General features: G+C 37.1%; 8 protein-coding genes, 4 long non-coding RNA genes, 3 other non-coding genes and 4 pseudogenes across 34 annotated transcripts; 12 read left to right on the top strand and 7 right to left on the bottom strand.

Moving 5' to 3' along the window:
* The first annotated feature begins 6498 nt into the window (after positions 1–6498).
* On the top strand, positions 6499–8295 carry LOC144320088 (uncharacterized). The gene is made up of 3 exons (XR_013385670.1): positions 6499–6748; positions 7136–7212; positions 8233–8295. It is a non-coding gene; the product is annotated as an uncharacterized LOC144320088 (long non-coding RNA).
* A 29701-nt stretch (positions 8296–37996) lies between these two features.
* On the top strand, positions 37997–118255 carry FERMT2 (FERM domain containing kindlin 2). Of its 7 annotated transcripts, none has more exons than XM_077909312.1 (18): positions 37997–38142; positions 38835–39000; positions 68695–68928; positions 87097–87231; positions 94426–94458; positions 94786–95011; positions 95277–95379; positions 96864–96971; positions 102884–103018; positions 104003–104052; positions 105248–105372; positions 111358–111464; positions 111592–111813; positions 113818–113841; positions 114356–114376; positions 115011–115135; positions 115436–115577; positions 116973–118255. In XM_077909312.1, exons 2-18 carry the CDS (start codon positions 38844–38846, stop codon positions 117144–117146), a joined length of 2121 nt encoding a protein of 706 aa, XP_077765438.1. In that variant the 5' UTR covers positions 37997–38142; positions 38835–38843; the 3' UTR covers positions 117147–118255. The 7 variants fall into 7 exon arrangements, with proteins under 7 accessions (XP_077765438.1, XP_077765437.1, XP_077765440.1 ...); XM_077909311.1 differs by lacking the exon at positions 37997–38142 and adding an exon at positions 38254–38421; XM_077909314.1 differs by lacking the exons at positions 37997–38142; positions 113818–113841 and adding an exon at positions 38254–38421.
* Positions 58951–59414, bottom strand: LOC144320599 (cytochrome c oxidase subunit 7A2, mitochondrial pseudogene; annotated as a pseudogene).
* On the bottom strand, positions 85927–91155 carry LOC144320597 (homeobox expressed in ES cells 1 pseudogene; annotated as a pseudogene).
* A 7656-nt stretch (positions 118256–125911) lies between the features above and the next one.
* Positions 125912–141702, top strand: LOC144320600 (uncharacterized). The gene is made up of 3 exons (XR_013386212.1): positions 125912–126383; positions 126900–127025; positions 140349–141702. It is a non-coding gene; the product is annotated as an uncharacterized LOC144320600 (long non-coding RNA).
* A 16721-nt stretch (positions 141703–158423) lies between these two features.
* On the bottom strand, positions 158424–197011 carry LOC144319923 (uncharacterized). Its single transcript, XM_077908411.1, has 3 exons — positions 196062–197011; positions 179873–180067; positions 158424–158684 (listed from the first exon to the last, which is right to left on the bottom strand). The coding sequence occupies exons 1-2, from the start codon at positions 197009–197011 to the stop codon at positions 179953–179955; spliced, it is 1065 nt and encodes a 354-aa protein (XP_077764537.1). The 3' UTR covers positions 158424–158684; positions 179873–179952.
* Positions 180607–180685, top strand: LOC144321472 (small nucleolar RNA U2-19). Its single transcript, XR_013387129.1, has one exon. It is a non-coding gene; the product is annotated as a small nucleolar RNA U2-19 (small nucleolar RNA).
* Positions 180841–180910, top strand: LOC144321471 (small nucleolar RNA U2-30). The gene has a single exon (XR_013387128.1). It is a non-coding gene; the product is annotated as a small nucleolar RNA U2-30 (small nucleolar RNA).
* Positions 183237–187787, bottom strand: LOC144320601 (uncharacterized). Its single transcript, XR_013386213.1, has 2 exons — positions 187303–187787; positions 183237–183788 (listed from the first exon to the last, which is right to left on the bottom strand). It is a non-coding gene; the product is annotated as an uncharacterized LOC144320601 (long non-coding RNA).
* Positions 196257–214541, top strand: GNPNAT1 (glucosamine-phosphate N-acetyltransferase 1). Of its 3 annotated transcripts, none has more exons than XM_077909325.1 (6): positions 196257–196374; positions 201915–202082; positions 203474–203536; positions 204973–205100; positions 206251–206312; positions 208423–214541. In XM_077909325.1, exons 2-6 carry the CDS (start codon positions 201929–201931, stop codon positions 208568–208570), a joined length of 555 nt encoding a protein of 184 aa, XP_077765451.1. In that variant the 5' UTR covers positions 196257–196374; positions 201915–201928; the 3' UTR covers positions 208571–214541. The 3 variants fall into 3 exon arrangements, with proteins under 3 accessions (XP_077765451.1, XP_077765450.1, XP_077765449.1); XM_077909324.1 differs by having other exon boundaries at positions 196283–196567; XM_077909323.1 differs by having other exon boundaries at positions 196285–196477.
* STYX (serine/threonine/tyrosine interacting protein) lies at positions 211148–252138 on the bottom strand. 3 transcript variants are annotated; one of them, XM_077909320.1, is made up of 12 exons: positions 251950–252137; positions 251753–251825; positions 237257–237289; positions 235339–235392; positions 231256–231353; positions 226329–226389; positions 226070–226106; positions 225419–225458; positions 225275–225325; positions 223521–223593; positions 216652–216745; positions 211148–214823 (listed from the first exon to the last, which is right to left on the bottom strand). In XM_077909320.1, exons 2-12 carry the CDS (start codon positions 251807–251809, stop codon positions 214750–214752), a joined length of 672 nt encoding a protein of 223 aa, XP_077765446.1. In that variant the 5' UTR covers positions 251810–251825; positions 251950–252137; the 3' UTR covers positions 211148–214749. The 3 variants fall into 3 exon arrangements, with proteins under 3 accessions (XP_077765446.1, XP_077765445.1, XP_077765447.1); XM_077909319.1 differs by having other exon boundaries at positions 251753–252136; XM_077909321.1 differs by lacking the exon at positions 225275–225325 and having other exon boundaries at positions 251753–252138.
* A 112-nt stretch (positions 252139–252250) lies between these two features.
* LOC144320594 (uncharacterized) lies at positions 252251–276219 on the top strand. 2 transcript variants are annotated; one of them, XR_013386210.1, is made up of 5 exons: positions 252251–252514; positions 261363–261425; positions 269412–269481; positions 270842–270890; positions 276024–276219. It is a non-coding gene; the product is annotated as an uncharacterized LOC144320594 (long non-coding RNA). The 2 variants fall into 2 exon arrangements; XR_013386211.1 differs by lacking the exon at positions 276024–276219 and adding an exon at positions 273664–275746.
* PSMC6 (proteasome 26S subunit, ATPase 6) lies at positions 254027–285545 on the bottom strand. 2 transcript variants are annotated; one of them, XM_077909309.1, is made up of 16 exons: positions 285435–285545; positions 275162–275218; positions 274426–274734; positions 273320–273399; positions 273182–273221; positions 272857–272909; positions 270377–270444; positions 270023–270137; positions 267922–268009; positions 265845–265906; positions 265634–265757; positions 265186–265247; positions 263602–263722; positions 263389–263469; positions 259309–259380; positions 254027–254526 (listed from the first exon to the last, which is right to left on the bottom strand). In XM_077909309.1, exons 3-16 carry the CDS (start codon positions 274550–274552, stop codon positions 254408–254410), a joined length of 1212 nt encoding a protein of 403 aa, XP_077765435.1. In that variant the 5' UTR covers positions 274553–274734; positions 275162–275218; positions 285435–285545; the 3' UTR covers positions 254027–254407. The 2 variants fall into 2 exon arrangements, with proteins under 2 accessions (XP_077765435.1, XP_077765436.1); XM_077909310.1 differs by lacking the exons at positions 274426–274734; positions 275162–275218; positions 285435–285545 and adding an exon at positions 274110–274337.
* Positions 285546–285939: 394 nt separating this feature from the next.
* On the top strand, positions 285940–338418 carry ERO1A (endoplasmic reticulum oxidoreductase 1 alpha). 2 transcript variants are annotated; one of them, XM_077909305.1, is made up of 16 exons: positions 285940–286117; positions 296191–296310; positions 297240–297323; positions 301329–301367; positions 311247–311323; positions 311408–311481; positions 316720–316840; positions 318860–318906; positions 321143–321154; positions 325828–325854; positions 325997–326089; positions 326830–327076; positions 327761–327830; positions 332587–332673; positions 332763–332896; positions 335206–338418. In XM_077909305.1, the coding sequence occupies exons 1-16, from the start codon at positions 286004–286006 to the stop codon at positions 335264–335266; spliced, it is 1407 nt and encodes a 468-aa protein (XP_077765431.1). In that variant the 5' UTR covers positions 285940–286003; the 3' UTR covers positions 335267–338418. The 2 variants fall into 2 exon arrangements, with proteins under 2 accessions (XP_077765431.1, XP_077765433.1); XM_077909307.1 differs by lacking the exon at positions 321143–321154.
* On the top strand, positions 311488–314347 carry LOC144320592 (oligosaccharyltransferase complex subunit OSTC pseudogene; annotated as a pseudogene).
* Positions 338419–339179: 761 nt separating the features above from the next.
* On the bottom strand, positions 339180–404205 carry GPR137C (G protein-coupled receptor 137C). The gene is made up of 7 exons (XM_077909308.1): positions 403708–404205; positions 366444–366487; positions 364519–364747; positions 345109–345258; positions 343151–343276; positions 342838–342956; positions 339180–341987 (listed from the first exon to the last, which is right to left on the bottom strand). Exons 1-7 carry the CDS (start codon positions 404125–404127, stop codon positions 341810–341812), a joined length of 1266 nt encoding a protein of 421 aa, XP_077765434.1. The 5' UTR covers positions 404128–404205; the 3' UTR covers positions 339180–341809.
* Positions 404206–404737: 532 nt separating this feature from the next.
* Positions 404738–528201, top strand: TXNDC16 (thioredoxin domain containing 16). Of its 7 annotated transcripts, none has more exons than XM_077909299.1 (21): positions 404738–404966; positions 413693–413804; positions 414470–414708; positions 416007–416089; positions 421520–421593; positions 422634–422708; positions 459446–459567; positions 464063–464153; positions 467466–467616; positions 480502–480668; positions 481059–481119; positions 488855–488978; positions 492614–492757; positions 493427–493486; positions 495537–495705; positions 496058–496191; positions 502907–502991; positions 505244–505382; positions 509301–509461; positions 512982–513172; positions 525685–528201. In XM_077909299.1, the coding sequence occupies exons 2-21, from the start codon at positions 413785–413787 to the stop codon at positions 525951–525953; spliced, it is 2559 nt and encodes an 852-aa protein (XP_077765425.1). In that variant the 5' UTR covers positions 404738–404966; positions 413693–413784; the 3' UTR covers positions 525954–528201. The 7 variants fall into 7 exon arrangements, with proteins under 7 accessions (XP_077765425.1, XP_077765424.1, XP_077765427.1 ...); XM_077909298.1 differs by having other exon boundaries at positions 404739–404966; positions 496055–496191; XM_077909301.1 differs by having other exon boundaries at positions 404739–404966; positions 414402–414708; positions 496055–496191.
* On the top strand, positions 455086–457520 carry LOC144321298 (leucine-rich repeat transmembrane neuronal protein 1-like; annotated as a pseudogene).
* LOC144321501 (U6 spliceosomal RNA) lies at positions 520698–520804 on the top strand. The gene has a single exon (XR_013387144.1). It is a non-coding gene; the product is annotated as a U6 spliceosomal RNA (small nuclear RNA).
* Positions 528202–576716: the final 48515 nt, after the last annotated feature.

The following is a 576716-nucleotide window of genomic DNA, read 5'->3' as shown; positions in this document are numbered from 1 at the left end:
TGCAACTCGAGAGTACCAAAATTGAAACACTCCAGTACTCATTTACAGATCTCAGAGTAATTCCAAAGGCCCTTAGGAGGCACTAAGTATAAAAAGTGAAATCAGAATGGCACCTTGAATAAATAAGCGGGGTCCTGGATGGAATAAAGATTTCTCTAAATTTTCAAAACCCATTTCTATGATGGAGGGCAAGAGGAAATGTTACATCAGGGCTCTTTTTCTCCTCAATTACTCATTGTATTATTCATGCTTAATGTGTTGTGTGCTGACTCTAAAGATCTGGGGGCGGTCCTTATTATTTTTCTCCCAATGAAAAAAAGTTTTTGCACTTGGGACCTAGTATGGAGGACTGATTTAAATAAGTCCATTGGTTCAAGGCTGAGCTTGGAGCTAAGCATTTCCCCAAGCCTGGGTAGCTGGGAAGGGGTAGTATTTATAGATTTTCTGGAAGTGACAAAGATGGGATCCCATTTGCACATCTCAGATGAGAGGTTGGAAAGTGATGCCTGAGTCCCTGGGGGTGGATTTACCTGTCAGCAGAGTGGATCCCTCTGAAGAGCTGCTGTGTTGGCCCAGATTAAACTGTCAAAACAAGTCACCTGGAGGTTCCACACTCCATGGCTACAGCAGGAGCAGGAAGGGCAACCTCAACAACGTCAAGCAAATTTGGTTTCCTCTCTTGGTTTATGCCTTTTGCATTTTCAGAAGCCCTTCTTCACACATAGATCACAATGATTTCTATATTTTCTAGGAACTTCATGATAGTTTTGAAAATGGATCTTTACCCCTTTGGGAGCCAACATTTGTTGATGCAGTTGGTAGGGATTTGGTTTTATTTTTCTCAATGTAGTGAGCCAGTTTTCCCATTCAGTAAACATCTTTTCCTACTGTTTTCCCTCTAGCTGCATCATTTCCTACATTGTATGTGGGGACCAAGTTCTAATCTAAATACAGCTCTGTCCCTAAGCCATCTATTATTCCGTTACATTATCCATTTTGTCCTTGAATAGGTTTCATGTTTGTACAATCGTAGCTTAGTAGTATGTCTTAAATATCACCTCTATGTATTTCTTTTTCAAAGGAAACTTAGCTAAATCATGGACTTGTTTTTCCAAATAAGTTTAAAAATAAGTTTTCAGTGTTTCTCAAAAAACAAACAAACAAACAAAAACCCTGCCATTTTGATAAGATTCAATTTATAGATTAATTTGGAGAGACCTTCATTTTCATAATATTAAGTTATTCAATTTATGAGCATGGAATATCTTCCCATTTATTCAGATCTTTTGTGTCCTTTGTTTATTTTTATTTTTTATCTTATTTTTTAAAGGGTTTTATTTATTCATTAGAGACACAGAGAGAGAGAGAGAGAGAGGCAGAGACATAGTCAGAGGGAGAACCAGACTCCATGCAGGGAGCCCAATGTGGGACTCGATCCTGGGACTCTGAGATCACACCAAGCCGAAGGCAGAGGCTCAACCACTGAGCCACCCAGGCATCCCGTGTCCTTTTTTTTAAAAAAAGATTTTACTTTTAAGTAATCTCTACACCCAGTTGTGGGGCTTGAACTCACAACCCTGAGATCAAGAGTCACATTTTCCATTATCTAAGCCAGCTTAGGCCTTCCCTTTTATGTCCTTTAATACGGTTTAAAATTATTCCTTCTACAGCTCAAGTATATTCTTTAATTCCTAGATATCTTGTAGTTTTTGTTGCTAGTGTGAAAGTATCTTATTCTATTACATATTTTCCAGTTGCTTATTGCTAGTATAAACAAATGCTATTGATTTTTATCTCATCAATTATTTATACCTCACTGGGAACAAATTCATAGATTCTTCCCTGGGAGGAGATTTTAATAGGTAGAGAGGAGAAGAGGAAAAAGAACATGAAGAAACATGTGTGAGGACAAGAGACTTTAAGGAGCCAGCCCAAAGGCCGGAGAAGAGAGCTGCCAGGTAGGTATTTTGGAAACCAATTTTATCACTTCATCTTTTCCCCTGAAGTTTCATGGAATTATCCTAATTCTGGCACAGGCCAGCCTCTTCAGAAATGTGCCATTCTTTCCTCTGTGACTGGCTCCAACAGCAAAGCCTACTGGAGCCCAGTCAGTGCTCAGCACTATCACCACACCCTCATTACTGTAGGCAGCCTCCTGGGACAGCAGCCTCCCCACTGGTCTCCCACACTCCCCACTGCCCAAGTATCTGTCCCATCAGGTCCATCCTTTATCATGTCACTCCTCTACTCAAAACTCTGCAATCTAGACCCTCACCTCCTTCAGATTAGCAGCCAGAGCTGTTGGCGCTGCTCACAGGACTCTCTGTTTGTTCTCTGACCTCACCATGGACTGTGCCCATTCCTGTTCACTTTGTTTCACCACATTAGGCCCCTTGCTATTTCTCCAACTTGGCAAGCCAGCTGCAGCCTCGGGGCATAAATAATTATACGTTGCTTCATAAAACAACTTAGCAGCTTAAAATAACAAATTTTTATTATATCTCGTGGTTTTTGAGGGTAGAACACTGGGCGTGGCTTAGCTGGGTGGTTCTGATCAAGGTCTGGGAAGAGTGAAGCTTACGGCTGTGGCTGCAGTCTCATCTGAAGACTCAACTAGGGGAGAATCTCCTAAGCTCACTCATAAGGTTGTTGGCAGGCCACAGAGCCCCATGGATTTTTGGACTGAGGACCTCAGTTCTTTCCTGGTTGCTGGCCAGGTACTGGCCAGTTCCTCTGCTCCTTACCACACAGGCCTTTCTGCAGAGCCTGAAGCCGCTCTCCTGGCCAGAGCCTTCCACTGGGGAGAGTGATATGGGAGAAAATGGGCACCCAGAATAGAAGCTGCAATCTCCTTAAAACCTAATTGCAGAAGTAACATGCCACCACTTCTTCCATATCTATTTATTTCAAATTTAGCCCACACCCAAGGGCACGGGAGTTAAGTTCCACCTCTTGAAGAGCATCGAGCATTCATGGACATCTTTTTTTACAACAATCGCAAGAACCTTGCACTTGTTTTCTCATGGCCACCTCCTTCTCTCATTCGGGTCTCTACTCATCAGAGAGGCTTCTTGTGATCTTCCTACCTGAAATAGCATCACTCTCTATCCCTTTTTCAAATGAGGTCCTTATAGATGCTATTAAAAGGGTCATTGTGGGGCCCCTGGGTGTGGTGGGGGGCTCAGTTGGCTGGGGGTCTGACTCTTGATTTCTGCTCAGGTCATAACCTCAGGATTGTGAGATTAAGCCCTGAGTCAGGCTCTTCCCTCTTCTTCTGCCCCTCCCCCTCCCTCTCTTAAAAAAAAGGATCATCTCTATGACTTACATAAAAATAACAACTCAGAGAGTTTTTCATAATCCTACATGCCAAATAAAAGCTCTTTAAAATCATATTGTGTAATTGCATGTGTAATTTTTCAAAAACAACTTACATATGATTAGAATTCTGTCTAAACTCAGAATATACAGGAAACAGCCTCACTTGATGTCTCTGGTGCCTACCACTAGGATGAGAGAACAAAGGTAGTAGAGAGATATTTTTAAGTATATACCCCTTTGTGCTATTTGAAGTTTTATCTTGTGTCATTGCTTTCTTGAACACGTACGTAAGCAAAAAGCATGGCACAAGCAATAGCATGGCACAACGCCTGGGTGGCTAAGCGGTTGAGCATCTACCTTCTGCTCAGGGCCTGATCCTGGGGTCCTGGGATCGAGTCTCACATTGGGCTCCCCTTAGGGAGCCTACTTCTCTCTCTGCCTCTCTATGTCTCTCATGAATGAATAAATAAAATATATATATAAAAAAGAATAGCATGGCATTCCTATTGCTTCTATAAACTGTGATGTAGTTTCCACAGAGTTAAAAGTATCTTTTAGCCAAAGATTACTTTTTTTTAATTTAAATTCAATTTGCCAACATATAGTATAACACCCACTGCTCATCCCATCATGTGCCCTTCTTAATGCCCATCACCCAGTTACCCTATCCCCTCCTTCCTATGCTCTTCCCCTTCTGCAACCCTTTGTTTGTTTCCAAGAGTCAGGAGTCTCTCATGGTTTGTCTTCCTCTCCAATTTTTCCCCACTCAGTTTCCCTCCTTTCCCTAGGGTCCCTTTCACTATTTTTTATATTCCACACATGAGTAGAAACCATATGATAATTGATTTCTCCAATTGACTTATTTCACTCAGCATAATACCCTCCAGTTTAGCCAGCAATTACTTAATCAAAATTAAATATCTATGAAACTATTAATTTGTTTATATAAAGAACACTGATGGAAGCAGAGTAGAGTGATGATTACCAGGTGCTGGAGGAGGGGGAATTGGGCAATTATTGGTCAAAGGATATATAGTTTCAATTTTCCAAGATGAAAAAGTCCTAGAGTATACAGTATAATGCAGATAGTTGACAACAGTATACTGTATATTTGAAGCTTGTTAAGAGGTAGATCTTAAATTAAATGTTCTTATCACAAAAAAAGAAAAAGAAAAGGAGGGAGGGAGGAAACTTTTAGGGGCGATGGTTAAGTTTATGCATTGTTTGTTATAGTGACATTTTCAGGGGTGAGTGCTCTTCAAACTCATAAAGATGTATATATTAACCATATCCAGCTTTTTGTGTATGCCAATCATACCTCAATTAAGGATATTTTAAGAGGCACCTGGGTGGCTCAGCGGATTAAGCACCTGCCTTTGGCTCAGGTCATGATCTCGGGATCCTAGGATTGAGTCCTGCATTGGGCTCCCTGCCCAGTGGGGAGTCTGCTTCTCCCTCTCCCTCTGCCCCTTCCCCCCAACTTGTTCTTTCTCCCACTCTCAAATAAATAAATAAAATATTTAAAAAATAATATATTTAAAGAAAAGAATAGCAGTATTACTAATAACAGTTTGGCAAACAGTTGTGAAATTTTGGTGCTTGAAATCTTTTTGCAAATCAGACTTGTCTTCCTCTACCTATTTAATTTTTTTTTATAACTTTGGATTGTTAGGATACATTTGCATCTTTTAAAAGAAGGGAATAAATCTTGCGGTGTCTGGGTGGCTCAGTTGGTTAAGCATCTGCCTTTGGCTCAGGTCATGATCCCAGGGTCCTGGGATCGAGACCCGCATCAGGCTCCCTGCTCAGTGGGGAGTCTGCTTCTCCCCTTCTCAGCCCCCTGCGTGTGCTCTTTCTCACTCTCTGTAGCTCTCTTTCACTTTCTCTTGCTCTCTCTTTTTCCCAAATAAAATCTTTTTAAAAATGTAAAAAATAGGGAAATAAATCTTTAAAAAAAAAAAGAGAGAGAGGAAATGATCCCAGAACACTGGCCATATTTTGGTTATTTTTTTTTTCTAGGTAGAAAGGTGAGACAGACATATGTACGAATGTTAAGTTTAAGGATAGCGATTATTACATCCATCAATAAGAACGTATTTTTGGGCGGGGAACAAAAAACAAAAAGTATTTTCAGCAGCCCAAAATAAAATTATACTCACTGATATTCATTTATTCTTTCTTTCATTCCAATGTATTGCCTGCACAAGCACCATGATGTGTGAAAAGCTGAGGATAAAAGCAACAAGGCAGGGAATCTGCTCTCAAGATGGTTACAGACTTGAAACTGAGGATGTATAATTCCCTGTGATGGACACAAAAAATAGCACACAGTAGCCCACAAGAAAGGAGTGAATTACCATGCAGGGAAACATAGGGGAGGTTCAAGAGGACAGTTCAGAAGTCTTACAGATGATCCATTTTGTTAAGGGATCCATGATGGACTATATGACAATAGCATGACAATGATACCAAGCCATCTGAACAGAATCATTCTTCCCTCTCATGTGATCAACTTCTGTGATTCTTGGCAGTGTATATTTCTGATGTGCTTTTAGCAACTTTCAAAAACCTGACTGGGGGTGCCTGGGTGGCTCAGTAGGTTAGGCATCTGTCTTTGGCTTAGGTCACGATCCCAGGATCCTAGGATTGAGCCCACATTAGGCTCTCTGCTCAATGGGGAGTCTGCTTCTCCCTCTCCCTCTGCCTCTCCGCTTGGCTCTCTCTCTCTCAAATAAATAAATAAAATATTAAAAACAAAACAGAACAAAACTGAAACCCTGGTTGGGCTCATTCACCTATATTATGGGAGGATGACATCATCATCAAAAAAGAGGTATAAATTGGAAGTAGAGAGAGGCTTTCCTGTAAGGAACGTAAAATAAAGGAGCTATAAATTTTGAAATTAAAATGTGACATTCTTGGCTAATTCAGGTCTTTAGTGATTTGCACTCTTTGCAAAATTTCACTGTGAAGAGTGGGGCAATAAACTTCATAAATCTCTTAAGAGTAGTGTGGTTCTATCTAGAGGTTAGCTTATTAGTACAAACCAATTTTTGCTAAAGGACATTATTTCTGTACTATGGCAGGGGTGCTAGCTGCTTCTTGCCGTGCTCTCCTCTTCTTGGGCGCATGGCTGTACCACTGTCCCCGCCTTCCTTGCAGATAGGAACAGCCCTGTGACTGAGTCCCAGCTGAAGTCTCCTGTGCCACTGCCAGGCCTGGCCCACTAAAACTTCCCACATTTGATCTGTCTTGCCCTTTGCCCCTCGCAGCTGGCTGGAACACAGACTACCACCAGGGCTACCTTGGAAGCTACCAGCTAAAGACAGCAGAGACTCCATCAGCTCTGGTGCTCAAAAGACTGCAAGAGGAGGCACCCCACCGACCAGTGGGGTTTACCTGGCACCACTGTGTGAACAAGAAACAAGCTGTAAGATATTTGAGCCATTATACATTTTTTAGAGTAGTTATCCTTTTATTTTTTTTATTTTTTATTTATGATAGTCATACAGAGAGAGAGAGAGGGGCAGAGACACAGGCAGAGGGAGAAGCAGGCTCCATGCAGGGAGCCCGACGTGGGATTCGATCCCAGGTCTCCAGGATCGCGCCCTGGGCCAAAGGCAGGCGGCCAAACCGCTGCACCACCCAGGGATCCCATCCTTTTTTAACTCATAGAAAAACTCTCTTTTACTTTTTTGGGGTGGGAGGAGCACACAAGACAGGATAAATGGAGGGAAATTTAATTATCATGTTTGTGCCAGGCCTCTGTCATTTGCCCTTTTAGACTCATGCTCTATTCTCTGTGTCCTGCTTTTAGTCCCTGAAGACTGACCTACATTCTGGGCCTCTCAGCCCTCTGAGGATCTGGAGAAGAGAAGGAAGGAGAAATGGGAGGTCAGGATATTTCTTGTGCTGCTTTGCTCCCTGTGAGGTCCTGACCAGAGTCCACTGCTCTTCTCAATCGCCAGTTTACATGATGGTCTCACTCCTTCCAGATTCAAAGAGCAGTTTCCTGCCCTTGCCTGCTTGGCTTTGTCTTAGCTTGGCTGCCAAAAAAAACAAAAACAAAAACAAAAAAACCCCACAGATTGGGTGCCTAAACAGCAGAAGTTTATTTCTCACAGTGCTAGAGACTGGGAAGTCTGAGATCAGGCTGCTGGCATGGTCAGGTTCCAGTGAGATCCCTCTTCCTGGCTTGCAGATGGCTGCCTTCCTGCTGTGTCCTCAGAGAGAATGAGAGAGAGAATGTTCTTTGGTCCCTTCTCATAAGCACACTGATTTCATCATGATGACCCCTGCATGACCTTATCTAAACCCAATTACCGGGATGCCTGGTGGCTCAGCAGCTGAGCATCTGCTTTCGGGTGTGATCTCGGGGTCCAGGATCGAGTCCCACATCGGGCTCCCTGCATGGAACCTGCTTCTCCCTCTGCCTGTGTCTCTGCCTCTCTCTGTCTGTGTCTCTCATGAATAAATAAATAAAATATTTAAATAAAATAAATAAATAAGCCCGATTACCTCCCAAAGGCTCTATGTCCTAATACCATCACATTAGGGATTAGAGCTTCACACGTGAATTTAGGGGGGCTGCGATGCAGACATTCTGTCTATAACAGACCTAGGCACACATCGTCAGCCACGCTGCTATAAGACCCATGGTACTCCAGAATTCTTTGCAGTGACTCCAGGCCCACACCTTTGTGTTGTCTGTCTGTAAATAAACCCTTCAACAATCATCTCACTTTGAGTGGGCCTTCTGTTTGCTGTTAACACTCTGATTGAGACAACCTTGCTCTGTCTTCACTCTCAAAAGTAATAGTAACAAATTTTATACACATTGGCTGAAATGAGTGGGCATTCAATATCAACCACAAGCACTAATTCCCATGCAAATTATTACATCTCTCTCCTCAGTCGTACCTTGAGCTTCATGGCATCTCCAGATTCACCTCTGTCCACAACCCAAACCTAAGATGTAAGTCTCCTTAAACTTTAGGTCAAAATTTGAATCCTTAGCTCGACATTCAAAGGCTTTCATAATCTGGTCTCTCTCTCCTCTCCAGTATCATCATTGCCATTTCCTCCCCCATCTTCCTTTCCTACCCTTCAAGCTGGAAGAATCTGGATTCTGACTCTACACATAACAAGCCCTCTCTCTGGATCGCCTCCCATCTTCCTCTTCATTTAACTCCTGGTAGTCTTTCACCTTTGTCCTGCTGGGGCATTTTGCCCTGACATCTACAACCAACCCCTACCCCACCCCTACCCCCACCCACGCACATACACACCTTCCTGGCCTGGATCAGGCCCTCCTCTATGCCCATATCACATTGTGTCTACCTACCTGTATCACACCACTTTACTATCTAACCCCTGGCTGCTGGATTGGGATTCTTTTAAAGACAGGGATTGACAATTATTAACATCTGTATCCCCACAGTACGTCCTTAATATATGTTTGTTGAATGCATAAGGCTCTAATAGTTTTAGGCTTTTGTTAAACACTTGCATGTGCACTGAAATTCCTGTGGGGGACCTGGATAAAGCTGGAATGAGGATAGGGGCATGCTACTCTTCTGTTCCCATCACTCTTTTACAAGAGCTGGAGATTTGGGGGGGAAAAACCTTGTTTCCCTTCCAGAGTGTCTGTATCCTCGCTTCCTCATGGAATGAAGAGATAATTTCATCACCCCTGCCTTTAACATGTTCAACTCACCACAAATTCCCAATATATAGACCTGAATTACTGAAGTTTTGCTGTTGCACATATTTAATTTTATTTTTTTTTAATTTGGTTTTCTGAATAGGTAATACATTGCCATGGGCCAAAACCAAAACACACAAAAAGTTACACAGTAAAATGTCTCCCTTCATCTCAACCCACGTCTCCATTAATTAGTTCCTACACTCCATATATGTCCCTCTTCTTAACATATACTTAGTTCCAGAGTTGTTCAGTACATCTACAAGCAAATAGCAAATATATATTTTTATATTTTGCCCTTCTTTACCAAAGCATGACATACTTTTTTGAACTTAGGTTTTTTGCTTTTTGTTTTTTGGCAGTTTTTAACTTACCATGTTTTGGAAACCTTTCCCTTCCTGTTCAATCCTTGCCTCCTCATTCTTTTGGACAGGTGCATAGTATTCCTACATTTGGATGTATCACAGTATCTTTAACTAAACCTTCATTGATAGACTTTTGAGTTACTTCTAATCTTTTTTGCAAATAATGCTTGAAATGATGTACATTTAATCTTGATGCCATATGATTTATGTATAATTCCTTTAACATTTTAACTTTGTATTTTACTTCAAAAAACATTTAATCTGTGGGCCAGCTAACATATGACATTTGCTAAAGGATAAATTAAGGTTAGACCATAGATCAGTGACCTGAAAAAGTTATTTAACTTTATGAGTTCACTTCTGGGCATTTAACCATAAGAATGTTGGACGATATAGCACAGTATGAGTTCATTTCAATAGACCAGGCAGTGTATGTGTAAACTTTGCAGATTTTGCCAAGGTCATTTGGACAAAGCAGCATTCAGGGTTCCCCTGGGGAAAAAGCTCAATCATTTTGGTACTTTTGATGATCTTTATTTTTTTCAGATTTTATTTATTCATTTGAGATAGAGAGAGAGCACAAGTGGAGAGGAGAGTCAGAGGGAGAGGGAGAAGCAGATTCTCTGCTGAGTGGGGGGTTCCAATGCAGGGCTTGATCCCAGGACCCAGAAATCATGACCCAAGCTCAAGGCAGACACTTAACCAACTGAGCCACCCGGGTGCCCCATGATCAGTAATACTTTAATATTATTTGGTATTCTAATGCATTGTATCAGCAGAGGTTTATAAAACAAGGGAGGACTCAGCATGTGTATCTGTATCCCGAGCACCAAAGTCCGCTGAAAGAAGGCATAATGCATTGGTGTCAAGATCCTGCTCATTCCAGAGACTGAGAAGTCAGTTGGGGTTTTCTGACTGCACTCTGGTACAGAAAAGAATTTTGTGTGGGCTTCCCTGTATGGTAATCCTGTACATACCTGCTGCTGTAGAGGCTGGTGTTCCATTTGGCCAAAGGAAGATTTCATCCAGCTGCCCTTCTTAGGTGCCTGGTTGTCAAGGTTGCCTGTGAGGAGAGCCCTCAGGCATGGCTGGTGCTGCATCTGCTGGAGGGCAGTGATGGGTTGCAAAGAGCTGACTGAATACCACTAGACCTACCTACCAAAGGCTTGTAAGAGCTAATTTCCTCAAGGTGGTGGTGTGGGGGGGGCACTGTGGGTGGTGTTTTATGAAGCTGCTCAGCCTAAATAATGTCCAGACTTAAGAATAAATCTGTAAGACCAGATGCATCTCCATCCAGGAAGGATGGGTCTCCAGGCCCTCTGAGGCAGAACCAACTGAGGACACTCCGTGAAGTCAGGCCAACCTCTGCCAGACCGTGTTTGTAGAGCCTAATGATCTAAACTCATTTAGAAGGAGCAAAATGCTTTATTTTCTTTATCTCTTTACACGTATATTTTATACTTTCCAGTTTTAAGATCTTCTGATTTAAGAAAATAAACCCAAAGGAAAAGATAAAATTAGAGACCTAAATTAGAGGGAACCATTGCTGAAGGATATAGGTTTACAGCCTTGTTATGGAAAGTTTTCACAAACCTTGGCTTTATTTTGAACTTTAGCCTTTATAACGCTTTCTGAGTTTCTGGTAATGGTATCATATCTATTTTGCAGATTTATGGAACTCTTTCCAACTCACTCTACCTCTTCCCATCTCACTAGTCATCTGTTTGGAAACCCTAATATGGATGAACTACTCTATTACATTTCTGATATTTATTAGGTAAAATTTTAAAATGATATTGCTATTTCCATGTGTGTTTGTTTATTTCCTACCACAAATTTCCAATAAGCATTTATTAGGCAAGTCCAGTTCCAGTCCTTTGGGGATGTATCAGCAAGCCAAACTAGTAAAATCATGTCTCTACACTGAAGGATGAAATGGTAGATGAAGAGTTTGTGTGATCAATAGTTGAACAGGGGTCAGTTTAATAAATTTACTTCCAGTGGGTCTTAGGTTCAAATATGGTCCCACGAGAAAAATGAGTCCTTCTGTTGACTGTTTTCCCTTTTCTTCTTTCTTCTTCAATTTTCTCAGACATTTCCTTGATCTTCCCTCAACCCATGCTAGTGTATGAGCATGCACACACACACACACACACACACACACACACATTCTTGTTATATCCTATATCTAATCTAAACACAGTAATAACTCTTCACATCTTCACATGTTGCTTCCACAGTTTTCTTGCACAGTCTGAATTTCTTACTTTCGTTTGGGAGAGTTATATCTATTATAGAGTTAGGCCCAGTGGGCAGAGCTCTCTCTCTCTCTCTCTCACACACACACACACACACACATACACATGCACGCACACGCACACACACACACACACACCTGTCTTTGTGTACCTCTTGACTGAAACCACATGCAATTTGGTGCTTAATTAAAAATTTATTTTATGACAATATTTATATGTTTCTGTCATCTAACGCTGTGTGACAAGCAGCCCCAAAACTTAGCTGTTTAAAACAATAGCCATTTTATTTGCTCATGATTCTGTGGGTCAACAATTTGAACTGGGATTAGCTGGGTGGTCCTTCTGTTTCAGATGACAGTGCTTGGGCTCACTGATATGGCTCCATTCAGCTGGGAGTTTGACTGGAGCTGGATTGCTCAAGTTGTTTTCAGGTGTCTGTCTACTGGTTTCTGTCTAGCAGTGATGAGACTTCTCACATGGCTTCCAAGATGAAGACACAGCCTTGGGAATTAGGCATCACTTCTGTCACATTTTATTAGTCAAAACAGGTCCCAGAATCAGCACAGATTAAAGAGGAGAGGAAACAGGGGCACCTGGGTGGCTCAGCCAGTTGAACATCTGACTCTTGATTTCAGCTCAGGTCCTGATCTCAGGGTCATGAGATCAAGCCTGTGTTGGGCTCCATGCTATCCCCCTCACTCATGCTGTCTATCTTTCTCTAAAATGATAAATAAAATATTTGCCAAAACAAAGAGGAGAAGAAACATATTCCACATCCCCCAGTTACTAGGGGAGTGGTAAGGTCACAATGCAAAAGAGCATGTAGGATGGGAGATACCACTGCAGCACCCTTGGAAACATGAGCTACCACACTCTATAGACCTGTTATGTGTTAGCTGATTATCCTCTATAAATCCCAGTTCTGAGCAGGAGTAATGAATCTAGTATTAGTAGTATTAGTTTGTTTTTTCCCTGTATGTCTGCCTGCTTTTGATTAATCAGCACTTTAGCTTGAATGGATGTTTTGAATTATATCCTGAGTTCCATGTGTATCAGTCAGTATGTTCAGTTCCAAGGCACAAGAAGCAATTCTGGCTCTCTTGAGCAGAAAGGGAATTTTCATTGGCTTATCAAGTTGTTTACAGAAGACAGAAAGTTCAGAGAACTAGACACAGAACAGGGACAAAAAACTAAGGAAGGCTGGTGGGAAGGCATATCCACAGTGGCACCACAGGGATGCTCTGCTCAGGGCACTGTTGCTAGCACTATACACACTAGGCTGTGGGGCTGTCAATGCTACTGGGCTTGGGCCTGAGGCTTTAATTCTTTCCCTTATTGTTCTAAGTCCTGAATAAGAACAACCATTTGTCCAACTCTACTAGTTCCATCTTTGATCAGAAAGTGAGGAGAGGGTCCCTCCCACTTTAAAGGTTGGAAATGAGAGTGTTCTGCTCCCTACCTAGACTTACACGATGGAGTGTTCCCCACAAATACAAAGAGCTACCCAGCACCAAACAACCAGTAGTCATTGCTAAAAGTAGTAAATTGTCCTGATCTGGCCCCTGCTACCTCTCTGACCTCAACTCCTATTCACCCCCACTGTTGCCTCAATGTAAAATACCAGCTAAGTATGCTTTTGCTTCCGGGCCTTATTGTATGCAATTTTCACATATGAAATGCTCATCCCCAAATACCTGCATGACTTTCTCTCACACCTTATTCAAGTCTTCCAATAGCCATTTTATCTAAAATTGTAACGTCTAATCCCACACTTTCTATTCTATGGGGCAAGGATTTTAGCCTGTTTTGTTCAGTGTTGCATCTCCAGCATCTAGAACAATGCCTTAAAAATAGTAAATGTTCAATAAATACATCTTCGATAATGTAGAGCCAGTATCAACCCTTTGAAGTCCCTTTGAAATACATTTTTTATATGGTTGACAATGATTCTTCTTAGAATTTAATCTTCCTACCAATATATCTCCCCACAATATGGTTTCCTCATTTTAAATTGTTGTGTAAGACAAATGAAAATTTTTGATAGGTTAAAAAATTGTTTAATTTATTGCTCTCTTTCCTTTAACCAGGCTTATCCCCCTGCCTAGAAGGAAATGAGGTGAGTCAGACAGGATCATTTATTGTAAAACCATACCTTATGTTTTAGTCTCTTCTCAGCATTTCTAAATTGATATTTTGCTGATTTATTGTACTACTTTTCAGGGTATTGCTGCTAGCTTAATAATTTTCAAGGTCATCCCTTTCATCCTTCATTCAGAAAGACATGAAGTTGGACTTTTTCCAGTTTTCAGGAATGCATTAGTCCTTAGAAGCTGCCATGAGCAAAGCAGCATGACAGTGACCTAAACTGATCCATGATATATCCCAAAGGCAAAACATCAGGCCCTGTAGATTTGAACACATTGATAGTGTTCAGATAGTCATGAATGAGTCAAAAAGTTTACCAAGAATCTACTGAATGCAAGGTTTGTATTGAATCTTCCCTTTCTGTGGTTTGGTGAACTTCCTTCTCATTAGCCAATGTGACATCGGTGGAGGAGTTAATCAAGCTCTGCCATTTGCACAGCTTGGGCAAACAGAAGGCAGAAGGGAGGGGATCCGGCAGGCTTTAACAGGTGCTTCATGCCATTTCACATTTGTGTCGCTGGCAGAGTGCCAGTTTCTGTGGCTTGTTTCAGATGATAATGTATTTTCCTGTTTGTATAATAACTAGTAAAGATGATCTCCACTTGCTTTTTCATCCATCTGTCCATCCATCCATCTACTCATTCACAGACAATATACTCACTAAGCCCCTACTTTGCACCACGCATTGTGGTTATAACAGTGAACAAAACAAAGTTTCAGCTTTCAGGAAGTATATGACTAGCTGTACCATCGATTTTTAGAATTCCTGTTTTAACGACTGCAAATAGATACAGAAGAGAATGTTGATGGCAGACACTCATTATCCCCTAAAAAAAGCAAAAAACTTTGGGCCAAAAAAACAAGCAAAAGGGAGAAACAAGGTGCCCAATTCTTACTCATATTCCTAGAAAATGTCATCATGACATTCAGAAGAGGTGGATGATGATGAATTTCCACCTGCCTACTTCACTTCAGGTCCCTGTCACACCATAACATTGCCTTCTTGTTTCATGTCTTCCCCTAATGAAGTCACTCTGCTGTCCTAGGATATATGCTCAAGTGCTATAAGTATTGAAGCATTTGGGGCAACATCACCCCAGAAAATTCAAACGTTTACATGTAAAACAGAAAATACTTGTAAACCATTTTCTCTCACCATTCCCGTCCTGTTCATCTGGGGTAGCCTATTAGATTTCCAGCTTTGTAGCTTCATGTTTTCCTTTTTCTTTTTTTAATTTTTTTTTTTTTAGCTGCATGTTTTCCATCTATTATTTGCCCCTGTGAAGCCCTGCCTACTAGCCTCAGGCTTTCACCCTGGGGTATTTTGATAGAGTTGGTGTTCAGTGAATGTTGAGTACACAGAATGTGAGAGGTAAGGTATTTTCCAGCATAGGTATGAGTTAAGAATAAAGCAACCTCTGAAAATCTTGATAAAAAGCGATAAAAATCAGGATAAATCATGCATAGCCATTTGTTGTAGATCTTCACTTCTGCACTGAATTGAAGATCTACACAAACATTTCAATGTTTGAAGTGTCCAAGCATTCTCTTTGGACATTTTCTTTCCTTGACTCCATACTCTCCCACTTTTCTTCCATTTTGTGGCTTCTTCTCAGTCTGTTTTGTGGGTTGCTCCCCCTCCATTTGACCTCTATTTGTTGGAGGTCATGGCTCAGTGTTGAACAATCTTCTCTTCTCCATCCAGCTACACTTTCTCCCTAGGTGATCTCATCTGTCTCTCCCTGTCTTTAATTGCTACACACAATTTTAATTCAATTACTTTGTACACCTATTAATTACTACATATACAGGAGGAAAGGCAGGAGGGAGGGAAAGAGGGAGGGAGGAAAAGTCCATTTAATTACTGTATATATATTACTCTAATTACTACATAGAGAAAGTGAGAGATGGGTTGAGGAGAGAGAGGGACAAGGAAGAGAGAAGGCATATATATATAGCACAGTGACTGATGATTACATGGTTTCAGCCCAGCTCTCTCCTCTGAACTCTAGATCCATATATTGAATGCCTTAACATCTCTTCCTGGATGGTTCAAAGGCACCACAGACTCAACATGTCAAAACTGAATTCATATTCTCTTTCAAAACCTAATCTTTCTTTGTTCCTGATGCCTTTGAACGGTACTTCCCATTCATTCATTTGGTTATGCAAGCTGAAAATTCAGGAGTTATTTTGATACTTCCATCTCTCTTATTGCCCACATCCAATCCAGTACCAAGTTTTGACAAGTTTGCCTTTTAAATATCATTCAAATCTGTTCTCTTGTTTTCTACTCCCATCATTTCAATCCCTGCAGAGAGCAAAAATCCTCTGGATTTGACTCCTGCTGATCAACCCACATCCATTTTTGTCTCCTACAATCCATTTTCCACAGAGCAGCCAAAAAAAATCATTCAGAATGCAAAGTTCTCAAATGGCTTCCAAATGGTTCCACTGCTCTGAGGATATATGTGTCCCTGCTGACTCAGCCCTCATTTGATCTATATTCCCCTCATTCTCTCCAGCCAGGTCCCCAGCCTTCTTTCCAGTTCTCTTCTTTGTATGTCTCCCCTACCACAGGGCCTTTGTCCTTCAACCTGGGAATCTTGACCATATCTTCTTGGAGTTTACTCTGATTCATGCTTCAGATCTTGACTATCTCTTCCCCAGCACTTACCATAAAAATATTTGTTAAATAATATTGGAGCTTGAAGGGGGGCATTCATAAGTGAGACTTCTCTTTTCCCTACCTAGGTTTAGAGCCAACTGAGAGAGAAGATATGGAGGAAAAATCAGATGGAGATCAATATATCAGTTTTATGATCAATAAAGTGGTTGACAAATGAGGTTTAGGTGTACAGCAAAATTGGTATCCCCAGTACAAAACCCCAAACCAGGGACGCCTGGGGTGGCTCAGCTGTTGAGCATCTGCCTTTGGCTCAAGGCATGATCGCAGAGTCCCGGATCGAGTCCCACATCGGTCTCCCGGCATAGAGCCTGTTTCTCCTCCCTCTGCCTATATCTTTGCTTCTCTCTGTGTGTCTCTCATGAATAAATAAATAAAGTCTTAAAAAAAAATCAGGTAGCCTCACTCCCCTAGTCTTTGCTGTATGCACATGCCCATAGAACAAGACCCTCACAGAACTCATCTCCTAGAGGAAGAACAGAATATGTATCCAAGAGAGGAAAGGAGAAAGAGGCCAGACTATGGCCCACCACTACCCTCAAGAGCCTTTCCCAAACTTGCCATCCAGGTAAGCCACTCTGCCTCCAGGATCAGAATGAGGGGTAGGAGAAGAGGCCAAGTGTGCTGGAAAGATCTTTCCCTATAGAAACCAGAGGAGTGGATCAGAAGCAATATTCCTCTAACAGGTCAATAAATACTTGGACATATGACTGAATGAATGAGTGAATAAACATTGACTACACATCTAATAAGTACTGGAGATGGAAAAATAAATAAAGATACCTAACATTTATGGACCATCTACTATATGCCTAGCTCTCTTTTGTTTTGTCTATATCAGTTTATTTAATTAATATTAAATGTATTAATATTTATATATTTATAGTATTGATTTAATTTAATTTAACCTATTTAATTTTATTTAATAGAATTTATCTGATTTTAGTATAACTTAATATACTTATTATTACATGTTATGTTTTATAATTAGAGAATATATGTTGAATATAAAAATATTTTAACATGCATTAATATTTGCAATGTATTAATACATTTAAACCCCATAGCAACTCTCTGAGGTAGAAATTGTTATCCTCCCTACCCTCATCTTTCTGCACCATAGGACAAGGTCTGACCAGTGCGATGATGAGTTTTGAAAGAATCGTGCACACTTGCCTCAGCAACTTCTCTCTTCTTTTGTCTCTGCCTGCCCGCAGAAAGAATATATTCTCATATGCACTGCCTTGTGTGATAAGCTTGATAGTATGGGCCTACAGTTCTGGGGACCTCATTTGCTTTCTTACTAAAAAAAAAAACCCAACAGATTAGGGGTGCCGGCTGGCTCAGTCAGGAGAGCATGCAACTCTTGATCTCAGGGTAATGAGTTCAAATTCCACCTGAGATGTAGAGATTACTTAAATAAATAAAACTAAAAAAAAAAAAATCCCAATAGATTAATCAAAATTTCAGATTATGCTCACATTGAATAAAAAAATCTCACTGAGCATTAGTTGAACATGATTCTGTAAGGTTAGGCCATTAATAAAAAATCAGCTCCATCATCTGCATTATTTAGATCTTTGGTAAACAGCATTATATCTGGTTTCGATAATTATACTTTGAAAACAACGTAGCGAATGTGCTTAAGGTTCTAAGAAAAGTGACAAAGATGATCATCAAATCAACAGATAATAAATTACTGCAATGAAAATTTAAATTAATTCAGGTTGTTAACTCATAGAAGAAAAGGTTAACGAATTCTTTGATTACCCCTTACAAGTAAGTGAAGTGTTTTTTGTTTGTTTGTTTGTTTGTTTGTTTGTTGTTGTTGTTTTAAGATTTTATTTATTTATTCATGAGAGACACAGAGAGAGAGATAGGAAGAGACACAGGCAGAGGGAAAAGCAAACTCCATGCGGGAAGCCTGACGTGGGACTCCATCCTGGGTCTCCAGGATCATGCCCTGGGCCGAAGGTGGCGCTAAATCGCTGAGCCATAAGGGCTGCCCAAGTGAAGTGTTACAGTAAGTAGGATGGTCCCTATGTCCACAAGAAAAAAAATCGGTAAAACAGATGAGTCTGGTTTTAGCAATTTTAATTTTTTTTTTTAAAGATTTTATTTATTTATTCATGAGAAACACAGAGAGAGAGGCATAGACACAGGCAGAGGGAGAAGCAGGCATGGAGCCTGACACAAGACTTGATCCCGGATCTCCAGGATCACGCCCTGGGCTGAACACCATGCTAAATCACTGAGCAACCTGGGCTGGCCCTGCAACTTTCATTTTTAAAACTACAGAAAATTGCAACCAATACAATAAAACCACATTCCTTCCACCCCAAACTAGCAACCATTACCATTTTGTCTTATTTTGTTTCCAGCTTTAAAAAAAAAAAAAAAAAAGTCATAGAGTGCATGGTAGAAATTAGAACAATATCAAAGGGCTTATAGTAAAAAAAGAGGTAAGCCTCCCAACCCCAGACACTTGATCTCTCCCAGAGGCAACCCTACTACAGGTTTCTTATATTTCCTTACAAAGATATTCTATGCACATATGAGCATAGGTATAAGTGTGTTATCCCACCCTTTTTTCCCCCACAGTTGGGATGGGAGCTCATGATGTACAACATTCTGTGTCTTGCTTTTTTAAATTAGTATTTCTTGGAGATTGTTGAAACAGGAGAGTTTAAATCTGACAGGATAAAGTACTTTTTAGTGGTCATGATGACAAAATTCTGAAATAAGTCACTAAAATTGATATTAGTTTTAGTTCTCTTAAGCCACTTCTGTCATTGAACAGGTTGAGGTTCCTAGGAAGCCGACTGAAATGGAGATTAGTATGCAGGAATTTTATTAGGTAGTGTTGTTGGGATCAATACCTATAGAGGAAAATAGAAGGAGAAAAATAAAAAGCAGAAATGGGCAGAGAAAGTTTAGGCTGCAATGCAGTCTCCACAACATAAACCCTTGGGGAGCTAAAGCTAGCAAGGCCCTTCTGACTTATCCTGAGTCAAGAAAGAGCCTCCGAAAAAAAAAAAAAAAAAAAAGAAAGAGCCTCCACATCAATCAATTATGAGATGCAGATGGCGTTCGGCAGATGTGGCCTTGGGGTACACAGTCTCTTCAACCAGGACAATTTCCAGAAGAGACCAACAGCTAAGAGCTCTATGCCAGTGGCCTACCAAAGTATGGAGGAGTAAGTTCTTCATCCCTGAAGGGGATCTAGATAAAGCATTGCAGTATCTGCTCAAAAAAAAAAAAAAAGTTCTTGTTTTTAGGACTATATTTAGGACTGAATTTCATTATATAAATAGATATATATTATATACATAATTTAAATTATTTTAAATATATTTATATTAAATTATATATTAAGTATATAAATTAAATATAATTTAAATAAATACATATAAATTATATATTATACATAATGAATTATATATATATTTAACTTTCTTTTTTTTTAAGATTTTTTTTTATTTATTAATGAGAGATACAGAGAGAGGGAAAGAAAGAGAGCGGCAGAGACACAGGCAGAGGGAGAAGCAGGCTCCATGCAGGGACCTGACATGGGACTCGATCCCAGGTCCCCAGGATTAGGCCTAGGCTGAAGGCAGCACTAAACCGCTGAGCCACCCGGGCTGCTCTATATTTAACTTTCAAGTGGTTCAAGAAAATCCATTTGTGGGAGTGTGAGAAAGAGAAAGAGATAAAGCAAACTTACAAATACTAACAATTAGTGAGTCTACGCAAAGGAAATACGGGTATTCACAGTATTGTTCTTGGAATTTTCCTAAGGCACTGGTGACAAGTAAGAAATTGTACCTGGAACCCAAATGTTAGAACTCAATGTTGTGACTTGTTAAAGGCAGACTTTGTAACTATCTAAGGCCATTATACCAGAGTTTCAGGGTGACATGATTGGGTATATAAAAAAACTCAGTGAGCCCCCCACCAAGGTTTTCTCCCAACCTGTTGAACCTCATTCTGGGCAGGAAGAATTTTCCATCATCCCAAACATGTCTTCAAAAGGATAGTGAAGAGATTTGAGAAGCCATGCTCTCTGCACATCACTGTAAAGAAAAAGTATCCAAAATCTACAAATGAAGTAGAAAGTACCATGTGTTCTTTCAATATTAGAGCATTATCTAACAAGACTACCTAACAAGTCTGATTCTCTAGGAAATATAATGTTTGATTTACTATTTCCTGTTGATTAGAGCTTAGATTCAAGAAAGTTAAATAGTGCCTTATTGAAAATTGATAGTGATTTCTGTCTGGTCAATAAGATAACCTCACGTCACCTGGGTGGTTCAGTCGGTTAAGCACCTGACTCTTGACCTCGGCTCAGATCATGATCTCAGGGTCTTAAGCATGGACCCTGCTTAAGATTCTCTCTCTCTCTGCCCCTCCCACTTGTCGCTCGTGGGCTATCTCTTTCTCTCTCTCTAAAAATAAATAACATGAGATGCCTGGGTGGCTTAGTGGTTGAGCGTCTGCCTTTGGCTCAGGTCATGATAGCAGGGTCCTGGGATTAAGTCCTGTATCGGGTTCCCTGCAGGGAGCCTGCTTCTCCCTCTGCCTATGTCTCTGCCTCTCTCTCTCTCTCTCTCTCTCTCTCTCTCTGTGCCTCTCATGAATAAATGAATGGAATCTTAAAAAAAAAAAAAAAGAAAATGTAATAACATATCTTGTTAAAGGACAATAGCTTTGGGTTCCTTAGAAAAGTATTGCCCGAAACTATAACCGAAGAACTGATTATATTCATAACCAGTTTAGTGAGGATGTTGCCCACTGCCTAACATCTGTAGGACAGTTGGGGTATTTCTGCAAAGCATTCATAATTTGAGTATTATCCAAAAGTAGTTTCATCAGCTGGTACTCTCTCTGCGTATTTACCGAAGTCCTTTCCATGGGCTTTATTAATTCTAATTGTTGTAAGTGTTCAAAAGCCTTCATGACAATAGGTTTCTCAAAATTATAAACAGAATGGGCCTTCCTTTGAATAAACTTCTGAAATTCGTTATAGACCATTTGAAAATTAAAGGGTTCCTCTTCATAGGTGTCATTTAAATGTTTCATTGCAATTATAAGACAGATTTCCAAAACTGAAAGACCAATAGCATGTGTAATGACCACAGGCTTTTGTTGACATTGAAATGCTTTTGTAGTACTTCTCGTACACTTCTATCTTCCATGAGACACAGGGCAGAGGAGGAATCCGGTGACCATGAGAACCGCTCCATGGGCACCGCTCGCCACGTAATCTCCTCAGCTTCACCTGCTATTGCCAACCAGCCATTAAGATTTTGAATATCATCCTTGAATTAATATAGCTGTAATAAGGTTATTGTTGTTTTTGTGATCATTTAAAACCACAACATATTAGAGATGTGTCACCTCCTTTGAAAAACAAGAATCAACATTTATAAAGTGCCTAGAATAGTCAAATTTGTAGAGGCAGAAAGTAAAAGAGTGGTTACCAGGGACTGTGTTTTGGGGAAAGGGGGAGTTCGTGTTTAATGGAGACAGAGTTTCAGTTTGGGAAGATGAAAAAGTTCTAGAGATAGATGGTGGGATGGGGGTTGCACAACAATGTGAATGTATCTAATGCTACTACACTGTACTTAAAAATAGCTAAAATGTTAAATTTTGGGTTATGTATGTATATTTTACCACAAAAGAATCACTGTAAAAAATTTTCAACTAAAAAACCAGAATGAGACCACAGGTGGAAGATAAGGTCAAACAGAAAATAAAATGATAGGAAAAAAATATAGGTGTTCTGAAAAACAATAAGAACAAATGGTTATGGGTATTAATTTCTTTGAAGGAACTAAAGATTGCCTACTGGGAAATTATGGGTATATTAATACCATATTTGAAATTTTTAACTTTTCACAGAGAGGAAATAATCTCTAAGAGAACAAGATGAGATTTTAAAATTTGGGTTGATTACTGGAAACACTCCCTGTCTGAGAGATAAATATTAAATTATGAAATGGTCTCCTCAGGGAAATTGTGAAAGTCATCATCCAAAATATTAAAAATTAAATCAGATGAAACATTAGGCAGGTCTAATGTAGGAAATGATCCTGGTCTGGTTTTGGGGAGGCAGACTAGAAGGCTTATTGGGGCTTTTCTATTATTTATTTTAAAGATTCTGCCAAAAAGCAGAACCCATATGCTCAGTTTCAGGGATAAGCTTGAAATTGTTATTCAGACTTCCTGAAGAAACAAGTGTTTGATTAGAGATTTGAAATAAGGTTTGGGTCCTATTTTGGGTGTATAAAACTAGAGACCCAGACTGCCCAGATCCCACACCGCCAACCATCCTGCATACTCAGTTGGGTTAACCACATGAAAAGAAAGAGCCAAATGCAGAACAGAGTTCTACTTTAATAGCAGAGTAAGCACTTCATCTTCCCACAAAGAGGGAAGGGGTCTCTGGCTGGATTGAAGAATGTAGCTTGTGCTGAAGGTCTAGGTGAGATGCCATTTCTTTCCCCCAAGTAAGAGAGGCCTGAGTCTCTGGAAGCCATGTGGAATGAAAGAGAGGAAAGTAGTCAGTTTGCCCCAGGTGTGATATACCTACCACACACACACACACACACACACACACAAAAGAGAATATAGGTGCAAACTTTTTTTTTTTTAAGATTTTATTTATTTATTAGAGAGAGAGCAAGGAGCAAGAGCACAAGCAGGGGGAGAGGCAGAGGGAAAGGGAAAAGCAGACTCCCCACTGAGCAGACAGCCCAACTCTGGGTTTGACCCCAGGATCATGACCTGAGCTGAAGTCAGATGCTTAACCGACTAAGCCACCCAGGCACCCCAAGGTGCAAACTTTAATGTACAGTAAACTTACCTGTTAACAAAAGAGTCTAAAAGAATAATCTGGGCTCTAAACTACAAACTCCTCTCTTGAGGCATTGCAGGCAACAGAGATGGGCAAAGACTTACAGGTGTGGTGAAAACGGGGAGATGCCCTCATCCACATTTTCTCCCAGACAAAACTAAATTATTTATGAGGGCTGATTAAATCTCAGAGATGCAAAATTATTCAATATGTGTTCATATGTTCACCTCTTTTAGAAGTGAGAAGGCCAAGGAAAGCCCGCAGTGAAAAGCCTTTATAGGTTTTAAGGATGGATGTCAAGGAATATTATGATTTGAAAATTTAAAATCCTATTACAGAAGAATATAATTGTATATATAATTCTATATATAATTCTATAGTTAGAATAGAAGGACAAGGGGCACCTCGCTGGCTCAATCACTTAAGTGTCTGCCTTGGGCTGAGGTCATGATCCTAGGGTCCTGGGATTGAGTCCCATGTCAGGCTCCCTGCTCAGTGGGGATTCTGTTTCTCCCTCTCCCTCTGCTTGTGTTCGCTTGCTTGCTCTCTCTGTCAGATAGATAGACAGATAGATAGATCTTAAAAAGAAGAAGAATAGAAGGATAAATGTTTTGGTTGGAAAGGAAATACTTTAAAAGATAAATTCCAACAAAATTAATGGAAAGTAGTAGTAGTATTTTTTTCAGCAAGTAGTATTATGTGGAAAAGACTATTGTCCTGAACTTGAAATGGAAAAAAATGGAAATTTATGATAGGAAAGAGGAGAAGCCTAGAAGAAATGTCAAAGAAAAATATGTTGAAATGTAGATAACAAAAAAAAAAAAGAAAGAAAGAAAGAAAGAAAGAAAGAAAGAAAGAAAGAAAGAAAGAAATGTAGATAACAGAAAACCTAAGAATTTCTCAGATAGCCCTTTGGCAAATTATGTATGAAAGGATTCTTACTATTCATGTATTGTCATTCATTCAACAGACACTCACTGCCTCTCTATGTTTGTGCCAGGCACTGGTAGGCATTGCAGATAAAACAGGTGCAGTAGGACAGGTAACAGAATGAGCTGGTCTAGCCCGGGGGTGGGGTAAATCTTCCTTCGCATGGGGTATCCTTATTGCATGTCTTAGTCTGGTTGCCCCATAAGTAGACCTTAAGATAAGGATTTGGGCACAAGCAACCTATTGAAGGGTTGGTTCCAGAAAGCTCTGTGAATGAATAAGGAAGTGGGACAAAGAAAGGAAGGAATGAAAATTACTAATGAGCAACTTACACCTGTGGGGAATTGGGGCTCAGTCCTACAGGGGACTCTCTGAGAGACTTTGTGGAATCTTCCTAAGAATGTCTTACTAAGGGGTATGAGGCTAGGCCATTTACCCAGCAACTCCCATCCCTCCCTAGGTAAGGGTCACCCCAGGGGTGTTCAATTCTCAGCACTTGCAGCCTCCCCTCAGGCAGAGAGACAAAGGAAGCTTATATAAACACTATAAGACAGGGGTTCCCAAATCTCCAAATCACCTGGAGGACTTGATAAAACCCAGATTGCAGGACCCCACTCCAGAGTTCCTGATTCTAGGGTGGGGCTGGAGAATGCATTTCTTTCTTTCTTTCTTTCTTTTTTTAAAGATTTATTTATTCATGAGAGACGCACAGATTGAGAGAGAGAGAGGCAGAGACACAGGCAGAGGGAGAAGCAGGCTCCATGCAGGGAGCCCGACGTGGGACTCGATCGGGGTCCCCAGGATCACGCCCCAGGCTTCAGGCGGCGCTAAACCGCTGCACCACCGGGGCTGCCCTGGAGAATGCATTTCTAACAGATTACCCTGTGATGCTGATACTGTTGGTTCAGGGACTACACTTTGAAAACTACTGCTCTACACCAGCTCTGGGGCAGAGCACAACAGTATCTGTTACACACTAATATCTAAAGGATAATAGTCGGTAAGTAGACAAAGGGTCAGAGAGAGAGTAGAACTGTCTAGGTAAAGGAAATCCTCTACAAAGCCCCTGAGGCTGGATGGAGTCTGTGTGGTTAGAGGAACTGCAAGGTAGTGCCGAAAGGGAGAGAGTAAAACAAGATGAGGCAGGCAAAGTGTGTGGGGAAGAGATCAATCAGAGCCTTGGAGGCATGGTAAGGAATTAAGTCTTTTCCCTAAGAGAAAGGCAAAGGTATTGAATGGCTTTCAACGGGACAGTGACTGATCAGATTTGCATTAAATGTTCATTCCTGCTACAGCATTGAGAACATTAGGAGGGGCAAAGACAGGTATGGAGATCCCTTATAAGGTTTCTCTTGCAAAGCCAGATGGGAGACCATGATGGCTTGCACTGAAGTGGTGGCAGGAGAGGTGGAGAGAAGTAGATGGATCTCATAAATATGTAGGAGAAAGAATCAATAAGATTTGATGATGGATTAAGAAGAGGAAAGAAGTGAAGACTGTGTCACGGATGACTGTTAAGTGTCTGGTCTGTGCAGGTGGATTGAGAACCATCCTACAAGGAAAGACCCAGAGTTCAATTATGTGCAGGTTGAGTTTGAGGTTCATGTAGGACATCTAGGTGGAGACTTGGAATGAGCAATTAGGTATACAACCCTAGAGCTCATGAAACCACTTAAAGGTGTAATGTTGAACAAAAGTCAGAATGGCTGCACTAATACTTCAGTGAAGCTCAATTTTAAAGTAACCTCTTCCTCTCTTTCACAAACCTCCCCTCCTCCCTCAGTAGCCTGTTGCTTCAGGAACCCAGTACCACCCTAAAGACTTGACAAAGGAGGCTGACAGCAAGTATACAATTCCTGTCAAAACCAGCTAGATCCTGTATTTCCCTGTAAGATCCCCAAACCCCTTCCTCTGGGTGGGCTTGCAGTTTTTTTGAAGGCCATAGCCTGCTGCAGCCTCCATTGCCCAGCGAAGCAATAAAGCTATTGTTCCTCTTTATCCCAAACTCTGTCTTCATGACATAAATAAATAAATAAATAAATAAATAAATAAATAAATAAATAAATAACAAATATATATTTTGTTTAAATGCAATTAATTAATATATAATGTATTATTAGTTTCAGAGGTACAATTTAGTGATTCATCACTTTTTTTTATTTTTATTTTATTTTTTTTATTTTATTTTTATTTTTATTTTTATTTTTTGTGATTCATCAGTCTTATATAATACCCAGGCTCATGATATCATGCACCCTCCTTAATGACCATCACCCAGTTACCCCACCCCCCTACCCCCCTCTCCTGCAACCCTCAGTTTGTTTCCCATGATTGAGAGTCTCTTGTGGTTGCTCCAACATACAGAGGTCAGTTTTTGACAACAGTCAGATAGTCCTGGGTTTGTGATAAATTTGGGAATTATTCACATGTAGCTGGTGTTCGAGCCATGCAGGTGGGTAAGCCCCCTAAAAAGAGTTCGTGGAATAAGAACAAAAGGGGTTCAGACTTAGCTTCAAGGACTTCAAAAATCATGGTTAAGATGAGGAACATAAGCCAGCAAAAGGGTGTGAGAAGAAGCAAGACCAAGACAATATGGTGTGACAGGAGACAAGGATGAAGGAGTTATGAATCGCCAAGAAATCAAATCAGGTGAGGGTTGGTTTGTTTGTTTAAGGTGAGGGTTTAAAACACCTTTCAGATTTAGTGAGATGGAGGTAATTCATGAGCCCAACAAGAGGCACTGCAGTTGAACAGGAGGCAGAAACAAGGATGAGATTGGTTCAATAATGAGAGAGTGGGATGGAAATGGAGACAGTGAGTATAAAGACAATGCTTAATCTGCTTTTGAGAAGTTTTGATATCTATGAAGGGGAGGACAGCAACTAGGGAGCCAGTGAAGTCTGGGGTGGACTTCATGGCCTGTCCTCCATGTAGCCTTTCAAATGTTGGGGAAGACTTGAGCATATTTAAATGCTGACAGTAAGTCTCTGGATTGAGAGAGTCTGAAGACCCTGGAGATGGATAATTGAGAATTTATTAATTGAGAGTAGGAAGAAATGGAAAGCAAGGCACAGGTGGATTAACCTTTGATAAAAACATAGATATCTCTTCTGCCTAATGGCAGCAAAGGAGGAGAGGGCACCTTGTGTAGATGCAGGAGGATTAAAAGTTCAGTAGCATAAGTCAAGGAGTTTCTACCCCCCATGGCTACAATGTTCAATGGAAGCAGGAGATGAAGTCATGGGAGAGGGAGGAGTGAGTATAGTTTGGAAAGGGCTAGGGTTGACTATTCAAAGACAGTGGAGAAGATTGAAGAATGATTTTTTTTTTTTTTTTTTTTTAGGGTGGTGAGGGGTAGAGGGAAAAAGAATCCTAAGCAGGCTCCATGCCCAGTACAGAGCCCAACACAGGAGCTCAATCTCATGATGCTGAGATCACGACCTGAGCTGAAACTAGGAGTCAGATGCTTAACAGACTGAGCCACCCAGGTGCCCTTGATTTTTTTTTTTTTTTAATCCTGGGAGGGAAAAATACCTCATGCCTTGTATTCAAATGATTTTCTCAAATGGGCTGTTTTCGTGTGATGATAAGGGCAGTACCTATGAACATGGATACACTTGTTTACAGCTTGGAGATCAGAAGCACCATGCTACTAAATATGCATGTGGCCCTAAGAAACACGTAAATATTTATATGTGATGTTTATACTCTTGGTTCTAATGACCTTCTAGAGTTTAAGTTTCTTAGAGGCACTGATCTGGGATATGTGCCTAGGATCATCTGGCAAGCTACATTTTATTCTTTCATTCATTTCACAACTAGTGAGCACTTGCCATGTGGCAGGCACTGTACTAGGTGCTGGGGGATATGTCTATGAACAAGGCAGAGGAGGGCAGGCTGCTACAAGGACCTCCACTCACATGGACTGCAACACTGATGGTGTTCCAAAGCTAGACATATCACAATGCAATTGGAAGTTCCCTCCCTTGCAGGAGCTTTAGATTCTAATGGCAGAGAGGACAGCTGGGTGGGGTGGAGACAAGCAAACAAACAAATAAGATAATTTCACATTTTTAATAAGTTTTGTGGAAGAAAAAAGATCAGATGAAATAGAAAGTAACTTGAGGATGGGGACAAAAGTTATTATAAGCTATGTGGCCTTTCTGAAGAGATGATGTTGGGGCAGAGAAAGACAGGGTCTTGGGAAGAGCCAGGGGGAGGGCTTGGTGGTAGGGGGGAAAGGCAAGTGCTAAGGCACAAGCGGGAGGAAGCTTCTAGGACTGAAGACAGTGAGGAGAAGCTCAGCCAGGTAGGTTGGCCCGGATCCTGTGCTGCCTCTTGAGCCATTGTAAGGAGTTTGGGTTTTATCCTAAGCTTGATGGAAAACGCTTGATGTTTCTAAGAGAGAAGTAAATGTTGTGATTTATACATTTAAAGGATCACTCCAGCCACTGTATAGGAAGTGGACTGGACAGGGAGAGAGCAGAGAGGCCACTTAGAAGGCTGCTGAATAAATAATCCAAATGAGAAGACAGCGGCTAGGACTAGGGTGGTGATGGTGGAGATGCAGAGAAGTGGATCAATGCCGGATCAATTTCAGAGATGGATTCCACATTAAATTAGTCACTGGAGGAGGCATTAAATTAGTCACAGTGAGGTGGGGGCGGGCGTTAAGCTGAGGCCTCGTTTTTGTTTTGTTTTTTTCAGGCTGAGTGAATGGCTAGAGAGTGGTGTTGTTCCTGCTTCTCCCTCTGCCTGTGTCTCTGCCTCTCTCTGTGAGTGTCTTTTATGAATAAATAAATAAAATCTTAAAAAAAAAAAAAAGAATGAGGATGTGGCAATTTCCAAACTCCAAGAGGAGCAAGCATTTAGAAAGACAACACTATGTGTTTTGCAACACAGAGGTCATTAGTGACTTTAAGAACAGTTTCAGGGGAGTGGTGGAAACAGAGACCAATTTGGGGGTAAGTTAAAAAGTAGTATAGGGCTGAGGAAGTAGAGATGTTACATACAGATATCTCATCTGAGTGGTTTTGTATTCTAAGGGACCATAGCAGTGAAGGGGTAGCAGAGGGATACATGTAATCAAGAGAGACCTTTTTCTTCCTTTCTTTATTTTTTTAAAAGATGTTATTTATTAATGAGAAACAGAGAGAGAGAGGTAGAGACACAGGCAGAGGGAGAAGCAGGCCCCACGCAGGGAGCCCAATGTGGGACTTGATCCTGGGTCTCCAGGATCACGCCCTGGGCCGAAGGCAGCGCTAAACCACTGAGCTACCCAGGCTGCCCTCTTTATTTTTTTTTTTTTTAAGATTTATTTATTTATTCATGAGAGACAGAGAGAGGCAGAGACAGAGACAGAGACATAGGCAGAGGGAGAAGCTCCCTGCAAGGAGCCTGATGTGGGACTCGCTGCCAGATCTCAGAATCACAACCTGAGCCGAAGACAGGCGCCCAACCTCTGAGCCACCTAGGCTTCTCATCTTCCTTTCTTTAAGTGGAGGTGCTGGAGTCTGTTTATAGAGCAATGGCAGTGATATGGAAGGAAGGGGAGAATTAGATGAAGCAGGAAAAACTGGGAATATAGCGGATACCTCCAAAAGCACCCCTTGAAAGAGGGGATGGGGTCCAAAAATGAAGAGTTTATCTTTTATTTTTACTGACTTTTTTTTTTTTTTTGAGATTTTATCCATTTATTAGAGAGAAACAGAGCATACGTAGGGGGAGCAGCAGGCAGAGGGAGAAGCGGGCCTCTCGCTGAGCCAGGAGCCTAATGTCCTAGGATCATGACCTGAGCCAAAGGCAGGCGCTCAACCAACTGGGCCACCCAGGGGCCCCAAAAGTTTATCTTTCAATAGGTGCAGGGATGCTTTCTCCATTTGTTAAGTTCTTAATGAATTATTTGTTGCAGGACGCCTGGGTGGCTCAGAAGTTTGAGCTTCTCCTTTGGCTCAGGTCATGATCCTGGGGTCCGGGGATCGAGTCCTGCATCGGATTCCCTGCATGGAACCTGCTTCTCCTTCTGCCTATGTCTCTGCCTCTCTCTCTGTGTTTCTCATGAATGGATAAATAAAGTATTAAAAAAAATATATATTTGTTGCATGCAGTTCAAAGGAGAGAAAAGATTTGCAGTGACACCTCCCAGGCACCAGATGGTGATGTTCAGCTGCTGTCAATTCTCTGTCACCTGAGCACCTTCTTAGGAGCAAGTAGATAAAAGGTACTTTTGTCCTTCTAAATTGGACTGGGTTGGCCCTAGGGCAATTGGAGTTGTAGGTGACTTTCTGGTTTGGCTGTTTTAGTGGAACTGCAAATCCTGTTTTGGGAAGAATAGAAGGTTTATGCATGTGAAGAGGACATTGTGATACAAAGCACAAAGAGAACAGGGATCTTTTCACAGCATGGGGGTTGGGAGTCAGTGGTTTACCTAGTTACTAAAAATTGGGAAGAACCTGCTGGACACTGAATAACATTGGAAATCAGGAAGAAGACTAATGTATTCATTAACAGGCAAACAGTTGAGCAGGTCAGAGTTTCTGGTATGTTGTAGGAACTGACTGCGTGAAGGCAGCTGTCGGAAATGGCCTCGTGGCCTGTGTCCTTTGGAGTGACCTGCGAATGGTGGCTACACTGTCTCAGGCCAGCGGACCCCCAGCAGCACCTCTGTGCTGGGCACGTTGGCATTTGTGCTGTCCCCATTGGTTCTCCCTATGGGCTTTGGAATCTCTGCCCTAGTTGTACTGAAATAATCTCTTAATCACATCCTTCCTTTCTTACATCCCGGCCCCAATCTGACCTCCTGGGAGGGCCTCTGTTGAACAGCACAATAACCCAGCCAGCCCCACCCTCTCGTTGGCTAATATTAACAGTATTTATTTAAATATGTTTATACACAATTTGCTGTATCCTGCTGTGTGTTTCCACTTTTATAAAATAGTTAGATCCTTCCAGTAAACCAATAGCCTAGCAAACTGGTGTGTATTTCTTCTGTGGTGGCAAGGGCTGCTCCTATTTCTCCTGAATCTGGGCAATTATCCCCCCAAAACCCAGAGAGATCTTGGTTTTAAGTTTAAGCAAACTATTTCCCCCTTGAATTTTCCGTAAGTCTTTATGCACGCTCCTGTGTCCTTTGTTTTGAAAAAGCACCTTTGCTCCTGTGGCACCTCCATACTACTATACTCGTTCCTGCTTTCCTTTCACTGAGAAACTTCCTTTTTCTTCTTCAACTCTTTGAAACCTGTCTCAACTAGTTATAAAATTGTCCTCTGCAAGGTGAGCAATGATTTTGGCCAGGCTTTGTGTTCTTCAATCACTCTTTATTCTCCTGAACTCCTCTGCATCATTTGATACTGTTGACCATCTTTTCCTTCTTGAAATGGTTCTTTCATCTTTCCTTTCCCTTTTTTTTTTTTTTTTTTTTACTTCTTTCCTTTTTTTTTGGCTTGCCTGACTCTGGACTAACCTGATCTTTTTTTCACCTCTGTTGCCTTAGAGGATTCTCCTTCCTGCTTCTGCCTTTGGGGAACAGTTAGTTACCCCAAGGTTAGGCTCCTTTGGGAGTGAAGCCATCTCTTCAGGCTTGCCTCTCTGTTCATGATTTCTCTCTGTGATCTGATCCTCTCACAAAATGGCCAGGTTTATTTACCTAATTGCCCTTGAAATGTTTCCACTGGGGTATACAGCTTTCACCCTAAGTTGAATATTTCTTTTTTAAAACATTTGTCTTCCCTTTGCTCCCTGAAATCACCTCCTCCCTAGCTCCATTCTCCAGTTCAGTAACCCCATTGTTCGTCTTGCTTGGTCACCCAAACATGAAAACTTTGCAGCATTTATGACCTTCTTTTTTTCAGACCTAGGTTTTAATCCCAGTTCTCTAGCCATCAGGTAACTCACATTAAAGAAGGATAATCATAAAAACTCAGGGTTGTTGTGAGGAACGTTTCAAGTGCACTAAACAGCTCTTAAAACATCAAAAATGCTCAAAAGCTTTTGATAATAATTCTTTTGAAATCCCCTCCATCCCCCAATCCCTACTTTTCTTACATGTAAGTCATGAGCAGATTCCAAACCAACCTTCTGAATTCTAGTCCCTAGCTCTTGCAATCCAACATGCATATTTTTACTGGATTAATCTTATTTGAATATTGCTTTCATGATATTACTACCACGTAACAACTTTTTAATGACTTACCATTTCCTTTCTCCGAATCTAAACTTCTATCCTACCTACTCTGGCCTCACTCTACCCCCACTCTTCTCCAGAGCATCTCCTTGGCATTTCTTCCTTTCTTCTCCATAGCGGTGGGCATGCCATGCTTACTTTTGCCTCGTGATTTCACACACTACTCCTCCCGATAGGCCTAACTCCATCCTTCAGATCCAGTTAGATTTGTCTTCTTCATAAAGACATTCCATGACTTCACTGATGACCTTCTTTCAGAGGTTAGATTATCATAGTCTTCATAGTGGGTTTGTACTTTATGATTTAGATGTTAGAGTGATAGTTTCTCTACCTTCTGAATTTTTTAAAAAATATTTTATTTTTTTAAAATTTTATTTATTTAATTTATTTATTCATGAGAGACACAGAGAGAGGGAGAGGCAGAGACACAGGCACAGGGAAAAGCAGGCCCCATGCAGGGACTGTGGCGCTAAACCACTGAGCCACCGGGTCTGCCCTAAAAAATATTTAATTTATTTATTCATGAGAGACAGAGAGAGAGGCAGAGACACAGGTAGAGGAGAAGCAGACTCCTCGCAGGGAGACCACTGGGAGACTCAATCCCGGGACCACAGGATCATGCCCTGAGCTGAAGACAGACACTTAACCACTGAGCCACCCAGGCATCCCCCTTCTGATTTTTTAAATGAATCATTTATTTAAATACTTGTACACAAATATTAGTACTAGACAAAAGATGGAAACATCCCAAATGTTTTTCAAGTGATAAATGAACATTTGGGTTGTTTCCATCTTTTGGCTAAGTATTAATATTTGTGTGCAAGTATTTGGACATATATTTTCAATTTTCTTGGTATATATCTAAGAGTACAACTGCTGGGTTATATGGTAGCTCTATAATTTTCTGAGGAATTGCCAAATTGTATATCAAAATAGTTGACCATTTTACATTCCCACCAGCAATGTATGAGGGCTGCAATTTCTCCATATCCTAGCTAGCACTTGTTATTGTCTTTTTCTAATTATATCATTCTGCTGGGTATGAAGTGTTATCTCATTGTGATTTTGATTTGCAATTCCTTGATGCCTAATGGTGTTGAGCATTTTTTCATTGCTCATTGATCATTTGTGTATCCTTTTTGGAGAACTGACTAATCAGATTACTTGTTCATTTTATTTATTATTTTTTTTTAAGGATTTTATTTATGAGATACAGAGAGGCAGAGACATAGGCAGAGGGAGAAGCAGGCTCCCTGTGGGAAGCCTGATGTGGGACTCATCCCAGAACTCTGGGATCACACCCTGAGCCAAAGGCAGCTGCTCAACCACTGAGCCACCCTGGTACCCCTATTTGCTCATTTTAATTGAGTTGTCTTATTGTTGATTTATAGTAGCTCTTTATATATTCTAGATATAAGTTCCTTAAAAAATATATGATTTACAAATTTTTTCCCATTCTGAGGGTTATTTTTTCACATTTTTCATGCTCTTTTGAAATTTAGGTATTTTTTATTTTGAGAAAATTCAATTTTGTTTTACTTTTGTTGCTTTGGCTTTGATGTCTTATCTAAGAAGCTATTGCCTAATCCATGGTTACAAAGGTTTACTCCTATGTTTTCTTCTGAGAATGCTATGTTTAGATCTTAAACTTAGGTCTGTGATTCATTTTGAGTTAATTTTTATATATAGTGTAAGTAGGGGCCTAATTTTTTTGCATGTGGATATCCTTTATGATATTTTAAATATAAGTCTCCTACATCAGATGTTCCTTTAAGACTTTGTGATATGTTATATGTCTACATATCTGTCTCAGTGCCTTGTACTGTTCTAAGGCACACAATTAGCTACCTTGTTTGTATGATCCTATGTGTGAATCCTCCATATTTTTGTCGAGGACAGAATGTTTACAAGATGACATGATGTTCAAAATTAAATCAAAGAAAAAAAGGTTTTTTCACGTATCACCCAGCATGGTTTCTTACGAAAAATTTTCTATACTCTGGAGCGGTACATTTGAGCAGTGCATTTCTTTCTCCTTGAAGTAGATTTCATTGCTATTTAAGAGTTCTCCTTTAGGTCCATGTCGAAACATCCCCACCCCCAGCAAATCATCTTTGTCCCTAGGTTTGCTACTCCTTTTCTTGCTGTTTGCAGTGACTACCGTTTCTATAAAAACTGTGGCCCCTGCAGCCTTCCTTCCCATTCTTAGTTTACACTCCATGTCCTTTGACTTCTACCTCCTTAGTAGCTTTACCAGTATGTTCCATTTTTGGCAATCCCTGGGACAAAGAATTCTGTTCACCTGGTATTTGACAGGAATAATTCATTACATTTCATCTTGCTGGCCTCATATGGTGGTTTGAAGTGCATTTTTAGTTACCCTTACACTTTCGCACTCACACAGACCTTCTCTTATTTTTTCCTTTTTTTTTCTTCTCTTATTTTTTCCTATCACCCAACATCTCTCTCTTTCAAACCTGGTGGGTTTATTTTGTATTAACCTTTTAGAAATATAAAAGCACAGCTTAGGTAGGGTCAGAGAAAAAGCCGAAGTCAACCTGTGGATTACCCAGCCCAAGGGCTGCATTTGACGGCAGATCTGTGAGGTATCATTTGGTCTAAATCTAAGACCAGTGCTTGGTACCTTATTTGGATATTGCTGCTTTCAGTGCTTGGGCTGTTCTTCCAAACACTGGAGTTCTCGGCTACTTTTCAGCATGATGTCAGTACCACAAGTATTGCATTGTCTTAGAGGTTCTAGTGGGGGATTCCAGATAAGATTCCACATCTGAATACACTGGAAAACATTAGGTAGAAGTAAACATTTAAGAAATGCATTTGAAAGCCTCACTTGATAAACCGGGGGAAAAAAAATCCCGGTTTCAATGATTGGAGTCAGAGTCCTCTTTCATCTTCAAAACAAGCACCAGCTTGAAATACTCAAAAAGAAGGCCCGAAGGAACCAGCTGCACCCATCCTAATCTATTCCTCCAATGGTACTTAACAGAGGGTCACTGCCTTCCTGTGCTCTATACTGCTCAAATATAAACTGCTTATTTTCTCAAGATAGGAAAGTCTCTTATTATGCTATAACTAAGCTATTTCAAATGTTAAGAAATGGGGCTGTTATTTACATTATTAACCATCTCCCTCTGTCACTAAATGTAAAGAACATTCACAGAAGTGCGCATTAGTCAAAGCAGTAGGCACTGTGGTGAGAGGCTGTTCAGAAAGTACTCACTGGAAAGTGAGAAAAGAACTAGAATGTGGAAACTGGGTGCTAAAAGGGTTTCTGAGACAAAACAGCTTTGACAAATTTGTATGAAGGACAGCATATTCAGAAAGAACACGGATATTTTTGGTTCTATGGAGGCATATTCAGAAGCAATAGTTACTCGGAATTTACTGGGACACTTGAAAAGTTCATTAAGGTACAATGTTTAGCCTCATTTCTGGCTCCATTTTAAATCTCTGTCCTTCCATTTCCCACCTCTCCCCACTAACCCTAATTTTGTGCTATACCCCTAATGTATGCTATCTCATAGCCCATGAATACTTATACATTGCCACAAATCTTTTTGAGATAAGATGTGGAAATAACACATAAAATTTAAAAGCCAGGATTTCCCTAGTAATGAGATTTCTCCCTGACTTACTGTTTCTTTGACATTTGTATTGATTTGGTATCAGCATGTTTTCCATTTTGTTTCAAGCTATTTATAAATTTGTGGGAAAAACAAAGATTTAAGTCCCTGCTTTGAAAGAGCTCATGTTTTAATTGGGAGGGGGGGGGATATTAAAAAACACAAAGGGACACTTTGCCGAGTAGTTCAGTAGCTTCTCTACCCGCTGTGTCCATCATTGTGAATGTAACGGCATGCACAGAGAAATTGAGATGTTGAATAAAATTTAAGGTGGTGACAGAGAAGTCCTGAATGCAAAGCTTTGGAGTTTGTAGAAAATGAAGAAGAAGAAAAATCTCCCATGATCTCAACACCCACACAGCTTCTTATCATTTGGTGTATTTCCTTCCAGTCTTTTTTTTTTTCTTCCTCTGAATAGTTGAGGATAAGCTTGTGATGTTACAGCCACATACACAGTTTTGTACAGCTTTTTACCCTAACAAGCAATTCCCTATTTTTGTAAGAACGTTTTCCTGTATATTTTCAACACCATAATTTACACAAATATTCCCTCCTCTCTGGGACATTCATACCACTTCCAAGAGAACCCTCTGAAACCTCCATGAGTAGAAATAATTGGAGAGCGGACAGACGCCAGATCCGAGGCATCAGTTTCTCCATGATGACTAGCTCCAAGTACGGTAGTGGTTTTCCCTATTTTTGGTGCCAAACCTCTGGCATCTGAATTTCGCTGCTTTCCTTTCGCTCCTTTATGGGTCCCATCCCTTTCTCGAGGCCTCTAACCTCGTTTCCCAACTGCGTTGAGGAACGGAGGGTTATTTGCCTCGTAAGTTCCTTTTCAGAGTAATTGGCACAGCTCAAGAACACGGAGACTTTAAAACCCGGGGCTTTCGCGGGACCTGGGATTAGCTGTCTTGCGGACCTAAGTTTTTTGAGCCCTGCGTCTGCCCGCCCGTCTGCGAGGCGGGTTCTCTGGGGGGCCCTTTCTGAATCGAGTGCGACAGTAAACGGGGGAAGTGGAAGTAAAGTGGGAAGCGGGAGGACCATTTTCTATCCCTGGTCGGTCTCAACAGGTAGAGCCCTGTGGTTCTCCCTACCTGCTGGCACCATCCCAGAGCTATTAAAATTCTTTCAAGGTGTGGCTGAGGGTGGGGTAGAGGATGCTTTGCCACCTACAAGCCCCAGTCGGCTGTTAGTTCTAAGTTGCATACAAAAATACACAAATGCAAAGAGCTGGAGCGGCCGGAGAACGTTTCTGAGTCAAACTGGCTGTGCTGCGCCCCGCAAACACGGAGCGTCGGGGGGCGTATCTGACCCGCTTCTGCTTGGAGCCTCCGAACGGGTTAAAAGCGCAAGCGAACTCTTGGGAGTCCGGTGGGAGTTGCTGGTTGTGCCGGACGTTGCTTACGAGGCGATTTTTGCGGTCCACCTCCCTCTGGGTTTTCTCATTCTTTTGTGGGGTGTTCGTGGAGCTGGCCTGGGCACTCACTTTCTCCAGTTTCCACGTCCCAGACCCTCCTCTCCAGGTCCCGGAGCGCCGCACCTATTCCCGCCCCGAGTCTTCGGGACTCGCTCCAGGCGTGGGGGGGGGGGCGGGCGGGGGGACTTGGTTCCCTGAAAGCGACCTTGCCCTGGGAATTTCCTGTGACCGTTTCTCACGGACAAGCCCCTTCTCCCGCTGGAAGGACGGACGCCCACCGCCACGCGCTCCCGCAAAGCCGCAGCCCCGCCCCGCCGCGCCGCGCCGCGCCCCCCTCCCCTCGCGGGAGGCCGCCCCCGCTCGCCTCGCTCCCCCTCCTCAGGTCCCGCGGCCGAGAGCCCGGATGTTGGATTCAATCCCTACGCCCGGTCCTTCATTTCCATAAAAGGGCAGCGGCTCGGCGGGGCTGAGATTGCTGCGCCGCGGGCGCCCCTCGCCTCCCCCTCGCCGCGCCCGGCACCTCGGAGCGCGCCGCCCCGCCCGCCCCGCCCCCAGCTCGGGAGTGCGCGAGGCCCCCCTGCCCCCCCCCCCCTGCCCGCAGCGCGGCCGCGGGGGACCGTGAGGGACTCGGGTGAGGCGGCCCGACCGCTCCGGGCGGCTCGGGGGGCGGGGGAGGAGGGAGCAGGCGCGCCCAGCTCGGCCGGACTCGGACGGAGGAGGCGGGGAGGGAGGGGTGGAGCGCCGGCAGACGGGCGAGGGGCCGCGACGGCGGGACTCCATTAGTCGCTCCCGCCGGGAGGCAGCGCTTTGCCGGCCGACGGGGGGACCGCGCGCCGCCGCCCCTCGAGCCGCCGCCGCCGCCGTGCTTGTTGCTGCGCGAGCCCCCGGCCGGGAGCGCGAGGAGCGCGCGGTGAGGGGCCGGGACCGGGCCGGGACCTGAGGGGGAGCGAGGGCGGCGAGGTGGAACGTGGGGCCCCCGGGCGGCGTCTCGGCGGGCCGCGGTGCGGAGCGCAGGCCGGCAGGTGAAGCCCGCCGCGGGCCGCTAGGCGAGGGCCGCTGGGCTGGGGCGGCGAGGGCCGGCGAGGGCCGCCGCGGGGCGGGAGCGCGGGGCGCCGGCCGGGAAGGGCGCGGAGTCCGCCCGCAGTCCCGCCCGCAGTCCCTCCCCGCCTCGCCTCGCCTCGCCTCGCCGCCCTCCCGAGTTCGTGCGGAAACCCTCGGGTCCTCCACCTCCTCCCGCTCCGCCGCGGACTCCGCGAATTCGGTGGGATTCGCCTACCTTTGGGGGAGTGACGCTGACGAGAGCCATTTCCTCCGTGCTCGCAGGAAGGAGCCATGGCTCTGGACGGGATAAGGATGCCAGATGGCTGCTACGCGGACGGGACGTGGGAACTGAGCGTTCATGTGACAGACCTGAACCGCGATGTCACCCTCAGGGTGACCGGGGAGGTGCACATTGGAGGGGTGATGCTCAAGCTGGTGGAGAAACTTGGTGAGTAGCGTCGCAGCCGGGTCTAGATAAAGACCTCCAGGCTGAGGCGGCGGCCGGGGCGGGGGGCGGGGGGAGGCGGGAGCGGCTTACGGCTGGGGGAGGGGTGGGTTTTGGAACTCTTGCTCGGCATCCCGCAGACACTTTTGAAAATGGTAAGATCTTTCAATAATTAAGCAAAAAAGACCTTTCACCTTTGTGTTGTGTTTTGCGTTGTTACTGTTTGAAATTTTCTTAATGTGGTGATTCCTGCCTCCCAATTAATAGACCTAACTGTGTGGTTACTGGCGAGAACGCCTTATTATTATTATTATTATTATTATTATTATTATTATTATTATTATTTTACATTCAGCGACTTCACGTTAGAAGAAATGACAAAAGTGCGCATTTATGTTGAGAGGGGGGATATTACAGGGCTTGTGGTTATCACGTATCTTCAGCGCACCTGAGTGTTGGTGACATCTGGTATTGAGGATGATGCAAACATTTTTTTTAAAGAATAAACTGTACTGGAAAATGTGCAGCTTCTTGCGCCAATAATGAAGGTTCTATAGCCGTACTATACGTGATGGAGTGTATTAAAATGTTCCAGTCAACCACTCTTACCAGGGGTGGGGCAGTGTTTGGACTATCTGAAGTCTGTGCTTTAAAAAAGCTATTTCGAGTGTTCAATTGTATATTAAGCTCATGAAATAATTTTATGCTAAAAAAACAGGCATAATTAAACTAATTCGAGATTCATAGTATTTGCTTGGGTACAAGTATATATTGCATTGATTTAAAACTGAATCCATTTAAATAATAGGGTATCCAACAATAGGGACTGTAAGAAAATTCTGTAGTACAATATTTTGCTCGTGATGCATGAAATTTTCAAATTTAAGAATCAACTAAAATAATTCTAAATATGAGTTTATCACAAGAGAAAGGCTCAGAGGTCTGTCTTCATGAGCTTAACATGCCTTTTGCAGGTCATGCAGTTGTGGTAAGGTGAAGTGTGGCACTGCCATTTATTTATTTATTTATTTATCTATCTATCTATTTATTTATTTATTGCCTTTTTAAAACACGGCTTTCATTCTTCAAGCCACTCTGGAAAATTAGAGAAGTGCTTATTTATCAGGAAATGTATTTCTTTACCAAGAGATTGTTGCAAACCTACCATATAAATTTATGGAACTGGTGCCCTATAATGGTATTTGCAGAATAGTGTAGAATTCATTTAGGTGGATCATCTTTGTATCTCTATAGGTGGTGTAATTATTGAAGGACCAAAAAGAAGCTCCTTACAAGATAGACTCTTCTTAGGGCTGTGCATTGTTTGGCTTTCTGAGACTTGGCCCAGGAAAGCAAGCCCCCCTCGGGTAGTCCTTTGTAAATGAGATTTTACTATATTGGTAATCCAATTAACTGTTGGTTAACGTTGTTCTTATCTGATTTGACTGTATAAATCACTTTTCGTAATATCTGTGAATCTTTTTTTTTTTCCAGCATTAGCGTGGGATTATTTAAGGAAGAAAATAGAAAGTATAATTTTTAATATTTCCTTTCTTTTCGAAGGAAACAAGCATTTGCATCAGAGGTTGCTTATATATATGATAACTGGACCTTACTGATACATTGGTTTCAATATGAGATATTTCTTAGTGTGAAAAAGGAGCCATTGAAGGTGACTGAGACAACTTAAAGTTCTTGAAAGCCAGGCTTTATCTGATAAATAAGTAATGACTTCTATATTTATATTGTATTGATTAGAACTGTTTATTACAGAATCACAGGTATAAATAGAAATATAGAGAATACTATTTGCAGACAGAACTGATGTTAATTTAAGTGACTGTACTCTGAATCTTTTAATGTTGGTGACTGTACTCTGAATCTTTTAATGTTGATACATTTAAAATTTTTTATGCAGTGAAAAGAAGCCCTGAAAAGTAGGAGATGCTGTGTAGGTGGAAACCTTGCATTTTTCTCGAACTGAACCAGTACTGATCTTCCATTTTGATTTGCAAGTAGAAAGTGCTTTTCATCATTATTCTGACTTATCTGTTTGGTGCAAGTAGAACTATGATTTTTTGCTTCTGGTTTTAGGATTGGTATCAAATACTGAATGATAAGCTATTTTGTTACCTATTGGTAAGTGAAAAGAGAAGAAATTCAGTAGGGCAGCATTTAAAGTTTACAAACCCCTTTAGTCAGATTAGAAAGGAACTTCATAATTTTTCGGCATTGCCTAAAACTGCAATGGCTTGTCTTTTGAAACGCTGAGTTGTGTCACCAAAGGTATTAAAGGGTGGACTGGGTAGTTACTTGTCAGCAACTGCAGTAGATCAAAGCAGCTTGCAGAATCTAGATGATTAGAGGTAGAGATGGCACAGGGCCTTGTGTCTTGGGATCACAGAGCAGGGATGGACAGTTGGCAGAACCTGGCTGCTGTGGCCTTTGAATAGTTTTGGTACGGTGGAACAGAAGGTTATCACAGCTTTCACCAACCTTTGACTCCAGATGCCTGTCTGGTCCCCTTGTTCTGATCAGAATCTGTATGAATACCAAGAGCATTAAGTTTTAACTCTTTCTTTCTATGTAATCAATGATAATTGTTTCCCTGGGATTAATAGATTGTGTAATGACACCTCCCTTCAAGGTTGTATTAAAATTTTGTAAGTGGGGCACCTGGCTGGCTGAGTCAGAAGTGTGTGTGACTCTTCATCTCACGGTCATGAGTTCAAGTCCCACATTGGGTGTAGAGATTATTTAAATAAAAAAATACTTGAAAAATAAAAAAACAAAATTTTGTATCTCTGTCCATGTAGGGAATTTTCTGAGAAGAGGCTTTTTAGCATTTATTAGATTATCAAAGAAGTCTGTGATTAAGGAAAAAAGATTGTAACACAACTCCTGGGTTGACCCCTGCAGGTCAGCCTTATTGCATTCAGCCCAGACTTAGTCACTTAATTGAGCAAGCTAAAAAAGTAAATAAATGCTTCCTTAGTATGTGTCAGCATCATTATTTAGTTAGTATTTTATAAAGAGCTTTTGCACTTCAGTTAAGGTCATTAAATCATGATTCTTTGATTCATGACTTTGATTCAAAGATCTGAAAGGCCTCCTTTAAATTTTAGTGTAAACCTCATATGTCATTATGCAGTAACCTTTTAAAAGAAACATAAAGAGTGTATGCTATGAAGAAGTGGGCTTTAGGGAATTATATCCTGATGTCACAGAAAATGTTTTGCATCTTTGACTTAATTTAGGATGATACTAGACAGACAATCGCAAGATTGGTCCCTTCTATGTTTATACCTCATTCTGAAATGAAAAATTGTTTTCTGCCCTCTATTTTTTAAAAATCCAGGTTGACAGTTTGAAATAGAACTTGAAAAATTTATTGTAGTTTTTTAAAAAATAATTTTCAAATCTGTATAGTTTATTTTGTGTCTGTTTTTATTTAAAAGTAGAGTTAATAAAACATTAGGGACAAAGAATGAGATGACAGCAAATAAACTAATTGTACAAAAAATAAATTGTAAGGAGGAGCCCCAATTTTATGGGATTTTCCTTATGTTCCTCTAGAGATCAAGAAATATTAAAACTGTCTACTCACTAGTAGTCAAAACTTAGTATGGAGGATTCGAAGTGAAGAGGTGCTTTGTTTCACTGCGTTTTCAGAACACTTTATAAGTGTCTTCTGAACTTTTTTTTTCTTTTTTCTTTTCTGAGCTTCTATGTACAATTTAATATTACCTTTCTGTAAAAATTCGTATTAGTTAGAGGATAAGGAATTTATTCTTCTATGGAACTTACCGGTGTCTAGCCGGCAACTCTGTGAGCTTGGAGGGAGGAATAATGGACTGATTTCTGAGTTTCTTTTCACTCTAATTCTGTGAGTAGGAAGAATGTAGAAGTTGGGTTAAATCAAGTTAAATAATAATCCAGAGAAAAAAGTACAATTTGGGGGACTCAGGAGTAACTAAAAAAAAGATGAGTTGACCTAGAAAGTTTGAGGACTGTTTCTGAATTGTAGCCTGTATAAAGAAGTCCTCTTTGCATTGAAGTGTTATGTTCTTGCTATAAATAATGAAATAGAGTACATTTATGTTGGAATTGCATGTTCAGACGGAGTTAGGCTGTGAAGTTGGCACATATGACAAAAAAAATCGATGTTAAAATAACTCCTAAAACTCCCTTAAAGTGTTCATGAATTATATTATACATTTATTCCATCTCCCAGATGTGCAAAAAATAGCTAATTTTTCCTTCAGAAACTTTATTATTATTTTTTTTTTCCTTCAGAAACTTTAAAAATAAATTTCTTTAGTTGAGCATCAGATGAAGAGGTTGGCTTGCATTAGGGGATTTGTTGCAAAAAAATACTTTAAACACTAGGAATGAAGCTTGGCAAGATGAATACAAGGAGAAAAGCATGTGTAACTGGACAGCTCCCTTCTCCTACTTGTGCTTAGTGCTCCTTGGGGAAGGCATGTTTATTTAGTGAAATGGTGTCTATGCTATTGAAATCCTGTTGTTGTTTTTTTCCCCTGGAGGACTTATGGTTGAATTAATGGAAATATCTATGTGGTGCAGATTCACAGTACTTATTTTGAAATGTATGAAGATTATAAAAACATATTTAAATATTTTGGAATGGGATGGGAGAAAAATTTTACTAAAATTCTCATACCACAAAAAAGTATGAGCTATTCCTCAGATGTATTATGTATTGCTTGCTGTCATGTTTTGTACCCTATTTTTTAAAAATCAACAAATACTGTTTGATTCCAACTAGAGTTAACTTGTTTATACAGGCACTAAAAAGAAAGTATCTTTCTTTTTTTTTTTAAGATTTTATTTATTTATTTGAAAGAGTGCAGCAGGGGAAATGGCAGAGGGAGAGGGAGAAGCAGGCTCCCTGCTGAGCACAGAGCCTGTCCCTGGGACTCAATACCAGAACCCTGGTATCACCATGACCTGAGCTGAAGGCAGATGTTTAACTGACTGAACCACCCAGGCACCTGCGAGAATGTATCTTTATTTATTCAGTTATTTAACAAAAGATCCCCTTAGAGATGTCTAATAGCTATTAAAGAAAATTGAAAGAAAATTAATGTTTTATTTTTTTATTTTCATCTCTATTTTTTGAAATTTCAGTCTTATAAGTTCAGTAATAAAAGTAACTGTGAGTGGGACACAGGGTGGCTCAGTCAGCTAAGTGGCTGCCTTCATCTCAGCTCATGATCTCAGGATCTTGGGATCAAGCCCCACATCAGGCTCTCAGCTTACTTAGCAGAGAGCCTCCCTCCCCCATGTGATCTCTCTCGCTCTCTGCCTAAAATAAAAAATAAAATCTAAAAAAAAAAAACAACAAAAAAACCCCTGAGCACTGTATAATCTTTATTTAGGTCACCAGTTAGCATTTTTGCCATTTGATTTCTCTGTACACATATTCTTTTGAATCACTTTCAGTAAGTTGCAGGCATCATAACCTTTCATCCCTGAATATTTAAAATATGTATTACCTAAGAACAAGGACTTTCTCTTACATATTACATTAGTTATCAAATTTAGGAAATCAGGGACACCTGGGTGGCTCAGCAGTTGAGCGGCTGCCTTTGGCTCAGGGCGTGGTCCAGGAGTCCTGGGATCGAGTCCCACATTGGGCTCCGTGCATGGAGCCTGCTTCTCCCTCTGCCTGTGTCTCTGCCTCTCTCTCTTTGTGTCTCTCATGAATAAATAAAATCTTTTTTAAGAAATTTAGGAAATTAAACATTAATTCAGTAGTATTGTCTAATATGCATCCATGTTCACTTGTATTTGCCACTTGATTGTTTTTTAAAAACAATTTTATTTATTTATTCATGAGAGACAGAGGAGGCAGAGACATAGGCAGAGAGAGAAGCAGGCTTCTGTAGGAAGCCCAATGTGGGACTCCATCCCCAGACCCCAGGATCATGCCCTGAGCCAAAGGCAGATGCCCAACCACTGAGCCACCCAGGCATCCCTGCCACTTGTTCAAGTAATGGCCTTTGTTTTTTTCCATCCAGGATTCCATTCCACATTTAGTTGTCACTAAACTATTCTTTACTCAGTCTCCTTTAATATATGCAGTGGCTCCCAAGTATTGGTAATATTTTTAGACATTGTTAGGGGTATATATGCAGTGACTACCAAGTATTGCTAATATTTTTAGACATTGTTAGGTATAAGCTTTCCTATAATGTTCTCTGTCTTCAGATTGTTCTTGCTAATGTATACACAGAGTAATACAAAACAGCGTTCTGGCCCTGACACTTAAATCATTTGTGTAATCTTTCGACAACTAATCTAATCTTCTAAGAGGGTTTTGACATTTACAAAAAGAAAATTAACACACTATCTCATAGGTTTTGGTGAGGATTAAGAGATAATATGTGTGAAATGCATTTATAAACTTTTAGTACTATACACATGAGAGTGGCAGTTTTTTCAGTGGTATTGTGATACTGAACTGGGGGGAAAAAAAGAACTGCTTTTAAAAGGAGTTAAAATATAATCTAAACTATTTAATGGGTTCCAGCTTTGAAAGTAGAGAATTGTACTCAGAAGGAGTTTAGTTTGGGACTGTTTTGTGTTCTCACTACCAATAATAATAAAAATAGCTATCATTTCACCCTTCCTCTCACTTCCAAACACACACCTACCTCTTTAATATAACAAAAGCTGTTTAACTGCTGTTTTCATGAGGTTTCTGAAGTTGAATGGACCAATAGGTGGATGATGGTATTACAGAGGTTTGAAAAATTTATAACCATGAAGGCATTAGTAGTAAATTAATTCCTTTTATAGGAGTGATGTGTCTTATTCAGTTATTACAAAGGAATGATACAAAATTGTTTCTTGGCACATGAAAACGTTGAGCCCATTTAGAAACTAAGTGGTTTCAGGAAAAAGTTAATGTATGCAGTGTTTTTATTTAAATAATTACTTTACTGAAATAAATATTAATGCTAATGCCATGGTGTGTTACAAAATGATGCATATGCCCAGTGGGAGTTAAATGAATATTCTAAAGGAATATTTTTAAATAATTTTTTAAAAGATTTTATTTATTCATGAGAGACAGAGGCAGAGACACAGGCAGAGGGAGAAGCAAGCTGCATGCAGGGAGCCCAGTGTAGGACTTGATCCTGGAACTCTGAGATCATTCCCTGAGCAGAAGTCAGATACTCAAACGTTGAGCCACCCAGGCATCCCAATAATTTTTTAATTGAGTTGTGATGTTCTACAGTTGGATTTGTGTTTACAAATTCATATTCATTATAATTCCTTTGTAACAAGTTATTTGCATAATTGCATTTTTTATTAGTTTTTTCTTAATGTCTAGCTTTCTGAGACATAATTTACATACATTAACATTCATTCTCTTGGTATAGTGTACTGAGTTTTAACAAATTTATATCATCATGTTAAACTACTATAATTAAGATATAGATGTCCATCATTCTGGGAAGTTTCCTTGTGTTCCTTTGTAATAAGTCATCCCTTTAATCCCAGATCCTGAAAAACACTGTTAGTTTGCCTTTACTAGAATGTCCTATAAATGGAACCACAGAGCATGTAGCTTTAAGTCTGTTTCTTTCACTTAGCATAGTACATTTGACTAAAAAAAATTTTTTTAGCATAATACATTCAGATCTATGTATCATGAGTGTAAAAGTAGTTTTTTCTATTGCTGTGTAGTCATTGTATGGATGTGTACCAAGATTATCCATTCACCAGTTGAAGGGCATTTGTATTGTTTCCAGCTTGGAGAGATTATTTATAGGGCTGCTGCAGAACATTTGCACGAACATATATTTTCATTTCTCTTGAGTAACTATTGAGGAGTGGGATTCCTGGATAGAATCCTAAGTATATGCTTAAAATTTATTAAAAAACTGTCAACTTTTCCAAGGGCCACGGTATTTTGCATGCCTGTCAGTATTGTACCAGAACTGAAAAAAAAAAAAGTTTGAGAGTTCCAGTTGCTCTGGGTCCTTCCCCAGCATTGGTATTGTCAGGTCTTTTTGTTTATATTTTTAATTTTAGTCAGTCTAATAAGTATGTAGGGGTATCATTGTGGCTTTAATTCACATTTTTTTTTTTTTAATTTATTTATTTGAGAAAGAGTGCTTGCAAGAACACAAGGGAGGGTGGGAGTGTCAGAGGGAGAGGGGAGGAGCAAACTCCCTACTGAGCAGGGAGCCTGGGATCCTGACCTGAGCCGAAGGCAGACATTTGACCAACTGAGCCCAGGCGCCCTATAATTCACATTTTCTTAATGACTAATGATGGGGAGCTTTTCACATGTGTGTATGCCATCTGTGTATCATTTTACTGAAATGTCTTCATATCTTCTGCCTGTTTTTTTTTTAATTGTATTTCTTTCTTACTGAGTTTTAGGTATTCTTTATATATTTTAGATATAAGTCCTTTATCAGATACGTGTTTTGCAGTATTTCCTTCTAGTCTATGGCTTATCATTCTTTTCTTTTTTTTCTTTCCTCTCTTTTAAAGATGTTGTTTATTTATTCAGAGAGACACACAGAGAGAGGCAGAGACATAGGCAGAGGGAGAAGCAGGCTCCCTGCAGAGAGCCTGATGAGGAACTCGATCCCAGGACCCTGGGATCACGACCTGAGCCAAAGGTAGACACTCAACCACTGAGGTACCCAGGTGCCCCTCAAATGTGGTAACTCGTTAAACTAGATGATATATCTACCGAAGGCTTGTTGTGGATAGGAGGATCATTCAAATCCTGGTGTACTTCACTAAGAATACTATTTATTCGTAGTGACTCTCCTAGAGTGACCTGGTAAACTGTTTTGAAAACTATATCTTCTGCTTTTCAATAATTCTTCTAAGTGAATTAGTATATATAAAAGAAGATGATAAGCAGTGAATGAGTAAAATGTAAGGTTAACATTTGGATTTTCTTCATGATTCATGATTTTTTCTTATTATGATTCATGTTTTTGGACTCGATTATCTACTATCTAGTTGTATAAGGACCAGCAGCTACCTTCCGTGTTTCCTTGGGCAACCTGTATACAATTTTCAAGGTTAGGAAACTGACAACCTCCAGCTCAGAGATGAAATCTGCTTTAGAATTTATAGTGAATCATTTCTCAGATATTTATCTTATTTTTATATTATGCTGTAACTAAAAACTGTATCAGATATTTTAAAGGTTGATTATAATTTTAAAGTATCCATGTAATGATGATTTAGACATCTTTTTCTTAATGGAACACTCAGAATTGTGAATAAAGCATCTAATAAAGTGCCAGTATTATTGATGGTAGATGAAGATGTCTATTGGATAAGTGCCTCCCAGCTTAATATTCCTTAGTATAATTCTTGAATTTTATAACTTTTGAAATTAAAAATAACTTGGAAAAAAGCAAATGATTGCTGTTATCAGGTTACAGTTTTATGCACAGTATTGGCATTCTATTGCTGTGATAGAATGCTCTTGTGAAGCATAGACTAGGGTGGGGGGTAGCCTACTGGTGTGACAGTCCTGACTTTACCATATTCTAGCTATACAACCTTGTGCTGGGTGACTTAACTGTCTGTGCCTCTGATTGCTCAGCTGTAAAATGAGGATAATAATAGTAACTTTATCATATTATTAAAGAATTAAATTACTTAATACATATGAAGTCAATGTAGTAATGATGATGATTGTAGTCCAGACTGTTTCAGTGGTATGTAAGTTTTTCCCTTTTACTGAGCTAGAGAAATAATGGTATTTTATAAAAGATTGAGGAAGTTTCTTTTATAAAGAAGCCAGATAGTAATGTTCTCTTACCATATTAGGAATGTTTTAACTTTATTGCGCTACCTTGCATCACTACTGGTAATACTATAAGAAAAATGACAAGAATGTTTTAGAAGCAATAGGTTTTATGCTCCAATATATACAGAATTATAGATAAACTATGCTAGTGTGAAGGTATGTCCAATGAATAAAAATTCTGGTTTAGGCAAATGCCTTTAAAAGGTAAACTTTGTTAGTGTTTAAGAACTTAGTCTAAGACATGGCTACTTATAGTTATATGTGACTGTGGCATCTTATTTAACTTGATTATTTAATCTCTCTTAACCTTAGTTTACTTACCCGTTTCTTGGAGTTAATATGAGAACTAAGTATGGTATTAAAACGATTAACAGAATCCCTGGTAATTAGTAGAATGCTTAGTAAGAGCTCAGTAAATGCTATCTTAAGTTATACTTCAAATATTGTGTAAACCTAAAATGTAAACTTGAATTGTAGATTGAAGTAGTCTAATTTTTTTTCATTGTGCTTATGTAGTATTTAACCAGAAACCTCTTATTTTTTTGCTTTTGTAAGTTTTGTTGAATGGTTCCAAACTCTCTGAGTATATTACCTGAAGCCAGACTGCCTGGGTTTGAATACTGGCTTCACTCTCTATAAGCTTTGTCACCTTGTACCAAATTATGTAACACTGCTGTGACTTGGTTTCCTTACAAGTAAAATAATATATTTACTTTATAGGTTTGTCGTGAGGACTAAATGATTGTGTATATGTAAAGTACTTAGTTCTTGGCACCTACTAAGTACTAGTTATAATAATTGTTTCATTGAGGATCCTAATGGACCTCTGGAATATCTCACTACTAAGTATTTTAGCTCATGGGTTTGAGGCATAAATAAATGCCTTAACTCAGACTATGAAAGAAAGGCTTTAGAGTGAGATGGGACATTTGTGTGTAAACATTCCTGTATAAAAATAATTCTATATACTCAAGCCCTATTTTTGATAGGTTATAGAGGTATATAGCAGGAGACTTCTTTGGGGATAGAAGTAGTTCATGAACTTGACCACATTAGGAGTAGCAGTAGCAAACATTTAGGGAGGGCCAAGCTTTATATTAGGTAATGGGGGCATAGTCTCTGCTTAAAGTGTGAGCAGCTTTCTCATACCAAGATGAAAACAGAAGATTGCTTTGAGTTGATAGTCTGGTTGTGAAGTGCCAAAAAAAAGTGGTATAGGAAGATGACGGAAATTTAGAAGAATGAGCAATGACTAGTCTTATTTGAAGAGGGCCAGAGTGAAAAGTTAGGAAGAAAGGCATTCTAGATTGTGATTGCACTGTTCATGATGTATTGGATAACAGCTTGGAGAAGTAGAAAGTAAGATTATAGAGAGGAAAGATAAAAGTTCAGTCAGTGAGGAGATGATATTCTCTATTATTCCTTCACTCACCCACTTAATATTGTAAATGAGAACCTCCTGAATGCTAGACAGTATACTATGAATGGGAGAGACAGGAAGTGACAAAATTAGCTCATTCCTTATTCTCATCTTACAGTCATAGGGACAAGACAATCTTTAAGTAAGTAATTGCTATAGTGTGATGAGTGTTATGATGATTGAAATAGCTACTGGAGTATTTGCTGGGCAATGTCACCTGGTATATAGGGAAGGATTTTTGGAGGAAATAACTTTTAAGCTGAGAGTTGAAGGTGGAGTGGGAGTTAACCAGTAGTGGTAGAGGATGTTAGCCTAAAGGCATGGGATGAAAGAACAACAGGTTAGGAGAGGATGAGAAGTGGAGGAGAGAGGGTGGCCATTTGAGGAACTGAAAGAAGTCTAATGATGATGGAAGAGCAGTCTTGGGGAAGCCAGTGACATGACAGGCTTAAGAAATAAGTGCTGAGGGCAGCCCCGGTGGCTCAGCGGTTTAGCGCCGCCTTCAGTCCAGGATGTGAATTTAGAGACCTGGGATCAAGTCCTGCGTCGGGCTCCTTGCATGGAGCCTGCCCATGCAGGCTCTCTATGTCTATCATAAATAAATAAATAAATCTTTAATTTTTTTTTTTTTTTTAATGATAGTCACACACACACACACAGAGAGAGAGAGAGAGGCAGAGACATAGGCAGAGGGAGAAGCAAGTTCCATGCACCGGGAGCCCGATGTGGGATCCGATCCCGGGTCTCCAGGATAGCGCCCTGGGCCAAAGGCAGGCGCCAAACTGCTGCGCCACCCAGGGATCCCCTATAAATCTTTAAAAAAAAAAAAAAAAAGATTTATCAGTACTTTCTGAGATAAATTTAAAATGCCAAACCAGGGCACCTGGGTGGCTCAGTCAACTGGGCTTCATCTTTCGATTCCGGTCATGATCCTGGAGTCCTGAGGTCCAGCCCCGAGTGGGGTTCCCCACTCAGTGGAGAGTCTACTTCTCCCTCAGACCTTACCCTCTCTCGTGCGCGCTCTCTCTCTCTCTCTCTCTCTCTGAAATAAATACATAAAATCTTAAATAAAAAAAATAAAATGCCAAAGCCAATAAGATATTCTAAGTTACTTTTTTTTTTTTCTTAAGATTTTATTTATTTATTTGAGATGGGGGGAGAGAGAGCACAAGCGAGGGAGGGGGCAGAGGGAGAAAGAGAAGCAGACAGTCTACTCAGCAGGGAGCCCGGTGCAGGGCTGGATCTCAGGACCCCAGGATCATGACTTGAGCAGAAGGCAGACACTGAACTGACTGAGCCACCAGGTTCCCCATCACCCTTCCCCCGCTCTTTTTTTTTTTAAGATTTATTTATTTTAGAGAGAGAAAGACAATGTGTGTGCAGTGTGGAGGGGCAGAGTAAGAGAGAGAGAATCTGAAGCAGGCTCCCTGCTAACTGTGGAGCCCAACATGGGGCTCAATCTCACCACCCTGAGATTAGACCTAAGCTGGAACCAAGAGTTGGACACTGAACTGATTGCATCACCCAGGTGCCTCTCATCACCTTTAAAAGACAAATCCAATTAGTATTTCTGAGAGTCAGATACTAACTGGTGATTTCAACCCTGGTGTTACTCTCAGAATTTGTCAGATGTTGGTATTTCATGGACTCCCCAGTCAAATCTCGTAGGAAATAAGCCAAGTTGAACCAATAGTAAGCCTTCCAGATTGGATAGAAAGTTATCCACCTTCTGGAAATGAATAATTGGTATATCTTTTATTTGTGGGCATTCTGTAATTGCATACATGTTATCTGGTAAAATTTCTCAGCTACTTTGGGTTAATATATTTTTCAGTATAAAGTAACAAATTGAAATTGTAAACATTATTCTCTTGGGCTTGTAAATAACTTCAAGAGGCAATTTTTAAGTTTAATTGATTCTGGGTTTTTTTTTTAAGATTTATTTAAGATTTATTTTTTAGAAAGAGTTAGTGCAAGCAGGGGGAGGGGCACAAGGAGAGGGAGAGAGAGAAACTCAGGCAGACTCCCCAGTGAGCATGGAGCCTGTCCCGGGCTTGATCTCATTACCCTGAATCATGACTTGGTGAAATCAAGAGTTGGGACTCTCAACTGAGCTACCCAGGTGCCCCAATACTGTTTTGATGAGTGAATTCCTAAATTTTCAGTCACTACAGCTATATCAAAGATACACCAATTTGTTACTTTTATCAGTTTAGGTTCTAAATGTTTTCTTTAATTGGTTGGTCTATCTGCTTTAGTCAGTCATTGAAGTCTTAATGTAAAATAATAATTTTTTAAATTTAAAACTGAATGGGGTACTTTAATTGAAATATATTGGCAGTTTGAATGATATGTAAACTTTGAAGCAGTACACAGCATTTGCTTACAGATTAAAAGCATTTTTAAAAGACTGTAACAGGGCAGCCCTGGTGGCGCAGCGGTTTAGCGCCGCCTGCAGCCCAGGGCGTGATCTGGAGACCCTGGATCGAGTCCCACGTCGGGCTCTCTGCATGGAGCCTGCTTCTCCCTCTGCCTGTGTCTCTGCCTCTCTCTCTCTCTCTGCATCTCTATGAATAAATAAATAAAATCTTAAGAAAAAAATAAAAAAAATAAAAGACTTAAAAAATAAAAGACAGATTTTTGGAAACCAAAAGTGTGCTTTGCACACTTTTTGAGTATACACATTTCAGTTATCACAGTTTAGTTAAGTAGCATCCGACAATAGGATTTACATTTTAGTTACCACCATACTTTATGAATAATTGCATGAAGTGAAAACTTCTCATTTTTCAGTCCCCAGCTCATTATGTAAATAACAGATGTGCATCATGACTAGTCATGTCACTTATTTCAGAGTCTGTCCGTGATTTGTTACTTGTGTATTTGTTTCACACTTCATGCATAGATAGCAAAATGTGTAGCTGTGTTGCCTCTTTGTCTCCCACTGATAAACTCATGAGCTGTTTTATAAAAATGGATCATTGAAAGAAGAAATTGGACAACAAAGATAAATATGCAACAAAGAAACAAAAAGATAAAATACCCGAAGTGAATCAAACATAGATGAACAGTTAAAGAAAATAGCTCACCATGGGACAGTGGGTACTTGTTGCCATTGGAGAGAATATATATGCAGCCTAAAGGATTTAGTGAAAGGCAGATTTATTGACATACGTGAGGAAAGTGATGTGACAAAAAGGATGAAGATTCTCATAGAAAGTAACACCAGCAAAAAAAATTGTTTTAAAGGAACTCTCAGAGATATTTCATGACACTGAAAGTTCAAAGGCTAAAATGGGAGTCTGCCCAAACTCAGAAGGACAGTGGGCTTAAAATATTCATTAAACCACATTGTAAATAGAGAGCTATCCTCCAGGCTCTGTTTTTCCATTTATAGAACACAGGCAGAGTAGAGTAATTCTTAAGGGCCCTAGGATTTTTTGGAGTAATCAAGTAAGCATTGGCTTCAGCTTCAAGTCACCAGCTGCATTAGCCCCTAACAAGACAGACTGCCTGTCCTTTGAAGCTTTGTTTTGTTTTTAAGATTTTATTTATTTATTCATGAAAGACACAGAGAGGGAGAGAGGCAGAGACACAGGCAGAGGGTGAAGCAGGCTCCATGCAGGGAGCCCGATGTGGGACTCGATCCCGGGACTCCAGGATAGCGCCCTGGGCCAAAGGCAGGGGCTAAACCGCTGAGCCACCCAGAGATCCCTCCTGTGAAGCTTTGAATCCAGGCATTGGCTTCTCTCTAGCTATGGCAGTTGTAGAAGGCATCTTTTAATACAAAGGCTGTTTTGGCTACATTTGTTTAGTGTAGTTACCTTCATTAATGATCTTGGCTAGATCTCCTGCGTAATTTGCTACAGCTTCTACATCAGCACTTGCTGCTTCACTTTGTACTTTATGCTGTGGAGATAGCTTCTTTCCTAAACCTCATGAACCAGCCTCTGCTGGCTTCAGACTTTTCAGCAGCTTCCTCACCTCTCTCAACCTTCTTAGAATAGAAGAGTTAGGGTCTTGCTCTGGATTAGGTTTTGGCTTAAGGGAATGTTGTGGTTGGTTTGATCTTCTGTCCAGACCATTAAAACTTTCTTCATATTAGCAGTAAAGCTGTTTTGTTGTCTCATCATTCCTGTGTTCACTGGACTAGCCCTTTCCTTTCAAGAACTTTTCCTCTGCGTTACAAGTTGGTGTAAGAGGCCTAGCTTTCAGCCTATCTCAGTTTTCAACACTAGGCTTTTGATTTTTTTTTTTTCTTTTTTTTTTTCTTTTTTTTTTTAGGCTTTTGATTTAAAGTGAGAGATGTGCAACTTTTCCTTTCACTTGAACATGTAGAAGCCATAATAGAGTTATTAATTGGCCTAATTTTAATATTATTTTGTCTGAAGGAATAGGGAGGCTAAGAAATGGGAGAGAGATGGGGTAATGCCCAGGCAGCAGTTAGAACACACGCCAGCCATATTTATCAATTAAGTTTGCCATCATATGGGTGTGGTTTGTGGTATCCAAAATAATTATACAATAGTAACATCAAAGGTCACTCACTGATCACCATAACAAATATACTGAGAAGGTTTGAAATAATGCAAAAATTTCCAAAATGTGACACAGAGGAAGAAAGTGAGCAAATGCTGTTGGAAAATGACACAGATAGACTTGCTTGGCACAAGATTACCATAAACTTTCAATTTATAAAAAATGCAGTAAAGCGAAGCACAATGAAATGAGGTATGCTTGTAGTTGCTATTATCAGTTAAAGACATGCATTGTTTAAATATTTCTTCATTCACATTTGTTGTTGGGAGAATGACTTGATGATGAAAGACTTGTGTAGTTTTGGCTGGTTCTAGGCAGGACCTCCTAAGACCACTTGAATTATAGTTTCCATGGTCTAGTTCATAAATTTCTGGAATAATTTCTTAGCTTCCTTAGTGTGTGTATATATATATATATTTTTTTAAAAAGATTTATTTATTCATGAGAAACACAGAGAGAGAGGCAGAGACACAGGCAGAGGGAGAAGCAGGCTGTAAGGAGCCCAGTGGGGGACTCCTTATGAATCCTGGAGTCTGGGATCACGCCCTGAACCGCAGGCAGAAGCTCAACCACTGAGCCACCCAGGTGTCTCCCTTAGTATAGATCTTGAATTGATTAGCTTCTTGGTAATGAACTGGTAAGTGTATGGTAGGGATGAGGTCCATTATATATCAATAAATTGCTATTCCAGTATATGGATAGTATTAAAACAGAAATGGAATCGTTTGAGTATTTCAGTGTAGCTCTTGGAGATCCTAATGAAATAGCAGTCTCTTTGGTGGACAAGGTTTTTCTGTGCCTGCGAAGCATGTTTACTTTGGGCAGAGCTGAATGAACATAAATTTAGTCTGTGAACCCATTTTTTTCATGCTGACTATCGATTCAGTTAACATTTCAGGTGTCCGTGAGAACTGAATTTTAATCTTAGCTCTGCCACTGAGGAATTGTTGGGGCTCAAGCAAACCACTAACCCCAATGGACCTGATTTCCTTATCTATAGGAAGAATTTAGACTGAGTTTCGTTTCTTCTCTTTATTTTTCTTTTTCTTTTTCTCTCTTTCTCTTTCTCTCTTTCTCTTTCTTTCCCTTTCCCTCCCTCTCCCTCTCTCTCTCTCTCTCTCTCTCTCTCTTTCTCTCTTTCTCTCTCTCTCTCTCTCTCTCTCTCTCTCGACAGACACACAGAGACGCAGAGGAGAAGCAGGCTCCCTGTGGGGACCCAATGTGGGACTTGATCCCAGAACCCCGGGATCACACCCTGAGCTGAAGGCAGATACTCAAACACTGAGCCACCCAGGAGTTCCTAGATGGGGTTGATTTCTAAGAACATTTTCAGGTCCTACTTTATAGAAGCTTGATAGCATCCCTGTGATACTGTGATACTGGTGGGGGAAAGGAACAGATTAAACATGTTGCAGTAAGATCTGGTGAAGTCAGACTTAATGGAAAATTTGTTGAAACTCTAACCAGTATATTACTCTCTGCTGCAGCCCTTTGCCGTTGATATTTCTTGAATCAGGGCACCCTGGCTGGCTTAATTCATGGAGCTTATAACTCTTGATCTCAGGGTTGTGAGTTCAAGCCTCACATTTGGCATAGAACCTACCTTAAAAAAATCGAGGTGCCTGGTGGCTCATTCGGTTAAGTATCTGCCTTCAGCTCGGGTCATGATCTCAGGGTCCTGGGATTGAGCTCCACATTGGGCTCCTTCCTCAGCAGGGAATCTGCTTCTTTTTCTCTTCTCTCTGCCTCTTCCGTGGCTTGTGTGTGCACACTCTCTCTGTCTCAAATAAAGTCTTTTAAAACATTCCTTAACAACAACAAAAATTTTTTGAGATCTACCACATAATAGTGCTCTTACCAGTACAGGTCACTTATCTCTGAGGCAGGAAAGGCAGGTGCTAAGGAAGGGAAGGGAGGAAATAAAATCATCAAGTGAAGCATACTTCACTTCTCATTGTTCGCTCTGGCAAGACCTGGTGTTTCCACTGTAAGGGTTTTTAATTTAAACTATTTATTTGAGAGAGAGAGAGAGAATGAGTAGGTGGGAGGAGCAGAGGGAGAAGCAGACTCCCTGCTGAGCACAGGCTAGATCCCAGGACCTGGAAATCATGGCATGAGCTGAAGTCAGATGCTTAGCTGACTGAGCCACTCAGGTATCCCGTTCTTGTTTTGGTTGTGTGTGTGTGTTTATTTATTTATCAATATTTTTTAAGAGAGAGCGAGCATGCAGAAGGAGGGGCAAAGGGAGAGGGAGAAAGAGTCTTAAGCAGACTCTGCACTGAGTGCAGAGCCAACATGGGTCTCAAGACCCTGAGATCACAACCTGAGCTGATACTAAGAGTTGGCTGCTTAAGCAACTCTGCCACCTAGGCACCCCTGCACTGTATGTAATAATTTCTTTATCTCCCTGTAGATGTCTACTCTATCTTACTCCTAATACATATTTCTTATATAAAATGTGTAGGATGGTCATCAGGATTTTACTGTGAAATGTGAATGAATCTTAACATTAGTCCTTTGTCCTCAATTTAACATATCCAAACCTGCTTCTCTTCTGAATAACTTTATCTTGGTTAATGGAGTGGTATTTAAGAATGTCACTATTTACCCAAAGAATACAAAAACATGAATTCAGAGGGATGTATGCATCCCTGTGTTTATAGCAGTACTATTTACAAGAGCCAGGATATGGAAGCAGCCCAAGTGTCTATCAATTGATGGATTGATGGATGTATAAAGAAGATGTGAGATATATATATGTGTGTATATATTACACACAATGTAATAATATTCAGCTGTAAAAAAGCATAAAAAATCTTGACATTTGCAACAACATAGATGGATCTAGAGACTATAATGCTGAGTGAAATAAGTCAGAGAAAGACAAATACCATATAATTTCATTCATGTGGAATTTAAGAAACAAAACAAATGAGCAATGGGGGAAAAGAAAGACAATTCAAGAAACAGACTTAACTCTAGGGAACAAACTGATGGTTGCCAGAGGGGAGGTGGGTGTGGAGTGGGTGAAATAGGTAAAGAGGATTAAGGAGTACATTTGTGATGAGCACTAGGTGTTTAAAATAAAAACTTAAAAAAAAAAAAAAAAAGAATGTCACTTCAAGGGTGCCTGGGTGGCTCAATCAGTTAAGCATCTGCCTTTGGCTCTGGTCATGATCTCGGGGTCCTCATATCGAGCCACATGTTGGTCTCCATGCTCAACAGGGAATCTGCTTCTCTTTCTCTCTCTCTCTCTGCCCTTCCCATCACTTGTGCTCTCTCAAATAAAAAATAAAATCTTTAAAATAAAAAAAAATGCTAATTCTTTTTTTTTTTTTTTAAGATTTTATTTATTTATTCATGAGAGACACATAGAAAGGCAGAGACATAGGCAGAGGGAGAAGCAGGCATGGAGCCTGATGCAAGACTTGATTCCGGATCTCCAGGATCATGCCCTGGGCTGAATACCATGCTAAACCACTGAGCCACCTGGGCTGCCCCTGCAACTTTCATTTTTAAAACTACAGAAAATTGCAACCAATACAATAAAACCACATTCCTTCCACCCCAAACTAGCAACCATTACCATTTTGTCTTATTTTGTTTCCAGCCTTAAAAAAAAAAAAAAAAGTCATGGAGTGCATGGTAGAAATTAGAACAATATCAAAGGGCTTAGAGTAGAAAAAGAGGTAAACCTCCCAACCCCAGACACCTGATCTTCTCTCCCAGAGGCAACCCTGCTACAGGTTTCTTATATTTCCTTACAAAGATATTTTATGCACATATGAGCATAGGTTTTAGTGTGTTATCCTCCCCTTTTTTCCCCCACAATTGGGATGGGAGCTCATGATGTACAACATTCTGTGTCTTGCGTTTTTAAATTAGTATTTCTTGGAGATTGTTGAAACAGGAGAGTTTAAATCTGGGACTTGATCCCAGACATCAGGATCACACCCTGAGCTGGAGGCAGAAGCTCATCTGCTGAGCCATCCAGGTATCCCAAAAATGCCAGTTTGGAAGTCACACTAATCTGGATTCAAAATCTCACTTCTGTATATGCTAGCCTTTTTTTTTTTTGTTTTTTTTTTTACCTTGGGCCAGGTTATATAATTCCTCTGTCCTTTGGTTTTCTCAGCTCCCGAAACAAGGATTAAACAGTATTTATTACTTGGGATTTTTTTTTTTCATGGTAAAGACTGCTTTATTGGTGGCAGTTAGTATAAGTCAATAAATATTGAGTTTATCAATTACTGGTCCATAGAGAGCTGAATGAAACTGAACCAACTGCCTGCTGAGATGAACTGAAGTCAATCTTGCTTCTTGGGAAAAGAAGCCACAGCTAGCTAATAATGGCATATGCTGTTCCACCAACTGTAAGCATCATAGTGGCTCTATACAGGAGGGCATCAGCTACTCCATCCTTTAGATGCACTGGTATTCCATTATCCTCCTGAAATAGCTTTTGTTTCTCTGGAACTTTATTTTCAAACTGCCTGCGTGAAACAGTACTTATGGTCGTCTGGGCAATCTGGCGAAGAGTCAGCAGATTCCGCAGCATCTTGGCTCAGTTACTACCCACCAACTGCGACAACTGAACACCAGGAACGAAAGTCCCCGCACCGGAACCGGAACTACCTCTCTACTTGGGATTTTTGGGAGAATTAAATGATAGTGTATTAAGTGCTCCTGGCATATATTTAATGTTAAATAAACAAATCTTAGTGCTTTTGTCACTGTCCGTTTAATTCTCAAGCTAGGAGCTTTCTAGCTTTTCTCTTCGCCTTCCAGCTGTCTTTTCTTTCTTTCTTTTTTTTAAATTTTATTTATTTATTCATGAGAGACACACAGAGAGAGAGGCGGAGACATAGGCAGGGGGAGAAGCAGCCAGCTATCTTTTCTCATCGATAGTCAATCTTGTTAAGACCTGTGATTCTTAGACATGTTTCTCATATTTGGCTCTTTTTCTTTAGCTTCTTCCTGAGGTCAGGTCCTGCTTCCAGAGTATTGCAGTAAATGTCTTGTTGCCAGACTCTTCCTAATTCATTCTCCATAATCCCATCACAATCTGATTTGGAGACTCCATTGTTTATAGGGTTGTTCCTCTTAGCACATGTTGGAAGTCCCACATCTCATAAGATGGGTAGAACATCATCTTTAGAACCTCATTCCTCTTTGACATTAAAGTTGGTTGCTTCTGTAGCATTTTGTTCTTTTATCTTTTTAGCTCATTTTACTTGTCTGTGTCCCTTACTTGGACTATGTATGTCTCTTGGATGGGAGTTCTTACTTGCTAATTTTATATTCCAGTGGCCAAGTGTAGTGTGGCAAATGGTAGGTACTTGGAAAATGTTTATGGATTAATTTATTGATTGTGTACCTGAAGAATAACAGTCTTCATTTTACTTCCCCTTTCCCTTTTTGAAGATCTGAGTAATTAAAGAGACCAGAACAAGAAGGCACACCTAAAATTAAGGGAAGAGGATCTTCAGCATCCTTACCTCTGAAATTAAAAGTTTGAGAGGAAGGAGACCTAAAGGGGTGAGAGTAAGGAGTTCTTCAGGACAAAAGAATATGTGATTGAATGGTGAAATTAAGATCTGCTATCCTTAAAAAAAAAAAAAAAAAAAAAAGATCTGCTGTCCTTAAATTTCAATAAATATTAGAGATAACATCATAGATATCATTTTTAAACCAATAAACCTATTTAAGCATTAATTTTACTTGTAGATCTTGTCTTTACACATTATTGGCAATGACATCTCATTAGAAACATTAGAAGAGTTGTGTATTTGTTTTAGCAAATAGAGAGGAAAGCAGAAACAAAAGCTTCTACTGTTGGTAGCTTAGTAAATGTAAGAAACCTTGCCTTAACACAGTAAATTACAGCTGGGAAAGAGGAAGAAGGTAGGTTAGTTCCTGGAGTTGCGGAAAGAGGACTAGGGAGATGCCCAGTGCCGTTAGTTAGACGGAAGCCCTTGTCTCCCTTACAACTTAATAACCGTGTTCTCGTTCTTCCCTCTCTAACCCACACTCTGCAGGTGCTATTGCTAGCAGTTTTCCTTACATCTTGTGTTGAAGCACTGACCATATATTTTCCAAAAAACCTTGTGATACCTGTTTAGTGTGATATAATATTGTTAGTAATATGCTTTGGGTCATTTTAGATTTGGGCAGCAGTCTGATTTGGAACCTAACTGTTGTTTATGATATTTCTTTGTGGCAAATCTGAACTTTCAAACCAAAAAATGAATTTTTGGAATATAATCATTTTGCATAAAAGGGATTGCCTTTGACAAAGTAATTCATCCTTTTTAGAAGATGTGAGCAAGAAGAGGAAGTCAATTCAGTTTGATTTCTCCACATCTAGGGGAAATCTCTGTTGTGCTTCTGGTTGTTATAGAAGCATGTTTTACTTCTGAAGTTGAAGACAAAGTGGATTTTTAAAATTAATTTACATATTATTTTTCTTGATGTTTTAAGGATACTTTGCCTGTTGGGGCAATACATTCTTGGGGTAGTAATGAAGGATCGTTAAATTTTTCAATATGAGGATTTATTCATTTTTCAGGTATTGTATGCCAGGCATCGTGCTAGGTGCAGTAATATAGTGGTGACTGAAATAGACAGTGTTTTTGTTTTAGAGTATATAGTCTAATTGGGAAGAAAGACACTCCTCCCATGAACAACAAACAATGAATGCAAATTTTGATCATCAATATCACAGTGTACTGAAATAGAGAATAACAGAGGGACATAGGTCAATTGGAAGGTTTATCTTAGGGTGGCTAAAAACGACTTCTCTGGGAATATGAAATTTAAACTAAAATTTGAGAAAGATAAGAGAATTTGCATTCAGAATGGAATAGTGTGTGCAAAGCCACTGAGGCAAGATAGAGCTTACTTATTAGTTCTTGGAGAAAAGAAGGAAAGTGTGGTTGAAGCAGAGGGAAGAGTAGCATAAAATAAATTCAGAGGAGTAGATGGGCCATAGTGTGTGGGCCTTTGTAGACTACGATAAGGTATTTGGATTTTGAGTGCATTTAGAAGCTGTTATTTTCATCAGGAGAATGACATGAGTGTTAAGTGGATCACCTTGGATGTTGTGTGGAAGGTGCTGAATGGAATCAGGAGGCTAGTCAGGCTATTGCAGTAATCAGTGGAAGAGATGCTAGTGACCTAAACAAAATGGGTTCATGCTAGTGGAAATTGGAGATTTTTGGAAGTTAAACTGAAAGGATTGCTGATAAATGTGGGGAATGGTGGGAAAAGAAGGATCTATTACTTCTAGAATCTGGTTTGAGCAACTGGGTTGATGGTTAGTGCTATTTAGTAATAGTAGAGATAAGAGAAAATTGGGTTAAGTTTTGGATATATGAAGTTTGAGATGCCTGTGAGACATCTAGATGGAGAAATGAGATAGGCAGTAGGATGTATAAGCTGGTACTCTAAGCAGAAGTTTGGACTGTAGATAAAATGTATAGATGACATTTAAAGCCGCGGTAATGGATGAGATACCTAGGGAGCCAGTGTAAGAAGTGTATGGTTCCTAGAAGGTGAGTAGGGCAGCAGAGCATAGTTAACAGGATTGGTTTGAGATAAATAGATACTTCTTTTATTATAAGACAAAGGCAGAGACCCATGCAGGTACAAAGGCTGCCACAACCTTTAGTTTGTTACAACAAAAAAACAGAGTATCTGCAAAGCATGATAAAAGGAAGTGTGCCTGTGATTGTTTCAATCTAGTTGTGAAATGAATGAGGGAAAATCTGAGTTTGGTAGATGAGTAACTAGGTGGAATAAGTAAATGGTGTGATGGAGTTCTAAAGTCTTATTTTGGAGGTCAAGAGGACACTGGCCTATGATATCTGGTCTGGTCAGTTTGCATGGCTAGTTCGCAGTGGTGTCAGAACCAGTTGCTTAGTAGCTTTGTTAATAGCTTACTAGGATTGAAGAGTTTTTGCCATCATTAAAGACAGGGTGAATTCTTGACATGCAATAGTTAACACTACCTAATTTGGAGTTTTAAGAGGATGCTAAAATAAAACGGAACAGGACAAACTGTATATTAGCACAACAGAAAAATATTACTAAAAAATAAGGCATGTGCCCAGAAAGCATCTGTGTACTTATAATTTAATACAAAATGTTGACTTACCAGAGATTATCTAATGTAAACTTTGCTTCTGGTTTATGAAGTTATGAGAATGCTAAACAAATTTTGTATTTCCTTCCTTCCTGAATATTATTTCTTAAATATGCAACAGAAATCTAAGCCACTTAAAAGTAACATTTTGTTTCCTATTTGTTTCAAATTGTTACTAATAAGTTACTTATTTTTGAAATGTGGTACTTAAAAATAAGTTAATTTGGTTAACTTTCTATTTGTCATTTTTTTACTTTTTAAACAATTAAAAATTTTTTTTAAGATTTATTTATTTATTCAGAGAGAGCGAAAGAGAGGCAGAGACACAGGCAGAGAGAGAAGCAGGCTCCATGCAGGAAGCCCGATGTGGGACTCGATCCTGGGTCTCCAGGATCACACCCCGGGCTGCAGGCAGTGCTAAACCACTGCGCCACCGGGGTTTCCCAACAATTAAAATTTTTTAAAAAATGAAAGTAAATAATTACATTTTAGAATTGCATAATAAAATAGTTAAGAAGGAATTGTGGCCCTAATAGGAAAAGATTAAATAGAGTATTAATAGTGTATCCCCTTTCTCTGTGCTTATATTTTCTAGAGTGTAAGGAAGCTATCATTGCAAAAAGAGGGACATAGTATTTTCCCTAGCAGAAAGCTTTTTGAAATACTTGATTTTTTTTTTGTGACTCCTGGAGTCATGGAGCAGGTGAATGCTCCAAAGGCCATTTGGTAGAATAAGCAATGTTTGTATACTCAGCCTCACAATAATGAAACCCTTAAGTTTTGTTCCTTAGAATACACAAATGGTGTCTTTGTAGGTTAAATACTCAACTACTTCTTGAATTTGAAGAGCATTCTGTTAGTCAAGAGAGATTTTTATTGATTCAGTTAATGTTTTAGCCATTTGCAATTTTAATGATGTAAATTTGAGTGTCAGATAGTGTTACTTTTATGTGGAACAGAGCACAGCATGATTGGATCTATTAAATAAGGGAGGAACACAGCAATAATTCTTTCCAGAATTCTAGCAAAATTTTTTTAAGTTAATTTTAAAAGTTTATAAATTCTAGTATAATTAACAAACAGTGGTAGTTTTAGGCATATAATATAGTGATTCAATAATTCTATACATTACTCAGTGCTGGCAAAGTGTTTTTGAAAAATTGACGTATATTACTAAAAGTATTATAGATGACCTTTATTGGTTTATGGAACCATAATCTAAATAGTTCTTGACTTCTGAAAAAGGCTAGATTTATGAATAAAGAAAGAAATGTCTTTTCTACTGCAAGAGAGAAAATGACTTTATAGTATTCCCCCCTTAGATTTTCTTTCTGAGGTTTGTATTTATAGTGTGTTGCCTCTTAAAATCTAGATAAAATATTTTAAAGTCACAATATACCAAATAAAAGAAGGTGGTTACACTATACCTGGAGCATAACTGAAAATTAACTTTGGAAAAATTGACTACTAGAACATATTGTTGAGCATGATCTACCCCTTGAATGGTTTTATAATGCTGATGAAACAAGTCCCCCTTATGGTGATGCTTGCTAACTCCTACCATGGCAAGTGCCAGGCTGATGGTTTTGTTGTTGTTGTTGTTGTTTGTTTTTGTTTTTGTTTTGAGAGTGAGGGTATGGAGAGAATCTTAAGCAATCTTAAGCAGCCTCCACAACCCGTGAGAGCCTGGCGTGGGGCTCCATCTCACAACCGTGAAGTCATGACCTGAGCCAAAATCGAGTCAGTCACTTAATTGACTGAGTCACCCAGGTGCCCCAGGCTGATTATTCTTATGTGTGAGTGTGTGTGTTGCATTTAGTTGTCTAATGCTATGTTTGAAACACTAAGGCTGCCATTCTAAAAAATTAGAAATGTTTATTAGAACAGGTGCGGGTTTCAGATTTTGATGTGGGAGTAAAATACATGGAAAGTTGTTCTAAAGTTTCATTATGTACATGTAGGGAACTTCAATAACTTTCTTTATAAATTGTAATGCCACATAAGGAAAATAAGCCATTATTTTATGAATCACCAGCATTTTCATTTGCTTTTCATTATTGTAGTGATTTTATAGATGACCATTTTACTTTTAAAATCAAAGTTTTTATGCTTCTACTCAGTCTTTGATTGGAGGAATATATAAATATATATCTTGATATTTGAAATCTCCTGTGCACATTGTGTTTATATCAGTTACAGTTGACATAGTATAGTTTAACTTATTACTGTGGAGACAAGCTGTGCTGTAGCATACTAGATAACCTAAGTACTTTCAAGAGTTACTGCATTAAGATATACTGCTTTACACATACATACAAAATTTGTTAAGTATTTTTGATGTACAATTGGCTCTTACACTTGCCTTGTTGAGTGATTCTCAATTGGTAGATCATCGTTTTTCTCAGGATTTTTATCAGTGTATAAAATTCATTTTTGCTGCTTCTGAATAGAACAGCTATATTCTTGTGATATTCTGGGTGAAGCCAGTTATGGTACTTGAGGTGAAGGTATTACTAGTTTTGAAGTAGGATACATAGTGTTATACAAAGCCAGCAGCAAAGGAAGATTTTCTAGAAGGTGAGAAAACATTATTTTGTGTATTTAAGAGAGCTTAATCAAGTTTCTAAAAAGTTTTGAGGTGAAACAGACACAATGACTGTGCTGAAGAGCAAATTAAGAAATGGTAATTGTAAATGCGTTTTGAGTTTTATATTATCATTCCAATCACTTTTTAAAGGAGCACTTGGGTGGCTCGATTGGTTAGGCATTGGATTTGATCTCAGCTAGGCTCTTGATCTCAGGTTGGAGAGTTCAGGCTGGGCATGGAGCCTATTAAAAAAAAAAAGACATTGTAGGGGCACCTGGGAGGCTCAGTCGGTTAAGCGTCCAACTCTTGGTTTTGGCTCAGGTCACGAGCTCTGATTTCTGCATGGGGTGCCCCACTCAGTGAGGAGTCTATTTCCCCTCTCTCTCTCCTCCTTGGCTACTCCCCTCTTGCCTCTCCCCCCTACTTATGCTGTCTCTCTAAAATAAATCTTTTTAAAAAATGTAATTCTTTTAAAAAATGATCTTGTAATAACTTCTTTGTTTTCTTCTTCTTTCTTCTTCTTCATGAGAGACACACAGAGAGAGGCAGAGACACAGGCAGAGGGAAAAGCAGGCTCCCTCTGGGGGGCCTGACCTGGGACTCAATCCCAGGTCTCGTAATCAGGCCGTGGACTGAAGGCGGCGCTAAACCTCTGAGCCATCAGGCTGCCTCAACTTTCTCTTCTTTAAAACAAACCTAGGGCAGCGCTGGTGGCTCAGCGGTTTAGCGCCGCCTTCAGCCCAGGGCCTGATCCTGGAGACCCAGGGTCGAGTCCCCCATCAGGCTCCCTGCATGGAGCCTGCTTCTCCCTCTGCCTGTGTCTCTGTCTCTCTCTCTGTCTCTCATGAATAAATAAATAAAATCTTTTAAAAAAATGGAAAAAAAAACCCTAAAAATACTCCTTGGATTTGCTTTCCATTTTCTGTCCATCTGCCATCCTATTATTGTGCTCCTCCTGTAACAAAGTACTCAGGAAAAGTTCTCTGTATTCCTTATCACTACTTCCTCACTGCCTAACCATTGCTACTCGGACTTTTATTTCCACTCCCACATTAATTTATGTATCTCTCATTTTCACTCTGTTTCCTGTAGTTCTTCAGAATTATCAGTGATGATTTTGAAACATAACATTCCCTTGTTTATTCTTGCTGGATGCAGGTGGGCTGCTCCTTTGTTGTGAGGAAGGGAGGTGGAATTGATAGGGAGGGTCAGATTTTTAGAGGAAGATCAGGAGAGTTAGGTGTTTCTGAGTTTAGAGTTCAAAACCTAATTGATGGAAAGTTGAGATTTTCATTCATCAGAGACCCATGAAGTTTTTCTGTAAAAGTCCTGATACAAATATTTGGGGCTTTGTGGGTCTGCCTGAGTGAAGGGTGGCCAGCTATATGCATTGACAGCCAGAAAGTAGTAGGAATTTAATGGCCTTGGGAGCAACCAAGGAAGTAGATAGATACCTCACCTTATGTTTCCTTAGGTGGGACAAGTCTTAGGCATCTTCTACATAATTCCTCAGGGGGTCTTTAGCAGGACTGAACTCCCAGTTATACACAGTAGTCAGTGAACCCTTAATACACTTCTCTGTAACCGTCTCACTTCCTATTCCCTTCAAAGTGTGCTTCCCTTCAAAGTTCTCATCTCAGGTTTGCCTTTTGGGGGAATCCAAATGATATATCAGTGTTTACAGAGGAGGAGGAGGATACAGCTTTTTCTTCCCTTTTCCCCCCACTGGGGAGATAGGTCTTCCTTAGTGGTTGACATTGGCCCAGAGGACAGAAGAGTGAATGGACTGAGGTATGGGGAGGAAAGTAATATATGCCTACCTACCATTAATTCAGTTCAGCTCAGACTTACTCAAATTGGTTCATTCTTTGCAGTTATCTTTTCCTGTTTTGGGTTCTCTCTTCGTGAAAAGTAAACCCTTTATATAATGTGTGTGACCATTTACCTCAATAAATGAAAAGGTTCCAACCTTGGTGGTTTTTAATGTTAGATAAGATTTTCAGTATTTAAAGTTAATTGACAAATTCTGTGCTGGAAAATAATTTAAGATGCAGGGTACTGGGCAGCCCAGGTGGCTCAGCGGTTTGGCGCCGCCTTCAGCCCCAGGTGTGATTCTAGAGACCTGGGATCGAGTCCCACATCAGGTTCCCTGCTGCGTGGGGCCTGCTTCTCCCTCTGCCTGTGTCTCTGCCTCTCTCTCTCTCTCTGTGGGTCTCTCATGAATAAATAAATGAAATCTTTAAAAAAAAAAAAAAAAGATGCAGGGTACTACATACAGTGTGTCTCACAATTAAGTGAGTAGTTATAAAATAGGAATTATATATATTAATACAATTAAACTTCAATTGACATAATTGACTGGGTTTTTCCAAAACAAATATTAAAATTTCAAAGTGGCAATGTAGTCAGAAGTAACTACAATTCTCCCATTACTTACTGATTAATTTTTTTTAATGTCTGGGGATTTAATTGAAGACTTTTTCCATTTGTGTTTCTTCCACAATGAGAAATTCAGTCATGTGATTTAAGTTTCACCATTGAAGAAGGTGTTTCTAGGCACATGATGTGGAAATTTTATTTTTTACTGTGTGAGGCTTTCAGGTATACAAGTTGTGTTAAAAAAAAAAAAAGTATATGCTTTTAAGCTCTTTTTTTTTTTAAAGTTGACCAAGGCTTTTAAAACTTATATTAAAATGATCTTTTTATCAGAATCATGAGAGTAGTTTTTGTTTCCAAAAATGTTATTTTCCAGGGTTTTTTTTTTTTTTTCTTTCCCTGGAAGGCTTTGTTTCTTTTTTTGTTTTTGTTTTAAAAATTTGTTTATTTGAGACAGAATGTGCACAGGAGCGGGTAGGGCGGGGGTGGAGGAACCAAGGAAAAGGGAATCCTTGGAGTCCCAGGCTCAGTCTCAGGACCCTCTTCATCCCTGTGTCCCATATTGTACCTGATATAAGCATTATTAGTGTTCTAATAATTCTGCGTCAGCTACCTCATGTATGGGCTTTCAAGGGCACAGAATGTTTTCTCTGCTCTTTAGTATTTCTTTTATACTCATCACATAAAAGACAATATTTAATTAGTTGCTTATATTAAATATCCAATTTAGTTATCATATAATTTCTTTCGAAGTAATCTTAGTGATTTTTAAGTGTTTTTAAATGTTTTGTGTATTGCTTGTGTTTTTATAGATGTAAAAAAAGATTGGTCTGATCATGCTCTCTGGTGGGAAAAGAAGAGAACTTGGCTTCTTAAAACACATTGGACCTTGGATAAGTATGGCATTCAGGCAGATGCTAAGCTTCAGTTCACCCCCCAGCACAAACTGCTTCGCCTACAGCTTCCCAACATGAAGTATGTGAAGGTGAAAGTGAATTTCTCTGATAGAGTCTTCAAAGCTGTTTCTGACATCTGTAAGACTTTTAGTAAGTATTAAATTCTTCATGAACATATGAGTTATGTGAAATATGTATGACTGATGATTAACACTGAGCTTATTTCAAAGAGTAGGCTGGGGTGAGCTATGTATGTATGTGTATGTCAGTTTTTCACTTTATTCTTGGAAGTTTTATATCACTTCAAGATAAATATTAAAGTAAGATGGAACAGGAGGAGTCTAACATAGATTCTTTTCTTGCTAGAAATGTATCAGGTATGTATTATTATATAATACTTCATTCTGATGACTTAATTTATTTCTCGGGAAGGAGAAGGAAAAAGCATTATTTTCAGGATGTAGCTTTTGTAATGTTTCCTTCAGGTAAGTCACTATTTGACTTTAGTGATTGAGCACATTGTGTCACTTCCTTCACTAAAGGCCTGACACAGCTCTAAAGGAAATGACCATGAGTGTTACCTTCCTTAAGCAGTCTACAACTTGAACACTCTTGTAGTAATTCTGTTTATGCTTTCTGAAATGAAATGTGGGTTACTTTTGGCTGACCCAGTTATGTCATGTGACAGGAAGTATTCGGCCATCAGAGAGAATGTGAACTATTGTCATTATTACTAGAACATAACTCTATTATTCCATAGATTTAGAGGAGATGCAGGACATTACTATTTTGATCTAATGACTGAAATTACAGTGTTTTTTTTATGCTTGATGGAATTTTTAGGAAAAAAAATTAAAATACAGAAAAGTATAAGGAATTATATGAAACTTACCTAATTCCTGTTATTTTAGAATTAATAACTGCCATTTTGCAAAACTTTTTAAGTCACAATAATAGAGGTAAAGTTCTTGAGGCACATTCTTATAATTTGTCTTCACAAAGCAACCACTGTCATAAGTTAGTATATAACCTTCTAGTACTTTTAAAAATACATTAGTAACACACCAACATGCACATTCATTTTTCCATATCTGTTTAGATCCATAAACAATATGTTAGTGCCATTACTTTGTGGGGTTTTGTTTTCAGTTTTGTATTTGTATGTAGGAGTTTCTCAAGTGGCTATACAGTAGTCCCCTGCTATCTGTGAGGGGTATGTTCAAAGACCCCCAGTAGATTCTTGAAACCACAGATAGTAAATGTACTGTATTTTATCCTATACATATATATATATATATATATGTGTGTGTGATAAAGTTTAATTTATAAATCAGGTACAATAAGAGATTAACAATAATAAAATAAGTCCATTATAACAATATACTATAGTAAAAGTCTTGTGAATGTGGTCTTTCCCTCAAAATATCCTATTGTACTATACTTATCCTTCTTGTGATAATGTGTGATGATAAAATGCCTACATGAGATGAAGTCCGGTGAAGGATATAGGCACTGTGACACAGCATTAAGCTGACCTTCTGATGATACATCAAAAGAAGGATCATCTGCTTCCAGACTACAATTAATGGAAATCGTGGATAAGGGAGGACTGCTTTACCAATTTACATTACAACCAGCAATGTATAAAAATCCATTGTCCCAAATCATCACAAACACTTGAATGTTGTCAGTTTTTAGTGTTTACTTCTAAAATGAAATACTATATTTTCTCATTCAAAGCTGATAAAGTTAAGAATGTTTCTATATCTTTATTAGCCATCTAAGGTTCTTTTTTGACTTACCCATTTATATGATTTATCTTTTTTTTTTTTTTTAGTTCATAAACTTTATTTTTTTAGAGCAGTTTTAGGTTCACAACAAAATTAAGCAGAAAGTACAGAGTTCCCATTTATTCCCTATCCTTGCACATGTACAACCTCCCCACTATCAACATCCCACACTAGAGTGGTACACTTGGTAAATCGACACCAACACATCATCTAGAGTCCGTGGCTTACATTTGGATTCGCTCTTGGTATTATACAGTCTGTAGGTTTGGGCAAATGCATAATGACATGTATCCATCATTATAGTATCATATAGAGCAGTTTCACTGCCCTAAAAATCTTCTGTGCTTTGCCTTTTCATCCTTCCTTCTTCCCTAACCCCTGGCAACCATTAATCTCTTTACTGTCTCCATAGTTTTGCCTTTTCTAGGATATCATACAGTTGGAGTCATACAGTATGTAGTTTCTTCAGATTGTTTCTTTTGCATAGTTATATGCATCTGAGTTTCCTTCATGTCTTATGGCTTGATAGCTCATTTCACTTTAGCACTGAATAATATCCCATTGTCTGGATGTACCACAGATTATTTATCCTATGTACCTACCAATACCAAGGGTATTGTAGTTTTTTCTAAGATATGCAGTATAAGTAAAGCTACTATAAATATCTGTGTGGAGGGTTTTGTATGGGTATGTTTTCAACTCCTTTGGGTAAATACTAAGGAATGTGATTGTTGGATCATATGGTAAAAATATTTAGTTGTTTAAGAAACCACCAAACGGTCTTCCAAAGTAGCTGCACCATTTTGTATTCATACTGGTAATGAATGAGAATTCTTTTTTGCTCTGAATCCTCACCAGCATTTGGTGGTGTCAGTGTTTGGTTTGTGGCCATTCTAATGTGCAGTGACATTTCATTGTTATTTTTTTTTTAAGATTTTATTTATTTATTTATTCGTGAGAGACCCAGAGAGAGAGAGAGAGGCAGAGGGAGAAGCAGGCTCGACACAGGGAGTGGGACTCTATCCCTGGACCCTAGGGTCACGCCCCGGGCCGAAGGCGGCCCTAAACCGATGCGCCACCCGGGCTGCCCCTCATTGTTATTTTAATTTGTATTTCCTTCATAACATAGGATGTGGAGCATCTTTTTGTATGTTCATTTGCCATGGGTACATCATCTTTGTCGAGGAGACTGTTAAGGTCTTTGGACCTTAACCACCCCCTCACCCCCCAGGCTCTCATGACAATGAGATTGAGACCAGAGCTGAGATCAAGAGTTAGATGCTTAACTGGTTCAGCCATCCAGGCATCCCTTTTGACCTATTTTTTAATCAGTTTGTTTTCTTACTGTTGAATTTCAAGAGTTCTTAAGTTTTTAGTATATATTTTGGAAAATGGTACTTTATTAGATATTCCTTTAGCAAATATTTTATTCCAGTCTCTGGCTTGTTTTTTCATTCTCTGACGGTTTCTTTCAGAGAGCAGGAAATTTTAATTTTTTTTTTTAAATTTTTATTTATTTATGATAGTCACAGAGAGAGAGAGAGGCAGAGAGACAGGCAGAGGGAGAAGCAGGCTCCATGCACCGGGAGCCCGACGTGGGATTCGATCCCAGGTCTCCAGGATCGCGTCCTGGGCCAAAGGCAGGCGCCAAACCGCTGCGCCACCCAGGAATCCCGGAAATTTTAATTTTAATGAAATCTAGCTTATCAGTTATTTCTTTTATCGATCATGTCTTTTTTGTCATATCTAAAAACTCATCACTAAACTCAAGATTATCTAGATTTTGTTCCTGTGTTATCTAGAGGTTTTATAGTTTTGCATTTTACATTTTGGACTGTGATCCTTTTGAGTTAATTTTTGTGAAGAGTATAAAGTCTGGGTCTAGATTCTTTTTTTTTACATGGGGATGTCCAGTTGTTCGAGCATAATGTATCGAAAAAGTATCTTTTCTCCTATGTATTGCCTTTGCTCTCTGGTCAAAGATCAGTTGCCGGGATTTCTGGGTGGCTCAGCGGTTAAGTGCCTGCCTTCAGCCCAGGGCATGATCCTGGAGACCCAGAATCAAATCCCATGTCGGGCTCACTGCATGGAGCCTGCTTCTCCCTCTGCCTATGTCTCTGCGTCTCTCTCTCTCTCTCTCTCTCTCATATGAATAAATAAATAAAATCTTAAAAAAAAAAGATCAGTTGCCTATAATTATATTGATCTATTTTTGGATGCTACATTCTGTTCCATTGATCTATTTGCTAGACAGCACCCTGTCTTGATTATGATAGCTTTATATTAAGTCTCGAGGTCATGTAGCATCAGTCCTTCAACTTTGTTTTTCTCCTTCAATATGGTGTTGGCTATTCTAGGTGTATTGCCTTTCCATATAAACCTTAGAATTAGGGATCCCTGGGTGGCGCAGCGGTTTGGCGCCTGCCTTTGGCCCAGGGCGCGATCCTGGAGACCCAGGATCGAATCCCACGTCAGGCTCCCGGTGCATGGAGCCTGCTTCTCCCTCTGCCTGTGTCTCTGCCTCTCTCTCTCTCTCTCTGTGTGACTATCATAAATAAATAAAAATTAAAAAAAAACCTTAGAATTAGTTTGTTGGTATTCATAAAATAAAATGGTTTTATGTTTTAAGCCCTTTTTTTTTTTTTCAAGTTTTAAATTCTAGTTAACAAAGTGTACTTATTAGTTTCAGGTGTAGAATTTAGTCATTTGTCACTTAAATACAACACATAGTGCTCATCACAAGTGTTTTCCTTAATACCCATTATCTATTTAACCTACCCCCCTGCCCTATGTCATAAGCTCTTTTTTAAAATAGATTTGATTTGTTCTGAGAGGGCACAAGCAGGGGTGAGAGGGAGGGACAAGGGGATTCCCCACTGAGTACGGATCCTAGTGTGGGGTTCTATCCCAGGGCCCCCAGATCATGACCTGAGCCAACATAATTTTTACTAAATAAAAAACCTGACAGCCAATCTTCTAAAAACTCACATAAGAAATAGACAACCTGAGTAAACCTGTATCTGTTAAAGAAATTGAATCAATAAATTAATAACCTTCCAAAACAGCACTAAGGCCAGACTGGTTTACTGGTGAATTCTACCAAACACTTTTTTTCTAGTTGTACTGAGATCATGGTGTACATTTAAGGTGTACAGCATAATAACTTAAGTAATACTGTAAAATGATCACCAAAGTTAACATCCATTATCTCATATAGGTACACACACACACACACACACACACACACACATGTGCACTGAAAATCCTTGCAATTGTAACTCTTAACAACTTTCAAATATACCATACCAGCATTAACTATAGTCTTCATGTCATACATCACATCCCTAGTACTTACTTATAACTTAAGTGTGTACCTTTGACCACTTTCATCCAGTTCCCCCCACTCCTCACCTCCTGCCTCTGGTAACCACAAATATGATCTCTCTTTCTATGAATTTACTTTTTTGGTTTTGTTTTGTTTTGTTTTGTGTTCCACATATAAGCGAGATTATACAGTATCTATCTTTCTCTGACTTTATTTCATTTAGCATAATGCCTTCAAGGTCCATCAGTGTTGTCACAAATGGCAGGATTTCCTTCTTTTTATGGCTGAATAATATCTGTGTTTGTGTATCACAACTTTTTTATCCATTCATCTGTCAGTGAATACTTATGTTGCTTCCTTTTCTTAGCCATTGCAAACAATGCTAAGAACATGGAGGCGCAGATATCTCTTCATGATAGTGGTTTCATTTCCTTCAGTTATATTACCAGAAGTAGAATTGCTGGGTTATACAGTAGTTCTATTTTTAATTTTCTGAGGAACTTCCATTCTATTTTCCATTGTGGCTGGATTCCCTTTACTCCATATCCTTGCCAGTACTAATCTTTTTGACAATAGCCATTCTAACAGGTATGAAGTGACATTGCATTGTGGTTTTGGTTTGTATTTCTCTAATGATTAGTGATGTTGAACACTTTTTCATGTATCTGTCTACCATTTGTGTATCTTCTTTGGGAAAATGTCTATTCAGGTCCTTTACCCATTTTTTTTAAGATTTTATTTATTTATTCATGACAGACACACAGAGAGAGGCAGAGAAATAGGCAGAGGGAGAAGCAGGTTCCTCACAGGATCGATGCAGGACTTGATCCCTGGACCTCTGAGCCAAAGGCAGACGCTCAACCACTGAGCCACTCAGGCATCCCATTCCTTTACCCATTTTTAATTGGATGTTTTTGCTTTTGTTATTGAGTTGTATGAGATCTTTCTATAATTTAGATATTAATCACTTCTTAGTTATATGATTTGTAAATATTTATAGATCTAGTTCTGCTTTTTGTTTTTCTTCTTTTAAGATTCCACATATGAGTGAAATCATACAGTATTTGTCTTTCTCAGTCTCACCTATTTTACTTAGCATAATACCATGTAGGTCTACCCATGTTGTTGAAAATGGAAGATTTCATCCTTTTTATGGCTGCATATATTCCATTGTGTATGTGTATGTTTATATATATGCACTCCATATCTTCCCTATCCGATATTCATCTGTCACTGGACATAGGTTGCTTCCATATCTTGGCTATTGTAAATAATGCTGCAAATTAACAAGGGTGCATGTATCTTTTTGAATTAGTGTTGTCATTTTCTTTGGATAAATACCCAGTAGCAGAATTATTGGATCATATTATAGTTTTGTTTTCTTTTTTTTTTGAGAAAACTCCATTTTTATTTCCACAGTAAGTATACCAGTGTACATTCCCACCAAAAGTGCATGAGGGTTCCTTGTTCTCCGCAGCCTTGCTAATAATAACACTTATTACTTGCCTTTTTGATTTTAGCCATTCTATCCCAAGTGTTAGGTGATACCTCATTGAGATTTTGATTTTGATTTTCCTGAAGATTAGTGGTTTGAGCATCTTTCTGTGTGTCTTTTGGCCACCTATATGTCTTTGAGAAAATGTCTATTAATCTATTTTTTAAAAGGTTTTATTTATTCATGAGAAACACAGAGAGAGAGACAGACAGAGACACAGGCAGAGGGAGAAGCAGGCTCCATGCAGGGAGCCCGATGTGGGACTCAATCCCTGGACTCCAGGACCATGCCCTGAGCTGAAGGCAGACGCTTAACCGCTGAGCCACCCAGGTGTTCCTATTAATCTATTTTTAAATTGAATTGTGTTTTTGGTGTTGAGTTGTATAAGCTCTTTATGTAGTTTAGATATTAACCCCTTATGTGATAAATCATTTGCAAATATCTTCTCCCATTCAGTAGGTTGCCTTTTTGCTTTGTTAATGGTTTCCTTTGCTGTGCAACAGCTTTTTATGTTGGTGTAGTCTCAGTTTAATTTTTGCTTTGTCTCCCTTGCCTCAGGAGACATACCTAGAAAAATTCTGCTGTGGTCACTCTCAGAGAATGTCTGTGTTCTCTTCTAGGATTTTTATGGTTTCAGGTCTCATGTTTAGGTCTTTAATCCATTTTGAGGTTTTTTTTGTGTGTGTGTACGGTGTTAGAAAGTAATCCATTTTCATTATTTTTATGCGATTTGCTAATATTTTGTCCAGTTTTTCCAGCACCATTTTTTAAAAAAGATTTTATTTACTTATTCACGAGAGACACAGAGAGGCAGAGACACAGGCAGAGGGGGAAGCAGGCTTCCCATGGGGAAACTCTTGATCTCAGGACCCCAGTGATCATGCTCAACCACTGAGCATCCCCTGGCACCATTTATTAAAGAGACTGTCTTTCCTGTGTGTTTTGTTTTGTTTTGTTTTGTTTTGTTTTACCTCGCTTCCTTTGTCACATATTAATTCACCATATAAGCATGGGTTTATTTCTGGGCTCTGTTCTAATCCATTGATCAGTACATCTGTTTTTATGCCAGTACCATACTGTTTTATTTACTACAGCTTTGTGTAGTATATCTTGAAATTGAGAATTGTGATACCCTCAGCTTTGTTTTCTTTCTAAAGACTGCTTTGGCTATTCAGGGTCTTTTGTAGTTACATAAAAATTTTAGTAGTAATTGTCCTATTTAGTAGTAATTGTGAAAATGATGTCGGGGGCAGCCCTGGTGGCTCAGCAGTATAGCTCTGCCAGCAACCCACGGCAGGATCCTGGAGGCCCAGGATCAAGTCCCACGTCGGGCTCCCTGCATGGAGCCCAGCCCGCTTCTCCCTCCCTCTGCCTGTGTCTCTGCCTCTATGTCTCTCATGAATAAATAAATAAAAATCTTAAAAAAAATGATTTTGCGGGATCCCTGGGTGGCGCAGCGGTTTGGCGCCTGCCTTTGGCCCAGGGCGCGATCCTGGAGACCCGGGATCGAATCCCATATCAGGCTCCCGATGCATGGAGCCTGCTTCTCCCTCTGCCTGTGTCTCTGCCTCTCTCTCTCTCTGTGACTATCATAAGTAAATAAATAAAAATTAAAAAAAAAAAAACAAAAAACAAAAAACAAAAATGATTTTGGTATTTTGATAGAGATTACATTGAACCTGTAGATTGCTTTGGGTTGTATGGACATTTTAGCAATATTAATTCTTTTAATCCCTAAACATGGAATATCTTTCCATTTGTGTCATCTTCAGTTTCTTTATCTGTTTTATTGTACAGTCTTTCAATTCTTTCATTAAGCTTGTTCTTAGATATTTTATTCTTTTTGGTGCAATTATAAGCAGAGTTGTTTCTTAACAACTGTCCCAGTGTTTCTCTTGCTGCTACTTCATTAGTAGTATATAGAAATGCTACTGACTTCTGGGTGTTTTGTATCCTACAATTTTACTGATTACTTCTAGTAGCTATTTGGTGAAGTCATTAGGATTTTCAATGTATAGTATCATGTCATCTGCAAATAGTGACAGTTTAACTTCTTTTGTACCAGTATGGATGCCTCTTATTTCTGATTGCTGTTTCCAGTACTTTCAGTACTATGTTGATTGAAAGTAGTGTCTTTGGGACACTGGGTAGCTCAGCGGTTAAGCGTCTGCCTTTGGCTCAGGGCATGATCTTGGAGTCCTGGGATCAAGTCCCACATTGGGCTCCCTGCATGGAGCCTGCTTCTCCCTCTGTCTGTGTCTCTGCCTCTCTCTGTGTCTCTCATGAATAAATAAATAAAATCTTAAAAAATAAATAAAGTGGTGTCTTGTTCTTAAGAGGTAAAGTTGTTTTGTTTTTTGTTTTTAGCACTGAGTATATTGTTAGTTATGGGTTTTTCATAGATGGCCTTTATTATGTTGAGGTATGTTCTCTCTAAACCCACTTTACAGAGAATTTTATCCTGAATGGATGTTGAATTTTGTCAAATGCTTTTTTGGTATTGATTGAGATTATATAATCTCTATCCTTCCATTTGTTGATGTGGTGTATCATGTTAATTGATTTATGAATATTAAGCCATCCTTGCATCTCCAGAATAAATCCCACTTGATTCTGGTGAATGATCTTTTTAATGTATTGTTGAAAGTGGTTTGCTAAGATTTTGTTGAGGATTTTTCCATCTGTGTTCTTCAAGGATGTTGGCTTGTAGTTCGTTTCTTTTCTCTCTTTTCTTTTCTTTTCTTTCTTTTCTTTTCTTTTCTTTTCTTTTCTTTTCTCTTTTCTTTTCTTTTCTCTTTTCTTTTCTCTTTTCTTTTCTCTTTTCTTTTCTCTTTTCTTTTCTCTTTTTTTTTCTCTTTTCTTTTCTTTTCTTTTTTCTTTTTTTTCTTTTCTTTTCTTTTCTTTTCTTTTCTTTTCTTTTCTTTTCTTTTCTTTTCTTTTCTTTTCTTTTCTTTTCTTTTCTTTTCTTTTCTTTTCTTTTCTTTTCTTTTCTTTTCTTTTCTTTTCTTTTCTTTTCTTTTCTTTTCTTTTCTTTTCTTTTCTTTTCTTTTCTTTTCTTTTCTTTTCTTTTCTTTTTCCGGTTTTGGTATCTGGGTAATGCTGGTCTCATAGAATATATTTGGAACCTTTCTTTCCTCCTCTATTTTTGGAATACTTTGAGGAGAATAGGTATTAACTCTTCTTTAAATGGTAGAATTTACTCATGAATCCATCTGGTCCTGGACTTTGGTAGGTTTTTTATTCAATTTAATTATGAGTAGTCTGTTCAGATCTTCTATTTCTTTGTGATTCAGTTTTAGAAGATAGTATTTTTCTGGAAATTAGTCTATTTTTTTCTGGGTTCTATTTGTTGGCATATAATTTTTCATATGCCATTCTCTTACAGTCGTTTATATTTCTGTGGGGCCAGTTTTTACTTCAAGACTTTCTTTTCTGGTTTTATTTATTTGGGTCCTTTCTCTTTTTTTCCTTGGTAAGTCTAAGGGTTTATCAATTTTATCTCATAATTTCATTGATTTTTGTTATGTTTTGGGTGTTTTTTTTTGTCTCTATGTCATTTATTTCTGCTCTGATCTTTATTATTTTCTTCCTTCTACTCACCTTGGGGTTTATTCTTCTTTTTCTGTTTCCTTCATGTGTAAGATTAGATGGTTTATTTGACTTTCTTTTTTGTTTCTTGAGTAGGCCTTTGTAATACTATATATTCCCTCTTAAAACTTTTTTTGGGGGTGCCTGGGTGGCTCAGTTGGTTAAGCATCTGCCTTCGGCCTACTTTATGATCTCAGAGTCCTGGATTGAGCCCTGCATCAGGCTCCCTGCTCCGAGGGGAGTCTGCTTTTCCCTCTCATTCTGCCTGCTGCTCCCCCTCCTTGTGCTCTCTTTCTCTCTCTGTCAGATAAATAAAATCTTAAACAAAAAAAGAACTGTGTTTTTTTTAAGATTTTATTTTGTTTTTCTAAGTAATCTCCGTACCAAATCTGAGGCTCAAATTTATAACCCTGAATCAAGAGTTGCATTCTCTACCAACTGAGCCAGGCACTCCTTAGAACTGTTTTCACTGTATCTTCAAATATCTCTTTGTTAATTGCTAGTTATTGTTTACAACATCCTATTTGTCTGTCATAGATGTCATCTTACTTTCTGAGAATTGTATTTAAGAAGGTTTTGTTTTGTTTTTCTGTTTCCAGCAGTATCTCTGGTTCTCCCAAGTTGTTTTCCTTTTCATTTGGTGTTTTTCATGTTAGAAGCTCAGTACATCCATTCCATTGCTACCATAGCAAATTTTATCATAAACTTAGCAGCTTAAGGGCAGCCCAGATGGCTCAGCGGTTTAGCTCTGCCTTCAGCCCAGGGCCTGATCTTGGAGAACCAGGATCGAGTCCCACATTGGGCTCCCTGCATGGAGCCTGCTTCTCCCTCTTCCTGTGTCTCTGCCTCCCTCTCTCTCTCTGTCTCATGAATAAATCAATAAAATCTTTAAAAAAACAAAATAAAATAAACTTAGCAGCTTAAAACAATACAAATTCGTTATCTCACTGTTCCTGTAGTTTAAAAATCTGGGTACAGTGTGGCTCAGATTGGTGTTCTAGTTAGTCTTTTTTTTTTTTTTTTTTTAATTTTTATTTATTTGTGATAGTCACAGAGAGAGAGAGAGGCAGAGACACAGGCAGAGAGAGAAGCAGGCTCCATGCACCGGGAGCCCGACGTGGGATTCGATCCCGGGTCTCCAGGATCGCGCCCTGGGCCAAAGGCAGGCGCCAAACTGCTGCGCCACCCAGGGATCCCTCTAGTTAGTCTTATAGAGCTGAAAGTAAGGTGTCAGCAAAACCGTGTTCCTCCTGAAGGGTCTGAGAAAGAATTATTCACCGTAGAATTTGGTTCCATGTGGCTGTGGGGCCAGAGTTTCTCCTACCTTGTCTGCCAGAGACCTCTGGCATTCTCAGTTCGTAGAAGCCTCCCAAATTCCTTGACATATGACTTCTTTCCTCCGTCTTCAAAAACAGCAATAGCAAGTCCAGTTTTTATTACTCCCTTCACATCTATCTGACCTCTCCTTCTGTCTCATCTTTCTTGTGCTTACCTCTTCTGCCTTCCTCTTCTGTTTGGCAGACCTCATATGATTACATTGGACCCATGGAGAAATCCAGGATAATCTCCCTTAAATCAGTTGATTAGTAGCCTTAATTCCATTTGCAAAGTCTCTTCACAGCAGTCCTAAATTAGTGTATGATTGTATAATCGGGGACAGAAATTTAAAGGAGTTAACCTCTAGAACTGTGAAACCTACCACAGAGCCCTTTCTCAGATGTCTCTCAATCATTGTCCATTCATACATTTAATAATAGAGCACTACAAATATCAATAGGAAGTTCTGCATGGAATGAGGTTTAGCTTGTCACCCCTCTCTGGGGTATTTAGACACTGAGCAAGCTTTATCAAATGTCAGTATCTAAAAGATTGTTCCGTAGGGCTTAGATTCTCCTCTAAGAGATCCTAAAAGGCATGTATCTAAGGGGTAGGTTTAATCCAATATGGGACAGGATTTGGATTTTTGTCTGTTTTTAGTGCTTGGTCATGCTTGATATTTGGCACTATGAGTCATTGTGTTTCCTATTGGTATTTCCTTTTGCAAACATCTTGATTTTATTTTTCTCCTTTTGTGAAGTCATTTACTACTCTCCCACTCTGGCTTTTGTCTCCCAGAATTTTTCTTTTCTTTTCTTTTCTTTTTTTTAAGGTTTTATTTATCTATATGACAAAGCACAAGTAGGCAGAATGGAAGACAAGGGGAGAGGGAAAAGCATGCTCCCCTCTGAACAGGGAGCCCAATCCCAGGACTGTGGGATCATGACCTGAGCCGAAGGGAGACACTTAAACCAACTGAGGCACCTAGATGCCCCTGACTTTTTTTTATGTGATGTTTTTTACTATTCTTTTTGTCCTTATAAGTGCATGTTTTATTTATTAATTTATTTAGTATGATTTTAGAGAGGATTGAAAATAAATGCACAAGCTCAATATACATTTTTTTGAGATTTTCAGATTCCTTTAATTTTAAAAAATATTTTATTTAAATTCCATTTGACAGCATATGGTATAACACCCAGTGCTCATCCCATCAAGGGCCTTAGTATCTGTCACCCAGTTACCCCATCCTCCCCCCTTGTGCAACCCTCTGTTTGTTTTCCAGAGTTAGGAGTCTCTCATGGTCAATATACATGTTTAATGAGAAATTCTCACGACAAAATTTATTTTTAGCGGCACCTGGGTGGCTCAGTCAGTTAAGCATCTGCCTTTGGCTTAGGTCTTAATCCCAGAGTCTTAGGATCAAGCCCCACGTTGGGCTCCTTGCTCAACAAGGAGCCTGCTTCTCCCTCTTCCTCTGCTGTTCCCCCTGCTTGTGCTCTCTGGCACGCACTCTCTGTGTAAAAAATAAAAATAAAATCTTTAACAAAATATTTTTAAACTAAAATCTGATTATCCTTCAATCAGAGAAAGACCATTATCATACGATCTCACTCATGTGGAATTTAAGAAACAAAACAGAGGATCAGAAGAGAAAAGAGGAAAAAATAAAACAAGATAAAATCAGAGAGGGAGGCAAACCATTAGAGACTCTTAATCATAGGAAACAAATTTAGGGTTGCTAGAGGGGAGGGGGTGAGGGGATGAGGTAACTGGGTAATGGATATTAAGGAGGGCATGTGATGTCATGAGCACTGGGTGTTATATGAGACTGGTGAATCACTGACTCCAACTTCTGCAACTTAATAAATCATATATTAATTAATTGAATTTAAATTAAAAAACAAGATAAAATCTGATTATCTTACCTGAAAACCCTTCTGTGCTTCTCTGTTCCCCATTTCTTCACTCCCCATAGTTTGATACATATATATATATATAGCATTTATGTAGTCCATCTTCCACTAGATTTGTCTTCTACTTGATAACATACTGATTTTGAACATTACATTTCATTGCTATGTAGTATATCTTTGTGTTATAAAGAAGTCCTGGATCATTACTTTGTGTAGTGACTCATAATACTAGTTTATATTATTGAAGTATAAAATTGAGCATGAATGAAGGCACGGTATTTTGGTATACCCATTTTAAAATAGTCCTCCAGGTGTATTTTCGTTAAATATAAACTTAGTTTAAATTACTTATTTTCTTCACCAGACCTACTTTTACATGCGATTCACATTTCTAAATTCACTAGTTTAATTCTTTCTTGAAACAAAACACAGTCAGTGAATCAGTCCTAAATTCCGGTATGAATGAAATAATTAGTGTCTTATGTGGAAGTGTAGATTTACTTTACCTTTTTGTTATAATGAAAACCTATTCAGACTTCATGTATAGAGAGTGGCTACCTTGTTCCAATGTAGATGTGCCTATCATTTGAGAAATAAGATGTCATTCTTCCTCCACTTACCCCTTCATTAAGCTACTGGTTGTCAAGAAGTTGGAATCAAAATTACCTATGGAGCTTTTTTTTTTTGAGATATAATTGACATATTAGTTTCAAATATATGAAATAATGATTTGATACTTGTATACATTGTGAAATGATCCCCACAGTAAATCTACTTAATGTCGTCCATCACTAGAGCTTTTATAAAACAAGCTGTTAGAAGCCCTAAGTCACTCAGAGTATATGGGGGTATGACTGAAACATATATTTTTAGTATTATTTTTAACTTCACAAGTAATTCTCATGGACACATATGGTTAAGAACTTTTTTACATTCTTATGACTGACCCAAAAGCTAGTTACACTTAACAGTATTCATCCTTCTAATAATATTAATAGCTGGACAGGAAATGACCTAGGAATGAAAATCTCAAAGGATGAATCATGTGGTATAGTGATTCTCAAGCAGAAGGGACATGCCAGAATCATTTGGGATGCCTTTTCAGATGAAACATGCTTGCTTTCCCCTCTCCCACTAAACCTGACTGTGGTGAACTGTGGTAAAAGCATGTCCATATCTCAGGCATGACTCATTATATGTCCCTTTATACTTTTTTTAGATATTTTCACATGAATTACTTTGAGGAGATGAATGGGATGGACAGATAGGTTACTACCACCACTTGATACTGAAGTTGTGATTATTCAAAAGCTTGGGATTGTATAATGCCTTTCTTATCTCCTAACATGGTAGTGATGGCATTTAAAGCCGAGGGTACACTGAGAATTGAAAGTGAAACTCATCAGTGATTAAGTCTCTTAGAATGTTAAATCTTATTTTAAAAGTACTCTAGGAGGGCAGCCCAGGTGGCTCAGCGGTTTAGCGCCTCCTTTAGCCCGGGGCGTGATCCTGGAGACCCGGGATTGAGTCCCATGTAGGGCTCCCTGCGTGGAGCCTGTGTCTCCCTCTGCCTGTGTCTCGGCCTGCCTCTCTCTCTCTCTCTCTCTCTGTGTCTCTCATAAATAAAAACATTTTAAAGAAATTAAAATTAAAAGTACTCTAGGAAATGATTCAATTCTATTAATTAAATAAATATGGCTCAAAAGATATACTTGATACTTGAAACATCTCCTGAGTTTGTGAATCTACATAAAGCAATTAATGCTAATGCATTAAATCTCAAAAATTACATTTGAGGTAAATTAACCTCTTTTTACCTGGAATATACAAGAATGAAGAGAATCGGGCACCTGGGTGCCTCATTCAGTTAAGCCTCTGCCTTTGGCTCAGGTCACAATCCCAGGACCCTGGGATTAAGCTCCACATCAGGTCCCCCCTGAACAGAGAGACTTCTTCCTCTCCCTCCCTCTGCCTGCTGCTCCCCCTGCTTGTGATCTCTCTGTCAAATAAATAAATAAATAAAACTTAAAAAAAAAAAATGAAGAGAATCTTGGATTTTTAATTAGGTAACCTTAGCTATAAAGAATATGCTATACTATTTTTAACTTTAAAAAGAAATCAAGGGTTGGCTCAGTTGGTTAATAAGTAGATTACTCTTGATTTTGGCTTAGGTCAGGATTTCAGGGTCCTGGGATTGAGCCCCATGTGAGGCTCAGCCCTCCTTATAGATTCTGTTTGGGATTCTCTCCCCATCTCCCTCTGCCTCCCCCCACCCCCACTCGTTTTTTTCTCTCTCTAAAATAAATGAATCTTTTAAAAATTATTTTTTGAAAAAGGAAATCAAATATGCCTGGAAGCTTTTATAAAGAAAGGGACAGAATTTAAGGAGCAGGCATTTAATTCTAACATGGTTCTGCTGCTTAGTACTTAAAATGTACTTACCTAAAATTTATTAATAATTAAAGGACAGTAATGTTCACCTGTTCTCTGGTAACCTGTTTGTTCAGGACAGTTTTTCTGGTAATTCTGTTTTTATATTTCAGAAAAACATTGCCCAGAAAATAGGTGAAATAATGAGACAAAACAAAAACCTGACCTGTACCTGAGTGTTCCTAATAGTAAAATTCAAATAACCAACAAAGAAACAGAAAAAGCTATGTAGTTATTAAAAGGTTTTTTGAACTTATTTTTAAAACCTGGGAGAGAGAGAGGGAGGGAGAGAGCATAAGCAGGGGGAGGGGCAGACACTTAACCGCCTGAGCTACCCAGGTGCTCCTATAATAGTATTTTTTAAAATAGAAATCCAGTGTGATTTGCTACTATACAATTTACATGAAAATTAACTCTGACTTGAAGAAACCTAAGAGGAAAAAAAATGAAGAAACCTAATAGAAAAATTAGTGAAGGAAATATAAATGGCTAAAAACTCTTGATGTACAACATCACTAGTAAATAAGGAAATGTAAATTAAAACAAGGAAATATACTATTTTTCAAATAAGCTAAGCTTTAAAAAACATGTCCATCTTGCTCCACTTTTGCCTTAAAATTATTATAAACTTTTGATCTGGTAATTCCACTCCAATGAATTCTTGAAGAAATAAAATGTGGAGAGATATGTACACAGATATATGTTTGTAAAATCATTATTTATAATGGGCTCAGTATTAGAAGAATGGTTGAATTATGCTACATTTACGCAGTGCAATTTTATACATCTGTTAACGTAATCTCTTACTTACATAGCCATATTCCATTTTTCAAGAATGTGTTTTAAATGACTCAATTATTTATACTTTCATAATTTCCAAATTTCTACCATAATTGCAATTTTTTAATTAGAAAAAAATTAATACTTAGCGCTTAATGAAGTACTTGTTATGCCAGACCTTGTTCAAGGAACGTTACCCATATTAATCATTTAATTTTCACAACAACCTCCTGAAGTACTAATATTCTCATTTAACAGATGAAAAAACTCAGATATAGATTTTATATATTTACTTGAGAGAAAGAGAGAGATCATGAGCAGGGCGGAAGGGCAGAGGGAGAAGGAGACCTCATATTGAGCAAGGAGCCTGATGTGGGATTCAGTCACAGGACTCTGGGATCATGATCTGAACCAAAGACAGACACTTCATTGACTGAGCCACCCAGGTACCCTTGGGTTATTTCTAGTTTTGGCTTTTTTTTTTTAAAGATTATTTATTCATGAGAGACACAGAGAGAGGGAGAGGCAGAGACACAGGCAGAGGGAGAAGCAGGCTCCATGCAGGAAGCCCGATGTGGGACTTGATCCCAGGTCTCCAGGATCACGCCCTGGGCTGAAGGCGGCGCTAAACCACTGAGCCAGGCTGCCCTGTTTTGGCTTTTATGAGTAATTCCCTAGTTTTGGCTTTTATGAGTAAATCTATTACATAATGTGCTTTTATTTTCTTGAGTAAGTAAGTAGAAGTGATATGGCTGAGTTGTATATGTTTAACTTTATAAGAAACTGTGAAACTTTAAAAAATTTGTCTCATTTCCCATTCCCACTGGCTGGGTATGAAAGTTCCAGTTCCTCTACATCCTCACCAACACTGGCTATTATCAATCTTATTAATGTTGGCTACTCTGACAGGTACCTAATGCTTTCTCATAGTTTTAACTTGCATTTATTTCCCTGATCAATATTGTTGAGTATTTTTTTTAAGATTATATTTATTTTAGAGCACGAGCAGAAAGAGAGGGAAGAGAGAATCCCAAGCAGACTCTGTGTAGAGCCCCACATGGGGCTCAATCCCAAGACCCCGAGATCATGACCTGAGCCAAAATCAAGAGTCAGACACTTAACAGACTGAGCCACCCAAGTGCCCCCAATAAAACACAACAGGTTTTTGTATATTAATTTATTTTATTCTACAACTTCATTGAATTTTATTAACTGATTAGTTCTAACAGTTTTTTTTATTGGAGTAGTTAAGGTTTTCTATATATAGTATTGTGTCATCTGTAAATAGCAGTTTTACTTCTTCCTTTCCAATTGGTATGTTTTTATTTTTTTCTTGCCTAGTTGCTGTGGCTAGGATATAAATCTTAATTTTTTATGGTTTTAGAAAAACAAATACATATATAAGAATTCTAGTATATTTTCTCAGTACCCCCAGCAGATGGTTATTTCTCTACTTTACGGTTACTACACTTACTACAAAGCTATGAATTGAACGCTTTGGTAGATTATTTTTAGAAGTACCATACTTCAGTCTTTTGAGTAACATTAATATTTGGCAAAACATAAACATACACAGAAGGAAATTATTAATTCTTATATTGGATGGATTTGCCAGGTGTAAAGTGTTTAAATTTTCCATTACACTACTAAAATAATCTTTCTTCTTTATTTTAATAGATATCAGACACCCTGAAGAACTTTCTCTCTTGAAAAAACCCAGAGATCCAACAAAGAAAAAAAAGAAAAAGCTAGATGACCAGTCTGAAGATGAGGCACTTGAATTAGAGGGGCCTCTTATTACTCCTGGATCAGGTGAGACTTTGTTAGACTAAGCAAAGGATACTGTGAGAACCATGCATATATCCATATGATTGTGTTTTTTTGACAAATGATTTACATAGGTTTAAGAGAGTGATCATTTTTTAAAAACTTTCCGTCAGCATTTTTCCCCTGCAATCATGAAATCACCACCAGGCACTGTCGTGTGCAAATCATCATGTCAAGTGTCTGTTAATAGCTGCATCAATAAAAAGGAAGGCTGGTTCTCTGCTCAAGAATAATTAAAAGGGGGGCAATAACTTTGTATTGCAAAAAATTGGACAGTGTTTTATATTTAGTTCTTTTTTCTGTATTCTGTGAAAACCACAGTTACTTATTTAAGACATTATTACTACTCTGGGTTATTTAAAACCTCTATGCTTTGCATGTGTTGGTCCCTTTGGCTTTCCACCTTTTTCCTTTAAGACTTTGCCCCTTTAAGAAGCTTCCTTAGATTTCCTTCTATTACTTTCCCAACCTGAATTAAGTATCCTTCTCTTCTAAGACCAGACTTTTCTGTGTTTAGTATCATACTGCATGTTCTCACCTAATAAATTGTGAGCTCTCGGCATGATAGAACTTTCACATTTTTGTTATCAGAACCCAACTCAGCATATGGCATCCAGGAGGAGCATAGGCAGTGTCTTTTGGGTAGCTAGATGACTAATTAAAGTACATGGTTCTTTAGTCCTGGGCATATACAGGGACTGGACATCCTTATTCGTAAGTTTTTAGGCTAATTGAAAAACAGTTACTGTACTTAAGAAGGTAATATATAAGTGCTAAATGAAATTACAGAAAGTAGGATTGCAGGAATTTGGAAGACAAAACAATTCCAAACAGGGTATATTTACTTTATAGGTTGAGGAACTGAGTTTGTGAATTAAGCTTTTAAAAAGTTGCAGTGGCTAGGACTCTGATGGTAAGAAAAGGCAATCCGGACAGACTGATCTTGACAGTGAACATTTTGGTCAAAGAATAGTTACAAGATGTTAATAAACTGGTTGAGCCAACTGACTGGGGGGAGACCTCAAGGAACTTCAGGATTACACGGAGGATAAAGGAGAATAAAACAATGTGCCTTTAATTAGAGTAGGGTTAATTTAAAAATTCAATTAATACATGAAGATTTATGTTACTGAAGGCATCTGATAGGGGACACCATCCCTTTTTCACTTAGTTTATAGTGTAAATGGGACTAAGTAACTGCAGGGTGGGTTTTTGTTTTTGTTTTTTGAGGTGTTATATACAGTAAAGTGGACAAATTTTAAATTATAGTTGAATATTTACAGATGTATACTCCATCTAGTTTGTATGCTTCCATGACTTGTCAGCACCTTAAGTCAATATTTGAACCAAATATTGAAAAACATGATCAGATGCATACTGTTTCCCTAAATACAGGTCCAGGTATCTCAGTATGTGATACCTTCATGATTTCAGATGCCTTGCTTCGCAAATGTAAATGTTCCTCTACTGCAGGTGTGGTGAGGATTAAATATATACTCTTCAGGCTTGGTTTCCGTTAGTTCCTCCTTTTTGAATTGTGAGCATCTCAGTGTGAGCATGGCCAGTTATACTCAGTAAGTGATAACTGTTATTTAATGTATACTTTATCTTTCATTTTTCCCTGTGATTTTGGTGGTATTAAAAGCAAAGAACCTTACAAGAAGTATGAAATTTATGGGGTGCCTGGGTGGCTCAGTCGGTTAAGTGTCTGCCTTTAGCTGGGTTCATGATTTCAGAGTCTTGGGACTGAGCCCCAAGTCAGGCTCTGTGCTCGGCAGAGAGTCTGCTTCTCCCTCTCCATCAGCCCTTCCCCATGTGCCCACATTCTCTTTCTATCAAATAAAGAAGTAAAATCTCTAAAAAAAAAAAAAAAAAAAAAGTAATTTGCCCAAGGTTTATAATAGAGGGCAGAGCTAGAATTCAAATCCAGGTCTATCTGGCTCACACTCCTGTTACTAACCATTACATAATATCATTTCTCCAGTTATATTTAAAGTAAATACTGTGTGAATAGTAGTTGGAACATTTGATTAAAATATTAGCATATAAATTATACTTTAACAAAGTTTAATTTTTTTTTAAAATGTAATCTTTCAAGAACCATCATGAATGAATTGATTCTCAGACTTTTTTTTTTTTTTTTTGATTCTCAGACTTTAGTCAAATTCTTACATAGAATATGACATATTCTAGGAGTTCTTAAATACCTTGCTTTCACAACTGTGCTCAGGTGGTATGCCCTTGAGTGCTTCACCACTTTACTGAGGAAAATACCAAATCTCTAATTACCTATGAGGGAGGGAAATGAGCCTGATCAGCTGGGGAAAGAGTTTTTCCAAGAAACAATTAACTTTGTAGTATAGTACTGACTTAAGAATTACTAATTTCAGGATTTACTATATAAGTAGAATTAGAAAATTATCTCATTAGAAATTTTTCTTAAAAATCTTAAAGGCAGTTTAGACAAAGAAAAATTCTGGGTTCTAAGATAATACAGAAAGTAATGAATACTTTGCTTGTTTGGCATTGTCAGGAAAATCATTTATGCAAGACGCCATTTTTCCTATTTGGAGTTTGCCATTTTTAAGCAGCAAAAACATTTAAAAAAATTTTTTAAGCAAACTAAATTATTAAATTTGCTCACTTTAAAACAGCTGGCTTTTTTTCTGAAAATATTCATTAAAATACGTGGCAAAGGCCTTTAACTAAAAGTGCCCAAATATAATAGGGACCATGTTATAATATTGACAATATATTTTTAGAAAAAAAAAACAGGTTATATACGTAAAAGAAAACATATTTTTAACACTTGATATTGCTTCTTCATATTCTGTAATTGTAAGATTTCATGTGTTTAGTTTTCTGTCTATTCCAGGAGATCTGTATTGAAATTTGTTTTCACCATTGAAAACAGCGATTCTCTATGGGATTTTTTCAGCTGTGCATGCTGATTTTGGAAACAGATTTGGATTCTGTCTTGTTCTAGATTCAGTTTTGAGCGAAGTCTTCTCCAGTATTAATACCAGCATTACTCATAGCATTTACTGTAAAGACATTTTCCAACACTTCAGTCTGGTTTTGACTAAAAGCAGTTCTTGGTCTTCGGCCTCTATACAACTCAGCCCTCTTTTCAGAAAGACAGTCTTTCTGAGGCTGAGTAATTTTCATATTTCAAATATCTTTTTCTGGTACTGGGTGATGCATAGTACAAGGGAATGAGATCCCATTGGGAAGGCTCAGGATATGTAGACATAGGTTAACATCTTTTGCTGAGGAACTACAGGTGTCTGTCTGTCTAGGGCCTGTTTCATTGATGGAACACAGGCTTTCTTCTGGTCTTGTCCTAAAATGCTCTCAATTGAAAAGGAGCAGGGTGAGGATTTGCTTTCCCCAAGCCATGCACCTTCCCGGAGGCTGGGAGACATCTTTGCATGGGCTGCACAGGGTAGCTCTGGCCTCTCCTTGCCTCTTGACTGACTCCGCCCCACGTTTACAGTTGGGATCTTCCTGTAGTTCATTCCAGGCTCCCTGAAAACATTTTTGTAAACTGTTCTTTAATTATAAAAGTATGCTCACAGTAAAAATTCAAATATTACAGAATTATGCATTCATTTTTGTCTTTCATGAAAGCGTGGTTTTGGGGCTCCTGGGTGGCTTAGTGGGTTAAGCGTCCAACTCTTGATCTCAGCTCAGGTCTTACTCTCAGGGTTGTGAGTTCAAGCCCCATATTGGGTTCCATCCCTACTTAAAAAAATCAATAAATAAAAATAAATTTAAAAATTAATGGGCAGCCTGGGTGGCTCAGTGGTTTAGCGCTACTCTCGGCCCATGGCGTGATCCTGGAGGCCCGGCCAGGATCGAGTCCCACGTCGAGCTCCCTGCATGGAGCCAGCTTCTCCCTCTGCTTGTGTCTCTGCCTCTCTCTCTCTCTCTGTTTCTCTCATGAATAAATAAATAAAATCTTAAAAAAAAATTTTTTTTTAATTTTTGAAAAAAAAAGGACTGTTATACATTTGTAATTTATGTTTTTGCACTTGGAATAACATTAATGGATCTTATAATCCTTTAATTATAGAAGTCCTACATTCATACAGTCTGATTATAAAAAATTCCAATAGTATAGAAAACCTACTAAACTGAATGTGAATATTCCACTTCAACTTACTCCCTTGCTGCTGTGAAACTCTGTTGTAAACAGTTGGAGTACAACTTGCGAGTACCTTTTCTATATGTTTATATTTGTGTCTAATTATGTTTTTTATGACATGAATGAGAGTTTAGTAAATACTGTATATTCTGCAATTTGAGTTTTTCCGTTGAACAGTAGATTTTGGTGATCTTTCTGTGTTGGAATAAAAGGTCTCCCTAGTTCAATATAAATAGTGTCAAAATTTCCGTTTAGGAAATGTATATTTAACTGTTTTCCTACCTAGATGGTATTTAATTATTCTATCAAATATACTCCAGAAAGTCTCCCAGAAGTTCAAATATACACCATAAAAGTGTAAAAGTGATAGTTTTACACTCCCATCAACAGTACATGAAAATGCCCCTTTTCCTACCTTCTGACTGATAATACATGTTGTAAATCACTACTGATTTTTGCCAGTATGTCAATAAAAATATCTCAGAATTACATTTTTAGTTGCCCTGATAAACACTAGTATGAATAATAGTTGAGTAATATATATTATAGTTTTTAATTTTGTGATCTTTTTACTGTACTAAAGTTTTACATTTTTTATGTAGTCAGATTTGTAATTTGCTTTATAGTTTTGGGCTTTCACCCTTGGTTAAGAAAATCACAACTATTACAAAAATTCTTCTATATTTCCTTTTTATATACTTTTATATAATTATTTCATATTTATGTGTTTTAATTCATCTGTAATGTCAACATTTGTTATTTTCAATTCACCTGCAGTTTGTTTCCTAAGTATGGTAGGAGATTGATATTTTGATGGAAATTTTCTAAAATGTATTAAATACTTTCACACTCTGTTTTAAAAAAGAATAAGAATGTAATTAGTAACCATAGTAACCAAGTTATGAGGCAGATTCTAAAGTTACATGGGGTTTTTAAGATTTGTAGTAGGTGGCCCAAGACTGTAGTGCTTTGTTGAACTCACTCTCCCCTCCTCGCAGTTTGGGTTATCCTTCCACATAGTTGAGCAAGCTCCTATTTGTTGTTAACTAAGTATCTTAGTTCATCTTATCCTTAATAACTTTCTACTTCAAATATGTTTTAAATTGAGCGATCAGAAACACAAGGCAGTTGGGATTGTCACTGAACTGAGACTTAGAAGGAATATAAAATGCATTAACCCTCTGTCCCAGCATTGAATTGGGAAATAAGTACAAACATACCTGTTGGAAGGCACATTTGCAGTAGCAATGGCGTAGCTGACAAAATTCTAAACAAATCACACCAATTGGAAATGGCTTAAATAAGTTATGGTACCCAGGAGGTGGTGTGTATCGCTTCAATCAGACTGGCTGATTTATAGCTTGGCTCTGAAACTTAATAGCTTTTGACATTGGACAACTTATTTAACCTCTCTGTGCCTCAGTTTGCTCCTCTAAAATGAGAATAATAGGATTGTTGGAAAAACTAACTGAATTATTATCGTGGAGTGCCTAACAGGGTAAGAATAAGAGCAGTGAGGTGATCACATGTGAAGTGTAGAATATACAAAGTCGAGGAAATTGAGAAGGCAGAGAATTGATGGGGTGGCTGATTCTATTAAATATTGTATAATTTAGGGGAATATATTTTGTTTTAGAATCTTTATAAAATTGTCAATTCTACCTTTAATTCTGAATAGTCCATCAAATTAGGAATGAATTTTCAGTATTCTGACATTCCTAGTAAAAGATTTATTTGCTATATCTTTGAAATATACAATGAGAAGATTTTGCCTGGAAGATAGTGTTTTTCTATTCCTTATTTATATATATACTCACTATAGCAAGATTATTTTTTGCCCACTTAAGCTGGAGTAATGTTTTCAGCCCTTTTAATTAGTATGGGCTGCCCAAGTAACCCTTTCACAAAATGCCTTTGTAGTTTTAAAGTTCAAGCGTTTAAGGATATCACTGACTATCGCAATGTTCTTTAAAGCTAATAAAGAATTGACAGCTTTCTTTGTTGCTTATTTAACAATGTTTAGGTACTGCAAATTGCTTTACTGACTAATAACATTGGGAGAACACATAGGGACATCAAATGAGATACCATGTGGCTAGAAAGATTTTTTTTTTTTTACTTTGTGTGCTCTTCCTAGACTAGGTCATGACAACTATAAAAATCTCTAGCATGACTACCTCTGTTTCATAGGGAATTGTTTCTGTCATTGCATGGAGTAATTGTTTTTATCATTGCATGGAGGGGTTGTTAGAGTGGAAGGGAAATTCCTAAGCATATTCCTAAATTAGATAAGGGAAAACAGTCATTCTCTTTGCATCCTCCATTTACACATTTTCTTTTTAAAAATTATGACTGAAAACAAACATAAAAGGGTTAGGACTTCGAGGGAAGGTTCTTTTACTTAACATTATTCTGAACTTTGAAGTCTTAATTTAATCCAGTCTCCTTAATTTTTGTAATTTAAAATGATGGAGGATATATTGTCAGTTGACTAAGTCAACAAGTTTTAATTAATGTAGCCTCTACTACATGTATGTCCCTGTTGAACACTGAGGAATTGGAAGATAAAATACCCCTGCCTTTGGGGCTTAATTATAAAATGTATCTTTGTTTGCAAAACTTTATCTTCCCGTTTGCTTTACTAGTTTATTTGTAAAGCTGTTGGAACCAGTTCAGCTATTAACTGAGAAAATGTTAACATAAAATTGTTCTTAGTTTATGTGCATTTATTCAGTTACATCAAGCTGTCTTAAAACAGGGTGTGGATTTCAAAGAGTGATAAACGTGGATATGTTTGTCACTGGATGCTTGACTAGAGCACTTCATTTTTTTGAATTGGACAAAAAAACTTATGTTACAGTTTTTAAGATTCTTTACTCTTAAATTCATCTAAAATATTTACTTCGGTTTATAATTCACATTAGGAAAGTCTGTTTTTCTTTTTTCCATTTCCTTTTCCTTTTCATTTCGTTTCTGTCTTCTGTTGTTACCTTTCCTTTACCTTCTGAATTCCTGTCTTTCCTTTCCTATAGGCACCGATGTTCTTTACATTGGCCCTCTGAAAGGTGAGCCTTGCCACAATTAAAAACTTGATCTGTCTGCTTCAGCTATATTCTTAACATTTAGCTTCTAATTCCCTTGAACTGTTTTCCCCAGAATTTCTGCCAATGTAATTATATTCTTTTGACCTTGTTATTTATTATATGTTCTAATGTTGTACAAGTAGAATTAAAGTTAATTTTACATGTTTTCAAGACAGGTAAAATAATGTACTAAGCTCTTCCATAATGAAACTTTTGTTTCACAATTTGCGTTATATAGCATGTATTATTAAAAACTAAAATTCTGTACTTCATTCATACTTATTACCTATTTTTCATGTTATTTATTAGGAAGTATATATTCAAGCCCAGGACTTTACAGTAAAACAATGACCCCCACTTACGATGCTCATGATGGAAGCCCCTTGTCACCAACTTCTGCTTGGTTTGGTGACAGTGCTTTGTCAGAAGGCAACCCTGGTATACTTGCTGTCAGTCAGCCAATCACATCACCAGAAATTCTGGCGAAAATGTTCAAGCCTCAGGCTCTTCTTGACAAAGCAAAAATCAACCAAGGGTAAGTTTTAAAATACAGAAACATTGAGGGACGCCTGGGTGTGGTTCAATCGGTTAAGCTCTGACTCATTATTTCAGCTTGGGTCATGATCTTTTGGGTCATGGGATTGAGCCCCACATCAGGCTTGTATACACGCTGTCTCTCAAATAAATTTTTTAAAAATTAATGAATTAAAGACACACTGAAGAATTTCTTTCTCCAACTAGAGGTAGAAATATTTTATTAATCTTGTCTTGCATTCCACTGCTCTTGTTAATTTGTCCAGGTGGCTTGATTCCTCAAGATCTCTTATGGAACAAGATGTGAAGGAAAATGAGGCCTTGCTTCTCCGATTCAAGTATTACAGCTTTTTTGATTTGAATCCAAAGGTACCGAGGGTTTAGAGGGATCTCTTTTTTTTTTTGGTTCATTTGGATGTTTGTTTTTTAGAATTGATGGGGTAAGTAATCATTTGTATATAGAACATCTGAATAATATTACAAACCCAAGCTTTAGACAAAGGCATCTGTATTTGAAATAAGTATTGTGTTCCTAGGTTGGGAACATAATTAAACTTTTTCTTTTTTGTTAAAATAATTGAATTTTTGGTTGATTTGTATTTTAAATGCACTAGCTTGGTACTATAGAATTGATAAAGTTAGTTTTAGGGATTTTTTTTTTTAAGTCTCTCTTTAAGCTGTGATTTTAGTAAAATAAGAGTTTCTGGAAAAAAAAGTGTTTCTGAAATAGTACCTTTTCAATGACTTTCAAATTTCTAATTATAAATCACAAGATGTTGCTTCAAAGAAAAACTAAGTCTACATTTCTTCCTACTTAGTTAGGCAAACATTGTTATATATTTTTACTATCAAATGACTGCATCATCTGTCCTACTGAAATACTTTGCTTTTCTGAGAAGAGTAAATTTGATAAGAAATCTTGGAGTATTTTTCCCTAGAAAACATATGGCATGGTGTTTTGGATCTTTTGCTTCCTTATTATCGTTCTTAGGTGAAAACCTCTCTTGGCTACTTCTCATCCTTTTCATGTCTAGATTATAGTATAGATTTTAATGTATATGCTTACCATTTTTTATTATGTGCTTAAGTAATTCTTTAACGGTAAAATGTATAATTTGGAACTACAAAAAACAGTCTTAGTCCCCTCAGGCCATATCATGTCTCATTTCAGTAAAACCAAAACTGTTTTGGGAACGTAAGTTATATTTGCTAGGGAAGGGGATGCCATATGTTTTGTTACCACTCTAAAATAGTATTGCTAGTACATTACTATTAATTTTTATTAACATAACTAAATGGATAATTCAGTAACATATAAGTAAATCTTTACCACAAGTATATATATGTACTCTGTATTTCAGATTCTTAATATAATTACTAAGGACCTAGTACTTTGTCTAAGTATGCTTTTCCATAGTGAGCAGGGTGTTCCCTGAAGTAACTTACTCCCTGACTGTAACATTTTAGTGTGGCAGGTTGCAATAACAAGTGAAAATCAGTCACTTGTACCTTACTTTAAATGTCTCTCAAGTTAGATTCATTTTGTTAAGAGCTCTGTAATATCTAATTATTATTTCCCTGTAAAATAACATACAGAATCTTATTTCTAATACTGAGTAATAATATTTTGGCATATTTTTAATGTCATTTTTAATGGAAAATTAGATGTGGGAATATATAGATATACCTAACCCGATAGGTATCCTTGTTATTGAGCATTTGATACTGTATAAAAATCCCAGAAAAAAAGTATATTAAAACTTTTTGTTAAGCTTTGAAAGTGAATATTCACTTTTCAAACATTTTTATGTTAAGGGTGATGTAGTAAAAAGATTGTGTCTCTTTTGCTGCAGTATGATGCAATCAGAATCAATCAGCTTTATGAGCAGGCCAAATGGGCTATTCTCCTAGAAGAAATTGAATGCACAGAAGAAGAAATGATGATGTTTGCAGCCTTACAGGTAGTGGAGAGTATTGGTAAATGGGACTTTCAAGGGAAAGAGTAGGGGATTATTTTTAAATAAAGTAGCATTGTAATTCCAGTAGTATTTTGATAGTGTTTACTTTTTGCTGTGTGGAAACTGAATACACTTAAAGACAAATCCATGAATTTAATTTTTTTGTCATCTCATCTAAGAGTTTGGTGGTGGTGTACTGTTAGTGGTATACTTAACAGCTATTTTTCTGTATCCTATAGGAGAAATACATTGTCCTACCTCTAGATATATAGTAGCTTAACACTACCCCATTTTCCCTTAGAAATGGGATCTGTGTTGAAAATCACATTTCTAAAATGAAGCTTATTACTTGCATAATTTCCTAAGTAGCTGGGGATGATAATGTTTGTTAAATGGCTATAGCAAAAATAATACATTTTAAAGGTGATAAAATAGTGAAACTAAACATAAAAAAGTTTTTAGAATGATAATCCTTAAGAAGTAGGTAGCTAATATTTTCCTTATATTAAACCAGTGTTACCCCAAAAGTGGTTCTGAACTGCATATCAACTTTTTCAGAATTACAGTAGTGCTTATTTAAAAATTATCCAGGGCAGCCCGGGTGGCTCAGCGGTTTAGTGCCGCCTTCAGCCCAGGGCGTGATCCTGGAGACCCGGGTTAGAGTCCCACGTCGGGCTCCCTCTGCCTGTGTCTCTGCCTCTCTCTGTGTCTCTCATGAATAAATAAATAAAATCTTAAAAACAAAAAATTGTCCACTTCACTACTGCTGTCCTCTAATAAAATAACATAGGGTGGCATCCACAAATCCGCATTTAAGAGACACTGAGGGGATCCCTGGGTGGCGCAGCGGTTTGGCGCCTGCCTTTGGCCCAGGGCGCGATCCTGGAGACCTGGGATCGAATCCCACGTCAGGCTTCCGGTGCATGGAGCCTGCTTCTCCCTCTGCCTATGTCTCTGCCTCTCTCTCTCTCTCTCTCTCTCTGTATGACTATCATAAATAAAAAAAAGAGAGAGAGAGAGAGACACACTGAGCTGCATGCAGTTGACCACTAGATTAAGTCATTCTTACATTTTAGATTGAGTGAGGCTTTGGTGAATGCTCTCAGATTATGGTAGAATTCTGAATTCTGGTTTTGTGTAAAGTTCTAACAAAATTGGTGTTCTTTAAGTACAGGAGGCAGAGGTGACATTTAGTTATGAAAAGCTTTCACTGTGGGGGTGTCTGGGTGGCTCAGTCGGTTAAGCATCTGCCTTCTGCTTCATGTCATGATTGTAGGGTCCTGGGATGGGTCCCCCATGTGTGGGGCTCCCGGCTCAGTGGGGAGCCTGCTTCTCCTTCTCCCGCTGTCTCTCTGTCCCTCTTCTCCCTCTCCATCTGCCCCTACCTCCACTCATTCTTGCGCGCGTGCTCTCTCTTAGGTAATAAAAATCTTAAAAAAAAAAAAGATCAGGGTGCCTGGGTGGCTCAGTTGGTTAAGTGGCTGCCTTTGGCTTATGATCCCAGAGTCCTGGGATTGAGCCCTACATTGGGCTCCCAGCTCTGCGGGGAGCCTGCTTTTTCCTCTGCCCAGTTTATATGTTCTTTCTCTTAAATAAAATAAAAATCTTTAAAAAAAGAAAAAAAGCTTTCCTTATGATTTTATTTTCTTCTCTTTAGAACACAAATAAAAATGCTCTTAATCTTCTAAATGCTTTTATGCATCCAGGAAGGTTTTCTGTTTAAGACTCCTAAAATTGTCCTTTGTGATGGAAGAGAAGCCCCTTTCTTCTGTTATATGATGAAGGAAAGGAATTGAAACAAAGCTTACACAAGGAAAATCTTTCATGATAGATGAGTTAGTTTAGATAGACTTGCTTAATCAACTAGTTAAGGGTCTTCTGTTGTGTTTCTAGATAATTCAGACTATCTGAAGAATTTCTTGAATTAAATTCTGGAGTAGGGTCGCCTGGGTGGCTCAGCGGTTTAGCACCTGCCTTCGGCCCAGGGCATGATCCCGGAGTACCGGGTTTGAGTCCCACGTTGGGCTCCCTGCGTAGAGCCTGCTTTACCCTCTGCCTGTGTTTCTGCCTCTCTCAATCTGTGTGTCTCATGAATAAATAAATAAGATCTTTAAAAAAAAAGTTCTGGTGTAATTTTACTCAGAGTACCTCACTTGGTTTATGGCTTTCTGCCTACATCTTTCTCACTTAGAATATGGGCTTATAATTTTCTAGTGAAGGTTTTGCAATGACAGAATAATACATATAAAATATATGTCGGGGGGACACCTAGGTGGCTCAGTGGTTGAGCATCCGCCTTCAGCTGAGGACATGATGTGATCCCTGGTCCAGGGTTTGAGTTCCACATTGGGCTCCCTGTGAAGAGCCTGCTTCTCCCTCTGCCTGTGTCTCTGCCTCTCTCTGTGTCTCATGAATAAATAAATCTTAAAAAAAAATGTGTATATATGTATACACATACACTCATACATATGAGTTTCACATATATATGTGTGTGTGTGAAACATATATGACATGTGTGACATCTATATGTGTGTGTGTGAAACTCAGATTTTTTACATAGTATTTATCTTTTTATTATAAAAGTAATGCACTTAAAAAATACCAACAGATACGAATGTGCCTGGCACATAGGTGCTCAAAAAAATTTGGTGAGTGAGAATATAGCTGACCCTTGAACATGGGTTTGAACTGTATGGGTCCACTTACATGCAGGTTTTCTCAAGTAAATATAGTCCAGTAAATGAAGCAGGCTCCATGCAGGGAACCCAATGCAGAACCCGATCCTGGGACCCCAGGATCACACCCGGAGCCGAAGGCAGATGCCCAACCACTGGGCCACTCAGGTGTCCCCAGAATATGTGTTAATTGATTGCTTATATTATCAGTAAGGTTTCTAGTCAAGAGTAGACTATCAGTAAAGTTTTAGGAGAATCAACGCCCCTCCCCCCATGTTGTCCAAGAGTCAAAATGTACACACAGTTGTATTTTCACAGAAATGGGATTATTTTGTAGCTTTCCCTCACCCACTGTACAGCAGATGTTCCATTTTAGTGCAGTAGAAAATGCCTCAGAAATCATGAATTTTAATCTGTGGAAACGGAATGTCCCAAAGCATAGGTCTCGGGGACCATTTTAGAATCTAGATTTAGAGTGGCTGCACCAGTTCACAGTGTAAGAGGGTTCCCTTTTCTCCGCATCCTCTCCAACATTTGTTGTTTCCTGCCTTGTTAATTTGCCCCATTCTCACTGGTGTGAGGTGGTATCTCATTGTGGTTTTGATTTGTATTTCCCTGATGGCAAGTGATGCAGAGCATTTTCTCATGTGCATGCTAACTCTGGGAAACGAACTAGGGGTGGTAGAAGGGGAGGAGGGCGGGGGGTGGGAGTGAATGGGTGACGGGCACTGGGGGTTATTCTGTATGTTAGTAAATTGAACACCAATAAAAAAATAAATGAAAAAAAAAAAAGAATCTAGATTTAATGAGAGAACTCTGGACCAAAACCCCCCTGAATTCTTAGAAGCCTTCCCAGAGACTGTCCCAAAGGCTCTAGGAACCCATCCAGTACCAGAAGGGGGAAACTTTGAAAAAACGGCAAGGAAATGTCTAGTATTTTTATCTCCGACATACCGTACACTCTGAATTATTTTCTCCTTGGGGCTTCTGTTTCCTTGTGTTTCATGAATCTACATAGTATAAAGAAACAAGTAATTTAAGGTAAGGTGTGTAGGGCACCTGAGTGTGTCAGTCGGTTAAGCTTCTGCCTTCAGGTCATGATCCCTGGATCCTGGGATCAAACCCTGCCTTGGGCTCCCCGCTCAGCAGGGAGTCTGCTTCTCCCTCTCTGCCCCTGCTCATACTTCTCTCTCAAAAATAAATAAATAAAATCTTTAAAAAAATAAACTAAGAAGGTGTAAATAAAGAAATAGGTTAGTAACACTGTTTTGAAGCAGTTACGTTCAAGTCTGTATTATAACATTTAATAGATACCCCATGCACCTCTGAAAGCAAAGCTGGATTTTATGACCAGTCCCATTCATAGCCAGGGTTTCTTCAGGATAACTTTTTTTTTTTTTTTAAGATTTTATTTATTTATTTGAGAGACAGCACGCATGCTTGAGCAAGCACAAGCAGGGGGAGAGGCGGAGGGAGAAGCAGATTCCCTGCTAAGCAGGGAGCCCAATGGCAGGGCTTGATCCCAGGAGTCCAGGATCATGACCTGAGGCAAAGGCAGACACTTAACTGAGAGTGCCACCCAGTTACTCCTCCTGGATAACTGCTAAGGACTTTTTGCATCACAGCCACCTGAGTCACTTAATAAAAATACAGATTCTGGACTGGACCCCCCAGATCTGCTGAATCAAAATCTCGGGGGGTGAATCTAAGAATCTATTTTTCACCATCTCTCTTAAGAATCTGTATTTTTCACCAACTCTCTTCATGATTCCTAATGTTACTCTGCCATTTGAGGCAACTGCCCAAGGGCCTCTACCTACTTCATTCTCCATGATTCGTGAACATGGAAATTTCTGTCACTGTAAGGATCTCATTTTAGCATAACCGAAGGTACAGCCAGAGACTATTAATTACCAATTCACTAAATCTTAAAATATAGAGGAAAACTGACAACTGGCCTCAAATTAGTTCACTGTTTCCTATGAATAAATTGTATTCAGTGAATGAATGCTTCAGAAATTTGGATTGCTACTAAATGCTTTGAAAGGTAACTGATTAAGTGATTTAAAAATTCTGCTTATCATTCCATCAAGATCTAATAGATCTGTAATAAGTGACTTACTTACCTAAGCATATTTAAAATCATGACTAGTTACTCAAAAGCAGAGATTTTTCTATCTACATAGAGGAGTATTACTACTCATTATGTATATACCCAAATATATACTTATGTGTGTATATCCACATATAAATGTAATCAATCTTACTTATTTTGTTCATTTGAGAGAGAGAGTGCATAGCAGGAGGAGAGGCAGAGTTTGGAAAGGGAGAAGCAAACTCCCCATTGAGCCACCCAAGTTGAACTACCCAAAACCCCTAATCTTATCATTCCTTTTGTAAAAAAAAGATTTTTGGCATTTATTCATAAGGACATAGAGAGAGGCAGAGACATAGGCAGGAGAAGCAGGCTCCATGGAGGGAGCCTGATGTGGGACTCGATCTCAGGACTCCAGGATCATGACCTGAGCCGAAGGCAGATGTTTAACTGCTGAGCCACCCAGGCGTCCTAATCTTATCATTCTTCTGTAACTGAGAATATAAACACCTTCCTCTGATTTTATTTTCAGTATTGAATTGAGTTGAGGAGTGGGGTTGGGGAGAGTAGAGCTTTAGATTTCAGCCTAATACTGATAACTAATTTTCCTCCGCTGGGTAACAGTAGTAATATAAGGTAATCAATGTTATCCATCTTTACACAAGACCTTATTCCTATTCTGTTAATTCATTCAGTGTTCATTGGGTTCAGGACCTGTTTTAGACACAGGGAATACTGCAGTGAGGGAAAAAAACACATAAAAAAATCTCTGCTCAGGGGCAGCCCTGGTGGCTCAGCAGTTTAGCGTAGCCTTTGGCCCAGGGCGTGATCTTGGAGACCCAGGATTGAGTCCTGCATCAGGCTCCCGGCATGGAGCCTGCTTCTCCTTCCACCTGTGTCTCTGCCCCCCACCCCCCCCTTGGTTTCTTGGTTTTACATATCCAAACACCTTTTGGATAAGTATTAGGATATTTCGGACACTGATTTCAGGTGCTATTTATTTTCTTATCATTCCAGTTCTTGGACACTTCTCTTTTCAAGTTAAGTGATGAAAAGCGTTGAATATAGATGCAGGCAGTAATCTCATTTTAAAATGTTACTAAATTTAGAATAGTCACTTAAATAAATATCATTTCTGTTTTCAGTATCACATCAATAAGCTGTCAATCATGACATCAGAGAATCATTTGAACAACAGTGACAAAGAAGTGGACGAAGTTGATGCTGCCCTTTCAGACCTGGAGATCACTTTGGAAGGGGGAAAAACATCAACAATTTTGGTAGGGTGAATCTTTTTCCTGCTAGTATAGTTTGAATTGATGCTTATCTTTTTGTGGATTTAGGTTCTTATAAGTATTGGGTGGATATAGAGAAATATTTCAAGCTTTACAGAATACAGGTGTTGGCTTTTCAGAAACTTTAGGGAAAATTATAAAATTAATATTGTTCTAGTCTGCAGTGCTTCTAGTACAGCAAAGATAAATCTTGTGATATCTGCCCATTCTGTCATAAGCAGTGGGAAGACATTTTTGCAGAGTGAAAGGTAGTCTCAAGTCATGGTAAAATCCATTAGTGAGCTGCACATTTGTAGTGAGCTACAAAAGGAAGAGAAAAATATATCTTGGGAAAAATTTTAAATACTAAGTTTGGTTTTAAAACTTAGAAATTAGGAGATCCCTGGGTGGCTCAGCAGTTTAGCGCCTGCCTCTGGCCCGGGGCGCAATCCTGGAGTCCCGGGATCGAGTCCACGTCGGGCTCCTGGCATGGAGCCTGCTTCTCCCTCCTCCTGTGTCTCTGCCTCTCTCTCTCTCTTTCTCTCTATGTCTATCATTCATAAATAAATAAATAAATAAATAAATAAATAAATCTTTAAAAAATAAAAATAAAACTTAGAAATTAGTTATTACAGAAGAAACACTTAGGGCTGTTATGATTTTGCATAATTTCATATGCAGATACAAACAGTTCTAGCTGAATTAGAATCAATAATATGTTCTGAAAGGTTATATGAACTGCTATTTTGATCAAAATTTTTATTAGTCATTTGAAAATGTCATCATGTCATTTTTTATGTCATTTGAAAATGACCGTATGTATAACCATATAATGATTCTACCTTTAAAACCTTCATTAAAAAAAACCTTCATAATCTGTATTTTATGTAATTTTGTTTATTGAATAAGCTCATACTTGATAATCAGATACTATATATTAGAGCTTCAAATTTCAAGAAAAATCAGGAAAAAAATGATTTCTTTCCTTAGGGTGACATCACTTCTATTCCTGAACTTGCTGACTATATTAAAGTTTTTAAGTAAGTACAAAAAGGGGAGGGATTCCAAATATTAATGAATGATAAATATTAATTTTATAGTAATGTTCACATTGTTGAAATTTACTGTAAGATTAGCAATGCATCTCTACAAGCATTTATCAGTTAGAGAAACACTAAATTATGAGAGAAAATAACTATCTTTACCAAATTAAAACTGTAGTACTCATGAACTTGTTTTTTTCTAATAAACATTTTTCTTAAAAGGGAAAAACAAAGACAGTATAGCCTAGATTGCATTGTGTAGATTCTGAGACATACAGTGGCATTTCAGTACAAAGCATCCCCTCTGGGTGAAAGCAGGACATAATGAACCATTATTGCCAGTGGTTATTTCCTTGTTCAAAGCCCCGGATTCTATTGCATTTTATTCATTTGATCATGGAACATTTTATGAGTGTATCTTATCTAGACTTTTATCAATCTAGGCACAGTCCACAGAATCAAGAGAGTTGAGCATTAAAGCAGAGAGGGTAAAGAGGACAGGATGTGATATGGAATATAAGATGTAAAGCCATTATGGAATAAACCCTTTACTGTAGCTAAACATAGAATAGCTCACCATAGAGAACAGTTTCTGAGATCAGGGCATGATTTCAGATGCTGCTCCCTACCCCATTCTCCCGTTACACATCCTTCCTTATCCATACTCCATCGTGACTATTCTGTTTTCTTTGTGTTTGGCTTTGGTGTGGCAAGTTGAAACACCAGATACACCCTGAGAGAGACAAGTATTTTCCTCACTTTAGTTATGCTAGGTACACCTGCCTGTCCAGAGAGGCCCCAGAGGCAGCCCTGCACACACCCAAGAACCTACTGGTGGATTACAGGACCTAGGAGCCTTCCCATTGGTGACATTTACTTCACCTTTTCTTGTCCTTTCCATGTGACCTGCTAGTGATAGAGATGCCAACACTAACAGAAATACTCGAATTCTGGTCCTTCTGTCTTTCTCCCCTGCCCATTCATTCTTTGTGAGGTATTCCTGAGTAGATTGTTCGAGAAGGCGCAAATCCATTAACAGCAACATTGAATATAACATGCTGGCCCAAGGGAACGGAGCTCAGCATGTGTAAAACTTGGCCTTAGACTTTCGCTGTTGTGAAACTTGGCTGCTAATCCTATTGATAAAGTTATTTCAAAAGTTATTTTTCTGTTAATTCTATTTGACATGTAGGCCAAAAAAGCTAACTCTAAAAGGTTACAAGCAATATTGGTGCACCTTTAAAGATACATCTATTTCTTGCTATAAGAGCAAAGAAGAATCCAGTGGCACACCAGCTCATCAGATGAACCTGAGAGGTAAGGAAAGCCTTGGAATGAGCAGTGTTGATGGAGTAATTTCTGTTGGCTGATCATTGATAAACTTCACTGTGGTGGGCCAGGGTAGTTTTTTAGCAGATTCATTGCTTCTTTAGGTTCTATTTTAGGTCTAGATTCTTCTTTTCTTCTTCTTCTTCTTTTTATAAGTAGTTTTTGTCACAATTTTGGGTATTCAATTTCACATGAATATTTTGTTGTAAACTCTTTGTGCAGTCCTCATTTGAAGTGATTCCACTTTTCTTGTCAGGTAAATTTATGGTACCTCTTTTCTCATCTTCAGCATTTCAGCATTCAGGTTTTCTTCATTCTCATCCATGTTGTAGTCCTCTGTTTTTGCTGACTTCTCCCTTCCTCATCAGCATTGTACTCCTCTTTCTTTACTGATGACAAGCTTGTCCCCTTCAGGTTCCCTAGCCTCATTTTTGGCTCAACAGTGGGGTAGCAGGCATCTGTGGGGTTTGGCCAAGTTTTTCCCCTACCCCATAACTCTTCCCTGCACATTTTTGTTCAACACTCAGCTCTCAGTCTCGCCTCTGGGAAAGCCCCAGGATACTGCTCTGAGGCTCCTCCTAACTGACAACCGGAATCTCATTGGTTTCCTCTTGTCTCTTCAAATCTAGTGCTATCACTAGGATCTGGTATTTGAGGCACATGTTATTGGACATGTTTCTACTCCATTTTAGCAGGCTTGCTTCCTGTGGTCTGGACTAACACCGGCTGGGAGCTCAGAGCTACTGGCTTTGGTCGTCGTCCCTCCCCCCCCCCCCCCCAACTTTATTTGCTATTTGGGTGACTTCTTTAGTTCTTCATACTGCTTCTTCACCTCCCTTACCTGATTGATGTAGTGGTTCAGGTAGAAGGCGAATTTCCTACCCAGGTTGGACTGGTTCTTCTGCCGCTGGAGAACATCTTGCTGCCTCCTGCCATGATTTTTCTGCAGGGTCTTGCAGATCGTTGATGAGCCCTTCACTTGTGGACATATTCACTAAAAAGTACCTGGCTACCTGGCTCACTTGACATAAGAACTGCACTCACCACACCTTTGGCACGAGTGTGTCCGGGGGAGGATGCAGTAGTTTGGCATCTCACTGTTCCACACTCTTTACAGCAAAGGCCAGAAAACTAAAATACATTTTCTGGACTCATTTCCAGTGAGATTTTGATTCCAATCAGATACATTCATGTGAAACTTGAATTTCCAATTATGTTAAGGGGCTGGAGAGACAGAATTGAGAAAGGAGCAAGGTGCTTCTGGGCTGTGGAGCTGCAGGGGCAGCCTCCTGTTTCCAGCCTCTCTAGGGTAGCAAAGATTGCACTTCTTTAGCAGGCCAGTTTTGAGGGCTGTATTCAGGGAGTTAATTCCTATCGGCCCGGCCCATTTCTTCTTTGGGCTACATTTTGCATGTACATTTATGATTATATGTTAAAGCAGTAAGTCTTTCTAACTAAAAATATCCATATTTGGACAAAAGTACCCAAGAAGGGGGCCCCTGATTCATTCACAAAAACGTTTCCCAAAATAATTTCATTTAATTGCTTAAAATACAGAGGTGCTTTCCTTGATCTATAGTCTTAATTTTCCATTCTGCATAGTACATTAGGATATTTTTAGTATATTTCAACAAAAATAATTCAAATCTCTACCCTGTGTTCTGCCCAGTAGTCCTCTGAACTGTTGTTTTAAAAAATGGGAAGTCTCTGTCCTGGGTAGAAGACTGCTATGCCCATGTGTTAGAATTCTGTAATTTTCCTCAAAGTTTTAATTAGGCTCCTGCCTTTCTCTCATAAGACCCATGGGTTTGACTTTTGGGTCTCCATCATTATTTGTTACTCTTAGACTCTATTGCAGCTCTGTTGTTGCTTCACTCCTAAGCTGCCCAGGACCATTCCAGATGATCTCCTCTCTGTCTGTAGACTAGATCTGTGTTCTGGCCCCTGTCGTCTTTGTCCCTGTTACATCCTTAACCTTCTCCCTGTGTGAAGTCAAGTCCTGGTATGGAGAATGGCTTACACATGCTGCCTCTACCAGGTTCTCCCAAAAGAGCACTTTTCCAGCACATCACACTAATGAAGATAACACCAGTCTTAAAATCAAATGGCCTAGATTCTGCTCTGCTATTAAACAAGCCCTATGATTTTAGAAAAATAGCTTCTTTGGACCTCAGTATCTTTTTCTAAGAAATAAGTGTGTTGGACTAGATGCTCTCCAAGGCCTTTGGACATCTAAAATATAAAGTTATAAAAAATTTAGTTTAGTAAATACTGATTGAATTCCTGTACTGAAAACTGTCCTAGATACTAGAGACGTGAGCAAGAACAGATGACAGTACCACTCCTCTAGGAGTTTAGAGCATGTAGGGAAGATAAACAGTTACAATTTGGACAACAGTACTTTAAAAAGTAACAGGTCAGGAGCTTGGGTGGCTCAGCAGTTGAGCATCTGCCTTTGGCTCAGGACATGATCCCGGGGACTGGGATCAAGTCCTGCATCAGGCTCCCTGAGGGGAGCCTGCTTCTCCCTCTGCCTGTATCTCTGTCTCTGTCTCTGTCTCTCTCTCTGCGTCTCTCATGAATAAATAAATAAAATCTTAGGAAAAAAAAGTAACAGGTCTAAGGGGGAGCAAAGGGACAAGGTATCAGTGTTCAGTGACAATGGAGAGAATCAGGATAGACTTTGTGGGGGAAATAATGCCAGAGTTAGAGTTTCACGAAGGGAAAGTGAATTAGTAAAAGCCAGGCAGGCAGAGACTGTTGTGCAGAAATGTATGGAGAAAGCATCAACAACCAAGGGGGTGTTTTGTGCTGCTGGAACGTAGAGTCCAAGGGGGAGGATGAATACTTCTTAGTGGTTGCCGAATCTGATTTCTACTAAAATGAGTGATAATAGCAGAAGAAATTGGCAGGAATTAAGAGGATAAAAACGTTAAGGAGATTGTTTTTTAAACTGGCAGCAGTGAAATGCCACTGAAAAGTCACTAACATGAAAATGATGGGATTCATCCTATTTATATTGGCTATAGTATAGAGGAGTAATTTTAAAGCAGTGACTGATGCAGATTAAGGTGATGAGTATAAATGGGGAAGAGGGTGCCAACTCAGAGAACCCTAAGGAAGCCTCAGCAGCACCCTGGGTGACAGACTTGGGAGAGGCTGATGGGGAGGAATTTATTTCTGGCTTGCGCAGTTGAGTGAAAAGGGTTGAGAATATAGACGACCTGAGTTTGGGTGGAAAGATGATGAGTTTAATTTTGGTACCTGTGGAATATCTTTTGGAGATAACCTGTAGGCCACTGGATAGCTGGAAAGCTGCACTGAAGATACTAATGGTATTAGTTTTAGGATTAATGCTTACTGCAGCCTTAGAATGGTTGTCTGTACTATGAAAAAGCTAAGAACAGAACCCTACAGAACACCTATGTTTGCGGTATAGGACAGATTAGAGGAAGAGGAGCTTGCAAGGGAAACACAAATGCTTATGAAGACCATGGAAATGAGGTATGGTGGGAACTAAAGTAACAGTTGTTTTAAAAAGACAGTAGTCAATAGCATCAAATGCCACAGAAAAGTAAAATAAAGATTGTTAAGCCTCCATAGCATTTATAGCCGCATTGGAAGTGGATAGTGGAGTGTATTGTATAAGGAAAAAGATAGACCTCTACATACCCACCACACAAATAGGACAAATGTTAAAACTGAAGTATTATATTAAAGAAACATTTTAAATGATAAATGGGAGATCTTCTTCTCTCCAGATGCAACTCCTATCATGAATTTGGTGGACTTTCTCTCCCTTTTTGCTTTCTTTTAAAAATATTAGCAACAGCATTTAACTTTCTCTTCAAGTATTACAAACTATCAGGAAGTTGTGTGGCAATTCATTTAACCTGCAAAGTTAAAACAGAGATGTCTGAAGATATGTGATCTTTTACACACTTCATTAATCATCCAAATGGACTTAAAGGATACAACCCCATAATAATTAGACCTTTAAAAGTAAAGTACTGTGGTGCCTGGCTGACTCAATTAGAGGAATCTGTGACTCTTGATCTTAGTTAGGGTCGTGAGTTTGAGCCCCATGCTGAATGTGGAAATTGCTTAAATAAATAAACTTTAAAAAAGAAAAAAAAGAGTAAAATGCCAAAAAACCCAAAAAGCTTGGAAATGCAAAGTGAGTGGGAAGTCAGGTGTTGGTGTAGGCGCAGAGGCACTTATTAGGCTACATCTCAGACAACAATCACTGCATGCCATCTTGGCTGCCTACTTCCATGGCAACATGCTACACTTCAGTGTAACCCAATTACTGTTCCTCTGAAATGTTAAATGCAAATTTAACAGCAACACAAGCTTCATTCCTCTCTTCAGACTATCTGAGGGACTCTCTCCCTACAACCCCTCAACTTTCTCCCCATTAGTAACATATTTTCATCTCTTCCTTTTCCGGAGTCCAGCCTGCACACCATTTACCAGGTATTAACCTTCAATTCCCTAGATTCACTGTCTTTTCCATTATATACATTTACCAAAACCTTAACCAGGGCTCACTCCAACCACCTGTCTTTTACTTGCTTACATTAGGCTGCTGAGCACTCAAAGGAGGGAAGGGGGGGAAAAAATCACAAAACCGAGTGGATAGGTTTCACTAGAAATTCATGGATCTCCAACTTCAACCTGGGCCTCAACACTTGCAGTACTTCTGTGTTTTTTTAGACATTCTCAACAATATTTCAGATCTTCTCAGGCCTCTGATGCCATTCAATCTCAGGGGACAACTTCATTTCTTTTTTCTTAGAAAGCCATTAGAAGGGAGGTCACATAGCTTCTCTGCCACGACAGCTGAGAAAGCTAGCTTCCCTCAACTTCCACACAGTGGAAGGAGGCACCTCTTCTCTTAAGGCTCTCCTATCCAAGTGGGCTGAGTTTTCTGCCATCCCAGGAGCCTCGCTCCATCAGAGACCCTCTTTATCTCCCGGACACTAGATTTCTTTCTTCCTATTTCTAGTGTGATGTTTCCATCAGCATTTAACTTCCTGGAGTCTCTCCTATCTTAAACCACAAAGTCCCTTTCTCCTTTATCTTATACCTCTCTCTGCTGTAACTGCCCTCTTTCCTCCTTCCTTGTTACAGGCGAGGTTCATCAGAAAGCTATTTTTGTTTCCTATTTATTTATTTATTTATTTTTTGTTTCCTATTTACTTCTCAGTCATGGTACTTTGGCTCAGATCCTCAAAGGGCTACTGAAATCTGCTGAATCTGTTCTCCAAGGCCACTATCCACCTCCAATGCAACTATAAATGCTATGGAGGCTTAACAATCTTTATTTTACTTTTCACACAGTATCAGGGCACTTGGGTGGCTCAGTAGGTTGAACATCCATCTGACTTTTGGTTTCATCTTGGGTCATGATCTCAGGGTTGTGGGGTCAGGCTCTCTCTCACCCCACCCTACCCCTCTCACATAAATCTAGGGCACCTGGGTGGTCCAGTTGGTTAAGCATCTACCTTCAGCTCAGGTCATGATCCCAGGATCCAGGGATCGATTTCCACCTCAGGCTCCCGCTAAGCAGGGAGCCTGTTTCTCCCCTTTTCCTATTCCCCTGCTTGTGCTCTCTGGCACACACTCTCTCTGTCAAATAAATAAAAATCTTAAAATTTTTTTTAAAATCTTTTTTTTTTTTAAAAAAAACACAGCATCAAACTTGCCATGTGGTATTTTTTGGTAATATCCTTTCAATAGGACCCTTCTCTTTTTAATCAGGTTTTCTGAGGGCCACAAACTGTATTAGATGTGTCTCTGTGCTCTGCCTCAAACAAAATTATTGGGTGGTAAAAATTTCCTTCTCAATTAATAGATTCCAAAACAGCAAAATTCAGCATGTTAAGATACCATAAAATGAGGGCTGCCTTTTTTGGCTTGAGATTTCTTAAAAGTAAATTTGACCATTTTCACGTTTTTTTTAAATTCTAGGATGTGAAGTGACCCCAGATGTAAACATTTCAGGGCAAAAATTCAACATTAAACTCCTGATTCCAGTTGCAGAAGGCATGAATGAAATCTGGCTTCGTTGTGACAATGTAAGTTTTCCAATTAAAAGTATAAACCTTAATTTTCTTTGATTACTTAGAGTTGACCAGTCATCCTTAGATTTTAAACCCAAAGGATATGTGATACATATCATATTTCAATATTTCTTTTCAACAGGAAAAACAGTATGCACACTGGATGGCAGCCTGCAGATTAGCCTCCAAAGGCAAGACCATGGCAGACAGTTCTTATAACTTGGAAGTTCAAAATATTCTTTCCTTTCTGAAGATGCAGCATTTAAACCCAGATCCTCAGTTAATACCAGAACAGATAACAACTGATATAAATCCTGAATGTTTGGTGTCCCCTCGCTATCTAAAAAAATACAAGAACAAGCAGGTATTTGATTCATTTTACTTCATCTGTTTTCTTCCGGTTTTATGATTTTGTACATACACTTTAAATTCAGTTCCCCTCTTAAAACTTTTTAGTATTAGTGATGGTCTTAATTTCATATCCAGTGATCAGAGCATAAAATAGGATGTAAGTAACCTTCAGTCCATTTAAATTAGTCATTAAAAAATATTTTTCATTTAATAGGACAGATAATGAGGTAAGATAGTTGGGAGCATATTTACTCAAAACCTAAGGAAATCATCCTGTGAACAGGGTGTGTTCTTTCAGGGAATTGAATATGGTGAGGATGCTTTGGGTTTTATTCCTTATATAATTAAGTGTAGTATAAAGCGCAGCCAGCATTTCTCAACAAAGTCTATAACAACTCTTCTTGCTGTCAAAATGGACTTTCCAGCCTTGGAAATAAACTTTACAAGGGTAGAAATAGTTTATCTTTTCTTAACAGTAAAAAAAAAAAACCTAAACCAAGATTTGCACATGTGACAAAGTTTGGTAAATTTTCATTGAAATTCGCTGCTTTTGTTCACTCTGTTTAGAATTCCTTTCCTGGAAATTAATACCATAAAAGGATTGCTATTTAGGAAAATGGTTCTTCGGTACAACATAAAAGGTTCTTTGCAGGGGAATTTCACTTGGGATAGCCCCCAGTATTTGCTACACCAAACATCATGCCATAAAAGGCAAAGGCTTCAGTCTGAGGTGGGGCGGTGAAGAAGACCTTTCAAATAAATATTTCATTTCTATCTAGTTTCATTTTTATTTCTGTTAAAGAATAATTTTAAAACATTACTGAAGGCACCAATGAAATACCCAGAACATTTACTAATTCTTAACTTTAAATATAATGTTTATCAAATGGGTCTGAAATCACTTAGCTAGAAATGTTCAGAAGTTTTAATCACCAAGTATTTGTCTTTAAGTTTCAGAGGTTGTGTAAGCTACATGGAAATTGTTTATCCCACAGTCCTATGATGTGGGAGTAGTAAGGAATGGAGGAAATGCTGCCCTGGGGAGCTTTGTGGAATGTAGATTGTAAGTTAAAAAGGGAAAGTGAATCAAGTACTAATTTTTTTTTTATTCTTAGTTATTTCATTTAAAAATTACTCATTTAAAAAAAAACCTTATTTCTGAAAGTGGATTCATTTGCCTTCAAAGACAAGGAACAATTTCAAACCTTAGCAAGCATATCATTTACACTATCTGCTGTCAGGAAAGAAAAATACTAAAGTGTTACTGAAGATTGCCAACTGTTGGTGTAGTTGTCAAAGGTACTGGATTGTTTTCTCAGAAGCCTTTTAAATGATAGTTTTCACTTTAAAAAGATAGTTCTCTATCCCTGATTTCTCAGCTAGCTTGTCATAGTGAAAATTCTCTGGAGGACAAAAACAGTGACTATCTGACTGTCTTTAACTCGCAGGATGGCAGCATGTGTGTGGTCCGTGGTTAAGGATTCTTCTAGCCTTTTCTTCCATGCTGGCATCTTATCAAATGCACATTCTTTTTTAATGCTCTTTTCTCTGACTAGATTTATATTGGTTGTTCCCAGAAAGTAGAGACCATGTATTGCCCTGACAATTCCTACTGTCAGCTAAGAAGTGCTGACAGGCAGAGTTCGTTGCTGTTGTGTGTCCAGCACTGCACCAGTCGTTGGATATAGTGCTTAGTAATTGTTAAACTATACAATACAGTGGCATTCAGGAATCCAGTAGAAAGAGGTTTGGGCCATGAGCTCCTCTATTCCTACCAGGGCCCATCAATAAAGATTGTGTTATATTTAATCTACTTTAAATCCCTGCAACTATTTATTAATTATTTAAACTCACTGTATGTATCTTTATATGACTATGATTCCCAAGCTGAATTTTTACATTTTAAAGAAAAGAGTTGTCTCTGTTTTATCCATGTGAATATACATTGAACTAGATAATCTATTTATAGCCATTGTTCCTAGTGTAGTATATAGCATCTCTTCATTTTCCCTTCCAGGAAAAAGGATGCAAAAAACAGATGGTAATTTGAGGGGTTTGCTTTTCTTGTGCAAATAAACCGTATGGTCACTGAATACCTTCAACTTATTTCTGAACAGTGATGCATGGGTCATAGTACCAGACTCAATCTGAAAACATTAAAGGTTTTTGAATATTAATTTTGATTTTGCTACTAAAAGCATTAGTTCTGCCTAACGAGTAAGAACTGGTAAATGAACAGGGAAAAGGGTATTTGCTCTTTTTTTTCCCTACAAATAATTTACCCATAATTTTAGTAACACTTATCAGTTTAAAATAATGTGGAAGTGTTTCTCAGTGTTCTAAATGGAAAATAATCGCTGCTTCCTTGTTTTCATTTTCATGCTTGCATTTACTTTGCTTGGTTTCCACCTAAAGTAATTTTTTTTGCATGGTTTTTGGCTGGAATTTTGGTTTGCAGGTTACCGCAACTTTTTCTTTGCTTCATTGCCATTTTTTCTGATTGCCTTTTTTTTTCTTTCTGCTTCCTTTTTCTTTCTTCGCATTGCCATCTACAGCCAGGCTATATAAGAGATTTGGTAAGTTCTCCATATTTACCAAAAAAAGAAAAGAAAAAAATACATAAAATATTTAAAGCCTTAGCCACAATCCCTTTTTATGGATTAATTTCCTTCCACTCTTTTTGGCAGTAGTCATCCCAAAGTGAGTGTAATTTAAATTAAAAGTTAACTTTTCTAATGATTCATTTAGAAAAAAATTTTAATTATTATGCTGGTTTCAAGTACTTTAAAGGTGCTAATAAATATTCCTGCTAGAAGTTTATATTCCAGGTACTCATTCTGATACTGTGTCTTGGTGCTAAGTTTAAAACTTCATTATTCATAGGATTAGAACATGCCTTTTATAGAAGCAGCGACATATATGTGTGTACTTGGAATATACCTCAAGAGTGGCAGTTACATACTCCTCTAATAGTACCTTTTGTTTCTGGATATATGGAAACTAAATTAAGAAGAAATCTATCAAGGTTTATTTTGAAGAGTCATCATTATACTAAAATTTCCAAAAGTAGCTGCAGAGATTTCCTAATTCTAGTTCTTAAAATATGTGATTGTGGGGTGGGGCACGTGATTCAGTTTTTTACTTTTTGTCATGATCCTCCCATGAAAGAATATTGTCTCGATGGTAAAGGTGGTGTTTAATCATGTTTAGATAACAGCAAGAATCTTGGAGGCCCATCAGAATGTAGCTCAGATGAGTCTAATTGAGGCCAAGATGAGATTTATTCAAGCTTGGCAGTCATTACCAGAATTTGGCATCACACACTTTATTGCAAGGTCAGTGGTTCTCCTAAACATTTATGTATAAATCTTAATTAGTGCCTTTTTATGTAATCTACTTCAATTAAACATTTAAAGTACCTACTGAGATCCATTAGCAATTTTACAGTAAAATGTCAAGAATATTGAAACCTATTTTCTATGCTTGTAATTTTTGCATTAAAAATTCAAAATGATTTCTCTTTTTACTTATATGAAAATATCCTTTGTAAGAGTTAAAAAGCTCATCTTAAAAACAAAGCAACATGTCCTCCCATCCCCCACTTGTTTTTAAACTTTATGTTTTTAATACTATAGGTTTCAGGGAGGAAAAAAAGAAGAACTTATTGGAATTGCATACAACAGACTGATTAGGATGGATGCCAGCACAGGAGATGCAATTAAAACATGGCGCTTCAGTAACATGAAACAGTGGAATGTAAACTGGGAAATAAAAATGGTAAGCTTGAACAGTGTTACCTGAGTGCATGTAGAGCCCTTCTACTAAGAATTAGTAAATTAAGAATTAAAAGGCTATTAAATTCTGTAGATTATTTGTACCATTACCTTTTAAAGTATAAAACATGGTTGGTTATTTCCCACTTAACTTGCCATTTCATAACTGTCCCAATTATTAGAATTCTAAGAACATAATGATCAGCTTAGAGGGTGGTTTTCCTGTAGTGGTACATCCCTGTCAGTAGCAGCTACTGTTTATTGAATTCCTACTCTGTGCCAGTCATGATGCTAGATGTTTTTACATTTGTACCTTATTTCTAATCTTACCACGGCCTTGTGAGGTGGTTGGATTGTCCCTACTTTACAAATGAGGACACTCAAAGTTAATGGCTTAATGGCCATGATTGCCATGACTGCACACTTAGTTAACAGAATCAGGATTTAGACTGATGCTCAGAGGTCTAAAACCTGGCACAGCTACTACTCTATATCATGCTGCCCCTAGCCTTGGAGTACAATGAAAATCATTTAAAATAAACCATCTTTTACTGATAAGCCATGTGTTATTGTAGGATCATTAGGATTATTGTATCAGTTCCTATTACTGCACAGAATCTCCTATTTCTGAAATATACTAGTATCCCTTCTTATCTGTGGATAACCATGGTCGAGATGCAGATAACCCATCCTCCTCCTGACATATTGCTAGAAGGTCTGTAGTAGCCTAACACTATGTCACAGTGCCTGCGTCCTTCACCTTCATCCATCACGTGGGCATTTTATCATTTCTCATTATCACAAGGATGAGTACAGTACAGTAAAATATGTTGAGAGAGAGACTATTCACGTAACTTTGATTATATATTGTTGTAATTCTATTAGTTATTAATCTCTTACAATAACAAATAATAAAGTATCTAATTGATAAACTTTATCACAGGTATATGTGTGAAGGGACAAGAACCATATATACTATCCGTGGTTTCAGGCATCCATTGGGGATCTTGAAATATATTTCCCATGGATAAGGTAGGGGAGGGCTACTGTATCCACACATGATACCTAAAGGTTAAATATCTAGAGCAAATATTAAATTAAATGCAAGAAGTAAGTTTTCTCCCAGGCCTTGAAGAGAGACCTTCTCATAACTAGACTAACCAGAGACCATTGGGAACAGAATGACCTAAACCCCTTGCATTCAGTCTTCCTTTTCAGAACATGAAAACTAAAAAGGTGTGGGGGAGGGGTTAATAAACTTACTCTTTAGGATTAAAAAAAAAAAACAAGGCTCAACAAATATTTTGTGAGAGGGGAGACGTTAAATAGCATGGAAGCTTCGCTGGTCCCAGCCACACAGAGTTTTCCAGGGACTGACAGTTCTTGGTCTTCATTCTAGGTCACGGTAGAGTTTGCAGATGAAGTACGATTGTCCTTCATTTGTACGGAAGTAGATTGCAAAGTGGTTCATGAATTCATTGGTGGCTACATATTTCTCTCAACACGTGCAAAAGACCAAAATGAGAGTTTAGATGAAGAGATGTTCTACAAACTTACCAGTGGTTGGGTGTGAATAGAGACACTGTGTGATGAAATTCCATGGCCATAACAATATTTAACTTTGAAAGCTGTTGTTTGTTATATGCTGCTTAATAAAGTAAGCTTGAAATTTATCATTTTATCATGAAAACTTTTTTGCCTTACCAGACCAGTTAGTAAGTGCACTAACAAGCACGACTGTTAATCTGCTCTCGTGATATAATATATGGACTCAAATATGGCACACATTCCTTAGGGACATGAATTGAAAACTAAAGTAGGGGGCAAGTCGGGAACAAAACATCACTGATTTAATCTAGCCAAACCAAGAAAGTCAAGCCATCTACTTTAAAGCTGTCCAGGGCTTAAACTATATGAAGTCTATTTATCATGTTTAATGCATGTGTTTTAATGTATGTTTAATTTGATCTTGTGTTTTAAAAATACCTACTTCTGGTAGCCATTGATTCTCCATCCCCCCACTCCCACCCCCAAGTAAATCAGGCCTGTGAAAGGTCCCTGATACTTAATAATGTCATTGTTTGACCTTGAAGGAAAATGCTATCAGTCCGTTTGGCTTGGTTTATTTTTGTCTTTGAATAAGCATGTATGTATACTGTCTTCTGTTTTTATTTTTACACCCTATTGTATTACAACATTTTTAGTATTCACCAGCATATTCACTGTCTGCCTAAAATATGCAACTTTTGCATTACAATATGAAGTAAAGGTCTATGAAGTATGCATTTTGTGTAACTAATGTACAAACACAAATTTTATAAAATTGTACAGTTTTTTTAAAAAAAAACTCACAGCTAGCAAATGGCTTAGATGTAGCATCTTTGCATTAATTAAATGCTTTAAAAATATAATTAATGTGCAGATCTCATACCTGCTAAATTAAGAATGACTTCATTATAGTCATGATTCGCCACAGCGTCCTTAACTCTAATGCCTGGACTGGCCATGTTCTCGTCCGCTGTGCTGTTACAGTCCGCATTGGTGCTAGTTGGAAAATTCCTAGCTCACACAACCCAAAAGGGTGCCAGGAGGGGTGGATTACCAGTATTGTCCAATAATCCATGGTTTAAAAACTGTATAAATGCATTTTATTTTAAATAAAAGCAAGATATTTTATTTGTTTCTTTTTGTACTTCTTGTCTTTACTGTTTACATAGAATTAAAACTGAAGAAATGAACTTTTGCCTTTGGAAACGTGTTGTGTTGTGAGGACAGCTTGCTGGTACCAGAATGTCAGCAGACAGGAATATACTCCATCTCTAGGATAGGTTCTTCCACCACTTCACTTTTTTCTACTACTTAAAAATGAACTGCATGAATATTAGGAATCTAAACAGTATGACAGATGAAAGGACATTGTTGACTTGGGAAGAATTCGTTTTAAACTCAAAATGAATGACTCCTGGTCTAAAAAACCTCAACTCACATGTGTGAATTTACTGCCTGTTGTTAAGAGCTATTGGATCCTCACTTGGCTACAAAACTTCAGCTCTGGATTTTCTCCCTTAGCTCTTGCTTTTCATCAGGCCAAGTCTTCGGTGCTTTTTCCCTCAGGCAAACTTTTGTCATTGATGTCACTGACACCTGTCACTGTCCTTTTCTTGTGCCCACCACAATGCCACAGCCTCTAAAGCAAAGCGCGTATCACATTTTCCATGACTTTTTATACTCTGTCTGGTCCTACAAACCTCACTCCAAAATATAAGGGCTCCTTCCCACTTCAAAAAACCTAAATAATATATTCCCTTTCCTCACCTGAAATGCAGGTCACTAACTTGGTTAAAAGCCCTAAAATATATTGAGATGAAGGCTTACCTGAGTGCCTTAGTGTTTCACAGCCTCTGTACTGATTTCTCTGAGTTTGCCCCCCCCCCCGCCATCCTAACAATCTCGATACTAATTTAGCCCCAGCATAGCACTGGCTGTATGTCAGCTCTGATGACTCCAGTCAGGAGCTAAGAGGGCTTCTATGCTCTGTATCCCAGCCCACATTCTCCAAGACCATTTGCACTTGCTCATCGCCATGTCATTTTGCAGACTTTCTTCCAGTCTCCCACATGTACCAAATCCCATTTTTCTAGCATTTTAGGAATTTTAGAAAGAGGGGCACCTGGGTGGCTCAGTTGGTTGAGTGTCGGCCTTCAGTTTAGGTCATAATTCCAGGGTCCTGGGATTGAGCCTCACATAAGGCTTCCTGCTCAGTGAGGAGTCTGCTTCTCCCTCTGCCCCCTCCCTTCCCTCCTGCTTATGCTCTTCACCCCTGCCGCCCCGTCAAATCTTTAAAAAAGTTTTTAGACCTCAAGAGTTCTTCCATGAATACTTCCAAGCTTCCTCACAGCCCCAAATTTTCTTACTCCGGTGAACAGCCACTAAATTTGGTCCTTTTTGGAACTTAGGAGCAATCATCCTTATTATGATTATTGCTTATAATAATTCATTACTCCCTTGAGGACTGGATCTGAGCCTCATAGTTTTTTTTGTTTTTTTTTTAAGATTTTATTTATTCATGAGAGACACAGAGAGAGAGGCAGAGACACACAGGCAGAGGGAGAAGCAGGCTCCATGCAAGGAGCCTGATGTGTTGGGACTCGATCCCAGGATCACGCCTTGAGCCAAAGGCAGATGCTTAACCACCTGAGCCTCCCAGGCATCCCAGAGCCTCATAGTTTCTACTTAGGATCAGTTAACACGTATATGTTCATTGAATATAATAATGGCTATTTTAGAAATCAAGGAATTAGGACAACTTAGAATTTTTACAACCTCAGCATAGTTTAATATAGAGGAAACAGACATGCACACCAGCTATGCTTTAAGAGACATGCTGAGTGCGTTCATGTACAAGATCTAAAGACTTAGACAATCCATCCTCATTTTCTAGACGAGACTCCAGCCAAGTGACCTGTTCAAAGCAACATGGCTATAACTAATTAGTACCAAGGCAGACTAGAAGTGGAACCCAGATTTCCTTCTCTGTACCAGTAGTGTTAAAAACAAACCCTGCATGAATCTTGAGGAACCCATTGGTAGTGGTCTCTATACAGAGACATCAGTCCATGAAAAGAACCCTGGCCAGGGCCTTGAGAGACACAGTTTCAGGTTTACACTCTCAGTTTCACATGAACATGAAAGCACTGGGGACAGGAGACCAACCAAGCTCTCTTCCAATTCTTTATCTTAAATCAGCAAGTTAGAGACCTGCTGATGCTATAGTTAATCAGTAATTTTAACTTGGTACAAATTATTTTTTACACAACCTTGAACATCAAAGGTCAGGGACCTAGAGACATGAACTTATTTTCTTTTTCAGCTTTATCAAGGCATAACTGAAAAAAATTGTAAGATACTTAAAGTGTAGGGGCACCTGAGTGGTGCAGTTAGTTAAGCGTTTTATTCTTAATTTCTGTTCAGATTGTGATCTCAGGGTCAAGAGATCAAGTTCTGTGTTGGGCTCTGTGTTCAGCAGGGAATCTGCTAATCTGCTTGAGATTCTTTCTCCTTCTCCCTCTCCTCCTCTTGCTCATGCTCTCTCTCTCTCTCTTAAATAAATCTTAAAAAAAAAATAAAGTGTACATCATGGTGATTTGGTAAATGCATATAATATGAAAGGATTTCTACCATCTAGTTAGTTAACATATCCATCCCCTAGAGACACAAACTTTGTAGAAGAAAAGCCACTTGCTGTTCTTGACCCTCTGCTCTTATACAAGCCGAAAAGCAACAGGTGGCAGATTTTACTTTTTGTGTTCTATACACCATAGTTTTTGTTCCTTTTTATGTTAAAAGTCTTTGCAAACCAGAACCACTATGAGATGTCATCTCACACCTGTCAGAGTGGTTAGACTCAAAAACTCAAGAAACAAGTGTTGAAGAGGATTTGGAGAGAAAGGAATCCTCATGCACTGTTAGTGGGAATGCAAACTGGAGGGTCCTTAAGAATTTTTTAAATAGAAATCCCATATGATCCAGTAAATCCACTACTGGGTATTTACCCAAAGAAAACAAAAACATTAATTCTAAAAAGATATATCCACCCTTATGTTTATTGCAGCATTATTTACAACAGCCAAGATACAGAAGCAACCAAAGTACCCATCAATAGACAAATGGATAAAGATGTGGTGTGTATACACATACACACAATGGAGTTATTCAGTGAGCCACAAAAAAGGATGACACATCTTACCATTTGCAACAGCATGGACAGACCTAGAGGATATTATGCTAAGTGAAATAAATCAGCCTGAGAAAGACAAGTATCATATGACTCACATGTGGAATCTAAAAAAACAAAGGAAATGAATAAACAAGCAGAAACAGACCCTTAAGTACAGAGAACAAACTGATGGTTGCCAGAGGAGAGGAGGATAAAGGGATGGATGAAGGGGAGTGGGAGATCCAGGCCTCCAGTTACAGGATGAATCTTGGGGGCAAAGGGTGCAGCACAGGGGTTGTAATAGTGCTGTGAGGGGGCAGATGGCAGCTGCGCTTGTGGTGAGGATGGCAAGAATGTAAGACTTGGCCAAATCACTCTGTTGTACACCTGAAGCTAATGTAACACTGTCAACTGTACTTCAAAAAAAAGTGTTACTCAAGTGCTTTTAATTAGTTACCAGTTAGTTATGTGGTAGGATCAGACCAACCTCGGTTTCTGACTGTAATTTATCCGGAAAAAAATACCACAGAATTGAAAATGTTTAAGTACCCAATACTCCACCTACATTGAGCATAGTGATTTCCCAGTGAAATGCTAGGTTTTTAAACTCAAAACTTCTTTGATCCCCTAAGACACTTTCCTATCCTATTCCTTTCATAACTGTTTCTACCCTGTATAGTCAATATAGTCAAGTTTGACGGGGTCTGCAGCTAGTTTTAGACTAATCACTTAAAACATGGCAACATCTTCACCAATTTGATAATTCATAAGAGAACAGGGCTTTCTGAATTCAGCTCTTTGTGCCAGAACCGTCACTGATACTCACAGGAGCCTTTCCTACGTGCATAACCCTACCCAGCTATCATCTGCTCTGCTTTATTCCAAACATGTAGACGGATTCAAAAAAATCCTGCCACCCCCCAATAAAGCATTTTTGCAGCTATTGTAGTCATTCCTTCTTTTTGTTGTGAAGAAGGCAAGGAGGAGTTGCCCTGCTGAGCACAGACCCATCAGATATGGTACGATAATAACTTGGTCAATTCTTAAATCTGCTGATAAGGGTCGGGTCATCTCTACACAGTAATATCCAGGAAGAAGCTGTTTACCGAAAGCTCTGTGCTCTTCAACAAATTAGCTGTGTCTTTATCTGTTTGAACTGCTTTGGTTTGGCAGCTCAAGAATGGGGGAGGTGGTAGAGAGCGACAGGAAATGGGAAATTTTCAATCTGGGTAAAAGGAATGAAATTCTCAGAGTGGACTGCAGAGCCACCCAGAACAGGAAACAGAGTAGCAAAAAAAAGCCTTATCTGCTGACCTTATTTCCCACTGTGCTGATTCCTCTCTTGCTTTCTCTGGTTTATTTAATAAACAATACAAAGTTTCCCAGGCTGAATGTGTACATTAAAATTCTCTATTCCCTTAGTAAACACCAGCACACATGCACTCTTAGTTGAGTTTCCCTTTTGGTATTTGTGCATAGGCCTGCATATTACTAAAAATTATAAGCACTTAAAATAATTTGAGACCCTTTATTTCATGAAATCTAGTTAGAGTCTCATGTGGCTTCATTGGCCAGGCATTATCTGTATTACTGCTCAGGGAAGTGGTCCAAGGCCAATGTTAATTAAATTTGTGATACAAACAGCACAACCAATCCAAACAAGTTTGACATACCTGTATTAATATGGTTTGCAGATACTGCACAATAAAAATGCTTTTTATGAGCACAAATTCTCATCTCAAATCTAAATTTTGTTTTATTTTTATGACCAAATAAAATTCAGGTAAAACACATTTACTTTCAGGTTTACTGATCAAAATATCTAAACTTTGTTTCGATCTTCCTGGCCTAATTATAAATTCAGCTAACTCTTTGAAAGAACATTTGGAAAACACTCCCTAAAGACCAACAGGTGGGGGGAGTAACCTCACCAGATGGCAAGAAGTCATATCACACTGTACTCAAAGGGTAATTTTGGCACTGGGGTAAGTAAAATTAACCAAAGTCCAAACAGAGACTTGAGAAACAAACATGCACACATATGGACCCTCGATTTCTGAGAGCCAGCCTTGCAGATCACGAAACAGACGGACTTCCCAATGAATGGTGCTGGTGATTATCTTTAGGAAACAAAGGAATTTGGACCAGTGCCTTCATACATGTGTGTAGTAGTCCACATCAATTCCAAATGAATTTCAGACTTAAATGTGACAGGAAAAACTGTAAAATTCTTAAAAGGTGACAGAAGACAGCATATATATGTGACACTGAGGAAAGTGGACATTTGGACATCATCTGGTAAAATTGGTGATATATCCTACAATCCTGCAGTTCTACTCCTAGGTATGTATATACCCTGGAGCAACTCTTGCATGTGCAGAACAGGAGACCTGCACAAGAATATGCATAGCAGAACTACTTATAATAACAAAAAACTGGAAATAATCGAATATAGAATAATCAGAGTAGAATGATTTACAATACAGTCATAAAATGGAATCAAAACAGGGGATAAATTCCAAAACACAACATGGATGAATCTCAACCCAAAGCTGAACCAAAAATTTAGCTGCAGAACACAGTATGATTAAAGTTGAAAAAATGTTCAAGTTTTCTCAAACATTAAAAAATAATATAAGTGGCAAATATTTTCCTCTTCTGTTGGGAGGGTAAAAGCCGCATTATTAAAAGATTGTTGGTGATTCTGAAGTTCAGTGTGAAACAGTGTGATGCTAAAAATCACTGGCCTAATGGGTATAGGGGGTCTTGGCTCTTGATAGCTGCCCTCTGCTTCTGACATACTTTCCTGTTCTGGACTAGATCAGCACGAGTCTGGCCACTGCTGCCAAGTGAATCACTAACTGGCTGTTTGGCTGTCCTAGTTTAAGAATGGAGCTAATGAGCCCAGTGTCAGGGGTTCAGTCCCCTTGTGGTCCACTGGCTTTCTGTTTCATGCTCACAGGCCACGCCATTTAAATTCTGTAAATGTGCAGAGATAGTAAGAAGAGGGACTGGGTAAGAAGCGACAAACAGATCTATCAGTTCAACTAGAAAATCAACTTTAAGCGCAAAGCTCTGGTCAGGATACAAATGACAGCATTGTTGTTACTCAAGCAATCGTGGAGATGTCAACCCAAATCTTATTAAACCATCCAAGTCACAGCAGAGGAACCAAGGAACTTACCTGACACCTTCTCTTGCTTGCTGTCTGGTTGAGTATAAAATGTATTCCTGTACTTGAGAATGTGCCTTCTATAGAGGCTGACTTTATGAGACAGGAATACTGAACAAGATACGATTCTCAAGAAATTAAGCTTTTGTGATTTGAAAGTGCCTTATTAATGTATGAGCATGAAATCAACAGAATGGGAAATGTTGATAAACACCACTGCTATGTAGCAGGACAATCTCGAAAATACCAGGAGTCTGTTTTGTTTTGAAAATGTTCCTGGTTCATACAGAAAGTACCAGAGCAAGGAGTGATTACGGGTAGGTAGAACTGTTAGGCGTTTTTTGAAAAAGTCAGTAAAGCTAATTCAGGGCAGCTTCAGTGAGAATGGAAAAGACACCATATCACAGATGAAACAAGACCTTAATATATACAGGTTTTGTTTTCCTACAACGGACATTTTGAAAAGCCACCATTCGTCCTGGGGTAGGGCAGGGGGTACAGCAACAGTTGATCTGTACCAAAGGTGGGGAAAAGGAAGCCAGCTCTTCAAAAATAGCCTGAACAGGAAAGAAATACAGCTAACAAGAGCAGAGAATAGGCAGAAATTAGGAGACCATTTTGAGGTCATCTTTGTCACTCATGTTTGACTTTGATTCCTAAATCTCCACTCAAGAAATTATTTTGTATAAACACTCTGCCTATGTCTTCACACAAGTTTTGCAAATGCTTCAATTTCAGGTATTCTCAAAAAAGGCCCAACTGTCTTGTCCTAAATGTGTTTTTTCTTTTTTTGATTGGGTTTTAGCCTTGCTTCAGAGCTCCACGTACTTGCCATCTGGCAGTAGTTTAGAAACTTCCTTTTGCTTTCTTATAAATTTTGTGGAAAACCACCACAAAACGAAGAGTAAATGCCGTCTACTGATTTCTTAGCAGGAAGCCAGAACTAAGCTCCCTGCCATGCCCCCGCCCAGACCTTGCTGTGCTATAGATGGAGGTCTGCACTGTCAACTTGATTCTTCACATGCCCAGAATTCCTCCTCTGAAGATCTTTAAAGAGGGAACTGGACAGATGTTTTCATTAATTGTCACTGGTTAAGACAAATCTGGAATGCAGACCTTCAAGTTTTGTTTGCTTTTTTTTTTTTAAGGCAAACAACATGAATTGACAATGTTTCCTCTAGTCCCAAGAACTGCTTGAGATCAAACCATGTTGATCTCTAAACAAAAATGACTTCTAAACCTATGAGATTTGATTATAAACCTTGTCCTTGATTTATATTCTAAGAAATAACACTAAGAAGCTGTGTTCCAGAAAAGCCCAGGGCACAGTCTTCTGCAATCTGTTAGGCAACTATTTTTAAAAGCGGGTGGGGGAGGGGAGATATGTAGAATAACTGTTTGGCACATAATTAATTGAGTTCCGTCTCCAAGTACGAGGTCACAAATTACTGGAGGCAGTCAGCTCATTTTAGTTCTAAGAGATCTATACAGTCAGATGTATCCCTCAGTGAGGCAGGTAAAGCTGCATGGTCGACTGTTCTTTTGAGAAAGGAAAGAAATGCTTCTGTAGAGCTGAAAACCAAAGTAGGTTGCTGAAGATGGAGCAGTAGAAGCAAGGAGCTGTTACCTTTTTAATAAATCTAATATTTTGAATACTCAGAAGGAGAAAAATATATTAAGTGATTCGGGGCCCAAAAGACTCTTCTACTCATGTGAGACAGCACAAGTGCACGAGAAGTTTACGACTTAACTGCCAAGAGAGTGATAGAGGTGATAACTGCTCACGAGTCAGAGTGCTGGGGGGCAGAGCAACCCCAGACAACTGCCTGACTAGGGGGACCCCAGAGGACAGGCTTTGAAGGATGTGGAGAGAAGTGCAGGAGGAGGGCAGGAAGGCAGGAGGATTGGAAACAAGGATCCAGGTCAGTGAGAAAATCCCAATCCTAATAGCAGGTGTTCAATAAGTATTTATGAAAACATTTGAAAACATTTAATCCCTAAAAATTTTTAAATATTTAATCCTTAAGTAGTTTTTCCTTAAAAGAGGAATTTTTTTTTTTTAAGAAACTGATTAAAATACTCAGAGAGTTCTGTGAGGTAATTTAGTACATGTTTGACTTACTCAAGTGAAGCTAAATCAAGCCAACTGTTTCAGAAGTACAGACCGGGAAACCAGAATGTGAGGAAGACAAACTACTGAAAATCATCCTGAAGAAACCAGAAAATAATATGCACATGTGATGTGTTGGCTATAACTTTAATTAGCATCAATTCTTGTGTTATTAAAAAGCAGTGGAGGAACAATGATGAGAAAGTAACAAAAAAGCTTTACAAAAATACAAGATAAAGGAGTACATCGAAGCTTCCAAAAACAAGATGTCATGGAAGACCCACAGGAAGGCCAATTTCCATTTTAAAAGATGCTCCTTACATTTCAGGAGAGGAGGGAGAGGGCCAGAAACAGACATGAGCATGTGAGCACGTCCTCAGGGGAGGTCTGAAGGGAAGGAGAGAAATCACCCCATCGAGCAAGACCGCTGAAGCGTGGGAATCTCAGAGACACGGTAAGGGGTGTGCGGAGAACTTCGACCCTGAGCAGATGTGCCTAAATCTGCTTTTCTAAAACAAATATATAGTGGTGCTTGGAGTGATTTCTGTAAGGGATTTAGAAATATTGCCACAATTAAGTCTTCAAAGCCCACTCTTTCTGGCAAATTGCATTTAGGTCCTCTAAAGAACAATGACACCAAAACTCAAACACTATGTATAACCAGCACCATGTAAAGCAAGAAAAACAGACCCGTGGGGCCCTTCCTATCTGACAGGATCTGTGCTCCTGACCTCTCGAAGAGGCCTGCCTGGACAACCCATGTGTCCCCATAAGCTATTTCCCAAGTGTGTCCCAACCCAAGAACTAAGAGGGCCTTGCTCATCCTTACTTCCCAGTGCCTCTGATGTAGTCTTTGAATAAAGGAAGGAAAGAATTGCAGTCACAAAGAAAAGGATTAGCCTCTAACAATGTGAAATCCTGAAGGTGACAGTCGCTATGGGGAGAAAGTCAGAGGGAACTGTACTCCAGGCCTGAGATTGAATATGGTCACATGCTTGCTTTTTTATTAGCCCAGCTGGGGATTATTTATTTTGCTATTTTTAGCTCCAAAAATCTTAGCCTTCTCTCCCTACCACTAGCTGTTTTGAAGTTAGAAAACAGCCAATTTAAATACTAGCCCAAGAGAAACATCCCAGAGACAGGTGCCCTCAAAAGAAAAAAAAAATAAGTATAAATTCAAAAACAAACAAACAAGATAAAAAGATTTCAGGATTGCCTATGTTCTTGTTTTCTGTTAGGGATTTGAAGACAGTCTCGTGGAGATAAAGTCTAGGTGTTGATTGTCAGGGGAAGCCTGAAGCAGAAGGGGGTGGGGCACACTTGTGTGATTTCCTCTCAGCACATCTTCCCCTGTGTGAATCCCCTGAGTCCACTCCCCAAAAACGGCCACAGTCCCACTCCAACAGAAATTAAGAATTTTTTTAACATGAACTCTGCCACATTTTCCCTTCACTAGTGGTAATAACCAACATTAATTGAGCAAGAACTTGGCTTTACTTTACACATAACTCATCTCACTGGAGCCTCACAAAGGGAGCTAGCTGGACTATGGAGAAACCAAGGAACTTTCTCAAAGCCATGCAAGCTAATAAGTGAGTCCAAAGCTCATGATCTTAAACCACTGTTGTACTGCTCCATTAATATAGACAATTGAGTATGACTCAAGAAAAGCACAGCAACAAGAGCAACCCATGACCCATCCAATTAACTTTTTGTATTTCATAAACCTTTTAAAAACTTTTATTGTAAAAAATTCAAACAGATAAAAGTAAGTGAGATGGAATGCTCAATCTAGAGTCAGATGCTTGGGACACCTGGGTGGCTCAGCAGTTGAGTGCCTGCCTTCAGCTCAGGGTGTGATCCCGGAGTACTGGGATCGAGTCCCACATTGGGCTCCCTGCATGGAGCCTGCTTCTCCCTCTGCCTGTGTCTCTGCCCCTCTCTCCCTGTGTCTCTCATGAATAAATAAATAAAATCTTAAAAAAAAGTCAGATGCTTAACCAACTGAGCCACCTAGGCATGCCAAAAATGGATTGTTTTTATTATTGCTTATACAGTTCTTATATAGTTCTTTACGTGTGTGTGTGTATATATATGTATATTTGTATGTATATATGCATATACTCACATAAATATATTCAGGATACAAGTCCTTTATTATATATACATTTTGCCACTCCTTTCAGGCTGTTGATTGCTTATTTCTTTTCCTTTTTTTTTTTTTTAAGATTTTATGTATTTATTTGACAGAGAGAGAAAATGTGCACAAGCAGGGGGAGAAGCAGAGGGAGAAGCAGGCTCCCCCTGCTCCCCGCAGCTGAGCAGGGAGCCTGATGCAGTGCTTGATTCCAGGACCCTGGGATCATGACCCACACCAAAGGCAGACGCTCAACTAACTGAGTCATCCAAGTGCCTTGCTTATTTTTATATATTTTTAAATATTTCATTTATTTATTTGACAGAGAGAGCAGAAGTAGGCAGAATGGCAGGCAGAGGGGGAGGGAGAAGCAGACTTCCCGCTGAGCAGGGAGCCCGAAGTGGGACTTGATCCCAGGATCACGCCCTGTGTCCAAGTCAGGCACTAAACTGCTGAGCCACCCAGGGATCCCCTCTTTCCATTTATTAGAATCTTTTTAATTTTGAGGGGGGTAAGACTGAACCTATATTTATTTGACAGAAACAAAGTTATTATTATTTTTTAAAGATGTATTTATTTCAGAGAGAGAATGTAGGGGAGAAGGGCAGAGAGAGAGGCAGAAAGAGTCATAAGCAGACTCCTTGCTGAGCATGGAGCCCAACATAGGGCTCCTGAGATCACGACCTGAGCAGAAACTAAGAGTCAGATAGTTAACTGACTGCACCACACAGGCACCACCAAACTTATTATTTTTTAAATAAACAGCTTAGTTAAAATATAATTGAAACAAAAAAAACTGTACATATTTAATGTATGTGATTTTATCAGTTTGGACATACCCATATTCCCATGCTATCATACTGGAATCTTTAAAAGAAAAATGTTGTCAGAAATACCTTATCCCAAGGTTAAAAATGCTTTCTATTCCATTCTATCCTACTCAAAAACTTGTTAGCTATTGTATTATTTTAGTCAGAGATTACCTCAAATAATAGTAATAATTCCAAACAGGGAAAAATGCATTCTTCAAAATGTAAATAAAGGAACTATATGAGCTAATCAAGCAAGATGGCACTACTGTGTTAAAGCATATTTTTTGGTTATTGTATACCTTTTTTTAAAAAGTAGCATGTTAAGGGGCTGGTCATACAGGCTATACAGGTCATACAGCAGGGGAAATTAGTCACAAGATTTGAGGTCCTGAAGTTGGACAACATAACTTTAAAAAAAAGAGAGAGAGAGAGAGAGTAGATGCTAAAAGATAATCGAAAGTGGAAACCCCAGCTTCCTCATGATATCACAAGACAGCCTCTCTCATTAACTTCTGAAATATAGTTAAGTGTGATTTTTTTAGAGAAAAAAGCATTGGCTAGAGTGATATGTGGTATACTCTAGTGTCACAAGTCAATTCTCTTAAAACAGTACAAAGACCAAGAAGTGACAGAGAAGTAGTTCTATAAGAGGGAAAACTCTTAGCAGGGAAATAAGAAAGGATGGGTTTGGTCTCAGTGGTACTTTTTCTGAGACTAACATCCAGCAATGGTCAAGTTTCCTGCAACCACATTAATTAGACTACTAAGGTATTAATAACATACAAACTTTGTGATCTGGGTATATCTTTTCCTTTGTGAATAAAAAGTGCATTAGAGATAACTGAACCAAGTTTTGAAACTGCTTTTCTCTACTGTGTAGTAGAGATGATTTTGACCAAAGAAGCTTACAGCACAGAATGTCAGTCTTTAATAATTTTAAAAACATCCTAATTCGGGCAGCCCAGGTGGCTCACTGGTTTAGCGCTGCCTTCAGCCTAGGGCATGATCCTGGAGACCGGGATCAAGTTCCACGTCAGGCTCCTGCATAGAGCCTGCTTCTCCCTCTGCCTGTGTCTCTTGCCCCCCGACCCCGTCTCTCATGAATAAATAAAATCTTAAAAAAAAAACCCATCCTAATTCTTGAAATGTATCAATGTAACTATTAAAAATATCTAGTACTCACCAGAGATATCCCAGTGTCAATGATTTAATCTACATTTTAAATGCACCTTCTATTTAAATATGCATAATCAACTCAAATTATAATCACTACAAAATCATGACAAGTCCTAAAGGGAGAGATGTGTGTGTGTGAGAGAGTGTGTGTATGTTTGTGTATATGTTGGAGGTAGAGGTGATGGTCACAGAAAGAAAATCCTCTGTTAGGTGTTTTTCAGCACCATAGTCTTCTCATTTTTCCCTTAAAAGAAGGATTGGATAGAAAATAACTAAAAGAAATACCGCCAGGTCTGGAGAAACATATGCTATTGCTTCAAAATAAACATGAAAGAAATGGGTCTGGGTTATGCGCACACACATCTATGGATTACTCATGCTCACTTCCAGAGCCTATCCCTGACACAGCTGTGAAGTAGGCAACATTCATCTTTAGATTCTCCGACTTCCCTTTCTGGGCTACAGTTTTCTCTTCCACTCAATGCCTCATGCTGTCCAGGGTAGCTCCAAATCAGGCGTGCCCTGCTTGGAATGTGGCCTGTTCCTTAAAGTAGTGTTGTTCCTTTCCCATCTTGCTCTACTTCTCTCCAGTCCTTCAATAAAGTTGACGTTAAAATTCCCTTCTTCTCAGTTAATCAACTGTGAGGAATGTAATGTTGTAAGTGGCATGGAAATGACTAGTGTTTTTATTTCTCCCATGTGCACTTCAATTCTAAAGGTTTGTTAAGCTAAAGGAATATATTCCTTTAGGAGGAAAGCTCAATCCAACAAAGTAAATGCAGGGAGGTCTGGGTTTCCTCAAGGATCCTTCATAGGAGAATCCTTCATAGGAGCAGCCTTGTCACTTCTAACAGAAGTAAAGTCACTACCCCCATTGACTCTCTAGCAAAGGGCTGATGAAAAACTGTGATGGATGCATAGATTTTTGAAAACCTATTTAAAAGTGAAATGTGGGCAGCCCGGCTGGCTCAGCAGTTTAGAGCCACCTTGGGCCTGGGGTGTGATCCTGGAGGCCTGGGATTGAGTCCCATGTTGGGCTCCCTGCATGGAGCCTGCTTCTCCCTGTGCCTGTGTCTCTGCCTCTCTCTCTGTGTCTCATGAATAAATAAATAAAATCTTAATAATAAATAAAAATAAATAAAAAAGTGAAATGTACATCTAAAAGTAATGCAACTCTAAGAGCTTCCTCTTCACAGTATAAGATTAAACTCAATGACAACTCAATGACAATTGAATGCCAAGACCATTCAATGGGGAAAAGATGGCCTTCAACAAATGGTGCTGGGAAAACTGAATATCCATATGCAAAAGAATGTAATTGCTCCCATACCTTATATCATATATAAAAATTAACTCAAAATAGATCAAAGACAGGGATCCCTGGGTGGCTGAGTGGTTAGCACCTGCCTTCAGCCCAGGGCATGATCCTGAAGTCCCAGGATCGAGTGCCACATGGGTCTCCCTGCATGGAGACTGCTTCTCCCTCTGCCTGTCTCTCATGAATAAATAAATAAATAATCTTTTTAGAAAGATAAAAATAGGCAAAGGACTAGAGTAGACATTTTTCCAAAGGAGATATACAAATGGTATATAAAATTACATAAAAAGAGGGCACCTGGGTGGCTCAGTGGTTGAGTGTCTGCCTTTGGCTCAGGTCATGATCCTGGTGTCATGGGATCAAGTCCTACATCAGGCTCCCCACGGGGACCTGCTTCTCTCTCTGTGTCTCTGCCTCTCATGAATAAATGGATAAAATCTTTTTTAAAAATCACATAAAAAGGGCAGCCCCGGTGGCACAGCTGTTTAGCGCCACCTGCAGCCCAGGGCATGATCCTGGAGCCCCTGGATCGAGTCCCACGTCAGGCTCTCTGCATGGAGCCTGCTTCTCCCTCTGCCTGTGTCTCTGCCTCTCATTCTCTCTCTGTGTCAATATGAATAAATAAATAAAAAATCTTTAAAAAAAATCACATAAAAAGATGCTCAACATCATTGTCAGGGAAATACAAATCAAAACCACAATGAGATAGCACTTCACATCCATCAGGATGGCTACTATAAAAGAAAGAAAAGAGAAGAGAAAATAAGAAAGCAAAGGAGAGGGAGAAAGAAAAGAAAGAAAGAAAGAAAAATGAAAGAAAGAGAAGAAAGAAAGAAAGAAAGAAAGAAAGAAAGAAAGAAAGAAAGAAAGAAGAAAGAAAGAAAGAAAGAAAAGAAAAGAAAAGAAAAGAAAAAGGAAGGAAGGAAGGAAGAAAGGAAGGAAGGAAGGAAGGAAAAGGAAAGGAAAGGAAAGAAGGAAGGAAAGGAAGGAAGGAAGGGAGAGAGGGAGGGAGGGAAAGAAGAGAGAAATGTTGAGGATATGGAGAAATTGGAACTCTTGTGCATCGCTGGTGGGAATGTAAAATGGTACAGACACAGCTGAAAACAGTATGATGGTTCCTCAAGAAATTAAAAATATAATTACCAAATGATTCAGGAATTCCACTTCTAGTATATATCCAAAAGAATTAAAAGCAGGAACTCAAACATATTTTTATATGTGTGTTCACAGCAGCATTATTCACAAAAGCCAAAAGCTGGAAGTAACTCAAGTGTCATTTAACAGATGAATGTATAAACAAAATATGGTATACACATATAATGGGATATTACTCAGCCCTAAAGAGGAAGGAAATTTTGACACATGCTATCACATGGATGAATCTTGAAGACATTATGCTAACTGAAACAAGCCTGTCCTAAAAGGACAAATGTATGATTCCACCTGTATGAAATGCCTAGAGTAGTCAAATTCAGAAAGACAGAAAGTAAAACAATAGTTTCCAGGGACGAAGGGGAGGGGGCAATTGGGAGTTTGTATTTATGGGTATAAAGTTTCATTCTGGGATGATGGAAAAGTTCTGCAAATGGACAGTGTGAATGTGAATGTACTTTCATGCCACTAAATGAGTTAAAATGAAAGAGTTAAAATGAAAAAAAAATTGTTTAAAGTGGTAAGGTCTCATTCTTTTTTATGTTTAAGTAATACTCCATTATATGTATGTATATGTATATATATGCATATACCACATCTTCATTAACCATCCATCTTTCGATGGACAAAGGTTGCTTCCATATCTTGACTATTGTAAGTAATACTACAATGAACATATGGGTGCATATATCTTTTCAAATTAGTGTTTTCGTTTTCTGGGGGTGCAAATACCCTGGAATGTAATTAGTGGATCATAGGGTAATTCTATTTTTAATTTTTTGAGAAACTTTCATAGTGTTTTCCATAGTGGCTGTACCAATTTACTTCCCACCAACAATACAAAAGGTTCCTTTTTCTCCATATCTTTGCTAAATTTGTTATTTCTTGTCTTGATTCTAGCCATTCTGATAGTTGTAAAGTCATGGTCACTGTGGTCGTGATTTGCATTTCCCTGATTATGTTTCATGTGTCTTTTAGCCATCTGGATGTCTTTCTCTGAAAAATATCTATTCAGGTCCTCTGCCCATTTTTAATCAGACTATTTGTTTTTTTTTTTTTGGTGTTGAGTTGTACAGCTTCTTTAAATATTTTAGACATTAACCCCTTATTGGATATATCATTTGCAAATATCCTCTCCCATTTAGTACACTCCCTTTTTGTCAATGATTTCCTCTGCTGTGCAAAAGCTTTTTATTTTGGTGTACTCCCAATAGTTCAATTTTGCTTTTGTTTCCTTTGATTGAGGAGACATAAAAAAAATTTATCTATGGCCAATGCCAAAGAAATTACTGCCTATGTTTTCTTCTAGGAGTTTTATGGCTTCAGGTCTCCAATCTATTTTGAGTTTATTTTTGTGTATAATGTAAGAGAGTGGGCAGCCCGCGTGGCTCAGCAGTTTAGCGCCGACTTCAGCCCAGGGTGGATCCTGGAGACCCGGAATCGAGTCCCACATCTGGCTCCCTGCATGGAGGCTGCTTCTCCCTCTACCTGTGTCTCTGCCTCTCTCTCTGTGTCTCTCATGAATAAATAAATAAAATCTTAAAAAATAAAATGTAAGAGAGTGATCCAGCTACTGGACAACTACATTGCAAAAGAACTAAATTACTTTCTTACACCATACACAAATATAATCCTTAGATCTAGTTTAATAGCAATTTGTTTGGCTGGACCTGGTGCGGTGGGCCACAGTGAGCAGAAGGCCTGTAAGCTCTGGCTGGCCCAACTGTTGATGCTGCTGGTACTCTGGCAGCATTTGTGGCCACCCTTCAGAAGAAATGCACTGGGCCCTCACATGGCAACCCTGTGTGAATGACTTCCCAATCACAAGGCTGAGAAGGGCTTTTCCTCCTCTCTCTGATTAACTGTACTCTCCATTCCTCTTTCTGCAGTGAACAACCAGATTTAGTACAGATGACAAAGATTCTCCTTGACCGAACTTCAGTCAGGCTCCTCTGAGACCTTTACTTGACTAGGCCTCAGCCTTGGCCTTCATCCTTGCTGGAATCAATTTCCTCATCTGCTACCTTTTATATGTGTCCTAGTCCTGCCTTTGGCAAGAATCCTGTTAAGCTGGTTTGGCAAATTCCCCCATCCTCAAATGTCTCCTCATGGTAATTTCCTATCCACTGACCCCTTCTCTTTGTTAGTTGGCTGTTAATCTCCAGCTCTTCACTGTATTTGGAGTTGAGTACCATCTCTCTCCCCTACTGCAATGTTTTTTTTTTTTTTTTTTTTTTAAGATTTTGTATTTATTTATTCATGAGAGACACACAGAGAGGCAGAGACACAGGCAGAGGGAGAAGTAGGCTCCATGCAGGGAGCCTGACGTGGGACTGGATGCCCCATACCCAGGATCAGGGCTGAGCCACCCGGGCTGCCCTCTGTGGGGTTTTTTGTTTTTTTGTTTTTGTTTTTTAAGATGTAATGCTCTTATTACAAGAGTCTTGGATAAAGTCTTCTTTACTGTTTTAATAAAAATAAATCTTGGAGTACCTGGGTGGCTCAGTTGGTTGAACATCTAGCTCTTGATTTCAGCTCAGGTCATGATCTAGGAGTCCTAGGATTGAGGCCCTGCATTAGGCTCCCTGCTCATCAGGGAGTCTGCTTCTCTCTATCTCTCTGTCTCTCTCTCCCTCTGCCCCTCCCCTTGCTCAAGCTCTCTCAAATAAATAAATCCTTAAAAAAATAAATGAGGGATGCCTGGGTGGCTCATTCAGTTGAGCATCTGCCTTCAGTTTAGGTCACGATCCCAGAGTCCAGGGATCAAGTCCTGCATCTGGCTCTCTGCTCACCAGAGAGTCCTTCTCCCTCTTCTCACCCTGCTTGTGCTTTCTCCCTCAAATAAATAAATAAAATCTTTTGTAAAAATTAAAATATACAAATGAATAAATAAATTTTTTAAAAGATTTTGTTTATTTATTTATTCATGGGAGACACAGAGAAAGAGAGACAGGTAGAGACACAGGCAGAGGGAGAGAAGCAGGCTCCATGCAGGGATGTGGGACTTGATCCCGGGACTCCAGGATCACGTCCTGGGCCAAAGGCAGGCTCTAAACCTGTTTAGACCTGAGCCACCCAGGGATCCCAAACAAAATAATTTTTAAATTATTTAAGTTAAAATTTTAAAATTTAGGATAATTTTTCAGAGTAATTTTTAACACACATCAGCAGTAATATTAGAAATTTAAAGAAATTAGCATTTCAGAAGTAACAATCCCACAGGAGTCACAGTTACTGGCAAAGTCACCAACAATTAATCCAATCATCTAACTGTATCCTGGTAAATAAAATCCAACAGTTGTTGAGCTTTACATTCATAATCTTCTCAAAGTTAGAAAATTTAATGACCAGACTTGAGGTCTCGTGGGAGAATGGAAAAGAAATTATTAGTGGTGATTTAGAAAGCAATACCTAAGGCTTGACATACTGTTGCAGGCAACCCAAATCTTAGACATTTACTATCTCCACCAGTCTACCCCATCCAGACCCCACACACTTCCATCCCCCCTATACGCTCAGCCTCAGCAAAATACCTGTTGCTCTTGATCTGAAATGGGCATCAATTACCCATTTTCCCTCCTATTCTGTAGGATCCCCAGACACATGCCCTGGTTCCTCAGGGCTACAGCACTAGGCTGTGACACTCTGAGAAAGTGGAGGAGGCTGCTGAAGCTGTAGGCAATGTGGGATGTTGGTACAATGCAATCCTGTCTGTGCTTAGCAGAGAAAATGCCTGAGACCTCAGAGTGTGTGTCTGTGTGACTCACTGGAGGAGCTGTCTCTTTGGGAGGAAGTAGGGGGCAGCCTCTCCGAATTCCATTTAGGTACATTAAGAGGTGGAAAACCACTTGGAAGAAGCAGGAAGCCAAAGGCCAGAACTCATCCCTGGCACATGACTGCTTTCTGCATTCAGCTGGTACAGACTCATTTGGAAGGAAACGATTCATTCCCTTTACCCAGTGAGAAAGAAGTATGTCTCTGTCCTTTGTCAAAATGTCCCAAAGAAGCCTGTGTTGCTCTCAATAACAGAGAATAAGTGCTTTCGTTTGCATCACATCTCACCTCCTGTACGGTCAATAATGGAAAATATTGTAGAAATGTGTCTGGCAACAACATTTGTTTCATCAGAGATGTTTTACATTTAGTTTTGGAGATCTTCCTTGGTCCCAGGGCCATTTGGGTTTCCCAAGCAAGGGGTATTGACTGAATTGGTAAGTTAGCCATTTGTCTTAATAAACTGTATTATTAACTTTCTGACTTGATTATAGGCCCCACAATTAGTTGGTTTCTAAATGAGAATGATAGTTTTTTTTAACGGCAATAATTTGATTCATTAAATTTTCTAAGTAAAACAGAAAAAAAGCTTTCTTTTTTACAGAAGTAATATCTACTACTTGGGGATTTTTGACTGGAGATCAGCTGTTAATCACATAAACATACACAACTCTCCCCACCCCCATCAAATTCTAATTTAATATTTGTCCTGTTTTATAAAAACTAAATTATTTGCATTGCTCATGAAATATTCCTTTAAATAAACTCTATTTCAAAAAAATCTAATAATTCAGAAGTCTCCTGAACTGTGTTCTTTATGCTCTATTGTCCAAAAACATTCTTCTAAAGTATGACATGAACCATCTCTATATATATCTGCAGCAGAAACAATGCCAAGACAGTGAGTCAGCCAAAGTGAAGACATTAAATGATACACTATAGGACTTCCATTTTTGGACCAAAAGGTCCACGACAGTGATTTTAACTAGACCATATGACATTGCATAAAAATGTATTTCAAAACAAAGAGTTTCTTCTTAGCTATCTGTACTACATTATGCAATTCTTTGTTCCTAATTAGCTATCTAATGTTATCTGTCTTTATATATCTAATGGGTTTTCCCCATTGAATAATATTTTCAGTGAATTTCAGTGAATATTTTCAGTAATTTAATCAAATGTCTCCCTCTGTTTAAAAAAAGGGAAGGAAGGAAAGAAAAAAGAAAAGGCTAAGGTTGCTACGGGCTAAATCTAGTTTAATTAGTTTTGGTTTGTCTTTTGTTATTTTAAAGATTTATTTAATATTTAAATTTAAATTAATCTTTAAATTTAATTATTTAATCGGAGAGAGAGACTTTTTTTTAAAGATTTTATTTATTTATTCATGAGATACATAGAGAAAAGGCGGAGACATAGGCAGAGGGGGAAGCAGGCTCCCTGCGGGGAGCCCGATGCAGGACTCCATCCCAGGACCCCAGGATCACGCTCTAGTCAAAGGCAGATGCTCAACCACTGAGGGACCCAGGCATCCCAAAGAGAAAGAGTATCTTAAGCAGACTCCCCACTGAGCCTATGGGCTCTATGTGGGACTCAATTTCACCATCCTGAGATCATGACCTGATGAGTCATGATCATGATGATCATGACCATTAAGAGTCCAACGCTTAACCAACAGAGCCACTCAGGTACCCCTCGCTTAATTAATTTTTTAGAAAATGTATTAAGCTGAAGGAAACATATTTGAGAAAAGCTTGTTCCCAGTGACTTCAATATCTTCTCATTAACTTTTTTAAAAACTCAAGCTCTTAGTTTTCTCTTATGTTATGAAATTAATTAACTGAAAAGCATATCTGGTTTTAATTCCCAAGCCTAGCTCAATTCAAAAAAGCTCTTATTCATAGAACTTAAGATATAGGGTCTGTCTTGCCCACTGACTGTGCCCAGGGCAAAGAGGAAAACTTAGATTAGGAAAGCATATTAGAGAAGACAGGCCCATCAAAATGATTTAGTCAGGCATTATTAGGGTATGTGTTTCCTATCCAGAATTGATCCTAATTAAGTCCTAGGAGGAAAACTACATCTTCTATTGATTTATCTCTTAACTGGATGCCATAGCCTGGCCAAAGTGACACAAAAACTAACCATCACAGTACTAGTTACAGGATGTTCAGTGATCATCACTGGTTAAGCCACTGTGGGAAATGGAGATAAAGCCTAAAAGAAAGGTAAATTGTAGAGACCAACCTATTCTAATTACTTATGAAATAACTATAAAAAACTTAAAATGAGAGAATGAAAGCCTCAGCGCCCAGCATCAGAGCACATGATTCAAGGCAGGTGGGAAGGACCGGGAGAAGGGCAGGGCTCAGAGACAAAGGAATAGTGCAGGAGTTAAGGGTAAGAAGGTTTAGGTTGGTGGATGGGATGGAAGGTTCTTCCAGATGAACCCACTGAACTCTTTTCTCTTCCTGGTCTTTTTACTTTTGGAGAGTTTTAAAACAAACAAACAAACAAACAAACAAACAAAAAAACCAAAACAAGCCCTTAGTAAGCAGCATTATGTTATAGGATTTAATGCCCTACTAAATAAATGAACATCCTCCGTTAATAAATCCAGCAGATTTATAGAACTTTCATACTATAAAGAGCTACATGGGGGGTCCCTGGTTGGCTCAGCGGTTCAGCGCCTGCCTTCGGCCTGGGGCGTGATCCTGGAGGCCTGGGGATGGATGAGTCCTGCATCAGGCTCCAATCCTGCGTCGGGCTCCCTGCATGGAGCCTGCTCCTCCCTCTGCCTGTGTCTCTGCCTCTCTCTCTCTCTCTCTCTGTGTCTCTCATGAATAAATAAATAAAATCTTAAAAAAAAAAAGAGCTACAGCATTGATAGCTTGGTTAAAGTTTTCTGTCTTAATCATTTAAATATGTGGGAAACTTTTGTTTGCCTTTAATATGAAAGCCACAGGATTTAATTTTTTAAATTCACTATTTTTTAGTCTGTAAAAGTTTTTGGACTTTTGAAACTATATTATGGACTTACTATTTTCTTAATTGAAAATCCAAGCATAATTTTAAAAGAGAACAATAATCACTATATCTAATTACTAAAAAAGTGTAAGCACTGACATTATTTCATTTAACTCAAACACAACGTTTAAAAATAATGACTCCCAGATGGACAGGAAGTTACCATTAGAACAGCTGGAGGTGAAAGAATTTTATGTTATTAAAGAAGCCCTTTTAAAAAATCTCAGCTTAATCCATATTAACTTTCCAAACTGCATCTGTAAACTCAATCTTAAAATATCAGGAAAAGTTTTGGAATCCCAGGTCTTTGACTCTTTTTTTATTGTTGTTAATTAACATTAATGACAAAGAAATAAAGAGAAATAAAATTTTGTATCTCTACAGGACACATCAAATCCTCATTAAAATCTGCATGCAGCTACTTATCTGAGTCAATGGGACTCATCAAGAGGTCTTCTATTATTACTTCTACATATGCAAAGAGTAAAGCCTTGCTCTACCCAGTGCCTTGTATGTATAATAAGCATTTACTAACCCAACAGTCACTTAGTATGTGCCTACTGGATGCTTAACTCTGCATAAATGTTGAAACTAAACGAGTTCAGTAAGTAGATGAGCTAAGACCAGGTGCACATATAAGGTTCACTGGGAGCCTTCGGATGTGCCTCAGGGCACAATGCAGAAGCTTCTCAGCAGGGGGCTCTTTCAAATAGCAGGCCTAGAAGTCACTGGCCACATTCCACAGACATATAAAGTGGCAAGTGTCAGAAAACAAGGCTGTATTTGACACCTTAATGGTACTCCCTTTCGCCTTGGCTCTTCAGATGCCCATCTTTTCCCTTGGTTCTCCTTTCTTCTCTCCCCTTAGTAATTGCTCTCTTCCCCTCACTGCACACACTCTCTCACAGTGCAGTCAGCTGTGCTGTCACTTCAGCATCCTCTAAAGGCAGGCTGGTGACCCCCAAATCCCCACTTCAACTCAGACCTCCTCAGTAGTGCTGGTCCAGTGCAGATACCTCTCAAGTGCAGATACATCTCAATGCACCATATCCAAGGCAGAACTCATTATGATCCTCTCCTACTCTCCCACCAGCCACCAACATCCCCTCCCTAACCTACCTACTGTGGCACCATGACTGACTCAGTTCTGAAAGTCCCTCCACTTCCCCTTCCTGCCCTCTCACAGGCCAGCACCACAGACATCCAGTCAGCCACCGAGAGGAGTGCCTCAACTCTACCCACTAAACATTTCTTGAACCTGCCACACCCTTTCTGTCTCATGCCTTAGTCTAAGACCTGGCCATTCCCTGTCTGGATTACTTTCATTACCTGACCCTATTCTTCTAACTGCAGTTGTGCCCTCTTATAATTAGGCCTCTACACCACAGGGTCTTTCTAAAACCCAGTTGTTTTCAGTGGTTTCCTATTACTATCAAGATAGAGTCATAAAAGAAAAAGAAACAGAGAGGAAAAATGAGTGTGTGCATATATATGAATGCATGTGTGTCCGTGTCATATAAGCACTGGATCTCTAAAGACAGGTCCCCGCCTTCGTTTCAAGGCAGGATAGTAAATAGGTTAGGTGCAACAACTCTGGAGTTTGAATTTCAAATTCTGGGTTCAAATTTCAAATTTGTAATTTATGAGTTATGTGACCTTTAATATGTTGATGACTCCTTGTCTGTATTAGTTATCTCGTGTTGCATAATAAATCATAATAAATCACCTCAAAACATGACTGGGGCTAGATCTTTTTTCTGAATGGCTCCCACACATGGAAGATAGCAGGAGGCTACAGCTCCTTAACGACTACTGGCAAGAGGGCTCACTTTCTTGACATATGGGCCTCTCCACAGGATTGCTTAAGTGTCCTCATCATATGGCAGCTGGCTTCCTCCAGAGTGAATGATCTGGGAGACAACAAGGAGGCCATAATGCTTTATGACCTAGTCTCAAAAGTCACAAATCATCACTTCTTGCCATATTTTATTAAGTGGAAACAAGTCATTAACTAGCCCACAATCAAGGGGAGAGGAATTAGGGTATACATCTTAAAGGGAAGAGTATCAAAAAATTTGTGGACATGTCCTCTGTTATAAATGTCCTCCTCTACAAAATGGAGAAAATGCTAACTATTTCATGGAGTTAGATGAGTATTAAATGAGCTAATAAATTGCTAAATGTTCAGCATGGTGCATCACCCTCATCCTCCCTCACCAACTCCCTCATGAATCCTGTCTCCTGACCTTTATGAATACTTGCCATTCTCTGAACAAGTTAAGCCAACATCTCTGTCTTTTAGGAAGACTCTCCTACTCCATATCTTTCCTCCAACCTTTAGTGGTCCATCTCCAAGCAGCTTCCTAGAATCTCTCAGGCTGGCTAAGTGCCCTGCAGCTCAGCCAGGCACTTCCTACATACATCTACCTTTCTCTCTCTCTCTCTCTCTGTCTATCTCTCTCGATGGCAATTGTATCTTTCTCCAGTAATCATCCCCTCTTCAGGCAGGTCTTCCTTGACATTCCCAGGTAGAACCAGGAGCTCCCTCCCATGAGACCTCTTGAAACTTCAAACATATTTCTGTTTGTGCATCTTTACATTGCAATTATCTTTGTCTCCCACTGAGAGCTTTGTCTTAATCATCTTTGTAGTTTCAGTCACAAGCATAGTGCCCAGAATACAGTGAGCATTCAACATATAATTTGTTGAACAAATGGATAAGTATCTAAAACTTCAGAGAATACTTTTAATGTGTAGAAGGAAGAGAAATCACAAAAATGTCAACAAAATGGGTCAAGTACACTGTAAATCTTACAAGCTCTGGCTAAAGTCATGCTATACTATCCATCTGCAATGCTGAGAATGCTGTTTTCTTAGAATTTACTTTTGTCTTCATCACTAATTAATATAAGCTAAGTTTTAAATGATTATGATATAAGGAAAACCATCACTTTGTTTATAAACTATGAATAGCTCTAAGAACTCTGAGAGAAAATAAAGCCTGTTCATTGCTTACAGTTTACAATGCCAAGGCACAGAAATATCTCCTATACTTAACACATTTTCATAATCTCTTATTTAAAAACCTTATTTCATTATTATTCCTTTAAATGTAGTTGTTTAACAAGGCACCCAGAAATAAGTATTTTTTCCTACAAACACTGATGGCCAAAAAATGGAATATGATACAGATAAAAAAAAAAATTTCAGGGGCGCCTGGGTGGTTCAGGATTGAGCGTCTACCCTTGGCTTGGGTCATGGTCCCAGGGTCCTGGGATCAAGGCCCACGTCGGGGTCCCCACAGGGAGCCTGCTTCTCCCTCTGCCTATGTCTCTGCCTCTGTGTGTCTCTCATGAATAAATAAATAATCTTTTAAAAAATAATTTTGAAAATAAAGTAAATCTTAACTTGAAATCTATTTTTCAACAATTCAAGTGTGAATAGACAAATTGAGAGATGACTTATTTTTTTGAGAGAGACAGAGCATGCCCGAGTGTGCACTGAGCAAGGGTAGGGGGCAGAGGAAGAGACAGAATCTTAAGCAGAAGCCCAGCACAGAGCCCTACTTGGAGCTTGATCTCACAACTCTGAGATCATGACCTAAACTGAAACCAAGAATCTGAGCTACCCAGGGACCCCTGTGACTTAACATTAAAGCATAGTACACTTGATAACATAGGAATGAATAAAGAGAATGTGAAATGGGAAGATGCAAATGTATCATTCATGGTGTTTTAGTTTGAACTTGACCTACTATAACTTTAATGGGTATTCCTTGTCCTCCCAAGGTTAGATATCTTTCCATTTTTTGAGAGGTATGTTTTTAAAGCATTTGTGATAGCTTTTTTTTTAATATTTTATTTATTTATTCATGAAAGATACAGAGACAGAGAGAGGCAGAGACACAGGCAGAGGGAGAAGCAGGCTCCATGCAGGAAGCCAGATGCGGAACTCGATCCCGGGACTCCAGGATCATGCCCTGGGCCAAAGGCAGGCGCTAAACCATTGAGCCACCCAGGGATCCCCTGTGGTAGCTTTCAAGAGCCAAAGGTAAACTCAGTAACATTGGACTAACACTCAGTGGAATGGGTATTTTTGGATGAAGCACCCTCTCTGGTATCCCCTCAAATCATGACTTGTATAATAAGTAGCCAGCTATTTATTTTCTATCTACGTTAAGGCAGGCCCTAGATGGAGAGGATTAGGGATTTGTTACACACCAGAGTTTCTGTTAACATTTCCCTGTGCAACATCTGTGCATATAGTTGTACTCTTCCAGATGTGTCCATGCCTGGGGCTCACACAAGGCCTTATTTTAGGAGTTTGGTAGCAGCTTCTTTGCCTGTGGCTCCAATACTTAAGCACTGCCTTACCTGAGTAACTAAGAAAATAGTAGCCAGCAGTGCCTCTAAACTATGGGATCTGGGATCAAGCTTAAGAGACAAGAGTCCAGGAGGTTCCTTGCTGAAGATGCTGTTGGAAGGACACTGTGAGCAGAAAAGCATTTCAAAATCAGAAGGGATTGGGCAGCCCTGGTGGTTCAGCAGTCTAGCGCCGCCTTCAGCCCAGGGCCTGATCCTGGAGACCTGGGATCGAGTCCCATGTCAGGCTCCCTGCACGGAGCCTGCTTCTCCCTCTGCCTGTGTCTCTGCCTCTCTCTCTCTCTCTGTGTCTCTCATGAATAAATAAATAAAAATCTTAAAAAAAAAATCAGAAGGGATCTTAAATGCATAGGAGCCACATGCCCCAGATTTTCCAATGTCAGCACAATTTCAAATATTCTGCTCCTATGGCAGGCAGGTCATGAGTCATAGGTCATCAGGCTACCACCTTAATTTTATAGGCAAAAAAACTGAGGATAAATAACTTGCCAAAGATTACATATAATTAGTGCCAGATGGAAATGTTAAACCATTCATTCCTTAATGTCCTGCTAACCAATCCCCAGGAAAAAGTGAAGGTCTCTTGCCGTTTAATTCTAGACTTTTTTTCACTATATAACATTGAATATGTTTTATGAGTTGCATCATTACAAGACAATTTGAACTACAAAGCGAAGTTTCAGATGGGCCAATAGTTTTTCCTAGAACAAGAATGAACAGTTTTAAGTTGGGGACCGGGAGCTAGCAAGCAGCTTTCAATCAAACCGAGCACCTTTCAGTAATTAATTCAAGAATGAACTAAGGAGCATCTAGCAAGACATCTGAATGTGTGAACTTTATGTTAGTTAGAAAACTTAATTTGAATTACAATGCACAAAAACAGATTTTAAAAATTGAGTCAACAGGGGATCCCTGGGTGGCTCAGGGGTTTAGTGCCGCCTTCAGCCCAGGGTGTGATCCTGGAGACCCGGGATCAAGTCCCACGTTGGGCTCCATGCATGGAGCCTGCTTCTGCCTGTGTCTCTGCCTTTACTCTGTGTGTCTCATGAGTAAATAAATAAAATCTTTTTTAAAAATTGAGTCAACAAAAACCATAGAATACAATAAAGAAAGGAGAAGGAAAATCTTGAAGAAAAGTGGACAACATATATTCAGGGAGGTGTGTTTAGACATGATTATTCAGTCCTGTCTAAAATGAACTTTAGACTTTAGGGTTTAGAAATTTTCTCAATCTTAATTAAAGAGTTTAAAAGGGGGGACACCTGGGTGGCTCAGCAGTTGAGCATCTGCCTTTGGCTCCCAGCGTGATCCTGGAGTCCCAGAATCAACTCCCACATCAGGTTCCCTGCATGGAGACTGCCTCTCCCTTTGTCTATATCTCTGCCTCTTTCTCTCTGTGTCTCTCATGAATAAATAAATAAAATCTTTAAAAAAAAAAGTTAAAAGGGAAAGCAAATCAGACATAATTATTCTGCCTCTGGGAAATAATATTGTAGGGTTTCCTCATATGACTACCAGTACAAGGAAGCGAAGAGGGAGACAGAGAATCTCCAATCTCAGATGATCTACAGTTATATAACTGAGGTAGCCCCAGGTTTATAGATTTTAATCTCCTCTCTAATTCAGCAAAATATTAACATTTTCTTATGTCATTTAAAATTATTTGCAAGCAGTCTATAAATGGCTGCCCGATATCATAACCATACCCTAATTTATAAAATGATTATAAGTATTATAAATTATGCTGTGATCAATATCTTTGTATATAAATCACTGTCCACATTTCTGATTATTCCCACAGAGAAGGGCCTAGAGGCTGAACTATGTCAGAGTTTGAACAATTGAAGCTTCCTTTTTTTTTTTTTTAACATTTTATTTATTTATTTATGAGAGATACACAGAGAGAGAGAGAGAGAGGCAGAGACACAGGCAGAGGGAGAAGCAGGTTCCATGCAGGGAGCCCAATGTGGGACCCAATCCCAGGACTCCAGGATCACGCCCTGAGCCAAAGGCAGATGCTCAACTGCTGAGCCACTGGTGTCCCACAATTGAAGTTTCCTGATAACATCTGTCAAATTAGCTTTCAGAGGAAGCTGTACCAATTTATGCTCCCACTGACAGACGGCAAGGTGCTTATTTTATCATTGCTTCAGTATCTCTGAGGATAATCATAGATTTTTGCTGATCTGGAAGGAATAGGAATACCACTGTTTTAGTTATGATTCGATTATTAGTGGGTTTTAATATGTTTTCACATAACTATCAACAATTTGTGTTTCTTTTTAAATGAATTACCTCTTTAAACATGAGTTCCTCTTTGGTAAAGTAATTTTGATGTATGCATAATAAAATCCTATCATCTTTCTTTATAATCTATTTTCATATAAGTTAGGCAAATGTTCTTTTAAAATTTTCTAAAGAAAACTTCATAAATCAGTAAAAGTAAAATGAACTCTTAAACCTGTTACAACAGTGTAATACTGTTGAAATAATTATAGAATGACTAATTTTTTCTTGAATAAATCATACATTAAACATTTTACAAAAAGAGGCCATAGTCCTGGCTCTGCCTCTAACCAGAATTTTTATTTTAAACAGCACAAAATTTCAACGAGTCTCAGTTTGTTCATCTGTAAAATGCATAATCCTTAGGAATCTTTACAACTTCAAAACTAGGCAGTCTTGTGCTTACATATAACAATACATAGCACCACCTAGAGGTAAAAAGAAACACTTTTCTACATTTTTCCTTAATGAATCTTCAGTCTTCCGCAAAATATCAAGTTGATATATTTTGTATTAGCAGAAGTCACCTGAGCAAATATATCAGAATTTTAATAGTCTCTGTCAGACAGGATAAATATTATTAATGAATCTGTCATAGAATCTGCAGAAGTTCTTAGTGTCTATTATAAATTGAGCTCATTTTTCCCTACCATCACTTTTTTAGGGGATCTATCATTTTCTCTGGCATTGCTTGAGAAAATCAATGACACCCTTCTATGTCCAACTCTAAGGACCATCAATGTCATGATTACCTAATAATGTGTTATATTGCAGTAAACAATATATATTCAGCATACTAGACTCATTTTTTACTCTTTGGGGCTCTGTGGACTTGATGAAAACCAGGGTCAAAAAACAATTTATCTCTGATTAGATATGTAAGGTCACTCCCTGGCTTCAGCTTTAGGAAAAAGAATGCCTGGGTTGGAACTGTGAGTAGCATCAGAAAGTCCCAGTGGTGGTGCCCTGAATTTACGTGGACTCAGAAAAAAAAATTAATCTATGGGAAGGTCTGAAATCCATGGATATCCATCTAGATTATTGTGACAGCTTTCTTTCCAAGCTGATGTGAGCAACAGCTTCTTCCTCTTTATAACCCCCTTTTGGAACTGTGCTATTTTAATTTGTGCTTTTGAAATTGTTCTGAGTGTGTTCTTCAGCTTCATCATGTTGAACTTTCCAATAAAACTGTAAACTCACCAAGTGAAACTGCATCTTCTGATCATCTTGGTACCATACTTCCCCAGACCCTGGTGTGCTATAATGCAAAAGTTTGTGTGGACTGAGTGAGAGTACTTTGCTGGTGACTGTGAAGACACAATTCCTCTGGCAAAGGTGAATGTACAAGGTAAAAGAGAGTTCAGGCAAACAGAAGTTAAATCATTGTGACAAAGTTCGGGAAGAGTGCTGCCTCAGATCTGAGTTTACCTTTGATTGATGCAACTTAGATTTCAAAGAAAAACAGTAAAATCTGTTCTGAAATGGTCTTAAATTTGTATGGTCTCCAATTTCTAACTCATATTTTTGGGGCTAGATTCCTTCTGAGGGAACTGCATAATCATAAATTATTCTTAACAAGGAAGAAAAAAAGAAATTAAAAGTTTTACACAACTTTTTATGCTAGAGGTTTTCAAACATTCAGAAGTTGAAAGAACAGTACCATGGGCACCTACAAACCACCAACAACATTTAACCATTGTTAACATTCTTCTCTATATAACTATTTATTTCTGAAACACTGAAACTAAGTTGCAGATATTATGATGCTTCACACCAAATACCTCTTCAAGCATCATTTAATATCAAGGATATCTCTTTCATAATCCTGCTGTCATTGCCACACTGAAGAAAATGAACAATAATGCTTTAATATTTCATATGAAGTTGAAATCCAAACGTCCAAAACTGTCCCAATGATATCCTTTATAGCTGTTTGTTTTTTAATTAAGGTCTAATCAAGATTTGCTGATTACATATAGTTTATGTTATCTTTGAGGCACTCATGTTTTGGGCAACTACTATGTCCCAGATGACACAGACCTTCCTATTTAATTTTCACAAGAAAATATGAGATAAATTTTAGTTATATAAAATGTGATAGTCTTACCTCTGAACACTCTGATCTGTTTCAGTTATTCACCATTATATTCACAGAATCTAGCACAGAGCCTTGAACATACTAAGTACTAATAGATAGACAGTTGTGGAATAAATGAAACAGGGTGTGCTTGTTTATTCTGATGGGAAAACTAAAAGAGAAACATGATGGTAAATTACATAACTTGTTGTGATAATACACTGAGGCAGAGGTGACTCTCATTCACACTCTCAGGCTTTTCCGGGAATATTTGAATAGTTCACCATTAGCTGCCTGAAGCAATATGCCTGAAGCAACCAGGGTAGCAATTAAAGTTCATGCCAATTTTAATCTATTCAATAAATTCATTTTTGTTTTAATATTAAAAATGGTTCTTCAAGGGCACCTGGGTGGCTCAGTCGGTTAAGTGTTCGCCTTTGGCTCAGGTCATGATCCTGGAGTCCTAGGATTGAGCCCCGCACTGGGCTCTCTGCTCAGCATGAGAATCTGCTTCTTCCTTTCCCTCTGCCCCTACTCCACTAGTGCTATCTCTCACTGTCTCTCAAACAAATAAAATCTTTTTAAAAAATGGTTGTTAATTTAATATCAAGGAAAAAGAGTTTCCCGTTTGTTTTATCAGGCTACAGGTTTTATCAAATTTGGACACAAGTGTGGGACACTTGGGTGGCTCAGTGGTTGAGCATTTGCCTTCGGCTCAGACGTGATCCCAGGGTTCCGGGATGGAGTTCCACATCGGGCTCCCTGCATGGTGCCTGCTTCTCCCTCTGTCTATGTCTCTGTCTCTTTCTCTGTCTCTCATGAATAAATAAACAAAATCTTTAAAGAAAAATTTGGACACAAGTGATTTAAAGGAAGCCAACAACAAATGTCAGGTTTAGAATCCAGGCCATTTCTTTGTTTGTTTTTTGGGGGGGGCTGTTTTTTTTTTTTTTTACAATTTCATTTTAAGTAATCTCTACACCCAACATGGGGCTCAAACTTACAACCCCAAGATCAAGAGTCACACGTTCTACCAAAAGAGCCAGATAAGCACCCCTTATCTAGGCCATTTCTCTCTTTTGTGTGGATTTTGAGAACCCATAACCACATAAAGATATAGAAATAAATAGCAAGGGGCACCTAAGTGGCTAAGTTAGTTAACCATTTGCCTTCAGCTCAGGTCATGATCCCAGCATTCTGGGATCAAGCCCCAAGTAGGGTTCCCTGCGCAGTAGAAAGTCTGCTTCTCCCTCTCCCCCTGCCCTGCTCATGCTCTCTCACTTGCTCACTTTTTCTCCCTCAAATAACTTTTAAAAAAAGAAAAAAATAGCAATAGTATTTTAATTTCTAAATTATGGCAGGTCAATCCCTTATAAGATATACACAAAATATTGCAAAGTTGCTGACAGAAACAATGACTGCAGCCTCATTTTGGTAAACATTCTGATAAACATTACCTGGCAAGAAGGTAAGTCATTTATATCATTTTTGGGTTAAAATGTTCTGATTTTTTTGTCTGTGTCTTTTAGAATCTCAGAGACATATTTGTCAAGAATTGTTTTAGAAAAGAAAGATGATTAATAATGATTCCTTTACCATGAATACTGTAATTTCTATGACATGTAAGAACTGAAATAATAGTTTCCATAATAAATATTAATCACACCAATCTTGTACAGAAATGTGTAGTTCTGCCTTCCAGTTAAGTCAACTTTGTAAGTCACCTATCAGCATTTAAGATGAACAACGGAGTCATTCAGTTTGTTGTGATATCTCTTTGGTTCTCCATCAAGGGAAATCATTTTTTTTTAACTTTATTTATTTATTTAGAGAGAGAGCATGAGCATGAAGAAGGGCAGAGGGAGAGGTAGAGAATCTCAAGCAGACTCTGCTGAGCACAGATCCCAACACGGGGCTTGATCCCATGGGCCTGAGATCATGACCTGAGCTGAAATCAGAAGTTGAACACTTAACCAACTGAGCCACCCAGGGGCCCCAATGAAGGGAAATAATTTAAATTTGAATTCAAAGAAATTCTTGCCAGTCCTTTCTCCCTGAGCCAGAATGCATCTATTCAAAAGGGCAATTTTCAATTACTTTTTTTGTGTGACTAGTTTTCATAAAAGGCTAGTATTAATAACACCGTTTGCTAAATTTATTTTTTTTAACCATCACATTTTACAGACTGAGAGAGTAAAGAGGCGCATTCTCTGGGTGAGATATTTTTAGGAAGGATGCAGGGGTGGTGGGCATGTTCAGAGTGTGAAGTTTTGGTGGCAGCCTTTGTCACTCCTGTAGATTTTGTTGCGTGTCATAAATCTGGCCTCAATTACACAGATATCCATAAATTTTTAGCCAGTGAATGCTGTACACATTAAAACATGGAACTCTGGTCAAAGATTTCATCACCAGCAATCAAGCGTTTTTCAAATTACCATGTCTTTGGAACTATTTGAAATATAGAGAATAAAGACCAATAAAGGATGAAATTTCATTAATAATCATGTAGAAGGCCCTTCGCATTTTTTAGTAAAGCACTGTACTCAGCAAAAAATAACTAGTTTCCTTTTAATAAACTAGAATATAAATATCATGAGAACAGAGACTATATGGATTGTTACCACAGCCACAATATAGTAGGCACTCAATGAATATTTACTGAATGGATATGTCAAATGTTTCAACTCTTGAGGAAGCTATTAGGCTTTATGGAGGTCAATGGACCACAACTGATGACTCAGTCTAGGAAGTGCCATGAAGTGGGTACTTTCTGATTTATATATCTATAGCTTTGGCATCTCCAGCAATCAAGTAGAAACAACCATCAGAACTGAACCCAACAGGACCTGACCGCACAAGCAAAGTGGCTTACATTCTTGGCCCGCATTCTCTCTCAACCCTCACCTACAGGACTATGCAGAGCTCCCTGGGACCAGAACTGAGGCTAAGAAAACTCAGACCTGCTGAGTGGAGGATGTGTTATCAGATATTAAGAGTTCTTTAAAAGCTGTAATAACAAATACTGTTTCTCCATATAAGAATAGAAAAACAAAACAAAATAGAAAAACAGACTAACTAGGGAAAACAGCTTAGAAAAAGGCTTACATTTACATGAATATTAAACAGAAGACGGAGATGACATTACAAATTAATATGAAAAGGATGGAATAATCAACAATGGTATTGGGACAAATGGACACTCATATTGTAATAAATTTAGATATATACACTCTGCACCTAGACACAAATTAATCTAGGTGAATTAAGTATCTAACTATGAAAAGAAAATCACTTTAAAACTTTTAAAAGGGGGACACCTGGGTAGCTCAGGGGGTTAAGCATCTGCCTTTGGCTCAGGGCGTGATCCCGGGATCCCAGGATTGAGTCCTGCATCGAGCTCCCTATGAGAAGCCTGCTTCTTCTCTCTCTGCCTGTGTCTCTGCCTCTCTTTCTAACTCTAGTATATAAATACATAAAATCTTTTTAAAAATATAAATAAATAAAACTTTTATAAGGACATATACTACAACATGGATGAAATCTGAAGGCATTAAGCTAAATGAAGAAAGTCAACCCCAAAGGGTGAATAGTGTATGATTCCCCTCATATGAAGAGCCTACAGTATATAAAATCATGGGAACAGAAAGTAGAATGGTAATTATCAGGAGCTGGGAGAAACAAAATGAGGAATTTGTCTTTAACAAGGACAGAGTTTCGGGGATCCCTGGGTGGCTCAGCGGTTTAGCGCCTGCCTTTGGCCCAGGGTGCAGTCCTGGAGTCCCGGGATTGAGGTCTGCATCAGGCTTCCTGCATGGAGCCTGCTTCTCCCTCCTCCTGTGTCTCTGCCTGTCTCTCTCTCTATGCCTATCATAAATAAATAAATAAAACTTAAAAAAAAAACAACAACAACAAAAAACAAGGACAGAGTTTCAATTTTGCAAGATGAGAAAAGTTCTAGAAATGGATGATGCTGATGTTTGCATAACATTGTGAATATATGTAAAGTCACTGGTGAGAATGGTAAATTTTATGTTATGTACATTTTATGAAAACAGTAAATTTTATGTATATTTTAGTACAAATAAAAAAACTCAGAAGAAAATGTAAACAATGCCTTCAATTTCAGTAATACGGCACTCAGTTATACAATACCTATATCCTACCAATATCTAAAAATGCTTTTTTTGAAGATTTATTTATTTATTCATGAGAGACACAGACTGAGAGAGAGAGAAGCGGAGACACAGGCAGAGGGAGAAACAGGCTCCTCGCAGGGAGTTCAACGCGGGACTCGATCCTGGATCCCAGGATTACAACCCAAACTGAAGGCAGATGCCCAACCGCTGAGCCACCCAGGCATACCTAAAAATGCTTAATAAACATTTAAAAGATTTCTTAAAATATCAAGTGGTGATTCCCAACACTGCAAACTACAATTTTAAAGTAAGTGGTCCTGTTATTGGTAGAGCTCTAGGCACTTGGTAGAAGTATATTTAATACTCTTTGAAGGAATTCATCTTCATCTGTGTCCTCACAGAATCACCAAATAGTTTTCAAGAAAAGGAACAGTTTATAGTAAAAACAAAAAAAAACAAGCATACAAGAAACAAGGCATCATGAATAAGAACCAGCAGAAACGACAGCAGAAAAGGACTCATAAAGATTATCAACCAAAGGAATAGTCTATATTGCCTGATATGGACAAAAGAAGAAACAAATTTATTGACAAATATAGGTAAAAAATAATGATTTATGGAATAAAATTTGAAAAGACATAACTAAAAATACACAGCAAAAATAGCAGAAATAAAGAGGAAGATAAGTGGACTTGAAGTATTCTTATGTTATACCAAAGGTAAAAGTATTGATTAGTTTAGGACTTTTTGTTTTATTTTTATTTCTTAATTTTTAATTTTAATTTTTATTATTTTTAAAGAATTTATTTATTTATTCATGAGAGACAGAGAGCGAGAGAGGCAGAGACACAGGCAGAGGGAGAAGCAGGCTCCATGCAACGAGCCTGATGTTGGACTCGATCCCGGACCCTAGGATCACGCCCTGAGCTGAAGACAGACGCTCAACTGCTGAGCCACCCAGGCATCCCAGCTTAGGACTTTTTATTCTTTTTAGTTTTTAAGATTTTGTTTATTTATTCATGAAAGACATAGAGAGAGAGAGGCAGAGACATAGGCAGAGGGAGAAGCAGGCTCCATGCAGGGAGCCTGATGTGGGACTCGATTCCGGGACTCCAGAATCACGCCCTGGGCCGAAGGCAGGTGCTAACCCGTTGAGCCACCCAGGGATCCCCACCAGCTTAGGACTTTTTAAAGTTAATGTGCATGTTGAAATTTCTAGTAATCACTAAAAAAAAAAAAAAAAAAAAAAAACTTACTTTAACTTCTAAGTAAAGGGTAAAATATAGAATGATTATTCAGAAAAACTTAATCCAAAACAATTCAATAAAGGAGAGAAAAAGAAATTAGACAACTAGAAATCACAAAGTAGAATAATAGATTTAAATCTAAATATAGGGATCCCTGGGTGGCGCAGCGGTTTGGTGCCTGCCTTTGGCCCAGGGCGCGATCCTAGAGACCCGGGATCGAATCCCACGTCGGGCTCCCGGTGCATGGAGCCTGCTTCTCCTTCTGCCTGTGTCTCTGCCTCTCTCTCTCTCTCTCTCTGTGACTATCATAAATAAATAAAAATTAAAAAAAAATACAACAGCATTTAAAAAAAATAAAAAATAAAAAAAATAAATCTAAATATATAAGATATTAAATGATAACGTAGATTAAATACTTCAGTTAAAAGGTAAGATGGCCAGACTAGATAAAACTAAAAATCTAATGATACTTTCTTTGAAAGAAAGATACCAAAAAATAAGGTAGACAGAAAAGTTTAAAGTAAAAGAATGATAAAATAATATATCATGCAGATTTTAACCAAAAGATAGCTAATATAGTAGATTATTGTGAGACATAATAAACTTTAAGGCAAAAAGCACTACTAGAAATAAAGAGGTCCAAAATTTTCACAAACTCCAGTCTCAGATGACTTACTAGGCAAGTTGTTTCGTTTTTGTTTTTTTTTTTCAGATATCATTTATTTATTCATGAGAGACAGAAAGAGAGGCAGAGACATAGGCAGAGGGAGAAGCAGATGCAGGACTTGATCCCAGGACCCCAGGATCATGACCTGAGCCAAAGGCAGACAACCACTGAGCCACCCAGGTGCCCCTTACTAGGCAAGTTCTATCAAAATGGTCAAGAAATAAATAATTCCAAAATGTTTTAGAGCTAGTGTGACAGTAAGTGAAGACATTATAAAAAGAGTAAAAAGAAGGACAATTCTAGGACAATATCATTCACAAACAGCTGCATAAATCCTTAACAAAATAGTAACAAGTCAAATCAAGTAAGTATAAAAGAAAGCAAGAATAAAAAGGAAAATCTAACATGACTAAGTTGAGTTTATTTCAGAAGTACAAAGTTGATTTCACTAAGAAAAAGAAAGCAAACAATGTAATTTACTACATTAACTGATTAAAGTGAAAAACCATACAAATATCTCAACAGATGTAGAAAAGCATTTGATAAAATTCAACATAAATTCATGACTTAAAAATCTTACCTAACTAAGGAACTAACTATGGAAAAAGACCAAGTAGGATGACCCTAAACTCACCTTGTCATACAAATACGAGATAACACATCAGTGTAAACAACCCAGGAAATGACCCCAAAATGGCAGAATAAACTCCACAATTAAATGTAGACAAGAGGTCACATCTGAGAGGGTAGGAAGGGTAGAGACTTGGTGGGGAGGTAAACCCTGCAGGTCTGGCCACTGGAGGGAGGGAAGGGGAGAGCCTTGAGTGGGAAAAAGGATGAGAAACAGACTATCACACCAGGGTGCCTGCACAGCAAAGATGAATTCCCATAGCATTTGGCTTTGAAAATCAGAAGGGCCAAATTCTGTAAGTTTTTACAGTCAATGGGACTTAAAGTCTAGAGCTTTAAAAACCAGTTAGCTGGGATCCCTGGGTGGCGCAGCGGTTTGGCACCTGCCTTTGGCCCAGGGCCCGATCCGGGAGACCCTGGATTGATTCCCACGTCGGGCTCCCGGTGCATGGAGCCTGCTTCTCCCTCTGCCTGTGTCTCTGCCTCTCTCTCTCTCTGTGACTATCATAAATAAATAAAAATTAAAAAAAAAAAAAAAACCAGTTAGCTTAGTTCTGGGAGAATCCAGGGGGCAATAGGAAGTTAAATCCCTGCCCTTAAGAGACAGCACAACAAACAGCCCAAGGAGTTACAGCTTAGAATCAGCAGTTTGAAAAACGCATAGGGCTTATAGGAGGGATAGTTACTAATCTCAGAGTAAGTGAAGAACTTCTCCAGAACAAAGGAGTTAGCAGGTGCCACTTCTGTCTTCCACAACCCAGCATAAGCACACAGCCACCTGTGGGAACCAGCATTCACTACCTAATTTGTTTATACATGCCCCACCCCCTCCAGCTGGGCTTGCCTCACTTCTGGTGTTGCAAGTCCCCTCCCCTAGAAGATCTGTGCAAACCTTGCCAAGACTATATCTTCCCATTGTGTGATTTTCAGGGACTCAGTCCTGGCTGCGAAAGGTAGTCATCACCCACAGAAAGTGTGCATACCTTGTTAAAACTGTAGCCCCTGCCCAGGTGTGCTTTGCAGATCTGCCCCAGCTGGCCCAGTCTCCACAGTGACTATGCATCCCCATGGAAGAGGACAGATACGCACACCTTGCAGGCACTGAAGCCTTGCCTGCACATGCTTTGCAAAGGAGCTCAAGTGGTCAGTTTTCCACAGCAACTGCATGTCTTCTGTGAAAGAAGACGAGGGCCACCTTGTTAAAAATGTGGCCCACCAGGGCAGCCTAGGTGGCTCAGTGGTTTAGCGCTGCCTTCAGTTCAGGGCGTGATCCTGGAGACCCTGGATCGAGTCCCATGTCAGGCTTCTTGCATGGAGCCTGCTTCTCCTCTACCTGTGTCTCTGCCTCTCTCTCTCTCTCTCTCTCTCTGTCTCTCATGAGTAAATAAATAAAATCTTTAAAAAAAATGTGGCCCCACCCACTACTTTCAGGAACAGAGACATAGTTGACTTTCTAACACATAGGAACAGACAGAGAGTTAGGCAAAATGAGGATCCAGAGGAATATGTCCCAAATGAAAAAACAGGACAAAATCACAGAAAGAGACCTACGTGAAAAAGAGATTAGTCATATGTCTGATAGAGAATTTAAAGTAATTCTCACTGGACTTGAGAAAAGAGTAAGGGACATCAATGAAATCCTTAACACACAGAGAAAAAAGAACCAAACAGATGAAGAACACAATAACTGAAATTCAAAATACACTACATGGAATAAACAGCAAACTGGAAGAAGCAGAAGAATGAATCAGCAACCTAGAATAATGGAAAGTAAACAAGCTAAGCAGTTGAAAGAAAAAAAATATGCAAAAATAGAAGAGGCTTAGGGAACTCAGTGACTCCATCAAGTGTAATAACATTAGCATTAGAGGGACCCCAGGAGAGGAAGAGATAGAAAAGGGATTAGAAAGTTTATTTGAAGAAATAATAGCTGAAAAATTCCCAAATTTGGGGGAAGGAAACAGAAATTCAGATCTGGGAGGCACAGAGATCCCCCAACAAAATCAACCCAAAAGGACCAAATGGAGACACATAGTTGAAATGCAGTGATAAAGAATTTTATAAGCATCAAAACAGTTGCATAAAAGGGAAACCCCATAAAGCTATCAGCAGATTTTTCAAGAGAAACTGCAGTCCAGAAAGGAGAGGCATGATATATTCAAAGTGCTTAAAAGGAAAAAATCTGCAGCAAAGAATATTCTATCCAGCAAGGCTATCATTCAGAATAGAAGGAAAGATAGCTTCCCAGGCAAACAAAAGTTAAAAGAGCTCATGACCACTAAACCAGCCCTACAGGAAATGTTAAAGAGGACTCTATGAGTAGAAAGGAAAGACCATAATTTTAAAAAGTACAAAACAAAAAAGTTGTAAAAATAAGGATATCTATATATCTATAAAAATCAGTTAAGGGACTCACAAAATAAAATGAAGTATGATACCATATACATAAATATGAGGAAGGGAGGAGTAAAGAATGGGTTTAAACTTAAGCAACCATCAACTTCGTAGACTGCTATATGTAGATGTTATATACAAACCTAATGTAGATGTTATATACAAACCTAACCACAAATCAAAAGCCAGTAACAGACACACAAAAAATAAAGTGTATCACTAAAGAAAGCCAACTTATGGTGTGAGAAGAGAGCAAGAGAATAAAGGAGCAGAGAATATCCACAAAAACAAACACAAAACAATGGCAGTAAATAATAAAATGGCAATAAATACATATCTATCAACAATTATTTTAAATATAAGTACTAAATGCTCTAATCAAAAGACATAAGGTGATGGAATGGATTAAAAAAAACAAGACCCATCTGCATACCACCTACAAGAGACTCACTTCAGACCTAAAGACACATGCAGGTGAAAGTGAGAGGATAGAGAAACATTTATCACACAGATGTAGGTCAAAAGAAAGCTAGTGTAGCAATATTTGTATCAGACAAACTAGACCTTAAAACAAATACTGTAACAATAAACAAAGAAGGACACTATATGATAATACAGACAACAATTCAACAAGCAGATATACCAATTATAAATATTTATACACCCAACATGGGAATACCCAAATACATAAAATTGTTAATAGCAAACATAAAATAAATAGCAAACATAAAAAAAAACTGTTAATAGCAAACATAAAAAAAAATACAATAATAGTAGGGGACTTTAACACGCACTTACATCAACGGGCAGATCATCCAAATAGAAAATCAACAAGGAAACAGTGGCTTTGAATGGCACACTGGACCAATGGATTTAACAGACATATCCAGAGGATTCCATCCTAAAACAGCAGAAAAAAAAACATAATAAGCCACAAAAGAAGCCTCAACAAATTAAAAAAAAGTCAAAGTCATACCATGCATCTTTTCTGACCAAAAACTATAAAACCAGAAACCAACCACAAGGGAAAAAAACCTGGAAAGACTACAAATACATGTAGGTTAAATAACATGCTACTAAACAATGAATGGATCAACCACAAAATCAAAGGGGAAGTAAAAAATTACATGGAAACCAAAGAAAAATACAACAGTCCAAAATCTTAGGGATACAGCAAAAATGGTTCTAAGAGGGAAGTTTATAGCAATAGAGGCCTACCTCAAGAAGCAAGAAAAATCTCACATAAACAACCTAAACTTACACCTAAATGAACTAGAAAAAGAACAAGCACAACTCAAACCCAGGCAAAAGGAAGGAAACAAAAGATTACAGCAGAAATAAGTGATATAGAAACTAAAAAAATAATAGAACAGATTAATAAAACCAGGAGTTAGTTCTTTGAAAGGGTCACCAAAATTGATAAACCTCTACTCAGATTCAGCAAAAAAAGAGAGAGAGTGGAGCACCTGGGTGGTTCAGTCAGTTAAGCATCCAACTCTTGGTTATGATCTTTGGGTCATGGGGCTACATTGGGCTCTGCACTTAGCATGGAATCCACTTGTCCCTCTTCTCCTCCTCCCCCCATTCATGTGCTCTTGCTCTCTCTCTCAGGTAAATAAATAAATAAAATCTTTTTTAAAAAAGAGAGAGAGAGAGAGAAAGCACTCAAACAGAATCAGAAACAAAAGAGAAAAAATAACAAGCAGCATCACAGAAATACAAACAATTATAGGAGAATATTACAAAAAATCATATGCCAACAAAATGGACAACCAAGAAAAAATGAGCAAATTCCTAGAAATATATAACCTCCCAAAACAGATCAGGAAGAAACAGAAAATTTGAAAAGACTGATTACCCCCAATGAAATTGAATCAGTAACCAAAAAATGCCCAACAAGTTACACAGGTGAATTCTATCAAACATTTGAAGAAGAGTTGAAATTTATTTTTCTCCAACTTTTCCAAAAAACAGAAAAGGAAGGAAAACTTCCAAATTCATTCTATGAGGCCAGGATTACCCCAATCCAAAAACCAGATAAAGGCACACCAAAAAAAAAAAGAGAGAGAGAGAGAGAAAGAGAGAGAGAGAGAGAGAGAGAATTATAGGCTGATATTGATACCACTGATGAACATAGATGCAAAAATCCTCGACAAAATACTGGCAAAACAAATTCAACAATACACTTAGAAACTCATTCACCATATTCAATTGGGATTAATTCCTGGGATGCAAGAGTGGTTCAATATTTGCAAATCAATAATGTGATATATTACATCAATAAGGCAAAGGATAAAAACCATATGATCATTTCAAAAGATGCAGAAAAAGCTTCTGACAAAGTACAACATCATTCATGATTAAAAACCCTCAACAAAGTAGGTTTAGAGGGAACATACCTCAACACAATAAAGCCCATATATGAAAAATCCAGAGCTAATATCATTCTCAATGGGGAAAAACTGAGAGCTCTTCCACTAAGGTCAGGAACAAGACAAGGATGTTCACTCTCCCCACTTTTATTCAACATAATACTGGAAATCCTACTACAGCAATCAGACCACAAAAAGAAATAAAAGGCATCTGAATTGGTAAGGAAAAAGTAAGGCTTTCATTATTTGCAAATGACATGATATTCTATACAGAAAACCCAAGACTCCACCAAAAACCTGCTAAAATTGGTAAGTGAATTCAGTAAAGTGGCAAGATAAAAAAAAAACAAAGTACAGATATCTGTTACTCTTCTACACACCAATAATGGAGCAGCAGAAAGAGAAATTAAGGAATCAATCCCATTTACAATTGCACCGAAAATAATAAAATACCTAGGAATAAACCTAATCAAACGGTAAAAGACCTGTGCTCTGAAAACTATAAAACACTGATGAAATAAACTGAAGTTTGACACAAAGATGTTCCATGCTTATGGATCTGAAGAACAAATATTATTAAAATGTCCACAGTACCCTAAGAAATCTACACATTTAATGCAATCCTGTCAAAATACTAACATTTTTCACAGAACTAGAACAAACAATCCTAAAATGTGTATGGAACCACAAAAGACCCAAATAGCCAAAGCAATCTTGAAAAAGAAAAACAAAACTAGAGGTATCACATTCCAGACTTCAAAGTTATATTACAAAGCTACAGTAATCAAAACAATATGGCACTGCACTAAACAGACACATAGATCAATAGGACAGAACAGAAAGCCCAAAAATAAACCCACATTTATATGGTCAACTAATCTTCAACAAAGGAGGCAAGAATATGCAATGGGAAAAAGATAGTCTCTTCAACAAATGGTGCTGGGAAATCTGGACAGCAACATGCAAAAGAATGAAACTGGATCACTTTCCTACACCATACATGAAAATAAACTCAAAGTGGATTAAGGGCCTAAATGTGAGACCTAAAATCATAAGTATCCTAGAAGAGCACACGGGCAATTTTTCTGACATCAGTTGTAGTAACTATATTTTATTTTCAATTTTGAAATTTGTAAATTTTTAAAAAGATTTTATTTATTTATTCATGAGAGACACACAGAGAGAAACAAAGACCTAGGCAGCAGGAGAAGCAGGCTCCCTGCAGGAACCCCAATGTGGGACTTGATCCCAGGACCCTGGAATCATGACCTGAGCCAAAGGCATAAGCTCAACCACTAAGCCACCCAGGCATCCCAGTATTAACTATGTTTTAGATATGTCTCCTGAGGAAAGGGAAATAAAAGCAAAAATAAACCATTGGGACTACATCAAAATAAAAAGCTTCTGCACAGCAAAGAAAACAACCAACAAAACTAAAAGGCAACCTACTGAATGGGAGAAGATATCTACAAATGACATATCTGATAAAGGGTTAGTATTCAAATATATAAAGAACTGATAGAATTCCACACCAAAACAAAAGATAAAAAATATATAATCCAGAATAAAAATGTGTAGAAGAACAGACATTTTTCCAAGGAAGACATCCAGATGGCCAACAGGTATATGAAAAGATGCTCAACATCACTCATCATCAGGGAAGATGCAAATCAAAACTACAATGAGATATAACCTCACACATGTCAGAATGGCTAAAATAAAAAACACAGGAAACAGATGTTGGCAAGGATGTAGAGAAAAAGGAACCCTCTTGCACTGTTGGTGGGAATATAAACTGGTGCAGCCACTCTGGAAAACAGTATGGAGGTTCCTTAAAAATTAAAAATGGAAACTACCCCACAATCCAGTAATCACGCTACTTTGAGTATTTACCCAAAGCATACAAAAATACTAATTCAAAGGAATACATGCACCCCTATATTTATTGCAGTATTATTTACAACAGCCAAATTATGGTAGCAGCCTAAGTGTCCACTGATTGATGAATGGATAAAGAACATGTGAATGGAAAAAGTATACGAATAGTATACTTATCTTTTATTAATTTTTAATTCCAACATAGTTAATACACAGTGTTATATTCTTAGTTTCAGGTATGCAATAGAGTGATCCAACAATTCTATACATTACTTAGTGCTCTTTATGATAAGTGTACTTTTTAATCTCCATCACCTATTTCACCTATTTCACTCATCCCTGACCCACCTCCCCTCTGATAACCATCAGTTTGTTCTCTATAGTTAAGAGCCTGTTTCTTGGTCTCTCATTCTTTTTTCCCCCTATGCTCATTCCCCTATTTTTTGTTTCTTAAATTCCACATGTGAGTAAATTATGCGGTATTTGTATTTCTCTGAGTGACTTATTTTACTTAGAATTGTACTCTTTAGCTCTATTCATTTCGTTGCAAATGGCAAGATTTCATTATTTTTTATGGCTGAATAATATTCCATTATATATGTGTGTGTGTATACACATGTATATATATATATATATATATATATATATATATATATATATACACACACACACACACACACACACCCCTATCTTTTTTATCTATTCATCATTCAATGGACACTTGGGCAAGTTTCATAATTTGGCTATTGTAGATGATGCTACTATAAATATCGATGATGCTACTATGAATCCCTTTGATTTAGTATTTTTGTATCCTGTGGGTAAATACCTAGTAGCACAATTGCTGGATCACAGGGTAGTTCTATTTTCAACTTTTTGAGGAACCCCCATACTGTTTTCCAGAGTGGCTGCAACAATTTGCATTCCTACCAACAGTGCAAGAGAGTTCCCCTTTTTCCACATCCTCACCAACAGCCTGTTGATTCTTATGTTGTTGATTTTTGCTATTCTACAGGTGTGAGGTTTTGCATGTAGTGCTGCGCTGTAACTGCCTCTCATCAGATCATGAGAACCAATTCTTAAATATTTAGAAATTTTGCAATCCTATTGCTAAACAGTTGGTAGATTGAACTCAGCCATTTTTTAGGAGTATTTACACTATAGAAATTGACAAACAGTACAAATCAGGGGTTTATTTAATCATTCTGGTATACCCAAATGATGCTGGTGTGCTATATTTTTCTAGTTTAAAAGCCACCCCGGGTGGCTCAGCGGTTTAGTGCTGCCTTTGGCCCAGGGCATGATCCTGGAGACCCGGGATCCAGTCCCACGCCAGGGTCCCTGATGGAGCCTGCTTCTCCCTCTGCCTGTGTCTCTGCCTCTCTCTCTCTCTCTCTTTTTCTGTCTCTCATGAATAAATAAATAAAATCTTTAAAAACAATAAAAAATAAAAAGTTCCCCCCTAGACAGCAAACTGACCTACAGGTTAAATCTGGCCTGTCACATGTTTTTGTGAATAAGGTTTTATTAGAATCCACCCATTGGGGATCCCTAGGTGGCTCAATGGTTTAGCGCCTGCCTTCGGGCCAGGGCCAGGGCGTGATCCTGGAGACCTGGGATCGGGTCCCACATCGGGCTCCCTGCATGGAGCCTGCTTCTCCCTCTGCCTCTCTCTCTCTCTCTCTCTGTGTGTGTGTCTGTCATGAATAAATAAATAAAATATTTAAAAAAAGAACCCACCCATTTGTCCATTTGTTTACATACTGTCAATGACTGTTCTTATGCTATAACAGCAGAGTTGAGTGGTCATGACAGAGATCAGAGCCTAAAATATTTACTATCTGGCTCTTCACTGAAAAAGATATGGTAAACAAAAACTATGTTGAGCAAGGGTAACAGACATGCCAAATGATAATAAATTATAGTTTGAACAGAATTCATCAGAAACTTCCATCTTGGAAAAGTGCTTTTTCCATATTCTTCTACACACAAAGCCTAAAATCTTATAGCCATTTGTTTTTTTAATACTCTAAGATATCTAGCAACAGTATACATTTGGTAGATAACCTCTTTTTGTTAAAAGGGTAAACAATTATATTTATGCATAAATATTTTGGAGAAGATGCACAAAGCTCTTGTAACATTAGTTGCCCCTGAAAAGAGGAACTGGGTAACTTATGGGCAGGGAAAAAATAGTTTTCACTTTATATCCTTTTCTATTTCTTGAATCTTAAACCATGTGTTTATATGGCCTACTTAAAAAATAAATAACATGTTTAAAAAGTATTGGCTAAGAAGAGATTTAGGAATCTCAATCCTTTCTTCTAAGAGGCACCCTGGTGTAATAGAAAGAGCATTGTTTTGAGATTTAAAAAAGAAAAAAAAAGAAGATATGGTTCCAAAACCTGGTCTGCTACTTATTAGTTTTGTGATGTTGGCCGAGTTCCTTAAATTAGCTGAATTTCAGCTTGGACATTAATAAAATCAGTATAACAAAAGCTACTTTGTGAGGATTAGACATTATATAAAACTGCCTTGTACTTACTAAATGGTAGCTATTATTCTTTGGATTTCAATTATCCCTGCTATCCATTACCATCAATTATGTTTTGGATGTTGATTAAAGGGAGCCTGAGGTATGAGGTGTAGAAGAGTCTTAATTTACAGATATCAACTAACGACCTGTGGGGGAAAAGCAATCAGTCATTTAAAAATTGTATTCAAAAAGGGTGTTGCCTGTGTTCTCCTCTAGGATTTTGATGGAATCTTTTCTCACATTTAGATCTTTCATCCTTTTTGAACTCAGCCACAGTAACTTCTTGCAAGATACATCCACGAAGGCAAAAGAAACAAAAGCAAAGATGAACTATTGGGACTTCATCAAGATAAGAAGCTTTTGCACAGCAAAGGATACAGTCAACAAAACTAAAAGACAACCTACAGAATGGGAGAAGATATTTGCAAATGATGTATCAGATAAAGGGCTAGTTTCCAATATCTATAAAGAACTTATTAAACTCAACACCAAAGAAACAAACAATCCAATCATGAAATGGGCAAAAGACATGAAGAGAAATCTCACAGAGGAAGACATAGACATGGCCAAGATGCACATGAGAAAATGCTCTGCATCACTTACCATCAGGGAAATACAAATCAAAACCACAATGAGATACCACCTCACACCAGTGAGAATGGGGAAAATTAACAAGGCAGGAAACCACAAATGTTGGAGAGGATGCGGAGAAAAGGGAACCCTCTTACACTGTTGGTGGGAATGTGAACTGGTGCAGCCACTCTGGAAAACTGTGTGGAGGTTCCTCAAAGAGTTAAAAATAGACCTGCCAAAAAAAAAAAAAAAAAAAAAATAGACCTGCCCTACGACCCAGCAATTGCACTGTTGGGGATTTACCCCAGATACAGATACAATGAAATGCCGGGACACCTGCACCCCGATGTTTATAGCAGCAATGGCCACAATAGCCAAACTGTGGAAGGAGCCTCGGTGTCCAACGAAAGATGAATGGATAAAGACGATGTGGTTTATGTATACAATGGAATATTACTCAGCCATTAGAAATGACAAATACCCACCATTTGCTTCAACATGGATGGAACTGGAGGGTATTATGCTGAGTGAAGTAAGTCAATCAGAGAAGGACAAACATTATATGGTCTCATTCATTTGGGGAATATAAATAATAGTGAAAGGGAATATAAGGGAAGGGAGAAGAAATGTGTGGGAAATATCAGAAAGGGAGACATAACATAAAGACTCCTAACTCTGGGAAACGAACTAGGGGTGGTGGAAGGGGAGGAGGGCGGGGGGTGGGGGTGAATGGGTGACGGGCACTGAGGGGGGCACTTGACAGGATGAGCACTGGGTGTTATTCTGTATGTTGGCAAATTGAACAATAAAAAATAAATTTATTTTAAAAAAAATTGTATTCAGGTGCTTTTTGGGTCTTCGAGTGCAAAAGTCCAAGGGGTTTTCAAGGCTTCGTAAGAACTATCCCAAGAGATCAAGCAATCAATGGCATTTAATAATGGCCCAAAATCCACAATGCATTTTCATACTGGTTCTCTCTCCTCTGCTTTGCTTCTCCTTTTCTGCCCTTGTATCTTGGAACTGCTTGCCCTAATAAAGTAACAGCTCATGAGTCTTTTGCCTCAGCTTATGTATACTTCTGGGGGAAGCTCAAGCTAAGACCCGGGACAACCTAATTCTTTTCCTTTTTTATTTTATTATTTTTTAAGATTTTATTCATTTATTCATGAGAGACACAGAGGGAGAGGCAGAGACATAGGCAGAGGGAGAAGCAGGCTCCATGCAGGGAGCCCATTGTGGGACTCCATCCTGGGACTCCGGGATCAAGCCCTGAATCAAAGGCAGTTAGATGCTCAACCGCTGAGCCACCCAGATGTCCCTCTTCTCCTTTTTTTAAAAAAGATTTTATTTACTTAACTTGACAGAGAGAGAGAGAGCACAAGCAGGTGGAGCAGAAGGTAGAGGGAGAGGGAGAAATAGGCTCCCTGCTGAGCAGAAAGCCTGATACAGAGGCTCAATCCCAGGATACAGAGATTATGACCTAAACTGAAGGTGGATGCCTAACAACCCAGGTGCCCTGGGCCTGCCTAATTCTACTGAAGAGAGTCTGGGACTTTGTAGCAGATACTGTTGGTGCCCTACTTTCACGCCTTAATATTACAGGGCCTGCTTTCTTGACTGCCAGTATTTGCATCTCTTGTTCTGTTGGAGGGCTTATCTTTATCACCCTCAATCAATATATTCTCCCATTGTATGAGATCTCTTTTACTTTCTTGATGGCATAGTTTTCTCTACAAGTTTTTAATTTTGATGAAGTGCAATTTTTCAAATTTATTTTATCACTTGTCTTTTAGGGATTGTATCTCAGAGACCACTGCCTAACCCAAATTCACTAAGATTTACTACTATGTGTTCTTCTAGTGTTGTTGTTGTTGTTGTTGTTTTTAAGATTTTATTTATCTATTCATGAGAGACATAGAGAGAGAGAGAGGCAGAGACATAGGCAAAGGGAGAAGCAGGCTCCATGCAGGGAGCCTGATATGGGACTCGATCCCGGAACTCCAGGATCACTCCCTGGGCCAAAGGCAGACTCTACTCAACTGCTGAGCCACCCAGGTGTTCCCTTCTAGTGGTTTTATAGCTTTTTTACACTTAGGTCTATGATCCATTTTTAGTCAACTTTTGTGTAGGGTTCCGGTAAGAGTCTAATTTCATTCTTTCACATGTGGATATTCAGTTGTCCCAGAACCATTTGTTGAAGACATTATTTTTTTCTCCATTGAATTATCTTGGCACCCTTGTGGGAAATCAATTGGCCTTAAAGGAAGGGTTTATATATAGATTTTCCATTTTATTCCATTGACCTATAGATCTATCTTCATGCCATGACCATAGTGTCTTGATACTGTAGTTTTGCAATAGGTTTCAAATTGGGAAGTATGAGTCCTCCAACTTTGGACTTCAAGACTTTTGGCTGTCATCTTTGCTTCCTGATTTATACTTTCTAGATCTTCTTTAAGAAATCCTTTTGGACTTCAAAGCCAGAAAATATTTTTCTGTAATAGTTTTCAAGAAGTTTTATCCTTTGTCCTTCTCATTCCAGTCATTGATTTATTTGGACTTTATTCTAGTGCATGGTAGGAAGGAGGGGTTTAAATGTCATGTTTTTCAATTGTTTCAATGCTTTTTTTTAAGTCTGCTTTTTCTTTCACTGATCTACAATAAAAGCCTGTCACAAATCAATTTTCCACATAAGTGTGGTTCTGTTTAGGTATCCAGTTCTATTCTATTCGTCATTTTTTTCTATCCCTGAACCAGCAACACAGTGCCTTAATTATTATACCTTTTATTTTTAGATATTACAAGGTTTTTTTGTTTGTCACTATTAGATGTCTGAATTTTAAATCAGTTTTTTAGACTGGTGGTTCATATCCATCAGCTTATTCAACTTTAGTACCAGTCTCATCCCCAGCAGCTTTTCCAGAACTACTACCCTCACCATGAAGCTCCATGAGCTTTTCCAATTCACACTTGGGCTTCTTCATCATTTTTACTTTTCTAACAAAGACATCATGGAGTGGATAAATAGATTGGCAAGCCTTTTCTTTGTCTTTTTCCATATGCTGCTTGAAATTGATTTAGTGATTAATTCAAGTCATTTGTCTACACCTCTTGGGTCATGATTTCCGTCATCTTTTTCCAAATTTAGCAGATCTGTTGGTGCTGAACCTAAGAGGTCTTCTAAATCTGACTGTTGTGATTTTTAGTAAAACCAACACAAAATAGGTAAAGCAAATAACCAACAGTAGTCTTGACAACAACATGAGCTTCAATCAGGGTCTGCCATTTTTTGACCACGGAGCACATTTATGACAGTTTAAGATTAGTCAGGCAGTTTTTGTCCTGAACATCCTCAGTAGCAGCTTGGATTTTCTAAATGCAACATCATCATTCTACCTGCAGAAAAGCTTAGTTCAAAAACACTACCCTCAAGGCCATTAGATGCAAGTTTGGATCCTTGAGTTCTTATAGCTAGTATATTTAGAATATTTCTAATACTGAACATAGCTGGTGCTTTCACATCATACCAATCTTTCTTAGAAAATGGATCGACCCTTTCTTTTTTACTCCCTTCTGGCCATCTTTTGTAAGGTTCTTGCTTTTTCCAACCACCATGATGCTGTTCAGGGAGCCAAAAGGCTTAGTTATGATAGCTTTTTAATAAGGTAACCTGTAAGGCAAATCTTTCCACCTTGTTCTTCTTCATAAGTATATTTATGGCTCTTACATATAAATTACATAGTTTGACAATTTACACGTACACAAACACACACTTATTTCATTTGGATTTTGGCTGGAATTGCATTGAATTTACAAATCATTTTGGGAAAAAATTATTTTTAAAAATATTGAGTCCTATAATCAAGAAGTATGATCATTTACTTAGATTGGGCTGTACAGTGTTGTAGAGTTCCAGGGTTGTCTTTCTCACCCAAAGATTCACTTAGATCTTTTCTCCTTTATGCTACCTTCTTCTTTCTGAGATTAATGAGAATGCTTTCAATATATCAAATTAAGAATAATGTTAGCTTTCTGAGATTAATGAGAATGCTTTCAATATATCAAATTAAGAATAATGTTAGCTGCTGTATTTGGCCTGTAACCTTTATCTGGTTAGAATGGCCCTTTTTATTTATTAAGAGGTTTTAAAATTCAAATTGTTGAATTTAATCAAACACAGTTTATTTTTAATATTAAACGAAACCTGGATTTGTGAGATAAACTCATCCTGGTAATGATGTATTATCTCCTTTGCATACTGTCAGGTTCCATTTTCTAACTGAACTTATTTAGGATTTTCACTAAGGTCATGACAGGTCATCTATTGTCTGAGGTTATACTGATAGCAAGGTTATACTAGCTTTATTTTTTTTACTTCTTATTTTTTTTAAGACTTTATTTATTTATTCATGAGAGAGAGAGAGAGAGGCAGAGACACAGGTGGAGGGAGAAGAAGGCTCCATGCAGGTAGCCCAAAGTGGGACCCGATCCTGAGTCTCCAGGATCACGCCCTGGACTGAAGGCAGCGCTAAATCGCTGAGCCACCCGGGCTGCCTTTATTTTTAAAAAGTTAGAAGTTGACTTTTTTTTTTTAATTATTTCTTTATTCATTAATGGGAGACACACAAAGAGAGAGAGAGAGAGACAGACAGAGAGATAGAGAGAGAGAGAGGCGCACAGACACAGGCAGAGCGATAAGCAGGCTCCATTCCCGGGAGCCCGACGCGGGACTCGATCCCACGCCTCCAAGATCACACCCTGGGCGGAAGGTGGCGCCAAACCGCTGAGCCACCGGGGCTGCCCAGATCTTTTTCTATTCACTTGTATAATTTGTATACTACTGGAATTGTAAGGTCATTCACTGATAGAACTCTGGGTTTGAAGCTTGCTTTGCACAAAGATTTTATTTTCTTTATTTTTTTATCTTTTAAATAAAGATTATTTATTCATGAGAGACACAGAGAAGAGGCAGAGACATAGGCAGAGGGAAAGCAGGCTCCTCACAAGGAGCTCAATGCGAGACTTGATCTCAGAATACCAGGATCATGCCCTGAGCCAAAGGCAGGCGCTAAACCACTGAGCCACCCAGGTATCTCTGCATAAAGTTTTTTTTTTAATTTTTATTTATTTATGATAGTCACAGAGAGAGAGAGAGAGGCAGAGACACAGGCAGAGGGAGAAGCAGGCTCCATGCACCGGGAACCCGACGTGGGATTCGATCCCAGGTCTCCAGGATCGGGCCCTGGGCCAAAGGCAGGCACCAAACCGCTGCGCCACCCAGGGATCCCCAACAAAGATTTTAATTTACTAACCATTTATATTATGCTTAATGAATGGTTTAAATTTACTAACCATTTATATCATGGTTACTACATTAGTAGTTATGGAACTACTATTCAGATATTCAATTTATTTTTGAGATAGGAAGAACTTCTGCAGGAAATCATATTTTCTAAAACTATCAATTTTAATCTAATTTTAAAAAACTTTAGCATAAATTTATCTTTTGAATGTTGGAAGAGTTTCTAAGCCCCCCTTCTCACTTCTACTATTGTTTATTTGTGCATTCTTTTTTTTTAACCAACCTTGCTAGAAGTTTGCTTTTAGTATCCTTTTACTTGAGCCTTGTACAATTTTGTTTATTATGTAATTTTCTTCTCTTATTGTTTCCTTCTGTTTTGTTCATTCTGCTGTTTCTTTTCTTAAGTTTTATGCTTTCAGCATTCATTTTTAGCCATTCTTCACTATTAGGAGCATTTACCACAGTAAGTTTCCCTCTAAGCTCTGTTTAGCAGTTTTTCAGTTACAGAACTTCCATTTCACTTTGTTTTTCTAGTTTCCATTTTTCTGTTGAGCTTCCCCATCTGTTCAGTCACACCTCTAAGGGAAACTCCATCTTTTTCTTTAAATTCTTGAACATATTTATAATAACTGCTTTAAAGTACATATCTATTTAGTCCAACATCCACGATCATCTTTGTTTCTACTATTTTTTCTCTTAATGGTCATATTTCCCTTCTTCTTGAGTTACTTGTCTAGTAATTTCTCCCTTGTGTAGAACAATTTTAGCTGCTACACTGTGAAGAACTGTATTATATTTATTTAAAGTATGTTGAGTTTTGTTCTGGTAGGCTGTTCATTACAGTGTTCACCTTGATCCTATTCTGGTTTTGTCATACTCCTAGGGCATGTGATAAGATCTCTCTAGTGTGAATGGATTGAAATTCCACATTCTTCCAGCACTGACATTTGTGTTAAGTTCTCAGTCACTACTGGTAGGTCTCACCTGGGCTCACTTTACACATATGCAAACACTTAGCCATACTCCTAATGATAACCTTCCCACAGATCTTTGAGATTCCCTCCTTCACAGCTCAACCATCTAAGGTATACTGATCCACAAATTGCAGCCATCTCAGCAGCCTTGATCCCAGGACCCTGGGATCATGACCTAAGCTGAAGACAGATGCTTAACCGACTGAGCCACCGCAGGTGCCCCAAGTTTCAGGTTTTAATATTATAGTAATGCTACAGAAAGAATTAAGTCTGAGTTCTAATACTGACGGTACCACTTAATATCTGGCTTTTTTTGTTTGTTTTTAGAGTTTTCAATGTTCAGAATCTCAATTTCCTTATCTACACAGTACAGATAAACACAGAATAAGCCTTCATTTAAATTTTTTCCTTCTCTTTGTAATTTTATTAGAGTTCTTTCAACACGGTTTTTCAAAAGTATTCCACTTCAAAAAATATATATTCTGCAATTTTTGGGTAGAATATTTTATATATGCCCATTGAAACAAGCATATTAGTTTGTTTTGCTCAAATTTTCTATAATCTTGTCAATCTTGCTTTTTTGTGTGCTTGATGTATCACTGAGAAATAGGTGTTGAAATCTCTTATTATGATTGTAGGATTTGTCTCTTAACTCCTTGTTCCTGGTGATTTGCTCCTTTTATCCTATCTAGTGATCCTCTTTAGTCATGCTTTTTGCTTTAAAATCTTACATTTTCTGGTATTCATAGATTTATACTAGCTTTGTTTTGCTTAGTATTTACCTGATATATATTTTATGCTCCTTTATTTTCAATGTTTCTATATTCTTATTTATTTATTTTTATTTTTTTATATATTCTTATTTTTAACTCTATATTTTGCAAAGATTAAAAAACCATTTGTAGACATTCAGTTCAATCCTGTTTCATTACTATGAAACAGGTGTCCCCTAGCAACATGTGGTAATAATAGCTTGTGATAAAATACACTTCATCCTTCATAATAGTTTTCTCCTTTTTTGTTCCATTGTGGAAATTGATACAACACAGGGAAGATGGGTAGCTCCAGGGAAGGAAGTTATTGAGTTATTAGAAAAATAAAGTATAAGAAATGAAGAAAATTCAAGCTATGGGAGTGATCTTCAGATAAAATTAGATCTTACATGAGAGATCTAAGGATAAAAGAAAAGTTAAGGTTTTACAATCTATAACAAAGAGGAGAAAAAGCAAAAGGAAAAAAAAAAAAGAGGGCTTCAAACTGTTCAATTTAAAGCTGGAACCAAGACAACACTTAAGATCTGACCTAAAAAGATCTGAAATACCCAAGAATAGGAAGGTAAAAGACCACTGAAAGGTTTAAATATCAGGGCGCCTGAGTGATTGATTCAGTCAGTTAAGCATCTGCCTTCAGCTCAGGTCATGGTCCTGGGGTCCTGGGATTGAGCCCCCTGCGTCAGGCTCCCTGCTCAGCAGAGAGCCTGCTTCTCTCTATCCCTCTACTCCTCCCCCTGCTTGTGCTCTCTCTTGTACACTCTATCTCAAAGAAGGACAGGACAAGGACAGGACAGGGAAAAGGAAAAGGAAAAGGAAAAGGAAAAGGAAAAGGAAAAGGAAAGGGTATAAATGTCACCCAGAATTTAAAAAGCAAGACTTAGGGATCAAGTTATAAGCATGATTTTGATATGAACCTGCATTTGCAGGGTGCCTAGGTGGCCCAGTTGGTTAAGCGTCTGCCTTTGGTTCAGGTCATGATCCTGGGGTCCTGGGATTGAGCCCCCAGCATTGAGCCTGCTTCTCCCACTCCCTCTACCTCTGCTTGTGCTCTCTGTCAAATAAATAAATAAAATATTTTTAAAAAAGAATCTGAGGGATCCCTGGGTTTAGTGCTTGCCTTTGGCCCAGGGCATGATCCTGGAGTCCTGGGATCAAGTCTCACATCAGGCTCCCTCCATGGAGCCTGCTTCTCCCTCTGCCTGTGTCTCTGCCTCTCTCTCTCTCTCTCTCTCTCTCTCTCTCTCTCTTTCTCTCTGTGTCTATCATGAATAAATAAAATCTTTTAAAAAAAATCTGTACTTTCATATCTATGTGTAATCTAAACCCTGAGATTTTTATATTCAAAATGGCTGATTGTGTATGCTATGTGCTGGTCAACTATGATTCATGATTCTCCTTCCTGAACTTTATCTTCCTCCAGTATTCCTTATTTAAATAAATAGCATCCACCCATTTCCGTAAGCCAGAAATCTGGAAGTCATCCTTGATTCATCTTTCCCTCACAATCAAATCCTATTGATTCTGTCTCTTAAATATCTCTTGAATCAGTTCACTTTTTCCTCCTCCTCTTTGCCAACCCTGTCATTCACTTCCTCCAATTGTCTCCTGTTTCCCTACATCTATGACTTGGGCACCATTCTGCTCAGAGTGCCTAGAATGATCTTTTAAAAATGCAAGTGATTATGTCACTTCCTGCTTAAACATATAAAACAAGAAACAAACAAAAAATTTCAATGGTTTTCCATTTCTCTCAGAATTAAGACCAATCCCTTAATAAGGTGTCTGAGATCTGGATTTTGTCTCTCTAAACTGTAACCATGTTGGCTTTCCTTTCAGTATCTCAAAATCCATCAGCGCTAGCGCTATTCCCTCTGCTTAAATCACTTTCCTTACACTCTTCGCTTAGCCAACTCCTCATTTTTCTTGTTAATAGCTTTGATATATCTAAAATCTATTCCGATTCCCAATATACATTACCTAGTCCCCTGTTGAAAGTTCCGATTAGCATTCTGTACATTTGCATCAACTGAGTACATTTGTAAATACTTGTATAAAGTTGGTCTCCCTTGCTCTTTATACATGAGGACTGGAACTGTCTTATCCCTCTTTGTATCTCCAGTCCCTAGCTGGAATGACCTCAACTGGTGAATGACCAACTTACTAAAAAAAATGAATGAATAAATGATAATTGAGCAAAGAATTTATGATAGGGCAGAGCAGTGTAAAAACCTGCTGTCTGCAGGTCAAAATTTAAGGAAATTCTCCCTTCAGAGGAGGATTAGCAATGAAAATGGGGAACACTCTTTTCAAGGGCACCATGAATGGTTCAATTATTATTTATTCTTCCTTTTGCTCAAGTTTTTGCTGAGAAGAACGAGGCTCACAAATTTGGTATACCCAAAACATACCAGTAAAGTGCAGAAGGAAGAAAGTCTGTATCTCCATTTTTTTCAGATGAGGAAATTGAGATTCAGAGATCAAAATTTCTATTTACAGTCTCAGAGTAGTTTGGTGACCTGTGACTTATCATTTTCTATGTTTGATGCTGAGGTATGAACACTATATTCCAAAACTGTTTTTATGATTTGGATAGTCTGATACCGAAAATGTAATCATTCCGAACCCTAAAAATATTTCTAACTTAATGTCAGTATAATGCAGTAATTCTTCCTTCCTGAGGTAATGACATTCTCAAAATAGAGATTTTACCTCATATAAAATAGATTATAACTGGAGTGAACTAAATTATGAAAACAAAACTTTTTTTATGTACCATATTTCCAAGTTATCTGTGCTATGGAAGTGCAATTTGTAATTCTCTTTTCTTTGGCCACAGCTCTTCCAACATAGCTTCCCAACAGTGTCATACATTTTCTTCTTAACATTATGTTCCAGTTGTGTGACTAACACTGACAAATTTGTCTGTAACAAGAGTCTTCCTTGACCAGCCTGTCACCACTTCCCCTAAATGCAGGGTGGTTCTAAGTGAGTGATCTTTCAGAGACACTCCTCATTGGTGTCTGGGTGTTACCTCATAATCTAGCCAAATAACTTTTACAGAGTTCAGTAAACTCTTTGGGCTGAATAAGGCTGATTTCATTTTTTATTTCAATCACAATCATCTAAATTGTTAAGACTCTCTGTCATCTTAAGGAAAAACTGACAGAATTTACTCACAATGTTTGTGCAACGTAGCCTAGTTGTATGGCAACAAAGTAAACCACTGAAAAAACAAATTTTTAGGGGAAGAATCATAAGTATGTGACTAAGAAAGGTCTATTCAAATTATACTTCAATTTAGCCAATTACTTGAAAAAAATACTTGAAGTATTTTTAAACCAGTTCTCTAATACTCAAAACTTTTAAATTGCTTATAGATATATTTTGTGCAGCTTATTTATTAATTTTTTTCATTCTCGATATAGGAAAATACTGTTAGAATTATTAGCAATTGAGGTTATATTTAAATGAAAGTCACCACTAAGTTTTATTTCTCAATCTGTAATTTTTATAGGGAATTGATTATATATGTCTAATCACTTTAAAGGGAATGAGAGGTATAAAAAGTAAGACAGAATTAAAAGTTCAACAAATAGGGACGCCTGCATGGCTCAGTGGTTGAGCATCTGCCTTTGGTTCAGGGTGTGATCCTGGAGTCCCTGGATGGAGTCCCATATCAGGCTCCCTGCCTGAGCCTGTTCTCCCTCTGCCTGTTTCTCTGCCTCTCTCTCTCTCTGTCTCTCATGAATAAATAAATAAAAACTTAAAAAAAAAAGTTTAACAAATAATTGGAAAGGTAAGATTAACAAACATAATGCAATTATGCAGTGATGAACAACAATCCTAATCGAATGCTGGATTGTATAGGAACTAGTCAATGAGGATGTAGAGAAACAAAGCAGTTAAAATACTGTTTCTGAGGAGATAAATTGGTAAAACTTTTCCTTTTTTAAAAAAAGATTGAGAATATTTATTATATTTATTATTTATTTAATTTTCTGTTTTTCTTTTCCAAAATACTGATATAAAATCTGGATGTCAGCTTTACAACCAGTTTTATTTTTCATTTTTAATTATTTTCATAGAAAATTTGAAACTTAACACAAAAATAGGAAAATGTGTTTTTGTGTTCATATCACCAAGCCACACTAATACTTTTATTTTCTTGGGATGTTCTCCTATAAAAGATATTCACAAGATATTTTTCATACCTTTCAGAATTTAACTACAGTCACCTCACAAAGGTTTCTGTGGGCATTCTATTTAAAACTGTATCATCAAGGGGCACCTGGGTGGCTCAGTACTTGAAAGTCTGCCTTTGACTCAGGTCATGATCACCAGATCCTTGGATCGAGTCTCACATCAGGCTCCTTGCAAGGAGCCTCCTTCTCCCTCTGCCTATGTCTCTGTCTCTCTCTCTCTGTGTCTCTCATGAATAAATAAATAAAATCTTTTAAAAATAATTAAATAAACTGTGCCCTCAAAACTCTCTCTGCCTCTTCCGTTTCTTTTTTTCTCACCATAACATTTATTACCTTCTAACACATTATACTTTATTTTTTTTAAAGACTTTATTTTTTTATTCATAGAGACACAGAGAGAGAGAGAGAGGGAGGCAGAGACACAGGCAGAGGGAGAAGCAGGCACCATGCAGAGAGCCCGACGGACTTGATTCAGGGTCTCCAGGATCACGCCGTGGGCTGCAGGCGGCGCTAAACCGCTGTGCCACCGGGGCTGCCCTAACACATTATACTTCAAAAAAATATTTTATTTCTTACCTGTTTGCAACCCAATAAATTACATGAAGACAGGGATTATCAAATGTTATCTTCATTGTTATACCCCAGTATTTAGAATAGGCCTGATGCATAGAAAGGCTTACTAAATGGTCAGTGAGGGGAGCCTGGGTGGCTCAGTTGTTGGGTGCCTGCCTTTAACTCAGGTCATGATCTCAGGATCCTGGGATCAAGCACTACATCAGGATCCCTTCTTAGCAGGGAGTTTACTTCTCCCTCTGCCCCCTCCCCTACTCATGCCTGCTCATTCTCTCTCTCTCTCATACTTTCTCTCACAAATAAATAAATAAAATCTTTTTAAAAATAAATAAATGGTCAATGAATGAATTAATATGTACTGATATGGGGAAATGTCCATGATACATTAAATTAAAAAAAAACATAAAAACTACAACACAATTTGGATAATCTACATTACTGGGTGGCAGGAAAGGTGGACTTGAAAGAGGTAGTAGCATTCACCAAATATTCTGCACTTCACATTCCATATGTCTACAGCTTACTTGTAGCAGGGCAGGGCTATGATTACCAGTTCTGACTAGCAAATTGTAAGTGCTGAAATTTAGTATGTCAATTATGGGCTGAGGCAGTAAAAAAAACCGATGTGTGATTTATAGTCTTTTTGTTGCTGTGATGACTAAAAGCACCATGCATTGCAGAGTGTGACCACAACATGATAGAACTTCCATTACCCTGGGCCCCTGAGTGACTGCATGGAGAAAACGCCCTGCCAATCTGCAATAAGATATGCAGCATTAGCAAGAAGTAAATTTTTGTTGTGTTAAGCAACTGATATTTGGGTGGATTTTTTGTTATTCCAATATAATCTAGTCTATCTTGACTAACATATGTATGCAAACTAGCATTTATGAAACTTATTATATATCAGTAACTCTGCTGAATGCTTTATCTTATTAAACCCTCTCTCAGCCTTGTGAACCAGTAAACTATTACTATTACTCTGAAATGAGGAAACTCAGGCAGTGTGAGGACCAATAACTTGTTCAGGGTAGCCAGCTAAATGGAAAAGCTGGAAATGGAAACCAGACAGTCTAGATTAAGAACTACCAAACTGTTAATAGTAGTTATCTCTGAGGGCAGGATTATGGGGAGTGATCATTCTTTGTTCTTTGTTTCCATAATGTTACAAATCTTAAAATAATCATTCATTCCTTTGTAGTAAGCAATAAATAACAAATATGTAGATAAGCTCTATGTTGGATACTTAAAGACTAAATTTAGAGATGGAAGTCAAATGACACTGGAGAATGGAATAATCAAGGAATGCCTAAAAATGACTCTGCCACCCATAGCCAATACCTGATTTTTATAGGTGAATTCCAGAAAATAAGGTGAATCATACCATATTTCACAATTAATTTGGTTTAGTTTTGGAGTGGGGGCTGGGAGTAAGGGGAATACCTCTGTATATTTTCACTTACAGCAAGGAAGGAATTAATAAAACGGCCATGCCCACAACAGGATGAACATTGTAGTTCTGGAAATATTTTTCAGATTTTCTAGTACTTAATAGCACTCTTTAAAATAAAAGTAATAATAACAAAACAATTCCTTATGGCTAAAATGGCCTTATTAAATGCACATTTTAAATGTTCTTGGGATGTCTGGGTGGCTCAGCGGTTGAGCATCTGCTTTTGGCTCAGGGCGTGATTCTGGAGTCCCAGGATTGAGTCCTGCATAGGGCTTCCTGCATGGAGCCTGCTTCTCCCTCTCTCTCTGTCTCTCATGAATAAATAAATAAAATCCATAAAAAATGTTCTATTCAATCCTATTTAAACAAAATACATATGGCATAATACATAATAATCAATTGTAAATGTACTTTTTCTGGCTGCCCAGGATCTGAATTTGGGAATTCAGCAATGTATAACTTTTTTTTTTTTAAGATTTAATTTATTTATTCATGACAACAGAGAGAGAGAGAGAGAGAAAGAGAGAGAGGAAGAGACACAGGCAGAGGGAGAAGCAGGCTCCATGCAGGGAGCCTGACGTGGGACTCGATCCTGGGTCTTCAGGATCATGTCCTGGGCTGAAGGTGGCGCTAAACCACTGAGCCACCTGGGCTGCCCAAGCAAGGTATAACTCTTGACAGGAGGAAACTTAAAAACCAAAATGCTGGTTGCCCCAGACTCTGGGCAGCTAGCTGTTCTGGGTTGCCTAGACCCTCTTGGCTTCTCTTATTTTCTGAGCCTGTTGGTTCTCCAGCCTCCTCACTGATTCTGTAAACTAATGATCAACCCTCTACAGTTGGGTTTTTTTTTGCTTGGAAGCAAGACCCTGACAACCTAGCAGTAGCTAGAGACAAGTATACAATATGAAGGCACAGTATCCAGGTGAAAATGAGCCACCTTTGAAGGTCAAAACAACAAGACATATGTTGTTATCTATGATAGTAAGTACCATAAATGTACTTTGATTAGATTATTATTATTCTAATATTCAGCTATATACAGAACAATTCCCTCTGAGAGACATCTAGAAACTAGCTGAGTGACTCTTACACATCAAGCAAAGGAGAAAAACTCACACTGAAGTGAGTAGGACAGCCTCACATACAATCTCACCATCCACCTCAACCCTGGCACAGGGAACTCACAACTCAGAGCTTCTCTCTGAGGAGTGAAAGGTATGAACCCCACAGCTGGTACCACAACTCTGAAGACTTCCACCTGAAAAATGGACTCCCAAAGCATCTACCTTTGAAAGCCAATGGGATTTGCACCTATGAGGTCCATAGTCTATAATGAACTAATAGTTCATAAAGGGTTTCTGTGGACTCTCCATGGTTTATCCCCCAAGGCCCAGCATAGAGGCAGCAGACTGAAACAAACCCAGTCTTTGCATGAAAGAAACTATTTGCTTACCTTAAAAGCCTTGGGGGCAGGTGTCTAATTTAATACTATCCAGACATTGGAGGCTGGTATGTGCATCTTCCTGTTCTCCCTCAGGCCATCAGTCTCCCAGAAAGGAGCTCGTCCACATGTCTGATGCCCCAGTTTTTGTAGCTGCTGCCCAGAGGGAGCCCCATAATGGGGCTTATGTTTGTGGGTACCATAGCACTGTAACAAACAGAGAAACAGTTCTTAACCAGACATCCCTCCACTGAACACTGCAGAAATAGCAGATTGAAACATGTAGTCTTTTTGTGAAAGAGGCCTATTAGCTTATCTTTTTTCTTTCTTTTTTGCCTATTAGCTTATTATCTTAATAGCTGAGGTGAGGGCCAAGCTTCTATTTTAACAACCATCCAGGGACCAATTGCCATCCTCTCCAGAAACCAGTAAGGCCAACAGGCACCATCACTGTGCTCTCCCCTCTGCCCCACTCCAGACTGCCAATGTTTTTGAGAAAGGAGCTTATGCACATGTCTGCCACCTTGGTTTTTGTGACTGCCACCCAAAAGACACATCTCTTGATAACTGGGCACTAGTGGCCACTGGGGCTTGTATTCATGTATTCAGTAGGATGGTAGCAAATAAAGAAATAGTTCTTAACGGCCTATCGCCCCAGGGTTTGACGTGCAGAGGGAGCAGACAGAAATAAACATCTCCTAGTCTGCCGGTGAAGGAAGTATATTTACATTCTTTAAAAGGAAGTGGATCAATGATGAAAATATCCTAATCTGAGCATCAGAGGCCTTCCAGTATGTCTAATGCATGATCTTTATAATTCTAAGAAGTAAAAGTAATTTAAAACAATAAGGGCTTATGTCTAGAGTTAGGAATGTGCATGCATGCGTTTATAAGGTGATAGTGTATAATTGAGAACTTGTTGATGGATGAATGAGATAAGGTGGGGGGTGATGTGTGTGTATGAAAGACTGATCAGTTCTGATCAATTACTAAAAAGTTTTACTACAGACTTTTATAACTGTGAGGGTTTATACACTTGATCTGAGATCAGAATGAAAAAAATTTTTTTTAAGATTTTTAATCTACTTATTCATAAAACACACACACACACACACAGAGGCAGAGACACAGGCAGAGGGAGAAGCAGGCTCCATGCAGGGAGCCCGACATGGGACTTGATCCCGGGTCCCCAGGATCACACCCTGGGCTGAAGGTGTCACTAAACCGCTGAGCCACCGGGGCTGCCCTGAAAAATTTTTTAAAAGAAAGGAAAAGAAAAAGTTCCCTAAGGGTCTTGCTTCTAATTAGTCTGCATTTAGTGCTGAAATCCTCCCCTTTGGGACACTGACTAATACTGGCATACCCTCAACTACTGGGAACCATTAAGAACATAAAAGGCCACATGGACAATCACAAAGGTTGGAAGAAAACCATGAGGAGCTCAGGACTGAATAATAAGGTTCACCCCTTCAAGACTGAGAAAGGTGGTTGTTTCATCTAATGCAAACCAAGAAAGCTAAGAAAACTGAATGGAGGAACATGTTCCAAACAAAAGAACAAGATAAAATCTCATAAAAATACCTTAATGAACTAGAGATAAGTGATTCACCTGACAAAAAGTTCAAAATAATGGTCATAAAGATGGTTGCTGAGGCCAGGAGAACAATGCATGAACAAAATGAGAATTTCATCAAAGAGATAGAAAATATAAGAAAGTACCAAACAAATCACAGGGCTAAAGAATTCCATAATTGAACTAAAAACTCAATAGAAGGTTTTTCTAGCAGATGAAATGGAAGAAAAATCGGCAAACTCTAAAACAGAGCAGATTTCATCCAATAAGAGGTTCAAAAAGAAAAAAAAATGAAAAAGAATAAAGATAGCTTAAGGGACTATTGGGACAACGTCAAGAGGCCTGATATATACACTATAGGGGTCCCAAAAGGAGAAGAAAGAGAGAAGGGGGCAGAAAATTTTTTAAAAGAAATAATAGTTGACAACTTCCCCAACCTGAGGAAGGAAACAGACATTCAGATCCAGGAAGTTCTAAAGAAGAGGAATCCAAAGAGATCCATACCAACATAAACTATAATTATCAAAAGTCAAAGACAAGGAAAGAATAAGAAAAGCAAGAGAAAGACAACTTGCTATGTATAAGGAAACCCCCATAAGCCTATCAACAAGGGGCATCTGGGTGGTACACTCAGTTAAGCATCTGACTCTTGGTTTCAGTTCAGGTCATGATCTCAAGGTTGTAATATCAAGCCCTTCATTCAGTTCCACACTCAGCACAGAGTCTGCTTGAGATTCTCCCTCCCTTTCCTTTTGCCCCTCTCCCTCATGCACACACACACACACACACTCTCTCTCTCTCCTAAAATAAATAAATCTTTTTTTAAAAAGACTACAAGTTTTTTCAACACAAACCTTGTAGGTCAGAAAGGAATATCATGATATATTCACTGAGCTGAAAGAAAAAAATCTGTCAACCAAAAATACTCTACCTGGCAAAACTATCCTTCAAAAGTGAAGGAAAGATAAAGAGTTATTCAGACAAGCAAAAGCTGGAGTTCAGCACCACTATATTGAACTTACAAGAAACGTTAAAGGAATTTCTTTAAGCTGAAATGAAAGGAGGCTAATTAATAACAGGAAAACATGACAGTATAAATTTCACTGGTAAAGGTAAATATATAGTTAAATTCAGAATAATCAAATGTAATAGTGGTAGGTTAATCACTTATAGATCTAGTATGAAGGTTAAAAGACAAAAGTAGTAAAAATAGCTATAACTACAATAATTTGCTAATGGACACACAGATAAAAGATGTATATTATTTTTTTTAAAGATTGATTGATTGGGACGCCTGGGTGGCTCAGCAGTTGGGTATCTGTCTTGGGCTCAGGGCTTGATCCTGGGGTCCTGGGATTGAATACTGCATTGGGCTCCCTGCATGGAGCCTGCTTCTCCCTCTGCCTACATTTCTGCCTCTCTCTCTGTGTGTCTCATGAATAAATAAATAAAATCTTAAAAAAAAAAAAAGATTGATTGCTAAGGAGCCCATTTAATATTTTCTCTCCCTTTTCACTTTGCCCCTCCATCATGCTTTCTCTCTAAAATAAAGACATCTTTAAGAAAATGTAAATAGACTAAATTCTCCAATCAAAAGACACAAAGTGGCTGAACAGATTTTTTTTTTTTTTTTTTTTTAATATATGGCCTAACCATATGCTACCTATAAGGGACTCACTTCAACTTTAAGGACACACACAGACTAAAGGGAAGGGATGTGAAAAGATAGTTTATGCAAATGGAAACCAAAGGAAAGCTGAAATAGCTATACTTATATAAGAAAAAAAAGACTTTAAGACAAACTTGTAACAAGAGACAAAGAAGTTCATTATATAATGATAAAGAGGTCAATTCAATAAGATGATATAACATTTGTAAATTCACATATACTCAACCTAGAAGCAACTAAATATACAAAGCAAACATTAATAGACCTAAAGGGAGAAGTAGACAGCAATATAATAATAGTAGTAATACTTCATTGTCATCATTGGATAGATCATCCAGACAGAAAATCAATAAAGAAACATTAGACTTAACATGTTAAGCCAGATGGACTTAACAGATATTTACAGAACATTCCATCCAAAAGCAGAAGAATACACATTTTTCTCCAGCACATATGGAACAATCTCCAGGATAGGTCACATGTTAGGCCACAAAATAAGTCTTAATAAATTTAAGACGACTGAAGTGTGCCTGGGTGACTCAGTTGGTTAAGCATCTGACTCTTATTTCAGCTCAGGTCACGATCTCAGGGTTGTGAGATCAAGTTCTGTGTTGGGCTCCATGCTTAGCACTGGCTTAGATTCTCTCCCTCTGCAACTTCCCCACCTCGAATCAAGTGCACAGTCTCTCTCTAAAAAAAAATAGAAATTTAAGAAGATCAAAATCATATCAAGCATTTTTTTTCCAATCACAATGGTATGAAACTAGAGAACAATTACAAGAAAAAAACTGGAAAATTGACAAATACATGGAGTTTAAACAACATGCTAACAAAAAACAGGTCAAAGAAGAAATAAAAATAGAACTCAAATCTTGAGACAAATGAAAATGGGAATATAACATACCAGAATTTATGGGATGCAGCAAAAATAGTTCTAAGAGGGAAGGTCACAGTGATAAAACCTACACTAAGAAATAAAAAACACGCTGAGTCAAGGCTTTGAACCATTCCCCATGATCTCCTTATTTGCTGCAAATAAAGTTTTCTTTGTGTAACCAATTAAAAACAAAACAAAAACAAAGAAACAACAATAAAAGAATAAGAAAAACCTCAAATAAACAACCTAATTTTACATCTTCAGGAACTAGAAAAAGAACAAATTAAGACCAACTTAGTAGAAGGAAGGAAATAACAAATATCAGAGTAGAAACAAATGAAGCAGAGACTAAAAAGACAATAGAAAAGATCAATGAAACCAAAAGCTGGGTTTCGAAAAAATAAACATTTAGCTAGACTCACCAAGGAAAATAAAAGAGAGAAAACTCAAAAAAATCAGAAATGAAAGAGACATTACAACTAATACAACAGAAATACAATCATAAAAGACTACTATGATCTATGCCAGCAAACTAGATAATACAGAAAAAAAATGGATACATTCCTACAAACATACAATCTGTAAAAACTGAATTATGAATTAATAGAAAATCTGAAGACTAATTACCAGTAAGGAAACTGAATCAGTAACATCCAACAAAGTCCAGATGGCTCCCCTGGTGAATTCTACCAAATGTTTAAAGAATTAATACCAATCCTTCTCAAACACTTCCAAAAAAGTAAAGAGATGGGGATCCCTGGGTGGCGCAGCGGTTTGGCACCTGCCTTTGGCCCGGGGCACGATCCTGGAGACCCGGGATCGAATCCCACGTCGGGCTCCCGGTGCATGGAGCCTGCTTCTCCCTCTGCCTGTGTCTCTGCCTCTCTGTCTCCCTCTGTGTGACTATCATGAATAAATAAATAAAATCTTAAAAAAAAAAGAAAAAAAGTAAAGAGATGGAAATACTTCCAAACTCATCTTATGAAGCCAGTATTAAATATCAAAACGAAATAAAGGCATTACAAGAAAAGGAAATTATAGGTCAATTTCCTGATGAACATAGATGCAAAACTCTTCAACAAAATATTAGCAAATCGAATTAAACAATACATTAAAAGGTTCATAGACTGGGAAGTGGGTTTTATTCCTGGGATGCAAGGATGTTTCACCATCAATCAAGATGATATAGAACATTAACAAAGTTAAGGATAAAAATCATCTAATCATCTTAATAGATTCAGAAAAAGGATTTGACAAAAGGCAACATCACTTTCATCTAAAATAGTACTGGGAGAGGGCACCTGGGTGGCTCAGTTGGTTGACTGTCCATCTCCTGGTTTTGGCTTGGGTCATAATCTCAGGGTCATGAGGTTGAGCCCTGCATCAGGCTCCGCCCTCACTCCCTCTCCCTCTATTCCTTCCCCATTTGTGCTTTCCTTCTCTCTCTCAAATAATTTAATTTAATTTAATTTAATTTAATTTAATTTAATTTAATTTAATTTAATAGTAATAGCTGTCCTAGCTAAAGCATTTATGCAAGATAGATAAAGTGCATCCAAATCAGAAAAGAAGTAGACTGTCTCTATATGCAGATGACATGATACTATATATAGAAAAACCCTAAAAACTTCACCAAAAAAACTATCAGAATAAACAAATTCAGTAAAGTTGTAGCATACAAAATTAATACCCAAAGTCAATTGTGCTTCTATACACTAATAATAAACTACCTGAAAGAGAAATTAAAAATACAGCTTCACTTAAAATTGCTTCAAAAGAATAAAATGCCTAGGAATATATTTAACCAAGGAGGTGAAAGACCTATACACTGGAAACTATAAGACACTGATGAAATAAATTGAAGAAGTCACAAATAAATGGAAAGATACTCCATGCCCATGGACTAGAAGAATTAATACTGTTGGAATGTCTATTCACCCAAAGTAATCTACAGATTCAATGCAATCCCTATCAAAATTCTAACAGCATTTTTCACAGAAATGAAGCAAACCATTGTGGAGAAGGGTAAGAGACAGACTAGAATACAGGGGAGTGCACGGGAAAGATAATTCCCCATAGCAATTGGTTTGGGAAGTGAGTGGGGCTGAATCTTGTGAGTTCTTGCAATCAGTGGTAGTTAAGGCCTAAAGTTTTAAAGGTCTGCAAGTTGGCTCTAGGAGAGCCCTAAGATATTGGGGCTGCTCTTAGAGACAAGGCAGGGAAAACAACCTGTGACATACAGCATGGAAACAGTAATCTGAAGAGTTCCTAGGGTACATAGAGGGGAGGTTATTTGCTCTTCTTCAAGAGGCAACAGTCATGGAGAGACCCTTCTGGGAGCAAAGGACATGGCAGGTGCCATTTCCCTCTCATCCCTCAGCATAAGCACAGGGCCATCTGTGGGAACCAAGAGAGCACCAATACTCATTACCTATCTTGCTATACCAAGCCCCATCCCCCCAAGCTCTGGTGGAATCACCCTTCTCAGACATGTTTACCTCAGGCACAGCAAGGTGGACCCCCTTGCCCAGAAGATTGGCTCAAACTCCAGCCACACCCTGTCTTCCAATCTGGTTTCCAGGGTCTCAGTTCTGGCAGCTGGTCTCAGTTCACAAGCAGACAAGAGCACACCCAGTTAAAACACCACATTCAGGCCAGGGACCAACCACTGACCACAACAGGCAGACAGCCTCTGCAGACGACTAACCTTAAGGAAAAAAAATGGCCAGGATACAATAGAAGAGCCCACAAAGCACATATTAAAGACATTCTCAGAAGTACCAGGCCCTGGGGAACAGAGGACACCACATGGCAGGGCACTACAGGGTCAATTTTTCATAAGGCCATTACCCTTAAGAATAGAAGTACCTGACTTTCCTAACACACAGAAGTAGGCCCAGAGACTTAGACAAACCGATTAAGACAGAGGAATTTGTCCCAAATGAAAGAACAGGACAAGGCCACAGCCAGAGATCTAAATGAAACAGATATAAGTAACATGCCTGATGGAGAATTTGAAGCAATGATCATAAGGATACTTACTGGACTTGAGAAAAGGAATGAAGACATGTCTGAGACTCTTATCACAGAATAAAGAATAACAAAGCAGAAACAAAGGCTCAATAAATGAGTTGAGAAACATGCTTGATAGGATGAACAGCAGGATGAAAGATACAGAAGAACAAATTAATAGCCTAGAAATGACCTAGAAAATTGAGTAATGGAAAGCAATCAAGCTGAACAAAAGAAAGAAAAAAAATTATGCAAAACAAGAAAAGAATTAGGGAACTCAGGATGCCTGGGTGGCTCAATGGTTGAGCAACTTGCCTTTAGCTCAGGACGTGGTCCTGGGGTCCTGGGGTCCTGGGATTGAGTCCCACATTGGGCTCCCCTTGAGGAGTCTGATTCTCCCTCTGCCTATGTCTCTGCCTCTCTCTGTGTCTCTCATGAATAAATAAATAAAATATAAAAAAAAAAAGAATTAGGGAACTCAGTATCTCTACCAACATAATAACATTCACATTATAAGAGTCCCAGAAGGAGAGAGAGAAAAAGGGAGGGGGGAAATTTATTTGAAAATAGCTGAAAACTGATGGCCCTAACCTGGAGAAGGAAATAGATATCGAGATCCAAGAGGCACATAGAACTCTCAACATAATCAACAAAAGCAAGATATATTACAATTAAAATGGAAAATGTAGTGATAAAAAATATTAAAGCTAGAAAGACAAAAGAGACAGTTACATACAAGGGAAACGCCAGAAAGCTATCAGATTTTTCAGAAGACATTTTCCAAGCCACAAGAGAGTAGCATTATATACTCAAAGTACTGGGAAAACAAACAAACAAACAAACAAACAAAACACAAAAAAACCTGCAGCCATGTATACTATTTCCAGCAAGGCTATCATTCAGAATAGGAAGAGAGATAATTTCTTAGACGAACAAAAACTAAGGAGTTTATGACCACTAAACAAGCCCTGGAACAAATATTAAAGGGGACTCTTCCAGTGGAAAGGAAAGAACAAAAGTAACAGTGTGAAGATAGCAAACATAAAAGCAGTAAAAATAAGTATTTTTGTAAAATATCAGGAACTCACAAAATAAAAAGATGTAAAATATGATACCATATACCTAAGACATGGAGAGAAATAAAGAATGAGTTCAAACTTAAATAACCATTGGGCAGTCCCGGTGGCCCAGTGGTTTGGCGCCGCCTTCCGCCCTGGTGTGATGCTGGAGACCCGGGATCGAGTCCCACATCGGGCTTCCTGCATGGAGCCTGCTTCTCCCTTTGCCTGTGTCTCTGCCTCTCTCTCTGTGTGTCTGCCATGAATAAATAAATAAAATCTTTAAAAAAAACTTAAATAACCATCAACTTAATATAGACTGCTATATGGAGAAGAGTTATATACAAGCCTAAAGTAACCATATATCAAAAACCACTAATAAGTTGTAAAGAATAAAGAGAAAGAAATCCAAACCTATCACTAAAGAAAAGCAGCAGACCATGAAAGAGAAAGACAAGAAAGGATCAGAGAAAATCTTCAGAAATAACCACGCAACAAGTAATAAAGTGGCAATAAATACATATCTATCAATGATTACTTTGAATATAAATGGACTACATGCTCCAATCAAAAAACATAGGGTAACAGATGGATAAAACAAGACCCACCTATATGCTGCCTACAAGACTTATTTTAGACCTAAAGACACGTGTAGATTGAAAGTGAGGGGATGGAGAAACATCTATCATGCAAATGGATATCAAAAGAAAGACAGGGGATCCCTGGGTAGCTCAGCGGTTTAGCGCCTGCTTTTGGCCCAACGCATGATCCTGGAGTCCTGAGATCAAGTCCCACATTGGGCTCCCTACATGGATCTGGTTTCTCTCTCTGCTTATGTCTCTGCCTCTCTGCCTCTCTCTCTCTCTCTCTCTCTCTCTCTGTGTCTCTCAAGAATAAAGAAATAAAATCTTTAAAAAAAAGTCTGTGTAGCAATACTTATATTGGAGAAACTAGACTTTAAAACAAAGACTACAGGGACACCTGGGTGGCTCAACGGTTCAGTATCTGCCTTTGGCCCAGGGCATGATCCTGGAGTCCCAGGATCGAGTCCCGCATGGGGCTCTCTGCATGCAGCTTGCTTCTCTCTCTGGGTCTCTCATGAATAAATAAATAAAATCTTTAAAATAAATAAATAAATAAGACAAAGACTACAACAATAGACAAAGAAGTACACTATATAATAATAAAGATGACAATCCAGCCAGAAGGTACAACAATTGTTAAGTATTTATATACCCAATACAGGAATACCCAAATACATAAAACAGTTAATAACAAACATAAAGGAACTAATCAAGAGATCATCTAAACAGAACATCAACAAGGAAACAATGGTTTTGAATGACACACTGGACCAGATAGAATACATCTGTTAAGGTGTATTCAGAACATCCCATACTAAATAAGAATACACATTATTTTCTTTCCTTTAAAGATTTATTTTTTTAAGATTTTATTTATTCATGAGAGACACAGAGAGAGGCAGAGACATAGACAGGCTCCGTGTAGGGAGCCTGATGTGGGACTCGATCCTTGGACCCTGGGATCATGTCCTGAGCCATCTAGGCATCCCTAAAAAGAAAACACAAGAGGGAGGGGCAAAGAAGGAGGGAGAGAGAGACATTCTCAAGCTGACTTTGTAGTGAGCGTGGAACCCAGTGCAGGGCTCAATACCACGATCCTGAGATCAAAATCTGATCTTGATTTTGACCTGAGCCGAAATCAAGAGTCAGCCACATAACCAACTGAGCCATCCAGGTACCCCTACACATTCTTTTCAAGTCCACATGGAACACTCTCCAGAATAGATCACATATTAGCTCACAAAAAAGAAGCCTCCACAAATTCAAGATTTAAGTCATATCATGCATGTTTTTTGACCACAATGGCTAGAAGTCAACCACAAGAAAATATCTGGAAGACCACAAATACATGGAGGTTAAATAAAATGCTACTAAACAATGAATGGGTCAACCAAAAATAAAAGAAGAAATTTAAAAGTACATGGAAACAAATTAAAAAGAAAATACAATGGGTCAAAACCCTTGGGATGCAGTGAAAGCAATTCTGAGGGAAGTTTATAGCAATACAGGTCTACTTCCAGAATCAGGAAAATTCTCAAGCAACCTAACTTTACACATAAAGGAGCTAAAAAGAACAACAAACAAAACCTAAAGCCAGCAGAATGAAGGAAACAGTAAGGAATAGAAAATAATATAGAAACTAAAAAAACAATAGGACAGATCAATGAAACCAGAAACTGGCTCTTAAAAAAAATCAATAAAGGGGCATCTGGTACAGTTGGTTAGGTGTCTGACTCTTGGTTTCAGCTCAGGTAGTGATCTTGGGGTCGTGGGATCAAGCCCTGTGTTGGGCTCCACACTCAGCGTGGAGTTGCTTGACCTTCTCTCTCCCTCTCCCCCTCTTCCTTATGCTTCCTTGCTGTCTTTCTCTAAAATAAATAAATCTTTTAAAAAAAATCAATAAAATTGATAAACCTCTACCCAGACCTATCAAGATAAAGAGACAAATGACTAAAATAAATAAAATCAGATAAGAGAAGAGAAATAACAACACCACAGAAATAAAAACAATTAAAAGAAAATATTATAAAAAACTATATGCCAACAAACTGGACAACCTAGAAATTCCTAGAAACATATAACCTCCCAAACAGAATCAGGAAGAAATAGAAAATTTGAACAGATCAAATTCTTTAAAGAATTTTAAAGAAAATTCTTTACCAGTAAAGAAACTGAATCACCAGGGACACCTGAGTGACTCAGCAGTTGAGCTTCTGCCTTCAGCTCAGGGAGTGATTCCGGGGTCCTGGTTTGAGTCCCATGTTGGTCCCCGCAGGGAGGCTGCTTCTCCCTCTGCCTGTGTCTGACTCTCTCTCTGTGTCTCTCATGAATAAATGAGTACAATCTTTAAAAAAATATTAAAAAAAAAAAAGAAATTGAATCACTAATCAAAAAACTCCCAACAAACAAAAGTCCAATTGCTTCACAGGTGAGTTTTACCAAACATTTAAAGAAGAGTTAATACATATTCTTCTCAAACTATTACAAAAAATAGAAAAGGAACGAAAAGTTCCAAATTCATCTATGAGATCAACATAACCCTGATTCTAAAACCAGATAAAGACACCACACACACACACACACACACACACACACACACAAAAGAGAGAGAGAGATAGTGAACTATAGGCTAATTCTCTGATGAACATAGATGTAAAAATGTTCGACAAAATGCCACCAAACCAAATCCAACAATATATTTTAAAAAGTCTTTCACCACAATCAAGTAAGATTTATTTCTAGGTTGCAAGGGTGGTTCAATATTTGCACATCAATCAATGTGATACATTATTACATCAATAAGAGAAAAGATAAAAATCATATGATCATTTCAATAGATGCAGATAAAGCATCTGACAATGTATAACATCCATTCATGATAAAAACCCTCAACAAAGGAGGTTTAGAGAGAACATATTTCCAATATAATAAAGGCCATTTATGAAAAACCCACAGCTAACATCATCCTCAATGGGGAAAAATTGAGAGCATTTCCCCTAAGATCAGGAACAAGACAGGGATGTCCACTCTCACCATTTTTATTCAATATAGTACTGGAAATCCTAGCCACAGCAATCAGACAACAACAAAAAAATGAAAGGTATCCAAATTGGTAAGGAAGAAGCAAAACTTTCACTATTTGCAGATGACATGATATAATATATAAAAAACTCAAGACTCCACCAAAGAACTGCTAGAACTGATAAATGAATTCAGTAGTGGCAGGATACAAAATCAATGTACAGAAGTCTCTTATATTTCTATATAACAATAATGAACCAGAAGAAAGGGAAATTATGAAAACAAACCCATTTATAATTGCATCAAAAATAATAAGATATCTAGGAATAAATGTAACCAAAGAGGAAATACCTGTACTCTGAAAACCATAAAAGACTGATGAAAGAAATGAAGACAACACAAAGAAATGGGAAGACATTCCAAGCTTATGGATTGGAAGAATACTGTTAAAATGTCTATACTACCCAAAAACAATCTACACATTTAATGCAACTTCTCTCAAAATATGAAGAGCATTTTTTATAGAACTAAAACAATCCTAAAATTTGTATGGAACCATAAAAGACCCTGAATACCCAAAGCAATTTTGAAAACTAAAGCAAGGCCTGAGGCATCACAATTTTGGACATCAAGTAATATTACAAAACTATGTAATCAAAACAGTATGGTACTGACATAAAAATAGAAATATAGATGAATAGAACAGAACAGAAAACTCAGAAATAAACCCACAATTACATGGTCAATTAATTTCTGACAAAGCAGAAAAGAATATCCAATGGGAAAAAGACATTCTCTTCAACAAAAGGTGTTAGGAAAACTGGACAGCTTCATAAGAAAGAATGAAATTGGACCACTTTCTTACATCATATGCAAAAATAAATTCCAAATGGATTAAAGACCTAAATGTGAGACCTGAAACCATAAGAACCCTAAAGGAGAACACAGGCAGTAACATCTTTGACACTGGCTGTACAAACGTTTTTCTAGATAGGTTCCCTGAGACAACAGAAACAAAAATAAAAATAAACCATTGGGACTACATTAAAATAAAAAGCTTCTGCACAGTGAAGGAAACAGTCAACAAAACTAAAGGCAAACAAACAAAACAAAAAAAACCCTAAAAGGCAACCTTCAGAGTAGGAGAAGATATCTGCAAGTGACATATCTGATAAAGGGCTGGTACCTAAATATATATAAAGAACTTACACAATTCAATACCCAAAAAACAAACAGCCCAATTTAAAAATGGGTAGAAGACATGAACAGACATTTTTCCAAAGAAGATATATAGATGGCCAACTTTCACATGAAAAGATGTTCATCAACATCTAACCATTAGGGAAATGCAAATCAAAACTACAAGAGATATTACCTCACATGTCAGAATGGCTGAAATGAACAACACAAAACAACAGGTGTTAGCAAGGATGTAGAGAAAAAGGAAACCTTCTGCACTGTTGGTAGGAATGCAAACTGGTGCAGCCACTGTGGGAAACAGTGTGAAGGTTCCTCAAAGAATTAAAAATACAACTATCCTATGATCCAGCAATCACACTACTGGGTATTTACACAAAGAATAGAAAAACACTGATTCAAAAAAGATATATGCCCCCACATGTTCATTGCAACATTATTTAAAATAGCTAAGATATGGTACCAGCTAAAGTGTCCATCCATGGATGAATGGATAGAGAGGGTGTGGAATATATATGAATATATATTCATATATATATGGTATATACATTCATATATATTTATATATATGAATATTCAGCCATAAAAAAGTCATGAAATCCTGCCATTTGTAACAACATGGATGGAGCTAGAGTATTATGCTAAGCAAAATAAGTCAGAGAAAGACAAATACTATATGATTTTGAGAAACAAAACAAGTAAGCAAAAGGAAAGAAAAGAGAGAGAGACAAACCAAAAAGCAAACTCTTAACTATAGAGAATAAACTGATAGTTACCAGAAGGGAGGTGAGTGGGGGGGGGGGGGAAATGGATGAAATAGGTGATGGGGATTAAGAGTACACTTATGATGAGCACTTAGCAATGTATAGAATTACTGAATCACTAAATTGTACACCTGAAATATAAACACTGTATGTTAACTAACTGGAATTAAAATTAAAACTTAAAAAAACTGTTCTAAACAGCACCAAACAAAAACATGTTCCTCAAAAATTTTAAAACAGAAACTATCATATGGTCTAGCAATTCCACTTCTGTTATCTATCCAAAGCAAATTAAACTGCCATCCAGAAAAGATATACATATCCACATGTTCATAGCAGCATTATTAATAAACAGATAAGACATGGAAACAACTTAAGTATCTATTCTTAGATGAGTGGATAAAGAAGTTTGTGTTTATATATATGTAGGTACACACATGGTGGCATATTATTCAGCCATTAAAAAGGAAATCCTGTCATTTACAACAACTTGGATGGAGCTTTAGTACACTACAGTAAGTGAACTTACTGTAGAGAGAAAGACAAATACTCTATGATCTCACTTATAAGTTGAATCTAAAAACAAGAACAAATTCATAAAGAGAACAAATTAGTGGTTGCCAGAGGTGGGGGGTGGGGAACAAAATCAGTGAAGGAGTCGAAAGGCACAAAGTTCCAGTTATGAGTTAAATTAGTCCTGAAGATGTAATGTAGGCATGGTGACTATAAGTAATAATACTGTATTGTATATTTGAAAGTTGCAAAGAGAGAAGCATCTGGATGGTTCAACTGGTTAAGCATTTGCCTTCTGTTCAGGTCATGATCCCAGGGTCCTGGGATTGAGCCCTGTATCAGGCTCCTTGCTTCTCCCTCTCTACTCTGTTCATGCTCTCTGTCGCTATTTCTGTCTCTCTATAATAAATAACAAAATCTTAAAAAAAAAAAAAAAAGCCTCAAAGAGAATAAATGTTAAAAGTTCTCATCACAAGAGAAAAAAATTTGTAAGTATGTGTGGTGAGGCATGTTACCTAAACTTACTGAAGTAATCATTTTGCAATACGTAAGTACATCAAATCATGATGTTATACATCTAAAACTAATACACTGTTACATGTGAATTATATCTCAATAAAAAACTAAATAAAAATGACTAGAGAACACATTAATGATTCCATTAAACTAGACTTTGAGATTGTCATCTGGCTACGCTTGGTTCCTCACTGCAAGTAAACCAACAGGCAAAGAAGGAGGACACTCACTGTACTGGCTAGTGACTATTAAGGAGAAATTGTGTTCCTCTGGCACAAAAGGGAAAAAGAAGGAATATATCTGAAATGCAGTAGGTACCTAAGGTACCTCTTAGAACTGTGCTCTGTGATAAATTTTATAATTGACTGCTTCAGTTTTTGCTAAATTATAAAATTTACCTCTTAGAACTGTGCTCTGTGATACATTTTATAACTGCTTCATTTTTTGCTGAATTACAACATTTACAGGATTCTGTTACTCCGAGAAAACTCACTGAAAACGTAGGGCCAAAGTGTGATAAGGAAACAAGGCTATATGTTTCTTAATATTTGTGGCGTTTCTTTCTTTTTTTATAGCTTATACATTCTTTCCCATGCAAAAGGCTAAAAAGAAGAACGGATACAGAAAACTGGATGCCATCAGCCTCACTGATGTTTGAAGGTGGTGAGAATGCACGAACCTGTAAAAGTGTTAACCGGAATTTAAGTTTCACAAAGAAGCAGAAAATAAAACTCCCGGCAAGACTATATATGGTGTTCATTGAACAGTATTGTTTAAGAATAAAACACTTTGCAATTTCAGAAAGTTGAAATTTATGGTATACCCCAGCGAATGGGAGCTACTAGCTAGCTGTGTGACGTTGGTACACTACTTTAACATCTCTGAACTCCGGTGTCCTAATCTGTAAAATGAGGACACATGTTTTGGAAACGGGAGGTGGGAGAAAAAGTCATTTTTTTTTTTTCCGTGTCCTAACCCCCACCCCCACCGGTGTTTCTCCGTCTCAGCAGAACTGACATTTCACCCCGGGCTGGAAGGTCGTCGTGGGGCCCTGTCCTGTGTAGTTGGAGACGGTGAACAGCATACCTGGTCTCTACCCACCTGTACCCTCTGTCATCTGGAGAGATGCTAGTGACACGTCTCCCACAGACAGGAGGCTGAAAAAGCTCCCGACATTGCCAATGGTCTTCTGGGAGGCAAAAACCGCCACAGCTGAGAACCAGTGTCTCAACCCTACGGTTCATCCAAAAAGGATCTGAAAGGAGCGTCACGGCCCCACTTCATGAGGTGACTCAGCTGCCAGCCAGTCGCCGAAGTCCTAATTAAATGGGCTATTGGAGGAAGGGGCCCCAAGGAGGGCAAGAAGCCGCACCGCCGGCTTCCGAAAATGAAAGAGGCCCACGCGGTGACCACTTACAGAGCGTGGCCGACGGCTGGGCAGAGCGCCCTCCCCCGAGGCCCAGAGCCGGACGCCGCCGCGAGGGCCGCGCGCGGGGAGCCAGCCGGGGCGCGACCCCCACGCCGCCGGGAGGCGGAGCCCCGGGAGGCCGTCCTCGCCGCGCCACGTGCCGGAGCCGCCGCAGGCCCCGCCCCCCGAGCGCCCCTGCGTAAGCGGCCGGGCTGAGGCGGAGGCGGAGGCGGAGGCGGAGGCGTTGGCGCTGCCACGTCCTGGTCGCGGCTCGCGCAGCGGCGGCCGCACGGCAACCGTGGCTCGGGAGGTGGAGGAGGAGGTGGGGCTGGCGCTGAAGCCGGATCCGGATCCGGTACCGCGTCGCCGGGTGGGAGAGAGTCCGACGGGCCTGGAGAGGAGCGCCGAGCGCGAGGCCCCCACGGGTGAGGGAGGCTGAGGGCCGGGGAGCGAGAGCGGGGCCGCGCCGGGTGACCTGGGGGCCTGGGGGGCCTGCCTTCGCGGTTACCAAACAGGTGTGACTGGGACCGCTGCCCGGGTCGGGCGAGGGAGGTGGGCCCGGGGCGAGGTGTGCGTTTAGCTGGGCCAGGTGGGTGCACTTGTGGTTGTGGAGCGCGGTTGGGAGCAAGTTGAGCGGACGCGCGCCTGGAGCCGAGCGCGGTTCGGGATGAGGGCGGGTGGTCCAGCCGCGCGGGGCTGGCCCTGGCAGGCCGGAGCAGGGCCGGGAGTCGAACTCTCGGCTCGGCAGGCTCTGGCCCGGGGGATCGAGACGCTTGCCCACAGTCTCTCTGCCGCCATCGGTTTTGAACGGGCACGAGTGCCCCGACCCCCTCCCCCTCCCCCGTCCCTTTCCGAGCTGCACCCCACGGCGGTCGGGAGCCGCTTGAGGACACGCTCCTGCTCGGAGGAGCACACCCTGCCCTGACTGGTTGGGGCTTTCCGTGCGGGGAGGAGGCCATCCTTTGTCTCTTTTCCCGGGGCTTGTACCCCTGGACGCACTGGGCGCTAGGATTTCCCCTTACAAGAGGTGCTGATGTTTACGTAAACCGAAGTCTTAACATTTCCTACAACGTTGAAACGTGGGGGGGGGGGGGGGGGGGTGGATTATGGGATTAGTTTTGTTAGGTTATATACAGTGGTGAGCAAATCTTAGAATGGATCTCAAGAAATCATTGAGATCAGTCCTATTTAGGCAGAATTCGCTGACTTTTTTTTTTTTTTCTTCAAAATGAGACTTATTAACCTGTCTGGTGCGATGATGTAAAGATTGGCGTGTATTGAGTATGGTATTTTAGGGCTCAGGGTAGGAAAACAAGATAGGATTCTAGGCTCAGTTCACTCATTTGCAGTGTTACCTTGGGGCTCCACACGCTCCAGTTTCCTAATCGGTAGTCTGGGAATAATGCCAGATTATAGGGGTCAAATTAACGATCAGAAAATAACTTTGTAAAATTCTCAAGTGAAGTATAAATTGCACGGTTTCATAAAAATGGCCAGGCCTCCTAAAATCATCAGCGAATAAAGAGTGTTTGGCCTTCAGATAAAAAATGTAGCCAAATAATTATTGAAATTGTTATGAAATGCATATAGACAAGACCTAAAGTCTCAGAGAACCTTTCCCCATTCACCATGTACTGAAGTAACATAGCGATGGCCTTGAGGTATGTAAAGCAGTTTACATTGGGCCTTGGATTATGCTTTTAAAATTTTTGTATCGACTTTAAAATTTTTCATTCCCAGTGTCCAACTTGTTGCTCCTAGTTACTTGCTTCCAGCAGCACCTCCTCCCTATTTGTATTTTTGTGTGCTGTAGAAACTGGGAAACCAGATTGTAGAAATTGTGTCCAGAGAGTAGTCAAATGAATGAAAACCTGATGATCCTAGTAAAAAAGAGTTTGGTGGATGATTTTTGTCATATCACTTGTGGCAATTTGGGAATCCTTCTTTTGAGTTTTTTGAAATGTGACCTTCAAGTAAGTCTCTTGCCATTTGCTATTCATTCACCAGGCATTTATTGGGTTGTTAGGCATATATGGGCCTTGTAAATGCACACAAACTTGGCAGTTAAATTGGAAAAGTTCTGGAGAAATATTTAGGGAGGTTAAGGGCTTACTTTTTTAAAATCGGTCACCCCAGTGATAATGATGAGATTCCCCCTCAAACCACTGCAGTTCTATTTACTGAAATTTCCTAGTTTTGCAGTACCTTGGGGTACCTTAAGATGCTAAATTATTATTTATTTTTAAAAAATATTTTATTTATTCATGAGAGACAGAGAGAGAGGCAGAGACACGACACGGGCAGAGGAAGAAGCAGGCTCCACGCAGGGAGCCTGACACGGGACTCAATCCGGGTCTCCAGGATCACTCCCTGGCCTGAAAGCAGGCCCCAAACCGCTGAGCCATCCAGGGATCCCCTAAAATATTTCTTTTGTAAACCAAATTTATCTATTTCATTCCTTTCTAAAATCTTTCAAAATTTGGTGTCAAATCACATCCTATTTTAACTTTCCCAGCATATTAATTGGGCACCAGCAGAATTTTACTAACTGGGGGTGGAGTAAGATGAAGGAAACTTTAAGTATAGCTTTGTTTTATAAAATAGCCATACTTAAAATAAAATAACATTTTGTTATTTCTGATGACCTGAGTAATGGATTCTTATTTCTATTTAGAATGCTTTATTGTATTTTGACATGTCTGATACTCTTATTTTTCAAATACAGTTTATAAGTGTTGCGTTTGATTAAATTTTTATCTTATACAATGAAGTAGGGAATTCATCTTCACTAGTTCATCTTCAGTACAAAGAGTACAGAATCTGGAGTCATGCAGGAATGGCTGCATAATCTGTGGTAACCTGTGCAGAATTTCAAGACAGTGGCAACATAGACTAGAACCAAGTGTGGGGCCCTGGGCAGCTGCACAGGTCCAGTGCCCTTGAAGCTGGCTCTGTTGTCTGGTTCTAATCCTAACTTTGTTCCTTATTGGCTCTGTTATCTTGAGCAAGTTACCTTGCCTGCTTCCTGGTCTGTAAAATGGAGGTAATAGTGATATTTCATTTTATTCTTATGTGTTAACAAATACAAAGCACTCCATAAATTTTAGCCAGTATTATTTATTTTTATGATCATTCGTGGAATAGGACCATTAGGCTAAAGAAAAGCACAGGAAAACATTAGTATTTACTGTTTTAAAATTCATTCGTTAAATGCTTCGTAATCCTAGTTCTCCTGTATACCTCCTCTCCCCTTTCTCTTCAAAATTATTATTTTGCGTGTTTTCTAGGCTATATTTTATTGTGAACTCAGGCAGCTTGGTAGGAAAAAGTAATCTAGTTAACTTTAAATTATTGTAATGTTCATCTAAATTCCCTTTTCGCTTTCTTTAAACTTCATGGTTATACCTACATGATAAATAAAATGATCATCAAACTGTTTAAATAGTGTGCCACCCTGAGGTACTTAAGTTTTTTAACACTTTCTGGCTTCTGAAATTAATATATGTTTTACCTTGTTAATAAATAAATAGCCTGTTTATTTGTATACCTGAAAAACAGTGTTGTTACCCATCTTTCAGATGGGTATACCTAAAAGCTTCAGGGATCAGTTATCAGGGACAGATGGCAAAATGCATGCATTAAAGTTAACTTATAAAAAAATCTGTTTCAAGTGGACTGTAAGCTTGTTAAATTTGATTGCTGATCATCACAATTTATTTCCTTATTATTCTTAGAACCAGGTATAGAGTTTATAGCATAACATATTTGAGTCCTTTTTGGGGGGCGGGGAAGCCCCTTGGATTCTACATAATACACTATGATTTTTTTTTTTTATTCTTTCTTTCCTAAGAATGTTTCAGTTTAACATAACATAAACAGGGATGCCTGGGTGGCTCAGGGCTTGATCCTGGGATTGGGGATCTGAGTCCCATATCGGGCTCCTTGCAGGGAGCCTGCTTCTCCCTCTGCCTGTGTCTGCCTCTCTCTCTCTGTCTCTGTGTGTCTCTCATGAATAAACAAATAAAATCCTTAAAAAAATATATAGATAACCTGTCATCCTTTTTGTAGCCCTTGCTACAGTGCCTGATTCATGAGTTAATGTAAAGATGAAAAATATCAAAAATTTACAAACATGAATTTGTAATTAGTTGCTAACTAAAATATGTCTTGTTGAGCATTTGCAGTATGCCAGGCACTATTAAGTGCTGTATATAATAATTCATTTTGTCCTAATAATTTCATCTCCATTTTACAAATGAAACATTATCAGAGCTGACATTAGCCATAATCAAATTTGACATTTGAACATTAATGTGACTCCAGAGCTCATGCTCTTTTCCATCTTAGATTTAAATTCTAGCTCCACTTTGTGATCTTGGGCAGGTTACTTTACATGTCCTGCCTGCATTTCCTCGCCTGTTAAAATGGAGAATAATCACCCTCATCCTGTAAGATTGTTAAAGTAAATGAATTAGTAATGTGTAAAGTCCTTTGAACAATGTCTGGTCCATCAGAAGTGCTGAACAATGTTAACTTCTAATTAACTTCTTAATTACATCACACTACCTTCCCAAAGCCTCTACTACAGTTGCAGCATTACTTGTATGGTTATGTTGGGTTCCACAGGCAGGAGTTTAATCAACCTTTAAGAAAAAGTTAATAACAATTGCCCTTAAGCATAATGTGACTTAGGAAATAGGGAACATAATGGGAGTAGGGTTATTGGAAAAATCGTTAAATGGACTTTAATTTTTCCTGTTTCCTTGTTTGGTGGTAGTTATAGATAGGTATCTTAAATTCTTTGTTTCTGGAAGCAAGTATCAAATAGTTTCTTTGAGTAAAGGGATAGAAATAAGAGAGGTTGCTTTACAGTCTCCTAATAGTTCTTAGGAAGACCCCATTCTAGTGGCTCTGTGTTCCACAGACATTCCGCTGCCCGCATTGTTATTCTTTATATAACTTGTTTTTCTTTCTATTATATCTGTTATTTAGTCTTTTTTATTAGACTACAGGTAGTAAGAATCTTCCCATTTCTAAATGTTCAAAAAAGACAATACTATAATTGATCCTTTTATAATCACATGAAAGACTGGCAATTCTTAAAGCTGCCTAAATGCCGCTGAGAAAGTTACATTACAGATTTTTGGAAAATCCTGGTGTGAAAAAAAAATCCAACAGATACCTTTAATATGAATGTCATAGCTGAAACCAAATATTACAATTAATGTAGAGAGTATTTTAAGCCAGTTCATCAATTATCTTTCCATAGTCCATATAAACAAGTAACATGCACAGTAAGTCTTAGTGGTAAGACTGCCAACAAATAATTTCTTAGCCAAATAATAAAATCCAATAATGAAAAAACATAAAAGTTCATGGGAAGTCAGCTATTCACAGAGCTATGCTAGTACCAACCCATAGGAAAAATGTGTTATTTTTTTAAGAATTTATTTTTTATTTTAGAGTGCACATGTGTGAGTATGGAGAAGGTCAGAGAGAGAAGGAGAGAATCTTCAGCAGACACCATCCATGCTTAGTGCGGAGCCAACACTGGCTGGATCTCACAACCCTGAGATCATGACCTGAGCAGAAACCAAGTCAGTTGCTGAGCCACATAGGCACCCCAGGAAAAATGTTTTAAAACACTTGGTAGAAAATGGGGTTTTAAAGTTTAAAACTTAGAAATTTAGTCACTTGTTTTCTGATGATCACCATGAGTTTTCTATTTATCTGTGGTTGTGGCATTTATGTTAGATTCAGGATAGAATAAAATACCTTGCATATGTGTTAATTTTTATTAAGTAATTTCATCAATCCTAATTCCCTATTAAAAATGCCTTACCATTTAAAATTGTATTTTAGACCTTACTGCAAAGATGAAACCTGATGAAACTCCTATGTTTGACCCAAGTCTACTCAAAGAAGTGGACTGGAGCCAGAATACAGCTACATTTTCTCCAGCCATTTCCCCAACATATCCTGGAGAAGGCTTGGTTTTGAGGCCCCTTTGTACTGCTGACTTAAATAGAGGTAGGGACTCAGTTTACAAATCCTGGTTAGAATTATACAGTTGGCCCTTGAACAACATGGTAGTTAGGGGCACTGACCCCTGTGCATATGAAAATCTGTTTATAAATTTTGATTCAACAAACACTTAACTTACTAATAGCCTACTGTTCACTGAAAGCCTTATCAATAAGAAATGGTTGACTAACACATATCTTATAAGTGTTATATAATGTATTTTTAAAGTAAGCTAGAGAAAAGAAAATGTCATTAAGGAAATCATAAGGAAGATAAAATTTACGGTACCGTAATGTACTTATTAAAAAAAATCTGTAAGTGGACCTGCACAGTTCAAACCTGTGTTATTCAAGGGTCAGCTGTAATTAGCATTCTATTTTCTCTAGAAACATATGTTGTTTAAAAAATATTTGCATTTTGAATTATTTTTATACTTAATTTTTTTAAAGATTTTATTTTGAAGTAAACTCTCCACACAGTGTGGGGCTCAAATTCACCACCTCAGAATCAAGAGTTGCATGCTCATTTATAAAGTGACTGAGACACTCAACTCCCAATATATGTATGTATCATGGCTAAGTCCAAGTATTACTCTGAAATATTTCATATGGCTTAAATACAGCACTAATTAAGAATCCCAAAAGACTTTTCTTCATGAAGGTGAAATTATCATCTATAATGACACATAAGGAAGAATCTTCTCTAAGAAGCTGAATAGGGAATGAGAGTGGAGATAATTTGCCTTGGATACATTGCAAAGGTTTTGTTTACATATATTTTTAATGTCTAAGTTTTCCAAAATGATTTTTTAAAATTTTATAATAAAAAAAAATGAACTTTTTCATTTCCTTTTTGGTAGGAAATCTAAAGAAACTAATTTTGGTAAGCTAAATATTGAGTGTGTAGAAATTAAGATTCTCAAAGTTTTAAAATGTTCACATTAACAATAATGAAATCGGTTATCTTGTCTCAACAATATTGCTTTTATTTTTAAAATAGTATACTTGGGCATAATGACAGTCTTGTTGCACTTTTAAGTAAAATCAAAGCACGTATTTGGGAAAACTTGGCATTTCCTGCACCAAATTTAATGCAAATTACACATTGAAAAATATACCTGCTGGTTTTTAAATATTGAATCATTAAGGTCGGCGCTATTCCAAAAATCTCATACAGGCAAAAACATTGGTAGAACCTATTATTCTTTGTTTTATGTAATGATTACAGAAGGAATAATGGGTTTCATCTTAATCTTTAATAAAATGATTATTTTTAAAATGATTACAGAAAGTTGTGAAAACACAAATGCCCACAATCCTACCAGCTTCACACATTCATTCCTTCTTTTAATCTTTTATATGGTCTTCTCATAATTTGAAATCTGTTTTTCACACTAGGTTTTTTTAAGGTATTAGGCCAACTGACAGAGACTGGAGTGGTCAACCCTGAACAATTTATGAGTAAGTACTACAGCCCCTTTTCCTGAATGAAAAATAAAGGGAAACAAGATTTTTTCATTTAGGGCTATGTTCAGTGTCTACTTGTGTTTTTCTTCAAATAGCTGGAAATTATTCATATAGCAATTAGCCATTTTCTTATTTAAATGTTTAATGTGGCTAACCTGTTATAGGATCCAAGAGTAATAATTACCGTGTTTTACAAAACACCTGACTTTTTAGATAATTACTGTAGCTGGTGACAGCTCTAGAGATTGTTCTGTACTGTAGTATATTTCATGTGGTTAGGTTATTCATGGAAATTTCATCACCAAATATAGGGTAAGAGATTATGTTCTGAATTTAGTTTGTTTTTATTAAATTTTAAGATCCATAGGAATCAGAATGTATAGTTCAGCCCCTTTTTTTTAGTCCATATGAGAGAATGGAAACCAGAGAGGTCAAATGACTGAAGATCACAGGTAGTTATTGGTAAGGAAAGGAATAGAACTTTCCTGATTCCATCTAGTGCTCTAACACTGTCCTCCTGTTTGCTATAATATCTTCATTTCCTCCATTAGGTAATTTTGTTATGTACTCTATTTGAGCCTCCCAAGATGAAGATCATCATTTTCTGATTTTCATTGTTTTTCTTCACTGAATTTATTTCTTCTTTCCACTCCAGAACCCTATCTAGAACAAGACTATGGAAATAAACTATATATGAGATTAGGCTTTTTTATGCATATCTGATTAGATGGAGAAACCTATTATTTGGCAATATAAGTTCTAAAAATCAATTTGAGAGTAAAGTATTCCATCTTTGCATTTGTCATGGGACTTTGGAATGATTACCTAGAAATGAAGACAATTTTCAACCTACTTCACAAGGTGCTTTCAAAACAAGCAAAACTGAGGATTCTGTTTTTAAAAAAGCAAGTCAGGTAGTCATGAAACCACTTCAGGTCACAAGGAGAAAACTGAAAACTACTTGTCAAAATGTTTTGAAGCCAGAAGACTAAAAGTTACAGAATGGAGCCGTGTAAACATTCTTATTAAAATTTGCATTTTGTTCTACTCAAATACTGAGTGTTGTAAAGGTTAAAGAAAGTAATGACTTAAAGTAATGAAGATATTAAGACAGTCTTCAATTCATTAGTCACAGAAGTGGCAACATCTACAATTTATTTGTATTATAAGTGCCATTCATCTGACATAGCTGTTAATAGTTGTACTTTGCTAACAGGTTTTTCAAAGGTAAGGGCCATATTCCAAGTGATAATGATTGCTCATATTTTGGCCACTTGGACATTTCTGACATTTTCTTTAGAAACAAAGTGTAAATTACCATGATGAAGTAGCTTTTAAGTATTCAATAATGGTATTAGTTAATCCTAGCATTTTTATGGCACCTACTAAAGTTTAATGTCCACCACATAACACTTTTCCAATTTCCACAGAATCTTTTGAGCACATGAAGAAATCCGGGGACTATTATGTTACAGTTGTGGAAGATGTGACTTTAGGACAAATTGTTGCTACAGCAACTCTGATAATAGAACATAAATTCATCCATTCCTGTGCTAAGGTATGTGTTCACATTAATGCTTATGACTAAAATGAACAGGTGTTTTCTAGCAAAACTAACTTTGAGTTTCCATTAGACCAATCTATTTTCTCACTGCATTTCATTATAAAATGAGCTGTACTGCCCTGAAAACTTTGCTTACTAGAAATCACTTAGTAACATTTTCCCATTGTGTTCTGGAAGTTGGAAGAAAATGTATTAATAATCTGAATTGTTTGCTAAAAATTGTTTTGTAAGGTGTCAGATTTGGTAAAATCCTAGAGAAACCAAGTCAGCGTCATGTATTTGGCAGTAATGATTAGAATACCTGATGCTATTTTTCAAAAAACACAATACTGTATATATAGATTAACACAAATTTCCATCAGTTTCCAAGCAGTTAAAGGGTTCAGAATATTATATCATTAACCCTTGACCAACATGAGTTAAGGACACTGATACCCCCCCACCTATCTGCAATCAAAAATCTGCATGTTACTTGACTCCTGAAACTACTAATAGCCTACTGTTACTGGAAGTGTTACCAATAACATAAATAGCTCATTAACACATTTTGTATGTTAGATATATTACGTATGGCATTTTTATAGTAAAGCTAGAGAAAAGAAAATGTTATTAAATCATAATGAAAATATTTACAGAGTATTTATCCAAAAAAATCTGCATATAAGTGGCACACCTGTGCTGTTCAAACCCATGTTGTTCAAGGGTCAACTGTATACTCTAATTTCTAGTGCCCGTTCACTCCCTATGACTCACATGAGAACCTAGGTAATCCAGTGAAAATAGATAGGAACATTTGGAATGTATTGTGAGGTATGAATTTTGGTGGGGTTTCTTTACTAGAAATTAATCAATTGTATTTAGATGTTTGAAAGAAAACTATTAAGCAAGGAGTTAAGATGTAGTATAACATGACAAAATTACATTTTGGTGATGTGGATTCTGAAATCTTTAAAACAGTGGGGTGGGCAGATTTAAGACATAGACAAAACAAGATTAGGCCACAAGTTGATTCATTATAGTAAGTAAAAAAGGCATTTTGGTTTTTAAAGTTTGTTCATAAAACATCACTGAATTGTCACTTGCTGATTTAGCTAAAAACAAAACTACATGCCTAAGTCTTTTAAACATTGTTAAACATTTTCAGAGAGGAAGAGTAGAAGATGTTGTTGTTAGTGATGAATGCAGAGGAAAGCAGCTTGGCAAACTGTAAGTAGGCAGAAACAAGGTTAGATATTTTTTCTGTTGTAGTTAATATGTTCTTTCGTCAATGTTTTCCTGTTTGAAATTCTTTTTAGATGTCATCAATTAGGCTCACTCAGCAGCTTAAGCTAAATTTATTTTATTTTATTTTATTTTATTTTTTATTTATTTATGACAGTCACAGAGGGAGAGAGAGAGAGGCAGAGACACAGGCAGAGGGAGAAGCAGGCCCCATGCACCGGGAGCCCAACGTGGGACTCGATCCCGGGTCTCCAGGATCGCGCCCTGGGCCAAAGGCAGGCGCCAAACCGCTGCGCCACCCAGGGATCCCTTAAGCTAAATTTAATGAACAAAGTACTTTTATGTTTTATCATTAAGTTTAGAAATTAGAAGTATACTGTTTCGTAGACCATAAAATTTTTTAAATTAACTTTTTAAAAGATTTATTCATGAAAGACGGGGGGGGGGAGGGGGGCAGAGACATAGGCAGAAGGAGAAGCAGGCTCCATTCAGGGAGCCTGATGTGGGACTTGATCGGGGACTCCAGGATCAAGCCCTGAGCCGAAGGCAGATGCTTAACCGCTGAGCCACCCAGTCGTCCCTTTAAATGAACTTTTAATAATAGTATTCTACTAGTAGGAAAAAAACTTGTGGCCAGGTCAAGTGATTCACCCCAGTTTCCCAGTCATGTTTAAAAACAAAGGAGATGTTCTGTCTCCTAAGTTTTATTTATTTTTGTCTCATAAGTTTTAGAAACATACTGAAACAGGCTTTGTTAAAATCTTCTGTGCATTTATCTAAATCTTTTAAAATAAATGTCTCATAGGTTTATTGCCTATCTTATAAGCTAGAACTTGCTTTAGTACCATCTCTTCTGAGTTTTAGGAATTCACTCAGTAAATATTTAGTACTTGCTATGTGCCAGATATTATTCTAGGTATTTAGGATATATCAATGAACAGACCAGACCAGCTTCTAGTATTCTAGTCCACTTAATTTTATCATACCTTTTATAATTTCATAACTTCAGTCAAAATGTTCTCTCTTCAAAATGATACACAACTTTTCAGTCTATGCAAATATGAGAAACCCTTCTGGATAAATTTTTGTAGATCTTTTCTGGTCTTTTTCTCCCTAAGGCAGTTAGAATCATATTCCATTTTTTTAAGATTTTCTTTACTTATTTGAGAGCAGGGGGAAGGGCAGGAGGAGGAGACTCCCCACTGAATAGGGAGCCCAGGGTGGAATGGAGGGGCACCCATCCCAGGACCCTGGTATCATGACCTGAGGCGAAGACAGACACTTAACCCCAGCCAGGAGCCCCTAAAATCACATTCTATTGGGTTTGGAAAATGTATACTTTTTTGCTGTATTTCATATTAATTAGAGCAATCCAGAGTTAATCTGATACATATTTTCACAAACGTTAGCTTTAAAATGATAACAAAAGCTATTTATTTCACATGGGAAATCACGTGGGAAATGTTGACTGTTCCTGAGTAGTTTGAATAGATTTAGGGAAAAAAAATTTTTAATTTTGGCCATATTTTTAAAAAGATTGAGTCTTTAGTTGTTTTGTTTTGTTTTGTTTTTTTTTTCTTTAGTTGTTAACATTAATCTTAAAACTAGTATTGGGATCCCTGGGTGGCGCAGCGGTTTGGCGCCTGCCTTTGGCCCAGGGCGCGATCCTGGAGACCCGGGATCGAGTCCCACGTCGGGCTCCCAGTGCATGGAGCCTGCTTCTCCCTCTGTCTGTGTCTCTGCCTCTCTCTCTGTGACTATCATAAAAAAAAAAAAAAAAAAAAATTAAAAAAAAAAAAAAAAAAAAAAAACTAGTATTAAGGAGGGTTTAGGGTGAATTTAGTATTGTTCTATTATATAATGGGCTAGAGATTACTAGGTAAAGTATATTTGAAACAGTAAAATGCTTGGGGTGAATTAAATGCTTACCCACTTACAATTTGAATATTTAAATATAGTGAGAAAGGTCATGGTTAAATCTCTAATATAAATTTGAAGTTTTATTTATATAATCTTCATTCATATTATTACTCAAATGCACTTTTATTAACAAATGCTCTATGCTTTCCCTCCCTCCCCCATTTTTGAATTTCAGGTTATTATCAACCCTTACTTTGCTAAGCAAGAAACTGAACTGTTATAAGATTACCCTTGAATGTCTACCACAAAATGTTGGTTTCTATAAAAAGTTCGGATATACAGTATCTGAAGAAAACTACATGTGTCGGAGGTTTCTAAAGTAAAAAATCATTTAAGAAAGACATTTGTCAAAGGAGCTAATGCAACAAGGCAATACTCTCCCTAGAGTTAAAATACTTTGTTGCTGCAACTCAGTGACCTCCATAAATACTGGATCGAAAAAAAAAACATTGTAATACAACAAGTATAATGACATTTAGAAGATTACTTTGGGCTGGTGGGACATGCTGTGAGCTTAGATTACAAATGAGTATTATAAAGGGGATGATTTTTAACCAAAGGAATATATTTTTAACTTGAATCTTTTCTTGCATTGTATTTTTCTAAAGTTTGGCTTCATTTCTTTGTAGTTACAGTATAGGTAGTAAGAGTTATGTGTCTGCTATCTGTACTGATCATTAAAAAAAAAGCATACCATGAATAAGGCTGCTATCACATTCATAAAATGAGTATTTTTGTTTCAAAGAAATACCAGAAACCACTTGAGTGTATCATTTTTCCATATATTATATGAAATTGGATAAAACTAAATGTAATACAGTCCAGCATTTGTTGATCCTAATATATATTGGTAAACAACCTGGTCAGCCTTTTAAAGTAGAAATGAAAATGATAAAATGTGACAAGATTCAAAGTAAAACAATTTAAGTGTACATCTAAAAGTTTATAATTCTTATGCAGATAAGGTACTACCTGTCTTATATGTGAAATATAATTATTGTTTAAAATGAGCAAATATAAGGTACTTTTTAACAGTGAATTAACAAATCTTGGCATATTATGTATTTCTAACCTGATTTCTCATCTTTTCATCAATTTCTGAAGCCTTCTGAGTAATGTTTTTATGAAAAATAAATTACAAAATTGAGTGGAATATTTAAATATGTATCACTGCATTTGTTACTCCTTAAAATGCTGATGGAAGCTTTTCTATTTACTGTGAGTGTCATGGTACTATTATTCTGGTCACTATCTTATTTTGATTTTATTTATTTTAATTATTTTTTTTAAGTTGAAGAATTGGATATTTTATTAATGGTTCAAATCTTTTGCATTCCATGTTACATTAAACCTGTTCATATGATGAAGTTTTAAAACTCTATGTCTGGGTTTTTCTTGAGTCTTCGGTCACATCCTGGTTCATAAGTGACTTCAGTTTTGTGTGATTTTTGAAATTAAGTGGGAAGGTAAAGACAACCACTTTTTAATCCCTCTAACTCACACCTACCTCAGCTGGATTTAAGATTTCTCCCCTTGGAGTAAGCTAAAGTTGGCTGTCTAAAACAACAAAAACCCTTCTTCACCAAGAGAGTGTACTACTTACCTGCTAATGACCTATGCATATGAATTGATGTCTCTAGTGAAAGCAACAAACCTGCTAGTTTTGCCTTTTCAGGAGTCCTACAACCTTAGCATGACAGACAGTAGCTTTATTAGGTACATTCTGGTAATTAAGATCCATATTAAAAAAAATAATCCCTAACAGAATGCAAAATTGAATGCTTTACCTTACTTCTGAACAATTTGAAGTAAAATTATCTACAAAGTTAGTATTTAAATAAATCACTTTAACCAGTGTCCTTAAGGTCTTAAGTCCTTCCTATAGGAAAGTTACAAAGTACATTATATAAAAATTGTGTCCTTGAGCAAAATGGTGATCTATATTTAGCTTTAGTTAGCCAGAGTATGTTTAAAATTTTCTAAACCATATTGAGTAAACCTTGAGTACAGAAAACTGCATAAAACATTTCATGTAAACCATATATGCATATTTTAAAGCATTACTTTGCTTTTGAAAAGGTAGAATGAAGTGACAGTTGTGATTTTTATTATGCCTCAGATATTTTGTATATTTACATTTCCATAATTGTAGGATGCACATTTTTTACACTAGTATTTTGGAAATCTGGATCTCTCATTTTGGAAATCAAGATGCATTTTATTTATTTATTTAAAAGATTTTATTTATTTATTCATGAGAGAGACAAGAGAGAGAGGCAGAGAGAGGCAGAGACAGGCAGAGGGAAAAGCAGGCTCCATGCAGGGAGCCCCAATGTGTGAATGTGTGACTCGATCCAGGACCCTGGGAATCACACCCTAGGCCGAAGGCAGACGCTCTAACACTGAGCCACCCAGGAGTCCCTCAGGATGCATTTTATGATAAATGGCTTGCCCCATTTTATTCAACAATATTTTCCCTTTTAGTCATATCTAAAATTACAGAGATAGCATCTTAGATTTGATGAAGAATATGTAGGTAGGCTAACAGAACGTGGTACTGTGAAAGCAAGTTTTTTGTTTTTTTTTTTAATGGGCTAGAAGCTGCTCTGTGGATGACTTATATACCCTTTCCTTCAGACACAAATTCCCTCACTTTTAACTCCAAATCTGCTCAACTAATCCTGAGAAATATTCTTGAGCTAAAATTCAGGCCTTGCCTGGACTACTGACCATAATTTTTGTGTGTGTGACTACCGTGTTTTGGAAGATACTCTTAAGTGCTTCTCAAGGTCCAGTGTTCATTCATCCTTAATCTGAGGTAGTAAAACTGGGTTACTTATACCTAAAAGACAATAATCCAAAATTCTGAGGCATAAGGAGTACAAATGAGCATTTCAATCTTTTTGAGGTATAATGGCACAACAGTTTTAATACAACCACCAGTCTTCACAAAATAATTTTAATACTTTGTGCCTGGGCTAGCAGCATCTTGCACTGTGACATTCCTATACATACATAAGCATTTTATCCAAGTACAAATGTTAAAAGCAGAGTTAACTTAAGCAATTGCCTGTACAAAGGTAAATAGACACTGTAGATTATTTTTCTTGAATCATTTTTGCTGCATAGTAAATTGCAATTACATGTCAGTATAATGTTACTGATCTATAGAATACACTTTGAACTGTGAGGTATGGCAACTCCCTATGAGAGAGCTAACATGTAAACCTGAATATTTTGATTTTTTTTTTTTAGCTGCCATGGATGGGTAAGACAAAAAAATCCAGCATTCAAAGATCCTATAAACCTTCTAATCAATAAAAGTAAAATAAAATCTTTTAGTAATTCTCAGCTATTTCCTATCACTTCCATATTGGAATATTGTTGAATGGACAAAGAAAGTAAATACTGAAATGAAGCTAAGTTTGTTATGGAATTATGGATTAAACCAGTTATTAAAAAATAAAAATCCGCCAGGTAACTGCTCATTTACTTTACATCAAGTTGAGATCCTTATATATAAGTATATATATATGTGCACCCCAACTTTATAATTCAAGATTGCAGTTAAATATTTCTAATTCACTTGAATTACCATGGTAATAAGACAGTTAGAAACCTTGTATTTTCTTAAAAAGGACATGCTTAACATTTTCTGACATTACTTCTAAACTCAGATGAAGCACAAAATCCCCCCCCCAAAAAACAAATATTCTGCTCTAAAAGTCAAACAGTTGAGAGTTGGTAGCAGAAGCTATCCCAGTTTAACATTTCCACCTTAGAGTAGATACAAATAAACGTAACTGCTGTTTAAACACCCAATGAGTATGAAATTAACACAAACCAATAAGGTAAGAATACTGCCATTCCAGTTTGAATATTTTCAATATTTGCTTCATACTTTTAAAGTGGACAGTAAAGCAGTTTTCCTGTTTTTGCTGCAATTTGTTTTAAATCCTTGCCCAGATTACATATTTAAAATTGGGTGCTATACTCATACATTATTCAAATATTGTAGAAAATAAATCATGATTGGTTAATTGTATTATAGGTAACTATCACAAAATATCCACAGAAATAACGGAATTCCAGAAATGGAACCAAATAGAAGACTGGAAGAGCTAGAACTAGTTGAACATTAGGTGTAAAAATGGATCCAGGGTAAAACAAACTTGGGGTGCTTACATGAAAGAATAAACTTCATGTTTTGTCCCCATTAGTACTGTACTCAAGAAGATGATAGTCCCTTTTCCTAGTGTTCAAGAGACAGTCTTTAATATACAGTGCTGGGCAGGCACTTTAGTGACAACATAAAAATTACAGTGGTTAGAAAAAGTGGAAAATTACCAGCTTTAAATTAATGACCAAATCTGTATTTTTGGCCCAAGTACTAGAGAGGATATGTCTCTTTAAGAAACTAATTTTAAAAATCTTAACTCCCTCATTTTAAAACCTAAATGTACTATAACGAAGATTCTTTTAAGCAGAGTTTCTGCTGAATAAAGGAGTATCATAGATTATTAGATTGCAAGAGAGATCTTTGCTGACCTATATAGTGATCTACATACAGGAAAGCTGTGTTATCTGGCACTTTGCCAAGTGGAATTTCTGAACACAATGCAAATCTTGACTGTACTAAACTACCACACCAAATGACCTAATAACACAACAGAATACAGGATCACAATGGGATTAATAATAGGCTTTTGTCAGCATAGTAAAATGTGGGAAGGGAAGGGAATCAGAAAAGGAATACCATCTGGGTCAACGGGAATGGACTCAATTTTAATTTCCACTTTCCTGCTATGCTGGATTGAAAAAAGCTCTTATGGTATTATATTACATTGTAGGGAGGAAAGCAAAGCAAGTAACTTGGTGTAATGGGTTACCTTGCATAGTACCTATTGGTACCAAGGGAATGTATGTAAATCATTCCCGTCAAAAAAGCACCTCAAGAGAGGACTGAGAAAAGTGAGATATAAAGGAGTTTTGTTTGTGCTACCCTAAATCAACTATAAAAAGTTAAAAACACTCCTCTCCTACCTCATGGCATACTTAAAATAGAAAAAATGTTTTTCTTAGAACAATTGTTATATGTATAAATAAAAATATGGAGAATTAAGGATCCATAAAGTGACTTTGTTAATGCAAATTATGGGGGATATTTGGATTAACTCAATGTAAAGAATTAAAACACTAAATACAGTGAAGTTTCCCACAAACCACTTTCCCCAATAAATGCATCTTCAAAGAAAAGCTGCTGCCTGAGCCAGAACAACCTCACAGAATCATTAAAACAACATAAAATGAAGGAGTAAATGTTCCATATTCCAAATAATTTACTGAGGTTTCTTTAAGCCTCAGACTCTGTCTTAACTAATTTATAATTAAAAAGAAAAAGAAATTACAGAAAAGTGTTTAAACTTTGTACTGTTCTACATACTAATTTAAAGGTCATGAAGATTTGTTTTTTTGTTGTTTTTATTTTCTTTATTGATGCAAGGCACTTTTCTTTTTTGGGCTTCATTTAGAAAAAAAAATAGTGCTACATTAGTTAATATATTCTACTTAGAACTATTTTGGACAAAGGAAAAATGGGCTAAACAACTAACTCTAAAAAGGAACAAACAACATTTGGCTTTTAAGGAAAAAAGGAAGTCACTTGAAAGTCTAAAACTCCTTGTTTTTTGAGTATCTGGTATTACCAAGCAAAACATCGTCCTTTGTTCATTAAACTTTTTTTTCTATAGAATTAACAAATTAGGAAGATAAGACGAATGGAAGCAATACTTGGATGTTAAAGTAAGAAGAGTTAGCTAATGTCATGATTCAAAGATTAATAAGGATTAAGAAATTTAAAAAAATAAAAGGGTAATGAAGCTATTGAGTTATACTAAAACAAAAATGTGGCAGATTCCTGCATGTTAATGTTTCCATAAGAGGTTCCATCATAAAAGTCAACTGTAAAATTATTTTTTAAATGTAATATATAGAACACAAAATGAATTTTTAGCAAACTTTAGGAAATTCTTGTTATAAATTACCCAGATTTTATAAACAAATCCCCCCTAACTTGCATTTTGTTTAAAGTAATAACTTTATATCATACAAATAAATTTCAAGTATGAAAAGTGCATTATTGCAATAATACCTCTTTGCAAGTCCAAAATTCTTGTTTATAATAAAACTGTAAAGTGTAAAAAGAAAGAAAGAAAGAAAGAAAGAAAGAAAGAAAGAAAGAAAGAAAGAAAGAAAGAAAGAAAGAAAGAAAAGGAAAGGAAAAGAAAAAAAGGAGTAAAACCAGTGCCATCTATTGCAGAAGTCCAACATCTTCTTAAAATGTTGCTCAACAAGTTGCAGAGAAACACACCTGGAAGCAACATGTAATTGGAAAAAAAAAAAAAAAAAAGACTTGTGTTTTTACCATTTTACATTATTATTGTCTCTAGTATTTTCTCCTTCCCAAATAGAAATTCACATCCTCTATAATGTTGCTCTTGAGTCAGCCATTCTGTGCAGTTGCTACTTGCATGTTTCCAAAATCCTCTTCTTCTTCATGTGTTCTCTTCAAACTGCCTAAAAATTATTGCATGAATAGAACGGGAACTCATTTGTGAGAATGTTAGAGCGAGTAAAATTTCATTTTCATAAAGTGTTATCATGTATATGCACTATGAGAATTCCAAGACTGAATTTTTAGGAAATGTCAGCAAATCCTTTTGCTATAAATTACTAAGCAACTTTGTATCTTCATGACAGAATACATTTCCCCTCGTGAGAATTAATTATGTCTTAGGTATTACTACAATTGTCTTAGTATTACTAATAATCATTTTGAAAATAGTTTGAAAAAAAAAATATATTTTAAAGATTATATAAAATGACAATATCGAGTGACAGAGAGCAAGCAAGCCCACAAAGAGGGAGCGGCAGGGAAAGTGAGAAGCAGACTCCCTACAGAGCAAGGAGCCTAATGTGGGACTCCATCCCAGGACACTGGGATCATGACCTGAGCCAAAGGCAGACATTTAATCAATTGAGTCACCCAGGCACCCCTAAAATAGAATTTTAAAGGAAATAATGGTACTTAAATGTTTGGTTACCTTTAGGCACCAGACTCTATGACTTAGAACATAAAATATAAGACATTAATTTTACATTGTATAATTTTATTTTGTAGATTATCTTTTTTGCTTTCATAGACACTGCTGAAAATTTTTCCATTGAAAGCTGTGGTTTTATTACCAACAGGTCTAGAGCTGGGAGAAAGGATGGCTTGCAGCAGATAATACGGCTGCTATAGCTAAATTTCAGATGCAGTGCTATACCTGCATTCTAAAAGAGGTATGAGGCATAAATAACTAATGCAAAGTAGAAAGTGAGGAGGTATAAATAAAGCTCTATAGGAGTTCCGAATAACTAGGGATTGGAGGAAGATGAAGTTAATCATCATTTCTCTTGAGGAGATATAACATGAACTAAGTTTTTAAGGGTAGAAAGACTGAATGTGCATTCTAGGAGGAGAAAAGAGACAAAATGAAACCATCAAGTAGTTTGGCTTTCTGGAGTGCCTATATAAAGAGGAACACTGGGAGATACCAAGATCCAGAAGCACCTTACTTACTATTAACACTCTAGGTTTTCTTCTGAAGGATTTAAGCCAGTGAAGGCTTTTGTACAGGAAAAATACATCAGAACTATCTTTTGTAAAAATAAATCTGGCCACAATGTACAGAATAGACCAAGTGAGAGTTTGGATGGGAGGCCAATATCGACCTGAAATAGAATGAGACTGAGTAAAAAAAGAGATAAACAAAGGTAGCAAGGTCTTAGAAAAGAAGACACAAGTTAAAAGATTTTGAAAGCATGCTTGGATCATTAACTTTGAAAATAGGGGAAGGAGTACTCTGACAGGCATAAGGAAGAAAAGGAGAAGGGATTGAAATACTAATTACAAGAGAAAAATTGGAGTAGCTCATAGTAGTCAACCTACTTAACCTGAAAAATCGTTTCATTTATTAATCACCTTTTATTTTTATTTTTAATAAGATCACCTGAGTGTACTTAGAGCCCCTTCTCCAGATCCCTCTTATTATTTTAATCTTTATAGCAGTTATACTATTTAAAGACTTAAGTAGAAGTTTGATCTTCCAGCCAGCATATTCTATTAACCAGGTACAATGGTATACACACAGCAGAAACTCAATATAATACACATGGATTCATTATAAAATTAAAATTTGCAATTATATTGTGTTTAATATTGTGTATTGTGTATTGTCTACCCAATGTTTTCTAAATAATTTAGATTGTTCAGTATAACTTATAAAGAGCAAAAGATGCTTTCTACCCTTCATACCATCATCCTTCTCCCCAACCCTCTCTAAAATACAAAAATCCTTACCTGTAGGTCCAGAATGAACAGATAACGACCTTTCTATCTGCAGTGGTGACATCATCTGTATTGTTAATTTTGCTAGATAGATGGCTTCATATTCCTGAAAAAGATTTAATTAACTTGAATATACATTCAAATTCTTGGGTACCCAAAACAGTGATTAATGTGTACATTATTTGTATTCTTAGTTTATACTGAAAAATTTGGTGCCATACTGTTGAAAGAGTTTAGGGATACCTGGGTGGCTCAGTATGTTAAGTGGCTGACTCTTGGTTTCATATAAAGTCATGATCTCAAGGTTGTGGAATGGAGCCCCACGTCAGGCTCCACACTCAGTGCAGAGTCTGCTTGTCCCACCCCCCAACACTCTTGCCATGCACTCTCTCTCTAATAAATACATATTTTATTTATTTAAAGACTTCATGAGAAACTTATTTTAAGACTTTATTTATTCATGAGAAACAGAGAGAGAGAGAGCGAGAAAGAGAGGCAGAGACACAGGCAGAGGGAGAAGCAGGCTCCATGCAGGGAGCCCCATGTGGGACTCGATCCCAGGTCTCCAGGATCACGCCCAGGGCTGAAGGTGGCTCTAAACCACTGAGCCACCGGGGCTGCCCAAATACATATTTTTAAAAGAGAAATAAATGCAAGTTTAAAATTCTTATCATAAAAAAATTAAAATAAAATTCCTATCTCATATTTTCACATTTACTGACAAAACTATAAATCAAGCCACATTAACAACTTGCACTAGGGTATCATACACTGAACTGCTAGTCAGGCAGTTATCTGTTTTCTGCCACTGGGTGTTAGCTATATGATCTCTAACTTCCTCTGTTAAAACACACACACACATCCCCCAAACTCAAAAAATGATAAAAATAAAATGAAGTTCAGTAAAGATAAAATGTTATACAGTTGTAAAATATTTTAAAAATTAGAGTAATAAGTCACTTAATGGATTCAAATATATATTTGATTTTCTAATTCCTTAAATTTAATAGTCCTCTACTTCCAAAGATGGAAGAATAAAAGCATTTCTATCCCTCTCCCCTTCAAGAAAACAAGAAATAGAGATCTCCTTATTTGATCAAAGTAGGAAACATCCATAACCCTGAATATGAGAAGAATGATAAATAAAGAACGGATTACCAAATAGGTCAGAATAGAGGTTACCTTTACAAAAGGAGAAAGAGTGTTAGTGGTTGGAAACGGGTTGTAACACAAGGGGTCCTGGTGTATGTTCAATTTCTTGACCTGATGGTATTTACATGGATGTTTATTTACATTTTATGCATTTTCTATATGTGTATTATATTTCACACACACAAAAAAACTTATTTTTTAAATGGAACCAGACCAAGCTAGGCACACAAGATGCCAGACTCCAGAAATCAGGCAGAATGGGTACACTTTAAAGTGCTCCCAAAAAAGGTGGTGGTTCTTTTTTTTTTTTTTTAAGATTTTATTTATTTATTTATTTATTCATAGAGACCCAGAGGGAGAGAGAGAGGCAGAGACACAGGCAGAGGGAGAAGCAGGCTCCTTGCAGGGAGCCCAACGTGGGACTCAATCCAGGGTCTCCAGGATCACACCCCGGACTGCAGGCAGCGCCAAACCGCCGCACCACCAGGGCTGCCCAAAGGTTCTAAGATAAAACAAGCCCTTGTACAATATGATAGGAAATATGAGTGGGCTGTGGGGATGAGGTAGGGCATACTGAGGAAAATGTTTATGCCGACATTTCATGCCATTTTGCAAAAAGCAGGTATATGTATAGTAAGATGAAAGAGAAACTGAGTTGTATGTAGCGAAGTATCTGATCTTAGCTAAAAATATACTAAAACAGTAATTCCCAAGCCTGGCTGTACCTGAGGATTACCTGAGAATTTTACAATACATATATGCTCAAATCCCACTCCCAGTGATTCTCATTTAATTGGTTTAAGTTAGATTCCCCTGGATGGCTTTAATGTGCATGCCATGTTTATCAATACAAACAAGAAAAACCCGTGACATAAGGGGCGCTCTGCTTCTTACTAAGTTAAACCACCAGAAAAAAGTGTTGGTGGGAAAGTCTTCCAAGACAAGTGAGAAAACTTAAGCTGTTTGCCTTCCCCAACCACTACCCAGGTTCCTCTCCCACAACTTTACTGTTGGGCAAATAGCTGTTCTAAGAATACTTCCAGTACAAAGATCACCAATAATCAAAAAGGAACCACTGCAGGTTTTAGCATAAAGATGGCACAAGGGGAAAAAACCTATTTCAACATTATAGTGAAAAGTCCTATGAAGAGCATTGCATGAAAATCACACCATGAAGCAGATGAAAATGATTAATTCTCCATGAAATCAATGAGAATATGGCATTTCTGATGTGAGTTCAAAGAAGAAATAAAAGGACTCGTGGAAGAAATGTAACAATTAAAAAGATGACATACCAACTATCAGAACTTGGGAGAAAAAAATAAAACCATAGAAATAATGAATATAACAGAATCAACAACGAGAAAAGGCCACACTATCCCATTCCAGTGTAATACTAATTTTCTCTTTTCTCCTGGATTGTTCCAAATAGCAAACATGCCATATTTCCTACCATTTTAGAAAACAAATAAAATCCTCCTTAGTAACCCATTTCCCCTCTAGCTACTGTCCTTTCCATTTTCCCCTTCAAAGTAGAATTCCTAGAATCATCTATTCTTGCTATTTACATTCCTCTCTTCCCATTTTCCCTTAAACTCTGAGCAATGTTTATCCTTCCCCTTCCACAAAACCTGTTTGTTAAGGACACCAAGGACTTCATGTTCCTGACCGAATGTCCATTCTCAGCCTGTATCTTACATAATATATTATCAGCTTTTGAAATAGTGGTTCCTTCCCCACTCTTTTTTTAAAGATTGATATTTTATTTTTAAAAAAGATTGATATTTTATTTTACTTATTTTATTTTAGGGGGGCAGGGGAGATAGAAAATCTCAAGCAGACTCCACTGAATGCAGAGCCTGACACAGGGCTCAATCTCATGACCTGTGAGATTATGAGATGACTAGAAATCAAGAGTCAAGGGATCCCTGGGTGGCGCAGCGGTTTAGCGCCTGCCTTTGGCCCAGGGCACGATCCTGGAGACCCAGGATCGAATCCCACATCAGGCTCCCGGTGCATGGAGCCTGCTTCTCCTTCTGCCTGTGTCTCTGCCTCTCTCTCCTCTCTCTCTCTCTCTCTCTCTCTCTGTGACTATCATAAAAAAAAAAAAAATTAAAAAAAAAAAAAAGAAATCAAGAGTCAGAAGCTTAACCAACTGAGCCACCCAGGCACTCCCATTCCCTACTTCAAACACTTTCTTCACTTGACTTCCCAAACATCAAGCCACCCTGATTTTTTCCTATCTCACTGGCCATTCTTTTTCATCTCTTCTATTAATTTCTCATCTCCCCACCCTCTATATGTTGGAGTACGTTAGGATCTGTTTTGGAAATTCTTCTCTATCCACACTCCCCTAGTGATCTCACCCAGTTTCAGGGCTTTCAGTAGCATCTACATACTGATATTCCTTAAATATATGGTTCTTCCCCATAAACTGTGAACTTATAAAACTGCCTACTGTCTAACAGCCCTCTAATCTGACCAAAACTGACCTTGATTTTACTCCCTGTAAACCTTCTCATACAGTTTCTTCCATATCTTCCATAGAGGACTAGATTCATTCTAATCTCTCTTCATATCCAATCCATCAGCAAATCCTGTCAGCTATACAGTCAAATCCAAAATGTGCCCTCTTCTCACCTCTTCCCCTACCATTTTGGTCCAAACTAGTATTTTCTTTTGACTTGTAGGGATTAGGGGGTAAGGGTAGAGGTGGGTATACCTGTTAGGAAGCTATTGCAGCAATACAGTCAAAAGAAAATTAAGGAAACAAGTCATGCAGATATTTGGAGAAACGCATTCTAGATGTGAAGAGATACAGGCAAGTGCCTTGAGATGAGAACATGCATAGTATTTTCAAGTAATTACAAGAAGGTCAGTGTGACCTGAGTATATATAGTATGAAATGGATAGGAGGAGATCAGAATAGAGAGGTAAGGGACTACATAACGTAGGGATTTATAAACCACTGTAAATAAGGCCTTTGTCTTTTAAGTAGAGGAATAACTTCTCATAATACGATTCTGCCTACAGAGCTGAGTATATTGTGCTGAATACAGGATACTGTAAATTTCATAAGAAATAAATATGTTCTACACAAAGAAAACTTTAAAACACAAAAGGACACAGAAATTGATTTGAATAAATGGAATCTTGGAGAGGAAGACTAAAAATGTAAAGGTGTCAATTCTTTTTGAACTGTGAATATAGTAGCAATTTAAAAAATATAGGGCTCTTTCCAGTAAAGTTCACACCAAAAAATAAATGCTAAGAACTTGCCAGGAAAATTCTAGAAAGAACGTTAATGAGGGAATCTTGAGCTATGCCATAAGTTACTTATATAATATCACAGTACTTAAAATGGTTTGATACAGTTGCAGCATTAAGCAGAGCAATGGAACAGAATTCAAAGTCCAGAAACAGACCCAAGTATAGATCAGAGTTTGGTCTATAATAAAAATGGCATTTCAAACCAGTTGGCTAAAGACATTCTTTAATGTAGAAAGAGCTCTTATAAACCAATGAGAAAAACATAAAAATCTGATAGAAGAATGAACAAACCAGTCACCACTTTCACCACCATGATGACAATGATCAGAAAATCTGTTAAAATACTTTTGGCAATTGGTACTGAATGGGAACTACTAGGAAAGAGATACTGTTTCCTGGGGGGTCTTACACTATTTCAGCCTTTTGAAAGACTATTTGGTAACATCAATTTCAAATACCCCTTACCCTGCAATTCCACTTTATATATTTATCTTACAGGTGTATTTGCACATGTAAACAAAATGTACCTACCAGTTTATTTTCCCCAATATTGTTAAATCATTAAAGGCTAGAGACTATCTAAAAGGTTTATGTGGGATCCCTGGGTGGCTCAGTGGTTTAAGCGCCTGCCTTCAGCCCAAGGCATGACCCACATCAGGCTCCCTGCATGGAGCCTGCTTCTCCCTCTGCCTGTGTCTCTGCCTCTCTCTCTCTGTGTCTCTCATGAATAAATAAATAAAATCTTTAAAAAAATAAATAAAGTAAAAGGTTTATGTATGAGGAATCAATATATGAAGTTGTGATGCATATATATGTATGCATATATACACATGCAATTAAATATATTATGCAGTTAGTCTTGTATATATACTGTATTTTTTAAATGTGTATATGTTACTTTTTCAAATACAAAAATCAATTTTAAAAGACAATGTTTTTAAACAACAGGGTTAAAAGGCAAAGAAACTTACAAATTCTAGTTTTACATAATACAATTTAAAAGGAACAAAAATATTTTACATAAACATGCTAAAGTCAGACATATCACTTTCTGTTTTAAATGAAGTAAAAACTAATAAAAACTAAAAACAAAACAAAACAAAAAACCCTGTAGTTTGGTAACTGAGACAATCCATTTCATTATTTTTTTTTTTTAGGGTTTTATTTATTTGAGAAAGTGAGCACAAGTAGGGAAGGGGGAGAGGGAGAGGGAGAAGTGGACTCTCCACTGATCAGGGAGCCCAATGTGGGGTTGATCCCAGTACCTCAAGATCATGACCTGAGCCAAAGGTAGATACTTAACCAAATGAGCCACCCAGGTACCCCTAAGACAGTCCATTTTGTAATGCTCTTGATGTCTCTCAATGTGAGATTTATTCCTGCATAACTGGATAGAATCAGCCAGAGGACATTCTTCAATCTGATTTTCATTCTTGGAAAAAATTAAATAAACTTAGTTTAAACAGATACTTCACAGGTATATCTTACTTTTTAGTGCATCTTCTAGGCACCAATAAAATTTGAAACATGGAAAAGGAAACACATATAAAATAGATTATAAAAGCTGCTACATATAGTATACTTAGAGTCAATATTCTTTATCTGTGTAATCAAAAAAGAAAAAACTGAAAAATTTCTAACATCAATTATTTTCTCTTACATTTAACGATATGCCTTTAACCCTTTTGTCACAGTAATGGCAGCTTTTAAGAAAATACTTTAAAAAAGAAAGAAAATACCTTTAGCTGGAAATTTGAACTTGAATAAAAAATCAAATTAGGGGTTGCCTGACTGGCTCAGTTGGAGAAGTATGAGACTCTTGATCTCAGGGTCATGAATCTGAGCTCCATATTGGGTGCAGAGATTACTTAAAAGGAAAAATAAATAAAATTTGACTATGGTCATTTTTTTAAAAAGATTTCTTTATTTGAGACAGAGAGAGAGAGAGAGAGAGAGAAAGAGAAAGAGAGCATGACTGGGAGGGACAGAGGGAGAGGGAGAGAGAATCTCAAGCAGACTCTACGCTGAGCATGGGGCCTGACATGGGGCTTGATCTCACAACCCCGAGATGACGACCTGAGCTGAAACCAAGAGTCAGACACTCAACCGGATGAGCCACCCAGGAGCCCCTGACTATGGTAATTTTTTAATATTTAAAGTAAACTCTAGGGACGCCTGAGTGGCTCAGTCAGTTAAGTGTCTGCCTTCGGCTCAGGTCATTATCTCAGGGTTCTGGGATCCAGCCTCGAGTGGGCTCCCTGCTCAGCAGAGAGCCTGCTTCTCCCTCTCCCCATCCCCTACTCATGCTCTATCTCTCTCTTCTCAAATAAACAAAATCTTTAAAAAATAAATAAAATTTTAAAAATAAAAAAATAAATTCTACACTTAAATTACATGGACGTAAGATTTTAATTACACTACTTTCCGATTACTTTAAAGAGGAGAAAGAGAGAAGTTACCTGAAGTTGATGGACAAATCCAGCATTAGGATTAATACAAAATCTTCTTTCTTGAACATAAGCAAATGCATCTCTGAAAACAAAAACAGAAAACTAAGGTGATGGTATTATTTCATGAATCAATCTCAATTTACCTAAAATAGGAACTTACCCAAAAATTTACCTAAGCAGGAAATCATAATCATAAAGCTTATACTACAGAGAGGTAGTGAGTTGTAGTAGAAAAATGAACAGCATGGGCAGATGAAATATCACCATCCCTCTGTTTACCAGCTTGTGTTCTAAGGGAAACTGCTGAACTTTCTAAGCTTTTTCTTATTTGCAAATTGAGGATTATAAAAATTCCTACCTTGGAGGGCTATTGTGAGATGCATGATAATAGGTTTACAGCACCTTATATGGCATCTATTACATAGTATGTGCTCAAAATATTATCATTGTTAGACAAGGAAAAGTATATCTACTTCCTTGTTTTGTTGTAAAACTTAAATGAGATAAAAGAGCTTAGAATAATACCTAGCACATAGCAAAGACCCGAAATGTGGAAGCTATTTTCACTATTACTATCAAGACACCAAATAATAAAGAGAATACATAAACATAGTCTACCGAGCACTAATCTTTTTCAATTAAATAAACAAAGCATTTGTATTCAAATAATATTAACTGATACTTTTAAGCCAACCTTCCATCAAAATCTAAACTTAAAGGATACCAAACAAACTAAACAAACATTTGAGTATACTGTGTGCCAGGAATATTGATCCAATGCTGAATACAGCTCAAATGAGAGGAACAGGGAAAATGGTATAATGATGTAAAGGTTGATACAGGCACATCATGCAAAGTTTCACTCGCCATGATAAGAATTATTAAGGATCAGAAACCTCTGAAAGCTTTTTGGGATAAGGTGATTATTTGATCAGATTTATCTTTTGAAAAGATCATTCTGACTGTAGCGTGGGGGGAAAAAACACTGGAGAAGGAGAGAATACATGAAACCACTAAGAAGACTACCATTGTTAAAGCCCAAGAGAGACGTGACTGGAGCTTCGATTAGGGGATTAAATGATGATAAAGAGAAAGATAAGAGACAGATTCAAGGTATATTTTAGGATGCAAAAGAGGATTAGTAATGATAAATTTGGGAGATGGGGAGTGAAAGACAAGGAATTGCCAATGATTACAAGATTTCTAACTTGTACAAGACACACTTAAAAAAAAAGGAAACAATGTACAATGGTCAGGCATTTATTTCAGGGCTCTCTTTTTTATCTAGGCAATACGCTTGGAAAAGCTGATTTTGGTTAAGAAAGACTACATTGAATTGTGAAAGAACCTGAAACAACTTCTAGGTAATTTTTTATCCAATTGCCGTTAAAGGAAAACATAATAAATTAGCCTTTTAAGCAAGGGAAGAAATAATATCTGCATCTAAGTTTTTAAACTAGGACTACACAATTCTCTAGCAGCAAATAATTTTCCATGATTATTTCCAAATAGAACTACCTTGGCTTCTTAACAACAGTTAGCACTAACTCCCCAAAACCACAAAATGTTAGCCTAAGTAGATATATACAAGGTGGACAAGCTACAAAGGTTAAGAGGCTAATTAATCGTGGGATACAAGAGCCTGACTAATCAACATAAATAGATAACAAAATCAGGATATCAATTGCAAATTCCCAAACTTTCAATTAAGCTTCATTTTAATGAGAATTTAAACATGGCTATGTTTCAGAGTACTTTCTTACCTGTACTTCATTCCAAATGTTTCCATAATGTACGCAATAACAAAGGCAGCACTGAAGAGGGGGAAAAAATTTTAGAAAAAAAAATAGAAAACAGAGCTCATTAATTAAATGCTAGAGAAAGAAAAATAATCTTTAACTTCATACCTCCTGGAGATCCCTGCATTTCCATGGACAAGAACTTTTCCTGAAAAATAAGAAATAGTTATTCTCACAAAAAAACATCTAACTCAGCAACTAAAATAATACTAATAAGATAGTAAGATAAATTTTTCTTAAACATTTTATATTTTATACAAATCACTTGGATATTTATTTAACTTTAGAACTTTACAATTTAACTTTGAAATTCAAGGGATTCATTTTTTTTTATTTTTTTATTATTATTATTTTTTTATTTATGATAGTCACACACAGAGAGAGAGAGAGAGAGAGAGAGAGAGAGGCAGAGACACAGGCAGAGGGAGAAGCAGGCTCCATGCACCGGGAGCCCGACGTGGGATTCGATCCCGGGTCTCCAGGATCATGCCCTGGGCCAAAGGCAGGCGCTAAACCGCTGCGCCACCCAGGGATCCCGAAATTCAAGGGATTCAAAGCTGACTCAAAAATTTGAAAATACTTATAGGGATATTTAAGAAAGCCTATCCAAATGAAACAAGGAATTGGGAAAACACAAATCTGGGAATAGTCTATTACCTACAATTGCAACCTCCATATACTGCACTTAAGACAAATGTTAACTAAAAAATTAACTATGACACATAATCTAAAAATGAACACTAAGAAAATATTACTTACCTCCAGTTTGTAAGCTTCCATCAATAAATTCTTTAGTCTGAAGGCAAGACAGTGTGTTTTAAGAAAAAGTGGATTAGCATAAGCATAAAATACATAGAGTAAAACAAAATATATTGAAAAAATTTACTGCTGACTCATATTAATATTGCCTTAATTCAAGAATTTCCAAAAGGCTACAAATGCAACTATTACAAATTTTTAGAACCATAATTGAGACAAATCATAAATTATAAGTGATAATAAAATATTTGATACTTACCATGGGAAAATAACGTATTATATTTTCAACTGGATTATCTGCAATGTCCAAGACTAAATATCTGAAAATAGAATATTCTGTGATAAGCACACTTTCAGACAAAACTCTACAAACAAGAAACTTCAAAATTTGTTGACAACCATGAAAATAATGCGAAACAACTTTCAAAGCATCATATTCCCAAGACCTTGGTCATAGTTTGTATACTGCTTAAACGCATAGCATTTAAAGCCTTAAATAAGTTAACATTTCTGATATTTTTACATTAAAAAAAAAAAATCTATCTGGTTAAAATTGAAAAATGACAGGAAGAAAACTTTCCTCTAGATCAGAGTGGACCTGGAATAAAGACAAAAACTGTTTGTATTCTTTATTGTTACTCTATTTCTACTAACTTCCCCATAGACTAGAAGATTCTTCTTTGAGTAGCCCTGTGACCCTTCCTCACAATGCCACTGAGGACAATTCCGAGGAAGCACAACCCCTTTCTCTGAAAGAGAAGGTAAGCAAAATAGAAGTCTAAGGGAGCCATGAGTCAAACATCCATTGCTTGAACTAACCTTCAGTAGAGCAAAACCCACTAAAAAACCACTTGTCCTACAATTTTGTAGTTTTTTGGAAAACACCAATAAGAAGACATCATTAATATGCTAGGCTTATTTTATTTTGTGAAAAACTTCCCTCTCTAACTTATCCAGACCACCAGTTTACTAATACAACTATAATATTTAACTAAGATTCAAAATTAATTCTTAAAGTCAATATTGCCTTAAAAATTACAGTTCTTTAGTGATCGTTTAAGTACTAAAGCAATCATTTAGGTTGTCACAACTTCAATAAATTCAGAGCTTATCACAGAGAAGCTGAAACTCAGTATCCAAGGACAATCCAATGTAAAACCCAAAAGGATTCTAACAATGACTGTTTCCTAAAGTGACTATGTAGGCTAAATTACAGGGAAAAAAAGTTAATTCAGAGTCAATCTTAAAATATTCTACTACATGTCATGTTGAATATTAAAAACTGTTAGCAGTTGGAAAGCCTGGGTGGCTTAGCCAGTCAAGCATCCAACTCTTTCTCTCTTTCTTTTTTTTAAGCATCCAACTCTTTTTTAAATCTTTTTTTTTTCTTAATTTTATTTATTTATGATAGTCACAGAGAGAGAGAGAGAGAGGCAGAGACACAGGCAGAGGGAGAAGCAGGCTCCATGCACCGGGAGCCTGACGTGGGATTCGATCCCGGGTCTCCAGGATTGCGCCCTGGGCCAAAGGCAGGCGCCAAACCGCTGCGCCACCCAGGGATCCCTAAGCATCTAACTCTTAATCTCAGCTCAGATCTTTTTTTTTTAAGATTTTCTTTAAGATTTTATTTATTTATTTATTTATGAGACACAGAGAGAGAGAGGCAGAAACACAGGCAGATGGAGAAGCAGGCTCCCCACAAGGAGCCCAATGTGGGGCTCGATCCAGCATCCTGGGATCATGCCCTGGGCCAAAGGCAGATGCCCAACCACTGAGCCACCCAGGTGTCCCTTTTTTTAAAAATGTTATTTTTATTTATTCATGAGACACACAGAGGCAGAGACATAGGCAGAGGGAGAAGCAGGCTCCCTGCAGGAAGCCCGATAAGGGACTCAATCCCTGGACCCCAGGATCACAACCTGAGCCAAAGGCAGACACTCAACCACTGAGCCACCCAGGCATCCCTCAGCTCAGATCTTGATCTCAGGGTTGTGAGTTTGAGCTCGACGTTGGGTGTACAGATTACTTAAAAATAAAATCTTTTCGGGCTCTTTGTGTGGAGCCTGCTTCTCCCTCTGCCTATGTCTCTGCCTTCTGTGTCTCTCATGAATAAAGTATTTATAAAAAGATAATATCTTTAAAAAAACAAAAACAAAACTATTAGCAGAATTATCAGTCTATAATTCAATATTCTGAACCTAAGGACAAAGGGTTTTTTCCACTGGGATAAAAAAGCTGTGGGATGCCTGGGTGGCTAAGCAGTTAAGCATCTGCCTTCAGCCTGGGATCAGGGATTGAGTCCTGCTTCAGGCTCCCTGTGAGGAGCCTGTTCTCCCTCTGCCTATGTCTCTGCCTCTCTCTCTGTCTCTCATGAATAAATAGATCTTTAAAAAGGAACAAAAAAAAAAAAAAAAAAAAAAGCTGTACCTAGGACATTTTGATACTAAAAACAAAAACTATATAAATTAGAAATCTCTAGTATAGCCATTTAAAATATGGCATTATTTTTAATATATGTTAAGTCTATATGAGTGTAGATATAATACACATGTATAATAGGGTTAAGATTTAAAAGGAATATGCCAAAATGTTAACTAAAGCGTTTCCTCTTGGTTGTGGAATTAGGGATTATTTTATATTTTTCTTGGCATCAATCTATATTTTCTAAAATATCTATAAAGAATAAGGATGTCTTTTATAATTAGAAAAAAATTAAATCTAATTCTAGAATGCAGACATTCCTTGTTTGTTTTAAGTATTTTATTTAAGAGTGAGCAAGCAAGAGACAGTACACAAATGGAGGAGGGGGGCAGAGGGAGAAGCAGACTGCTGAGCAGAGAGCCCAATATGGGGCTCTATCCTGGGACTCCAGGATTATGACCTGAGCTGAAGGCAGATACTTAACCCATGTGCCCCTGGATATTCCTTTTTTTTTTTTAAGATTTTATTTATTTATTCATGAGAGACACACAGAGAGAAAGAGGCACAGCAGGCCCCATGCAGGGAGCCCGACTTGGGATCCAGGGATCAGGCCCTGGGCTGAAGGTGGCGCTAAACTGCTGAGCCACCAGGACTGCCCTAGATATTCCTTTTTTAAAATTAATTAATTAATTAATTAATTTATTTATTTTTAAGATTTATTTATTCATGATAGTCAGAGAGAGAGAGGCACAGACACAGGCAGAAGGAGAAGCAGACTCCATGCAGAGAGCCCGACATGGGATTCGATCCCGGGTCTCCAGGATCATGCCCTGGGCCAAAGGCAGGCGCCAAACCGCTGTGCCACCCAGGGATCCCTAGATATTCCTTTTTTAAAGTAAGTTTCTATTAACTGAAAAATGTATACACATGGTAAAAAATTCTAGCAGTATAAAAATATTTGCAGTAAAAAATATGCCCCTCTAGCATCCGAGACCCTGAATTTTCCTTCTCAGAAGCAATCACCAGATTTCTGGTCTTTTAGACTAGAAATTTTCTACACATACACAAGAATATATGCTTAACATATTGTATATATTTTTAAACACAGAGTATACACTGGGTTGTACACCTTGTTTTTTGTTGTTGTTGTTTTTGTTTTTTTGTTGTTTTTTTAATTGAATAAATCTTAGTGATTATTCCAAATCAACATACATAGAAATATTTCATTCTTTTTCAGGATTACAGTATTCTATTATACATTTACACAATATATTTTAGAGTATGTTGTACTGATGAACACTCAGGTTGCTTTCATTTTTACAAATTTTAATAAAGCAGTACTTTAAAATATTTTTAACATACATGCTTTTATATACACACAGAATATCTCTGATGATATTTTAAGGGTTAACAGTAGCTACCTCCCAGGAGGGAAGCCAGATGGCTGGGTTTAGAGGAGGGAAGAGACTTACTTTATTTATATACCTTTTTTCCACCTTTTCTTTTTTTTTGTATCATGTGTAATACATATGCTTTATTTTTAAAATAGAATTAAAATAGCAGTAAAAACCATTAAATGCTCAACCACACTCATTATAATGAGAAACGCAAATCAGAACTACATGAGACATCACTTTTACCCTAGAAAATTGGGAAAAATTAAAAATGCTTAATAATTCTGTCTTGGAGAGATAACCAAGGAAAGTCTCTCTCATCTACTTTAGAGTGGGAATGTAAACTGATAGAAGTCACTGGAGGGCAATCTACAACATCCATTAAAATTTTAAATGCTCATATTCTTTGTTCCAGCAATTCCACTTCTACAGATTTATCCAACTGATATATTCACACATGAATTAAATGACATGTAGATGAATACTCAATATATTAGCAAAGACTGGAAACAATCTAAATGCCCAACAGAAGACGGGTTGAATAAATTTTAGTATAGCTATATAATGGATTATAATGCAAGTTAATTTTTTTAAAGATTTTATTTATTATTTATTTATTCATGAGAGACACAGGCAGAGGGAGAAGCAGGCTCCCCTAAGGGAGCCTGATGTGGGACTTGACCCCAGCCCCAGGATCATAGCCTGAGCCAAAGGCAGATGCTCAACTGCTAAGCCATTCAGGCATCCCCCATGCAAGTTTAAAAAAACAATACAGCTAAGTAATGATATGAAGTGATCTCTAAAATATATTTTTAAAACTTTTTAAAGCAACGGTAAAAAAATAAAAGTTTATCTACAGAAATATGCTTATATATATATAATATAACCCTGGGTGCCACTCAAAAATAAGAGTGGATCCCTCTAGAGAGAGGAACTGAGTATATAAGGGACAGAAATAGGGAAATTTTTCAGTATATTATACATGCTTTTTAATCTTTAAAATTCTGCATTATATGTATTACTTGCTTAAAATTTTAAAGGAAACTTTTTTTTTTTTAAAGATTTTATTTATTTATTCATGAGAGACCCAGGGAGAGACGCAAAGACACAGGCCGAGGGAGAAGCAGGCTCTATGCAGGGAGCCTAACGTGAGACCCAACCCCGGGTCTCCAGGATCATGCACCCTGGGCTGAAGGTGGTGCCAAACCGCTGAGCCACCAGGGCTGCCCAGGAAACTTATTTTTTAAATGATACATGACCATCCTTATAAGACAGAGAAGTTTGCCGTAATAAAATCAACTTGAAATAAAAACTACATTACATGTTTGCTGCCCATACATTTTATTAATAAATCAAAGCAATAATTCTTACCTAAATAATTGTTGAAAGTTTGGTTTAACAAAGTTTGCTTCAATATTTTGTCTTATGCATATTATATGGGTTATTCCATATTTCTGTAGTATAGGTAGCTATAAAAAAGAGGGACAGGGAGAGAAATAGTTTAAAATACAAAACATCATCTTATTTTACCATAGATGTTTGAAAATATGCACAACTGAACATTAGAATTAATACAGCCACATATGAACCTTAACTAAGTACAGGGGATTAAAGCTACTTTTATAATAATATATCTGAAATGATCAGCAAGATATTTCAATGATTCAAGATTAATATATATCACGTATCCTCAATAGGATTGTTTTACACAATTTTATTTTTTTAATTTTTAATTTTATTTATTTAAAAGACTTTATTTATTCATGAGAGACAGAGAGAGAGAGACAGAGAGAGGCAGAGACATGGGCAGAGAGGGAAGCAGGTTCTATGCAGGGAGCCTAATGTGGGATGGATCCCGGAAGTCCAGGTTCACGCCCTGGGCTGAAGGAAGGCACTTAACCACTGAGCCACCCAGATGTCCCTATTTTACATGATTTTAGAGCTTGTTGAGACCTTAAAGACAATTTATTTGGGAAACACTACTACTACACAGTGGTTAAAGCCATGGGCTTTGGAGTCTTGAGAGCCCAAGCTCTATATTCCAGCTCTGCTAATGACCTGAGCACTCTGTGGCTCAGTCTTCCCATGTGAAAATGGGGGAAAATATTAACCTTTTCATTGAGTGGTCGGATGGATGAATTATATATATCAGATGTTTGGCACAATGCCTGGGATGTTTGGCACAATGCCTGGGATGTATGGCAGGTATTCAGGAAATAGTTGTCATGTATATTGACTACCATTCTTTATTCTATAGAAGGGACTACAAACACATAAACAGTTACTGAACATCACCAACATAGTTAATATCAGCAACCAGAGCCCAGATCTCTAGACTATACCTTGCTTCTCCCAGTAAACTTTTTCTATTACAAGCCAGAATTAATTTATACAGTTCACAGACTACTAACATTTTAGTTTAAAAATTCTTCTAAAGTTAAAACTGGTAACTCCAAATGATATTATATTCTGTGGGACATTTTTGGCTCTACATTTAAAACAATTTAATATGACAATCCTCGATATATCAAGTTTTTATTTGCAAGTGATCACAGGTTTCAGTGAATACAGTAACATGTTAGATAATGTATATATGTGTCATATATACTATATATCATAATGACATATTTTAGTAGTTAGAATGTAAATTCCTAAGAACAAGGATTTTGTTCACTGATTCATATTAAGTATGTGTAGGAGTACCTTGAACATATTAACTAATAATTATCTGTTCAATAAATGAACAAAATCATCCTGGCAAGAGGAATCAGAATTCAGAATCTTGAGTTTTCTATAATTTCAGCTTATATTCCTATATATTTAATTCCTACTTTCTGCATTAAATCCAGAACAATAATACCAATAACCTATGTTAGAAATCAAAGAATAATTCATATTTGTTATGGACTGAGTATTTTTGTCTCTGTCAAAATTTGTACATTGAAGTCCTAACCCCCAAGGTGATGATAGTATTAGATGGGGCCTTTGGGAGGTAATTAGATTTAGATGAGGTCATTATGGTGAAGTCCCATCATGGAATTAGTGCTCTGGTAAGAGAAGAGACCCGAGAGCTTGAATCTTTCTGCCATGGAAAGATAAAGCAAGAATGCAGCCATCTCCACACCAGCAAGAGGACCCTCACCAAAACCTAACTATGCTGGCACCCTGATCTCAGATGTCCTAGCCTCTACAATTGTGAGAAATAAATGCCTGTTGTTGAAGCCACTGGTCTATGGTATTTTATTATAGCATCCTGAGCTAAGAAAATGAGGTTTTCAAAAGTTTTAAATGTTAATTTTTGCAGCAAATTTTCCTATGTCTGTATTTCCTGAGTGTATCCTGAGTTAGAAGAAAGGAGGTAAGCATTCGGTAGGATTAAGATTTAATCTATGCTCCATATTCACATTTATTAAACCTCCAAAATGTATTCAACTTTTTTTTTCTTAAGATTTTATTTATTCATTCATGAGAGACACAGAGAGAGGCAGAGACATAGGTAGAGGGAGAGACAGGCTTCCTGTGGGGAGCCTGATGCAGGATTCGATCTCAGGACCCCAGAATCACAACCACTGAGCCACCCTGGTGCCCCTCAACATCTATTCTTTTGTTTATATAGATCTGTAATATATAAAGAAGTTTTCATATCTACGTTATTACTGCAAGAAACCATAGAAGATACACATAACTCTGGATAAAAACCTGGTTTAACAAGCACTGAAGGCATGTATATGAGACTATTACTAGTAAAAACAAACCTTTACAAAATGCAACTCAAATGTAATAGCATACAGAATATTTTCTACTTTTCAACGGGTTTTCATTTATATAAAGCAAATTATAATCTTATCTCATACCTACAAATCACAGAAAAATTATACACGAAGAAACAGTTCAAATGTATCTGAATGCAATAAAAGGTAGGCTTAACTAAATGAGTATTAGAAAAGGAGTTTAGGTTTCTTGGTCTCTATTATCATTTGTTGTTACATATTTTTTGGATGATGGTATAAAAAAGGGATATAAACTGTAGTATGGTGATTCAGAATGGGAAATAATCAAATTTTGCCATAGAAACTTTTCCTCAGTCTAATAATTAGAGCATGGTGAAACTGAGGGGGAAGAGGTTTTGAGGCGATCTGTAAACACTTATAATTTAATCTGACAAATACTATAATAAGTATATTTATAAAATGCTGTAGGCATACAAAAAGCAAGTAATCTAAAACTATCTTGAAGGCCAGTATTTTGTGAATACTACATTATTTGGCTTTTGTTTATCTTAAGTAACTCACAGTTAAGTCTGTAAGTTATCTATCTTTTCCTTAGTACTTTTTTTTACCAACACCCTACCCTTTCCATCCTAGCTGTAGGGCATCAAAACTAGGTTTACTCTTACATATGCCAACAGTGACAAAGCCTTCCAGTTTCAAAGAAATGACTCTAAATTTAAAAAACTCCCTATTGGGAAGCCCTGGTGGCGCAGCAATTTGGCGCTGCCTGCAGCCTGGGGTGTGGTCCTGGAGACCCGGGATCGAGTCCCACATCGGGCTCCCTGCTTGGAGCCTGCTTCTCCCTCTGCCTGTGTCTCTGCCTCTCTCTCTCTGTGTCTATGAATAAATAAATAAAGTCTTTAAAAAAAAACTCCCTATTCATCTAAAATTCATAAATACATTAAATTAAATCATTAAAGTTAAAAATTCTAGTTTTGTTTTTGTTTTGATTTTTTAAAAAACCTACTGTAGATAGATATCATACAAAATACTGACTTCTAAATAGAGTATTGGGGAAAGCATGCAATACAGTATTTCACATTATAATTCAAAATGAATTAGTAGCATTGTCATAATTCATAAGACTGAATCTTCTAGGAAGTAACAACATTGCTGCATATAGTAAAATGAGATCTACCCTGTTAACTGTGTAATGAATGAAATCCATTTCAGTTTGACTATACAGGAGACAGATATATATGATATAATACTTTACGACCTGGAGCATAGGTCTCTGAAGTTTGCAAAAACAGAAGATTTTATCAATTAAGATACATGTGCATACACATGTACACACCCCCTCCACACACACACATTTACACTTGATAAGGAAAGATTAAAATGTCAAATATACTTGTTTTAGGATTTAATTCTATTTCATCGTTCAGAAGATACGATTAGCAATGATAGATGTCAAATATTTTAGAGGATAAAAAGTCAATTATTTAGTAAATCTTTCAAATACATGGATTTCACAAGAAAAATAATACATAGAAAAGCTCATTTGTGATTTGTTGTGAAACACCTGACAATGACTGGTCCAGTAAAATTTAAATAGGTCGGTACTCCAGGCTGACATGCAATATTTGTGGATCTTACCTCAAATAAAACGCCTACTACTAAAAAATTTATTTCAAAAAAGCTGGTTAATAGTCTTTTGATGAACCTAACCTAAAGTTCATACCTTGCTTTTCATAGCAGAAGAATATGGTCCTAGAAACAGTCCAGGTAAAATTTCCTAGGAAAAATAAAATAGAGATATTGACCATTAAAAATTTAAATCTATACAAACTATATACCATATGAGTGGATTTGTGGAGTATTTCCATAGTTGTTATAATAATTTTTTTTAGCAAAACAGCTTGTTATTTAAGGAACATTTCCTAGCCACACTGAGCCAATGATTGGGAAAAGAAATGCAGATGTGCTTTATATATCAGGTGAAACATTTAAAGTTTAAATCTGGTTTTGAAAAGTCAGATAATGTGAAATGTGAACTTCCACAGTGCCTTTTTATTTTTTTTTTTTCCACAGTGCCTTTTTAAAAGCAGTTTGGGTAAAATAAGCATATTGTAAGACTATCCTTTTTTTTTTTTTTTTTTTTTTTTTTTTTAAAAGACCGAGGGTGTGGGCAGCCCTGGTGGCTCAGCGGTTTAGTGCCGCCTTTGGCCCAGGGCCTGATCCTGGAGTCCCAGGATCGAGTCCCGTGTCAGGCTCCCTGCATGGAGCCTGCTTCTCCCTCTGCCTGTGTCTCTGCCTCTCTCTCTTTCTCTGTGTCTCTCATGAATAAATAAATAAAATATAAAAAAATAAATAAATAAAGACCGAGGGTGTGAGGAAAGGGAGAAAGAGAATTTTAAGCAGGCTCCATGCCCAGCACAGAGACTAAGGCAAGGCTCAATCTCATGATAATGAGATCATGACCTGAGCCAAAACCAAGAATCCAACTCTTATCTGAGCCAAAGAGGTGCCCCTATATGATTGTCTTTTAGACTTATTAATAAAACATCTCTAATTTTATTTATATTCTCTCTCATACAGTCTAGAAATAAAATAGGCATTAAGAAAATCACCCCTTTGGAATTACACAAAACCTTATTTAGCCAAATCAAAAGTAGCTCAAGACACAAGGTTAGAAGTGTTGTTATCTTTAGTTAATAAAAGTATTGCAAAGTTTAAAAAAGACCAATACCAAATATCTGCCTACTGACAGAGCTTCAACAATTTTAAATTGTTTAAATACTTTCCAAATGCTAGATTAAAATTTATTCTATGTGAGTTCAACATAAAAAGATTTCAGCTGGACTATATCATATCCTAGATACTAATACAGTATAATTTTGTAGTTCAGTTCTATGAAAAACTGTAATTATTTGAGTATAGGTCTGATTTCTCCTACCAGCTTCTTGTGGCAGAAATTACACTTTACTCATCTGTGTATTCCCCAAAGCACCAAATAAAATGCCTCACAGATACTAAGCTACTTTTAAAAAGAGAGTTTTCACTAAAGAAATGAAACATTTTCATAAGTCAAGGTATTCCCAGGAACAGGAGACACTGCTTGATTCTGGGGCTAGCAGAGTGTAAATGGTAAGAAATACAAAGAAAAACAATCTGCTACAAGGGTTAACTATCACTTTATCATTCCATATTGGGAGTATTCAACTCAGTCTTCTGGAAACTTCATTATGGAAGTTGACTGGAAATCAGACACAAAGAGGAACAATTACTCAGGAGTGATTTGCCTTATAGTCAATTCTTTTGGACTTTTCTAAACTAGTCAAACAGAGAAAGCAAACTTTTCAAAAGGAATAAAAATACTGTATCAAATTTTTCAGATAAGAAAAAACAAAGTGACTCATTTTACACATACATTTATTACTATGTCCATGATTCTAATCTAAGGAAAAAAGGAAACAATTCATTTCCCATCTTTTTAAGATCCATGATTAACCTTAAACATGCTGATTATTTAAAATACTCAATGATGAACCTACATGAAATCATGAGCCAACAGGGCTCAAATCCTTTGTGAAATAATGTTATTTAATAATGGTACTAGTAATATGGGTTGGCTTAAAAAAACAAAAAGGTTACCTTACCTGCATCTCTCGTCTCATAGGGTAGGTCCATTCCTTGAAGATGGAAAGAAAACATGAGAATAAAAGTAAATGACATATAAAAAATGTTACCCATTTAAAAGTTAAAGATGTGACATATGAATATATGGATATTTAAAGAATACATTGTACTTTAAGAATATTCTATAAATAAATTAAAACTGGCTTCACAAACACCTGAAATTTTAAGTGACAAGAAACAAAGATTAAGGTATTCTTTAGATAATTGTACTTCCATAATTACAATGATGTTATTTCATACAATGGATGGACCCGTTCATTAATTAAAAGAACACAAACTCTAGAAGTTTCTCAAAACTGATCCTCCAAAACAGAAATGTCAAATAGCTATTTTGTGATTCATGTCAACTCTAACCAAGTAGATAGCTAAGTGTGAAGGATTCAAGAAGAGTACTGCGATTAGTGAGAAGTATACCTAATGGATGAAAGAATGTTAAGTGACAGGTATTTGCCATCCCTGATCTAATAAACCTCTAAATGCTTATCAAACAGCCCTTTTCATATCTTACTTGAGCTTAAGATCCTGTCTTTTAGTTTGATTCCCTTTAAAGATACATTTCACAAAAGTATAGAATTCATTCTGTCTTTGGCATGCAGACCAAAACAAACAAGTTGGGAAATAACGCAAAATGCCAACAGAAGACAGAAAACATTTTAAAAGGTGGGAAAGGGGGCACCAGGGTGGCACAACTGGTTAAGCACCTGACTCTTGGTTTCCGTTCACATGATCTTGTGGTTGTAAGATTCTCTGCCCCCCGCCTCCCCTTGCATGCACCTGCCTCCACATTGAGCAGGAGTCTGCTTGTGATTTTCTCTCCCTTTGCCCTTCCCTCTTGTGTTCTGGCTCTCCAAAATGAATGAATGTTAAAAAAAAAAAAAAAAGGGAAGAAGTTGGGAAAAGAGGGGCACCTGGGTGGTTCAGTCGGTTAAGCACCTGACTTTTGATTTCAGCTCAGGTCATGGTCTCAGGATCATTTGGATCAAGCCCTGTATCAGACCCCTCATATGGAGGGAGTTAGCTGGAGATTCTCTCCCTCTCCTTTTGCCCCTCCATCCCCAAAATAAATAATTCTTTAAAAAAATAGAAAAATCAGGAAAAGAAAAAAGCAGTTACAGTGAATTGATACGAAGAATCAAACATGGTGCAAATAGTCCTCATTTATAAATGGACTACATTCCAAAAGTTTCTAACTTAGTTGCTTAAAACTCAGAATTATAAAGAGAAATGAGTTTTCTAAAGTTAAAACTTGAAAAGCGGGATCCCTGGGTGGCGCAGCAGTTTGGCGCCTGCCTTTGGCCCAGGGCACGATCCTGGAGACCCAGGATCGAATCCCACGTCGGGCTCCCGGTGCATGGAGCCTGCTTCTCCCTCTGCCTATGTCTCTGCCTCTCTCTCTCTCTCTCTCTCTCTCTCCATGTGACTATCATAAAAAAAAAAAAAAAAAAAAATACTTGAAAAGCTTTTTAAAAAAATCTTTTATTTTCAGATGAAAGGGATTAAGGGGTACAAACTTTCAGTTATAAAATAAGTGACAAGGATTAAAAGTACAGCATCATCAGGAATATAGACAATAATTTGGAATAACTTTGTATGATGACAGAACTTACCTACACTTAATGGAGAGCGCTGAGCTGTGTATAGAACTGTCCAATTAGTATGTAATGTATCTGAAACTAATGTAACATTGTATGTCAATTAGAAATACCCTACCCAGCAATTACACTACTAGGTATTTATCCAAAGGATACAAAAACAGAGATGCATGCCTGGGCACATGCATCCCAATGTTTATAACGGAAATGTCCACAATAGTCAAAATATGGAAATAGTCCAGATGTCCACTGACAGATGAATGGATAATGATGTGGTATGTATACACAATGGAGTATCATTCAGGCATAATGAAATCTTTTTGGATCATTTGCAATGATGTGGATGGAACTAGAGAGTATTCTGCTAAACTAAGTCAGAGAAGACAAATATCAAATGGTTTTCACTCATATGTGAAATTTAAGAAACAAAATAGATGAACATAGGGGAAGGGAAGGAAAAATAAAGTAATGGAGAGGGAGGCAAACCATAAGAGACTCTTAACTACAAGGAATAAACTGAGGGTTGCTGGGGAAATTGGGTAATCAGGTAATGGGCATTAAGCAGGGCACTTGATGTAATCAGCACTGGGTACTATATGCAACTGATGAATCACTAAATTCTACTTCTGAAACTAATAATACATTATAGGTTAACTAAATTTATTTTTTTAACCCAAAATGTTATTTTAAATGCTCTGTGATTGAAACAATTTGCAGAAAATATGTGCCGTGCTAAGCTAATATCCAGTGAATGCTTCTTGCAATTTCTACAACTCTACATAGTGACCTGCTTAGAAGTACATTTGTGTATTTGCTCTCCAGTCTAAATTCTATTTTTTTTAAAGATTTTATTTATTTATTATGAGAGACACAGAGAGAGAGAGAGACACACAGGCAGAGGGAGAAGCAGGCTCCATGCAGGGAGCACAAAGTGGAACTCAATTCTGGGACTCCTGGATCACGCCCTGGGCCAAAGGCAGCCACTCAACCACTGAGCCACCCAGGTGCTCCTAAACTTAATTTAAATAAAAAATAAAACAAACAAACAAACAAGGGGTGCCAGGGAAGCTCAGTCAGTTAAGTGTCAGACTCTTGATTTCTGCTCTGGTCACGATCTCAGGGTCATGAGACAGAGCCCCAAATCGGGCTCTGCACTTGGCGGAGTCTGCTTCTATCTCCCTTCGTCCCTCCCCTTGTATCCTCTTACTCAAGTAAATAAATCTATATATAAAAAAAACAAATATCTCCCTCTACTTTGCTCCCCCTCCTCTCAAAAAAAAAAAAAAAACCTACTTTCGCTTTTAAATAATTTTAGAATTACAGAAAAGTTAAATATAGTGCTAGGAAATTTCCTTTACTCTTCACCTAGATTTTCCAAGTCAAAAAATATTTCTAACACATAAGGTAGAAATGTTAAAGCCAGGAAAGAATTTGTCTGTTTTGCAGAACAAGAAGCTATGGCTAGGTGTTCCATCAAATACCCTCCTCCATGAGCCAGTTTGGAGCTGAGGACCTGCATAGAAGCCCTCTGAGTTGCCCTAAGGTTACCTTTAGTTCATTATAAAATTAAGATCTCCCATGGGCAAGGTTTTACAACCATTTTTTGAACATACAATGTATACACTAGCATGTTCACATACTAAGATGAGCAGCTGAAACCAAGTGCCTAGGTAATAAAATGTGTAAATTCCTTAATGTATCAAGCTCCCCTGGCCTTATTCCCTAGCACACTGAATAAAAGTTTCATCCATGTACCCCAAGGGGGAAACAGTACTTTGAGAACCATTTCCCTGTCTCCTTGTGACAAATTAATAAAAATCTCTTCGCTTTCTTTTCCTTTCTTCTTAAGAGAGCAAGCAAGCAGAGGGAGAGGAGAGAGTATCTTTTTTTTTGTTTTTTTTTTTTTTTAGGAGAGAGTATCTTAAACAGGTTCCACAACCCTGAGATTACAACCTAAGCCAAAATCAAGTCAAACACTTAACCAACTGAGCCACCCAGGTGCCCCAAAATTCTGTTTTCAATACTTCCTTGGGCTGTGTTCAGTTTAATGCACCTCAAGTAGCAAACCTCTTGAGTTTGGCTACAGAAAAGAGACAGCAATTTTTTTTAATGAACAGAAAGTATTTTTTTGTCTTTAATGTTGAAAATGGATCTTGGCAATATGGTATTAGTAGACTATAAACTCTGAGAAGTCATATCCTGAGAGGATCTGATTTCTCATGGCCTTATATTTTTTCTGTTCTTTTAAAACGGGGTATCAAAGAACACACAATGAAGTGTTTAAACACCCAAATCTGAATGTAAAGCTCAATGAATTTTCACAGGCAATACATCCATGTAATTACTACCCACGTCAAGATTTTCGTCATCCCAGAAAGTTCCCTCCTTCTCTTCTCAGGCAATATCCTCTTTACAGAAGTGAGCGCTAACTTCTATCACTATAGTTTTGCCTGTTCTTGAACTTAATATTAATGGAATCGCATCACTACTATTTTATGTCTGGTTTCTTTCACTCAACCTAATGTCTATGAAATTCATACATGCTGTCCGGTCCTTTTTATTGCTGTACAATATACTACTGTATGAATATTCCACAATTTACTCACTGTCCTGTTGCAGGAGATTTAAGTAGCTTCCAAGTTTGGGCAAATATGAATAAAAATGCTGTGAAAATTATCTTCTATATCCTTTGATGCACTTACACATTTATTTCTCTTGGCTATAAAAGCAGCAATGGAGGGGTGCATGTCTGGCTCAGTTGGAAGAGGATGCAACTCTTGATCTCAGGGTTAGGAGTTTGAGCTCCACATTGGATATAGAGATTACTTAAAAAAATAAAATCTTTAAAAAAAGTAGCAATGGAATTAGAATTACTAAGTCACAGGGTAGGCCTATATTTGTTTGTTTGTTTTTTTAAAGATTTCATTTATTTATTCATGAGACAGAGAGAGAGGCAGAGACACAGGCAGAGGAAGAAGTAGGTTCCCTGTAGGGAGCCCAATGTGGGACTCAATCCCAGGACCCTGGGGTTACAACCTCAGCCAAAGGCAGGTGCTCAACCACTGAGCCACCCGGGTGCCCCACTATATTTGGTTTTATTAGATACTGCCAAAAGTTTTCCAAAACCAATTTACACTTCCACTAGCAATGTACGGGAGTTGCAGCTGTTCCACATCCTCATCATGGCCTTATTTTATATCCTGTACATGTGAGACATAAGACAAAGCCTGGGACCTGATCAAAGATGAAAGAGAAAAGAAGAAAAAGAAAAAGAAACAGAAAAAGAAAAAGAAAAAGAAAAAGATCAACACTAGAAAGCTGAGATTCCAATAGGCAACAGTCTCAGTGAATGATAAACTGGGGAGATAGGCGAGGGAAGGAAACTCACCTCATCCCCATAGAAATGAATACTCCTGCCTTTCTTAGCTTTGAAACTGAGTAGAATGTGGTAGTAGTGGTGGAATGGGATCTTCCTAACCACAATCTGGCCTTCACTCAACTTTGGCATTACAATTCAATGATTTTTGTGAGGCCAAGTGAAAATTCAATGTCAAATGATCCTGGGTAGATAGTGTCCATGGATTCTTGGGAGAAGCAAATGCACCTTCTGCAGAGAAGCATATCCTAATCTAGACCAGAAATAATTCACAGAGATGAGTTTCAATGAGCTCACAAATAAATGCGAATTTTTAAAGAAAGAGGAGGAAATGGACCACCATAAAAACCAGATACAACTGAATCACATTCACAAAGGCTGCAGGTATTAGGACAATGAAAAATAATACATTTAATATAAAAAGAAATGAGAACAAAAAAAAAAAAAAAAAAGAAAAAGAAATGAGAGCACCAAAAGTATGACCAAGGTTTAAGAAATTTTTTTTAAGAGAACTGAAAGGAATATGTAGAAATGAAAAAATACAATTGAAATTAAAAATCAGTGGATAGGCTAAAGGGAAAAAAGGATGTAGATAAAGAGAAATTTTATGAACTGGAAAATAGAATTGAAGAAATTACCTAAATTCAGAGTTGGAAAATAGAATCAGTTAATAGACATATAAAATAGAATTTAAAAGTCTAACATCCATGAAGTCTAAGTTCCAAAAGGAGAAGAAAGAAAATAAAGGAGAGATAATGTTACACAAGATAGTAATAAAAGTTTTCCAAAACTGGTTAAAGACAGCACATCTCTGAAATAAGCAGCCCAGTGAATAAATCCCAAGCTAGAAAAGGGGAAAGAAATACACAGGTAAATAGTATACCAAACATGAACAGAATTTCTTTTTGTAGACTAAAAGCAAACAGGAATGGAATAGAGTCCAAAAGACCTTCACATATGCAGCTAATTAATTTTCCTAAAAAGACAACAAGGCAATTCAACGGAGAAAGAAGTCTTTCAATGACTGGTGCTGGAACAATAGATAAATGTTTGGAAAATAAAATCAATTCTGATCTTGACTCCTCCTCACACACAAACATCTTAACCTGTCTTCACTGCTGCATTCTACTTCCAACACTCGGTGACAGTGCCTGGCACATAATAGGCACTTAATACATACTTGATGAATGTATGTATAAACACAACTGCAAAAATGATAAAACTTCTAAAAGAAAACAAAATATCTTTACAACCTTGGAAAAAAGCAAAGATATCTTAAAGAGGGCACAAAAGACTTAAAAAAAATTTTTTTTTTAAATTTATTTCAGAGAGGGGATCCCTGGGTGGCTCAGCGGTTTGGCGCCTGCCTTTGGCCCGGGGCATGGTTCTGGAGTTCCGGGATCGAGTTCCGCGCACCCGTGCTGGGCTTCTGGCGTGGAGCCTTCTTCTTCCTCTGCCTGTGTCTCTGCCCCCCCCCCCCCATCACGAATAAATAAATAAATAAATCTTTTAAAAAAATTATTTAAGAGAGAGCACGTGAACACATGAGCAGGGGGAAGAGCAGAGGGAATGAGACAGAATCCTCAAGCAGACTCCTTGCTGAGCAAGTAACCCCACACAGGGCTCTATCCCAGGACCCCAAGATCATGACAGTGATCATACAATGAAATAGTACTCAGCAATAAAAAAGAATCTGCTACTACTTACAAGCACAATATAGGTGAGTTTCACAGATATTGTGTTAAATGAAAAAAAGCCATAAATAGGGGCACTTGGGTGGCTTACTCAGTTAAGCATCCAACTCTTGGTTTTGGCTCAGGTTGTAGTCTCACATGTGGTGAGACGGAGCCCCAAGTTGGGCTCTATGCTCAATGGGGAGTCTGCTTGAAGATTCTCTCCCTCTGCCCCTCCCCCATCCATACACATGCTCTAAAATAAATGATCTTTTATTTTCTAAAGATTTTATTTATTTATTCATGACAGACACAGAGAGAGAGGCAGAGACACAGGCAGAGGGAGAAGCAGGCTCCATGCAGGGAGCCTGACCTGGGACTTGATCCTGGGATCACATCCTGGGCTGAAGGTGGCGTTAAACTGCTGGGCCACCAGGGCTGCCCTAAAATAAATAATCTTTTAAAAACAGTCATAAACAATAGGGCCCCTTTTACATGATTCCTTTTATATGAAGTACAAGAAGATAAAACTAAACTATGGTTATAAAAATCATTATTCATTGCCTATCTGGAATAGGATAGGGGTTGCCTGGAAATGTATGTGATATAACTTTTTACATTGATGTTCTATATCTTTTTTTTTTTTTTAATTTTTATTTATTTATGATAGTCACAGAGAGAGAGAGAGAGGCAGAGACACAGGCAGAGGGAGAAGCAGGTTCCATGCACCGGGAGCCTGACGTGGGATTCGATCCCGGGTCTCCAGGATCGCGCCCTGGGCCAAAGGCAGGTGCTAAACCACTGCGCCACCCAGGGATCCCTGATGTTCTATATCTTGATAAGAGTAATACACTGGTCTATATATTTATCAAAATTTGGGGCACCTGGGTGGCTCAGTCAGTTGAATGTGTGCCTTCGGCTTCAGTTGTGATATGAGGGTCCCAGGATCAAGCCCCACATCAGGCTCCCTATTCAGGAGGGAGTCTGTTTCCCTCTCCCCCTCTGCCCCTCCCCACTGCTGTGTGCATGCTCGCTCTCCCTCTCTCTCTCAAATAAATAAAATCTTAAAAAAAAAAACCTCACTGAATTGCACATTTAATATCTATGCATTATACTCTGTAAATTTTACTCCTCCTTAAAAAAAAGGGAACATGTGGGGACACCTGAGTGGCTCAGGGGTTGAGTGCCTGCCTTCAGCCCTGGGCGGATCCTGGAGTCCCAGGGTCGAGTCCCACATCAGGCTCCCTGCATGGAGACTGCTTCTCTCTCTCTGCCTATGTCTCTGCCTCTCTCTCTCTCTCTGATTCTCATGAATAAATAAATAAAATCTTTTTTTTTTTTAAAAAAAGGGGGAAACATGCAAATAAGAACAAGAGATTAAATAGACTCCCCTTGACTTCTCAACTGAAAGAATAAAAGCCAGAAGACTGAAGAATACATAGAAAGTGGTGAAATAATCATGAATCTAGAATATATGCTCAGAAAATCATCTTTGAGAACAGAGTGAAGTAAAAGATTAATCCCATACAAACAAAAACAGAGTTTACTACCAGTAGACTCTTACTAAAGGAATTTCCAAAAGATGTTTTTGAAAAGGTAGTGCCTGGGTGGTGCAGTTGGTTAGCTAAACATCCCCAAATCTTTAATTTCAACTCAGGACATGATGTCAGGATGGTGAGATCAAGCCCTACCTCAGGATCCATGCTGGATATGGAGCTCTGGCTTAGGATCTTCCCTTTCTCTCTGCTCACCCCCCCAAAGAAAAGGTATTTTCTCTCTTATATTTCTACTTTAGCCACTGAGAGCCTAAGTAACTTTGAGTCTAAGCAGCTGACTTCAGAAACATTGACACTATATAGCCACTCAATGTAAGAAGGAACTATATGGCAGACATAATTGTATTTAAACAAATTCTGACTGCATAAAATAATTAACTTATAGAAATAAAGTATATATATACATATATAAAAAAAGAAATAATGTATTTAATTTCCAAGGAATAAATGTAATCAATTTGTACAAAATGAATGTTTATGTATCTCTTATTTAATGATATGTTATAACCTTTTTATACTAAAAAGTTTTTAAAGAACTTAAGCCAAAGACTCTTGTCATTTTCATCACTGTATCCCTAACACTGAGCAGAGCCTGTCACAGAATAAGCACATGATAGATATACATTGTGGAGATGTATGATGCTAGATTTTTTCCTTTCCTTTTTCCTTTCCTTCCTTCTTTCTTTCTATTCTTAATTCTTAGTCTAACCGTCTTATCTTCCCAAAGAAACTTACCAGTTGCGAGAGTAAAAAAGAATAGCAATTGAAGAAATGTGTACTTTTGAGTTACCTAAAATGAAATTTCTAAACTGTGCATGGAAAAAAAAAAGAGGATGTATATAGTGAAATGGTGTACATATATTCCAGGGAATATCTGGCAATATCTATGCCAGAAGGCAAAGACACAGGATAAATGTGCTTCTTTCTGGATTACCAATTTTACCAAAAGATTTTTTTTTTTTTTTTGGAGAAAAACGGTTTTCACTGACCACTAATTTAAAACATTTTTATATTAAAATAAACATGACCAGGGCTGCCCAGGTGGCTCAGCGGTTTAGGGCCTGATCCTGGGGACCCGGGATCAAATCCCACGTTGGGCTCCCCGCGTGGAGCCTGCTTCTCCCTTTGCCTGTGTCTCTGCCTCTCTCTGTGTGTCTCATGAATAAATAAAATCTTAAAAAAAAAAAAAGTTTGTTTTAAAAATAAATAAATAAAATTAAATAAACATGACCACATGGGATAGAATGCAAAATTTACCTAAGTTTTCAGTGAAATAAGAGGTTTCAAAGGAATTTTGAACTTCCAAATGATTGTATACAATAGAACGTATATGCTGTATTTATACAAGGAAGATATTATAGGAGTAAAAAGCAAGTTGTTTAGCAGGAGAGAATGAAAAATTATTCCTATTCACCGGACAGTAAACCATACAGCCTGTTTCTGTAAGCATCAAATTTGCCATAATAGGCATGAAACCTTTGAAATCTAAAAGCTTTCTGTCACAGAAGATTTCATTAAACTATTCCTAGTGCTAGAATTCGATTTTGACCTCCAGAGTCTACCCTCTTTGTTTACCTAGCCCTGATAACTACCCTACAAAACAAATCTTAATCCTGTCTTCTCTACCAATTCTGCTAATACCTTTAGCATACTAAATCAAGATTTTAAGTCATTCATGCTCACACTCTTGCTCTACTAGATGTCCATCTGTCTGAACATCTCTACCAACCAAGTCTTGCCTGTATCACACTCAATCTTAATCTCAGCCTGCCCACGTTGCTGCTAAAATCCATCAGTTTAGAGATAGTAGTGGTAATGGGGCAGATTCCCAATGATCTACTGTGAGTTACTACTGTACTTAATTAGTAGAATCAGTTCCCCAAACTTAAATGATTAGCAACCAGTCCAACTATATTTTTTCAAACCAAAGCAAAGCAGCTAAAACAAAATACCCCTAATTGTGAAACACACTATGGTTCTGATGAAAATAAATTCAGTAATGAAAAATTCTTCAATCATCAATCCTCAATTGATGATTGAAGAAGGTAGGACTTTCAGGTTTTCTCCTTCCTTCTCAAACAAATGCAGTTATGTGAGCTATAAAATTGCACTTAGGGGATAGAAAGATGTTATAAAAATGTCCAAAGATGAGTAAATAAGTAAATAAACACAGCAAAGGATATAGGCTGTAACCATTAAACAAAATAAAAACTTAATCCTTATTATCAGATGGATCAGGCTGGATGAAACCTAACAACCTTTAGAAATACCAAAATAGATTATGAATTTTAGCTGATGGGAGGAGTGTTCAGAGAAAAAAAATCATCAAAATACTATACTAGAGCTGGGACATTCACAAAACAGAAAAAATAGTATTGCAGTTTCTCTCCTCCAAAAATGGTAGCCCTCTTCATAATAAGCCTTTTCCTTTAATTCTCATTCTTATTTCAAGTTTCGCTTCAACCAAAGGCAAAAGGAGTTTTTCACTCTAAAACCAAAAGGCAGAAGGGCATTCAAGTAAGATGCTTTGAAGTCAGTTACTCATAAACCTGGCTGCCATCAGAATTATCTGACTCCTTATCAGACCAGTTAAATCAGAATAGGGGATGGTGGAGTCTAGGAATGGTTATTTTTTAAAAAGCCCCCTGGGTGATTCTACTCTACAGTCAGATTTAAAAAGCATCATTCTAAATTTAAAGGCCCTCAATCAGAAATATTAAGCAATTCCTATTTTTTATTCTGTACTATGGGCATCAAGAGAGAAAAAAAGTAACATTTCAGTTGCCAAATTGCAACTGAAATAAATTATATTACATTTTCTATCTGAAAACATTAATTTCTAATTATAAAACCAATAACCCTAACTATGCAACTAATTTATTTAAAAATTGATAACGTAAGCTGTTCTTTTCTTCATACCTATAAAGAAACTACTGTAATCTTGTCACAAGATTCTATTATCAACACCAATCAAGATTCTTTCATTAATTCAACAAACATTTGTTAAGCTTATGATATATAACTGGACACTGTGTTAAGTGCAAGAAAGAGTGGGCAATAAGACAGGAACATATTGGTTAATAAACTACCTTGTGAAATATTCATGGAAATATCATGGCAAATAAGCGACCAAAACTACAAGTAGAATATCTGTTAAAAGGTAGGTATAAAAGTACCAAGTGCTACAGAGACTTATAAACCTAGAGGATTAAACTATTCTGGGGAGTGGAAGGGTACAAAAGGGGAACAGAAGGAATTGGCAAAATCAGGGAACACCTTTCTCAAGAAAGGATACCTAAAGTGAGATCTAACCCAAGACCAAACAGTTAATTAGGTGAGGGCAAGGGTAGTGTTGGTGGCCACAGCAGGGGAAAATAGCAAATGCAAAAGTACTGGGGAGGGGTGTGTATAGCAGGAACCAAAACATTCCAGGAACTGAGAGAAAATGAACATGGCTAGGGCAAACACAGAAGGGAGCAAGGGAAAGAGTAGCTCATAATGAGGTTACAAAGGCAGACAGATGCCAGATCTCACACAACCTTGCAAATAAGGTTAAGGGTTTGAACTTCATCCTGCAAACAATGGGAAATCACAGCAAAGTTTTAAACAGAGGAGTGACAATCTTCTTGCAAACTGATCTGAACACAGCTAAATTTTGGCTAGTACTGTCCTGAAAGAATGCCTTGACTGGTATTTCAGAAAACAAGGAACTGATATTCTTATACAGGTGATCGGATCATCAAACTGTCATAGATTGATCACATCATTAAGAGAATGCATTAAAAATTTCTCTACTTCAATTCCATTTTTACTAAAACAAGATTTGGATTGTAATTTAGGTTTCCATGAAATGCTTCCTGGGTGGAAGAACACTATTAATTGGCTGGTCACCATAACTATGTAAGACCATTTGACACTTTATATATCTCATGGGAAATTAGAAAATTAACATTGTTTTATTAGTTTATCAGGAGTAACTATATGCCCTGTTTAATGATTATTTATAGTTTTGTCTGCCAGAAAGCACCCTCCATCTAAAGCATCCTCCATCTTCTGTGGGAATGCTCCTATGGGTATTGGTAGGACTATCCATGATAAACTTCACACCCTCCCCGGCAACCTTGGCCACAGAAGTGAGTATATGACCCAGACTGGGCTCCTCATTGTATTCACAACTTTATGGCATAGGGTCTGATCCAAAAGATGGACACATGACCTAAGTTAAGCCAATCCTCTAGATTTTAAATACTGAAGCTTAGAGAGATATTATTCCTCAATGTAATAAGCTCTGTAAGGATGTGACCTTGAAGCAGCTGGCAGTCAAACTCCTTATCTGTGGAGAAGCCAGAGTAAAAGCAGAAACCCTGAGAGAAAGTATAGACAAGCACTGATGAGGCAGAGGCAGTTCTCATAAATTGAGACTGTCTAGTCAAGTCCTGAGACCAGCTGCATCCCTACCTTTCTGGGTTTAATTCTTCTCTTTTTGCTTAAGCTAGTCTGAGTTGGTTTTTTGTCAGTTGCAACCAAAAGAAAACAAACATACAATGCTATGAAAAAAACAATAAATTGGCTTTCAGTAAACAATACTTGTGTCGTTATCTACTAGGCTTTAAGCATTACATCTGTCCTTGCACAGGAAAGAAAGCTATGTTCCCAGTAAGATTTTATAATTTTTATAGGAATAAGACACATACACAATAAAAGATTAAATGCAAGTCTGTAAATATTTTAAACTAGAATTTTAAAGATCAGAGCAGGAAAGAATGGAGGTATATTAAAAACAATGAATTAGGGGGATCCCTGGGTGGCTCAGCGGCTGAGCCTCTGCCTTCAGCTCAGGGCAGCGTGATCCTGGGGTTCTAGGATGGAGTCCCACATCCCGCTCCCTAGTGGGAGCCTGCTTCTCCCTCTGCCTGTGTCTCTGCCTTCTCTATGTGTCTCTCATGAATGAATAAATAAAATCTTTAAACAAAAAAACAAACCCACAATGAATTAGGAATCAAGAGACCAAGGTCCTCAACTGTGTCTTACACTACTGTTACCTTGGCATATCACTTATTCTCAATAAGCTACAATTTCTTCACCTGAAAAAAGAGAATGTTCTATATTATTCCTTAAGGTTGCTTCCAGACTGAAATCACTAAATCACTTTAAGGACAAAAAGCATATTCCTCATTCACATTATTCCATATTAAACAAAGAAAAGTGTAAATTTATTTTTTAAACTAACCTAAATTCAATTTTTTTCCTATTTGTCTACCCTTAAAATATGAAATTCTCAAAAAATACTACCACGAGCAGAGGATCCCTCCAAATAAAAAATGAGAACCCCAAAAGAAGATACTCAAAAGAATATTTGGTGTAAACTGAATGGTTTCTTAAAAATATAGCTTTCCAATTATTTTTAAGATATTTAGAACTAGAAATTTAATTTTTCTCAATCCTACTAGAGGATAATTGAGTATCCTTGTCTTTTGTTTTTTCCGAGTATCCCTGAATTTAGTCTTTAGAAATATTTTAGTAGTGTGCAACACCATAAAGTGTTTTAAACTAGCAATAGATGGGGGAAAAACTCAATACAAACGTTAGACAAGGAAGAAGATGGAGTAAACAAAATCTGGAGTTAGAAATCAAGAGAAAGGTTATAAAGAATTTCATTCTATCAACTCCCTTCCAAAGGGCAAGTTTCATGATTTAAGTTTTTAGATTCAAATGTGCTAGCTTCATGACATTTTATTCTGCGGGTCACAGTTTTGCCTCAAAAAAAAAAACAAAAAAAACCCCAAACAACTACCTTGGAAAACTTTTTGAAGGCACACTTCGAAAGTTGAGGCCCCAGATCTACTTCACGTGTGGGGGCCATGTGTCCCACAAGCAAATCGATGACACCAAATCTCTCTCAAATTGAGATTTAAAACATTACCTTCGTATTTCCTTAGCAATAAAAAGGGGAACCTTACTCAGAGTAAGTCCTCGAAGCCGGGCCTGGGGGTTGGGGCGGGGGGATACCTACTTTTCTCCTCCCCTTTTTATTAAGTAGATGAGACCCGGCAGCCCCTCCACCAGGGGGGAAAAGATACTCAGTGAATGAGGGTCCAGGTACCCCGTCCCGGAGCTCCACCCGAGGTCCCAAGACGGCCTCAAGAGGCAACAGGGCTCCGGTGGAGCTGGAGACTTCGACGTTTGGGGCCTGGGGTCGCCCCGCGGTCAAGGAGCCACACAGTGAGGCCTGTGCGTGGCAGTCACGGGACAAACTCACCTCGGCGTCTTCTTTGCATTGCGGGAGTGAAGGAAACTCCAGCTTCACGTCCTCCATGGTCCCGGCCCTGGGGCTTGTGGGTGGGGTGGGAGTGGGAGTGGGAGTTATCCGGCCCGCCCGACCCTCGGGCTGCCAGCGGCAGAGAAAGGAAGGAGGGCGGGTGGACCGGAGGGCTGACGGGCGGGCAGCGGGCTTACAACTAACACGCGCAGACTAAAAGGTCCCAGCGACTCCGGCGGCGACGGCGGCGACAGCGGGGAAGAGGAGGGTTGGGCGGCTCATACCCGGCCGCCATGCTGCTGCCGTCTCCCTCCCCCTGAGTCTCCGCGCCCCTCAGGCCGCACGGGCTCGGGCACAAGCAAAAGCCCTACAACCGTCTCCCCTGCTTCCCCCCGCCCTCCCCGCGCTGCCCCAGCCAATCCCAGCCCACGCTTGCCTTTGGCCCGCCCCCCGCGGCCGCCAGGTGTCAGCGCGCCGCCGCCCCGCCCCTTCGCCAGAGCGCAGACGCGGTGGGGGCGGGGCCTCGGAGAAGCAACGGCCGAAGCTCACCGGGTGTGGAGGAGGTGGGGCTGCGGCAGGAGGGAGGGAACGACTGAAGGTCCTGGGAAAGGCGGTGGGACAAGCCAGACCAGCTCTGCCCTTTCCAGACAGGACGCAATTCCTTTTTGTAGTATAAGAACGGGCAAAACATCATAGCCACCAGAAACTGGCATCTGAAAGGAAAACTGTAGTTTCTACCCTCAGAATTCTGCGCAATCTGTGGTAAGGTTATAACCAAAAGAGTAATAAATGAAGAGTTCATCTTAAAACTAGGTTATGCTACACAGAAAATGAACCCATCACTTTTAAGCAAACTGAAACGGACTTTTAAGAATACTTGGGAATATGACAACTAGAAAATCTCAAGAAACAATGGAAATAAAAATCCTAAGAAATAGAAACAACTTATGGGTTCACTCAGTAAATAACACATCATACTGAAGGAAGCTCTCTTTCATTCTAAGTTTATGTTGAAATATTAATATAATTATGTTAATAAACTACAGGGCTTTCAGTATCTTTTAAAGTTTGAGTCTGTTAACATATTGTAAATAGAAATAAGGTATAGGATACTTTCTCTGGGCTTAAGGAGATACTATTATCCTTTTTATTTTCAAACGGATGAGGAAAATTAAACTTAGAAGCAGAAGAATCCACACTTAAACTTTCAAGATTTGTAAACCAACCTGATTCTTTAAAAAAAAACAAAACACCACCACCTAAGTAGAAAGATAAGAAGTCAAACTAAATTGCAAATTACAATGAATAAAGTTAAAAGAATCACATGGATGTTTGACCTGGACCCCCTTGACAAACATCCTATTATTTTTATATTGTCACATTTATGAAACACACTGTCAAAATGTAGAAATAGAACTGGTCAATAACTTGAATATTAAATGGCTAGCTTGAGTACTCCATTTCTCTACCACTATTTAAACTGTTCTCTACCTTTTAAAGTTATAAAAAGACCCACAATACTCCACAAGTAAGTTTAAAGAGTGACTGTGTAACTACCCACATCAAATATGGTACATTCTTTAGTGTTTATGAAACTGAAGTCAATTGGCTTTTTTGAAACAGCACCTTTAACAAAATCTCAATTGAAGTCAAATGATGACTTCCTATTTTAATTTGTTAAAGCTTTAATTCCACATGATATAGAAAGAATTGTATGTAGGTAACAGAACTTTTGCTTTGAACATTTCTGACATCAACATCCCCTACATCAGACACTCTTAGCTTGGTATCCATAGATACCTACAGAGTCAATGGGTGAGCTTGAGAAATAATAAATCTCCTTTCACTTTAGTATATGCATAATTGTGTGTATGAATGTGTGACTTTTTGGGGGAAGAGGCTCCAGACCTTAACATTATAAAAAGGGAACAACCATCTCACATAAATCAAGAAAACCAAGTCACATTTGTTAGCAAATAATACTTTTAATCATAATCTAAAAAAAAAAGTTATGGATAAGCATGTACTTGTTCAATTAACTATGACACAGCCTAATCATAATAGGTGAAGAGTAAAGACCTTTCATTATCGATTTAGACACACATGTCTATGCTTTATATAACAAGATGCTCTTCGGAACACTGAGTGTGGGTACAGTTTTAAAATTCAAAAGCCTGTGATCTAAATGCAACTCATTTTGGTTATTAAATAGTTTATGTACTAAAGAACCTAAAGAACCATAATAAATGTACTTTTAAAAAAGACAAAAATATGTGTAGGAGAACTGAATCAAACATTTTATTCAACTTTTTAGGATGAAGAAAACAAATGATATAAAATAAGTCATAAGAAATGCTCTCTTGTACTATTTCAAACTACTTTCAATGTTTTACAAAATGCTCACACAGCAAATACGAAAAGCTTCAACATACTCATAACTTTTGCTGCAATAAATGCAACATTAACAAACATACAAATTTCTTTATCAATCTTAAAAGTAGAATTACTGAATTACTAATTTTTAATGTTATTCATACTTATTTTTATTCATAAGTTTTTAATGAGATCATTACCAATACATACATTATTTTCCTTAACTTTATTTTTACATTAAGCCAGTATCTGTCATGCAACCATCAAAAACCTCCCAGTAAATTACACAGGTTTGTAGTCCAATTTAGACTCTAGCTTCTTAGAATCAGCCACTTTTCTGACTGCTTTCATGAAGTCTTCCTGTACTACAAAATCATGATCAGCACGAATTGCAAACATACCTGTGAAGAATAAAACAACATCACTGCTGTATATAGTATGTGAATAATTTGTTTATTTGAAGAAAACTAAGGGGGGGGGTAGGCAAAATGGGTGAAGGTAGTCAAAAGGCACAAATTTCCAATTATAAAATAAGTCCTGGGGATGAAATATACAGCATGATGACCAGACTTAATAATACTGTATTGTATATTTGAAAATTGTTGAGAGTAGATCTTAAAAGTCCTCAACACAAGAGAAAAATATCATTAACTACATGTGGTGATGGATGTTAACTAGATTAGTGATCACTTCATAACAAAAACAAGTATCAAATAATTATGCTGTTCACCTGATATCAACATAATCTTATTAGTCAATTAGATCTCAAAAAAACGTTTTTTAGGAAAACTAAGTAATTCTATGGAGTAAATGTGAAGAAGCCTAAATGTATTACTTCTGAGCCAGTAGTTGCTAGTTTTTTAAAAAAGACTTTATTTATTTATTTATTTATTTACTTATTTATTTGAGAGAGAGAGAGAGAGAAAGAGTGAAAGAATGAGAGCATGAGTGAGGTGAGGGGCAGAGGGAGAATCAGACTCCCTGCAGAGCAGCGAGCCCATTGTGGGGCTTGATTCCTGTGGGGCTCAATCCCAGGACTCGAGGACCTGAGCCAAAGACAAATGCTAAACTGACTGAGCCAGCCAGGCACCCCTGAGCCAGTAGTTCTAATTTGTTAAAAACAAGCATCATTGTTCACTTAATTTCCTTAACTATAATAAGCATTATTTTCCAAACCAAAAGCTAAACCACAATGAGGCAACTATCTGGATATTTAAAATCTAGCTCGCTCAGTCCCTGTATCCAATGACATTCTGAAAAAGCAAAACAAAAACTCAACTATCAACAAAACATATTTTAAGTAGTAGTTTCTTAACTCTATAGACAACAACTGCCTGGAAGGAGGGAACACATATATGGTTTAGGAACACAAAACACTTCCAGTAATTCTGATAGCCTTTCCTTGTTAATATTCAAAAGCTTAGATAATAGGAATAAAAGAAAGCCAACACTAGGCTTTTTATCAAAAAGCCAGTGCTAGGGATGCCTAGGTGGCTCAGTGGTTGAGCATTAGCCTTCAGCTCAGGTCGTGATCATGGAGACCCCAGGATCGAGTCCCAAATCGGGCTGCCTGCATGGAGCCTGCTTCTCCCTCTGCCTATGTCTCTGCTCGCTCTGTGTCTTTCACAAATAAATAAGAAAATCTTAAAAAAAAAAAAAAAAAGGCCAGTGCCATTATTCACATATTAAAATTTACATTATTTATGTACAAATTGGGATTTTATACAACTTTCATAGTCAAGTATCACAAACTTGAAAACTTTCAAGTTATCAACAAGTTACTTGACAAAACAATAAGTTTCGCATGTGCATGTTTTTGAACATTACATATATCATGGATATGGGGTCCAAGATTTTGAGACAATCCTAATTTCATTATAAGCTAAAACTAGTAAGTTATCAGTATCTGCTAATTAAATGAATCCTACTAATATTTTCGTTTGAAGATCTGCTTATATTAACTTTTCATGTACATGCATGCAATCAATAGAATAGAAGATTTCAAGGGTTACTTTTATCTTTCCTTTCAAGATTTCTATATAGTCTTAGAAATAGCCACTCTATGTTGTACTGAAAAATCAGATGAATGGAAATTTCTAGTTTTTTAATAATGAAATTTTAAAACCTTGTTTTGAAAGCTACAACTAAAGTAGGTTATTTTTCCAGACTTTGTACATATGACTATTTCCAAATCATTGTTTAGTGTATGACTGAATCTGAGATACATTCTAATCCAAAAAGGATAATCATCTCAGGATTTGAATGGGAAAGATAATTATAACTGAATCAAGTTTATTTTAAATTACAGGAAGATGTTAGCAAAAAAGCTTGAAGTCTAATAAAAAGAAAACCAGAGAATTTCAGTGTCTCCAAATATGAGTGTCCCAGGCCATTTAAAAAGCTAAAATTGTGGGCAGCCCAGGTGGCAGTGGTTTAGTGCCGCCTTTGGCCTAGCGTGTGATCTTGGAGACCAGGGATCGAGTCCCATGTTGGGCTCCCTGCATGGAGCCTGCTTCTCTCTCTGCCTGTGTCTGTGCCCCTCTCTCTCTCTCTTTCTCTCTCTCTCTGGGTTTCTCTCATGAATAAATAAATAAAACCTTAAAAAAAAAAAAAAAAGCTAAAATTGTAATCCACACAGACGTTACAGCTCTTTACTGGAAATGGCTAACAATAATTTTTTTAAAGTAAGCTCTACATCCAATGTGGGGCTTGAGCTTATGACCCAGAGATCAAGAGTCGCATGCTCTACTGACACAGCCAGCCAGGTACCCCAACTAAAAATAATTTTCAAAAAATATGTGAGGTACAAACTTCTATTTATAAAATAAATATGTACCAGGGATTTACAACATGATGACCATAGCTAATACTGCTATATGATATATAGGAAAGAGAGTAAATCCTAAGAGTTATTATCACAAGGAGAAACTATTTTTCCTTTTTTCTAATTGTATCTATATGAGAAGATAAATACTAGCCAAACTATTGTGATCATTTACACCATATATGTAAATCTAACAGTAGCTACAGACTTATATGGTGATATGTATCAATTATTTCTCAATAAAACTGAAAAATGTAAAAACAATAAGTATCATAATTTGAAGTGATCAACCTTTAGGATTATGACATTGCTTTTTTATTTTACCACAACAATATTCTTTTTTTTTTTTTTTTAAGATTTTATTTATTCATGAGAGAGAGAGAGAGAGAGAGGCAGAGACACAGACAAAGGGAGAAGCAGGCTCCATGCAGGGAGCCCGACACGGGACTCAATCCCGGGTCTCCAGGATCAGGCCCTGGGCTGCAGGCGGCACGAAACCACTGAGCCACCCAGGCTGCCCTCACAACAATATTCTAATAGTAATTTGGTCCAGTGAAGATTTTGGAAAGAGAATGTTGTAAATTACTCCAAGTAGTTCAAGCCACATGCAGTTTACCACTTAACATTTTTTGTATATTTGTCTTTGTGAGCATGATTTACTCTGATCTGTACTGAGTTTCTAGACCTGCAGATTTTTAATCCAGATATTGAGTCACAATAGATCCATAAAGATAATCCTATGAAGAAGTCATGTCTGAGCAACCCATGAAGATAATCCTATGAAGAAGTCATGTCTGAGCAACCTCTTTTAATACTGTTTAATTTACAAGAAATGTTAAAACAAAGCTACCGGTGATACGAAAACAAGAGGAAATCACATTTTACAATACTTTAAAACTACTCACCTGCAACCTATGAAAGTCAGTAACTATAAAAACAGCAAAAAATAATTAAAAATTTTTTTTATTATTATAGTAAATTCAACCTTGAGATCAGGACCCGAGTTGAGATCAAGAATCAGACATTTATCTAAGTCACCCAGGCACCCCTCATTTTTTTAATTTTAAGATTGTGTGGGGCATCCCCGGTGGCGCAGTGGTTTAGCGCCGCCTGTGGTCCGGGGTGTGATCCTGGAGACCTGGGATCGAGTCCCACGTCAGGCTTCCTGTATGGAGCCTGCTTCTCTCTCTGCCTGTGTCTCTGCCTCTCCTCTCTCTCTCTCTTTGAATAAATAAATAAATTAAAAAAAAAAAAAAGATTGTGTGGAGGACAAAGACTAAATGACTCTAGCTATGGTTTTAAAGCTACTTGGTACCAGAAATAAAATAAAAAATAGGATTACACAATGCACAAAGAAAATTATATTAAAAATGATTACATTTTACACAAGTTGCATGATCACAAAATTCATAAATCAATCTTGCAGGGTACCTGGATGGCTCAGGTAAGTATCTGCCTTCAGCTCAGCTCCTACTCCTGGAATCGAGTCCCACATTAGGATCTCTGCTCAGTAGGGAGTCTAATTCTTCCTCTCCCTCTGCCCCTCCTCCTGCTTGTTCTCTCTCACAGACTCTCTCTCTCTCAAATAAATAAAATTAAAAAAAAAAAAAAATTGGGAGGGACGTCTTCGTGGCTTAGCAGCTGAGTGTCTGCCTTTGGCTCAGAGTGTGACCCCAGAGTCCTGGGATCAAGAACCACATCGGGCTTTCTGCATGGAGCCTGCTTCTCCTCCCTCTTCCTATGTCTCTGCCTCTCTATGTCTCTCATGAATAAATAAATAAAATATTTTTTAAAAAATTTAAAAATTAAAAAACATTTAAATCCATCTTGCAACACTGATTGTTAACAGACTAGAATCAGAAAAGATGTTTTCCATTTTGCAGCAGGTTACTTCTGTTACTGGCCCAGTATGATTTCAGCCACAAATGTGGCAGATTTACTTCAGGGGGCGAGTATGCTATCACATGAATGTCTTTCCACATTTTGCCCTAAGGCATCCAGAAGTAAAAAGGAGTTAACATCTCCAAGGGCAAATTCTCATGGGGGATGAGAGCTGGGAAATAAATGCTCCAGTCTCCATATCAGCCAGGTAATCCTAGGAGGCATTCTGTATGTTTCTCTGAGGTCTCATCAAATCAAATCCCACGTCTATAGCATCTGCCTTAATGGTACACCCTTATAATAGCTTTGCTTCTTTCCAACTCACTTGCCTGTTCTCTCCTGCTTCTTAGAATCAATTCCCCAAAAAACCAAGCACCCAAATCTTTGCAAAGGCCAGGCTCTGCTTTTGGATAAACCCAAACATGTTTTTAGCAAATTAAACAAAATCAATAGTAAAAACTGCACTTTAAACTCATACCTGCTTCAGTACAAACATTTCTCAGGTCTGCTCCATTAAAGCCATCTGAAAGCTTCACAATTGCCTCATAATCTGTTTAGGAAAAAATACTGGAAATTAGGTTTTTGGTTTTTTTGGAAATCAGTTTTAAAAAAATTTAGACTTTTTCTAACTTATGCCTATATGGAAAATTTAACTGCAGAGCTTGCTTTGAATATTAGGCATCATCTCTATTAACATTCCTCCACATTATTTAGCAAGTCCTCCACAATATTAACGACCAAAACTTATACTTCTGTTAAGTAATAAGCCAGCACTAAGTAGAAATACATATACTACTTAAACTCTAAAATCAAGAAATATCAAGATCTGGTGTCTCTCATGAATAAATAAAATCTTTAAAAAAAAAAGAAATATCAAGATCTGAAAGCATCTTAACCTGTTTCTATGAAGCAAAACAGTTACGTACATGTGAACTTGAGATATCTGTGAAACCATGTCTCTTATAAAAACTGTAACCAAATATTTAATTTAAATGGTCATCAGAAATCATTTTCATCATTTTTTTTATCATATATTTTTAAACAACCATTTTTAAATGGCTACCTTTTCTGGTTCCGATGCAAGCTCCAAGTGGTGATCTATGATAACAGTAATGGTTAAGTGACCTTTTTATCCACATGACAGACTTGAAAGGAGGAGCTGTTGGCTTGGAATAGCAGTTATTGACTTGATAGAGTAAGGATAAAAATAAGACACAGCATGGGCTACTACAGTGTAATTGTTTTTAAAAATTTATTTATACATTAAAGACACACACACACAGAGGCAGAGACATAGGCAGAGAGAGAGAAGCAGGCTCCATGCAGGGAGCCTGATGTGGGACTCAATCCTGGGACTTCAGGATCATGCCCTGGGCTGAAGACAGACGCTCAACCGCTGAGCCATCTACATATCCCTACAGGGTAATTCTGATGAGATATACCCTTTGTCAGGCCACATAGAGTATGTCAATCTCTATTTGAAATCAGACAGATACTCATTAATTCTGATTCAGGTTCAAGTTCATGTAAGCTTCCCTAGAGCAGGGATTCCCACAGTTAGCACAGCATTTGGCACCTAGCAAGAGCACAGTATTAAAGAAACCTATAAATTGGCATCCCTAGTTTAGCTCAGTCTTTCCAGCTCAAAACTATTTTCACGTAAACAATGAGAAAGTTAGTAGCAGGCAATAATCAACTATTTGTAATTTTTTTTGGACCATTAACTTTTAAGGGTTTGTAAAGCTGCCTGGCAATTATACTAGTCCAGGAGTCAGCAAATTTTCTGTAATGGGCCGGACAGTAAATATCTTAGACTTTGTAGGCCATGTGGTCTCTGTCAAAACTATTCGTTTCTGCTATTGTAGTGGGAAACTAGTCACAGGCAATATATAAACAAATTGGAGTGGCTATGTTACAATAAAACTTTATTTACAAAAAGAGAAGGCAGATAGAATTTGACCCACGGCAATGGTTTGCTAACTATCTTGGAGTCCACTCTCTCACTTCTGAAGATAACTATTTTATAACTTCTCCCATCTTCAAATGTCTAACAGTACTTTCCCATCTCTCACTCTGAACTTGCTTCCTATTTCACTGAGAAAATAAACACATTCGGGGATGCCTGGGCGGCTCAGCAGTTGAGCATTTGCCTTTGGCTCAGGGTGTGATCCTAGAGTCCCAGGATAGAGTCCCACATCGGGCTTCCTGCATGGAGCCTGCTTCTCCTTCTCCCTCTGCCTGTGTCTCTGCCTCTCTGTCTCTCATGAATAAATAAATAAAATCTTTTAAAAGAAATTAGTTGTAAAGGTGAGTTTTTGGTTATGTAAGATAAAATTTGGCTTGAATTTTGGGACTTTGGTATAATGGGCCAAACTCTCTTCAAGGAAAGTGCATTATCAAATTTCACTCTCTCATCCAGATCATTAGCATTAAAAAAGTGTTGTAAATTCTTTCATCTTAAAGAAAGCTCTTCCAAATCTTCATCTCCACCTCCACTGCAGCTACATTTCTTTTCTTCTCCCTTTGCTGCAGAACTCCTTGAAAGAAATGTCTGAACTCCATGCCTCTGCCACAATCTCCTGAAATCCATTTGAGGTAGGCTCTCTCTTTCAGCACTCCGAAAAATTGTTTTGATAAGGTCACCAATAACCTCCACATAGTAAATCTAAAGGTCCATTCTCAGATGTCTATTTATCTGACACAGCATTTAACAGGGAATTACTGCCTCCTTGTAACAATTTCTTTATTTATCTTTTTTTTTAAAAGATTTTATTTATTCATGAGAGACACAGAGAGAGAAAGAGGGGCAGAGACACAAGGAGAGGGAGAGGGCTCCATGCAGGGAGCCCGACGCGGGACTCAATCCCGGGTCTCCAGGTTCGGGCCCTGGGCTGAAGGCGGCGCTAAACCGCTGAGCCACCCGGGCTGCCCAATTTCTTCATTTATCTTCCAGGACATCACAAGCTCCTGGTTTAATTCCCCTCTGTGACTATAGCTTCTTAGTCTCCTTTGATGGTTCTTCCTCTCAACTTCTTAATATTGGAATTAGCTCAGTTTTTGAAACTCTTCTCTATCCATATTTACCTCTTCAGAAATCTCATATAATCTCAAGACTTTAAAAATAATCTTATGCTATTATCCACAATTATATCACCAGCATTAGACCACTGCAATAAGCCATAGATGCATATAGAATTATCAATTAACATCTTCATTTAGTTTATCTAATTGGCATCTCAGCTTTAATACATTCAGAACCAAACTCCTTACTCTCCCTTTAAAACCTAATCTTTCCAGTCTTCTCCCATTTTAAATGATGACAACTCCATTTTTCCAGTTGCATGAGTCAAAAACCTAAGTGTTCCCTGGTTCTTCTCTTTAGCTCACACCCCACATCTAATTCATTAGCAAGCCCTGCAATCTCTATTTCCAAAATATGTCCAGAATCTCATCATTTTAAGATTCTCTTACCACCTTGGATCACACTACCATCTTTTATCTGATTATTGAAATATCCTCCTAACTTATCCTCTTGTTTCTATCCTTGTTCCTCTACATGCAACTAGAATGATCTTATTTAACATAAATCAATTTCAAAATATTTACGGATGAAATTATACAATGCCTGGGATTTGTTTCCTAAAAATCCAGAAGGTAAGTGGAAGAGATTACAGATGAAGCAAGATTGGCCAAAAATTAATAATTATTAAAGCCTGGTGGGGGATGGGTAAACCTAAGTAAGGTTAGAAGTTCATTATACTCTTATCTCCACTTGTATTTCTAATTTTCTACACTACAAAGTTAAAAATAACAAAAGGTAAGATCATTTCATTCCTCTGTTCACAATCCTCCAAGGACAAAAAAATAAAATAAAATAAAATAAAATAAAATAAAATAAAATAAAAGCCAGAGTTCTTACACAATGATCTAAATAAGGCTCTACACAATCTGATTCCCATGATTTCTATGATTTCACTTGCTACCATTGTTCTGCTTACTCTGCCACAGACACCTTGGCATCTTTGCTACTCCTGAAGTGTTCCAGCCATATATACACCTGCTTCAAGGTCTTTCTCTTGCTGTTCCCTTTGCATCATTTTCCACAAATATCTATACCTACTTCCTTCACCTTTACAGGTCATTGCTTAAAAATCACCTTATCACCTTCTTGTTAAGGCTTCCCTCTGCTTCCCCCACCTCACCTCCATTTAAAGATGCATATATTCATTCTGGCTCCTCGCATTACCTATCTCCCTTGCTTTATTTTTCTACATAGCACATATCACAACCTAATGTACTATAAATTTTCTGACTTTGTCTGTCTTGCCTGACAAGAATGTAAGTTCTATAAGGCAGGAATTTGTCTGTTTTGTTCATTGCTATGTTTCCAGCACTTAGAACAGTTCCTAACAAAAAATGTTCAATAAATATTAGTTGAATTTAAGATCTCCATGTTTGCCGAATTTAAAACCAAATTTGGTAGACTATCAGCAATATCTAATAGCATTTTGCTTCATTTACCAAATGCAAATATACATAAAATAAGTTATTTCCTTACCTATTTCACCATGCTTTGTAATGGGACCTGCATGGATTTTCAATATATCTAATCTTGCTTGTTCGTTTGGCAAATCAATATCTGAAAATGAAAAATCATAAGATGCAGTCAGGTTTTTTGTTTTTTAAATAAAGTAGGGGGTGAGCAGAGATATGGAAAGAAAAGTGGACATAGACAAAGAGAATACACAGCAGATAAAGAACTTTAACTCACGTATTTTTCTATCTAATCTTCCTGGACGAAGCAAAGCAGGATCCAGTGTATCTGGTCTGTTTGTAGCCATGATCATTTTAACTCTATGTAGAGTATCAAACCCATCCATTTGATTCAGTAACTAATATATTTGTAAATAAAAATCATTGACAGATATTTACAAAACATTTCAATCATTAAAAAATATAAAGTACACAATTCTATATGCTAATATTATAAAATACATTGTCTACAAATACTGTGCAGACTTCAATGGACTTTTTTTTAGTCAAGTATTATAAAATGAAACTATGTGGATCTGACTTCCAATATTCAATATTTTTGTATTTTCAAAAACATTATTAAAAAAGTCTAATATATACAGTATTATGGTATGTCAGACATAAAATTTACATTCCACAAATTTGATGACATTTCCACATATTTGATAATTAATCTATTAAATATCTTTTCAAATAATTCCACTATACAAAGAAATACCAAAACATTAAACATATTTCCTTCAATTCCAAAAGTGTTCTTGAATAAATATTGAAAAATCTAACAGCATTCAACAAATCTTTTAAAATATAGCTAGCTTAACAATGTGTATTTCTTTTCCAAAATATCTGATAGCTAGTTAACATATTATGATAACATAGTATGTTATGTGAATAAGACCAGTATCTATGTTCTTTCAAAACACCTCAATTTAAGGTTTCCAGGAGGTATAGCTAATTTGAAAATACTATATATATATTCTGAACAGATTGTAATTTATGAAAAATCCCTTTCAAATACCGCTACTAAGATACAATTTAACATTGTGTTATCTATACTACTTAGCTTCACTCTGTAGAAGGCTCCTCACAGGGAGCCTGATCTTGGACTCAGGATCATGCCCTGAGCCAAAGGCAGATGCCCAACCGCTGAGCTGTTCAGGTGCCCCGAATATACAATTTAAATATCTGAATGGCTGGTCTGCTCAAAACACATGGAGTAGTAGAGCTGTACATCATATAGAATTTTGTAATATTCCTATTACTTTCCAGGAGACATTTTCTTACTAGAGATTGTGGTAGTGAAATGTGTTTATTCCTGACATTTTCAAATTTTATATTTAGGTGTATTTTTTTTTAAGATTTATTCATTTATTTCGGACAGAGCCTGTGCGCACGGGGAGGGGCGGAGGGAAAGAATCTCAAGCCAACTCCCTACTGAGTGTGGAGTCCAACTCAGAGGATTGATCCCATAATCCTGAGATCATGAACAGAGCGGAAATCAAGAGTTGGATGCTCAACTGACTGAGCAACCCAGTGCCCCTTAAGTGTGTTCTTCATTTAAACCATTGCACAGGGGCACCTGAGTGGCTCAGGTCATAATCCCAGGGATCTAGCCCTGCATTGGGATCCCTGCTCAGCAAGGAGTCTGCTTCTCCCTCTCCATCATCCTGATGTTCTCCCTGCTTATGTTCTCTCTCAAATAAATAAAAGCTTAAAAAAAAAAAGCCCAACAAACCATTGTACACATTTTGACTTTCAAATATCCAATGTTTTCATTTAATACATACTGACTTCTTTTTAAACCTCCTTTACCAAATATTACCTCCATTAAAGTTCTCTGAATCTCTCTATCAGCTGAAGTACCCTCAGAAAACCGACGACCACCTAAAATAATGATATGGAAAAAATGACATGGAAACTCATATGTGTTACTCTTTCCTCTACAACCATCATTTAAGAAGACAAAATAATAGTGTCTACAGTTAAAAACATTAAGATAAAAAATGAATAGTAAGACTTTTACTGACAAACTTAGAATTGATTTTGTTATGACATTACTCAATTTTGTCAATATCAAACTAAAATTGGTTAAGCTTTCTTAAGAATTTTTTTTAAAGTAACGTTCAAGAAAAAGAAAAATAAAGTAACATCCATTTTGTTACTTCACACAGATTGCTATTAGAAGGGGAGAAGAACTCCTTCAGAATTTTAAAAATTTCCTAAGACTTTTTTAAAAAGTTCAAATAAATTTTAAAAGGTGTTATTCTTACCAATAGCATCTATTTCATCCATAAAAATAATGCATGGTTGGTGATCCCTGGCATAATTAAACATTTCTCTGATCAAACGAGCACTTTCACCAATGTACTTGTCTACAATAGAACTAGATACAACCTGATTAAAGGAAAAACATTTAGGTAAACATAAGACAATTCAAATAAAATTTAATTTCAACAGTTACAAAAAGAACCTTCCCTTTACCTTTAAGAAATTGCAGTCTAGCTGGCTAGCAACAGCTCGAGCCAAGAGTGTTTTTCCTGTACCTAAAATAACAAAAGAAGTCCTAAGTAGATGGAAACTAAACAAACTCTCAAAAGCCTTTTACTCCTCTGGATAGTAAATTTTGCAAATGAAAGCTAAATCCTAAAGAGAATTTCCATTTATAATTTGAAAACTCTTCAACTTACAATATTAAAACCTTAAATTTTATTCAAAATATCCCTTTTAGAGACACGTAGGCTCAGTGGTTGAGTGTCTGCCTTTGGCTCAGGGCTCTGCCTTCAGCTCAGAGCGTGATCCCAGAGTTCTGGGATCGAGTCCCGCATGGGGTTCCCCGCAGGGAACCTGCTTCTCTCTCTGCCCAAGTCTCTGCCTCTCTCTGTTTTCTCATGAAAAAATAAAATCTTAAAAAAAAAAAATCCCTTCTAATGCTGAATACTTACTTCAAAAATATATCAACCCCTATTTACAGACCCTACAAGAGAAGCCTGTTACACAATAATCCATTGGTCTATCCTGCATAATGAATATGTCTTTTACCTATGCATGATATTGTAACAACTATTGGTTATTTGGAAGCTACTGGTTCATGAGTCATGAAAATCTTCGAGCTGGCATTTTTCATTATACAATATGTAAAAGTCACATTTGTTAATATCACCGATCTCATCTCCTTTTTTAAGTATTAACATCAGAAAATCCCAGATGGGGGTGCCTGGGTGGCTCAGTTGGTTAAGTGTCCAACTCTTGATTTCAGCTCAGGTCATGATCCCAGGGTCATGAGCTGGAGGTGTCAGGTTCCATGCTGAAGCATGGAGCCTGTTTAAAATTCTCTCCCTCTCCATCTCGCTGCCCTTCCACCTCCTCCCCACATGTGTTTTTTCTTAAAAAAGAAAAAACAAAACAAAACAAAAAAACCCTGTCAGATATAAGTTTTGAAAACCTAATTTTCACTTGAAAGCTTAAATTTTACCATTGGCTACAGATGGTGTCAGTTATTGTAACATAGTAGGCTAACTTCAATTTTTTAAAGATTTATTTATTTTAGAGAAAGAGTGTGTGTGATTGCATGAGTAGGAGAGACAGAGGGAGAGAGAACTCAAGCCGACTCGGCACTGAGCATGGAGCCTGACGTGGGACTTTCAAACCCAGGACTCTGAGGTCACAACCGAAGCCAAAATGAAGAGTTAGATACCTAACTAACAAAGCCACTCAGGTGCCCCTCATTCATTTTTGAAAAATTTGTCAGATAAGCAATAACCAATCCGAATAATCAAAAACCAGTCTGACAATGACAGAATGTCCATAAATTATGTTTTCAAGTAAAAATGATATTCCATGAAAAGCAGCTAATTCAGCTGGCAACTCAAATAACATACCAGTGCTTTTCCCAGTGATAACTATACTATTCAGTATGCAACAGAAGCACTTACATGTATTTTCCATTTCAATACATAGAATTTAAGACATTATTCAAAGATCAGGATTTCATAAAAACAGTTTTTAATGCTTCATCAAGGACACCTAAAAGTTAAACTCATATTTTTTTTTAATATTGCAAATATGAGCAGTCAATGGCACAATGACTACTTGTGCCATTTCATGCCACTGACCTGACTAATGCTATGGCAGGAGCAGTTTTACCCATGCTGCTGTTGCACCATCAGCATAGAAGTCAACACAGTGAAAATGGCAACTAACATCTTAGTATTTCAAATTAAGGTTTAACCTTGCAGATTCCCTGAAAACATTTCAGGGACAGCCAGAGGTTGGTGAACCACATAGGACCAACACTAGAATCATACAACATCTTAATATGAACATTCTATAAGGCATAAGAGGACTAAGCATACCTGAGAGAATAGTAGACACACATGTCCTATTCTTTCCTTACTTTGAATAGAGTGGAGGCTGGAAGATCCTACATTAAATTTTCACTTTTTTATTCCTTAATTTATTCACTTTTCACTTTTTTTATTCCTTAATTTATTCACTTTTCACCTTTTTTATTCCTTAATTTATTCATTTATTAGTAGGTCAGATATAATTCAACACTAACCTGGTGGTCCATATAACAAACAGCCTTTTGGAGGTATTATTCCTACACGCTGGAATAATTCTGGGTTTGTAAGAGGTAATTCTATCACCTAGAAAAGAAGTTGAAGGTTTCTTAAAAAGTCAGTAAAGATTCTGATAAACTTAAAAATACTTTAAGTAAAGTATCAGCATAGTTAGGTATACGCACAGATGTAATTCACATAAAGCCATTTATATTAGAGGTCATTCTTTAGGTAGATTTAATAAATTTTCTTTAATTATGTAAAAATTAATTTAAGTCTGTAATTATTTTAACATACTATACACTTCACAAGTGATCGCTACACAGGCATATGATTTGTCAAAACACATCTGAATTGTACACTTAAGGAATGCCTGGGTGGCTCTGCAGTTGAGCGTCTGTCTTTGGCTTGGGGCATGATCCCGGTCCCAGGATCAAGTCCCACATCCGGCTATTTGCAGGGAGCCTGCTTCTCCCTCTGCCTGTGTCTCTGCATCTCTCTGTGTCTCTCATGAATAAATACATAAAATTTTTAAAAAGTGAACTGTACAATTAAAATCTATGCACTTTACTGAATGTAAATTATGCCTCAATGAAAAAAAATCACACTACAAAAAAATCAGGTAAGCAAAAAAGAAAAACAAAACAAAAAAATTCTTATTTTGCATTTGGGACTGTAACACAAAATAATAAAATGGGAAAATTTAGTAAAGTTAAAATTGCCATTAGGAGAAAAGGCATAAAAAAAATAAAAAAAGGGAGAAAAGGCATATAAAATTTTCTTATGTTGGCATTTTGTCATAGTAGACTTAGAAGAACTATACATTCAGGGTACCTGACTGTCTCAGTTGGGAAAGCAGATGACTCTTAATCTTGGGGTTGTGAGTTTGAGCCCCATGATGGGTGTAGAGATTATGAAAAAAAAAAAAAAAAAAAAAACTAAAAAAAAAAAGAACCATATATTCACTCTTAATGTCCTACTAAGATTGATTCGAGAATAGAAAAATTGAGGGTTTGATTGCCCACATTAAACTCTATTATAGACAAGTAACTTGAGAAATAAGCTTCTATTGAATACTTGTATCCACCAGGTGTGATTAAATAAACAAAAAGTATAAGAAGTCAATATTCTTAGTGTCTCCAGATGGAAAAGGTTATTACATGTGCATATGTTTTGTGGAGTGTGTGTGTGTGTGTGAAAGAGAGAGAGAGAAACTTTCTGCTTCTACGGCTGATGCAGCAAATCACTGCAAAAGACAAGATTTCAGTTCCATGAAGCATTTGTTGTTCCTCTGTTGCCCTTTCTTTAACTACAAAGTAAAAATAGACTTTTATTTGTAATTACACGAGTGCTTCCTCAAGAATGACCAAAAACAATTTGGTTTCATAATCACCTGGAATGTTTGTTTCAATGCTAATTCCTATGTTCCATTCCCCAATCTCCTTCATGGAAATCATGCAGAGGGCCCATGAATCTCTATTTTTAATAGGAGTTCCAGAAAACTCAATATGCTATGTGAACTGTATGAGAACTACTGGCTACAGCTTAAATCAGATGAGGTAAGCCATACCAACTATCCTCACTCATTCCTAAACATTTCCATCCTAAATTAGGATGAAATAAATAGGGCGACATAATTTGCTTCAAAGAGAATTGTTAAGAAGCCATCTGTGTTACGAGGTGAAGAAATCCTGATTTGACTCTTCACCTAAGTGTTTAAAAGGTTTAAGCCCCCCTAAAGCCAATAGTTTTCTTGAATGGCAGCAAATAGCTTTATCAAAATGAAATATTTAAGGTACAGAGGCGCCTGGCTAGCTCAGTCGGTGAAGCATGCAACTCTTGGCCTCGGGGTTCTGAATTCAAGCCCCACTGGATGTGGAGATTACTCAAAAAAATTTAAAAATCTTAAAAAAAAATTTAAGGGTACAGATAACTTACTTTCATAGCTAGAAATTCAGTTCTATTTTTCTCTTCTCAGCAAGAATATTAAATATATAATACTTTGTAACCACTATTTGGACAAAGTAATCTTATATTCTCTTTCTCTCTTTGGGTGTCTTAAAATCAGTACTATCAGAGAACAAAGCATATATTACCAACCTCTCTTAATTCCCGAATCTGTTCTGATAGTCCTCCAATCTCAGAATAAGAAACATTCCCAGGGTCCTCATGAGACATGTTGTAGACCAATGGATCCACTTCTCTTGGCAAATATCTATAATGATAAGGTACGTATTTTTCTTTACAAGATATATTTTCTCTCAGCCTACAGAGAGAGTATAAATTGACCTGCTTATGCAAGAACCTATAAATGATCTTATAAAAATGTATATACATTAATTAGAAATTAGTAAAAGGGAAAAAGTAGCATGATATTCATTGATCTCAAGAAGCATACATTTTAGCTAAAATCTTCCCTCTGTGAAAATAAAATAAATAGAATAAGAAACCCACCTCATGATAGTTAGTGTAGTCATATCCAAAGCAACTCTTGTTCCTGGCTTCAGCTTACTTTTGTCAAGCTAATTTTATAAAACAAAAAGTGTTACATGACACATAAAAGAGAAAATAATACTCTAACAAGAGCACAATATTTAGAAACCAAATAATCACTTTTACCCTTCAGAGAGAACACTAATATCAGATTAAAATACAATGCCAACAGAAGGGCTTATAAAAGTAATAATTCAAAGTTCTTTCCCTTAAACAAGTACCTGTTATGCAATCTAATTGTGAAATGTGAAATCACTAATATACAAAGTTTGTGGTGGAAAAGATCTTATTTTTAAAGAAAGAAATGGGTATTAGTTTTACTTCCAAAGGCTTACTATTTTATACAGTTTTGCTCATTATTTTGATTCAGGCACTATGGCAATTGATACTAAATTTTTTTTTTTTTGATACTAAATATTTATACAGAAATCTCTAAGTGAACATTTTGGGGAAAGGAAAGGAAAGCACTTTACAGGTATGCCCTATATATTTTTTTCTTTTAAAGTCGATTTTTATTTATTTTTTATTAAATGAATTTGACATATAACATTGTGTCAGTTTAAGGTGTACAGTGTTACTCTGGTAATATGTCCTTTAGATTTATTTTAAAGCAGATAGCTTTGAGGAAGAACATATTACTTGACTACAGGAATTAAGCGAGAAATGCACTCATTCTTTATCCTCTTAGAGGTTTTTATTAAAATGCTAAAACCAAAACCAAAAAAATCCCAGCAATCGAATCATTCATGCTTTTGCTACATGTCGGATATTATGATAAATACATCATAGATTAGGTTGAATCATACTAACAATTTACTGGCATATTTGGGCAGGGTAACTTATTAGACTATAGATAGAATCTATCCAAGAGATTCACCTCATATTCAGGATATTACTTTTCCAAAATTAAGTTACTTTTTGATAGTTTAAAAAACTACTTGCCAATACAATTTCAGAATCATACAAATTACTACTTTTCACAGGATTCTGCAAAGTACTGTAAGTTTACAATTTAATGCCAATTAAAATGAAGGGGAGATAGGCAAAAATTCTAGGTTTAATATAATGGATTAAACTTTAAATAAAATTGCTGGTAAGTGAGGTACTTGAAAAGAGCTCAACAAAAATCAGTACAAAGCTATTTCAACATTTACATCTATAAAGAATATATACTCTGGCTTTTCTTTTCTTTTTTTTAATTTTTATTTATTTATGATAGTCATACAGAGAGAGAGAGAGAGAGAGGCAGAGACATAGGCAGAGGGAGAAGCAGGCTCCATGCACCGGGAGCCCGACGTGGGATTCGATCCCGAGTCTCCAGTATCGTATCCTGGGCCAAAGGCAGGCGCTAAACCGCTGCACCACCCAAGGATCCCTATTCTGGCTTTTCTTATTTTCCAGCTTCAAATACTCTCTTGCCCCCCATACAACCATGAAATATCTTGGAAATACCAACTCTTGGAATCCAGAGGGCCTGTAAGGTAGATAAAACTCCTTTGTCAGGCTAGCCATTTAATATTTTGATTTAGGAAATGTTTTCCCACTTATATGCTAGGTGAAATGCTGGGATATGATTTAGTCCCTGGGTTAAATTCTACTCTACAGTCTTGCTGTATCAAAGTTTTCAAACATGAACCTGATGTGACACTCAGAAAAAGCTCTTTCAATCAATTTACTAAAAAAGTTCTTTTGTTTGTTTGGTTTTTGTTTTTTTATTATTAAAAAAGTTCTAACGATGCTCCTAAAGAATAGGATTGTACATAAACTGGCTTCAGAGGCTACTAAATTATTTAAAGCCATTTGTTGCCATTTTTTATGACGGTAAAATGAAATCTGCAGTTATTTTAATTTGCCTATTCTAATCTAAATGAACTCATACAAAATCAACTTAGGCTACAGAAAAGTCTTTGAGTATCATTTTTAAATGTTTAAATATAAAACATCAGTAATTGATAAGGTGTAAGTCTCCTCAAAAAAGACCTTAAAAGGGCAGCCCCGGTGGCACAGCGGTTTAGCGCCGCCTGCAGCCCAGGGTGTGATCCTGGAGACCCTGGATCGAGTCCCACATCAGGCTCTCTGTATGATGCATGCTTCTCCCTCTGCCTGTGTCTCTGCCTCTCTCTCTCTCTCTGTCTCTATGAATAAATAAATAAAATTAAAAAAAAAAAAAGACCTTAAAATAAAATGATCTGAGGTATTTACCAGTTCTAAAATTCTTAAGATTTCTAAATATGTAGAGCAACTGAGGCAATGTGATATGAATAGAAAATAGAGAATACCAGGTCATTGTCTATGGTTTGAGTTCAAGTTTTGCTAGTTATTCTGAACAAATCACCTTTAGGAGTTATGGGCATGTCTGACCTACTCACCTCAAAAATCAAATAACGTATATGAAAGCACTTTTATCAATTATAAAGCACTGTACAAATGTAAAGTGTTACCTGTCGACGACAACCCACAACATATCTTGGTCCATTTGTAGCTTTAACAATGACTAGAGAAAGAAAATGAAAGGATAAACTGAAAAATAGAAATTGAAAAATAAATATAATATATATATATATATATATATATCCACATGGATGGCAGGTTGAGTTTTATTTCTGTTCTCCAAGGAAACAATAGTTGAAAGAAAACTTAAATCTATGCAAGAATATCATCTACTTTCATTATTATCAGTAAAACAATGAACATTTCCAAAGTTCATGATGGAAAGAAGGAGAGTCCACTCTTTTTCTTTTTTAATTAACAGTCCAATCCACTTACATTTTTCTTCAGTTAGTTGCTTAAGTACTTCACCCACAATCTGGAAAATTTAAAAAAAAAAAAAAGAAGCATTACTTTTGGCCAATAATCAAAAAACAAATTGTCATCACTCCCTACACCCCGAACTTGATTACCTACCTGCCCAACACTTTGTAGGGCCTTCAGATCATTTTCAGACTTTTCATACTGCTTGGTAAGTTCTTTTAATTGTTCCCTTACTGAAATAATACAATTTGAACATTTTTAATTAAACAATAATCTCAGTGAATTTAAGTCACTAAGTATCACTTTACTTAAGCTTATCTCAGTCTACTTCACTTTAGTATATTTTATAGCCACTTTATGAAACCATGAAAGAAATAATGCCGTTTGTAGAGGACAAGTTTAAAAATGAAATGTTACAGAAAAAGCACCATATTTTTATTTTCCTGATTGGCCATACTTGTTCAAGCACATTCATAACATTGTTACATTCTTAACAGATACTGACAACCACACTTCTGGGTTTGAGACTACAAATAACGAATGATAAGAGACTTTCCCTCATCTCTTCGGCTACCCGCACGGATTACTTACTACTCTATACTTTTCGGCCCTAAATAAGGTCAACAGGTGCAGTGATCTACAGAATTATATGGTTATAGTCTTTCTCCATTTAATCAAACCACTCGGGCTTTGCAGTGAAGGCGCACTACGAAAAAATGTAAGCGCCCTTTTAGTGCAGGAGGTTAAGAGAAACCTGTGTGCCTGATAGAGTCAAATCCAAATAACAGGAAAGACAAGGGAGGTTACTATCACCCATCGATGGACCCCTCTCTTAAGTTCCGCTCTGGCTTTCCACCCCAATAACAAGCCAGCACCTCGAGTCTCTCTCTTGCTTGAGCTTCCTTGACTCCAGTCTCCTCTCCTCTCTGGGTCCCGGACTCACCTACAGCGCCGCGCCCTCCTTGCACTCAACCTGGCAAACATCCGTGGCCCACTTCTTTCCACTCCTCTAGTCCTCTTCCACCTCCATCTCAGAACTGGGGATGTTCTCCCTGTCACCTGGACCAGACTGGGCCGTTTCTACGCCCGAAGAGGCTGTGCTTTCCAAGCTCAGGGCCGGATGACAAAGCGCCTTGTCCCTGGACCGAGGCCTTCCTATCCCTGGAGCTCGGATGCCGGGCTCGGCTAAGGGCCTCTGCTTTGTCAGAGACGGACGCAGGTCCAAGCATAGGATTATGTGGAAGGAAAGGCGCACTCACACTCCTTGAGACGGCCGTCGATCTCCTTGTGCTCCAGCAGCTTCTTGCGGTAGTCCTGAAGCGCCTTATCTCTTGGGTCCGCCATGATGAGAAGCCGTCGCTCATAGGGGATGCCGGGAATGGCCATGGCCGCCCGGGCGGGGGAAGGGGCGGGGCGAGGGAGGAAAGCCTCCCGGGGGGCGCGGATTCGTGGACAACCCCGCCCCTTCCGGTTGGCTCCGCCTCTCTACTCCACTCCTCCCACTTCTGCGTCTCGGTTCACCGACGGCGCAGCCGCGCACAGAAGGAGGCCTCCACCCACACCGCCCCCTGCAGGTCGAAGTAGGTAGAGCAAGGAGCTGTTGTCCTGGTTGTCCCCTGAGACATCTAGACAGTGTCAAACCACTGTTGCCGTGGAACCACGGAACACTTTCTGAGAAACTGAGATGACAGTGAAGTAGGCAATGTGCAGTCTTGCTAAATAGTTCCAGTGGACTATCGGGGATAACGTAGATAGCCTATTAGTCTAACAGAATATTAACAAGGACCTTCAGGAACAGAAGGGGTAGGCTATTTTTTTTACTTATTCATTCAGTGAATGAGGTACTAAGGATGCGACCTGGTGGGGAGATTAAAAAATAGTTTGAGTGTAACTAGTACTACAATGTTATAGTTCTAGAGTAAGGCAAGGAGAACTAATTTAGAAGAACATCTGACATAAGGACCAAGCCATGCAACACAGTGGAGAAGAACCTACCTGACAGAGGAAACAGCAGTGCAAAGATCTTGAGGTGACAGAGAGGTTGGCTCATTTCTAGGAATAGAAAGGAGGCCAATGAGACCGGAAGAGGGTGGGTTATAGAAATATGGGGCAGAAGATAAAGACGATGAGGTAGGTTGAGTCAGGAACTTGAAGTCTAACAACTTTCAGATTTCTATCCTTTGGACAAAATATTTAATCTCACAAAATCTCTGTAAAATGAGCATAATAATTGTACTTATCTCATAGAGCTATCATGAGTATTAAATAAGCTATGTGCCTATATCTATTAGCACAATGTCTGACACAAAGTAAGCACTCAATAGTGTTTTAAATAGCGATTTTATTTATTTTAAGGGTAGTAATAACCTCGATTTTTGCAGAACAGGCCCCCTTTGCTGTACCTCTTACCAGAATTGTTCCTGGAGATAACTTATTGTTGTTCCAATAGACTCCCTCACTAAGTCTCCAGATAGATTCCATTTGATCTTACCTTACACAGTGGCCCTAGACATTTGAGTTTATTTTAATTTTTTTTAATATTTTATTTTATTTATTCATGAGCGACAGAGAGAGAGGGGCAGAGACCCAGGCAGAGGGAGAAGCAGGCTCCATGCAGGGAGCTTGAAGTGGGACTCGATCCAGGGTCTTCAGGATCACACCCTGGGCTGCAGGCGGCGCTAAACCGCTGTGCCACTGGGGCTGCCCAACATTTGAGTTTAAATAGGTATGTTCTACATATACATATAAAGTGCAAATTTATGTGAATTAAATTACCAAAAGTTGCATAAAGGTTTTTAAATTTCTTAGGAAAACATGGGTATTGCATGACTATTACATTCTGTTTTTCTTAATATAGTTGAAAATTGCAGTAGCTGATAAACAAGGAAGATGGATTGAGCAGGGACAGTCCCTTCTGCTCAGCTGCAACTATTCTGGTCAAACTAGTCTGTCAATACCAAAATATATCACCTCTGACATTAAGAAGTAGAGAAGAGAGGATGAGACAGAGAAAAAAGACAGCTCAATTTGGTTCAATTCAATAAATATTTATGAGCACCTACTATTGTGTTATTTCAACATAACACACCAATATTTTGAACTCTGTTGACCCTTGTTCTTTTTCTTTCACCCATCTGGCAAAAATCCAAATTCAGATGAACCTCCTATCTATTTTGCACATGGCTTCTCCAGAACAGCTCTGTTTCTTTTTTTTCCCCCTCTTAAGATTTATTTATTTATTTATTTATTTATTTATTTATTTATTTATTTATTTATTTGAGAGAGAGAGCATGCGGGCAAGTGGGGGAAGGTGCAGAGGGAAAGAACTTCCAAGCAGACTCGCACTGAATGCACAGCCCGAGACTGGGCTTGATCTTATGACCCATGAGATCCTGACCTGAGCCCAAAACCAAGAGTTGGACTCTTAACCTACTCAACCACCCAGGCACTCCCTATTTCCTTTTAATATGCACCCATGAGACTGTATTCAGAAACTGAGGCTTACTGCCAGCAGCGGCTTGAGTGAGGTGTCTTGGAAGCAGAGCCTTCAGCGCTAAAGAAGCCTTCAGATGACTGAATCCCTAGTCTTGATTGTGACACAGTGAGAGATTGAGTCATACACCCAGCTTACCTGCTCCTGAATTGCTGGTCCGAGGAAAATTGTGAAGTGATCGGTATTCACTGTATTAAGCTATTAAGTTTTGTGGCAATCTGTTACACAGTGATAGATAACTAATAGGAACTAATTTTTTTCCAGAGAGAAATTGGGAAATGGTACTAGATAAGCAAGTAGCAACTATTTTTGCTTGCACATCAGCTGGAACATTTGAGATTTTGGAAGTTTGTCATCCCAAATATCTACCCCAAATGCCTACCAGAGTGCATGTAATTGAATGTATCCCTGGCTAAGTGGTAAGATGTTGAGGTAGGAGTAGAAGTTAGAATTCCTATGCTTCTGGGAAATAGTCTTCTTTAATAAAGTAATACATAAAGATTTTTTTTCTTTAAAGTACTACAGCACTTAGATTGAAAAAGAGGAGTCCACTGCCCCATCCTATTCTACCCCTTGGTGGCATTCCCCAACTCTTCAACATGTTTTTCTGTATTTTCTTTCTAAATAATATGCTTATGCTGCTATTTCTTGACAGATTAATTTTAGGTTTTGTCTTTGGACTTGCTAATAAGGAAGATAAAGATTTAGCACCCTTATATCACTCCAGATCCCCCCTTTCCCTACCTCTGTCCTCCATACGTATAATTTATACAAGTTTGGTTAATTCAACATCCAATATTTGTCTTATTGTGGAGCTATGTAAATCAAGCAATATACAATGATTATGTTTTATTATAAAACTGTTTGAGGGATCCCTGGGTGGCGCAGCGGTTTGGCGCCTGCCTTTGGCCCAGGGCGCGATCCTGGAGACCCGGGATCGAATCCCACGTCGGGCTCCCAGTGCATGGAGCCTGCTTCTCCCTCTGCCTATGTCTCTGCCTCTCTCTCTCTCTCTCTGACTATCATAAATAAATAAAAATTTATTAAAAAAAAAACTGTTTGAACTTCCTAGAATTAAAAGCTGCCTCATTTTTTAAAAGCTGTTTTGTTTTGATGGCTTCTCCCCAACTTTACAATATAGTTATTAACTTGCTCCTAATAGTGTTTTCCATAAAGTCAGTCATATCAGATATCCCTCCAGTTCACCTAGTGACACTTCTTGTGAAGCTTCCCTGCTGTCTCTAATCTGGGCTCTGGGCTGTTGTTGCATGGCTATCTTCTTAGAACTTCTCTAACTCCTCTCTTGGGTGCTATCTTTTCTTTCAAGATACCCTTATCTCCTTATTCCCGGTTACTTCTTTGGTTAGATCATATCCTCCCATAAAGTTTCTGAGAAAGGATTTAAAGCTGTACATTATTCTTCATATATAACAATATCTTAATTCTATTCTCGGACTTAATTAATAGATTGGCTGGCTAAAGAATTCTCAGAATTTTGAGGGCCTTGCTCCATTGTCCTGGAGCTTCCAGTGCTCTTCTGATTCTTAATTCTTTGTAGGGGACCAGGAGTTTTGTTTCTCTTTCTGCACATTTTATCTCTGTTAGGGGCATTCTCCATCCAGTGGACTGGGAACTCTGTGTGCCCTATCAATCTGGATAGCCATCCTTCAATTTTAGCTATTTTCTTGAATGACCTCTAATAATCATCTGTTTCCAATGTTCTCTCTTACTGGTACTCTTATTAGTCAGATTCCGTTCTCCTTGAATTAGCCCTCTATTTTTTCCATCTCTTCTCATTTATTCTACCTCTTTGTTTTTTTTTTTTTATTTATTGCTATCTAAGAGATTTCCTCAATGTTTCCTCTAATGTTTCAGTCAAAATTTTTTATTTTGGCAATCATATATTTAGTTTCAAAGATCTCTTTCTTGTTCTTTTGATAGACTCCTTATGTATTTGATGATATTGATTATAGCTTTTTGTTTTTCTTCCTTTCTTCCCTCTTTGTTTCCTCAAAGTTCCTATTTTCTTATTTGTTTTGATCTACTTTGTGTTGGAAGCTTTCCTTAACAATCTTGTGAGCCTTGGTATTCTGATCATAGACTGAGACATTAAATAAAAAGGCAGTAGAATTCTGAGTGTGTGAGTGGGGGGAGGCCACTAACGGTTCTGTTGTTTTGGGTTTTTGTGTGTGTGTGTGTGTGTGTGTGTGTGTTTAAAGATTTTATTTATTTATTTGACACAGAGCACAAGCAGTATGAGCAGCAGAGGGAGAGGGAGAAGCAGACTCCCTGCTGAGCAGGGACTCTGATGCTGGGCTTGATCACAGGACTCTGGAATCATGACCTGGGCCAAAGGCAGATACTCAACCAACTGAGCCACTCATATGTCCCTGTTCTGTTGTTTTTGATGCTGTTGTTTATTCTTGGAAGAATTCTCACTCTCCTTTTAGAATGGGAAAGAAGGGGATCAGGCATGAGGCAGTGAATGGAAACCAGGTCTGTATTAGGTCTGCATTTTTTGGACTGAGTGCTATAGGTGGTCTGCTGGAGGTAAGGGAGATGTTTTAACATTCAGCAGGGAGGGGCTTCACTTAATCCACCCTTTTTGGGGGCAGCCTAGGTGGCTCAGTGGTTTAGCACCGCCTTCAGCCCAGGGCGTGATCCTGGAGACCCGGATTGAGTCTCACGTCAGGCTCCCTGCATAGAACCTGCTTCTCCCTCTGCCTCTCTGTTTCTGTGTCTCTCACAAATAAGTAAAAATAAAATCTTAAAAAAAAAAAATCCACCCTTTTTCATTTTGGAACTCTATCCCCTCTCTCTGTAAATGTAGAGTCTAGAGTCCCTGAGTTTGTAGCCACTCTTGTTTCTTGACTGGACAATCTTGATCTTGAAATGTGTTCTAAATAAATTTTATTTTAGTTTATTTTATTTAAGATTTTATTTACTTGAGAGAGTGAGAGACAAAGAGATCACGAGCAAGAAGGAAGGGCAGAGGGAGAAGCAGACTCCCTGCTGAGCAGGGAGCCTGTCACAGGCTCCATTTTAGCACCCTGGAATAATGACCTGAGCTGAAGGTAGAGGCTTAACTGACTGAGCCACCCAGGTGCCCCCTAAATTAATTTTAGATAAGTTTCTTTTATTTTTTTCCTAATCCATCAATTGGTAGTTGAGCTCCTACTTTGTCATCAATTTTCCAAAAAAAAAAAAGAAAAAAAAATTTTCCCACATCCCTACCTTTTGTAAATTTTCTCTTGCCAGTTCTAATTCTCTGTGTCCTCTGTCCAATCCAAATTTACTTATGTCCAAAATGATTGCTTTGCCTCTAAGTTTATAAAGTTTGTTTGAAACATAATCACGTTGCCCTGTGACATCTTATACTGTTATCTTTCAAGTTCACTAATTTATGTATACATTCATTAATTCATTGTTTTCTTTTTTTTTTTTTGGAAAATTTTTGTTTGAAACATAATCACATGTTGCCCTGTGACATCTTATACTGTTATCTTTTCAAGTTCACTAATTTATGTATACATTCATTAATTCATTCAGAAGTCGTCTTCTGAAACTCACATACATGCTAAGTGCTGGGGAAGCTGAGACTACCAAGGTGAGTTCTCTACCCTTCTGTTGAATGGGGAGAATGTCTGCATAAATGCATACTTGATTCCATGTACTGAGCACAATTGTATGAGCTTACGGAACCAAAAAGGAGAAACCTAATCCAACCACAGAGGAGTTAGAGAAGACTTCATACAGGTAGCAGTCACCTAAGCTTAATCTTAAAGTAGTTAGCGAGGTAAAGTGAGGATGATTGATGTGGGGCAGGGTAGAAAACATTTCAGGAGTGAAAACAGAATGAGTAAAGACACGGAGGGTGGAAACAAGGTCTATATGAGGAATTGTTTTTTTGTTTGTTTTTAAATATTTTATTTATTTATTTGACAGAGTAAGAGAGAGAGCACAAGCAGGAAGAGCAGCAGCCAGAGGGAGAGGGAGAAGCAGGGAGCCCCATGTGGGGCTCTCAGGACCTTGGGATCATGATCTGAGCCAAGGGCAGAGGCTTAATTGACTGAGCTACCAAGGTACCCCCTGTATGGGGAATTGTTAATAGTTCAGTTACTACGAGACAGAGAGATATTGGAGATATAACTGGAAAAATAGGTGAGGCCGGATCATGGGGACCTTAAATGCCATGCTGAGAATCTTGAATTTGATACCTCAGAGAGTTGGGAGCATTGGAGATTATAAACAGAGTTGTGATGTAGGTCAGACTTATATTTTTGAGAAATCAGGCTAGCATTGAGGCTGTGTTTTGATAGGTGAGAGTGGGTGATCATTTAAGAAAATGTGACAATAAATCAGGTGAGTGACAATAAGAGCTGAAACTAAGTCCTTAATCATAAAGGAGAGGAGGGACTAAACTGAAGAAAGAAGTGGCAGGACTTGACTGACTAATAGATCAACCAATCTTTGGTGAAAAAGAAGGAGAAACTGAGGGTGGCTTCCTGCTTTCTACGTGTCTAGATATGGATGGTGGTATGACCAAACAGTTCTGAGGGAAGCAGCTGGTTGTATCCAATAGGCAGTTGGAATTTGAAGGTCGAGGGAGAGATCTGAATTGGAAAAATAGATTTGGGAATCATCAGCAGGGAGGGGTATTTAAAATCATGAGACTGGGCAAGTTTCTTTAGGGGCAAGTATAGAAAAGAACACTGGACAGCAGATAGTATCCTGGGGGAACACTCACATCATAGAGGTAGGCTAGGGGAAACAGAAGACAGTTATATAATATTTGAGAAGTGGAAGGAGAATCTGAAGTGTTTGGTGCATAGGAAATTGAAGGAGGATGGAATCAGCATTGTCAAAATGCAGCAGAGATTTCATTATCTCATGAAAATGGTAATTAGATTTGACCATAAGAAGGTCAGGTATAGAGGAATAGGAGGGTAGAGTTAGAAACCAGACCGCACAGTGGGGTTAGGTGTAAATGGGAAGTTAATAAGTCTGTTACTACTATATGTAGCTTGTTCTTCCAGGAATATGAGGGAAAAGAGGTAAAGATAGAGCTGAGGTGGCATTTCTCCCCCAATTCAAATAATCTCAAGCATCTTGAGAGAAACGTCTAGCAATGTTTTATCTGCACATTTATAGTCAATGGATACTAGTATTTAATCAACTATCAACACCAAACCTTTAGATTTTTACTTAGCCTTTCTTCCTCTTGTCATGATATTCCTTTTCCTTGAGCAAATTTTTTCCTTTTAAATTATTTCCTTCCAGCCTATTCTCTGCCAGAAAATGTTTAGGTACTGAGAAGCTTCCTATAGAAATTGCCATGTCTCATTTTCAGAAATTGGGCTCAAGCTATTTCCTGCTTTGGTCATTAAAAAAAAAAAATAATAGCTGTTGTTTGCATAGGTAATCAGAATTCCATCAGGAAATGCTGTGTACACTAAATTTATGTTATTGTTATAATCACTAGTATTAGAATAACAAGGTTGTGACCTTGTTCATCTCTAAAAAATGTAATGCTGTTTAGCTAAGGTGTAATAGGTGGGAGGCTGTGCTTCTGGAAAGCAAAGGTTGAACTATGTGCCCTGTGGGTGCTCCTTAATAGTTACTGAATGACTAACCAGTTATTTCATAGGCTCTAACACAGGTGAGATAATTGCCAAAGCAGGCAGAGGAGGAAAAGTAAACTCACACAAAGGACCAACTTGAAGGATTCTCAGGGAAATAAATATCACTGGTAGTTATGCCATGTGTATAAAACTGTATTTTACACATTCTAAAGTCCCTTACAAAGCCCAAAGGAGAAATCATAATTATCAAGAAAATAAAGTAAGATGTAGCAATCCCACTTCTAAGTGTATATGAAACTATTCTCTCAAAGAGATTATCTGCACTCCCATGTTCATTACATCATATTCCCAATTGCCTAAGTATGGAAACAACCTAAGTGTGCAGCAGTGGTTAAATGGATAAAGGGGATGTGGTATACATATATACAATGGACTATTATTCAGCTGTGAGAAAGAAGGAAATCCTGCCACATGTGTTTGCTACCACATGGATAGGCCTGGAGGGCATTATGCTAAGTGAAATAAGCCAGATAGAGAAAGACAAATACATTGCATGGTATTACTTACATGTGAAATTAAAAAAAAAAAAGTCAGGGATCCCTGGGTGGCGCAGCGGTTTGGCGCCTGCCTTCGGCCCAGGGCGCGATCCTGGAGACCCGGGATCGAATCCCACGTCAGGCTCCCGGTGCATGGAGCCTGCTTCTCCCTCTGCCTGTGTCTCTGCCTCTCTCTCTCTCTCTCTCTGTGACTATCATAAATAAATAAAAAAAAAATAAAAAAAAATTTATAAAAAAATAAAATAAAATAAAATAAAATAAAAAAGTCAAAGTGAAAGTCATAGAAACAAGAGAGTAGAAAAGTGGTTGGCAGGGGCTAGTGGGGGGACAAATGGGGACACATAGGCAAAAGGGTACAAAGTTTCAAAAATAAAGTGAATAAGCTCTGAAGATCTAATGTATAATATGGTGACTATAGTTGGTAACATTGTTTGTATAATTGAAATTTACTAAGAGAGTTAAATGTTCTCACCAAGGAAGAAGAAAGAGTAAATAGGTGAGATGATAGATGTGTTAATGAACCCATCAGGAGGATCATTTGACAATGATCTAGTTAAATCATCATGACATATACTTTAAATATCTTAAAATTTTATTAGTCAATTAAACTTTCTTAAAGCTGAAAAAGCAATAAAGTATAAATTAAATTGTCTTAATATGGTGATTGTTTCTGATTACAAGTTTGCTGGCATGAATTCAAATCTTCAGAATGGAGCTTTCATCCTGAGAACATTCTTACTTTTAAACTCTCCCAAATTACAGGCTTATTGCATCAGGGTGAAATCCAGAGCAGATTCATGATCACATTGCTTCCTTCTGCAATTTTAGGCTTTATTCATTTAGTTTCTCCATTTTCATATTGTCTTTTATTTTTGATAGTATAATCTTCAGATATTAATATTGTATATGAAAAAATATTCCTTCATTGTACAAACACATGCAAAGAGAAGCTTTGTTAAGATACTGAGAGTCACAGTATGTTTGAGACATAATCCCTGCTTAAAGAGTTTAAAGAGATTACAATTCAGTGGTAGAAACATCATAAAGGATCACATGCTAAATTCTGTGTTTGAACAGAAGCAGAGGGAAAGGAAATAGAACATAATTACTATGTTTTATGATAACATACTATGTTATCATAAAACTTTCATCCCTCCACATGCAGGGACTGGGCCTTCCATCTCTCTAATGTCAAGCTCAGTCTGGCATAGGGTAAGTTTGTTGAATTAAAATTCATTTAGAGACTGGAAATGCGTGAAGAAGAAACAAAGAAGACCATGTGGAAGAGGGAATGAATGAGCTGGGTCTGGCCCTGGAGAGACAGATAGGATCAGTACAGGTATAATGAAAAAGAACTTCCTAGGCAAAGAGGGGAGATTGGATTAATAAGAAAATGTCGAATATTGTGGATATTAGACTCTGGTGGGCTTCTCAGGCCCACCAGAATCTCAGATGGTTGATGACTTTTTACTATGTGTCAGTCCACTTGGCAAATGATGGGCAGAGCATAGGTTATGGGCATTGAAGTTAAGAAATGTCTGAGTTTGTGGGGCTGCCTGGGTGGCTCAGTCAGTTAAGTATCTGCTTCAGCTCAGGTCATGATCCAAGGGTTCTGGAATCAAACCTGGTATGAGGCTCCCTGCTTCTTGGAAAACTTGCTTCTCCCTCTCCCTGCCACACCCCCTGCTTGTGTTCTTGCTCTCTGTCAAATAAAAATAAAATCTTAGAAAAAGAAATATCTGAGTTTGGGTTTCACCTCTAGTGTACCATGTAACTTTGAATAACATATTCCTATGAGTAACATATATAAGCTTGCTATGCTTATTTTTCCCAGCTGGAAAACAGAGGTAATACCAATTTGGGGCCTACCATATCTTAAAGCTACTTCGTTAAATGATTTTTTTTTTAATATGACATACCAAACAAAAAGATAATTTGAAATATTTTAATGTGTAAGATAAGATGTTGGGAATCTTTCCAGTTTCACTATGAAAATTTCTCCTTAAAAAAAAAATAAATAAATAAAAAATAAAAGCTTTTAGGCTAGACCCATGGCTGGGAAGTAGAGGACCAGCTCATCCCTTGCTCAAGTCATCTTTCCACCCTGGGCCTGTTTCCTCCTATGAGATGAGAAGGTGGCCTCCACCTGCGCTGACGGACACAGCTGCCACTTGCTACATTTGACTATGGAATACGGCTAGTTTGCATAAGATGCACACCAGATTTCAAAGATTTAAAAAATATGTAAAATATTTTATGAATAATCTAATATTGAGTATATTTCGAAATGTTTTGCACATAGTGGGTTAAATAAAATATATTAATGGCAGCCCTGGTGGCTCAGCGGTTAGCGCTGCCTTCGGCCCAGGTCGTGATCCTGGAGACCTGGGATGGAGTCCCACGTCGGGCTCCCTGCGTGGAGCCTGCTTCTCCCTCTGCCTGTGTCTCTGCCTCTCTCTGTGTCTCTCATGAATAAATAAAATATTTAAAAAATATATATTAAATATAATAATCTTTAAATATATAACACATTATATATAATATATATTAAATGTATAATATATAAAATACATAATATGTTATATATAATAATCTTTAATATATATATTATATATATTGAAAGTAAGTAACTTCACCTGCTTCTCTTTGCCCTTTCGACGTAACTCCTGGAAACTCTGATTTACCCATGCAGCCTTGTGTCCCTTTCAGCTTTAAGGCATCCAGGGGCGCTGTGGACGCGCAATTCGTGCGGTTCGCCTCGTGGGGGTGGGCGGGGGGGGCGGGGCCCGGGGCCTGCGGGGACGCTCGGACCCCTCCCGCTTCGCCCTCGCCCTCGCCCTCGCCCTCGCCCTCGCAGCGGGAAGGACCCCGGTGCGCGCGCGGGGCCGGGGCGGCCGCAGCCGAGCGAGGCTCCCGGGCCGGGCCGGGCGGGGCGGGGCGGGGCCGCGCCGGGAAGCGGGCTCGTGCGTCAGCCTCACGCGGGGAAAGGAAGCCGCCCCGAGGCCCGGGGCTGGCGGGCTGGCGGCGCGGGCGCCGAGGCACGTCCGCAGGCAGGCTCTGCCGGGAGGCGGCGGCCGCGGGCGGGCGGGCCCGGGAGGAGCCGGGGGTGGGGCGCCGCCGGGGGCCGGCCCGCGCGGGCTTCTTCTGCGGACGCGCGGCCTGCGCCCGAGTGCCGGGCCCGGAGGTGCGGAGGGCCGGAGCGGCTATGGGCCGGCGCTGGGGCTTCCTGATCGGCCTCGTGGGCGCCGTGTGGCTGCTCGGCCCGAGTCACGGCGAGCAGCGGCCCCCCGAGACGGCGGCGCAGCGGTGCTTCTGCCAGGTGAGGGCTGTGCGCGGCCGCGCGGCGCGGCGGCTCCCGGGGCTGCCCGCCTCCGCCCTGCGCTGGGGGCCGCGCCCCGGCAGGTGACACCGGGAGAGCCCCCGCGACTCCGCCCTCCCGGGCGCCCCCCGGCGCCGTGCCCCGTAGCTCGCGGGGCTTGGTGTGGGCCGGGGTGGCTGCGCGCCGCTAGGTCTTTGCCGACTTGGGTTATGCATCTTCGTGGGTCTTCCCTGCCCGGGAAGGGCGCGCACACTGTGCACGCGCACTTAATACTGGCCGTTTTAGCAGAACCTGGATCTTCCCGACTTCCAGTTTGACCCGGAACGGTGCTCGGTGTGGTGTGCAGGGCGCAGGATCTCGGATCTCGGATCTCGTTGTCAGGCAGGAGAAGGGCTTCGTGGGGCTCTTCTGTGTGCAAGCCCAGCTGCCCTGTGTCTTGAGGGCCGCCGCTTGCCCCCTGGCTCCTCGCCCTGTGTCCTTTTTTCCCAAAATGTGATGAGATTCCCTTAACGTGACACCCGTTTGGCTGATCTGAATTGGGAGGATGAGCCTTATTCAGTGCACAAGTTTAAGTACAAGCTTATTATGATCAATTTTTTTTCCCTTTTTAGTTAGAGAGGTAGGTTCCTTGAGAAAAAAAAAATTCAAAGAAATTTAGAGGTTTTCGGATATGCAGTGTCCTGTATTTTAATATCATTAAAGTCACGTTTTGGTTGGCCTCTGTTGATAAAAAAAAATTACATTTTATACAAATTTGAGGGTAGGCATCCAAGTTTTTTCCTGTTAAGTGGATTTTACAATTAATGATCAGAAATAACATTTTATGTGTAGGGGCAATGCTACTATTTCAGAGTCAAGAAACAGCTTTAAATATTATGGGAGGAAGAAATAAACCAATATTATGAGGGGAAGAACTATCTCTTTCACTGCTTGGTATTCTTGCGTTTTGTTGCTTTGCTGAGTGATTTGAGAGTTGAGATGTTATCTAGCTACGAGTAGGAGAGTTGAAAGGAAATTGCTGCTTTACGACTAAGATTGAAAAGCTCCTTTACCTTCAGGGATTGCAACTGCACGCCATCAAGTACTTATAAGGAAGAATACAACATAACACAAAGTACAAACATTTGCACATAAGAAAAGTTGAAGTAAAAGACTAAAATAAGTTAGTGTTGGAAGAAGATGTCCAATATAACATTTTCAACTGTATTTTGGATTTTTAAATAATGAAGTAATAGTACCTGTTGAGCTTTTCAACTTTTATTCCCCCTATAACTTTTTTAGATATTTGATTAAAATTGGGGAGTTTTAAATTTTTTTAAATTTTTTCTTCTGATTAGTATTTAAGCCTCCCACTTCCCACCCCTTAAAATGTTTTCAAGATTCGAATATTTCCCCAACACAAAAATCTGTTAGGTCCCTTTCTTTTGCTTTTAGAACAGGACTGGCTGTTTTTCTTTTTGGAATCAACGTTAAAAAATTACTGAGGGTTGCATGTTAAAAGTTGTAAGAAAAAATTTTTTTAAAAGATTTTATTTATTTATTTGTGAGAGACATAGAGAGGCAGAGACATAGGCAGAGGGAGAAGCAGGCTCCATGCAGGGAGCCTGAGGTGGGACTCGATCCCAGGACCGCAGTATAACATCCTGAGACAAAGGCAGATGCTCAACCGCTGAGCCACCCAGGTGTCCCAAGAAAAAATTTTAAATGGTCTATTTAAATCAACTTAAGAACAGAGACCATCAATCTCAATTCAATAGATTGAAATAAAAATACGTTTTAGTTCTCTTACGGTCAATAATGGAAGAGATGGGGGTAAGGAGGAGAAAGGACAAGTGATGAATAGATATGAAGAGAAAATTGGACAAGCATATAGACATAGATGTATACAGAAATGAGAGACACAGAAATAAAAAAAGATGGAAGAAAAGATTAGGGGAGATGAATGGTGGAAATTACTCATTCAGTAAATATTTATTTATTTATTTTAAAAAAGATTTTATTTATTTATTCATGAGAGACACAGGCAGAAGGAGAAGCAGGCTCCATGCGGGGAGCCCCATGTGGGACTCGATCCTGGGTCTCCAGGATCAGGCCCTAGGCTGAAGGCAGCGTTAAACCGCTGAGCCACCAGGACTGCCCTCAGTAAACATTTATAAGCACTGTGTACATTGACCTGAATATTTGTGATACAGAAATAATTATGGTATGATCCCTGTCCTTAAGAACTTAATAATTTAGTGAATAATGTTCTTTGGAGCTTGAGATCCTAAGCATTTTAAAAAACTAGTAGGGGCACCTGGCTGGTTCAGGTGGTTGAGCATGCCACTTTTGATCTCAGGGTAGTAAGTTTGAGCCCCAAGTTGGGTATAGAGATTACTTAAAAAATAGAATCTTAAAAAAAAAGTTCATAAATATTGCTAGACAATAGTTAGTCAAAAGACTAACTTTTGACCTAGAGTTTAGAAATACAAATTAAAATCTCTCATTCTCTTTGCAGTACCCAAGTAGCAGGAAAGTTCTGTGGAGACCGTTTTGTTAATTGTCTTTCTCCCTTCCTGTTGCCAATCTCTCTTACCACTCCTGCCTTGAATTACCACATCAACACCCCTCATCACACTCTTTCATGGGTGCCCGGTAGTAGGGTTTCTGTTAACAGACTATCAACTCTAAATTGAGCCAAAGCAGCATGTGCACCTATTTGGCCTTAGAAAATTATTGAAGTAAAAGATACAAAGCTTTACTTTGAATAGATTAAATTCAATAATCATTTATTGTGGCCTATTGTGAATAAGTTTTGAGAGATCAAAAAATAAACTAAAAATTTAGTCCCATTTCTTGATACTACAGAGTACTGAGCCTGGTACATAATTGGTACTCAAGAAGTGTTAGGGAAATTATAATACAGGATTTCTTTTTTTTTTTTTTAAGATTTTTAAATTTATTCATAAGAGAAACAGAGAGAGGCAGAGACACAGGCAGAGGGAGAAGCAGGCTCCTTGCAGGTAGCCCAATGTAGGACACAATCCCGGGGCTCCAGGATCACGCCCTAGGCCAAAGGCAGACGCCCAACCACTGAGCCACCGAGGCATCCCAGAAATTACAATTCAGGATGTGTGCTACCTGGAGTATATTCTTTCAATCATTCTGCTTAGCCATTTGCATGTTTTTCTGGAATTGATCTTTCAGATGGGTTGATGGCTCCAAATGAATCTTTAAGGTTAGTCCATTACTGCATATGCCTCTTGACATCAAATCCTACCAAAACCATTTTCACTGTATGTTGTAAGTTATTTTGATAACAATGCTTCAGTGTTAGTTGCTGCAAATAAGTGATAAATTGCCGGGGACTTATAACTCTTCCTTATATATAGTTCCCCACTTTTTTTTTTTTTTTAAGATTTTATTTATTTATTCATGAGACAGAGTGGGGGGGGGGGCGCAGAGACATAGAGGGAGAAGCAGGCAGAGTTAGAAGCAAGCTCCATGCAGGGAGCCTGACGTGGGACTTGATTCTGGGTCTCCAGGATCACGCCCTGGGCTGAAGGCGGTGCTAAACCGCTGAGCCACCTGGGCTGCCCTCCCCACTTTTTTAAAATCATCATTCTTTTTAAAATAATTTTTTTTTTTTAGATTTTATTTATTCATGAGTGACACACAGAGGCAGAAACAGGCTCCCACGGGGAGCCTGATGCGGGACTTGATCCCTGGACCCTGGGATCATGCCCTGAGCCAAAGGCAGAGGCTCAACCACTGAGCCACCCAGCGTCCCTAAAATTTTTTTTTTTTGCACAGAAAATTGGTCTTTTTTACCTTTTGGGGTGTGCAAGTCTATGTAATTTTTATAAAGAACCCCATGATCATGACCCACCCTGTCTTTAAACCAAAATAATAATTGTAATATTTGTTGTAATAGGTATGGGCTTGAAATAAATGGAGACTCTTCAGACTTTCTTGTTTTCCTTTTTTTATTTGTTTTTTTTTGTTTTGTTTTGCTTTTGACAGAGTTTTGTATTTCCTTTTACCCATTATGTACCATTAGGATGAATGTAACAGAACTTTAATCCCTGTTCATGGAATCCCAAGATGCATTTTAAAGAAATAACCTCAGAAGAAATATTGAAGCCCAGATATGGAGGCAGAATGGACATGTTTTTCACTTAAATTAATTAGAAATGTCTATAAACTCCCATGTCATCAAAATGTTTTATTAATCTTAATATGGCTAGTGCTAATAACACTCAGATCAACTCAAATCAAGATCTGAGTGGTGTAAATTTCTATCAGGCTAATGAAAGGGAAGTAACTCAGATAATCCAAAATGGCTATTTCAAAATCAATTTTCTTTTGTAGTGCATTGTAGATACACTCTGCATACATGATTTTTAGCAGATTTACTTGTCTAATGTCTTGTGTAAGTCAATTTAAAAAATAGTTTTTATTTGTTAGTCAGAGTAGCCAGACCATGGAAGAAGAAACACTTGATAATATGTTGCGTGGTAGGTGGAACTAAGCCTGGATTAAAATTTAGTCAGAGGAATCTTTGAAACAGGTTATACTGGAGAGATGTCCATTGACTCTGAGCACTTAATACATTCCAGGCCCTTTTGAACAAAGAGTGTGGAACAAAGCATATTTTACATTGGTTACTACACTTTGGGTCACAACAATAATTTAAAGTTCTAAAGACTAAAGGTTTAAAGCAGAAATAGCTTGTAGCTCTCCATGTCACTTAGAGTGGTGCCAACTACCCAGTATAGAATCTTCAGTGTTTCCATGCTCTCATTAACAGAGGTCTCAGTCAGCTCTTTCAATGAGTACTTTTCATGTTCTTTTTCACAGTCACAAACCACTATAAAATTAAACATAACTAAAGGTCTTTGCAAAAAAAGGAACAGTTTGAGCACTTTTAAAAGATATTTCAGGTAGGAGGAATATATTCTCACAGTGCTTTGGGAAAAAATGATAGTCTGGTAGGACTGGAAGTTTTTGGCATGTAAGAAAACTAGAAAGTGGGGTTTTTTTTTGGTTTTTTGTTTTGTTTTGTTTTGTTTTTTTGTCTTTCATTGTAAATTAAAGAGTACCTGTAACCAGAAAATAGTAAACAAGCAGGCCTATGTTATTTTCTTTTCTTGCCTTTTATATTTTGGTAATTAGTCCAAACCAGTCAGAGTCCGTGGAGAAAGTGTTTGAGACTACTTCTGCATCTGACTGTTGGCTCTCCAGTTCTATGTTCCACTGAGGCTACAGATGTAAAATTTTTGAAAAATTTTAGTTGCAAACTGGGCCTTTTTTTTCCCTTTGTAAACAAAACAAAACATAGGGGCACCTGGGTGGCTCAGTTGGTTAAGCATCTGACTCGATTTCAGCTCCTATCATGATCTCAGGGTTGTGAGATTGAGCCTTGAGTCAGGCGTAGAGCCTGCTTAAGATTCTCTCTCCCTCTGCCTCTCCACCCCCCTACTTGAGAGAGTGATTTACTCTCTCGCGCGCGCTCTCTCTCTCAAATAAAATGTTGTGGGTTGCTTTGGGACTAGTAAGATTCCTTTCACTAGAAACATTTAAGTAGTGGTACGTTAATGATACTGATTAACATTTACTGGCCATTTATTCTGTGCCAATTCATTTTGATATCAACTCTTAAAGATGGGAACTATTAGTATTACCATTTTGTGTTCAGATAGGAAACTGAGGCTTAGAGGGGCTAAAAAATACTTGGGTAAGACCAATAACTAATAAGTAGAAGCGATGGGATTCAACCCCAAGAAGGCCTTACCCCAGGGCCTGCATGCTAACCACCGTTACACACTGCATCCTTCTTGAGAGTGCATAGGAGGGCATTGCTGTGTGCTTGGGAGGCTGCAGTAGAAGGCCTTCAGAGGCTTTTCAGCTCTTTAGAGACTTGGACTTTAAACTGGGAGATGTCTGTCAGGCCTTCCCTGGTCCTTCTATCTACCATCCCTCAGCAAGGGCCTTCTGTTTGCCACCTATTAGTTTGGCCTCCTACCAAATTAGTTTGGCTGATTGTTGCCTGGAGCAGCGAGCTTCAAGTTTTAGCATGCATCAAGCACTTTGTGTATGTGTGTGGTGGGGCTGGGGGGGGGGGGGCGCATTAAATAGAATTGGTATTCCTATGGGAGGGTCAGAATTCTGTTTCAGTCTAGGAGATAATGTGGCAATGATTTAAGCAGCCTTAGCACATCCCAAAGCTGCAGTAGTATCCAGTCATTCTTGTTCCAGATCAGTACCCATTGTTTGGTCTTAGAGACTAGGCTTTGCTTTGTTTCCAAGATTTTGCTCTGGGCCTGTTAACTGGATTTCTTCTTTTTGCCTTCTCCAGAGACTCTGTTCTGGTAACATGCTGGTTCTCTAATTTCTAGAACTAGGTCTGGCATCTGTACCTGCTAGACTTCTCTTCAGGGATTAGGTTGGCAAGCTTATCTGAACAGTCACATGTCTTGGGTTTCTAAGTGTATTCATGTCTCTCCTTTGCTGGGCCCTCTGCATCTATTGAAACTCCTCTATCCCTGCTCTACCTACTTAACTGCCCTGCTACATTTTGTTGTTGGTGGAAGTACCTCCTACTCAATTTCTAAGGTAAAGGTCTGAGGATTTTTAAGCCTACGGTTGTCCTGTGTTCTCTCTTTGAGGTCTCTGGGCTATCAGCTATTTCTGCTTTGAATGCATCTTGCATTCCTTTATGGTCTGGAGCCTCCTCTAGTTTCCTTTGTAGTTAAGGTGTATAGATTGGTAAAAAATTGGACACAATGGGTTATTTACCTCTGCTGTTTGCTTTCCTTGTTCTGAGTGCATTTCTGCCACTTGGGCTCGTGTGGTCTGGAGCACTGAGCACCAAGCACCATAGGTGACATGGTAGTTCTTTTTTTTTTTTTTTTTTTTTAGATTTTATTTATTTATTCATGATAGTCACACAGAGGGAGACAGAGAGGCAGAGACACAGGCAGAGGGAGAAGCAGGCTCCATGCACCGGGAGCCCGACGTGGGATTCAATCCCGGGTCTCCAGGATCATGCCCCGGGCCAAAGGCAGGCGCCAAACCGCTGCGCCACTCAGGGATCCCGACATGGTAGTTCATAGTCATAATTAGACTGTGATGCTGGTCTCCAGTGAATGAGCGTGACCGTGGACAGCATTCATCGAAACATTTGTTCATATATCCGTTCTACAAATAAATACTGAGCATCTACTATGTACTGTCTAGAAGTACAGTGCTAAGGACTAAGAATACAAAATGAATGAACATGATTTTGCTCTCAAGGATTTTAAACTCTAGAGGGAGGAATTGAAATAGATAAATCCAATATAGTGAGGTAATTTGTATCTAAGAGTTATGTGGAGTGTCATGGGAGCACATAGGAGCGACAGTTAAGCCAGCAGGAGTTGAGTGGTACTCCAGGGGATAGCTTTCCAAAAGAGGTGATGCCTGAACTTGAATTTTATTTTATTTTAATTTTGAATTTTTTAAAAAGATTTTATGTATTTATTCATGAGAGATAGAGAAAGAGTGAGAGAGAGAGAGAGACAGAGACAGAGACACAGGCAGAGGGAGAAGCAGGCTCCATGCAGGGAGCCCGACGTGGGACTCCATCCTGGGTCTCCAGGATCACGCCCTGGGCTGAAGGCGACACTAAACCGCTGAGCCACCCAGGCTGCTCCCGAACTCGAATTTTAAAGATAGAATTTTTTTTACCTTAAAATGAAATACGTAAGGGGGAAAAAATAATTGCTTCAAATCCTTTCTCTTGTTTTTTTTGTGTGCTTGTTTCTCCTTATGACCTAATGTCTCTATTTGGCATGTATCCCTTTGGCCTTGGCATTCTTTGTGTCTCTTATTTCTTTGTATAATGATTTGTATCCAAGGGGAAAAACAGTAGCTAGTTTACATCCTTAGAAGTTCTGTTTTTAATGCTTGAAAAAAAGGGGTGTGAAAAAAAATCAAATCATCTAGGTTCTTTAGAAGCACTTTTGTTTTGTTAGTACCTCAAATTAGGAACTAAAGATTATTGTATACTCAGAGAATTTTTAGCAGGAAATAAGGAAAAATTTGCATATGGAATGAAAGTAGTTATTATAGTAACAAAATATGTAGATCAGATTTCTGGAACCTGAATTAGTCCAAAACAAGTAAGACTAGGCAAATCGGTACAGAATCTTAGCTGTTAGATATTGCTGTCATCATCCAAAGTATTATCTCTCATCATCCAAAAGTATTCACTCTTAGGTGAAAAATTTACATTACTGTTTTGTAATATTTCAAAATTAAAAGGTACTGAAGGTATTCCAGAGGGAAATCACCTACATTTGGTATTTCAATGAAGTATTACTTGCTTACTTACCAGTAGATTTGAAAAAAAATTTTTTGACAAGTCTCCCTAAAATGTAATCCAAAGTAGTTTATATTGCAAATATTCAGACCAAAGTATAAGGACCTCTTTTCTATAGCATGCCCTATATACATATTTTTTTTAAAAATCTAGTTACTATTCTTAAATCTTGACATATTTGTTACTTGCAGCATTACCATGTTAGCAATATATAATTAATTTTGTAGGTATTTGCCTAGCCCCAAATAAACATCTGAGACTTTTAGTTTCACTTCTGATAACATTGTCTGATTGTAATTATTTTTAAGCATTTGAAGATCAGAATTGGTTTTGTGGTCAATTTGCTATCTGTGCTGCTAATGATAAGTGATTTCTTTCTTTTTTTTTTTTTAATTTTTATTTATTTATGATAGTCACAGAGAGAGAGAGGCAGAGACATAGGCAGAGGGAGAAGCAGGCTCCATGCACCGAGAGCCTGATGTGGGATTCGATCCCGGTCTCCAGGATCGTGCCCTGGGCCAAAGGCAGGCGCCAAACCGCTGCGCCACCCAGGGATCCCTGATAAGTGATTTCTTTTTTTTTTTTTTTTTTTTTTTTTAATTTATGATAGTCACAGAGAGAGAGAGAGAGGCGCAGAGACACAGGCAGAGGGAGAAGCAGGCTCCATGCACCGGGAGCCTGATGTGGGATTCGATCCCGGGTCTCCAGGATCACGCCCTGGGCCAAAGGCAGGCGCCAAACCGCTGCGCCACCCAGGGATCCCTGATAAGTGATTTCTAAGCACCAATTCTAACCTAGACAAATTATCATGGTCTAATATTTGGGAGTAGTTAGATTGTTATAGTTATTATTGTTTCTCTTATAAATACCGTATTTTTTTTGTACCTTCACTAAACTTGTCTCCAGACTATACATCTTGTAGGATACTAAAAGGGAAGACTGACAATTGAATTGTAGGAATATGGAGTCTTAGGAGAGCCAAGAATGGGAATGCAACTGGGGCTTCAAGGAAGATGGGGAGAAGTAGGAGCGGGAAAACCGAATCCATCTCCTGTCTCTGCTTCACTGTGTATCTTAAAATCTTGCTGACTGGCTCATGTGTTCCTCAGTTCACATGCTAGCATATGGTCTGTGTTTAGTTGTTTAGGAAGAGCCATCTCTTCTTCTTCTCAATTCCAGATTCCTGGAGCAGGGACCATGACCTGGTTTGTATTAGATGCCTACACCTAGTCAGGCCTGGGGGGAGTTACAGAGTGGCTGCAGGGTATCAACTCACTACATATATGTGTGGGCACATGTGTGATGATGAGCTTAGTACACCCTACAAAAAGCAGCCACTGCATTCCTCCAGGTATATAGTAAGAGCAATAGCATTATTAGATTACTGTAATACCCCATCTCCGAAAATTATTTTTTTTAATTTTTAATTTTTAAAAGATTTTATTTATTTATTCATGAGACAGGGAGAGAGAGAGAGAGAGAGAGAGAGAGAGAGAGAGAAGCAGGCTCCATGCAGGGAGCCTGACGTGGGACTCGATCCCAGGACCCCAGGATCATGCCCTGGGCTGAAGGCAGGTGCTAAACCACTGAGCCACCCAGGGATCCCCCCATTTCCAAAAATTATGAGGAGAGGAGAGAGGATAAGAGTTGGTTGAGTCATAACCTTGTAAGGAAAAAGAACCCTGTTGTACCTAAGATATTTTGATGTGTTATTTCATTTTCTTTGTAACAGGTTAGTGGTTACTTGGATGATTGTACCTGTGATGTTGAAACCATCGATAGATTTAATAACTACAGGCTTTTCCCAAGACTACAAAAACTTCTTGAAAGTGACTACTTCAGATATTACAAGGTATTTTTATTTTAAATTTTTTTGCACAAGAATACTTAAAGTTTAAATGGATAATTACATTTTCTTAGGAATTGTTGAGCTTCAAAATTGTGGCCATTATTTAAAATTCAGTTTACAAGAGTGAAGAATATAAGTCTGAAACCATCCATTGGATACTTTCAGTTTCAACAAGTCAGTTTTGCACTGTGGCGTTGGAAACTTGTTTAAATTGAAGTCAGAACAGAAGTTATTATATTGTTATCAAAATTGCTAGTTCATACTTCTCTAAAATATTAGATTGACTCCTGTTAAATAATTAAGTTTTTTGAAAAGCATGACTTTATTCTGACCTGTATTATTTTAACTGGTCACTTGTGATATTTTATCTTGAGATAACTACAGAAGGAGTTTAGAAAAATCTAATTACTGGAATATGTAATTATCATCTAAGTTCACAATTGTCTGCTACTTGCTAAAAATGAATATCATTTCAGCAGTGGTGATATCAGCTACTTTGTCTCCTAGTTGCCCTCTGTTTGGAGTCTGTTTAGTAGCAGTCTGTGTCTTTTTTTTTTTTAAGATTTTATTTATTCATGAGAGACACAGAAAGAAAGAGAGACAGAGACACAGGCAGAGAGAGAAGCAGGCTTCATGCAGGGAGCCCGATGTGGGACTTGATCCCGGGACCCCAGGATCACTCCCTGGGTCGAAGGCAGACGCTCAACCGCTGAGCCACTCTGGCATCCCAGTCTGTGTCTTTCTAACCAAGTCTACCAATTTACTTATATAAGGTACACATAGATACAATCACTGGAACTTGGCAGCTGGGAAATGGAAGAAAAAGAAAAACTGCAACTAATAGCATGACCAGGTTATAACATTGTAATTGAACACATGTCAATAATAATCTCAAGATTCTTACTTTTATAACCTTTTCTATTATCCTATAGGTAAACCTGAAGAGACCATGTCCTTTCTGGAATGATATTAGCCAGTGTGGGCGAAGAGACTGTGCTGTCAAGCCTTGTCAATCGGTAAGAACCACGTATACATTTAAGATCTGTTACATCTTTTTTCAAATAATTGCACTTTTTAAAAAGGGGCAACACAACTAAAATAACATTTCAGTCCTTAGGTTAAATATAATGTTGTTTAATATTTACAGATTAAAAGCCTAAACTTGGGGTGCCTGGGTGGTTCAGTTGGTTAAGCATCCAGCTCTTGCTTTGGCTCAGGTCACAATCTTGTGGTCCTTGGATTGAGCCCTGAGTCGGGCTCCACACTCATTAGGGAGTCTGCTAGAGATTCTTTCTCTCCTTTTCCCTTCCCCTACTCTCTCTCAAATCTTTAACAAACAAACAAACAAACAAAACAAAAACAAAAACAAAACCTAAACTTACTAACGTAAAACCTGTTTTGAATTATTCTGCCTTCATAATAAAAGAATTTAAATTTTGTGATAAATACAATCCTTGATTTACTTGTGAGATTAACAGTTCTTTTGGCTTGATGTTTTTCTTCCTATTTCTTACTCAAAGTTGTGTTTATAGTAGAACGAAATGAAATTAATGGAAGTGTAAGCAAAATCTCTCCTTTATCCACAGGTATATTGTTTTCCTTGGGTGGGAAGGGGTTGGACTAAACACCTGTTTTTTTTTTTTTTTTTAAGATTTTATTTATTTATTCATGAGAGAGACACACACAGAGAGAGACAGGCAGAGACACAGGCAGAGGGAGAAGCTGGCTCCATGCAGGGAGCCTGACGTGGGACTCGATCTCGGGTCTCCAGGATCATACCCTGGGCCGAAGGCGGTGCTAAACCGCTGAGCCACCGGGCTGCCCTGTTTTTTTTTTGTTGTTGTTGTTGTTTTTTTATTTTATTTTATTTATTTATTTGAGATAGAGAGCAAGAGAGAGAGCATGAATGAGAGGCAGAGAAAAAGGGAGAAGCATACTCCCCGCTGAGCAGGAAGCCTGATGTGGGGCTCTATACTAGGATCCCAGGATCATGACCTGAGTTGAAGGTAGACGCTTAATCATCTAAGCCACCTAGGTGCTCCTAAACACCTGGTTTTACTTAAGAATCCTCAGACATTAAAATTTGAAGCATTTTACTCTGAAAACTGAATTTTACACTTTTAATGAAGCCTTTTTTTTCCATTTAAAAGCATATATTTGTATTTTACTTTTTTATTGTGATAAAATACATATAACAAGATTTACCATTTTAACCATTTTTAAGTGTACAGTTTGTTGGCATTAAGTATAGTCACATTGTTGTGCAACCATCAGCACCATCCTGTTGCAGAATTTTTTTCCTGATCACAAACTGAAACTGCATGTTCGTTAAACAATAACTCCCCATTCACCCATCCCTCTTGCCCTTGGCAACCACTATTCTATTTTCTTTCTCTATGAATTTGATTATCCTAGGTAGCTCATATAAGGAGGATTATTACAACATTTGTCCTTTTGTGTCTGGCTTGTTTACCTTAACAGCATTTTCATGGTTTATCCATAGTAGCATGTATTTGAATTATATTCCTTTTTAAGGCTGAATAATGCTGCATTTTATGTGTATCTGCATTTCATTTATTCCTTCTCCTATGGATTGGCTTTTGGGTTATTCCCATCTTTTGGCCATTGTGTATAATGCTGCTCTGGATACGGGTGCACAAGTATTTTTTAGTGTTCCTAATTTCAGTTCTTTTGGGTATACACCCAGAATTAGAATTACTGGATTATATGGTTGTTCTGTGTTTAATTTTTTGAGGAAATCATACTGTCTTCACAGCACCTGCACCATTTTATATTCCCACCAGCAATGCACGAGGTTTCCAATTTCTCTATATCCTCATTAACATTCACTCTTTTCTGTTTTCTGGATAATTAGCCATCCCAATGGGTATGAAGTGGTGCTATAATTTTGAGTGGTTTCTTTTGATATGTGTAAATATTGCTATATAGACCTATCTAGCATATGGAATTAATGCTAACGTAAAATAGTATTTGTGGATATTTTATCATTAGTTAAATGAAAATCAAGCCTTTAGTTAAACGTATCCTCATAGACAAAGCTTTTTGAAAATTCAAGAATTAACTTGTGAAACAACCTGTTATGATAATATCATTAAAATGATATCATCATTTTAAATGTTTCATTTTATTTCCTAAGTTCTAGCATTTATATTTAGTAGTATATAGTAGTTAGAGAAATTCAAGTTTACCAATAACTTATTTATGACTTATTAAGCATGCTAAAAATATGGTAGATAATAAAGGCATTTAATTGCACTTATACATTAAATGGGCCATTATTAATATTGGTCAGACCTAAGCAAGTGTTTTTACAATTATTAAAAATTTGAATTTCATCATTATTTTAAGAAATTTTTAAAAAATATTTCTATTTTTGGGGGCTCGAGCTCATGACCCTGAAATTTAAGACCTCAGCTGAGATGAAGAGTCAGATGCTTAACTAATAAACTCAGGCATCCCTAAACATTTAATTTTTAAGTAGTCTCTACACGCCCAACGTGGGGCTTTAACTCGCAGCCTGGACTCTATAAACTGAAAGGCCAATTATTTATTACCTTTATGATGGGTCGAAACAATGTTCTTTCCCCTCTATTATTAATTGACCAATGTGAAAACAAATAACAATATCCACTGTTTGTAAATAAGAAATGAATACTCTGGTGGTTAAATCCTTTTGGAGATCAGTTCAGCATATGTATCAACAAAATTTAAGCAGTTCCTTTTTTTTTTTTTTCTTAAGATTGTATTTATTTATCCATGATAGACACAGAGAGAGAGAGGCAGAGACACAGGCAGAGGGAGAAGCAGGCATCATACAAAGAGCCTGACGTGGGACTCGATCCAGGGTCTCCAGGATCACGTCCTGGGCTGCAGGCAGCACTAAACCGCTGCGCCACCGGGGCTGCCCTGTATCAACAAAATTTAAAAGGTCCACATTTTTTGGTCTAGTAATTCCACCAGGATTTAAACAAAATTTTTATTTAAATTCAGTTTGCCAGCATATAATACCCTATGCTCATCTTGTCATGTGTCCTCCTAAATCCCATCCACTAGTCCACCAGGATTTTCACTTACTAAAATAATTGGACAGATGTTCAAAGATGACTGTAAAGCGGTAATAAATATTGTAAAGGTGTCGATTCTGCTGAAATTAGTTTATAAATTTGGCATGATATGAAAAAATTAGAAACCCTCTAAATATCTGGTCTTAGAAAAAGAATTCTGGAAAGTTACACAATAAAGTGTTTATCTCTGTGTGGATCATTCCCTTTGGGCAGGTATTATCTATTTCAGAAATAGACTTAGCACTGGAATAGGGTCCTGCAATTTATAGAGTACATACATCATTGTGTCTATTCACAGCATCACTTTGAGGATATACAGATAGGTCCTATAGTTGGTTAGTGGCCAACACATGACTAAAACCAGTACCATTTTCCTCTGAAAAGAACTAGGGCTCCTTAAAAAACAGTCAATTCCAGGACTGGAACAAGAAATATACACGGTGAGCCTGGAGTATCTTGTCATAAAAGAAAATGGAAAATGCTGCTAAAGATTACTGAGGTCATATCAATAGGAGACAGGTGCAGATAACAAGTCAGCACTTTATGGGTCCCCTAGTGGCCAGTGTGGGACAATTTGAACATCAAAGGGAGTAACTATTTTTACATTTCTGTGCTATTATGAGGTATTAAAATATATGAACAGCAACCTAGAGAATAATTTGTTGGGTTTTTGTTTACTTTTAAGAAATAGTATAAAAACTGACTATTTCAGTTTAAAAGTAATCTCATAGGGGCGCCGGGCTGGCTCAGTTTGGAAGAGCATGTGACTCTTAATCTTGGGGTCATGAGTTAGAGCACCACACTGGGTATAGAGATTACTTAAATAAATAAAATAAACTTAAAAAAATAAAAATAATCTCATAAATCATAGACACTTAAAAGTTTTTTTCAGAACATAGAATAAATGTCTGATAAAAACATTTTTTTCTTTTTTAGGATGAAGTTCCTGATGGAATTAAATCTGCAAGCTACAAGGTATATACACATACTTACTAATGTGTCTATTATCTTAACAAAAAAATTCATAAATTTCATTTCCCTTGCCAGGTATGACTCCACTCCCCTCCTTTCCTTATTTTCTGGCACTGCTTGTGTATTTCTGTCTGTCTGTCTGTCTCTTTTTTTTTTAAGATTTAATTTATTTATTCATGAGAGACAGAGAGAGAGGAAGAGACACAAGCAGAGGGAGAAGCAGGCTCCTTGCAGGGAGCCTGATGCGGGACTCAATCCTGGGAATCCAGGATCATTCCCTGGACCAAAGGCAGGTGCTCAACCGCTAAGCCACCCAGGTGTCCCTTTTAAAAAAGAATTAATTAATTAGTTAATTAATTAATTTATATTTATTTATTCATTTGAGAGAGAGACAGAGATAGAGTATAAGCAGGAGAGAGGAGGAGACTCCCGCCTGGAGCAGGGAGCATGATGCGGGGATCAATCCTAGGACCCTAGGATCATTACCTGAGCTGAAGGCAGATGCTTAACCTTAACCGGCTGAGCCACCTAGGCTCCACTTAAGTCTTTAACCTATGTCCATTCCCTCTTCTTTTTTCTTTCTTTGCAAACTTATCTGTTGAAGGAAATGAGTCCTTATCCTAGAGAACTTTCCACTGATTGTATCCCTGTCACATCATCATTCAACACATTGTATTCTGTAAACTGGTGGTTATATATTATAGCTTTTCAGATTCATTTTCTGATATATATTGATTAGTGTTGCTGTATACTTACTCTTACATCATATCAAAAGACACATAATGTCTGGCTTTCTTTTTTTTTCATGAAATTAAGATTGGTCATTAGGTTCATTATACAGTTCCCTACTCGTTTTTTCCCTGAAAGTTTTAGCAGCTTTGATGATCATTACCTATTGCATTCTTTCAGTTTTGAAAATGCTTATATTCTAATTATATCATTCTTTCTATACTTATTATCTGTTGTATTTCTCTAAAGACCTTTTCTTGTCAACTATCTGGATGCCCTGAAATACAGTTTATACAGGATGGACAAGATAAATGCTTCATTCTTTTCCTTTGTTTACTAGTTTTCAGATTAATTATGAGTTTGGAGTCCTGGCACCTCCAAAGTTGCCCAATAAGGTTTCGGTTATATTTATTGATTGATTGAATGAAAGAGAGCCAGCATGAGCAGAGAGAGAGGTAGAGGGAGAAGCAGACTCCTCACTAAGCAGGAAGCCTGATATGGGCCTGGATCCCATGACCCTGGAATCATGACCTGAGTTGAAGGCAGATGCCTCAAAGGTTTTATTTTTTTTTATTTTTAAAATCTTTTTCTTTTTTAATTTTTTAATTTAAATTCAGTTTGCCAACATATAGTGTAACACCCAGTGCTTATCCCATCAAGTGTCCTCTTTAGTCAAGAGTTTTTATTTATTTTTATTTTATTTTATTTTTTAAAGATTTTATTTATTTATTCATGATAGACCTAGAGAGAGAGGCAGAGACACAGGCAGAGGGAGAAGCAGGCTCCATGCAGGGAGCCCGACATGGGACTCGATCCCGGGACTCCAGGATCGCGCCCTGGGCCAAAGGCAGGTGCCAACCCGCTCAGCCACCCAGGGATCCCCAAGAGTTTTCATTTTTAAATGTTATTATGAATTTATGAGTTTTGACTTTTTTAATGTGAGACTCTATTGTAGTCATTTTTTAATTCCTTTTGATGCTTGAGTTGTTCTGCCTTTGGCCACTAGGAGCTCCTTCTTTTTTAAAAATGTTTTTAAATTTTTAAATTTTTAAAATTAATTAATTAATTATTTAATTATTGGAGTTCAGTTTGCCAACATTTAGCATAACACCCAGTGCTCATCCTGCCAAATGCCCCCCTCAGTGCCCATAACCCAGTCACCCCAAACCCCTGCCCACCTCCCTTTCCACTACCCCTTGTTCGTTTCCCAAAGTTAGGTGTCTCTCATGTTTTGTCACCCTCACTGATATTTTCACTCATTTTCTCTCCTTTCCCTTTATTCCCTTTCACTAATTTTTATATTCCCCAAATGAATGAGACCATATAATGTTTGTCCTTTTCCAATTGACTTATTTCACTCAGCGTAATAACCCTCCAGTTCCATCCATGTCGAAGCAAATGGTGGGTATTTGTTGTTCTAATGGCTGAGTAATATTCCATTGTATACATTAGGAGCTCCTTTAAGTTAGTGACTGTGGCCTTTTGAGATGATCCCAGTAATCTTTTTTTCTTTTTAAGAATTTATTTATTTAATCATGAGAGAGAGAAAGAGAGAGAGAGAGAGAGACAGAGAGAGGGGCACAGGCACAGGCAGAGGGAGAAGCAGGCTCCATGCAGGGAGCCGGACGTGGGACTTGATTCTGGGTCTCCAGTATCACGCCCTGGGCTGAAGGTGGCACTAAACCACTGAGCCTCCAGGGCTGCCCAGATCCCAGTAGTCTTAGTAGACTTTTTGATTTCTTATAAAAAGATCTTCTAGGCTAATTTTGTACCTTTCTTTCTAATTTCTTGAAAATAACCTTTTTTTCTAAGAAGTCCTACTTCTTTTAGCATGAAATGTTGTTTCGAGATTATAATCTGGGCTTTAGGGGATGCTAATTGTTAGGGGATTGTTAATTGTTTCAAGGCCTTTTTTGGTAGGCCAAATTCGATTTGTGATTACAGAGTTTTAAAATATACCCAGAATCTTAATCTTTAAAGCCATAATCAGTTTTGCCTGGATTATTGTGGTAGCCTCTTAAATGGGCTGCCTACTTCTGCCCTTGCCTCTCTATTTTCTCTCTCTCATTCTTTTTTTTTTTTTTTAAGATTTATCTATTCATGAGAGACACACAGAGAGAGAGGCAGGCAGAGGGAGAAGCAGGCTCCATGCAGGGAGCCTGATGTGGAACTCAATCCCAGGACCCCTGGATCATGACCTGAGCCAAAGGCTCAACCACTGAGCCATCCAGGCATCCCTATTGTCTCTTCTAAAGACAGCAGCCAGAGTGATTTTTTTTTTTTTTTTTTTTTTTTTAAGAAATCAGATTGTATCTTTCTTTTGTTGAAAATCTTCTTATGAGTTCCATCTCTCTTGGAGTAAAATCCAAAACATTTAGAGAGTAACAAGAGTACATAAAGAGACCATATGCCAAGGCTTACCTGAGGCAGAACTGGTTTATGCCTGTTTTTCTGGCATCCTGAATGATTTATCATTTGTCCTGAGTTTTAAATTTTTTAAATAAAATATTAATAGTTGCATTAAAGTAAGTTAAGATGGATTTGATTGACCAAATACTTTGTATTTCTAGCTTCCTCTTATTGTCTCCTCTATTTAAGACATATGTACACTAACGAGTTCTTAACACTAAGATGACCAATAATAACTTACACTTCTTTTTCTGACCTTTTCTAAATAAATGATTTTTCAAAGAAAATATAATGGGCAATAAAATACTTGCTGATAAAATAATTGCCGGCAGACACAATATCTGGGGATTGCTGACTCCTTACAGTCTTGGGAAGTAGGGGGAACATTATTGGACATTCTTCCCTGCTGGTCTTTTAGAGTTAGCAGCCAACTGTGCTGTGGCCTATGTCATACCTGTGAATGTCCTAAGCTTCCAGGCTGCCATTTGACTGGTCAATGTTAAACTTGGCAAATTATGGGTCAGGTTTATGAAAAAAATATATATGGGAAATAAATGGTTAGCGATCCTGCATATAAAACCTATTTTGGTTTTATACTTTTTTGTATAGCATAAATCAACAAACTATTTTACTATTTAGTAACTTAAAACGTTTTTTAAAAATATTTTATTTATATATTTGACACAGAGAAAGAAAGAGAGAGCATAAGCAGGGGCAGCGGCAGGCGGAGGGAGAAGGAGAAGCAGGCTTCCCGCTGAGTGGGGAACCCGATGGGCTCAATCCCAGGACCCTGGGATCATGACCTGAGCTGAAGGTAGATGTTTAACCCACTGAGCCACCCAGGCAAGCCAGTAATTAAAAATATTTTTACAGTGAATCCTATTGGCCAAGATAACTAAGAAAAAAGCGAAATATATGCTTAATGAAAAAGTATTACATTTAGAAATCTGATGACAAACAGTTATTGGTGATATGTAACCTTCACAAAAGGTCATCATTTACCATCCACAAGGGCCATAGAACTATCTCTGACTGTATGAACACCAGAACACGCAAATCTACTGATAAAGTCTAAGCATCTATTTCATAAATTAGTGGTTAAGAAAACTGTCAAAGAATGATAACTTGGGGCACTTGGGTGGCACAATTGGTTAAGCATCTAGCTCTTGGTTTTGGCTTTGTCATGATCCCAAGGTGGTAAGATCCAGCACCTCGGGCTCTACGCTCAGCAGGGAATCTGAGGCTCTCTCTCTCCCTCACTCCCTACTCCCTTTGGTGGACTCTCTCTCTTTCTCTCTTCCTCTCAAATAAATAAATAAATAAAATCTTTTTTTTGAAAAAACTAAACATGTATAGCTGCAGTGGTGTACTTACATATCATTCTGGCATATGTGATTTTTTCATTTAGACTAAACTCTTCTGAATTAAAATTTTCTGGTGTTACTATGAAGATTTTCATATATACAGCAAAGTTGAAGGACTTTTCCTGTGAACATGCATAACCATCAGGTGGATTCTACTGTTAACATTTTTGTAAACTTACATTATCATATATGTATCTGTCCATCTTTCTAGTTATACAGTAAAAAGATTATTTTCTGGATGTACTTCAAAGTAAATTGCAAGCATCAGTACACATTGCCCTAAATGTGTCATCAACTGTGTGTGTGTATATATATATATATATATACACACACACACACACACACACACAAACATACACACACAACTAGAAGTATATCATTAAGTAGAGTCCAGTATTACTTATAATGTATTTTTATAAAATTAACATACAATGAGATGCACAAAATCTTTTTTTTTTTTTTTTTTTTTAAGATTGTAGTTATTTATTCATGAGAGACAGAGAGAGAGAGAGAGGCAGAGATAAAGGCAGAAGGAGAAGCAGGCTCCATGCAGGGAGCCCGATGCAGGGCTTGATCCCAGGACCCCGCTATCATGCCCTGAGCCACAGGCAGATGCTCAACCGCTGAGCCACCCAGGCGTCCCAAGATGCACAAATCTTAAGTGTGCATTTGCTAAATGTATATCCCTGTGTAATCTATACTTCTGTTACAATAGAGAGAACATTACCATTACCCTGGAAAGTCACTTGATACCCTATCCCAATCAATTTCTTTTTCCCCTTGGGGCAACCACTATTCACTTTTTCCACTATAGGTCTAAAATAATTTGCTCATTTTGATTCCATGTTTTCTTGTTTGCATACAAAGAATGAAGTCATAGCTATTAATGTATTGGCTTCAGTGGCAGAACTTTGCACATAGTTCAGTGATGCCATTATTGGCTGTTTTAAGTAGAAAGTCATTTAATTCCAAAATTTGTTAGATTTTTAAAATTAATTTGATGGACTCAAAACTTTTGGAATTTCATTCTATTGAGGGAAAACATTTGTCCCCATTGTCGATGCAATTATAAATTCATTTAAAGCTCAAAATTGAAGACAAAATATTTGTTTTGTGGTGATAATATACAAATTTTGGTAAAAAAAATTCTGATTAAACCAAGAAATCTGTGGAGCAGAAATGAATTTGTAGTTGGCTAATATATACATAATTCAAGGGCACCTGGCTGGTTCAGATAGTAGAGCATGTGACTCTTAATCTCGGGATTGTGTGTTCAAGCCCCACATTGGTGTAGAGATCATCTAAAAATAAAATCTTAAAAAAAAAAGATATACATATAATTCATAATTGTGTCCAAACATGCTGTGATATTTTACCAAATAAGATAGAAGTGGTGGGGCTCCTGGGTGGCTCAGTTGGTTGGGTGTCTGCCTTTGGCTTGTGTCATCCCATTCGATTCTGGGATCGAGTCCCACATCAGGCTCCCTAAACAATGGGAGCTGCTTCTCCTTCTCCCTCTGCTGCTCCCCTGCTTGTGCTCTCTCTCAAATAAATAAATAAATACATACATCTTAAAAAGAAGTGGTAATTGTTGGGGCAGCCCCGATGGCCTAGCGGTTTAGTGCCGCCTTCAGTCTGAGGTGTGATCCTGGAGACCTGGGATCTAGTCCCACGTCAGGCTCCCTGCATGGAGTCTGCTTCTCCCTCTGCCTGTGTCTCTGCCTCTCTCTTTCTCTCTCTTTCTCTCTCTCTGTCATGAATAAATAAAATCTTTAAAAAAAGTGGTAATTGTCAAAATATACAGGTTTTTATATTTAGATAGACACTTAATGACCATAAAATTTTTGAGGTGAAACTAATCCTGGAATAAATATTACTTTGGTATAGACAGGAAGCATAGACTTTCTTAGCTGTGCATCATCAATCAGATTTTATAAATATTTGAGCCTTTGGAAACAACCCAAGAGTCCTTCAGTGGTATTAACCAATTTTTAATATGTGAGATCTCGAAATGTCAATTGCAATATGTTTAAAATCAGTGGAAAGTCATTATTCAAAGTATCGATGAATGGAATGCTTAAAGAAAAAAGTTCTTAGCTTTTGAAGGGTTAGCAAATTGCAGTTATTATAACAAAGCTTTTAAACAAAGATGTCGGGATCCCTGGGTGGCGCAGCGGTTTGGCGCCTGCCTTTGGCCCAGGGCGTGATCCCGGAGACCTGGGATCGAGTCCCACGTCGGGCTCCTGGTGTATGGAGCCTGCTTCTCCCTCTCTCTGCCTGTGTGTCTGCCTCTCTCTCTCTCTGTAACTATCATAAATAAATAAAAATTAAAAAAAAAATAAAGATGTCGAAATTTATTCCTACAAAAGCTAGGGAGGGATTGAATACATTAAGTGGGGAAAGTTCAAATAATATTTAAGCTTTAATTGTGGGATTTTATAATTGTTTTTGGAGTATCTCCTCTTGTAGGAAGAGTTTCTTCTTCTTTTTTTTTTTTTTAAAGATATTTATTTATTTATTTATTTATTTATTTATTTGAGACAGAGACACAGGCAGAGGGAAAAGCAGGCTCCATGCAGGGAGCCCGATGTGGGGCTCCATCCCAGGACCCCAGCATCACACGCTGAGCCAAAGGCAGACACTTAACCACTGAGCCACCCAGGCGTCCCAGTCTCTTCTTGATGAAACTCTTGTTTTTAATTGGATAAATTTAAATTCTCATCTGAAATGGAATGAAATAAGGCTTATAATTTTGTAGCATCTATATTTGGCAAAACATTTAAAATAACAAAAAAGAGAAACATTATTTGATGAGTTTTGTCTTAAAATGTTTAGTGAAGAAACATACTTTGAAGGCAAAAGAATAGACCTTGTGAAAATACTTGATTTAAAATATTTTCACGTATTTATACCTGTAGAGAGAATATTTTTCTCAATTAAAAATTGTATCTACAGAGAAGAGTTAATCTAGGGTAATGATTTCAAGTTGACTAGCCATAAAAATTAACTTTGAAGATTATGAGCAGTTTTATGAAAAAATTAAAAATGATAAATTAGAAAAAATTTTTTTTTCTCAGGAAAATGCCAATGATTTAAAATCAAGACCTCTGGGGCACCTGGGTGGCTAAATGGTTGAGCCTTCAGGTCAGGTTGTGATCCTGGGGCCGTGGGATCCAGTCCTGCATCAGGCTCCCTGGGTGGAGCCTGCTTCTTCCTCTGCCTACGTCTCTGCCTCTGTGTCGCTGATGAATGAATAAATTAAAAAAAAATCTTTAAATCAAGACATTTGTGACTTAACAAAACTGATTAAATTGTTAAAAACTAAGAATAGTAAAAAAAATATGGTTAACTTGTTTTATTTAATTAATTTATTTTTAAGATTTTATTTATTTATTCATGAGAGACACAGAGAGAGAGAGGCAGAGACATAGGCAGCAGGAGAAGCAGGCTCCATGCAGGGAGCCTGATGTGGGACTCAATCCCAAGACCCCGGGATCACACCCTGAGGCAAAGGCAGATGCTCAACCACTGAGCCACTCAGATGTCCCAACTTCTGTTTTAATATTTAGATAATTCTGATAAGGATTTTAATTTTTTTAAATATAGATATGTTGCTTTTTGAGCAAATTTTGTTTTTTTTTTTTTTTTTTTTTTATGATAGTCACACACACACACACACAGAGAGAGAGAGAGAGAGGCAGAGACATAGGCAGAGAGAGAATCAGGCTCCATGCACCGGGAGCCTGACCTGGGATTCGATCCTGGGTCTTCAGGATCGTGCCCTGGGCCAAAGGCAGGTGCTAAACCTCTGCGCCACCCAGGGATCCCAAATTTTGTTCATTTTTTGATGTGTATTTTAACTTTTTATTTTGAGCTAATTAACAGCTTATAGAAAAGTTGCAAGATTAGTATAAACACCTCTTGTGTACTGTACAATTCACTAGTTTTTAATATTATGCCTCATTTGTGTTATCATCCTATATCTATGTATATATTATTTTCAGAACCATTTGAGAGTAGATTGAATATATCATATCCCCTTTACCCCTTAATAATTATGTAGAAAGAATTTTATTTTTGAAAATAGTGTTCAAATTGAGCTGCCTTATAGGTCAACCAATGTAACGAAACAAAGTTGTTATTCAATAAACATTTCAAAAAATTGTCTCAGTTTTAGTGTTCTCTTTTATCCTCAGAAGTGTCATAGGCTGGGCAGTCGTTAGTGTGGTCATCAGAACAATAAGAGCACTCAATAAATATTTGTTGAGTGATTGAATCTGTGCCTTCTGCTTCTGATGTTATCTTTTAGCCCTTTGGTGGTGATGACTAATGTGTTGTGAAATCTTAGGATCTGCATTTACTTCCCCTGTGCCAGACACATGCCTAGCAGAATAGTGTGTGTGTGTGTGTGTGTGTGTGTCTTAGACATTGAGAAGAAAGGTGATTGCTAAAGAACATATTTTAAACACCTAAAGATATTGGAATACTTTTTTATAAGACTTGATGAGTTCCAGAGCATATATAGAATCATGGCATATAGAGTTGAGATAGACCTGGGCACACATCATCTGGTCCAACCACTTACTTATGGAAGGGAAGACTGACTGATGCTTACAATTAGGCCATTAGAAAAGTGGAACATTGGGGTGCCTTGGTGGCTCAGTTAGTTAAGCGTCTGACTCTTGATCTCAGCTCAGGTCATGATCTCAGGGTTGTGAATTTAAGCCCTATGTTGTGCTCCACACTGGCATGGAAAAATAAAAAAAAGTGGGACATTACCTCATGATGCCTAGTATTCCTTAGACCTTTGATTTTCTTGGTGAACAGCTTGGTAATGAGTTATCAGAAGTACATTCTTTATTTTGTGACCATGTGGCAAATGTGTTCAACAACAAAAGCAAAGCCTTTTATGTTTGTTTTGTTTTGTTTTGTTTTAGCTTCAGGGGAGATGTTTAGTGATGTTGATTTTTTTTTTTTTTAAGTTTTGAAGCTAAGGAAATAGTATAGATATAAAAGAACTTTTTTATTTTTAAAGATTTTATTCATTTTTTTGAGAGACAGAGAGAGTGAGTGAGAGAGAGCAATAGCAGGGTGAGGGGCAGTGGGAGAAGCAGACTCCCTGCTGAGCAGGGAGCCCAGTATGGGGCTTTATCCAGGAATTCTGGGGTCACGACCTGAGCCAAAGGCAGATGCTTAACCAACTGAGCCACCCAGGTGCCCCTTAAAAGAACTTTGAATAATTTTGAAATTCTTTTTTTTTAATAAATTAATTTTTTATTGGTGTTCAATTTACCAACATACAGAATAACACCCTGAAATTCTTTTAAAAAGTCTTAAAAATGCACTAAATTGTAATCTGCTTATTCTCCTTTCCTTTTAGTATTCTGAGGTAGCCAATAACCTCATTGAAGAATGTGAACAAGCTGAACGACTTGGAGCTGTGGATGAATCTCTAAGGTTAATTAATTTTTTTTGCAGTAGTATTTGTTTTTTTTCTTGTGAAATGTTTTAAAAAAGGGTACCTTTTTTCGTTATTTGAAGTGAGGAAACACAGAAGGCTGTTCTTCAGTGGACCAAGCATGATGATTCCTCAGACAACTTCTGTGAAGCTGATGGTAATAACATTTTTTATTGTGGGCATTTTAAAATTGGGTCTAAGAAAAAAAATATTTTAAAACAGTTTCTGGAACTCCATTTCTAAAGATCCTCAAAAGTTAAAGACAAAATTACCATGTTACCTAACAATTCAACTCCTAAATATGTGCCAAAAAAGATTGAAGGTGGGGGAACAGATACTTACTTGTATAGCCATATTCATGGTGGCATCATTCACAATAGCTGAAAGGTAGAAATGACCCAAATATCCATCAACAAATGAATGGATAAACAGACTATAATAAATACATATACGGGAACATTATTTAGCCATAAAAAGAAACAGAGTTTTGATATATCCTGCAACATGGATAAATCTTGGAAATACTATGCTAAATGAAATAAGCCAGGGGGTGCCTGGGTAGCTCAGTTAGTTAAATGTTTGCCTTCTGCTCAGGTCATGATCCCAGCGTCTCCCCGGATCAAGCCCCACATTGGGCTCCCTGCTTAGCAGGCATCTGCTTCTCCCTCTTCCTCTTTTTCAGCTTGTGCAGGTTCTCTCTCTCTCTAATAAATAAATACAATCTTTAAAAAAAGAAATCAGACACAAAAGGACAACCATTGTATGATTCCATTTATATAAAATATCTGGAATAGGCAAGGTGATAGAGACAGAGTAACTAGAGGTTAGCAGAAGGGGAGAATGGGGTGTTAATTTTTAATGGTTACAGAGTTTCAGTTTGAGAACATAGAAAAGTTTGGAAACAGTGGTGATGGTTGCACAATGTCCTGAATATAATTAATGTCACTGAATTGTATTCTTAAACCTGGTTAAAATAGTAAGTTTTACGTTATATACGTTTTTCCGCAGTTAAAAAAAAAAAAAAAAAAAAAAGAAAACCAAACCCTCAGTTTCTGGAAAAAATTGACCCCCTGTGTATCTTAGTAGTGTGTGTATATATATATACATACATATACATATATATATACACACACATATACATATATAAACACGTAAACATAGATACATATATACATATTTATAAACATACATATATATATAAACATATATACATATATAAAATTTTGTAATATACACAGGCATTTTGCATAAAGAGTTCAAATGTAGATATTTAGATTGCAAAAGCTTGCTTTTGTTGTACTGGCCTTGGATTGTTACATATCCAAATTAAAGGACCTATTAGAACCCTTTAATCAGATTTATAGATTCTCCCATTCTTCCTTTTTCTAAGTTGAATTGTTAGCCTTTTAATTGGCTAAACAAACCCAAATCAAATTGAGTTTTGGTATCCTTCAGTGGCTCTTTTGAAGCAGATTAATGATCTTTAAAAAAAAATTAGCAAAAAGAATGATACAGATCATTTTAATTGCAAGCAAGAGACAAATCCTGCAATTCCCCCTGAAAAGAGGAAGGCTAAGGGAAAGTACTTATTTTTAACTCTGTGGTTTCATTTTGAAAAAAAAAAAAAAAAAAGAAAGAAACATGCTTTCCTTAGTGTAAAACATGATTATGCCTTGGCAAATAATATTTATAATCCTTTATTTCTAATTCTAAAATCTGAAAATGAATATTTTCCCAAGTCTAGCACAGACTCATTTAGTATGAGTATGCACATGTTTCACTACAGAAGTATTTTTGGTATTATAATTAAGAGTTGCTGCCCCAGTTTCTCTTGGAGTAATATTCAGTACATGTTGCATATATTATAGTACTTTTCTGAAATCTGAAAAGTTCTGAATTCCAAAACACATTTGACCCCAGGGATGTTGGATAAGGAGTTGTGGACTTACACTAAGGTTTAGACTAGGAAAGGAGGGAGGATAAAATGATCTCCCAACCTCTAAACCTTACTGTCTTGTCCACAAAGATTCTTTGGCCTAAACATTACTATTGAAATAAAATTAAGGAGAGAGAAACCCCTGCTGCCAACAACATGGAGACCTTGTACCGCGTCCCGTTCTTAGTGCTCGAATGCCCCAACCTGAAGCTGAAGGAGCTGCCCTGGTACACATGCCGTCGGCCATGACGGTGGTGGTGTCTTACTTTGGTAGTGGTGTCTTACTTCCTCATCACTGGAGGAATAATTTATGATGTTATTGTTGAACCTCCAAGTGTTTGTTCTATGACTGATGAACATGGACATCAGAGACCAGTAGCTTTCTTGGCCTACAGAGTAAATGGACAATATATTATGGAAGGACTTGCATCCAGCTTCCTGTTTACAATGGGAGGTTTAGGTTTCATAATCCTGGACCAATCGAATGCACCAAACATTCCAAAACTCAATAGATTTCTTCTTCTATTAATTGGATTCGTCTGTGTCCTATTGAGTTTTTTCATGGCTAGAGTATTCATGAGAATGAAACTGCTGGGCTACCTGATGGGTTAAAAAATGCCTTTTGACAAGAAATCCGTGGATATTGGATTTGCTCCTGTTAATGAAGTTTTAAAGGCTGTAACCAATCCTCTGATGTGAAGTATGGAAAAAGAGTGAAGCAGCAGAAAAGAAGCATCTCGTGAGAAATAGGAATCATATTAAAGCTTGAACTAGAATGTCTTCTTGGTATCAGAGACAAACTTCTCACAGTATTTCTCCTGCTGACCTGTACTGACACACCAATGATATTTAGTGGAATTTTCTTCTTAGTTTTTCATTTCTTAAAGAAAGTATACTCCCATTTCCACAACTATAATATTGAATATAGTGATTATTTCTTACAGCCCCCTTAACATTTTGTGGAGATGACATTTCTGACTTTCAAAAATTAATGTAAAATCAGGAAGCAAGATCCCATAAGCTGAGAACTCTGATCAGCTTTACCTATGGTGCTTTGCCTTTAAACAGTGTGACAGTACATTATTCAGATATGTGTGAGACTGTTTCTGCACAATAAGATGTATGAAAGGAGCAGAAATAAATAATTTTTCTAATTAAAAAAAGGAAATTAAATTTAAAACATGCGTTTTTCTGTAGTGTTAAGAACAGTAATGCTTTAACTTCATTTAGCAAAGTATGCTTTTGAAACTATCTGCTTATGTTTGTGTAGCAAGGAGTGAACATCAATAATTGTTATCTGATGGAATTCTGTTATCTTGGATGAATCACTTATCCATTCATATTTGTTTCTTCTGCTACAGGAGGATGAAAAAAAAGGATAGCTTTATAAAAAAGATATAATGTGTATAAATGGTAGGTAGAAGACAGAAGATATTTTATAAATTTTAATTTAGAAATTTGAGCTTTTGTCATCTGGCAAAATATGGTTATATTAATTATTTTTTATTAAAAATTTGAGGTGAGATGAAGTATTTGTTATAAGTAAAATTATGAGTCAACTAATATTTATGTCTAATTAGACATAATATAAAAACTTTAGTCATTTCTTGGTAGTTTTCTGTCTTAAAAGTACTAGATGCTGAGCATTACTCATGTTTTTAAAATGAGGGTTATTTTTATGAATGTATCATAATTTGCTGTACTTTGGCAATACTTTTAGTATTAGTTGAGATGAACAGAAGTATCTCTGTTCTTGAACCAGAGGATTCCAGGTAAATTTGTTTTAATTTTTTTTTTTCTTTAAATAATCTCTACACCCAACGTGGGGCTTAAACTAACAACCCCAAGATTGGGAGTCACATGTTCTACTGACTGAACCCGCTATGTGTCCCTTTTCTAAGTTTTTATTTCTACTTTTTCTAATTATTTTAATTGCTGCTTCTGCATGGACTCTCAGTTATTTCTAGATGCTGTCACTGTGCTACTTTTAGAAGCAAAAATTCCTAAAAAGTCTCTAATGTACTGTCAATTGGGATAAAAATAACCAAGCTTGTTTATATTTTTTTATTGTGTTTTTAATAAGAAGTAGGTACTGTTGAGAGCTTGATGGGCCTTCTTATAAGCACCTGTGTGCTCAGATTTTTGTCATCTACTTTGGTTGCTTTGAGGCCATTTTTGCCCACTTTTTCATTTTTTTGTTCATGTTGTTAGGCTTTATACATGAGTAATTACTCATTAAATAATTTATAGTATTACTGTATATTGAATAATTTCCCAAAGCCCCTGGGGAATGAGGGGCCATTTTTTTTGTTTCAAAGTTACAATACATTACACAAATTTATAGAACATATGAGAAACTAATATCTCACCAATTTTTGTTGTTTTTCATTTCTATCTGTAATTGACTTTTCTGTAATGCTTATTTTTCATTTTATTAGATAGCCTTTGTACTTATCAGTTTTGTTGATTGTAACATGGTGTGTTAAGATATATCACAATATCACTAGCTAATATGTATCATACTCTTAGCATTGTTCTAAATACTTTGCATGTATAAACTTAAGTCTCACAGTAACACCGAGTATTATCTCCATTTTATAAATGACAGCACCAATGCATAAAGAACATATATAATTTGCCTTGGGTTCGACACTGAATGAGTAGTAGGGCTTGGATTGTAACCAGGCACTTTGGCTCCAGAGCCTGTGTTCTGCTCTATTGGATGGTTGGGTTGCTTCTGATTTTCTCTTTAATAAATAATGCTGATGTAAGGATCATCCTGCTTATAACTTTTTGCATGTCTAGGATTATACTTTTGGGACAGCTTTGTAGTGGATCTTCATGGTGGTCATGTAAGAAGGAAGTTTTTGATAATAGTATTTGGTAGTAACACATCTTCATTTACCTTAGTTATTGATGAGCCGCTTGTGGTTAATGTGGAGGGAGATATAGAGTATATTTTTCATCTGGATAGCTTATGAAAATTTAATTACCATGTTTTTTCAATTCTAAAATTCATGTATTCCTATTTTTTTTTTTTACCATTTTTAAAGGCAGGATGCTTTGTAACCAGTGAGTACATTAATGTGACTGTTTGTGTTTTCCTCTTTTCTTTCTTGTAAAAGGTTTTTTTTTTTTTTTTTAAGATTTTATTTGAGAGCAAGAGAAAGAGAAAGAGAGGGAGACTGCACAGCAGATAGGAGGGAGGAAAGGGAGAAGCAGGCTCCCCACTGAGCAAGGAGCCCCATGTGGGGCTCTATCCCAGGACTGCAGGATCATGACCTGAGCTAAAGGCAGCTATCCAACCAACTGAGCTACCCCTGACACCCCAAAAGGTTATTTTTAAAATTTGGATACACTGTGACATTTATGGTGCCTTAGGATCGTGGAATTTAGTTTATTATACTAGTTTTTCAAGGTAATTGCAGAAAATATTTAATGAAACATTTTATTTTATAGACATACAGTCTCCTGATGCTGAATATGTAGATTTACTCCTTAATCCTGAGCGCTACACAGGTTACAAGGGACCAGATGCTTGGAAGATTTGGAATGTCATCTATGAAGAAAACTGTTTTAAGTATGTGTCATTTTCATTTAGAAAATCCTGATGGATTTAGTGATTTTTCTTTATAAACAAATAAACAAATTATAATGACTTTAAACTGCAAATCACATTCACATTGTTAAAAGATGTATTTGGACATGGAAACATACTTATTCATTAATCCAGTTCTCCTCTGGAGAAACATGTGGACGTGTGTTTCAACAAATATTTTTTTTCTTCTTTAAAAGACAGAATAGTATAAGACTATTACAGGAGTATTGTTGGACATTTCACAAATGTTCCTTCAGTGGATTATAGAATCTCATTTTATAGATGAAGTAACCAAGAGTCAGCCAGGTTTACTTCATTTCCCAAGGTCATCCTAATTCTTTTTGGTGCTTTGTATTCATCTTTTTGTGGCTATAATTATTTTATCTGCTTTCAAACTCAAGTTAAATTAATTTCAGAGAATAATTATAATAGGTAACACTTGAACATTCACAGTGTGCCAGACTAGTGCTAAGCATATATGTACATTTTCTCTTTTAATCCCTGCAATAGCCCTGTGTTGTAGTCACACTGTTTACGGATGGGGAAACTGAGACTTGGAAAAGGTAAATGATTTTTCAAGTCTCAAAATCTAGTAAGTGGAAGAACCCACTTTGTACTCTTAACCACTACAAAGGAAATAGTCATTTTAATCACTATGCCTCTGGGACATGCTTCAAGTTTACCCACTTGTAAGCCAGTGACCTCTAAACAATGCGCTTATTGATTTTTGGAAAGAATTTGTGTGTGTGTTTGCTTTATACTATCTCAGAGATGGGGGAATTCTGGGAAAATCTTTGGAATTCCTAGATATGGTAATAATACATTTCACTTTGTATAAGTCAAATATAAGAGATTAGCAGAATACCAATAAAATGTCAGTCTGTTTCTTTTTATAACTTAAAGAATTTCTTCAGTTTTGAAGTGGAGAATTTCCAGTATTTACTAATTTTGCCATGTGTTTCATTTAAATTCCCTTGTTTATTATTAGGAATGTTTGATTTAATTGGCTCACTTTAAAGGTTTTGTTTTGTTTTAGATTTTATTTTTAATTAATCTCTACACCCAACTTGGGGCTCTAACTTGCAGCCCTGAGATCTAGAGTTGCATGCTTTACTGACTGAGCCAGCCAGATGCCCCCAAAGGTTTTTTTTTTTTTTTTTTTTTTAACTAAAATAGAGTTAGGAAGCATTTGTTAGATTTTATATTTGTATTGTGGTTATTTCTTAACTAATTTATAACATGATTCCCAGTATAAATATTTCTAAAATATAAACAATACACGCACTAAATTGAGAATGTTAAAATATAGCTTACATATTCTCTTCTCAAAATGTCTCAATTTGTGCGAGTTTGTAAAATTTAAATTGCAGATAAAGCAATCCCTCCACTTTACTAATGATACTAATGAATATTCATTCTGAGATTTAAAAGCACTTTAATGACATTTTAACTTTTTTTTTGTATGATAAAAATACCTTTTATTGAAATCATAACAAACTTGGTGGCTGCAGGGCTATTTGATGTACCTAAAATTAACTAAGTGGAAAATAATCTACCCACAGTGTTTTTTCCCCTTTATATTTTAATGCTTGAGTTCAGTATTTATATTTTTTGTTTGTCTTTCAGTCAGGAATGTACTTTGTGCCACACACAAACATATATGTATACACTTGTGTAGGCACACATATATGTATGTAATATATGTAAAAACATTAGTGACTCTAGAAGAGCTTACCTGGTATTTTCTTCCTTTGTTTGAAGAAGTGTTTAGGAAATGACTTTCTGGTGCTAAATGGGAAAAAAGCAGAAACAATTGCTAAAATAACTAATGACCACCATCCCTTAAAGCAATTAGAGAAAACTAAATATTTTATAGCTCAATAAAACAGTTTGATTTTGGATGTAGTCATTAAGCAACTCTCTGAGATAATTTCGCTTTTACTTAGATAATTGTAACATGATAGGTAATGTAATTATATTTTACAATTCTTTTGTTTCTAGGCCACAGACAATTAAAAGACCTTTAAATCCTTTGGCTTCTGGTCAAGGTGAGTTATTTATTTGCACTGTTATATTATTTATCTCAGTCAGTGAACTTTGGTTAGAAGAAGGAGGAAGGCCATATAAGGGTTGGCAAGAGCAGTTGAGATCACATATTCCTGTTTCCATAGAAGTTATGCCTCACCCTTACAGAGAACTTGGTGTTTAAAATATTTATACGTCAGTAAGGAGTATTTGTGTAATGAAGTTCATGGTATTAGGTTGTCATAAGTGGAGATTTGGTAAATATTTATTCTTCTGAGCATTTTTACATAATATCTGTGTTTATTTTTTTACTATTTTTAATCATTTTGTAGCTAAATGAATATCCAAAAAAACTTTTGCCTCAAATCAGATCCTAAGATGATTATACATATTGAGAGTCTGACTTCAAATTCCCGTCTTTATGTTTTATTAACATTTTTCATTTTCTCCTCACACTTGAGGTATTGCCCCAAATGCTGCCTTTTTCACCTTCCCTGACTCTCCTAACTGGAAGTAACCCCTCTCTTCTTATAAAATGATCTTATGTCATATTTTATTTCTCTTACTACCTTTCCACTGTCTGGTGTTATTTTACTATGATATATTGATCTACCCTATTAGTTTGGGCATATGGAGAGTGTTTGTTTCATTTCTTAATAGAGAGCCTGACACATAACAGATGGAGTAGTTTGTTAAATGAAAGATTGATGAAAACTGCTCTCCTCATTTAATGGTCTTGCCTACAATTGTAAAGATCACTTGTTCCTTCAATAGATGATTACCTTCCATTTACTATGTGCTAGGCACTGTGTAGTTGCAGAGGAGATGTGAAATTGGAACTCAGAAACCTTGCCTGGTCTGTAATAGGCAGAGTAGTTTGTTGAATAAACCATTTCAGTATATGATTTCAAACTTTTTGCTTAGGAAATATACATCCTTGTTCCCATAATATGTGCTTAATGATGAAATCTTTGATGTGCTTTTAGGAAATGTGTAAGTTTTTCACTTTTAAAATTTATTTGAAAAGCTGCTGATCTCATATAGTCAATAAACATAAATTTCCTCCTGGAAAGCATTGAGATTGCATCATTCCCTTAATGTTGGCAGACGAGTCTTTCTTAGATTAGAAATAAAAGAACAACTTTAAACAAGGACTTGGGTTTATAAGAGTCACATATGGTAACTCATTGGAAGCTATTGATTTAATATCAGATGAATGTCAGTTCCAAACAGAGGGGTGATCCTCTGTATGGATGCACATTTTGATCTGATTAATTAACCACTCTCACTTATCATAAAGATAAATGGGAATAATTTAAGTGTTTATCATTAAGGAACTGGTGAAATGATTTTTGGTGTATTCATGTAATAGAATACAGCCATCAGAAATACTGCTGAAAACTTATTCATTTAGGTCAGGAATGACCAATAGCACATTGAAGAAGGGAAACAGGTCTCAAACAGTATGTACAATATATTTTTGTAAAAACATACATAATATAATATCTAAATATCTATATGCAAAGAAAAAGGACATTTATCAAAATGTAAATGGTATTTATTATTTGGGCAGAGGGAGTTATGGATGACATTTTTAATTTTGTCTGTGTCCTCTTTTTTTTCAAAATGTGTATTTGCAATGAGCATATGTTATTTTAATAAACAATGATGGCATTAAATAAGTGTGGGCAAAATGAAGACAGTTTTTTAATAGTAAATGAGCAGCTGCTTACTAATTGCTGAACTGTGCATAATTTGAATCTTAACAAATAGTCTCTAAAAATATTCCTGAATCAGGTAAAATTCCTGAATCAAGTAAAATTTTACAGTGTCCGTCTGGAGTTTTCAAAGCAAGAACACAAATCTTTAGCAGAAACGGTGTTATAAATTTAGGGTAAATAAATGTGGAAAAAGGCTCTGCCAGCCAAATAACTGTAAGTCCTTAAGATACTTGAGAGTATTCTCAGATGATAGATTAGATTTTTCTCCCCTGTCAGCCCATATTAAATCTTGTACAAGCTGAAACCACTCCTTATCCACGCTCTTGGAGATGATGCCCTTGAAGCGAATCAGGCATAATTCCTACTGCCACTAGATAGAGTTGTGTCATGAGTACCTCTCTCAGATTTTGCTTATGTGAGTGAACTGAGTGATTAAAACTAACCAGTTAGTCAAAATCTTATTTTTATGCAATTATAGCATTTTAAAGTGACATCTGGAAGGACATTATAATAATAAATATTTTGTTTTGTTTTTCAGGGAAAAGTGAAGGTAAATATAATTTCTTTATATTATATATATGAATTTGCTGATACATTCAGAATTGTATTTGGCAGACTTTTCTTCTGCTTCTGAGAGCTCATATTTATTGAAAATTCAGGAGTTGAAAGCATAGGTTAAGGGAAAATGACTCTGCCTGGGCTCAGGCAGTAGTGACAACCTGCCTCAGCCTCCGATAATTTACTCTTGCATTTTACCCACTGCTCGCCAAAGCTAGGCATTTCCCTCCAGCTTCTGTCAGGGAAAACTCACTCTCCTTTACTGCCAGACAGACCTCTGGGATCTGTTGGGTCCCTATAGGAAGTTTCTAGGCATGGTCAGTGTTGCTCTACTGGCTTCCAAGGCTTATGCTAGCTCTTAGGGGTAGTTATTGCCAACTCTTTTAGTTGTGATGCTAAAATGTTTAACATATTTTAGGTTTACTCTGTCTTTGTGAGAATCTTTTTGCCTTGTGAATGAGATTGAAATGATTTTTCTTATTTTTTTTTAAGATTTATTTATTTATTCATTGACAGAGAGAGAGAGAGAGAGAGAGAGAGAGAGAGGGGCAGAGATACAGGCAGAGGGAGAAGCAGGCTCCATGCAGGGAGCCTGATGTGGGACGCAATCCCGGGTCTCCAGGATCATGCCCTGGGCTGAAGGTGGCGCAAAACCCTGGGCCACTGGGGCTGCCTGATTTTTCTTATTCTTAAGGCCACGTGTTTAAGCATATGAAAAGACAAAGCAGTACTTAGCTTTAGTCCAGCTAGATGAAATTGCTAAAATGTGAAGTATCAATTTCCTCTCCTTCAGAATTCGGTTTTCTGAACATTAGTTTTACAAATTGCTTTTGTATTCTGCCTAAATAATAGAATACCAATGTCTTATAATATTGCTCTCTTTTTTATTGTACTTTATATTATAGTAACAATAACAGCTAAATAAATCAGAACTGTATCTGAATCAGAACTATACTATTTGGGGGATCCCTGGGTGGCGCAGCGGTTTGGCGCCTGCCTTTGGCCCAGGGCGCGATCCTGGAGACCCGGGATCGAGTCCCACGTCGGGCTCCCGGTGCATGGAGCCTGCTTCTCCCTCTGCCTATTCTCTGCCTCTCTCTCTTTCTCTCTCTGTGACTATCATAAATAAATAAAAATTAAAAAAAAAAGAACTGTACTATTTGGAAGAGAAATTCTTTAGCATAAGATTGTTCTTCCAGTGGCACCTGGATGGCTTACCTTGAGCATCTGCCTTTGGCTCAGGTCATAATCCTGGGGTCCTGGGATCGAGTCCTGCAGTAGGTTCCCTGTGGGGAGCCTGCTTCTCCCTCTGCCTATGTGTCTGCCTCTGTCTGTGTGTCTCTCATGAATAAATAAATAAAATCTTAATAAAAAAAACATTGTTCTTCCAAAGATACCTCATATTACTGTTAGTAGTGATCCTATAATTTTCAGGGGTTTTATTTTTTCCCCCTCCTCCCTATAATTTTCAGTTTTTGAGAGATTTTATTCTACCTTGGGTATTCCTAGTTATGTTAGAGGCTGTTATTTCAGTTTTTTAATACTATTTAAAAACATCCTGTCTCAGAGAAGAGATTGTTAACTTCTAGAGGCTATCCTTAGAGAAACTATCTTGTTTATGAGTATATTTATAGGTTTTCATTTGAGTAAAATTTAAGAGTTATCCCTGACAGCTGTCATATTAGGTGATTATCTAATTGGATCATAGCCATGTCAAGTTGAGCATAGCTACTTCAGAAACAGACAGAACTGAAAATTTCATTGGAAAGCTAGGTCCCAAGTAGTATTATACTCCCATTCCCTGTAATTCATGGTCCTAAACTTGAAAAAAAAAAAAAAACCAAACACCTTTGAAGATTTATTTATTTGAGAGAGAGAGGAAGCGAGAGAGAGAGAGTTTGTATATGTAGCAGGCAGGGGCAGAGAGAGAGGGAGAAAGATTCTTAAAAGAGCAGACTCTGCACTGAATGTGTAGCCTGAATCTGTGCTCAATCTCATGACCCTGAGATCAGACCTGAGCTGAAACCAAGTGTTGAACACTTAGTTGACTGCACCACCCAACTCTGAAGGTTTTTATAAGGAAAGAAATCATTTGTAATCCCACAACCCCAAAATAATTGATAATGGCAATGGCTAAGACTACATGCCAGTACTTTTTTAAGCAGTTTACAAATAGGATTTCATTTAATTCTTCCGACATTCTTAGGAGGTATTACATTTATCTCCATTTTATAGACAAGAAAGTGAGTGCCAGAGGGTTTAGCAACTCAGCTAAATCATGTATGACTTGTAAGTAGCACAGCTGCAATTGAAATTAGTCAGTTTGGCTCCAAGGTCCATGCTCTTGGGATACCTGGGTGGCTCAGTCGGTTAAACGTCTATTTTCTGTTCAGGTCATGAGCCCGAGGTCTGGAATTGAGCCTCACATCAGGCTCCCCACTGAACAAGGAGCCTGCTTTTTGCTTTCCCTCTCCCTTTGCCCCTCTCCTTCCACTCATGTTCTCTCTTTCTCTCTGTCTTGAATAAACAAAATCTAAAACTCTTAAAAAAAAAAAAAATCCGTGCTCTTGGTTACTCAGACTGCTTCTCTGTTGACATTTTGATAATTATTTATTTACGTATATTTTTATACTGGATATATTTATATCTTTGTGTATTATTATTCCCATGTCTGCTTGCTTCCTTAGCCTATGTCTTAGCTCAAGCTGCTCTAACAAAATACCATAGACTGGGTGACTTGAATAAGATGTTTATTTTCTCACAGTTCTAGAGGCTGGGAAGTCTGAGATCAGGGTTGCCAGCAGATTTGATTCTTCATAAGGGCTCTCTTCCTGGCTTGCAGGTAGCCAGCTTTTTCACTGTGTCCTCAGCGGCTGAGAACGAGCTGTGGTTTCTTCTTCTGCCTATAAAGGACACTAATCCCATCATGACACCCCTACCCTCATGACCTCATCTAAACCTAGTCATATCTCAAGGGTCTCACCTCCAAATACTATTTCTTGGGGAGATAGAGCTTCAACATATGAATTTTATCCATAATAGCCTCGATTTCTAGAAATGGATTTGCTGGATCCAAGGTTACAGACATTTTAGGTTCCTGATACATATACCAGATTGCATTTTGTCATTGAAAGCATGTGCTAATTTACATCCCTTCCAGTCAGTGTGCCTGACCAATAGTTTTACCTGACCCTTGTCAGCATTAAGTATTGTCATATTTTTATCTTTACTTTTAAAAGTGGTATCTCTATTGTTGTAATTTGGATTTTTTATTACTAGTGAAACAGTGATTTTTATGTTCTTACCATTTGTAGTTTTTCCTTTGAATTCTCTATTTCTATATTATTTGCCCATTTTAAATGGGTACTTTAGCACTTTTTCAGTTTATGAGCTTTTTATATATTTAGAATATTATCCCTTTGGGGCTCCTGGCTGGCTCCATTGGTTAAGCAGCTGTCTTTGGCTTAGGTCAGGATCTCAGGGTCCTGGGATTGAGCCCTTAGGCTCTGTGCTCAGTGGGGACTCTGTTTCTCCTCCTGCCCCTCCCTCTCCCTCAAATAAACAAAATCTTTTAAAGAAAAAGAATGTTATCCCTTTGTTGTTTTTGTGACGTACATTCAACCTACTTGGTTGTTTACCTTTTACTTTCACTCGTGAGGTTTTCTGACAGGTGTTTTAAGTTTTTAGATAGTCTGATTTACTGTGTATTCTCTTTGCCATTCCTTTTATTACTTTTATGCTTGTTTAATTAATTGTTAATATTATTATAAGCAACTTTAGTCAAAAGAACTGTATAATTTTTCGTCTCTTGTAAATGCATACATAGAATTTTTACCTAGGTATGAAAACTATTTCTATGCCTTTTTATATGTTATCTCAAATAAACATTTTCATGTATTGTCATGTTCCACATTTTTTATTTTAAATAGTTTTATATTATTCTACCGTGTTACCTAGTTATATAGTATCCTATTGTGTTAACTTAGACATTTATTGTACATTTTTATTATTTCAGGTCTTAATAATTATATATAATATAATCATCATTGTACACATTATTGACTCCTTCACCATTTGAATTATTTCTTTAGAACATAATTCTAAAAGCAGAGTTATCAGGTCTAAACATATGAAAAGTGATCTTTTTGGGTCATAGAATATAAGTGGTATTTAGTTTTGTAACATTTCCTTGGTATTGCTCCTTTGAAATATTGAATGGCATGAAATAGTATGAGCTATGTGCAAATAATATACCATTAACTCTATTTTATAATTTTTATTTACTTTCACAAGTTAGAAAAGCATAATAATGAGTCCTTAATTTTCATAGCTAAGTCCTTAATTTTCAAGGCTAAGTAGTTTTCCTTGCATTGATTTATTATTTAAATTCTGTGTTCTGACCTCATATGAAACATTTTATCTAGAAAGTTATGAGACTGAAGCTACCAAAGGCAGTGCTGAAACTTTCTAGAGACTGAGCAAGAGAATGGTACTTAATTGAATCTACACCAAGAAAATCTCTTTCCTTTGGATAAATTGCAGATAAAATTTGGACCTTTCATTAATTGTTAAATCGCTGTTTGGCACAAATTGGGTATTATATATTGAAAAACTTACATTTTGGCATTTTTACAACTTTGTGACTTATGTTTCTTTTAATTTCAGAGAACACCTTTTACAGTTGGCTAGAAGGTAATTGGAAGCTTTTTTTTGGAAGCTTTTAAACAAATTTAAATGTTAAAAATTTTTCTCATCTATAAAACCTATGAAATTAATTGTGTAATGGTACAAGTTTCACATATAAAATTTCTATTACCAAATTGCTTTTTTTTAGGCCTGTGTGTAGAAAAAAGAGCATTCTACAGACTTATATCTGGCCTGCATGCAAGCATTAATGTGCATTTGAGTGCGCGGTATCTTCTACAAGGTATGTGACATTTACTTTTATTTATTTCACCATACTTATTTTCAGAAATTCTTAAAATTTTTTGGCATTTACCTTAGTGGGATAAGGTTGACTCTCTTGAATATTAGGTAGTAAAAATTCATTCTTAAATAGTAGTAATCAGGAATGTGGGAACTATAGATTTTATAAGGACACATTCAGCATGATCTTAACTCTGTTTACCTTCTTTTAAGCTGCTCAAAATTGTGCACATCATTTTGGAAATATCCTCTTGTTTTGTTGGAGTTAAAATAGCTCCTAATAGTACAGTTTGTTATTCATCAGGTACTACTGTATTAAAACCCTTTTATTTGTGTGCCAGCTTCAGGCCTGGAGTTTAATGGGTAAAAGCACTTTCTGCTGCTCTTAATGCTTTAAAAATGCTGTTGCAAAACAAGACCATGGTTAATTTTCATCAGTAACCTATTTCTTCTGGAATTTAAAATATCTCTATGCCTCAGGAACAAAACACACTAACTTCAAACTTATCAGTAATTCAGACAGTCATTTTTAAATTGTGTATCTTGCTTTTATAAAGATGTTTATATTCAGAAATTTGATTTTTGTGAAATCATAAATCTCAGTAAAATAGTGAATTTATTTTCCTTCTAAGGGTGGGTTCTAGAAGATAAAACTAACTTCTGTAGGCATAAATAACCCAATGTAAGTAAACTGAAACTTTAAAATTCAGATTTTAATATATAATTCTTCTTACTTCTTAGAAACTTGGTTGGAAAAGAAATGGGGACACAACATTACAGAATTTCAGCAGCGATTTGATGGCATTTTGACTGAGGGAGAAGGTCCAAGACGGCTCAAGAACTTGTACTTTCTCTACTTAATAGAATTAAGGGCTTTATCTAAAGTGGTACCATTCTTCGAACGCCCAGATTTTCAACTCTTCACTGGAAATAAAGTTCACGACGCAGAAAACAAAATGCTACTTCTGGAAATACTTCATGAAATCAAGTAAATTACATATTACAACTTATACAACTTAGACATTAATAGAAGAGTGACAAGTGGTATCCAAAGTTCAATTCTTAAATGTTCAATTTAGAGAAAGGAAAAAACATTTTTTTTTTTTTTTAGATTTTATTTATTTATAGAGCGAGAGAGAGAGCACGAGTGGGGGAAAAGACAGAGGGAGAGGGAGAAGCAGATTCCCCACTGAGCAGGGAGCCAATGCAGGGCTCAATCCTGGGACCCAGAGATCATGACCTGAACTGAAGACAAGCACTGAACTGACTGAATCACCCAGGTGCCCCGAGAAAAGAAAATTATTAAAAAATAAATAGTTAAAAGCTAATTTTGCTTGTAGGTCTTTTAGAATTGAGTTTTGTTTTTGTTTAGACTTCAGTACTAAATGGCACAAGTTTTTAGTCTTAAGAGTCATTCTAGTAGTACTTGGTACCTGCATTATTTTCATACATGGTTGAATACATTGGATTTGGGGCCAAGCTTCTACTATTTTATGCAGTTGTTTTAGATTTAAGGATAAGACTTTGTTTTGGGGCAACAGAGTGTTGATTTTACTATATTTTCCACTCTTTCTATTATATTATTCATCACCAACCAGCAAAATGTTATCTTAGCGGGACTTCTAATATTTTATAATACCTGAAAATGAATCTTCTCTGTTTTAACATGTAGGTCATTTCCTTTGCATTTTGATGAGAATTCCTTTTTTGCTGGGGATAAAAAGGAAGCAAACAAACTGAAGGTAAATATTTCATACTTTTACTTAAGTTTTAGATTCAAACTCTTTTGCAGGTATGAATATAAACCCATGTTTTTATGGTTAACAATAAATCTTATTATATATTAGGAAATTAAAAGCCAGAGTCATAATCTTTCTTTTCCTCCAAAAAAGGAAGCCCAAAAGCAGGCCAACTTAAGATCTAGTTTATGTTGTGCTCAAAGTAATGACTGAACTCTGTCACTGCACCCCTAACAGATGGCTTTCACATTGATGGTCTCATAAAAAATAGGTGTTATAAATGAAAGGAAATGGATCTAGAGCATGAATGGCAGTATTTGTCTTTTGTTGAGGAGAATTCTGAAAATGGTTTTGGATAAATTAAAGGATCCTCTTTAGAGGGAGAGGGTACAGTGTTTGTCATTCATCTTATTCAGTGGGATGGGAAGCCAGCAAAAGAAAACACACGATGCCCTACAAAATGGGGATTGGTATTTATCTTGTCTCTTAGTAGAGGTATAAGCTCATACAAGACCATCTTTGTGTATATTTGCATCAAAATCCTACAAATATAATAATAGAAAGACTCTTTAAATACTCAATATGAGCAAAACAGAATTCTTGTCATTAAAGGATGAGACTACCCTCAGTAGATTTCTAGTTTATTTGGGGACTCAAAATTTTATTACTATTCTGTTACAAAGCTATAGGTAAGTAAAGGCAGGGAGCTCTCAGGAGCACTGGGTTTGATCTGATTTCGTCAGAATATTTATCACAATATTCCTGTTTTATATTCTTAGTTTCTTTCTATAAGGAAAGAACCTGATTTTATGCAGTTTGTAAACAATGTTTCTTGGACTCATTTTCATTTTTTTTTTTGCTGTTAAATAATAGTTATTTTTAATCTCCCATTTCCCTCCTACTGTAAGCATTTTTGCTAGAAATACATACTTCAGTGCTTATATAACCTTCCAGGCAGCTTCCAGGAACTTGGAAGTGAGGGGGAAGATACTGTAATAAGACTTGTTTTTTTCTACTATTTTCACTCTTTTCGTTATTTTTAGTACACTTGCTGGATTATTGGAAAGTGTTTTGGCATTAAAACTTTTTATATCGTGCAGATTAGAAATATTTCCCGTAATGTTTTAATTTTATCAAAACTCTGAAACACTCAGCTTTGATGTCCTATGGAGTTTAACAGATAATTTTTCTGAATTCTTTTATAATAAAGAAGTAAAAAAAAAAAAAACAAGAAAACTTGTTAATATCAGAGATTTACTTTCTTTAAAAAAAGGTAGTTTATGGTGAACATTATGGCTTTTAGTTTTATTTATTTTTAAACTTTTACAAATTTTATTTTTATTTAAGTAATCACTATACTCAATGTGGGGCTCAAACTCATAACCCTGAGATCAAGAGTCACACACTTTTCAGACTGAGCCAGCCAGGCTCTCCGAGTTTTATTTTTTTATAATTAACATAGATTGTTACACTAGTTTCAGATGTATCTGAAAAGATCTTGTTTTGTCTGCTTTATATAGTATCAATGTACGGTTAGAAATAGACAGTATGAAAGAACTATTTAGTGTTCAAGATAGAGTAGGACCTCACTTGAAGGCTTCTAAAACATACAAGTAATGGGTGAGAATTGTCAATTGGTGTCACTGAATGTAACTTACAGTATATAACCACAGCATGTTTGATCATTCTACCCACTGACTGTAACTTTAAGTGTTGACTTAATGGCTGCATACAGGGGATCCCTGGGTGGCACAGCGGTTTGGTGCCTGCCTTTGGCCCAGGGCGCGATCCTGGAGACCCGGTATCGAATCCCACATCGCGCTCCCGGTGCATGGAGCCTGCTTTTCCCTCTGCCTGTGCCTCTGCCTCTCTCTCTCTCTCTCTCTCTCTCTCTCTCTGTATGACTATCATAAATAAATAAATAAATAAAATTTTAAAAAAAGCTGCATACATAAAACAAGGAGAATTTATAAAGTGACTTAGGTTCAGGTTACTTTAGGGTTCATATATTTTTCTAATCTAGGATAATTTAGGGATATATTTTGGTTATTGGACATTGATTATCTATGGAGGTCATAAATATTTTCTCCTGTTCTGATCTAGTAGATTACTAGCTTATTTTTGGGGTCTCAAATATTAAATTAACCTACACACAAGTACTTGGTTTAAATTTTGCAGTGTTATTTTGGCTATCATAAGCAACCATGCTTACTCTCTGTGATTGCCAGACAAAGATTTACTCAAGACTTGCCACATTCAAGGATTTGAATTAACAAACAGATCCAAATACTGAATTTAGACAATGTCTGCAAAAGCAAGCACAATCTTTTAAAACAGAGGTCTCCAACTTTTACATGAATGAGAGTCTAAAAGTCAAAAACTTTCAAGGCCTCTTCCTATGATACAGTATTTTTAGTATCTATTGATTGTGAAAATATAATTGCCAAAAGGCCACTATGCATTTAGTAATTCTTTTTAAGTAAAAGTTGTGTTTTATTGATCATAACATTTATATTCATTTGGAAATTTATAGTGCATACATGTGACTTATTTATTCTGTCTGTATGTAATGCTTGTCTACATATGGATTTTTTAGGCACTTAATAATAACTATTAAATATTCCAAAGGTCAGCACCTCATAGGATGGGAACATCTACTTTAGAGTGATTTTACTAGGCTGTTATTGTTAAAAGTGTGGTTTTCCTTTTTTTAAAATTTAATTCCAGGTCGAAACACAAGTTTATTTTTTTAATTTTTAATTTTTAAAAATATTTATTTATTCATAAGAGACACAGAAAGGCAGACAGAGATATAGACAGAGGGAGAAGCAGGCTCCTTGCAGGGAGCCTGATGGAGGACTCGATCCCCAGACTTGGACCATGCCCTGAGCCAAAGGCAGATGCTCAACCGCTGAGCCACCCAGGCATCCCTTGAAATACAAGTTTAAAAGAATCCTTAAATCACCAAAATTTGCTTAGAGTAATATTACTGGATAAATATTTTTTAAAACTTGGTTTAAAATTCAAATTACCTCTTACTGAACTCAGTCCAAAAGATACAGAAACACAAGATGTATTGTTAACATATAATAATTAATATTAATAATTTGGGCTTTATATTAAATTAATACAAAATTTATATTAAAGATACAAAATCTGGGATCCTATTATTTAATTAATTTATTTTTGGGGGGATCCTATTTAAAATCTTTTATATAATACACCTGTTTCAGAGTCTTAAGCTGAATAAAGCATCTGGGAAGAACAATACCCAAAAGGAATTGAGGTCTACTTTGAATAGTGGGTACCAATCTTTGCTGGTTTATTCCCATTTTTTTTTTTTTTAGATCTTTGGTCCTGTTCTCTTATGATTGAGCCCAATATGTGGTTTATCACATTAGAGAAAGAGAGAGAGAGAGAGAGAGAGAGAGAGAAATGCTACATGTTGCTCAAATTGTAGGCTGATTAGTATAATGGATTTTCATTCAGAAGTGTATGTCAGGGGCCACCTGGGTGGTTCAGTCAGATGTCCGACTTTTGACTGTTACGGTTTTGGCTCAGGTCATGACTTCAGGGTCATGGGATGGAGCCTGCATGGGGCTTCACTGTCAGTGCAGAGTCTGTTTGATATTCTCTCCCCTTCCCTTCTGCTCCTCCCCCTTCTGCTCTCTTCCTGCCCCTGCTTGCATGCTCTCTCTCAAATGAATGCCTGATTGAATGTCAAATTTCCTGCTTAGAATACTATACTGTAAGCTTGGGATTCCAATATAAGTCCAGGACAGAGGGAATAACTTAAAGGATCAATTAATAATTTCCATTGGAGTAAAAGAAGGATGTGTTCTTGACTTCTTTCTCTTTTACTTGTCCTTTAGGACATATACTACTTTTGGATGAGCTGGATTCATTTTGTCCAATTATAAACAACACAGTACCTTAGTGTTCATAGATATATACGTATGTATTAAAAGTATAAAAAGAACAATAAATACCAACTTCAGAATAATTATAGAGGGTAGGATATAGGACTTTGGAGAGAGACATAGAGGGCTTCCATGGTACTTGTAATGCTTTCTTTCTAAAGATTGGTGAAGTGTACATGGATGTTCAGTATATTCTGCATATATGTATGTGGTAACATTAATTATGCATATATTTAAAAATGAAAATATTATAATAGAATATTAATAACCATAAGATATCTAATTGTTTTACCTAATTAATACCAGAAAGCAAGACTTTACTCTTATGAAGGCCTATTTTGAAATTTCTCCCCTCTTCTCTCCCTCTTTCTCTCTTTTCTTTTTTCTTCTTTTTTGGTAAATGATGCTCTCCTACCCCAGACCCCCTTCCTCTGATATTCACATGTAGTTAATGATCACATAAAACAGAACACCTCAGCTCAGTTACTTTTGTGTATATTTGCAGATAGTTCAGTTTTTGAGTCAGGCAGGTCCAGGGTCTAAGTTTGCTGTTTACTACATATGGGAATTTAGGCAACCTAACCTCTCTGAACCTTGTGTTTTTAATTCATTATAATAACATCTACTTTTGGATTTGTGGTGAAGATGAAATGAAATTGTATATGTAGATTCTGGTATGCAGGAAGTGCTCAATGAATGTGGACTTTAATTCTCTTCCTTTTTTTCCATACGCTCTAAGATCCCTTGCACAGTGCTAGGCACATAGAAGGCGCTCAGTAAATATTTAGTGTTTGACTATATGGTACATCTTAATAAAAATCTCATTAAATTGTTTTTAGGAGGACTTTCGACTGCATTTTAGAAATATTTCTAGAATCATGGATTGTGTTGGTTGTTTTAAATGTCGACTATGGGGAAAGCTTCAGGTAAGCAAATCTAGTTTGGTCTAATTTTTCATTTATTCTCTGCGCAAAGAATTTTCTTACTTTTCTTTTTTTTCTTATTTCTGTTACAGATTCAGGGTTTGGGTACTGCTCTGAAGATTTTGTTTTCTGAGAAACTGATAGCAAATATGCCAGAGAGTGGGCCCAGCTATGAATTCCATCTAACCCGACAAGAAATAGTATCATTATTTAATGCATTTGGAAGGTTAGTTTGAATGTACTGAAATTGTTTTTGTTAGCCAAGTAAGTCTAATGCAAGTCATATATTCTCAGATAAAACTGGGTAAGGAATATCCTATTTAGTGAAATTATCTCACTACAGAATTCTGTGATTTTATGAAATACTTTAAGTATGTATACACCCACAATCATTAGGTATTATTCTTTCATCTATTGATTTTTATAATTATGACTAATTACTGATTGGACTTCAATATTCATCTTGCTGAATTTGTATATTTTTTTCTAATTATTTAAAAGTAGTTTTTTGTGCTGCCCACATATTTTTTGAAGGTCCTGGAAAAATCATGTTGTTTAATATAAGCATACATATAAAATTCCTTTGCAAATTCACCGTTATATAAAAAAGGTTAATAATACTTTAAAAATAATGAATTTTTGAGGTGCCTGGGTGGCTCAGTTGTTTAGATGTCTGCCTTTGGCTCAGGTCATGATCCCAGGTTCTTGGGATCTAGCCCCTCATGGGGCTTCCTGCTCAGCGAGGGAGGGAGGGCCCACTTCTTCTGAATTTCTTTTTTTTTTTTTAAAGATTTTATTTATTTATTCATAGAGACACAGCTAGAGAGAGAGGCAGAGACACAGGCAGAGGGAGAAGCAGGCACCACGCAGGGAGCCTGATGTGGGACTCGATCCGGGTCTCCAGGATCACACCCTGGGCTGCAGGCGGCGCTAAACCACCGCGCCACCGGGGCTGGGAGGGCCCACTTCTCCCTCTGCCCTTTCCCCTGCTTGTGTGCACGCATGCTTGCTCTCTCTCTCCCTCCCTCCCCCTCTCTCAAATAAGTAAATAAAATCTTTAAAAAATCTAATTTTTTTTCATAAAAATGATTGGAAGATAAACTTGAAATAAGGAACTTACATTACAGAATTTAAGTGTAGATATATTTCTTTCTTGCCTACCATGTAAATAATGCAGAGATTTATACAAAGTAACATTTTCTAAGGACTGCATTTCTTTGCTTTGAAAAAATTATGATATAATATTTTGGGTGTAAAATAATTGACCTTTAAAATTATTCTCTGGCACACAGAAACTTGACAGATAAAGTTGATTGAGAATTCTGCTACTTTTTCATGGTGGAGAGTAGAACTAAAATACACTTAAAATAATGACAAACTTTTTATAAAAAGTAATAAAAATAATTTGGTCACACATTTACTATTTTTACTCTTTATAGTCCAAAAGCTTTTATTTTTTGTGTATTTACTAAATGTGGAATATTGATTAGTTTTCAATATTTGTATACTTATACATACTTAAAGATTTTGCTTATTTATGTATTTTAGAGTGAGAGCCTGCATGAGCAGGGGGAGGGGCAAAAGGAGAGGGAGAAAGAGTCTCAGGCAGACTCTTGCTAAGTGGGAGCCCTACTCACAGCTCATGACCTGAACCAAAATCAAGAATCATATGCTTATCTGCCTGAGCCACCAAGGTGCTTCAACTTATGCATATTTAAAGTACATATTTTAATGCCTATGTAGTTTATATTTGTGTACTTTAAGCATGTGACTATAATTGTGAAACCTTTAAATACCTATTATTTTGAGGCACCTGGGTAGCTCAGTCATTTAAGTGTTTGACTCTTGATTTCAGCTCAGATCTTGATCCTAGGTTCATGATTTTAAGCCCTGTGTTGGACTCCACAGTGGGTGTGGAGCCTACTTAAAGAAAGAAAAAAAAAAATGACCTAAGTATTTTAATTAAGTATTGAAGTAGATTTATATATATTTAGTATATATAAATTGAGTATTTATATATACTAAAGTATATATACTAAGTATTGAATAGATTTATATATATTTATGTAATTTCTAATTCTGCATTTTAGAATTTTTTTAAAAAGAGATTTATTTATTTGAAAGAGTGAGGGGGAGAGCATGAGCAGGGGGGAGGAGCAGAGGTTGAGAAAAAAGCTGACTCCCCTCTGAGCAGGGAGCCTGACTCTACTTGGAGCTTGACCCTGGTACTCTGGGATCATGACCAGAGCCAAAGGCAGATGCCAAACTGATTGAGCCATCCAGGCACCCCTGTATTTTAAAGCTTTAATACTAAGTTTTGAATACTTAAAAATAACTAATTTCAGGGCAGTATTATCTTGGTTTTACAATGTCAAATTAAGAACTCAAGTACATCAAAATTGACTAAATGGTTTATGCATCTTTAAATTTATTGAAATAAATTACATGAAAATTTTCTGTGCTCTAAAAACGTAGTGTTGAATAACAAAAGGTATCTAAAATATCTTCTGAGAGAAATTTTTTTTTTGGTTACAGAATTTCCACAAGTGTGAAAGAATTGGAAAACTTCAGGAATTTGTTACAAAATATTCATTGAAGAAAACGGAAAACAAGTTGAAATATGCCTGTTTCTGGACTATGAAGGCCAAAGAGTGGAATTTCATTCAAAGGCATAAGAGCAATGACATTCTTAAGCCAAACATTTTATATAAAGCTTCTTTTATAAAAGAATTATATTGTTTTAAGTAAACAATTTTTTTAATTGTGTTAAGTCTATGTATAATATTATTGTGAGTAAAAGTAATGTTTTGATGATGTGATATAAATTTTAAAATTTAATATTGAATAAAATCAGGATTATCAAATTCATATATGTTAAAACTAAGTAAATGTAATTCTCTCAAGAATTTTTTGTGAGAAGATGTAATATAAATAAATCTATGGTTAGTGTATTGAGCGTTTAATAGGAAAATGCTAAGGAGGCTCATGAATAATCCATAATTATCAATCTGAAAGTTTTCAATACATTTATGGTTGCCAGATTTAGTAAATAAAAATACATAATGCCCAGTTAAATTTAAATTTGAATGAATATTTTTTTTTGTTTTTTTTTACATTTTTTTATTTGAATTCAATTTGTCAACATATAGTATAACACCCAGTACTCATCATATCAAATTGAATAATTTTTTTACTATAAGTATGTTGCATGCAATATTTGGGACATACTTATACCAGAAATTGTCTCTTACTTAAAATTCAAATTTAACTGGGAGTCCTGTGTTTTATCTGGCAACCTAAAAGTACACTGGTATGAAATAAATGACTTTGAGAAATTTATATTGCTATTTAGATTGGCTTGTTTCAGTGTGTAGAAAGATACAATAACAACTCAAAGACGGGATTTCTAAACGTCGTGAAAGGTTAAATAGATTTATATATTTATTCTCATACTTTACCTAATGCTGAATAAAATTTGGGGAAAAATTTATTTTTATATAATTTTAAATTTACAGAAAAGTTTCCAGGATAGTAGAAAGAACTCTTCATTCAGATTCACTAATTGTTCACATTTGCTTTACCTTTCATTCTCTCTCTCTCTATACACACACACACACACACACACACACACACACGTGTTTATTATTTTTTCCTAAATCATTTGAAAGTCAGTTCCAGGTATCGTGCCCTTTGAACCTTAAATACTTTAGTGTGTGATACTGGATTATTTTTTAAAAATGATTTCCTCTGGGAAAAAAAAAAGGAACTATATAATACTGTCAGCCTTAGAATAAGGAATCATTTTGAGTTCTGGTGTAAATAAAGTCCTTTTTGAGTTTGTTGTCCTTTATAATGCTTGATCTGTATAGTCATAGGGCATAGAATTTTTGTGTTTCGTACATGAGGTTCATTTCCTTTTTTCTCCTTAAAAATAAACTAATTTTTGGAGGTTTTCATTAGTGGAAGTTCAATGATAAAAATATTTGAAAGGGTTTAAGAATTTTGATCAAATTGTGAAAGAAATGATAAAAAAACTATACTTCAAAATGATGTGCCCTCTATCCATTTGAGTGGGTGTACCATGTTGAGATGTTGCATTATTAATAAAGTAGGGTTTATTTATATAATAGGTTAGAAATATCACCTTATACTGCTGTATACTTTTTCTTTTCTATGTCCCTAAAATCTGGTATAGTGCCAAGTACAGAGTAAGCACATGGTGGGTATCCAATAAATATTTGTTGAATGAATGTATTAATATATATTCAGTATCTCTTAAATGAATAACTCCAGAGCTATTTTTAACAGAATGTGTCATATTTTCTCTCTCCTCCCCTCATTTGGATAAGGCAGGAAAAGAAAGACCATTACCTACTAATTAAGTCAATATTCTTGGAGACTCAAGGGACTATGATGTAAGCACCATGTGTAAACGTTTAGAGGACATTTGTAGTACTCTGAACGTGTGGTGGAAGGGTTTTCGTGGCAATTTTGTCTGTATGCTTCTCTAACTCTCAGGTAATGCCCTCACCCTTTTTTTAAGTCAATCTTTTTGAAAGAATATTCCTATCATCATTTTGTCACCTCCCACTTGCTCCTTAACCAGAAATCTTGCTCTTGGCGCTGTAGTTCCTAACAATTTCTTCTTTTGAAGTAAAAAATTCCAATTCTAAATTCATAGTTCAGTTCACAAGCCATTTCTTGACTTTTTTTTTTTTTTTCCTGCATTTGATATTGTTTGGCAGCCCCTTCTTTAAAAATCTTTTTTCCCCCCTGGGTTCGTTATATGTCATTCCTGGGCTCCTGATGCATCCTTTTTTAGCCTCTTTTCATTTATGCCTTAAATGCTATTCCTTAGACTTTTGATTCTTGTTCTAGATCACCACCACTTCTCACTCTTGGGTAATTCCAATTCAATGATATAGAAGTCCTTATCTTCTTTTTTTTTTTTTTTTTAGAAGTCCTTATCATTAGTCTGTATTTCTCAATCTGTTTACCACGTCTTTACTGTTGTCCCACAGATACCTGTGTGTCTTAACCCTTTTCCCCCTAGATCTGTTTTTATGCCTGTGTTGCTTACTCTGGTTAATTTCAGAGCCATCATCTAAATTCTCTAGGCTCACTCCTCTTTGTCCTTCCCTAACCAGTCAGTGTGTAAGCGCTGTGGAGTTGATCTCCCTATCTTGAATGCTTTACTGTCCTTCCTTTTCTTTGCTCTTAATCTAGAAAACTACACTAACCTGCCTCCCTGATTCCAGCCTGTCTCCTCTCCTGCACCCCACGATGCTGCCACAGCAGACTTTGTAGAAGCACTTCAACAAGGTCCACTGATGTGTGTCTCCCAGCCCTGTCCCCAGCCCTCATGCTTTGATAAAACACTGAATTCTTCAGATATGCCGGGGTCAGGTTGCCACACATGGGTGCATGCTGCTCTCTCTGCATCATGTGCTCCCAGCCATCCTTCCTTACCTGGAATGTTTCCATTTCTCCTTGCAGGCCAGCATCAAGGTGGCCTCTGTGAAATCTCCCTTGTTCCACCCAAGGAGTACCCTCTAATCTCCTCTTTAATGTCACCACTGTAATTACAGCCTACCTCTATTGTGTCACATATTGTACTGTATTTTCTTTTAAACCTCCTTTATTAGAATGTGAGCTCCTTAAGGGCAGGAAAAGGAACTTGATCCATTTTTGCATCTCCATAGCATAATTTTTGGCAGATGAACACTTAATAAATGTTTGTTGAATAAACTGCTTTTCAAATGACAAATTTGTTGCATTAGGATCAGACCTTCACTCCAAATATTCCTTACAAAAAGAATTAATAGACTCCCAAGGATTTGTGGACTTCCAGGAGAGGTCAGTAAAGCTCCTTCTGAAATTGCATTCAAAATTTGGTGTGGTTTGGAACGCCTGGGTGACTCAGTGGTTGAGCGTCTCCCTTCCGCCCAGGGCATGATCCTGAAGTCCCACATTGGGCTCCCTGCATGGAGCCTGCTTCTCCCTCTACCTATGTCTCTGCCTCTCTCTGTGTCTCTCATGAATAAATAAAATCTTTAAAAAAATTTTTGGTGTAGTTTTGGCAAGTTATGTGGGAGTCTATTATGGAAAAATTGGTAACCCTTCTTTCAGGGGAAAGAGCAACATCACTGAAGAATTTCTTGAATAATCAAAGAATAGCTGCCCAAGATTATGGGCTAGCTAAATTTATTCCTGTTTAAAATTCAAGGAGAAGGAGAGAGGTGTTATAAGTTATTTCATACAAAGATTTTTCTTAGCTTAATGTTTGAATAAATGTACTATCAAGATCCTATTGCATTTTAAAGTGTATGGCAGTTCATGTCAAATCAGTGTATAGTATTAAGGGACGTGATGTCCAGATACAAGATCACTAACTCATTTGTAATTCCTGATATTTTTCTCCTTTCTTTGGTAGTACTAGGGTTCTTATCCTTGTGTGCTAGAAACTCAGTGTTGTCAATTGACACATTTAAGAAAACCAGACCACCAAATAAAAGCACAAACACTTTTATTTTTAACAGTAGTGTTTTGTTACAATTTAGTGAAACAACAAATAAATACATTCATTGGCCACAGCTATACTTTTACAACCAGTTTGAAACTGATTATATAGCTGAGAAACACTGTTAAACAATAAAAAAGGCAGCTATGCATAAAAAAGCCACTTTAGCTATAAATTACACCTTTCATAAAACTACAACCAGCTATAATGAGTGGTAAGAGTTTCAAAATTAATGACCACCCAAATGAAACGATAAAACAAGAACTGCTAGTCACTGTAGAATTACACACTTAAGCAATGAAATTCACTGTTCTAATTAATGAACCGAAAAAAGGTTTGAAATTGTCATCATGTGCTTCAGTGCAGGATGAGCAGGGAATCGGTAGCCCTTTGATTTCATCAACTCCTTTTGAGACCAAACTTAAAGTGCTTCTAGTGCTTTGGAATTTTTAAGCAAATATTGGGCCAGAAGCTTATCTTTCTCTTTGGTGATGTATTGTGGGAGATGTGTATAAGGAGACAAATGCAAGAATTCAGGTACCCTAGTCAGTGATAAGAATAAATATACAAATCTGAAATTTGGAAGAATCAACTAATGCAGCTGAAAGAACCAAGATATTTTACTTGGAATCTTTTTTTTAAAAAAGTAATCTTTGCTTATCTGGTCAAATAGGAACGCTACCTAGGAAGGCCTTAGAAAAATTTACCTTATTTACTTTGAACCCCAAGGATTCACAGAGATAATACATCTTTTCAGATAGTTCTAGGTAGATACCCAACATTATTAGGAAAATAAATAGTTGGCATTCTAAAAAGATCTAATAACTGAAGTTGTCCTCAAAATATACTCAGTTAAGTGCATGTTACCTTGTCACGTAAATATCAAGGTTAACTTCTGTAATTTGGTTATAATGAGAGAACTTAGAAACAAACCCAAAGTAACATTTATAACCATATAACCATAGGTTTATGCTTCTGATGGAGTTCAAAGTCATTTTGTATGATAAAAAGATGGAATTTCTTTGGCTGTGAACCAGCCTCTCAAAAGACCAAAAATATTTAAAATTTCATTTGTTCCTGTTACGCTTGTGTGAGGTTACTAAATAAGCAATTATTAAAACATTGAATGGTATTTTTTTCATTGAAAGGTATTTTAAGAGTAGAAATAAAACATTCTAATCAAAGTAGAAGACAGAAAAGGACAGTTGTATTAGTTCAGTTCTGAAGAAATAGGTCAGCAGACAATTTTAAGTAGCTACTCATCTTTAAGGATGTGACAACTTCCCAATGTTGCCTGTTTCCTTGGCATCTTGAGGTATTCAGCATCTACTTCTTTCCATATAGACACTGGTAGAAAGTGCATTTTAAGATCCTTTATTACCTTAGCCTACCATATATATATATATATTTTTTTTTAGATTTGGGATAGGACATTCAAGACAGTTTTAATATAATTCTAGAAGTATTCCAATATTGTTAAACAGTGGATTTATACTTACCTATTTAGTACCTTTACAACAATTTGCTTATTTAGTGCTGGAATTAATTTGAATTAAATTTAATCTGGCTTTGCCCATATATAAGATATAAAAATGGAAAACTAAAGGAGGAATTATATGTCTTACAAAGTATTGCACTTGAGTTTACTGCCATAATGTATCATGATTTAATTTACCTGAGGACAATCCTGATTCAATAGGTACAATCAGCTATATCTTGTTCAGCTAAATCCAATGCTTTTGAAAATGTATTTATGTTTTAACTTAGAATTGTACATTTTATGAATAATTCTTAAATGCATCTGTAAACTTGTTTAGTCCCAAGAAGTTTCTACCAAAATCTCCCTATGCAAAAATCACTATTGCTTTCTTGAAGAATCATGCTTAAACTACTACAGATATCTTAATCAGATGAAATAACCACTTGACCAATTCTACTCAAAGTAGCCACATAATTTTCACTGGTATACTTTCTTCTTGTAGAAATGGCTGTGGCTTTCCAAAGAACACTGCTGGTCATCACTGTAAAGGATTACTGTGGTCTTTTAAAAATGACTGAATAATTTCAGTTGGTATCTTAAAATCATGCTTAAAAGAACTGTCTTCAATGATTACACGTTTTTTAGATTTTAAAAAAGAATGATACATTGTTAACCTTAATCCTGTGCACTGTTCACACTAAAATTTTTATTGGGTAGGAATTCTACATAGAATATACCACTGAATATACAGGCTTTGATTTTTCATAGGAAAATTGCCTCCTAATTAGGTGTACAATATAGTATCCCAGTGTGAACACTGGAGTGTGACTTTGGGGACTGCAGTGTACTCTTTCAGAACAAAGATAAAAGTGCAAATATGCAAATACACATTTGATGTTTCAAAGTCAGGATGTTTGCAGCCATCAATCCTTTTCTTCCACTCCAAACTTCCCATTTTACTTCATTTTGCTATGAAGAGGTCAAAAATAACAAGTGTGTCCTCTGCTGAACACAGCCACATTTCTAGGCTTTGTTTTCAGTTGCAACAGATAATGGAATGTTAATGTAGATGGAATTTAAACACATTGAATATACACGTTCATGAAAAACAATGGAAGAATCATGGCTTGGTAATGCTTTCAGTTTTGTGGTGTTACATACAAGCTATGGTGATTGCTCATATCTAAATTGCTACAAGTAAAGAGCAAAGGAGCAGTGTCTGTCACAGGTCCATTCAGGTGGGGAGAGACTGTGTAACTGTTGTTGCCACACCCAGTCATGGTGCCATACCAGCCCAAACCTTGCGAATTTGGTAAACTGCAACAAAAAAGGCAAAAAAGCCACAGGATTGTGAACAGGATATAGGTCACATTGACATGTTTAGTGTTCAGTGACTTTTATAATACAGTTATATCAAATATATTGAAATACATTCTTTGCCAAATAACACAATAGCTTTCTACAAAATGTAATGACTTTAATATCCTTGATTTTATATGACATAGTACAGAAGAATAAATACATCGGGACTTAGAACTTGATTATCAGATAATAATATAGTGCTTACTAAGGACTGGGTTGTATTCTAAGACATGTTTGTGTGTGTGTGTGTGTGTGTGTATAATCTTCACAAACCTATTTAAACTTCACAACAATCCTATTAGATAAATTCTATTACCACTATTTTACAAGTGAAAAACAGGCTAAAAAAGGCGGCTAAGTAACTGTCCAAATGAACTGAGAATGGTTTTAGAGTAAGAAGGACACACGTTTTCCTGTGGCACCTCAGCTTCCCCAGAGTTTCATGTAGGGTTTCTCAGTGGGTTTTGAATAGCACTATAGATAAGGAAACATAATCATGCTAATTGTATTCCTTCCCTGCTCACCAAGCTCTGCCAGCTTTGAACAAACATGGAATTCTGAAATGAGATGGTACCATTTTATGTCCAAATGTATTTCTCAAATAAAGGTAATGCATAGGCTTAGAGTTAGATGATAATTCTTTATAGTACAGGTCCCCACTACGGATGTAACATCTACTTTTCTAAAATCCAGTTTAAGTGATCTTATTTATTGACATTTGTCACCAAATCCCCTTTTTTCATATTTGGGTTAAAGCTTACATTTGTTCTTTCCAATCTATTCAGTACTAATCTAGTATATCTACCTTCCTTCTCTTGAACTTCCCAGTCTTGGCAAGTCATCATCACTATCGTATCGTCTTGGATTGTCGAAAAAGTAAGCTCTGGAACTATAATTGTGACTATTTATCATGCCAGCAGGTGCCTGTGAACAAAGTATTAGATAACATATGAAGATTTACTTTTTAAGAAAGGAGGCTGAGATCTATAATGCTTTTTAGTCTTAAACTTTCCCCAAAAGAGAAAATCAACATAAATGTTTCATTATTATTATTTTTAATGTTCCATTATTTTTAAAAATAAGGGAAACAGGCACTGGGGAATATTATGATATCATACCAAATTCTGGTTTAATCTCTGCGCCCGGAAAAAGAGTACCACTGACCATGCTGGCACATGTTCCCATAGAAAGAGGACCATTCCAAATACTATATACTCTTCTCCACTTATGTCTTCTATATGAGCCTGTAAACAGAGTATGATAGAGCAATTTTTAAATCTGTTTTATGTATAAGCAGTCACCTGCCACAATTAATTTGCCTCAGGTAGGGTAAGTTAAAACACATTAACCATAGGCACATAAATCTCTAAATTCATTTTCCATATTTAGTGGTTTCATATCCTTTAAAGGACATAAAAATGCTTTGATGTTAAATAGAATAAAAAGCTATTAACTTTTTCAATCATCAATTTATGAAAATATTTTAATATATCAATAAGTTGGAGTGATCTCATTTTTAGGCTGCATAGTCTAAAGACAGTTAAAAAGAAACTACTGGGGGATCCCTGGGTGGCGCAGCGGTTTAGTGCCTGTCTTTGGCCCAGGGCGCGATCCTGGAGACCTGGGATCAAATCCCACATCGGGCTCCCGGTGCATGGAGCCTGCTTCTCCCTCTGCCTGTGTCTCTGCCTCTCTCTCTCTCTCTCTCTATCATAAATAAATAAAAATTTAAAAAAATTATTTAAAAAAAAGAAACTACTGGTTCTAGCTACTACTTAGGTAACATACTACATAGCATTTACTGAGTTACATCTGTAGAGAAATGACACATGTTAAGTTGCTCAGCTCTGCTGTTATTTAAACATATGCTTTTGGGCCTCAACTTCATATTGAATTTGCTTTTATTCTACTAGATGTTGGGAGAGAGAAATGGCAAAAGGAGTGAAGAGAATCTGCTACCTGGAACTACATAAGAAAATTCCTTTCCGGGATCCCTAGGTGGCGCAGCGGTTTGGCGCCTGCCTTTGGCCTAGGGCGTGATCCTGGAGATCCAGGATCGAATCCCACATCCGGCTCCCGGTGCATGGAGCCTGCTTCTCCCTCTGCCTGTGTCTCTGCTTCTCTCTCTCTGTGACTATCATAAATAAAAAAAAAAAAAAAAAAAAAACAGAAAATTCCTTTCCTAGGAGAAGGGGGAAAAATCTGTTTTCTTTAGAAAGGTAACTGAAATTCTGATAAAACGATATTCCAGAATGCCTTAAAGTCAGTACAAAGTTTAATACAAAGACATGACACGTAGCTATGTCAAATTGCACTTCTTAGGAAGGGGATGGAGAATGCTGGGAAGTTAAATATGATAGAATACTGGGAATTACTACAGCAAACAGCTGGATACCCAAGGAGCTATGAATGCTCTCCCATTATCATGACTGATAATATACAATTTTCATAAAAATCCCTTAAATATCTAAAACCAAACCAAATATTTAGGTTATATGTAGGTCTCGGGTTTGAGAGAATAAACTCCATCCTCACAAATTAAAAACATACCCATATTCACTAGCTAATGACAGGCAATCTATTTATCTAGAGATATTTTTATTTTATTTATTTATTCATAAGAGACATAGAGAGAGAGGCAGAGGCATAGGCAGAGGGAGAAGCAGGTTCCCCGCAGGCAGCCTGATGCGGGAGTCAGTCCCAGGACCTTGGGACCAGGCCCTGAGCCAAAGGCACTCAACCACTGAGCTACCCAAGCTAGAGATATTTAAACACTATCCTTGAAAAATTAGTAAAATAGGTTCATGACCAATAGGTTTATGGAAATATTAGTATCATCTACAAAAAAAAAAAGAAAGAAAGAAAGAAAGAAAGAAAATACTCCTTTGGGAGAAGTTCTCTCTGAAGAATGATTTTAAGTGACACATGTAAATGAGGATTTTTGAGCACAGAACTTTATGATTACTGTTAGTAGCTGGAGATAAGTGTTTGTAAGTCAAACACTTAAAATGTTTCCTTAGTTAAGGCTAATTTTATTATTATATTATTTGATTAGCAATACAAGTTAGCTACTTACCTTATCTGAAAGATTATCCCAGCCATAATTAAATGGACTTTCTAATGTATCCTGAGATATGGTGATCACCACTAAATTATAACATGCTCTTGAAGAGTAGAGAAGAATGACTACAGAGCCTACGACAACAGTCTGGCACAGAGACATACCCTAGAAGAGATAAAAACTCATCATCATGAAACTGCACATTTGTCATGACAAACTGTTATCCAGATACAACACAGTCACCTCTTGCAATGCACTCTTAGAAAATACTGAGTGAGCACCTATTGAAATAAACTCTTGATTATCTTGCTTTACAATGCCTATTCTTGGAATAATTTGTGTTTAAACTACCCTATTAATACAAATAAGTAATTTGTCAACTTTCCTAATGGCAGCTGGAGGGAGATTTTGTCCTGCCAAGGTTATCTTACTCCCTTAAGTAATATATGAGCAAATAAGTTGGCAAAATTGATACTAATGAGGGAAGTAGTTTAGTCATAATAAGAAAAGAATGGGAAATAGAAGCGTTATTTCATTTCATACACTTAATTTCTAATGAGGTACAAAATTAGAATAGAAATAAGCTCCTATGTTATTTGCTTCTTTCTATTAAAGAGTTGATGTTAGTCCCTTAATGACGTCATTATGTTGAGAACAAAATGATATAGGCACTCAAATGCATGTTCAAATCCATAATATTAAAAAAAAAAAAAAAACAAATCCATAATATTTTAATACCAAGGATTCAATTGTTTCCCCAGATAGAAAACCATACAATTTAGTTCACTCACAATTTAGTACTCACATTCTATTGAAGTATATGTACTGGAGAAAAGTGTAGTATCATCTTTTTTACAGGGATTTGTAACCTGGGGTTTGTATTTCAACAATTGGTTTCCTTGGTAATCCTATTTATCTTAAACATTACAAACATTATTCGGAGAGGTGACACAATTGCCAAAGAGCCCCATTGCAAAAAACACCAATGTGGTGTTTTGAAAGTTTATGTTCTGGTTGTCACAATGATGGCATTTAGCGCACAAGGGTGGGGGATGCTAGATGATCAGTAATCCTCAGGAGAGTTCTCCACATGAGAGAATTCCTTTCTGACCATCATAACTTTCCAGTATCATCTTAGATATTCATGAAGACCTAAAAAACCCGTTTGTAATGATCTGAGCCAAAACCTAATTGTTTTATATATAAATAATATTTATGTTTGCATAGTTTAAACAGATGCCAATATTTCCAGACACATATATATCATGTAAACTGAGGGAACTTTTCCTTTGTTTTGTTCAGAACTTTATCAAGAATGGTCAAATATTTCAGAAAATCATGAAACTGACAACAATACTGTGTGTGGTATGTAAGGCACCAACACAATACCCCTGTAACAATCTGTATTTATAGTTGTCCCATTCAGTTTCCCATTCAGTTTCTTTTTTTTTTTTTTGTTCCCCATTCAGTTTCTATGTATAGATAACAAGCATCTGACTAGTACATCATGTCCCAAAATTTACATATTGAAATATTTGTTAATTACTTTCCTTTTATTTCCTCTTTATATTATGGGTAATTATGTTGAATTTTTGAAGTTATGTTTGTAGGCAGATTAATAATTAATAATTAATAATAATTTTAATTGCAGGATAGAAAGAGTTTATTAAAAATACTTAGAAGAGTATGATGGGTTTGGTAGGATTAAGAGGATTATTATAACTGATTTCTTTATAAGAACAGCACAATTTTAGAGGTACATAAGAAGAACTAAAAGATAAAAGATACCTTGAAAGATGTTGAAAGAGTACCTTTTTTGAGCTTACTCACTACCATAACAAAAAGTATATGTGACAATAAATAAACCCTAGCAAGACTAAAATTTTCTAAAGTCAAGGCTATAATTTTCTACAGTGTGCATTTTTATTTTTGTGAATCCCCAAAAAAGTTGTTAATAAAAAAGCTAATCTAAAACCAATCCAGATCCAATTTTAAAAGTACTATATTATTAAAGAAACATTAGGTATCAAGAAGTTAGAATGCTATAAGCATTACCATTCCTTTAAAATAATCATAAGTAACTTTACAGAGAAATAAAATGACTGCTAAAAAGACATAATAGGGAAAGACTCTGCTTATACCTGTAAATACTATAAAAACTAAAAAAGTCGTGAGAAAAGAGCAAAGAATCAATAATACTGAGGCTATTAATAAAATAAAACAAAATTACAGCTAGATTACATACATATAACAATGAAAGAAGCCCACTAATTTAGAAAACAAATTAAGATTGTTTAAGCAAAGTACAGGATTACAAAACAAAACAAAACAAATGGAAGCTGTTGTCAAAAAGTTAAAGAAAATCTTCCTAAAATGAATAGAGTCATAATAGGCAATTCTACTCAGGAGCAATCCTCAAGGTATCTTTCTCCCTTCCTCTATCTCTGACACCTACACCACTTTTTCAGTAATTCCATTCCAGACAAAGGATGAGTTACACCTCACTCCAGGATGCATATTATTAACACATTGGTATGCATGTCATTGACTATAGTTCAGTATTTGTTTACAGGTATTTTTAAATACAGATATGCAGAAACTTCAACTTACCATTCACTGAGTTTTGATAAATGTGTATACCAGTATAGCCAAATCTCTACCAAAGCAGAGAATATAATCATCACTCTAGAAAGTCCCTCACACCCCTTCCCATCACCCAAAACCTCAGAAATGTATACTCTTCTGCTTCTGTTTTTACCACAACTTAGTTCTGAACTTCATATAAATGGGACCAGAGAATATGAACTCTTGTGGTTTCACTCAGCATGTTTTCTGCTTCATCCATGTTGTCGGATATTTCAGTAGTTTGGTCTTTCTATTGCCGAGGTAGATAATTAGAATGACCAACTCCTTCTGGGTTGCTCAAGAGTTTCCTAGTTTTAGCACTGAAAGTCCCACATCCCAGAAAACTTCTCAGCCCCAAAGAAACCAGGACAGTTAATCATACTAATTTCACTGTATAATTACATGAGATTGTTTCTATGACAGTTCCTTCTCTTGATGCACATTTTCTATAAATATTCTTATAAAATCTTTTTGTGAGCATGTGCTTTCACTTCTTTGTGGTAAATGCCTAAGAATGGAATTACTGGGTCATGTGGTAGGTATAAGTTCAGCTGTAGAGGAAACTACCAGATCTTTTTCCAAAATGGATGTACAATTTTACACTTCCAATAAAGTATGAGAGTTCCAGTTGCTCCACATCCTAGTGAACATTAGGGGTTTTCAATCTTTCTAATTATAGCCATGCTGGTAGATGTGTAGTAGCATCTCATTTTGGTTTTAAACTGCATTTCTCTGAAGACTGCATTTGGCTTATTAGCCGTTTGTATATCTTCTTTGTGAAAAATCTATTCATATCTTTTACCACTTCTAAATTGGGTTTTTTTTTTTAATTGAGTTGTAGGAGATCTCTATATATGCTGGAAATAAGTCCCTTGTCAGAAATACGTATTGCAAGTATTTTCTTGAAGTCTGTGGTTTGCCTTTGCATTTTCTTAGACTTTTTTTTGGATGAGAAAGTTGAACTTTTAATTAAGTCTAATTTATCAATTTTTTCCTTCTGATTACTTTCTATGACCCAAGACATCTTTGCTTACACCCAAGTTGTAAAAATATTCTTCTGTATTTACTTTTAGAAGCTTTAGAGTATTTTCATTTATTTTTAGGTCTATGATCCATTTAAAAATTTTTTTGTATGGGTATAGTTTGAGATGGAGTTAGGGGTTCATTTTCTTTCATATGGATATCCAGTTTTTCCAGCCTTATTAGTTAAAAAGCTTTCATTTTCCCTTTGGATTGCTTTAGTACTTTTGTCAAAAATCAAAAGATCTTACAAATGTGGATTGATTTCTAGGCTTTCTATTCTGTTCCATTGATCTGTTTGCCTCTTTTATGCCAGTCATACAGTGTTTTAATTATTGTAGCTTTATACTAAATTTCAAAGCTATGTAGTGTAAGTCCCCTGCTTTTTAAGGGTTTCCTTCTCCATTATTCAGTATAATAGCCATTAGCTACATGTGAGTATTTACATTCATATTAAATTAAAATAAATTACTTACTTGAGAGAGAGAGAGAAAGAACGAAAGAGAGAGCGCGAAGGGGAGGCTGGGGCTGAGGGAGAGGGAGAGAGAAAGAGAGAAAGAGAGGAGAGGGAGTAGCAGACACTTCACTAAGCAGGAAGCCCAGTGTGGGGCCTGATTCCAGGACTCTGAGATTGGACCCTGAGGTCAGGACCCTGAGATCAGGACCCGAGCCAAAGGCTGACACTATCAATTGTGCCACCCAGGCACTCCCTATAAAGGACTCTTAACTACAGGAAACATACTGAGGGTTGCTGGAGAGGAGGTGGGTAGGAGGATGGGGTTCTGGGTGATGGGCGTAAGGAGAGCACATGATGTAATGAGCACTGGGTGTTATATGCAACTGATGAATCACTGAACTCTACCTCTGAAACTAATAATATACTATATGTTAATTAATTGCATTAAAATTTTTTAAAAATTAAATGATCAGTTCTGTCACAATAGCTACCTTTCAAGTGCTCAAATGTTACACATGGCTAGTTACCACACTGAATAATGCAGATATAAAATACTCTCATCATTGCACAAAGTTCTGTTAGAGTACTACTTTAGAAGTATTAAGTCCTTTTCATTTCCACATAAATTTTAGAATAAAGTTGCCAATTTCTGTTTTAAAGAAACTCATGGTAGAGTTATGATTAGGATTTCTTTGAATCTGTAGATTATTTTGGGAAGAATTGCCATCTTAACAATACTGCATCTTCCAATCCATGAGCAATTGTCTCCATTGATTTAAATCTTAATTTCTCTCAGCAATATTTTGTAGTTTTTTCAGTATAGAGGTATCGTATTTTGGAAAATTTGTTCTGAAGTATTTTGTTTTTTTATGCTAATATAAATGTGTATTTTTAAAAATTTCATCTTCTAATTATCTGGCCTTGGCTATATATAAAAATACAATATTTTATTATATTTTTTAATTTTTATTTTTCATATATTTATTTTTATATAAAAATACAATATAATTTTTGTATTTTGAACTTGTATCCTGAGAACCTGCTGCATTCACTCATAAGTTCTAGTAGTTATCAAGTAGTTATTTATTTAAATATATAGTTATTTAAGATGTTCTACCAAAGCAATTCTGTTGTCTGCAATTAAAGAGTTTTACTTTTTTATTTCCAATTTTATACTTAAAAAATTTTTTTTCTTGGAATATTGAGTAGAAATAGTGAGAAGGAGCATCCTTGCTTTGTTCCCAACCCTAGGGACAAAACAATACTTTAAGTATGATTTCATTGTATATTTTTTATAGATGCCTTTTATCAGATCGAGGAATATTCCTAATATTCTATATTCTGTTTGTTGTTTTAAATCAAGGAGGGTCTGAATTTTGTCAAATGTATTTTCTACAGCTATTCAAATTGCTATTTGTTTTATTCTCTTCTCGGAATGTAGTGAATTAAATTGATTGATTTTCAAACATTAAACCTATTTTGCATTCCTGGGATAAACTCTTCTTGGTCATGATTTATTATCCTTTTTATATGTTGCTTAGATTCTGCATCTTTAAGTATAAAGGACACTAGTTTGTGATTTTTGTTTTGTAATATCTTTGTCAAGTTTGGTATCACAGTAATGCTGTCCTCATTAAATATATCAGAAAGTGTTCCTTCTTTTTTTTTTCAAAAGAATCTGTTTAATATTAGTATTATTTTTTCTTTAAGTATTTGATAAAATTAACTAGTGAAACCATCTGAACCAAACAGTTTTCTTTGAGGGAAATTTCTGATAACAAATTAAATTTCCTTAATAAGCACAGGGTTATTCAGATTTTATATTTTGTCTTCTAACAATTTGTTAAGTTGTATTTTTTTTAAGTTGTATTTTTAAAGCAACTTGTCCATTTCCTTTAAGTTGTCAAATTTGCTCACGCAGAGTTGTTCATAATATTCCTTCATTTTTCTTTTAATGCCTAGTAATATCTATAGTGATATTCTCTCTTTTATTCATGGTATTGGCAGTTTGTTTTTTCACTCTGCTTTTTCCTGTACACAAAATTTGTCGATCTATTCACAAAATTAACTTTTGGCTTTAATTTCTTTATTGTTATTTTCTGTTTCACTGATTTCTATTCTTATCTTTATTATTGCATCCTTCCACTTATTTTGCCTACTTTTCTAAATTAACTTTGTCCTAGTTTCCCCTTGTAGTTTCTAAGGTGAAGTCTTAGGTTACAATTTTGTATCTTTCTTCTATTCTAATATATAGCATTTAAGGATATATTTTTTCTCTTCAAGCACTATTTTGAGCAACATCCTACAATTCTTGGTATATTGTATTTCATTATTCTTCTATATGAAATATTTTCTAATTTCCCTTGTGATTTCTTCCTTTTCCCACGAGTTATTTAGAACTATGTTGTATAATTTGGAATTATATAATTTGGAATTTTAGATATCATAATGTTATTGATATTTAACTGCATTATGGCAAGAGAACACTCTGAATCCAACTCTTTTGAATGTATTGATACTTGTCTTATGGTCCACTGTATGGTTTATTTTGATGACCATTTCCATGCTCAGCTGAAAAGAATGTGTATTCTCCAGTTACTGAGAGTCAATTAACTCAGGGGTTGATAATGTCCTTCAGAGTTTTTGTACTGATACTTTGTTTTCAATTGTTGAGGGTGGGGCATTAAAATCTCCAACTATAATTGTATAGATTCCCTACCTCCACTATTTCTTCCTATTTGGTAAATCTTTTTTCTACTTTATTCCCTACTGTTTTGGCTTCATGTGCATATTTATAATTTTTAAAATTTAAATTCAATTAGCCAACATATAGTAGTACATCATTAATTTCAGATGTAGAGTTCAATGATTCATCAGTTGCATATAACACCCAGTGCTCATCACAAAACCTGCCTTCCTTAATGCCCATATTTATAATTTTTATCTCTTTCTGATTAAATGTACCTCTTTATATTTGGTTATATTCTTTGCTTCCTGATGAAAGGTATCTTTATATCTGGTAATATTCTGTCTTTAAGTCTATTTTATCTGATGTTAGAGGGCCTTTTATGCATACTGAATGCAGCGTAGTTTCTGTCTATTTTTGATAGCTGTATCTTTTTTTATATTTAAAGTGCCATTTTGACAGTCTCTACTTTTTAATGGGAATGTTTGGTCCATTAACGTTGAATATAATTGGTGATATGTTTGGATTTAGACCTTACATTTTACTGTTTTTCTGCTTGTCCCTTTTGTGTTTTGTTGTTGGTCTTGTTTGTTTTTCCTCTATCTCTTATGTCCTGTGTTCTTTTGGGTTAATTTAATATTTTTTAGAATTTCATTTATCTTTTGGATTTTTAACTATTCTTCACTAGTTTTTGTTTTTGCCTTAAATGGTTGCTCTAGGGCAGTAGTTCTTAAAGTGTGGTCAAGGGACCTTAAAGACCAAAATCAAAATGACTTAAAAAAATGATTTAACAAAGACACTGAGATGTTATTTACCTATTGTACTGTAATTCTCTTTTGAATGTACAACAGAGTTTTCCAGACTAAGTGATGTCAACACTTTGTGTGCATGTGTATTCTTGTGTTTTCTCGAATTCCTATTATAATAGTATTAGCGTATAAATAGGTGCATTTTCAGAGATTAATTTAGCTTGTTCTTTTACTTTTACTGGGTTCTTACTAGGTTTCTTTGGTTATACCTGCTGTATCTGCTGAAACCTCATTATCACCCAATAAGTAGTTATTTTGAAATCCTTGTATCTCCATGGAAGTACAAGAATTGGTACTCCTGATAGATTTGTTTTACAATATTTAAGAACTTTCTTCAAAAAACTTAAAAAACTTTAAATTTGATGTTAAACTCGTTTTATAAATTAATCATATATTACTCTAAAATGAAAAAATATTTTTTCATATTAATGAATTATTGGCTTAAGAATGGGGAATTAATTTTTAATGGATATAGAGCTTCAGTATGGGATAATGAAATGTTCTGGAGATACATAGTGTTGATGGTTGCACAACAGTATGAATATACTTAATGCCACTGAACTGTACACTTAAAAAATAATATTTATATTCTATCACAATAAAAAATATCTTTCTCAACACACATCTCTGTTTACCTCTAAGATGCTGAAAAAGATGAAAGTGATTAGAATTCTATGACTCAATAAAGAAAGGAATCTACCTCAAAGGAACTGGATGAAATTGATTTCTGTTTTGTTTCATCAAATAAAATGTAATGAAAATTATCTTTCAATAGGCTTTGCAAATGTTAATAATTTACCTTATTGTGTCTTCTATGACGGAAACGTTTTGAATAGTATATGGCCCAATGAGGCTACAGCATCATCTTGAGACCAATCATTCAGAGTTTAAAAGCAAAAGGAATGGAAAATTTAAATGCAGGTGTGGTTTTAAAATACCAAAAATTGTTTTTATAACTTTCCAAACCAGAAATGAAAAAGTCATTCAAACATTTCACAGGCTACATTATTATACTACATTGGCTAATGAAGCACACACAGTAGCTGAGAAACCAGTAAATTCTTACACAGCTGACATTGCTGAATGCCTACTGGATGGGAAGTCCATTCAGGAAATTATGACATTGCCATTTTCCAATAATACAGAAATTCACTGATTTAAAGATTTAACTGAAAACAAAGAGTCTAATATTTTGTCTACAGATTTATATTTTTGTCTTACAAATAAATGAACCTGATGTAGCAGGACTAATTTTGTTCATATTCATTTGGTGTCAGGACCAAATCATTCAGGAAGATATTCTTTTAGGGCAATCTGGAGAAGAAAGATAAGTGATTGAAATATCCTAAGTGTTGAAAACTCTTCTGATTGTTTATTGTGGGTCATTTGTGTTGATATGTTCACTAATGGTGCAAAAGCAATGGTAACTAAAACTTCTGGGCCTTAGCACAAATCAAAGCAGTGATACCAAATTGTGTAGTATTCTTTACTGCGTCACATTCCCAGTTAAAAAAAAAAAAGTTTCACTTAAGAATATCCTTGATGAAGCACTGAAAATTTTAATTACCAACCCCAGAGTTTGTGTCTATTTAACATTCTGTGTGATGAGATGAGACATACACTTAAAGCAATTCTACTGCATGCTGAGGTATTGTGGTTGTCTTGAGTAAAAGCACTTATGTGGTTGTTTGACTGGTGAGCCGAAGTAGCCATTTTTTTCCTCAGAACACCATTTTTTACTTAACAGACAACTATGAAAGACAAACAATGGTTATTCACACTTGGTTACTGGATATATATTCTTTTGAAAATAAATGAAATGAGTCTGTCACTTCAAGGAAAATATATGACACTATTGACAATGGTGAAATATATATTTCAAATTAAAATTAGAATTTTTGAAAACTTGTAAGCACTTATGTTCATGATAAGACTGGGATGGCAGCTTCTGAAAACTTAAACACCTTTCTGATGAGGTTGGAGGTGATATTAACAAACATGAATTAGAATATTCAATGAAATGTATCATCATTTTGAAAATCTGTGACCAGTATCTTCCAATGATCAATGCACGATGCTACACCATCTTTCAAACAGCAAGAGAGACAAATGGTAGTACAGAAAGTTCACTAATATGGTTTTAGATTTCACATGGCAACTAACCTTCAAGAAACCTCCACTTCAGATTTTTGGTATAGTATTAAAGAAGAATATCACAATTATCTGAAAAGGTTATTAAAATTCTCCTCCATTTTTCAACTACATATATGTGTGAGGATTTTCTTCATATACTTCAACCTAAAGGACATACCACAACAGATTGAATGCAGAAGCAAACATGAAAATCCAACTGTCTTCCATTAAGTCAGAAATTAAAGATATCTGCAAAATGTAAAACAATGTTGATCTTCTAATTTATTTTGATTTGGAAAATACAATTATTTTTCATAAAAACATGCTATACTGGATTTATTATTGTTATTTTAAGTGAATAAACAAATATTTTTTGAATTTCTCAATTTTTATTTCTAACAATGTATATATAAGTAGATATAATTTATGTAAACAATAGCTCTTTGGGGTTCTCAATAATTTTCAGGGTTGTAATGGGGTCTTGAGATCACAAAGTTTGAGAACTACTACTCTAGAGATGATAAGATATATCCTTAACTTTTCACAGTCTGTTAATATCATACCACCTGACAGAAAATGTAAGAAATTTGCAACCATATGGATGCATTTATTGCCTGTCCTTTATTCTGTAGTTGCTATGGTTGTTATATATACTATATAGAGAATTATATATGTACATATGTAAGCCTCACATTATAAGTTTTGCTTTGCCCAGTCATATTTCTTTTTTAGAAATTAAGAAATTATATTTACCCACATATTTACTATTTCCTGTGTTCTTCATTCCTTCCTGGACAGATGAAATTCAAGCTGACTTTATTTCCCTTCAGTCTGTAGAATTTTCTTAACATTTCTTGTAATTCAGGTCTGTTGGTAACTAACCCTCTTAGTTCTATTGGAAGATGCTTTTATTTTTCATCATTCTTTATATTCTCTATATTTTGATTGGATTTGATTGATTTATATTCTTTATATTTTGATTGGATATAGATTTCAGAGTTAACCACATTTTTCCTTCAGCATGTAAAAGATGTTTCCACATCTTCTGGCCTCCTTTATTTCTGATGAGAAGTAGTTGATCATTTGAATCAATGTTCTTTTATCTATGTGTCAGTTTTCTCTGTTCTCAAGATTTACTTTTTATTTTTGGTTTTAAGCACTTTGATTATAATGAACCTAGGCAATGATCTTTTCTTTCTTTTCTTTTTTCTTTTCTTTTCTTTTCTTTTCTTTTCTTTTCTTTTCTTTTCTTTCTTTTCTTTTTCTTTCTTTTTTTTCTTTCTTTTCTTTTTCTTTCTTTCTTTTTTTTTCTTTCTTTTTTAATATTTTCTTTATATTTATCCTGATTGGGGTTGCTGAACGTCATAAAATTGTAAATTTATGTCTTTCATCAAAAGCGGAAAATTTCAATCATTATTTCTTCAAATATTTTTTCCAATGTCATTTTCTCTTTTCCTTTGGGGATTCCCCTAACACATACTTAGGTCCTGAGATTCTGTTCATTTTATTATCATCTTCCCCTCACCCTCCTCTGTTTTTCAAATTGGATACTTTGTTGTTTTAAGTTCATTGACTTTTTCTTCTTTCATCTCCTATCTGCTGTTAAGCCCAACTGATGACTTTTTAATTTTAAATATTGTGCTTCTTAATTCTTCAATTTCTTTTAATAGTTTTTATTTCTCCTAAGATTTCTATTGACTTATTTATCAAAGCATATTTTCCTTGAGCATATTTAAGCATACTATAAAATCTCTGTCTGATATGGTGAACATCTAAGTCATCTGGAAGGGAGATTGCCTCCAATGATTGCTTTTTGAGCATGAGTTGTATTTTTCCTGTTTCCTCATATACCCAATAACCTTGAATTGTATTCTGGACCTTGTGAATGATGTATTTTAAAGAGTCTGGATTCTGTTATACTCTTCTGAAAGTACTTATTTTTCTTTTCTTTTTTTTTTTTAAGCAAAAATTAACTTTGCTAGACTCAAATACCAAACTACCCCTAAGCATGGAGAGCTGAAATATCCTTAACTGTGGCTCTTGAATTCTGTCCTGCTAATGTGTAGTTTAGGTATTAGATTATAATTAGGCTGAATTTATCATCAAAATTTGTGTCTTCCTCTCTCTGGTTGTCTTCTTCCTGAAATTCCCCACTCACTTTCCATATGTGGTAATTACTTGAATTTTGTCTTCTGATTCTTCAGGCAAGTAAAACAGAGGTTTTCTCTTCAAGTTTTGGCTGCCCCATGGATGAGAACTTCCCTCAGGCTAGAAGCTGTAAAAAACAGGAAACTTACTCAGTGTCATTTCCTTCTTCTAAGTGGTTGTTCTCCAGTGCCTTCAGTGCTTTTTATATTTTGTCCAGAATTTATCACTGCTATCTGTGGAAGGTTTGTCCAATAGAAGCTTCTAAGTCATTACCAGAAGCAAAATCCTACATATATTTTTTTGAAATCATCTCACAAATGCTATTTCCATTTTGAAATTAAAATACCAAACTAAGCATCAACAATAAGAAAACAAAGGAATAGCAATTAGTAAATTAAAAAATATACAGTTGAAAAAAATATACAGTTGATCCTTGAACAACAGGTTTGAACTGTATGGGTCTACTTAAACACAGATTTTTTTGTTTTAATATTATATAGTATTGTAAATATATTTTCTCTTCCTTGTGATTTTTTAAAAAGATTATTTATTTATTTGAGAGAGAGAGAGAGAGAGAGAGCGTGCACACAAGTGAGAGCACAAGCAAGGGGGAGGGTCAGAGGGAGCAAGAGAAGCAGACTTCCTGCTGAGCAAGGAGGCCCGATTTGGTGCTTAATCCCAGGACCCCAGGATAATGACCTGAGCCAAAGACAGTTAAACAACTGAGCCACGTGGGCACCCCTTCCTTATGATTTTCTTAATAACATTTCCCCCTCTAGTTTACTTTATTATAACAGTATATAATACATATACAAAGTATGTGTTTAACTGTTTATATTATTGGTAAGGCTTCTACTCAATAGTAGGTTATTAATAGTTAAATTTTGGGGGAGTCAGTGTGTCCACTATACTTAAAAAATACAATGATATTAGAAGATGTTTTGGGGGAGCCAAAATTATATGTGGATTTTAATTTTTAAAAAATATTTATTTATTTATTTGAAAGATACAATGAGTGGAGGAAGAGGCAGAGGGAGAGGGAGAGAGAATCTCAAGCAGATTCCTCGCTGAGCATGGATCCCCTACATGGGGTTCAATCCCAGGACCCTGAGATCATGACCTGAACCAAAATCAAGAGTCAGCCACTTAACCAACTGAGCCACCCAGGCACCCATTTGCACATGGATTTTAAACCGTGCAGTGGGTAGTGCCCCCAATCCCTTTGTTGTTCAAGGGTCAAGTGAATTTTGATGATTATAAACTCTGAAGAGTTTCAAAAATAGTTTCATGTTGCAAAGACCATGAAATTAGATCTCTGGCTCCTATGGATTTTTAAAAATGGGACAAGTATGTGGTGGAAGTAACATAATAGGAAGTAAGACTTGGGGTATAAAAGAACTGGAAAAATGAAGGGAGTAAAGTAAAGAAGTGCCTCATCTTAAGATGATAGAGTAAATCCTTATAATTCAGGAGAGAAATTAGAGCAAAATATTGGGAAGGTGGTAATCATATCTATTACAAAGGATGGTGCAGCCTCTATTTCTCTGCCATCGTGCTCCCCAAATTTGGGTTAAATCATATTTCAGGATGGTGGAAGAAAGACACTCATAGTATTTTAGACTATTTCTTTATGGCTTAAATTACCACAAACCACTGCTTTGGTCTTAGAGGATCAGTTCGTCTGTATGAAAGATCAGAAATATCAGTGAAATCGAAAGTCACTGTGTCTCTGCAAGATGTTGATGCTGTTTTCTATTCCAATATATTAAATTAATATGCATAAAGGGTTGAGTGAACATTGGACAGAAAGGTTTACATAGTAATTAAAACTTAGGAATTCAGGAGAGAGAGAGAGAGAATCCATTATTTGCAAATGGCTGGCTGGGCTGGGAGATAAGCTGATCTGATATTAAGTATCAGACAATGATTCCTTTTACACTCTTACCTAGATATAATATTGAGCATATCCCTGACCAGAGATATAAACCTAAAAGCTTAATTTTTATTCCCACCTTGTCTTTGAGTGGTCTTTTATACAGATAATACCAACCTGTCATTACAGGGAGTAAACATCAACATTAGTTTATTTATTTATTTATTCAAAGATTTAAAGATTTATTTATTTATTTATGATAGACAGAGAGAGAGAGAGAGAGAGAGAGAGAGACAGAGAGGCAGAGACACGGGAGGAGGGAGAAGCAGGCTCCATGCCGGGAGCCTGACTCGGGACTCGATCCTGGGACTTCAGGACCGCGCCCTGGGCCAAAGGCAGGCGCTAAACCGCTGAGCCACCCAGGGATCCCTCAACATTAGTTTAAAAATTTTTGTGCTGGTAAGTTATTTTGTCCATTAAAAATGGTATATGTTCTATGTTTTTTTATGTTCTATGTTATTATAAATATTCTTATTTTTCTGAAATGGAAAGGAATATTAGAATAAAAATAATTTTATCAGTATGCATTTTATTTATTTTTTAGAAGATTTATTTGAGAGAGAGAGCATGAGTGCAAGCTGGGGGCAGGGGTAGATGGAGAGAGAGAGAGTCTTTTTTTTTTTTTTAAGATTTTATCCATTTATTCATGAGAGAGAGAGAGAGAGAGAGAGAGAGAGGCAGAAACATAGGCAGAGGGAGAAGCAGGCTTCATTCAGGAAGCCCCATTTGGGACTTGATCCCGGGACACTGGGATCATGCCCTAAGCTGAAGGCAGACGCTCAACCGCTGAGCCGTCCAGGAGTCAAGAGGGAGAGAGTCTTAAGTAGACTCCACCCTGAGCCCAAAGCCCAGAGCCTGGAGCCCAGAGCCCAATGAGGGCTCGATCTCATCACCCTAAGATCACAACCTGAGCCAAAATAAAGAGCTGGACATTAAACCAACTGTCCCACCTAGGAGCCCCATCATTATGCATTTTAATGATAAATAATAATTTAATAATGTTAAGTTATAATTCTGACAAAAATTAAATAAATTCAAATGTAGCACAGAAATCATAGAAATGAAGGCAAGGAAAACAGCAATAAAAAAACCTAATGGGAGACCAATACTAACACACAATCATGTCAATAAATATTAACTGTTTACCATATAAAGGATTTGTAAAAAAAAAAAAAAAAAAAAAGACCCAACAACTCTCTATCTTGTTTAAACTAATGAGACACACTTAAAATGTTTGCAATAGATAAAAAGTTAAGATAGCATCATATTTCATGACCATGCAAATAAAGAAAAAAGTTGTAATAAAAGATACAGCACATTTCAGAACAAAAATACCTATGATTAAAAATGCCATTACATAATTTCAGTAGTATTTGTTCTAAAAATTTGAAAGGGAAGCTAGTTAAAAATTAGATAACATGTAACCTGTTAGACTTCAACCCTTATCAAAATCTGTGTGGAATGGTACATAAATTAGGTGGAGTCACATTAAAATTAAAATTAAATATTTAAAGAGAAATTCATTTCTTCAATGATTCTTATTTTTTTCTGGATCTCTGTTCCTTTTGAGGATTGATTACGTATATAGGACCTCTCTCTAGATAAATTTTGCCAACAATTTCAGATATTCAAGAACTTCCCAAAAGTACATTACCATTCCTTAGTACATGTTAGATCATAATAGCTAATATTTATAAGCATTTCTCAAATGCTAGGCATTATACTAATGCCTTACATAAAATTTCACTTAATCCTTAGATTAATTAGAAGATACTATTCTTACTCTAATAGCATAGAGTTTTAAGATATACTATATCTAAATATACCTAATATTTAGATATACTATATATATCTATACTGTACAGTATATATATCTAAAACTACATACCTAAAAACTCTATATAACCTATCAGATCAACACTATCATTATTTTCATTTTACAGATCAGCTGAGTGAAGCTTAGAGATACTGTTACTTGTCTAATGCCACATAGCCAGTAAACAGGAGATGAGATTTATGGTCTTATTTCTTTGATCTCAGGTTTCCGGCTCTTCATCACTATGATACATTGTCTCTCACTAAGGCCTTTCCAAATTAATTAAAATTAATATATCTGAAAAAAGATATAAACATATCCAAAGATATAATCCAATATCATATTTTTTATTTATACCACCCTCATTCACCAAGGAGAATTTGAAGTAGTTACAGAGAAGAATACAAAATAAAAAAATATACAGGAATATGTATGTGTGTGATGGTGATGGGGAATAAAAAAATGAAATATAACTAGAGATAGAGCCAGAACCCAAAGTGGATATCATAAGGTCATCTATGATTGATATAGAGGTGAGCCACATATTTGCTTCTGAATGGCATAGTGGCCAGAGAAAAGAAGGATTTAATCAATATTGTTTTACCTGGTACTGAACTGGAGAAAAAGATATTTTCTGCACAACACTGTGTAGACAATATCCTCAAGAACATTACACAATAGTGGCTTTCAAGATAAATGTTTCTTACATATTTCTTAGTACAGGCCAAAGCATGATGTCAAAGTATAGGTTAGAACAGACAATTAATTCTATCCATGGTACAATGTAATCTTAAGTATAAAACGTCTGGACTGGACTAAAGATAAAATGTAGAATAGATAGGGAGATGGAAAGACTAGACATTTCTTCAGGTAACCTTTCTGGAATGAAGCTTTTGAATTTAACAGTTGAGAGTTTATTTCAAGAACCTGGAGTACAGAAATTCTATATTGTGTAGTAGGCCAGATTTATATGCATAGACAGTCAAACAGAGGGTAAAACTGAAAACTTCTCAGGAAGGTCAGGGGACCTGAATAGGATTAGATGTCTGAATTTTAGACTTTCCACCAAAATAAGTTGAAGGAAGACCCTATATTTAAAGACAATATCTAATTCACATTGATGTATAAATATGTAATGTTGGAGTCATGACTGAAATTGAAACAGAATGTTTTCTTTGTTTTTGTTAAATAAGAATGTTGGTACAATATAACATGATTATGGAAAGCTGCCAAAGCAGTACTAGAGAAAACATATTGCTGTAAATATCTTATTAGTTTACAAAATAATAAATTATGTATCTATATAAGAACATAGACAAAGAACAAAGTAAAAACCTTAAATATGTAAGAAAATTTAAAAATTAAAGAGAAGAAATAAACTATTAAAATTGACAACTAATATATTTTTTAAAGATTTTATTCATTTATTCATAAGAGACACACAGAGAGAAACAGAGGCAGAGACACAGGCAGAGGGAGAAGCAGGTTCCATGCAGGGAGCCCCATGCGGGACTCGATCCCGGGACTCCAGGATCACACCCTGGGCCAAAGGCAGGCGCCAAACCACTGAGCAACCCAGGGATCCTCAAAATTGATAACTAATATTTAAAAACCTTGTTAGAGTTGCTACTTTGAAAAAGAGAACTAATACACAGCACTGTGCTAGCTGCTAACTGAATAAAAATAAGTTTTTTATAGAGAATTCAGATAGTTATTTCTAAATTTTATTTTGGAAGCAAGGAGGAAGGAATCAAATTAAGTTCATTAAAAGGGGAAACATTAGAGTTATGCCTTCAAAGTTTGGTTAAGATGATGGCAACAGGTATAGAGCCCCGGGTAGAGGAGAGACATTTCTGGAAAATGAAACAGCCTAAGGATATAGAGACAGGAAAGAATATTGTATGCCATTTAGAAATAAGGTAGGTAAGATTTAATTGAAACAAATCATGGAAGATCTCATTAAGAAGGAATGAAGAATAAAAAGAAAAACAGAAGACCAAAGTTTGAGCTTTAAGGAAATGTTCTTAGGGACAGTAGGAAGCAAAGTTGGTTTGAACGTGGAAGAGGTAGGTGTTCAACCTATATTTGTCGACTGAATGAAAGAAATGGCTATTCCTGTACAGAGGTCAAACAATAAAAATGGGCCTAGTGATTTCACTAGGAGAACATGAAAGCAAGATGATGTACTCTTTGAATATATAACTTTATAACCTAGTTAGGAAGACCAAGAACTACATAATAGTACAATGTCATACAAATAATCTAGTGTTTCATATTATGTTTACCTTTAAAATTGAAGTATGTTTTAAGCATGTCTCTCTGTAATGTTCCTAGAGAATTCTGAATCCACACACTTTTTAAATGTAAGACTTCTACAATTATACTAATAAAAAAGTCAATACCTTTTATATGATAGGGGAAGATGTTTAAAATAATTCTGGAGGAGTTATCAGATTAGATTTTCCTTTTAGATTGGAAACTTTACTATATTCACAGAAATATCTATTTCAAAGCAAATAAACCAAAACTTTAAAAGTTGTTAGATATCCAGAGAGGAAGCCTTTTAAATTCAACCACATCTATTTATCTGTTTATCACTAGATAAGCACAAGGTATGAATGTTATGGTGATATTATTACATTAAGTGGAGATGCTATTGCTACACCAAAGATTATATACTGTAACAGTGACATTATCATTTTTAACACTTACACTGAAGCCAGAATTAGCAAAAACATTTACATTTTGGGAACTTTTTAGAACATAAATGGAATAAAATAATTTTCTAGGTAAGATTAATAGGTTTGAAAGTCTCTCTCTCTGTATATATATTTTTGTTTCTATTTCTATATTTATCCTGCATTCTACTGACACATGTTTAAAAAATAAAATTAAAGTCTCTTCCTAAATTTAAAGGACAAGTTGGTTACCATACATTTAATTAAAGCACCTTACTTCACTAGGATTATATGAGAGATGACAATACAGAAGTCTAACTATATTTCAGAGAACTGTTCTGTTTAAGACACTATCTTGCTTACCTTCTGTGAATAGATAATGATACCAAATTAAAGCAAGCTTGTGTGTGTATAAATCACACCCCCAAATCTACACATCTATACCACACACCTAGTGCCATATATCACTGTGATGACTGATTCACTGCTCAACAACATGGTCAATCGATTGCAGAAACTTCTATTGTTCTTTGTTAATAGGTTAGCATTGGCCTCTGTTTGCTGATCCAAAGTATAAGGAAAGGCAGAAGCAAGGCATTTATAAATTTAATTACATGATTAGTTGTTTCAAAATAATTGTGTCTTCATATTATGAGGTGAAGTAACATTTTCTGAATCCTGATACAAATAAACACCATCTTAGACATATGATACCTTAACACTGCTAACCCAAAGGTATGTAGACATAATCTGATAAATTTGTTTAATGGCAATATTGCCACCCTTACTGACGAAATCTTAAGTTGTTAGTGTGGCTTTATATATTAGACCATTTATAATATATTCATGTAAATCCTGGTTTCTTTCATTTATCCTCCTATGCAGAGGATATAAGTCACAGAAAATAACAGTATGTTCAATACAAACTTTTAAAAAAACTATTACTTAGGGCCAAGTTTTGAATGCCTTTTAATGTCTTGTGACCATTCTTTCAAACTCAAAAATGTACCTTACATTCAGAATATGTTTTAAAAAAACATAAGCTTTCCATTAAAATATGCTTCACAGGATGAGGATTTGAAGTTAGATTCTCAGGTGTAAATATAAGAAATATACTTACCTTTGATTCGAGGTAGACATTTGCTGATGACATTTTTGTAATTTTGCATATGTAACTAACTAAAGAGATGGCACAAAGAATAAACAGACTATCATTAATTAATGCTCGAACAAACACAGTCCATTTCAACTGATTTTCTGGGACATCTCCGTGGACTAACATTGCACAAGTCAAGTTCACCACTAAAAAAAGAAGGCTTGCCAATATAAAGCCCAAATGCAACAGAATTCTGAAAGAAAAAAAATAAATTTATTAGATGTTTATATACTAATGAGAGACTAGATTTAATTCTGAATTAGTGTGTTACTTCAGATACAATAATAATACCTTCAGTTTAAAATCTTTATAATTTCATTTAAATACAAATTTAATAATGACTCAGAGTTACTTGGGATATCTTTGCTATTATGGAATTAATATCTAAGCAATTTAAAAATGGCATTAGGTTTTAAAACATTAATTTAAGGATAATCACATGTGGACTTGAACTTAGTTGTCCATGCCAGGAAGAATAATATAAGATTATTTTAATACTAATTAAAGTAATCCTGTACTTTTCATTTTTTAAAAAAAGATTTTATTTATTTATTCATGAGAAACAGAGAGAGAGAAGCAGAGACAGAGGCAGAGGGAGAAGCAGGCTCCATGCAAGGAGCCCGATGTGGGACTCAATCCCCAGACCACAGGATCATGTCCTAAGCCAAAGGCAGATGCTCAACCGCTGAGCCACCCAGTCAGGCATCCCTACTTTTCATTTTTATAACTACTAAACATATGTTCATTTACCTTTCCATTCTAAGAATTACCAGGCTTTTATAATCTGCTTGGAAAATTAATAAACTCTATCTAAATTTAAATTGATCACTAACATTAGTTTTAAGAGGTTAAGGGAAATGTGTTTTAAATAATGTTCAACTTTTATGATCTTCTGACTATCCATAGTAACCATTACTTTCAAACATCACCAAAGAAGAACATAGGTACAGTATATGTAGAGTTTCAAGCACCTCATTGATACCTCAGCTTCTTATAAAGTTATACTTACTATGCATACAGAGCAACTCTGAAAATGAAATGCCTTAACTGTAGCTCCCTAAGAAAAATGAGATCACTGCATAAAGTGATCTTACCTTTCAGGTAAGCTGTAGATATTTGTATTAAGTAGCTGTAACAGCTATCTATTCCCAGTTCAAATATGTTTATAACCTAAATTAATATGAGCCAGAAATTTATTTGGCATCCTCATATCTTCTATTTTGGGTCACTTTCAAGAGTGGAAATCATAAAATGTTGTCGACCTTTGGAAATAGTTTATAAGAGGTTAATTGATGGTAATGTGTAATCTATAACAAGCAATCTTTGTTAAGTGTACAAAGTATAAAGATTTTAGTTGGTGAAGTTTATATCTTAATATTCTCTTCAGATTACATAAGTAATAATATGTAATTTAAAACCCAAAAGGGACCTTGAAGTTATTCATATAACCAGGGGAGTCCAAGATTTAGAGAGGCTAAATGAGTTGCACGGTCAACAAGTTAGTGGGAGAATTGGTCTGAAACCCAAATTTCTGACTCCCCAGCTTAGCATTCTCATTTTTGAGGTTAATCAGTACTGAAACATTCCTTAATTCATGGAACTATTCTATACATGCTTGCCCCAAACAGTAAAATCTAACTTTAGTATGTGTGGGCCCTATGAAACTATATCTCACATCTAAAGCAGCACAGTAGCAGAGCAGCAAAAGAAGGTGTTAAGCAGCAATATGGCTGAAGGAGGAGAACTGTGGTTACTCAATTCATTTCCCATGTGCTAATCTAACTACTGGACTTCCTATAAAACTACTACAGCACCTTCAACTACCATGCCCTTCTACCTTGAGAAGTCTATTGTGAAAAAAATTAGATCTTGCTACTCATGAAACTTACTTGTGTTTGTCAAGTTCAGTGGCACATCTGACTTTACATATAACCTATAAAGAAAGTATAGAAAAAGGTTTTGAAAAAACACTTGTAATATAGTATTCATAAACTTGTTTTGACTTTGTGTTTCAAGTGATACAACTACAAATAATATGTTCCAAATAACATTAGATCAGTAAATTCAAATATTAACATCTGAACTACCATGAAGCAAAATAAGCAGGTTTCCAAAGGCTTAAGTCAGTAATAACTTTCTTTGTTATAGTCTTAAATTTAAATTTCTATCTTTAAAATTTTAAGCAGAATAAATGAAACATTTATTGAACTTTTATTATGAGCCAGACATTGTGCTGGATAGCTTACCACCTAAACTTCATTATATTACTTACATTTTGTCTTAAAATGGAACTACTTGCTTAAAAATGAATATGGCTGAATGTTCTTCAAAGATTATTTTTCAAGGGAATAGAAGGGAAGGAAGAAAAGGGTAGGAAATATCAGAAAGGGAGACAGAACATAAAGACTCCTAACTCTGGGAAACGAACTAGGGGTGGTGGAAGGGGAGGAGGGTGGGGGGTGGGGGTGAATGGGTGATGGGCACTGAGGGGGGCACTTGACAGGATGAGCACTGGGTGTTATTTTGTATGTTGGCAAATTGAACACCAACAAAAAATAAATTTATTAAAAAAAGATTATTTTTCCCTAAGATGAAATGAAGTAGTAAAAGGAAACAAGGGACCAAAAAAAATGAACACAAAGATAATGAGCATATATATTTAGTAAACTTTCTTCCTTCACAAAGCCTTGCAAAGGGTAAGTTCTCAAATACTTGTTGAATAAAATGAACATGGTAAATTCTGAGAGCATAGTGTGGAAGGTCTTAATTTCTTACTAGTGAATTTGGACTTTATTTATTTAGATAATGAGAAGACACTGAAGTTTGTTTGCTTGTTTAAAGATTTTATTTATTTATTCATTCACAAGAGACACAGAGAGAAAGAGAGAGAGAGAGAGAGAGAGAGGCAGGGACACAGGCAGAGAGAGAAGCAGGGTGCATGCAGGAAGCCCGATGTGGGACTTGATTCTGGGACTCCAGGATCACGCCCTGGACCAAATGCAGGCTCTAAACCGCTGAGCCACCCAGGGATCCCCAATACTGAAGTTTTTTATGTAGACACTCCAAAATATGAAATTTCATTAATCTGGCATCAATGCACAGGCTAGTACAGAGGAAATTTGGGCAAGGAGAGGAGTAAAAAGACTAGTTATAGGACTATTTAGATAAGGTATTAACTTTGGGGGCATGGAAAGAGTCAAGTATAAAACAGTATAAAGAAAAATAGTATAAGTACTCAATAACTTACTAATTTTATTCAAGCTTTTATTGAGCATACATTATGAAAGGTGCTGTGGATTCATAAATATAGTAACTTTCTACTCCCAAGAAGCTCAGTGTACTGAAGAAATAGATAAACCACTTATTCTGATACTTTGTGGTATCAATGCAAAAGATGCTATCACCTCATCTAAGAAGGGAGAAAGACTAATTCAGTCCAAGAAATGGTGTGAGGTAAGGAGAAAGGGGAAAGACTGTGTAGTCAGGGGGGACTTCTCAGGAAATCACATTTAAGCCAGAACCAAGTTATGAAGGGCAAATTAGGTAAATTTGGTGTTAGGTAAATGCTCAGGCAAAGATAGTCGCTTATGCATGTACCCATATCTGTGTATTTTGGTTACCCAGAAGCTAGATGTGATACAGGCATCTAAAATATTATCCTATTAATTTCCTAATCATTCTCAGATATATCCATTTTCTCTGTCTCCACTACTAAGGTACATATTACAACACCTTTTTATTTGGTCTCTCTGCTTCCATTCTTTACTCCATTTATATCTTTAGAAGGTAAGGGTTCATTTTACTACTTTTTCTTTATTCTCACCTGTCTACATTTAATTTTAATTATTCTTATTTTATAAATTGTACTAAAATATGTATAACACAAAACTCACCACTTAACCATTTTTATTTTTTTCACTTAACCATTTTTAAAATATATTTTTTTATTCATTTGAGAGTGTGCATGTGCCTCTGTGCATGTGTGTGCATGCATGTGCAGGAGGGAGGGGCAAAAGGAGAGGGAGAAGCAGACTTCCAGCTGAGCAGGAGGCCTGACAGCCAATCCTGGGGCCTTGAGATTATGACCTGAGCCAAAGGCAGATACTTAACTGACTGAGGCACCCAGGCACCCTTTAATCATTAAAAAAAAAACCTTACATATTTATTTTATAGAGAGAGAGGGGGAGAGAAAGGGCAGCACAGTGAGAGAGGGAGAGAGAAACTTAAACACTCTATGCTGAGCTTGGAGTCCAACATGGGAGATCTCATGACCCTGAGAACATGACCTGGAATGAAACCAAGAGTCAGGTGCTTAACCAACTATGCTACCCAGGTGCCCCCCATTTAACCATTTTTAAGTGTATAGTTAAACTTCATAAAGTATATTCACATTGTTGTGTACACCGTCATTATCATCCATCTCCAGAACTTTTTCATCCTCCTAAACTAAAACTCTGTATTCATTAAACAATAACTCCTAATTCCTCCCTCCTCCAGCACCTGACAACCACCATTCTACCTTCTGTCTGTGAATTTGACTATTCTAGTAACCTCATATAACGGGAATCATACAATAATTGTTCTTTTGTGATTGGCTTATGTCACTTAGCATAATGTTGTCAAAGTTCATCCATGTTATAACTCATGTCACATTTTCCTTTTCTTTTAAAGCTGAATAAGATTCCACTGTATGTATACATCATATTTTGCTTATCTGTTCTTCCATCAATGGACACTTGAGTAGCTTCCACCTTTTTGGTATTGTGAGTAATGCTGCTATAAACAATATATTCTACACATGAACTTGTTTTTATATGATTAAAAAAATCATTTGACAGTAAATTGTATGTATGTGTGTTGCTTCTTTAACCCTAAATATGTAATTCAATGTATACTTCCTTAAAAAATAAAATTCTCTTATGTGACTACAATATAATTACAAAAATTATAAAATTGAATATTGATATAATACTATTATCTAATTTCCAGACCTTATTTAGATTTCGCCTTTTGTTCCAATAATGCCATTTATGGGAGGAAAAAATACCAGGATTATGTGCTAATTTGTGAATATAACCTCCTTTAATTTTCAGTTTTTCCCTTTGTATTTACAGTGATTTTGTAGATGCTTCTCAGTTTGAATTTGTCTGTTTTTTCATAATTAGATTCAGGATATGCATTTTGGTAGGAATACCACAGAAATGATGGTGCTATGTTCTTCTCAGTGAATTACATCAGGAGTTTCATGGTGTTGATTTGTCCCATTCTTGTGATACTTTGAGCAATTGGTTAAGGTAGTGTCTACCAAGTTTCTCCACTAAGTTAGCATTTTTCTCATTGTAATGAGTACCACATGGAGAAATATTTACAATATAAATATCTTCTGTTATTCAAACTTTCATCCATTTGTTTTGGCATCTATTGTCTGAATATATATTTCTTAAAATGGAGCATTTTCATTTTAAAAAGTAAATCTGATACTGTTCCAGGACAAAGCTCACACTCCTTTCGACATAACAGGTCTTTCATCATCCCACCCTACCTTCCCATTACTTCATCTTTTTATCCCATCTTCAATCTCATGGTCTGGTCATTTTGGATTATTTACAACTCTTCAAATAAGGGATTCAGTTTCACAACTCTGTGCTTTCCCGTGTGTTTTTACTTTACCTGAAATCAGCTTTCTGGGTCATATAACAAATTCTAACTCATCCTTCAAGACTTTACTCAAGTGTCATCTCTTATACTGTCACCTTAAGTGACTTAGGAAAAGAAACACCACTCTGTATCCTTGCTTTACTAGTCACATTTTATGGCATTTATTTACATTTTTATTTCCCTCTTAAGAGAGACCATAACTTACTCATATTTATAGCTCCAGTGCCTAGCATAATGCTTGGTTCATAGTAAGTTTTCAGAAAATGTTGGAATAAATGAGCAGTGGGTTTAGGTTAAAGCAAGTATTCTGATATGTGAAATACAACACAAGTTGAAATTGGAGGGGCAAGCAGTTGCTCAGTCATGGAAGCCTTGTAGAAAAAGGCTAAAGAATTAGTCTTTAACTCCCACAAATTCTGTAATACGATTTTATGTTTGAGTGATTTCTTAGGTAAAGTGGTGAAAATGGATTAGAATGGTGGGAAAAACTCTAGTTAATAAATACTGTTGAATTTGAGTGAGTCTACTCAACCACCTTTTCAGGTTATGAATCTAAAGACTTAAATGTGAGGACCTGAAAACATAAAAATCCCAGAAGAAAGCACAGGTAGTAATTTCTCTGACATTAGCCATAGCTACATTTTTCTAGCTGTATCTCCTCAGACAAGGGAAACAAAAGCAAAAATAAACTATTGAGACCACATCAAAATAAAAAGCTTCTGTATAACAAATGAAACCATCAACAAAATAAAAAGGCAATCTACTGAATGGAAGAAGACATTTGCAATTGATACATCCAATATATGAACTTCTACAACTCAACACCAGCAAAACCAAATAATCTAATTAAAAAATGAACAGAAGACATGAAAAGACATTTCTCCAAAGAACACACACAGATGGCCAACATACACATGAAAAGATGCTCAACATCACTCATCCATTAGGGAAATGCAAATCGAAATCACAATGAGGTATCACCTTGCACCTGTCAGAATGCCTAAAATCAAAACCACAAGAAACAACAAATCTTGGTGAGATGTGGGATAAAAGGAACCCTTTGTGCAACATTGGTGGGAATGCAAACTGGTATGGCCACTATGGAAATCAGGATGGATGTTCCTCAAAAAATTAAAAGTAAAAAAAATAAATAAAAGTAGAATTACCATATGATCTAGTAATGTCATTACTGGGTATTTATCCAAAGAATATGAAAACACTAATATTAAAAGATATATGCACTTCTATGTTTACTGTAGCATTATTTACGATAGCCAAGACATGGAATCAACCCAAGGATCCATTGATAGATGAATGGATAAAGAAGATGTGGTATATGTATATAATGGAAAATTACTCTGCCATAGAAAACAATGAAATCTTGCCATTTGCAATAACATGGATGGATCTAGAGGGTATTCAGCTAAGTGAAATGTTTCAGAGAAAGACAAATACCATTTCACTCACTGTGGAATCTAAGAAACAAAACAAATGAACAAAGAAAAAAAGAAACAAACAAAAAAAGACTCTCAGAGAAAATACAGAGAACAAATTAGTGGTTGCCAGAGGGAAGGTGAGTGGAAGGATGGATGAAATATAAGAGTACACTTATTGTAATGAGTAGTGAGTAATGTACAGAATTGTTGAATCACTACATTGTACACTTGAAACCAGGATAACACTGTACATAGTTATACTGGATAAAAAAGAAAAGAATGTCATATAAATGGAATTATACAGTATATAACCTTTTGGAATTGGATTTTTTCACTCACCATGATTCTTTGGAGATGCATGTAGATTGCTATGCATACGAATACATTCATTCTTAAAAAAATAGTAAAGAATTGATAGAATGAGTGCCCCACTGACAAAAATTTCAAAAAGTCAGATTGTGGAATTGATTCTTAGGTTTAAAATTTATTACATATAGGCAGAAATTTTGAGAAGTTAGGTGACTGGGAATATAAGAAGGAAGTACAATCACCTACAGAAGTGACAACTGAAACTTCAACTAGAAGACATTTGAGAGAACAATTTGGAATAGAAAGTCACCCTGTGATATGTTCACATCTAATGTCAGAATGAAAAATCACAAAGAGGGAAGAAAAGAGATAGGCAAAGGAGACAGTCATAGAAAACTGCATAGCAGTTTATTTTTTATTTTTTAAAATTTTATTTATTTATTCATGAGAGACACACAGAGGCAGAGACACAGGCAGAAGCAGAGGGAGAAGCAAGCTCCATGCAGGGAGCCTGATGCAGGACTCGATCCCAGGTCTCCAGGATTATGCCCTGAGCTGAAGGCAGACGCTCAACTGCTGAGCCAGCCAGGCGCCCCTGCATAGCAGTTTAGAGGTAATAGAAAGCAAGTATAATCTTTGTTAAATTCCACAAAAAGTCAAGAATGATTAAGAAAAAGACCATTTGGTTGAGTTACCAGTATGTCATGGGTACCTTGGAGAAAATGGTTTTCAGTGGAATAATAGAATAAAAAGTACGATGAATTAATAGAGTTAAGACAGTGGGAAGAGGCCATATGAGATATATTTGAAGTTAAGGGAAACCTGGGAAAATCTATGTTGAGAAATATTTCTCTATGAATATTACATATTTCTGCGTGGTATAGGTCTTCTGAGCAAAGGGCTTTGCATAGCAAACATCCTTGAAATAGAGATGGTGTCTACCTTAAGTCCAGAGGGAAGATTTGTTTCCTGACTAGAAGAATAGAGAATATCTCCCTCTCTGGAGATATTCAGGTGTGAGGGCAGGTGATGGTCTTCCTATCCTTCCTTGTTTACTTTCCAGAGTAAAGATAAGATCTGACTGTCCGCCTCCTTTCATTTCAGGGTTCTTCCTCTGTAACATACCTTGCTGCAGGCACAAATAACATCAGGCCCTTACTGTGTTAACCATGTGGGAATTGGGGCTAATGACCTGATGCAAGATATTACTTTGGTTGTTGTTTTTGCCATGAGTAATAAATGGTCTTTTTCTCTGACCCATGGGCCTTGCGTTTTCTGTCAGTATATGTATATATAACTGTGGCAAGCTAATCTGTTAGCTTCAAGTAAGGTAAAGTCTCAGACTTTTCAGTTTCTGATTTAATAATCTGCTGGCCAGAGATAAACTAGAGATAGTGAAATGATAAATGGAGAGCAGGGGAGAGGAAGGGAGAGTTCAATTGTTAAAGAAGGCTCTAAAAGAAGTTGGTTAGCCCTGAAAAGGAAAACATACTTTTGAGTCAAGAGGTTAGAAGAGACACTTGAAAAAGTAGGAAGTCTGCAGAGAAAATTTAGAATAATCTATAAACCAGCTCTGTTAAAATCAGAAATTTGGATGTAGCATGGATATAATCATTTTGATATAGAGAAGATAGATGAGAGAATTGGGCAGATGGATTCTATTTTTTTCTAGTAAAGTAGGAGGCAAGGTCATATCCTGGGAAGGGATGTTAGATTTAAGCACTTATAATATGGAAAACATTTGGAACACATGAACAGAAGGGTTATAAAGGAATATATTGAGAAGAATATAGGTCCAGCTAAAGTCAGGTAGTTGACAGTGGATACAGTCTGCAAGATTTCCTAATTTTAAAATTGAAACAACCTAATAGGAAAAAAAATGGATGCCGTTATAAAAAGTTCAAATAACTAGATTTCATTTTTCATGTAATAATTTAAACCTGTAAGATGTAAAACTATCATAGAGAAAGAAAAAGTGGGTGAGTAAACTATATTGTCACAGCATAAAGCAAAGAAGGGGAATACTAGATTGACCATAGGTTCTAAGTACAAAAGACATCACAAGGAAGAAAACGGAGTAGAGAAAACAGAAGTGGTAAAGTAATCAAAAGTTAGTATGAGGGTGAAAAACAGATAAAAGGATGATTCCAAGATGTTTAAGGGAAAAGAGGTTAGAAAGACTGGTTAGAAAGACTTGCTCCTTTTTCTTTTTCTTTTTTTCTTTTTTAAAGATTTTATTTATTTATTCATGAGAGACACACACAGAAAGAGAGAGAGACAGGCAGAGGGAGAAGCAGGCTCCATGCAGGGAGGCTGAAGTGGGATTTGATCCCGGGACTCCAGGATCAGGCCCTGGGCTAAAGGCAGCGCTAAAGATGGCGCTAAACCACGGAGCCACCTGGGCTGCCCTGCTTCTTTTGCAATAGTTGACCCAAGGTGTGGCCTTGCTGTTGGGTGGCTCAAATAGAAGGGGAGGGTTTTAGGGCTCTAAGAAGCCATTGAATTGAGACACATTGGATGGATTATCAATATCGGCTTTGAAAGAAGATCTATATAACAGTAGACCAGGCCAGAAGAAAGAAAAGCTGATTCATCCAGGAAAGTGGAAGTTATTATTATAGCCAATGATGACCTAATCAGATGGCATGGATTTCAGGGATGATGATAGTACAATATCAGTAGGTAGTACTGGAAAACATAATACAGGCTGATTGTTCTTCCCAAAATTGAGATGGGGGGAGCTTATCCTTATATACAAAGTGTGATCTGGAAAAAGCTAGATTTTAGTGAAGGCATTTAAAAGTTTCAAATGAAGAACAGAATGGGAAGAGGGTGGGAAGTGTAATAAGATTACAGATCATATACAGGGATAAATAATGGGCATGAGACGGAGTTGAGCAGAATAAGGAAAGAATTAAAGGTCAGCTATCAGCTGAGATATGCAGAATATGTTACAATGCATCATAGATTCAACCAGGTGCTTAAGTCACACTGAGAGTATAATAAGGTTAAAAACAATGATCTGAGTAGATTCCAAGTATTTATAAATATAGCTAATAAAATGTGATCTTGAGTAAAAAAGAAATTAGTAATATAAAAAAGTCAAGCAATTATATATTATTTGTTAAGATAGTGAAGGGAAGTTCATGAAACATAATAAACATGTACTTTACGTAGATTTTTTTGAAGTTTAGAATAGTAAATAACATACATCTAAGTACCTTGCTGATGTCAATTTATGACAGAGGGGTCATATCTTCTTCCTAGGTGTTTCTTAATATCAGAAAAACTAAATAAATGGGCCATTTATAGAAGGATATTGTTTTTTTATTACGAAGGTATGAAGAATTACAATGGAATATCACTCAGTCATCAAAAAAAGAAATCTTACCATTTGCAATGACATGAATGGAACTTGACGGTATTATGCTAATTGAAATAAATCAATCAGAGAAAGACAAATTATCATATGATTTCATTCATATGTGGTATTTACGAAACAAAACAGAGGATCATAGGGGAAGGGAGGGAAAAATAAAATAAGATGGAGTCAGAGAGGGAAACAAACCACAAGAGACTCTTAACTAAAGGAAATTAATTGAGGGTTGTGGGAATGGGGTGAGGGGATGGGGTAACTGGGTGATGGGCATTAAGGAGGGCATGTGATGTAATGAACACTGGGTGTTATATGCAACTGATGAATCACTGAACTTTACCTCTGCAACTAATAAAATACTATATGTTAATTGAATTTAAATATAATTTTTAAAAAGTCTGAAGAATTATATGGGTTGGTGTGTATCAAATGTTTTTCATCATATAACCCATCTTTCTCCCACAAAATAGTGGCCCTTAATTCAGAAAAAAATATTTAGAATTTTTGAATTAATAAATATTTAAAATACTGTTATCAGCATACTTTTATTAAAATTTTTTATTTTATTTTATTTTTTAAAGATTTTATTTATTTATTTATGAGAGATACAGAGAGAGAGGCAGTGACACAGGCAGAGGGAGAAGCAGGCTCCATGCAGGGAGCCCGTCATGGAACTTGATCCTGGGTCTCCAGGATCAGGCCCTGGGCTGAAGGTGGTGCTAAACTGCTGAGCCACCTGGGCTGATCCTATTAAAAAAATTTTAACCTGGGGATCCCTGGTGGCTCAGCGGTTCAGTGCCTGCCTTTGGCCCAGGGCCTGATCCTGGGGTCCCGGGATCGAGTTCCACGTCGGGCTCCTGGTGTGGAGCCTGCTTCTCCCTCTGCCTGTGTCTCTGCCTCTCTCTCTCTCTCTCTGTCTATCATGAGTAAATAAAAACTTAAAAATTTTTTTTAACCTATTTTTAAAAAAGATTTTATTTATTTGAGACAGAGGAAGAGAAAGCATGTTCGAGGGGTGGGGCAGAGGAAGAGGAAGAAGCAGGTTCTCTATTGAGCAAGGAGCCAGATGGAGGGCTCGATCCTAGAATCCTGAGATCACAATTTGAGCTGAAGGCAGACACTTAACTGACTGAGCCACCTAGGTGCCCCTTAAAATACTAATAAGTTATCTGAAATTGTTTTTCCATTTTAAAATGTCAACTCCATGTTTTGTCTCTCCTCCTCAAATAAAGGGAAGAAAGATCAGAGTATGACAAATACGTTTTATTTGTGAATGTTATCTAATGTAAGTTTAATTAGTGAAGGTATCCCAAGATTTGAGGAAGAGTTAAACTGGAACTATATGTTATTTATTGTTTTTCATTGCATGTGTAACTATGTTGCTTCGAAATGGTAGGTACTGAAATCCTTACAGAACGAATGATTTTTATAGAATTTCTTTTTGTCAAGTTGATTTTTCCACTTTTGTTAACTTCAAATAGAAACTTTATTGGAGGGCAACCCCGGTGGCGCAGTGATTTGGCGCCGCCTGCAGCCCAGGGTGTGATCCTGGGGACCCCGGATTGAGTCCCGCGTAGGGCTCCCTGCGTGGAGCCTTCTTCTCCTTCTGCCTCTCTCTCTCTCTCTCTCTGTGTCTCTCATGAATAAATAAATAAAATCTTAAAAAAAAGAAAAAAAAACTTTATTGGAGTTTTCATTGGAATTTTCAAATGTATACTTTATTGGAAAATTCGGAATTGATGCAAAAATGAATTATGGTGAATATAATCTCTTCTCCATGGTGAATAGATAGACATAAATATCCATCTATGTAGATTACTTTCACAGACCTAGCTATTCATAGTTTCCATCTCAATTGCTTAAGTTCCCATGAAGAGTAGTGCACCATTTTCAACCTTACCGTTGCTATTGCTCGCATTAAAAAAAAAAAATGAGGCTTTAGCTCCTCTAGTTATAAATTGAATTGATGGACTTCTTTCAGATGTTCTCTTTCAATGCCTATATTTCATTTTTAAGAACTCTTTCTTTTAACCTTCAAAGTATTTTTTCTTTACCATAGCTTGTTCTTTCTAGGATACATAGGATATAATATCTTTTTGTCTCTTAGGATACTAATAACTTTTTCTTTTAAGATTTTATTTATTTGAGAGAGAGTGCACAAGTGGAGGAGAGGGGCAGATGGAAAGGGAGAAGCAGACTCCTTGATGAGCAGAGAGCCTGACATAATGCCAGGACCCTGGGATTATGACCTGAGCCAAAGGCAGATGCTTAACTGAGTTTCCCAGGTGTCCGAGACACACTAGACTTTAAAACAAAGACTGCAACAAGAGACAAAGGCACTATATAATAATAAATAGATGATCCAATAAGAAGATATGACAATTGTAAATATTTATGCCCTCAACATATGAGCACCCAAATACATAAAACAGTTAATAACAAACATGAAGGAACAAATCTGATTTTAATACAATAATAGTAGGGGACTTTAACATACCACTAACATCGATGGATAGATTATCTAAATAGAAAATCAATAAGGAAACAATAGCTTTGAATCACAGACTGGAACAGATGGATTTAACAGATATATTCAGAACGTTCCATTCTAAAAGTCTACTATACATATTCTTTTCAAGTGCAAATGGTACATTCTCCAGAATAGATCACATATTAGCTCACAAAACAAGCCTCAACAAATTCAAGAAGACTAAAGACATACTATGCATCTTTTCTGACCATAACGCTATGAAATTAGAAGAGTCAGCCAAAAGAAAAAGTCTGGAAAGACTACAAATATATGGACGTTAAATAACATGCTACTAAACAATGAATTGGTGAACTAGGAAATAAGAGAAGAAATAAAAAAGTGTATAGGAACAAATAAAAATGAAAATATGATGGTTCAAAGCCTTTGGGATGCAGAAAAAGTGGTTCTAAGAGGGAAATTTATAATAATACAAGACTACTTTAAGAAACAAGAAAAATCCCAAATAACCCAAACTTAGACCTATGGAACTAGAAAAAGAACAACAAATATAAAACTAGCAGAAGCAAGGGAAAAATAAAGATTAGAGTGGAAATAAATGATATAGAAACTAAAAAACCAAAGAACAAATCAATGAAATCAGGAGCTGTTTCTTTTTTTTTTTTTTTAAAGATTTTTTTTTAATTTTTATTTATTTATGATAGTCACACAGAGAGAGAGAGAGAGAGGCAGAGACACAGGCAGAGGGAGAAGCAGGCTCCATGCACTGGGAGCCCGACGTGGGATTCGATCCCGGGTCTCCATGATCGCGCCCTGGGCCAAAGGCAGGCACTAAACCGCTGCACCACCCAGGGATCCCAGGAGCTGTTTCTTTAGGAAAAAAAGAATCAATAAAATTGACAAACTTCTAGCCAGACTTATTAGGAAAAGAAAAAAAATGAAATAAATAAAATTACAAACAAGAGAGGAGAAATAGCAACCAAAAAAAATGCAGACAATTATAAGAGCATATTATTAAAAAAATATGCTAAGAAATTTGACAGCCTGGAAGAAATGGATAAATTCATAGAAACATATAAACTACCAAAACCAAAACAGGAAGAAACAGAAAATTTGAACAGATAACCAGCAAAGAAATTAAATCTGTAATCAAAAACTCCCAACAAACAAAAGCCCAGCACCGGATAGCTTCCTAGGTAAATTCTACTAATAAATTAAAGAAGAATTAATAACTATTCTTCTCAAACTATTCCAAAAAAACAGAAAAGGAAGGACAACTTCTAAATTCATTCTACGAGGCTAGCATTACCCTGATACCAAAACCAGATAAAGACATCACACAAAAAAAGAAAACTACTGGTCAATATCCCTAATGAGCTTAGATGCAAAAATTCTCAATAAAATACTAGCAAACTGAATCCAATGACACATTAGAAAAATCATTCATCACGATCAAGTGGGATTTATTCCTGGGTTTCAATAAGAACATTATATCAATAAGGGAAAATGTAAGAACCATATATCATTTCAATAGATGCAGAAAAAGCATTTGACAAAGTATAACATCCATTCATGATAAAAACTCTCAACAAATTAGGTTTAGAGGGAATATACCTCAACACAATAAAGGCCATATATGAAAAACTCACAGTTAACATCATCATTAATGGAGAAAAACAGAGCTTTTCCTCTAAGGTCAGGAGCAAGACAAAAATGTTCACTCTCATCACTTTTATTCAACATAGTACTAGAAGTCCTAGCTACAACAATCAGACAACCAAAAGAAATAAAAGGCATCCAAATTGGTAGGGAAAAAGTAAGACTTTCACTATTTGCAGATGACATGATGCTCTATATAGAAAGCCTGAAGACTACACCAAAAAACTGCTAAAACTGATAAACGAATTCAGTAAAGTTGTGGAATACAAAATCAAGGTACAGAAATCTGTTGCACTTCTAGCCACCAATAATGAGGCAGCAGGAAGAGAAATTAAGAAAACAATCTCATTTACTATTGGACCAAAAATGATAAAGTACCTAGGAATAACTCTAACCAAAGAGGTGGAAGACCTCTACTGTATAAACTATAAAACACTGATGAAAGAAATTCAAGACAACACAAAGAAATAGACATTCCACACTCATAGATTAGAAGAACAAATATTCTTAAAATATTTTAAAAGCAATCTACACATTTAATGTATTCCCTATCAAAACACGAATAGCAGTTTTCACAGAACTCAAACAATCCTAATATTTGTATGGCACCACAAAAGACCTTGAATAGCCAAAGTAATCTTGAAAAAACAAAAGCAAAGCTGGAGGCATTGTAATTACATACTTCAAGTAATACGACAAAGCTGTAGTAATCAAAACAGTATGATATTGACACAAAAATAGACACATAGATCAATAGTACAGAATACAAAATCTGGAAATAAACCTACAATTGTATGACCAATTAATCTCAACAAAGCAGAAAAGAATACCCACTGGGAAAAAAAGTCTCTTCAAAAAATGGTGTTGGGAAAACTAGACAGCAACATGCAAAAGAAAGAAATGAGACCACTTTCTTTTACCACACACAAAAATAAATTCCAAATCTAAATGTGAGACATGAAAGCATAAAAATCATGGAAGGCAGTAACTTCTTTGACATTAGCCATAGCAACTTTTTTCTAAATATGTCTCCTGAAGCAAGGGAAATAAAAGCAAAAATAAACTATTGGGACTACATCAAAATAAAAAGCTTCTGCACAGTGAAGGAAACAATCAAAAAACTAAAATGTGACTTATGCGGTGGAAGAAGATATTTGTAAAGGGTTATTATTCAAAATATATAAAGAACTTACACAACTCAACATCCAAAAAATAATCCAAAAAAATAGGCAGAGATACGCATAGACATTTTTCCAAAGAAGACATATAGATTGGCCAACATACACACACAAAGATGTTTATCATCCCTTACCATTGGTAATACAAAAACCACACACATCTGTCAAAATGCTAAGAAAAACAGCAAAAGAAGTGACAAGTGCTGGAATGATGTAGAGAAAAAGGAACTGTTGAGCACTGTTGATGGGAATGCAAATTCATGCAGCCACTATGGAAAAGAGTATGAAGGTTCCTCAAAAAGTTAAACATAGAACTATGCTACAATTTAGTAATTGTATGACTTGGTATCTACCCAAAGACTATGGAAACATTAGTTTGTAAAGATGTATGCACTCCCATGTTCATTGCAGCATTATTTACAATAGCCAAACTATGAAAGCAGTGCAACTGTCTCTCAATTGATGAACGGATAAAGAAGACACACACACACACACACACAGGGATATTATCCAGCCATTAAAAAGAATAAAATCTTGCCATTTGCAATGACACAAATGGAGCTAGAGAGTGTAATGCTAAGCAAAATGAGAGAAAGATATATACCATATGATTTCACTCGTATATGGAATTTAAGGAAAAAAAAAAAAAAGAGAGAGAAAGAGAGAAAGAGAAATCAAGAAACAGAATCTTAACTAAGAGAACAAACTGATGGTTACCAGAGGGGAAATGGGTGTGAGATGGACTAAATAGGTGATGGAGAATATGAAGTGCATTTGTTACAATGAACACCGGGTGATATATGTAATTGCTGAATTGCTATATTGTATACCTGAAACTAATATAACATTGTACGTTAACTAACTGGAATTAAAAACAAGTTTCTTCTCTCTGCTTCATCTGTTTTCTTTCAAGTTGTTTAAAAATGATGTTATACAATCAAATTGGGGTGTTTTGTTTTATAGTCAAACAAAATTCCAGGTTAATACTGAATATAACATATGTAATTTTGTTCTCACCTGAAATTCCACTAAAACAATAAATAAAGGGATTTTCTTAAAAGGCATAAACCCCCAAGTTTGAGTAGAATGGGAAAGGATACAATAATAAAAATTTGGAAGCTAGAAAGCAGGCCCATGTGTGTACAGAAAAGTTAAGATAGGGGCACCTGTGTGGCTCAGTGGTTGAGTGTCTGCCTTTGGCTCAGGTCATGCTCCTGGGGTCTTGGGATCGAGTTCTGCATCAGGCTTCCCTCAGAGATCCTGCTTCTCCCTCTGCCTATGCCTCTTTCTTTGTGTCTCTTATGAATGAATGAATAAAATCTTAAAAAAAAAGAAAGAAAAGTTAACATAGCATGCTTAAGACTGTTAATTTAGAAAAGCCTGTTTGTAAGGTTGTTCTTTGGCTGGTATTTGAGAACTTGGATTTCAGGAGGATTCAGACCATTCCCTAAATGATAAGGGTGTTTCATCATGCCTAAACTGTGCAAACAGTAAGGTATATACTCAACATCTACTTTCCTTTTGGGAGCCTGGAATTTTGGTACGTCTTAGGCAGAGAGTGCTTACCTGCTTTAATCCCAATAAAAATACTTTGGCACTGAGTTTCTAATGAGATTCTCTGGTAACATTTCACATGTGTAATTATATATCATTACAGAAGGAATTAAGTATATCCTATGATTCCTCTGAGAGAGGAATGCTGGAAGCTTGTGCATGGTTTCCTCTGGACCTTACTCCATGTGTCTTTTCCCTTTGTTGATTTGACTGTATCCTTTCACTGTAATAAACTATAATCATTAGTATAATAACTGTGAGTCCTTCTAGCAAATTATCAAGGCTAAGGATAGTCTTGGAAACTCCCAAGAGAATATGTGACTATCCAAAAAGGATGAATCCCAAAGCAGTAGGGAGAAGGGTTCACAACCAACCTAATATATATTTCAGAATCTTCAAAAGATATAGGAGCCAAGAAAATAAAGTACTACTGAAACTGAGAATGGGGGTTGCTAAAACAGGTAGATAAAAACTATTTAATGGCAGTTAAATCCCTAAATCTATTTACTACTCCATGCCCTGGAAAAATGCCCCTTATTCATCCTGACAGATATCTGGATGTTTATTTTCTAGAGAGATTCCTCTGGCCTGGAATATGAAAGTTAGATGCCAGGCACAGTTGATAGTTTGGCATCATACTAAAAGCAGAGACTTTAACAATGAAAACCAAGTACAAAATTCTCTCATCTCTTACCCTCTTCCCCAATTAGGTTCTCAAAAATGCTGTAAACTAGACCTCTATTCTTCTTTTTTAAAGATTTATTTATATATTTGTTTGTTTGTTTATTAATTAATTTATTTATTTATGATAGACATAGAGAGAGAGAGAGAGAGGCAGAGATATAGGAGGAGGGAGAAGCAGGCTCCATGCCAGGAGCCCAATGCTGGACTCAACCCCGGGACTCCAGGATTGCGCCCTGGGCCAAAGGCAGGTGCTAAAACACTGAGCCACCCAGGGATCCCTAGACCTCTATTCTTTAAAGGATTAGAGTAGTTTTTCACCATGAAGAATCTGATCATCCAAAGAGGAAAGACCCAAATTTACCAACATCAATCGTTCCCTAACAAGTTGACCAGTCAGATCACCCAACAATGTGTACATCCCTCACCCATGTTTAGAGCTTCCATTCTTAATTATGAATAAAAATCCAAGTATAGCTCAAGAGTTTTTAATTAAAGATAGAGATCAAACAAGCAGGAAAAAGAAAACTATACAGAAAGAAAAAACCTAAACAAAAAATCCTATGGTTAATAGAAAGATAAGATACTGTAATCATGAAACAAAATAAGATTCTATTAATAAAAAATTCAGAGACTAAAAAAGAGCTCATATAAATTAAATATGTTGATAGAAATGAAAAATAAGAGGTCTGGAAGTTGAAGAAATCACCTCAAAAAAGTAGAGCAAAAAGACAGAAAATAAGAGAGAAGAGGTAAAAGGATTTGTCTTGGGAGGTCCAACAGCCAAATGTTAGGAGTTCCAGAAAGAGCAGAAACAAAGGAGGAGAGAAAATCATTGAAAAATTAAAGAATGTATCCCTCAAGGATATATGTGACTAAATTGAAAGAGCCTGTTCAATGTCCATCAAAATGGATAGAAAACAGACTCATATGAAGAAATAATTCCTAATTTTCCCTAATCCTTAGGGAAAATTATCTCCAACCTAGAATTCTATAGCTGTCTAAACTATGAATCAAATATGACAGAATAAAAATATTTGACATGAAAAGTCTCAAAAAACTGCTTACCAAGCACCCTTTCTCAAGAAGGTACTGGAGGATTACTTCGCTGAACAAAAGATAGGCAGTGAATGATTAACTCAGGAGGCCTGAGCTGCCTAACTCTGCATATTTCAAAGAAAGGCCCTTCCCTGGCTCTTGGAAGGTAATTCATAAATCCTCCATGATACCAATGTCTTTGTTTACCTAGAGCCTCAGGCCACACCAAATAATCTATGCTAATAATGTGATTTACTGTGGAAACCCTGGGTCAAATGGTACCAATTTTGATCTTTGAGGAGGCTGGAGATTAAGAAAAAAAGGTCTGCCCCAAAGACACCCCATGCTTACATCACTGACCTCCCAATAAAAACCCTGGACACTGTGCCTTAGGTAAGCTCTCCCAGTTAGTAATACTTCACTGGTGTTGTCATATATTGTTGTAGAATAAATGCTATATGTAAGACTCTGCCTGGAGAGGACAACCAGAGCTTGTCCCTGGTCTCTTCTGTTCTAAAAGAAACTTTGGGATTTAATCCAATAATTTAATTTCACAAATAACAAAGATGAGCTTTAGAGATTAAATGCATTGTTAAGGAACACATAGAAAATTGAAAGGATTAAAATCCAAGTGTCCTGACTCCTAATTCAAGACTCATAGGAATGTTGGTTTTCTTTAATATATTTGCACATTTTGGTCTGTGATGGTATATATACTTCAAGTTAATTCCCTAATTTTTTTAATTCCCTAATTTTTAAGGTGACAAATACTGCTTTATTAACAGTGGTGTCATCCATATGTCACAGCAACTACTTGTTAGTTGTTCAAGATTTGAAAAATTGAAAGGTCCAAGAAAAATGTATTCAGAAACCAAATTGTTTAGTAAAATGTAATGACCTGAAGCAGTTTAACACCTTCATTTTGTGTTGTTTTGGATGGTACCAAGGTCCTTTACCACACCCTTTACTTAACCATAAGTATTTTTAAAAGCGTAAATAAAATTATCCAGGAATGAAGTATTAGTTTTATGAATGAGAAGAAAAATTTATGAGCTTTCATTATCAAGAATCACCCTGAAATATAATAGATTACTATGGACTCTTCATTAGTTTAGTATAGACAGCTTTTTGAAGATAATTTAACATATTTTATGTTAAGGAATATACAGAATCTATTTCTGAACTGAGAGTCTCACTCATTATAGATTTAGACTTCTTAGGAAACTGATTTAAATTGAATTTGTGTTGAAACTGTTTTATCCTTTAAAAAGGTTTTTCTAATACCAAATCCCCCATTGTATATTACTGATTTTTCATAAAGCCTTTCATGCTTTTTGAACTAGGAAGATAGCAGATTGCTTTTTGAAAAGATAGAAAAATAGAGCCAGATTCATTGGAGAATATTGGTCTGACTGATAATGGTGGAGAAAAAATAGGCAGAATATATCAGAAGAAGCAATAGAATAACCTAGGAAAGGAAGGAACAGAAGGAACACTGCGCTTACTTTCTTTTCATCTTGATTTTGTTAAAAGCAGCAACAGTTTGAACAAAATCAGTTTGAACATAACGTAATTACATTAGCTTAACACTTTCTAATTCCATGGTATGACAGAAAAGTTCCCCAGAGGACATCGAATCACCTCAAATTAGCCCAAGTGTTTCCATTAGCAATTGAATAAAGTCCTATACAATAACTGAAGGAAAGAGCAAAAAAGTTTAAGAAAATGTTACTTAACATTTTTTTTTTTTAATAGAGTGGGAAGGGGAGAGGGACAGAGGGAAACAGAGAGAGGGGACAGAGGGATACAGAGAGAGAGCATCTTAGGCAGGCTCTACACCCAGCTCAGAGCTGACCTCTGCTCAATCTCACAACCCTGAGATCATGACCTGAGCAGAAATCAAGAGTTGGATGTTTAACTGATTGAGCCACCCAGGTGCCCCTACTTAAGCATTTTTACCCTGAGACTGAAGCTGAAAAAAAATTCTAGAGTGTGCTCAATGTGCTATTAAAAATGGCACCTATAACTGAGTTTTTTTTTTTTTTTAAGATTTTATTTATTTATTCATGAGAGATACAGAGAGAGAGAGAGGCAGAGACATAGGCAGAGGGAGAAGCAGGCTCCACTCAGGGAGCCTGACGTGGGACTCCAACCTGGGACCCCACCCTGAGCTGAAAGCAGACACTCAACCACCCAGGCATTCTATAACTGAGTTTTTGTAAAAAATTGTAACACATATATTTGAAGTATCCAGCCGGAGCTTATTTTAGAAAGCAAGTAATTCTAAATGTTTACTTATGTCCTAAACAAACCAAACTTTGATTAGTTTTAACATGATAGGTATAACTTTTTAAAATTGGCATTCATGAGACTCCTGGGAGATGCAGTTGGTTAATCATCTGACTCTTGGTTTTGGCTCAGGTCATGACTTCAGGATCTTGAGATCAAGCCCTACAGTGGGCTCCACACTCAGCGCAAAGTCTGCTTGAGATTCTCTCTCCCCTTCTGCCCCTACTGCTCATGTGCTCTCTCTCTCTCTCTAAAATAATCTTTTAAAAAATAAAATTGACATTCATATCACACAGAATTCACAGTGTATTCACAACTCAGAACTCACAATTCACACTGTATTAAATCTTAGAACTAGGTCATAAGGTAAGAACAGTTTTTCTTTTTTAAAACCCTCAAATTCCAAGGGCGTCTGGGTGGCTTAGTTGGTTAAGCATCTGTCTTCAGCTCAGGTCATGATCCCGGGGTCCTAGGATTGAGCCCTACATTGGGCTCTCTGCTCAGTGGGGAGTTTGCTTCTCCTTCTTCCTCCGCCCCCCCCCCACATTCTCTCTCTGAAATAAATAAATAAAATATTAAAAAAATAAAACCCTTAAATTCTAGATTGCTTTATTAATGTCAGACTATTAGAATTAAAGATGTCTTGGATATCAAGGAGACTAATCACTTTACAAATTAAACAAATGGCCCAGAAGAGTAGCGATTTGGTAAACATCAATTAGTCAAGTAAAACAGACTTTGGACTAGAACTCAGATGATCAGACTTCTAGTTCAGGGCTACTAAAGTTACACTACTTTAAACAGATCTCTAAACAAAGTTAAAATTAGAAGATAACAAGGACACTTGATTTATAAAAGTTTGTCTTTATTTAAAACAAATTAGATGAAAACTTATACTTTGCTGAGTTAGAGATTCTGATTTTCTTGTGAAGATAGAAGAAAACATTTAAGTTCCGTGAATTTGTTCAACTGTCCAAATCAATGCATTGATCACATACATAACAGTATTAGACGCTTAAGCACATGCAAAATTTCCTTCAAAATATATGTACAATAGTGGCTGACCTAAATAATATATAGTGTAGTGGAGGGAGGCAGACATCAATGGTATGTCATGTGATATGTGGTACTTTCTTTATATTTAGTCAGACTCAGAACACTGTAAATTTCCCTTAAGTAAAAGTGCAAATTATTCAGTTCATTTTAACTAATGTTAATGAGTATTAACTATAATTCAGCTTTGTTACATGGAAATTATAAAGACAAGATTGTGCTGACTTGTTTTGTTCCTTTAAGCAAGATAACACAGAAGTAAAATGGGGAGAAGAAAATACAAATTAGTAGCCCATGGGTTGGGTTTTACCTACAAAATGTTTTGTTTGGGGATGCCTGGGTGGCTCAGTGGTTGAGCATCTGCCTTCAGCTCAGGGCATAATCCCAGGACCTGGGATTGAGTCCCACATCAGGCTCCCTGTGAAGAACCTGCTTCTCCCTCTGCCTATGTCTCTGCCTCTCTAGGTCTTTCACAAATAAATAAACAAAATAATAAAAAAAGACTTACTCTTAAAAAAAATGTTTTGTTTGACTTATCCAGTGTTAGTCTGTGGTATTTTGAACAATACTTCAATACTCTGTCATTATTAAAAAGTAGATTTCCCATTAAAAAAAAATCCAAACTTCTGGGTGCCTATGTGGCTCAGTTGGTTAAGCATCTGCCTTTGGCTCAGGTCATGATCTTGGAGCCCCGGGATTGAGCCCTGTGGTGGGCTTCCTGCTCAGCAGGGAGTCTGCTTCTCCCTCTGCCTCTCTCCCTACTTGTGCTCTGTCTCTCACTTTCTTTCTCTCAAAAAAAAAAATGTTTAAAAATAAATAAATACATTCAAAATTTTGATTTCTCATGATGATTTTGCAATGCCAGCTCACAGCTGGACCTGAATTAATGTGGCTGTTCTCTTTAGATATGAGCTGTCTAGTTGACTACACTCACCTACCATTCTGTTATCTCTCAAAGGGTAGTGTCCAGGATTCTCTAGGCATTTGAATTAGGTACCTCTGTTTTAAAGCAAATGTTCTTTTTGAGATGAGGAGGTAGATAAAGGAAAATATAAAAAAGAAAACATGGGTAGAGAAAGTTCTGTTGTGAAATTATATATTCAGGGATTCCTTTACCCCAGAATATTTAAGGTATGGTGAACAATGGTTTCATTCACTCAATGAATATTTATTAAACACCTAATACATGCCAGGTATTAACTTAGCTACTAGGGATATAGCATGAACAGATTTGGTCCTTATTTCTATAATGCTTACACAGTTCAGTAAACTCCCCACATAAATCACACAAATACAAAGTTGCAAACGTGTGAATGATATGAAGGAAAGGAGCATAGTGCTCTGAGAGTCTATAATTTTGGAATCTAATCTGGTTGGATAGTTGGGTGAAATCTTTCCTGAAGAAATGTCACTCTGGAGCTGAGGGTTAACTAAGCAAAGGAAATAATATTCCAAGAAGAGGGAAAAGAATATGGAAAGGTTTGGGGGTAGAAGGAAATATACAAAGAACTGAAAGAATGCTAAGTATGGTTGGAGTGGTGAGGGATAAGGAGGAACACAGTAGTATAAAATGAACCTGGAACAACACGGTAAAAAAAATCAAGTAAGTAAATAAGTAAGTAAGTAAATAAATAAATATCTGACTTTAAAAAAATAAATAAATAAATATCTGACTTTGATTTATTCTGCTCTATTATCTATATGTCTATTTTTGCCCACTATTACAATGTCTTGATTACTGTAGCCTTACAATAAGTCTTATAATCAGGTAATATGCTTCTCCAACTTCTTTTTCAGAATTGTTTCATTTATAAGTCCTTTGTGTTTCCACATACATTTTTAAAAAGATTTTATTTATTTACTTGAGAGAGAGAGACTGCATGAGTGGGGGTGAGGGTGGGGGAGGAGCAGAGGGAGAGGGAGAAGCCAGCTCCCTGCTGAGCAGGGAGCCTGATGGAGGGCTCAGGGTTCAATCCCAGGACCCTGAGATCATAATCTGAACTGATGGCAGATGCTTAAGTGATTGAGTCACCCAGGCACCCCCGTATACATTTTTAAATCTTCTTGGCAACTGCAACCAAAAATTCCTGCTGATATTTTAATGGGGATTGCATTGCATATATAGGTCAATTTGGAGGACAAGTGACATCTTAAAAATAATGAACTTTCCAGGGTATATCTTGCCATTTATTAGGCCTTCTTTAATTTCTCTCAGTAGCTTTTAGTTTTCATTGTAGAGGACTTGCACATCTATTATTACATTTATTCCTAAGTATTTTAATTTGGGGGGCACTATTGTTAATGGACTTTTAATTTCATTTTCCAATTGTTTTCTGCTAGTATATAAAATACAGTCATATACTGCAAGCTTCTTAAATTCATTTATTAGTTACAACTTTTTGTTGATTTATTAGGATTTTTAAAAAATCTAAATAATCATGTTACCTACAACTGGAGAGTTTTGCTCCTTTTCTTCTAATTAAAAATTTTTTTTTAACCTTAGTATAGGTAATATACAAGGATATATTAGTTTCAGGTGTACAATATAGTGATTTAATAATTCTATACATTACTTAGTGCTCATCATTGTTTAAGTGTACTCTAAAACTCCTTCACCTAGTTCACTCATCCCTCACCCCCCACACTCACCCTCTGGTAACCATCAGTTTGTTCTCTATAATAGTCTGTTCTCTTTGGTTTCTTTTTTTTTTTTTTTTTCTTAAATTCTACATATGAGTGAAATCATATATTTTGTCTTACTTTGGCATACTTTACTTAGCATTATACCCTCTAGATCCATCCATGTTGTTGCAAATGGCAAGACTTCTTTCTTTTTATGGGTAAGACACACAATGGAATATATATATAAAATCTTTTTTTATCCATTCATCAATCATCTTATCCATTCATCAGTTGATGGACTCTTGGGCTATTTCCATGTCTTGGCTATTATAAATAATGCGATAAACACAAGGGTTCATTTATCTTTTCAAATTAGTGGTTTTGTATTCTTTTATATTTTTTGGGTAAATACCCAGTATTCTTTTGTATTTTTTGGGTAAATACCTAGGAGTGGATTATATGGTAGTTCTATTTTTAATTTGAAGAAGCTCCATACTGTTTTCCACAGTGGCTGCACTATTCGCATTCCTACCAATGGTGCACAAGGGTTCTTTTTCTCTGCATCCTTAACAATACTTATTTCTGGGGATCCCTGGGTGGCGCAGCGGTTTGGCGCCTGCCTTTGGCCCAGGGCGCGATCCTGGAGACCGGGGATCGAATCCCGCTTCGGGCTCCTGGTGCATGGAGCCTGCTTCTCCCTCTGCCTGTGTCCCTGCCTCTCTCTCTCTCTCTCTCTGTGTGTGACTATCATAAATAAATAAAGAAAAAATATTTAAAAAAAAACAATTCTTATGTTTTTGATTTTACCCATTTTGACAGGTGGGAGGTGATATCTCATTGTGGTTTTGTTTTGCATTTCCCTGATGATCAGTGATGTTGAGCATCTTTTCATGTGTATGTTGGCCATCTGTATGTCTTCTTTGGAGAAATGTCTCTATGTATTCTGCCATTTTTAAATTAGATTATTTGTGGGTTTTGTTTTTTTTTTTTTTTGGTTTCTGTCTTTGTGATTTTTAAAAAACATTTTATTTATTTGAGAGAGAAAGAGCATGAGCAGGGAGAGGGGCAGAGGGAGAAGCAGACTCCCTACTCAGCAGGGAGCCTGCCACAGGGCTTGGTTCCAGAACTCTGGATCATGACCTATGCCAAAGGCAGATGCTTAACTGACTGAGCCACCAAGGTGCCCCTATCATTATAATTTGTATGTCTTTTTTTTTTTTTTTTCCTTACCTATTGCAATGGCTAGGATCTCCAGCATAATGGCTAGGACAAGTGAAGTTACCTTCTTCTTGTCCTAGGGAGTAATCGTTCTCCTTTTTTTAAAAAGTAATCTTCACAAACAATATGGGGCTCAAACTCATGATCCCGAGATCAAGAGTTGCATGCTCTAGACCTAAGCCAGCCAGGTGTGGGAGTAATCTTTTAATCTTTCGTTATTAAGTATAATGTTGGCTGTAGGTTTATTGTGGATGTTTTTTGTTAGATTGAGGAGTTTCTCCTTTTCCCTAGTTTGCTAAAAGTTGAGTTTTAAAAAATCACGGTTGTTGAATTTTGTCAAATTCTCTTCTGTATCTATTGAGATAATATGATTTTCTCCTTTACACTGTCAATAAGGTTTATTAAATTAAATTTGATTTTTAAATGTTAAGCCAATGTTACATTCTGGGGATAAAATTTGGTCAGGATATGTTATCTTTTATGTATATTTTTGGATTTGATTTGCTATGGTATTTTGCATCTATGTTCATGAGAGATATTTGTAGTTATTTTCATAATTACTTTTTCTGAATTTGATATCATTTAGTCCTCATAGCAACCCTATAGGATAGACATTACTACCCATTTATGGAGATGGAGCATAGGCACAGCTAGCTGGTAAGTGTTGAGATGCACTTTTTTTTTTTTTTAAAGATTTTATTTATTATTCATGAGAGACAGAGAGAGAGAAAGAGAGAAAGAAAGAAAGAGAGAGAGAGAGAGAGAGAGAGAGAGGCAGAGACACAGGCAGAGGAAGAAGCAGGCTCCATGCAAGGAGCCCGATGTGGAACTCGATCCCGGGACTCCGGGATCATGCCCTGGGCCGAAGGCAGTTGCTAAACTGCTGAGCCACCCAGGGATCCCCCTAGATGCACTCTTAATCACTGTCTCACCATCTCTAACTTGTAATGTTGCTTTAATGTTCTAGGTTGTACCAATTTCTAAAAATATTTCATGTGTCAATAAAAAGAAAGTGTACCCTGTTATTGGGAGTTGTATTCAATGAATGATGACTTTTTGTATTCCCTTATATTTTATATACTTAAGTTTTTATGTTGCTTATATTTTTCAACAGCAGAAATGAAAATGGAAAATTCACAACTATGTGGAAATTACACAACACACTCTTGAACAATGGTTGGGTCAAAAAAACAAAAACAAAAGGGAAATTAGGCAATATCTGAAGATATATAAAAATGATGTAAAAAATATAAATAAAAATGATGTTACTTGTAGCATTTTACATATGGCCTTTATTATGTCGAGGTAATTTCCTTTTATTCCTACTTTGTTGAGAGTTTCTATCACAAAAAAATGTTAAATTTTGTCAAATACTTTTCTGTATTTATTGAAAGGATCACATGATGTTTATCCTTTATTCTGTTAACGTGGTGTATCACAGTAATTGATTTTCCTATGTTGAACCATTTTTGCATGCCAGAGATAAATCCTACTTTGTGTATCATCCTTTTATTGTATGATTGGATTCAATTTACTCATATTTTTGCATCTATATTTATTAGGATATTAGCCTCCAGGTTTCTTTTCTTGCATTGTCTTCATCTGGCTTTGGTCTCAGGGTGATGCTGGACCCATAAAATGAGTTAGGAAGTATCCTTTCAATTTTCTTTTGGAAGTGTTTGAGAAAAAATGGTACTAATTCTTCCTTAAATGTTTGGTGTAGTTCTCCAGTGAAATCATCTTAGTCTAAATTTTGCTCTATTGGGAGATTTTTGATTATTGATTCACTCTCCATATCACATATAGGTCTTTTCATATTTTCTGTTTCTTTATGATTCAGTCTTGGTAAGTTGTGCATTTCCAGAAATCTATCCATTTTGTTGGTGTATACTTACTTGTTCATAGCAGTCTTTTATGATCCTTTTTATTTATGTGGCATCAGTTGTAATGTCTCTTGCTAATTTTCTTTTTTTATTGGTCTAGCTAAGAGTTTGTCAAAGATTTTTAAATCTTAAAAAAACTGTTTCATTGACTTTTTCCATTGTTTTTCTATTCTCTATTTCTACTCTGATCTTTGTTATTTCCTTCTTTCTTCTAACTTTGGGCTTAGTTTGTTTTGTTTCATTTTGTAGCTCCTTGAGGTTTAAAGTTAGGCTGCTTATCTGAGATCTTTTTTCTTTGATAATGTAGGCATTTATAGTTACGGACTTCTTAGTACTACTTTTGTTCACATAATTTTTGATATATTTTCCTTTGTCACAGGATATTTTATTATTTCCTTCTTTGACCCAATGGCTGTTCAAGAGTGTGCTATTTAATTTCCACATAGCTGTGAATTTTCCAGTTTTAAGTATCTTATCAATTCCTAGTTTAATTTCATTATGATCAGAAAAGATGTTCAGTATGATTTCAATCTTGTTAAATTAGCTCAGACTTATTTTGTGATTTAATATGTCACCTACCCTGGAGAAAGAACTATATGTGGTTGAGAAGAGTGTGTATTCTGTTATTGGGTAAAATGTTCTGTATATGTCTGTTAGGCCCATTTGGTATAAAGTGTTAACTTAAGTGCTTTGATCCTTTTTGATCGTCTGCCTGGATATTCTATCCGTTATTGAAAATGGGGTATTGAAGTTTCTATTATGGTATTACTGTCTATTTCTTCCTTCAGTTTGGTCAATATTTGCTTTGTATGTTTAGGTCTTTTGAAGTTGAGTATAGATATAATTGTTCTATCTTCCTGGTGGATTGACCCTTTTATTAATATATAATGGCTTTTTCTGCTTATGACAGATTTTGACTAAAAGCCTATTTTGTCTAAGTATAGCCACCACTGCTCTCTTTTGGTTACTATTTGCATGGAATATTTTTTTCTATCTCTTCACTTACTTTCAGTCTATGCATATACCTAAACCTAAAGTGAGCTTTTTGTAGAGGGTGTAGTTGAGTCTTTTATTTTTTTTTTTCAGTCCATTTAGCAACTCTAAGTAGTTTGGGGAGTTTAATTCATTTTATTTATTTATTTGTGTGTGTGTGTGTGTGTGTGTATGTGTGTGTGGAGCAGAAGGAGAGGGAGAGAATCTCAAGCAGACTCACTGCTGAGCATGGAGCCCAATACAGAGCTTGATCTCATGATCCTGAGCTGAAATCAAGAGTCACATACTTAACTCTTGAGCCACCCAGGTGCCCATTATTCGTTTACAGTCAAAGTAATTATTAATGAGGAAGGATTTACTTCTGCAATTTGTTGATATTTTTGTTAGTCTTGTCATTCTTTGTTGCCTTTTCATCACTTGCTGCCCTCTTTTGTGATTTGTTGATTTTTTTGTATTGGTATGCTTTGATTCCTTTTCCTTTTTCTATTGTATAACTTCTATATGTTTTTATGTGTGCATGTGTGTGTAGTTACCTTGGAGTGGACAAAAAAATATCTAGTAAGTTTGAGGCTATAATAACTTAAGTTCAATTATATATAAAACTCTACACTTTAACTTCTCCCCTTTAACATTTTTCGTTGGCACAATTTGTATCTATTTATTTTGTGTATCTTTTAACATTTTAACTGTTATTTTAATACTATTTTCTAAACATTTATACTGGAATCAAAAGTGATTTAATAAAAACATAATGAAACAGTATTCTGTATTTGTCTATATATTTAACTTTACCAAGAGTTTCATACTTAAGCTATTGTGATATTTTTCAGCATCTTTTTGTAAGGCAGATCTAGTGGTGATGAACTCCTTCAGCCTTTATCTGTAAAAGTCATTATTTTCTCACTTTTGAAGGATAGTTTTGCAAAAACATTTTATTCTTGGTTGGCAGTATTTTTCTTTTGGCACTTAAATTTTTTTTTAATTGGAGTTCAATTTGTCAACATATAGCATATCACCCAGTGCTCCCGTCAAGTGTCCCCCCTCATTGCCCATCACTCAGTCACCCCAACCCCCCACCCACCTCCCTTTCCACTATCCCTTGTTTGTTTCCCAGATTTAGGAGTCTCTCATGTTCTGTCACCCTCATTGATATTTTCACTCATTTTCTCTCCTTTTCCCTTTATTCTTTCACTCTTTTTTATATTCCCCAAATGACTGAGACCGTATAATGTTTGTCCTTCTCTGATTGACTTATTTCACTCAGTTCCATCCATGTTGAAGCAAATGGTGGGTCTTTTGGCACTTTGAATTAGGTCATCCCACTTTTTTCTGGCCTGTAAGACTGCTGAAAAATCTGCTTATGGTCCTATAGGGATTCCCTTGTATGTGATGTCTCTATTTTTCTCTTTTCTTTCAAAAATCATCTTGACTTTTGACAAGTTGATTATAATTTTTCTTGGTGTGAATTTCTTTGGATTCCTCTTTTTAATAATTTTTTGTCTTCTTGGATCTGGATGTCCACTTTCTACCCCAGATTTGGGAAGTTTGCAGCCATTTCTTTGAATAAGCTTTCTGGTCCTTTCTCTCTTCCCCATCTGGGACTCAGTGTATATATATTGGTCTGTTTGATAGTGTACCATAAGTCTTTAGCTTTGTTCATTTTTTTCATTCTATTTTCATTTTGCTCTTCTAAATTATTTCCAGTGACTTGTCTTTGAGTTCATTGATCCTTGCTTCCATTTGATCTAGTCTGCTGATGAACCCCTCAAATGAATTTTTCACATCAGACTTTGTTATTTTCAGCTCCATGATTTGTTTCATATTTTTTTTTTTTTTACTTTATATTTTCTTAAAAAGATTTTATTTATTTATTCATGAGAGACAGAGAGACAGAGAGGCAGAGACACAGGCAGAGGGAAAAGCAGGCTCCATGCTGGGAGTCCAATGCAGGACTTGATCCTGGGACCTCAGGATCATACCCTGGGCCAAAGGGAGGTGCCAAACAGCTGAGCCATCCAGGGATCCCTGATACTTTATACTTTTTAATTTTTAAAAGATTTTTAGGGGATCCCTGGGTGGCTCAGCAGTTTAGCTCTTGCCTTCGGCCCAGGGTGTGATCCTGGAGCCTTGGGATTGAGTCCACGTCAGGTTCTGTGCATGGAGCCTGCTTCTCCCTCTGCCTGTGTCTCTGCCTCTGTCTCTCATGGATAAATAAGTAAAATCTAAAATTTTTTTCAAAAAAAAAAAAAAGAGACACAGAGAGACAGAGGCAGAGACACAGGCAGAGGGAGAAGGAGATTCCATGCAGGGAGCCTGATGCGTGACCTGATCTCGGGTCCCCAGGACCACACTCTGGGCCAAAGGCAGGCGCCAAACCGCTAAGCCACCCAGGCGTCTCTCTCACACTTTTAAAATATTTTCTCTTTTGAAATTCTCATGCTTTGTTGAATTTGTTCATGCTTTTTTCTCTTGACCTCAGCATCTTTATAGCAGTTATTTTGAGTTCTCTATCAAGCAAATCATGTAACACTTTAGGATTTCTGAAGACTTAATCTTGCATTGGAACATCTTTGCCTGATTATTCATTTTTCTTCACTTTCTCTGTTGGTGTCTATGCAACAGACAAAACAGTCACCTCTTTCAGTCTTCAGAGACTGTCTTTATATAGAAGACTCTCACCATTCAGCTTGTCCAGAGATTCTGGGGGCCACTACCAACTCTTCCTCCCGAAGGCAATAAAGGAAGCTATAGTTCTGGTTTGGTCTGTGCTGAAATTTGGGAGGGGAGCTGTATCTCCTACTAGTTTAAATTGCTGTCTTTGTTTTCCTCTAGGTGGTTAGACCACATTGGACCCATCAGAGCTCCAAGGCTGGACAGACAGAAGCTTGACATCTGGGGAATCACTTGGGAAAACTTAGGCTGCTAGATGAATGAACAAACACCTTCCCTCCTCTGAAAAGAAGCTGAGAGCTGGAAGGTCTCTTCTCAGTTATATGGTATTGCACTAGGGTCAGGGACTGGTTTCCTTACTCATTTTGGTGATTGTCATTTTGTTTTCACCTAGGGGACAGAAGCCTTTCAATTAGTTTCTGGATTTCTTACAAAGGAGATTTATGAATTATTGCCAAATTGGTATGTTTGTAGGGGGAAGGAGGGTCCGTGGCATCCTATTCCACCATCTTGCTGATGTTCCTCCTGGCAAGGCTTTTATTTCACCCTTATTGTTGATAGTTTCATTGTGGGTGGAATTTCATGTTGCTGGTTTCTCTCTTTCAGCATTTTGATGGTTTCACTGTGTCCTGAATTTTTTTTGTTGTTAATGAAATGTCAACCCTCAAACTAATTCTCTTCCTTTGTAATATCTTCTCCGTCTAGTTTTTTTTAAAGTTTTTTAATAGATAATATGTTTTTAATTTTACTTGAATTCCAGTATAGTTAATAGGGTTCTATTAGTCTCAGTTGTACAATATAATGGTTCAGGAATTTTATATATTACTCAGTACTCATCGTGATAAATGTACTCTTAATCCCCTCACCTAGTTCACCCATTCCTTCATGCACTTCCTTCTGGTAACCATTAGTTTTGTATAGTAAAGAATCTGTTTCTTGGTTTGTCTCTTTTTTCCCTTTGTTCATTCGTTTTGTTTCTTAGATTCCACATGTGTAAAATCATATGGTATTTGTCTTTCACTCAGCTTATTTCACTCAGCATTATACCTCTAGATCCATCCATGTTGCTGCAAATGACAAGATTTGTTTTTTTAATGCTGAATAATATTCTATTTTATATATACACAACATTTTCTTTCTCCATTCACCTATTGAGGGACACGAGCTGTTTCCATGTATTGGCTATTATAAATAATGTTGCAAATAAACATAGGAATGCATATATTTTTTTTGAATTAATATTTTTGTATTCTTTGAGTAAATACCCAGTGGTAAAGTTACTGGTTATGACAGTTCTATTTTTAATTTTTTGAGGCATCTCCATACTGTTTTCCACAGTTGCTGCACCAGTTTATATTCCCACCAACAGTGCATAAGGGTTCCTTTTTCTCCACATCCTCACCAACACTTGTTTCTTGTGTTTTTTATTTTAATTCTACTTGTTTAAAAAATATGCTGTCATTGTTATTTTCAAATTTTACTCTCTGTTCACTTTCGTTTAGTCTGTCTTGAATTTTTGGGGCTTTCTTACTGTGAAACTTGGTGTCTTTCGTAAGTTTGGGCAAACTCTAAATCATTATTCTTTTGAACAATTTCTCTGAAATTTCAGTTAGATATATATTGGATCTGTTTATTTTCATTCTTCCTTAATCCTTTTTTTTTCATATTTTTGATTTATTTTCTGGGGTATATTTGAGGTGATTTTATTCTCAGATCTTCACTTTTTTTTTTTTTTTAAAGATTTTATTTATTTTAGAGAGGGAGCAAGAGAGATGGCACGTGAGCAGGGGGCAAGGCAGAGGGAAAGGGAGAGAAGGCCAAGCAGACTCGGAGCTGCACGTGGAGCCCAATCACATGACACTAAGATCATGACCGGAGTCAAAACCAAGAGTCAGATGTTCAAACTAGGTGCCCCCACTAATTTCTTTTTAATTGTTTAATCTGTTGTTTAACCACTCATTTGTTTTTAATTATATTTTTAATCTAAAAATGATTTATTTCCAAATGTGCCTAGTTAACTTTTAAAAATCATGTCAATACTGTTTACTTTAGTTCACATGAATGAATATTTTACACTATGTATTTGATCACTGTAATATCTTTAAACCTTGTAGGTAGATTCTGTAATTTTTCACTTTGAGCTCATGTTCTGTGAAATTTTATCTGTCAGGATTCTGTATTTAAATTATACTCAACGAATGATTTGAATTTGCTCCTTCCAGGTTCTTGAGGTTACTACCAAGCCTGGATACCTCTAAACTACATTTTCAGGTTGGGTTTTATTAATTTTTTCCTCCAAGGTCACAGAAGTGGTGTTAAATCAGGTTTCAAACTTTTGTGAGAATAAACTTGTGCATTCTCAGGGAAGACTTTTCTTTCCCAATTTGTACCTCCTTCACCCAAAACCAAGGCAGAGATAAGCACAAAGCCCATCATCAACCTTTGAGAATCTGCTTATTTTTCCTAGCCCATCCACCGAAGATAAATACTTTGAGAATTCTGGGATTAAGTTGGAGGGAACAAAGTCTCTGATTAGACCTCACCATAAGGTATTGCCCTCAATGTCACCTTCTCAGACCCCCAACGCATAAAATTAAAATCCAGGCTTTAAGCCAGCAGAAAGCAGCCAATAACCACTCCTAACCCCAAGACAAACATCTGTGTTACTTTATCATTCTGCATTCACTTCTTGTGTGTGTTTTCTTGCCTCTGAAGAATTTCCTCACTTTCAGCTCATTCATTGAAAAAAATTAAATACTCTGCAGCATTTTAAGGTATCTTTCTGAATCTTTGTTCAGCCAGATGGCCCTAGTTTCTTTTATAAACTAGAAGTTAAGGGTCATATCCTGAGAATGAAGAGGGAAGAAAGTTTGCTGGAGAGGAAAGGTTTAAAATGGGGGGAAGTAAATTAAAAGTAAAGCACTAATAAAGAGTTGATGGTATCCAGGAAAGTTCATAAGGATGGATCATTTGATAAGATGTTATAACCTTTGGCTATATGGTAGCCTTATATCTGATACATGTTAGTAGTATAACCTTGGACAAATCACCCTGTTTGTATCTATCTATATCATAAGTATTGTGAAGACAAGTGTTATAAAATCCAACACTGAACTAAATCACTATTTCCAGCAAATAACTCACTCATGATGTGAAACTTATTTTACAGACTTCTCTATTTAATAGAATTTGAAGCCAAATTAGCAAAGACCTAATTAAAATGGGCCATTTGCCATGATGTAAAAATAGTATTGCTAAGCAAAACTCAAATATATTCAAGTGGTTTTCATTAGTAATATTTTACCTGCGGTAATCAAAATTAACTTTTATCTAATTAAACCATGATAATCTAAGAGAATCTCAGCAATAGGCAATCTTTTAGGCAGAAAATAAAGATCCCAGGAAGTACACAAATAATTTACCTGAAATGTTCATCAAAATCAAGTTAACCCCCAAATTTCAGGTGGCTAAATATTTTCGAGATTTGGCCTTCTCAAAAATGTCATTCGATAATATATTCACCATTGTTCTAGCTGCTATGAGGTAAAAATAAATTATCCTTAAGGAGTTTCCATGTTAGGTGGTAAAAACACTTTTGTGAGAAATCGCAGAACATTATAATGACACCTAACTACATGTCAGTTAATCTACACGTAATATTTGACATATCATCAATATTTGGAAGAAGGTATTCATTGTCAGAGACAATGATAGCATCTATGAGCGTAAGAGTTAAGATTCTGAATTTAATTTTCCTAGCTGTTTTGGCATCATGATTAAATCACCATATTTATTCCAATCAAGCAACTGGCATTCATGTTACAAAAGTGTAAGAAAAAATGTCAATGTGGGCCTTGACGATGAACTCATTGATTTTGGCATATATAACAATACTCCAACTCTCATCTTAAGCCTTTTTACTTCTTCCGGTAGTACGTAGCATCAATTTTCTCACATAATCTGTTTTAAAGACTTAAGCCTTCCCTGGTAAAAGTACAGGACTGTAAGCCTTTCTCTGGTAAAGTACACGTTCTATTGATCATGCCAGAAAAAGTTCAGTAGGTGTTTTTAGATTACTGTATAGTGGGTTTTGTTGTCCACCCAACCCCCCACCGCCGCCCCCCAAGTATCTGTTCTAGGAGATTGAGAAGTCTAATTACTTTAGAAGGGCTACTTCTCCTTATCTCAATTCCACTCAAGTGTAGTCAACAAAAGTAAGTGATTTAGGCAGTCTTAACTCTTTGAAAACTTAAGGAGTTTTAGAAGAACCACCAAAATGCATTCAAAGTGTAATGGTTGTTTTTCTAACTTTATTTTTATTCTGCTCCATAGTTCTTTGTAACTAAGTCCTTAAAGTTAGAATGTTTCTAATCTTGAGAAATGCATGCAAGCAACGCTTAAAAGAGGCCAAAAGCAAATTGAAATTGGTATTTAATGATAGATAGTAAATACAGAGTGATTTAGCAATCAAGAAGCACAACTATTCAAAACAGATATAGGGCCTTTTAGTAAAAAAACCAAACAAAAAAACCAAAAACCAAAAAACAAAAAAAATCAAGTGTCAGTTTTGTTATTTCTCACCAGATTCTCCCTACATACTTCTATAATACCAAGAACTTACTGAAAAAAGCTTCATTAAATCAGATCAATAGAAAGTATACTTCCAGTTACTTGGAATTGATATAAAAATTTGAGTTCAAATATTCTTTTAAATACAGATTCCTCTGGATTTTTTCTAATGAATAGGGAAATGATTTCTGGTCAAGATATCTCTCTTTAAACATTTGAAATTTTGTTCTTTTAAGTACAGTTATGAATCTTAAAATTGTTAATTTGATTATAAAAAGACGAGCATAGACAATCTACACTCTTTTTAGGAGACACTGCAAAAGGAAAATGCTTTAGTCTATCGTCTTTCCAAATTATATTTTCTAGGTTTATTGAGTTTTATTGCTTTTTGAAAAACTACATCACACAAAAGATTCATTTAATAGGAAGACTTTAAGACATTTAAGTTCTTCTCTTGGAATATCAGCAACTAAAATATGAAAACCTAATCTGGGTATCATGTAGTTTATCCTGTAGAAGCATACTTTTAGAATTTTTAGCTTAACTATGGATGCTTTTTCTATTATGATAGTTTCTAGCCACTTTATAATTACCTCAGGGTGAGAGGATGACTGGGAGAGGGCACAAGGGCACCAGAAATTATGTTTATCTTAATCCAGGGGATGATAACATGAGTGTATGTATATGTAGAATTTCATAGCTGCATCCTTAAGATTTATGCTCTCTATGGCATATGTTGTATTCTCAAAAAAAGTAAAAAAGAGTGTTTAGCTACTTTATGAAATGGTATTTTACAAGACATCATTAATATGATTTTACAAGTCAAAATGTATAGGGAAAAACAAATTATCTGATGCTTATGACATAAGGATTGCTAGCACTTTCAGGTAAATTATATCTGAAGCTAGAGTTACAGCTTCAGTAATAAGAGGTCACTGGTATTCTATCAAAAATGGTGTCAGGAAGAATACAATGTATCAATTTAACTAGGAAGGACAGAAATGTTATAACAGCTTAAACAGCAACTAGAAGATGAGAGCATCATCAAATAAGTGAGTGACTATGGCATGATTATTTGATTTATGATTACCCGTGTTTTTTATTTTTGCTTTTCACTGGGTTTTGTCATTGTATTGCTTGGACTTCCAAAGGATGGGGAAGGAAAAGAATTCAAGTTAAATTAGTTTTGTTACTTATTTTCAAGTATTGTTTTTAATGTGGTAAAAAGCTGAAGTTATGACTGTAATTTTAAAATTATGCATCCTACTTTCCATCTATTATGGGAGAAAAGAGTTGGTTTACACAGGAAATATAAACAATCTGCCTCAAATGTTTTTTTACTTTTGCTCAGAACTATGTTAATTCTCATCACCTCCAAAAGCCTTTGAGAGGATTAGCTGCATAGACCAATATTGCTCTATATTAGTCAGTATTAAGCATATGATGTCACCTTGTTTCCTCCCCTCCTCAGCTTTTTTTTTTTTTTTGGTGGGGGAGGGGGAAGGGAGAGTTTTGGGCAATTCTCAAAATTCTGTGGCTTAAATACCACTAGCTGACACACATGATTGACAACCTTACACTCTCAAACCTGTTTGAAATGGGTCAAATACCTAAGCGCTGCAGAACAATGCAATCCAGCCAGCAATTCCCCATAAAAGAGAAAGGGGGTGTGATTAGGTTCTAGCTATTAAGCAAGTTATTGCAAAAACAGTTTGGTGGTTTGTTTCTGCAATAGTCACAGGTTAAGCTAGTATTTTCTATCTTAATTAGCTCCAAAAAAAAAAAAAAAACCACTAGGCTGTAAGAGGTAGGATAAATAGCTAAAGCTTGGAGCAAGTGGGGCAAACATTAAGAGCTTTATGGAGGTCTTTATACTGACCCTCGGCTTTGGTTATCGATCATTAACCCTGCTGGGGAACTATCGAACGGAATCTGTGTGAGGCTTATCGAGCCACAGGAAAGGAGATGCAGGAGGGAATATAAGCTTCTAATAAAAGAAACGCAGCAACAATAGCAGAGGAACAGCTCTGCCTGGTGACGTAATGGCTGGCAGCAGTCCAGCTTCAGCAGAGCTGCTGCTACCTCAGCATCCAACCTCTCTCAACACAGTTCAGCTTCAGCAGAGCTACCGGGGCTGCTACTTCTTGCGATGCCACTTTGTTGCTGCCACCAACACCTTACCTTGGAGGGCCAAAACACCGAACAAAGGGTTGTCCTGTCGTAAGTTGTCAGAGCCCGCACTCTCACTCACCCAACCCCGCCAGCCTCTCAAAAACCGAGTCAATCTACCGCGTAAGTTTAGGGCGAGCATACGCGCGCACACTCCAGGCGTGCCTCAGTTTCCCCAAGCTGCTCTCAGGTCCGCCTCATAGCCGGCCCCCTCCCCCCCCCCCCCGCCCCCTTCCCGGTCCTCAGCCCGAGTTGATCGCGGCAGCCCCGCTCACCCGCCCGGCCCCGCTCGCCGGTCCTCCCGCCTTACCTCCGCCAGGTAGAGGTTGAGGAGACAGAGCGTGGAGAACTGGAGACAGGAGGGGAAGCAGTAGAGCAGCCAGTGGGGGAAGAAGTGCAGGTGAGCGGGCGGCCGGAGCAGGGGCAGGGAGCCGCTGAGCGAGAAGGCGGCGGAGAAGAGGGTGGTCCTGAGCGCTGCCCACAGGAGACAGAGGAAGAGGCAGAGGCTCTGGTAACTCAGCCGCCGCTCCCGGTACAGGAGCAGCCGCCACAGCTGCAGGTAGGCAAAGGCGAAGAGCGCGGCGTAGAGCAGGGCGTGCAGGATGCTCAGCGCCAACTGCACCGAGCCCGGCACCGCGGCGCCTGAGGCAGCAGCGACGGCGCCTCCGCCTCCGCCCCCGGGCGTCGAGGGCTCGCGGCCGGCCGCCGGACCCGGCACGGACACCCTCATGAGGGGGCTGGGGGCCGGACGAGAGAGCGCGGGAAGGAAGGGGCCGGACTCGGAGCCGCCGTCGAGGGGGAGAAAGATTTCCCCCTTACCCCCCACCCACCCCAACCTCCGACCCCAGGAAGCGCCGTGACAGGACCCGGAGCCCCGCGCAGAGCAGCCGCGGCTCCCCGGACCCCGCCTCCTCTCCCCGCCCCCCCCGGGGGTCTCGGCTCCTCCTGCTGCGGCGCGGCTCGGTAGCTGCAAAAAACAACTCTCGGCTGGAGACAATCAGCTGAGAAACCCGAGCATTTGAGGCGCTCGCTCCGCACCGTGGGCTCGCGCCGATTGGCCCGGGCGGGCACGCCCCCTGCGCGCCGCGCTCGGAAGGCCACGGGCCACGGGACCTGTCGCTCGAAGGCTGCCGGATCTGATTGGACAGCCGCTTGCCTCACTTTCTCCCTCCCCTTCACTTCCCACCCACACTGCCGATTGGCCCAGCAACTGCACGGCCCGCTCGCGCCGGCGGGAGGACTCGGTGGTCGCCCGTCAGCTGGGGCGGCTCTCGCTCCGCCCCCTGCGCTTCCCATTGGCTGGAGAGGCCGCACGTAGGGAGCACGAGGAGAAGGCGGAGCCTCGGGGTTGTTTTTTCGCTCGCAGGCCGACCCCGCTGTGCGGTGGTGGCCGCAGGCGCGGAGGGCGGGAGTGCTGCGCCCTAGCAGGTAGGCGCGGCTGCTCGCCGCTACCCTCCGGCGAGACTCGGCCCCGCCTTCTGCTTCTCCTTCGCGAGGCGGGAACCGTCGGCCGCGGGAACCTTCTGGCTTCCTCTGACTAGATCTTGCCCGCAGGTCTTGGGCAGGTAGGTGGCCGCGCGGGTCCTTCAGTCGAGGGGCTGTGGTTTCTGCCTGCAGGGATGGGGATTCAGCCTGGCGGCTGTGCCCCGCCAGTGAACTCTGGAGTTTGGGTTAAAAGGGGCCTCACTTGCATCTTCTGAGGGGCATTTTGCTTTCTTCTTCTTCTTCTTCTAACCCCCCCCCCCCCCCCCCCCCAGCCTGAGAGGGCGAGAAAAACGTGAGGGAGAGAGGATGGAGAAGGATGAACTGACACCTTAAGCAAAATTCTTCCTTGGGGAAATCTCTCTTAGAGGACGAGGTGGTATTAGGATGAGATGGATGTCCAGATGAGATGTAAAGAGGAGGAATGTGGGTCTTTGAAACTTAGAATTTGGAAGGATGCCCTGGGCATAAGTTTAGGGAAAAAAGAACTGTAAGCCTGAGGAATGTCGAGGGAGAAAGAAGCAGAACAGTTTGTACTCCTTAAATTCCACATGTATTCCTTCAAGCCTTGGTCCTGTATTGGTGGATGGTGGCGCCCTTCCTGGGGCTCCGAGAGGTACAAAACAAATGCTATATTATGCTATTGCTGTAAATAAGTGAGGAATAGATCTTCCAGCGTGTATCGGACGGACGACATTTGCTGATTTGTTTCCTTTTTAAGTGTTTGGTAATAAAATGAGCGAAGTAACGAAAAATGATGAGAAAACCATCTGTGTTCTTAGAATGAGTGGCACATCACAAAGTCCGTATCCTTTTGAAAGATACTGCTACATTTACTGGTGCAACCAAGACAGCCTTCCCTAACTTGCCATCCTTTGCCTAATGCTTTGTGTAGGAAGAGTTTTGCTGTCTTTTTTCCTAGCTAAGTGATCCATAGGGAACTTTAAAGTCTACTCTGTACTCCAGATTCTGGGACAGTGGTCCCCCTGTCAGATACTGGTGTGTTTTGGGTTCTTTACAGGTATACTGACAAAATGTGATGTTTAGGCCTGGCACAGTTGCGTGGATCTCTCAGATGAAACATTCAGCTGAGCAGGTTGTACAGTGCAGCCTAGAGCAGGGTACAACTTTCTGAAAGAAGTTCATGGCTCTGATCCAACATTAACAAAGAAGAATCACTTTTCTTTTTTTTGAAATTTATAAGATTTACCTCATAGATTTTTTAGAGAATGTGGTTAGGGCAGTACACATTTCTTTTTGAAAAGGGATGGAGTGAGTGCTCGTGGCAGCAGTGAGTTAAAGTGAGTTAAGCAGTTACGTGCTTAAGCATGAACTCGGAGTTCTGTGATTTTTGGCACTCATCAAAATCAGGGGAACCTCCTGTTCCCTGACATGCCTATTTTTGTATTTTCCATAATGATGAGGTACTTGTTTCATTTCACGAATAGATTTTTACCATGAACTGGTTTTTCTTTTTCTCCTATATTCTCTACTCATAGTAAACAACATCTGGAGAGTATCCATACTAGTTTTAGGTCTTTGCTTGTGAAATTTTTCATTTCAGAGCAAGTCCAGATAGCTATCGCTCTTCCCCTTCTTTTTTTGAGGGGGGGCACGAGGGATACAGATAGAGGATTTTGCTCCAATTGCCTTGAAGGGGCTTTGAAGTAGAGAGATGTTGACTCCTTTTATTGCCTCCATCCAGACTTAAATGATAAACTTTGATGATATCTAATCAACATTTTATTTGAAACTGGTTCAGTGAGCAGGTTTTCTCCAGTAGCAGCATTAAACTGTAAGCTACTTTTTGCCAGAATGTTCTTACAGGACGTTCGTAAGCATTATATGCCCCATTTGTTGCAAAATATGAAATGTGCCTTTTCCCAGAGAACGATGCCCACAGAGTTTGCTATAATTTGCTTAATGTTTACAGTTGTTCATTTCCTCTTTTTTCTTGAGAGGGAAAACTTTTAGTTTTGTGGTTAATTGTAAGGGAAATTTAAGTCTATAAAGAGGAAACTAACCAAGGTCTTCTAGAAAAGCTTGCTGCTTGGTATTCTAAAATTTGAAATGTGTCCAAATGCACAATGGTTGAATATTGTTCTAGGAGGGTTACTCTAGCACACTGGTCTTCCAAACATTTAAAAGTAGAAGAGCTGTTTGCCAAGTGATATTATAAATAGGACCCAAGCCCCAAATGAGATTGTTCTAACTGTAGAGAGTTACCAGCTCCTCCAGCTGTGGAACACATGAAGGCAGATCCTTCCCTCTCCCCTCACTAGCTGGAAGATAAATGTTTTTCTGTTGAAAATTCTTTCTCCTCATTGCCCTCTGGGGACCCTCAGTATTTTGGTGCTGAACAAAATTTTGTTGCCTTTATTTAGTTATTTGTTTATTTTTTTAAGTAGGCTCCCCACGGGGCATGGAGCCTAATGTAGGGCCAAACTCACAACCCTGACATCAAGACCTAAGCTGAGATCAAGAGTCGGACACTTAACCAACTAAGCCACCCAGGTGCTCCAGAATTTTGTTGCATTTTATTTAGTCTTTAATTTGCAAGCTTTAACTCTTTTTGTACTATAGCCTCATTGTTCCAATTCCCAGTGTTTGTCACCCTCTTGTATTTGCCCTTAGTTAAATGTCACACATCTTTTCCATTTTTTTTTTTTTAAGTAGTCTCCACGCCAAGCATGGAGCCCAATGTGGAGCTTAAACTCATTACCCTGAGATCAAGACCTAAGATCAAGAGTCAGATATTTAACCGACTGAGCTACCCTCAGTTGGTGCCCCTACCAACTATTTTTTTTTTTTAAGATTTTATTTATTCATGAGAAACACACAGAGTGAGAGAGGCAGAGACATAGGCAGAGAGAGAAGCTCTCTACAGGGAGAGCAGGCTCCTCTACAGGGAGCCTGCTGCAGGACTGGATCCTTCCTGGGATCACTACCTGAGCCAAAGGCAGATACTCAACCACTGGGCCACCGAGGCGCCCTGCCCCTATCAACTTTTAAATGAACTGTGCAGGCATTCTTGTTTAGAGTTTAGGGATAAGGCAAAAGTTACATCTTGCATACCAACTCTATTAGTGCTGACAAGGAGCATTATACCAACAAGTTGAGAGCCCTCTCCAGGCTCAGTATGAGTCTGCATGTAGTTGGGTGATGTATGTGTGTAGTATTGGAAGACATTTGCCTATGACTTCCCTATTTTGGTGTCGGCACCTGTTGTGGTTATAGTCAGTTGCATTTGCAAGAGTTCTCTTCCCTTTTAGAATTGTCCTACAGTGAAATTGAGTCAGTTTCCTGTTAATTCTTTGATATTTAGTGCTTTAAAAATCCAGTATATGTATTTATGTTCAAGTCACTCTCCTCTTGGCTGTTATTAAAACCAGTAAGGCTAGGCTGGGTTATACTGTAATAACAACCCTGAAACTTTAAGAGGTTTAACACAACAATGTTTAATTTATGTTCACTCTTGATTAGCCGGGAGTTTTTCCCCATGTTGTTCTTTTTCTGAGACTTGGTTCAACAGAGAAGGCTTTATTTTGAGTGTTATCATTCATCACAGCAGAAGGGAAGTGTGTTGCGAGGCATGAAAATATGTCGACTTTGAAAACTCTTGGAAGTAACATGTGTCATCACGCATTTCATTGTCATGAAATGTCAAGTCAGTCAAGTCATGGCTATACCAAATTCAAGGAAGTGGGGAAGTACAATTTTAACAGGTGTGGAGAACTAGAAACATTTAAACAGTCCACCCTTTTTGTGAACCGATACTCTCCTTCTTGCATATAGTTCATTGTTGGCCCTTCCCAGTAGACATAACCCCCAAATCTCATCCAGTCACTGTGTCAGACTCAAAGTCCAGGATTTCTGATTAATGTCCAGTAGTGCTAATCTCTTATCAGTCTGGACATTATAAGTTCTCTGTCTCCCACTCCCAGTTGAATACATAGAGTAGTGTAGGGACAAATAACTATAATAAGTGTACGCATTTGGAGAGGGGAAGAATGGAAGACTATACACAGACTCTAGTCTGTAGGAGTTTTGAAATCTCACTGGGCAGGTATTGCTAGGGCTCCTGTTCTGTTCACTGTGTTCTGTAGGTCAGTGCTTCTCAAACTGTCATGAATGACCAGATATTGTTTTTTTTTAATGATTCAAAATCTAAATTTGAATTTTGTTAGATACAGTAAAAATGAATTATAATAAAAATGGAATGAAAACACATAACAAATGATAAACCCAATTAAAAAATTTTTAGATTCAACAGACAGAAAATTACCATGTAAAATGAGCTATAATAGATTTTTGACATTTACACTCAATTTCTGTGTTTATCTGATTATTTTGGACCAGTAACAAACAGTTCGTATTCTGGCACATGCCCTAGGGCATAGTTCTCCATGGTCCTTGGCATTACTCTGCAAGACGTCCTTCCATGTTTATTATCCTTGGCCACACCTGAAGTTGGCTTTGGAGACTATGGCTGAGCAGTTTTGTCAGCTTGCTTCCTAATGATAGAAGGGTGGGGTCTAAAGGACTGTTTAAGTTTTAAACAGTTAGTCTCTTGGATGGCAGTGGTCCTTTGAGTACCTTTCTTTGAACTCCTTATTAAACATAACCAACAGCAACTATCATTCGGTGCCTCACCTCCTGTCTATAAGCCTCTTCTATTAGGGCCATAAATAAGTTCATTAGCCGTACCACACTGGGGTAACTGCTCATTACAAATTCATGAGGTATATGTCACCTTCAAATGATTGTGGTTAACAGTTTTACCAAATGTTTTGTCACTCCTTAATGTGGATTGCCAAACTCCAGTCTGTCCTGATTAAGTTCTTGCTCCGTGGCTTCTGAGCCAGTATTTTGGGGTTCTTGTTAAGGTGGCACCTCATTCTAGTTTGTATACTAGTGAGGGTAAACTAGATTATGCTGCCATAATAAGCCCTCAAATCTCAGTGGCTTATGACAGAAAGATGGATTTCCTCTCATGTTACATGCTCCTTGCATATCAGACTGGTGTATGTCTTCCATTCTCTGTGTTGTGCTCATTCTAGGAATAGCCACCAGATGAGCAATTTTAATGCCTGTGTGAGAAGAAAATACGGCCTGCCCTACCACATGCTAGCTGATAAACTGTTGTCTGAAAGAGACATGCTACTTTTGCTAACATTTTATTGGCCAGAGTAAGTCACCTGGCAGCCACAATTAATTTACTACAAGTGGGAGGTAGGAAGTTAAGTGTAATCCTGCCTTCTACAGCAGAACTGAAACTATATATACCCCATACCAATGAACTACTACTATACCAAAGTACCAAGGTCACATTTCTCCCAAGGTACTCCTCTCTTTGTTGAGATTTAGATTTTGAATCATTAAGTATTGTTTTTTATTCTATTTTCTACTTACCAAAGGGAAAAAAATCACCGAGTACCTTCTGTATATTTGTTTTTACTCTGTTCTGACTGGTGTTCTCATTCTCCACCCTTTCCCACTTATACTTCCCTTCTCTTTAAATATATATCTTTTAGGGATTTTATTTATTTATTTGACAGAGAGAGAGGGGGAGAGAGAGAGAGAGAGAGAGAGAGAAAGAGCAAGCAAGCAAGCATTAGCAGACGGAGCAGCAAAGGGAGAGGGAGAAGTAGGTTCCCTGAAGAGAAGGGAGCCTGATGTGGGGCTTGATCCCAGGACCTTGGGATCATGACCTTAGCCGAAGGCAGATGCTTAACTGACTGAGCCATCCAGACGCCCCTGAAAATATTTTTATATGGACAACATGTCTCTAGGCAAATGCATTTTATTTTTCATGCATGTGAAATGAACATTCTTCTGTGGCCCTACAGGGATAGGTTGGGTTAATATGAGTAGAAACTATGGAAAATTTGATTACATACAAATAATAACTTTAATTTTTATTTATATTTGTAATTCCAGTGTAGTTAACATACAATGTTGTATTAGTTTCAGGTGTATGATACAATGATTCAGCAATTCCATATATTACTCAGTGCTCATCAAGAGAAATGTACCCTGTTATTTTTAAGATTTATTTATTTGAGAGAGCGAGAAAGAGAGAGTGTACACTCAAGCTTGGGGAGGGGCAGAGGGAGATGGAGAGGAAGAATCCTTAAGCAGATTCCCTGCTTAACATGGAGCCCATTGCAAGGCTCAATCCCAGGATCCTGAGATCACAACAAGAGCCAAAACTAAGTTAGAGTGAGCCATCCAGGTGCCCCAAGAGAAGTGTACTCTTAATTCTTAATCCCTTTCATCTGTCTCACCTATCCCTCTCAACCCACTTTTCCTTTGGTAACCCTCTATAGTTAAGAGGGTGTTTTTCGCTTTCTCTCTCTTTTCCTTTGTTCATTGGTTTTGTTTCTTAAATTCCACATTTGATTGAAATCATATGGTATTTGTCTTTCTCTGACTTATTTCACTTAGCATTATACCCTCTAGATCTATCGTTGTTGCAAATGGCAAGATTTCATTCTTTTTATGGCTGAATAATATTTCATTGCATATATACTATGTCTTATTTATCCTTGTATCTAGCGATGGACACTTAGGCTGCTTCCATAATTTGGCTATTGCAAATAATTCTGCAAAAAACAAAAGTGTGTATAAAAATCCTTTTGAATTAGTGTTTTTGTATTCTTTGGGTAAATAGTAGTGTAATTACTGGATCACAACATAGTTATATTTTTAATTTTTGGGGGAACTTCCATACTGTTTTTTTTTTAAAGACTTTATTTATTCATGAGAGAGAGAGAGAGAGAGAGAGAGAGAGAGATAATGAGGCAGAGGGAGAAGCAGGCTCCATGCAGGGAACCCGATGTGGGACTTGATCCCAGAACTCCAGGATCACACCCTGGGCTGAAGGCAGGTGCTAAACTGCTGAGCCACCCAGGGATCCCCTCCATACTGTTTTCCATGGTGGCTGTATCACTTTGCATTTCCACCAACAGTGCATGAGGGTTCCTTTTTCTCCATATTCTTGTCAAAACTTGTTTCTTAAGCTTTTGATTTTAGCTATTCTGACAGGTGTGAGGTGATATCTCCTTGTGGTTTTGATTTGCATTTCTCTGATGATGAGTGATGTTGAGCATATTTTGAAGTGTCTGTCAGCCATCTGTATGTCCTCTTTGGAGAAATGTGTATTCATGTCTTCTACCTGTTTTTAAATTGGATGCATGCTTTTTTGATGTTAAGTTCTTTATATGCTTTGGATACTAACACTTCTTCAGATACGTCATTTGCAAATATCTTCTTCCATTTAGTAGATTGTCTTTTAGCTTTGTTGGTTGTTTCCTCTGCTGTGCAGAGCTTTTTATTTTGATGTAGTCCAAATAGAATGACTTTAACTTTAAATAAAAATGAAAAGGTATACTATTTAAAGAGTCAGATGGTTCTATATAAAATTTCAGAAGTCCTCTTGGTATCCTCCTCTTGCAATTTCTTATTCCTTAGAGGCAGTTATTTCAATTGCTCCCTGTTTCTTTTGGTATTGATCTTCCTATTTCTAATATACTTGGCTTTTGGTTTTGTGAAAGTGAAGATTTAGCTCTTTTCCCACTCTGACTGTGTGTTCCCTTATTTTCTGCCTCTCCATCTTCTGAACTGTGGTTGTCTTGAATTTGGTTAAATCATTATTCAGTGTTTATTTTATTACAACCATGCAAATTCTATTTCTGGCTGACCCATGCAATCTTCTCTACCTTATGTAATTCCTTAGATAATCAAATTTATCAAAGATGGAACAAACTGCAAAGGTTATAGTTACTAATAAGTTCCTATACCTGAAAGTATGTATGTAAGAATAATCATCAACATCTCTAATTGATCAAATGCATAGTACTTTCACATCTATAATTTCATTTGTCCAATGAGATAAGTGTGGGAAAGTATTGTAGCACTGAATATGCAGTTAGACTTTTTGCTGCTACAAAACCCATCATATGGTAAAAGAATCATATGTTAACCCTACTGTCCAATTCAGTGTTAAATAATTGAATTGTAACCAGAAGCCCAGTCAAAGTTATATTTATACTGGAATTGTTCAAATGCACTTTTATTTAAAAAGTTTATCTTTTCATTACGTTTTAGCTATTTTATATAGTAACAAATGTTACATGGTTATTCCCTTAGCCTCAGGATGCATGCATTTCCCATCCTACCCCCTAATAAAGAAAATATTGAATGACCTATTTTAAACCGTTCCCATTAGTATAAAGTGGCTATAAAATACACTGGTTTAAAATGGCTATAATGTGTAATCAGTGTTAATGTTGAGGATACCCCTTAATTATATCATTAAAATGACTTTTTTATATATACTCACAGTCCTCACTCATTCTACTTGAGTTTTTGAACTCTTGGTTCATTATTAACTATCAATGGCACGTTTGTTCACTGATATAAAATAGCTCTAATAAAAAAAATGCTAAGAAGTAATTAATGAGTAAGTAGTTCCTTTTTAAGGAATACCTGCTTCTTGAGAGATGTTATATGCTTACTGATAAGATTAAGAGTGAAATAAATGTCCAATTTAGTATAATTTTCCCTTAATTTTTTATTCTTTTATCATTTTAATCTTTGAGAAAGTCTACCCTCTCCTTATGAGTAATTTTTAGCTATTTTTTTTGTTTTCTGTTTTGTGATTGTGATCTTTTGTTTGAAAGATAGGGGTTCTATTTAAAATTTTTAAAAATTGAAATTCTTACCTATGCTGGTATGTATGTCTTTACCTTCTAGAATTATGATATATTTATACTAACTTTCCCCAACTATCTTCTTTTAAACTTAGGTAGTATAGATCATCAGTAGAAAAACTTCCTGAAAGAAGAAATTGTTCAAGAGAAATTTGAAAGTAGCAAAACAGAAGACGAGGAATTGACAACAGATGCAGAGAATAGCATGGAAGTAAGTACAGCATGAAAGAAGATGAGAGGAGGATATCTAAAACAGATCTGAGTTCAGAAGATAGAGTTGAATTAAAATATGGTTTGATAAAGATACTTGAATTTCTAAGCTGCATAAATAAGTCTAAGTCATGTATTAAAAGTATATTTAGAAGGAATGTTCTTAAGTAGTTTTAATAGCTATCTTCTAGGGAATTTAAAGTAAAAAGGATGTAAACATGGTAGACATAGATTTTTGGATGTCTCACTCCCCTATTAATGGTATTAAATAACTACTTGAGTATTGATTGTAAATCTGTTCTAGGTAGAGAAAGTTAAAATGCCCAATTTAAAACAAGAATTGAATAATGTTTGAGAATTAATTTTAGAACCCTTAAAAATGACAATTAAAATACTCTAGTAAATATCTTTTAAACTTAAGTATTTCGTATTGTACTTTCTAGATATCCTTCATGTCTTTTGCAAGTATAAAAATCAATAGTATTATTAAATTAATGTCATCTTATATATCCCTCTCAATTGTTTAATAGAAGGAAATAGGAAAGTACTGGCAAAAATCAAATATATAAGTAATGCCTTATATTATTATTTTTTGCAGATTTTACTTCATTCATTTGTTTAACAAATTTATTCAGCAAAACTTTGTTAAACACCTACTCTTCCTAGGTATTATCCTAGGCAACAGGACCACAACACTGAACAAAACAGAGAAAAATCTCCTGCCTCTGTACAACTACAGCTGATGATGTCTTCCAGTTTCAATATATTTAGAGTTGGCATCTCTTTTGTCATAATGTGCATTTTTTATAAGTCAGCAGTAGACTCTCTATCAGAACTGAGTCCTCAGAAATATTTCAGTACATTGCAACCAGGAAAAGCTTCCTTAGCTTATTTTTGTCAAGCTGGTGAGTACTTTTTATATTCTACATGATTTTTGTGATGTTTCTATTGCTATTTAATCAGTGTTCTCAGTGGAAATTTATTGTTAGGATTAATATGTGCTATAAAGCTGCTACTAAAATATGTCTGCCTGAGTTTAAATGCTGATTGTGCCACTGTGTGATTTTGATCAAGTCACTTAGCCTCTTTGTTTTTATCATCTATAATGAGGAAATAATACTTGCTTTGTAAATTTGTTGTGAGGATTAAATGAATTTACTCATGTGACTTGTCCATAATAAATACTAGATGAGAATGAATGATTAGTAGAATAACATCTGATTTCCATCTAGTCATTTCTGAAAGTATGCTTTTTGGTATTTTTGGTGAACAAATATTTTTAAAGTGTTTTAAAACTTTAAATGTAGTTAGTAAGGCTTTTGTTTAATACTCTACTGTAGCTGTACCATTAATTATACTGATTAACCAGTGTAAGTATTGAACATAACTAAAGATTGTAATGGTCTCATTAAACCTGTATCCCTTAAAAAAATATTATTCTTGGAATTAGTAAGTGAAATAAATCCACATTTCTGTTGACTCTCTTATAACTCTGGTTTGAAAAATAGTTTTTTAAAATCACTTTGAGGGGTGCCTGAGTGGCTAAGTCAGTTAAGTGTGGGACTCTTGATTTCAGCTCGGGTCATGATCTTAGGGTTGTGAGATCAATCCCCAAGATGGGCTCCATGCTGGGTGTGGAGCCTGCTTGAGTTTCTCTTCCTCTCCTGTTGCCCCTCCCCTCACTTGCATGTATGTTTTCTCTTTCGCTCATAAAAAAAGTTTTAAACTCATTTTGAAAGTTTTTTGCATGTGTACATGTGTGTTGTGTACATGGTATTAAACTTGGAAAAATAATGCCAAATGTTAGCTTTATTTTTTAAAGATTTTATCCATTTATTTGAGAGAGAGACAGGTAGTGACAGCAAGAGTACAAGCCAGGGAGGAGAGGGAGAAGCCAGCTTTGCATTGAGCAGGGAGCCCAACATGGCACTTGATCTCAGGACACTGGGATCATGAGCTGAGCAGAAAGCAGACACCTAATGACTGAGCCACCTAGGAGCCCTTAAATGTCAAGAATAATGAGGCAATAGGAAATAAGGGTATAAATATATATAGGTATGTTTACTGTATTATTTGTTTTGTATACTTGTTAGGTGAACTAATCTATTTCATCTATGGTTTGCAGCTTTGGGCTTTAATTTTAAAAATTCGTCTTTCCTAAGGAGCGAGCCATAAAACATTCATAAAACCTTTCTTATTTTAGATTCTCCAAGAACCTCTATATTTCTTGAAGAACTGAATGAGGCTGTTACACCTCTCCAGGACTATGGAATTTCAGTTGCAAAGGTAGAAAGACATTTTTGTTACTAAATTATTAGTGACAAACATTTGACAATTGTGTGACTGAAGGCTGAGTATCTAAATATACTTATGTTTCACACCTTTTTCCAAACTGGAAAAATAATTTTTCTGCCCTTTTTATATGAAAAAAACAGAAGCGCAGAAAGATAGTTCCAGATTATTGGGTAAATTGGTACATGAAGGAAAAAAAGCTGTCAAAATTCTTTAGCTTAGAACTTATTTTATTTTGTAAACTGTTTTATTGAGGCTATGGTTCAGCTTTCAATCCTATAGTTAGGCTTTTTTGTGTTGTTTTGCCTGACAAATTTAATAGATCTCCACATTCAACTATTTACTAAATTTCTATTAGCACAAACTAAGTTACCAAAATTGAGGTAGTTGAAGCATTTTTCCTTGTCTGTTCTTTTAAGTCTTTGTAATTGCTTATGTTGTAATTTTTCCTTTTTTTTAGAACAAAGTCAAAACAACCTAACTTGAAATGACATATTTAATTTTTCTCAAAAAATGTTCAAATTTGTCATTGAGTATTACGGAAAATCTCCACATGCATCATAGTTAGCTACCTGAGCTTTTCATTAACTTTAATCTTAGAATTTGTACCTCAGAAAATTGAATGATTAAAACCCAATGATTATTAAGTTATCTTAGATTAGAATCTACCTGACTTTCTGTGTACATTTATTCTTTCTTAGTTCATTAGCTTTCTACCTCTGAGAGATGGCCACTGTCCTACTTAGTCCCTGCAGTTAGAGTTCCTGGGGCGGGAAGCATAGGAAGGTTAACTAACCTTGACTATTAAAGGGAAGCTCTTTCCTCAACCCAGAGAACACTTCTGACACCAAAGGTGTGAGTTTTCCTCACCATTAAGTTCTAGCACCAGCTGCCCACTTAGCCCAGATCTCACAGGTTGAGGACTAAGTCCTATAAGACTGCCTTCCACTTTGATGCCAGTCACAAGGAGTGATTCCCAGGTTACCTACAGCTTCTGTCTGACTCAGCTACAAATTGGGGGCTCTCACAATTCCCTCCTTGGGTTCAATAATTTGCTGGAATGGTTCACAGGATGAAGAGAACACTTTACTATTACTGGTTTATTATAAATGATAGAACTCTGGAACAGCCAAATGGACAAGATGTCTGGAAGGGCAAGGTCTGGAAGTCTTGAGTACAGGAGCTTCTATCCTCTTGTAGTTTGGAGTGTCTCCCATACATGGATGTGTTCACCATCCTGAAAGCTCTCCAGGCTCTATTGTTTAGGGTTTTTATGGGGGTCTGTTATGTGGGCATGATGGATTAAATCTTTGGCCACTGGTGATTAACTAAATTTCCAGCTCTGAGGATAGGAGGTGGGATAGAAAGTTCAACCTTCTAATCATGCGTTTGTCTTTTTGGTGAGCAGTCTCCCATCTCAAAGCTATATGGGGGCCCCTAGGGATCAGTCACCTCATTAGCATGCAGAAAGATACTCTTAAACACTGCAGAGGTTTCCAAGGTCTTAGAAGCTCTTATATAAGAAACTGGGGTTAAAGACCAAATACTAGAATAAAAGATATTCCTCGCACTCCCGTCACTCAGGAAATAACAATATCAGAAACCAGGCGGAAAAAACCAATGATCTCTTCTTATTATATCACTGCAAAATACTTTAAGGAAATCTTTTAAGTCAATTCTGTATGTAACTTTGTTGACTTTGAACAACTGATTATACTCCAGAATGATAATGGTGCTCATCTTTGAGGAACTTTTAATAAAATTCTACAGTTTACACATGAAATACTAGGTTGATATGACATTCAAAAGGGGTAGTTCTGCTGTTTATCTAGTAACTAGTAACCATGTATCAACTAACTAACTAACAATGGAATATTAAGCTTCATGCCCAGGGTTTTGCCTTTATGAACTGACAAAACTTGGTCTTGATTTTACAGTTGAGGATGCTAAACCATGTGGAAAGGAGACTGGTGAATAAGACAGGCCTCTAGTAAGGACTTAGCTCACTCTTTGGTCTGTAATAGATACTAGGTAAATGTTTATGACATTGAAATGAGCTGACTTTATTTAGTCTCTTAGATAGGTATATGACTAAGACTCAGTCTATTTCCTTGAAGAATTTAGGTCCTAAATAGGGGAGAAAAAATACATTCACATTTCATTTCAATAATTAGCAGAACATGATCATTGTGATACAAATAAAATGCCACTGAAGTTTAAAGGAAGGGCAGCTCATATCTAATTGTCAGGGCAGAAGGTCATGTATGGCATTGGGAAAGACTTGACAAACAGTAGCATTTTGAGATAGTCTTTAAAAGTTAAGATTTCAAGAGGCAGACATAGATGAAAAAAACCCTAAAATCTAAATTGGACTAAATGATAAGACAGAAATCGCCATGCTGAGTATAATAACCAAACCCAACTCTGTACTATTTAGAAATGTATCTTAGAGTTCAGACATCTTTAAAGTAAATGAAGGAAAAAGATGTATCATGTAATTAATAACCAAAAGAAAGCTAGTGTAGCTATTTTACTGTATTGAAGCAGATTTTTTTTTTTAAAGATTTTATTTATTTGAGAGAGAGAGAGAGAAAGCACAAGCAGGATGAGAGGCAGAGGGAGAGGAAGAAACAGAATGCCTGCTGGGCAGGGAGCCTGATGCAGGGCTTGATCCCAGGACCCCAAGCTCATGATCTGAGCTGAATGTAGCCGCTTAACAAACGGACTAACTCATCCAGGTGCACCTCAAAGCAGGTTTTAAAACAAAAACCCTTTGAATCATCTTTGATTTTTCATTTTTGTCATAACTAATCCATCAATAAATCTTTAAGTTCTATTATCAAAACTTCCCAAATCTGACCACTTCTTTCACCTCCACTGTGACCTTCCCCCCCTTATCCAAACCTTCATCATTTCTCATCTGGTAAGCTACGGTAGTCGTCGTCATCGTCGTCGTCGTCGTCGTCGTCTTCTTCTTCTTCTTCTTTTTAAGATTTTATTTATTCATGAGACACACACACACACACACACACACACACACAGAGAGAGAGAGAGCGCGCGCGAGAGAGAGGCAGAGACACAGGCAGAGGGAGAAGCAGGCTCCATGCAGGGAACCTGACATGGGATTCGATTCCAGATCCCCAGGGTCATGCCCTGGGCTGATGGCAGCACTAAAGCACTGAGCCACTCAGGCTGCCCCACTACAGTAGTCTTCTAATAATTGGCCTTTCTTTCTCCTTTTACTTTTGTCCCACTAAACTTTTCTCCACACATGAGTCAGATGTGTCAGGTCACTTTGCTACCCCTTCAGAAAGATTTCCCGTGAGATTCAGGATAAAATAGAAACTCTTCACTCTTTTGGACACTGGCTTCCTCTCTAATTGCATTTTTCATCCCTTTACCTTTCTCAGTTTTTTCTGGCACCTACAAGTCATCATTTTGTTACCTGAACCTGCTAGAAGTGTTATTTCCAAAAGGCCTTTTCAAATATTTCCCTTTCTGCTTAGAATTCCTCTCTTCCACACATTTATATAATCAGATGCATCATTCTATTCCTTCTGTTCTTTGTGCAAGGCCCACCCTCTCCCCCAAGCCTTCCTTGATTACCTATCTAAAATGTCTTGTCACACAGTATCCCCTTACTATTTTTTCTTTATGGGACTTAACACTACATATTAATTAGTTTTTAAAATTGTCTGTCTCTACTTTTAGAATGTAAGTTCTAAAGATAAAGATCTTTATTTGGAACTTAACTGTACCCCCAGTGACTAGAAGAGTGACTAACATATGGTAGGTGTTCATATATATGTTGCACGGGATGAATGGAAAAATATCTATTGTCGTGATGTCAGCCATCCCCTATGCTCTGACTTTTAAAAATTCTTTCTAACATTCCATCTTTTTTGGTTGTAGCTGTATTCTGACTTTTTTTTCCCTGTATTCTGACTTTTAATTCTAATTCTCTATTCTCAATATTTTTTGACTGTCCATTCTCTTGTAGCTTTTGAAAATAAATGTAGCTTCGCCAGTTGTCATTCTGCTCCCTCAAACTCTATTAAAATTAAATTGAACACACACAAAATCTTCAACCCATTAAAAAGACCAAAAACTTACAAAATGAAATAACTCTTTTTCTGCCAGCCTTAGTTTACGTTTTGTTGGTGGCTACCCATTGCCCCATCTTAAAACCTCTTCGTTCTCTTCATCTCTTTCCTTCCCCCTCTATCCCATACTCTATACATATGCTCAGTCTCCTCCCTAGTTCTACTTGCTCGATTGGTGAAAAGTCTCTTGAATTCTTTTGTCCTCTTCTGCTTTACTTCAGATGCCAGTCATCCTTGCCCTTTATGATATCATATTCATTTAACCTGCTTCCTTATCTTTGTGCTCTCTTGCCTTCCATTGTACCTTCATGTTGCTGCCAGGATTATCCTTATATTTTTCACACAGAGTCTAGATTATAAACTATCAGGGACTGTCATGGCTACCCTAACATCATCAATGACTCAGGTTCATTCTTTGTTTTACCATCCTCAGCAAGGGTTTCTCCTTTAAAGATGCTTTATGGTCCATGATTACTGTTGGTCCCCAGCTGCCTTGTCTGTTTTTTGTCAGGAAGAAGTGGGAAAAGTGTATAAGTCAGCTCCCTTTTAAGAACCGTCTGGAATCCAACCCCAGTGACTTCTAACACTATTGGGCCATCTGTAGCTGTTGGAGCATCTGGAAAATTCTTTCATTGAGGCACTTGTGTTTAGGGAAGTTCTGTTAGTAAAACAAAAATGAAGGATGGATTTTGGATAAGAAACCAGCAGTATAGGGCAGCCCTGGTGGCGCAGCAGTTTAGCGCCGCCTGCAGCCCGGGGTGTGATCCTGGAGACTCAGGATCGAGTCCCACATCGGGCTCCTTGCATGGAACCTGCTTCTCCCTCTGCCTGTGTCTCTGCGCCTCTCTCTCTCTCTCTCTCTCTCTCTGTGTGTCTCTCATGAATAAATAAATAAAATCTTTAAAAAAAAAAAAAAAAAAAAAAAAAAGAAACCAGCAGTATCTGTATTCCAGATGCTGAGATGCTTTCATGCTCCCAGCTTACTTCTGCTTCTTGGCTTTTGCTCATGATTTTTTTGTCCTGCCTTATTGTTTCTTTCCTTTTCTACCTGGTTACCTCCTACTTGTTCTATAAGTTTGAATTAAATGTAAACTCTTAAGTATAATTAAATATAACTCTTAGATGTGGAAACAATTTCTTTCTCTGGGTTACCTTGAGCACTTGAATAAATGAGCAATTATAGGATATAAATCAGAAAGAAAAGTAAAATAAAAAATTTGACCTGGAGACAAACTACTGTTTAATTTTCCTTCTTGTTTCTCTAACCAAGAAACTTGACCTTTTGATATATACTCTAAACCTTAAATATAATCTTTTAAAGGTTAATTGTGTCAAAGAAGAAACATCAAGATACTGTGGAAAAGAAAAGGATTTGATGAAAGCATATTTATTCAGGTAAAGTATTTTTTTGAGTGTGATAGATACAAAGCTTTACTTCTAGAATATTAAAATGTATAAAATGTCACTAAGCCAGAATAAAGCTTTATGCAATGAAGGCCATATGAAGTTTAGCAAACAGTCTAAGTCATAGATTTGTTACCTGCACTTTACCTTCCTTATCTATGAAATGAGATAAAATAGCTATAAAACCTACCTTACAGGCTTGTTTTGAATATTACGTGAGAATTCTTTTTTTTTTTTTTTTAAAGATTTTTAATTTATTTATTCATAGAGACACACACACACACACAGAGAGGCAGAGACACAGGCAGAGGGAGAAGCAGGCACCATGCAGGGAGCCCGATGTGTAACTCGATCCAGGGTCTGCAGGATCAGGCCCTGAGCTGCAGGCGGCGCTAAACCGCTGTGCCACTAGGGCTGCCCCTACGTGAGAATTCTTATGTAAACTCCTACTATAAGTGCCGGGAAAGTAAGCACTTAACAAATTTAGTGTTTTGAGTAGATCTGTCATGTCCATATTTGGGTGTGAAGGAAATGTATTTTTGAGAGATCTGCCAATGTCCCAGTTACAGATTCCCCTGCATTTTGATCTGCTAGTCTCTGAGGTTTCTCAAAGTCTTTTTCTCAAACTGTTGGGATTTGGCCTGAGAAGTGGGGGCAGAGTCTCTCTCCTCAGAGATCAACTGCTGAGGACACTTCTTTCTCTCTCCTACTTGTCTCCTCCCCAGCTCATTTAGGGAATGTATGTGTATGTGACTGGGAGTATGGTAGGACTCCTTGTTGAGACTCATGTGTTTTCCCAATCTTTTTGCCTAGCCCAGAGCCTAAGCTCTTCAAAGTCAACATATGTAGTGAGTGTATATTCAATAAATATTTGTGTGTTTTTTACAATCAGCATGCTGGTAGGTGCATGAGATAATGGATAAATACCAAGGCTGTAACGTCAAAGGACTTATAACCTACCATATTGGAGAGACAAGAAAAGTGAATTCCAAGGAAATATTTCTGTAATGCTTTTTAAATTTTTTTAATAGGGGCAACATCTTACTTAGAGAATTCCCTACTGATGTCTTGTTTGATGTGAATGCCATCGTTGCCCATGTTCTCTTGTAAGTACAGGGGGTACTCATTGATTTATTGTTATTTATCTCGATTTCATTTTAGGCAATCATAATCCATTAAAATATTTTAGGGTTTTAACATTATATTTGTAGGCATTAATTTCACACAAAATTACTGATCTGTCTTTTCCCTATGTAGAGGATCTAAAATGTCTTGAATGGCAAAGGATACAAAAACATCTTTGTTTAAAAAGTAGGAGAGAACACAATCACATGGTCATAGTATTGCTTTTGCTTTTGAATATACCTGTGGAGTAAGGATTTTACTAGGTAAGAAGCTAATCTTTGCTATTCTCACTGGGATTTTTAAAATATCTGGCATGCTTCTCATCCCAGCTTGATTTTTCTGGGGTCTGTAGTTCTGTGTCTACTCAGTAGGTGCAGAAACAGCGCCAGTAGTCCCGGAACACGTCTTAGTGTTTACAGAGAGCGAGACAGAGAGAGAAACAGAGAGAGAGAATATCTAAATTTAACTTTCCTAACATGGAATTTGGAAGCCTAGGATTTAGGCCTATGTAGAGTCCATTTGTGCAGTCTCCTCCTGGATGAAGTCTGATTACCTCTTCAGTGACAAAGTTTGAAGCCATGACTTCATTAGGGACACAAGTTTACATGAACCTTTCCAGTTTAATGTTGTGTTAGGGCTGCTGGCCACTAAGACCTTTGCTGACATTGAGTATCTTTGTTTTCTGCTTGGCTCTCCTCTTCCTTCTACTCTCTGACTGGATTCCCATAAAAATTGGGTGAAAGTTAAATGATAGGAAACTCAGAACTTACAGGTGAAAAGTTGTAGTTATCACTTCGCTAGTGGACACTTTTAAATGTTCCAGTACACATCATATATAAATGAAAAGTTTTTAGAAATTCCTGACAACCATGGAATCTGAGGCCTGTAGACTACGAAGCCAATTGTAAGAAGTGAATGGTGGTCTTTTCGAGAGGAATTCCAAAGAACTGTTAGGCTGCATAGAGGCTTTTCTCTTAAAGAAGGATGGCTGGCTGGCTTGAGGATTGGGGTCATAAAAAGGCTTAGCAAAAAGCCCCAGTAGTAGATTTGATACTTGTTCTCGGGAAGCTTACTGGTTTCTGCTGTTTTTACAGCAGGTATCTGACGATAGTCTTAGAGCCAGATATGAGGGTTGAAGAGATAGAGAAAGAAGATTCTTTGAAGGATAAGGATGTTATCCTTAGGTACTAAGATTGTCTTTGAGAAGTTTGATGGCAGATCCTGGACCAGCAGGTCCATGTTGGATAACCTGACAACAAGGTGGTTTTGAAACAGTTGGGCCTTAGTGTGGAGAGGCTGCCCGTGCTGGGAACTGGTTAGCTTGTGGGGCTTGTGTTATTCAATCCTGCTGTAGTGTCCTGTTGCTGTGTTAATGCTGATTCATAGAACACTAATTCCACAAATAGATGATTCCTCGTGTTCCTGCTATGTGCCAGATACTTGTTAGGCACTGGGGATACAGAATAGAAAAGGATATGGCTTCTGTTCTCTAGGAATTTAGTGTTTTGTTACATAGACAGATACATAAACAGAAAATACTGTGTAGTAAGTAAATTGGTAGAAGTTTGTATGCCTGAGCGCTTGTATTCCCAGCACAGGGAAGAGTTACCTGTGTCTAGAATGAGGGTGGGTATTTGTTAAGAATGCTTCCTGGTGGAGGTGGCACTTGGGATGAGTCTTAAAGGATAAGTGGCAGTTTGCTTGGTGAAGAAACAGAAGGTGGGGAAAACAGGGGAAACTGTGACCAAAGGCATGGAGGTTAGAATAGTTTGGGGGAGTAGTTTTTTTTTAATACTTTTTTTTTTTTTTTTTTTAGTGATTTTATTGATTTATTTGAGAAAGAGAGAGAAAGAGAGAGAGAATGAGCAGGGGAAGATGCAGAGGGGGAAGCAGACTTCCTGCTGAAGAGGGAGCCTGACTTGGGACTCGATCCTAGGACCCCAGGATCATGACCTGAGCCAAAAGCAGACATTTAACTGACTGAGCCATCCAGGCACCCCTGGAGAGGGGGGGCAGTTTTTACTGGAGTATGAAATGGGAAACAGGAGATGACAGCAGAAAAGTAGGTATGGGGGTCAGATGGAAGGGATCTTTGTTTACCATGAGAAGAAGTTAAGGCTTTGGGATAGGCCCTGAAGGGTGAGGAGGTTAGCTCCAGGCCAGAATACTTATGTGGCCTATGAGTCCTGCCCACAGGCAATTACAGGCTTTGTCTGGCAGGACTCATAGGGTAAAGGTGCCCTACCCACACCAGACTCGGTGCATATCCAGTGCATTGCAGTTTTATAGAGAAAATTGAGGTCCAAGACTTAGGGACATAGGCCAGACATGCTCCTATGTAACCTGTATTTTTAGCTCAAGTGTCTCCATTCAGAGGCCTCATTATAAGAAAAGACCTTGACAGAGGCACCTCCCAGGTGCTTCTGCTAAGACCTCTTTATCAGGGGTCTTTGATTGAGGCACTTTTCTCCACTTAGTATATTTCCTCTTTTGGCTCTTCTCCCTTTCTTTCTCCTCAGCCCATGAGTTCATAAAGAGTCAAGAGCCTTTGTTTGGGGCTCCTTGAAATGAGATGCTCCCCTGCACCTGCACTGCACCCCTTTGACTTTTGCCTAATGCTGGCCAATGGTGGGTGGGGCAAGGAATAGAATATTGTAGAACTGTTGCCTCACTTTTGGCCTCTGGCTTGTACTACCACAGTGAGTGAATAAAGGCTTGATTGTTAAATTCGGCTCACTGTCCTGACCACCTCAACAAGTGATTGCTCCACAGAGGATTATAGGTAGAAAAGTGATATAATCAGATTAGTACTCGAAAGCTCTTTCTGGTGGACATGAATAGATTTGTGAAGTCCAAGCACACATAGAAATCATTGTGTGTCTATTATATGATTTAGGGAGGTAAAATATAGATAGCAAGGAGGAGATTTTCTTTTTAATGCTTAGAAGGTGAAATTAACTGGATTTGGTAAGAGCTAATTTGGTAACAGTCAGCAAAACTACAAACTTGAAATTAATCCCTAATCTCTTCTTTTCTGTCTTTCCAATCCTACTCAACCCTGAATCCTCTCTGATCAACATCTGAAGTAGGCAAGGAAGAAGAACAGATTTACAGGGGAAGAGGAGTTGACTTTAACAAGGGGAATGCCCATCGGATGTGAGTCTCCAGTAGGCAGCTGTGGGATTTTGAACTGAGGAGTACAGATGTAGGTATAGTCAAGATACAGGTTATCCAGGTAGCACCTTACACAACACCAGCACTTATGGGAAAAAGAAACTGAGTTGGGGGGGAAATAAATGTCAAGGAAATAAAATTGCAAAAAGGCAATGTAAGAAAAATGACTTTGGAATATATTACAAAAATTCTCTGTAGTGATATTCAGAATGTTGAAGAACTGTGCTTAATAGTGTGCCATATCCTAGCTACACCTTCCAAATAACCATGAGGAAAAACGATACCTTTCAATTTGTCATCCTACTTTTATGTGCTAAAACCATCAATTTGAAATATCTAGTGCCTAGCAAGCAGTTTCCCTCTCCTGTACTCTTTTGTAGTTGTATACTATTCATTGAAATGGACCTGAACATTTGGAATTTGATTTGGAATCTTTTGCCCATTTTTCTGTCATATTTGAACTGTATTAGCTTCTGATACTTTTTTTTTTTAAAGATTTATTTTAGAGAGCACACATGCAAGTGAGTGAGGGGAGGGCCTGAGGGAGAGAATCTTCAAGCAGACTCCCTGCTGAGTAGGCAGTCTATCCCATGAGATCACGATCTGAGCCAAAACGAAGAGTCAGAGGCTTCACACATTGAGTCATCCAGGTGTCTTAGATACTTTCTTTATATGAAGGAGAAACAAACTACATTTCCCCCCAAGTTGTCATTTATCATCTAAATTTCTCTATTGTTTTTTTTTTTTTTAAGATTTTACTTATTTGAGAGAGAAAGCTCACAAGAGGAAGAGGAAGGCAGAGAGAGAGAGAGAGAGAGAGAATTTCAAGGAGACTGTGCCCTGAGTGCAGAGCCCCAAGCAGGGCTTGATCTCACAACCCTGAGACCATGACCTGAGCTGAAATCAAGAGTTGGATGTTTTACCAGTTGAACTACCAAAGCACCCCTGAAATTTCCCTATTCCTTAAAGAATTATCTGGTCAAATTTATCTTTTCTCTTCAGAATTGTAGAATTTGAGTTTTACTGTGGTTTGTCTTATACCGTAGTTTTGAAGGAATTTATTCATTTAAAAAATTATAGATTTTGTTTATTTATACATTTTTCCAGGTTTATTTTTTATTTATTTTCAAATTTTTATTTAAATTCCAGTTAACATACAGTGTAATATTAGTTTCAGTCTTATATTAGTTTCATTAAATATGTAATTTAGTGATTCATAACTTACATATAACACCCAGTGCTCATCATAACAAGTGCCCTCCTTAATACCCATCCCCTGTCTAGCCCATCCTCCACCCACCTTCCTCTATCAACCCTTAGTTTTGTTCTCTATAGTTAGAGGTCTGTCTTATGGTTTGCCTCTCCTTTTTTGCCCCTGTGTTCATTTGTTTTGTTTCTTAAATTACACAGATGAGTGAGATCATATAGCATTTGTCTTTTTCTAACTGACTTTTTTTCTTAGTGTAATAATACACTCTGGGTCCATTCATATTGTTGCAAATGGCAAGATGTCATTCTTTTTGATGGCTGAGTAATATTCCATTGTACATATCTACCATATCTTCTTTATTCATTCATCAGTTGATGGATATTTGGGTTCTTTTTATAATTTACCTGTTGTTAATGCTGCCATAAATACTGGGGCACCTGTAACCCTTCAAATCAGTATTTTTGTATCCTTTGGGTAAATCCTTAGTAGTGAAATTGCTGAATCTTAGGGTAGTTCTATTTTTAACTTTATGAGGAACCTCCATACCATTTACCAGACTGGCTGTATTAGTTTGCATTCTCATCAACAGTGTAAGAGGGTTCCCCTTTCTCTGCATCCTTGCCAACACTGTTGTTTCCTGTGTTGTTAATTTTAGCCATTCTGATAGGTATGAGATATTGCAGTTTTGGCTTGTATTTCCCTGATGATGAGTGATGTTGAACATCCTTTCATGTCTGTTAGCCATCTGGATGTCTTCTTTGGGAAAATGTCTATTCATGCCTTCTGCCCATTTCTTAACTGGATTGTTTTTTAGATGTTGAATTTGTTAAGTTCTTTTTAGATTTTGGATATTAATCTTTTATCAGACATGCAATTTGCAAATACCTTCTCCCATTGTGTAGGCTGCCTTTTAGTTTTGTTGATGGTTTCCATTGCTGTGCAGAAATTTTTTATCTTGATGAAGTCCCAATAGTTAATTTTTGCTTTTCTTTCCCTTGCCTCCAGAAATGTATCTAGTAGGAAGTTGCTATGGCTGATGTCAAAGAGGTTAGTGCCTATGTTCTCCTCTAGGAGTTTGATGGTTTCCTATCTCAAATTTAGGTCTTTTGTCCATTTTGAATTTTATTTGGGTATGGTGTAAGTGATCAGTTTCATTCTTCTGCATATTGCTGTCCAGTTTTCCCAACAGCATTTGTTGAAGAAACTGTATTTTTTCCATTGGATATTCTTTCCTGCTTTGTTGAAGATTAGTTGACCATATAGTTGTAAGTCCATTTCTGGGTTTTCTATTCTGTTCCTTTGATCTGTGTATCTGTTTCTGTGTCTGTACCATACTGTCGTGATGACTGCAGCTTTGTAATATAACTTGAGGTTCAGAATTATGATGCTTTGGGTATTCGAGGTCTTTTGTGGTCCCATACACATTTTAGGATTGTTCGAATTCTGTGAAAAATACTGGTGAGTATTTTGATAGAGATTGTATTAAATGTATAGATTGCTTTGGGTAGTGTAGACATTTTAACAATATTTGTTCTTCCAATCTCTGAGCATGGAATGTTTTTTCCATTTCTTTATGACCTCTCTAATTTCTTTTATCAGTGTTCTATAGTTTTCAGAGTACAGATCTTTTACCTTTTTGGTTAGGTTTATTCCTAAGTATCTTATTATTTTGGTGTAATTGTAAATGGGATTGATTCCATGATTTCTTTTTCTATGGCTTCATTATTGGCATATAGAAATGCAACAGAATTCTGTACATTGACTTTGTATATTGTGACTTTACTGAATTTGTATATTAGTCCTTGCAGTTTTTTTGGTGGAGTCTTATGGGTTTTCTACATAGAGTGTCATGTCATCTGCAGATAGTGAATTTGACTTCTTCCTTACCAATTTGGATGCCTTTTGTTGTTGTTGTCTGTTTGCTCAGGGGCTAGAATTTCCAGTATGTTAAATAACAGTATGTTAAATAACAGTGGTGAGAGTAGACACCTCTGTCTTGTTCCTGACCATAGCTCTCAATTTTCCCCATTGAGAATGATATTAGCTGTGGATCATTTATATATAGCCTTTATGATGTTGAGGTATATTCCATTTATCCCTATTTTGTTGAAGGTTTTTATCAAGAAGGAATGCTGTACTTTGTCAGATGATTTTTCTATATCGAGAGGATCATATGGTTCTTATCCTTTCTTTTATTAATGTGGTATATCACGATTGATTCACAAATATTGAACCACCTTTGCAACTTCATAATCTCTTATAATTGTTTATATTTCTGTTGTGTTGATTGTGATCTCTCCTCTTTCATTCATGATTTTATTCATTTGGGTCTTTTTTCTTGGCTAGGGGTTTATATTGATAAATTTTCTTAATTTTATGATTTTAATTTTTTCAAAGATTCAGCTCCTGGTTTTCATTGGTCTGTTTCTTTTTGTTTCTATATCATTTATTTCTGCTCTCATCTTTATTATGTCCCTTCTTCTGGCTTTAGGCTTCATTTGTTGTTCTTTTTCTAGCTCCTTTAGATGTAAGTGTAGGTTGCATATTTGAGATTTTGCTTCTTGAGGTAGGTCTGTATTGCTATATACTTTCCTCTTAGGACCCTTTTGATGTATCCCAAAGGTTTTGGGCCATCGTCTTTCATTTTCATTATTTCTATGTATTTTTTTTATTCTTTAATTTCCTGATTGACCCATTCATTTTTTTATTCTTCTTTTTTAAGTAGAGCCCAATGTGGGGCTTGAACTCATAATTCTGAGATCAGGACGTGAGCTGAGATCAGGATGCCTGCCTGGCTTGGTGGTTGAACATCTGCCTTCAGCTCACGTTGTGGTCCCAGGGTCCTGGGATTGAGTCCTGCATCAGGCTCCCCACAGGAAGCCTGTTTCTCCCTCTGCCTATCTCTCTTCTGGGTCTCTCATGAATGAATAAATAAAATCTTTTTTTAAAAAAACAAACAAAACAAAGACCTGAGCTGAGATCAGGAGTCAGATGCTTAACCTATTGAGCCACCCAGGTGCCCTTACTCATTCATTCTTTAGTAGGATGTTCTTTAGCCTCCATGTACTTGTGGTCTTTCCAAGTTTTTTCTTGTGGTTGACTTCAGGTTTTATAGCATTGTGATCAGAAAATATGATCTCAGTCTTTTGTACTCATTAAGCCTGATTTGTGAACTAGTATGTGATCGATTCTGGAGAAGGGCCCATGTGCACTTGAAAAGAATGTGTATTCTGCTGCTCTGGGCCTAAATGTTCTGAATGTATCTGTTAAGTCCATCTGGTCCAGTGTGTCATTCAAACCCATTGTTTCATTGTTGATTTTCTGCTTGGATCATCTGTCCATTGATGTAAGTGGAGGGTTAAAGTCCCCTAGAATTATTATATTATTAATGAATTCTTTTACGATTTTATTTTATTTTTTATTTATTTATTCATGAGAGACAGAGAGAGAGAGAGAGAGAGGCAGAGACACAGGCAGAGGAGAAGCAGGCTCCATGCAGGGAGCCCAATGTGGGACTCAATCCTGGGACCCCAGGATCACACCCTGGGCTGAAGGCAGGCACTAAACTGCTGAGCCACCCAGGTGTCCCAAATTCTTTCATGTTTGTTACTATTTTATATAATTGGGGCTCCCAAGTTGGGGGCATAAATATTTACAATTGTTAGATCTTTTTGTTGGATAGGCCCCTTTATTATGATGTAGTGTCTTTTCTTCATCTCTTGTTATAGTCTTTAGTTTAAAATCTAGTTTGTCTGACATAAGTATGACTACTCTCCCTTTCAGTGGACATCCATTTATATGGTAAATATTTCTCTATCCCCTCATTTTCAATCTACAGGTGTCTTTACGTCTAAAATGAAGTAAGCAGCATATAGATGGGCCTTGTGTTGTTGTTAAAAGATTCTATCTATTTATTCATGAGAGACACAGAGAGAGAGGCAGAGACACAGGCAGAGAGAGAAGCAGGCCCCATGCAAGGAACCCGATGTGGGACTCAATCCCAGGACTCCAGAATCACGCCCCGGGCTGAAGGCAGATGTTTAACCGCTGAGCCACCCAGGCGTCCCTGTTGTTGTTTTTTAATCCATCCTGACACCCTATGTCTTTTGATTGGAGTATTTAGTCCATTTACGTTCAGAGTGATTATTGATAGATATAAATTTAGTGCCATTGTATTACTTGTTTTTTTTTTTTTTTTTTTTTTTTTTTGGCGATTTTCTTTGTTCCTTTGTAGTCTTTGTGACTTTTGGTCTTTCTTTTCCACCCAGAGTCCCTTATAATATTTCTTGCAGGGCTGGTTTAGTGGTCATGAACTTCTTTTGTTTGGGAAACTCTTTATCTCCCCTTCTGTTCTGAATGACAGCCTTGCAGGATAGAGTATTCTTGGCTATATATTTTTCCCATTCAGCACATTGAATATATCCTGCCACTCTCTTTTTGCCTGCTGAATTTCTGTGGATAGAACTGTTGCTAACCTTATTATTCTTCCCTTGTTAGTTAGGGACTTCTTTTGTCTTCCTTCATTTAGGATTTTTTTCTTTATCTCTGTATTTTGCAAATTTTACTATATGTCTTGATGTTTGCCAAGAGTTTTTTTCTTTATCTCTGTATTTTGCAAATTTTACTATGATATATGTCTTGGTGTTGGCCAAGAGTTTGATGGGAGTTCTCTGTGCCTTCTGGATTTAGATATCTGTTTCTTTTCCCAGATAGGGGAAGTTTTCAGCTGTAATTTCGTCAAATAAACCTTCTGCCTCCTTTCTCTCTCTTCTTCTTCTGGGACTTCTATGATACAAATATTATTATGTTTTATGGAGTCTCTGAATTCCCTAAGTCTACATTTGTGATCCAATATTTTTATTTTCAGCTTCATTATTTTCCATAATTTTATCTTCTGTATCACTTTCTTGTTCCTCTGCTTCTTCCATCCTGTGGTCCTTCCATCCAGTCAGTTTTGCATCTCCGTTATTACAGTTTTCATTTTGGCTTGACTAGGTTTTAGGTCTTTTGTCTCTTCGGTAAGGGTATCCCTGGTATCTTCTATACTTTTGTCAAGCCCAGGTAGTATCTTTATGATTGTTGCTTTACATTCTGGATCAGGCATATTACTTATATCTGTTTTGATTAGATCCCTGGCCATGACCATTTTTTGTTCTTCCTTTTAGGTCCTCTGTCTTGGCATTTTGTCCAGGTTTCTGTCTTCTTTGTGTTAGGAAAGCCTGTTATATTTACTGTTCCTGAGAGTAATGGTTTTATGAAGAAGAAGTCCTATACTGTCCAGGGCCTGGTGCTTTAGTAAGTGTTTCAGAGTGTGCACTGGGCTATTGTGTGTTTTGGCACCTCTTTTCCTCAGGTCAGTTTTCGGCACAGTTACATCTTGCCTGCATTGGGGAGTGTTTGGCCTTGGCCAGAGTGTGGTGAGTTTTAACTAGTTGTATTCTGATCTGCTTGTTAAAAGAGACCTGATGCTATTTCCACTAGAGTGGAAACTTTGTGGAACTTTATGGTTGGTAGATGTGGTACGTAGGGGGTGGGGGGTTTGTGCTGGTCTTCTTGGGGAGGGGCTGCCATACTGGTTCTTAGGCACACTTGCCCAAGAAAGCAGCACCAGCAGAGCAGAGGGAATGGGTTTGGCATAAACTGTTTAGGCTACCACTTTTGGCACTTTGCTGCTTACTGAAATTAGTTTATGCTGAGGCGTAGGGGAGGGAAATGGGGCCAGCCCCCTCCCTTATCCCTAGAGATGGGAGTTCAAGCCTGTCACTGTCCAGGAACCCCTCCCAGAAGAGCAGAGAATCTCCCCTTAGTGTGTCCCAGGCATCCCTCAAATCCCTACCTTTACCCTGTCAACCTGATCATATAGTGCACCTTGGGGTCTATCCTAGGCAGATGGGATGAATTTTAAAACTCCAAACTTTAGAGACCTGGTGCAGCAGGGACCTGTGTTGGTTCTCCAGGGGAGGGTCTCACTGTGCTGGGGGTGATGCAGGTTTGTCCCAAAGGGTAGATACGCCAAAGTGCAGGGGTTTGGAGTTTGGTGTAAAACATAGCAAAGAGCCAGTTTCCAGATTAGCTTCCCTCAGCAGGTGTCTTTGCAGCTATGCTGAGACACAGAGGAAGAAAAGATGCTCTCCCAGATGTGCTCCAAGAAGGAGAACTGTCTCTCCCAGTGCATCCCAGGCAATCCTCAGATCACAGGCTATCTGATCTCCTTCTCTACAGGAGAACTGCAGTGCCTGCCAGGCTCCATACCGGCTTTGCTGTGGATAGCTAAAGCTCCAGTCTTTTGAGTCCCACTGGTTGTAAAAATTCACAAAAATCAGTTTTCCCAATCAGTGGCTCTGGGGAAGTGTTTTCCTAATGCAATCTCCTGTGCACTCCTTTCTGTCTGTCTGTCTCTCCCTCTCCCTCCTATCTGTGAGCAGGGCTCTGTCCCCTCTGCAGCACCCATGATCTGTTTCTCTCCCCAAACCACATCTCTGCATCTCCTACCTTCTATGATATGTCCTCTTCTCTCCCTCTATTTGTACAGTTTGTTCAGTCAGTCCTCAGATTTCTTGGGTATTTAGAATGATTTGATCTTTATATAATAGTTTCATTAGCTGTGTTTGAGAGATGAGGCAAGCCTAGGGTCCTCCTACTACTCTGCTCTTAGCTTTTCCTCCATTTTTTCCAGTTTTAGAGTTTTTGTCCTTAACAACTTGACTAAAGAGAAGAATTAGTTAGTCATACCTAGGTTCTGCAATTTGTAAATTTCTCCCCATGGTGCTGGGAATTAACTCTATTTGAGATATAGTGATGAGTGTACACACACTACTACTAGTCTCTTACTCTTCCAATTTAGAGGAGACTGGACTATTTTTTAAAAGATTGTATTTATTTTAGAGAGAGAGCATGCATGAGTATGATCAGTGGGGAGGGGCAGAGAGGATGGGAGAAGGACAATTAGACTTTGTGTTAAGTGTGCAGAGCCTGATGTGGGTCTTGACCTCATGACTCTGAGATCATAACCTGAGCCAAAACCAAGAAGTGGATGCCCAACCAACTGTGCCATCCAGGTGCCCCTTAATTTTCTTTTTTTTTTTTTTGAGTAATTTTAGATTCAGAGAAAATTGAGCACATAGTGCAGAGAATTCTGGTATGACTCTCTTCTCCTCTTTACTCAGTTTCCCTTATTGTTAACACTTTGCATTAGTATGGTACATTTGTTATAATCAATGAACCAGTATCAGTACCTTATTAATAAAAGCACCTAGTTTACAGTAGGATTCAGGCTTTCTGTTGTACAGTTCTGTGAGTTTTGACAAATGTGTAATGACACATATCCACCATTATGGTATCAAACAGAATAGTTTCATTAGCCTAAAAAAATCTCATACTTCATCTATTTATCCCTCCCACTCATCTTTTTACAGTCTCTGTAGTTTTGCCTTTTCCAGAGTGTCATATAGTTGGAATAATACAGATGTAGATTTTCAGATTGACTTCTCTTACTTAGCAACATGTATTTAAGGTTCTTCTATGTCTTTTCATGGTTTGATCGCTCATTTTTTAAAAAATTTTAATTCCAGCATAGTTAACATACAGTGCTATATTAGTTTCAGGAGTACAATATATTGATTCAGTGATTCTGTACATCACCCAGTGCTCATCACAAGTGCACTCCTTAATCCTCATTACCTATTTTATTTGTCTTTCCTCCTACCTCACCTCCGGTAACCATCAATTTGTTTCTCTATAGCTAAGAGTCTGTTTCTCGGTTTGTTTCTCTTTTTTACCTTTGCTCATTTTTTTGGTTTGTTTCTTAAATTCTACGTATGACTGAAATCATATGGTATTTGTCTTTCTCTGACTGACTTATTTCATTTAGCATTATATTCTCTAGCTCTATGTTGTTGCAAATGGCAAGATTTCATACTTTTTTATGGATAAAATAACATTCCATTGTATATATATACCAATCTTTATCTATTCATCTATGGATGGACACAGACTGTTTCCATAATTTGGCTCATGTAAATAATGCTGCAATAAATATCAGGGGGGCATGTATCCTTTTGAATGAGTGTTTGTAGTTGTATCTCTTAGGTAAATGCCTAGTAGTGTAGTTACTAAAACGTAGGGTAGTTCTATTTTTAACTTTTTGAGGAACCTCCGTACTGTTTTCCAGAGTGGCTGTATGAGTTTGCATTCCTACCAACAGTAAATGATGGTTCCTTTTTCTCACATACTTGCCAACACTTGTTTCTTGTGTTTATTTATTTATTTTGGGAGAGTGTTGAGGGGAAGAGCAGAGAGAGAGGAAGAGAGAATCTTAAGCAGGCTCCATGCCCAGCATGGAGCTCTACATAGGGCTTGATCGCAAGGCACCCTTGTTTCTTGTGTTTTTGATTTTAGCCATTCTGACAGGTGTGAAGTGATATCTCACTGTAGTTTTAATTTGTATTTCCCTGATGATGAGTGATGTTGAGCATCTTTTCACATGTCTGTTGACCATCTGGATGTGTTCTTCAGGGAAATATCTGTTCATTTCTTCTGGATGGCTCATTTCTTTTTATCACTGAATAGTATCCCATTATATAGTTATACCAGTGTATGTTTACACATTCACCTATTGAAGACGTCTTGGTTGATTCTAAGTTTTGGTAATTATGAATAAAGCTTCTATAAATGTTTGTGTGTAGCTTTTTTTGTATGGATGTAGTTTTCAACTAATTTGGGTAAATACTTAGGGGTGTGATCATATGGGGGAATTATGTTCAACTTTATAAGATGCTGCCAAACTGTCTTCCAGTGTGGCTTTACCATTTTTGCACGCATACCTACAACGAATGAGTTCTCATTGCTCCACATCCTTGTCAGCATTTACTATTGTCCATTTTAAAAACAGATTTTAGCCATTCCAGTTGTTGTGGTATCTCATTGTATTAATTTGTAATTTCCTTAATTACATATGATGTTTGGCATCTTTTAATATCCTTATTTTCCATCTGTGTATTTTCGCTGGTAGAGTATCTAGATCTTTTGCCCATATTTATTTTATTTTATTTTTAAAGATTTATTTCTTTATTTTAGAGGGATGGTGGGGCAGAGGGAGAGGGAGAGACAGAATCTTAAGCAGACTCCCTGCTGAGCATGGAGCCATACATGGAGCTTGATCTCACAACTCTAAGATCATGACCTGAGCCAAAATCAAGAGTTGGATGCTTAAACTGACTGAGCCACCTAGGCACCCCATCTTTTGCCCATATTTTAATGGGGTTGTTTTCTTATTGTTGGAAGTCTTGTTTTTGACAACCAAGACTCTTTATTTCTTAATTTTTAATTTTATTTTTTACTGAAGTATAATTGACATAATATCCTATTCATTTCTGGTGTATATGGTAGTGATTTTATATTTTTATACATTGCAAAATTATTCCAACGATAAGTCCCAATTGCCATTTGTCACCATGTAAAGTTATTATGATACTGTTGACTACTGTCACCATCTTGGACGTTGTATCTCCATGATTTTATTTTTTATTTTCTTTGCTGCAGCACTTTATTTTCCTCACACAATGATGTTTTTCTGGGTCCTAATGTTCTCACATGACAGTAGAAAACCAAAATTTAGTGTCATATTTTAAAGAATTGATAATTGGGTACAAAAGCCTTACATAAGTTAAAAGGATGAATAAATTTATACTTGTAGATGCAAACTGTTTCCAACTCATGGCAATTACAACCCAGAGCATTCTGGTAGGAAAACATTAGGTAAGAAAGGAAAGTGGGTCCAAGGCTAGTATCTTCTCAACCCTGTCAGGCCAGCAAGATAGAAATGACAGCGGGTTCAGGACTCTTGCCAGCCTCTAGAGAAATCCTGGAATAGGCAGTTCTTACATATTATGATACCAGGGACAGATCAAGAAACTCATGATTTTGTAGATTCTCATCAAACCAATGGATTTTTCTTTGACTTTATTTTATAACTGAGGGTTTATACCTTTTTTAAAAAAATTTAAATTCAATTCACCAACATATAGTACATCATTAGTTTCAGATATAGTGTTCAATAATTAATCAGTTGTATATAACCTTCAGTGCTCATCATACTGTGTGTCTTCCTTAATCCCCATCACCCAATTACCCCAACTCCCTTCTCCCCTCTAACAACCTTTAATTTGTTTACTAGAGTTAAGAGTCTCTCATGGTTTGTCTTCCTCTCTGAAATTTCCCATTCCATTTTCCCTCCCTTCCCCTATGATCCTTAGTGCTGTTTCTTATATTCCACATATGAGTGAAACCATATGGTCTTTCTATGATTGACTTATTTCACTCAGCATAATACCCTCCAGTTCTATCCACATCAATGTAAATGATAAGTATCAATCATTTCTGATGGCTGAGTAATACTACATCTTTATCTATTCATCTGTTGATGGACATTTTGGCTTCTTCCATAGTTTGGCTATTGTGGACCTTGCAGCTATGAACATTGGGGTACAGGTGCCTTCATATCACTACATTTTTATCTTTAGGATAAATATCTAGTAGTGCAATTGCTAGCTGTAGGATAGCTCTATATTTAACTTCTTGAGGACCTTCTGTTTTCCAGAGTGACTTGCATTTCCAGCTTGGATTCCTACCGACAGTGTAAGAGGATTCCCCTTTCTCCACAGCCTCACCGACATTTGTTGTTTCCTATTAATTTTAGCCATTCTGACTGGTGTAAGGTGGTATCTCATTATGGTTTTGATTTGTATCTCCCTGATGCCGAGTGATGTGAAGCATTTTTTCATGTATCTCTTGACCATTTGTTTATCTTCTTTGGAGAAATGTCTGTTCATGTCTTCCGCTCATTTCTTGACCAGATTATTTGTTTTTGGGTGTTGAGTTTGATAAGTTCTTCATATATCTTGGATAATAGCTCTTTATTTGATATGTCATTTGCAAATATCTTCTTTATCCTAAGGCTGCTGTTTTGTTGACTGTTTCCTTTGCTGTGCCAGGAGCTTTTTATCTTGATGAAGTCTCAATAGTGCATTTTTGTTTTTGTTTCCCTTGCCTTTATATACATGTCTTGCAAGAAGTTTCTGCCTCTGTTCTCCTCTAGGATTTTGATGGTTTTCTATCTCACATTTACATCTTTCATCATTTTGAGTTTATCTCTGTGTATGGTGTAAGAGAATGGTCCAGTTTCATTCTTCTGTGTGTGGCTGTCCAATTTTCCTAGTACCATTTATTGAAGAGGCTGTCCTTTTTCCATTGAATGTTCTTTCCTGCTTTGTCAAAGATTATTTGACCATAGAGATTAAGGTCCATTTCTGGGTTCTCTATTCTGTTCTATTGATTGATGTATCTGTTTTTGTGCCAGTACCATACTGTCTTGATGATTACAGATTTTAAATACAGTTTGAAGTCAGGCTTTGTGATGCCTCCAGCTTTGGTTTTCTTTTTCAACATTTCTTGGCTATTTGGGGTCTTTTTTGGTTCCATACAAATTTTAGGATTATTTGTTCCAGCTCTGTAAAAAATGTCAATGTTATTTTGATGGGGACATTGAATGAGCAGATTGCTCTCGGTAGCATAGACATTTTCACAATATTTATTCTTCCAACCTATTAGCATGGAATGTTTTTCCATTTCTTTGTGTCTTTCTCAATTTCTTTCATAAGTATTTTGTAGATTCTTTACTTCTATGGTCAGTTTTATTCCTAGGTATCTTATGGTTTTGGATGCAGTTGTAAATGGGATCGGTTCCTTAAATTTCTCTTTCTTCAGTCTCATTGTTAGTGTGTAGAAATGCAACTGAATTCTGTGCATTGATTTTGTATCTTGCCATATTGTTGAATGGCTGTATGACTTCTAGCAATTTGGGGGTTGGATTCTTTTGGGTTCTTCATATACAGTATCATGTCATCTGCAAAGGGAGAGGTTGACTTCTTCTTTGCCAATTTGAATGCCTTTTATTTCCTTTTGTTGTCTGATTGCTGAGATAGGAGTTCTAGTACTGTGTTGAACGACAGTAGTGAGAGTGGACATCTCTGTTGTGTTCCTGACCTTAGGGGAAAAGCTCTCAGTTTTTTTGTTTTTAAGATTTTATTTATTTACTCATGACAGACAGACACACACACACACACAGAGAGAGAGAGAGAGAGAAAGAGAGAGAGAGAGAGAGAGGTGGGGGCAGAGACACAGGGAGCCTGATGTGGGACTTGATCACAGGTCTCCAGGATCACACCCCGGGCCAAGCAGCGCTAAACCGCTGGGCCACCAGGGCTACCCTCTCAGTTTTTCCCTATTGAGCATGATATTCTCTGTGGGCTCTTTGTAGATGGCTTTTATTGTATTGAGGTATGTTTCTTCTATTCTCTATCCCTACATTTAGAAGAGTTTTAATCAAGAAAGGATGCTGTATTTTGTCAAAGGCTTTTTCTGCATCAGTTGGGAGGATCATATATTCCTTGTCCTTTCTTTTATTAATGTGATGTATCATTTTGATTGATTTGCTAATGTTGAACCATCTTCCAGATCAGGATTAAATCCTGCTTGGTAGTGGTAAATAATCCTTTTAATGTACTGTTGGATCCTATTGGCTAGTATCTTGGTGAGAATTTTGGCATCTATGTTCATCAGGGATATTGGTCTGTAATTCTATTTTTTTATAAGCATATTTTTTTAAAAAGATTTTATTTATTCATGAGAGACACAGAAAGAGAGAGAAAGAGAGAGAGGCAGAGACATAGGCAGAGGGAGAAGCAGCCTCCATGCAGGGAGCCTGATGTGGGACTCGATCCCGGGTCTCCAGGATCACACCCTGGGCTGAAGGTGGCACTAAACTGCTGAGCCACCTGGGCTGCCCATGTAATTCTACTTTTTAATGAGGTCTTTGTCTGGTGTTAGGATTAAGGTAATGCTGGCCTCATAGAATGAGTTTGGAAATTTTCTTTCCATTTCTGTTTTTTGAAACAGCTTCGGAGGAATAGGTGTTAGTTCTTCTTTAAATATTTGGTAGAATTCCTCTGGGAAGCTATTTGGCTCTAGACTCTTGTTTCTTGAGAAATTTTTGATTACTGTTTCAATTTCCTTGCTGGCTATGGGTCTGTTCAGGTTTTCTATTTCTTCCTGTTCCAGTTTTGGTAGTTTATAAGTTTCTAGGAATGTATTCATTTCTTCCAGGTTGCCTAATTTGTTGGCATATAGTTGCTCATAATATATTCTTAAAATTGTATTTCCGTGGTGTTGATCATGATCTCTCCTCTTTCATTCATGATTTTATTAATTTGGGTCCTTTCTTTTTCTTTTTGATGAGTCTGGCTAGGGGTTTATCAATCTTACTAATTTTTGCAAAGAACCAGCTTCTAGCTTCATTGATCTGTTTTGCTGTTCTTTTGGTTTCTATTTCATTGAGTTTTTTTTTTAATTTTTATTTATTTATGATAGTCACACAGAGAGAGAGAGAGAGAGAGGCGCAGAGACACAGGCAGAAGGAGAAGCAGGCTCCATGTAGGGAGCCCGACATGGGACTCGATGCTGGGTCTCCAGGATCACGCCTGGGCTAAAGGCAGTGCTAAACCGCTGAGCCACCTGGGCTGCCCTATTTCATTGAGTTCTGCTCTAATCTTTATTTTTTCTTTTCTCCTGCTGGGTTTAGGCTTTATTTGTTGTTCTTTCTCTGGCTTCTTTAGGTAAGGTTGGTTACTTTGTGCATTTGAGACTTTTCTGTTTTTTTTGAGAGACTTGTGTTGCTATCTACTTATTTCCCTCTTAGGATCACCTTTGCTGCATCCCAACAGTTTTGAGTAGTTGTGTTTTCATTTTCCTTTGTTTCTATGAATTTTTTAAATTCTTCTTTAATTTCCTGGTTGACCCATTTGTTCTTTAGTAGGATACTCTTTACCTCCAAGTGTTTGAGTTCCTTTCAGATTTCCTCTTGTGATTGAGTTCCAGTTTTAAAACATTATGGTCTGAAAATATGCAGGGAAGAATCCCAGTCTTTTGGTATCAGTCGAAACCTGATTTGTGACCCAGAATGTGATCTATTCTGGAGAATATTCTATGTGCACTTGAAAAGAATGTATATTGTGCTTTAAGGCGGAATGCTCCCTTTCTCTATATCTGTGAAATCCATCTGGTCCAGTGTGTCATTCAAAGCCCTTGTTTCCTGTTGATCTTCTGCTTAGATGATCTATCCATTGTGGTGTGTGGGTGTTGAAATACCCTGCTATTATTATATTATTATAAATGTGTTTTTTTACTTTGGTCGTTATTGGTTGATGTAATTGGCTGCTCACAAGATAGAAGCATAAATATTTATGATTGTCAGATATTTTTGTTGGATAGACCCTTTAAGTATGATGTATTGTCCATTTTCATCCCTTACTACAGTCTTTGGTTTAAAATCTAATTTGTCTGATAGAAGGATTGCCACTCCAGCTTTCTTTTGAGGTCCATTAGCATGATAAATAGCTCTCTACCCCTTCACTTTCAATCTGGAGGTGTCTTTAGGTCTAAAATGAGTCTTTGGTAGACAGCATATGGGTGGGTTACTTTTTTATCCAATCTGATGCCCTATATCTTTTGATTGGAGCATTTAACCTATTTACATTCAGAATAACTATTAAGAGATATGCATTTAGTGCCATTGTATTGCCTATAAAATTCCTGTTTCTTTCTGGTCTGTGTTACTGTTGGACTCCCTCTTCAGTTACAGGATTCCCCTTTAATATTTCTTTCAGGGCTGGTTTAGTAGTCACATATTCTTTCAGTTTTGGTCTGTCCTGGAAGCTCTTTATCTTTTCTTCCATTCTGAATGACAGCCTTGCTGGATGAAGTATTCTTGGCTGCATGCTTTTCTCATTTAATATTTGAATATGTCATTCTAGCCCTTCCTGGTTTGCCATGTCTCTGTAGATAGGTCTGCTGCTAGTCTAATGTTCTTGCCCCTGTAGGTTAAGGAGTTCTTATCTTGAGCTTTCTGGATTTTCTCTTTATTTCTGAAATTTGCAAGTTTCAGTATTATTTATCAGGGTGTTGATCTATTTTTATTGATTTTTGGGAGGGGTCTTCTCTACCTCTTAGACTTGAATGTCATTTCCTTCCTCAGATTAGGGAAATTCTAAGCTATGATTTGCTCAAATACACCTTCTATCTCATTCTCTCTCTCTTTCTTCTCCCTCAGGAACTCCAATAATTCTAATATTGTTTTGTTTTATGGCATCATTGATTTCTCAAAGCCTCCCCTCACAGTCCATTCATTGTTTTTCTCTCTTTTCTTCAGCTTCCTTCCTTTCCATTAACTTGTTTTCTGTATCACTTGCTTTCTTTTCTGCCTCATTTACCCAAACTGTTTAGAGATCCAATATAACCTGCATCTCATAGCATTTTTAATTTTGGTTTGATTAGATTTCATTTCTACACTATGAGATTCTCTAGTGTCTTTTATGCTTTTTTTCAAGCTCAGGTAGTAACTTTGTAATTGTTATCCTGAATTCCAGCTCTGACGTCTTACTTGCATCCATATCGATTAGATCTGTGGCAGAGAATATTACCTCTGTTTCTTTCTTTTGTTGTGAATTCTTCCTTCTGTTCATTTGCCCAAAGAAGAATGGCTGAATGAGTAAATGAAATCAGAAATATCAACCACGGTCCACACAAAATACACACTAGATAAATCTGAAAAGGTCAGAAACCAAAAAAGAAAAAAAAAAAGGAAAAAAAAAAAAAGAAATCAGAAGGGGAGGGGAGAGAGCATAATCTTCCAGGTGGACAAAACAGGGTGACCCACTTGGTCCTGTGTGTATTTTGTTTGTGTGTTAGAAGACAATAAATCCTGAAACTATAAAGAAAGCAAAACTTATATGTACAAAAATAAAATTGAATATGGTGAAAGGAAGCCAAAAATGAAGAATATATCTATGAAATGTAAATATAAAAAATGAAAGTGAAAAAAAAAGACTTAGAGACGCCTGGGTGGATCAGTGGTTGAGCGTCTTCATTTGGCTCAGGTCATGATCCTGGGGTCTTGGGATCAAGTCCTGCATTGGGTTCCCCATGGAGAGCCTGCCTCTCCCTCTGTCTATGTCTCTGCTTCTCTCTCTGTGTCTCTCATGAACAAATAAATAAAATCTTTAAAAAAAATAAATTAAAAAAGACTTAAAACCAAAGAGCTGATAAAATAAACTAGTTGAAATGGAAAAAAAATAAAATAAAAAAAATTTATTCATGAGAGACATGTAGAGAAGAGGCAGAGACATAGGCAGAGGGAGAGGCAAGCTTCCTGTGGGGAGCCTGACGTGTAGGACTCGATCCAGGGATTCTGGGATCATGCCCTGAACCGAAGGCAGATGCTCAACCATTGAGCCACCCAGGCGTCCCAAGAAAAGGAAAATTTTAAATTGAAATATAAATGACTCATGAGAAAAACCCTCGAATTCTATATACTGTTTTCCCCTAGCACTGGAGTTTTGCAGTGCCCTGTGCTCCCTATACTTGGTGTTCCCTTTTCTTCCAGCTAGTTTTCTGAGGGAGGGGCCTGCTGCACGGATTCTCAGGTGTCTTTGGGCAGAGTTGTACCACCCCTTGCCCAGGGGCTTGAGCTCAGTGTAAGCTGTTTCTGGGTTGTTTTATTTTATTTTTTTTTAATGTGACTTTTATTCCCTGAAGGTTCCCTGTGCCTCTTTAGAGGATGAGAATAAAAATGGCCAAGCCCAGATCTTCAGCCCTGGAGCTGAAGATTGTGGTCTCCTTTCTTCAGTAAACCCTTAAGGATAAGCAGTCTTCAGTTTTGTGCATGCCACACTTTGCAGGTGGTATGCACTGATCCTCCTGGGGGAAGGTGGAGGGTCGCACATTTGCCACACTTGTTCTTTGCCAGGCCCTTGTATGCAGAGCAGTCGCCTGGTGGTGCCCACTCCGGGGAAGGCAGAGGGCTGCCACTTTTTTTGTCCTTCGCAAGACACCTTCATGCCCCCCACACTGAGTGCTGTTGCCAAATCATGCAGTAGTTGAGGTTTATGGCAAACTCAGCTGAGAGCTCTCTCCTGGGCTCCAGACCGTTAAGGGTTTCTCGCTCCAGTGATTGGGAACTCTGCTGGCTCAGGCACCCCCATTCTCTCTGTGACCCCGGGGATCCCGAGGTCACCTAGGATTCTGCCCCACTTTACCACTGAGCACCTTTCACACAGGGAGGTCTCTCACTGGAGTTGATTTCTAAAGGTTCTGATTTTGTACCCTAGGACTGTATCACTTTTTGATAGTCAAGTTTCAGAGGCTCCCTCCCCACTGCTGTTTATCTTCCAATATACCCCCTTTCTTTCTCTTCTCCATACTCCTACCTTGCAAAAAGCAGTCTCTTTTCTATTTGTAGAATTCCAGGAATTCTTATATCTTAGGTTGAATTCACAGGTGTTCAGAGTGATTTAATAGTTATCTAGCTAAATTCAAGAGACCAGATGAAATGAGATCCTCTACTCTTCTACCATTTTACCTCCCTCTCTGAGTTGGTGACTTTTTTTTTTAATTTATTTTTTATTGGTGTTCAATTTACTAACATACGGAATAATCCCAGTGCCCGATACCCATTCACTCCCACCCCCCGCCCTCCTCCCCTTCTACCACCCCTAGTTCTTTTCCCAGAGTTAGGAGTCTTTACGTTCTGTCTCCCTTTCTGATATTTCCCACACATTTCTTCTCCCTTCCCTTATATTCCCTTTCACTATTATTTATATTCCCCAAATGAATGAGAACATATAATGTTTATCCTTCTCCGACTGACTTACTTCACTCAGCATAATACCCTCCAGTTCCATCCACGTTGAAGCAAATGGTGGGTATTTGTCATTTCTAATGGCTGAGTAATATTCCATTGTATACATAAACCACATCTTCTTTATCCATTCATCTTTCGTTGGACACTGAGGCTCCTTCCACAGTTTGGCTATTGTGGCCATTGCTGCTATAAACATCGGGGTGCAGGTGTCCCGGCGTTTCATTGCATCTGTATCTTTGGGGTAAATCCCCAACAGTGCAATTGCTGGGTTGTAGGGCAGGTCTATTTTTAACTGTTTGAGGAACCTCCACACAGTTTTCCAGAGTGGCTGCACCAGTTCACATTCCCACCCACAGAGTAAGAGGGTTCCCTTTTCTCCGCATCCTCTCCAACATTTGTTGTTTCCTGCCTTGTTAATTTGCCCCATTCTCACTGGTGTGAGGTGGTATCTCATTGTGGTTTTGATTTGTATTTCCCTGATGGCAAGTGATGCAGAGCATTTTCTCATGTGCTTGTTGGCCATGTCTGTGTCTTCCTCTGTGAGATTTCTCTTCATGTCTTTTGCCCATTTCATGATTGGATTGTTTGTTTCTTTGGTGTTAAGTTTAATAAGTTCTTTATAGATCTTGGAAACTAGCCCTTTATCTGATACGTCATTTGCAAATATCTTCTCCCATTCTGTAGGTTGTCTTTGAGTTTTGTTGACTGTATCCTTTGCTGTGCAAAAGCTTCTTATCTTGATGAAGTCCCAATAGTTCATTTTTGCTTGTTTCTTTTGCCTTCGTGGATGTATCTTGCAAGAAGTTACTGTGAGTTGGTGACTTTTAATCCTCCTCATCTATTTTGCCCTCAACCCCTCCTGCTTTGAGTCTGTTTTGTTCTTTTGGTTTTTAGATTCCACATATAAGTGAAATCATATGGTATTTGTCTTTCTCTGACTTATTTCAATTAACAGAATATACTCTAGGTCCATCCATGTTATCTCAAATGGTAAGATTTCATTCTATTTTGTGGTGAGTAATACTGTATTGTGTGTGTGTGTGTATCACTTTTTTTTAATCCATCTATCCATAGACACTTAAGTTGCTTCTGTGTTTTGGCTATTGTAAATAATGCAATGAATATAGGAGTGCATATATTTTTACAGTTTGATGTCTTTGTTTCTTTCAGATAAATACCTAGAAATGGAATTGCTAGGTCATATGGTAGTTCTGTTTGTAATTTTTTGAGGAACCTCCATACAGTTTTCCATAGTGGTTGCAACCAATTTACATTCCCACCAGTAGTGTACAAGGGATCCTTTATATCTTCAGGAGCACTTTTTTTTTTTTTTTTTTTGTCTTTTTGATAATAGCCAATCTGACAGGTATGAGGTGATATTGTCATTTTGATTTGCATTTCTCTGCTGATTAGTGATATTGAGCATCTTTTCATGCATCTGTTTGCCATCTGTATGTCTTTTTTGGAAAATTGTCTATTCAAGTCCTCTCCCTATTTTTTAATTGGGTTATTTGTTTTTTTTTTATTTTAAGTTGTATAAGGTCTTTATATATTTTGGATATTAACTTCTTGTTAGATATATAATTTGCTAAGACCTTCTTCCATTCAGTAGGTTGTCTTTTCTTTTTGCTGATGATTTTCTTTGCTGTGTAAAGCTTTATGGTTGATACAATCCCATTTGTTTATTTTAGCTTGTGTTGCTTTTGCCTGAGGAGATTAGTCCCCCAAAATATTTCTAAGACAGATCAAAGACTTACTGCCTATGTTTTCTTGTAGGAGTTTTATGATTCCAGGTCTTACATTAAGACTTTAATCCATTTTGAATTTATTTTGGTACATGGTATAAGATAGTGGTCCAGTTTTATTCTTTTGCATATAGTTATCTAGTTTTCCCAATGCCATTTAAGATTTCTTTTATGTATTTTGAATACACATTCTTTATTAGACATCTTGCAAATATTTTCTCTCAGGCTTGGCTTGGTTTTTTTTTTTTTTTTCATTTTCTTAACAGTGTCTTTTACAAAGCAGGGTTTTAAAAAATAATAATGAAATCCAGCTTACAATTTTTTCTTTCATGGATTTTGCTTTTTGTGTTGTATCTAAAAACTCTTTGCCAAATTCAAGGTCACCAAGATTTTCTATGTTATCTTCTGTAAATTTTATAGTTGTATGTTTTACATTTAGATCTATGATTCATTTGAGTTATTGTGAAAATATAAAGCCGGTGTCTAATTTCATTTGTTTGCATGTGAATGTCCAGTTGTTTTAGATATCCTTCCTTCATTAAATTGCTTTTGCTCCTTTGTCAAAGATGAGCTTCTATTTGTGTGGATGTATTTCTTCTCTTAATGTTTTAACAGTTTCAGTTTTAAACATAAATCTTTGATGTTTGGAATTTAACTAGTATAAAGAATGGATTTAGCTCTATATTATCCAGTTGGCTATATAGTTGTCTCAATACAACTGAGATTAGTGAATCTCTTCACTATTCAAGACATTACCTTTTATACTAAACTCTCATGTGTGTATATTTGGGTCTATTTTTGGACTGTTTCATTTAAATATATATATTTTATATATGTAATTATTAAAGCATTATAATACAATATCTGAAAGGTCCAGGCCCTTCATATTTCTGTCTTCAGAATTGTTTGTTTGCTTTGTTTACATATGACATTTAAAATTATCTTGTTTGGTTTCTTCCCCTCCCTGACTAAATCCTACTGGCATTAAATTTATAAATTATTTTAGGGACAGTTGACATCTTTATAATGAATCTTTCCATTCCAGAACCTGATGTCTTTACATTAGCTTTTCTTTTGTGACCTGCAGTAGAGTTTTATTTTTATTTTTTATTTTTTTATAATAAATTTATTTTTTACTGGTGTTCAATTTGCCAACATACAAAATAACACCCAGTGCTCATCCCGTCAAGTGCCTCCCTCAGTGTCCGTCACCCATTCACCCCCAGCCCCCGCCCTCCTCCCCTTCTACCACCCCTAGTTCGTTTCCCAGAGTTAGGAGTCTTTATGTTCTGTCTCCCTTTCTTTTATTTCCCACACATTTCTTCTCCCTTCCCTTATATTCCCTTTCACTATTATTTATATTCCCCAAATGAATGAGACCATATAATGTCTGTCCTTCTCCGATTGACTTATTTCACTCAGCATAATACCCTCCAGTTCCATCCACGTTGAAGCAAATGGTGGGTATTTGTCATTTCTTATGGCTGAGTAATATTCCATTGTATACATAAACCACATCTTCTTTATCCATTCATCTTTCGATGGACACTGAGGCTCCTTCCACAGTTTGGCTATTGTGGCCATTGCTGCTATAAACATCGGGGTGCAGATGTCCTGGCGTTTCATTGCATCTGTATCTTTGGGGTAAATCCCCAACAGTGCAATTGCTGGGTTGTAGGGCAGGTCTATTTTTAACTCTTTGAGGAACCTCCACACAGTTTTCCAGAGTGGCTGCACCATTTCACATTCCCACCAACAGTGTAAGAGGGTTCCCCTTTCTCCGCATCCTCTCCAAAAATTGTGGTTTCCTGCCTTGTTAATTTTCCCCATGCTCACTGGTATGAGGTGGTATCTCATTGTGGTTTTGATTTGTATTTCCCTGATGGCAAGTGATGCAGAGCATTTTCTCATGTGCATGTTGGCCATGTCTATGTCTTACTCTGTAAGATTTCTCTTCATGTCTTTTGCCCATTTCATGATTGGATTGTTTGTTTCTTTGGTGTTGAGTTTAATAAGTTCTTTATAGATCTTGGAAACTAGCCCTTTATCTGATACATCATTTGCAAATATCTTCTCCCATTCTGTAGGCTGTCTTTTAGTTTTGTTGACTGTATCCTTTGCTGTGCAAAAGCTTCTTATCTTGATGAAGTCCCAGTAGTTCATTTTTGCTTTTGTTTCTTTTGCCTTCCTGGATGTATCTTGCAAGAAGTTACTGTGGCCAAGTTCAAAAAGGGTGTAACCTGTGTTCTCCTCTAGGATTTGGATGGAATCTTGTCTCACATTTAGATCTTTCATCCATTTTGAGTTTATTTTACTGTATGGTGCAAGAGAGTAGTCTAGTTTCATTCTTCTGCATGTGGATGTCCAATTTTCCCAGCACCATTTATTGAAGCGACTGTCTTTCTTCCAGTGTATAGTCTTTCCTGCTTTGTTGAATATTAGTTGACCATAGAGTTGAGGGCCCATTTCTGGGTTTTCTGTTCTGTTGCATTGATCTATGTGTCTGTTTTTGTGCCAGTACCACACTGTCTTGATGACCACAGCTTTGTAGTACAACCTGAAATCTGGCATTGTGATGCCCCCAGATATGGTTTTGTTTTTTAAAATTCCCCTGGCTATTCGGGGTCTTTTCTGATTCCATACAAATCTTAAAATAATTTGTTCTAACTCTCTGAAGAAAGTCCATGGTATTTTGATAGGGATTGCATTAAACGTGTAAATTGTCCTGGGTGCAGTAGAGTTTTCATGCTTTCAAAATTTATGACTGGACACTTAAATGTATTGCTAGATATTTTATCTCTTTAGTTTCTATTGTAAATGGGTTCTTTTTTTCATTGTCTTCTAGAATATACATATTGATATTTTATGTGTGTATATGTATGTATAATATGTGTATGTAAAAGAAGTATATTATTTATGTATTAAGTTTATGCCCTTTGACCTTACTGAATTTTTATTAGTGTTATTTTTTAAAATTTTTATTATTTTTAAGAAGACTGGCAAAACATGGGATGCCTGGATTGCTCAGTGGTCGAGTGTCTGCCTTTGGCTCAGGCCATGATCCCAGGGTCCCGGGCTCCGATCCTGCATCAGGCTACTGCAGAAAGCCTGCTCCTCCCTCTGCCTGTGTCTCTGCTTCTCTCTCTGTGTCTCACATGAATGAATAAATAAGATTTTTTAAAAGATCTTATTTATTTATTCATGAGACACAGAGAGAAAGATAGGCAGAGACACAGGCAGAGGGAGAAGCAGGCTCCATACAGGGAGCCCGACGTAGGACCCGATCCTGGGACTCCAGGATCACGCCCTGGTTGAAGGCAGTGCTAAACCGCTGAGCCATCCGGGCTGCCCAGTAAATAAGATCTTAAAAAATAAAAAAAAGACTGGAAAAACAAACTAGTTAGATTATAGTAACAGAATATTTTAGAATGCATGAGAAATATAGAAAGCCATGAAAACCTCACCTAAAAGTCCTCATAATCCCATTACTCAGAACTAAACAGTTATTTATTTTTTTAAATTTTTGTTTATATCCTTAAGTTTTTTCCTAAAACATTGTTATTTTATATTAAATATATACATAAAATGTTTATCTTTTTTCTAAGACACCATTATCTGATATTAAATATATAGAGAGAGCTGTATATATATTATATAGTATATAATATAGTTATATATAAATAATTCTTCCAAGTTTAAGTTCAGTATTTTATTAGGTAATAAACTGATGAGCCAAAACTTACTGACATTTATTCAAATATGTTAATTTCAATTAACTTGTCAGATATTTGTTACCTAAATCCACTTCTTAGTCTTATAATTAAGAAGAAATATTTGTAGATAATACTTGGATTGTTTTTATATTTCCCAAAATACTTGTATATGTTCTTAAAACTTGCACTTTAGAATATTTATATTGCTTTATTTGGCTTGCTTTTTAAAAATGCGTAAACGCATGCTATTATTTTTTTCTTCAAAGCATTTGAATTTGTTCTTTATGTAGAATGTTTTCATTGAGATCAGTGATCTGCAATTATATTTGAACTTTGCTTCTTTGGCAACAGAAAAGATCAGGTTTTAGCTAACATTTATTCTCTGAATATAGGAAAATTGCATTTGGAAAAAAGATTAAGTTAGTAAAAATTTAATAATAGAATAACATATAAAGTTAGATTAAGCTTTACACAAAATATTTAAAGAATTATCTAATTTTGGACCATTATGGCCAGTTAAGAAGTGTTTTTTGGTTAAGATATTTAAAGTATTCCTAAAATATCATTGATCAAGAATATACGGACTTACTGGTCTATTAACATTTTCTTACATTGGGTCACCTGGGTGGTTTAGTCAGTTAAGCTTCTGACTATTGATTTCAGCTCAGGTCATGACCTCAGGGTCATGAGATAAAGCCCTGAGTCAGGCTCTGTGCTGGGTGTGGAGCCTGCTTAAGATTCTCTCTCTCCCTCTCCTCATCCCAACTCATGCATGTGTGTTTTCTCTTTCTCTCTAAAAAAATTTTTTTCTTGCATTATTTTTCAGGATATATTAAATGGAATAAACCAAGTGTTTAAAATATAGTACAGCACCATGTATATAAGACATCAGGTGTTATGTCTAGATCTCTGAAGGGTCTCTGATATTACCCTACTTGTATATATAATTGCAGAAGCCCCAGGGCTCTGAATCAGAAGTCAGACCACACAGCAGTGACAGCAGCCAAGGTAGCGTGGTAGTACTAGATCCCTCTTATCCAGTTCTCCTCAGAGCAACAAAGTAAGAGCCATATGTGTATACCTGGACTATAGGCAAGGTTTGGAGAAAGAGAACCCAGAAATTAGTAATCTCTAAGCTTTTATGGGAGCTGACATATCTAATCTTTCTTTCTGGAGGTAGAGTGCTCAGTTTATCTTTTTCTCTGGTAAACAAATTCTTTCTAGGATAGGAACAGAAGGTCTCTGTCCCTAAATTTAACTCTTTGGCCCCAGGGAAGATAGGAAAGGTTTTATTGCTTCTTGAATGGGAGTTGATGGCTTCAGTGGAAAGGAGACAAGCTTAGAAGGTGCAGAGGAGATAGTCTCCAATGTTATGTCATGCCAGGTTTCATCTTTTGGAGGCGTGGACTGTGTAGGAACATGGAAAAATCCAGGGAGGATTGTCTTCTAACAGAGGCATATATAAATACATGTTTGTGGCTTATATGTATGTAGTATACATATTCAAGGTTCACAGGAAACTGATAATACTTCTTTATCAGAATGGAATGGGGAAGCTGGGTAGACTCTTAACTCTTCAACTCTTGTACCTTGTGTTTTGAAGCATATGGAAAGTGTTACAAATTTGCAAAATAAATAAAATTTAAGAGTGAGAATTGGGATTTATAGTCTAAAAGTTCTTTGTCCTGTTTCCAAAAATTTACATGGTCAAAACTAGTAGAATTGAGTGGTTTGATAACTATATGAGGAAAATTTTACTCCCAGATTCTAGATGAAAAAAGGTAATACTTAGAAAGTTAAAATAGCAACTAATCTTTATTTGTTGATTGAGAGTATCATATTTCTAACCAGGGTGAGGCAGGTCAGGTAGAAGTATAGGAGATTAAGGCACTATAATCTCAAATGTGGATTAGAAAGTTGTATGATATATGAAGAAATCAGGATTTCCTGAGGATTTGAGTCCCTGTTCCTTATTTCCCATAGTGTGATCTGAACAATTTATCTCTTCTGATTGCTAGTTTTCCTCATTTTTAAATGTTACAATTGCAACCTCTTGAGGTTGTTGTGAAGATCAAATAAGGTAATGCCTGTGAAAATAAATTGTGGGTTTTACCCACTACTCCACAAGTGTTAATTGCTTTTCTCTGTGTAAAAGCAGGAAGTCTCCTTTTGCAATTATGGAAAAAAAAAAAAAAAGGAATCCAAATTCAGGTATCTACCTGTGGTTCTGTTTCATACACAGTGCCAACAGAAGTGAGTTCATTTTAGTTCATGCTGTGATAGTTGCTGTGATGTTTGCCATGAGGTAGCAGTTGCAAAGAAAGGCCATTCTTTTTTTTTTCTTTAATTTTTTATTTATTTATTTATGCTAGTCACACACAGAGAGAGAGAGAGAGAGAGGCAGAGACACAGGCAGAGGGAGAAGCAGGCTTCATGCACCGGGAGCCCGACGTGGAACTCGACCCCGGGTCTCCAGGATCGCGCCCTGGGCCAAAGGCAGGCGCCAAACCGCTGCGCCACCCAGGGATCCCAAGAAAGGCCATTCTTATACTCATTGTTGATTCCTAAAAACCATGAAATGATGCAAAAAGGAAAGATTATCTGTACTATAAGAAACAATGAAATATCATTAACTCTTCATTAAAATGTGGTACTTGGAAAAAAAAATGTGGTACTTGGTATTCTTGTGACGGTGTTTTGTCACAAAATGGTTTCTTTCCCTTTAAATTAACATCCTACTCAAAATGTTGTGAACTTCAAATATTATAGGAATTATTTTCAACTATCATAATTTCTGCTAATATTTTATTCTTCAACATATTATTGCCAAGCCAGGCTATTGAGTCTAAAGGTGATATGACCTAGAACCTATATAGAACCTCTGGAGAAAGCTGCTTTTAGAAATGTCTTCCTCTAAGATCCTAAGCTGTGCCCATGTTGGTCTTTTCTCAATAGATTTGGACTATTGCTTATTCTTTCATCTGTGTCAAGTTTGTTTATGGTTAATATTGTCAGGTGGGTTCCTGTTTGACATACTTTTTACTGGGAAATTTAATAAAAAATTACTTGTCTTGCATTTGAATTCCTCATAGCCCTATGTTAACTGGTAGATGTATTTCCCCAAACAGTGCCCTTTCCTCCAAGTCCTTATATCAGTGCATAACACCATGCATGGCATGTATTAGGTGTTCATAAAATACTGGATTGATGGATGAATGAATTTGGAAACTTCACCTTTTGGTTGTTAAAAATGGAAGGAGCAGAAATCCTGCAAGATTGTTTCTGGTGATAAAATTTCATAAGGAATAAGCTAGTAGAATATACAATTTATGGCAGTAAGAACAAGACCAGTATTTGTGAATTTGTTATGACTTGTACTCTCCCTTTATATTTTAAAGGTGGCTTCTGTTTGTTATTTTAGCCATATTAATTTCGAAAATGTGTTGTTTCCCTCCTTCCTCTCCCCTCTCTGTTTTTTTCTTTCTTTCAAAAAACATTTTTTTTTTTTTTTTTGTCATGGGGATTTGGTATGGCAAAATAGATGGTTAACATTTCCTTTCTCCTCCTCCTCCTCCTTCTTCTTCTTTTTAGGAATAATGACAGAAACAAAATGTAAAAATAGTCTTTTTTTTTTTTTTTTTTTTTTTTTTAAAGGCAGAACAGCCTGCTGCTCCAAAAGCAGGGTCAAATAGACTTTTCAGGTTCGTTCTTTCTTTTTCTTTTTTTCTTTTTTTCTTTCTTTTCTTTCCTTTCCTTTCCTTTCCTTTCCTTTCCTTTCCTTTCCTTTCCTTTCCTTTCCTTTCCTTTCCTTTCCTTTCCTTTCCTTTCCTTTTCTTTTCTTTTCTTTTCTTTTCTTTTCTTTTCTTTTCTTTTCTTTTCTTTTCTTTTCTTTTCTTTTCTTTTTTAAAGGCAGAACAGTCTGCTGCTCCAAAAGCAGGGTCAAATAGACTTTTCAGGTTTGTTCGTTCGTTCTTTCTTTTCCTTTCTTTTCTTTTCTTTTCTTTTCTTTCTTTCTTTCTTTCTTTCTTTCTTTCTTTCTTTCTTTCTTTCTTGGATACCCATTCAGGTCTGGGCAATATTATAATGATGGTGATAGGAAGATCTCAGGAAAAGCATGCCAAGGAAAAGAAAAGCCTTTCTAGGGCAGGAAGAGCTCCCAGGTCAGAGCAGCCCCAGGCTCTTTCACCCCATCATTAAACAAGAAAATGCCAAGACAGACTTTTCCTTTTACCCATTTCTGTCAGTAATTTTCCTCTTTGTGACTGAAGGAGCACAGGCCTGAGAATGGATCCTAGGGATCCTTAGATGTCCCCATATTCTAGAAATTAACATAAAAAATGTATTAAAGTTAGGAAGCCACTGGGAACAATCATGGAGATCATTAGATTATGAATGTCATTAGTTTTGGTTATTATTACCTCATGGATAATGACTACTTAATGAGCTTTGGGACATTAGGCAGGGTAACCTCTCTGAGCCCCATGACCTTATCTCTAAAATGGAGTTAATGATAGTACTGATCTCAGATGGTTGCTATGAAAATTAAGCAAGACTGAGTGCCTTTCTGAGTGTTTTTAGTTATAAGCCTCAAAATCTGGGTCTGACTGGCTTAAGCAGAAAAGGATTTGGAGTGGATATAGGAAATCTCAGGCTCGATAGAATGGCTAGAGAACTGGACTCAGAATTAATACAGTTCTAAATTATAGTCAAAAGCATAACACATAGCCAGTCTGGGGTGACTGTTGCATTACTGCTGAGGGTCAGATGCCACAGCTTGCATCACCTGTTCTGGGGCTGTTATTGACACTGCTGTCATTCCTGCTTTTAAAGCTGACTATTGCTCTACCGCTTCTTGAAATAATTCTGTACTGTCCCTTATTCTTACATCACTGGCTCCTGATCCAGAATGTCAGGCAAGTGATTCTGGGTCATATGGCCATGCCTTGCAGCAGGGAGCCTAGAAGAGCAAGTTTATATTTTAGCTTTTATGAGGGGACTTAGGCTCTGCTCACTGTGAAGACATAGAAAACTGGAAATCTCCAAAGCAAAAGAGAAGAGTTCAGAGCTGGGCAGTCCCCAAACTGATAAAATTACCACTACCATGGAGTGCTTAGTACTATGCCTGACATGTGGGAGGTACCCCCAAAATGTTAGCTTTTGTTAATTTATATTTGCCAGTTTTATTGAGAAACAAGTTTAGGGAGATTTCTATTCCCAGAAATGATTTTTGAAGCAAATAGATTAGAGCTGCTAGAGCAATAAAGGTAAATGGGCAAATGTAATTTTCAAGCCTCGAATTTACATGGTAGTCTAATTTGAGTTCACTGGATGGCATCTCTGTCTGGATTGAAATATTTCAAGGGAAATTCTAGACAAGGTAGCCAAAATGTATAAGCAGCAACAATCCAGATTGCCACCAAGATTCCCTTGCCATTCATTAGTTGCCTCCATTTTTACCTGGTTTCCCATTTTTGCGTGGTCAGTAATAAACATAGTTTAGAAAAGTTCTGACATTAGTGTTGGAAGACCGGATTTGAATCTCAGCTCTACCTGTGACTACCACTATGATCTGGACACGTCATTTAATTCCTCAGACTGTTTCGTGTGTGTATAATAAAGAATATTTAGATTGGATACAGTCAGCTCAAAAGTCTGGTGTGAAAAAAAAAAAAGTGTGGTGTGCACTGAGCCACACCTGGAGCACAAAGACTTGGTCAAGGTGAACTTTGCCCTCTTCTGTACCTCATCTCCCTGCACTCCCTCTACCTAAAGAGGCACAAGGTGGCCATTGTGGTTAGCTATTGGACTGGGTTTGAAACCTGGAGAAAATGGATCTGTTGGACACTAAGATCAAGTACATGGAGCCCCATGTGTTCGAGACCATGCTGCACCTTCAGTTTCTGCAGCTGGACTCCAACTGCCTCACCTACATCGAGCCCTGGATCCTCAACTCTTGGCAATCATTGATGAGCATCATCCTGGCCAGGAACCTGTGGGACTATGGGCACAATGTGTGCAGGCTGGCTCATGGCTCAGCAGCTTCCAGGGGTGCTACAATAGCCACGTGCAGTGTGCCAACCAGGAGTATGTGCAGGATGAGGATGTCCTAGCTGCTGTGTATACCTTTCCCCTATGTGAGGATGGGGCCGAGTCCACCAGCGTTTATCCACTCTCAGCTGTGACAACCGCAGTGACCTGGGGCTTCTCGCCAATCTGGCCATCATGGTTACTGACAGCAGGGAGAGGCAACTTGATGGCACCCATCAACTGGCTACTGTGACTTTACTTTCCCCAGCAGTGAGCATGCTGAGAACACTGCAGATCCACAGGTGGGTCATAGGCACCATGGCCCACATCTTCTCCTTCCTCATCATAGTCTTGGTGTATTCTCTCCTGGAAGTGTTTCCCAGCCAGCCTCAGGCAGCTCAGACAGTACTTTGTCATGCAGCGCAGGAAGCAAAAGCAGAAATGGATCATGCATCAGATGGCTGCCTTGTTTGCCCTGGAATACTATGTTGGTTACAAACTGAGCCACATTGAAGGGAGCTCTGGTGGTCATCAATGAGTATGGATCCAGTACCTGCCTCCAGCAGCCAGCAAGGAGATGTGAAGTGTGATTGTCCCAGTTAATCTCAACCCGAGCAATACCAAATATGTGGGATAGCTGAGGCAACCAGTCAACACCAGGCTGGGGTCTCCTGGTCTGTGCTCTGATACACTCCTTGACTGAAACTATAAGGGGGATATCACCCAGAGACTTGACCTTTTAGCTTGTGTCTTAAAAACAAAAATGAAATAAAACCTAACAAAAACCCTGCCCCACAACTTTCAGGACAGTCTATCTTAAATTTTTTGAGAACTCTTTCCTTCCTCTGAAATTTGTCCATATTAAGGAATCTGAGAGTGTAAAAAGATACTAATAATTGATTTTTTTTGTAAACAAAAATGTTTAAAATAGCATTTACGGTTTTCATAAAAAATATTTAAATAATAACACTGAAGATTTAAATGAAAACATGTGAAAATATCTAGCAAATAGTGGGTACTGCTCAGTAAGTATTGCTTTTAAAAACAAAACAAGAGCCCTGGGAATTACAGAAGATTAAGTTTTACATTTCTTTTAAAAAACTTAAAGAAATCTATAATGTATAGGTAACTATGTAAACCAGTGTAATTTAAGGCACCTATTTCGGGGTACCCATGAAGTCATTATAGTGTATTAATAATGCTAAGACATTTGCCTTTTTCATTTTCATTCTCTTATGAATTTAGTTTCTAGAGGCTATATGATATGTTGTGTGATGTTACAACAGATTGAATGAAGAAGCAAATATGAGAATCCAGCTGTTTTCTGTATATTCCAAGTATTAAAGAGATTTGCAAAAGTATAAAACAATGCCACTCTTATGACTGTTTTGGAAAATTTAGTTATTTTTAAATAGAGTATTAATACGCAGTGGTGTTTATTATTATTTTTAAAAGAATTAACAAATATTTCTAAATTATACTTTTAATTTCTATTTTGGTAACTATAATTACATAAACAAAAGCTCTTCGAGGAGCTCAGTGATTTTTAAAAGTACAAAAGGATTCTGAGATTAAAAAGTTTGAGAACTGTTGTGTTCTCAGAAAATGCCATATTTTCCATAAGAGAAAACTATAGTTGATGAGTTTATTGGAGATAGTTTGATTATTTAAGTACATGGACTTGAAACAGGTTTTAAAAATCCTTAAAAGAAAAAAAAAATAAAAAAAAAATAAAAAAAAAATAAAAATCCTTAAAAGTTAAGCCTAACAAAAATATAGATATGCATGTGTGCACACACACACACACACACACACACGTGCATGCATGCATGTAGGGATTAAGTGGAATGAGTTGTTAGGGATAGATTATGTAGAAGTAGAAAATTTAAAAAGTAAATTCTTTTAGATGAAGAAATATGAATAATTTATCTACACATTGAAAAGATGTTTTGGAAGATTTATGGTTAAATGAAAGGTCACTGAATTAGGAATGAAGAGACCTGTTTTATGTTCTGTTCCTGGCTCCTAATTCTGTAAATGTATTTTTGAGTGAGTAAGCTCTTCTGTTTTGGATTTGCATTTCTTCAAATGACTAGGAATAAATAATACCCACCCTGCTTTTTCTTTAATTCATTCAACAAATATTTATTGATTATTTATAGTATACTAGGCTCTATTCTAAATTATTATGGATTTAGTGATAAAATACGCAAGGCCTCTCTCAGGAAGGTAACAGTTTAATAAGAGATGCAGAGATAAACAAGTAAATAAATATATAAGCAATTATAAATTGTGATAAGTGCTACAAAGGATCAAATAGTGTGAAATAAAAGAGAAAAATGGTACAGACCTAATTACATAGGACTGAGAGGTTAGGTTTCTCTGAGGCAGCAATGTTTAAACTGAGACCAGATACATGAGAAGTAGCAAAGAGAATAGTTTTCAGCAAAGAGAACTGTGTGTGCAAAGGCCTGAGGTGTGCCTAAAGTATGGTGAAATGAACATAACACAAAATGGAGTTGGAGAAGTAGGTTATGCAGAGCCTTATATGCCATAGAAAGAAGCCTTCAGTTTAGATGTGTAAATGGCTCAAATGTGCTCCAGGCTGAGAGTGTGTCAGGGATTACTGGGCCAGAGTAGGATGTTAGTGAATACAACTTAAATACATTAAGATGCTTGTGGAGAAGGAGCATCATTTCTCATGACTGTTCCTGTTTGATATTCTCAGGGACAGACCAATAATTGAGAGAGTGATTTTTAATTCAGTATTAAAATACTTAGGTTCTAACTACTGATAATTTGTTCAAAAAAGTTTATTTTTTTGGGATCCCTGGGTGGCTCAGTGGTTTAGCGCCTGCCTTCGGCCTGGAGTGTGATCCTGGAGTCCCGGGATCGAGACCCGCTTCGGGCTCCCTGCATGGAGCCTGCTTCTCCCTCTGCCTGTGTCTCTGCCTCTCTCTCTCTGTGTTTCTCATGAATAAATAAATAAAATCTTAAAAAAAAGTTTTTTTTTATTAGGATCTTTAACTTACTGAAAACACATATTAAATAACTATGTATCAGATTCTTTTACCAATTACATCTCTGTTTATTTCAGTGCTCTTCTTTTTAATGAAGTAAAATATATTACCACCCTGGAAGACCTGCAGAACATAGAAAATGCTCTGAAAGGAAAAGCCAACATTGCATTCGCCTACGTAAGAGCCATTGGAACACCAGGTATTTAACTTTTCTCTTAATCTTTGTTGTGCCTCTGCACTTGTCTCAGTATGTTGCAGGACTTAAAATAGCATCCATACCAATATGTTTTTTTTCTTTAAGCAAGCAGCATAGTATACTGATTGAACAAAAACCCTGGAGCCCAGACTGCCTAGGTTAGACACCCTGCCTCTATGACTTACAATATGACCTTATACAACTTATGGAACTTTAGTTTCCTAATCAGTAAGATTGGTGAAAATAACTATGCCTACCTCTTAGTGTTACCGTGAGGACCAAATGAATTCAAATAATTAAAATAGTTCCCGACATATAGGAGTGTCCTGTGTCAGTTACTATTTTTATTTCCTTATGGTCCTCATGGTACCATAGTAAGGTAGTTGGATATTACTAGTCTGCATTTGATGGTGGAGATACAGATTAGAGTTATAAATTTGTGTGATAAAGCTGTGAGACCAGAAGAGATGACAAAGGAAGTGATGTTAGATGGCAAAGAGAAGACTGAACTGTTCAGATCCATCAACATTTACAGGTTACTGAAGTTAGATAGAACCAAAAAAGAGACAGAAGGAATGGACTGTGTGGTAGGGATGTCCTGCAAGTCAAATGAAGATAGGGTTTTAAGGAAGAGTTAGGAACAGTTGTGTCAAATGATGCTGAAAGGTTAATGAAGATAATAGCTGCCACTTGGCCTCATTATACTTAGCACTATGGAATTTGTTGTTGACCTTGACAAGCACAGTTTCTGTAGAGTGGTGGGGTAAATGCCTGATAGGGGTACAAGAGAATAGAGAGCAACTAGAGACTGTAAATACGGAGATTCATTAGAGAAAGTTTTGCTATTAAGGGAAGGAGAAAATGGGGCAGTGGCTGGAAGAGTATGTGGGTCAAGTGAAGAATTTCTTTCTTTCTTTTTTTTTTAAAGATTTTATTTATTCATGAAAGACACACAGAATGAGAGGCAGAGACATAGTCAGAGGGAGAAGCAGGTTCCTCCTGCGGAGTCCAGTGCAGGACTTGATCCCAGGACCACGGGGTCATGACCTGAGCCAAAGGCAGACGCTCAACCACTAAGCTATCCAGGTGCCTCAAGTGAAGAATTTCTTAAGAAGCATATTTATATGTTGACAAGAAAGATCCAGTAGAAAGCGGAAACTACAGCATGGAGGAAAAAGCGGGGAGAATTGCTGGAACAATGTAGATAAGAGGGGATGGAATCTAGTGAATGAGGGAAGGTGTGGTTCTTTGCTGGGAACACAGAAAATTCATCTATGGTAAAAGGAGGGAAGACAAAGAATATGGACATCAGTTTTGCTAAGTGGGTAGATAAATATGCTTGTGGGAGTTTTTTTGGTTTTGCTTTTTTAATTGGCTATGTTTTCTCAGTGAAATAAAAATAAAATCAGCTTGAGGAAAGAAGAGATGAAACAGTTGTTTTAGGAGGCCTGAAAATAAAGAATGGTTGCGGCGTCTGGGTGGCTCAGTCCAGTTAAGCATCTGACCATTGATTTCAGCTCAGGTTTATGATCCCAGTGTGCTGAGATCGAGCCCCGTGTAGGGCTCTGCAATCAGTGGGGTGTCTGCTTAAGATTCTTTCTCCCCGGGGGATCCCTGGGTGGCGCAGCGGTTTGGCGCCTGCCTTTGGCCCAGGGCGCGATCCTGGAGACCCGGGATCGAATCCCACATCGGGCTCCCGGTGCATGGAGCCTGCTTCTCCCTCTGCCTATGTCTCTGCCTCTCTCTCTCTCTCTGTGACTATAATAAATAAATAAAAATTAAAAAAAAAAAAAATTAAAAAAAAAAAAAGATTCTTTCTCCCCTTCTGCCCCTCCCCCCACTTGTGTTCTCTAAAATAAGTAAATAAAATCTTAAAAGAGAATGGTTGCCAGGCAACAATAATAGTTGATATCAGTAATCTAAAGTGAAATCATGAGGCATCTGTGTGAGCCAGTATGTTAAGTGTCAGACCCTAGATTTTGGCTCAGATCATGATCTCAGGGTTGTAGGATCGTGCTTGGCATAGGTGCGGAGTCTTCTTGAGATCCTCTCCCTCTGCTCCTTCCTCTGTTCACATGTGCACTCTCTCTATCTCTCTCAAATAAATAAATAAAAAATAAAGTGAGATCATTAGTGTGGTGATGCTAACAGGTTTTTGTTTTTGTTATTTTTTTTTCCCTCCAGCCACATTTACTTTTATGAGTGTAAGTACAGAATAAGCAGAATATCTGATTTAACATGGATTGTGTTTTAGCCAGACAGGCAGGGAAGACTAACTATGGAATGTAAGCTGGGTTAAGACGGAGGAGAAAATTTGAAGGAATGAAGGACTGTGAAAATGATAGGACCATAGTTCCTGGAGGATTATGTGCTAGACAGAGTGACCTGGAGATGGAGGGGTGTGTGTGTTTATGGAAGGAGGGGGTTGGGGGGATGCTAGACATTGAGATTTTGGAGGGGTTTGCAAGTGATTGGTAATGACAAGGCTTGGTGTGGGACCACAGCAGCGATTGTTTAAAGTAGACTTGAAGAGAGATCACTGGAGTCTCTAGAGAGGACCAAAGACTGAGAGGCTAGGATTTGCAAGTATCACCTATGGAGATAATAAAATCATGAAGGATTATGAGGTAGCAGTATTGGAGAGAATGACAGTGTGACAAAAGCTAAATTTCTTTGTGGAATGAGAAGGATTGTTTTTGGCTGAGGTGGTTGATAACCCTAAGTCAGAATGGTAAGTGGGATACTGTGATGAAACTCTTGTGGTAGAAGATCCAGTCAGGGAGGGGAAGGTGACTGTCTCCAAATGGCAGTGAGGAGAAAAGGGAAAATAAAATGGAAAGGAAGAAATACTTCAAGTAAATACTTTGAGAAAATTTCCCAGAACTGAAGAAGTTGAGCTTCCAAATTAAGAGGGCTTACTGAATCCCAGCATAATGGGGGAACTTAGAGCCACATCAAAGCATCTCAGTTTGCAATTTCAGCATAGTGGGAACAAACACTGTTCTAAAATCTTACAGAAAGAGTATACAGTTAAAGGATCAAGAATCAAAATCACATTGGACTTCTCAGTTGCAGTCCTAGAAAATGAAGAAAATGGAACAATGCTTTCAAGATTCTCAGAGGGAAATGACTTGAACATAGAATTCAATATGCAGACAACTATAGTTAGTTACAATAGAAAATAAAGACACTTTCAGAAGTATAGGATTGCAGAACATGTGTATTTCATATATCCTCTCATAAGAAGGTGCTAGAAAATTGGAGCAAATCAGTCAAGAAGATGTGGATGGCAACAGGCCAAAGGACCCAACACAAGAGAAAAGAGAGTAAGAGAGTCCCTAGGATGATGATGATGATGTGGGTAGCGAGTTCCCAGGATAAAAGTTGTTTAGCGGGTCATGTTGCAGTCATCCATACTGCAGCAAGTCCATAGGCTCTGCAGGAAGGTTTCCAAGAAGGGGGAGCTAATAATGTGCCTGATCTGTTTGAAGTATGGAGAGCGTTAGCCAGTAGTGGAAGAATTTAGAAATAAATTAGAAATAAGTTTAAGTAATTAAAAAGTTATAACTGGTGAAAAAAAAAGAAAGTTGCTCAAAAAAGGATAAATGCTCATTTTGTACTGTATGGCTCACTTGTAAATAGTATTTACTGAGTTATAACAATCTCAATGCAGGTAATTGTAATAAAAATCAACTATTGGGATTATTGAGGGGATAGAAGTGTGTATGTTTGTGAGATGAGGTTTTGGGAAAGAGCTAAATTCTCATCTGCCATAGTGGGGCATCAATAGATATATTAATAACACCTTTAAAAATCTGGAAATAGAGGCACCTGGGTGGCTCAGTCAGTTAAGCATCTGCCTTCAGCTCAGGTCATGATCCCAGGCGGGGAGCCTGCTTCTCCCTCTGCCCTTCCCTACTGCTTGTTTTCTCTTTCTCTCTCTAATAAATAAAATCTTAAAAAAAAAAATCAGGAAAAAAGAGTGTAAGAATGTCAATGGATAATATCAAAGGAAGGCAAATACCAAAAGAAACAGTAAAAGAATTGAAAGCAGCTGTCCCTTGGGAATTGGAAATGGGGGAGAAATTGTTGTTTTTCTTAATATGTTTTGTAGAATTTTTTTAAAGCTATGTATAAGACTAAATTTGATTAAAAGAAAACCAAGCCACAAACAATAAGGCACATACATATATAAAATGTAGTAAAAAAATTGGAAGGTGGATGCATAATTTCACCCCTGCTATGAGGAGGAAACCCTCACAGATTTATTATATGTTATATCCTCAAGTATAACTCATTTCTATTTCCTCTTAGCTCTTCTCTTTCTTTGAATGGTATAGACTTTTCATAATTTCTTTAACTGCCTGCATTCCCCAGATGGGATCCCTACAAGGAATTTTTCTTTATAATAGAGGCTGAAAGGATGTAGGGCAATATTCAAAAGAGAGTCACACACATTATCTCCATGTGTCTCCCAACTCTCTTATCTCTTCTTCAGAGCACAGAGCAGTCATGGAAGCTGCTTTTGTGTATGGGACCACATACCAGTTTGTCCTAACCACGGAAACTGCCCTTTTGGAAAGTATTGGGTATGTACAAGAGGCATATATGTCAATGATTCTAAGTTTGCTTCTGTCACATGACTTCTTCAACATCTCCATCAGACTCTCACATCATGGAGTTACCTGAGAGGAATTGTAAGCAGATGTGAATATATCAATGAAACTGGAAATCCCCTTTGTTATTGTCTGCCATTCTACAGTCTGAAAATGAATTTACACGTACAGAGGTGATGTTAGGCTAAAGTGAACAAAAACAATATGGAGAAGCCACAGTATGTGATCCCATGAGTGGCCCAAGTGTATTTTAGGAATAGATCTCTCATAGTGATCCGTTAGGGGATAAAATAACAGCTTTCATAACTAGACTACAGAAGTTCTTTCTGAGAGTTCTGTAGGTTACTTTGTTGGAATAATCTTAAATATATCAAAGTACAGAGAAGGATGTTTTAAATGTTTATTTTTCTTGTCTAGTTTCTAGCTTACAATTTTAGGTAGAGGGCTTCTTTTGATTTTTTTTGCCTGGGAAGCCTAGGATTAAAGTTTTTCTTTCCTTTAGCATTTATAAAGGCAGGGAATACCATTTTATTTTAAAGACTTTGCCTCAAAATGCTCTTCAGGAAAATTAATACAAAGCAACACAAAATGGTGATTGTGACCTTTTTATACCATGCAAGAATGTTTAATGAGCCCTCCTGCTACCCTCTTGGAAAACAATGACTATTTGATATACCACACACAATTAATTAAATCTCAGACCTTTTACAACTCTGTATATTTAGAAGTTGGTGCATAAAAAACTGATAAAGTGAAATGATTTTTTGGGAGGAGTGGGTAGGCAGAGAATAAAGTTGCAAAGAGAAGTTATGTTTTTACTGCTCTATATAACAGCCAGCATTCCTTTTTTCATTAGACTCTTCTGATTGAAGTGTTATTCTGCTGATTACCTCATTAATGAATTAGATAAAACTTTGATGCATGATTACTGTTTGTATAAAAATTAATATTTTTAACAGTTTGAGACTTATGCTGACAATACCACAAAGCTTTGCCATAAGTCACTTGAGTCTCAAGATGCAATTAGCAGTGGTTTAGCCAGCTACTTTGCTACTCCCAGTGTTGACTGCCAGTTCCCCATCCCAGAATGGTGGAAGCCTTGTTATTCTCATCTCATGGGGATTCTTTTTTTTTTTTTTTGTTTCCCCCTGTTTTTAAAATGAGAATTTTTAAATGTCCAGTTACTCTCCTTTTTGATGTACCTTTGAGTATTTGATACATTGGAGATGTTTCAGTACTCATTTATATATGGATGGCAAGATAGTGAGGAGTCATACCTAGACTGGATATGACAGGGAGGGAGTGTGGATTTAGAGTACAGTAGTCCTATGGCATGACTTCTGGATGAAGTAGTTGGCTATAACTTTGGGTTCACTCCTAAAGGAGAAGAGGTGAATGTATTTTTTCATTTGTTCATTCTTTTATTCAATAAATATTTATTGAATGCCCTGTATGTACTAGACACTATTCCAATTGCTGGAGCTGTAGCACTAGATAAGTCTAGTATACTAATAATTACATCATGTTGGGCCTGAATTTGTTTGAAGTTCTATGTTGGTTAAGGACAGTGAATATGATAAGTAGTAGTATAAGAGGTGGCATGCCATGAGGACACCAGTGCTTTCTGTTACATCTCCCTTCTAAAGAATCTGTGTTTAGACCAGGATGTTACCCCCTCACCCCATATATATTACCGTCAGTTAGATCAGAGGTGGCCACCTGATGTAGGGTCAACCGGCCCATTGGCTTACCTGAGCAGATGAATTCCCCTCTCTCAGGAACTTGGAATTGGTCATGGAAAAATAGGATTATATAGTGTTTTGTCTCTCTTGCTCATAGGAATGTTTTGGCCATGTAGAAGTAAAGCAGAGAATCATCTTAATAAAAAGAGTTAGGAGCTGAAAAGTATTAACAACAATGAAGGTCCCTTGAACTCTTGTGTTCAGATATATGCATTTATTCTCTGATTCAGTTACTTGAATTTTTCTCATGTTCTGTGATATGTACTTCCACACTTCAGTAAGCACCCCTCTCACCTTTTTGGTTTCTTTTACCTATACCAATGATCTCTGATTAAATAGCTTTCCAAAATTACTTTATTATTTCAGAGTTTATGGTATGAGGTTCAACCTCAGCTGAGTTCTCTTGCTTTCAATAAATGTGACTATTTAGGACTCTCTTTAAAAAGTTACATACTTTGATTAGGTCTTGGCTATATAGTTCTTTGTCTGAAGTACCCATTTGTTTTATCTTCTTGGAGAAGTCATTCTCTCCTTTACGGTTTTTAATCTCTGTGCTCTTCCCTTCCCTTTCCTTTTTCCTCTCTGACTTGAGGCGGAATGAAATATTTGTTTCTCCTAGTACTTTTCATTTTATAGCACTTACAAACTACATTAAAAAAGAAAAAAAACAACAACTAAACTCCTCTCGCTTAGTCTAAGCCCCTTGAGGATTTGAATCATCTGATTCATCTAAGTCTTTTATATTTGGTACAGGGCCTAACACGAGTAGGCTTTAAGTAATCTTTGATTGTTTCTTTAGTCATTAAATCTAATAGAAATTAGTTTGTAATTAAATTTGAACTCAGCGAACCTTAGATCTCAGTTTGAGCGTGTATCAAGAATTAAAATAACATTTTAAAAATAAAAATTTGCAGTGTTTTGCCAAGCCCTGCTAATGCCATATGGAGATTTTTAAATTGCTATTTTAATTTTGGCAAACCTTACTCACCCACTATAAGTTTACCTTTGAATTCTCATATTGAAGGGATGCCAGAACTCAAATTATAAGGCATATTTGCTGAGTTTTGTAATATTTCAGATACAAACTCACAAACTCCCACAAACTGTCACATGGTTTCTATCTTAAGGCATATTTTGGCTGAAGTTTATTCAAAACAGATTTGAGTTTAAATTAAACCTAGAAAATTTGTGTTACAAGGCTTTATTTAGCATAGCTCTAGAAAAGCAACTATATTCGAAGATAATCTCCTTGTCCTCAAGGTGACAGTCTTTTATTTAAAAAACAATTTATGTGGACCTGTTACCTAATTTAGAAGCTACCACATCAAAAAGTTTAGGAAAAAAATTGCTTATACAACTGTAAAACTATTTGTATCTTTTTTGCTTAAGTCCATTTTCTTTTGTTTTATTGCTTTAGATTTTTACTGAAACTAATTCAAAAGCATGAGATTTAAAGATTTTTGGCACTATGTCTTTCTGGATGGTAGAAAGATAACACATTGAATTTCTTCAAGTGAATTTCTCCCTAATTTTTAATTTGTAGCAATGAGGATATAGAAAATGCACATCTCTACTTTTTTCATTGTAAACAAGTCTTGGATTTGACTCTGCAATGTAGAAGAACACTGATGGAACAGCCACTGACTACATTGAATATTCATCAATTTATTAAGACAATGGAAGCACCTCTGCTGGTATGTGTTTAATTCAAGAACATTCCTTGAATTAGTTTGATCTCCCATTTCAGCATAGAGCCCTGAGAGAGAGCTGAGAGAGAGAGACAGAGAGAGAGAGAGAGAGAGAGATGTGCTCACTGTTCAGTTCACCACTCTCAGTACTCTCCAGTCATTTCTTTTTTCCCCAGTACCAAAATATTATTAAGAATTCTCAGGATTTTTGGGCATCTGGGTGGCTCAGTCAGTTAAGCGTCTGACTCTAATGCCCATCACCCAGTTACCCCATCCCTCCACCCACCTCCCCTTCAGCAGCCCTTGGTTTGTTTCTCAGTTAAGAGTCAGTCTCTCATGGTTTGTCTCCCTCTATGATCTCAGGGTTGTGAGATTGAGTCCTGGGTCAGGCTCATGCTGAGGGTAGAGCCTGCTTGGGATTCTCTCTCCCTTTTCCTCTGCCTCACCCCCTCATCCTGCACTGCCTCACTCAAGTGCTGTCTCTCTTTCTCTAAAAAAACAAAACCAAAAACCAACCAAACAAAAAACCCACAAAGAATTATCAGGATTTTGTCTACTCACCAGTACTGCTTTTACCATGAGGGGCAGCAGTAGAACTCATCCCAAGCTTTACTAAAAATCTTCAGTTCCTTTTTTGGCTGCTGCTTTCTGGCTTGAAGTTGTGTCCCTTTCCTAAAGTTTCTGCTCATTAACTTTGTTTGGCTTTGTTTTAAAACTATTGTTTGTTTTTAAGATAATGAGGAGGGCAATATTTCTGATATTATTTCATTGTGTATATTTATTAGGAATTATGTAATACTAGTTTTAAAGTTAAAAATTTTGAAGACGGGCAGCCCGGGTGGCTCAGCAGTTTGGCGCCGCCTTCAGCCCAGGGTGTGATCCTGGAGACCCGGGATCGAGTCCCACATCAGGCTTCCCTGTATGGAGCCTGCTTCTCCCTCTGCCTGTGTTTGTGCCTCTCTCTCTCTCTGTCTCTCATGAATAAATCTTAAAAAATAAGCAAAAAAAAACCTTTGAAGACTTCATAATGACTTGATATTCAATTAACTGTGGCTTCCTTGGAAAGTAGTGTATACTGTATACCATTTATATTGTAACTATGCCAATGGCAGCCCCTGAAACATACGTTTTTAAAATTTATTTATTTATTTATTTATTTATTTATTTATTTATTTTTAAATATTTTATTTTATTTATTCAGGAGAGAGAACACACAGAGAGGCAGAGTATGTCATTAATTTCAGGTGTAGTTGTCAGTAATTCAATTAGTTGCATGTAACAGCCAGTGCTCATCACATCACATGCCCCCTTAATGCCCATCACCCAGTTACCCCATCCCTCCACCGACCTCCCCTTCAGCAGCTCTCGGTTTGTTTCTCAGTTAAGAGTCAGTCTCTCATGGTTTGTCTCCCTCTCTGATTTATTCTCATTCAGTTTTCCCCATATAGTTCTCTGCACTATTTCTTATATTCCACATGTGAGTGAGACCATATGATAATTCTCTTTCTCTGATTGACTTTATTTCACTTAGCATAATACATACATTTTAGAAACAAGGTGAATGGTACTCCTAGAACTGTACAATGTAGGGTGACCGTGCTCTAAGCCACTGTTCACCCAAAAGGAATATTAATTTAGCAGTCCAAATTCCTTCTACATTGGAATTTGTTTCAACACTGTCATAAAATGCTGCATCAGCAAATTATTAACTAAGCGTCTTATTTTCTTTAGACAACTGGAGAACTGACATGTAGAATTCAGGTAGAGAGGTTCCAGAATCCTGGCTAGACACATGGGTATAGGGTGGAGCCAAGAAAGATCTGAAAGGCAGAACTGAAGATCAGTTCCAGATTTGAAAGCCAGGCTGAAAATCTAAACCTTGGTGTCAGCCTAGAAAGGCCTGGCAGTCCAAAAACACAGGTTAATGGATTTATCCACATCAGAATAGAGTAAATGAATGCAAAGAACAGAAAAGGGAGGTAAGCCTTGATGAAAAGTTCTCTGAGGCTCTTGGTGGGATAGCTAAGACCTACCCTTTCGGGAATGGGGAGATGATAAAAGGTTCTGAGCCAGTTTGGTCACTTTTATATTTTGGTGCTTTAAACATTTGGCTGCATCAGTATTTGGGGTTGTTTTTGTTCCAGAAGAATTCAGTGGGGATTAAAAAACAAAGTAAGGCCAACCATCATGATAGAAAACATGTCTTAGAACAAGATTTGATTTTCCTGGCTTATGCCTTTAGATGGTATAGTAAGCTAGAAGTGGATAGAGACATCCTGAAAGTTAGTACCTAAGTTTAATCACCTCTTACAAGGTAAGTTTAATTACCTCATACAAGTTTTTACCTACAACTTAGTCATAGTTTACTTTGGGTTAGTATTTCTTACTCTGTTCTATATATTTTTTAAGTGAGTTTCAGTCTTGAATTGGTTAAGTGACATTCTGACAGGTATGGAATTATTCTAGATGCATTCTTAAGGTTTCCAACAATGAAAACATATGGGAAGATGATTCGGTTATTGTCCTATTGGCTAATAGCAAGGATATTTTGGATGCTGATGGTTTTCCCTATATTGGGTTCAGTTTATTCTGGTAGAGGGAAAGTCTTGTTTGAATACCAAGAAGACTCCTCAAGTGCAAATATCTGATAAACTGTTTAAAAATAGATAAATATATAATTTATCTGAAAAGTTTTTTTGTTTGTACATGAGATAGTAACATGGGATAGCTCTCTGTCTCAGATTCAAGACAGTTGAATTAAATTAAACCTACTGTTTTCTATAAGTAATTAGAAGGATGCCATTATAGTTTATTCATTTAGCTCCTATTATTCTTTGAGGATTCATGTGGCAGTGTACGATATTATGTACCAGAGTGTTGGCTCCTTACATTATTGCCTCATTTCCTTTTTTTTTTATTGTGGCAAAAATACATAACATAAATTTACCCTCTTAATTTGTAAATTATAATATAGTATTGTTCACCATGCACATTGTTGTACAACAGATCTCTAAACGTTTTCATCTTGAGTGACTGAAACTCTGTATCCATTGAGAAACAGCTCCCCATTTCCCCATCTCTCAAGCTCTGGCAATATTCTACTTTCTGGTTTTTATGAATTTGATTATTTTAGAGACCTCTTATAAATGGAATCAGGCAGTATTTGTCTATTTGTAATTGGCTTATTTCACTTAACATAATATCCTCAGGGTTCATCCATGTTGTAGTATTTGTCAGGATGACTTTCTTTTTTTTGTGTGGTAAATATGTGCATTTTTAAAAAAGATTTTATTTATTTATTCATGAGAGACGAGAGAAAGAAAGACAGAGACACAGGTAGGGAGGAGAAGGCAGAGGGAGAAGCAGGCTCCTTGCAGGAAGCCAGATGTGAGACTCGATCCAGGGTCATGCCCTGGGCTGAAGGCAAAGCTAAACCGCTGAGCCACCCAGGCTGCCCAAATATGTGCATTTTTAAAAAGGTTTTATTTAAAAATAGTTGGTTAGGGCAGTCCTGGTGGTGCAGTGGTTTAGCGCCCCCTGCAGCCTGGGGTGTGATCCTGGCGATCCAGGATCGAGTTCCACGTCGGGCTCCCTGCATGGAGCCTGCTTCTCCCTCTGCCTGTGTCTCTGCCTCTCTCTCTCTCTCTCTCTCTCTTTCTCTCTCAATAAATAAATAAAAAATCTTTAAAAAAAGTTAAAAAAATAGTTGGTTAACATACAGTGTAATATTAATTTCTGGTGTATAATATAATGATTCAGCACTTCTATATATCACCCCATGCTCATCACAAGTGCCCTTTTTAATTCCTATTGCCTGTTTAACCCATCCCCCCCACCTACCTCCCTTCTGGAGTATTACTTTCTTTTTGAGACCATATAATATTCCATTATATGTGTGTGTGTGTGTGTATAGTTCTACATATATACATATGTGTATATATGTATAGTTGTATATACGTGCATATGTGTGTATATACATATATATAGTTATATATATGTGTGTGTATAACATTTTATTTATCCATTAATCCATTGTTAAGTATTTAGGTTGCTTCCATTTCTTGGCCATTGTGAATAATACTTCAATGAAGATGGGTTTGCAACTATCTCTTTGAGATCCTGTTTTTAATTCTTTTGGATATATATATATATACACACACACACAGAAATTAACTTGTTGGATCACATGGTAGTTCTGTTTTTAAGTTTTTGAGGAACCTTCATACTGTTTTCTATAGCGGCTACATCATTTTACATGCCCACAAACAGTGTGCAAGAGTTTTTAATCTCTTTATATCCTTGCCAGTACTTGTTATTTGTGTCATTATTATTGTTTTGATATTAGTCATCTGAATGATTTCGATAATGCTGTTGTGTTTTTGCTTTGCATATCCCTGATGATCAGTTAAGTTTTTCATATATTTGTTGCCCATTTGTATATCTTCTTTAGAGAAATATCTATTCCAGTCCTTTGCCCTTTTTTAGTTTATTTTCATTGTTAAGTTTTAGTTCCTTAATCTAGATATTAACCCGTTATCTGACACATGATTTGCAGTATTTTCTCTCATTTCATACATTGCTTTTTCACTCTGTTGATTTCTTCCCACAGTGCAGACATGTTTAAGTTTGATGTAGTTCCATTTGTCTATTTTTGGTTTTGTTGTCTGTGCCTGTGGTGTGATTTCCAAGAAATCATTTACATTCCAATATCATGAAGGTTTTCCCCTATGTTTTTTTTCCTAGGAGTTTTATAGTTTCATTTAGGTCACTATTCCATTTTGAGTTATTTTTGTATTTGATGTAAGATGAAAATTCATCATGATTCTTTTGCATGTGGATATCTAGTTTTCCCAGCACCATTTGTTGAAAAGACACTCAATTACTCATCATTTTGTCTTGGTGCCCTTGTCAAAGATCATTTGACCACATATGCGAGAGCTTATTTCTGGGCTCTCTGTTCTCTTCTCTTGGTCTGTGTCTGTATTTTTGCCAGTATTGCACTATTCTGTTGCTGTACATTTTGAAATCAGGAGTTGTGAGGCCACCAGACTTATTTTTTCTCAAGTTGTTTGGACTATTTGGTGTCCCTGAGACTCCATATGAATTTTAGGATTTTTTTTTTTTTGTATTTCTGCAAAAAATGCCATTGGGATTTTGATAGGGATTGCGTTGAATTTGTAGATAACTTTAGATAGTATGGACATTTTAGTAGTATCAAATCTAATCCAAGAACATGAATGGATGTCTTCACATTTATTTGTGTCTTCTTTAATTTCTTTCAGCAATATTTTGTAGTTTTCAACGTATAAGTCTTTTTCTTTCTTGGTTAAGCTTATTCCTAAATATTTTATTCTTTTTGATGCTGTTATAAAATGGGATTATTTTCTTAGTTTCCTTTTTGTTTTTTTTTTTTAAAGATTTATTTATTTATTTATGATAGACAGAGAGAGAGAGAGAAGCAGAGACACAGGCAGAGGGAGAAGCAGGCTCCATTCCGGGAGCCTGACGTGGGATTCGATCCCGGGTCTCCAGGATCGCGCCCTGGGCCAAAGGCAGGCGCTAAACCGCTGCGCCACCCAGGGATCCCTAGTTTCCTTTTTGGATAGTTTCTTGTTAGTCATAAAAACACAACTGATTTTTTTCTTTTTTTTTAATTTATTTTTTTATTGGCGTTCAATTTGCCAACATATAGAATAACACCCAGTGCTCATCCCGTCAAGTGCCCCCCTCAGTGCCCGTCACCCAGTCACCCCCACCCCCGCCCACCTCCCCTTCCACCAACCCTAGTTCGTTTCCCAGAGTTAGGAGTCTCTCATGTTCTGTCTCCCTTTCTGATATTTCCCACTCATTTTTTCTCCTTTCCCCTTTATTCCCTTTCACTATTTTTTATATTCTCCAAATGAATGAGACCATATAATGTTTGTCCTCCTCCGATTGACTTATTTCACTCAGCATAATACCCTCCAGTTCCATCCACGTTGAAGCAAATGGTGGGTATTTGTCATTTCTAATGGCTGAGTAATATTCCATTGTATACATAAACCACATCTTTTTTATCCATTCATCTTTTGATGGACAACGAGGCTCCTTCCACAATTTGACTATTGTGGACATTGCTGCTATAAACACTGGGGTGCAGGTGTCCTGGCATTTCATTGCATCTGTATCTTTGGGGTAAATCCCCAACAGTGCAATTGCTGGGTCGTAGGGCAGATCTATTTTTAACTCTTTGAGGAACCTCCACACAGTTTTCCAGAGTGGCTGCACCAGTTCACATTCCCACCAACAGTGTAAGAGGGTTCCCCTTTCTCCACATCCTCTCCAACATTTGTGGTTTCCTGCCTTGTTAATTTTCCCCATTCTCACTGGTGTGAGGTGGTATCTGATTGTGGTTTTGATTTGTATTTCCCTGATGGCAAGTGATGCGGAGCATTTTCTCATGTGCTTGTTGGCCATGTCTATGTCTTCCTCTGAGAGATTTCTGTTCATGTCTTTTGCCCATTTCATGATTGGATTGTTTGTTTCTTTGGTGTTGAGTTTAATAAGTTCTTTATAGATCTTGGAAATTAGCCCTTTATCTGATACATCATTTGCAAGTATCTTCTCCCATTCTGTAGGTTGTCTTTTAGGTTTGTTGACTGTGTCTTTTGCTGTCAAAAGCTTCTTATCTTGATGAAGTCTCAATAGTTCATTTTTGCTTTTGTTTCTTTTGCCTTCGTGGATGTATCTTGCAAGAAGTTACTGTGGCCAAGTTCAAAAAGGGTGTTGCCTGTGTTCTTCTCTAGGTTTTTGATGGAATCTTGTCTCACATTTAGATCTTTCATCCATTTGAGTTTATCTTTGTGTATGGTGCAAGAGAGTGGTCTAGTTTCATTCTTCTGCATGTGGATGTCCAATTTTCCCAGCACCATTTATTGAAGAGACTGTCTTTTTTCCAGTGGATAGTCTTTCCTGCTTTGTCGAATATTAGTTGACCATAAAGTCGAGGGTCCACTTCTGGATTCTCTATTCTGTTCTATTGATCTATGTGTCTGTCTTTGTGCCAGTATCACACTGTCTTGATGACCGCAGCTTTGTAGTATAACCTGAAATCTGGCACTGTGAACACAACTGATTTTTCAATGTTGATTTTGCATACTGCAACTTTGTTGAATTCATTCATTAATATGGTATCTTTTGTGGAATCTTTTTTTAAAAAGATTTTATTTATTCATGAGAGACATAGAGAGGCAGATTCATAGGCAGAGGGTGAAGGAGGCTCCCATAAGGGAACCTGATGTGGGGCTCGTTCCCAGGACCCCAGGATCACGCCCTGAGCTGAAGGCAGATGCTTATCCACTGAACCACCCAGGCACCCTTTTTTATGGAATCTTTAGGATTTTCTACATATAAGGTCATGTCATCTGTGAACAGAGATAATTTGCTTTTCTTTTCCAATTTATATGCTTTTTATTTATTTTTTGCCAAGTTGTTCTGGCTGTAACTTTTAGTACTATGTTCAATAGTAGTGGCAAGAGTGAGCATCCTTGCTTTTTTTCCTGATCTTAGAGGAAAGCTTTCAGTTTTTCACTATTGAGTATGACGTTAGTTGTGGCCTTTTCATATATAATATTTATTATGTTGAGGTAATTTTCTCCTATTCTTAGTTTGTTGAATGTTTTTATTGTGAAAAAGCATTGAATTTTGTCAAATACTTTTTCTTTGTCAATTGAGATGATGTGATTTGATTTTTGTATTTTTATATGTAGTATATTACATTGATTGATTTTGAACCATCCTTGCATCCCAGGGATAAATTCTCCTTGGTCATGGGGTTTAATTTTTTCTAATGTGCTGTTGAATTCAGTTTACAAGTACTTTGTTGAGGATGTTTGCATCAATATTCATCCAGGATATTGATCTGTAGTTTTTTGTGGTATTTTTGTCTGGCTTTGGTATCAGAGTAATGTTGGCCTCCTACAGTGAGTTTACAAGTGTTCCCTACTCTTCATTATTTGTGAAAAGTTTGAGAAAGATTGGCATCAGTTCTTCTTTAAATTTTTGATAGAATTATCCAGTCAAGCCATCTGGACCTGGGCTTTTCTTTGTTGGGAGGTTTTTGATTACTGATTCAATCTCCTTATTATATGTCTGTTCACATTTTCTATTTCTACATGATTCAGTCTTGGTAGGTTGTATGTGTCTGGGAATTTATCCATATCTTCTAGTTTATCTGATTTATAGGTGTACAGTAGTTCATAGCATAATGTCTGTTATAATCCTTTTTTCTGTTATAATCTGTTATATATCTGTTATAATCCTTTTTTCCTTCCATATCTTTTTTTAAAATTAATTTCTAAGTTAAATAATTTAATAGTAATTTATGAATTTTAGAAAAATATTGGTGGGGCACCTGATTGGCTCAATTGAGTGGGCATCTGACTCTTGATTTCAGTTCAGATCATGATCTCAGGGTTGTGAGATTGAGCCCCTGTCGGGCTCCATGCTCAGCTTGGAGTCTGCTTGTCTTTCCTCTCTGAAATAAATAAGATCTTAAAAAAAATATTGGTAATTCCCCCAAGGCAAGAAGGTTTTGTCACTTTTGTATATTTTATCATTTTATATATATAATCTATATTTTATATAAAATATTTAAAAGTATTTCTGTAGATATGTACAATTATTAATTGCTATTTTTATGTTACTACACTATTACTTTTTCTAAAAGGACTTTTGCAATTTTATCTTTTGTCTAATAGAGTGGATTATAACTTTTATGGCTAAGAAACCACAAGTTTTTAGAATTATACCAGTTTGTATGTAAAGGGTTAGAAACAGCACAAAATGAAAAGAATTCTTTGGATCTCCAAGTTTCCATGGGCTGGAAAAGGCTGATTAACTCATTTGCAAACACAGCACCTTTTTTGTGAACAAGAAAGAATGAGTTGGAGGGCAAAGAGCTGAGAGTCTTAACTGAACCTCAGAGAACACCTCTTATGGAGTAGGACTAACCCATGAACAGTTAACTGGCAATATATACCTGGATGGACTACACAGTCTCTGTGCTGTAATCATTACTCTGTGCCTCCTCTCTCTCTTTTCGAATAGGATTGTATGTAGTCGTTATCCCATGTCAGTTTAGTAATTGTCTGTTGAGTATGTACTAGAGACAAATAATTTGTGTTCACAAGCCTTCAGATTGAGAACAGTTCTCAAGAGGCTATATCTACGGGACTGCACTAGAAAAACTTTATCTACAGCTGGACCTGAATATAAATGATGAGATCTTAGACTACATTGATCTCAAAGTCTGATGGGATGAGGCCTAGATGGGTTGTGAATTGTTACAGCCATTGCAAAATACACTGACTCCTCTCACTAAGACCTCTGAAGCCTCATCCAGTTAGTTAGACTTTGTATATTCCAAAAACGGCAATAACAGTATCTCCCAACCCATAAGCTCTTCTTATTGTGTGACCTTATCACTTTGCCTATCCAGGGGAGTCTGTGTCCCCTCTCCTTGAAGCTGTTTGGGTCTCTGTGATTGCCTTGACCAATAGAATAAGACTGAAGTGATGATGTGTAACTTTTGAGATTGTATGTCACAAGATGCCTTATGCTTCTCCTTTGCCTTTTTTGGTTGCTCATTCTTAAAACCCAGGTACTGTGATATGAAACTAAATCCAAGGAGAAACCTTGGTGAAGAGGAATTGAGGCCTCTAGCCCAGAGCCCTGGCTGAGCTCATATAGTCAGCATCAGCTTGCAAGCCAGTGAATGAACCATCTTTAAAGCAGACCTTCTAAAAATAATAATAATAATAATAACAATAATAATAAATAAATCAGACCTTCTGCCTCCTGTCGAGAGGCTCTGCTAATGTTACATCGATCAGAGATGAGCTTGCAGATATATGAACCAAATAAGTGATTTTTGTTATTTTAAGCCATCAGGTTTTAGAGTACTTGGCTATACACATAGTGATATATGCTCAGGACACACTCTTCAAGTGATCTCATCTGTTTCTATGCCATTAGCTATACCGATTCTCAGAGCTGAACTTTGAGGTCAAATTTTTCTTTGGACTTCCTGACCCATATATCTAACTACTAATTAGATGTATCTCTCCTTAAGCTCAACATGTCCAACATCAGTGTGTTGTCCTTCTCCACCATCTGTTCTTTCTTCATTATCTTGGTTAATTTACTATCCATTCTTAGCAGAAACCTGGGAAACCATTCTCAATTCCTGAATCTCCCCACATCTAATTTTACATCTTAAATATCTTTTGAATTCTTCATTCTAACAGCCAGTGCCTTAATCAAGATTTTCACCATCTCTCATGTTCTATTTTAGTAATAGTAACTGATCTGGTCTCTATTCCTCCCCTTTTTTTTCCCCACTCCCTTTGAGTTCATACTTGCCATAGCTGGCAGAGTAATATTTTTAAATATACATGTTACAATATTTCTTACAACTTCTAAATAGTTTCAGTTCATTTACAGAAGAAAGCCCCATTTTCTTTTTTTTTAATTTTTTTATTATTTATTTATGATAGGCACACAGTGAGAGAGAGAGGCAGAGACACAGGCAGAGGGAGAAGCAGGCTCCATGCACCGGGAGCCCGACGTGGGATTCGATCCTGGGTCTCCAGGATCGCGCCCTGGGCCAAAGGCAGGCGCTAAACCGCTGCGCCACCCAGGGATCCCGAAAGCCCCATTTTCTTAGGAGGATATAATGGCTTTTAATGATTTGCCAGATCTCCGTCTTTATTGCTTGTTCCTGTTTTTCACTTTTTAATGGTGAATTGCTGATTTTTCCAAACATGCAAAGAAGGAACCAGGTCTTCCTATTCCTTCAGGCTGTTCTACCCATTCAGTTGTAGGACTGAGGTCCCCACTTTCTTGCTGTTTGTTGTCTGGTGTTGCTCTCAGCTACTACAGACTATTCTCAGATCCTGGCCATAGGGCCTTCTTGAAGAATTGCTGCTTCCTCCTTCAGAGCCAGCAGGACAATCTCACTGTCTTATGCTATGACAGTCTTCTACAATGTAACCTAATCAAGATAATCTTACTGTCTTGTGCTGTACAGTCTTCTACTTCTACAGTGTAACCTGATCAAGGGATTGGGATTATCCAAGATTTGTGCACCAGAAATCTTGGGGGCTATTTTAGAATTCTGACTACCATAGGTGAGTATCAGATTTTCTCTAGAAATGTTTAGGAATAAAAAAAAAAATCCTCAATAATTGCAAAGCATGCAAGAAGGCATCTTCCTGTGTATCTGCTTTTATCCACTATTTGGTTACTCAATGGGCTCTTTCATCCTGGCAATTCATATTCCTTCAGTTATGGGAAACTTTGTTTTTATTTTAGAGATAATATCTTCCCTTCTGTTTTTCCTTTCTTTCTTTCTGGAACTCATAGTTGGGCATTGGACCTCTTGACCCAGTCCTTTACCTTTATTACATTTTCTCCCTATTTTCCATCTTTTGCTGTATGTACTTTCTGGCAGAATTGTTCAGTTTTATTTTTTGTTTCTTTATAGATTCAGTATCTTCCCATCACCTGGAGTTTATCAGTGGTGGTTTTATGAACCTGCTTCCTGAATAGTCCTGAAAACTGTGTTTTCTGAAAACTGTGTTTTCTGCATGTTATCTGTTTTTCTGTTTGTCCTGGTCTCTATGTTTTATTTTAGAGGTTTCCCTCAGATGTGTGTTACTCCTTGGGTATCTGTTTGTGATTTAGAATATGAAACTAAAAAGCTAATTAGAAATTCTGAGAATGTAGATGAGACTTGTTAATTCTGAGCTTTATAGGGTGATTGGACCTTGGCTGCTTTTTAGTGAACCCTAATGTCAGTATCCTTGGGCTTTTTCTTGGGGTTACTCTTGATTCTCAGAAAAGGATCTTCCAGTCTTCTGTTGGGAGGACAAAAGTCTGGCCACTTATATTCTGGGAACTGAGTGGGTTGGGAGTTGGGGGCGTCTTAGCATTTAGTTACTTAATTCCCCACTTTTGGCATGGTATTCACACTCTCAGATTTTCTGAGGTCCCCCCAGATTTCTTCTGGTGTGAGGGAGGAATAGTTGCCTAAACTCATAGAGTTGGGAGGAGAATCTCAGGATCTAACTCCTCCAAAGCTTTTACCTATTCTTCTTATTTCAGAGTCTTCCTGCCACTGCCCCCTCCAGTATTTCTCCTCTGGTTTCAGAGATACCAGGCACTGACAAATCCTGAGCAATTTTAGGATGCTGCAGTTAAAATTTAATTGTTTCGTAGCTTTCTCTCTCATGGCTTAACGGTTTTGCCTTGTTAGATTCTCCTAAGCTAGTTATTATTCTGTTCTTCAGCTTCCAAAAATTTTTTGTCTTTTCTCTTTTCCTGTCTTCACATATGCATGTTTATCTTCTTTAAAAAAAATCTTCCTGCTATAGTTTTCTTGGGATTTCTGGAGGAAGTAAAATTAGATGTATATATTCAAGCTGCTGTCCTAACTCAGATGTTCCTCATTGTTCTATAATGTGTCATTTATTATATGTTAAATTCTTATATGAAGGAATTTATACCTTAGTTATTCTATTTCATTTGAAATATCTATTTATCAGTACCACACTGTTTTATTAATTGTTTTCTAAAAATTCTTTTTAATATGCTTATTCCTTGTGGTTGTAATTTCATGTCTAACTCTTTGTAAATGTGTTAGTTTTATAATGCTTAATTATGTAAGTATATTGGGAGGATGAACCTCAGGAAGTATTGAGGTCATTTCTGTTAATATTGGATTTATTTTACAGACTTGTTTTCTTTTTTTTTTTTACCCATGACTTTATTAATAAGAATTAGAGTTTAAATCTGAATGTTGGAACCCTATTCTTGGACAATGAAGATCTTTTGTTCTTTTTTTAAATGAAGACTGAAGTTACTGAAGACCCTCAACAGGTTTCAACTATTCATCTCCAACTAGGATTACCACTAGTTTTTATTGTTAGTCAGCAAGCAACATATGAAGCTGACAGAAGAACTGCAGAATGGGTTGCTTGGCGTCTTCTGGGGAAAGCAGGAGTTCTACTCTTGTTAAGGTATCTTAAACATAAAATATTCACTGTATTTAGTAAAACACTAGAATTTTTCTCTTTTTAAAATATGCTAATATATTGACTTGTAAATAAACCCAGATATCTCTAGTAAATTCTAATATAATTAGAATCACTTGCTGAGCTAAAGTCTGTACATTAATTATTAGCTTGATTAAAATTTAGACCTTTAAACTTTGCTAAATGAAGATGTAGATTAAGATGGAGACTAGAACATCTAGTCTGAATTTATGTCTAAAACTTAGATCACTAAATTGTAATCTTTTTTCATAAATTGTTTTTAGTGTAAGAACTTATATTCTGTTTTATATTGACATCCTGGATGACTGTTCTTCAGATTAGCTGTATAAAACATTTATTTCCATTTTTCAAAAGGGACTCTTTGGAAGTAGACATTCCTCAGCATGCTAATGTGGTCTTCAGAAGAGCAGAAGAGGTTAGTCATTTTATGTATTGGTCTACAATGTCTGCTAATTATTTAAAGAAAGTTAGTAAATGTGGTCATAAAGTAACATATGCTTATTACAGAAAAGAAATTCTATAAATTGCCACTATTCAAAGATTATTGCTGTTAATATTTTGGTGTATTTTTTCCATTTGTTAATTTTTCTTTTTTCTCATGTTCCCATATATGTATTTTTTAAAAGAAAATTAAGAACATGCTATATATCCTACTTTTCATGTAAAGTTATATTTAATTACTTCCTGTTGTGCCTTTGTGCACTGTTTTGAACATCACTGATTCTTTCCTTCAGCTAAATTTCTGGAGGTGAAATTTATCAAGGAAATGGGATTTTTTTAAGGCTGATAGAATACATTGTCAAATTGCCCTCCAGAAACCAGCAAGGTTTGGAATTACTTGTTTCTCCTATATCTTTGCCACTACTGAGCATTACCTTTAAAAAAAAAACTTCTCTATAGACAAAGTTCCTGTTTTAATTTGCATGTTTTTGGTTATTAATGCGGTTGAACATTTTTTTAAAGGCTTATTTCCCATTTATTTTGCTTTTGTAAATTTCTGTTAATGTCTCTGTTTTCTTATATTTTTCTTAAATGTTTTCTTAATTATTAAGAACTCTTTAATTCTGAACATTTCTAAGTATTATATAAATATGCAAAACATGGGCAGCCTGGGTGGCTCAGCAGTTAAGTGTCTGCCTTCAGCCCAGCGCGTGATCCTGGACGCCCGGGATTGAGTCCCGCATCAGGCTCCCTGCATGGAGCCTGCTTCTCCCTCTGCCTGTGTCTCTGCCTCTCTCTCTCTGTCTCTGTGTCTCTCATGAATAAATAAAGTCTTTTAAAAAATATGCAAAACAATATATTTATGAACTGCCAGACAGGTTTTTTGTTTGTTTGTTTTTTAATTTAAGTGATCTCTGTAGCTAATGTGGGGCTTGAACTCACGACTACAAGATCAAGAGTTGGATACTCTACCAACTGAACCAGCCAGGTGCCCCTGAACTGCCAGACAATTTAAATTCTCTTGCCTATGTCTATGGCATGAATAGACAAAAGTGACAAGACTTGGATTCTGTTCCTTCTGGTTCTGGGACCAGATAAGTGAATTATCTTCTCTAAGCTCAGTTTTCTCATTTGTGAAATATTCTAAAACCTTCCCTTCTAACTTACAAGAAGTTTTATAAGACAAAATAGGAAAATACTTTGAAAACTGTACTATTGTTCAAATGTGTATACTATAGTATAGGGCTAGTATGCTCTGCTTTTTGGTTAGGTCATGGAAAGAATACTTTCTGAAGCTTTTTTGCTTGTAGATAAAGATCCTTAAATAAGAAAATATAATATTTATTATTGGGAAATAGGTTTTATGGAAAAATTAAAGTTCATGCTGGTTTCTGAGTTTAGATGCCTTAAATTGTTAAAATATTATAATTTTGTATAGCATGAGGTAAGATAGGTTATAAGATAACTATCTCTGCAAAGATGTCTTCTGTAAAGGGTAGAATAGTCTTTTCTCTGAGTTTCTTTATTGAATTTGGTGCAAATATATATATATATTTTTAACCTTCTCATCAGGGCAATAATGTTCATCCTAAGATTGTATGATCAGTCATTTTTTTTTTTCTCTCTTTCCCTTTCCAGGCAAAGAGTTTGAGGGCCCTTAAGTATAGAACTGGTTGCATAGATAGTATCGTATGCTTATATTACTACATTACAAGCATTGTATAGTAAGTTATAAAATGTATCTTTTAATATTACATTTATTCTTCAGAAGGTTTTTTTTTTCCTATGGTAGTAATTAGCAACATAGTATTAAGAGTTTATGCTATAGAATCTTATTGCCTAGTTCACATCCTACTTTGTAACTCTGGGCAAATTACTTGATTTCTGTATGTCTCTATTTTTTTTTCATTGTAGAGTAGGGTTAACAATACCTATTTTAAAGAGTTGTTGGGTCAGTGTATTAAAAGAAATAATGTAAAGTGCTAAATTAGCACAAGGTACAATACATTCATAATTGCTCAATAAATACTAATATTCATCCATTCATCCTTTCCATAAGTATTTATTGTGTACCTGCTTTGTTTCAGACTCAGTTCTAGGCTCTAAGGACATAGCAGTGAACAAAAACAAGTTTTTGCCCTCATGGAGCTAATATACTAGTGGCAGGAGACGAATACAAAACCAGTGTAGCTAGAATGTCACATGGTGTTAAGGACAATGGAAAAAAAGTCCAGGTAAGGTGAGAGAGTAGTCTTGGAAGACCTCACTGCTTAGTAATACTAAAGCAAAGGAATATACCTGTGGTTATGTGGGGAAAGAGTATTCTGGGCTGAGAGGACACACATACAGAAGGCTTAAGGAGAAGAGTTGTTTGTGTTTTAGCATAGTATTACGAGTAATATATTAATGCTTAGGATCTTTCTTAGTATCTAAGTTTTTAAAAGCCCTTTTTAATTCCTTTTTTTCAGTGTTTTTAATAAAATCAAACTAAAAGTAGAAAAATAGAATGAACAACCATATACCTATTACCTACATTCAACAATTAATATTTTATCATATTTGCTTCACCTATAATTTTTTCTGAAACATTCTAAAGAATGTTAGATATCGTGACATTTACCCATAAATACCTAACATGAATCTCTAAAAATTAGTTATTCTTCTGTATATAATCACAATCTTATCACACTTAACAAAATTAACAGTGACTTTTTAATATCATAGCCTAATCTCCTAGCCAGTTCATATTCAAATTTTCTCATATTAAAATTATTTTCTACAGATGGTTTTGGGGAACCAAAATTTAGTTAAGGATTATGAATTACATTTGGTGTGTTTCTTAAATCTCTCAATGTCTTAATACTCCGTCTCCTTTTCTTCCATGATAGTGCCTTTTAGATAAATGGACCAGTTTTTCCATATTCTGGATTTGTCTGTTTCCTTTTGCTGTTGTCTGCCTTATTTCTCTCAACCCTTATGTTTTCTAAAAACTGGAAGTTAGGTTGCTTAACTCTATTAAACATTTTGGGTAAGAATACTTCACAATGCTGGCTTATTTGCCTTTTATCTTATCCTAATGTGGATGATGTCTGGTTTTCTCACTTAATGATGCCACATTTGATTACTGAATTAAGGTGGAGACAGCTAATTCTCTCCATCATAAGATGCATTTCCTCTATCCAATTAGCAGATAAACTGTAGGTAGAAATGCAAATAAAACCACAAGAGATACCATACTACCCCCATGCCTGGAATAGCTAAAAATTTAAAAAGTAATAATACCAAGTATTTTCAGGAAGGTGGAGTTACAAGAACTTTTGTATATTGCTGCTAGGAGTGAAAATTGGTACAACGGAAACTGGAAAAGTATCTGGCAGTGCTTCTTAAAGCTGAAGCTACATATATCATATGAATCACCAATTTCATTCCTAAGTATTGGCCAACAGAAATGCATATACATGTGCCCCAAAGGATAGCTACAGTAATGTTCTTAGCAGTTAGTATTTATAATAGTCCCAAGCTGGAAATAACACATATCCATGAGCAACAGAATGGGTGAACAAATACATGTATACATACAGTACATACTAGTATACTCATATAATGAATACATCAGTGAAAAAGAATAAACTGCTTTTAAATGTAACATGGATAAACCTCACAAATAGTGTTGAACAAAAGAAGTGGTCACAAAAAGAGCATAAGCCATATATAGTTCTATTATAAAAATTCAAAAACTGGCAAAATTTATAGATGGTAATGAAAGTCAGAATAGTGATTACCTTTAGGCGAGTGTAATGTCAGGAAAAGGCAAGAAAATATGGCCTCTGGGTGTGCTGGTAATGTTCTGTATCTTTTTTTTTTTTTAATTTTTTAATTGGAGTTCAATTTGCCAACATACAGCATAACACCCAGTGCTTATCCCGCCAAGTGCCCCCCCTCAGTGCCCATCACCCAGTCACCCCAACCCTCCACCCACCTCCCCTTCCACTACCCCTTGTTCATTTCCCAGAGTTAGGTGTCTCTCATGTTTTGTCACCCTCACTGGTATTTTCACTCATTTTCTCTCCTTTCCCTTTATTCCCTTTCACTAATTTTTATATTCCCCAAATGAATGAGACCATATAATGTTTGTCTTTTCCAATTGACTTATTTACCTCAGCATAATACCCTCTAGTTCCATCCACGTCAAAGCAAATGGTGGGTATTTGTTGTTTCTAATGGCTGAGTAATATTCCATTGTATACATAGACCACATCTTCTTTATCCATTCATCTTTCGATGGACACCGAGACTTCTTCCACAGTTTGGCTATTGTGGACATTGCTGCTATAAACATTGGGGTGCAGGTGTCCCGGCATTTCACTGCATCTGTATCTTTGAGGTAAATCCCCAGCAATGCAATTGCTGGGTCGTAGGGCAGATCTATTTTTAACTCTTTGAGGAACCTCCAAACAGGAACAGTTTTCCAGAGTGGCTGTACCAGTTCACATTCCCACCAACAGTGCAAGAGGGTTCCCCTTGCTCCACATCCTCTCCAACATTGTTCTTTCCTGTCTTGTTAATATTCACCATTCTCACTGGTGTGAGGTGTTATCTCACTGTGGTTTTGATTGTATTTCCCTGATGGCAAGTGATGTGGAGCATTTTCTCATGTGCTTGTTGGCCATGTCTATGTCTTTCTCTGAGAGATTTCTGTTCATGTCTTTTGCCCATTTCATGATTGGAATGTTTGTTTCTTTGGTGTTGAGTTTAATAAGTTCTTTATAGATCTTGGAAATTAGCCCTTTATCTGATACATCATTTGCAAATATCTTCTCCCATTCTGTAGGTTGTCTTTTAGGTTTGTTGACTGTATCTTTTGCTGTGCAAAAAGCTTCTTATCTTGATGAAGTCTCAATAGTTCATTTTTGCTTTTGTTTCTTTTGCCTTCGTGCATGTATCTTGCAAGAAGTTAATGTGGCCAAGTTCAAAAAGGGTGTTGCCTGTGTTCTTCTCTAGGTTTTTGATGGAATCTTGTCTCACATTTAGATCTTTCATCCATTTGAGTTTATCTTTGTGTATGGTGCAAGAGAGTGGTCTAGTTTCATTCTTCTGCATGTGGATGTCCAATTTTCCCAGCACCATTTATTGAAGCGACTGTCTTTTTTCCAGTGGATAGTCTTTCCTGCTTTGTCGAATATTAGTTGACCATAAAGTTGAGGGTCCACTTCTGGGTTCTCTACTCTGTTGCATTGATCTACATGTCTGTTTTTGTGCCAGTACCACACTGTCTTGATGACCACAGCTTTGTAATACAACCTGAAATATGGCATTGTGATGCCCCCAGGTATAATTTTCTTTTTTAATATTCCCCTGGCTATTCAGGGTCTTTTCTGATTCCACACAAATCTTAAGATGATTTGTTCCAACTCTATGAAGAAAGTCCATGGTATTTTGATAGGGATTGCATTAAATGTGTAAATTGCCCTGGGTAACGTTGTCATTTTCACAATATTAATTCTTCTAATCCATGAGCATGGAATATCTTTCCATCTCTTTGTGTCTTCCTCAATTTCTTTCAGAAGTGTTTTGTAGTTTTTAGGGTATAGATCCTTTACCTCTTTGGTTAGGTTTATTCCTGGGTAATTTATGCTTTTGGGTGCAATTGTAAATGGGATTGACTCCTTAATTTCTCTTTCTTCAGTCTCATTGTTAGTATATAGAAATGCCACTGATTTCTGGGCATTGATTTTGTATCCTGCCACATTGCTGAATTGCTGTATGAGTTCTAGCAATCTTGGGGTGGAGTCTTTTGGGTTTTCTATGTAGAGTATCATGTCATCGATGAAGAGGGAGAGTTTGACTTCTTCTTTGCCAATTTGAATGCATTTTATTTCTTTTTGTTGCCTGATTGCTGAGGCTAGGACTTCTAGTGCTGTGTTGAATAGTGGTGAGAGTGGACATCCCTGTCGTGTTCCTGATCTTAGGGGAGAGGCTCCCAGTGTTTCCCCATTGAGAATGATACTCACTGTGGGCTTTTCATAGATGGCTTTTAAGATGCTGAGGAATGTTCCCTCTATCCCTACACTCTGAAGAGTTTTGATCAGGAATGGATGCTGTATTTTGTCAAATGCTTTCTCTGCATCTATTGAGAGGATCATATGGTTCTTGTTTTTTCTCTTGCTGATATGATCTATCACATTGATTGCTTTATGAGTGTTTAACCAGCCTTGCATCCCGGGGATAATCCCACTTGGTCATGGTGAATAATCTTCTTAATGTACTGTTGGATCCTATTGGCTAGTATCTTGTTGAGAATTTTTGCATCTGTGCTCATCAGGGATATTGGTCTACAATTCTTTTTGGTGGGGTCTTTGGTTTTGGAATTAAGGTGATGCTGGCCTCATAGAACAAGTTTGGAAGTGTTCCATTTCTTTCTATCTTTCTGAACAGCTTTAGTAGAATAGGTATGGTTTCGTCTTTAAACATTTGATAGAATTCCCCTGAGAAGCCTTCTGGCCCTGGACTTTTGTATCTTGGGAGATTTTTGATGACTGCTTCAATTTCTTCCCTGGTTATTGGCCTATTCAGGTTTTCTATTTCTTCTTGTTCCAGTTTTGGTAGTTGTGGTTTTCCAGAAATGCGTCCATTTCTTCTAGATTGCCTAATTTATTGACGTATAGCTGCTCATAATAAGTTTTTTAAATTGTTTGTATTTCCTTGGTATTGGTGGTGATCTCTCCATTTTCATTCATGATTTTATTAATTTAAGTCTTTTCTCTCTTCTTTTTAATAAGACTGGCTAATGGTTTATCTATCTTATTAATTCTTTCAAAGAACCAACTCCTGGTTCTGTTGATCTGTTCCACAGTTTTTCTGGTCTCAATTTCGTTGAGTTCTGAGTTCAACTTTGTAAAAATTCATTGAACTCTGAACTTACAGTTTTTGTTCTTTCCTGTGTGAATGTTATATTTGAATAAAAAAGTTTACTACCACAATATCTATGTATACATCAAACAAATTTGGTTTGACTTTACTTGCTCTACTTTTTAACTCTGGTATTATTTCTGCAGAAGTAAAAAATTACTCACTTTTTAATATTAAAAAGATGAAGATATGTGATCAGAGAACAAACACAGTTATTTTATAACCTTATTCTAATTTACTTGATAGTTGGATATTAGCGAAAGAAATTGTAATGGTGGAATAATCTCATGGGACTAGATTTGGTATTCTTAAAGTACCTGGGGGCAGGTAGTAATTTTATGTTTTTAGCTAAATTTTAGTGGAATTATTTTAGGATGAGATATTATTTTGAATTTCTGTGGAATATCAAAATAGTTTTGTTTGGCCCTTTTTTTAATTAAGTTTGTGTGTGTGTGTGTACACACATGTATATATATATTCCTTTTATATTAAAGTAGGACATGCTGTTATGTGTGAAATGTTTCAGACTTCAATATAATGCAAGTGTGGACAAGAAGCAAGTGAAACTTTCAGTTCTTTTTTGCCATTTTTTTTTTCAGTAGTGCACACTATCTTTATATAAAGTATGTTTTGGAAACTTTTCATTATGATTATGGAATTAACTTCCTTTTTCTGTTTCATTTAATTTTACAACTGAAGTTCAAAGATTTAGTTTCATTTTAGTGTCAAACAAGTAAAATGTTTTTATTAAATTGCTGTTATATTTTTAGTTGTGGTTTTAAAAATGAATGTATTTCTAGGGAGTGCCAGTGGAATTTTTGGTGTTAGATGATATTGATTCACTAATATCCCATGTGGAAAGTAATGTGCACGTTGAAGAAATTCAAGAAGATGAAGATGAGGACACGAAAAGTCCAAATATGGGTAATACATTTTGCGATGCTCTTTCTCCCTCCAACCCCCATTCCTACTCGTCACCCGTAAGATCAGTGAAATTTAGATAAATTAACTTACTCATAGAATGTTTTGACATTCAAGACTACGGGTAACTTGGAGAAACCTATTTTGAATGACATTTTGTCAAGTTGATTTGGTGGAAAAGGTAAGGATGCTGTATTTTATTTAGTGTGATGCCTTTCATTGTTACATGCTAGGCTTCCAGCTTTCCGCATCTGTGCCTTTATCTTCTGAATCCATTCTTTCAGCCTTTACTGGTCTACTCCATGTTTAAAAATGACCTAGGACCACAACATGGTATTTTACTTTTATTTTTTCCTATTAGGAAATGAAATTCTAATAAATGTTGTTGTATTTGTAGTTGTAAATAAGTCTAATTGTTGACAATTTGGGAGTAAATTTCAGTAACATTTTAAAACCTCTTTTTTTAACATGCTACATTTCTTTTTATTGTACTTATTCCTTATATTTTTGAAGTATTCTATGGTTTCAAGGCTATTTTCCTACACATTATTCACTTTGATTGTCATCCTCTAAGTTAGCTGATGTCACCTTCATGTTGTAGCGGAAGAATCTGTTTTAGCAGGGTTGAGTAACCTACCCAAGGTTGCACAAATGGCATGTGGTGGAGCCTGGACTAGAACTTAAGCGTTCGGACTTGAAATCTTATGTTTGATCATTACTGTTACTGATACCTCTTTAGCAACATTAATCCTATTCTGTAATTGCTCACTTACTTTTTTCTCCACTAGTCTATAATATCTCTAAAGTAGGGATTATGTATTCTTCATTTTTGTATAGCATTTAGTATATACTTGAATGTTTTACAGAGTACTATTGTAAGTGCCAAGAAGGGAGTAATTTACATATTCTTTTTGGGAGATCCATTCATTATTTTGATCAGAATCTATATTATAAATTTAATGAGGGCTTTGAGCTTCAATGGTTACCAGTGACCAGTTTCTTGGTTTGAGCTATGTTCTAATTCTTTTCTAATATGCAGAAGTTGGAACTGCTCATGTTTTAAGCCAGAGTTCTCCTTAGTATTGTCATTACATAGACCTGTGGTTTGGTTTCTTTCTTTCTGGCTCTGTTTCTATCATGCTTCATATGTTCTATCCTCCAGTTAAGGGAATTGTCCCTCTATCCACTTAATCAGGTCTTGCCCTTAGTGGGAGGTGCTTGTTTCAAGACTTCCTTATTGGCATATCCCCTTGGTTTGCCATGTGGTGTGACTTTCTCTTTCTTCTCTGCCTGCCTTCTCTCCCCAGCCTAGTTCTAGGGTTCCTTATACAGCTTTACCTTTTGTTTGTTGTTTTGTTGTGGGGTTTTTTTTTTTTTTTTTTTTTTTTTTGGTCTTACTTTTCTAGGTCTGTAATTCATATTGGCCCAAAATAGTGTATGTCCACATAATACCCCCCTTGTTTTATTCCATTTGTATAGGAAAAATATGCAGTATAGGAAAGAGTTTGTTACCATGTGAGAGGACAACACAAAGAAAAATGTCCTTCAAAGGAAATGGACACAGAATGAATCAGAATAAAGTGGACTGAATTCTACAAAAGGACAATATGGAAAAGATATTAAACTCACATGTGTGTGTATATTGATAAATAGGTGAAAGATAGAACTAAAGAGTGGATCAATTTTAAAGTGACAGCTTATTGAGAGAATAGAAAGGAGAGAAAGGAAGTGTTGGAAGAAGTGAACAAGAATGGGTTAAGTAAGAAAGGACTGGAAGGATAAGGAAAATATGTGAAGAAAATAGGCCTTTTTAAATTTTGGTATTGGAGTTCTAACTTGTTAGTGTCATGGAATGTGGTGTTTTTAAGTTCCTTTAAGTTAGTGTTGTACAACTCTTAATGTTTAAGATTTGAACACTGAGGCCCAGAGAGTTATGTGCCTGACTAGAGTCACACAGCAGAAAGCTGTGGAGATATACAGTAATTCAGATCTAGTATTTTATTTTATAGTATTAAAAATCATATGAAAATAATACTTTTTAAAAACTGTTTTCCTCCATTCATCTTTCTGTGTTATTATAAGGAATTATGAACTTACCATAAAGTAGATGGGATAATAGAACAGATCTCCTGGTATCCATTACCTGGACCCACCCAACCACTATCAATCCATGGCTCTCCTATTCTAGTCACTGCCCACTCCTGATCATTTTGTTGCAAATCCCAAATACATAATTTTATCCAAAAAGGTTTCCCTATGTATTTCAGATATATAAGGATTCTTCTTTTAGGATGGACATAATGAGCACTGGGTGTTGAATGCAACTGATGAATCATTGAATTCTACCTCTGAAACTAATAACAGAATATATGTTAATTAAATTGAATTGAATTAAAAAAACACAAAAATTAAAATGAACATAATTGGGGACCTGGGTGGCTTAGTCCAATTGAGTATCCCAACTCTTGATTTCAGTTCAGGTCATGATCTCAGGGTCATGAGATCAAACCCTACGTTGGGCTCTGTGCTAAGCATGGAGCCTGCTTGGGATTCTCTCTTTGCGCCTCCCTCTTCCCCCCTCTCCACCTAGCTTGTACTCACTTGCTTTCTCTCTTTCTCTCTCTCTCTCTCTCTCTCTCTCTCTCCCTGGGGAAAAAAAAAGAACATAATGCTATTATTACATCTAAAAACTAATAGTAATTTTGATATCACTAGATAGCCAATCAATGTTTGCATTTTCATTTGCATGCTCCTTCATGCCACTGTGCCTTTGCACATGCTGTTCCTTTTGCTCTGTATGCCTATACTGCCTTCCTTCTGCCTACCTAAGTTTATTTTCTTTTTTTTTTTATTTTCTTTTAATATTCAGCTAGTGTCAACTCTTTTAGGAAACTTTGTCTTTCTAATCAAGTTAGTTAGATGTCCTTTCAGTTTTTCTATATAATCTGTACAAACCTCCAACAGAATATTTAAAAATGCAAAATGTGTTTTTTTTACCCCAGACATGGGTGGATAGATGGATGGATGGGTGTATAAATGGATGGATCTGCTGGTTTGTTGGTTGGTCTGAGTTAATGATAGGTTTTTATATATTCAGAATCCATATAACTTGATGTACTTATAATATAATCTAAAATTCTTGGCTCATATGGCTCCTTATGATCTAGCTACTGCCTAGTCTAGAGTTTTCTCATGCCATTTACTCCTTCGTCCTATCTTGTTTTAGTCAAATTTGCCTTCCCTCAGTATATGCTAAGCTATATGCTAAGCTCTTTTATGTTTTAGAGCCTTTGTATATGTTTTTCTTTTTGCCTAAGACATTTTTTTTTTTTTTGGATTCTCTAGCTGGAAGGTTTTGAATCTCCCAATCTGAATTTCCCTATTACAATCTCTCATGTATTCCTTAAACTGGCACAATTTGTAACTATGTGTTTATTCAGTGATCAGTTTATTGTCTCACTTTTCTGTAAATAGAAGCTCCATGTGGTCAGGGACTGTTTCGTTTACTATTTTCTGTTAATGTCTGTTTTGTTTACTATTTTCCCTAGTGTTGATCAGAGTGCTTGTCATCCAGTGAAATTTGTATTTATGTTAGTTTTGCATTTATATATACATTAATTTATTTTTGAACATTTTAGATGTTCAAGATGATGAAGTGGCAGAAACTGTTTACAGAGATAGGAAGAGACCCTTACCTTTGGAACTCACTGTGGAACTAACAGAAGAGACATTTAACACGACAGTAGTGGCTTCTGATAGCATAGTGCTTTTCTATGCTGGTTGTGAGTATGAGCCTTCAGAGGAGGCAGTATTACACATTAGAGCACTTAAAGTTGGCAGATTTTATTTTTGCATTCTGTATATTGCATGTTGTCAAATGACATAGTTTTCATATGTTCCAGGTAGACTGCACATTTTGAAGGATTTACTAATTTAGAAAAATTATTATGATTCAGGCTAATGATTTTTTTTAAAGATTTTATTTATTTATTTGATAGCACAAACAGAGGCAGAGGCAGAGGCAGACAGAGGAAGAGGGTAGGCTCCCCACTGAGCAGGGAGCCCAAAATGGGGCTCTATCCCAGGTCCCTGGGATCATGACCTGAGTGGAAGGTAGATGCTCAACTGACTGAGCCACCCAGGCCCCCCCGCCCCAGCTAATGATTTTAATATATTAACTGTTCTTATGGATCTATAGGACATATATTGCTTTTACCTTCAAATAATAGCCCTTCAACTATATTCTTTGCAATATGAGTATAGACAATTAGTTGCCTTTGGAATCCTCTTGAATGTGTGTACAATATTGAGTACTGTATATTAGAATATTTCTTATGAAGAAATAACAATTTTGGGAAGCCCTATAAATCTGTGTTTGTTAATGTATATGTATGGATCCTTTGGAGAGATATGCGTGTTGCAATATTTGTTGAATTTTTATTTTAATGTAGGGCAAGCAGTATCCATGGCATTTCTGCAATCCTATATCGATTTGGCAATTAAATTGAAAGGTATGTAATGTGATATGCATGTTTATTTTCTTGATTCTCAGCTGTAGCTATTTGTAAAACCATGTCATGCTAAAGATGAAGAAAACCACTTAAAATTTCATGTCATTATATTTGTACCTCCAGTGTTATGTTAATGAACCATGAGTTTCAGAGAGGCTCAGAAGCATTCATTTTGGCTCTCTTCATGGAACTGTGTTTAGTATATAGTAGAGAGCCTATGTATTAAGTACTTGTGGCCACAGTTAATCTAGTAATCTTTTTGGCTGAATTCATTCAGTAAATATTTATTGAGAGCCTACTCTGAGCCAGTAACTATTAAATATTATTAAATAAATATTAAATATACTTAAACAAAAATGTGACAAATAAGACTCAGTCTCACAGTCTAACCAAACATGTAAGATCTCTGTTCTTGAAGCTATTCATATAGCTCCTTGTGGACTGGATAGCCAGTGGATCTTAATAGCCAAGATCTTTTAACTGTTCTATGAAAATATGCTCCAGTGGTAGGCAAATAAGAATTCAAAGAATGGACTTGAACTCAGAATATCTATCCTGTCATCCCAGCAAAGACATAGGGAGAGGTAAGGAGAAATAATGTTGGATTAGGATAATGTTTTATAAACATTTGAATAAGACAGAATGTATCATGCTTCATATCTGTAATATGATTTTTTCCTACTGTTTTTTTTCCTTAGAGATTCTAGTTAAATAAGCTTATTCTTTTAGCTATTTTACGAATGTATCCACCATTTAGTTTTTTGGGGGCACTAGCGTAAGCTCTTTCAATTTTTAGTAAGTTCTTTTCAGTAGGTAGCATACCTTATACATAGCTCACTGGATTTGGCATATTGCCTTAAATTGTAGAATACTTGATGTTTAATAATTGTTGAATAAATGAATAAGTTAATACTGTAGAATTTAGTGGAAAATGTCTACTAGTATACAACTTATATACTGGGAACTTTTGTGAACTCAAGAAATTAATTCCAGAAAGTCAATCCTAAATATAACATGTTCTATGGTAATAAAAACATCAGAGATTTAAAAAATCACTTTGAACCATTTTTCCTCAGTTCATTTCTCAACAATGTTTGATCCAACTTCTGATTATTTCATTCCCCAAGTGAAGATGTGATTAAGACTACAGATAATGTGATTCCTAATCTTTTTTTTTTTTTAAAGCAAATCCTATTACTCTCTTTCATATTCTCTTTGAATTCTTATTTGCCTACCATTGGATTTCAGATTCTGTAGTTGCAGTCTTTAGAAAGATCTAAATTTCTTCTTTTTGGTTCTCCAGCCACACTGGCAAAAAATTAGAAGAAAGAAAAAGGGGTGGTAAATATAAACCATAAATGAAGGAATAACTAGATAATGCTGTGAATAATAGAATTAACCCCTCACCTAGCCCATTTGTCAATACCAAATGAAAATGGGAACAGAGTTCCTTACTTTCTTCTCTATTGATGATCAAATAAAGAGGCTCCCTGGCCCCTAGAGACACATAGTATAGGTAATTGTTTTGCATCTACATTGAAGCCCATACTACAACTTTGTAAATTAGGAGAATATTGTAATACTTTGGGTGTTCAGTCCTGTAACCTTGCACATTGGCTACATGGGAAAAAGCCACTTTTCATCTAAGACGGTGAAGAATATTTCAGTCACAAGGTGGCAGCAAATGTCAAGTTTTTATATACGTACCTACTATCTGTAGCTAAGAGAATCTGTTTATTTTTCCTTTAAATTAGGAACACTGTTTGAAATTCCTGCATTGATAAAGTATAGGGGGGATGTAATACTGCAGGCATCCTAGACTCTACTAGCAGATGAACATGCAAAAGGGACTCAAAAAAGCAGCAAAGGAGGTGGGGAAATAAACCAAATAGGGGAAGGGGTTGCAAAAATCAAGGGAAGAGAGTTTCCAGTGGAAGTCGTTCATGCTGATGAGAGGTTAAAATAAGAATGGGCTAAAAAATGTTGTCAAGTCTACACAACTGAGTTTCCTACATTAATATTTATAAAATGTGCATTTCCTTTTGTTTAGGCACATCCACTATGCTACTCACTAGAGTGAACTGTGCAGATTGGTCTGATTTATGTACCAAGCAAAATGTTACTGAATTTCCTGTTGTAAAGATGTACAAGGAAGGCAAGAATCCGTTGTCTTATGCTGGTATGCTAGGAACTGAAGATCTCCTAAAATTTATCCAGCTGTAAGTATTCAGCTTATCCCTAAGACTTTTAAATTTTGAGGTCTGTAAATCTTCTAATTGCCATACTTTGTTGACACACATTGAATAGATAAGGAGTAGTGAATTGAGATCATAAGATAAACATTGGTGGGGAGAGCTTATCCACATTTCTTCACTTTTAGGGAGATAGAAATTTTGTTTAATGAGAGTGATTTTTTTTTATTATTAGAATAGTATTTAGTTGTCTTTATTTTGTCAGATATTTATCCTGTGGAATATAGTGTTTGCTAACATCAATATATTTTATTCTTTTGTAAGCTGAAAACTATCTTTAAAAATTAATTTTGAATATACTTATATATTCACCCAGCAGCAGGATTTCATGCCCAGTGAACATAACATCTGTACAAGAAGCAGAAGAATATTTAAGTGGGGAATTATATAAAGACCTGATCTCCTACTCTAGTGTGTCAGTGCTGGGACTATTTAGCCCAAACATGACAACAGGTAAGTAGTTATGTAAGTTAAAAACTTGATTGCTAGTTTTTTAAAAAAGTAAATTAATATCTGTTTAAATTATTGAGAACTCAAATGATAGAATTTTGAAAATTAAAAAATTAGAAGAAAAAAATCTAAAATTATTTAGAGTTAAATTTTGATATAATTCCTTCCCTCTTCTTTCTGTGTATTGCATATTTATATATATTTTATTGTAATCGGGCTAATATTGTGTATCTAGGTTAGTATCTTGCTGTTTCTATTTAATAGTACATGGGTGCATTTTTTTTCCATTACATGGGTGATTTAATATATTTAAAAAGCATCATGACTGTATTTTTGGATACATATACCATAATTTTACTTAACTGTTTCCAACAAATAACATCTGTTGTTTCCCTTTTTTCTTTTTGCCATAAAGAATATTTTTATTTATGCATCTGTGTGAATTTAGACTGTTTAATGGGTATAGAATCCCAATAGGAGGATAACTTTATGTTTTCTGTAAACTGTGTGTTACATATGTTATTCATTTTTAAAAATGGGATTTTAGTGCTTGTCTAATGAATTACTATGAAATTTTTATGTATTAAGGATATTCTTGTTATTTTGTTTCAATTATTTTCCCCTAGTTTGGTTTTTAGCTTTAATAATTTTATGTTTAGTGGCTTAAATTTTATTTTCAAATTTATTGATTTTGAGATTTCTTCAGTGGATTTCAGTTGGAGAAAATCTCTGTCATCCTTCTTAATTAATATTCACCTGAATTTTCTTCTTGCTTTAATTTATAGTATTTTCTTACTCTAATTTATAGTGTCTCCTTCTTTAAATATTTTTTCTTTTTTTAAAATTGTGATAAAATACATGTAACAAATTTACCATCTTAACCCGTTTCAGCATATAGTTCGCTAGTGTCAAGTATATTTACATTGTTGTGCGCTAATCTCTAGAACTTTTTCATTTTGCAAAACTGAACCTCTGTACCTGTGAAACAATTCTGTGTCCCTGTTTCCCCAGCCCCTGGCAACCTCAATTCTACTTTGTAACTCTGTGAGTTTGACGACCCTGGATACCTCCTATAAGTGGTATCATACAGTATTTGTCCTTTATTGGCTGGCTTTTTTCACTTAGCACGATGTCCTCAAGGTTTATTCCTGTTGTGTCATGGGTCAGAATTTTACTTTTAGGGGCCCCTGGGTGGCGCAGTTGGTTAAGCACCCGACTCATGATTTTGGCTCAGGTCTTGAGCTCACAATCTTGAGATGGAGCCCTGTGTGGGGCTCTGAGCTCAGAGAGGAGTCTCCTAGAGTCTGCTGTCTCTAAAATAAACCAAAAAAAAATAATTTCCCATGTGATGTGGTGAGCACTAGGTGTTATACTATATGTTGGCAAATTGAATTTAAAATAAAAAAATAGAATAAAAAGAATTTCATTCCTTTTAAAGGCTGAATAATATTACATTGCATGTAACACATTTTATTTATCCATTCATTTGTTGATGGACACTTGGGCTGTTTTCACCACCTCTTGGCTATTGTGCATAATGCTTCTGTGAACATGAGTGTGCAAATATCTCTTCAGGACCCTGCTTTCAGTTTTTTTTGGATATATACCCAGAAGTAGAATTGCTGGGTCATATGATAGTCCTGTTTTTAATTCTTTGAGCTGTTACCATACTGTTCTCCATAGTGGCTGTACCATTTTATATTCCCACCAATAGTATACAAGAGATCTGATTTTTCTAGGTCCTCACCAACACTTGTTATTTTCTGTTTTTTTGATAGTAGCCATTTGTAATGGGTGTGAGGTTCTGATTTGATCATGGGTTTGATTTTCACTTTCTTAATAAGTAGTGATATGGAGCATCTTTTTATGCCCTTGTTGGCCATTTGTATATCTTCTTTGGAGAAATGTATATTCAAGTCCTATGCCCATTTTTAAATCAGGTTGCTGTTGAGTTGCAGGAATTCTTTATTTATTCTGGAAATTAACCTCTTATATATATGAATTGCATATATTTTCTTCTGTCCCATAGGATGCTTTTCTACTCTGTTGATTGTGTTCTTTGATTTTTTATATAAGTTTTTAAGTATTTAGAATTTTTGTGCATGGTATGAGGTTAGGGGCCAACTTTATTATTGTCTGAATAGTTCATTCTACCATCACCATATTAAATCCATGTCTGTCTGTATGTGTGTATATAATCTGTTTAAATGTTTTTTTTAAAGATTTTATTTATTTAAAAAAAAAAAAGATTTTATTTATTTATTCATGAGAGAAACAGAGAGGGAGAGAGAAAGAAAGAGAGAGAGAGAGAGAGGAGAGAGAGAGAGACCCAGGCAGAGGAAGAAGCAGGTCACGCACGCCCTGAACTGAAGGTGGCACTAAACCGCTGAGCCACCAGGGCTATCCAGATTTTTTCTATTTTATTCACTTTTATCTCCCTGTTGATACCTAATCTGTTAGTTTTTATTTTAAAGATTTATATATTTGTTTTAGAGAGTGAGACTGAGCAGGGGGAGGGCAGAGGGAGGAAGAGAGACAAGCAGACTCTGCACTGAGTGCAGACTGACAATGGGCTTGATCCCAGGACTCTGAGATCATAACCTGAAGTGAAATCAAGAGTTAGACACTTACTGAGGCACCCAGGCACCCCTCTAATCTATTAGGTTTATAATACATGTTGAATATGTAATTGAGTCAACTCTCTTGATTGTATTTTATACATTTTCTTATCTTTATTTTTTTTTTTTGCCTGTTGGCTCTTCCAGCTAAACTTTAATCATTTATACATACATATTGTCTAAACTTATTTGTGCTTTTGTTGCTTGTTTTATGCTTCACTAGTATTTCTTTAGTTATTTTGGTCTACATGAAGTATGCTTCTTTTGGTTTTATTTTCCCCAGAGCTAGAGAAGATGTTCTTTAAAAAAAAAAAAAAAAAAAAAAAAAAAAAAATATATATATATATATATATATATATATATATATATATATATATATATTAGAATCTATAAGATTAAAGACCTCTTCGATGGTTTTGACTCCTTATGACTGCTTTTAATTTCTTCTGTTACCTTTTTTTTATATGATCCTCTATAGTCTCATATTAGACTCATTATCATTATTGCTGACCTTTAATTTTTTTGCATTATATATTTCTCTTTCAAATATTTTTTACATTTTTCTAATTTTTTTGTATATTTTTTTATTGGAGTTTGATTTGCCAACATATAGTATAACACCCAGTGCTTGATCATAAAACTTAACCCTAAGCAATCTGGCAGCAGTCAGAAACAGGAAGATGAAATTTTTGCTGTCTTGTCATCATCATATAATAAATGGGAACATAAAAGTTAGGATGCTGACTCACCCACAGAGAAAACTTTTCCCTGATTGTAAATGCAGAGAGGAATTTTTCTTTATATATATATATATATATATAAAAGAGATCACCATAGGGAACAGTATACTTTATGATAGTTCTATACAAATGATAAGATTTACACATAATTATCTCTCAACAAAGGTCAAAAGTATAAGGCACCTGGGTGGCTCAGTTGGTTTTAAGCACCTGACTCTTGGTTTTGGCTCAGGTTATGATCTCAGGGTCATGAGATGGAGCCCTGCATCAGGCTCTGTGCACAGCTTGGAGTCTCTCTCACCCACCTCTTCCCCTTCTGCCTCCCTCTACTCACATGTGTGCATGCATGAGTGCTCTCTCTCAAATGAATAATTTCTTAAAAAAGGATAATGTCAAACAACATAGAGATTTTTCTGGTGTGCCAGAATGATGTAATCTGGATAGGATGCTTTTTTTTTTTTTTTTTTTTTTACTAAATTGATTGTTCCCAGACTTTTCAGTCAAGTATTAGAACCTCCTCTTTTTTGTTTTTGTTTTTGGCAGATGTTCATGTGGTATTTACTCTACTTTCAACATCTATTGAATGATAAAATGTTTAACAATAAAAGGCTATTATTATGAATTCATTAACATTTTTATGTATGTGTATTTTATTTATAAGAGCTAACCAGTAACATATACTGAGCAATTATTTTGTATCAGATATCGATTTATTGTTCATGTAGATTCTAATGACTTAAAGATTAATATAATGTGGATTCCAGGAGGGCTAAAATGTCTTTGTCCAATGTTGTATCTTACTTGAAAGATACTTTTTTTTCCTTTGTAATTAATAAATATCTTGTGGGGATAGAATTTAAAACTCTGAAAATGTCCTGTTTCTCATTATGCTTTCTTTTGCACTCCAGTTTTAGAGTCCATTACTTGAAAGAGCTATAATGGTTGCCAAGTGGAGAATTTCTAACTACTTATTCCTTCTATATACATACTAATATAGTTCACATACTACTGTAACTTTTCCTTCTCATTTGTTTTTCAGTATGGACACCTGAGTCCTTATTTTATTCAGTGGGTCATAATTAGTTACTGTCATTCATTTACTAAAGTCCCAGATTTGGTCAGTGGGAGCCCCTTCAGTATGATTCCTGTGTCCTTTTGATATGTCTCCATCATTCTCTGACCTTGTCCTTTTGGCACAAAATGTTCCCAGTCTCATTCTTGGAATCAGTTCTCAAACAAGAGTCTATGTTCCTTTTAGTGGGACACTGAATTTAGAAACCAAGATCTAGGAGTTTGCTTTTAATTACTGGAGCATTCTTGCTTCTTAACTCCTTTGTTGGTAGAACTAAAAAATAGATGTATGTATAGTATGTGTAAATGTGTGTATAAATGTAAGGATTCAGTAACATGATAGCGGGGGGGGGAGTAGTATTGTTAAATTAATGTATTTATTTTATGCAATTAAAACATGTTGATAGTTACAGAACTAAGTCTTGTAGGTCACCATTAGTATTATGTCCCAAATATATTTGTTTTGATTTAAAAACCTTTTTATTTAGATTAACTGATTATTTTCTTATACTTGGGGTTGCAGTGTATTATGACATATGTGTAGTTTTCACCAAGGAGGAAATGTTCAGAGGAAAATTGACAGTCTGATTTAGTGGAAATGGGTATGTATCTGAGGTCTACAGTTTAAATGCTTCCATTGCACAAGTAACAAGATTTATGAACAAGTGGATTTATGAACAAGTGGATTTATGAAGACCTTTTTAACAAACATATTCATGAATAGAGAGGCTTCTGTATAATGAAATTATATGGAAATAGTGTAATTTTTCACTGTTATTTATCAAAAAAGAGAAGAAGCTGAAACAGAATCCATTATGTCATTGCTTTAGGTAATGATCATCAATTATTGACCAGATTTAGTACTATTTTCTCTTAGAAATGAAAGTATAGGACACAGTGCTTTCTAATTGTTTATTTTCTTCTCTTCTTTCTCTTCTCTCTCTCTCTTTTTTTTTTTTTTTTTTTTGAGGGGACAGGCAGAGGGAGAGGGAGAATCCTAAGCAGACTCCATGTCCAGCACTGAGCACAACATGGGGCTTGATCTCACAACCTTGAGATCATAACCTGAGCCGAAATCAAGAGTCAGATGGCTTAGCCAACTGAAACACCCAGGCATCCCTTTAGTTGTTTACTTTTCTTATGAATCTTTTCTGCTTTGGGTAACACAGGCTAAGGAAAGTATTTTCATGGGGTAATAGTTTCACGTTAAATTCATGATTATAAATGAGGTCTCAGTGCTGCCTGCTTACTGGCTGTGCCACTTAGTAGATTGGCTTTCCTGCAGTGTTTCTTAATCTTGTGGAAAATATGCATCCTTTTTAAGAAATATAACCTTGTGGTTACTGAATGGTAACAGTGCTGATGCTCACCCATGAATATAGTACTGACTACTTAGGTACAGATCTTTTGGGTTCAGCATGTCTAGAGTACTAGGTGCTTTATGATTCAATTCTTCCATCATTAGTTTTCTGTTTGAACTGCCACGAACCTTCCATGCCGTGAACTGAGTTATCATTTGCCTTCACTTGACAAGAATATACCATTTATATAGGTTTACATCAGTTCTTGTCTCATTAATCTATGGCTATTTAATTCAGACTTGCTTCTTGGTTATAAAATAGTCATTAATATGATCCAGGATATACTATTACTTATGAAAATGTATTCAGAAAACTACAGAAGTAATATTTTAATATCCATATCCTAACAAATGAGAAAAGACTGATACACAAATTAATCAAAGTTCAAAGGTAACAAAAACACATTACAGAAAATATAGGAAATATAAAAAGACACAAATCCCTAATTGCAGGATCCTGCAGAGATACTGTTAAAGGACTAGAATTTCTAGTCTTCTATTTTTTCATGTAGGCACTTTTAGATTTTGTGATGATAACGTGTGCATCATTTCATATACCTGATTCTCTTTCCAGGCTGTGTATAGGATAGCTATCTCCACTTATCTTACCTTAGGAGTATATTAAAAAGCAGTAAGTCTTTATTAGTAACTCTGTATGATTAGAGTGCTATAAATCTGATAAATCATATTTAGGGTATATTTGTTTAGGGAATCATAATTGCATTGTATCAATTTACATTTCTGCAGTAATCAAATGTCATAAAGAGCACAGATTTATTTTAGAACCACTAAGTTCTATAAGATCTACCTGTAAATATTTATCTTTATAATTAATAATAAATCACAACCATTTATAAATCTGTTCATCAGTTGAATAGCACACATAACTTTAAAGATTTCAAATGTTTGTCTTGTCTATGTATTTGTAGCAAAAGAAGATTTCACTGAAGCAGGCAACTACCTAAAAGGATATGTTATCACTGGAATTTATTCTGAAGAAGATGTTTTGATACTGTAAGTTAATTTGTCTTCTAATTTTAGAAAGGAAGAAGTTTGCAAAGTAATATATTATTTGTCTTTACACAGTCGATGAAAGAAAATAGGTCAGCATTATAACTTTGGGAAGTACCACCTGGCTATTTAGAATTTTTAGATATTCTTTTGCTTTAGGCTAGAGTCCCTAGAGGGGCAACCTTGGATTCATATTATTTCATCTTCCTATAAAAAATTTTCTCTTTGGGTTCTATTACCTGCTGTTTTGGTTCTTTGGAATTAATCATAGTTTGGAGAATGTTACTTCTTGAGTGTCTGGGTTTTGATTTGCCACCTAGGTATGTATAAAAATCAGCATTTTCTCATATTTCTACCAGAGTTTTAGGTGATGTAACTATACCTGGGAGCTCTACCCAATTTTAAGTTTTTGCAAGCAAACATCTAACTTAATCAGTGCTTTTTTTTTTTTTTTTTTTGCCATTTAAGTTGCTTTACTGTAGAATGTGGGACTCTTGTGAACTACCAAATATTGCAGTTGCTTCAGAATGAAGGACTGAACTGAAAATTTGGAGATTATTAATACATACACAATACATACTAATATATGTAAATATATAATATGCTTATATGTAATATATATGTAAATATGTAAATCACATTCTGCATTAATGGCTTATTTTCAGTGCAAGTAGAGTTGGTACGCCCCAATAATTTGTCTTGCTTACCTTCTGACTATAATATTCCTAATTGTGATTTCTGAGCTTAAATCTTTCATCCTGAACACTGGTGACATATGCACTTGATGACTAAGCTCCATTTCTATCCATGAAATCTGGGACTTTTGAAAATAGTGAACTCCAGATCTTTAGAAAATATGAGACCTATTCACCTGACACATGGACAGTTGCCCACTATCTTCTACTCTGTTGTCATTGTGCATTTAGCTCTGATCCAAAGAGCTAGACCAGTAATTTTCAGAGTATATTTTATATATTAAGAACTGATACCTGCTGAGTGAAGTAAGCCAGTCGGAGAAGGACAAACATTATATGTTCTCATTCATTTGGGGAATATAAATAATAGTAAAAGGGAATATAAGGGAAGGGGGAAGAAATGTGTGGGAAATATCAGAAAGGGAGACAGAACGTAAAGACTGCTAACTCTGGGAAACGAACTAGGGGTGGTAGAAGGGGAGGAGGGCGGGGGGTGGGAGTGAATGGGTGACAGGCACTGGGGGTTATTCTGTATGTTAGTAAATTGAACACCAATAAAAAATAAATTAAAAAAAAAAAAAAGAAAGGGAGACAGAACGTAAAGACTGCTAACTCTGGGAAACGAACTAGGGGTGGTAGAAGGGGAGGAGGGCGGGGGGTGGGAGTGAATGGGTGACGGGCACTGGGGGTTATTCTGTATGTTAGTAAATTGAACACCAATAAAAAACAAATTTAATAAATAAATAAATAAATAAATAAATAAATAAATAAATAAATAAATAAATAAAAAGAACTGATACCTAAGAGTCTGCCAGGTAATTTGAAGATTAGACTCTATACTAATGCTTCATAGTATTATAATGTCTGTACTTTGTGTAGCATCAATTGATATTTTTCATGATATAAATGTGACTACCTCACTGGTCATTTGACACAAAGCATTTTTTTCTATTTAATTTCATGATTTCTGTTTTTCATTAGCAAAAGTAAGAAGGAGGAGATTTGGGCTTGGTTACAGCAGAAAGACATAGACTTTGTATCTGGGGCACCTCAGTTTGAATCCTATCTCTGCCATCTATCACTCTATGAGTTTTGGTTTCCTCATCTATAAAATGCAGGTGATAGTGGCCTCATTATAGGGCTGGTCTGAGGATTAAATGAATAATAACGGCACCTGAAAGAGTGCCTGGAAAATAATAGGTTTCTAGTAAATGCTTGTCTCCTTGCTCAGCACTATAATGAGCAGTCCAAAAAGGTTGAGAATCATGCACTATGTTCTAATCCTATCTAGAAATTTTCTTGATAGCTAAATTGTCTGGAGGAAAAAAAAATTGGCTAGATTATTATCTGTTGCTTTCTTTTAATCTAGGTTGTCAAGGCTCCTGAACTTCTCAGATAGCCTCACAGAGAAGATAAGTTTGCCTGGAAATTGAGTTCATTTCTTTAGTATTAGGTCTTCCCCATTTGCTGCTTCCCACTCTGACCTCTTGGCCTAATTGTTTATGTTTTTGATGACTTGCTATATTTTATTGGAAATCTTAATACCACATTTCTCCGTAGGTCAGATAAGTATGCTGCAACCCTTCCAGCCCTGCTGCTGTCCAGACACAAAGAAGGCAAAATAGAGAGCATTCCATTAGCTAACTCCCATGCACAAGACATAATTCAAATAATAACAAATGCATTACTGGAAACATTTGTGAGTATATTTTATAATTAGGATACTATTTGAAATAAAATCTAGACCAGTTAAAAATAGTCTTTTAATATACCATTTTCCAGCTTTTGTCAGCACAGAGCATGATGTTTTGTGAGCTGAAGATTCATTGGGTTGCCCTGTTTTATTGTTCACTCATTGTGCATACAGCTTTTCTAGTCCACTGCCAAAGTTTACATGTCTTTGGATTATTTTTACTGCTGAGACTAGTGTAATTGATGGCCAGTTGAAGTACTTAATGTAGGCTGAAACTTGGTATATATAAAGCAAACGGACTCTGGAAAGTCAGACTACTCAGCTTCAGATCCTAGCCTGATTGCTTACTGGCTCTTTGTTAATGTCTCTGTGCCTTACTTTCGGTATGGGTAAGATGCAGGTGGTTATAGCACCTGCTGCAGAGACTTAATTGTGAAGACTAAGAGAGATGTGTATGGTGTTCTTTGTCATGTTTGGTCCCTGGTGAGCGTTCAACAAATGTGAGTGTGTATTCTTACTTATACAGTTCTAGAACAAAATGGTGTGTTATAAAAAACCTTTTCCATTGCTTCTTTTAAAAATAGTGAATTCAAGGGTATAACAACTGTAACTTGTATTTCTCAATTTCAGTTGTTTTTGCATTTATATTAAACATAGCTAGCATTTATAAATGTATGCTTTTCTGTTTTTCTAAAGTGACATAAGAATCATTATTATCAACTATAAATAGTGAATGAACATCCTCCTGTTGTTATGTTTCTTGCCATGATGATCAAAATAACATTACATTTTAGGCTCAAATTAATGGCTGTAGTCTTTATTAAATCTTTTTATGACTTTGGTTCTGTTCCCTCCCTTCTTCCCATTAAAGTTACAGGTTATGATTAATCAAATCATTAATATTTTCAGGATATAGTTTTCCAAATTATTAAGGTAACGTTTTTATATTTAATGACATGTTATTCAATGAGTATTTCCTTAGCCACAGACATAGTTTAATATTTTTAGAATTATTATAAGCCTTTTACCTTTCTTTTCCCATATAATACAGAGAACCACAAGAGAAGAAAATTGGAATCAACTGTAACCTCTTTGACCAAATTTAAATTGGGGGAAATAGTTTCCCAAACTTAAAAAAATAATCCATGTGTATATATGTGATTGTCGTTTTTATATTAAGGGATATTTCCATCATGAAATGAAGATACACATATTGGTTTTTTAATATCCACATAATATTCTGTTGCACTAAAACCCCTCACAATTCATTTAATCTCCTGTTGATGAATATTTAAGTTGTATTTAGTTTTACTCAGGGACCAACCTTGTGTATAATCTTTGGGTGTTTCCATGATTACATACTCATGGTAAATTCACAGAATTTGAATTGCTAGTCCAAAGGGCAAACACACATTTAAGGCTGCTACCTGGTCCTGTTTTGTATGAGAAGAGATTGGAACATTTTACTCTGTTTATAGTTAAGCTTTGTGGCAGTGTTTTCAGTTTATAGTGTTTTGGTTTGCAGCATTCAACTAAAAACCAAACAGCTATAATAAAAATTGTTTTGCTTTTAGTTTATGACCTTTTCATAAATTCTAAAACCCTGAAGTGGTTATTAAATTTCTTAAAGCTGTCTGTGTTGGAGATTTAAGCCTAGAGTTTGTAGCAGCCAGCCAGCTGCAACCTCATCTGGCCTGTACTAAGTAAGGTCCTAGAAAGACTTTGGTTTTTCATCTGGATAGGAAGGAGAAATGGGTGACCAGATAGTAAACATTTTTTACGTGGCATCTAATTTTTATTTTAATTAATGTGATGATAAATACATAATAATTAACTACATAAGCAATGATCTATCCAAGGCTGTCACATGTAAACATACTTCCTAACAAAAAGTTCTAGCACTTTTCTCAGATATATTAAGTTCCTTTGTTTATGCTTCTATTATGGATAACTTACAGTCTCTTGTATACTCAAGTAGCCAAAGGACACCTTCAATTATCATGTTTGATGACCTTTTCTGTAAGTAGCAACCAAAACTATTGGCAATGCTTTTTCTTCTCAAAATTCTCTGTTCCTCTGGCTTTTGCAATTCAGTCCTCTCCAGATACCTCCATCAACCCTCTGGACACTCTAGAATTCCATCTTCAGCCTTCAGTCTTTTTCTTCATTTGCTGTCCTTTCTTTGGGAAATTTTATCCAATTTAACCATAATTTCTACCATCTATATACCAACTGATAATTCCTAAATCTGAATTTCTGATCTTTCCTCCTCAACCCACAGAACTCTTGGTCTTTCTTCCTTGAAATGCTTGTCACTGGTCTGTCCTTTCACAAGTTCATACTCTAGTTAGTCATCTTTCTAAAACAGGCATAACCATGCCACTCATTTGATACCAGATCTTCTCAGTAGTCCTGGGAGCTAGAAGACCTATCAAGGCATTTTTCCCATCTGGAGTTACAGCCACATTTGCCTCTTGCATGCCTAAGTCTGGCATACTTCACTCCCACTGTTCCCAGATGGCATGTATGCCTTCACAGTTCTCTGCCTGTCCCCACGACGCTCCCTATATATCTAGAATCCTGGCTCTAGCACTTACTTTCTTCTGTCAAGATCGTATTTCTTGCCCAAGGCCAGATCAAGTATCACCATCTGTGAGCTCCCCTACTTTGTTTTTTTAGCTTAATTTTATTGTCAAACATTAAATTTTCTTGGATCACAGCAGTTTATATACCTATCTCCTCTTTTGAATATGAGCTCTTTGAGGGCAGGGAAAATATCTTACTTCTTTTTGATTCAAAACCCAGTATAACATTTTGAACTTTGTAGTGGTGGCTCCATCTTCCCTAATGTTTCCGATCTGCTCAGAGTGAGGCGATCAGCTGGCCTGATGAGATCTGTCAATTTTATTTTTTTTCTTAAGATTTTATTTATTTATTCATGATAGACATAGAGAAAGAGAGAGAGAGAGAGAGAGAGGCGCAGACACACACACACACACACACATATATATATATATATATATATATATATATATATAGAGAGAGAGAGAGAGAGAGAGAGAGAGAGAGAGAGAGGCAGAGACACAGGGAGAAGCAGGCTCCATGCCAGGAGCCTGACACAAGACTTGATCCCGGGACTCCAGGATCATGCCCTGGACCAAAGGCAGGCGCTAAACCGCTGAGCCACCCAGGGAACCCAGATCTGTCAATTTTAGAAAGGAGACGTAACTCATGTAGAAGATTAAAGATAACAATATAAGAAGACAGTATAGGGAAATTTGGAGAAGAGGGGATCTAAGATTTAAGTCCTGAAAGAGGAAGGTGTGAGAGGAGGATTTTGAGTGTGAAAGAGAAAGAATTAGAAGAAAAATGAAAACTGGCAGAGGAAAGTGACTTTGAGGACTAAATAAGGAAAAGTACATGCCAGAGTTTGGTATTGTAGCTTAAACTGAAAAGAAGTGGACTGATATTTTTGTTAAAACATGTTTTAGATTATATTAGTTAAGCTAAAATCCATAACATTGAAACAAAGTAAGATTTTTATTTTAAGTAATCATAGATATTGAAAGATTATATCTTTGAAGCTCAGCATTTTTTTTCCAAAAATTTTATGTTAGATACAATAAGAGTTTTGTTTGTCATATATATGTTGGCTAATCTGGTCCAGATTTTAGCATAAGAAATTATTAGAAGCATTACATCCTTGTAAAACAGGGAACTCGTTTATTTTCAAATTAACTTTATTTTGGAAATAACTCATTAAGATAAAGTAAGCCTAAAAAGGTCTTGAAATTCATAGTTATTAGCAAAATCTCCACTTAAGATATGTTTGAATTATACTTTACAACTAAAATTGCATGAGTGATTTGAACATTTTCTATTTTATGCATCATCATTCAGCATGTTGATTTTTTTTTTTAACAGCCAGAAATCACTGTGGAAAATCTTCCCATTTATTTAAGACTTCAGAAACCATTACTTATTTTATTCAGTGATGGCAGCATAAATCCTCAATATAAAAAAGCAATATTGATGCTGGTAAAAGAGAAACACTTGGATTCACTTACCCCTTGCTGGTTAAATCTGTAAGTATATTTTTATTTTTTAATATGTAAATCACTATAATGATTACATTTTCATTAGGAAATTAAACTCTTTATATTTTTGGAGTTAATATTATGGACCAGTGTATATGTTATCATGATGTTTTAGTAACTAAACTTTGTCATGTGGTCTGAGATGATCTTATTTTTTAAAAAATATTTTATTTATTTATTCATGAGAGAGAGAGAGAGAGAGGCAGAGACACAGGCAGAGAGAGAAGCAGGCTCCAAGCAGGCTCCATGCAGGGAGCCTGATGTGGGACAGATGTGGGTGTGATCTCCAGGATCACACCTTGGGCTGAAGGCTGAAGCCACCCAGGTGTCCCAGATGACCTTGTTTTAGTTTGAATTGCATAATACAATAAATTTTTTATTTTACTCAATATATTTTTAGATGTATATAGGAATAATTGACAAAATTCTAAGATATTTAAAATATACATTGTAGTACCTATATCCATTGTGGAAGGATTCCTCCATCTAATATACTTATTACCTCCTATTATAAAATACATGTATTTATACATATATGATTTGAGGGAGGGAGTAAGAACATTTAAGTTCTACTCTCTTAGCAAATTTCAATTACATAGCATTCTCAACTATAGTCACCATGGTCACCATGTTATTCATTAGATCCTCAGACCTTATTTATTCACCTTATAGCTGAAAGTTTGTTTCCTTTTCCCAACCTCTTCCTACTTCCCCCAACCCTGAGTCCCTGGCAACCACTTTTCTATTATGTTTCTGTGAGTTTGACTTTTTTTTTTTTTTAATCACATAAGTGATACCATGCAGTATTTGTCTTTCTCTGTCTGGGGGGCTTATTTCACTTGGCATAATTTGTGTCTTCAGAGTCCATCCTTGTTAGCAAGTGGCAGGATTTTCTTCATCTTATGGCTGAATAATGTTCTGTTGTTTATGTACCACATCTTCTTTATCCATTCATCTCTTGACAGATTACTTAGGTTGTTTCAATATCTTGGCTGTTGCAAGTAATGCTGCCACAAACATGGGAGTGCATCGATCCATTCAATGTCTTGTTTTCATCTCCTTTATGTATATACTCAGAAGTAGGATTGCTGAATCATATGGTAGTTCTAATTCAGTGTTTTGAGGAACCACCCTGCTGCTCTCCACAGCGGCTGCACCAATTTACATTCTCACCAACAGTGCACAAGGGTTCCCTTTTTTTTTTTTTTACATCCTTACCAGCACTTGTTATCTTTAGTCTTTTTGATACTAGCCATTTTAACAGGGTTGAGGTGGTATCTCACTGTGATTTTGTCTTGCATTACCTAATTAGTGATGTTGAGCATTATTTCATGTCCTTCTTGGCCACCTGTAGGTCTTCTTTGTAAAAATGTCTCTGCCCATTTTTTAATTGGATTGTTTGTGTTTGCTGTTACGTGAATTCTTTGGTTATTTTGGATAACCTATCAGATATATGATTTGCAGATATCTTCTCTCATTCCAAAGGTTGCCTTTTCATTTAGTTGGTTTCCTTTGCTATGCAGAAGCTTTTTAATTTGATATAGTCCACTTGTTTAACTTATGATGCCTTTCCTTTTTTTTTTTTATGATGCCTTTCCTTTTGGTTGTCATACAAATAAGAAATAGTAATTTTTCTGATTTTAAAAGTAATTGTTGTCCATTGAGGCAAATACATAAAAAATAAACATTGTGATATTTGGCATTTTTTCTTCAGCTCCGTTTCCTCTACTTTTATATTTTTCAAATGCAGCCTTAAATGTTACAGATAGTTTTCAGTGCATTTACCAACAATATTTTCTGTTATGCTTTCTAGATTTATAGCTTGTGTTACATTTAATGTCTGTGAACACAGTTTACATAAACACACACTATCCATTGTTCAAATTCATCAGATGAAAGACATTTTTAATTCATTTGAAAAATTACAAGAATGAGGTGACATACTTTTTTTTTTTTTTTTTCTGTGAAGAGTTCACTACTACTGCTTAAAACAAAAATTTCCCAGGGTACTTATCTTTGTAGGTATCTCAGAGTAAAACAGTATTTTCCATAATGTGGAATGTGCTGTTTTAGGAAAGTTAAGTATCTTTTTTTTTTTTTTTAAGATTTTATTTATTTATTCTTGGGAGAGACACACACAGAAAGAGAGAGAGAGAGAGAGAGAGAGAGGGAGAGACACAGGCAGAGGGAGAAGCAGGCTCCATGCAGGGAGCCTGACATGGGACTGAATCCCAGGTCCCCAGGATCATGCCCTGGGCTGCCCTGGAAAGCTAAGTATCTTAAAAGTTATGGTTTCCATGTATGACTATAACTTTTATTTTTTAATTATTTTTGACTTTTTATTTGCATTTATTCTATGCAGAATTTACTCCCAGGCCGTAAATTTTTGTTTCTTTAGTTTCTTCTGGGATATCTTTCTCTTCTGTGCAGCCTCCCCTTCTAATTTCAGAACAGTCTGCTCATTTTCAGTAAGGACCATCTTGATGTGACTGGGAGAACTCATATGTGGGTGGATCTGGCCATGAGCCCTGTAAGTTCTACACTGCATCTTGGGGGCTTTGTTCACTTGGATGTGCTCAATGGCCAGAGAATCTGCATCTAAACCCTTAAGTTCAGCATTACTCTCTGCATTCTTAAACATGTGCAGTAAAAATTCAGCACTCTTCTTCAGCCACTGACCCTGTGTCCAGCCCCACTATTTGGCCTGGGCACACCTACCAACTCTACCACTGTAATGATGGAATGGCACACACTGCTGCAAAGTGACATCTTTCATGTACTTGGTGGCTTTTCAAATATGCATACCCTTGATGGCCTGGGCAGTTTCACGTGTGTTCTTAAAGTGAACATGAAGATTTGAACCTCTCGATTTGCATGATTTTTGTAGGGTTTTCTGGCTCGAACGAATAGCGAACCATTTTTAGAGGTCATTTCAGGCTGCTTAGGGGAAGAGGAAGAGTGGTGGCTCCTAGAAGGCTGACCATAACTTTTAAAAAATTTTTTTATTTGAAAAAATAAAAAATAAATATATTTTTAAAAATAAAAATTAAAATGTTTTATTTATAAAACTTTTTTTAATGTTTTATTCTTTTATCCTGAGGAAAAACAACTTTATTTGGAGAGGTACTTGTTATAAGTATCTTTTTATTTTATAGTTTGTATCCATTTAATTTTTGTTGACATGTGATCAGATACTTAGCTCAACTTTGGTAGGAATCTATTGATTATATCAAACCCAAATTGACAAACCTTTGAACTATGACTGGTTTTCATGAAAATAGTCACTGGCTACCTTTTTTTTTCCCCTAAGAGAAACACAGTGCCCATGTCAAACTCATTAAGAACTTCATTACTAATAACATAGTTCTAGACCTCCTGGTTTTTAGGATATCTTTTTATAAAATAATGGTATGATATTATAATTAAAGTTTAATGTTCTACAAATTGTTGTATTCATAATTTTGTTATAGAAAGAAATACTAATGCGTTCTGTTGTTCCCTTTTGCAGAAAGAATACTCCTGTGGGAAGAGGAATCTTGCAGTCATATTTTGACACTATGCCTCCCCTTCCTCTTCTTGTTGTGGTCAATCTGCATTCAGGTGGCCAAGTATTTGCATTTCCTTCAGACCAGCCTATCACTGAACAAAACCTTTTATTGTGGCTTAAGAAACTAGAAGCAGGACTTGAGAATCATATCAGTAAGTTTTCTGTTTTAATATACCCAGTTATGTATTTTCATAGATTTTTAAACTTGAATTATAGCTAATATATGCTAGAATGAGTTGAATTGTAATGTTTGTAAGTATCCTAAATATTAATATGTTATAGCATTGTCCATGGAACAATTTTCTTTGTGGTAAGTATTAATTACCCCAAGAAAATAAGTACCATTACATTACATTTTATTAAATTTAATGATAGTAATAACTAACATTTATTGAATGCTTGATAGGTGTCTAGCACCATGTTAAATGAGTTAATACATGTTAATCACTTAATTCTCCTAAAAGTCATAGGCAGTATTGTTACCGGTAGAAGAGTTAGGTAACTAGTTCAAAATCAAATGATTAACCAGTAAATGAGGAAGCTTTAATTCCAACCTGCATCTCTTTCACTCTATTATAAGAAAATAGATCTTGGTCAGTTTATGATGCTGGCTTATGATATGTCATAGTCTCTACTTTTCTAAAACATACGTGAATTTATATCTGTGGTACAAATGTATATGTTAATTCATATACAATTATAATAAACCTGTTACTATAATCTAAATAAGTTAACATGTAATAACCTAGATTATTAGTATATGGAGAAAATAGTTTGAAATTTGATGTAGTGAAAAAATCTGTTAAGATACTACCAAGGATTTTGTTATTGGATACCAGATGAACTATATTATATTTTGACATTGTTCCACGACAGAGTCTCGAAATACAGTGTGTGTGTGTACATAAATATGAGTGTATCTATATATACATACAATACTTGTGTACAAATTCCAATTCATTATTATATTGTCTCAGCCAGCTTGCATATTGTGAATAAGTCATTACGTATATTTGTGTATATGTGATACAGGTACCTAATTTAAGTGTCAATCATTGCAGCACACCTGTTCTTCCCAGGTGTGGGAACTTCATTTCTGTTAAGTTAGGCAGTTTTAACTATGTTTATGTTTAACTTGCCTATGGATGATATTTTTTATGGATTATATTTTTATATTGAAATATAATTCACATACCATAAAATTCATCCTTTTAAAATGTATAATTCAGTAGTTTTAGTATATTTACAAGATTGCATAACCATTGCCACTATTGAATTCCAGAACATTTTCATCACCTCAAAAAGAACCCCCCTTACCTATTAGCAGTCACTCCTTCTCCCTTCCCTCTTTCCCCAGACAATATATTTTATGTCTCTGTAGATTTGCCTATCCTGGACAATTTATATAAATGTGGCCTTTGGATCTGGCTTTTTCAATCAGTACAGGTTTTTAAGGATCATTGATGTTATAACATAAATCAATAGTTCATTCCTTTTTATGGATGAGTAATTTTTCGTTGTTTGGATATACCACATTTGTTTTTCCATCAGTTGGACATTTAGGTTGTCTCCACTTTTTGGCTCTTATGAATAGTACTGCCATATACATGATGCGTTATATATAAACCTCATGATGACCACAAACGAAAAATCTAAAATAGATACTCAAAAAATGAAGAGAAAGGAATCCAAACAAAACACTAAAGAAAATTACCAAATCACAAGGGAAGAGGACAAGAGAAGGAACAGAGAACTACAAAAACAACCAGAAAACCATTAATAAGATGGCAAGAAGTACATACTTATCAATTATTTTTTTTAAAAGATTTTATTTTTAAGTAATTTCTACACCCAACACAGAGCTCAAACTCAGAGGCCCATGATCAAGAGTTGCATGCTCTACTGACTGAGCCAACCAGGCACCCCTCAATAATTACTTTAAATGTAAGTAGGCTAAATGCTCCAATCAAAAAACTTACAGTGACTAAATAGATGAAAAAACAAGACCCATCTATTGGCTTCCTACAAGAGACTCACTTCAGACTTAAAGATACATACAGAAGGAAAGTGAAAGAATGAGAAAAGATATTTCATGCAAATGGAAACAAAAAGAAAGCTGGGTTAATAGTAATTATATCAGGCAATATAAACGTTAAAACAGAGTATAACAAAAGACAGTGATAAACATAAAGGGATCAATCCAACAAGATATAACAGTTGTAAATATCTAGGCACTCAATATAGGAGCACCTAATTATATAAGCAAATATTATCAGACATAAAGGGAGAAATTGACAGTAATACAATACTGTAGGGGATTTTAACACCCCAGTTACATCAATAGAGAACATCCAGACTGAAAATCAATAGGGAAACAGTGGCTTTAAATGACATATTAGATCAGATGGACTTAACAGATATATAGAGAACATTTGTCCAAAAACCATCCTTGCATCCCTTCCCACAGAAGTACAAAGGATTGTAAGACTACCATGAAAAACTATATGCTAAAAAATTGTACAACCCAGAAGAAAAGGATACATTCCTAGAAACTTAAAAACTTCAAGACTGAATCAGGAAAAACCAGAAAGTCTTTAAAATAAAACAATTACTCCTACCAAAATTGAACCAGTAATCAAAAAATTTCCAAAAAAACAAAAGTCATAGACCATAAGGCCTCACAGGTGAATTCTACTAAACATTTAAAGAATAATACCTATGCTTTTCAAACTATTCCAAAAAGTACAAGAGAAAAGAATTCTTCCACATTTATTTTACAAGGCCAGCATTACCTGGATACCAAAACCAGACAAAGATACTACAAAAAAGAGAAAATTACAGGGAAGTATCCCTGATGAACATAGATACAAAAATATTTTTTTAATAACATTTATTTTTTTATTTAGAGAGAGCGAGACAGAGTGGGGTGGGGGGGTGGAGTCTTAAGCAGACTCTGGACTGAAGCTTGGAGCCTGACATGGGGCTTGATGTCATGACCCTGAGATCACAACCTAAGCTGAAACCAAGATTTGAATGCTTAACCAGCTGTGTCACCCAGGTGCCCCTAGAAGTAAAAATTCTTAACAGAGTATTAGCAAAATGAATTAAATGTATTGAAAGGATCATGGAGGTTCCTTAAGAAATTAGAAATACCATGTAACTTAATAATCCCACTTCTGAGTATTTACACAAAGAAATTTAAAACACTAATTTGAAAAGATATATGCACCCCTATATTTACTGCAGCATTATCTACAAGAGCAAAGATATGGACACAACAGAAGTGTCTATTGATAGATGAATGGGAAAGAAGATATGGTAATTATACTAAACAATGGGATATTGCTCAGCCATAAAAAAGAATAAAATCTTGCCATTCATGACAACATAGATGGATGGAGAGAGTATTATGCTAAGTGAAATAAGACAGAGGAGCACAAATACTGAGTGATACAAGTTATACATGGAATCTAAAAAAACAAAACAAATGAACAAAACAAACAGACACGGAAAGAACTAGTGGTTTTCAGAGGGGAGGGATAGACAAACTAGGTGAAGGGGATTAAGAGGTACAAACTAAAGTTATAAGTCATGGGGATGGAAAGTACATCTTAGGGAATATAGTTAATATTCCATTTTTGTATGGTGACAGTAACTAGACATACGGTGATCATTTCATAATGCCAATCATTATGTTGTATACCTGAAGCTAATATTGTGTGTCAACAGTACTTCAATTAAAAAAATAAAATTAAAAGGTGGTAATGTTCAAAGGTACAGAAACCTGAGCTCCTGATCCTACCCCCTGGATTATTAATGGTGTGGCTCTAAGCAAGTCTTTCTTTATTTCTTCCTCTGCAACTGTAAAGTAAGATTAATAGTTCTTATTCTATGTCACATACTTATTTTAAAAATCAAGTATAAATTATATATGTATATTCACTTTGTAAGGTATGAAGTCCTAAGTATTTTCATTAGTCATATAGAGATCTTTCCTATAAGGAACATCTGTTGGGCTTTAATTCCTCAACTCAAATCATTACCAAGAAGAAAGAACCAGAATTTTTTTTTTTTTTTTTTTTTTTTAGTTTCCTGAGACTGGTGTATCTTCCATTGTAATTCTGTTTATTCCTTTGCCAACTCAATCTTTGAGGGTTTTCCATTATTACTCTGTATCAGTGTTCCTATTCTTAAATTAGTCCTGCAGCCTCTGCAGCAGGAAAGAAGCAAACTGAACAGTACTTCTTTCTATTGAGTCCTATCTTCTGTGCCAGCAGGACCTGTTCTCACCTCTTTAAGAGATAGATTGGAGACTGAGATGCTGTAGCTACTCCCAGAAAAGTCTGAATCTGTGGTGCCCTGTGTGTCTGCTTTATCATGCTTGCTGCATATATTAATTTATGTGAAATTGTGACCACTGGCTATTCTTACTCAAGATTTTCATTTAGCCTTCAACTTTTCTATCATAGATCTTGATTTTCATTTATAAAATTGGAATAAAAATTATACTTACTGCATGGGATTGTAAAGATTAAAAGAATAATGCCTGGTGCAAAATAAAGGTTCAAAAATATTAGCTATTATTATCAGTACTAATTTGATAATAAAGCATTTATTATTTATACATGATGAGAGTCCAGTTTAATTTGCAATTGAAAACATCTGGGACCTTTGTATAATTTTCTTAACAAATAATTAGCAGAATTGAGATGCCTACTTCTGGGCATTTTGCCATCATGTCAGACCACTGGATGCAGTGTTTACCTTAAAAAATAAATATGCTAAATATTCATTATGCTTTAAGTTGGACTTTCCTTGAAGATACTTTAATGTCTTTATTTTTAATTATTTATTCATGAGAGACACAGAGAAAGAGACATAGGCAGAGGGAGAGCAGACTCCCATGGGGAGCCTGATGCAGGACTCAATCCTGGGACCACTGGGACCTATGCCAAAGGCAGACACTCAACTATAGTTGTAGCCTAAATGTAATACCCTTCTGATGTACCATATACTAGGATTTCATATAATTGAGTGTACATGAGGAAATTATCAAGTATAGATAAACTGCATATGTATTTATGTAGATTTTTGTTGGCACTTTTCATCTGCCTCTGGAAATGAGAATTTATATGAGTTTCCTAAGCTTTTAAAGGTATGTATTTGACTTATGAGAGATGCTCAAGTTTGTATTTTATCAACATTTATTTTTATTTCTTTCATGTAATAGTGTAGAGATTCTTTCACTGGAATTTATTTTTTAAAAGTTTACTTTGCATATTTCCCTTAATTTATTTCTCAAAATAGCATTTTAAATGGATACCTAAATTCTAAAATGTTTTTGTAAAGTCTTTCTACTCAATAGAGAAGAGTTGGCTAATTTACTTATATAATGTTATCAGATGAAACCAGTTTTCCTCTTCTAATAACTAGTATTTTAAAATAATGTTCAGATTCACTACTATGAAGCCCATCTAAGACACTATATAATCACTGTCTGTTTGTAGTACAGTTGACTCTGTAGCAATTTTTAATTATTCTTCATTTTATAAAAATAATCCCAGATCTTGTTTTCATAAAGTATATGCAAAGTATAACCAAGAACTTCAAAAACATCTATGAGTGAACATTTGGTTGCATCCATATCTTCACTGTTGTAAATAATAATGCAATAAACACAGGGGTGCATGTATCTTTTCAAATTAGTGTTTTTGTTTTCTTTTGTTAAATGCTAGTAGCAGAATTATTGGATCATATAGTATTTTTACTTTTATTATTTTGAGGAACCTCCATACTGTCTTCCACATTGGCTATACCAGTTTACATTCCCACCAATGGTACACAAGTGTTCTTTTTCTCCACATCCTTACCAACATGGATGGACCACTTATGCTAAGTGAAATAAGACAGACTGAGAAAGACAAATACCATATAATTCCACATAAATGTAGAATCTAAAAAAAACAACCAAATAAAAAGCAGAATCAGACCTATAACTACAGAGAACGAACTGAAGGTTGCTGGAGAGGAGGGGATGGGTGGGGATGGGCAAAACAGGCGAAGGGGAGTGAGAGATATAGGCTTCCAATTATGGAATGAATAAATCATAGGGATGAAAGGTACAGCACAGGGAATATAGTCAGTGATATAGTAATAGAACTGTATGGTGACAGATGGTAACTACACTTGTGGTGAGCATAGCATAACATATAAGCTTAGTGAGTCATTATGTTTGTTATACACCTGTAAGTAGTAGTATAGTTGTATGTCAACTATACTCAAATTTAAGAAGAAAGTTTCAAAAACAAAATGCTTTAAAATGTAAAGAAATAGTTGTCTAAATAAATAAATGTGTTTGTTCCAAAAACTTTTTTTTTTTGTAATGATTCATAAGAAATAGTTCCAGGGAAGCTTCTGGGGAAGATGACAAAGTAAGAAGATCCAAAGCTCACCTCATCCCATGGATACAACCAAATAACCCCTACATCAGTGTAAAAACCAGAAAGCAACCTGAAGACTGGCAGAAGAGACTCTCCACAGCTAAATGTAAAGGGGCTGCACTGAAGAAGATGCGAAGGACAGAGTAGTTGGGAGATAAACAACTTTTGGGACTGTCCTCAGAAGGGAGGGACCCTGCGGGCACATAGAAGAGAGAGAAACAGACCTTCACACCAAGCATGACAGGCAGGAGGTACCTGCATCCACACAACATATGACTTTGAAAACCAGAGGGGCCTAATTTCATGAGTTCTTAAAATCAGTGGGGCCTAAGGCCTGGAACTTTAAAAAGTCAACAATCAACAGGCTCAGCTCTTGGAGAACCTGGAGGTCAGAGCCCCCACCCTTAAAGAGACAGCACAGCAAACAGCCTAACAGAGATAGAGCATAGAAGCAGAGTTTGAAAAATGCCTGGGGTGTATCAGGAGGAGATTTATTTACTGATCTCAAAGTGTATGCTGGAGTGGCAGGGATCTTTAGGAGACTTCTCTAGGAACAAAGGAGCTGGTGGACATCATTTCCTTCCCCTTCCCCCAGCATAGATATGTGGACACCTGGGGGACCCAGCTCAGTGCTAACAGTCTCTACCTAATTTGCCAACCTACCCTGCATTCTCCTGTGGATATGCCCCTCCAAGACACCCTTGGACAGAGCTTATCCAAAGTGGTGCCACAAGCATGGCAGTGTACAAGTAGCCCGGACCGGGCCAGCAATACTGCAAAGTAACTCCTGCCCTGGAGGAAGGGGAAGACAACTACATAGCAGTCCGACTTCAGCCCCAGCAGTGGGCTAGGGGCAGACATCAGATTTGACTATAGACTTTGCCCAGAACAGAAACTTCTCAGGAAACAGGGAAAGTGTCCCATGGTACTATATCTGGCAAACACCTGGTCCGACTCAAGTGCACTGGGGCCCCATACTGACCCACTAACAACACAAGGATTGATCCCTGTCCACAACAGGCGAAGAGCCATTGGAGATGATTACACTGAAGCAAAAGTGGCTCAGCCACAATAGTAGGGCATATGTAATACAAATAGGAGACATCCATGAAGTGCCAGCTTCTGTTCAACAGGGGCACTGGAGTGCAGGGCACTACAAGACCTCTTTTCCATAAGGCCAGTGTTTTCAAGAGCAGGAGACGTAGCTGACTTTTCCAGCACATTGAAACAGAGTTCAGTGCTCCCTTCAGCAGCACATATACTAAAATTGGAATGATACAGAGAAGATTAGCATGGCCCCTGTGCAAGGATGACACACAAATTTGTGAAACGTTCCATATTTTTTTATTTATTTTTCTTTAATAAAGTTGCATAAACCAAAAAAATAAAAATAAAAAAGAAATAAGAAAGAAACAGAGTTCAACAAAATGAGGAGACAGAGGAATATGACCTGAATGAAAGAACAGGACAAAAATCACAGCAAGAGAGCTAAACAAAACAGAAATAAGTCATATGCCTGACAGAGAATTTAAAGTAATGGTCATAAAGATACTTGCCGGACTTGAGAAAAGAGTGGAGGACCTCAGTAAGACCCTTAACAAAGAGATATAAAACTTTAAAGATAAAAACATAAAAGAGAACCAAAGATGAAGAACTCAGTAACTTAGTTTAAAAATCTACTAGATGGAATAAACAATAGAGGAAACAGAAGAATGGATTGGCAACCAGGAGGACAGAGTAATGGAAAGCAATTAAGCTGAACAAGAGAGAGAAAAAATAATAAAAATTGAAAATAGACTTAGGGAACTCCATGACACCATCAAGTATGATAAATGTTTGCATTGTAGGGACCCCAGAGAGAGAAAAGAAGGCAGAAAATTTATTTGAAGAAATAATAGCTGAAAAATTCCCAAATCTGGGGGAAGGAAACAGAAATCCAGATCCAGGGAGCACAAGAGACAACTAATAAAATCAACCCAAGGAGGTCCACACTAAGACACATAGTAATGAAAATGGCAAAAATAGTGATAAGAGAATTTCCAAAGCAACAAGAGAAAAAACAGTTACTACAAGGGGAACCCCATAATGCTATCAGCAGATTTTTCAGAAGGAACTCTGCAGGCTACAAGGAAGTGGCATGATACATTCAAAGTGCTGAAAGGTAAAAAATCTGCAGCCAAGAATATCTGGCAAGGCTATCATGTAGAATAGAAGGAGAGAGAGAGAGTTTCTCATACAAAAGTTAAAAGAATTCATGACCACCTAAATAGCCCTATAAGAAATATTAAAGGGCACTCTAAGGGAGATACCATAAACAGTAATAAGAAAAGTAGGAACCACAAAAGCAATTAAATTAAATATATATGTAAAAATCATTGAAAGGATTCACAAAATAAAAGGATATAAAATATGACCCCATATACCTAAATGTGGGGGAAGAAGAGTAAATAATGGGTTCAAACTTAAGTGACCATCAACTTAATACAAACTGCTATATGCATAAGATGTTATATATAGACCTAATGGGCCAACCAAGAAATCAAAGAAGAAATTAAAAAATAGAGATGAGGAAAACAAAAACATAAATGCTGCAAAATCTTTGGGATGCAGCAAAAGTTGTTCTAAAGGTAAGTTTAGAGCAATACAGGCCTGCCTCAAGAAGCAAGAAAAATCTCAACCTAACCTTACATGTAAAAGAGGTAGAAAAAGAACAAACAAAACCCCAAACCAGTAGAAAGAAGGAAATAATAAAGATCAGAGCATATCTAAGGGAAATAGAAATAAAAAAAAACAATAGGTCAATGAAACTAGAAGCTGCTTCTTGGAAAAGATCAGCAAAACTGATAAACCTTTAGCCAGGTTATGAAAAAAAAAAAAAAAGAAGAAGAAGAAGAAGACTCAAAATCAGAAGTGGATAGAGGAGAAATAACAACTGACACCACAGAAATATAAAGAATTACGAAGGATTATGAGAGTATTATGAAAATTTATATGCCAACAAATTGGACAACCTAGAAGAAATGGATAAATCCCTAGAAACATAGAACCTCCCAAAACTGAATCAGAAGGAAATAGAAAATTTGAACAAGTGATGAAATTGAATCAGTAATCAAAAGACTCTCAACAAACAAAGTCCAAATGGTGAATTCTACCAAACATCTAAGGAAGAATTAATACCTTGTTCTCAAACTATTCCAAAAAAAAAGGAGAGGAAGAAAAGCTTTCAGATCATTCTATGAGGCCAGATAAAGACCCCACAAAAGAAGAATCACAGGCCAATATTTCTGATAAACTTAGATACAAAAATCTTTGACAAAATATTAGCAAATTGAATCCAACAATAAATTTAAAAAAAACCACCTCTATCAAGTGGGATTTATTCCTGGGATGCAAGGGTGGTTCAATATTTACAAATCATCAATATGATACATCAGATTGATGAGAGAAAGGGAAAAAACATCATATTTTTAAAAAGATTTTTATTTATTTACTCATGAGAGACACACAGAGAGAGGCAGAGACATAGGGAGAGGGAGAAGCAGGCTCCCTGCAAGGACCCTGATGTGGGACTCAATCTCAGGACCCCGGGATCACACCAAAGGTAGACAGACGCTCAACCACTGAGCCACCCGGGTGCCTCTGATCATTTAAGTAGATGCAGGAAAAGCATTTGACAAAACATCCATTCATGATAAAAATTCTCAACAAAGTAAGTTTAGAGGGAACATACTTCAACATAATAAAGGCCATATATGAAAAATCCACAGGTAATATCATCCTCAGTGGTGAAGAACAGAGCTTTTCCTCTAAGGTTAGGAACAAGACCATTTAAACACTTCTATTCAACATAGTACTGGAAGTCCTAACCAGAGCAATCAGACAACAAAAAATAAAAAGCCATCCAAATTGGTTAAGAAGAAGTAAAACTATTACTATTTGTAGATGGCCTGATACTATATACAGAAAACCCTGAAGATTCCACCAAAAAACTACTAGGACTGATAAATGAATTCCAAAAGGTTGCAGGATACAAAATCAATAAACAGATCTGTTGCATTTCTATATCCTATCAATGAAGTAGCAGAAAGAGAAATTAAGAAGACAATCCCATTTAAAATTATACCCAAAATAATAAGATATCTAGGGATAAACTTAATCAAGGAGGTGAAAGACTTGTAATGTGAAAATGAAAACATTGATAAAGACAACTAAACAAATAGAAAGATATTCCATGCTCATGGGTTAGAAGAATTAATGTAGTTAAAATGTCCATACTACCCAAAGCAATCTACAGATTTTAATGCAATCCTTATCACAGTACCAACAGCAGTTTTTCATAGAACTAGAATAAGCAATCATAAAATTTGTATGAAACCAGAAAAGACCCTGAATAGCTAAAGCAATTTTATGCAGGAAGAACAAAACAAGAACAATCCCAGATTTCAAGAATACTACAAAGCTGTAGTAATCACAACAGTATGGTAGTGGCCAAAAATAGACACATAGATCAATGGAGCAGAATAGAGAGCCCAGAAATAAATCAACGATTATATGGTCGATTAATCTTTGACAAGGAGGTGAGAATATGCAATGGGACAAAGATAGTCTCTTCAGCAAATGGTGTTGGGAAACTGGACAGCTACATGTAAACAAATGAAACTGGACCACTTTCTCACACTATACACAAAAATAAGCTTAAAATGGATTAAGGACCTAAATGTGAGACCTGAAACCATAAAAATCCTGGAAGAGAGTACAGGCAGTAATTTCCTTGACATTGGCCATAGCAACATTTTTCTAATATGTCTCCTGAGGCAAGGGAAACAAAAACAAAATCAAACTATTGGAACCCAGCAAAATAAAAGACTTCTGCATAGCAAAGGAAACAATCAACAAAACTAAAAGAAAAGCTACTGAAAAAAAACTACTGAATTGGACAAGATATTTGCAAATGATATATTTGATAAAGGGTTAGTATCCAAAATACATAAAGAACTTATACAACTTAACACCCCAAAAATAAATAATCCATTTAAAAAGGGGCAGAAGACATGAATAGACATTTCTCCGAAAAAGGCATCCAGATGGTCAACAAGACACATAAAAAGATGCTCAATGTCACTCATCAGGGAAATGCAAATTGAAACCACAATGAGATACCACTTTATACCTGTCAGATTGGCTAAAATAAAAAATACAAGAAATAAGAAGTGTTGATGAGGATGTGAAGAATAAGGAACCCCTGTGCACTGTTGATGGGACTGCAAGCTGGTGCAGCCCCTGTAGAAAACAGCAGGGAGGTTCCTCAAAAAATTAAAACCACAATTACCATATGACTCACTACTATTTACCCAAGGAATAAAAAAATGCCAATCAAAAAGATACATGCATTTCTATCTTTATTGCAGCATTATCTACAATTGCCAAATTATGGAAGCAGACTGTCCATTGATAGATAAGCTAATACTTCACACACACTGGAACATTACTCAGCCATAAAAAAGAATGAAATCTTACCATTTGCAACAACATGGACAGGTCTAGAGGGTGCAGTGCTAGGTGAAATAAGTCAGAGAAAGACACTCATGTGGAATTTAAGAAACAAAGTGAACAAAGAAAAAAGACAAACCAAAGAACAGACTCTTAACTATATAGAGGACAAACTGAAGGTTATCAGAGGGGAGGTGGGTGGGAGAGGATGGGTAAAATAAGTGAAAGGGATTAAGAGTACACTTACCCTAATGAGCACTGAGTAATACATAGAATTGAGGAATCACTGTATTGTACACTTGCAATGTTAACTATACTGGAATTAAAAAGAAAATGTTCCAGTTCTTTGGGATAAAGTTGGGTAGGGTAGAAAGGAGGAGACTTTTTCACTTTAACTTGTATCTGTATGTAATCTCATTACCACACTGCTATTTTTTTAAAACCTCAACAAGGGATGATTAGAAGATTTTGGACTTTTTTTTTCTTTATTAATACTAACCTTTAATTAGAATACAATAGCTTGCAAATACATAAAGTGAAAATGGCTAGTAATGACAAATGTATCAAATTTCTTAGATCATGACAATAAAAAATCTAGTTTCATATAGATAAGTAAAATTGATAAAGTCTTTACTCCTACAAATATATTTTTCAAAATAAAATATCTTCTAGTGTATTTATATGATGATTTTATAGCTGTTCATTATTAACTTTTGGTTGTATCTTCCTTGCAGCAATTTTACCCGCTCAGGAATGGAAACCTCCTCTTCCTGCTTATGATTTTCTAAGTATGATGGATGCTGCAGCATCTCAACATCCCACAAGGAAAGATCCTGAGTGTACAAAAGAAACGGATGTGCAGGAGAATGATAAAAAACAACATGAAGATAAATCAGCAATCATAAAAGAACCAATTGAAACACTGAGAATAAAGCATTGGAATAGAAGTAATTGGTTTAAAGAAGGAGAAAAATCATTTAGGCATGATAATAAAGAGTTATGATGCTCTAAAGAGCTGGTTTCATAGAGCTGTGGAGAGCTTTACAGTCTTTTTAGTTTATTTGATAGACTGAAGAATTTATTAAAAATATTAAATCATTTCAAGTTTCTACACCAATGTTGTCCAATGGAAATATAATGCGAGCCATATATGTAAACTTGGAATTTTCTAGTAGTACATTTTTTTTAAAAAGTAAAAAATGAGCACGTGAAATAAATTTTAATCTTTCACCCAGTAAGTATACCCAAATTAGCTAAGTTAAGGGGATCCCTGGGTGGCTCAGCGGTTTAGCATCTGCCTTGGGCCCAGGATGTGATCCTGGAGTCCTGGGATCAAGCCCCGCATCAGGCTCCATGCATGGAGCTTGCTTCTCCCTCTGCCTGTGTCTCTGCCTCTCTCTCTCTCTCTCTCTCTCTCTCTCTGTGTCTCTCATGAATAAATAATTTTTTTAAAAAAATAGCTAAGTTAAATAAAAATTGAGATATTTTACATTTTTTCTGTCAAGTCTTCAAAATCCAGTGCATATTTTACCCTTACTGTACATTTCACTTCAGAGTAGGCCACATGTGGTAACAACTGTATGAGTTCAGTTCTACACAAAAACTGGTATAAATAATTTAACTTAGTTCTAGCTATGAATTAGAATAAAAATGCAACTCTAGTTTAATCACAGCTGACTCCACAATTGTATCACATAGCTGGAAATAGTATTTGTTTTGTTGTAGACATGATGTTAAAACCAGTGTTTTTAAACCAGGGAGCAGTTTTGCCCCCCAGGGGACATTTGGCAATGTCAAAAGACATTTTTGCCTGTTATAACTAGGGGTGTTACTGGCATCTAGTGGGTAGAGGGCAGGAATGCTGCTACACACTATCATGCTTTGGACAGCCCCTCATGACAAAGAATTATCCTGCCCAAATGTCAGTAGTGCCAAGGTTGAGTAACCCTGTATTAAACTAACTTATGGTAGAATGTTCTTGTTCTGCTCAGTTATGTCTGAAAAAATCTCAAATATTAAAGATAAATATTAGGTGGTCTTATCCTGATTATTATCTGAATATAACCATGTCTTTTTTTAAATTTTTATTTATTTATGATAGTCACACACACACACAGAGAGAGAGAGAGAGACACAGGCAGAGGGAGAAGCAGACTCCATGCAACAGGAGCCCGACGTGGGATTTGATCCTGGGTCTCCAGGATCACACCCTGGGCCAAAGGCAGGCACCAAACCGCTGCACCACCCAGGGATCCCTAACCATGTCTTTTATTATAAATTCATTTTTATAGTACTTTTGAAAGGTGATAAGATAACCCTAAAAAGGATATAGAATTACATATGCATGTTTATATATGTATTATACATGTACATATATATGTACATATATGCATTATATATCATATATACATTATGTAATATAACTTAAAACTTTAATTATATCATATAAATACATATAACTCAAGTGTATATATAAAGGCATATGAGATAAAGATATATATGTATAAAGGTATATAAGAGAATCTTAAAACCTGCACTTAATTCTACAAGTTATATTGCTAAGTTGAAGAGGAATTAGACATTCTGCTATCCTCTTCACAAAAAGAGAAGCTCCCTCATCTGAAACATGTATGAAATGTACCTTTGTAAGCTTTGGACAAATCAATTGGTCTCCTCATCTGTATAATGAGAGGAGAAGCCATAGGGCCTCATCTATATAATGAGAAAGATTAGCAAAAAAAATAATTTTTAATTTTAAAAGCACTTACTTGTCAGGCTGTTCTGTTTGTAGCAGTTTGTCTCATTTTCACTCCATGCATTTTTTTTTTTGAGACATTTGCTGAGAATATCCTACTTGGTGCTCTACTATATTTTTCCCTTTTAATACCTACTTCAGGTGTCTTGTTCTTGAAATTTTCTGCACATACAATTTGCCTAGTACAATTGAGTTCATAAAAAAAGCAAAAGACAGCTACATTTCATTCTAACAGATCATTTGCTACTGTTAATACCCTCTCCTTGATATTTTTCCTCTAGCATGTAATGCATATTATTTCAGTTCATATGAACTATAAATGTAGTTTGTAGTACTGAAACATTAATCTAACCACTAGAAAATGCTAATTAACTATAAGCACACAGAAACTTGAAATTGATTATTGTACTATAGCCAGCAATTTTGACAGTTGTTAATAACATGTTCTTTTAATAATTTTAAATAAAATGTCTAGATTTCAGGCTTCCTTCAAAAACTTCTTTTAATCTGTGTCATGCCCCATATTGGACTGCCTACCTGTATTAAATGGATTTCTTCAGAAAGGTTGCAAGCAACAGAAACTTAAGCAAAATGGGAATATTGGATAATTCACAGAGTTAGAAGAAAAAACAAGCCATGTTTTAAGAAGATAGGAAACAAGGCTGTTCTGGGATCCATGTGTGAGGAACTAAGAGCTCAGTGATGAAGCAGTTCCAATTGTTTTTCTATCTTTTGTGACTCAGGGAATCCTGGGAAACTTGCTTAGGGGAAGGGTGGACACTTTAACTGGGAGCCCTCGCCAGATTTCCACAATGCAGAAAAGATAAATCTCACAAAAGAAATCTAGATGCTGGGGCACCTGGGTAGCTCAGGTCATGATCCCAGGGTCCTGGGATTGAGTCCCAAATCAGGCTCCCCTCTCTCTGCCTATTTCTCTGCCTTCTCTCTGTGTCTCTCATGAATAACTAAAATCTTAAAAAAAAAAAAAAGAAAGAAAGAAAAAAATATAGATTCTCTTTAGCAGAAAAAGAGAGTGAATGTAGAGAGGGTTTTCCCATGATACCACTTGCTGTTTTTTTCTGTTCTTTGTATCCTGTTCAGGTCTTTCTGCCATATCCTCCCATTCATTTTTGAGAGCTTCAAAAGTCCTTTTTCTAACCCCAAATGGTTTTAGCTTTCCTAAATGCCCCCTCAATCTTCTATACAACATGGCCACCTCATATGTACATTCTGCAGAATATCTCTAATGAATCCGATTCTTTAATTGTCTCCTGCCTCATCTGTGCTAGAAGGTAAACATTCTTGGTCCATTGCTTCCAGCTCTGGGATGAAACATTCCATGGACAGTTTTTCAAAATTCTTAGAGTTCTTCACCCAAACTTATGCTGCTTTAAAAGACTAACTAAACCTGGCATAAGCAGAACAATGGAGTTTACAAATCAGTAAGTGTCTATCTTTGGTGATAGAAAGTAATCAAATAGATATACCTTGGGAGCTGTGCTTCCCCTTAAGATGTAAAAAGCTGCAGGAGAATGTTACCCCCATCCTAACATCAAGAAAAAAATCATAATTTTTTCCTAATACTCATCAGAGAAGGCAACTAAAGGAACTAAACAAGACCTGTCAAGAGGAGACAGGATATATGAATGGTTTCCCCTTTGGCAGATAATAGAATACTAAAGCAAATAAATTATTAAGACCTTGGAAGAGTCTAAGATTTTTCCCTACCTTCAAGTTATGTTAGTGTGCCAGTTTCCTGAATCAGAGGAAAAGGACTTTATTACTCACTATAATAGCATTTATCAGGGTGTCAGTATTTGTGCTAGTTCCCTGATCCCCAATCCTACAGTGCCATCAAAAGAGGGCCAGGTGACACCTATATAAGCACTAGGTCACATTGCAAGGGAGGAACCCTGAGCTCAGGGAACCTAAATATTTTGTAATAGCTATTACGTGTGCCTGCCCTTTCCTCTGGAGGGAGACATATGTAAGATAGTGGACAGTAATCAAACCTATTTCTATTTTCCCAGGCTGAAGAGGAAGTCCAAAGCAAAGGCAGTCAGCTCTTCCATTCATAAATCACTCAGAAATGGGAGACTTTGGAAGAATTGTCTCCCAACCAGAATCAACTAAAATTTTAAAGTATTCTTTAAAGGCCAAGTGTGGATGAAAATATAAGCTTGGAATAGGTGGGAACCCTGACATAACAATAGTTAACATTCATTCACTCAGGGGCTCCTTTTCACAAGCCTCCACTGGATACTAATAAGCACCCCCTAGGGCAGGAGCCTGGCAAGAAGGGATCCCTCAGACACAGATACCAGGTAGTGGTTAATAGAATGGTTTTGGGTGACAGATGTGAAATACCACCCACTTTCTCAGATCTTTCTCTTGTATAAGTAAAAGCCATTAGGCACTGGTGGACAGATAGCAAATCTTCCTGCCTGCAGAGCCGAGACAAAGATCCACTGCCTTTGAGGAATGGTAAGTGCAAAACCGTTTGCCCCTGGGAGAGGCAGAACACCTCGTAGGCCCAGGATCCTGCCCCAGTACCAAGCAGAGATCTATCACTGGGAGAATGTAAGAACGCTTCTGTTTAAGAACTGTAAATAAATGTCTTTGCCATGTTTAACTGCCATGGAAGAGGAGTTAGAAATTCTCAGAAGGTACTACCACAGCTCCAGGGACACAGACTCTACCTAAATCTGAGGATAGGCCAGGGGACCCAAGAACTTCTACCCTCCTCCTCATCATCAGCTCAGGATCAAATAACAACTTTGGGAAGCACAAGATTGTGGGATGACACAGGCAACCAGGAGTTGCTGAAGGCTGAGGGCGGAGATGGAAAATGAACCTTTCTGCACCTGGGTCTGACTCAAAGTACAAGATGATAGCAGCTCATTCCTGAAGGAACATGTAGACCATAGTGCAATAGAAGTAAAAATAACAAAATCAAAACCAGTTTCAACTCACTAGATTTACACAGGCCTTCACACTAATGGCCAGGTGGAGATGTTATTAATCTATCTATACTATTTTCCACAATATGTGTGGCATTCAGTTAAAAATTCTAAGACTAGGGGCACTGGGTGGCTCAGTTGGTTAAGGGTCCAACTCTTGATTTTAGCTCAGATCATGATCTCAGGGTCATGAGATAAAGCCTCATGTTGAACTCTTCATTCAGCGAGGAGTCTTCTCTCTCTCTCTCTCTCCTTTTGCCCCTCCCCCCCTCAAATAAATAAATCTTTAAAACAATTCTAAGACTAAAAGAAACATAGCAAAAACAATCCATTGTGAAGAGATGAAACACATCCCGGATATTGGAACTGTGAGGCCATGACCATAAAATAACTGGGATTTATGTGTTAAAGGATTTGATGGAAAAGATGGGCAACCTACCTGAACAATGAGAAACTTTAGCTAGTCTAGAAATGAAAAAAATATGCTAACAGCAATAAAGAATGCCTTTGATGGGCTTATAAATAGACTTGGCACAGCTGAGGAAAGAATCTGAACTTGAAGACAGGTCAGTGGAAATTATGCAGATGAAACACAAAGAGAAAAACAATAAATGAATAAAACAAGACAGATGGTTCAAAAGCTGTGAGATAATATCAAACAGTCTAACAGACATGTAATTAGAATTCCAGGAGAAAAGAAAGAAAACAGAAGTATTTGAAGAGATAGTAGTTGAGAAATTTCAAAAATTAATGAAAGACAATAAGTTACAGATCTAAGATGCCCAGAGAACTGCAAGTAGGAAAATTTAAAGAGAAAACACCTAGACACATAATAGTCAAATTACTAAAAAACAAAGATAAAATCTTGAAGATAGCCAGAGCAAGAAACAGATTCCCATCCTCTTCTTCTCTCATTCTCTCCTTTTTAAAACCTTTTAAAAAATATAAAAACCATTCTTAGCTCAGGGGCTATACAAAAACAGGCTAGGGGCTGGATTTGGCCTGCTGGCCATAATTTGCCAACCCCTAGTTTAAAGTAAAAACTGGAACAACAATATATTGTGAGACTCATACATATGTAAAAGTAAAATCTATGACCAAAAAACATCTGTGACGACAGCCCAAAGACTGAGGGAAGAAATTGAAATACACTGTGGTAAGGGTCTCACTTTACATGAAGTAGTGGAATACTACTTAGAGGTAAATTGTGATAAGCCCCTAGTAATCACTAAAAATAAAAGATACAGCTAAATAAATAAAAGATATAACTAAATAAAAATTTTCCAAAAGAAGGCAAGACAACAATAAAAATAGGACAAATAAGAAACACCCAGGAAATGGTAGAGTTAAACACACCCATAGCAATACATATATTAATATAAACGGTCTATACACCCAAATTAAAAGGCAGAGATTGTCAGAGTAGATTTAAAAATAATTATATACGCTACAAAAAAACACAACATGAGGATGTAGATAGGTTAAAAAACAATGAGATAAAACCTGTGAGCACTAATCAGAAAAGATAACTGGAGTGGTGGGTATATTAATATCGTGCAAAATAGACCAGAACAAGGACTATTAGCAGGGATAAAGAGGCATATTACATAAGGACAAAGAGGTAATTCATCAAGAGGAGGTAACAAGTCTAAATGTGCATTCATCTAAAAAGAGATCTTTAAAAGTTGATAGAACTGCAAGAATAGACAAATCCATTAAATAGCTGGAGACATCAACACTCTCAGGAATTGATATAATAATAAACAAAATCTACAAGGGTATAAAAGACCTGAACAATAATTTACTTAATTGACATTTACAGGACACTCCACCTAACAAGAGATACACATTCTTTTTTAAATGCACATGAAGTATTCACCAATGTAGATTGGTGGGTTGTACAATAACTCTAATTAAGAGATTAAACCATGCAAAGTTTGTCCTCTGGCCACAGCAGAACTACACTAGATATCGATAATAGAAAGATACCTTGGAAATTTCCAAATTTCTGTAAATTAATCAATGTTCTTCTAAATAACCATGGGTCAAAGAAAAAGTCACAAGAGAATCAGACAAATTTTGAATTGAAAGAAAAGAAGAAGCCAACGTATTAAGATGTATGACACAGCTAAAACAGGGTTTAGAGGGAATATATAGCACTACATAGATTTGAAAACAAAGATCTGAATAATCTAAACCCTTAAGAAACTTTAAAAAAAAAGGAGCAATTTAGGCCCCAAATAGGAAGAAAAAAATTTATAAAGGTAAAAGCATAAAGCAATGAAATTGGAAACAGGAAACAATAAACAAAAATTAGTGAAACTGAAAGCTGATTTTCATTTCTTTATTTTAGAATGGGGGAGTGGTAGGGGGAGAGGGAGAGAGAGAATTTTTTTTTTTTAAGATTTATTTACTTATTGAGAGAGAGTGAGAAAGAGCATAAGTAGGTGGAAGAACAGAGGGAGAGGGAGAGGCAGACTCCTCTACTGAGCAGCAAGTCCAATGTGGGGCTGGATCCCAGGACCTGAGGGATCATGACCTGAGCCGAAGGCAGATGCTTAACCAACTGAGCCACCCAGGCACCCCTGGGGAGAAAGAATGTTAAGCAGGCTGCATGCTCAGTGTGGAACCTGACATGGGCTTGATCCCATGACTCTGAGATCATGACCTGAGCAAGAAATCAAGAGTTGGACACTTGACTAAGCCACCTAGGTACCCCAGAAGCTGATTTTTAAAGATGGTCAATAAAAATTATAAACCTCTAGCTAGAGTAGTCAAGAAAAGAGAAAGACACAAATTATCAATATTAGGAACAAGAGGGGGAACACATCACTACAGATTCTATAGACATTAGAAAGATAGTAAGATAATATTATAAACCTCTAGCTAGAGTAATCAAAAGAGAAAGACACAAATTATCAATATTAGGAACAAGAGGGGGAATACATCACTACAGATTCTATAGACATTAAAAAGATAGTAAGATAATATTATGAACAGCTTAATGTGACAACTTTGATTTTTTTTAGTTGGGCTATTGCCTATTTTGTAAATAAGTTTTATTGGAATACAGCCCTGCCCATTTGTTTACATATTGTGCATGGCTGAGTAGTTGCAGCAGAGATCACGTAGCCTGCAAACCTAAAATATTTGTTATGTAGCACTGTTTTAAAAGTTCATCAACCCCTGACTTAGATAAATTAGATAAATTCCTTAAAAGACCCAAATATCAATTCTCACTCAAGAAGAAATAGGCAAAATTAATTACCCTATATCTATTGAAGAAATGGAATTTGTAGTTTAAAATGTCTCCACAAAGAAAGCTCCAGACCCAGAGAGTTACACTGCCAAATTTATACAAATATTTCAGAAGTAATATGAGTTCTACACAAGGTCTCCCAAAAAAAATAAAACAAATTTGGTCTGTATTACCCTAAACCAAATCTAGAGAAAGACATTACAATAGAACAACCAATATTCTTCATAGGCATGCACACAAAATCTTTAGCAAATATTAGCAAATCTAATCCAAAAATATATTTAAAAAGCAAAAATATGTAAAAAAACCTCTAAGTGAGGGTTTTATCAAAGGTGCCAGGTTGGCTTAGCACTGTTTGTTTGGCTTACTTCATTTATATTTTAGAAAATGTCTGCCAAATACCCAAATCTAGAGAACCAGTTTGTCCTTTCCAGCACAAATGATATCCTATGGAAAAAACAAACAAAAAACCTTGGCTAGTTCAGCTCTCCATACACACAATTGTTTTTTCTCAAAACAAACATCACACTTTGGGACACTACAGCACTTCTTTATGTGTACTTTCTTTTTGTCACTTAACATTAATAAGATATGCATTTGTTTCAGAATTTAATCAAATAAATTAACAATCTGTATGTTTCATCAAAGACAGACATTCTTCTTTTTAAAATTATTTATGGAGCATCTGGTGGCTCAGTCAATTAAGCATCTGACTTTGGCTCAACTCATGATTTCAAGATCCTGGGATTGATCCCCATGAGGCATGAGGGCCTCCATGCTCAGCAGGGAGTCTGCTTGTCCCTCTCCCTCTGCCCCTCCTCTCAACCCTTTCCTCTCCCTTCATTTATCTATTTGAGAGAAAGGAGGGGAAGGTGCAAAAGGAGAGGGAAAGAGTCTCTCTGTGCTGAGTGCAGAGTCAAGGTGGGACTGGATCTCATGACCCTGAGATCACCACTTGAGCTGAAACCAAGAATTGGACACTTAATTGACTGTGACAAGTAGTCACCCCAAAGAATGATATTTTTAACTGACATTGTCCTACATCCACCCTACTTTTTTCAAAAAGTGTCATAATGACTACCAAACCTGCTGAATAGGGAAAAGAAAAAAGTATGATAAAAAATTTTGTATTTTTTATTGGTGTTCAATTTACTAACATACAGAATAACCCCCAGTGCCCATCACCCAATCACTCCACCCCCACCCTCCTCCACTTCCACCACCCCTAGTTTGTATCCCAGAGTTAGCAGTCTTTACGTTCTGTCTCCCTTTCTGATATTTCCCACACATTTCTTCTCCCTTCCCTTATATTCCCTTTCACTATTATTTATATTCCCCAAATGAATGAGAACATATAATGTTTGTCCTTCTCCGACTGACTTACTTCACTCAGCATAATACCCTCCAGTTCCATCCACGTTGAAGCAAATGGTGGGTATTTGTCATTTCTAATAGCTGAGTAATATTCCATTGTATACATAAACCACATCTTCTCTATCCACTCATCTTTTGATGGACACTGAGGCTCCTTCCACAGCTTGGCTATCGTGGCCATTGCTGCTATAAACATCGGGGTGCAGGTGTCCCTGCGTTTCATTGCATCTGTATCTTTGGGGTAAATCCCCAACAGTGCAATTGCTGGGTCGTAGGGAAGATCTATTTTTAACTCTTTGAGGAACCTCCACACAGTTTTCCAGAGTGGCTGCACCAGTTCACATTCCCACCAACAGTGTAAGAGAGTTCCCTTTTCTCCGCATCCTCTCCAACATTTGTGGTTTCCTGCCTTGTTAATTTTCCCCATTCTCATTGGTGTGAGGTGGTATCTCATTGTGGTTTTGATTTGTATTTCCCTGATGGCAAGTGATGCAGAGCATTTTCTCATGTGCATGTTGGCCATGTCTATGTCTTCCTCTGTGAGATTGCTCTTCATGTCTTTTGCCCATTTCATGATTGGATTGTTTGTTTCTTTGGTGTTGAGTTTAATAAGTTCTTTATCGATCTTGGAAACTAGCCCTTTATCTGATATGCCATTTGCAAATATCTTCTCCCATTCTGTAGGTTGTCTTTTAGTTTTGTTGACTGTATCCTTTGCTGTGCAAAAGCTTCTTATCTTGATGAAGTCCCAATAGTTCATTTTTGCTTTTGTTTCTTTTGCCTTCGTGGATGTATCTTGCAAGAAGTTACTGTGGCTGAGTTCAAAAAGGGTGTGCCTGTGTTCTTCTCTAGGATTTGGATGGAATCTTGTCTCAAATTTAGATCTTTCATCCATTTTGAGTTTATCTTTGTGTATGGTGAAAGAGAGTGGTCTAGTTTCATTCTTCTGCATGTGGATGTCCAATTTTCCCAGCACCATTTATTGAAGTGACTGTCTTTCTTCCAATGGATAGTCTTTCCTCCTTTGTCGAATATTAGTTGACCATAAAGTTGAGGGTCCACTTCTGGGTTCTCTATTCTGTTGCATTGATCTATGTGTCTGTTTTTGTGCCAGTACCACACTGTCTTGATGACCACAGCTTTGTAGTACAATCTGAAATCTGGCATTGTGATGCCCCCAGATATGGTTTTCTTTTTTAAAATTCCCCTGGCTATCGGGGTCTTTTCTGATTCCACACAAATCTTAAAATTATTTGTTCTAACTCTCTGAAGAAAGTCCATGGTATTTTGATAGGGATTGCATTAAACGTGTATATTGCCCTGGGTAACATTGACATTTTCACAATATTAATTCTGCCAATCCATGAGCATGGAATATTTTTCCATCTCTTTGTGTCTTCCTCAATTTCTTTCAGAAGTGTTCTATAGTTATTAGGGTACAGATCCTTTACCTCTTTGGTTAGGTTTATTCCTGGGTAATTTATGCTTTTGGGTGCAATTGTAAATGGGATTGACCCCTTAATTTCTCTTTCTTCAGTCTCATTGTTAGTGTATAGAAATGCCACTGATTTCTGGGCATTGATTTTGTATCCTGCCACATTGCTGAATTGCTGTATGAGTTCTAGCAATCTTGGGGTGGAGTCTTTTGGGTTTTCTATGTAGAGTATCATGTCATCGGTGAAGAGGGAGAGTTTGACTTCTTCTTTGCCAATTTGAATGCCTTTTATGTCTTTTTGTTGTCTGATTGCTGAGGCTAGGACTTCCAGTACTATGTTGAATAGTAGTGGTGAGAGTGGACATCCCTGTCTTGTTCCTGATCTTAGGGGAAAGGCTCCCAGTGCTTCCCCATCGAGAATGATATTTGCTGTGGGCTTTTCGTAGATGGCTTTTAAGATGTCGAGGAATGTTCCCTCTATCCCTACACTCTGAAGAGTTTTGATCAGAAATGGATGCTGTATTTTGTCAAATGCTTTCTCTGCATCTATTGAGAGGATCATATGGTTCTTGGTTTTTCTCTTGCTGATATGATGAATCACATTGATTGTTTTACGGGTGTTGAACCAGCCTTGTGTCCCAGGGAGAAATCCTACTTGGTCATGGTGAATAATTTTCTTAATGTATTGTTGGATCCTATTGGCCAGTATCTTGTTGAGAATTTTTGCATCCATGTTCATCAGGGATATTGGTCTGTAGTTCTCCTTTTTGGTTGGGTCTTTGTCTGGTTTTGGAATTAAGGTGATGCTGGCTTCATAGAACGAATTTGGAAGTACTCCATCTCTTTCTATCTTTCCAAACAGCTTTAGGAGAATAGGTATGGTTTCTTCTTTAAACGTTTGATAGAATTCCCCTGGGAAGCCATCTGGCCCTGGACTTTTGTGTCTTGGGAGGTTTTTGATGACTGCTTCAATTTCCTCCCTGGTTATTGGCCTGTTAAGGTTTTCTATTTCTTCCTGTTCCAGTTTTGGTAGTTTGTGGCTTTCCAGGAATGTGTCCATTTCTCCTAGATTGCCTAATTTATTGGCATATAGCTGTTCATAATATGTTTTTAAAATCGTTTGTATTTCCTTGGTGTTGGTAGTGATCTCTCCTTTCTCATTCATGATTTTATTAATTTGAGTCTTCTCTCTCTTCTTTTTAATAAGGCTGGCTAATGGTTTATCTATCTTATTAATTCTTTCAAAGAACCAACTCCTGGTTCTGTTGATCTGTTCCACAGTTTTTCTGGTCTCAATTTCGTTGAGTTCTGCTCGAATTTTTATTAACTCTCATCTTCTCCTGGGTGTAGGATCTATCTGCTGGTTTTTCTCCTGCTCCTTTATGTGTAAGGTTAGTTTTTGTATTTGAGTTCTTTCCAGTTTTTGAATGGATGCTTGTATTGCGATGTATTTCCCCCTTAGGACTGCTTTTGCTGCATCCCAAAGATTTTGAACGGTTGTATCTTCATTCTCATTAGTTTCCATGAATCTTTTTAATTCTTCCTTAATTTCCTGGTTGACCCTTTCATCTTTTAGCAGGATGGTCCTTAACCTCCACGTGTTTGAGGTCCTTCCAAACTTCTTCTTGTGATTTAGTTCTAATTTCAAGGCATTATGGTCTGAGAATATGCAGGGGTCGATCCCAATCTTTTGGTATCGGTTCAGACCCGATTTGTGACCCAGTATGTGGTCTATTCTGGAGAAAGTTCCATTTGCACTTGAGAAGAATGTGTATTCAGTTGAGTTTGGATGTAAAGTTCTGTAGATATCTGTGAAATCCATCTGGTCCAGGGTATCATTTAAAGCTCTCGTTTCTTTGGAGATGTTGTGCTTAGAAGACTTATCGAGTATAGAAAGAGCTAGATTGAAGTCACCAAGTAGAAGTGTATTATTATCTAAGTATTTCTTCACTTTGGTTATTAATTGTTTTATATATTTGGCAGCTCCCACATTCGGGGTATATATATTGAGGATTGTTAAGTCCTCTTGTTGGATAGATCCTTTAAGTATGATATAGTGTCCCTCTTCATCTCTCACTACAGTCTTTGGGGTAAATTTTAGTTTATTTGATATAAGGATGGCTACCCCTGCTTTCTTTTGAGGACCATTCGAATGGTAAATGGTTCTCCAACTTTTATTTTCAGGCTGTAGGTGTCCTTCTGTCTAAAATGAGTCTCTTGTAGACAGCAAATAGATGGGTCCTGCTTTTTTATCCAGTCTGAAACCCTGTGCCTTTTGATGGGGTCATTAAGCCCGTTCACGTTCAGAGTTACTATTGAGAGATATGAGTTTAGTGTCATCATGGTATCTATTCAGTCCTTGTTTTTTTGGATTGTTCCACTGAACTTCTTCTTAAAGGGGAATTTTAAGAGTCCCCCTTAAAATTTCTTGCAGAGCTGGTTTGGAGGTCACATATTCTTTCAGTTCCTGCCTGTCTTGGAAGCTCTTTAATCTCTCCTTCCATTTTGAATGAGAGCCTTGCTGGATAAAGTATTCTTGGTTTCATGTTCTTCTCATTTAGGACCCTGAATATATCCTGCCAGCCCTTTCTGGCCTGCAAGGTCTCTGTGGAGAAGTCTGCTGTTACCCTAATATTCCTCCCCATAAAAGTCAGGGATTTCTTGTCTCTTGCTGCTTTAAGGATCTTCTCTTTATCTTTGGAATTTGCAAGCTTCACTATTAAATGTCGAGGTGTTGAACGGTTTTTATTGATTTAAGGGGGGGATCTCTCTATTTCCTGGATATGAATGCCTGTTTCCCTTCCCAGATTAGGAAAGTTTTCAGCCAGAATTTGTTCAAATACATATTCTGGCCCTCTGTCCCTTTCGGCGTCCTCGGGAACGCCAATTAAACGTAGGTTTTTCTTCCTCAGGCTGTCGTTTATTTCCCTTAATCTGTCTTCATGGTCTTTTAGTTGTTTGTCTCTTTTTTCCTCAGTTTCCCTCTTTGCCATCAACTTGTCTTCTATGTCACTCACTCGTTCTTCCACCTCGTTAACCCTCGTCGTTAGGACTTCTAGTTTGGATTGCATCTCATTCCATTGATTTTTAATTTCTGCCTGATTAGCTCTAAATTCTGCAGTCATGAAGTCTCTTGAGTCCTTTATGCTTTTTTCTAGAGCCACCAGTAGCTGTATAATAGTGCTTCTGAATTGGCTTTCTGACATTGAATTGTAATCCAGATTTTGTAACTCTGTGGGAGAGAGGACTGTTTCTGATTCTTTCTTTTGAAGTGAGGTGTTTCTTCTAGTCATTTTGCTCAGTGCAGAGTGGCCAAAAAGCAAGTTGTATTGGGAAAAGGGGAAAAGGGGAAAAAGAGAGGAGACAAAGAAGGAAATTAAAGAGAAAGAGAAAAAAAAAGGAAGAAAAAAAGAAAAAAAAAGAAGAAAAAGAGAAAGAAAAAGAAAGAAAGGGAAAAAAAGGGCGGGGGAAGGAAACAAATCAAAAAGCAAAACAAAACAAAACAAAACAAAAAACAAAAAACCCACGGGGAGTATCTCCTGATTCTGTGTACTTTAAGTCCCTTGACTTCCCCTGGACCTTGTCCGTCTAGCTGGTCTTCTGGGGGAGGGGCCTGTTGTGCTGATTTTCAGGTGTTAGCACTTGGGGGAGCTGCTCTGACCCTTGCTGGTGCAGGGCTCAGTGGGGGTTGTTCACCCCGTGAGGCCGCAGGAGGAACAACCCCAGTGGCGGGGCCAGCTCTGGAGCCCTGGATTCAGCCCCCGCAGTAGTAGCTCCGGAGCTCTCCGTCTGCAGGGCCTGGAGGCTCCGGGGCGGGCCGCTGATCTGCTCAGCTCGGGGCAGGAGCGTCCTTGCCGTCCTTGGCCCTCCCGGCCTCTGCCTGTCCCGGGGGAGGCGGGATCCTGGGCTGTGTCCCGGCGCCCTGTGCTCCCGGGGCCTGCGCTGGTGGATTCGTGCTCCCGCCCCGCAGCCCCCTCCGCGGAGCCGCCCCCGAGCCCCCCGAGCTGCTCCGGGTCCCGCCGTGCGCGCTGCAGCCCTTAGGGAGCTCGGCGCACTCTCCCGGGGCGCAGGTGTCTGTTATTGTCCCGGGGAACCCGAGGGCATCCCCGCCCTCCCGGGTCCTGCTCCAACTCCCCGCGAGCCCCTTTCCGCCCGGGAAGGTCGGTGCAGCTCCTGCTCCTCCGGGACGGGGCTCTCCTGTCCTGGGGACACTCGCCCCGGCCTCAGCCCGGCTCCTCGCGGGCCCCTCCCCCTCGGAGGCCTTTTGTTTCTTTATTTCTTTTTCCCCGTCTTCCTACCTTGATAGAAGCGCGAACTCTTCTCACTGTTGCATTCCAGCTGGTCTCTCTTTAATTCTCAGGCCGAATTCATAGATTTTCAGGATGATTGGAAGGTTTTCTAGGTCATTTGGTTGGGGACAGGTGATTTGGAGACCCTACTCTTCCGCCATCTTGCTCCTCCCCCCAGTATGATAAAATTGAAATTAGAAGACATGGAGAAATTACTGTTGTTCTTTGCCATTTCCTGACATTTTAGAAATATGAGAAAGTCACTTAGCTTGGCAATTGTGACTTGACAAATACAGATAAGTCATTTGAGTATTCCCAAAACAAAAGTTGCATAGACCACTGAAAAATGTAAAATACCAAAATAATTTATATTTGATGGCTTATCTTTGAGCAAAGAGGGACTCTCTGGATTAAAAACCTCATGTAAATAAACTGACTATAATTCATCTATTCAGTTGTACACTAATTTAGTGGGCAGAACTCAGGGTGGCCACTGTATGTTTACACACTATGTAATTTACTCCCTTCAAGTGTGAGTGGGACCCTTGACTTGCTTCCAACCAATAGAATATAGCAAAGGTGATGAAGATCATTCTCACAATTACAATATGTATATACAATACATATGTGTATCCATCTTGCTAGCATGCACTCAGAGATACTCTTTGATGACTTAGTTAAGTAAATAGGAATTCCTCTAGACATTACAAGCAGCCTCTAGAACCTGAAGGTGACCTCTGGTCAGCAGCCAGCCAAAAGCCAAGTGCCCTTTGTTCTATAGCCCAAGGAAATAAATTCTGCCAGCTGTCTGGGGGGATTTGGAAATGGATTCTTCTTCATTGTACCTCCAGGTAAGAATGCTGTTTGTGAAACCCTGAGTGGCAGACACAGTAAATTCATACCTGTGAGTTTATTCCTGACTCACAAGAATTGGGAGATAAAGAATATGTGCAACTGTTTTTGGCAGTGTGAATAAAACAAACTCCTTTCTCTTTCATGGAACTTATATCCTAGTGCATATGAGATAGAAAACAAATAAGCAAATGCACAGTTAGGTGATGATAAGTTCTTATGTAGAATAATAATGCAAAGGTAGATAGGAATTGGTATGAAAGTTTTTTTTTTCTTAATGGGGAATGGCTAAGGAAAGCCTCACTAATAAGATATTTGAAAAGAAAAAAAGGAGTAAAGAGCAAGACTTGGGGTTCTTTGTGAAAGGGAAAAAAATGTTTCAGATAGATGGAATAGCAAGCACAGGCAGGGGTGCCTGGGTGGTTTAGTTGGTTAAGCATTTGCCTTCAGCTCAGGTTATGATCCCTAGGGTCCTGGGATAGAACCTTGCATTGGGCTCCCTGCTCAGCAGAGAGCCTGATTCTTCCTCTCCCTTTTCTGTTCCCCCTGTTTGTGCTCTTTCTCTCTGTCAAATAAAAAAAAAAAAAAAAAAAAGAATAGCAAGTGCAAAGGCCCTGAGTGGTGGAAAAGCCTGATGTGTTTGAGGAACACCAAGGAGATCACTGGGTAGAATGTGAGGAATTAATAGTAGAAAATGAGGTTGGAGATATAGTCAAAGTTCCTCTCATTCAAGGCCTTGTAAGCCATGGCAAAGACCTCAGATTCTAATGGTGATGGGAAGCTCTTAGACGGTTCTGAGTATTCAGGAGAGTGATAGGATCTATTTTTTCAGTCATAGTGATTACTCTGACTGCTGATCTGAGAATAGACTGTAGGGGAGTAAGGACAGAAGGCGAGATAGTGGGAAGGCTATTGCAACAATCAGATGAGCACTGAGTGTACAGCTTAATCTAGAATGGTTAAGGTAGTAAGGATTCTGAATTTACTTTGAAAGTATAGCTGATAGGATTTGCTGATGGATTAAATGTGAGATATAAGAGACAGAGACAAGTCAAAGACAACACTCAATATTTTTGGCCTGTGCAACTGGAAAAATAGAATTACTTGATAGTATTACTATCAAGTAATACAAATACTATCTATACATCAACCGATGTATAGTTTAGTATACATATCTATAGTAGTATCTATATAGTATACTATAGTATACTATAGTATAGTATCTATACTATCAATACAAATAGTATTACTTGATAGTATTTCTACTAAAATAGTAGAAACAGCAGGAGCAGGTTGGGAGGTGGGTAGGGAATCAGGAGTTTAATTTTTAACTAAGGTTTAAGATGCCTATTAGATAATCAATTGGACATACAAATCAAGAGTTGAAAGGTTGAAGGTCTGATTTAAAGATACAGATTTGGGAGAGGGGTGCCTGAGTGGCTCAGTTAGTTAAGCATCCAATTCTTGGTTTCAGCTCAGGTCGTGATCTCATGGGTTGTGGGATCCAGCCCTGCATCAGGCTCCCTGTACAGTGGTGGGGAGTCTGTTTGAAAATTCTCTCTTTCTCCCTGTCCCCCACCCCCCCATGCTCTCTCACTCTAAAAAATAAACAAATAAATCTTTTAAAAAAAGAGAGATGGATTTGGGAATTGTCAGGGTGTAAGTAATATTTAAGGCCACAAGACTCCATGAAAACACAAGAGGATGAATGTAGGTAGAACAGAAAGGAATTTCAGTTGCTGAACTTAGGGCATGCCAAAATTAGGGGTCAGAGAGATCCATTTGAAGTCCGTAGCATATAGATGGTGTGTAAATCCTTGGGAAAGGAGGAGATCACTTAGAGAAAGAATACAGGATGAAAATAGACTAAGTCCCAGAGAACTCAAGTATTTTAGCTGAGTTCTAGCTACAAGCAGCTGCCAGTAGGAGGAAAACCAAGGTAACATATTACCATGTTAGTGCCTTTAGGCAAGAGAGTAGAGTACCTTATGGAACAATGACTATTCACTAGCATCAGATAAGGATGAGAGATCAAGATGTCAAAAAAGCCAACCAAGGCTTCATGTCCATGCTTTGCTGGACCTAATGTAATGGAATATTTGAGGGGCAATTTGGCCAACTGTTAAGTAAAGAATGCAGAGAAGGTCCACTGATAAGCTCATAATACCATTTCACCAGAATGTCATCTAGCATCCTAAATGTACCACAAGTAGGCATAAATCAAATACCTGAAAAATACGCAATTGATAACAGCTACTACTAAGTTGTTCCAGGGATATGGCAGCCTATGTCATTTGGATTGAACCTGAATATAATTGAATATAGTTTAAAATTGTAGGTAATTCTAAAAATAACCTTTCTTAAAGGCTAACAAGAGACCAGGAAATTATCAGATCAAAATCTAAGTAAAAGCAGGAAAGCAGAGTAGTGAAAGAAGCACTTTAGGTGCTTTTCTGGAAATGTATCTGTTAATGTGTATATAATTTGAACTTCAGCTTTGTCATAGTGACCAGAGTCAAAGTCCAGGGCTCACTCAAGATGGAAAGTTGGGACTCCAAGGGGCTCCTACACCTGTGAGGTAAAAGTAAATTAGGAAAAAAAAAAAAGTACAACTACCAGCACTTCCATCTTTGCATACTCAAGTACTAAAAGGATAAATGTTTTGATACTAGATAAACATAAAATAAAACAAAACCAAACCCCAAAGTCTAAATGAACTCTCTCAGAATCTAGAATAGTAGGAGCAGGTTGGGAGCCCTTTAGAGGATGTGCAAATCAAACTGACATAACCTGTGTGGTTCAAGAAAATTTCAAGTAATTAATTCAGTTTTAAATAGTCTCAAACAGGTTCTGGAACTAGGAATCTAGAAAAAACACATCCTTTTGAGGTAAAGCCACTTTCATAGTAGGCCTCAAATGATTCCTCCAAATAACTTTGTCAAGGACAATGATATACATGTAGTAAAGAGTAAGCAAGCACAAAAGGAAAAACCAAGCATACTATGAATGAAAACTAGATTGAGTTAATAGGAAAAACAAACCAATAAAAAATTCAGTTATTAATATTATGAGACACATACTATAAAACAATTATATTTACCATGTTCCAAGAAGTAAAAGGCAAGCTTGAACATATCACAGAAAATAGGTTGTTATAGAAGTACCAGTGCTGACTTGAAAAAGATCCAAATAGAACTTTTAGAAATGAGAGAGTTAACTAGAAGATAGAGGATAGATATTATTCAGAATATACTACAGAGAGGCAAAAAAGGTGAAAGATATAAAAAAGAGATTTAAAGTCCTGGGAGATGAAGTGAAAAAGATGAACATACATGTAATAGGAATTCTAGAAGGAGAAGAAAGAGAGACAATGGGAGCACGTTTCCAAATGAGGCAATTACTGAAGGATTTTCAGAATGTTGAAAGCTACTATAGGGGAACAAACTTTGCCACCCTAAAACGTGTCTTTTTGGCATGTGGGTTCATTTTAGAGTCATTATATCTAAGAAACAGAAGGCTTAGAAAGAAGCTGTGACATTCTCCTTAGTTGTCTAAAACAACTTAGATAGAGGATCTGCTCCAGAAAGGGAGCAATCACCAGAGATGACTACATTGCAGTGTAATATGAACTAGGGGTGGTAGATAGGGAGGAACCTAACAGACTGTTAACATTCCTCTATGTCCCATTGTCTCTGTATGGCCTGGCAAACATTTGTTTACCATTTACTCTTTTTCATCTTCCTGTGAATTGTATTTTATCTCTTTGAAGTCCCAGACCTCTACCCCTCTTCTTAGCTCTGGATGGCATATAAGTCTCAAGTGTATGTCTATCTATAGGTCTCATATACTTATAGAACCCTCATATACACATAATTAAATTGGATTTTCTCTTGTTAATCTGTCTTGTGCCCAATTAATTCTTAGACCAACCAAAAGAAACTTGAAAGGTAGAATAAAATTCCCCCCTCCCTAACAATACCAGTTCACAAATTCAAGATGCTTACAAGTTCCTAAACAGATTAAAGAAAAACGAAATACACACTAGGCACACAGTGAAGCTACAGAACATCAAAGACAAAGAAAATCTTATAAGATGACAGAGAAAAAGACAGATTACATTCAAATAGTGGCAGTTAGACAACAGCTGAACCAGAAGACAGTGGAATGATATTTTCAGTAGGCTGACTGAAAAATAATTGCTAACCTAGAATTTTATATTCAGTGAAATTTTTTTTAAAAAAAGGAATATGACAAAGACATCTTGGAATAGCAGAAACAGAATTGCCATCAGCAAAATAAAGAGATTCAGTATCTATACCTCATATGAGAAGAAAGAGCTCCTGGATTGAGGGACAGAGAAGCAAAAGGGAATGAGGAGCAAAGTGATAAGTCTGTGGTTAAATCTTCATGAGTACCGAATATATAAAACAATAATGTCCTATGGGATTAAAAAGCAAACATGACAGGGATCCCTGGATGGCTCAGCAGTTTGGCGCCTGCCTTCAGCCCAGGGTGTGATCCTGGAGTCCCAGAATCGAGTCCCGCATCAGGCTCCTTGCATGGAGCCTGCTTCTCCCTCTGCCTGTGTCTCTGCCTCTCTTTCTCTGTGTGTGTGTGTCTCTCATGAATGAATAAATAAGATCTTTAAAAAAATGATGAAATTAACACACACAATATGTAAGTAGGGAAAGGAGTCAATAGAATTAATATATTCTAAGTTCTCTGGAAAAAGATAAAGTTGTCAATTAATTTAGTTTTTAAAAGGCAATAATTATACATTTTATAATTTCTAGAATATCCACTAAAAGAATAGAAAACATTTGAACTATGAGAGGGAAAAATTTTAGCTATAAAAAAATTATCAACCAAAAGAAGGCAAGAAAGGAAGACAAATGAAATACAGAACAGGTGGGAGAAATGGCACAAAATAAGAGCAATTTAAACTGAAATTAAATAATTGTCATGAAGGATCAAAAAGTCAATTATACAAAAGATACAAGAGATATGTGTTAAACTTAAATAGAAAACAGGTTGAGGGGGATCCCTGGGTGGTGCAGCAGTTTAGCGCCTGCCTTTGGCCCAGGGCGCGATCCTGGAGACCCGGGATCGAATCCCATGTTGGGCTCCCGGTGCATAGAGCCTGCTTCTCCCTCTGCCTATGTCTCTGCCTCTCTCTCTCTCTCTCTCTCTCTCTGTGACTATCATAAATAAATAAATTATTAAAAAAAAAGAAAAAGAAAACAGGTTGAGGAAAGTTAAGATGCTAGAGTATTAGCAGGACTTTAGCTTGTCTTATCACTTGAATACAGCTAGAATAGTATAAAATCTTTCTGAACACCCAAGAAATCTGAGGATAGAACAAACTACATAACTAAAGGGAGAGAAAAGACCATATACTGGAAGGTAGGAGGTGCAGAGATGTGATTTAGGAGAGAAAGGGATCACAGTTGTGGAGAGGAGGGAGCCCTGATCACAGAGCAATGCACAGGAGATTGCACAAGGAAAACACTTCCCCAAAACCATTGACAGAGAAAATGAAAGGGGCTGATTGTTGTGAGTTTTTATAACCAGGAAAGCTCAAAAACTGGAGTTTTAGGAGTCCACACAGTGGTTGGGGCTGAGCCAGTAGGTGCTTGTAGTGTTCCTGTGGAGAAGGAGGGCAGAGGCCTGGGAGTGGATGATACGATCTGAGGATCCCTTGGGATACACTGGGAGAGAAGGTCCCCCCTTCTTGGAACACATCTGGAAGAGGTGGCACGGCTTCTCCAGGGTCAAAAGAGCTGGTGGGCACATGGAGCTTCTGCTCCATTCATTAGTCTACAAGCAGAGGCAGCTGCTGAGGGCAGCTAACCCGGATACTGGATTTTTGCTGTGTTTTGCCACAAACTCCAAGGCCCTATGTGTTTGTTCAACTGCCCTTCTGGGACAATCTGACCCTAGTCCCTATGTGGCAAGACCCTCCCCCAGAGGATCAGAGTGGGCCTACACTGTGCTAGGGCCCTAAAATTTGGAGTTTTGAAACCCATCTGGCATGCCTGAGATAGAATGCAGGAGCACTGGGCAGGCAGATGGTCTGGATACAGACTGGGTGAAGGCAGGAATCTGAAATACACCTGTGACACATGAGGGGAGATTGTTTACTCTTCTGTGAGGGCTTCTTGGACAGTAGTGGGTGTAGACTCCTCAATCCATTGATGAGGGAGAGGACAGGCACCAAATATCCCCTGGCCCATCAGCACAGACTTTCTTTAGTAAGCAACACAGCCCCCACAGTGGAAGCTTGAGCCACTTGTTTATCAAATCCTGCACCCCTGTGCTCAGCAAATGCTTCTTTACCAGGGCAAGTGTGCTTGAGAACCAGAAGCAGCAGGCTTATTCCCCAGAAGACCAGCACAAACCCCTGCAGGGACCAAGTCTACGGACCATAGAGTGGGGCAATACCTCAGCTCTAATGGAAAGAGGATCAGGCCTCTATTAACACAGAGACAAGAGCACACCTATTTCAAAACTCATCACACTCTGGACAAGGTCCAAACACTCTCCACTATAGGCAAGGAGAAACTTCAGGGACTGACCTGAGGAAAAGAACAGCCAAAATACAGTAACAGAATGCACAAAGCATACATAGGAAACACTTCCTAAAATGCCAGACCCTGGACTATATATGACCTCTTCTTAATAAAGCCATTACCCCCAGGAGCCAGAAATGTAACAGACTTTTTTTAACACAGAGAATAAGACAAAGATGTAGACAAAATGCCAAGATGGAGGAACACACCCCAAAAGAAAGAAACATTTGTATCATAGGAGTCCCAGAAGAAGTAGAGAGAGAAAAGGAGGCAGAAGGTTTTTTTGATAAAATTATAGCTGAAAACTCGCCTAATCTGGGGAAGGACACAGACATCCAAATCCTGGAGGCACAGAGAACTCCCATAAAAATCAACAAAAGCAGTCCAACACCAAGATATATCATAGTATAATTTGCAAAATATGGAGATACAGAAAAAATTCTAGAAGTAGCAAGGGAAATGAAATACCTAACTTATAAGGGAAGATGAATAAGGTTAGCAGTAGTTCTCTCCACAGAAACTTGGCAGGCAAGAAGAGAGTGGCAGTATATATTCAATGTTCTGGATGGGAAAAATATGCTGAGAATACTTTATCCTGCAAGGCTGTCATTAAGAACAGAAGGGGAAATAAAGAGTTTCACAGACAAATAAAAACTAAGAGCTTGTGACCACTAAATCAGCCCTGCAAGAAATATTAAAGGAGACTCTGTGAGTGGGAAAGAAAGACCAAAAATGATAGACTAGAAAAGAACAAAGAAAATCTCCAGAAACAATGACTTAACAAAGAATACAATGACACTAAATTCATATGTATCAATAATCATTCTAAATGTAAATGGACTAAGCGCTCTAATAAAAAGACATATGGTGTTAGAATGGATAAATAAATAAGACCCATCTATATACTGCCTACAAGAGTATCATTTTAGACCTAAAGACACCTGTAGATTGAAAGTGAGGGGTTCAGAACCATTTATTAAGCTAATGGATGTCCAAGGAAAGGCAGAGTAGTCATATTTATATCAGACAAACTAGATTTTGAAACAAAGACTGTAATAAGGGATAAAGAAGGGCACTATATCATAATAAAGGGGTCTATCCAACAAGAAGATCCAATAATTGTAAATATTTATGCCCCCAACCTGGGGGCACCTAAATATATAAAATAATTAATAACAAACATAATGAAACTCATTTTTTTTTATTGGTGTTCAATTTACTAACATACAGAATAACACCCAGTGCCCGTCACCCATTCACTCCCACCCCCCGCCCTCCTCCCCTTCTACCACCCCTAGTTCGTTTCCCAGAGTTAGCAGTCTTTACGTTCTGTCTCCCTTTCTGATATTTCCCACACATTTCTTCCCCCTTCCCTTATATTCCCTTTCACTATTATTTATATTCCCCAAATGAATGAGAACATATAATGTTTGTCCTTCTCCGACTGACTTACTTCACTCAGCATAATACCCTCCAGTTCCATCCACGTTGAAGCAAATGGTGGGTATTTGTCATTTCTAATAGCTGAGTAATATTCCATTGTATACATAAACCACATCTTCTTTATCCATTCATCTTTCGTTGGACACCGAGGCTCCTTCCACAGTTTGGCTATCGTGGCCATTGCTGCTAGAAACATCGGGGTGCAGGTGTCCCGGCGTTTCATTGCATTTGTATCTTTGGGGTAAATCCCCAACAGTGCAATTGCTGGGTCGTAGGGCAGGTATATTTTTAACTGTTTGAGGAACCTCCACACAGTTTTCCAGAGTGGCTGCACCAGTTCACATTCCCACCAACAGTGTAAGAGGGTTCCCTTTTCTCCGCATCCTCTCCAACATTTGTTGTTTCCTGCCTTGTTAATTTTCCCCATTCTCACTGGTGTGAGGTGGTATCTCATTGTAGTTTTGATTTGTATTTCCCTGATGGCAAGTGATGCAGAGCATTTTCTCATATGCATGTTGGCCATGTCTATGTCTTCCTCTGTGAGATTTCTGTTCATGTCTTTTGCCCATTTCATGATTGGATTGTTTGTTTCTTTGGTGTTGAGTTTAATAAGTTCTTTATAGATCTTGGAAACTAGCCCTTTATCTGATAGGTCATTTGCAAATATCTTCTCCCATTCTGTAGGTTGTCTTTGAGTTTTGTTGACTGTATCCTTTGCTGTGCAAAAGCTTCTTATCTTGATGAAGTCCCAATAGTTCATTTTTGCTTTTGTTTCTTTTGCCTTCGTGGATGTATCTTGCAAGAAGTTACTATGGCCGAGTTCAAAAAGGGTGTTGCCTGTGTTCTTCTCTAGGATTTTGATGGAATCTTGTCTCACATTTAGATCTTTCATCCATTTTGAGTTTATCTTTGTGTATGGTGAAAGAGAGTGGTCTAGTTTCATTCTTCTGCATGTGTATGTCCAATTTTCCCAGCACCATTTATTGAAGAGACTGTCTTTCTTCCAATGGATAGTCTTTCCTCCTTTATCGAATATTAGTTGCCCATAAAGTTCAGGGTCCACTTCTGGATTCTCTATTCTGTTCCACTGATCTATGTGTCTGTTTTTGTGCCAGTACCACACTGTCTTGATGACCACAGCTTTGTAGTACAACCTGAAATCTGGCATTGTGATGCCCCCAGATATGGTTTTCTTTTTTAAAATTCCCCTGGCTATTCGGGGTCTTTTCTGATTCCACACAAATCTTAAAATAATTTGTTCTAACTCTCTGAAGAAAGTCCATGGTATTTTGATAGGGATTGCATTAAACGTGTATATTGCCCTGGGTAACATTGACATTTTCACAATATTAATTCTGCCAATCCATGAGCATGGAATATTTTTCCATCTCTTTGTGTCTTCCTCAATTTCTTTCAGAAGTGTTCTATAGTTTTGAGGGTATAGATCCTTTACATCTTTGGTGAGGTTTATTCCTAGGTATCTTATGCTTTTGGGTGCAATTGTAAATGGGATTGACTCCTTAATTTCTCTTTCTTCAGTCTCATTGTTAGTGTATAGAAATGCCACTGACTTCTGGGCATTGATTTTGTATCCTGCCACGCTACCGAATTGCTGTATGAGTTCTAGCAATCTTGGGGTGGAGACTTTTGGGTTTTCTATGTAGAGTATCATGTCATCGGCGAAGAGGGAGAGTTTGACTTCTTCTTTGCCAATTTGAATGCCTTTAATGTCTTTTTGTTGTCTGATTGCTGAGGCTAGGACTTCCAGTACTATGTTGAATAGCAGTGGTGAGAGTGGACATCCCTGTCTTGTTCCTGATCTTAGGGGAAAGGCTCCCAGTGCTTCCCCATTGAGAATGATATTTGCTGTGGGCTTTTCATAGATGGCTTTTAAGATGTCGAGGAATGTTCCCTCTATCCCTACACTCTGAAGAGTTTTGATCAGGAATGGATGCTGTATTTTGTCAAATGCTTTCTCTGCATCCAATGAGAGGATCATATGGTTCTTGGTTTTTCTCTTGCAGAAACTCATTGATAATAATACAATCATAGTAGGGGACTTTAATGCCCCACTTACAGCAACGGAAAAATAATCTAAGCAGAAAATCAACAAGGAAACAATGGCTTAGAATGACACACTGGACTAGATGGACTTAACAGTATACTGAGAACATTTTAGCCTAAAGCAGCAGAATACACATTCTTTTCAAGTACACATGGGACATTCTCCAGAATATATCACATGCTGGGTCACAAATCAGGTCTCAACAAGAACTAAAAGATAGAGATCATACTTGTATATTTTCAGAACACAATGCTATGGAACTTGAAGTCAACCACAAGAAAATATTTGGAAAGACCACAAAAATCACAGAGGTTAAAGAACATCCTACTAAAGAATGAATGGGTTAACCAGCAAACTACAGAAGAATAAAAAAAAAATACTTGGAAACAAATGAAAATAAAATCACGATGGTCCAAAACTTTTGGGATGTAGCAAAAGCAGTCATAAAAGGAAATTATATCACAATACAGGCCTACCTCAAGGAACAAGAAAAGTCTCAAATACACAACCTAACATTACACCTAAAGAAACTACAAAAGGAACAGCAAATGAAGCCAAAAGTCAGCAGAAGAAGGGAAATAATAAAGATTAGAGCAGAAATAAATGATATAAAAACAAGCAAAAAAAAAAAAAAACACCCAGTAGAACAGATCAATGAAATTAGAAGTTGGTTCTTTGAAAGAATTAATAAAATTGATAAATGCCTTGCCAGACTTATCAAAAAGAAAAGAGATAGGAACCAAATAAATGAAATCATGAATGAGAGAGGGAGATCATAACCAGCACCACAGAAAAATAGGAAGAATTATGAGACTATTATGAAAAATTATATGCCAACAAATTGAGCAATCTGGAAGAAATAGATAAATTCCTAAAAACATATAAGTTACCAAAACTGAAACAGGAAGAAATAGGAAGAAAATCTGAACAGACCAATAACTAGCAAAGATACTGAATCAGCAAAAAAAATTTTCCCAATAAACAAAAACAAATTCCCCAATAAACAAAATTTCCCCAAAACAAAATGTTCTACCAAACATTTAAAGAAGAGTTAATACCTATTTTTCTTAAACTGTTACAAAAAATAGAAATGGGAGGAAAACTTCCAAACTCATTCTATGAGGTCAGCATTACCTTGATTCCAAAACCAGAGGCTCCACTAAAAATGATAATTACAGGCCAATATCCCTGATGAACATGGATGCAAAAATTCTCAACAAAATACTAGCAAATTGAATACAACAGTACATTAAAAGAATCATTCACCATGATCAAGTGGAATTTATTCCTGGGATGCAAGGGTGGTTCAATATTCACAAATCAATCAATGTGATACACTGCATTAATAAAAGAGAGGATAAGAAGCATATGATCCACTTAATAGATGTAGAAAAAGCATTTGACAAAATAGAGCATCCATTCTCGATAGAAACCTTCAACAATGTAGGGATAGAGGAAATATACCTCAACAACCTAACGACCATATATGAAAGACCCATGGCTAATATTATTCTCAATGGAAAAAATTGAGGGCTTTTCCTCTATTGTTAGGAACAAAGCTGGGATGTTCACTCTCATCACTGTTATTTAACATAGTTCTGGAAGTCCTACCCTTAACAATCAGACAACAAAAAGAAATAAAGGCATCCAAATCAGCAAGGATGAAGTCAGTCTTCCACTATTTGCAGAAAACATGATGCTTTCTGTAGAAAACCCAAAAGACCACAAGTATTGCACAAATTCAGTAAAGTCACAGGATATAAACTCAATGTACAGAAATCTGTTACATTTCTATACACCAATAATGAAGCAGCAGAAAGAGAAATCAAGAAATTGATTCCATTCACAATTGCACTAAGAAATACAATATACCTAGGGACAAGCCTGGCCAAAGAGGTAAAAGATCTGTATTCTGAAAACTATAGAACACTTATTAAGAAATTGAAGAGGACACAAAGAAATGGAAAAGTATTCCACGCTCATGGTTTAGATAAAAAATATTGTTAAAATGTCTATACTACCCAAAGCAATCTACACATTTAATACATTCTGTACCAAAATACCACCAGAATTTTTCACTGAGCTAGAACAAACAATCCTAAAATATGGATGGGACCACAAAAGAGCCTGAATAGCCAAAGCAACCTTGAAAAAGAAAGCATGACTGGAAGCATCATAATTCTGAACTTCAAGTTATTTTACAATGATGTATTTATCACAACAGTATGGTACTGCACATACACATAGATCAATGGAACAGAATATAGAACCCAGAAGTGGACCCACAGCTATATGGTTGCTAATCTTCAACAAAGCAGGAAAGAATATCCAATAGAGAAAAGACAGTCTCTTCAATGAGTCATATTGGGAAAACTAGACAGTCACATGCAGAAGAATGAAACTGAACCACTTTCTTACACTATACACAAAAATAAATTCAAAATGAATGAAAGGCTTAAGCGTGAGACAAGAAACCATCAAATTCCTAGAGGAGAACACAGGCAGCAGCCTCTTTGACTTCAGCAATAGCAACTTCCTACTAGATACATCTCTGGAGGCAAGGGAAGGCAAAGCAAAAATGAACTGTGGGACCTTGTCAAGATAAAAATTTCTGCACAGCGACAGAAACAATCAACAAAACTAAAAGGCAGCCTATGGAATGGGAGAAGATATTTGCAGATGACATATCTGATAAAGGGTTAGGATCCAAAATCTAAAAAGAACTTAACAAATTCAACCCCCGAAAAGCAATCCAGTTAATAAATGGTCATGAATAGACATTTTCCCAAGGAAGATGTCCAGATGGCTAATGGACACATGAAAAGATGCTCAACATCACTCATCATCAGGGAAATACAAACCAAAACTAGAATGAGATATCAGCTCACACCTGTCAGAATGGCTGAAATTAATAACACAGGAAACAACAGGTGTTGGCAAGGATGCAGAGAAAAGGGAATCCTCTTATACTGTTGGTGGGAACGTAAACTGGTGCAGCCACTCTGGAAAACAGTATAGATTCCTCAAAAAGTTGAAAATAGAACTGCCTTATGAACCAGCAATTATACTACTAGGTTTTTACCCAATGGATACTGATTTGAAGGGGCACATGCATCCCACTGTTAAAGCAACATTGTCAATAATAGGTAAATTTTGGAAAGAGCCCAATGTCCATTGACTAATGAATCTATAAAGAATATATATATATATATATAATTGTGACCAAGAATATTACTTGGTCACAAAAAGAATGAAATCTTGCCATTTGCAACAACATGAATGGAGCTGGAGTGTATTATGCTAAGCAAAATAAGCTAGTCAGAGAAAGACAAATACCATATGATTTCACTCACATGTGGAATTTAAGAAACAAAACAGATGAACATAGGAGAAAGAAAAACAAGAGAGAGAGGCAAGCCATGTAACACACTTCACTATAAAGAACAAGCGGGACGCCTGGGTGGCTCAGCAGTTGAGCATCTGCCTTTGGCTAAGGTTGTGATCCCAGGATCCCGGGATCAAGTCCCACATCCATCTCCCTGCATGGAGCCTGCTTCTCCCTCTGCCTATGTCTCTGCCTCTCTCTCTCTGTGTCTCTCTTGAATAAATAAATAAAATATTTTAAAAAAACACACACAAGCAAGGTTGATGGAGGGGAAGTGGGTGGGTCATGGGCTACATGGGTGTTGGGCATCAAGGAGGGCACTCGCTGTGATGAGCACTGTGTGTTGTGTGTAAATGATGAATCACAAAATTCTACTCCAGAAACTAATATTACGTTCTACGTTAAATAATTAGAATTTATTTATTTTTTTAAAGATTTTTTTAAAAAATTATTTATGAGAGAGAGAGAGAGAGAGAGGCAGAGACACAGGCAGGAGGAGAAGGCGGCTCCATGCAGGGAGCCTGATGCGGAACTCGATCCCGAGACCCCAGGGTCACGCCCTGGGCTAAAGGTGGCGCTAAACCGCTGAGCCACCCATGCTGCCCAACTAATTAGAATTTAAATAAAAACTTGAAACATTAAGAAAGAGAAAGAAGTAGATTACTGCTATAATAGATAACTAAAAATGTAGCAGCAACTATGGGAATAGGTGATAAGGGAGGCTAGAAGAGTTTGGAGGCACCCGATAGAAACAGCCCTACATTTCCACTAGTGAACCTTTCTGTTGGTGGCTCAGAATGAAAAGAGGAGAGGTGCGGGGCAAGTCTGTACCCTCTTAGACATACTTAAGTAATTCTGAGCAGAATGATTGTAGAAATTGAGTGGTAAAGGCCATTCTGATGAGGTCTCAAAAGGAAATGAGGAACATGTTGTTCAAAAAGGTGATCTTTTTTACAAATTGTTAAATAAGTTGGCTGAACTATGTTCACATTTGTGTGTTTTGTGGAAGGCAGAATTTTACAGAAATAAAATTGAATATTTAATTAAGGCAGAAAACAAAGGTTTCAAGTAAAAGGATAGATAAAAGGTACACCATTCAATTCCTAAGTAGGAGAAAGCTGATCAGATAAGATAGCCTTAGTGTCAGATAAGACAGACATTAAAGATTATTAAAAACAAAAGATCACTTTCTAAGCATAAACTGTTCAATTCACCAGGTTTTAACAATTGTAAATCTGTAATCACCTAATAACACAGTTTCAAATTATATGAAGCAAAAATTAATAGACATTCACAAATTTGCCATCATATTAGATTTTTAAGTACCTAAGTTGTTAATGGAGTCCACAGAAAAAAAGTTACTGAAGATATAAACAATGCCATTAATAAACTTTACCTAACTGACCTCACTCAACTGTAGATTATACATCTGTTTTAAGCATGCACAAGAAAATTTATAAAAATTGACACATTCTGAGCCATAAAGCACGTCTCAAAAATTGTTAAAGAACTAAAATCATTCAGAACATGTTCTCTGACCACAGTGCAATTAAACTAGAAATCAATTTTAATAAGTTCTAACTAGACAGGTAGAGTTAAGGAGTTAGATATGCAAGCCTGAATTTGAGATAAAAATCTGAGACTCATAGAGTTTATTAATGGCAAAACTTGGAATTAAATGCGACTCTCCTTCACAACCATTTAGGGAGATGACACCATATAAAGTCTTTTCTGTTCAAAATATTTCTTTCTGCATTGAGAATATATACAATTTATTAAAATAATACTTAGATGGTCTAATACTGGATTATTGAATAAGCAAATAATTCAAAAATCTCTCCCACTTAGAGGTGATTCATATTCTAACACTTTATGGTTATAGGTTATAATTTCATAGTCTCTTAAAATAAGACTTATGCAAATAAGATACGTTAATGGAAGCTTATCCAAGATTTAGTTCGGATAACCCAGGGTCAAGTCCTTATATAGTCCTCAAGAGCTTTAAAAAAACAGATGCAGAATCTGGAGTCTTGTGAAATATTCCAGACAGTCCTCCTGACTTTTAGTGGGCAAAATTTCACGTCAGCCTTTTAATCAAATAAAGCACTCATTTCCTCTAACATTAGATACAGTCTGGATTTTGTTTTTCATGCTGATATTTTATATAGTTATGAAGTCTGTTTTTGAAGAATTAATTTTCCTCACATTTAAACATATTTCCTTGTTAGAGATACAACATTAGCAGCCACCCATTCTTTGTGTCATGAAACTCCTTTTGAAATGTCTGGTTTGCTGTGTTCAGTGACTAATGCATTTAAAGCTCTTTCCCAAAGTTGCCAGGATTGGACTCTAGGACACACTAACCCTAGATGGTCTTGACAAATGTAAACAGTGTTAAAAAAAACAAAATTCAATGGAGTACATTTAAAGATCGAATTGGCTTTATGAGTTGGGCAGCATCCCATCTAGTAAGTAGAGAGATGCTCTGAGGAGTTGTACAAAATGGAAAGGAGGAAGGAGGGTGGGGCAAGAAGTTATTAGTAAAAGGGGAAAAAATAAAGATTATTTCAGGCCAGGACTTCATCTTTTTGGGAGGAAGGGAAGGGCAGAGTTTTATCATGCAGTACTAGTGCTCATCAGGATATTTCAGATTGAATGTTAAAAGGTCATATTCCTGGGAAAGGTTGAAACTGTAATTAAGCTTTGGTTTGCTGTTTTTGGGGGCAAATGACTCTACTTTAGGCTTCTTTTTTAACCACCATAAGTAAATCCCTAATGAGACACCAGAAGAAGGTTGGCTCATTCTTGTTTCTAAACATATTTATACTGGGATGAGAAACTACTGGAAGACCATTTCCTTCATGTAGTCTAATGAAAGTGTCTTCCAGAGAAACTCATATTTGGTGAGGAAAATAAGAATATCTGCATACCGAAAACCTCTGGGCAAGCCAGTATGCACAGTAGGTAGAGAATGGGCTTTGCATCTGGATTGAGGAATCTCCCAGTCCTTATTCTCCCAGGCACCAGCTGTGTGATACTGTAAAGTTACTTAAGGTCCTGGCATCTTAGTTTTTTTTTTTAGTGAAAATAAAGACACTACTCACTGCACAGTTCTGAGGATTACACAGGAGCATGCATAGTAAGCATTTGATAAATATCATCTTAGAGACGAGTTTATCATAAATTTTTTCTATTAACGAAGCAATATATCCTTGTAAGAAAAATTCAAATACAGAAATATACAAAGATATATAAGAAAATGCTGGGGCACCTGAGTGGTTCGGTGGGTTAAGCATCTGTCTTCAGCTCAGGTTATGATCCCAGTCCTAGGATTGAGCCCCACATCAGGCTCTCTGCTCGGTGGGGAATCTGCTTCTCCTTATCTATCTGCACCTCCCCCCACTTGTGCTCCTGCTTTTTCTCTCTACTCTCTCAAGTAAATAAAATCTTAAAAAAATATATACATAAGAAAATGCAATAGCTTCCATACTACCCTCCAACTTCACATGCAGAGTCTAGTGGTAATCACTATTAGCGATTTGATTTGTATTTGACGTTCTAGAAGTTTCACTTCTTATTCTTAGGGTTTGAGATAACTATATTAGCACACTTTTTAAAAAATTCAGTTTACTTTTTCTTTCACTTTCTAGTATTTGGGGTTTGCTCTTCAAACCTGAACTTTAAAAATAAACACACTCATATCTACATTGTCCTTGGCTTGGCTGAAGAAAACCATCCCCCTGGCATCCCAAAATGCAATATTTGAGAGCACCTTTCTGTATGAGTAGCACTTCACCATATGTCCTGGGAAAGGCACCTAGGTATCATTTGTGGTTACTGGTGTTTGAGGAGTAGGACTGTATATATGAATGTTGTATCAGTTAAGGATGCTTTAACTGCATGTAACAGGTACCTAACAATAGCTGAAACATGTAGGATTTTATTTTACTTAAGTGACCAGAAGTCTGCAGATATAGAAACTCCATGATAGTGTCGATGCCCTAGCTCTTTCTGTTTTGCCATCCATGATGTAATGGCTTGTTTACTCTTGACTGCAACATGCTTGCTGGAGAGCAAGATCTAGCATTGTAAGGCAGAAAGAAAGGAGGGAGGGTGGTACCAGATAGGTCTTTTTCCATGTTATATGGAAAACAAAGGCTTAATCAGAAGTTCTCTGGAAGTCTTCTGCTTATTTGTCATCTGTTGCCCACACAACCATTCCTACCTGCAAAAGAGTTGGGAAGCAAGTCCTCTATTTGATTTTCCAACCTGTACAGTGGGTAATAGCAATGAAAAATGGTATAACGAATCTATAGTCTCTGGCATATGAGGGGTAGTGGGAGATGAGGGGGTGGGCTATGATTATTCTGCTTTGATCTTGTTGGAGCTGATATGAAGACATGCCCATCACACCAGTGAATATGACCCATAAACTCACTATTCAGAAATTCTATGCCAAGAGAAGACTGGAGTTCCCCAGTTGTTATAGCTTTTAATGACTAGCTCCATTGGTTCATACATTGAACCAGGCTACTTGCCAGGGTCCAGATGTGCCCTGAGGCTGGGTTGATGAAGTCCTGGCATCTGCCATCTGTTGATCCAAGATCCTTATTCTTCTCTGTCAGCTCAGTCCTGAGTTCAGCTAAAAATTCTAGTACTTTTCTACCCTCAATGTTTAATTTGGGAACCTTTCATCCCTTGAGTATTGTTTATGGACAGTCTGGCCCATTGGGAAGGTCTTTCTAAGTCCAGGGATCCTTATGCAAATAAGTTCACCCCTTCTTGGAAGTTTGCATTCCAAAGGAGAATGGTCTCCATGTATCCTTTTTTATAGGTAAAGGATCTTAGCTTAGGTTTGCTTTACATATAAGAATGATTCAAATTGGGTCGCCTGGATGGCTCAGTTAGTTAAGCCTCTGCCTTTGTCTCAGGTCATGATCCCAGGGTCCAGAGAAAGAAGCCTGCATTGGGAGTAGGGAGCCTGCTTCTGCTTCTTCCTCTGCTGCTTCCCTGCTTGTGCTCTCTTGCTCGCTCTGTCAAATAAATAAATAAAATCTTAAAAAACAAAAGAATGATTCAAATGACTAAAGAACAAGGAATATCATCCAAGGCAACTCTCTGTATTGCCTACTTGCTTACCAGATAGATGGAGTTCACCTTCTCCCACCTAAAAAAACAAAATCTAGCTATACCAAACAATTAGAAAATATGTAATAGTGCCAATACTTGCAAGTGGCATAACTGACTTTGAGGTTTCATGTAACACATGTTTAGATCACATCACTTATTTATTATTAAAACCTTTCTTCAACCAACAAACATCTGTGATACCCACTAGGTACCAGCCCTGAGGTAAATGCTGTGGATAAAAAGGCATGGTCCATTACTTGGACCTTAGCATCTAGGGTGTGGGAGAGGTGTAGAAATCATTTTTACCTATTGTTTTGGGTTCTAGGGCAGAGGGATGCCTAGGATGGTAAGGAATCCCAGAAAAGGGGCAGCTAAATCAGGTTAGGGGCCAGAAAAGTTTTCAGGAGAGAGGATCCTTGAGATGAATTTTGAAGTATGAGTAGAAGGTGCTAAAAGATTTTTCAGGGAGAGGATGGATGATAACAGGGTGCTCAAGGTATTGTTTCTGTGAGCACCAGGTCATTTCTGCACCTGCTACTCCATCATACAACCAATACATGCAGAAACAACAACAGGAGTTCCATGTGAAAGGAAGAGTATTTGAAGAAATGAAGTCTAGGGGACCAGAGAGGAACATGAGCCAGATATTGTAAAATATTATTAAATTAATGAGCTTGAACTCTGAATTGCAGGTTATGAATTTCAGTTACAAGCTTATTAGATGGTCTCCCCTATGGCCCTAAGGCTCAGAGAAGTGAAAGATATTGCCTAAGATGTTAGGTAAATATGTGGGAGAAGAGGATGTGAAACTGTGAATTCAAGTTTTCTATCAAACCAGAACCATAATACATGGCAGCATAAAAAGGAACCCATAAGAGAAAGAAAGTAAGCTCTAGGAGACTGAAGGAAGGCCTAGGTGATGCATCCTATAACCTGCTCTGTGAGATTGATGGAATGTAATGTTGCTTTACCGTGTTTATCACCAAAGAACACCACTGAACTATCCTCATGAAATTTCTTCTTGGACATTTCACATTGGGACCTTCCAAATTCTTATTCAGAAGTTGATTAAAAAAAGAAATCCTTAAGCAAGATTAAAAACAAACAAACACATCAGATTTGGGGCACCTGAGTAGCTTGGTCAGTTAAGTGTCAGACTCTTGATTTTGGCTTAGGTCATGTTCTCAGGGTCATGTGATTGAATCCCGAGTCGGCTCTGTGCTGGGCATGGTGTCTGCTTGGAATTCTCTTTCTCCCTCTCCATCTGCAACACCCCCCCCAAATGCATGCATTTTTTCAAATAAATAATCTTTTAAAGTAAAATAAAACATATCTGATGGAAGATATGTCTTAGATAATTTCTTTGTGCTGCTATTTATCACCTATTGAGAATTTTTGTTTTAGATAATCCCATCTTAAGTAGTATACTGCAAGCACTGCTTTCAAGTGTGTATAGCTTCCACATTCTGTATTATATGCTATAGTATACCTTATAAAATGTGTTTTCTCAAGGCTATTAAGGACTTTTAAAAGCTTATTTTGATGTTTTTAACCACTGATAACCATTGATAACCTATGCAATGGGTTGTTTTTTCCTTCCAAATAATGCTCCCTTTTTCTACATTGTCACAAAGTTATTCCAAGCATTAGTTCATAGTGGTCCAGCTTCCATCAAAAGCTATGTTCCTTTTCTATTTCTGTTCCAAAGGACTTCCTGAGTGCTAAGAGTCAATGCAGGGTTTGTATGCCTCACATAAATTTGAATTTGGCTTTGGGAAAACATTGAACGACTAGTACCTGAAATTTCTTCTGTCTGAGTTTTCTGATTCATCGTCACTCACTTACCATAATCTATGGAAGGAATTTTTTTTTAAAGATTTTATTTATTATTTGAGAGAGAGAGAGCAAGAAAAAGCATGAACATAGGGAGAGCAGCATGCAAGGGAGAACCAGATTCCCCACTGAGTGGAAAGCCTATCTCAGGGCTGTATTCCAGGACCCCAGGATCATGACCTGAGCTGAAGGCAGATGCTTAACCAACTGAGCATCCAGGTGCCTCTATGGAAGGGATTTATGATTAAGCTCTGCTCTCTGATTTCTTCTTTTCTTTCTTTCTTTTTTTTTTAAGATTTTATTTATTTATTCATGAGGGACACACAAAGAGAAGTAGAGACATAGGCAGAAAGAGAAGCAAGCTCCCTGTGGGGAACCTGATGCAGGACACTATCTCAGGACCCTGGGATCATGACCTGAGCCAAAGGCAGATGCTCAACCACTGAGCCACCCAGGTGTCCTGCTCTCCAACTTCAAAACTTTTTTTTTACAGATTTTATTTTTATTTATTCATGAAAGACATAGAGAGAGAGAGGCAGAGACACAGGCAGAGGGAGGAGCAAGCTCCATGCAGGGAGCCCGACGTGGGACTCAGTCCTGGGTCTCCAGGATCATGCCCTGGGCTGCAGGCGGCGCTAAACCGCTGTGCCACCAGGGCTGTCCCTCCAACTTCAAAACTTCTGATCATATTTGTTTTTCCTAAGAGAAAGCAATCTGGTATTTTATGAGCATTAACCCAATAATTCACAATGATCTTTTTACTATAGGAACACATGAGATGACTTGCCTTTCTAAAAGTAAATGCAAACCTGATAAACTATAGTTTGTTCTTTACCAAGCTCCTAGAAATCATATCAAATGCAATTTTTATAAACATTTGTGTCTAACATTAAGAACATAACATGTGAAAAATACAGTCCTTCATTATGAAGTCCATTAAACAATACTTACTATGCAGTAATTTCTTCATTTTCCTTGTTTTACTTTTCCTTCTCATAGATTCTTTTTACAATGCCTGTCTGTAATTAAGTTCAGTATTGGTGGGAAAGAATTTCAGAGTTATTTCTAGTAATTCCCTTGTTCCCTTAATGGACTGCTATCAGATTTTTTTTCAATGTGTAACTGACTTTATTTTGTTAACACTTGCTCTAATTTTAATCCTCCTCCACAAAATGGAGGTTTTCCAACCCCGCTAACAACAGGTAACCTGAGAGTTGACCACTCTTGTTCCCCTTGAGAATGGTCTCTAGCTTTTCATCTACCAGAGAAAATAATGATTTTTATGACCCTCAAGTGTCTTTAAAATAGGAGTTTCTTTTCGTTGAGGACATATTTCGATTCACATTTTATATTTTCTAAATGAGTAATACTATAGGTAAATGCCCTTTTGTGAATCTGTATGACAGGCGGTTGCACAAACTTCTAGTTAAAGAAACCATTTTGTACCTTTATTTTGTTTAGACAATTAATTACTTTCTAAATAAAAACTCATCCACAAATCCTTGTGTTATATTTTTGGATTTGCAAATCTTGCTCTCTTTTAGAGAAAGGTATAGTCTTAATGAATAATCAAAATAATAATAATAATCACACAAATTCTATGTATGTTGATATAAGTTTTAGAGTTTGGCTATCTAAGCCTATTTATGTCTATCTGTGTGTGTGCATTTGGTACATATTAATTTAAGAAACTATTTTAAGAGAAAAAATACCTTTGCATTTTACTTTTACTGTATTAAATTAGCACATGAACCTGGTTTGTTCTGTTTCTATTTTTAACCATTTTTGTCATTACTGCTCTAATTGTTACCAAAAAGAATTTTTGCAAATATTTATAACATTGGGAATCCTAGCTTCATCTTTAGTTTTCTAAAATTCTCTGATACTGTATACAAAGAGAAATTCCAGAACATTTAAGAGTGTTGAAGGGAGAGTAATTATAATGGTAATCTGAACCCAGAACCACACTCTACCTACACATGTGTATAGTACACTATAGAGTGACTGCTGAATTCCTGGTAGTGGTGGTTGTGGTAGAATGTATGTACTTGCTTAAACAGACCTCCTTTCTGTAAATATTACCCATCTAAAGAGGACTTCTTTACTTAGGATCCATGATACATGCAGGCAGAATGGAGTATACATGTGTGTATATGCATTTTTCTGGTGATTAGAGTCATAGACTTTCAAAGGGTTTCATAACCCAAAAAAGGCAAAAAACTATAGACCAGAAACTTACAAGATGACTATATCCAATGACCTAAATATTTCAGATTTTCTAAATATCACTTATGTATTAGGGTTCTCCAGGGAAATAGAACCAATAAAAATTGACTCATATGGTTATGGAGGCCAAGAAATCCCTTGATCTGCAGTCTGGAAACCAGGATAGCTATTCAAGTCTGAAGGTCTGAGAATAGGGGGTCTAAAGTATAAGCTCCAACCTGAGTTCAAAAGTCAGAGAACCAGGAGCATTGATGTCTGAAGGCAGGAAAAGATGGATGTCTCAGTTCAAGCACTTTTTTCTTCTATTCAGGCCCTCAACAGATTGGATCATGCACACCTATATTGGGGAGGGTCATCAGCTTTATTTACTCAGTTCACCAATTCAAATACTAATCTCTTCTGGAGAAACCCTCACAGACACTCCCAGACATAGTGTTTTACCAGTTATCTGGGCATCCTTGGCCTCGTCAAGTTGACACATAAAATTAACCATCACAGCTTAGTAGCCTGGAATATAAATTTATCATGACTTCTCTGGCTCTTAAGAACCAGATGCCAATCAATAGACTGAAGAAATTTTATTGACATGAATGGTACAGGCAAATGATTAAAGTGGAGAAAGAACATTACAGTTTCATTTTATGAAAGTGATGTATTCCTAAAGACCTTGCACAATTCAAAACTTACATATTCCATGTCAAATTGCTCTCATAGGACAAAGATATTTACAAGCAAAAGTGGCTGAGTCACATGCCACTAAAATAACCACAGTTGGTAATTCATTTATCCTTCCTCCAATTTAAAATTACAATTCTTGAAGGGTAAAAAAATGACTTACATTATTCCTAATTTTGTGCTGAAAATAGAACTTTATTGATAATTGAAATTCAGCTTTTTCAAGTTAACACAATGTAAATTTGCATACATTTCCATTAGGTATGTTACATTGCGTACAGTAAACTGAAATTTCATCCTTTCCTAATTATTAGGATGCTCAAATTTTTGAGCATTTTGAATTTATCTCTTGCAAGACATCACTCACAAATAATTTTGCACAATCAATAGAACAACTAACACCATTGTTGGTACAATCACTGTAATTAATGGCTCAACTAATCTATAAAAGTGAATAAATTTCTCTCATTCTTCAGTGGTAGTCCATGCTGTGTTGCCTTTATATCCTGTAGCAGGCAGACAACTAAGGAAACCCAACAGAAAGGAGAAATTGAACCAAATGAAATACCAGTTAAGAGCAGGTTTTAAAACATACAGATCCAATTCTGGTATTCATAATGCATGTATGTATGTAGATGTTTCATTTTCATTTTGATTCAGTGCTCTGTGGAAAATTTAATTGACACTTGAAGATGATGTGAGGTGCAGCAACTTTTGGTTTTTGACTCATGGTTTCCAATCTCTAACTAGAAAGGAAGACAGTATAAATTCCCCTTTAGTTTGTCTACCACGCATCAGTCACAATTTGTGTAAGTAAAGTTTTTCAGAGGTTGAACCAAAAAAATTGGAGTAACTTTTCAAATTATCAAAATTATGGCTTTTAGGTTGTTTTAGCCTTGATTTGCAAAGCTTCTTTATATAATAAGTAATTAACCAAAAGAGGCATGTTTGGCTTTCACGTTACAAGTGCCATCAACTCTCTTGATTGTAGAGGTCTTACTACAAATATACATGGAAAAAGAATATGGAAAAAAGATGTCTAGGCACCACATGAGAACCAAGTATCAGCAACAGAAGTAGAAGTCATGTAAAGACACATGCCTTGGCTATATGGCAATCACAATGTAATTTGAGAACTAGAAGGTTTCTATTCCTTAGCATCCAATTCTAGCTTTAGGGAGCCATGAGTCACCCCCTCAACAGCAGAAGTTTATGGAGCCCTTGACAGTGCTCTGCTGTTATTACTCCTCAGCTATTGGTATGGTCTACTCCAAAAGCCATTAGTCACCTTCCAAGTACCCTTTCGATGTGTTCCCCTAGTGTTCTATGCATGCTGCTGTTGTGAGATTTATCACATTGTATTATAATTCTCCTTTTCTTGTCAGATCCCTTTATTAGATTGTGAAGTCATGTTCTGTGCCTTGGTTATCTCTGTGTTCTGATCCTCTGGCTTCTCTGTTTTTGTTAGTCTATGTTTCCCTTACCAGCTACTTTTGATTATCTTTTTAGGACTCAAAACTTTCTCAAAAGGAAAATTAGATTTTTGCATTTAATCTCCATCTTCTCTGTGAGGGTAGGTTTTTTTCATGCCAGATTACCTCATAGGCTGTTGATATACAAAATGGCTGCCCCAATTCAAGGGCTATGGCCAAATTGATGAGGGTAGTACCAGCATAGTAACTCCCATAGTCCAGCCTGGCAGTGGGTTTGGAGGGAAGGCCCATTTTGGGACTTGAACTGTGCCATGCAAGAGATCATAGTTTATAGTCCAAAAACCTGGTAAGTGATTAAATGCATGAATGACCTGTATTGGTTACCATTCAGCCAGTGCTTTCTGAACTGTTTTCTTTTAGATTGAAGAATTAATATTCTTTTGGGGAAGAAGCATGAGCTCAGCTTTTAACAGGCAAGAATTTTATTTTCTTCATGGACATTCCTGGTAACAAGAACCAGTTGCTCAGAAGTAGGTCAGAGTTACACATGAAACTCTGATCTGCTGCTGTGTCAGCCTCAAATGTTAATCTTTAGTGAAAAGTTTTGTTTTTGGCAGAGTTTTGGTGACTAATTTATAATCTATAATTTGTTTCTGAGGTAAGACAAATTCATCAATGTTAGGCCTGCTTTCCCCTGCCTTTCCTCATGGTCCTTGCTAAACCTCTAGTTATATCATTTATTTCAAAGAAGCAATTTTTGAACATATTCACACTTTAAGATGTTTGGTTTTTGCCTCTGGTCACCTAGCTCTTCAGAACCTTCCTTATTACCATAGTAGCTAGAATAATCAGCACAATCTATTTCAGCTATTTGTCAATTTGGCTAGGCTATGACTATGACCCAATTGTTTGTTCAAACACCAGCCTAGCTATTACCGTGAAGGTCTTTTTAAGGTCTATTAGTAGACACTGAGTAAAGCATATTATCTTCTACAATAAGGGTGGGCCTCATACAATCAGTTAAAGGCCTTAAGACAAAAGACTGGGTCCCTAAAGGAAGACAGAAGTTCTGGCTCCAGACTGACTGCCTTTGGACTCAAACCTACAATGTCAACTCCTGCTGGAATTTCAAGGCTGCTGGCCTGTCCTACAAACTGTAGACTTCTAGCCTCCCATAGTCACACAAGTCAATTCCTTAAAATAAATCTACCCTCTTTTCAATTCTCTCTGTATGTATGTGTATATAGTGAATTAGGATATACCACTCTCTCTCTCTCTCTGTCACACACACACACACACGTGCACACATATACACAAACCTAAAAATCTATTTCTCTAGAGAGTTCTAATACAGCAACTATCAGCCTTATTAATAAAGTGGGATTATTCATGCCTCCTGGGAATAAAATAATCAGTGATTCTAAAACAATGGCCCCATCTCAGATGCTGTCAAAGGGGACAAGTAAAGTGCTTCCCTTCCAGATCTTTAACCAGAGGGACTTGACTTTTATTTATTTTACATATTGGAAGATGTTATAAATGATTCTTCAAAAAACATTCTACTGCTAAAAATAAAGCTTGAAAATTACAAGGTTATGGTTAGGATGGACGACTTTCTCAAAGTTTACATGTATATGGTATCTGAATGAATTTAACAAAAAGTTTTAGTGTAATTTTGACTGATGAGGCAGTAATATCTCAAAATGTGCCAAATGTATTTTTTGTAGGAAGATATTATCATGCTATTATATGATAAGGATTTTTCAGGACACATCCTTTCCCAGTACCTTGATTCTATCCAGCTCTACAGTTTTATACATATGTAAGAAAATGTATATGATTTTGTTTCCCAAATGCAAGATGTTTCCATCTTCTTGAGTGGCCTTTCATTAGAGCAATAATCTCTAAAAATCACAAAAGTCAGGGAATGTATATTTGATATCATAAAGAGTCCATCACTTAATAGTCTTCAAAAGTTCCCTTCCTACTATAGGATAAAATCTAGACTGATGTTTTTGAAACTGTAGTGTATATCAGACTCAACTATGGAAATATTGATTGCTGGACCCTACCTCCAAAATTTCTGATTCAGTGGGTCCAGGACCTGAGCATTTACATGTCCAACAAATACCCAGGTAACATTGAGACTGCTGGCCCACAGGCCACACTGTAAACTATTCACTGTAAACTATTCAAGCTACCTGACATCACAGAACTAGATCTTCTTAGTGTAGCAATGTGGAACTGCTTGCAGTGCATTTGGTGGTCACCACGCTGTTTCCTGTTGCCATGCCTGTTTATGTTCCACACTCTGCTTAGAAGGCCCACCTCTCCCTGTTCCATTTATTTACCTGGCTAATCATTTAAATTTTTTAAAATTATCTTTTTAATTTAAAATGTTTTAAAATTATTTTTAAAAATATATTCTTTATTTATTAGAGAGAGAGAAAGAGAGAGAGAGAGATCGTGAGCAGGGGAGAAGGGCAGAGGGAGAAGCAGATTCCCCACTGAGCAGGACTCTGAGATCATGACCTGAACTGAAGGCAGATGCTTAACCCACTGAGCTACCCAGGTGCCCAACTATTTAACTTTAATGAATCAGGGTCTGTCATCCCCCAATGCTAGAATCTTCTCTATCATTTAAATTGCCTCCCCAACTCCTCATTTGAGCTAGATAGCCCTCTTCTCATACTCCCACACTGCACTGGACACATTTCTACATTGCACTTATCCCATTACATAAAAATTTCCTATTTATGTGTCTATTTCTTCTGTGTCGCTGAATTTCTTGCATCTGAAGTACATCGTATTCCTTGTATGCACAGTACATTCACACTGGAGGTGCTGGATAAATCGGGAAAAGAGATTAGAGGAAGAAGGGGGAGGAAGGTAGTGAAACTTGTGCCCTTGATTACTGGGGCTATCTATTGATACAGACAGCATGTGGCTCTGGGTTAGAGTAAAGGTTCAGAAGGCCATCTGGCAGTAAAAAGATTCTTTTAATTCCATCTGTTCTGGATTCTGTAATCAATCTACAGAATTTCAGTAAAAAATCAAATAAATCAAATAAACAATGCACTGGGGTTATAGGGCAGGCAATTTTCTATTCCATTTGGCTATGACCCTTCATTTTGTTTTGTTTTAAAGATTTTATTTATTTATTCATGAGAGACACACACAGAGAGAGAGAGAGAGAGAGAGAGAGAGAGAGACAGGCAGAGGGAGAAGCAGGCTCCATGCAGGGAGCCCGACATGGGGCTTGATCCCAGGTCTCCAGGATCATGCCCTGGGCTAAAGGCAGCGCTAAACTGCTGAGCCCCCCAGGCTGCCCTGGCTATGACCCTTTAACATGGCATGCCACCCTATCAGGAAGACGATATGTGATTAGCGTGGCAATGTCTGGCAGATGTCACCTTTAACTTCACCTCAGTTGAATAAAGTATACCCTTATTAAAATTTAAGGCAATTTTAGTAATTTGTAATTGGAAGACATGATTATTAATGCCTTGTTGCATATGGTTCACAAGGACCATTAATTGCACAGTGAAGCTTGTAAAGGAGGTAGTTTGGTTCACAGACCAAACTAAATAGTCAATGTTTAGGCTTTTCAGTATTCCCATATCCTCATGATTTATTATTTTTTTCCATTCATGGCCCCATTTAGAACAAAACATTTTAGCCAGGAAAGAACGTGACTCGCTCATTTTACTGATGTTGAGACTAAGTAGTTTGTCCGGTCATAGCGCTGATCCGAATGGAGAACCAGGCTCCTGCTCCTACCACCACACCAGTGCTACCCTTCATCTGTTTAAGAAACCCTATTTCATATTTTCAAATTCTATTCCCAAAGCAGGACAATAGACAAAACAAACTGAATTACTCAGCCTCTAAATTAGATAAATTTTATGGTAACCTAAGAGCAACATTGCAAAGGTGGGCACAGTTTATTACTACTGATGATAACATCACAGGTAACATTAACTGAGGGTTTGCTCTGTTGCAGGCACTGCACTAAGTGCTTTACATGCACTGCCTCACCTGATCCTCACAACCATCCTATGGGTAGGTCAATTATTCCAGGTTTCCAGGTTGGAAAAAGAGGCTTGAAGGCTCAAATAACATACCCCAAACCTGCATTGTAAAACCAAAATTCAATCACAGGCATTCTGTCTCCAGAGCTCATGTTCCTCACTGCTATACAAACGGAGTAAAACCAGACAGAAATTCCAGTCTGGTTGCCAATAGTGACTGAAGCAAAACAATTGCTACAAAAGGTAAATAGTGAGACAACAAGATACCCGTGGGCACCTCCTGACTTGCCTCACATTTGTGAAAATATGTACATTGTAGGGGGCTGGTGTCTATATGATTTAACTTCTTGTCTTAATAACTTGTGATAAATTACCTAAGCTTAGGTTTGGAAGGAATCACAAGTTTCTCTAATCTAGTTTTACTAGATGAGTAAAACCTCTCTTCTTTAAGATCTTAGATAAAGAGTGTGCAGTCTTTGTCAAAGACTTGCCTGTGACAGAGGGTTTGCCTTTTGTGAGTCTGTTTGGTGGTTTCTGGTTCTTTCTCATCCTGAACCAAAGCCCACTTCACCTGCCTGCTTTCCCTCTTGGTCCTGGCCCTCCCCTCTGAAGTAGGAAAGGCAAGTCTGCAGCCTTTGCTCTGTTAATAGCTTGGAAGGATGTGATAGCTACATTTCCCCTCAGTCCTTGTCCTCATCAGTTACACAACCCAGAACAAAACCTTTCAACCTCCATGTTTCCAGATATCCCACTATTTGGTAATTTTTTTCCAGGACATACACTAGTTTTTCTACTACATCTCTCTTCAGAATATAAACACTAGATGTTATCTCATCAGTGCTGAATGGTGTGGGATACATTACTTCCTAACTTCTGGGTATTGTACTTCTATTAATACCTCAAGGTAAGTTAGTTGAAACAACACTTTTTCTCAACTAATTTTGTATATGTAATTAACTATATGCTCAGATCTGTTGAACAAGAATTGCTTTGGAGCCCAAAATTTCCTAACCTGAGGCCAAATGTCAAAGTTAACATTTGTTTGAATTATTTTGTTTTAATATCTGTAAATATTCTAGCATATCAGGATCATTTTCGATCTCTGGTTGTTTATCTTAATCAATTATATGTAATTTTTCTTTCATATTATTAATATAAAATATTGTACTTGACAGGCCCAAGAACAGAGACTGGTGGGTGGTATGCCATTAAATAAACATTTTTCAGAATGAGTAGTCAAACTTCTTTCAATGGATTATTCAATCAGCTATACCTCCACTAAACACTGCAGTGACATTAGTGTTCATCATTTTATCCATAAAAATACCATGAGAGGGCACCTGAGAGGCTAAGTGGTTGAGCATCTGCTTTTGGCTCAAGCCATGATTTCGGGGTCCTGGGATCAAGACCTGCATCAGGCTCCCCACAGGGAGCCGGCTTCTCCCTCTGCCTATGTCTCTGCCTCTTTCTCTGTGTGTCTCTCATGAATAAATACAATATTTAAAAAAAAATACCATGAGAAACTTTGTCTAAAAAAATCAAGATACAGTATATTTAAGATACTTCATTAATTTTCAAACTGTATTAAAATATGGTTACTAATAACTCCATTTTAAAAAACAATCAAGCTTTCAGTTTTAAAAACTATGATGATGAGTTCTTAGTCCATGCTGACTCCTAGGGGTCATTGATTTCCGAATCTTCCTAAAGATAATGGGCATTATCTCACCACTAGACTGGTCCTTTCAATAGCCAGGTGAAGTAGGAAGGGTTAAAAGTTACAGAGTGTTAGAGAAATGGAACATGTAGGCTTATTTTTCAGTGTGGAAACTGAAACTTTTAAAAAGTCATCTGACATTTGTATAAACCAAGATTCACATCTAGCTCTTTTGCCTCCAAGTTCTTTCTCCACATTGAATTGCACATTCTCCTGATCTCAGTTCCCTCCATCCAATTCCTATGATGAGTTCTAGTCTCTTACAGTCATGAGCAATCCTTCAAAATGGGGTAAACAGAGCCACAGGCAAAAAAAAAAAAAGGTAATTTTTTATTGATGTAAAATACAAAGAAGAGTAATGTAAACTTCACTTCAAATTTTAAGAGGACAGGAGATATTAAAGACATCTAATGCATCTTTTGACTCTCTCTGTACGGAACTATCAGGTTATTACTGATTTATTGTTCTTTTCCATTATAGCTATATGAATGGAAAAATTTGAGATATCCTATTTATTACTTGGGACTTTACTAGTTGTAAGTGACAGAAACCCCCAGCTCAAATTGGCACAATTAAAAATGATGTTTAATGGTTTACATAATTGAAATACTGAAGAGTAAGACTTAAACATAGCCCAAGATCCCAAACTCTGACATCAAGAGGTGATCTCTCAAATTGGTGGACCTTTGCTTTCTTTTGACTTCTCACTGAGGGTTTTTGTTGTCAGTGATAAGATGGCTATTAAGTAGGATCCTATACCTTTGGCAAGCAGCAGAAAAGATAATGTCTTTCCAACATGCCAACAAAAATTTCATGGTTCTTATTGCAACATCTTCAGACAGAGCAATATGGCTGAGGAGGGATGATTCTCTGAATCACATGCCCACTCCTAGAGCTGAAGTCTACCCCTCTGGAAGGCCATGGCCTGTGACCTTCCAGAAGTAGGTGAAGAACAGTTCCCAAAGGAAGATAGAAGAGTGAGACCCTTATCAGAAGAAGGGTAGGAGGAGCTTAGGAAGATGGTAGAGTAGGAGGACCCTGGCTCAACCCATCCCAATCTTTACAACTAGATATCATTCACACAACACAGAGAGGGGTATGGAGACTGGCAGAACAAACTCCGTGACTAAATATAGAGAAGAAGCTGTATCTAAGAAGTTGGGAAGGTCAGAAAGGCAGAGGGAAGCTACCTGTAGGAGGGAGCTGCACATGTGGAGAAGGCAGAGAAATGGGCCCTTGCACCAAGGAGCAATCATGGGCAAGACTCATCCCAATAATAGTTGGCTTTGAAAACCAAAGGGGCTGCATTATGTGAGTTTTTATAACCAATGGGACTTGGAGCCTAGGGCTTTAAAAGTCAGCTGACTGAGCCCTGGGTGAGCCAGGAGGGTGAGTGATCACTGGCTTGCCACCCTTAAAGAGATAGCAGCCAGAGTGGGGAGACAACATAAAAATGGCAGTTTACAAGGTCCCTCCAGAATTGTGTGTGCTTGTCTATGACTCCTGGGAAAGATCTGCTTATGCTTTATTCTTGAAGGCAAAATTGAGGGGGCATGTGTGGTCAAGTAGCAGATGATATTGGTTAGCTTGCCCCTTCAGGACAGCACACCCTGCTCCTTGGAGATGCACACAGTACAGTCTACAATGCCCTTGTACTACTTACCAGCAGTAGATCTGCTTGCTCGAGTGCTGCACCTGAAGCAGCAACTGACCCATTTGATTGGGGCCACAACTATCTTGGAGATGGCAGTGGTGATGCCTCCAGGTAGGAAGTCCTTGAGGAAGGAGATACCTGTTCTGTCATGGGTGGCAGGGCAGATGGAGGAACGGACATATAGTGGAGTGGAGGTGTGGAAAGCTACTGGGTGCATTCTGCTGGCTCAGTCCTGCCACCTCTGGGACTGAGAAGTATAAAGCAATGATTATAAGGATACTCACTGAACTTGAGAAAAGAGTGGAAACTCTAAGTGAGACCCTTATCATAGAGATAAGGAACAACATAGAGATAAGGAACAACATGGAGATAAAAGGGCTCAATAAGGGAAATAAGAAACATCCTTGATGGAATGAACAGCAGAATGGAAGAAAAAGAGGAATGGATTAGTGACCTAGAAGACAGAGGAATGGAAAGTAATCAAGCTGAATAAAAGAGAAAAAAAGAATTTTGTAAAATGAGAATAAACTTAGGGAAGTCAGTAACTCCATCATAATGTAATAACATTCATATTATAGAAGTCCCAGAAGCGGGAGAGAGAGAGAAAAGGGGGCAGAAAATTTATTTGAGGAAATAATAACAGAAAACTTCCCTAATCTGGGGAAGAAAACAGATATCCAGATCCAGGAGGCACAGAGTTCTCCCATCAAAATCAACAAAAGCAGACCCACAGCAACACATATTGTAATTAAATTGGCAGAACATGGTGACAAAGTAAAAAATTTAAAAGCAGCAAGACAAAAGAAGACAGTAATCTACAAGGGAAAACTCATAAGGCTAGCAGATTTTTTTAAACAGAAAATGACAAGCTAAAAGAGACTGGCATGATATCTTTAAAGTGATGAATGGGAAAAAAACAAAAAACAAAACAAAAAAACAGCAGTCAAGAATACTCTATTCAACAAAGCTATCAGTTTTAGAATAGAATGAGAAAAAAGAGTTGCCGAGAGAGAGAGAGAGAGAGAGAGAGAGAGAAAGGGAGAGAGAGAGAGAGAAAGGAGTTCATGATCACTAAACCAGCCTTGCAAGAAATATTAAAGGGGATACTTTCAATAGAAAGTAGAGACAAAAAGTGACAGTATGAAGGTAGGAAACACAAAAGCAGTAAAAATGAATGTTTCTGTAAAAAAACAAAAAACAAAACAAAACAAAAAAACAGTCAAGGGGATGCCTGGGTGGCTCAGCGGTTGAGCATCTGCCTTTGACTCAGGGCATTATCCCAGGGTCTGGGGGTCCGGGATCGTGTCCCACATCGGGCTTCCTGCGGGGAGCCTACTTCTCCTTCTGCCTGTGTCTCTGCCTGCCTCTCTCTCTCTCTCTGTCTCTCATGAATAAATAAATAAAAATCTTTAAAAAAATCAATCAAGGAACTCAAAAGCATATAAAATATGACAACATATGCCTAAGTTATGGGGAGGAGAGGAGTGAAGAATGGGTTCAAACTTAAAGGACCATCAACTTAATACAGACTGCTATATGCAGAAGACTTTATAAACAAACCTAATGGCAATCATATATCAAAAACCACTAATGAATATGCAAAGAATAAAGAGAAAGAAATCCAAGTATATCACTAAAGAAAAGCAGCAAACCATGAAAGAGAGAAAGACAATAAAGGATCAGAAATAATCTCCAGAAACAACCACAAAACAATAAAATGGCAATAAATACATATCTATTAATAATTACTTTGAGTGTAAATGGGGTAAATGCTCTAATCCAAAGACATAGGGTGACAGAATGAATAAAAAACAAGATACATCTATAAGCTGCCTATATGAGAGTCATTTCAGACATAAAGACACATGCAGATTAAAAGTGAGGGGATAGAAAAACATCTATCATGGATGGATGTCAAAGAAAGCTGGAATAGCAATATTTATATCAGACAAACTAGAGACTGCAAAAAGAGACAGAGAAGGACACCATATAATAATAAAGGGGACAATCCTACAAGAAGATATAACAATTGGAAATATTTATGCACCCAACAAAGGAGCACTCAAATACATAAAAGAGTTAACAACAAACATAAGGGAACTAATTGATAACAATGCAATAGTAGGGGACTTGACTATCCCACTCACATCAATGAACAGGCCATCTAAACAGAAAATCAACCAGGAAACAATGGCTTTGAATGATACATTGGACCATATGGATCTAACAGATATATTCAGAACATTCCATTCTAAAACAGTACAATACATATTCTTTTAGAGAACACATGGAACATTCTCCAGAACAGATCACATATTAGCCTACAAAACAAGCCTCAACAAATTTAAGACGACTGAAATCATACCATGAACTTTTCTGACCACAGTGCTATGAAACTGGAAGTCAGCTACAAGAAAAAAATCTGGAAAGACCACACATAGACAGAGGTTATATAACATGCTACAAAACAATGAATGAGTCAACCAGGAAATAATGGAATAAATAAAAAGTACATGGAAATAAATTAAAATGAAAACACAATGGTCCAAAACCTTTGAGATGCAGCAAAAGTGGTTCTAAGAGAGAAGTTTCTAGCAATACAGGTCTACCTCAAGAAGCAAAAAAAAAAAAAAAAAAAAAAATCCCAAATACAACCTAACATTAGATCTACAGGAGCTAGA

Source organism: Canis aureus, chromosome 9 (assembly GCF_053574225.1).
Source record: "Canis aureus isolate CA01 chromosome 9, VMU_Caureus_v.1.0, whole genome shotgun sequence".
Classification (NCBI taxonomy): Eukaryota; Metazoa; Chordata; class Mammalia; order Carnivora; family Canidae; genus Canis; species Canis aureus.
Note: the sequence above shows the minus strand (reverse complement) of the source record. Positions and strands in the feature narration are given on the sequence as shown.

Bases quoted from the DNA above. Each gene is read 5' to 3' on its own strand.
- FERMT2 (XM_077909312.1), top strand. From the start codon at position 38,844: ATGGCTCTGGACGGGATAAGGATGCCAGATGGCTGCTACGCGGACGGG. The intron at 105,373-111,357 runs GTAAGGAAAGCC...TTTAAATTCTAG, and splicing joins TCATCAGATGAACCTGAGAG to GATGTGAAGTGACCCCAGAT. The intron at 115,136-115,435 runs GTCAGTGGTTCT...TTAATACTATAG, and splicing joins ATCACACACTTTATTGCAAG to GTTTCAGGGAGGAAAAAAAG.
- LOC144319923 (XM_077908411.1), bottom strand. From the start codon at position 197,011: ATGGCCTCCTCCCCGCACGGAAAGCCCCAACCAGTCAGGGCAGGGTGT. The intron at 180,068-196,061 runs GTAAGTGGTCAC...TGTTTGTTACAG, and splicing joins CCAGCCGTCGGCCACGCTCT to TGCTATGGTACCCACAAACA.
- GNPNAT1 (XM_077909325.1), top strand. From the start codon at position 201,929: ATGAAACCTGATGAAACTCCTATGTTTGACCCAAGTCTACTCAAAGAA. The intron at 202,083-203,473 runs GTAGGGACTCAG...TTTTCACACTAG, and splicing joins TACTGCTGACTTAAATAGAG to GTTTTTTTAAGGTATTAGGC. The intron at 203,537-204,972 runs GTAAGTACTACA...CAATTTCCACAG, and splicing joins CAACCCTGAACAATTTATGA to AATCTTTTGAGCACATGAAG.
- STYX (XM_077909320.1), bottom strand. From the start codon at position 251,809: ATGGAGGACGTGAAGCTGGAGTTTCCTTCACTCCCGCAATGCAAAGAA. The intron at 237,290-251,752 runs GTGAGTTTGTCC...TCCATCTTCAAG, and splicing joins AATGCAAAGAAGACGCCGAG to GAATGGACCTACCCTATGAG. The intron at 225,326-225,418 runs GTATGAAGTTAA...CCCCCTCTTCAG, and splicing joins AATGCAGGGATCTCCAGGAG to TGCTGCCTTTGTTATTGCGT.
- PSMC6 (XM_077909309.1), bottom strand. From the start codon at position 274,552: ATGGCCATTCCCGGCATCCCCTATGAGCGACGGCTTCTCATCATGGCG. The intron at 270,445-272,856 runs GTAACACTTTAC...TTATAAAATTAG, and splicing joins TTGTGGGTTGTCGTCGACAG to CTTGACAAAAGTAAGCTGAA. The intron at 265,907-267,921 runs GTTAGTGTTGAA...TTGTTATTTTAG, and splicing joins TTTGTTATATGGACCACCAG to GTACAGGAAAAACACTCTTG.
- ERO1A (XM_077909305.1), top strand. From the start codon at position 286,004: ATGGGCCGGCGCTGGGGCTTCCTGATCGGCCTCGTGGGCGCCGTGTGG. The intron at 301,368-311,246 runs GTATATACACAT...CTTTCCTTTTAG, and splicing joins TTAAATCTGCAAGCTACAAG to TATTCTGAGGTAGCCAATAA. The intron at 316,841-318,859 runs GTATGTGTCATT...TTTTGTTTCTAG, and splicing joins TATGAAGAAAACTGTTTTAA to GCCACAGACAATTAAAAGAC.
- GPR137C (XM_077909308.1), bottom strand. From the start codon at position 404,127: ATGAGGGTGTCCGTGCCGGGTCCGGCGGCCGGCCGCGAGCCCTCGACG. The intron at 345,259-364,518 runs GTAAGTATATTT...TATCTCTTCTAG, and splicing joins ATGTCTACCTCGAATCAAAG to GGTATGTCTCTGTGCCAGAC. The intron at 342,957-343,150 runs GTATGATATCAT...CTTTGTTCACAG, and splicing joins AGAGATTAAACCAGAATTTG to GCACCTGCTGGCATGATAAA.
- TXNDC16 (XM_077909298.1), top strand. From the start codon at position 413,785: ATGCAGAGAATAGCATGGAA. The intron at 481,120-488,854 runs GTTAGTCATTTT...ATGTATTTCTAG, and splicing joins TCTTCAGAAGAGCAGAAGAG to GGAGTGCCAGTGGAATTTTT. The intron at 488,979-492,613 runs GTAATACATTTT...TGAACATTTTAG, and splicing joins CACGAAAAGTCCAAATATGG to ATGTTCAAGATGATGAAGTG.